Source organism: Chroicocephalus ridibundus, chromosome Z (assembly GCF_963924245.1).
Source record: "Chroicocephalus ridibundus chromosome Z, bChrRid1.1, whole genome shotgun sequence".
NCBI classification, from domain to species: Eukaryota; Metazoa; Chordata; class Aves; order Charadriiformes; family Laridae; genus Chroicocephalus; species Chroicocephalus ridibundus.
The window spans coordinates 56,434,650-57,011,365 of record NC_086316.1 but is presented as its reverse complement, the minus strand read 5'-3'; the positions used below and the strand labels follow the sequence as shown (position 1 = coordinate 57,011,365).

The window sequence follows — 576,716 nt, the reverse complement described above, 5'->3', positions numbered from 1 at the left end:
GGAAAGCCTCAACACCTGTAATGATTGCTTGGGAAGACAAATGACTTTATGACGAATGTCCCTGCATCCTCCTATTTTCCCTCAGCTTTTATTGCTAAGCATGATGTCATAGGGTTTAGAATGTCGCTTTGGTGAGTTTGGGTCAGCTGTCCCTGCTGGGTCCTGGCTCACCCCCAGTCTACTGGCCTTGGGGGTGGAGGGGTGGTTTGGAGAGAAAGCCTCGACACTGTGCAAGCACTGCTCAGCAATAGCCAAAACACTGGAACGCTATAATCGGTGTCTTATCAACCCTGCCTAGCCACAAATGCAAAGCACAGCCCTATATGGGCTGCCAGGAGCTCCATCCCGTCCAGACCCAGTACAACAGTACACCTAGTCACCAACTACTGAAGTGACAATACACATGGATAATGTTCCTAGATCAATAGAAATTACATGACTGCCATGAGAACATATCCTAGAACCTACAGTACAACAGAGAAGTTTTTTTGATGACACCTGGGATCCTGGGAAGCTTCTTTGTGGCTTTTGATGGCAACCTGAAGCAGGAGGGTAAACACTTTTCCCTCCTCTGAAACACATGGGGTTTTTTGGAGATTGTCATCACTTCGCATCTACCAAAGCCCTTACACCAGCCCTGGACTCTATGAGAGCAGGCAGAAGGATTTTCACTAACACAGTGCACAGCGAGAAAACAACAACAAACTCTGCAGGCAAAGGCACAACCTACATTGCAGCGAACTCTGCAAGATTACGCGTGTCAGAACTTGGCAAAATGAAAAAACAAGGAGAATTGAAATATGGGATACAGGAGATGGAAGCATTTCAGAGTTTAAATAAGCTAAGCCACCAAGTAACAGCATATATACTGCCAAGCAGGTAGCACATTGCATCTTCAAATCCAAAGGAGTTTCCATTCCCTTGTTTCCATCACTACTTTTCCACATTTTTTTCCTAGTCTACTACATTTCTGTGGTTAGACAAACCAGCTGGAATGTCCGGTACAACTGGCCTAAGGATGAACTTTGCTAAAATACCCACAGCTTCTGAGCCATTAAAAACCACTAGGAAATTGACTGCAGCAAAGGAAACGCAAGAGAATTATGAACTTAAAAACCTAAATGAGAAAATATTTTATATTCTCATGTTCATGAGTGCTTACAAGGGTTGGGGAGAGGGTCAGTGTTCTGTTAATCTCTTGGTTCCTCTGTTCAATACAAGCTAATGCTCAGGAGCTGGGTGGGAGATTTCACTTATTGATGAAAAATCTTACAGTGGCATTAGACATAACCAAATAGGCCCCACACATTTGTCAGGAGGTGTTTCTATTCATATCTAGATATGAAACAGGAGCACTCAAGATAGGTTGGTTTACATTTAACTTATTTTTCTCCTACCAATGTCTTTCAGTCAGCATGTCTCTGCTACTCAGAAGAGATAAAAGAAAACTGAAAACTTCAAATTGTTCACGCAAGCAGCAAGACAAGGATAATAAAATCTTTTATTGGCATAAATGGATCAATCACTCATGGAAGGAATTTGCTCTCTGATGTACTACTATTGCACAACTGGTTAGATGCAGATAACAGCAGCTGTCTTTTAAAACTAAAATATTGATTATAACTGCTAACGATGACTGGAATCAATAATCTGATCTGGAATGCCAAGCAATATGGTCTCATATTTGCAAGGCAACACTACCTTTGAATGATGCTCACATCTTTATGTTTACAATATTATATCCTAGGTACTAATTCAGAAATAACAGCTTTTCTGTAAGGAATTTAGGTATCTAAACTTTTAGGTATATATTACTTTAATTATAAATAGCTCTTTTCTACCAAGCTACCACAGCAGTCACACCTGTATGTGATCACCAGGACTGTGTAAATTTAAAAAATCATATAGAAGCTAGAATATTTTCAGATTTCATAATAAGTTTTCATGACTTCCAATAGTCTTAATCAAAATTGAACATACTTAGTGGAGAAAATGTCATTGTTTCGGCCCTTAATCCATTTTATTTGGCTTTTAGGCTGTATGTAAAAGAAACAACCTATGCTTCTGGCTGCAACAGCGATGATTTACTGATCCAGGTGTAATGATAAAAAGTCACCTAAGTGAGCAGCAAAACTGGACTCTGTGCAGAACTTGGGCATTGAGTTTTCCTTGATAAAAAATGCCTCTTCCAGAGTGTAGCGCACGGAAAATGCTGGAAGCCTGGCTCCCTCTCGGGTTGCCTGGATGTGATGTGTGTCAGCCTAACATCTGGCTCTTGTTTATTCAATGGTTACCGTGGTCAGCTGCTAATCCTGTTCCTCCTCCACTGATGCAGGTGTAGAGCCCTCCATCTCTCCATGGTGCTTATACACTGCGCTGGCAACATAAAGGACCTTGATAATGTAAAAGCTGTAAACGTAATTTGACAGGACTTAAACGCATCTTTTTCCACCTTTACTATGCCGCAGCGATATAAGGTAACCTCCTTCTCAGTAAGGGCTGGTTACTATGCAGCTTCTATGCTTGTGGGTAAGACATAAATAATAAGAGCTGAAAAAAGTTGCCCACAGAGACAAGTCAATATCCAGAACACAAGGCTAATCATGCCTTTTTGCTGAAACGTATTACAAATACGAACACTATTAGATCAAGAGTCACTGCAGGAACTCAAATCTATGTGGAAAAAGAACAGTACAAAACCTGATGGAGAATCTGGGGCATTCTGTTGGCACTACCATGCATAAAATTTCATTATTTTCCTGAGTTTCTATGCAGACCTATGACCCACTTCTGTTCCCACTGAAATCCATGGCAGATTTAATAGGTGCTCTATTTTTTCATTTTAATAGGCACTCTATTTATAGAAAAATGTGTAACTTAAAACTATGTGAATTCTAGTCTTGCTTCACCTTCTGCTCCTCAAGGGATACTTCTTACTGAAGAACTAAATGCTGTTCCACAGTAGTGACTGTGAAAGTAACCATATATTGTGCCTAAAATGCCTGTCGTAGTATGTTTAGCAGATTATTGTACATTGACGAACAGACTTTTTTCCTAGCTACTAGGATACCACAATCGCAGTTCGCCATTAAGGCTCTGCCTGGTTTGAACATACCATCCCTCAAAACAAAATCAAATTATTTTATACTTCCTCATCTTTGACTACCACCAATCAGTATTCATCAGAGTTTAAGGCTATCAGAAAATGCACTGATGATGAGGCCTGAAAGCTGGAAAATGTGTAGCTACTTCCCATTAATCTATCTTCCATCCTCTTCTGCAAAGTCATATGTTAAAAGTTGATTCTTTGATACACTCCACTTCTTTATTTTTTTTTTAAGTGATCTGAGAAAAAACCTTTCCTGCTAACACATCTGGGAAAAATCAAGGCCATTCCCATTCAAAAGATTTCACACTCTGATACCATGTTACTTGAGGTTCAGTTTCTATGGTGGGCCTAATACAGCTTTCAGGACTTCAGCGCAGGGAAAGTAGCATGAGGCAAAAAAAATTACATGTCTTTTTCACAAAATTAAGCATGTATATATATATATGTGTGTGTGTGTGTGTTTATATAAAAAAACCATACAGATATTGTCAAGATACATTGTGGTGGTACTTAAGCCTAGATTTCAGTTACTCCTATTTGTGGCAAATTAGTGCCTGGGTCCAGTATGAGCCAGAGTGGGACTCAGAAGCAGTGCCCACAACACCTGAGCTGTGATGCGCCTCAGGAGGGCCTCAGTAGTTTGATGCTGAGCTATACAGGCATATTCAAACTGGTGCTGCGCTGATGGGGGTGGTCTTGCCCCCTCCTCCCTGCCCACAGTCACTTGCCCTCTTGTGCCGGCGCCCTCACTCGTGGCCAAACAGCAGGCTGGATGGGGGAAGCTGCTCCGCTGAAAGCTAGCAGCTGTGAAATGACTGGATTTTAAGCCAGGTTGGTCCACCAGACCAGTTCTCCAAACTCACACTTGTGATGGGAAGCCACGGGGATGAGTGGCCAAGCACAGTGGCAGGAACGGGGCCATCCCTTTCAGAGCAGCCTGGATTGAAGCTGATTCAGCAGCCTGAGAGCTGCAAGTGGGTAAAACTGTCCTGCAGGTCAGGTGTGCCTGTGAGCCCTACACTGGACATGGCTGGCATAAGCAGTACCTTCAGTATGTGTTAACCTGCCTTAAGTAAAGGCCCTTAGCCTTCCTTTTCATGGCCCTAAAAAGTATGTAAATGACCCGATGCACAAGTACTTTAGAAACTTGCTTAATTAAAGCAATTTTGTTTAAAAGAACTCCAGAGCGTGTTACTCCCCCTTCTTAACTTCAGTGTTATAATGGATGCTTATCCAGTCCTGGGACCCTGGTAAGCTCTTATGGGATGCACGTATACGAGCTATGACAAGCAGATATGAGCTCCCTTTGCCTGCACACCAATCTAATGGGCCTCCAGCCAGCTCCAAACTGAAAACCCTTGTGACCTTGTTAGGGTGACACTGTGCCCAAGCTAATAAGCCGTACTCAGAGACAGAGCGATCTGGGCTGGGCTTCACAAACATGCTTTTGAACTGGGGCTGGCTTGTGTCCAGGCAGCTGAATGCACACGCAAAGGGAATTTGTGCATGAGTGCAACCACCCATGTGGACATATTCACACTATCATCAATCCGAAGGCTACAGCTTCTCTCCAGAAGATCTGAGTATCTGCAGAGCCTCTATTCTAGATTTCCACATATATGCACTGTATTTCACTTAACCTTCCCTTCTGAGCCAATGGAAACTTTTTGCATTATACAAGCTATCCAGTCAGCTTCTGGCATTTTTTATTCCTAATAAATTGTAGGATCAATTTGGCTGTCCCTTGTTGCAGGAACCCATTTCCATATGGTTTAAGGAATGTTCCTGTAATTACCTTGGTTTTGCAAGGCATATGAGACACCAACTGTGTGTCTTCCAGTTTTGTAACTTCTATATCTCACAAAATTAAAGTTTGGCCATGTTTCTTGTTCAAGAAACCTATGCACTATGGAAGTCCTGTTCAGTCTTGTCTTTTTAAGCCATCAATAAACCTGTATTTTTGGCCACATAACATAGTTAACAAGTGTTTTAGTTCACATTACTTCAATCACAGTTCATCATAAATAGAGGCTAATATGTTTTCTAACTTGGCCATTATTGGTTTTAGCCAGTTCTTACTGGGTACGTCAGCTGGGCTGACGCAGTTATTTACCACACCACCATTGACAGGAAAGCAAGTATTTTTGGTACTTGCATTGTTTTATGTATACAATTGGAAGTTAACTCCGCTCTTTCACTCTCTCCCCACCTCTTTTTCTCTCCTCTCTAAGACTGTTATCAAAGCTGGGTGCCCTCGTGCTCAATACCTCTGAAAACACGGAAGGTTATGGAAACAGAAAGCAAAGTAAGTGTAGAAAACCAAATGGAAGTGCAAGACCATCCTCTGTCTATACATAAGAATAATAGACTATATAAAGTGCAGAGCAGAAAATTACAGCTGTTATTAGATGTTAGAGAGTACTTATAGCAGGAAAGAGAAATCTAAATATCAGCACAGAGGGGGAGGGAGAATCAGGCCCACTATTGTGTAAGTCAGGTAGAAATCAAAATGTGGTATTTCAAGTGGGGTATAGGCACACCATGTACGTCAGGCATGTACATTCTGACAACTTAGGTGTGTCTGGCAAATATCTGCATGCTAGATGAATGTTGAGTTTTTGTTTGAGGAGTGTGTACAACTAACACATCTAATATCTCAAAAAGAAATTCAAATACTTTTCTGACTAAATTATGAAATAATTCTGTGCCTTTACTGTGTAACACCTACCTAATGTTAAGAGATGCCAGCTTTAATATACAATGCTAGGACATATTTAATTTCATATTTTCTTGGTCACAAGCAGTTGCTTCTTTATTTTTGAAATTGCCTATATTATTTATCATTACATATTTTTCAGCCTTCTTAGTGTTCATAATAGCTTATTTAAAATTGAATTAGGAAGTGGGATTCATAAGCTGGACACTATGAAAGCAAAAGTCTATTAAAAGGTACCAGTATTGATGTGTCTTTAAATAGCTGGAAAAACTCTACTGGCACCAAAAAAAAAATGTATTTAAGCATATCAACTGGCACAATGAAATTAGAAACTTTCAAATTATTTAATTAAGCAACTGAAGTTAATGACCGAATGCAGTTTGCCTGCAGTAAAGGAAACGGCTCAGTTACCCAAAATCCAATAGTAAAAAAGAAACAATCAATATTTTCCCCCTCTGGGAATGGAATCAAGTACCAGCTGCCACACTGTATATATAACCGAGATCTGTCTCAAGGACCAGTATTCAGATTTTCATTAGAATGAGCAAGGAATGTTTTAAACTGCCTACGTGACTCAGGAACATAAGTGCTTGTAGTGGGAGTTAAACAAGCAACCTAAACTTGATCCTTTAAACTCCGCCTGGCTACCTTTACCCTAACTCACTTCAATATGCCCATAGGAGATGTCTTCAACAGGAACAGAGTGGAATTTGAGAACAATGAAGAGCCCACTATATAAATGGAGGGATTCCCACCACCCCCAAGGAGGGCAAAAGCTGGGCCTAAATGTACACATAAGCCACTTTTATTGTTCTTGCCATATTTACACAGTTTTGCTGCATTTGATGTAAGAAATTCATGCTAATGTAACTTTGGTTATACCAGTGTGGCATACTGCTTTAGCAAAAAATAGCTTCTGGCCACGTTTTTAATATGCAGTACTGCTAATCTAGTCCATATGGGAATGCACACCAGCTCTTTATAGGGCTTTAGCTGTATTACTCGGAGAGAAAGGATCTTAGCTGCTGCTACCCAAGCTCTTTGCTCTGTCGCAGAGGTCCTACCATGACATTGGGAAGGTTGTTTAATCTCTTGTGCCTTGAGATCCCCCAGCCTGTAAAGCTGAGGTAACAGAACATCCCACCTCGCATCGCTGCCCTGATGGGAAGTACTCGAGAGACCGTGAGCTACTCAGCTTGTGATGTAGGCCATGGCAGATCACTGCAGATACACCGTTATCCTTAATCTAGGCCGAGTAAATTAAGGCTTTTCTGCGTCTTCAGTGTTTCAAGACACAAGAGTGGGGAACTGTTCCTTAATTAACAAGCTGCTCTCAACATTACATGCTTTTCAAACTTTTTAACATTTAAAGAACAACAAGAAGAAATCAAAATAAAACAAAGCTTGGCTAAGCAGTGCAGGTGTGAAACATTAATTCAACTGAAATGCTGTACCGGTTAGAAATGGCAAGCTAAATAATACTGAAACACAAATTCCTTTAAAAGCTGTCACAGATCGCTGTTTCTGTACTATAAAAATGCATTCAGCTATCCTACTGTGCTGGATGTTAATATGTCGGTCTTTTTTTAAACTCAAATTAGATTACAATGTTAGTAGGTCATAATGGAGCTATTGTTCTCCTACCATGTACATTCCTGTGCAATTCTGCTGTTGATAACCATTCAAATCAGGGAATTTAGGTGGAAGGAGAATGCTATACCTTTATGTCAAGCCATCTAACAAACAAATGTGAATGTAAAGAAATGATACACTTTAAAAGAGCAAGCACTTGGGTAAGTATTTCCTTCTCACATTAACACTGAAGACAACGATCTCAGGCATCTTTCTGTGGAGGCAAACTCTATAAAAACCTACCCAGTCTGACCTTTCAAATCAGAGGTGCGAGACTCACCACTGGAAAAGAAAACAGGGAAGACTTACGCAGAAGTGAATTCGCCTGTGAATGTGGTATTACCATGTGGACCCTGCACACACAATTTGGGATGCTCACGTTTCAATGACAAGAGATCTTGCCTTCCCACATGAACTTGCTGGAGCTACTACCTGGAAGAGGTGGGACAGAGAAGGACGAGAGATGTTTGCATACTGTGCCCAGTGCAGCGGGGAGTTGCAGTACAGGACAGTATCTGCTACCACCTGCATCAACCACTTGAAGATAATTGTATAGAACTTGCAGAGGTCCCTTGTACAGGGGTAGCTGTCTTTTGATTCTGTTACTGCTCTGTAATTCACAAGTGCAAAAGTATCGTTTCATGGAAAACTCTGCCTTGGAAACAGATGCAGGGCACAGGCAGGAGCTCGGAAGGGTCCGTCTCGTTCCCTGTCGGCAGGCTCAGAGGCTGGAGCGGGGCAAGCATGGAGACCCGCCTCACTGCTCGGGCACATGGGAAAGGGAGCAAGCTGCTGGCTGCCATCCCGCTCTCTGCCTTCTGCCCTCTGGCTAGCAGAGGGTAAATTTCATCACCCGCCTCCGCCGCCGTGACTTTTACGTGCAAGGAGTGCAGTTGGCAGTGTGTACACTGTGCATTTTTTTCACTCAGAGCCTTTGACTCATGCAGATCCGCAAAGGACTCAGATCCTTTGACTTCTGGTGTGACGTTTTTGCCTGGTCACATTCAGATCAATTCATAAGGTGAGCTTGTGCATACTCCTAGGACTGCTTCTGCCTCACAAAACAGCTGTAACTGAAGTTTTCACCTCTGCTGGGTGTCCTTGAGAATGTCTTCATACATTAGATAAGCATCTGGCTTGTTTAACCAAGAATAAAACTATGTAATTTAAATTTGCAAAGATACACCCACCAGCCTCTCTTACTTGTCCGAATCGTGAGACAAATGTAACATCCTTAGCGTACTGTTAGCTTCCCCCCAATAAACTTTAATGCATCTTAAATATCAGGAGAAAAACTGTTGGTAACAAACTGAAGAGTCAACAATGTCTTGCTGTTGCAGAAAAAGGGCTGGAGTCTCCATTGTTGCAGGGCTTTAAAAACACGTCAAACACCTGTCAAGAGCGACATGGGAATATCTGGGCCTTCCCTAGAAGCAGGAGCTGGATCAGATGATTCTGGAGGGGCCCTTCTAGAGCAGTTTTTCTGTAGGTCTGCCTTAATTACCTCCAGCTGCACTTTGCCAGATGCCAACTTACAAAGGCAAATGCTAACATCAGTCTTCGCTCACCCCCAAGTCTTATAAGAGTCTCACTGGAAGCCATAAAAAAATTAGGCCAAGACTTCATGATTTTATTTACTACTATCATCAGTATTAATGATTAATAATAATTAACAATGATGAGAACAGCTATAAAATAATAAGAAACAATAAGAGTTAACTCTGTCATAGTAGTAAGACAATTCTCCGCCCATTTACATCATTATACTTTAGGTTTCTGAAGAGCAGCTACACTGTACCTTGACAAATATTTCTTTTTTGAAGCTTTCTCTTCACTTGGGATGATCCATGTCCACATCATACAACACACACAGAGTGTTACATACTTCCCCTACACAGGCAGATATACAGTTACATGCCAACATATGTTCGCAACACCAACAGAATGTTTCAATTCATGGATGTTATAAATGCTTTTTTCTTAAAGTAATAGACTGAAATATTAGTAAACTCCTAAAAAATAAGAATGAAACTAATTAGCAAAGTGTCCATATAAGTACTTCCCCAGCTGCTAACAAAAAAAATAAATAACGTAATATCCTTGGCCAAAATTGAAGCCTGGGAAGAAAGTCTGTTGCTTCACTTATATCCATACTGAAAGCAGAACCACAGCAGCTCGCTATACCCAGGCAGCTGCCAGGCGTGCCTTTGGCAAGATGCTGCTCTGAGAATTGTTACTGCTCACAGTTAAACAGGGATGGAAAGCAAAAACCAGACACATTTGCTGAACCAAAGGCCTGCAGCTGGACAATAAAACTCCTTAACTTTCAGAGTGAGCAGCAAGATGCTTCTGCTTAAAGTCCAAATATAGAATCTGGACCCTGACGTTAAGCATAGATGTATAAAAGTGTTGACTTTATTGATGAGTTTAGATTCAAATTGAACTAATGGGGAAAAGCACACCAGAAACCACATAGTAAATACTCATATCAACATTTCCTTAAAAAGGTTGAAACTCAGATCAGGCAAAGCTTAGATAGGAGCTCAGTTAAAAAGTGTCACACCAGCTGGCACAGGAGAAATTCGCCATTCTTCCCTTCACTGCCCAGGGCGTGGGCTTGGTCCCTGAAACGCAGAGATGCTCCAGTTTGAGAAGCCTCAGGGTGTCTGGGAAGATTTGGGTGCTTACATTAAAGCCCATTTCTTTTTTAGCCCCAAGACTTTCTCCCTCAGATGCACAGCTCCTGGGGATCACTCATCCAGAACCACCTTCTGGGACAATAACTGCATTCAGAAGTGGAAACAAATAAAACACGGCTAGGGACTCCATGGCACAGTGAGGCAGCAAGAAGTGGGTAAACAACCAGGACAGCTTAACGTGGCAATTGCCTTCCTGCTGAACCTGTCCTGTGGCTGTCCCTCAGGCTCATCTGCACCAGTTCTTTCACAGAACTGTCGCGAAGCTTGAATTATTGATATCTGTAGAGAACAGCATGTCAGTAGGTACCAAAAAACTGTCTCCCTGCAAAATAAATAAGAAAAAGAGCAGATCCCGTAGCCACTAAGAGGCTGCTGACAAAAGGATGAATCTTGCTCTGACCTCAATTCTGCACATGGGCCTTCCAGTTCTGTTATACTTTTCTAATTTCTAACATGAGACTACAAAGGATACAGGAATTTTCCAGTGTTTGTTTGTTTGTTTGTGTGTGTGTGTGTGTGTGTGTGTGTTTTTCCCTGGAATGTTATAACACCACAAGGCCTTCTGCCATATCCAAGCCAAAAACAAGTAGGCCATGACCCTCATTTTTTTCCCCCCTGAATAACCCAAGTCAAGCTTAGATAAACCCCATAGCTGTATACACCTGCTGGAATTGGTCAGAAAAAGATGGTGTCAATAACGTAGCAACAAACAGAGTGACACACGTAGGAAGAGGAAAGAGGATAGGATCATACTGGACTTTTGTGGCATACTGGCTTCACCCGCTGCCTATAGCTGAAATATCAGAACAAGACATACCTTTTACTTCATCTCTTTCTTAACTGAACAGGGTCCTTTGGCAACTTGCCAGCAGCGCCAGTGACACTTATACGTAGGATAAGCAGTGCACTTGAACACGACAGTAAAGATGATAATGAGAACCTACTTGCAAAGGGCTGAGTAAACAACAGTCGGAGAGAGAGTCTGGGAAAACCAGAACAGAAAACACACTTCCTTTCAATGGAAAATGCAATGAGATTTACCCTCATCTCACTGAAGCCACTGGGACTCACGATCCTGGCTGCAAAGATGAATTTCGGTCTGATATCCCATTGGAAGAATGTGACTTGCAGCTGTAGAAGGATGTGGGATTTTATGAAGATGATGTAGAGACTGACTTTTGTAAGTTCTTGAAATGACTAGCAGCTGGAGAAGCTCATCTACGTCATCTAATGTGTCCAGCTCCACTTTGCAGGAATGCCCGCAGCCTCGGTAGCCCATCTGCAGTGACGATGCACTGCCCTCTCATTCACCGCCCAATTACTCTTATTGTAAGAAACACTTTCTTAATGACTTGAGATTTTCCTGTTTCAGCTTCAGGCCATTGCACCTTGTCTTTCCTTCTTCTGAGGATGTGGGTAATTCCCTTCTTTCATTTATACTATTATCTGTGCAATTATTTATAGTCTGTAGCTGCAAATCTCACGAGTCCTCCATTTAACACAGTTCCTTCAGTGTCTTTTTCTGCAGTATGTCTTACTTTTCTATCATCATCCATTACACGCTTTGTATCTTCTCTATTTTTAAAATAATTTTTACATTATGGGAACTCGATTGCATTCACCATTCCAAATGTAGCAAAAGCACCGCTATATGAACCAGGGTCTCATTATTTTAATTCTGTCACCTGGGAAAAGATGGGTGTGTTTTATCTGACTGTGAAAGGTAGATTCAAAAGGCACAGGCAACCTCACCTTCAAATGGCAAATCACACATCCTAAACTTGGAAGTGTAGGAGCAAAGCTCTGAGTATTCTCAGCATGTCCAAAATTTTGCAGTTTTCTTCAAACGCGCACTAAGAAGCACAAGAGCAAGTAATCCTTGTTAAATTAATAAATAACAATGAGAACATCAGCCTGAAGCTGAGCAGGTTCTCATAATAGAAACTATTAACAAAACCTTTATTCTAGGTGACAGTGAATCCTTTTTACATAAATCAATATAAATTTAAAATATAAATAATTGAGCATATTTCCCTGGAAAAAGATCAAAAGCTGCAATAATAATAAGTATTAGGAAAGGCGTGAATAGAGTATTAGCGGTTTTTATTGGCATATTTTAAAATTTTTCTAAATTTTCATTTTTTAAAAAATCTGATAATCTATTAACTGCTATTCTGAAGATTCAAGTCTATGTATTGCAGGCCATAGACTTTCTCTTACTTCCACAGTGTTTACCACTAAATTACTTGAGCACTTGCGAATCATTAATAAGTATACCCCCTGGAAATGCCTTCTGACAGGGAAACATTTTTATCTCCATTTTACTGGGCAAAGAGGCATAGAAAAACTGAGCTGCACCAGAACATTTGAAAAAATTTCGACAAAGCCAAGACATAAATTGAACCTAGATCTCCTGAACTGCTCTTCAGTATCTTCACAGCAATGTTCTTAAGAAAAAACAGACAAGGTAGCTGCAGTTGAAAAGCCTAAGAAATCACTCATTATATGCAAATAAGATTTATCTTCTTGTATCAGGAGACGCTATGCTGTGTTGAAATGACTGATGCTAACTACAGAGATCACGATAAAATGGATCTCCAAGGAATAACAGAGACATGATAGAATAGCAATCATGACAAAAACACAGCTTCGAAAAGATACTTGCCTGTATTTTAAAGCATTCAGGGAAAATGAAATAGTGGTTATGACAGTGTAGTAGTTTTGCATATTAATGATGTGATACACTTCAGGAAAAAAAAGAGATTAAAATCAGTCTGGAAAAGGAGGGTTCTAGTGGGATAGAGCTGGAGTCTGCTATGGACCACCAGATACGGCAACAGACGGACACAGCTCTACAGTGTCAGAAGGGAGAAAGATGTGTCAGGACAGTGTATTATTGCGGAAGGTGTGAACTTCCCATACACAGAGAACAAATACTACTGATAGCTGTCAGTTCTGGTTACTTCCAGACAGGAGTGATGGGTCTGTCTTCACCAAGAAGCCATTGAACCCATACTGCTGGGGTTGAGTTTTAAGTTTGTTTTCCATTAAGTTTTCCACATCAGATCTGGTAAGATCTGATCTGAATGATCATGGTCCGACTCACTTTAAATCAAATTAAATGACACGCAGAATTAAGTTCTCTGCTGTGAAAGATCAAATTTTTAAAAGTTCAGAGAACTAGAGAGTTCAAGAGTTCGGAGTTCTTTCAAATGCCCATCAAATGTCTTAACATTGCATATGTATTGCATATGATACTAAGATTAAAGATCCTCTAAGTACTTGATTCAGTTTTCAACAGAAGCAGTGACTACACAGTCAAGGGCAGGATGGTTATAGGAAAAAAGGATACAGAACAAGAATTATCAAAATTAAATAGTGGTGAAACTCCAAAGATCCTGCAGTGGAGTAGACAGTCTCTATTCCAGGACACATGCTATAGGAGAAAAGAATGAATATTGTTTGTATTTAAGGAAGAAAAGGGGCGAAGTTTCTCAAACCTTCAGCCAGTCAGAGCTCTGGTCTGACTCCAATAATATACAAAGTTTTAGGACAAATATGGAAGAGAAAGATACAATAAACTTCAACGTACTTGGAAAATGGGAGAAAAGACAATGTGGATTTACCAGAATTAGACTGTGCACAGCGAACTTGAGTCCTTCTTTCCATAAGTCACCTGAATTTTTCAACAAACTATCTAGACCAGGTCCACATGGGACTCAGCAAAGCATCTGACTGAGTCCAGCACAGGAAACTATTAGTTAAGAAGCAAATGCTGACAATTTGTACAAGAGTTGCCAGATGGGTAAGAGATACCTTAAAGGGAACAAGAGGAAGAATGTTGAAAAGAAAAAATTCGGATAAAGGAGGTTACTAAGAGAGTTCATCTGTGGTCAGCCATGGCACCAATCATCATATTTAATATCATCACCAACAGTCTAGCCACGGAAATTAGGAAGCGGTTAACAAAATTCAGGACAGCACACTTAAAAGACAAGTGACATATTGAACTAAGTAATAGAAATTGCCTAAATGTCTGTGAATGGCCATGCAGAAATGTCCCTCTCTCCCCTTTGATGATACAGGTAATCTTGCACCTCAGATTAAATACTTGGGGTAGGTGGAAACTTACAACAGAGACCACAACACCATCTGATGCAGCTGGAAAAAGGGCACACAGAGTGTCAGTCAAAGTATTTCTAGCAAGGAAAGTATTAATGACAGCTTAATATCAGCATAGGAGGCTGGGATGAGATCTCCTGACTTTGCACCCTGGAGCACCACCTACCTTTCTGTTCAGTCAAGCCCAGGAAAGGTGGATTCAAGCTGTGTGAGAGGGGCTGATGATCCCAAGTGCAATGGTTAGAGGGATGGTCTATCACCAGTGAAGTGCCACTAAGAGTTTGGCTGGTTGAGCTTGGAAAAAAGGGGGCTGAGAGACGACAGGGAATAACGTCAGGCACAGTCAGTGAAAGTAAATATCAGTCTCAGAAGAAACAGAAACAAAATGAACAGAAATAAATTGTGTGTGGAAATCAGAAGACAACTAGGTATCCCAGGAACAAGACACCAGGGTACACTTGATAAGGCTTACAGTAGATGTCCATTGCAAAAAAAAAGAAAAAAAAAATCAAGAAACCCTCCAAAACCAGAAAATCCTCTGAAGGGTTGGAACACAATGCATAATCAATTTATGGTTTACTTATGACCCATCTTTCCACAGCACAAGACTACACTAGACTTAGCCTTCCCTTCCAGTCTTCTGCTCATTATTACAAAAAGATCCTTTTCCTTTTGAAAACAGCTGTAACAAGGAAATAATTGATCTTGCAAGAATAAAACATATTTATATCTCTCCTATCCAGGTATGTCCTAAGATAGCCCAGGCCTAAGAAAGCTCATTTTCAATCAGCAGAATGAAAGTTAGAGTCTATGTATTGCTATAGACAGACACATTTATATTATATTCTTGAAATGGATACAGAAACTGTATTTCATGGCGTCATTTAATTTCCCAGAAGCAATTTCCTTGTAAGCAAAATCTAACAATATTTCAGCATGCAGAACAATATTATCTTGCATATAAATGCAAAGACACCAGTAATGATCAGTTTCAACGTAATGTAAAATTTAAAGGAAGTGCGGTGATACTGCATTTCCTCAGTTTGTAAATCTGTCTACTACTTATTGCAGAACACCACCTGCACCAGAGAAGAGCTTGACCACTTGCCTGCCACAAAAAGACTGTGAAACTCAAACATGCTAGTTAGTGGAAATGGCAAGAGTTTACAACACCCTTAAGGAAGAAAAATGAAATTTGCCTTTAAAATATGAGTAGGCAATGCAGACTCTGACAACAGATCATTTTTGCAGCAACTATGGGACGTGGAAAACACAACCCACTGTTACTCCAAATAACCAATGAGCCCAGGGCAGCTCTCTCACTACGTCCTTAGTTTATTCTTTTTTTGACCACCAAGCACCACAGCCTCTCTGCCCAGAGCAGGGAGAACCCCCCCAGGATGGTTCTCTGATGCTTACCCTTCTACAAAGGCACAGTTTTCTGCCACGCTTGTTACCTTTTTTGCAAATAAAGAATACATTCAGAAATTTATATATTCAGGCTAATACCCTGTATTCAGTTTCCATATATCCTCCAAAGCTGAACATTCCCCAAATGTTCCAGATCATCTGCTCACATGTTCATGTGAAGGGAAAGTAATATTTCTTTTCACACATCTGCAGTGATGCCCTCATTATTTCAATATCTGATTAAAAACTTCTCTGCTAGCACGCAAGAACATTATGGCCCACTCCAAGCTTCCCAGTAACATTTATTTTTGTTCCCCATCCTATTTCTTATGCTTTACACGCACACCACCACAATCTGAAGTTTTAACCCATGTAAGTTAATTGTATTGCTTATTTTTAATACACTCCACCATTTTTCACCCTTTGCAAAGAAGAACATAAATATTAATATCCTCCTTTACCTAATGTACAGGGGTTTTGGAACACAAATGTCAGATTTCCCAATATGCACGTGCAAGCTTCAAACACTGGAAAACTTTACAAACGCATACTTCTGGAGGAATTTTTATAAATTTTTGTAGTAACACTTGCAACTCTCACAGGAAAAACTCATCAGTATATACTCCAGCCTACGTATACTGAAAATAAATCTTGCTGTATCAGCAAGATAATTTCTATTTGGTTTATTACTAAGCATATAGAATTGATGTCACATGAGGGCATGACATTCTAAAGAGTACCTCATTTCTAAAGATAAACGTAAAAAAGTGGAAGTAGCCACACAGTTGCAAAATGGGGAAGGCTGTATTTTGAAGCCACATTCTGTCCCACATCCGACAGAAATGGAAGCCCTTTTTCCACCTCAACTGAAGTTTTATCATGTATTACTGAAAAAAAAAAAAAAAGCACAGTGGAAGTTTCAGTTCCAATGCATGACTTACCACTCTCTCATCTGCAAGTTTATGCACTGTATGCACAGCACAGTACCACCAATGAAACATGGATTTGGGTTTTGAAAACAAATTAAATACTTCTAGGTTCTGGTCCTAGCATGACTTTAACTATTGTGATGTCTTCCAATACTGTAACACTAAATAAAATGTGCTCATGCTGATATCACACATGCTAGATCCTTACAAACAGGGGAAATCCATTGGTAAGTGACTATACAAAGAAACTTATCTAATTTGTAGCACAGAGGTGGAAATCCTGTCCACACAGAAACCAGCAGCAAATTCCAGTTGATGTTGGCAGGTCAAGAATTGTATCCAATGTTTTTTCCATGGTGAAGAATACATCCAAGAGAGACAAGTATTTCCTAACCTCCTTCAGAGACAAATTATCCATGTTTCTTGTACCACTAATGATAAAAAAAAAATAATTGTAAAAATCTTATATTAATATCACCAGCAAGACATCAGTTCTCTCTGCCTCATTTTTACAACTCAGGTGATGATGATGGGAAGGCTAAGGGGCACATTTTTATGAGTCTTAATTTACTGTTTGTTAGGTATCCTGAAAACAACACAGGAAAGGTGCTTTATTAGTGCAAAGTGTTTTGATGGGTTGGAGTTTCTCCTTTTTTTCCCTAAAGCTGCAGACAAAACATAGAATATGTGCGTGAGTAGCACTTCTTAAGAACAGCATAAACGTTCACGTAGTTTGCACAGGAGCCCTTCAAAAAAAACTGTGCAACTCCTCTGAAGTCAGTCATACAGATCCTCGCCCTGCACTTCCAAAATACAGCCACAATACACCTTCAATTACTGTCAGTTCAGGCATGCAATGATCTTATGTCTTTGACGGCAGCACACAATGCAGAAAATATTTTTGCAGGTGATCCTAAGGCAGGATGCTATCCCATGATATGTAGCTGCTGCTTTTTCTACCCATGAGGCTTTCCTTTTCTTTATTAGATTAGGTTGCATACTGTAGACATCCCCACTTCATGTCCTTCGCCAGAGGAGCTGGAGGCAAAAGTCCCATTGATTTAAGACCTGAGGGTGAATTAGTAATCCCAGTGTTTCAGGAACTCGTTTAGTAATGGAGGCTATATGGTCTCTAAGGCGAAAAGAGAAAGGAACACAAAACACACTGAATTCGTATTAGGTGTACTCCAGAAGGTCCTTGCTGTGCTTTATTTTCTCTTGTAAATTGACTTTACACTCTATAACCAACAGAGTAAATTAATTATCCCAAAGGATCCAAACCTATTATGAGTCCAAATGCATTATCAGGTGAATTGATGTTGGAAAGTCTCTGGGGCCCCAATATCCACCATAATTCCCAAAAGGAAAGGTAATAAAATGCCGTTTCTTGTTACCTGAGTCATTTTGTAAGGCAAAAGCAATGCCTAGCTGGTTCACTTAGCTTTTTGGCAATTTTCTCCAGCTCTTTTCAAAGGAATGTCACTAAATCTTCAAAAAATATTCACCAGCTATGGGTCAGAAAACAGGATGGAGAATTGGAGACTCCTCTAAAAACAATTAGCAGTAATAAAACTTTTATGCATAATATTTAATACCATATAGCACTTCACATTTTGCAGTTCTTTGCACACCCACAGAGTGTTCTGAATATCCCCACGAAGATGGCATGTCCTATTACCACAAATGAGAAATCTGCAACAAAGCTTCAAATCCGGTGAAACTCTACTGAATCTGAGTGTCTGCTCAGTACTATAGAAGAAGCCACTGTTAGAAACATGGTTTAGGAATGCCTTTCTCGGGTGTCTCAGCCAGTCTGGTCAGTTAGAAACTACTCCTGCACAATGCCTAAGTGGGTTTGGAAACATTAGCCCTGTACTCTGTACTTTGTATGCATGTACAGTGCATATTTAATAACATTGCTATAAATATATATAAATGCAAATAATAACAGAACAGGGACCTAGACCAGTTCTGAGTGCAGTACAGGAGCGGCGCAACCTTTGAGAATTGTTCTTGACTACAGGAACTTGCTTAACTGAGGTGGCAATGCCAGCTCTCCCTTCACGCTCCCTCTCTCCGCTCCCTGAGTTTGCCCACTTTCTCATCCACCTTCTGTCTGCAGCCTCCTGACTTCCTGACAGCTGGAGAAGTTCAACTCAAACAGACAAGGCAAAAACCAAAGCAGACTGAGGTCTGCAACAGAGCAAATGCTAATGCATTTCCCAGCCTGAGGACAAAAGGACTTACAGTTACAAAAGCCAGCTCACGTTCCCTACAGAATTCAGCACCCTTCCTAAACCTAGACCCTCCTACAAGCTTCGCTCCTGTGCTATCACTAGCATAGTAGGACTGCTATTCTCCTAAGCGTGCATATTTGCAACAGAAGTCCACAATTTTATTCCAGTTCTCCTGTATAGATCTATTCTTGTATCCTTGTGTGTATGAACAAAGTGACACTAAAATTCATTACACACACCGCAGATCCCCCCAAACACCTTCCTGTTCCCACACACAGCGAGCCTTTCCAAGACTATGACTGACACAAAGGCATGAAACCTCACTGCAGATGGCTCCCGGCTCCCTTGGATCTCACAGATCACCTGGTAGGGGCTGGTAGGCTACTTGCCCTTTTCTTAAAAAGAATTCCTGTAAGGATGGTGCTAAGGAAGGAAAAGATCTTTGTTCCATGAGATCCTTTTCTGGAAATTCCACCAGAGCCTGTGGATGATCAGACTCATGCACTTACTCAGTCATGCCTTTTAACTTCTTTGGAAATGCCAAAAATTATTTTGCAGCAAGTTCTGCTTTGCAGTCCAAACCCTCAGGTGCACAAAGAGCTAGGTACATCCAGGATAGAAAGTTGCTTCCCCATCACAAAGCCAGGTAAAGGTGCTCATGGAGCAGCAATAAAATAATGCAGGGGACAAAGACTAGTTTTTCCTCCCTCCAGTAAATATATATCTTCCATAGAAAAATAAGGAAGACCATCAACTACCAGCATACACTAAGTTATGTCCAGCCCTGTATTTCTGCATGACTGGAGTCTTCTTGCATATTGCTGCACTCAGTGTATGGCTTATAAAATATTTCTGTAATGATAACAGGACATTTGTGAAAATGCTGCTCAGCTCAAAGCACAGCAGACTGTGCAACAGTGAGCAACCCAACTGAAGGCAATGTGTCATGCTGAAGATCTGCAAGGAGAACAATGTTTTCAGAGTACTGCTTACACTAAGCCATCTTCCCGAGGACCCCAGTCAACCCCCTTGTATGCAATAGATTTTTCTTGCTTGAAGCAGCCTATGTTTGCGAGAACAATACTGTAGCATCTAATGCCATGTACCAGGCAGGCTGGGAAAGCACAGTCTTTCTCCTGCTGCCCCTGAGGCCACGAGGTAGAGGAGCTGTAGGAAGGCAAACACTGGGAACCGGTCTCTTCACATTTACACACATACCAGAACTATAATTCCCAGATGTATTTCAGTAACATGAAATCAAATCTTGACTTCTTTAACAAGTCTCTGATGCATCAACTATTTGCCCATTTGGGTGACCTGGACACTCGCTCGTTACATGAACTGCAAGAGATAATCCACTCTGAAGTTACTGATGCAGTGGTATGACTTGTCTTTAGTGGAGTCACAACACAACTGGATGCGATTCAAAAACGGCTTCACTCTGCAAATAACATATAAAGAAATATGTTATGACATTTAGGAAATATGGGGTCTCAAAGATACTCGCTTCATTGAAGGAATCACCTGGAAAAGATTTAAAATATTAGGCCAATAATTCAAGACTTCATTTCCAAGGAAAGAAACAGCAACCAGCTTTTTCATCATTTTTTGGATGGAGCAGCTTGATGAAGTTTATGTCTCCACTACAATATTAACAGCACAGCACACAATATTACCATAAAATAGCAAGCCTATGAAAATAAGTGAAATAAAGCAGAGAACTACTAAACCTCAATTGCAAATTCTAAGGGTGCCGTGAACAAAACCAAATTTGCATTTTGCCAACCCTTTTTTTCTCTCTTTATTTCACCAAGATGTAACTGGGATGTTCAAAACGCTACAAATGAGGAATAAAACTACCAATTCTCCTCCTTAAAATAAAAGGTTAAGCTTGCAATTATACGACTTTGGCATATCATTTTGCGCAATTACTAATTAACTACGATCCCCGATCACAGAATGCAGAAGTAGTGATTTTCTTCCTCAAGAGCTGCGCCTGCTTCAAGTCAAGTTCTGCCACAGGAGGGAGGAAAAAAAAAACCCCACAGGGCAGGCGGACCTGTGCCCGTGGGGTGGCGGGGGGGGGACAACGAACGGTGGAAACGGTTCTTTGGAGAAAACCATCCCGCAACGCGGATTTCAGCACCCAGCCGGGACGGGGGGGGTCCCGCAACGCCCCCTCCCCGCGGCGGCATCGCCGTTTTGGGAAAGTGGGAGAAACAAAGCCGCCGCCCTCCCTCTCCCCCGCGTCCCCCCTCCCCTCCCGCCGGAGCTGCCCCACACCCGCCGCACCGGCCGCGGGGGCTGGCAGCGAGGTCGCACCGCCCCCCCCTACCCCCCCCCCCCCCCCGCCCCGCGGAAGGAAGAGCCGGGACTGGGGCAGCGCGGGGGGCTCTACCCGCCGCCCCGCACCGCGCCGCCCCGCACCGCGGCAGCGCCACTCACCCAGCCGCGCCGCGCCGAACCGCGCCGAACCGAACCGAACCCCGCCGGTGTGCGGGCCCGCCGCGGCGGCCGCAGGTGCCGCGGAGGAGGAAGCGGGGGCGGGCGGCGCTGGCGAGCCAACCGGGGCCCGGCGCGGTGCCGTGAGTCACCAGCGGCCGCGCAGGGCGGCCGGGCGGCTGGTATAAGAGCGCCGCGGGGACACCCTCCCCCCGTGCATGTCGCCGTCTCCCTCCTCTCCTCCTCGCCTCTCCGACCGCCGCGCCTGCCCGCCCGCCCTCCTCCCTCTCTCCGTCCCCGGCGTGGCGATGCGGTCGGACCGGCGGCGCGGAGAGCCCAGTGCCGCGGGTGGCGGCGGCCCCGGTGTCGGTGCGGGGCGGCGGGCGGTCCCGGGCTGCTGGGCGCTGTGGCTGCTGCTCGCCCTCAGCTGCCTGTGTGCCGCCGCCGACGGTGAGTGTGGGGCCCGGGCGGGCGGGGAGAGGGGGGCTGGGGGGCGCTGCCGCCCCCTGCAATAATTTCTTCACCCACCACCCTTTAATTTTTTTTTTCCTCCTTTTTTTTCCTTTTTTTTTTTTTTTTTTTTCGGTCTCTCAGGCCTCCGCTGCGCCGGGGCAGGGGGGAGCGGGGCTCCGCGAAAACGGGCGAGCTTCTCGCGGATGGGGGCTGGGGGGGTACGGCAGGGCGCTGCCGCCGGGGTCTGCCCCGCCGCCCCCTTTTCGTCGCGGGAGGCGCCGCCTTCCCCGCCGGGCCCCGGGCGGCCCCAGGCGCCGGTGAAGGTGGGCCAGAGCCCCTGCCCGGCCGGCCCCCACCCCCCCGCGCCCGGGAGCACCTCACCCGGCAGAGACCCGGGTGCGGCGGGAGGGTTTGATTTTTTTTTTTTTTTTTTTTTTAAATTATTATTTATTTATTTATTTTCCTGGGCGCTGCCTGGTGCTGAGGGTAGGGTCTGCACGGCCAGCGAGGGGGCCGGGGAGAACTGGGGCGATGTCGTGGGGGAAGGAAGAGGAGCCCCTGGAAAGCCTGCGGCGTGAAAGGTGCTGTCAAACTACTGTGCAACTTCGGCTTTGTGGCATCCAGCGGCACTGGCACGGCTGTAGTTCAGGGCCACCGGTTACCACCGTAAGGGATCTCCACCTGGTGGCAAGGTTGAGCCTTGCCAGCGTCGGGTCCCCCCTGGCGGGCTGGGCTCTCGCTGGTAGCGCTGCTGCTGGCGAGCTCCAGGGTTGCCTCCCAGCGCTGAAACTGTCACCCTCGTGGCAGAGGGACCTGCGCATTAAGCCCGTTGGATGGTCGATTAAAAATATTTTCCTCTTGAGTGGAATTAGTAATCAACTGGCTGAGTCCTTTCCTTCTTCAGGAACTGAGCTCCAGGCTGCCCATCTAGGTGGGAGGCGGGCATTTGGTGTCTGCATTGTTGTATGGCTTTTAATCTCCTGACTAGTGGCCCAAAGTGTCAGATACTGGCTATGTTGGCAAAGTGTTCTTAAAGGTAGTTGGACTTTGTAGTCCTAGCTGTGTGCAGTAGTTCAGGCACTGGGTCTATCTGGAAGAGCCCAGCCAGGGGATTGTTGTTTCCAGTCCCCCTACAAGGAGGAAGAGGAGAAATGTCTGCCCAGTCACTCCTCAGTTTGCAGTCGTGTAGGTTACCCCCATGTCCAGCCTACAACAGACATGATTAAACAGCTGTAGTATGAAGGAGCAAGCAGGCTGGCACTGAAACTACTGGTGTACTGTGGTCAGAAATCATAACGAGATATGCAGTGGAGGGTGACTCTAGCCCACCAAGTCAGTCTGATTCTTCCCTCAATTTGAGTTTGTGGCCCCACCAGCTCTCTTCTACTAGTAGTTGCAATTGCCAGGATCTGGGGGGAGTCTAAGCTAGTTCCTGTATAAGCTCTCCCAAGATTTCCCAATCAGTGTTGCAAGCTTTTCTGGGACTTGGTGTCAGATGACAGTACACAAGTGTCACATGTTTGAGGCTGCACAGATAAGTAATATGACAACTTGCTTAAGGGGCCGAGACACACTGTGACAGCAGAGATATGGAGGAAGCTAGTTTAACTTGGGTAGTCATTGTAACTGTGCTCCTTCACCCTGGGCGCATTGCTGCTTATGAGCTAACTTCTATTAAGTAGTTACCTGGGGAACAGTAACATAATATGTGTTAGCAGTCACAGCCTGTGAAGTTGCTGGTTCTCTCCATCTTCCGCTGAAGCCTTGTCCCAAGGAGGAGAAAAGGTGTACAGGTGATTCCAGTGTATGAGTAGCACATGAAGAGAAGCTTTGAATTAGCATCTGATTGAAAAATCATTAACTGTCTAGGGACTGAAGTTGCAACTGAGGAGGTTTGACTCTGTTGCTTGAAGTAGCTGTGGATTGGACTGGTAGTGTCATGACTAAATGGTTACCTGTCATTGAAGAACTGTGCTTGGTGTGAGACGGGAGACCACAGTTAGTTACTGGCTGGAGTCTTAACCGGGGCTCACTCCAGGCGGCCTTTAGAGTTTGACAGACATCTTCAGGAGTAGCAACAGATGATGACCTTTACCTTTGTGCACCTGTGTGTGTGTTAGGTGCTGTCAGTTCTTTACTTGTTTGTGGGTTCACAAAAGTAGTAGCTCTGACATTTCACTTGGCATCAGCTGCAGCAGTGATGATACTTTATTGGAATGGCTGCTGGTAAGGGTTGTCTTTGTAGAGTTATAGCTGTTAACTCCAAGCTCAGTTACTGTTTCATTTAGCCTTCTGTGTAGCTTCCCTGTAGCATTTGGTCAAAGTGATGTTATGTTTGTAAGTCACAATGTACTAGTCAGTCTTAGCAAGCCTTTTCTGGTTATTCTAGCTTGAAATAGTGTAACTAAGGACTGTGGAGTTATTTTGGGATCTCCTGAGTGGCAGGCTTAGTCTAATATCTCTAGTATGCTATTTTGGGAAAGGTTGACTGCACTCCGACAGCCTGGATGAGAATATCTCAAAACTTGCGGGAGTCAGTTGTTGCATATTTTAGGTGGTAGTACAGTAATAACTGGAATAGCGTGTGACCAGGGCTTGCAAGCAGAAGGCTACCTCTCTTAGAGGTTGCTGGACAACAAGGTGATGTCAGGCTTGGAACAAACTGATAGCTGTGGCTTCTGCACCCTCTCTAAGCTGGCTGGGGTGTGCCTCCTAGCACAGGGCAAGCTACTTGTTTGATAGCTCTTGACCCAATAGTAGTGGCTTCCTGAAAAGGAAAGGAGGGACAGAAATACAGAGCACATGAGTTGATGTTCACTTTTTTGTCAGTCTTTGAACACAATTCCTATGAAACAAGTTGTTATGGCTTTACTCTGACTGACCAGTGAGCTGGTGTTTTACTCAACCAGTAAGGCTGCTAAAACATTAGCAGAGCTCAATAAGCTGTTGTTTCAATTCCTTTACTTTTGGCATGAATTTACGTGGAACACTCAGCAGGTAAAATCGCTCATGTTGTCCTTGCTTGTACTCTGGCCAGGATTTGCCACTGCCTAGTGCTTGGTGGCTGAATAGCTTCTTTCCACTTGGAAACTGTCTTGCATTTTGCGTGTTGTACACAGAAGATATAAAATAACAAGTAATGTTCCACTAAAATTTGATGCCCTTTGTGAGCCCTGGTATGCCAAGACAATGCACTGCCACTAAATGATGCAATAAACCAAGGAGGAGCAGGAGTCTTGCATCATGCTGTAGACATATGCAGCCAATACCAATGCGTGAGCTAACATGCTTGCCTGCATTACATGCATTACATGGAACAGCTCTGGCTTAGCAGCTGAAGAAGCAGGCTGCTGCTTTTAGTGACAGTTATAACACAGCTTCAAGACAAAGTAGGTTCCCTTGAGGGATGGGGTCATACGGTTTCAGAGCTGAAGATACTCTGGAAAATGCCCTCCAGCTCTAAGCATCATGCAGAAAGCAGTACCTTACTCAAGCATACTAACAAATCAAGACTGTTAACAGTGGTGAAACAACAGACTTAATTCCAGAAGGAAGTGATAATTTATCTTGCTCTCTTAGCATCACACTTGATCTAGCTTTAATAAGCAAGATCCAGATAAGTAATCACACTTCTTGTGCATACTAAGGAATGTCTCTGTGTGCTGTTGTTTGAAGTGTAACTAAAATCATTATAACTTGTTGTTCAGCTACAGAGCAGATATCTAAGCTATCTTTACAGACATCTTGGGGATTCTGTTGTAATGTGTCGGCAGCAGAGTACTCAAATGCTAATGCAGCTTGATATTAGTCAAGTCTAAACTCACTTTGCTTGAAGTTTGAAGAGTTTTGAGGATGCAATGCTGGGTGCTAGACAGCAGAAGTTACTGTGTGCATGCACTCCTCTGCCTGGCAAACTTGACCCTGCCTTGAAAAGGAAAACTCGGGAAGAAGAACCTGTTTTCTGGCAGGTGGACTGTCACAGTGCTTAAGCTCTGCACTTGTACTCTGAAGGAAAGCTTCTGGCTGTATTTTAATGATCGAGTAATGTCACTACAAAGACTTGGAGTTCAGGTCTGGTTTTGTGCTGGTGTTACACTGTTTATTAAGCTGGGTAACTTCTTGGTCAGCAGTGGGGGGGAAAGCAAGAAAGTATTGCTAAACAGTATCAGAGCTTATGTTCCTTTTTCTATTGAAGGTGCCAGAGCAAAATGTGAGGAATCCCAATTCCAGTGTAGTAATGGACGCTGTATTCCTTTACTCTGGAAATGTGATGGTGATGAAGACTGTTCAGATGGCAGTGATGAGAAAGCTTGTGGTAAGTAATCAAAAGAAATAATACCTCTGTAGTAGTACTTGCAGTTGGCGGTGCTAGTTGCTAAGCCTAGCTTTAGCTGCCAGCTCTTGCTTTAAGCAGACATGGAGGTTCAGATAGATGACTAGAGGTACTTCAGAGAAGAGGTGAAATGGACTCAATATCCAATGCTGGTGTGTTTGAACTGCCAGTCTGCTCAAGCAGACCTAAACTGTTACCTTAGGGTTACATAGTACCATGCTTCTGTAATGACAAATCAAATGCCCTGATAATAAACTCAGAGTTCAAAATCTGAATATTAATATCAATAGACCTTACTTTAACCCAAGTGTGTTAAAAGCAGCAGCTATTCTAGAAGCATGGTCTCCCTTACAAATAGCAGTCTTTCAGTGCCTGCTTATAGGAGATAAATGTTTCTCTATGCACAGTATAACTCTCTGGGAAGTGTTAAATAGCGCTGCCATTAGACTGGTGGAAGATGACACCAGACATCCAAGAACTAAGGACGGTGCCTCGCTTTCCTAGGGCAAGGCAGCTTGTCTCTAGCTGCAACCAACAAGCTAAGCTCTGGTCTGTCGTTCTCCCTTGCAGTGAAGAAGACATGTGCCGAATCTGATTTTGTGTGCGTCAGTGGTCAGTGCGTCCCTAACAGATGGCAGTGTGATGGGGATCCAGACTGTGAGGATGGGTCTGACGAGAGTGCTGAACTGTGCCGTAAGTGAGCCTGGCTTGTCGGTGCAGGCAAGCCTGCGGAGAGTAGCATTTTGACTTCTTGCCTGTTTGCAGCCCGGCTCTCCTCCTAGACGAAGGATGAACGTATTGTCTTGGAGAGCACCTTCCTAAGTGCTAGCTTGGTTTTGGCCACATCGGGGTCTTGACAAGACTTTTTACTACTAACTCTCCCCACTACTGAGTGGGGAGACTCTGTATTTGCACCTGGTAACAGATAGCAAGTACAAGGTTTTACTGACAGTCAGAAGCACCAAGCACAACACAGCAGGCCTCACCATTACTGTGGTTTGTTCACCAAGTGATCACTGTCCTCAAAGACAACTACTTTGGAAGATAACCAGAGCTAGCGTAGGAACTGGAGGACTGACTACATGTTGGGAGGTGGGAAGCAGAAGTGCAGAGGCTTGACTGGGAGGTCTCACAGTTAGCAGCCCCAGTCTTAAGTGTGGTAACTAATCAAGGGATATAGATCTGTGAAGCTTCATTTCCTTGTGTCATTAGGATCCACACTGAGGAATACTTCAGCCCCAAGTCCTACTGCACTTTGGCGTTACTCCTGCCTACTACTATGTGTTAATAGCTCAATCTTCTACAGTGTAACTGGTGTGCAATCACAAAACTATGGCTACACAGATACTCTTAAAATACTAATCTATTGGGAGCTGGAAGCATCCTTTTTTACCGAACACTACAAACTAGTGTAACCTCTTCCATGATGGAGCTATCAACTTAGATGGATCCTGGCATCTAATTAACTGCAACTCTGTCCAGAGCTGAAGCCTTTCAGTCTCAACTTTCAGGACAACTGCTAAAACCCAAGATCAGTAGCTCTTAAATTTTAGAACTCTTAAATTCAACTTAAACTTTTTTCAATAGATATGAGAACATGCCGAGTAAATGAAATCAGCTGTGGTCCTCAGTCAACCCAGTGTATCCCAGTGTCCTGGAAATGTGATGGTGAAAAAGACTGTGACAGTGGAGAAGATGAAGAGAATTGTGGTAAGGGAAGAAACAGTGGCTGCATAACTCTATTTGAAATTGACTTGTCTGTAAAGGAGCTAGCTGTGCAGTATACCTGGGAAGACAAATTTCTCATAGTATCAATATCTCCTTCAACCTACATTCATCTTGTATTGCAGCCCGCTTAACAAAGCGGACTTGCTCTAACACTCCTCTGTCCTGCTAAGTTAAGAACTACAGCAATATAAGCTATACAACATCTATCTTTGGTCTCTGGCTAATTTTGGCAGTAGTCATAGGTTTAGTCACATGTCAGGCAAACCATCAGAACTTCTTCTCCGCAGAGTTTCTCAACAGGTAACTCTAGTTGCTGCTTACATTAACAAATGGTCTCCTAAAAACGTAGTAGTGACTTGTAGCCAAGGGCACAGCTGATCTGCTTTAAAGCCCTATCCTGGAGTATTCTGTGCGCTTGTCTGAAAGTGCAGACTAGGGAAGCTAGGTTTCAGGTGCTGGGGGGCAACTTCAGGCTGGTACACAAGTGAAGCTGCCACTGTTAGAGTGCAGCATTCCTGGCTTGTTCTAATGAACTTGCATACATATGAGTTGGCTGCGGTGTCCTGAGATGAATTTGCTGTTACCAAAGCCACAGGGCTGGCTTCTGTCAGAGCCACCTTACTTGGACAGACTAATGAGACACAGATCTGCAGACTTCTGGTATGTGCCTGTGGAGTTGCTGCCTTATTCAGCAAGCAAAAGCCTTAATCTGCAAGTAAATCTATGGGCAGCATTTCTAATGAAGCTGATAAAACTATCAGCCTAGGCATACTGAGCTGCTAGCTACATTGCTATTAAACCAGCATAATTTGTACTGGCATAAATTGTGTGGATGTGCTTAATACCACAGGATCAACTGGTGCAAGATCTTGATCTGTTATCCCCAGTGATCTAGGCAAATGGACCACTGCTGTCCTGGGGACCAGCACAAAACACTTCAATTTCAAACTATAGTGCATGCTGACCATCTGGCTACCTTAATCTTAGTCTGTACTCTAGAGTTAGCAATTCTCTTACCTTCTGTCTCTGGTTCACAGGGTTTGAGCCTGTTTTCTGAAAGGCTCTCACTCTGAAGCAGAACAGCCTAGCTGCTTCAGAAGGAGGTTACTTTCACGTAGTAACTCAAAACTGATACCTCTCACTCATAACATCCAAAGGCAAGGAGGACAGTCTGTGTGAGGCCCAGGTGTCTTGTAGGTGGTCAGTTAGGCTCTCCTAGAGCCTTATACAGGATGCTGACCTTCTGTAAGCTAACAGCTGAAGAACCTGCAAAGCAAAATACCTTCATACAAGAGTCTGACACCTTGTGATAATCTGCTAATCTGTCTTACTCCTGTTACTCCAGGCAATGTGACTTGTAGTCCAGCAGAGTTCACATGCAGCAGCGGGCAATGTATTTCCAAGAGCTTTGTCTGCAACGGTCAAGATGACTGCAGCGATGGCAGTGACGAGCTGGAGTGTGCACCTCCTACCTGTGGAGTTCATGAGTTCCAGTGCAAGAGCTCCACTTGCATCCCCATCAGCTGGGTGTGTGATGATGATGCTGACTGCTCTGACCATTCAGATGAATCTCTAGAGCAATGTGGCCGCCAGCCTGCACCTCCTGTGAAGTGCTCTGCCAGTGAGGTGCAATGTGGCTCAGGTGAATGTATCCACAAAAAGTGGCGCTGTGACGGGGATCCTGACTGCAAGGACGGAAGTGATGAAATCAACTGCCGTAAGTTAACTTGGTCATTCTCTAGGAGGTGCTGGTTGGCTCCTGTTTTATTTTCTTTCCTTCATCAGACCTCAGGAGTTTAAGTCTGTAATGGCTGTGTCCGCAGCTTCTCGGACCTGCAGACCAGACCAGTTCAGATGTGAAGATGGTAACTGCATCCATGGGAGTAGGCAGTGCAATGGTGTGAGAGACTGTCTGGATGGCACTGATGAAGCAAGCTGTAACAATGGTAAGTGTGGAACTAAGCAAGAATAAAGTCTTTGCAGAATATCTGTTGAAGCTGCTAGTTGCCTTCATAATCTTCACTATCTCAGTTATTCAGTGCTCTGGACCTGGCAAATTCAAGTGCAGAAGTGGAGAATGCATAGATATCAATAAAGTGTGTAACCAGCAGAGAGACTGCAAGGACTGGAGTGATGAGCCCCTAAAGGAGTGTAGTAAGTGAACAAACTCATTGCACAATGCTGACCATTAGACATACTTGGATACAGCCTCTGAGCTGTCAGATGTCAGTCTGGAATGCCCATCTGCACTTCCTTGGTGGCAAACAGACAACCAAGAGCATCCTAGTCAGTAGGCTAGTTTTATCCTAGCCAAACTGGCTGTTGGGATGACTTCTCCATGGGCAGAAGGCACTTGAAGGCATTAGGAACTCTGAAACTTCCAGGAGCCTTAATCTTTATCTGTTGCTGCCAACTTGTAACACAAGTAACATGCTGATAGTGTAAATTTGAGGAGGGTCTCACACATGTGCCTTCAAGTGTCAGAGTGGTTTATCAGATGTGGCAGGCATCATTAGAAAATGACTGGGTATCTGGTAAAGCATCCTAAGACTTTAAGATTAAATATGTGTGCTGTCTCAGAAGTGGATAATTCTTCTCTTCTAGATATAAATGAATGTCTGGTGAACAATGGTGGATGCTCTCATATCTGCAGAGATCTCGTTATTGGCTATGAATGTGACTGTCCAGCTGGGTTTGAGCTTATAGACAGGAGAACCTGTGGAGGCAAGTATCAAGTAGGTTAACATGGACCCTTCTGAGGGTGTTGGAGATAAGAACAAATTAAATTGTTGTCTTCACAGATATCGATGAATGCCAGAACCCTGGTATCTGTAGTCAAATCTGTATCAACCTGAAAGGGGGCTACAAATGTGAATGTAGCCGTGGCTATCAGATGGATCTTGCTACTGGAGTGTGCAAGGCAGTCGGTGAGTATTGGCATAAGACTTCTATATCCCTGCTTTAAAATGAGGTAGCAAGTGATGTATAGTTTGTGCTATTCTGGTTTTGACGCTAGTTGTGCTGTGTGAACACTCCTAACACTTTGAATGATGTCATGGTACAGTACTTAAAGTTGCCTGACATAAAACTTCTTGTGTCTGCTCCCTGGGCAGGAGGACCCTCCCTGTCAAGGGGCGGAGGGAGGAAAGGATGAGGTATGGTACAGCCAAGATCTCTGTCAGGATCCACTAGCAAGTGTGGAATGGCAAATACTAAATATGATGACTCTTAAAACTTGCCATAAAATAACAGTATGTGACTGCATGTCTAGAAGTACAGGTAACACTTACACTCTTTCCACAGGGAAAGAACCATGTCTAATTTTCACCAACCGCCGGGATATCAGGAAGATCGGTCTTGAGAGGAAAGAATACATTCAGCTAGTAGAGCAGCTAAGAAACACTGTAGCTCTAGATGCTGATATTGCTGAGCAAAAGCTTTACTGGGCTGACTTCAGCCAAAAAGCGATCTTCAGGTAAATGGACTCAGCTTCTGAACCCTCGTGTGCCCCCCTAAACCATCTCACATTTTACCCAAGGTAATTCTCTAGGCTCTAATGATGAGAACTAGGTTTCTGATGTCCTAAAGACAAAGTACAGTAGGTGCAAGTCCCCACAACTAGCAATGTGTATGCTTATTGCACATCCTAGTAACTGCTGCTACAATTGTACAAAAGGCGCTCTGTGGAAAGTCACGAGTGCATCTTCTACATTGTCTGCCATGTGCAGTATTTGCTGAGGCATGCCAGGTGGTAATATTTGGAGGAAGGGGTTGAAAGCAAGTAATTCTTGTCTTCCAGTGCCTCTATTGATACCCGTGATAAAGTTGGAACACACATCAGAATCCTGGACAACATACACAGCCCTGCGGGAATTGCTGTTGACTGGGTTTATAAGAACATCTACTGGTCTGACTCAACTGCAAAGACCATTTCAGTGGCTAGCCTAGATGGCACAAAAAGAAAGGTTTTGTTTCTCTCTGAGCTGAGAGAGCCAGCTTCTATTGCTGTAGATCCTCTCTCTGGGTGAGTATTTGTCCTAGTTCTCTTAAAAGAGCGGACCTACCAGCTACTCCATGTCCTGATAACTGACTTAGGTAGCCTTTGTTAGTTATTGGTCATAACTAAGAGTGATACTACGGAGTACTATAGTGCATCATACAACATAAATTCTGCTTCACAGCTTTATGTACTGGTCAGACTGGGGTGAGCCAGCAAAAATTGAAAAAGCAGGAATGAATGGATTTGACAGACAGCAGCTTGTGACAACAGAAATCCAGTGGCCTAATGGAATTGCTCTAGGTATGTTGAACTTGTCTCTGTGCCAGAGGTATTCTGGAGCTTTAGCAATTTGTTTGCTACAAAAGCCAAGGTCATCCTTCAGAGAACTATTTTCAGCTTCTGAGAATGGGAATTTCCTGTGTGCCTGGAGACACTGCAACAGGTACAGGTAGCACTTCTCAGATACTGAAATGGTAATTTTTCTTGCACTGCTCTATATTATAGTTGAGGCACAGGCCACTTAGGCAGCACTGCAGCAGCCTTCTGTATCCTGGTGTGGTAAGAAACTAGAGCAACGCTACAACTGTTCTCGAACCTGTGGGTATTTCAACTTTTGCAGGAGGCTTTGGAGGTTTTTTCCATGTAGATAGTAAATATGTTCGGGTTTTTTTCCTCCTAGATCTTGTAAAAAGCCGTCTGTACTGGCTTGATTCCAAACTACATATGCTGTCAAGTGTGGACTTGAATGGCCAGGACCGTAGAATTGTGCTGAAGTCTCATATGTTCCTTCCTCATCCTCTTGCTCTAACAATATTTGAGGTAAGAATGACTTCCTCTAGTAACTGTCCAAGAGCCTCTTCTTGATAGTAGGAGGCTAGCAGTTATGGTGCTGATAGCAACACAGAGGTAATGGGATGCAATTATTATGTCTTCTAGGACCGTGTGTACTGGATTGATGGAGAGAATGAGGCAGTCTATGGTGCCAACAAATTTACTGGATCTGAGTTGGTTACCCTAGTGAACAACCTTAATGATGCACAGGACATCATTGTGTATCATGAACTCGTTCAGCCTTCAGGTAACTCTAACACAGTTTATAGTTATGCCAATGCATAAGAAGCTGCTTGGGTGGTGGCAAGGTGGCAAATGGTATCACCCCCCTGTATAGTTGTCTGCTTCACCTCTAGTTAGAGTGCTTGGTGCCTTCTAAAATAGGCACCCCCACTGGGGTTGAGAGAAGGTCTAGTTGCAGTTGGTCTCTCTTAGGCAGAGCAGGTACAAATCTGTAATGTGCAGAGGCAAGTAACTCTACTAGAGCAATTGTTAAGCAAATAATGTTGCTGTACCCCTGCAATATGAAGGCTCACTCCTGTCAATTGCTGTACCAACAGGCAGGAACTGGTGTGAAGAGAACATGGCAAATGGAGGCTGTAGCTACCTGTGCCTGCCTGCTCCTCAGATAAATGAACATTCTCCAAAGTACACTTGCGCATGTCCTGTTGGATACTTCTTGAAGGAGGATGGTCTGAGATGTGCCGGTATGGTAACATGACTGAAGTCTCCTCCAGGGTGTATGGGGAAGGAGTAGGGGTACTGAATCTGTTGGAAGCAAATATGGTAGTATAGGCTCAGAGCTTTGCATGAGTTAATCTGATATAATTAGTCTTGGAGGGGGTGGTCTTCTAGCATGTATTAAGCTGACCCTCAGAGTCTGCAGGTGCTGTTCAAAGTCCATGCTTGGTGTCTGCATCATCATCATTTGCAACAAGACCTGTACCTCCATGGCTTTCTGCAGATAGCAAGAACACGCACAAAATATACTGATAGCCTTTCTCATAAAACAAGGGGTATAAACTGACATGACTCTACAGTGTATAAATACAATGTTGAGAAGCTGGTAGGCTAATCTTGCTGGCCAAGGAAGTTTGTTTGGACCTCCTTTCATGGTCCAAACAAACATGCTACTGCAATTACCCTGAGGACTGACTCTATGGCACACTTGTTTGTCCAGTGGAGTGGAACTAGAAACACCAAGGTGCCACTTACTATATTGCATGTTGATTCTGACTGCCACAGTTAGAGAACCGTATGCAAGGACACTGTCCTCAGCTGGCTGCTCTAAAGGGTTGCTGTAGGTATCAAAGACTGTACCTAACCAGTAAACTTGTGGAACTAAAATCTCACTCGGAAAACCTGATGTGAAGGATGGGGTAGCTTACTGTTGTCATGGCTCTAAATACCTGTAATTCATGCCTGATTAACTGTCTAGGCTTGGTTTTGGAAGTATTTTTGATCAAAAACCCTCAACAGAGGCTGTGCTAGTGAAATAACTAATATCAGTGTTTCCAGTAAAGCTAACAAGCTGCATGATCATTCTGCCATCTGCTAAACATTCACTACCATGGCTTTCATAGCTAAGCTATTGCAGAACTTCAGGATTAACTGGGTTCTTGATCTATAATTAGTTTCAGGTACTGGAACAACTGTGGCTTACACTGAGGCTAAAGATACCAGCACAACAGAAAAATCTCCAACTCTTGGACTAGTTCCTGGAGGTACTGGTCCCAATAACTCAGACTGCTAAACATTAGAGAAATTAAATGCAAACTGACCCACTAGCCTACTTGAAGTTTTCTCCTTTGCATGCGAGTAGAGAACACAGGCCATGTCATGTGTGTAGTACAAGTACAACAGCTACAGCATAAACAAGTGTTAGTTCACTTACAATAGTGTGGAACCTGTATGTTTCACAAAATCTCAGGAATGCTCAGAGAAAGAAAGCAATAAAAGTAGCATTTTACTAATACAGGATGAAGCCTGTTAGGCAGTTCTTGCAGTGTATTACGAGAAGCTAATATGTGATAGCACCTTCTGGGCTTGGAAAGTGCTTGCATCTGACAAAGTCTGCCAGCCTATCAGTAAGCAAGCTTACTACTTCAAATTCTCATGCAGAATTCAACATCAGTGGTACAGCATCTGCAACACCTGCCTCTGGAGGAACATCAGCAGCTTGGACTGTTCTTCCTGTCTGTAAGTACAACATTCACTAGCCTTTGGGACCCTTCGTGGTGGGGCAAGCCACCCGTAGTCAGGAGCTTGACTTGACCCTACTCCTTACTTGCAATCTGCTTCTCTCCCTAAAGTATTGCTGGTGGTGGCCGCAGTCGCTGGCTACTTCATGTGGCGTAACTGGCAGCACAAGAACATGAAGAGCATGAATTTTGATAATCCTGTCTACCTGAAAACTACAGAAGAGGACCTCACAATTGATATTGGAAGACACAGTGCTTCAGTAGGACACACCTACCCTGCAGTAAGTAAACCTATTGACATGTCTGAGGCTCCAGGTTAATCCTCAGAGCAGATATAAAGACTGCTGAATGATACCTGACTTGAGTTTAGGAGAGGGCTTTGCTGTTGAAAGCTGCAGCCAAACCACTGGGCTGAATCAGCTGAGAACTTGCCCTTTTAATCGGGGTTAAAGTTCTAGTAGGCAACTACTGTCCTGTACCTGGGATGGGGCAATCAACATGGCCACTAGCCTGCAGAACTAGCCCCTGTTTCAAACTGCTGTGTAGTGATGATATGCATTGTTTTTTATCTTTATGAGTACAGTTGGAGCTAACTTGTCCTTATTTTGTACAGATATCCGTTGTAAGCACAGATGATGATATGTTGTGAGCACTGGATCAGCAATCACTTCCAGTTTACTTGTGTTTTACACTCTTTGGGGATAGTAACCAGGTTTGTGGCTGAAGGACTTCCTCCATTCTTGGAAGAAAGAAGATACTTTCTGTATGTATGGAACACATATGTAAATAGCTATTTTATACAGATTAACAACAAACTCTGTAAATACCTGTCCACAACAATTCAGCTTTTAGTGGTTACCATTTTATCAGTAACCCTTGGATTGGTCAGTCAGTAACACCACTGACCAAATATAAAGCACTTTCCATAGAAAGCCATATTCCAGCCACAACTTGTAACAGCTGTACATATGTGTATAGGACACTTGTAAATATTATTCCTGGAAAATCACTGTCAAGCACTTTGAAATACTTCAAATGTAAATTACTGTACACTGTCTTTTTCAATGATTGGGGCAATGGCAATAGGAAAAAACGGGTTACTATGATTGCCAAAAATTTGTAGACATAAGTAATTTTGTATGTGTGATTGAAACAATCTTCTCTGTTACCTTTTAGAGGTATACAGATATGAATGCTCTTTAAGAAACTACTGTAAACCTTAATTCAAGAGGGGAAAAATAATAAAAATTAAGCAATTACAGTATTGGTCTCCATTATTATGCTAGCACTGAAGTAAAACATAGTATCTCCTAAGTTGGAAACTTCAGTGGGCTACACTAGTACTGCCAGCTTAAGTATTTCTTAAGTTATTTCAGCAGTACCCCTAGACTGCTAAGACAGTACTGATCTGCCAGGTGACTGAGGTTTGTATTTAAGACTGATACTCTGCGGGGTACTGGACTGAATGAGTCTCCTTTCATAGGAGTCCAGCTGGACTCCTAAGTTAGGATTGACTGGCTAAAAATTACTCAACTACTACTGCAAGCTCCTAAGAGGTAGCATTGACAGAGATGCTACGTTGGAGACAGGTCAGAGCATTGTCTGCCAGGATGTTACACACATGTCTGAAGGATGTTATGCGCAAGCTCACAGTGGTGTCAGTCTGTTAGCAGTTACTCTTCGTGGCCATGCCAGTGCAAGTTGGGTCTTGGTAGCTGCTACACCTGTATAGAGGAATAGCAGAGCTGTGACTCGGCAGCTAATCATGGCAGCCTGCTCCTGCAGTCTTGGTGCCAAAAAGCCCCTGCTGCTACACGTGTAATGAGAGATGTCCCCTGCAATGAGCATCAGTGAGCTAGCGTCTTCTGCCCTGTGGCAACTCAATTCATTGTAATTGCTCTAAACTACAGATCACTTGAAGTGCTGTGGCCTTTCTCTTGGGTGACCATGGGAGTGAAAAATAAATTGTACAACGGTTCTGGGCCCAGGAAGGTGATATTCATCCATTAGTACGATACTATTTGAGTGCTCATTTCAGTAGCACCAAGTAGTTCCTTATCCACTGTACAAATTTAGAGAAGGATTAAGACAGAATTAACTTTGCAGGTTCCGTGGTCATCAGGCATTTTGCTCTGTGATCAAGTTTGGAGTGAAGAAAGAAGAAGCTTTTAATCTTTATGCATAACTACTTGGTAGTCTTCAACTGAGTGAAAGGTAGCTTCCCTACCTGTTAGTAGTTTCCTTAATGACAGATCATTTTTGTGGGGTAAAATTGTGGTTTCTCCCCTGATGCTGCAGGAATTTGGCCTCGAGTTGGCACCCCATAACTACTGTAGCAGGAGGTGCTACTTTACCGTTGTTCCTGCTGCTTCACTGCTCCTTCCCCCTTCAAGGTGAAGAAGAAATTACTTCTGATTGGATGCAGGTTCAAGGCTAAGACATAGTTTGAAAGAAGCAAAAATCTCCTAGCTATGCTTTAGTGATGACTTGTTAAATCATTCTCAATCCATCGTGTCTCTAAAACAGTAACAATAAAAATCATCGAGCCAGAACTTGGATCAGTTCCTGGGCTTGGTTCTAATGCCTGTTCTCATTGCACTTACAGCTGGGGTCTGCTCTCTTAATGGTCTTTTCTGTATTGTGGACTCCATTCTTGACAGATGAGGACAGCTGCCAACTTCTGCGGATTTAAAATAATTTGTTTCTAGCAAGCTCACTACTCTTTGGGGGGTTGAAACCTCTAGACAGCTAGCCCTGGCAGCTCCTGTCTGTCTGCAGACAATTTCAGTATCTGGAATGCATGTGGGCTAAACTGTCTTGCAAAGATTAGGATGTAAGGAAATCTCAAAACGTTCTGGCCAAGAATACTGTATCTGTTTTGCTGAGTACTTTCTGGTATAAAGTGCCTTTCATATCAGTCTAATATGTAAGAATTATAAGTTATTAGATAGAATTAAACTTTTTCAGTTAAATGCCTAACCTGAGATACTACAAAGTATTTGTGTTAAAATGTGACAAAACCTTAAAACATAGTTCTCAGTTGGCTTCTTGGTTGTGAATTTGCATGGCAGGTAAATAGAGGCAAAATCCCTTGCCTTTTTAGTTTTCATACAGATGAACAGCTCTAATTCTTTGCTGAAGTTCATTGCGGTCACCAGTATCATACCAAATACTATATGGAGTAGAACAATAAAGACACCTCTTCCTGAGGTTAACATTCAGTTGAAGTAGCAACTTAAATCTATTTTGGGAACCTGAGTTAGTTCTCACAGAAACTGTGGACTCTGGGAACCTGTTTTCTGACTTTAGTCTAATGTACTGAACAAAGTTGTCAGAATAATACCTTGCCACACAAAAGTAGTTTCTGTAGTCTATAGGAGACTACACTTTACCAGGTAAAACTTCTATGCCTTCAAATAGCAGGAGGGAGGAGGAGTGGGGAATACCAGGCAGTAGCAGGAGATGATATAAAATGGCTTGTACTTAGTTGCAGATGTTGTTTGGCTCTTAATCTCACTAGGTTTATTTTGCCCTGCCCCTCTTCATTTTTGTATTATGAAATCGTTGTTTACTTCCACAGCAGGGCTTGGAGAGTAGTCAGAGATTCCTTCTGTAAAAACAGATCCAACTTCCACAGACAAATGCCTTACTATCTTTGAACAATTTTTTTTTTCGCCTGCCATCTGCAAGTGTTTGACTCTGCTTTATTGCTCTGTCATGTGACTCTTTTGGCATCTTAATGAAGGTCGTATAGCTGTACTGAGCACTCCTGCAGCAGCAGCCGGTGGCTGTGCTGGTGGTCACTAAGTGAATTGTCAGAGATCATCCTTGTCTCAGCTCCTCTGCTGCAGTCTCATGGGCTCCCAGTGCAATGGCACATTCATAACCTGTTTGGTCAGGTTTCACTGTTAAGTTGGGTTTGTATTCCTCTCGAAGAACTTTTCTGCGAATAGAAATATAAATATGGCTTTAGTTGGTTATTGAAGTAGTATTTAAGGTAACAGTATAATTTTTGTTTCTCAGATGAATGCAAAGCCCTCTGCTTCTAAATACTGCCAATTTCTGTTTGGTGTCTGCTAGCCAGCAAGGGTGCAAAATTCGTTTTGAAACTGTCTTTTTCTCTCCTTTACAAATACGCAGATTTCACTTAATGCTGTCCCTCTGCTCCTACATTATGTTTTGCCTCCTATTTGATCTGCCTTTGAGCAATAATGTAAAATATCCACAATGCCAACAAAAACAGAGAAAATTGAACACAAGGGGAATTGAGGTTGCTCATGTGATTCACTTCTTCCCCTTCTGCACCTCATTCCTCTTCAGGTAACTGCAGTGTGCCTTTTCCCAACCCAACTTCTATTTTCTTACATTTTTAATGGACGTACCTTTCCCTGCCTGCCCCTTCAGATTTTTGCTGAAACAGTGAAGATCCATTTATCTATTTTTATCTTGCTAGATTAGGAAAAGGGAGAGAGATAAGGACTTAGGCTGGAAGAAGTAGAATGGGAGACCTCAGATAAAGGGAAAAAGCTTACAACTGCAGACGCACTCCTCACTCCATAGTCTTGGATGCAAGTGAAGGCCTGCCAGTACTTCAGATATGCCACAGCACGTCTGTGAAAAAACATGCTCCTGTTCCTCCCTTGAGCTGTCTCACAACAATGCTTGGTATTGTCACTTACTGGAAGAAGGTGCTTGAAGAGGTGTGCTCTGTTGAAGTGCAGAAGCTGATTTAATACATTCCTGGTGTGCTGCTTTTAATTTTTTTTTTCTTCTGAAAAATCTTCACAATTTGCCCATATCTAATGAAAAAAGTCTTTAGACCAGGGGAGGGACAGAGAGGCTGTGAAATCACAGTTAGGCTGCTCAATATAGGCTGTTGAACATCCAAGATAAAGGCTGTCTGTGGAAAGGATGATGGTCTTAATTCCCCCTTGCACAGCTCTGGTCAGGACACTTAACACACCTCTGTCAAGCAATGGAAAATGCTTTGTATCGCACATGGTAAAAAACAAGCACTACAGCCTGAAGAGTCTACTGAAGGTTAACTTAACTAAGACACTCTTCGGTCTATAATGAATTGCTTGAGCATAGGAAACACTAAGCACTAAATCAACACAAGTGACCAGTAAAACCAAATATTTAGTAGAAATGTTTTTTGCCTGTCGTGATGTCCTCTGTAGAAAAACTAAGCAGTTTTTTAGGTCCTTTCTCCCCATCTTCCATAGACATGCTTTCTTGGAGTCAAACTTCAAAATACATGGAAATGGAACTGTTTTACTGTACTGCCAGGGCATAGCTTTAGAGCTCAAATAGTTGGATAGCAACTTGAAAAGATTAACTTAACATTCAGAACAGTTGTTTCCCTCCAGTGGAAAGTATTTATTGTTGAAAGGTCTCTTGGAAAGGCTGATTGCTGAATACAGCAAATGCCATAACAATCTAGAAGCACTGCTGCCTGCTATAATATCCCTTTTGTGGATGTGTTCAAATGAGAAGTGATGGTTTTGTTTGGACAACTTATTGCTTATTCCTTTTTTTTTTTGGCTCTTAAATAAATAAAACCTCACCTGTCCATTAAGTTAAGATTTAGACTTTCTAATTCAAGAAAGTTAGCTTGTGATTGGGTAGTTGCATAATGTATTGTGGTTGTAGTTTTGAGCTCAAGAACTCGGCAATAGAGTACGTGCTTTAAGGCGTTGTTCATTTCTCTCAGGCCTGGATCAAAAATGTGTTTAGGGCTGTGTCTCATGGGGACTTAGAAATATAAGTAACTTATTTGGTGAGGGGCAGTTAAGGAAATGTTTTGGTGTTCTTAATTTGAGCTTTAGCTACTCATCCTCCCCTGCTGAGGTACTGATATCACTGAGGTAAAATCTGATGGATGTATTCGATTGTATGAAGCAACTCCACACACACTGATGGACACGTCAGAAACAGTCTGCATAGAGTTACCAAGGGTTGATGGTGCCCTACGAACCAGCTTGCCTTTAGACTTTCAAAACTGTCTTTTATGTTATTCTTCTGTCCAAATTGGGACATTGCAGCCTGCATGGGAGGACAATTAGATGGGTAAAAACTGGTTGGACACTTGGGGTCTGAGGGTTGTGCTCTACATGGGAGTGGGTAACAAGTGGGGTACCACAGGGTCTATCCTGGGAAGAGTTCTGTTCAACGTCTTTATCAGGAACCCTGAGAAGCACATGGAGGACACAGTCGTCAAGTTTGTAGAGGACACCAAATAAGTGGTGGGGGGCAGAAACACAGAATACATTCAAAATAAGAGCTGTTGCCTTGAGAAGATTTGCACAGGTGGGGGGAAGGGAGGCTGACAGGGACCCAATGAAATTCAGCAAGGACAAAGGCCAAGTCTTGCTCTGGGAAGGCAGAGCCCTGCAGGGATGCAGGCTGGAACCAGGCAGCAACAAGGTCTAGCAGTGCCTGTGGTGGTGTGAGCTGGACGTGGCCCTGAAAGCCAGAGGAGGGCAGGGACTGTCCCCTCTGCTCATTGCTCATCACACTACATCTGGGCACTGCATCTGGTTTTGGGTCTCCAACAGAGGAAGGATGTCAATAAAAATGGCCATGTTCAGCAAACAGCCAGCACGTTGGTCCTGGGCTGGAGCCCTTGGCCTGGGAGGAGAGGCTGTGGGACCAGGGCTGTGTCAGCTGGGAGAAGAAACTGATTTGGAAGCACCCAGCAGCATCCCTGGCACCAACAGAAGGGGACAGTGGAGTCTCAGCCAGAGTTTTCACAGTGGTGCATGGTGGGAGGGTGTGAGGCAGCGGCACAAGCTGAAACACGAGAGGCTCAGTCTGGAGATAAGGAGGAGCCTTTTCCCCATGAAGATAGCCCGGCAGTGCGGACAGGGCCCAGGGAAGCTGTTCTCTCTCGAGCTCAGGGGGGTTCAAGCCTGGACTGGGTGAAGCTCTGAGCACACGGCTGAGCCTGCTCTTGGAAGGGGCTGGGGCTGGAGACCTCCCCAGGTCTCCACCAGTCTGAACAGGATCCTATGATTCTGTGATTTGTTTGACCATTGAGGAAACAAAGGAATTGATCAACCTTGCAAAATGTTGTTCTTTTGACAACAAATACACAATTTTTTCTCAAAATGGAGATAAATATTGTCCCTGTAGATGAGAGTTCCTGTTCTGGATAAAATGGAGAGGGCAGGCACCAGTAAATCGTACCATCTTTGCAGAAAATGGCCTAGGCCCAGCCATTTGAGCACTCCGGTCGTTGGCAGCAAGTTTAAGTTCGTGATGAATTTTTCCACCTCTTGGTTATCTCTGTTGGTTGGCGCTAGTCCTCTTGTGTCAGTGGGGTTTCCCTTGTGATCCTTCAGTCCTATTTTTGCAGCTCTAACAGGCCAGGTAAAGAAAACTTAACCAATGTAGAAGCATGGCTTCTCAATGTCTAAAAGACCTGGTGCTCAAGGAACTTGATTTGTTCTCCTGTGTTGGCAATGTTGCCTGGTGTGGTGTCACTGGTAAGTATAATCTCTGCAGAAGATTAAAAGAATCAGATGAATAACAAAATATTTTTCTCCAGTTACAGCTGAAATGAGTAGCTCAAGAAGTTTATACTTCAGTATTTATTTCTGCTTCGTGCTCTTGCAGTCTGCAAGTTAAATGAAGCTTGAAACTTGTTTACTCCCTGGTGAAAGCATTCCCACTGTCCAAGTGACAAATACTGTGCGTTTCTAACTTTCAGCTTGTGCCTCTAGTGGTAAAAGGAGTTCGCCTCATGAATCTTTTTCAAATAATGACACTTGATAAAGCCTTAGTACAAAAATTAAAATTGCATGTGCAATTAGTGATGGAGGAGCAACTTGGTCGTTCTGGTTTTCCAAGAAGAAACATTGGTTATTCTGTAATTAAACAACATCTAACCCACTCCCCTACCCCTACCCCACCGGCATTTTTTTGTTGAATAATAGGGCAAATTGAGGGGGTGTCCATACTTTATCTTGATAAGTTGTTTGTTGTGATCCCTACACATTATAAAGTTCCCTGGCAATTTTTTAATTTTACTATACCTATTAGCTTGCCTCAGAAATAGTTTTTAACAATTGCTTGGACAGAGGTAGATAGTTGACAGATTGTAAAATGACCTATGCATAGAGTAAGAGCTAGCTCCTCCTAGCTCTTTTTCTTCTTCAGCACCCTCCACTGCTGGTGTAATTTATGTAAGTGAAGGCAGAGAAAGAAAAGCTGAAAGCTGCTTAATTACAGAGAACATAATTCAAATGGTGTCATGAGAACTGCATTTCAATATTTGATACAGTGCATCTGCTTGAGAGAAAAAACATCCAAAAAAGCCATTTTTCACCATCTTGTGTGCCAGATACAAATAGCCACCAACTGCTGAAGACTAACATTTTGTTAGCTGTCTTTGTAATTTAAAGGTCACATACGAGCAATAGGCGATCCTAGCTATATGACACCACTTGAAGGTCCCTTGTTGACCAGCGAGAACCTCTAGCAGGAGGCTGTTTAGTGCTCCATGTATAAACATAGTTTACTCTGACATGACTTTCACTAGGAGCTACCCCAAGACTTTCATCTAGCATTCAGCAATTAAAAGGATCCACTTCAGACTATGGCCTCTGCAAATGGCTGTGAAATAAATCAGCATTAATACTTAGACCTGACATTTATTTTGTTCTTCTCCTGGTTGTCTAACACTTCAGTAGCAGTTAGTTAGTTTAACAAACACTATGTGACACTTTTTTACATGGTACTGCAGGGACAACTGAGAAAATGAATCTGCCTTTAAATTATTTCAGAATGGAAGGAAGTCAAGCAGCCAGCCTGGTCATTTAGAGCTTAACAATCACATTAATGGATCAGTGATGAATTGAAATAACCACAACTTGTGTAAGTCTAGTCATTCTTTTCAGTGAGCCTGTTCTGTTCTCCCTGTGGGGAGGAAATGAAGCTTCACACTCTGCCTCAGGAGACATGGGTAAGCTAATCATCAGTAGAGAATATTCCAGTGCCGCTGAGGCACCTAGACATGTGGCACCTTCCCCTTTATCTGCACTTCCGCTTTTAGGGTTTTTTTTTGAAGACTCTTCATGCTCTGCAGTAAGGTCTGTAGGACTGAGGAGTACTATGTGGGTAACCAAAGAGGGAGCCCTGAGTTCCCTGGAGTCAAGGAGCCTCTTGCGGGCAGTAACCACAGAGTGGTGAATGCACTGTGAGGTAGTTGTCTAGGCTACCTCTTGGTTTTGTTTTTGTCATCCCATACTGTTAGATAAACTTCCAATCTCTTTTGTGTTCACAATAGATCACAGGAAGGAACCTGACCCAAATCCATAGCAATCAGAAGCAATTGCATGGATAAATCCAAGAACATAAGCGAGACATGCAAAACTCCCATTGCTCATGTTGCAAAAGATAGGGCAACCAAAAAAACACACAAAAAGTCTGGAAGGCCTCCATAAGGCCTGCAGCAACATCCTTGGGTACTCTTTGAAGGACTAGTCCCTGCCAGAGAGTCTGGGGCTTATGGAAAGGCTCCAGCCCTCTTCTCAGGGCAGTGTACGATCGCTCATCCATCTGTTGAAACAAAGGAACAAGGAGTAATAAGCAGGCAGAAAGACATCCTATATTATTTAAGATTTTCAGAAATTAATAATAAAAATGGAGCAGTACGTTACAGACTAGAGCATAAAATCACTTCAAGGCAAAGATGAAGCTACCACATTAACCTGTCTTGCAGGGAATCCTTTATGAGCTGCGTTAAGTACACAAGAGGAGAGGAAAGGATTGCCTTTCTCTAGTTTGACTATGAATGAAAGTCCAGAAGACCAGCCAGGCACAGCTCAGCTACTAAAATGATGAGAATTAACAAGGCCATAAACAGTCAGTGGGAGGGAATATACATTACCAATGTTTTGATTCATTTTGGTGCTTTTTATTTGGTACAAATAGGAAGGAAAATGAATCAGTGTCTGTTTTCAGCTTGACAAATTTATAGCGTGACCTGCTTGGAACTTACCATTTGCTTTTAAAAGAAGGACACAGACAAGCGTACCAACAAACAGTCCAATTTACTCTATACAATGTTCTTGAGAGAGGAAACAAATGTGTAAAAGTCACAGAAATCCTCAGCCTGGCACAGAAGAAAATGCCTCACTCAGCAATTTGTCTCCTTAAGCACACAAGCTGACACAGTTAGCTACAAAGAGGTATTGTCACAGGATCCCCTGGCACTCCAGAGTTTCTGTGTTCCAGTCCATCATGTTCAATCGTTTAATCTTCGTGGACCTTTAGAGGTATGACTAGACAATACAGTCCCGTGCTTCGAAAGGAGTCACAGCTGCCTTCAGATTAGGTATGTATGAAAGGCTATTAAATAGCTCTTGTGGTAATTAAGTGGAAAGTGTATTCACTCATTCTGCTATTTGTTTCCTGTTTCATTTAGGATAAATCTCTTTCCTATGCCTCAGTTTTTCCAGTTGTAACAAGTCACGGGGCCATTAACTACAGCCTGTAAAGCTCAAGGGGAGTATGGGTGCATGCACGTATATGCACTCATATATACATGCATACGCGTATAAGCAGTTTTCACTGAAAGACACCCAATACCATCATTTAACCAAATTTTAGCAAAAACTGGAGATGAGTTCCTCCAGTGTTTTGATGCTGGTTTTTTTTTCAGTAGGGAATCTAGGTGATGTGCACCATAAGGACATTTACTTCACTGTTAGTTGTAAGATTTTACATTAAGCATGTTTTGCTTAAGGAGAGAGAAAACAGAAATTACATATATATGAAGTTTAATCCATCCACATAAATGAAGTGTGTATATGTTCATTCTACAAGATGTACTACACTAGTCTGAGATGCAAGTGGCAAGTTTGAAGGTAACAAGAAGAGTAAACAGAAAATATTGTGTCAAATAGAGAACCACAGAAAAATCCTTGGATGTCATCTAGTACAGCCTCCTGCTCAGGCCATGGCTCATTTCAAAGCTAAATCAGCTTGCCCAGGGTATTCCTTGCCTGGGCAAGTTTTGAAGATGCAGGAGATGGAGTTGCCGTGACCTCAGGGCAGCCTGCTGCAGGGCTGCATCACTCACACCTTCAAGAATTTTGGAGATTTTTTTTCTTTAATGTATCTCACAGTTTGTAACTTAGAACAGACTTCATTACTCAGGTCTTGATCAACATATCATTAAGATGTCAGGTTCTTTTAGCAATGTGTCAGTAAGGTTTTCTGGTGCAGGGCCATAAAATAAGGCATTGTTCTTTGAAAACAGTAATGGACCCAAATACAGATGTCAGCCCCCAAAGTGAGTCTGAATGTGTTATTCTTCGGCACAGCTGACATAATGCTTTTAATGAAAGTAAATGTACTTCAGGAGCTGGCTCGGTGAGGCTTTTGAGTGTATGTTTATATGCTTAAGACTCTTCTGTTAACTCATAGCCTCAGTCAGCATCTCCACAACTAATCTGTTCATCTGTTCAAGTTACATGGGAAGTTCAAGAATAATCTGCATTTGCTTTGTGTTGTTTGGAAGTCTCACGTACATGCCTACTGCATTTGTCATGCATTGCCATAGTGTCATATTTTCAAAAGCAGCAAGCTAATAGTATGAGCAAAGGCCTTAAGGATGTAGTGTTGCTGACCTTCAGATGTTTCAGTTTCATAAGACTATGCCATTAAGAACATTTTTAAAAATCAAGATTCCTCTTCAATTTAACAAAATCATGATACATTGCTGTGATTGTGACCTTTACATTATTATAATGCTAAACCATCTTCGTCCCAAAGTACTGGAGATTTTATCAACAGTGTAAGTTGAAGGAGAAAAAAAAAGAAAGTGTCTTGGGCTGATTAGCTTACTCATTCCAAAGACAAAGAGTAAAAATCTAATTGGCTCAATTTGTATCACTGTATCATTTTGTCTTACAAAAAAAGAACACCGACCGGCATAGAAGCTGGGTGTACTCTATCAGCCTACCCATCTGTTGCTGCATTAAAAGTGGACAATTGAATAAAATCTGCTATTAGAGAGCTGTCTCGTGGCGTTAAAAAAAATAAAAATCAGCAATTTGTTAGCTCTTTGCTAAAGCTATACTATTGAACATGTGAATGGCTCCCTGACTTGGAACATAATTGTTTTCATTCTGCCTATCTTAATTCAAATCATGCACTGCCTGCTCCCTGAGACTAGGCACATTTCCACCACAATTGGTCATTTTTAAAACGGTCACAATGAAGTGCTTTGCTTCTGTGTTAATATTGTCCTCATGATGTTTTCATTTTCTATTTCTCCAGTGCTACTCCGCCTTCTCAACAGGCTTCTTAGGTCATTAGCAAACATGAGCAGCCTGGGATAATCAGTAATGTAGGAAGCAAGGGACAGCCTTCTGCTGGAGGCTAGGTGACCCCTGCATTGATGACAATAGCAAAGCAGTCAAAGGCTTTTTTTCACTTTGGAAAACAGCGCTGAGCATTCAAGTTGTGGTGGCAAAGAACTAACACCCACAGGAAAGCTGAGAGTCCACTCCTCACCTAGCCCCTACCCCTTTGCCTTGCTGCAGGAATGCAAAAGGACCCCGGGTCTGCCTTACAGGAGAAGTGAACAAATTTGGAGGCCGGTGTGGCAGGAGGCGGCACTTTTAACCAGAGCACAGCTGCGGGCAGACAAATCCTGCGCTGGGCCATACTCCTGTGGGACAGACCCTGTGGCGCTGGGAGATCGGGCCAGCCCTGAGGAAGCAGAGCAGCACAAAGGTTGTAGCGTTGCTCAGTTCCTTCCCCCTCATCTGGGATCTGTGCCAAGCACAGGCGAGCCCCGAGGATGCCTACCGTCTCCCTCCCTCCCTCCTCTCTGCAGCAGCTGTGCACTCCAGCACCCAAATTAAGATTAATCACTCCGTGGTGGCTCTTTTGTTCAACTGTTTTTAAACTTGGAGACCCCTTTATGCCGTCAAGTTAACACAGGACTCGGGGCTTGAATCTGCATTGTTGTCTGCTTTATGCAGTAATTTAATAGGCATGCCAAATGGTAGTCAAACAGCACTAAACCCTGACCAACTTTTTCTATCCTTTGTGTACAGACAAGTGATTGTACAAGAGGCAAAACAGAATAGCTTGCTTGATGTAAAACAAGCTGCAGATTTTAACATATTGTTGTCATTTCCATCCTAGCTACAATTAATTAAAATTCATTTCATGTGACTGAAAAAGGAAAGGCATGGTTGTACACAGGCATAACAATCAACATTGTGCACGCTGTAGGTGGAACAAAAAAAAATTTTCTGAATATTCATGAAAGTTTGCCCTGTTTTCAACAAAATCAAAGCAAAGTTATTTGCTCTGGATAAAGGGGAAAATTACATGTCAAAGATTACAAAAAGAAATATCATGTATTAGCAATATTTTTTCATATGGATCCTACTTCAGAGTTAGATATGATTTCCATTATATTGACGTAACTACATAAGAATGTGATTTTCCCTGTCTGAGACCCTACATGTGTGCTGTGTTTGCCTGGAGTCTGGAGCACAGCCATTCCTCAAACATCCGCAGAAAACCTGGAAGCCTGGGGATGGACCCTGGTTTCCCCAAAGTGGGAGCTTTATAGACGCAGTAATAACCTAAAAGTAACAGTCAACTAAGTTCAGTAGGATATATTTTACAGAAGAGAAGCCTCCAGGATCAGAATAGCCTAAATGGTAATGAGGAGATTATTAAGAGGAATCCGTTAAATTTTACAGCAGAAGTTTTGCATCTTACTTAATTGCCAGGTAGCTTGTTGACTACTCTGTGCAGGACACAAGACGGTCTTTGCACAAGTGGGAAATGTCTATGATACTGTAAAGGTCTGGAGTGTATGTTTATTGCATAACGATTTAATCTACTTGATTTGATGGGCTTTGCCACAGTTATATCAGCTTAAGAAACCAGTGAAGCTTTAAGGTCACGCCCTGAGTTTAGAATATCCCTCAGCTTCAGGGGAAATTTCCATCTGCCTTTAAGAAACCAGAAGTAGTTTTCCTCTGGTTTTCGGGCTGAGCAATCTACTGTTAGCACACAGTGTCAAACACCAAAGGGATTCTCTTACTTGAAACTACGCAAAGAAAACACATACGGCTTATTTAAATAGTGACATTTTAAAATTCAACCTGCCTTGAGAGAAAGAGGACGTCTTCATAGTTTTAAATATTTGGGTAGAAATTATCCATGTTACTTTAAAAAAAAAAAAAAAAAAGAAAATCAAAATAGTCATTGGAAGAAACATTTTACCTTCTGGTGTCTTCAGACACACTATTGTCCATCCAGTATTACTGTGAGATATGAGCTGATTTTGAGGATATGTCAACTAAGTAAGCAGAAAAAAACATGTCAGTTCAGGGCTTAAAAAAACCACCTATACCTGAATATCAAGTCCTGTGAAACAAAAAAGCATGTGATTGGTTTAAGGAAAAGATATGATTTAATTTTTGTTGTGTAACAGACTATAAACATTTAATGGAAGAAAAATAATAAATATAAGAATATAAGCCACCAGTAGGAGCAAGGAGATTTGCACAGACAAATAGCTGTTTTACAGCTTTTATTTTGTGTGCCGTCCATCCACCAGAGGCTGATACTCTGACATCATGAATGCTTTGCTTATGACACGTTGTTGTGTCAACCACGGAGGGTGGACATGATAAAGCTCAATCAGGCAGCTGGTCACCCAGCTGGCAGACAGTGAAATATAATATCATCAGAGGGCAAGCCAATAAAGAAATAGAGGCAGAGACACAATGTTTTTCTGGCCTATGACCACCATTTTAGTTGTGTTAATCCAACAAATTAAATACAAGAAAATGTACTTAAAAGGCTATGTTATGTTCCAGCTGCCAAAAAGTCAAGAAATTGACATTTGATGTTGCTTCCAAAATGTTAATTACTTGCTGTCTCCGTGTCCACACACATATACACACAGAGTGGTTATGTCATGCTCAGAAGTAATGCTGAGTTTTCCATTTAAGGGGAGTCAAATATACAAGTGAGTGAATTAGTGTTTTTAGACCAGCTGGAAACCAGCTAAGTTTTCTCAGTCGGGCCCTTTTTAATTTGTTCTTTTATGTTGCGTTAATGTCCTCTTTTCCTCCTTAAGAAAGAGGGGAAAGAAAATCAGGAGATAATAAGTTCCCAGTTTAGCATTTCCATTGTCTTTCTTGTTAATGACTTTTCCCAGGCTCATGGCTGCATCTTATGCTATGGGGCAGCCTATAATAATTCCTCTGAACAACGAGCTCCTACACCTGAGTATTATGTTGTAGGCTTAATTCTGCATCAGAGGATAGATCCTTATTAGACTACTTCCAACTCCTTTTCCACCATAGAACATGTGCTTAAAAATATTTTCTCTCTATAGAAATTAATATATAAGGTTTCTTTCCTGTGGTTGAAATAATTATTTGTTTCTACGTTTCTATGGCATAGGAATCCCTGACACGTAATAGCAATAAGGAGGCGATCTTATTTCCCTTTCTACTATTTTAATTAAAAAATATGTTTTAAAGGCATTAAATTATTGTTTTACCTAATTAGAATAGGACCATTGTTCCTATTGGTTTATCCAAGTGCTTGTTCTGTACCAGCACGATTCTCTTGTGATTGTATGTCTGTCTTAGACAAGTTGAAAGGGGGGTTATGACACTAAACTGAGCTTTTACTTGTTTAACAGAAAGTTTTTGGGTCCTGTAACTGGTAATGACTAAGGCCAAGCACCATGCCACAAGTTGAATAAAAAACAGCCTCTCCAGGCAGTTTCCTGCTCAAATAATTCAAAGATGGCAAACAGGACACTGAAGCAGAAAGTCTATGATCTGCTTTATTACTGCAAAGCTGAATCCCTCGGTAGGCTGTGGTTGTGCTCTCCTCCTCACAGAGCAGAGTGGGCGTCCCCTGACGGGTGGGGAAGTACATGTGATGGGTTTCCACATACAAAAACATGCCAGTTCAGCTAAACGGGTGCAAAAATATTTGTGGTCCCTGGTGTTACTTATTTTGTTTGTGTTTAAACCTGTGCTGAACTGGCCAAACTAATAAATATGTTCCATCAAAATAAGCCTGATTTAAACATGAAATACACATGTCCAGACTGATTTAATCCACCTAATTACACTACATACAGAAAGAAGCAAATAAACCCATCACAAGGGAAAGGTTAGAGAGAACATGTAAATCTCTGGCTCATCACAGTATGGCTATACACAACCTCAGTTTTGGGTATTCAGTGGCAGCCTGGAAAATGTCTGAACCACTGATTGCAATTATTATTGACCTCATGAGCCATAAATCTTACAGCATTGTTATTTTTTAATGACTAAGATACCTGGTGAAAAAAGACGAATTCCTGAACAACCAGTCAAACATGCCATTAAAGACACAAACGTGATGGCAGTGTTGGTTGTGTTAGCATCATGCTCAGTGATGTGGCACCCAACAAGGTATGAAATATAGATTCCCATGACTGACTCAACACAGCAAGTGTAATTTCAGGTGACTTCATTAGGTTCCTTTAAAATGACCCTGGAAAGTCACAACGATATAGTGAAGGGCTCGGAGGTTGGCACACCACTAGGCAGAGGCAGGAGATGCCACCACCTGGGTGACTCTCCTGCAGGCACACCTTCGGGGCTTAGGGCTCTCCATGCTGTCTCCACCTGCAGGCAAGGGACCTGGCAGAGGCATTTCTGTTTCCCACAGATGCTCAGGGAAAACCAGCGGTCCCCAGGGGTTACCTGAGAGAGCACAGTGCATGTGGAGAGATTTAAAACCTCTGCCATGGCTCTTTCAATTAAACCCAAGGAAGTTGTAGGGCAGGGAAGTAATAAACCTGCCCTAGGGGCTGTTTGGTCTTCTGTCTTTCTGTCTAGCAGGTGGTTGACTGGGGAAAATTACATCAAGCCTGACATGTTTGTACACCCAGGACAGCTTTCAAGGTGTTTGCGTCTTAATGAATTAAACTTCCTCAGGTTACTAAAAATCATGAGCCTCTGACTTTTTCAGCCTATTGCTAAACCATGGCTTGTCCATGTAAGTCCAGGCCTTTCAGAAACCTTTACTACCATTAATTACTTCCACTCACCCCCAGCCTTTCAGCCATGGTTTCCATATTCTCTCATTTCCAGTGTGACTGACACAACAGTTGCTTTCAGAGAATGTAGTCTTTAATTAATCAACTTACTAGCAGATGTTTTCTGCAGGCTATAATTTCTTGTCTAAAAAGACATTTTCCTTAGAAGAGAATTTAAGGCTGGTAAAAAAAATCAAGTGGTATCTGTAAAACCTAGTCATTTCTTCCATCGAAAACTTCATCTCATTGCTCCAATGACGTGATTTAGCAGACAGACCTTTGGGGTCTCCACTCTGAGTGCCCATTAGTGCTCCTTCTGATGAATGTAGCAGTGTTGAAGCACATTCACAGATAAAAGAAATGAGACTGCTAACAGTGATGGCCAAACCACAATACTAGCAATAAAAATATTTTTTCTCCACCATAGCCCATAATAAAAACTGGAGCAGAAAAAGGGAACAGAGATTTCCAAAGCTTATAATGAGTCCTCTAAACTGTTCATCCTCCTCTGCAGATCACAGTTTTACAGCTATTTACATATAGAATTGAAATGTGTTGATATATCCCCAGTTAAAGTTTTATGAATATTAAGAAAGCACAGTGAGCTCCCATTCCTTAGCCAAGTTTCTTCTAGGTGCTACCATGCTATAAAAGCTGATGAATAACAACTCTTCTGATCTTGAAACATAGTTTTATGGATGCATGACTTGCAAGACCATCTAGGGTCCCAATGAATGTTATGGTTGACTCTTAGTATAAAGTCACAGCCTGTGTCTGCCAAAGAAAGCAAAGAAATACTATACAGCATTTGTATAGATCTATTTTTAAAGTTATTGAGCAGCTTTCCTTACCATATAGCTACTAAAGTCAATTCCTATCTTTCTTGAAAAAAGCAATCAATCAATCCATCCAACTTACCTATATATCTATTGGACTTCTTGTGTAGCATTGCAAGTTCAGCCTTTTGCTGCCGTGTAAAAATAATGATAAATAACGATTGGAAATCTGTGCCACATCACCAGCACATGTAGTCTTGGAGAGGAAAGGCCCGGTGCCTTCACACACTGGTGGCAGTCTGCAAGGGCAGTCAAGCTGGGGACCAGGAGTGGTGGTTGAACTGCTGTGGTTCAAACTGGTGGAAACAGCAGTGAGAATCTGAGCACCAGTGGCTGCGTGAAAACTTAGGTGTAATGTCATGAGTCCAGGCTAGATCTGCTTTAGTGATACAACCTAAAACAGAACTTGTGGTCTGTAAAATCCGTCTGTTTGGGGTACTGGCTAATCCCTGAGCAGCTGGTGGCCATTTCCATTCCTGCTAGCAGCTAACAGAGAACTGGAAAAGAGTTTCATCTTTTCCACTCTTTCATTTCCCTGTCTTCACAGTCCGTTTATGCTTTAATTAGGTTCAATAATGTGCCTAAACAGCCCCTGAATGGGAGATCTCAGATGAGAAATTCACATTTGAGAAAGGCATGCAGAAGGCAATCTGGCAGGGAACTCCTGTCCCAGTAACCAGGACCAGAATTCAACTTTCACACCTACAGCAAGTAGAGGAAATTTCAGTCTGAGCTGAGAAATCACGCTGGAATTCCTGGTAATAGAAAATGAAGTTATATCCCTTGGCACTTCGTAGCAGGGCACGGATGCTTTTCCTATCCAATTCAGCATTAATCATTACAATCCTCCTCGACAAAAATAATTGGTGTTTAGTTGGCTATATTCACATCCTGTCACTTTAATGTTGCTGTTCGGCCACGGTGTGATTTTATTTGGGGTGCATATGAAGGCTGTAAGTTTGAAGGGTCTCACTCCAAGGCAGAAAACAATAATCAGGTAGTTAGGACAGCTTGGCAGCATAGTACCTATTGTACATTAGCAGGGAAAGTGAATACAAGAATAGCATCTTTATTTTGATATTATTGATATTTTAACATAGCCCAGAGCTGCCATAAAATTAAGGGCTGTGTTGTACTAAATAATAGATAGGAACAGGAAAAATGATTCTGCTCTAAAGAATTTCCAGTCCTCTGGGAACAGAATGTAATGCAATAAATAACAGACAGGCAAAACATACAATCAAAACACTCTTGAAGAAAATGCTTGGTTTATATCATAACAGCCATGCCCTCCATACTCAGAATGAGATCTATTAACTGGACTGCATATCGCAACTCTTAGAGCCACAAAGCTAAAACTTCAGACATCATTCCAACTGCCTTGAGCAGTACTAAAAGACTTCCCCCAGTACTAAAAGTCTTCCTCCCAAAACAGGGGGAGAGGAGGAGAGCTGAGTATCTGTGTTAGGATTTCCCCAACCTGCCTTCCCCCAGCAAAAACTTGATGATGACTATAGTGCCTCTGAAGTTTTGCAGACTTCTGGTAATTTTTAAAGAATCAATAATTATAAGCTAGCATATGTTTTGTCAAAATGTAACAGGGAAAATGGGAACCAAAGCAGCCATGGTATAGAGAGAAGCATCTGAAACAAAAGTTGGAAAAGCATTTTTCGGCTCCAAGTCAAAGAAATCCAGAGAACAATTACATAACGCATTTGCCATATTTGGATTGATGCAGCTGTATTTTAATGAGCAGAACTGGTAATAAGCTAACGGGTGGGTGCTTGTTTGAGAATGCGTCTCACAATCATCTGCTGTTCAAGCAGAGACTCCTACCTGCAGGTGCAGCAAGATCCTCTCTTCCCTTTTGTGGTCAAGTCTCTGGAGCTTAGAACAGATTTGCCCCTTTAGGACAGGCCGCCTACTGGTGTTACTTAAACTTAAGAACATAAGATTTGTTGTTAAGCTTTCTGGGGATATACTAAGGTCACAGACACTGTATGCCACACTGTATTTTCTTAATGGATTACTTCTATTGCATTATTCCTTATACATTTTCTGTCTCCCCTGCTACTATTGTCTGTAAAGTTCTTTTGGATCCTCCTTTGACAAGCTTGATTTCATAGGTAGCAACTGCTCTACCTCTTCATTCTTTGACCCAAGAACTGCATAGTAGGACACTCCACAGATGGATACATCTTATGCCCACTCCACCCCTTTCTCAGGATTCACCTTTTTCTTCTGCTCGAAAACCTCAGCCTTCAAAACTCTTCCAATATTAGACACCTTTTTCTTTTTTTTTTTTCTTTTAAAACCAAGGGAAAGAAAGAAAACAGCTCTTTCCACCACTACTCATTCTCTTAACTAACTTCTCAATGGTTAGCTCACATGTATTTTATGAACCCAATACCAACGATATGGCTAAGGAGGCTCAGTTTGCTCATTTTTGCCTACCTAGGCTGCCTACAATCCAGGTAGTATCTTCCTTTACCACAGAAGTGCAAAGCAGCAGGTACCAGCTGTCCTGGAAAGGTGAGATTGGGTACAAAAGTGTCGACAGTTCTATTAGGGTCTTGTTTCTGGAACTTACACCGAATGAAAGAAAAAGGCAAATTTTTCATTGGCCAATGTTTGTATCTGTATTTTTTCACGGGCGTTAAGTGGTCTATACAAAGGCCTCTACATTCCATTAAGGCTTTCTTCTTCAGGATAGTAGTGCTGATCTTTAAAGCAGGAGTCCCGCTATGGGGCTATAAGTAGAGATATTTACTATCTAAGGTAGAAATACCTGAATTCGGTTGAAATTATTGCCATTTATATAAATTTTGTATTACTCCTTATTTCTCTTTTGAGTATTACTAAATTGCAGTTGCCACTAAGAAAACTGTGAAAAAGCTACAAGAGAACAAAAAGCCCAACGAGGAATGCCTGCCTCATTCGGCTGGAGTTTTAACATTATTCTTCATTTCAGGTTTATAACTAGCAGAAAAGTTGCAATAATGCATCTAAAAATCTCTCTATTCTGTGCAAAACTTCTGTCAGATCTCAAAGACTGCACAAATGGACTGACCCAGTACCTATGTTGTCCTATTATGTTAGGTATACGATTGCCCATGTATAACCTAAGATCCTACAGATCTGTTTTCCCCCATCCCCAAGAGCGGCGGCTGAATTGCAAGCACCATGGCCAAACTCCATATGACGTTCAGAAAGTATACATGCACCGTACAGTCCCACAAGGGCCTCATGTTCTTATTCACTTCCTGCTTTACTCTGCTTCATTGTGCAGTGTTAAGGAGCTGAATAGGTGCTCTCTGCCAGCTGGAGACAGCTGTGATTCTGTGATGAATGAAGCAATCCACACACTGTGGGAGCCTGAGTTTACTGGATGCTCTCCTCAGTTGGTGTAAATTAGCTTGAGCCCATTAAACTTAACGGAGTAGGGCTGATTTACTTCCTGGGAAAACAGAGATGTTGGTTACTGTGGAGTGTGGCTCTCAGCAGTTCATTAACGAGGTCTAATGGCATAATATTTTTACAACTCACAGAAACCAGGTTTGAACGACTCACAGTCATTTAGCTGCCCTGAGAGAAAAAGGGCTATAAAGCGTGCCGTAATTCCTGTACGAACCTCTCGTCTGTGGAACTGCTGATTCAAACTTGGATGCTGCAAGTGAAGAAAACCTGGTAACGTCAAATTCTGCACATCCATTCAGTTCTCAAGGGAGCTAAAAAAACGTACACACATTCAAAGACTTTCCAGCACACTATTCAGAGCCAAAAAGATTCCTTTCTCAGAGGACAGGAGAGTTGAGGAAAAGATGTCAGCTGAGCTCCTCTGGCTGATACATCAACATTTATTGGAATCCTTATTCTCTTTAGTTTATTATTAATTTTTGATGTTTTATCCAAATATTGCTAAGCACTATAGCAGCCATAAAGGTTTTTCAGGTTATCTTATGCCCTACACACCCTGTCAGTATTCACTCTCCTGATTCCAAATTACATTAAGGAATTTCACATTTTGGCCTAAGCAGACTTCAGTTATGACTGGGAAACGTTTTACCTCAAGAGTTACTGCATTTGCAATTCTTTGCCAAGCAGATACTTGTAGTAGGATACTACACCCTAGACTGCTAGTGTGAGTGTTGTATTGTTCTCTTCTCTGAATCCTTCATGAATGCAAAACTGAAATCAGACATACTTCCACTGTCACAGTTTGAGTCCCTGAACAGATTGTTACTCTCAGAAACGAAATCAAATACTGTAAATCAAAAGCACTTCTGATTCCCTCTTACCCTGTGGCACACAAACGACAAGCGTGCCCCGCGACGGGAGGCACTGATCACTCTATTTTTTTCAGTTTTGCTTTTTGAAATATCTTCTGCCTTTTCTCCCATATCACATCAGTCAAAAAATTTGAAGCGTATTTTGCTCTTTAAGCCATAATTTGAGTTAGGTGGATAAAGATGACTTTATGGCGGGCTGATAAACTGGCTCTTTGCTCAAGACCAAATTTCGTTCCTGGACAATGGCCTCTGTTATTTTGCAGGTGTAGAGTGATGAAGGCACATCCTCCTGCGAATTGCCTATTTCACACCATGAGGCGTACTGAAATAAAACACTTTTTTTTTTTTTTTCCAAAGCCTGGAATTCAGAAGGGAACATTATGCAGAAGTCCCCAAACTGTCTTTTGTTTCTCCAGCAGTTCACTTCGTTGTGTCATTCTAGTAACAGATTCTCAGTGTGATAGTGAATGAGTTGTTACATATTTAGGTTATGTGCTGCAAGAAGGAGGAAGGGCCATCTGGAGTCTCATGATAGCCAGCTCCTACGAGAGTACTTCGTCTTGGCTGTTGAATCAGTGGTACACATAGTAACTGACAAGATGGCACACTAGGATAACGCAAGACATTGTGCTTCATTTTTCTGGACTGCTGCATGGCTTAGGTTTTACACACCTGCAGATGTTTTACCTAATCATGTAAGTGTTTTAAAACCATTTGGGAGGACTGTGTTCTCAGTGCAACAAGTGAAAAATGCCATAACAAGGGCAAGTTGCATTCTCACAATTACATTCTGTAGTTCTCATTCCAGACGTGCCTGTAAAACATCCCCTCTGACCCAGGGAGTAATCCTCAGCTGTAAATCAGCTTTAGCAGGCAAAGGCAAAGACAAAGGCAAAGGCAAAGGCAGAGGTGTTCCCTTGTCTTCCCATTTCTCAACCAGTAGCAGATGCAGGCTACCAGCCTTAGGACAATTTTAAGTTGTGCAGTCTATAAAATGTTCCCCTAGCATAAGAATATGCTCCACTTTCTGTTTAAACAAACTCTTTATAACTCTTCACACAACACTGTTGCTGAGTACAGCATTGCAGCATACTATACGTTTGAAAGTCATTAGGGCAGAAATGGAGCTGGTATCATTGCATGAGTACCACCTACAGAAGAACGTGTGCTGCAACACTTAGCTACTTATAATTTCTCTCAACATTGTTTTTTATATTGTCGCGTACCTAGGAACCCCAAACATTTACCCAAATCCCCTTGATTTTATAAATAGAGAACGGCAAGACTGTTTCTGCCCTCGTAACTTCCTGTCTATGGGCAGATAACAGACAACAGATATAGCAGATGGACAAGGTCATCACACGAGGAGAAAATATCATTTGTGCCAGGGCACATCAGAGATCTATCTAACCCACTGTCTGGTCCCTGGCAGTGGCCATCTGTGGGTGCCTAGGGAGAATTTAAGGACACCATATAGTGATACTTTGCCAGAATACTCAACCAATCTTTACTGATTGGTAGATCAAGGACTTTCTCACCTAAATGCAGTGTCTTCCTATTTAACGGTTCTTCATGTTTTCTTCTAAGAATTCACCTAGTTCCATTTGTGAGCCATGAAAATTTTAGCATCCACAGCATCTTTGGGTGACAGACTTCACAGTCTCACAAGCTGTTGTGCAAAGGAGAAGCTCTGCAGTTCCATTTGTTGCCCGTAACTCTGGAAAAACCTCTGAGCATCCCACACTTACTGTCATTGCACCCTGCACCATCTTGTCATTGCCCCACTTCCTCAGCTGTCTCCTCCCCAGGCTGAGAAGAGTTGCTGATTTAGCCACTCCTAAGGAGCAAGAAATGCAGAATTCCTTCATGCGGACAATATGGTCCACATGAAAGCACATCAGCTGCCTTGCCCCAAATTTAGACTGCCTGGGGAATGTTAGGCTGATTTACCTCAGGCCTGCACAGACCATCAGTCAGGGCATATGTGAAGCCTCAGCTCTGTCTGTGCCCATCCATTACACACACACATATATGCAGTTCTACGCACAGCAGGAAGGAGCTGCTCCACGAAGAGAGCAGCAGGCTATATCTGGGCAGATTATCCCCTAGGGATAACACAGGGTGGGTGACAGCACCTGAGGGCAGGGGCAAGACCATCCCCGTCAAGCCCATCCAGATGACTGGGAGCACAACCCAGAGCTGCATTGGCACTTGATGGACAGCAGGGTTTTGGGGTTAGATGTGAGCAGGGCTTTTAGCGGAGTCTGGCACTGAAGTGAATTTCTCCACGGAAGCTGAGAGAAGGGGATTAGCAACAGAGCAATTTGAATTTCTCAGCTCGGTGTGCCAGGACATCCTGAGCCTTGTGCCCGGCGACCTGACTCAGACTTTCCTCAGCCACCTCAGCAAGACGCAGACATGCCCCACAACTCCACCATGCCAAGTCATGTCCGAGGCTGGCTGTTTCCTACCTAGCCAAATTTACACTCGTGTTTTCACATACCGCTCGCAGCTGGGAAACTGCAAGGTCTTGGTTTTTAACCATCTCGCTGAATTCACTAAGGCAGGGAGCAAGACTGTGTCTGGTCTCATCAACGTACTAAATATCACGCTTATTGCACAGAGAGCAGCAATAACTCCACGATGATTAATTACATAAGGTACTCCAGCTTTCAGAAACACAGTAAACAATTAATATAATTTAACTTTACAGCTAACACAACAAATTAAAATACAGAAACAAATCCATTTTTTCAATTCATTAGACAGGACACAAACTCTCCTGTGAACAGGCCTGATAAATGGAATTTCCCTTTAGGGCATTGCTGATGAAAAATGACAAGTGTAATATTTCTATCTAGCACTTTGCTGAGGTTCTGTCAGCAAATCCCCAAACCTTGGCGTTACAAACTACTCTGAGGGAGATTTTCTTTTTCAAGGCTTTTATTAGGAGCTCCTTCCCTCCTAAAATATATTGGGGTTCTGACATTAGGGAGCTGTCACTGGAAATGCTCTAAAACCCACAAGGTAGTGCTTCTCCTCAAGAGACCAAGTCTGGTTCATTAAAAATAAAATTTTGATCTCATGGGTAGATAAATGTGCTGTGCAAGCATTATGCTGAGGTGTACAGAACTCTTCAGCTGAACTGACATTTTATGCCATAAAGAGCCAACTTTTCTATCCATCTAAACCATCTGCCTATTTATACCTCCAATCACCATGGAGCCCAGTCACAACAACAGGAAAAAAACCCACAAAACTACCTCTTGGTTTGTCAGTCATCATTATCAGCATGTATGAGCTGATCCTGTTTGCATTGCTCATGCAAGTAACCTCCACAGCTCCCAGGGTGTTGCACCTGCAGTCTGAATGCATAGTATTCGCCTCAAGCTGGAGACAACATGCAATGCTGAATGCTTAAATCCTTCCTCCACTGGATTTTTTTAGTTGTAGTTGGTTTTTAAGGTGGAACTCCACTGGGAGCTTGCATAGGCAAAAGGCTAAAAAGCGATTTGTCTGTCAGTGGCCTATTAACATCTATTACTACACGTCTTACACTGTCTGAGTATCAAGGGATCAATTCATCTTAAATGAACTAAAAAAAATCCATCATCCAATCCCAGAGAAGCTGGCGAATCATGGCATAGACAAGGGTACTTCGCTGGGTTAAAAACTGGCTGGATGGCCGTGCCCAGAGAGTTGTGATTAATGGGGTGAAATCCTCTTGGCGGCCGGTCACCAGTGGTGTCCCTTAGGGCTCAGTTTTGGGGCCAGTTTTGTTCAATATCTTTATCGATGATCTGGATGAGGGGAGTGAGTGCACCCTCAGTAAGTTTGCAGATGACACCAAGCTAGGTGGGAGTGTTGATCTGCTTGAGGGTGGGAAGGCTCTACAGAGGGACCTGGACAGGCTGGATCGATGGGCCAAGGCCAACGGTATGAGGTTTAATAAGGCCAAGTGCCAGGTCCTGCATTTCGGTCACAACAACCCCAAGCAACGCTACGGGCTTGGGGCAGAGTGGCTGGAAAGCTGCCCGGCAGAAAAGGACCTGGGGGTGCTGGTGGACGGCCAGCTTAACATGAGCCAGCAGTGTGCCCAGGTGGCCAAGAAGGCCAACAGCATTCTGGCTTGTCTCAGGAATAGCGTGGCCAGCAGGAGTAGGGAAGTGATCGTGCCTCTGTACTCGGCACTGGTGAGGCCTCACCTCGAGTACTGTGTTCAGTTCTGGGCCCCTCTGTACAAGAGGGACATTGAAGTGCTGGAGCGTGTCCAGAGGAGAGCTCCCAGGCTGGTGAGGGGTCTGGAGACCAGGTCATATGAGGAGAGGCTGAGGGGAGACCTCCTTGCCCTCTACAACTACCTGAAAGGAGGTTGTAGAGAGGTGGGTGTTGGCCTCTTCTCCCAGGTGAATAATGACAGGACCAGAGGAAATGGTCTGAAGCTGCAGCAGGGGAGGTTTAGATTAGATATTAGGAAGAATTACTTTACTGAGAGAGTGGTCAGGCACTGGAACAGCCTGGCCAGGGAGGTGGTTGAGTCACCATCCCTAGAGAAGAAAAGTCTAGATATGGTACTTCAGGGCGTGCTCTAGTGGCACAGATTGTAGGGGGGTTTTTTGTTTGTTTATGGTTGGACTCGATGATCTCAAAGGTCATTTCCATCCATAAGATTCTATGATCCCAGATTCTCCATCAGTGTAACTTGTTAGAGCTAAAGCCACATTCCCTTATATTATGCACAATATAATACTGATTTACATTGGTTTATTTGGACGGAGGATCAAGCTTGCTGAAGGCTGGCTTCTGCTGCTGCAGCTGAGGGGGGTGGGGAAGGGAAGGAGGCAGCTTTAGCTTGCCTTAATCCAATCAAGGATGGACTCTATGTGCTTAAAATTCAGCTGAGGCTCAGGGAGCACTCTAACCCACCTTCCATTACTACCTAACACAGCACCTAGATTACTTAGCTCGTCCCCCCATGCTAAACTGGCTCCTGATGCTGGTCCTCTCCTTGCACCCTGGGTTAGGGACAAAGCCACCCTTGCCCACCCTGAGGAGTACTCAGGGATGAAGAGACAGACACACAAACTTGGCACCAGCCTCCCAGAGACACCTGAAAGCAGTGCAGGGAGGGTGTGGGCTGGAGCTGTGATGGTGCTGCTCCCTGGGGAGCAGAAGACTGTGTGTCCCACACTGTTGCTGATGGAGGGAGATGGTGGTGGTGGTGGTGGTGGTGGTGGTGCAGCTGTGGAGGCAGGTCTCCCTCTGCTCACCCCGCAGGCCCTGGCACTCTAAACTCCCTCCCTAGTGCCTTATAACTTGGACACTTAATTTAAGTGGACTGATTTATGCCATCTGTTGTTAAATGTATTATGCGTGTATTTCTTTAATTTATAAATTAGGCTGCAGTCAAGTAAATGGTATTCCTCATATGCTGCTTCACTTAGCAAATTGGCTATAATGTCTTCTCTGTGATCATTATAGTTTAGTCTCTCTGGACTTATGCCAGCCTAGGATGAATATTCAATTGCTTATACCTGAGGAGAAAAAAAAAAAAAACAGAAAAAAAAATAAAAAAAAGGAAGTGCAAGGAATCCCTGAGCTAGAGATGTACTGCTGGGTTAATTTAAGATCAAGATGTAGCTTAAAGCGTAGTTCATAGCAAAATAAACCAAACTGCAGGTCATAACTCTGAGTACAAGGAAAACAGCATGCCAGGACACTGTAATATATGCCTAGGTTCCCTCCTATTCTCCAGGGTAGCCAAAGTGTAATGTATGTTGCCCCAAAGGTAAGCAATTCACCATTTGTAATGGAGCATCACAGGGTTCAGGAGAGATTGTGGCCACCAGTGACAGACAGGAGCAAGAAGATGAGCATGTGGCAAAGTAGTGGGAACATCTGAACTGCCACAGCCTTAACCAACAGTGCCAGACAGTGACCTAATTCTAAGAAAAATAGTTTATTTGAAATCGAGCATGTTGTTCCACCGTGTTTGTGGCAAGTTTAGAGCTGCCCTGTGATGCTTCATGACTACCATGTGTTGTCCTGCCTCCAGCAGACTCTGTGCAAACATGTTAGTTCATCTCAATGGGGAGAGGTGGAGGAAGAGCCAGAACAGAGAATAATATCTCCGGAAGCCATTTCTGCAAAGGTTCAGGAAAAAAAATTACTAGGAAAACAGTTCAGAGAGCAACTTTAAACATCCTTTTAAAATTAAGCTTTCTTTCCACCACAGTCCCAGCAAATGTGAGGTAACTGATGAGCTGTGGCTACTGCTTATCATAGGGATCACAACTGTTTCACTCCCACTGTAAGCCTTCTCCCATGTATGTGTTACTTACTTCACCTCTTGCTGTAAACTCCAACCTTAATTAATTTTGGATGAAGCACGTTGCTTTTTGTATTTCCTGGGGTTCTTTGGTGAGGACGGGGTTTGGTGTTTCTTCATCATCTTCCCTGTTCTTTGGCGTTCAGTCCATCGGTAGCCCTTGGCTGCAAACTGTCATTTGTGTGCTGCTGGCTGCTTTTCACTACTATGCCCCCAGCGCACAGAGTCTGAGCATCTTCTAGGTTTCCTTACTGCTTTCAAACAGGAAAGAGTGCAATCCAAGAAGGTTTCTTCCCTGTTTTTTTTCTCTTCTTCAAAGATATTAAAGCTGTCATTCATGCTGATGTGTTTGTGGTGATATGCTTGCTTACACTGTCCCCAGGAGCAGCTAAAATCCTGCATGCAACTTGTTGTCTTTATACCATAGAGTAGTAAAGAATCACAAAATGGATCATTTCCTCTTTCAGCAGACAAGGGAAAGTGTAAGGAAAAAAGTGCTCTGCTTAAACACCCTCTTTATCACTCTCCTGAGTCGTAGAGCGATTCGGTATGATCTCCCAGTCTTGCCCTGCCTGCCTGGCTCCCCATGAAATGATTAAAGATGAATACACCTGTGTAACGGTGTCTGTTGGCTTACCTCAGGTCTCCTTCTTTCCCTGCTTCCTCTGCTCCTTCTGATCTGCAGCCACTGCTCCCTGACATTTCTCCTTCACGCTTAGCTCCCTCTACAATTACCCAAAGCTTGGCATCCCACACTCTTCATAGCTAAATTATGCCTGGCAGATTACGGAATGCCTTGACCCCACAGAGCCAAGTTTTGCAGTGATGAGCCATACACGCACATAGGAACTACACTGATGAGCCAGTGGAGAATTAAGCTGGTGACAAAGCCAGACATTGGATGGAGGGACAGTTAATGAAGTAAGACACAACATAATAGAGTTACTGAAGCAGAATGGTGACAGAAAACTGTCCTTCAGGACCCACTTGACCTAGCAGAGGATTTAGCAAGTTACTGAGAAAGAAAGCTGTTTTGTACATATTATGGAAATCACTACGCGACAGGACATGACAATGTCTATTGGACCGTATGGTCTCTGAGGCAGGAAAATATCACACATGCATGTTCTGGAAAGTGCCTGACCTATCACAAATGACTGAACAATCATAAGCCAAGTATCATGCTGGAAGGGACCTCCTGGCCATTAACTCCAGCCCCTTGCTACTGTAAGCATCACCAAAACCCACATCAAAAAATTTAACACGCAGCATAATTACACTTTTTCTTTGCTTTCCAGCTCCTCAAGTAAATTTCAAACAGGGTTGCTGACAACTTAGGCAAATCACTGTTTGCTACACTGCCAAGATCCTACATTAGCTAATATCAGTTAGTTATTTCTGGCTTGTTTCTCCCAAATCTCCCTCATTTGTGAATGAACTGTATACTTCCCCAGCTGCATTTCGCATTCTCCTTTTTGCTGCCTCAGGTCACACCATGACAGCTTGTTCTGGGAAGCTTTTTCTTTCCTCCCTCCCTTCCCTCCTTCCTTCCTTCCTTCCTTCCTTCCTTCCTTCCTTCCTTCCTTCCTTCCTTCCTTCCTTCCTTCCTTCCTTCCTTCCTTCCTTCCTTCCTTCCTTCCTTCCTTCCGTCATTCCTTCCGTCATTCCTTCCGTCATTCCAGCTTAGTGCTAAGCCACCCTCACACAGCTTTTCCATTCTGAACTCCAGCTTCAGCAGCCCCAGTCTCAGCTGCAAGGGAGCCCATCAAGTCCAGGCAACCACATCTTGCCACTCATACCACTCGTTTGTACTTGCAGCAGACAAAAGCTCACCTATGCCTGACTTTTTCTTCTGACTTCCTGAAGTCACTGCAGATCATACTGGTGTTACAGTGAATCACCTTTTGTTACCATCTTTTACTCTTCTAAGGCTAGACTGCAAGTCTGCTGACACTGCTTTTTAAGCTGTCTAGAGCCTTTATTTCTGCAGTTCCCAGTTGCAGTGAAGCAGCAGTGAATACATCAAGCTAACATGGTAGCTCTGAAGAACTCTCACAGAACCCCAGTTTCACAGGTAGCAGCTGTACTTTTAGATATTATGCCATCCTGATGTCAGTATGGATGGGTTTTCAGTAGAAACAAAGGAGAAGCAAAACCACAGTGAAGAACAAAAAGTCCTAAGCATCACTACTCTCTCCTCTGAATTTCTTTCCTGAACCTTGATGTTAACGTAACATTTGAACTGCTGCACTGCCTCATGGGAATGAGAAAGAGACTTTGGTGCTTCGAAGCCACTAGGCATGATTGTAGGCTGAAGGAAACTGCTGCAATGCCATTGCAATACCAATACCTCACTGAGCAAAAACAGCATGTAGGAAATCAAGCGCAGACAAGTAAGACAGGAGCAGGCTGAGACGCTATCATTCAGCAGAAGTCAGTTTTGGGACAGTGAGGCACCACATGGACTTCTGCATGTAGCTGTAAAAGCAGTCCTTTGGGGATGCTGCCCATGGAGGAGGTGGAGGGGAACCACTGCAGCATGGTTCTCATCAAGGTTTCTGTCTCTAAACAGGCACAAAGAACAAACAGGACAAATATCAGCCTTTGAGGAGAAGAAGATGGAGAAACTCTCCTCAAGTAGCGACACCAAATTTGGGGGTTCCCCCACCTGTTGATTCAGTAATCTAATCCACAGTTATCTGCAATAGCAATGAAGTTATGTTTCTGCAGAATATTTGCTAAATACCATCTTCTAAGCAAATCTGAAAATAATCATTTGTGTACAGAGGTCTCGGATCACATGGCACTCCAGTGTAACATAAAGCATCATGCAATTAACCTGTCATTATAGCAAAATTAGCATTCATAGTTGCTAAATAGGGATTAATGACCTGTTTTTAAAACAGCAGAGCACAGTGTATTTTCTAAAAGAATCAAAGTTTCATGATGATTTTCTAAATAGTATTTGATAAAGGTAGTGATTAGATTAAACAGGCACTTGGTACTCTGTCACGTTCAAAAACCTTCCACGGTCATGCAGCTCTACGTGTTTATTTCTCTTGCCAGCCTCTGAGGGTAGGGGAGCAGAAGGGAAGAACTTTTACTTTTTTGCCCAAAGTAAAAATCAAAGGAAGGTTTTCAAAGGTATTTCTTCAGAGAAATATTATTTCTTCAGAGGCAATATCAACAAAAAATCTTTGCTCTGTCTTGTTTACTCTCCAAACAACAATTTCTAAGAAAACCAAAAAAAAAAAAGTTTTGGGTATTGCATTGCATTGAGCAGAGGAGTACAGAGTTGGAAACTGAATTCTTCTCCTCTAGAAAAGTTTAGCCTGTAAATCAAGCCAGTAACTGTGCAGGGTGTGGTAAGAGTGGGGAGAATAAAAGATGACCTGTTAAAACCACTCAACTCTATATTCATTAAATGCCTGACAAGCTCACTGTATTAAAGTGATTTACAAATGGCACATGGTTGGGATAAGGATAGCAATCTTGCTGACAGATCTTCACACATATGCATAAATATATGTGGGTACAAACACGCACACACAAAATCTGGCTAAAATCCAGGCTGCAAAATCTTTCTCTTGCCCTGAACTGGTGTGTTCTTCAGTGTGCAACTTTGTAGATAGAAAGGTTTATTATAAATCTGTGTTTGTGTTTGGAAAATATCTCCTGGAATTTAAAATCACAATTAGGTCTGAATGAAGCATCTTAGTAAGGAGTGAAATCTTTTTTTCCACTGCACAAAGTTATGTAATTTCCTCTGAGAAGTCCCAGGAGTAACTTGTTTATTTTTAACCAGTCTTTCTTGTGTGTAAGGCAAGTCCAACACTTTTGCAGCTAAATATTTCAATTTGTAGGCTAAAAGCAGGACACCGTGAACGTCAGAGTGACAGAGCATACTAAACTCTCATAATGAAACTAAGACATGAGCCCTCCACCATGCCGTGGATAGGAAAGTCTTCATGAGGTATATGTACAGCTGAATCAAAACTGGAGAGTGCTGCTGTCACTGTTTTTATAGAAAGAGCTGCTGCTGTGGAGCGGGCAGACAGACAGGACCAAGGGAGTACAATGCAGACACAAGGTGGGCAGAGAAGGAAGCAAGAACAAGCTCTCGAAATAAATGTCAGAAAAGCAGAGGCCATGCTGCTGCAGTCCCAAACAGACAGGGAGAGGTGTGACATGAATATGCATGAAACAAACAGAATTTCACAACAGCACAGCCTTAGAAAATCCATTATGTGTTATGGACTTACAAGTATGAGGTCAGAAAATTCACTTCACACGGGTCCCCACCTCAAAGCTGATGCTCGGGCTCTGCTGTGAAGCTGGATATGCCTGTGAGGACACTGAAGTGGAGGAGATACATCTTCATCCCCTACGGGCCTGTCAGATGTTGGGCTGTTCTTTCAGATTCGGGATGTAGCATAGCATGAGACCTGCATGTGAGGGTAATTGAGCTGCAAAGCAGTGAGCAAAGGTTGAGAAGACAGGTGAGCTGTGCTAATTTACTGTCGCTTGGAGTGCTGGGATAGGAAAGGATCAGGAGGGTCAGTCACACTAAAGGATACAAGGAAAAGGAACTACAGAAAAAAGTTACTACAATGGACGTGTCTGTCAAGGGACTGAATTTGGAGAAGACTGTCAGTGGTCTTGAAAAATGTTCCTGGATGCATGCCTTGCATTAAGCCCTTTCCAAGTCTGTGTGGCCCTGTCGCATACAATGTACATCAATGAGTTGTCTTATTTTCTTGTTGCTAGCTCATTTCAAGAAAGTCTACATAAAGAATCAGCAGTTCTCAGCCCAGTGTGTGACAGAACGTATAAATCAGGAGGAGCTGCTATCCAGAGGCAATGGCACGTGCATCTGTCAGATCGCCCTGTAACTGAGCCCAATACAACTCACCATTATACCACAAAAAGGAATCCAAGGTTGAATGTACCTCTTTGTTTTGTCTTTTTTTTTTTTTTTTTTTTTTGGCAATATCATAAATTAAGTCAGGTTGAGATTCGTGACCTGGGTGGATGATTCTTGCTAGGGACGGGATGCAAACAGGGAAAAGGGAGCGATTGTTGGCTGGAACAGTATGAGGACAATACAGTTTACATACTCAGGAGGCTTTTTGCATTTCATGGCACAGGTGAGTGTCCAGCTCACTGCAGGATCCTGAAGTCTGAAAAGGGAATGCAAGCCACGCTGCTCAGCAGTCCAGGAATGGCTGCGTGGACTGAAGGACTGCTGTTCCACATGATAGACTTCAATCTATGGCTTCTACTTTGTGATTTTATCACTATCGAGGTTCAGATGGCTTTCCCTAGGTGTAGTGGCACTATTTTTTGTGCAGGGTCCTTCCACATTAAAAAAAAAAAAGCACTGTGCTGCTAGTCAAAAGCGCCCTTCTCATACATAAGAAAACAGCAAAACAAGAAAAAAAAAACCCACAAGAGTAAATTCCTGGGAGTGAGAGGAAGTGCAAACACTTTGTATAAGCTTGTTCATACTTTCTCCCTTTTGGCAGTACAAAACAAATTCTCAAATCAAAACTGGCAGCTGAACTCTGTCAGCAAGAAAAGTGCTTATTGCCACAAAAGCGTAATGCTCAGAAAAACTAAAGCCTATCAATTGCAAGGGCCACCCCTCCCACACCCTTAGAGATGTGTTACTGTCATGGTTTGGTCTCTGCTCCCAGCGTATTTCCAGCTTCTCTACATACAGCTGATATTCATTCCCACTCATTAAGTAAAACTTGCTCTTGCTGCTGCTGTCGTGTGCTTTTTAATGTTTGTTTGTGTTCACTGCAGGGCTGGGACCAGCTGCCTGTGTCTGAAGAGCTGCTAATGTTTATGAATGAGACACTGCATACAGTAAGCAAGGCCCAACAATATGCAATGCAGAAAATGCTGGCTGATTCTTCTGATGCTCGTTTCCAGGTTAAATCACTTTGTTCTTCAGCATCCCACCTGTAAAAAAGGGTTACGAACTCATTAAGCTAGAGGAATATGGTCCCATCCTTTTCTTGTGTGTCTCTCTTTCATATGCATGTTTGCTGCTGTAATGCATTGACTTGCTAAAGCACGTGCAAGATATGCCTATTTGCCCACAGTTTTTCTACTCCCATGAGCCACCTGACACATAGCCATTTCTGGATATGTAGCCTGCTAAACATCCCAGGTATCACTGTTGGGCACATTAAGACTCAGGCTTATGGGTCATTACACGTAGGCAGAGCTGTGGTCTCTTTGTCCATACCCATAACATGTAGCGAACACAAAGCATTGAACTTATTTAATCTTGCAATGCAAGAGGGGTAAGTGAAAGTTGCATTATTTTGCATTTGCTGTGAGTTCAGAGCTTGTGCACAGCCAGCCTCCATGGCTCAGCTGGTGCCTATTGATCTCATACACCTTGGTAAGTTTGGCTGTGTCTGTACCTTCAAGCTCATGTGCATTCAGCTCATAGAAAATACACCCAATGTTATTTGAGGAGCCTCTCTGCAATAGTGTTTCATCCTACTTAATGTTTATGCTACCTTTTTTTCCCTATTAGCTCTGTCCTGCCCACTGTGGGACTAGCTAGCTCTTGCATAGGCTGGGAGATACCTGGTATGCAGAGGCAATTCCTGTTTTCTTTTCCTAAGTGTAAGAGCGCTTCATGCCCACATGTCCTGTCACTGGCAGCCTTTGATTCACTGTGGTACCTCCCTCCTCATTGTCTCAGTGTCTTTATATGTGTGTGAGGTGACCCATTGCCTGCATAGATTACTAGTGCCGCTCTCTTACTGCTGTCCATGCCTATGCAAAGGTTGCCTTGCCTCTTGCTGGGATTCCAGAAGAAAGATAGCTTGCATGTCCGTACCTTCTTCTGAAGACCTTCTTCTCTTTTTCCTTTCATGTAGTGGCTGCTGTATAGCAATTGCCTGACGCAGATCCAAATTAAGACAAAATAATCCAGGATATTGGACCTTGGTCTCTTTTTGCCTCTCAGGGACTGCATGGGCTAAACTCCTTGGATTGTGTATAGGGTTAAAGCACAGGGATAACTGGGGCTTGCTTCCACTCTCTGGTCCTCCACATGCCTCCTATGCCTCACTTCATTTCTTGTTACAGTGTGGCTTCTTCAAAATAGTGAATCAATATTTTCTGGCTTTCCCTCTTACAGTTCATTGCAAGATCTTAGCCAAAAGACACTCCTTAAACAATACATGGTTGGGCTCAAGTTTTAATAGAACATGCATCAATACACAACAATATCTTTTTTTTTTGCTGCCTAGAGGTTTGAGGTCTTCCTACCACTGCTAGTTATAATCCTCTCATATTTATTTTGCTAGTCTTTAACTGTTTTAACTATTAACTGCTTTAACTATGTTAACTATTCTTTGTTGTGTTTTATTCTGCTATTCTTTAACACCATCTGTATAACAATACTCCTTGTAGTCTTCTGATAGTACCAAATGTGCAGTTTAGGGCAGAATTGAGAGAGTTTTTGGCTTTATAGCGGAATCATACCTTGAACACGCCTAGTGCCTAGTAAGAGCTGGTACTACTCACAGAGATGCTAATGGACCTCACATGATGCAGGTTTAAGAGCCAGGGTAAGCTGCTTCAGACTTCGGCTGACTAGGTCCCACTGTGTTCCTTGTGGGTAATTCTGCCTCAGTATGCTTTTAGGGGACATCAGGACAGGGACACTTCCCTGCAAAAGCATCTAGGGACCAGATACAGTAAACACTGTGGGTTTATCTGTATAAAAGGACACAAGTTACAACAATCAGCAGAAGTTCACAGGGAGAGGGAGGAGATAGCATGGAGTGGAAGAAGTGTAAAGAGATACTGACAAGGACACATTGATGCACAGCCAGCAATGGTAGCTCACATAGCTTGTCCGTGGTCCCTGGGCTCAGGTACGTTGCTGCCGCCACCAGGTACACCCCTTGGACATACATCACTGCTGTTGCCCTGGTTGACACAGCCTAACTGCTCAGGTACCAAGCTGCCAACTTAACCCCAGTCAGGTTTTGCAAGAGGACTACATAGTCCTCATTTGGATTCAATGATCCTTATTGGTCCCTTCCAACTTGAGATAGTCCATGATTCTATGGATAGAAGAAGAAAGGTCAAAAACAGGCAATCAGTAACAGTGGAGAATGCTTTCCAATCAACTAGACAGTGCTCTGGATACTGGCTTCCCCAGAACAGTATTTTCACATGAGAAAACTATAATTAAAATGGAAGAGGATCATGAGAAGATGAGTCTTTGCAAGCCTTCATCTTAAGGAGTGCTGACTTTTCCCAGGATAGGGGACTCTATAACTGCAATGCTTTTTCACTGAGCAAATCAGCTACAGACTTGAGCGTGCTTGCTTTGTCTGGTTAAAAAAAAAAAAAAGGAGAATTTTTTAATTAAAATTACCTTAAAGAATTTATATGGCTCTGTAAGGTCTCAGTGGATTAGTTCCTACCTCACTAGAGGAACTGTTCATAGATCAGTAGTTTTTTAAGGTCAGGAAAGGCCTTCATAGTACAGACTTGTCCCTCTGCCTCTTGCCTGCATCTGGAGCTGGCTCTCTCTCTGCATTCTCTTTCCTTTTAGGTGAAGGCAACACTGAGGCATGGAGGCAGGGAACTGCACAGGCTCATGAGCTCCACCACAACATGTGAGCTGGAAGAGACGTGAGTGGCTGGGTGACGCTTATTAGTCCGCCCCTCAATTATCCTCTCTTCCCGCTCAGCCTGCCCTTCCTAAGCACCCGCTGGGTGGCTGCAGCAGCAGGGTTGGCAAGTAGAAAAAAAATACAGAAATAGAGAAAGCAACAAGCAGGGAAGCATTTGTCCAGCAGCAGCATGGCACTCAGGGCTGAGAAAGCCTACCAGGGTGGAGGGTGCAAAGATGCCTGAAATGACAGAACAGGAAGGATCCTCTTGCTCACTGCTGCTTGCGTATAAGTCTAACTAACTGAGCTGGGTGGAGACAAGGAGACAAAGGGTAGAGTGATGGTTGCTTCAGCTCTGAGCAGATCTGGTATTTTGGCAAAGCTCTAGCTCAGGATTTGCTGGGGTTTTTTGTTTGGTGGGGTTTTTTTTGTTTTGGTTGGTTTGGTTTTGTTCTTTTTTTTTCTCTTGACAATCACTGTTTATAAAGAACTGGCGTGTGGAGAGGCAGACAGAACAGAATCCTAATTTTCCTACTCCCTGAGTCACCCCTCACAGTTTTAGCAGACACTGCAGCCAGTCAGTCTGCCTTCAGCCCTATTATGCTTTTTTGAGTGCCCTAATATGATACACAGGACATTAATAATTATTGCATTATTAATAATCACCATTAGCAGTATTTTCCACGTTGTCAACATAGCTGGAGAGGTCACTAGAGGTTAATGAAAGAGCATGGCTGGACGCTTTGAAACAAACCCTCAGGTAATTTTTCAGTGCAATTCCCTATGGATAGGTGAGCATGTTATTTCAATTCTCCAAGATGTTAAAGTAGTTTGAGCCACAGTTTTTAGCACAATGTCAGAATTACTGAGTGAATTTCTAGGGTCATTGTTCAAGTAGGTCAGAATAGATGATCTTACAGGCCTTTCCTGACCTTAAAAAACTACTAATCTATGAACAGTTCTTCTAGTGAGGTAGGAACTAATCCACTGAGGCCTTACAGAGCCATATAAATTCTTTAAAGTAATTTTAATTAAAAAATTCTCTTTTTTTTTTTTAACCAGACAAAGCAAGCACGCTCAAGTCTGTTGCTGATTTGCTCAGTGAAAAAGCATTGCAGTTATAGAGTCCCCTATCCTGGGAAAAGTCAGCACTCCTTAAGATGAAGGCTTGCAAAGACTCATCTTCTCATGATCCTCTTCCATTTTAATTATAGTTTTCTCATGTGAAAATACTGTTCTGGGGAAGCCAGTATCCAGAGCACTGTCTAGTTGATTGGAAAGCATTCTCCACTGTTACTGATTGCCTGTTTTTGACCTTTCTTCTTCTATCCATAGAATCATGGACTATCTCAAGTTGGAAGGGACCAATAAGGATCATTGAGTCCAATTCCCTGCTTCTCACAGGACTACCTAAAACTAAACCATATGACTAAGAGCACTGTCCAAATGCTCCTTGAACTCTGACAGGCTTGGTGCTGTGACCACTTCCCTGGGGAGCTTGTTCCAGTGACCAGCCACCCTCTCAGTGAAGAACCTTTTCCTAACATCCAATCTTAACTTCTGTTGCAGCTTCATTCCATTTCTTCACATTCTATTGCTGGTCACCAGAGAGAGGAGATCAGCACCTCCCTCTCTGCTGCCCCCCTTGAGGAAGTTGTAGACTGCCAGTTGAGACTGCCCCTCAGCCTTCTTTTCTCCAAGCCAAGCAAACCAACTGACTTCAGCCACTCCTTGTATGTTTTACCCTTGAGGCCTTTCACCATCTTGGTTTCCCTCCTCTGGACATACGCTAAGAGTTTGAATTCCTTCTTACGCTGAGACACCCAAAACTGCACACAGTACTGGAGGTGGGGCCACACCAGTGCAGTGCCGAGTGGGACAATCACCTCCCTCTACCAGCCGGCTACGCTGTGCCTGATGAACCCCAGGACATGGTTGGCCCTTTTGGCTGCCAGGGCACACTTTTGACTCATATTCAACTTGCCATCAACCCAAACCCCCAGATCTCTTTCCATGCGGCTGCTCTCCAGCCTCTCATCCTCCAGTTTTTACATATAATCAGGATTACCCCATCCCAGGTGGAGAATCCTGCACTTGCTCTTGTTAAATTTCATATGGTTGGTGATTACAGATTTCTCTGTAAGGCCTCTCTGCCCTCAATGGAGTACAAAGTTCCTTGTAGTTTAGTATCATCGGCAAACGTACATTTTATTCCTGCATCCAGATCATTTATAAAAAGATTAAAGAGCACTTGCCCTAAAATTGAGCCCTGGGGAACCCTGCTGGTGACTGGCTGCCAACCTGATGTAACCCCATTTACTAAAACTCTTTGAGTTTGACCCATCAGCAAATTGCTCACCCAATGTATTGCGGACTTGTCTAGATATGTGCTGGACATTCTGTCCAGAAGGATACTGTGACAGACAGATCAAAAGCTTTGCTAAAATAAAACTTGGTCAACTAGATGGGTGACCTAGTCATAAAAGAAAATTAATTTGGTTAAGCAGGACCTTTCCCTCGTGAACTCATGCTGGCTATGACCATTGATTGCATTGTCTCTCAAGTGTTTTTCAGTAACTCCCAGAATAACCTTCTCCATAATTTTAACAGGCGCTGAACTGAGACTGACAGGGCTGCAATTACCAGGGTCTTCCTTCTTACCCTTCTTGAAAATTGGGACAACATTTGCCAGCTTCCATTCAGGTGGGACCTCTCCAGAATCCCAAGACCATTGAAAAACAATGGAGAGAGGTCCCGCAATAACATTGGCCTACTCTTTCAGCACCCTGCAATGAACCCCATCAGGCCCCATAGAGTTATCTGCATCCAGCTGGAGCATCAAGTCTTCAACAAGTTCAGGGCTGGCTGTGAGTTTATCATTCCCTCAGTCAGAGTCTCCCAACGCAGGGTTCGTAGGAGTCCCAGGGCCCATTATTGGTGTTGAAGACAGAGGCAAAGCAGGCATTAAACTTCTCTGCTTTGCCTACATCTCTATTTATGAGGTGAATGACCTCATCAAGTAATGGGCCAGTGTTATCTCTGGTCCTCCTTTTGCTGTTAACATATTTTAAAAAGCCCTTTTTTTTTGTCTTTCACAGTGCTGGCCAGCTTGAACTCTAATTGAGCTTTGGCCACACAAATTTTCTCCCTGCAGAGGTGAACAGCATCTCTGTTGTCCTCCTGTGTTGCCTGTCCTTGCTTCCAGTGTCCATACACTTTCCTTGTCCACCTAAGTTCTAGAATAACATCCCTGCTCAGCCAAGCCAGCCTTCTGCCCCACTTGCTTGGCTTCTGACACTTTGGAATTGCCTGCTCCTGAACTCTTAAGAGATGGCTCTTAAGAAGTGACCAGCATTCATGGACCCCAGTACCTTCTAAAGCAGGTTCCTAGGGGACCTTGCTACCTAGCTCTTTCAGAAGCCTGAAGTTTGCTCCTCCCCATACAAGAAGATGTTATGCAATTCCTATTAATGGCACTTACAAAGATTAGCAGCACACTGAATAAGGTAGCTAAGGAAAAAAAAAAGGGGGGGAATGTCTTTTCTGCCCACTTCATTTTCTTATCTATCTAGGCTGAGAGTCTAGCAGCTCAGAGCCAAGCTTCATTCCAAAGTGAAGAACATTAAAAAAAGCAATTTTGTTTTACCTATTCTGTCAGTTAGAGGCAAGTTTGAGCAGAGCGTACTAGGTGCCTGAGAGCTTCATTCCCAAGAATATCTAGGGCAAAGCTATTAGTCTGAGCAGAAGCAAAGCTAGCAGTCTTTCTTGCTTTGCTTAGTAGTGATGTCCAAGATCTTAGTCCAGGTGCATGAGGTGTTGACATGTGACAGTCATGAAGTTCACCCTACAGAAGCACCCGCTACTGCTGTATGGTGTGAGAAATAATGTCTTGAGTAGTGAGCAATAAGCCTTACTGGGTACTTCTCAGAAGTGAGAACAGGGAGCCTGATAAAAACAAAATGAAGTGCTACAGTGGAGGATGGCAAGACGAATATGATTATAGCCTAGCCCGAATCTTGATTAAGAAACATTCAAGAGTTTGTGGTAGCAAAACAATGGCACTGCAGACTACTATTTTTCTTATGTCTGAATCAGTTTGCTTAGGAGAAAGAAACAGCCTTGAAATTGGACATTAATTTGCGTTAAGGTTGCTAACAAAGGATTCAGCATGGCATTGTTTAATGTTCAAAGCAAACGGCAAAGCAGATTGGTATCTGTAATAAGGCACTGACAATCCCTATTAATAGGGGCCTTGCCTTTTTTGCATCACGAAAGAGAATGGGCAGTGGAGACAAATTCAGGAAGCAAAACATTTTCAAGTGCGGCTAAACATGAATTGGCAGGCCTTAAATAGTGTGACCTGAAGAAACCTTGCACTGTTCAGCCTGATGCACCCAGTGTGATGGAGCCTTAAAACAAAAGTATTGCAAAATGCTCAGCTATGATGTCTTCCTGTTTGTCAAGAGTTAGTAAATATAAATATAAAAGCTACAATTGGGGGTAGGGAAAAGGGGGAAAAGAATGGCTGATTCTCATGGCAACAGCAATTGCTTCAGATAGGACACCACCAAACCAACAGTATTAGGGTTTTCAGGCGCAAGAGCACGAGATTAATGACACAAGAACAGGAGCTTAAGGACAACAAAGGAAAAACATTGCTGCAGGGGCTCTGGGATACACTGTCCCGGTGGCTTGCGTGAAAGGGTAGGGAGCTGTGAGTGGAAGGCAGGCTACAGGATTACAGATGGAAGGTTTTCCAGACGAGTGGGGGTTTTCCCAAAGCTAGCAGCTTTCTAGTGCCTTGTCCCTTCCTGCCCCAGACCGGATACAGGTGGAATAATGAGCTGGAGTTAAGAAGCTGTAACTCAGGGACTAGGAGCATGCCAAAGCAGCCGTCCCTTTACTGTGTATATCTTCTGCTTTATGGGAGCTCTAGCTCAGCTGAAGTGCTCCCAGTGACAAAGGGAAGTAAGCTGGCTTTCAGGGTGCTCATTGTCACTAAAGATGCTTGCACCAGCTCAACCAGAGCTGAGGATGAAATCTCCATCAAAACCAAGAGAAAGCATCTCTCCTGTACTACTAGGTACCTAGTGTGGCTTTATGGTGTTAAACATGCCCTGCAAGAGAAACAAGAGCAGCCTTTATTCTGTTTCTCAGCAGCTCATGAAGACTTTGAAGTGAAGTAGCATGCTGGAAACCCCTTCACACCCCTGCTCTTCACTTCCACTGTGTCCAGAGGAGCATGAGACCTGCACTCCCATAGCACAGCCAAAGCTTCAGGAACAGACTGAGACTTTCCTCAGCCCTTAACCAGATGGAGGTATTCTAACTGGGAATAAAAAGGGACAACTTCTATTTGCTCACCATTGGAAAACATTGTAAGAGCTGCTGTAGTGAATTCCTACCCAGTATCTGCATATCAATTATTAATTGTTTTCATTAAGGAAAACCAAGACATGCTATACTCACGTAGATGAAAGAAATCTGTAATGTTCTCTCTCTCCCCCTTTCTCTCCCCCTTCTGCCCCTCATATATTTTCATTTTGAGATTATCCTTTATCCATACATACTTGAATTAGGAAAATGTATGGATTTTATTAGCAATAAAACTTTAGGGGTTTTTTTCCACTACTGATTTTTCATAGATTTATGGATCCATAATCATTCACGTCACAGCCTGAGGGAGATGAGGCTGGAACGGGATAATAGCCCTTAAATCCCCTTCTCTAAGCACTCAGATCTTCCCTGTCAGCAAGATTAAAACGGTCAACAGCAGTCTTCATGTGTCTATATCCCACACGGAGCTTTCACAACAACTGGAGTGGTGGCTGGCAGGGAGAAAAACGCAAACCCGCTGCTGTGCATGATACTACTGAGATAAAGAGAGAAGAAAACAGGATTGTCAGCCTTTGTAGTGTTGGAAAGGACTGGTGTTAATTCCTTGACCAGGTGAATGCAAAGAAGGGAGAAGAGTAAGGAAAAATAGTATGTTCCAGTTTAACATGCGGCGACAGTTTCCTTTTCTAAAACATAAAGGCAGAGAGAGGGAAGCACCAAATGTCCTCCCACAGCCCGACACGGGAAAGGATAATGAAGGCAGGCATGTAGACAAGCAGAGCGGCATTTCTGCTACTGCTCGATTGAACTCCCAGCCCTTACTGCTCCTGGGACCTGAGGGGAATTACAACTATTATGTGGACGATGAAGATGAGGAAGAAGAAGAGAAAGAACAAGGAAAATGGCCAGGCGGAGACATATTTGAGGGCGAAAACAAGCTCTCATCATCTATTCCTTGCTCCCCTGCCCTTTTGTCTGGAGCGCCAGCCACAGCTTCCACTTCATCCATCCTGAACATCAATGTTGGTGGCCAAAGCTACCGCCTCACCTACCAGGCAGTGGCCATCTATCCCAAGACCCGCCTGGGACGCCTGGCTACCTCCACTGACCGTCGCTGCCAGCTGGGCCTGTGCGATGACTACGCTGCCCACGTAGATGAGTATTTCTTTGACCGGGACCCGGCCGTCTTCCAGCTGGTGTACAACTTCTATGCCTCGGGGGTGCTGCGGGTGCGGGATGAGCTGTGTCCCCGTAGCTTCCTGGAGGAGCTGAGTTACTGGGGTGTGCGGCTCAAATACACACCTCGCTGTTGCCGCATCTGCTTCGAGGAGCGCCGTGACGAGCTGAGCGAGCAGCTGAAGGTCCAGCGTGAGCTGCGCTCCCAGGCAGAGGGTCAGGAGAACGAACAGCTCTTCCACCATATGCGCTACTACGGTCCCCAGCGCTGGCGCCTCTGGAACCTCATGGAGAAGCCCTTCTCCTCTGTCACTGCCAAGGTGATGGCAGTGGCCTCCAGCTTCTTTGTGCTTATCTCCGTGGTGGCCCTGGCACTCAACACAGTGGACGAGATGCATCAGGTAGACCGGAAGAGCGGGGAGAGCCGGCCTGTCTTGGAGCACATTGAGACCCTGTGCATCGCATTCTTCACACTGGAGTACCTGCTGCGCTTGGTCTCTACCCCAGACCTGCGCCGCTTTGCCAGCAGCGCCCTCAATGCCGTAGACCTCATTGCCATCCTGCCCCTCTACCTGCAGCTGCTGCTCGAATGTTTTGCTGATGATGACCAGCCCCGAGGTCGGGGGTCTCAACACGAGCACGATATCGAGAAGGTGGGACGCGTGGGCAAGGTGGGACAAGTGCTTCGCATCATGCGCCTCATGCGCATCTTCCGCATCCTCAAGCTGGCCCGCCACTCCACAGGGCTGCGTGCCTTTGGCTTTACCTTGCGCCAGTGCTACCAGCAGGTGGGCTGCCTTTTGCTCTTCATTGCCATGGGCATCTTCGCCTTCTCTGCCATGGTCTACACCGTGGAGCATGATGTGTCCAGTACCAACTTCACCAGCATCCCGCATGCTTGGTGGTGGGCTGCCGTAAGTAAACACCTCTCACCTTGCTGGGTAGCCAGAGACCCTCCCTCCCTTCCCCTCCCCTTCCTTGCTAGAGTCGCTGATAGTCTTGAAAACAGCAGGCTCAGATCAGTGAACATCTGCTCTGAATTCTGAGCTTACAGGACGTATGCACTCACTCACGCACACACACACATGCACTCATTCATCTCTCTTGTAAGCTTAAATCAAGGCTTAATCAGGCAGACAGTGTTGAAATTCCCATCTGACCAAATGCAGACAGCACTTGCACTTTTAAAGAAGTGGGCAAAGAGACAGGAAAGAAAAGCATTTCCCCGTTTAATCCCATTGCCAGTGTTGCGCAAAAAAAAAAAAAAAAAAAAAAAAAAAAAGCTTGCATCAGGCTAGCTGGTTGCAGGTGAACACAGGATTTTAATTCTTGTTCTTTTTGCAGATCTACTGTGATCCATCATACAACTGCAAGATGGTAAGACTATTAGCTATAGGCTGGTCACTCAAATTTGCAAAGCCAAAGCTCTCACAGAGGTTTGGTGGTTAAAAATGCATTAGGACCAACACAAGTTGTTTTACACAAGAGATTGTGTTCTGTTCCTTAGGTGGCGCATGTAAAGCACACATCTGTGCACACAAAAAACATTGGTGGTTATTTATACCATGCCAGACTTGCAGAGGAATAAATACAAAAAAGAAGCAGAATGGCTGAAGGGGTTGGTAAGGGGATAAACTGCCTTCTACATCTAGGTCACTGGTTTGAATCCCACATCAGTCAGTACTGAGAGCTGGTTAATGTCACCTTGAATCTTTTTTTGCAAGCTATACCAGAAAGAGTGTGATTTTAGCTCCATCCCAAACACTTGGAGTGAAGGTAACTGGCTGCGTTTCAGCTGAAAAGCCTCAGAAATGAAGAGAGAATGACCTCGTTTCTAGAGATTGCCACTGGGTTAGTGCTGTAAGGCATTTGGGCACGTCTCCTTGAGAGGTCTGAACTGTCACTGACCTGTACTATACTGTGTTATGTGAAGGGGTGTTTTTGAGGCAGCATTTTCCAGGCTGTTGGGTTCACATCTTTCAGGAGCATGAAGACTTAGCAGGGAACACAGAGGTGTGAGAGTTTAAAGTCCTCCACCTTGCTTAAATGCTTTCTGGCTTTGGCAATGTCCTGGCAGAACTGTTCCAGCATCCCAAACTTGGAATTCAACTCTAAAAGGTTTGGGAAGCAGTTCAACTCCAGAATTGAATCGCATTAACACCCAAGGAAAGACATAGATTCACTTACAGAAGGGTAAGCAATACTTCCCAAACTATTGTGAGATCAAAATGGTAGTTATATCCTTCAAGGTGAGCTGTGGGGACAAAAGAAACACTTCTGGGTTTATCAAGGCTAGCAGACAATGTAGAGGGAGCTGCAGGCTGTAAGCAAATGCTTACCCGATAATCTTCATGTGCAAGTATGGCAGTTTCAAAATTATAATTTTTACAGTGTTTTGGTAGGGAAGGGGGTGGTTTTATCAAGGGCATTGGGGAGAGGGGGAAGTTGATCCCTGCCTGTGCTGCTGCCTGCAGCCCCTCAGAGCTGGAAAACAACAGCTCTGTTATGCTGCTGAAGATGTGTGTATCTATAGCAGCCTTTATCAAATCAGAGGGTAGCTAGATGTTGCAGGTGCTGAGAGAAGGCAAAGGGCCCATATCTTGGCTGTTCATAACTCTAAGGCTTGTTCCAGTCTGTCATCATGTACATGTCGTTTCACAGCATCTTATGGTGGGCTCCATAATCCATGTTTATGGAAGAGGCACAGGAGCACTTCTGACCCCCTGGGGCTGGCTACGTCCCAGTCGCTTCCCTGGGGAAGGAAGCCCATGCAAATGGTCTGGAAAGGAGTCAGATCTGCTTATGCTGGTTGACCAGCATAGGCACTGGATGCACCAAGCTGTGTATGGGGCCCACAAGACAGCAACTGCAACCCATCCAAGGTCACTTCTCCTGGCCAGAATGCCTGGAAGCCCACGGCCTAGACTTTTGGTTCAGCAACAGCTGATGAGATGTGGTAGTTTCCCATACATATGTTCATAGTGATTCAGTGCATCGCAGAAAACCTGGCCCTACAGACAGATGTAGGCATTTATATATGTACATGCATACATACATGTGCTGAATATCTTTTAAGCTGGGGCACGGGAAGGAGGGAAAAATCAGAGCATAAAGGAAAGGGTTGTGTAACATCAACTTCACAGTGATATACATAGGTTATGAAAAAATTCGTGCTTCATACATTGCTAAAATAAGGACATTAGCCTTATATTTTGTTTTGTGAACATGCAGGATATATGCAAAATCTTTAGGGCTCATTTCTGCAAGCTGGTGACACCATGATAATTTAGCTTCTCCTAAGAAACCTGTATGACTAGGATTACATGAAAAAGGCCTTTTTAGCTGATCAAGTGTCTCCAAAAGAGGAGCTGTAGCATGCACATTGCAATTCCAAGGCAAAAAACTCTTTTTAAAGCCTATTCATTCTTTAAGAGTGAAAATTAAGATATCCAGATCACTCTAATTTCATTAAAATCCAGCAGCATTCGTGGTCTCTCACATACAGGAGAAGTATCCCTCCCAAATGGCCACAGGTGATGTAGAAGACTATGCCAGTGGAACAGAAACTTACCACAGGATAATGGTTTTGTTCTGGCTGGTAGAGATAAACATCTTGCCTTCATCTCAGTATTTATTTTTGGAGATATTTATCCTGTATTATCATTCAAATCCAGTGACTTAATTTCCATTAAACCAAGTGACTAATCCTTTTTATTCCACAGGAAGCACCAGGTGCATCCTACAAATGTGCTTACCCAGTGCTGTCTCATGTACCCTAATGCTTTCTTCATTTGAAATAACATTTTATTTAGCATGTTAGAGGATGACAGGCTGCCTGCTGCGACCTTCCAAAGACTTATTTCAGTGCTAGAGCCACAAGGGCATTACAGTGAAAGTCCTACTGCCTGTGGTTATTTCTGCCAAAGTTTTAGATTACTGTTTCACAGATACACACAATGTGTTGAGATACTGTGAAAAAAATAAAATAAAATTCATTGGCTGAAAAAGATCCCTTGTGCAGACTAGGAAGTGCCAGATGGCAAAAGTATGCAAGCTTTACCTGCCAGAGAAAAATGAATTATATTTACAAAATGTAAAAACTATAAACAATCAAGATGTGTGGAAGTATACACATTAGGAGTTATTTTATGCTGAATGTTTGGCAGTACATCTTTCGTATGTAGCATCCCCATAAGCAAACATCCATGAAACAGAATTTTACAAAGATAAAATTGCAGTACTTGGTGTAGTCCTGGGTCCATATAACAAACAGTTCCTTCGTATACCCATAGGCTAAAAAGAGAAAATGTTGATGGTGGAGAAGAAAAAAGTCTGTGAAATTACGTGGACAATGTGATGGCAAAATGTACAGATTCATATAAAGCGATATACTAAACACTATCACTCCCACAAAAAAAACCAACAAAACAAACAAACAAACAAAACCCCAAACATTTCAAACAACCCCCAAACCCTTCTTCAAAGGGGAATTCAGTAAAAAATTCCCATCTGTGTACCTGTCAGATAAAACAAGCTGGAATATTCCTTACTGAAGGCGCACGTACACCTTACTTTTGTAACCTCTGACATTTCACAGTTAGCTGAAGCTTTTCATGTGTTTTTCATTAGTTTGTAAAATATATATGACAAACAAAGGTAACACTCAAACACAACCCTCAGAATAAGCCCCCAAATGCTGGGTTTTATAAGCACACTGGATTTAGCCACAGGGCATCTGTTCCAAGTGACACGATGAGGGAGCAGGGCTGCAGTTATCACTGGATTTGCGCGGTCACGGAGCCATCTCTATCCGCTCACCGCAGCTGAGCAAACCCACCTTCTGGACAGGCTGGTGTGGAAATTGTTTGGAAATTCCATCTGCAGGACAAAGCTTTTAAAAATCCTCCTGAAAGCTGTCAAACTGCACTGTTGTCTTTCTTTACTGCATGAGAGGGATTTTATGTAATTAGGGATTTTTGCATTAAATGGTCAGTACAGGAAAAAAAGGCAGCAGAGAGCATTTCAGATTTACCATGCAAAGTGCAAAGATGCTAACTTTAAGATTGTCCCTGATCCCTGAACGTATCTGTTTGTTTGTTTCTTCTCAGCTAATAAGGTGAATGTTTGTTTGCCTGTAGGTCAGCATCTCTACAGTGGGATATGGAGACATGTGTCCAGAAACCCACCTTGGCCGCCTGTTTGCTTTCCTCTGCATTGCTTTTGGAATAATCCTGAACGGCATGCCCATCTCCATTCTCTACAACAAATTCTCAGACTATTACAGCAAGCTGAAGGCCTACGAGTACACGGCTCTCAAGAAAGAAAGAGGGAAGGTGGACTTCACACGGAGAGCCATGAAGAAAATATCTGAATGCTGTGGAGAAAGTGCAACCCGCCCTTTATCGCAGCACTGATACAGTTTGTGCTTTGGATATTGGGAGGGAACAGAGAAGCCCAAGGAGAAAGAAGAAAAACAGATCAGCCAAGCTAACTGAAGATAAACTGAGAAGGCCAAAAGTAACAAAAGTAGATAGCGAAACCTGTTTTGAAGGGAGTTGTTTTCAAAAGAAAAAAGGTTCAGCGTACAACAATTTTTTTTTTTTGGCTTTGCTAGGCTGTGAGCAGCATTTCAGCGCTCACCAACTATCTGGAATGACATTCTTCAGATTAATGATGCAGAAGCTCTGAATTAGACCCATGTGAAGATGTAACCCACTGCTACTGATTAGACCCACAATAAAGACACTCCATAATCAAACCAAAGAAAAACAAATTGTTGCCATTAAGAGTCAGCCACCTCGCTGCTGCCAAGGCAGTCTCAAAAATTAAACAAATAGAATACCCAATATACTGACTGCACTGCTTTCAAAACTGGCAAAACAGCCTAGAGTGTTTACCTGAATATTAGCAGCATCTATATTCCTTAAGCTTTCAGCTTCTGTTTCCACTGTCAAGATAGCTGTGTTTCACTGTTTCAATCATATTTTTCAAAGGCAGCCCTACAAATGATTCCCATTTTCAAACCTAGGCAAGCAACACACTGCTGTTAGTATTTCTCCACCCCACCCCCCCCAGTCATCTGTCATTATGCCAAGAACTAGTGAAGAAGTCTGGAGTCCGAGTTGATAAATGTCACTGATCCATTTTGAAAAATTTCCAAACCAAAACCTTCTTTAGGTATAGGATTAAGTGATAAACTAAATTTATTTTGCAGCATTTAATGTATCTACTTATTGAATTCTTAGAATAATAATAGGCCCGCTATGGGGCGTTAAGTGTTAAAGCAGCATTTAAAAAAATAATCAAATTAAACATGTAATGGATAATATCTCATAAAGACTTTTCATACAAAGGATCTTATCAGTACTTATCTGTAAAGAATTTTAAATATAATTTAAAGTAAAAATACTTTGTCTAGTACACACAGCAATTAAGGACACATTTCTGACACCTTAGCTCAGCCCTAGTAGTACCTTACTTCCTAAGACTACTGAGCCTTCCTGCACAGCTGGATGCATTTTCTCATGCATCGGAAACTCACCCCAAAACCTACACAACAAATAACAACAACAACAATTCAATGGAATCAGAGTTTCATGTATTGGCTCGCAGCACATCAGGAGAGTTCTTTTTACGTAAAAGCAGTCATACCAATTTTGGAATAGTAACCTGAATAACAGATCTGAAAGAATAGTTATTTTATTGATACTCAGACACAAATAGTGTAAAAAAACAGGGTCACAAAAAGAAGCAGTGGTAACAGTCACTGATAGGACCCATGGCTGTTACTCAGCAGCACTCTTTTTGCAAAACGTGAAGGCAGAGATGCATTTTAAAATTCTTGAACTCTCACGTTGTGTCTGTGCTGCCCTGCTGAATGCAAATGGCTGCATTCAAATCTCAGAGCCACACTGAAGACAATGGTGTGAAGCTGACTCTTGGGACAGCTGAGGGTGAAAAAGTTCATTAATTTTGCCACATTGATGCAAATTGTGTCAAGCATAGGGACATTTCTTCTTTCAGTAGTGAGAAGGTAATTAGTAACCAACTTGCTCTTCTCATTCTCTACCTCCAGACAAATGTATCATAAGCCCATCTGTCATTTTGTTCTTTAGGAATGACAGTCAGCACATTGTGTGCTGATCAGTGCTGTTAAAAGCTAAACCATGTCTTTAAGGCACAGCTGAGCCCTGGGAGTTGAACGTGATAGATGTTTGCTGTTCTGGACTGCACACAATGCAGCAGGCACAATCCTGGCACTCACTGAGAGGAATAGCTGCTTTACGTTGGCTCTACAGATGATAACGCATTTCCATGGCACTTCTGCACAGCAACAGGACGAGGAGCTTCCTGAAGACACAGGAAACCTCTCTTATAGACCCCCACTGCATTTCAGTGAGGTGGCATGTTATAAGCGTGCAAAAACACGACTGTGCTTTATTTTCAACATGTAGCTTAGGTTAGAACCACGAAAAGGACTTAAATGTTGGGATTACCCAACTTCCCAAGATACGGGACACCCTAAATTAATTTCCTTGTCTGAAAGAATCAGTACTTGCATATACCATGCAAATGGGATGCAGATGCCCAGCCTTGCACGGCATGTTCAGCAGCTTCTTGCCACCCAGAATGCCACCCACCTCAGCACCTACTCTGCTGAGGCTGGGCTTACTCATCGCCTCAGGCTTGACACAAATCACCAGTCTTGTTTTCCAACCCGCTTGCCTCACATGCAGGACCCATTCAAGTAGATGTTCTCCAAGACATGTAAGGGAATAGGCTTTCCACACAAAACAGGAGCAGGAGAAAAAGGACTGTTCTCTCCCTTAATCAGGAGCCAGAATTGAATGTTCTCCGCAAGCGCTTTCTTATCTGTCCAACAAGATTTTAATGCACAAGTCTCATAGTACCGCCCTAACTATTTAAATACAGCTTGGAGTGGGTCTCTCCCACCCCTTTAGCTGAAGCTGTTCCACTTTGCACCGAGTAAATAATGACCCACCAGTTGACAGTAAAAGAAAGCCAGTACAGCTTGGTGTTTGCAGCACTCGGTGGGGTGGAAAGGTGTGGGTCACAGGCCCTGCTTCAATAAAGAGCTATGAAAGTACCCTGACCAAGCAGCAAAATCTTCACAAACACTCACTCCCCTCTGGCTCAAGCGATTTTGGGTTGAAGGATTTAGTCTGGAAGGGCTCCAGAGTCAGTCCCTGCACACTGCAGCCACACGATGGCACAACTCTTACTGAGAGCACCCTACAGGCTAATGGCCATAAGCCAAAGCGCTTCCCAACATGGAGAAGACCAATTTTTGTCCCCTAAGGAGAAGGTGACATTGTAACCAGCACCACCAGGTCCCACCTGAGTGCTCTGAACAACAAGGCCATCACACCTTGGGCAGCTCAGCTTTCCTAGCAGCTGCCTCACTCTTCTTTCTCAGTGCACTTTGCCCCCTCATCCATCCACCATCCAAGTCCCACCATCTCGCTGATGGAAGCTTTGGTACCTTTCTGAATCCTCTGTGTGCTGACTCAACGCATAAATATGACAGTTTGGGAGCGCAGGGTTAGATTCTTGATTGATTTGTGACCTAGCTCAATTTAGAGAGCTCTGGCTAATGCTAGAGCTGACACAAGGTACGTGGTAGAAGTGTGCAGTCTGGAGGACAGACTGCTGGCAACTGCCACATGAAATATTAAGTGGAATACTACACAAAGTTGCTGGTTTTCTGTTTTGTAATACCCGGCTCACCTGCCTTGCGGCATGCAGTGGGTGAATGGGTTCTTAGCAGAGAGATGCATTTTCCAGCAAATTAGAAGTTAAGTGTTTGAGGGCTGGGATGCTCATTTTCTTCTCAGGATTACTTTATGCAGCTTTTTGCCTTGTGGCTTGACTAGTCTTATTTTAGGGGTGGCAAGCGTAAGTCAATAGGACTCAGTCAATAGGACTGTGCAACTCAATAGGAAGGAGTATGCCTAAAGTTGAGGTACGAGTATACCAGCCAGACATTGCCCCAGATGTCCAAAGCTCTGTCAGTACCAGCATTTTCTGCGGATAGCTATAAGCAAGGTCCTCCCACAAAGTCCTCTCCCGCTGAGAGAACGTGCCTGAGGCTCATACCATACAAAGCGGACTTCCAACCAGCTGAGAGGAAGGGAGGAGTTCCTATTTCCACAGAACACACTTCTGACAGCCTGCAGAAGGCTGTGCAAACCTGTATCAGCTGCTTTTGAAATAGGATGCAGCGCTTTTGCTATTTTTTCTTGTTGACACAATGTTCCTTCTGAGAAGGATTCTCAGCTAATGTATTCTGCCACATCTACTAGGACTTCTAGTGGCATCGTCACTGTTCCTAGATTACTCAAATGAAACGGGCAAACGGTACACATGATGACATCCAAAAATAATGCAGGAGAGCAGTGATTGCCTTGCTTGCTTGACTGCCACAGGGCTTCGACAATGGAAAGATTTCAAAATAACCACATCAAGGGAAAATATGCTTAATCACAACGAAGATGGGCAATACTATTAATGCTAAAGTAGACAGGCTTGGCTTATAAAATGCTAATTTGGCATAGCTAAGGTTTTGGGGAAACAGGGTGGAGGATTCTCAAACCACTGAGAAATTAGAAACGTCTCTGAATGTGGCCATGCTGAAGTCTTCTATTTTAACTAATTGCAGATATTAATGAGGCCCAGAGGGAGAAGTAAAATATGTTCTATCTAGCAAACACGTTGTCTCTGGTAGACAAAGAAACAGTTTTGCTGGATGGCCTAGCTTCATTTTAGGACAACTAAGTGTTGTTTCTTTCACTCATTTTAGGCCTAGGAACTATTGAAAAATAGAAGAACAAAAAAAAAGAAAGAAAAAAGAAAAAAAGAGAAAAGAGAAAAAAGAAAACTAAATAAATAGGGGTGGGGCTGGTAGAAATCTAAAGAGTCTGTCCCTGCATGAGACAGTGGAAAGAATTCCAATTAGAATGTGCTGTTCCACAAATCCTTGTCTTAGAAGAACATCACTTTTTCAATGCAATTCAGCAGCTGTTTGCTTTTCTCATTCAGAAAGATAGCATTTAAAGGGGTAGCTACAGTAAGCCACAGATTAATAGGCATCTGGTGTTATTCCCAGGCTTCTAAGGCAAATAGTAATATTCAGTCTTTAAATATGTATAATTTTAAAGATTATAAACTAGGTATACTTTAAAGTTTTTGGAGAAAAATAATGATTAGCAATAAGCCTAGGAAGGATAATTGTCTCCTTGCTTAAAAAATAGCTTCAACTGTTTAGAACGTTCTGGTTTTGTTACGTAAAAATATTTGATTCATGCTTATCTGCTATTTACAAAACCTTTATTAACTTCTTTATTCAGTAGTAGAGAAACTACATGGCGTTTGACTGTAATCCAGCTCTTTATCTTGGATTGAAGAAGGGAAAGGCCAGAGGTACTAGCTTTTTATGTACTTAGGTAATTTAATGGAAATACGCTTAGAAAAATTAAAGCATTCTACAGGTAGCTCCTGAGATAGAGATTATACAGGTTTTTCAATAAAACTTGTGAGAGTCTAATTCTACTCTATAAAATGACTCCGTACTGTCATTCTGACTTCTGAAGCAGATTCCCTCCATTTACAGGCAGAAGCATTTCCCTCCTATTAACATCCAGATAAACAAGTACCATACTTAAAAGCCAGTCCTTTGCTACCACTAATAAATGTTCTTCAGGCCACCATGTCCTCATGCAACACAATTTCTTTTGCCCGTTCTGGGAGAGGAAATGGCCTGAAAAGCACTTCTACTACCAGCTGGCAAAGAGAAGGCAGAACCTGCCTTGGCTCCAGAGCTAATGTAGCTCTACATGGCTAAGACCGGCTAGCACTGCCACTGAAAGTGTCTCTCTGCACAGGAACCTTTCAACACCCACATAAGAACAGCCTTGCTCCGTAGGACACTTACACTTCTTTTTTTTTTTTTTTTTTTTTTTTCCTTTTTCTTAACAAAAACTACATACGGAGGTGAAGGCACGGGCTGCAGATAAGCACAACAGCCCACCCGTAACAGAAAGGCTGGGGTCTTTGCGATCAAGCCCTGGCATAAGCCGCATCCGCGCTGACACCAAAGAGACTCCGTACTCCTCAAGCCTGCTCCAACCAAGTCTTGAGGATCAGGCTAGTCTGGCTTCCAAATACCTTAACAGACAAACATTTAATTAGAGTAAACAAATAGGGAGGAAAAAAATCCACACCCAAAACAAAACAAAAAAAAAAGCAAACAAAGAAACAAACAAACAAACAAAACCCAACCAAAACCAACAAGTTCCAGAAATTTGGGAGAATTCAGGAAATCACACACTGGTTGTGATAGCTCGTCCCGGTGTGATGGGGGCCGCAACGCCCCGTAAGAAAGGGGAAGGTAGCTGGGATTCCTTGGGGAAAGTACAGTCCCGTGCATGGAAAATTGTTCACTGCTGCCGCCCAGAGGTTACAGGCTGCCAGATTCCCCTTTTCCTTAAAAATACCTAGCGCCTGCCGCCTGGCCTGCTACGTTCGCCGGCGCTGCTGCACCTTCTTCGGGTACAGCGTGCCAAAAGCCTGGAGTCCTGTCAGCAAGAGCATTTACAACAGCGTACAATTTAATCTGTACTGCAAAATTCTGTATTATCATCCCTATGGAGTAGATGAATCGTCACTCTAATCTCGTTAGTTAGACTGGAGATGAATTTCCCCATTCCTTTTGTTTCTAAAAGACAGCTCAAATGCCTAAAGTGTTCCCCAAAAGCCAGTACAAAAAAAGAGAAGTGATTCTAGGCAACCTGGACGATGTCAGGATATGTTTAATACTCAGTCTGCATATTTCTGGAACAGTTTAAGCAAAGAAAAATATCCTCTTTAACACCAGAAAATTAGTCACGGAACATGAAAGTTCAACATAAAGTTACCTTAACTGTAGGTTGAATTAATTGTTTTAGATTAATAGGAAGTATTGTCCAGGCTTTTATTGACAGGATTTAACACGAGCAATCAAGACACAGGCCTCGACCAATTGTCGTTCCACTTTGAGGTATGGTAGGCTTAAAATAATGCCCATTTTCTGGGAGTATTTTTCCAATGCAGTACAAAGAATGTTCCTCTAAATCTCCATGCACTGAAGAGAGAACGGTGCGATTTTATACAGAAATTTGAAATTCAAGTTTGGTGACGCAGGTCAGCCAACCCAAAACGTTGATCCCCTGCAAAAGGAAGGTCTGCTCCTGGCTAAGGACTTTGCGGTGCCTTACCACGCAACACTGCTGCTTAGCTCGTGCTCCAGTGTTCAAGCAGGTTCCCCTTTGTTCAGTGAATCCTATCAGCTCACTAATAGAAATTAATTCAACACCGCCACACACAAATCTCCAACTGGTTCGTGAACTGAATCAGCTTAATGAATAGCCTGACAAATGCCAGAAACGCCGTAAGGAGAGGGATGCAGCATCTTCTGCTCAGAGGCAGAAGGAAAAACACCACTGACTCATCTTGCAGCGGGCAAGCTGCTGGATTCGCAATCACATTTATTAGATCAACTGCTGGGCTGGAGGAGAGAGAAAGACACACAAGGTTTAAAGCACACTGCTCCTGCTTTACCTCTTTCCACATGCCTCCACTACCCTTGCACAGCTCTAACACCACTATTACAGTTGCATCCTCTCAGTGCAATTTGCTCTGGTGTTGCTTTTCAAAGGCACCTTTCCTTCTGCAAAAAAGTTCTTTTCCCCCAATGCCTTCCCCTTCAGAGGTCTGCAAATACCTGCTTGCTTGCAGCTTTAGTTTATTGGTATGGCATGGGAGAGCACTTCCTTGTATGCCTGCCTTCTCCCTGTTTCTCTCTGCACAGACTGCCACCTCCGCTCTTTATTCAAATCCTACCACAAAATTAACCTTCTGAATGAATGCGGTCCACTCTCTGTGATACTGCTCAACATTACCAATGCAGATTCACTACGTTAGTGCGTTATCCTAAGGCACTTCGCATACCTGTCTGAAAGCAAACTTTCATGTACAAGTATGGTTTCTGTTCATGTTCAGGCAGCATCCTGAGTAAAACAGTGGTCAGTCCAAAGCTTACACCACACTTTCCCTTTGCAAAGGTAAAATGCTTTGGGCTTCAGTCTCTATGATGATATTTCTACTATCGTTAAAAAAATAATACAAAAGTAAGCTTGCTTTAATGAAACTTACATTGCTTATCTTGTTTTGTTTCAAAAAAACCACCCCACTTAGATGGGAAACCAGTTAAAAACAACAGCTTCCCAGGCAACGTGACACAATGCAAGTTACTTGTTAGGAAGCAAGGCGTACACACTGCAGCGACTGCAGTCTGAGCAGCACCACACTGCCTGAGAGCACAGCACACAAGCATGAATTTTCCACCTTAGTGCACCATACCAAGATTAAAGGACCAAGCACAAACAGCAGCAGACACTCGAAGTGCACCTGAAAGCAGAAGACAACAGGCGATGCGAGATGCGCTGTTAGGGTGCTTATTCCATTTGCCCTGTCAGTAACCCTCGTCACCTCAAGGGCTGGTTCCAAGGTGCACTTTGTAACAACCAAGCAGCAAACTAATGAGGTGCGAAGCTGAGTCACCATCTGTGAAAGCAAAGGTCCTCCAACTTGGGCATGATGCTGTGTAAAACAGGAAATACAACATCGTGTTTGGCATCCGTCATTGATGAGGACATTTTAAAGGGAGATCACGGGAGCTGCAGGGAGGCTGGTGGGCAGCATTGATTCTGGAAGGCAGACCCCATGGCTCTCTCGTGCCCAGGCCTTGGCTAATAAAAATACCTGGAAATTTGACACATAAAATTGCAAGTTCAACTGTTGTTAATTCTTTTGAAGAGAAATCATTCAGACGTATCTCAAATATGTCTTTGGTACTGCCTGTTCTTTTCACCGACCACTATCAAAAGACTTGGAATTTGAAACAGCTTCTAAATATTTTATCTCTTCAGACAAACAGAGAAAAAAAAAAAAAAAACAGAAAAAAAATGCTGAAGTGGAAAAACTGGTGGCACCAATTTGTACAACAACCTGTGAATGCATTTCAACCATAAGGATTATTTTGACCACCATGAAAACTGGTGCTATCCCCACACTGTGAGGATGACTCAATAGCAGGTGTTGTGACACCCGATCTTCCTCTCACTCCCCACTCACTGGGAGCAGAAACTTTAGCCAATGCAACACATTGAACCAATTCTCATATTCCCTTATTACTTTTTCCCACCAAACATGTTTTATCAGGAGTGCCTATAAATCAGTACATCTTTAAAATGAAAAGCCCCATTTTGTTTTTTTGTTTTTTTTTTTTTTTGGCCCCGCAAGTATCTTGTTTGCATCTATTTTACAAACAGAAAAACCTTCTGATGACTTCTTAGCTCAATACTTCTAGCACCTGTTCATATCCACCCAGAGCTCCTACCAGCTCCCTCCCATGTGCTTTTTGAGACTGTCCCACTACTCTAATAAAAGATGTAATCCGCGTAGACACACTCCAGTTAGTTAGTACAGACTAACAAGCTACAGAAACGACAGGCAAAAGCAGCTGCGGGGAAGACAGGGCAAATTAGAAAATCTGTAAGACTTTTATGCTTTGTAAAGCCTGAGTGTACTTGTAAGACACCTTCTAATTGGAAGAGCATAAAGACACAACAATTAAAACCACCTTCCATGACAGCAGATGACAAGATGACTAAACACACTTCAACTAGTATGGCCCCCAAAAAAACTTTTAAATACATGACTATTGCAAGAGAAAATCGCAAAGATACATAATGTTAAATCAGGCAGATGTAAAGAATTACTGCTGATAACTGAGTTTACCTGGCACATTTTCCAGCTTTCCAGTCACCAGTGGCTTTTCCTTCCCTCAGTCCCGCCCTCTAGTACAGCTCGTAAATGATCCTTGCTACTTTGGATGTTACAGCAAAGTGGGTTAGAGCCTTTGCATACACTTAAAAGAAAAAATCATGTCAAGGAAAGCTTGCACTGCTGAAATTTGCAGTTACAGAGATCAGAGGTGAGAAACACAGTGCGACAGATTCCTATTTCTTAAATAGCAATCCTTCCCGGTAATGGCTGTTTCTCTTTACTAGATGGTTAGCACAATGTATCTACCCTTAACAGACCATGAAAAAGGTTACCTATCCTAGGAGTCCAGGGTCTCAAAGCAAGACACAGAAAACAAAATAAGCAGCTTTAAGCAACAACAAAAAATTGTTAACAGTGAAAGAAAGTGCCACTTACAGAATGAAGCATGTAAGGGAGCAGCTCGATACAAGAGCTTTAAACCCCAAGCAGAAAACAGGAGAAAAGCGCGGGAAGACTAATACGGTTAGAGTAAATGAACTTTTGCGTTTTCACAAAGCTGTGAGGAATGCTGTGCACTAGTCAGGCAAAAGGTATGGGTTTTGACAGCAATTTGAACTTGATAATGCAAACTTTCTAATGGACACTACAAAATTCTTCCAAGAAGTCAGAAGGAAAGGTGTCCTGATGAATGCAGTGAACACTTTTTAAAGATGTAAAAACAACACCCCCCCTACTTTTAACATTTTTAGTTTTTTTAGACATACCACAGGAACAGTGAGAATATTTATGTAGAAACCCTTAAGTACAAAGTGGTGTGCATACATGGATATGGCCGTGTGTCCATTCTGATAAGTCTACAACCCATCTGGACAAGAGATGGACAGGAGTAAGAAAGAAAATCTCACAACTTATGGGACACAGTCTGCCTGCAATATGTATTATTGAACCAAACCATCCCCCCTTTTTTTCCAGCTACTTCAATCATTTTGAATCTTCTGCTCACCCCACTTTGTCCTCGGTTCTGCGCTTAGAAACAGACTCAGAGTCACTGTGTACATTTTCTGCTTTTGAAGAAAAGGTAAGTTAGTGGAGAGTCAGTGGAAAAGCAAAACACTGCTTGTTCTTGGTAGCTTCTGCTGTCAGCAGCAAAAGGGAAAGCCAGTCCTTTTGTACCTTAAACCAAGAGGTCTTAAGTTGCAATAGTATCCATCTGTATACCCCCATTTCCAATGCAGGGTATATGCTATTAGGGAATGGGAATTGGGAAATACGCTATTAGGGAATGGGAATTGGGAAATACACTGACACTAATATACACCATTAGCAAGGTAATGGATCCTCTACCATCTAAGAACCAAAAAAAATAATAATCATCACCAACTTTTCTATCCTAGACTGTCCTGTCATTCAGAATGATTAAACACTGGCTGTTCACCCTCCAACTTCTGCTATGTAAAGTGAGAGAGGTGTTGCCTCTGGATGGCAAAGGGGACAGTCACTTCACCTCTGGACAACGGCTTTAAAACCAGTGCCTCAGAATCCCTGAAACAGCTTCTGTTCTGAGTGAGCGGCACAGACAGTCGCTTGCTGCACAGGCACTTCCACTGTCTTCTTGGCAATGAAAAAAACCATACTGCTAGCTATATTAAGGTGCTGGCAATAATTTGAGCAGTTTGGATATCTACAGTAGGCAAAAGTCCTTGCCAAGTACATTTCAAACAAAAGGACATGCTGAAAAAAAAAAATAATACTTTTGCTTCAGAGTCTTTCAAACAATTTCTCTCTCAGCCTTCACAGTCACAGAGAACCCACAGCAGATCGGGGCAGCAATGGCACTGCATCCAACCAGCCTCTTCAGTTGGAAAAATGAGTCCACTCTGTGAGGTACCTGGAGCCACTGTAACAGTCTTTAGTACCCCCCATAACCTCCTTTTCCTCTCCTTCTATTGGGCTATTTCAGAATTTGGTTTCAACTGACCTTAAAGACATACCTTGGCAGTAAAATTTATATTCTATCCCTGGTAGAAAAATAGTGGCCTTTTTAGCATAACCTTAACTGATGTCTACTAAATCAAGAGCGGCGTTTCACAAATGGTGGTAAGGAATATAGTCAGTCACTCCAAATTACTACACATAATTTAAAATAAATAATACAGACAGTCTCAAAAATGCAAATAAGCAGACATTCTTCCATAGATTTTTGCTATTCAGTTTATTAATATCTATCTTTAGCTATGACTTACTTTCACTGCCCCCTTTAATTTTCTTGATTGGAAGTATGTCTGTGCCAGATTCTAAGCATTCGTTTATTCCCCTCAATAACCTGAAAATTGAGAAGGCCTGTATCAGATTTTTTTTTCCCCCCACTGTTTTACTCTACCACTAATTATTCAGTCACAAATCTGTTGCATATTTTGTTTAGGTTGGGGGTTTTGGCAGTAACTGAGAATTCTTTAGAAACAGTTCATCACAGTTTAAATTCATTATCTGTTGCTAATTAAAATGATCTGTTTTATTGTCACAAAAGAAAATCCTGTTACAGAAACTAATCAGCTGCAACCTTCAGTAACAGAGAGGATGTGTTTACAAGCATGAACACTTAATGCCAATGCCAGTCAGGTCTAATTGGGATTAACCTTTAAGTATTTACTACTCCTCACAAGCCTAGGTGGAATTAGAGGGAAGCGCAGTCAGCAAAATATCAGTAAATCAACAAACAGAAACATAGATTGTTAGAAACACTTCTCCCAACTAGAACGTTCACGTACTGCCTAAATTAACTGAAGTAAATTATGAATTACAATTGGGTTTATGATTATTTTTTTTAAATTTGCCTATTCAGCTATCTTTTCATTTTTTTTATACTAAAAATATTCCCCCCCAACAGGACCAGTGAGAAGCAAGAGATTACTTATTAAGATGAAATAAGATATTTCATTACTTTGGATAAACTATTTATACTTAGACAATGTACTGAAACGTACTGAAAATGCAGTGGCCAGTAGATCTAGGGAGGTGATTCTGCCCCTCTACTTTGCTCTGGTGAGACCCCACTTGGAGTACTGCGTCCAGCTCTGAAGTCCTCACCACAAGGACATGGACCTGTTGGAGCAGGTCCAGTGGAAGGCCACAAAGATGCTCAGAGGGTGGGAGCACCTCTGCTATGAGGACAGGCTGAGAGATTTGGGTTTGTTCAGCCTGGAGAAGAGAAGGCTCCAAGGAGACCTCATAGCAGCCTCCCAGTACCTAAAGGGGGCCTACAGGAGAGATGGGGAGGGACTCTTTTATCAGGGAGTGTAGTGATAGGATGAGGGGTAATGGCTTCAAACTGAAGGAGGGTAGATTTAGATTGGATATCAGGAAAAAATTCTTCACTGTAAGGGTAGTGAGGCAGTGGCACAGGTTGCCCAGGGAAGCTGTGGATGCCCCTTCCCTGGAAGTGTTCAAGGCCAGGCTGGATGGGGCTTTGAGCAGCCTGGTCTAGTGGGAGGTGTCCCACTGCCCAGGACAGGGGGGCTTGGATCTAGATGATCTTTAAGGTCCCTTCCAACCCGAATCATTCTGTAATTCTGCGAACAGTTCTAGCAGCTGTATACATACAGATGCTCTCTGGAGAACCAGAGTATTTTACCTCATGCTATGCATGCAAGTCTCAGTCTCAACCTGGGTAATCTCACTTTCATGGGTGCTGAACACTGCGGTTCCTGATGGACTTTGGAGTAGTTGTGGATCATGATGACCTCTGACAACAAAGTCGGTAATTTAGGAGATTGATTTGAAGTACGTAAAATGCAGAAACTTAAACCCGTTTACGTAATCGCTGGCAACTTCCTATTAGTTGCATTGTATTTCATGTTGAGGAAGCTGCATCTTAGGAGAAATAATGGCTAACTATCTGCTATTAAAACTAGAGCCACCTCCTATTAGGCTAAGCAACACTAAAAGAGTAACTCCTACCATTCGAGATCTAATTAATTTGATCTTCTGCTTGGATCAGTCTATCAGCATGGCATTGAACACCACCTGGGTGAGCCCCACCAGGAAAGTTTTAGCTGTTGTTTTTTTTCTTTGCTTAGAACATAAAACGTTGGCTTGATTTTTCTAGATCAAAATAGGGTACAGTACAAATCAATAGGACACTTATTTGATACCATGCAGAAATAAATTCATTCCTCCCCTATTAAAATGAAGCCACAAAAAAAAAAAAAACCAACTCCAGATCCAATTCTTCTGGTTTATTAGGGCTCAAAGTCTATACTTTTCAGAAGACTTAAGAAAAACAAAACCAAACTGTGGCCCATTGAAAGAGCTGTCTCTCCTTCAGGACCTTCTTCAGAAAAAAAAAGATAAAAAATTTAGACATTATTTCATTCTATTCTTGTTAGTTCCTGAAGGATGAGAGCGTCCATCACTCCTTCACAGGGTAAGAACAGGACTTGAGTTGTTTTTCTGCTTTGTTTTTTTGAGGAAACCAGGAGGGAAGGGGATTAAGAACAAGTGTATTTGCCCAATATATAAGAATAGCTCCAGAACAGATGCTTCTGTTTCTATGGTAACTATGACAACATACATACAAATTTTAACACGACGTAAATCATTTTTGTGCAAGTTATCAGGAAAGATTTAACTTCTTGATTACACGTTCAGAAGCTTCCACTAGCTCTTAAATCTTCTTGATATTTCAGTTTCTGAGAACAACCATTTACTGCACAGAACAGAATAAGTACAACAGAAAAGTTGTTTTAGAAATTATTTAATTTACAAATGCATACACTGCTTCTTAAAACAACGACGGTGTAAAATCTTACCAACTCTCAGTTGGCTGCATTGATGTAAATTCTCTTTTTAGCTTCATTTACACTAGGAAGTCAATTTCTCCAGTAATGCTTCTACTCCTTTTACATTTTTATTCTGCTTCAACTTTGGGACAAGCTTTTTCAGTCCTTTTTTGACTGTATTTGCTACTTTTTGATCAGCACTCCGGAGAAGGCTACAAGAAACGGGAAAAAAAACAAGGATGTCAGAAGTCAGCAAGTAGGTCATAGGAAAAGAAGCCCAGGTCTCCTCCACCCACTCTGGTGCCACAGATGCTGCTGAGTGCCCCCAAAGCCATCCCTTCTCCCAGCTCAACTGGCCCCGGTACCACAGCATGTCCTCCCAGGTCACAGGATCCAGCCCATGACTATGTTGGTCACCCTCCATTAAACGCGCTCCAGTTACTGATACCTTTCTTGTAATAGGGGTCCTAAAACTGGATGCAGTGAAGTACATCTAAGACACGTCAAGTACTTTCACTATTGTACTTCTGTGCTTTGTTTAGCGCAGGACTACAGAGCCTTACCAGTTCTGTTATTTTTTAGGTAATACTTTTGGAAAATAAGACAGCTTTCCCAGATACCTTTCCTTCGCCAGCAACACGGAAATTCATCGTAAGCTGTAAAACGCTGTTAGGAAAGAAAAAGCTTCTGCACTGTCCAGATCAACCCAGGCAGTGATTGTCCTTCTCCCCTTCCTTCAGGTAGTAGTAAAGTGTTCTTGGATTATAACATAAAAGCAGTAGAGGTAATGGCACACCTAATTTCCTACTTCAAAATGATGAGTGAAGACTGCCAAAAAAACTTAAGGTCTTCAACAGTCAATGTGTGCAACCCAGAACAGAATTATAGGTTGCACTGGCATACAAATAAACTAAGACTGGAAGCAAACTATAACACCCATGTACTTGGTACCAAGCGGGCTGCATGATACTATAAGTCTAGGATTCTTCCAAAAGGCTCCCAAATTTACAGCTACCTAAAGGCTGTTTCTTGCCTACTTTTTAAACAAGGATTAGACATAGCAACCTGAACTGAGTAAGGCAGAAAAGGGATTAGTGTAACTTAAGGTGAGATTTAAATTTTGTCTCCTTAGGACTCCAAACGCTGTGCAGGATGGCAAACCTATAGGCAGTAAAGCATGGGATGTCCATCTGACAACAACACTATTTTCAGCTACTTTTTTCCTAGATTTCTATGACTATGACTAACTTATTTCTAGCAGCAACTTTGTTACACTTTTAGCTGTGACAGCACTATTTAATCAAGAGGCCTTCTTTAAAACTGAATTAACAAAGGTGAGGAATGATACTTTTTCAGCTTTTCTGAGAGTTATGTACCGCTGAAAACGGCAGGAAAGTCAAGAGTACTGACAATGGATGTGTTGAACGCATTGGTGTTTAACATGTAGAGATTCACACATTTCACCACCAGGGACAAAAGAGCATACAAAGTAGCAAGCCACTCTGGAACGCATTTTATTTATTTCTCTAAGTGAATTTCATCTGCCAACAGCTATACATGTGAAACTGCTTTCAGATTCTTGGTATCCACAGATATTTCAAGACACTGTACTTTTAATAGAGAACATCTACATGTCTGATAATACAGCCAAACGACCAACTTAGGTTTGGGACTGGGTTTTTTTAATTATTGCTCTGGAAGTTCTTCTAAGATCTGGTAAGCAGGCACCTAGGTATTTTGCGGATATAAAACATAACTTTTACAGGTTACAGAAATGACATATGGAAATCAGAAGGTCATTTGGTGAAGTATATTTTTACCCATTTTCTACCCTGATGTAACACATCATTGATAATTTAAAAAAAATACTGTGGAAGAGTCAGATGTAGAAACGTAAATGAACAGCATGCATGACGTTCAAGTACTTACAACGCTTTATTTACACTAAGCTGTATTGTAATGTCTGCAAAGAGCCCTCCCATTACCTTAGGAATCTTCACACTTGTACTAGGTCAGACCGAGGCCCCGGACTTTTTATAAAAATCAGATTAAAAGCAAGTAGGGCAAGAAAGCAGAGGGTCCAGAGGACAGCAGGTAACTAAGAAATCAAGCACACGCAATGAACTGCTCATAACTGGCAAATAACCTTAAATTACTAGAAAGCCAAAAATCTTCAAATGGACTGACTGGGTAAATCTGAGTTTCAGATCTGCACGTAAGTGACAGATGGCTTCCTAGAGCCACAAACAAAACAAAAATCAATCATATCTTCAGGGAGAACTGGAATTGTCTGAAAATTACCTCTGTCTGAGGGATCTGAGCTCCTTTAAGACAAAAGAAGTATCTGAATATTTTTTTTAAACTATTTTATGTAAAAACATATTGCAATTATCATCTATACCAGACTAAATTAGATTCATCATTGCTGTATGATTTAGGTAACCTTTTGACTTGAATGCATGCAGTTAAACAAAGATGAGATTAATTACTATGTGTTAGTGAGGTAAGCAGGTGTCACATGAAATGGAACAAAAGCAGCTGGTTATGTTCCATGTGTTCTCAGTTGCCTAAACAAAAGGGTGTCATGCCTAAAGAGCCACCAAAAGCAGTTCAAACTACAAAGGATTCAGATTTAATTAAAATTTTTAAAAAAACAAACAACCAAACCTAAAAACAGAATTCAGTCAAACACACACACACACTCGTTCCCCATACTGTTATCTCTCTTTCCCATTAGGTGAGTTTCAGTGTTGGTGAAAAATGTTCAATGGACAATCTGGGAGACAAGCCCCCCCTCCTTGGTAACAACGCACACTTATCAAAGCCCCACCCTGTAATACCACCAGTAACAGCAGAGAAAGCGAAAGACTGACATTCTTCACAGACTTTTCCATAAAACACAATGCTCCTGTGCTCATTTTTGCTAACAAGCAATTACTAATTTCCTGTTTTTTCCTATAAGTCTTCAAAACCTATTCAGAGACTGTGTCACAGTGACAGCCAAACCATTATTAAAGTGTTATGCATGGAAAACATTCCACTAATTTACTTTGCAACTTAATTTGGGCAATCAAAATAGCTTAGTATGTAAACCAGCAACACCACACGTTAAATGAATCTCAACCTTGAGTCGGGGGAAAAAAGCCCAAGCATTAATATGCTGTCAATGAACAAGCCTTTGTAACAAATCTCTACTGAACATCTGTGCACAGGATCAGATAACTTAAAGGCATTAGATATATTTATTGAATTCTAAAGGCCTGTCATGAGAGGCAAAGAAAAAGTGTTATCATTTTAGCAGCTGAACAATTTTAACAGCCAGATCCATATGACTATTATGATGTTGCATAAACAGGTTTTTGTAATGGATTGCAACTTTTCTTCTACTACCAATTCTTCTCACTAGTGCTCTGAATGATAATGACTAAACAAAGTTAGACTTAACCTCCGATCAGAAGTCCTACTAGTGAAAACAGCTTTTGATTCACCTGCATGTCAAAGTAGCCTCACTCTGAAGTCAAAAAGAGCAGAGATGGAAAGCAATCTGCAAGGAGTAACTTTAGGAGAGGGAGAAGCAGGGCGGAAAAAAGGGAGAAGTTTTTATTTTTCAAAGTCATGTTGTCTGTTTGAATCGTTTGCTGATTTTGGCTCAATGCAAGTCTTTATGAGGAGCCAGCAGTGCAATGCTAAGCCAGCAGTTCCAGAACACAGACCACACACTTGGGGCTGAAGACAAAACCTTGGGTTTCTACCTGACACTGACAGGTAGTCGCAAAGCGAAAACAGCAATGATTAACACAGCTGTTCACATCTGAAAAAAACTAAATGTTAATTTTACCCGTGGGGTCTTTTTTTATCTCACTAGTTGCACGGTTCACCGCTTCGAAGTTGTGAGCCAGTCAGCTCCTCATAAGCCTTTTCATAGTCTATTCTTTTATATAGCCTATTGCAAACACTTTTCTACTTCAGTTTGAGACATACTTAGGCTCCCTAATTACAGCATCAACAGAAAGCAGTAAGTTACCAAAAAAAAAAAAAAATCTGGATTCTTGTATGCCACCACCAGTCACAAATATTTCAGAGTTAATTATTTTAATGTAGCTATTTGTGGAGAGCTCTTTTGAGAATTTTGTGCTTGTAAAACATGACATGGTAGTCACAATTTTAAAATTAAATTTGATTTTTAATCTTAAGATTTTCCAACATTGAGTTACTTCTTAGTATTGCAATACCGTGAGCTCAAGAAACAACATATGGAAACTCTGGTTTGAATTCTTCTAGTACCCTGTTCCATCACAGACTTACCAGTGGCATGAAAGACAGTACATATTGATAAAAAAAAATGGCATTTTACTAGTAGAAATTTCAACTGATGTTCTCTTAGCTGTTCAATAAATTAACACTGGAACCCAACCAGAAATAGCTATGTGCCTTACGTACCAACAAAGAATAATGGCACCTCGATTTACTTCTGCCCAGGTCTTCATATTCTCAATACCAACACGTTCCAACAATGTTCTTCCAAAGCAAACTGTAAAATGTGGGAAAGGGGTAGGGAGAAGAAAAGAAGACAAAAATTAGACAGCATCTTTATATAAAGAAGCCTGTTAGAAGTCTTCTGCAGTTGTGATTTAATCTAATAGTTTTTAGACACCAAACATTCTCAAACTTTTGCTCTCACGAAGTAACTGACTGTTCAATGCAATGAATACCTTTATAGATCTTTGACTACTTCCAAGCATTGCTTAAAATTAGACAATAGCAGAACTGTGTGGCAGCTTACTAGTATAAAACAGACAAACTTGCTGTTTATTTTTTTAAAAGGGTGTCAAAAGCTATTCATGTCTTAAAGAAGATGTCCATTTCAAAGAAAGAACTTGTTAAGAACCAACACAAGATTATAATTATATGCAACATACTAATACATACACAATTCTGCTGAAAAATGCTATCCTTTAAGCATCCGACTACAACTGAAGAAACAGAATTCGCACAGATGAAGTTACTTAAAACTTCAGAGCTAATCCTTTATTGGTGCATCAAAACCAGTAGGAACCTTATTTATTTCAGCTGTTCTGATACTGCACACTCTATTTCTTCATTAACCTTGAAAGCTTAGGGTGGTTCGCAGATTCATTACACTAATGGCATATGCAAAAGAAACAACCTAGGCCGACCTTCAGTCCCCAGCTGAATTTGAGGAACTAAACTACAGGCAAAACTGCATTTACAACTTGTATGCTATGCAAACTTATCAGTAAGCAACCCCAAAAAACCCACCCAACCCCAACAAACTCCAACATCCAATCAAACGCTGAAGCTGTTTTTCACTGTCACTTTAAATCAGAATTCCATCTGAAGAACACGTCAGTTTTTATTCAACTTGCTCCCTATATGATAACAATTTGGCTGTTTTTAAATCACAATTCCATAAATTCAGAGCAGCAATTCTGAATGGCGCACTCTTTGGCGGAAAACAAAGAAACCAAAGGGAAGAGCTTGTGTTCAAAATGGGAACTGCCCAATGTTAGCAGAAGTAAATGCAGATACCTATCATCATCTCAGGCTAGTCTCTGAAAGACACTCATATAAAACTTCTCCTTTGCACATTTTTAATCATCCACTTGAGAGGTAGCAAAACAGCCTCCTTTCAGAAACATTTAACAAAGCCAAACTAACTCCTATTTTTAAAGGAAACAATGGATATCTGAATGTAGTAAGAAGAAGAAAAGAAAAAAAGAAAAAAAAAGAACACACTTTAACAAGGTCTGATTATTTCTACAAAAGAAAAAAGCCCCCTACACACAGAGAAGTTCCTTCCAGATTATACTATGCCACCCCCACCCAGCTCCTTTCATTTTTTGAGGTTTTTGTATGAGAAAAAGTAATCTCTATTAGGATATGGTGATTCACACAACAAGACTTTACAGTTATGTAATAAAATAAGTTGAAAAGCTATATTAAGATGAGAACATCTGTGCCCAATATCTGCCTTCTGGGATATAAAATAGCAACGATGTCCTATTTTTGTGCATGAATTATTGTAATAAGAGTTATAAAGCATTAACCCAGCAGCACTAATGAACACAGTAAAGATTACAGTTTACAGCACTAATGAAACAAGTCTTTCTGTTAGAAAGACTTTACTTTTTCTATTATTAACCTTTAAATTGCTGTGTAATTTAGCAAAGCTATCAAGACATTTTAAGCACAGAAATGAACCCTGTCCAAAGTATAGAGTAAACCCCTGAAATAAAAAACAGACCAGTACTTGTTTTGCAGAAAAAGCAAAATTATCTTTGGGATTCTGTTCATACAACAGCTCTCAACAGCAAAAAGACAGAAACAACAATCTTAGAGATGTTAAATTTTCCGTATGTTAGTATATTCAAAGAAATAAATGCATCAATCTTATTTTAGGTCAGATAACTGACTACTCTTAAGTCATAATTTGATCAAATAAAGCTGAATTTCCAACATACCTTCTTTTCCACTCTCTCTCATTTTTTCATCTTGCTCTATTAACCATTTCAAAACTAGATGGCCTGCTGGATGCTCTGCAATGTGAAGCTGTAAGGGGAAAAACCAAACCAAACACAAATTATTTAATGATGATGTTTCAAAATGCAGTTACATGTCTGTCCATAAATATTCCTGCTTGATTTATCCACTCCGCCCATATCACACTGATCCATTTAGTCATCCATCACCTATGCAAATATCAACAAGTTTCATGCTAGTGTCTAAATACTTATTTAACTGACCAGTTTATTTTTTTACCACCTTCCCTGTCACATCTGGCTTTCAGTAATATAAAACATATCAATCAATGTTTCATCTACCCTTCCCCAAGGACTTCATGCTTACTAAGCAAAATCTCTCGGTCTAGCTGCCTCTACAAGAACTTCCAGACTTTCCACATTGTCACAGACTTTCACTACAGAACTGAAAACATGAGTAGTTCTCATAAAATTCTGTAAAATGCCCACCTTAAAGAAGGAGAAAGACAGACCAAATTCAGCACAACTACGAAAACCTGGAGGGCATTTATCTTAAATATAGTGTACACAGCATTTTGCGTTTTCTCGTCTACAGACACATCTGACTGATCTTAACAAAATAGGGGAGAGGCACACTTTGAAGAGAAGATCATAATGTAAAGACAAACAGCTATTACTGTAAAGACAAACAGCTATTATCCAAGATCCTTCCCTGCATGGAGATATGCATACCTGAAAGCTAAGAGACCCTATCATTCTCAGTATAAACAGTCAAATGAACTATAAAAATTTACTAACTGCTTGAGTGCATAGCAATAACATTAAAAGAGAGTCTGCGTAACATGATTGTCAGCTACCTTCCAACAAAGTGTTTAAAGAGGTTCTGAAGATTCAAGATCATGAAGTACCTTGCTCTACAACTCAAATTAAATGCTGGCTCAAGCCTTCATCACTCCAGATGCAACAATAAAAGGAAAATGTCAGGAACCAGAGACCACGTCTAATGTACGAGTGCTATCAGGTCAGTACATTAGCACCTTACGTAAAGGAAAAACTGAGCAGATTTCAATTTGGTGATACAAAACAAGCAAACGCTTGGCAAGATCTCAGCACCTTGTCCTCTCTTACATTACCTGCCCATCACGGCCACCTGGAACCAGCTCTTCTGCTGCTAAATTAGCAATTGCATCTAGTGCAGGCTGGACGTCACCAAGAGCTGTTCTTAAGATGTCAGCAACCAAGACAAAGGTAGCTTTGTCTACCACTACTTCTTGGGTGTGTTCTTGCAAATATTCTAGCAAAGGTGAGGAAATGGCTTCCAGGAGTTCACGGCGGCGGAGTTCAGTATTCTTCTTACTGAAGAAAGAGACAGCACATTACTACAGAGGACTTGCTCTGTATGCACATCAAGCAACATGAAAGTCAAAACATATACGCTATGTGAGACAGGTATAAACTACTGGAAGATCAAAATAAAGCATTATCCTTCCCTCTTTCACATACCATTAAATACACGTTGCACACACCTTTTAAGAACACGTGGAGTGAGAAAGTGTATAGTGTTTAAAGCTGACTGCCAGTAAACCTCAGATTTTTGTTAATGATAATTTAACCTCTAATTTTCTATGCATTGTTATCTCAACTAGAGATATATTTCTTAAACAGTTCACTAATGATCTAAAATTGTTCTTCTTCAAAAGCTGATAAGCATTAATGTCAATACCACAGACTGAATTTAAATTAGCAATTTCCATTTTTATTGCTAGATTTTGAGATATACTTTTATGCAACTCAAAACACCAATAATGTATATTAAAAATTTTTTGCTACGCCAAATTTGATGTATGAGTTTAAACAAAGAACACATCACAATTTTTGCCCTTTACAAAAGGGATAAACTGCTGATCACTAATACATTGCTGGTCATCAATCATCACATACAATCATTAAACCAAAAATGCAAAATTAAGGATTAAAGACTAACATACCTAATAATACTCATGTATTTTATATATATGTATTTACATTACTTAGTTATATTATGAAGAAAAGTTATATTATGAAATTAAATGGATCATGACAGAAAAGTTGTGTGAACTTAGGGGAAAACAACTTAACCTTCGTATCTGAGTTACCTATAGGCATTTCCATCTCCCTGCTGCAGAAGTGTGATGATTTCTGGAACAAAATGTGCAGGGTCTCTTGGACTTAGCAAGTACAACAAGACCTTCTTTCCATATTTGTTGTTTATTATATTGGGCAAAGAAGCATTTATTTCCTGTAAAAGTAAATGAACAGCAATAAAATATTAATGAAATAATAGTTTTGAGCCATCAGTAATTACTGATTACCTTTCAAATGCAAAGCTTAGGAAAGGAAAACTACATACTATTAATAAGATTTGTATCTGCTTGTGAAATTAAATTAAAAAAACCCTGTAATCAGAATGAAAGTTGGGATAAGTGAGAGAAATAAAAAAATATTAAGGCTTAAAATGTGTTCATCAGACGTATCAATGTCACCGATTAGAAAATACTACAAAAGGACAGGATTTGTTTTCACTGATACATTCAAGTAAAAAATACAATACATATTCTGGTATGTCACACACCGTAAAAATATAATCTCAGTAAAAGTCATAATCTTAGCAGACCACACAGACAAAGGTTCACCTGCCACATCAACTAACAGAAATCACTGATACCGTGCTGACTTTCAAGGGAGTGCACATAAGTACCTGAGCAGCAACAACAGTCTGTGGAAGGAAAAGTCAAACTTAAACTGATCACAGAACATTCACCAAGAAAAATGAAGTTTCCATAATGGAATAAAGCTGACTTTTGCTGGCAGTATTATATTGCTGTTTATTTGAGCTTTAATCGAAAACACTGGGCATTCCCCAGAGGCCCCAGAGGGCCAGTCAGTCTGACCTCGGTGCCTGGGAAGGTCATGGAACAGATCCTCCTCAATGCCATTACACGGCACATGCAGGAGAACAGCGTGATCAGGCCCAGTCAGCATGGGTTTGTGAAAGTCAGGTCATGCCTATCAAACCTAATATCCTTCTACGATAAGGTGACCCACTTAGTGGATGAGGGAAAAGCTGTGGATGTTATCTACTTGGATTTTTGCAAAGCTTTTGACACTGTTTCCCACAGCATTCTCCTGGAGAAACTGGCTGCTCATGGCCTGGACAGGTGTACTCTTCGCTGGGTAAAAAACTGGCTGGATGGCCGTGCCCAGAGAGTGGTGGTAAAGGGAGTTAAATCCAGTTGGTGTCCGGTCACAAGTGGGGTCCCCCAGGGCACGGTGCTGGGGCCGGTTCTCTTTAATATCTTTGTCAATGATCTGGATGAAGGGATCGAATGCACCCTCAGTAAGTTCGCAGATGACACTAAACTGGGCGGGCGTGTCGATCTGCTTGAGGGTAGGTTGGCTCTGCAGAGGGATCTGGACAGGCTGGACCGATGGGCTGAGACCAATGGTATGAGGTTCAACAAGGCCAAATGCCGGGTCCTGCACTTGGGTCACAACAACCCCATGCAGTGCTACAGGACTGGGGCAGAGCGGCGCGAAAGCAGCCCGGCAGAAAAGGACCTGGGGGTGTTGGTTGACAGCCGGCTGAATACGAGCCAGCAGTGTGCCCAGGTGGCCAAGAAGGCCAACAGCATCCTAGCCTGTTATCAGGAATAGTGTGGTGAGCCGGACTAGGGAAGTGATCATCCCCCTGTACTCGGCACTGGTGAGGCCCCACCTCGAGTACTGCGTTCAGTTTTGGGCCCCTCGCTACAAGAGGGACATTGAGGTGTTGGAGCGTGTCCAGAGAAGGGCTACAAAGCTGGTGAGGGGTCTGGAGGACAAACCTTATGAAGAACAACTGAGGGAGCTGGGGTTGTTTAGCCTGGAGAAGAGGAGGCTGAGGGGAGACCTTATCGCCCTCTACAACTACCTGAAAGGAGGTTGTAGAGAGATGGGGGCTGACCTCTTCTCCCTGGTGACAAGTGATAGGACAAGAGGAAATGGGTTCAAGTTATGTCAGGGGAGGTTTAGATTGGATATTAGGAAACATTTTTTCACTGAAAGGGTTATTAAACATTGGAATAGGCTCCCCAGGGAGGTGGTGGATTCACCATCCCTGGAGGTGTTTAAAAAAAGGGTAGATGGGGCACTTAGGGACATGGTTTAGAAGTGGCTTTTGTCAGGGTAGGTTAAAGGTTGGACTTGATGATCTTAAAGGTCCCTTCCAATCTCAGCAATTCTATGATTCTATGAGTTGTTGGCTAGGAGTAACCACTTTGTAAACTACACAGTGGACGCTGCATACACTTGTGCACTAACATGGCAGAGGAAGAAACACATTCATATCGAGGGGAGTTTTCTTGCTTATAGAAGCACGCTGCTATCTTCAGATGGAAGCACCTGTATTAGCCCATCTGTTTGTTTGTACTCAAAATTTTTGTCAGCTTCTCAACAAATGCCCTTTCCTACAGCAACACGCCTTCTAGGCAAGTTCCAAGTACCACTAGAAAACCCTGAATACCATCCGGGTACCCTTGACCAGTATGATAATCCATTCTTGACAACTTTTAATATACATATAAAATTTATGACTATCAAAGCAAAGAAGGGCTATACAGAGCTTTGGGCACTTTCAGCACATTTTGCAGGCCATAGTCCTTAAAAACCCTTTTTTCCACCATGAAAGTCCTTCCAGTAAGATCTATAAAAAGATAAATAGAACAATTTAAACCAATGTCACCCTTTCTTAAGATGAAGCTTGGTTGGTTGTCTTTGAGGGTAAGAGAAATAGAGAAAGGTGGTTGGAAGCTGGCAGGAAATGTTAAGATAACATTCTTATTTCCAAAACATCGCCTAAACCTAGGTGAAACTGAGTTTTTGTAAACTGAGAGGAACATCAGTTTAACGTAGCACTGTAACTATGAACAAAAACCTACTACTGCAACCTTCACACTCTGGGGATGGGAAAAAAAATAAAAATCTTTTCTGAGAAAAAACCAAAACCTAAGACCACATTCTGTCTTCTCAGCATGTACATTCAGAATCAGATGTACGTGAAGTTCATTTATCAATTAAATGGATGACAAAGCTGCTGAAATATTTCAAAACTTAAAATAGGTAAAGAAAGTATTTTGTTCAGTACAAATAAAAACAAAATTCTGCACTTTGAAATCAACCTATAACACGGCTATTTTGTATAAAAGATAATAAACAATTTTTTTTTAAATCTTCCAAAAATGTACTTCTCTCACTGATTTAGACCAATTACAGAATTTAGTCGCCTTCAGTGCCAGCACTGAAAGCTGGCACTTTCATCTTTCTCCTAGTAGGAGAAACTCTGAACACCACAGGCATGCTGTCTCTTGTTGGTAACGTCTCCCTAACACTGCCTGCTTGGAGTCCTCATGAAACAGAGGGATTTCCTGCTAAAATTTGCCCAAATCCTGACACACCACGCTCACAATGTACAGTTCATATCACATATGAAGGTATAAAGCACCATACATATTATTTGGTCCTGGATTAAGACTCCATGGAGCTAACATATGATGAGAAGGAAAGACTTTCCCCAGAGGATTTAAGGAGCTTAAAACCTTCCCTTACCTACCAGCCATTCTGCCAATCCATGCAAGTGATCAGTTTTATAATACTAAGAAGAAAAAAAAAAAAAAAGAAAAGAGAGAGACACTGCTTTTTCTCCTCTCCCAAATGCTTATTATTTTCCTTACATTCCTTAAGCTAAATTTTACTATGGACAGAATGATAATCGGTATGAGGTGTTTTAGAAGTCTAACTGCTCTTTAGGATAATTTAAAAGGTTGGATTCTTTTACAGAGTATGCTTCATCATCTGAAGAGCTGGTTTTGATCTTACATGCTTTTTTTTCCCCGCCCCCGACATCCTTTCCATGTTCCTGATCTCATATAAACCCAGATGGGCTGACTCTGTATGTGAAGGGCTCTCCTCCTTATACTCTTCTGTCCAAATTGATGCGACAGGATGACCAAACAGTAAACACTCCATTATCTTTGATCTCACATGATGGAAAAACACAGCCAATTCAGGAATTAAATGACACCTTGGAAGCTCAGCTAAAGCCTATGTGAACTAATCAGTTCAGTATCTGAACTAATAAACCCACAAGAAAGCAGAGTGCTTGTAACATAATACAGGAATGCCTCAATGATCTTGTACCAAGACAGCTCTGATCTGTCAGGGTTTATTTGCTTGGAACTTGCCCAGAAGTTGTTAGCTTGCAGAGTAGACTGTGGAAACAAAACCCAGCTGTGATTACAGCTGCTACACCCAAGAAAGAAAAGCCATCATCACACTGGGATGCTTTTATCTCTCCACACCCAGAGAGAAACAGACTTAGAGCCAAATCTCCATGCGAGGGCATGAAAACCCAATTCCCTGCTATGCAAAGTTGCTCAAATGGAAGAACTGCTCATATTTTTTAACGCAACAATCATCATAACCACTTTCTCCTCATATTACTCCTCCACATGCAGAGTATTTGCCTCACCTTTACCTCCCTGCCATTGCCTCTCAACCCATCAGTCCTAAAAAGCTATAGCATGAGTACCAGTATAAGCACATTACAACCTATACATCATTAATTATCCTGCTTGCAAGAAAATTAATTGTGCACTATGAAGTCTTTTTTTTATCAGTGTGAAAAGGTAACTTCATGGTAATTTACAGACTAAAACATCTTAGAAATGATAAAATTTGCATGTAAACATAATCTTAAGTATAAACACTTTATGAAACCCTATTAAACAATTTTTGCAAGAAAGCTGGGGAAACAGCACATTCCAAATGGAAGCAGATGCAGACTAAATCATATTATCCTTATTGTTCATTCTGCAATTCCATGTAGGTGAAGCAAAACTGCTAGAGTGCTCTCATGCTTCAGACATCTATCTATGTCCATTCTGGAAGCAAGATAAGAATATTACATGGATTTTATCCAGAATAATAGTTATCATTTAATTATCAATATACTAAATGTCAAGTTTTGAGAGTTAAAGTGAATTAATGGTTTCATCATCCAACCAAAACTTGGATGTCTCTAAGTACTTTTCTTCTTTGAAGTCATGGCATACTACATTCAGGCCTGTTGCCATGTTCCTGAAAGTTTACTGAAGTTTATCCTGAAGTATCACTTTCCGAGATGCTACTTCTGCGAAATAAAAGAGCTAAACGTGCTAAACAATCTCTTCTACAATAATGAATTTGCACAATAAGGACATTCTAGGCATGGATATTCTTGACATTTTAGGTTTGCTTGCAAAACGGATAAGGTGACATCCTCATTCTAAAGTTTTCCACTAATTTAATCTCTTGAAATACTAGCAGAGCTCAAACTTCTAGGCCAAAGACCTTGACATTAAAGAGATTCCAGTCGTCCTTTAGCCAGAATGAACATGTACAAAAGAAAGGGTAATTTGCAGCAAGCACTGAATCTAGCTTAAAAATGAATTAAAATAACATACGGAAGTGCAGAGGTCTTCTATGAAAAGAAAAAAATAATCATGATACACAAATGTGATGAAACAGAAAAGGTGGAAAGGAATTAAATTGTTTGAAAAAAAAGAGGATGGATTCCTACTCTCATCCTCCTCTACACTGACAAACACACTGACAATAGTATATTATTTTAGGAAAAAATCAGTTACTTACAGATATAATTAACTGTTTCATAAGTTTTGTGTCATCGATGCAATCAAATGCTGCCAGCAAGACCAGATGAGAAAATTCACCCTGCAAAGATGAGACATGAGAAACCACATGCAGTCAAGTTCTATGAATGTACTAATTGACTTAGAATCAACATTTCTGAGAGTTTGTCTCAAACATGACACGACATAAACCACAAGCAAATTCTGTCTATTGTTATAGAATGTTTGTTAAGAGAAGTATGTTGTTAAAACCAAGGTAGATTAAATTGATCTCCTGTTGTAAACAGATATAATGCTTTATCACATCCAAGCTATTAACCTAATCCTATTGTTTAATTATCATTTGAAATCATAGGATTTGCCTTGCAGGAACATTACATGTAGACTGTATTTCTATGGTGGACTTGCTTAAAACTGAAATAAATCACATACTATTATTTTTTGAGATGAGCCATATAGTCTCTACTGCATTGCTGGAAAGCAAGCCTCTAGCATGCTCAAAAGCGCACAACCCAATTCACTTGTAGGTCAGTGAGACTCTACGTCAAAGTGAAGCCAGACCTTCAGTGCTCCAGTGTTGTTTTAGCTATTATTTACCCACTGTCTCATATTTCTATATAATACATGTCTTATAAAAATCTAACAACTCATTTATTCTGTTACTAGAAAACTATGGAGAAAAACACCACTTAGACCAGTGACATCCAAAGTGGGATGCACAAGACAATCCACTGTGGTGCAGGAAGAAACCATTTTTTTGTACCATTAATAAACATATAAAAATAACCACTGGTTATCTTTATCTCATCCCTTTAAAATTTCCATTTCTGTCTGTTTTATAATGTATACTAGCACAGTAGAATATGCACATAAATATACATATATTGGAAGTGCATACTCAGGGTTGTGTGATCAAAAAAGCTTGAAGACCACTGATTAAGACCTCATCAACTATTAGTAAACCGAGCAATACAGCAACCAGGAAGGGAAGAAGTTTAAAAGGCTTTTCTTCACAGTTGCAGTTTTGCCCAGCACTATGTAATCTGGCTGCAACTGTTACTCTACCGGTGCTGCAGTCTCCAAACATACATGTTACTCAGAAAAAAATTAAATACAGGCTTTTTCCACTGTATGTCACTTCAGCGTTAATTCATTTTGAAGCTTCCTGACTAAAAAAAAAATTTATCGAGCATCTTAAAAGAAACATGCACATTCAAATGGCCTTTCTAATGATAACCCCAACATCTTAATTTTTGTTCCTCTTCTGTATACATGTTATTTTACTCCCAACCAAGGAAAATTAACCAACAAGCCATACGGAGATGCAATATAATGTTGGTCTCAAAAGAAAAAAAAAAGAAGAAAAAAATTTAGGACTTTTAATTAATTCAACTACATTAAAGAAGGACAGTACTTCATGTGGTACCCACAATGAAGCACCTCAATATGTCTCTAAATATTACACAAAGTTCAATATATTTCATATTATCTAGTACATCACCACTATTTTAAACCTAGTTTTATTAAGATCTCAGTTGTTCCCAGTACCAGAGCACATTCAAATTAGCCTCTATCAAACCACTTGTGTTTCAGAGACTATGATATAAATGGTTAATGAACACTCACCGTTGCTATTTTTTCAATATATGTCTTCATAGTTTTCACAATGACTTTTCTGTCCTACCCAAAAGGAAACAAGAAACCCAAATGAGCCTATAACGCCAGTGATTCCAAATAACTAAATTGTTATTTATGCCTTCAAAAAGATAACCTTCAATTTGCTTACTAAAGCCTAACATTTGTGTGCCAGTGTCTTACATTTGTACTATTAGTCAACACCTGGAAACAGCGTGATGACTTAAACCTGAACTGCGAAAGACTCAATCCCAGGGAGGTTCTGTGATATGTTTACAAGTCCAGCACATGAATCGGAGATGCCAAAATGGGAAACTTGGGAAAAAAAAAACAAAAAAACCAACAACAAACCACCCACCAAAAACCAGACCACCACATATGCCACCTATAGCTTTTTCATTACTTACAGAAAAGGAATGTACAGTAGAACATGTGCACAATTTATATATAAATATACATATTGGGGAAGCATGCTCAGGGTTGCGTGATCAAGAGATTGGAGACCACTGATAGAGACCACATCAACTATTAGTAAACAGAACAAAAGAACAAGCAGACCACCACATATGTTCACCAATATCTTGTTCCTTACTTAGAGAAGAGGAACGTACTTGAACTATTAATTTGGAAAGAAACATTCAACAGGACCTGAAAGTTCAAAGTAGCAACAACTCTAGCCTGTTGCAAAACCGCTTTACTACCAAGATTTTCTGGCAGAAAGTTTCCTCAGTGCCTGTACTTTTGGCTCTTGCAATCACTGCTCAGTCTTCTTTAGATACATTACTAGCGCCAGATCCCAGCAACTTCTTATTTTTTTCTGCAGTCTTTTGTAACAAGCTGACTATTTTCATAAGTTGTCTTTTTTGTTTTTAATAAAACAGACAAAGATAGGAGGTATGACAATATTTACAAAGAGATGATGGCATATGTTAACACCTGAAGCATTTCAGGATACCGTATCTGCAGAAGAAACTACAGCACAGTTCCTGTAACATTTTCCAGGTCTTGGCATTCCGAAGACAAACATTGTTCCACATTATGGCTTTTTTACTGTCCTCTCCCTACTGCCAATTTCACCTGCATGAAAAAATCTAAAGGAGGAATGAACGGCCAATAATCCTAAAATGGAAAAGCTTTATGTTTCATCTGCAAGATCCCCACTAAAAAAAAAAGGGAGATTCTTCCCCTACAAAAATTATAATGAAAGCATTTGATTCACAAAAAACTACTGCTTATATTTGCCAATAGGTAAAGTGGGGCAATTTTAAACCTTGCTCTCAATACTTAACTGCATCAAAATGTGTGCTGGCAGAAGGACCCACGCAAGCAATCATACTCACGCTCTCAGACTAGACTACTATTAAAGAGGACTGGGTACACTGAAACCAAAGAGTACCTTGGGAGTACCATGCCATAAGCAGTGCATTGCTACTCGGGCTCCATCATGAGTGTGTGCCAGGTAGATGACAGCCTCTCTGATAGCTTCTATCATTTCCTGGGGAAGAAAATGTGATAAAGCAAAAAGGTGAAAGAAAAGGCCTGACAAATCTCAAGGTGGGCAGATGAGGGCATGAAAGAATTTTTTGTCTGCCCACACTACTGACAGCATCACTGGCTCTACAGAACCATTCTCATTGCCTTGACATATGAAAAATGGCCTCAAAAGGAGTCCAACAGACTGTAAATGACATAAGCTTTCTCCCTTCAAAACTATTCATATATCCATCATATTCACCCTATGAAATCAGACCTGTTTCAAAGCTCATCAGTTGTCCTATTACAGACAATTCAAAGGGTGCTCAGAACTGAGACTGAAATTAGAGCAGACAAAGACAACTAAATCTTTGAAGGTGATGCAATTTATTTATACATACAAGATATTAGCCAGAAAGCAAGAACTAAAAGGTCATTTAAGCACCAGGTGACGTTATAAATCAGATATGACAAGATTCAGCCGAAAGTTAGTCTTCATATGAAAGGAATGAGGTTATGAAGCCATGTGACAAAATAACACCATCAGTCAAAAAAGAAAAAACAAACCAACCCCCCCTTCCCAGGTTAATAGTCACTACTGTTATTATTGGATAGATTTCTTTGACATGAAGCTCCCAACTGTCTCCCTTTCTATCCCTAGCTGCTTCTTGCTGCCTAATCAAAAGTTCCAATCTTTTTACCATTTATTTAGAAACTGCTCAATCACAACACGGCTGGTGTCACTAGCGATATGCACAGACAGAAACAGATCTACAAAAGGGGTTTCCAAACCCCAAAGACAATATCCATATGCTACCGTGTCTGTACAAAAAGCCAGGCAAGGAGGAAGAGATATGCCCTTAGTCCCCCAGTTCACAAAAGACTGAATCCAGAAGCATTCTCTGACAAAGCACAAAACCACACACAGGAACCTTTCATTAGGTAACATCTGGACTCAGAATAGGCCACAAATAGTCCACCTTTCCACCCCTAGCTTTCCACTGGAAGGCAAAAGAAGACAAAAAACCCAAAACATACTTACGGATCTTTGTTTCGGAAGAGCATGAGTGAAAAAGTCCAAAAATACTTTATGTACCAGTGAGTGCTTTATCACAGCCTCTCTGTATTTGGGAAGAAGAAAATAAGCAAAATTCCCACACAAGTAATGGTTTTAATGTAAGCTAGCAATACTTCATTTGCAGATAAAAAAGAAAAAGTTAGGTAGTGAGGTGCACAGAAAACACAGTCATTCTGGATTATATGTTTAGCATTTACAGTATGTGGAAAACTCTACCACAACTTACAAGTTCTAAAACCTAGCAAAATATTTTCTCCTCAAGACCACTGGAGAAGCTTATCCAATAATGCGTTATGGAAGCACACCACGCTGGGATTTCTACCAATTATTTGACTGGGGCAGGGGACACTTTAGTTTATACAAGTGGAGTTCGAAAATAAGATACAATATTGCCTATGACAGTTCAGACAAAACCATAGCTACTTACTACACAACACAGCAATGTTACAGTTTAATAGAGTATCAATATCACTGTCATCTGAGCTTAAAAGAGTATCAATATCACAGTCTGTACGACAGAAACAAACTGGTTCATGATAGTCACACCTTAAACCAATTTTTGTCCTTACTTTTGTGCCATTGGTGTAAGAATCTGTTTCATTTCATCCAAGATGGCCTCTCTCTTTTCAGGTTGAGCTTCTAACACTTTATCCAGTGTTGGGACAACTGGTGTCTGAAATGAATGCACAGAGGTTTAATCATTCCCAGTAAGTACTGGGAGCTCATAGAAAATTATACTCTTTAGTCCCTTTTCAATCAAAATTCATGAACAATACCACAAACAAAATTAATCTCCTGCAAAACTAACAGTTTTTACAATTTTAAAAATAAAAAGCTTATCTACTTTGATTATGTCAAAAAGCTGTATAGTTAAGTTTCTACAAATTGAATACTCGTTATTAGCAAACAAAAGCTACTTCAATGGTTTGAACTGCTTTTTGCCAATTCTGGTGAGCTCCTCATGAGACCGTAAGATACAAGGCAAAATACACAACATCGGTACTGTGTTAAGGGACTCCTGAGATAAGCAGAAATTCTGCATGACAGTATGCACATGACAAGGGGTAGCACAGCAACAAGTCAATGAACTGAGAAGTTAACCAGGGCCCAAGAAATTCCAGTTCAAGAACAGCAGAGAGGAGGAATATGTACCATATACCTTAAATATGGAAACACTTGCGGGTATCTCATCTAACCAATTACACTGGTAACTCTTGTAAAAGAATCTGTTGTTTGAAAAACAGTTTGACTAGACAGAAAATTAGAAAAAATGCATTTCTAACTGTCCCTGCTGGGTGGGGAAGGGGGGTGGAGAGTTGGTGGCAGGATGGGGAAAGTGAACCACGCATTTCGTATCATAGAATCATAGAATTGTTAGGGTTGGAAGGGACCTTAAAGATCATCTAGATCCAACCCCTCTGCCATGGGCAGGGACACCAACCACTAGACCAGGTTGCTCAGAGCCCCATCCAGCCTGGCCTTGAACACTTCCAGGGATGGAACTTTCGCCACCTCTCTGGGCAACCTGTAACACCAAGAAACTCCATGTCTCTTTAAGGATTACACCGTAATGTCTTATAAACCCACATACTGTTGAGTCTCAGGTTTGCATCACAATGTAAGACTTGAAGCATGCATGCCAAGAATGCTAGAATGATGGAAGCTAACACTGCATTTGATTTCAGAGGCTGTTGTACACCCAGTACAAATTACAGCCCACAAACACAGCAAACATGCGTTTCTATTACAGAGTTGCAAAATGCTTTACTAAAACTTATAATAACTCATAAAGAAAAAAACAGCAATACCGTTCAGAAGTGAGCTGTTAATTTCTTATACAACTTTAACAGAAATCATGTGTAAAGGTGTGCTGTGTAGTGTAGTTAATAATTGCGCAAAACAGTTCTGAACTTTGCAGCAAATAAAACTATTTGTACCTCTAAAGGAAACCAACTTTCCAAATGAGCAAGAAAAACAGAAGTCAAAAGAAAGGAGGTTGTATTTTTTAAAAAGACTCCCAGTGCCTGATGAGGATCTACATCTAAATGGTTTCAAGAGTGTTTGGACTCAAGTCCTATAGTTTCCATGGGAAAAGAAAACAAAGCCAAAAATTAAGCCTAAATAGCATACCATATATAGATGCAGGCACGTTCTGCCCACACTCAGTCCTCATGAGACATAAGACAGTTCTGACACAAAAAACATCTTGAGCATTAATGGGGAATTAAGCCTAAATCTTATCTCATCTAGGATGACCGCTTCATGCTAGACTTTATGACACTACGATAACTGCAACAATATATTAGACTGTCTTTGATAAGCAGAGCAAGCTCATACATCAACATAATACATTATACATAGTTCAATCTGAAAAATCACAAAAATTTAATCTAGAATAGAAATGTGCAAGTAATCGTAACATTTAAACATGCTAAACTAGACTACATTTGGACAGCTGACAGAAAGAAATTTAATCAAAAGAAATAGTAGGTATGATAAGCAAGGTATTACTGACACAATACCTTGGATGCTAAAACCTTAGACTAGAAAGTATTGGAACATCACCTTGTAAACCTGGAAAGTGTTCCCATATAGTTCTTCTGTCAGCATATTCCTCTGCTCCAGAATGGCTTTGTCATTATACGCATATTCCACTACAGCAGATGCTTCGGCATGACGGAGCATTTTTTTCACATGGCCCTTAAAACTTTTTATTATTTCTGCAACTTGTGGTTTTGTCCTGTTTCACAGGGGAATATAAGACAGGAAGCGTTAAAGCTTTAGGGACAAGCTGACCTATCAATAGTTTTATTTTCGGAAGCACATTTAGGTGATAAATTTTAGCACAGAAACCAGGAAATCTGGTCAGCCTTACAGCATTTATGAAAATATGGTGAGAAAGCCAGGAACCTGGAGAAATCATGAGGCCTTTTGAGGATAAGAAAAGAATCCAGTGGATAAATTCTACAGAATAAAGGATGCCTTCGTGAAACACTAAGCAGAGAAAACTTCAAAAAGCCAGTTTTTTTGCATAAGGCGAAGATCAACTTTGAGCACGCATTTGAGCTTTTTTTTTTTTTGCATGTGTTCTTGATGTGTACAGTTCTAGCTTTACTTTTTGCAAAAGAAAAACTGCTGTTAGCAATACCAGACACTCTCCTGTCTTATCACTACTATAAACATGATTCCAGAGACATATCTTTTATTCATGATGCACTATAGATTAAGAGCAGCATTCACATTGGAAATAAAACAATGCAACACAGCTAAGCAAATGCACTTCATACTCACCCATACATAAGAAACTTCTTCACAATATTTCTGGAATATTTTGATTTGCTCAACTCTACTAGGCTATCTAAAAGAAGGGAAAAAACATTCAGCTGGTTTGATTTTTCACAAAATGAACTCTACAAAACAAGATACCATTATTTAAATAAGTTTTAAGAGCCCACTAGGAAAGATGCATCATTTGAAGTTAAAAATAAAGTTAAAAATATTCAAGAGAAAATAATATGGCTTGTTTTAATGCATCCTAACAACAATAGAGGAGCATATAGGTAAAATGTAAATGGGAAGAAAGTACCTTTCAGTTCTTCAAATGTCTCTTGCCTTTGCTTCTCATTACCATACTGAATAAAGCACTGGATCACTCGAGTTGAATCATGTGCAAACGCCAGCTACAGGACAGAGACATTTCATTACCCTAGGCCATTCAAATGGCATTATGCACCAAATTTATTTTAATGCACTTGCTTGCTGATATAGTTTTATGCCACACGTAGCATGCAATGCCAATTATAAAATTTGTTACCTGTTTATAACAAATTAAGTTTTAAGGTTTTTTTATTGCTCTATCGAACAAAATATAGACAATACTCGCTGCTGTTGACAGTTAAGGACATGCATCATCATTTTAATGCCGAAAGAGAACCATGAAATGCTATCTCTTTTTCTCTCACGTTCTTCGTAATTTCAGCATGTGACAATACAGTTCACTTCGGCATGGAATACCACCAATCACTTTATTTCACTGCATTTTTATACATTTCAAGAACTAAGTGGCAAGACTGTTCAGCATAGTTAAGTATCAGGACACTAACTTCTCTAAAAGAAAGTTGCAAAGCAATAACCGTAATTCATCAGAACTCTGAGTGGCTGTTTTTGAACTTCAGTTAACACAGAATTTAACTGGACTAAAGCTGCCTGGCAAAACAGACAGACTTACAATAGCCAGCTGATAGACAAAGCATCCCAGGACTACTGTCCTGAAATCCAGGTGCCAAATGCAGCCTTTCAACCCTGTTTTTGTTCTTTTTTTACTCAACAATTTAAAAAAATTCCCTGTAGGTTTTGGAATAACAGGTTAGGACTATATTATTAAAAGTTCGTTTATATTCCACCATTCTTTAAGGAAGCTTTTGTGAATTTATGCACTATGGCATCAGTTTATCTTACACTTTTAATTTTTCCATGAAGAAGCTTCTGTAGTTCATTCATTAGCTTTTCTCGGGTCTCCTTATTGCATTTCTTTCTACAAGCAAAAAAATAGTAAAACAATCTGAATTGAGGAAGCAGCTTTTTTGTAGTGTGTTTCACTTAAATCTATAAATTAAGAAACAAGACAGTACAACAGTACAAAATTAACTTAGCTCCTGCCAATCCAAATTTACATTATCATTCATTAAACTTGTTTATAGATGTAATTAACCAGTTTCAGTTCCTAGAAACCAAACCAGATTTCCACAGAATTATTCTTTTCTGAGTAACAATATTATTAAAGAGAACATAAACTCAAACATGCAGCCAGAGTTGTTTATAGATGCAGAGATCTGTAAGAATCTTACAGCCAAGACTGCAAAGCACAGACACTTAGAGCAAGTAAAATTAACTCCTCCTTCTGATGCGGGGCCCCAGTTCTACAATCTCACCTGCCCAGTGACAGTATACAAACCTCCACAAAAACTCACGCAGTGATCCTACTGCACGATCTGGCTGAATCAGTACATGCTCTGTGCTTCAGGATTCAAAAAATAAGACAGCTCCCTAAGCATTTACTCACAAATTTTAGCCTAAAATACAAGTGAGCTCAATCCAGATATTTCTAGCACTGTGGGTCACCACAATCTGCTTGAACCATCTACAGAATTGTATGTAATGTTATTCACCCATGGAGTTTCACTGTGGTAGTACAGTTTTAGATAATTAGATAGGAGAAAGACAGTCATCTTGCAACTTATAACTAAAAGCCAACTAAATGAGAGAAAAAAGAAATGATTATTACCTTCTCACAGTTTCCCATATTTGCTTTGATTTTACAATTATGTCGTAATTACTTTTATCATTAAGCTGTCTGGTTTGCTTTAACTCCTTCCTTTTCTTTTTGAAGTCACTCCACTTTGGCTTCTTAGAATCTGACCCTGAAGACAAAAACAAATACATAGTCAATTAAAGAGGAGCAATGGAATCCTTTATCAGTATAAACTGTGGCAGCTCTGTGACTTGAATTGCTAACAATTCAGGAGCTTTGCCTGCAGTTACCCAGCTAGCTAATAAGAAACAGTAAATATTTAGTAAGTATGCTAAGCTAGTAATTTCCACTTTTAGAATACTGGAGGAACAAGGCAAACAACGATTTTTCCTCAACACTCTGTCAAAGGATGCATTGCAAACTACTTAATAGCTTAAGAATTTACTCAAAATGCACCTATCAGCCTATGACCACCCCAGGTAACTCTCCCTTTTTAGTTCACCCTGTACTCACACATAACTTTTCCCTCTCTCAAAAGAGCCCTAACTCAAAGATACAGATCTGAAATCTCAGAGAAAGGAAAAAATTAAAGCCTTTTTACATGCTGAATATTTTTATTCAGTCAAATTCCTTAAGCATGGGATTTTACTATACAAATTAGCTATACACGGCCACACAACAAACTCGGTTAAGGTAACTTTCTACAGAAAATGCTATTAGTAGAGTTATGGAAAAGCTTCAAGTATTTAATTTTAGTTTTATTCATACCTTGATAAAAACCAATCATCTTACATTACATGGTTTCACAGAAGCAAGTCATGGTAATTGTCACTTCTATATGGAACATTAAAGACACAGCTTCAAATTTTTAGACCTTAAAGCACCACTTGTTGGTATTTAGCAGCATGCACTTGACTGTCTTACCCATCCAAAAACCATGCTCTCTTTGTACAAAAGCGTATTATTGATTTTTTCTGTCGCTCTCTAAGTAATAGTGACAAGCAAAACTAGTAACACTTTGCTTTGAGAGCAGCGACACTATGCAATACACAGTAGCTTTCAGTTACTCTTATTAACAACATTTAAAGGTTTGTTTGTGGTTGTGTTGTTTTTTTTAAAGCGGCTTAATATGAACATTCTGTTGCTATTAAGTTTCCAGATATCTAGTGCATATTCCATGTGAAGCCATTCTACAAACATGCAACAAGAGCAACAATAAAATACTCAAGACCTTCTGCTGTCCTTCAAACAACTAACATATTTCTGCAGAACTTCAGAATCCCCTACATAAGACTCCACTTCTCATTTGACAGTGCTGTTTAATTGTTGCAGTAGAGTTTTGCTTCACAGCAGGAGGAACCATCACGTGCTCATGTGCCAGAAACAAAGTTAAAAAAGAAATCCATTTAAACAGGGATAAAAATCAGACATTTATTTAGCCTCTCTGTATTACCAGGTTGCCCAGAGAAGCTGTGGATGCCCCATCCCTGGAAGCGTTCAAGGCCAGGTTGGATGGGGCTTTCAGCAACTTGGTCTAGTGGAAGGTGTCCCTGCCCAGGGCAGGGGGTTGGAACTCGATGATCTTTAAAGTCCCTTACAACTCTAACCGTTCATTCTATGGTAAGCTGTAAAATGTAAAAAGCTGTAAATGTAACACTGATGATAGTGTCTGGGTTTTCTGGGGGGGAAGGTGGGTTGTTGGGGGTTTTTTAAGTGGGTTTTTTTGTTGTTTTTATTTGTTTGGGGTTTTTTTGAAACAAAAAGAGGTGTCTAGATAGTCTGGGCTACAGAAAAAATATAAAGGATAATCAACTTTGTTTTGTGAATTTTGGTGTTCCAAATTTCCTAGCCAATCCTTTTAGAACGGAGGATAACATTTCTAACATTGCCTATGAAAAACTCTGCATTTTCCAATTTTGTGTGAAAACAGCCAGTTTCAAGCTAGCCATTTAATACTGTCATTAAAATAATCATAGCTTTATGATGGCATACCAATTATTTAAATTTCCTACTGCATCTTTACTTTTGACTTCCAAGAAAATTTGTAACTGTTAATTCTAATGACTTTGGCCTCAGGTGAAGTAAATTTTTCCACAGCAAAGATTAAACATGAAGTAAACTTGGAGTTATTCGGCCAGTTTGGAAAGGTCAGGGGGAAAGAGGAAGACCTAGATGAACAATGTTCCCATTGGATATCAACTGGATATCATAGTTTCCATTGATATCCAGGCTTAAAAAGCTGCTCACCTCCCTCTTCACCATCCTGGAGCTTCCTCTTCTTTGCAAGCTTTTCTGATTGCTGTTTATTCTTGAATTGTTTGACGCTAGCTCTTCCAGGTCTTAATTGTCCTTTCACAAATTTCTTGGAAATGGATTTAGGCTTTCCCTCCTCATCTCCTTTGTTAAGAGGTTTCTTTGGTGGGCCTGAATCTATTAACCAACAAAACAGAAATTAAAATGTTATCCTAGAGCTAATGTTGTTTCAAAATAACAAATTATTACTCTAACAAGAATTAAACTACTTTGTAATAACAATTATACATATGGCAATAACTCTTACATGCTTCTCAAAGCCGGTGTTTTCATTGCAGTCCCTGGGTGTCCTAGTTTTCCATAGGGAAGTTTTCCCCAGGCATTATTTTCTTGGCAACAGCATAACAATCCAGGCATAAAAATGATTATTCTAAATTAAGAATTTTACCACCCCTGACATCCAAGTCATTAATATCAAAATCATCTCTTCACAGTACAGTCTGAGCTGTTTTGACATCATCTGTTTTAAGCACAAGACAACAAACACTGAAAGGTATTTTCTGAATCCTAACCTGCAGCACTCCACACACCCTAGTTTCAATTCTCAAATAAACTTTTTCTTAATGTGGGAAAGCGAAGTCTAGAATCAAAAACTTACCAACCTAAATTTTTAATTAAAAGAGTAATTTAGGTCAATCAAATAGAGCTGAAGGGCTTGCAATGCCATTTACTTAAAGCATTTCAGCTTCACTTCTTCCAGGTTACTTGATCACACAGTCAGCATACTTTTGAATGCGAGATAGAATTATAGAATGACTGAGGTTGGAAGGGACCTCTGCAGGTCATCTGGTCCAACGCTCCTGCAGGGTCACCCAAAGCTGGTTGCCCAGGATCATGTTCAGGTGGCTTTTGACTGTCTCCATGGTGGGAGGCTCCAACATCTCCCTGGGCAAACTGTGCCAAGGCTCAGTCACCATCACAGTGAAGAAGTCTTTCCTGATGGAACCATAGCGTGCCCATTGCCTTTGGTTCTGTCACTCAAAAGAGCCTGGCTCTATCTTTGCACCCTCCCTTCAGGTATTTGTATATATTGACAAGGAGGTACCCCTCAGTGTTCTCTTCTCTAGGCTGAACTGTCCCAGCTCCCTCAACCTTCCCTCATCAGAGAGATGCTCCAGAGCCTTTATCATGTTCATGGCCCTTTGCTGGGCTCTCTCCAGTACGTCCATGTCTCGCTTGTACTGGGGAGCCCAGAAGTGGACACAGCACGCTAGGTGGGGCCTCACCAGTGCTGAGGAGAGGGCAAGGATCACCTCTCTCAGACTGTTGGAAACATTCCCCCTAATGCAGCCCAGGATTCAAACAGCCGCCTTCGCCACAAGGGCACATTGCTGGCTCATGTTCAGCTTTGTGATCACCAGGACCCCCAGGACCTTTTCTGCAGAGCTGCTTTCCCCCAGCATGTACTAGTGCATGGATGGAGTTGTTCCCCCAGCCCCCAGTGCAGCACTTTGCACTTCTTGTTGAACTTCATGAGGTTCCTGTCAAAGTCCCTCTGAGGGGGAGCACAACCTCCGGTGTATCAGCCACTCCTCCCAATCCTGTGTCATCAGCAAACTTGCTGAGGGCATGCTCTGCCCCATCATCCAGATCATCAATAAAGCTATTGAACAGGACTACACCCAGCATTGACTCTTGGGGTACACTGTCAGTTACTGGCCTCCAACTAGATTTTGTGCCACTGATTACCACTCTCTGGGCCCAGCCATTCATCCAGTTTTCAATCTACCTCACTATCTGCTCATCCAGCCCCGTAATTCATCAGCACCTCTGCAAGGATGGTATGGGAGAAGCTGTAAAAAGCCTTACTGTAGTTCATATAGACAGCATCCACTGCTCTTCACCCATCTACCAAGCTAGCAATTTCACGACACAAGCTTACCAAGATAAAAAATTGAGTCCAAGCATGCCTGTGCGCAACAATAATCACTCAGCCAGAACTCCTACTAAGGAGCCTTTGCCCTCTTACCATTACCTTTTTTAAATTTCTTTTTTCCAGGTGGCACTTTTCCACGAGGTGCTTTTCCACTCTTCCCGACGAACTTCTTTTTACCCTTGGCTTCCATTGTGGCAACACTGCAAACGGAGCAAGAGACAGCATTACTGGGCCACCACGGCTCCCCTACTCACGATGTGAGGAAAAGGTCGCCTGCGCTTCCCTGAACACAGGTTAACATACTTGACGGAGCTAAACCCTTCTCGGCGGCGGTCGCCACCCCTAGGTGGGCCGTGTGGGACCAGAAGAGACCGCCCACAGGCCGGTCGGCACGGAGGCTCAGCACAGCGAGACCGCAGATCACCGGGCCCGGGTGGCCGAAGCCGCGGCCCCGGCCCCTCTCCCTAGCGATCCCCAGACCACGGCCAGTGCCCAGGAGGCCGCAGCCGGGCGCGGAGGGCCGGGAGATGGGGGTGCTCCGCGGGAAGTCACGAAGTCACGAAGTCACACACTCACACACGCACACACGCCCCCCACCCGCCGCCGCCACGCACCTCCGAGCCCGCCGCTCGCCTCACACGTGCCGCCCCGCCCGCGCTTTGCGGCCCCCTCCGGCGGGCGCGGCTCCCCATTGGCCGGCGTGGCCGCTGCCGCGCGACAGTGCCGAAACAGCCTGCCGTAAAGCGCCGCGCGGGAGGCGGAAGGGGGCACGCTTTTCCCCCAGCGTCCTCAGTGCGGCTGATGGCGGCGGTGCCGCGGCGAAGTCGCCTCCATTCGCCTCGGGATCCTCTGTAGCACTTCCCGTTTGTGTAGGCTCACCCCGGAGGGCCGCTGTGAGGAAAGGCCCCGTCTTTTTCCCCCTGCTCCCGTCTGTTGCCTTCTGCCCGCCGCGCAGCTAGGCCAGCGGGCCCGCCGCCATCTTCTCGAGCGCGGCCTGTCCCGTGCCCAGCGTAAATAGTTTTAAAAACAAGGTAACGTACCACGGCATAGATTAAGTAGCGGTGATGCTGGAGAACGCCAGGTGGAGCCGTTACTGCAAAACAATGTAGATCTGACGAGTCGCGTGAAACGTCAGCGTCAAGTGTTTTTTCACATTCAGCTGTTTCAATAAAGTCATCACTTCGGAATGGAATAGGGATCTGTATCGATAAATATGGTGATTATTACACATGTGTGATGATTGTAGCTGTGGCAGGAAGTCAGAGCATAGTAAATACTTCTGTAATACCACCCACAGTATATTTGACTAAAGAAGCGAGTAGCGAGAAATTTTTTGGTGGAGTAGCGCTTTTTCTTCAGTACAGCTGGTGGTGGTCCTGTTTTTCTTTTATTTGTCTCCTGGTAAGCAGTTGGCAGTGCCTTGCAAAACACAACAGGCAGGATTATGGCATTTAGTTTTCCAACTGTTTGAAATGTTAACATCATGCCTGTCAAAATTATGTGAAAATTGCATGTTTTAAAGGGGATGGGAGAAAGAGTGTGCATTTTGAAGCTTGGCTTAAGTCGAGGGGCATAATAGCACAAGTTTGCATCCTCCCACAGCCCAAATGCTTTTGCTTCAGTGTTTGGAAGAACCTCTGTAGGTATTTGAGTTAAGTCTGTTTTTCACACTAATTACGTTTTCCATTTTTTTGGTGGTTTCTTTTCAAGAATTAAGACCACGGTCAATTAACACATTAGAAAATATATTGCTATGTTCAGCTTGATTGCTATAAAACAAATATTTCCCAGAGAATAAACCAATGAAATTTTTGAATGTCAGACAGAGATTTCAAGTCAAGACAGCTTACAGGTTCAAGTATCTACTCTTCATAAATAATTAAAGGTTCCGTAAAGATCTTCAGGTACTTTAAAACAGGCTGTAATTGTAGAAGATAGTTCTTGACCTAATCACATCTCCAAGATATTCCCCAAGTGTGTTCAGAGTCATGTATCAGCACAGCACTATTTTTTGTGTCTGTTTTATCTCTCTTCTGGACACTGTTTTAATTCCATGGAGATAAAAATTATTAAAGAAACTAAAAGATAAAAATTCCCAAAAGTGAATTTTTAATTTGTGACCAAGATATGTAATGTTGAAATTCAGTATTACCAGTCTGTCTCTCAAGTGAAAGCCTCATCTCAAGATCCAAATTTACATTCAGATTCTTCTTACTCACATGATTGTGCATTACTCCTTCAGCGTGAGGTTTCCAGCTTGGTATCCCAAGGATGTTTCTGGATACCCTTGAGAATGTTCTGACAAGTTTTTTAAACAAAAAGAGGGATCATGCTCTTTGGACAGCAGAAACAAGCAGTAAGAATTGGAAGAGTAAGAAGCATGTTTCACTGTATAGTCACAGGCTGGATAAGATCACCATGAACTGTCTACTGCCTTCTCTTTTTTCACACAGTGCATCCACATCCATTCTGACTTGTCTGTGGAATATATTTGCTATAGTAGTACCAGAAGCAATGCTAGCATACTTGCACTTGTGACGAGTCCCTCATGGGGCACTTTTATGGCACTAGCTTCCAGCTCAAGGAGAGCTATGGTGAATTCAGTAGTGCTGAATGCCATACCACTTTATTTCTTAGCAGACTTTGAAGGAATAAGATCTGTGGCAAATATAAGAGGAAGTTTAAAAATGGCATGTCTCGCATTTTACGTAAAGATTCACAAAAGTGTGACAATATGTCTGCTTACCTGTCCCAGCCAAAACAAGAATCCTGTAGTGTTGGTAGTAAATAATTCAATGAATTAAAAAAAAAAAATTTAAAAAGGCAGTTTTTTATTCATGCATTTGTTAATAGCACATTTATCTGACCATTTTCACATCTAAAAAAATATTTTGGCTCTGTGACACTATAGATCTGGACTTTGTATTAAGGCAATTGAAGGGAAGACTGCAACAATGGAGTGCTGTCTACTGCCTTGGTCAGGACTGCTCTGCTCACTTCAGCACACCTTCTTCAACAAGACACCTGTGAGAAAAAGGGAGTGTAACCACAGGCATAACCTGACTGTTCGTACTACCAAGGGCAAGTAACTACTACAGGAGTCAGGTAAAACTCCATATGATTTCATTGTCATTTGTGAATGGTTCTGAAGGTACTTTCTCCATTGCTGAAGACAGCTACATGCACCCTGTCTAAGACTTATTACTTCATACCTTACATTGTGGAGAAGCAGACAGTTGTAAATGGGTTGGTTGTCATGCCTTTCAGTTGGTCATCTTTTTTGGAGACAGCATCACTGTTGCACAGCCTTTCAGTTCGTTATCTCCCTCTACACTTCCTACAGAATAGAAAACCTATTTTTTAATCTTTCTTGTCACCACAATGCAGACCTCTGAGCTACAGATACAGCTAAAGCCACTTGTGTCTCTGCTGCTCCAGCTGCATTACACAAAAGATCTCTTCTCTGGGTCACTTTTTAGGTGCTGCAGGAAAGATGGTGATTAACTTAGTCAGCAACACTGGGTATACTTAGCTCTGAGTAAGTATATCTAACCCTTTAATTACAAAAAAAAAAATACATAATCCTTATCCTTTTTTTCCTTTTTTTTCCCATCAGCTGATGTGTAGGCAGAACTGAGTTTTGCTGCCGAAAAGGATCCCCAAAGATCCAGAGCTAAAGACAGCCTGGAACTGGTCGCTCCTGAGTGATAAGCAGTGGCGAGGCCAGTTACTCTCACTGCCACACGGGAGTTGGAAAGGGTGGTGACAGCACATAACTTTTTTATGAGCAACTGTCCATTTCCTGGACTGCACCGTACCCAAGGAGGCTGCAGAGCCACAGGTGTTTCATTGCCCCCTGCTGCCTACTCGCAATTTTTTTTGCCTACAGCTGCCTGCAGGCTTCTTGCATCACGATTCTTAACTTTCTGAGTGATTTAGAATTCACTGCAATGTTTGTTAAAAGTCATCTAAGTTGGAAAAGATGATGAGTTGCAATTATAAAGAAATGGTGAATTCTTAGTAGCAATTACAGCATGTTACTCTGGGTTACTTGAGAATCACAAACTAATTTGCAGTTATGTTCCTTCATTTCCTCACTTAGACTGTGTGAGAAAGGACTCGACTTCCAAAGTATAGAGGCCTGGTAGAAGTGACAGAGTGAATGTAATTTAGCCACCTACTCAGAAAAATAAGAGGCCAGGCTTTCTGTGCATCTTGATACTGCTCACTTGTGTTTATTTCTGGTTAAATATACCTGCTAAGAGTTTCATCCACAGGATAACTGAATTATATTTCCCTTTTTCCAAAGTTAGCTCAGAACACTCAGGTGCAGAGTCATTTGTTCATATTTCTCAGCTCACTATTTCAAGGGCAGGTGGAGTGTGGCAAAGAACAAGATTCTTAACGTTCTGAGAGAACTTCTGAGATACTGTGAAATCCAGCATTATAGGTGAATGTTGTGAGTGAAGGCTGGCCTTTTTCTCTTGTATTGTTTCCCATATAAAGATCATAAGTGCTCTTTGATCTACAGGTTTGGCAGACCAAGCCCTGCATTCTTAACAGATCTTAGGAAGACACTATTCACTTCATATTCTTTGGAAATTTCACCTGAATTCTAGCAAAACTGGATCCATGTTGCTGCTCTTAGTATGCACTTACCGGTTATCTCATATATTAGCACGGGAAGACTTGTTTTGTTGGGATTTTGGGTGGTGATGATTTATTTTAAAGAAAGTACCATGTTCAGTTATGTGCTATTTCCTGAACTCAAATGTGTTTCATATTATGTGGTACCATCCTCTTTTATTATTACTTATATGAGTGTTACTGGATTAATGTATATTTGGGGGTCTCTGTTGTGTTAGCTGTGGGATCTCTGCACAGAAGACCATCCATAAAACTAAAAAGAAGTTTCTGCTTCCCCTTGCACCACTAAAGAAGTGTTAGTTAGTGAAGTGTTAGACTAAAGATTGCTTGGGGTTTCTTCACAGGTACTCAAAAATGTTCATTGTAGACCAAATTCAAATGAAAGGCAGTGATTCAAAGTGAAAACTGAACACTGGCTGTTGTTCAGAGGCCATTAAACATAAGATTTATTATCATAAGTGCCAGTGCTATTGAGCAATGCTTTGTTCCCAGTAGTACTGAATCATGATCCACTGGATATCTGATTACTGAGTGACCAGTTAGCTAAGGGACATCGAAAGCCTCCTGTAAATTATGCTGAAGTCACAGCAAAATCGGGCTGAAGTGTCAGTTCAATGCTGCAAATTAGGCTGTAGTCCCAGTTCAGTGTTGCAAGATGACATGCCTGACAACTGGCCAACCTCTAGAGGGGCAGCCACTTCGAGAAAGACATTTTTATAATTCCCACTCCTTTGTCTTTGGTTTTCTTCAGGTTATGTTAGTTTCTTTTTCTTCTGTAAATATGTGCATCTGAATATCACTAAAATCAGCGTGGGTCAAACCTGGTGAGCTGAACGTGAATAGTTCGTATCAGCTATTTGATACCCTTTTGCTTCCAGCAAGAAATTAATTTTTCTGCCTGCAGTCTCCTGTTGAACTGCTGTCCTCCATTCTGCTGACTCTTCAGCTGCATCTTGACAGTGTATCTTTCCGTAGTTTTATCTCTCAGCTTGGATCAGTAGAGTTGTAAATATGTGTATTATCTATTTGAGAAGAATGAAAACCTGTATACCACAAGGCAAGACTAAAAGAAGAATAAAATGCATACCATCTGGAGGTTTGTTCTCCAACCTCTAAATGCCTCCCCGCCCTTTTTTTTTCTTCTTTGCATCTTGAGAAAAAAAGCATAAATTGTAGAAACTTAGCTAAGCAAATTAACACCAATTCCATTGTGTTTCACTGCACTTAGATCCAGATGCATCAAGATTGCTTTTGGATGTCATAGTTGTCATAAGTATTTTAAAGAGCGCTATCACAAAGATTTCTGTGGGTCTAGTGCACACAATATGCAGTAAATCACTACTTCTCTTAGCAACCACCAGAATAATAGTAACCACATTGAATTCCTATACTATTCCTAAGGACGGAGTATTCTAATCATCAGTTCAGATGGGAGAACTCACATAGATAGACATTCAAAATGAAAGTCATTACTACTGAAAATGCAATTTATCATGAATCACTATGTGTATATGACTGCTTACAAAACTTTAAATGCATCTCTCTGGGGTGAAGGTAAAAGAAAATAACCATATGCAATTGTTGAAAAATAAGCTGCTGAAAGCATTTCTTACTGCTGTAATTTCTTGAAGATGAACCTTCTAAATGACCATGGATCCAACCAAGCATGAAAATTTATAGCTCCTTAATATGATACTCAGTGTCTTTCCTATTGTGCTTTTTGAGTCTGTGGGATGCAAGACAATATGTAGTTTTTCAACAGGATTAATATAGCCTCTTCAACTATAAATGAGGAAACGCTGTATTTCATAATATGGTCAAATCTGTTCAAGAGTCTGCGTTGTAAAACTACATCATCACTGTTTGCTCCAGCATCCCCACAGTTCTGCTTTACTTTCCCTACATTCTCTAGCATTCATTAATCTTACCTTGTTGCCTTTATAAAAAATCGAAACAAACCAACGTCATTTGTATCAATAAAATGTTTTCATTGACATGTTGTTTCAAAAAATACTTTACAAATATATTCTCATATTTATACCCAGAAAGTCCTGTGAGGTGAAAACAGTACATTGTAGTCCTTGAAGGCAGGCTCTTGCATACTTCAAAAACACCAACGCTTCGAAGCAGGAAAGAGGAAAATGTTAAATGATAAAGAAATGAAGACAGTCACAGGACCGTATTTCAGGCTGCAACTGGTACAGTTGCCAATGTCGATCTTCTCTTCAGTTTTAGCATGCAATCTGGAATAAAGTGAATTCCTGAAGTAGAGAGAAATACAAATACCAGTCCTGGATCACCCAGATCACTTCAGAGTAGCAATTACAGTGAAATAATCTTTGTACTTGTTAGCATATAAGGCAATAATCTTTTCTATACATAGTGAAGGTGCAGTTATTAGATTCATACACCTTTTATTCTGGAATTAAATATAGATACACAACCTGACACTGCTGTCTGCTGCTGCTGTTTTTCCTCCCCTTTATTTCCTTTCTTCCTTAAAAAGAATTGAAGTTGCCACATTAAATTCACAATGTAAAGTTTTTGCCTGTAGAAAATAGAAGTCTTTGATATATACTTTTTGGAAGAGGTTTTCCACTGAAATGTGAGACCCAGCTGAATTCAGATTCAGATTCCATATACTGCTTTCGTAATTGCGGAGGAAAACTTGCCAAACTCTAGAAAACTCTGAACTACAGCTGCCTGGTATTTGGACATTCCTGGATTTGTTTCCTTCTCTCACATAAGCATAAAACCACCAGCCACTGTACAGATTAAATTTAGGAAGGATAGATACCCAACCATCAGACATTGCATCAGAAATCTCATTACACTGCTTGTAGAGGTTAGAATGATAATTTCTGTTATCATTCTGAAGCAGCAGCTCACATTCAATATTATTTTTTTAATATATATTATATATTTGTGTAACAAAAAAGTCTTTTATTGTGCAAACTACATTTTTATACTAGAAGTCTGTATTAAATGCTACTGGAAATAAGAAGGCAATAATTCTCTGACGCTAACTTCAATGGTTTCATGGCCTCAGCCATGAAGCTCATGTTACTCTTAAAGGTTTCACAATTTTAGGGACTACTTTCCATTATCTCAGAACTGTCTTTAAATAGCCGCAATTGTCTGTTGACTTGAAGAAAAAAACCTCTGAAACTACAGCTATTTCTGAATTACTCCCAGCAGAGGTCCTTAGCTGGTCTTCTGATCAAATGCAGCATTTACCATCCTGAGAGAAGGGTCCGCTTTCATGGGGCTTTTCCTACAAACCAGCCTTCCAACAGTGTGTGGAAGGCTAAAGACTGATTATATCTTGCTAGAGGTATCATTGCATTTACAATTTTTGGTAGGAAAATGATGTCTATGTTTCTGATTTGACTCCAGCTCATTAATTCAGCCTAAGGCATATACTTTGAATGACAGAAACACATTCTACAGAAGTCAGTATGTGCTCTTTATGGATAACATTGTCTGGAGAGAGATCTCATTAAAATCTGTACTGGAACTCTACAGTCCTCCTCATTTGCTAGGCACACAAGCCAAAAATACATCTTATATAGCTTGGACTATCAATACTTCTCACAGAGCTGCAGAAAAAGTGTCACACATATCCTATCTTACAGTTTTATATCACTCTATGCTGGGAGTAATTTACAAATGTGTCCAGTTACACTTCTGTAGGCACAGAGAAATCTCAGAACATCTACAAAGAATATGCAAGATGACTTCAGGGTCATGTCTCAAAATGAACAAAATTAATGAGTCCACTGAGAGAAACCAGAAGTATTTAACACACTGCCCTGGTGAGCTAGAATATTAACACCAAACATTGAAATAAGTGCTGAATGTTTAAAGCATGGACACTACATACCGCTCAAAGATCTTTTGATATGTTACATATATAAACATGAGGTAGGTTTTGTTCAATAACCTAGAATATTGGTAAGAATATTAAAAGCAAGACGAGAAGCAATGTGAGCTTACTGTAAAATAGAAATAAAAACAAACACAGAGAAATAGTTCTTGTTTTACACCAAATGAACTTCCTGGAATAAAACTGAATCTGCTGCAATTCAAGTCTGTAAATGTGAGCGCAGGCTAAATTTCAATTAAAAAAAAAAAAATAGGATGGAACCACAATATCCCCTTCTCATGTGACTCGCATATGGTTACAGATATGTACAGTTACAAATTGATTTTACAAGCACCAGTAAGCCTACTAAGAATTGAACTCATTTCAGTCTCACTCAGCTCGGTGAGAATCTGACGTCTGTTTTCAGGTGCCATATTACAGTATGTTCTAGGCATACCTAGAAGTGGATGAAAGAATAAAATAGTTATAATAAAATACACAATTCTTTGATAGCTTACAGCACTAGCTGAACTAAGCAAGCTTAATAAATTTTCATATAGCTTTTCTTTCACTCTGGAGTAAAATCTTTTTACAGCTTTTTGATATTTAATAAGGACTATTATGAAATTGAAAGCATTGTAAGCAAAACACTTAGCCAGTGTATCTCAGATAAGTCTCATTGGAATAAAGCTAGGAAATCGGTCCCCTATGATGTTACTGGATTTATTAAATGCAGCGTGATTTCAAATTTAAATTGTAGGTCTTTATATCTAGATTTACAGCTGTGCAAGCAAGTGTAAAATGCTACCAAATCCACTGTAAGTTATTTTACAAGGGCAGAGGCCTTATTTTGCTCTCATGTACAGCAGCGCGGGCCATTGCCTTCACAGAAATGAAAGGCTTCCCAGTCCAGTCTTTTATTTTTACCTTATGCTATAGAACTAGTAGGGTGTTGTTTTAAATGAGTGAAAAATGTCTAGAATTTCCTCTTCCCTACTATCCATACCTGTGGTACAGAGATAAATATTTGTATCAGGGACACTATGAAGCAGTGAAGAGAAGAGAGCTAGGCTGTATGTGTTGGTATAAGGTCCCATCATGCACAGTAATTTGCATGTCCTACTTTAAAACCTGGATTATATTTTAATTTTTTAAAAACCTTACGAATGCTTTGAAAGTTTCCTCATGTTTATAAATAAGCATTTTTCTTTTGGGAAGTCTTCTTTGCCTTTGTTTTTTCAACTTTTTCAGAATTCTGGTAATTGCTATGGGAGGGCAGGGGGAGAATGGAGAAGGATCAATAAACAAAAAAACCCTAACAGAGCCTCATAGGGGAAGCCTGTTAAATAAGGTTAGTGTGTTGTCACAGGATTTCACAACCAAGAATAAATGTATGAAGGAACAGCAGTCTAAAGTCTTGAACTCAGTATGGTTAATTGGCTAGCAACCATGAAATCACACAGTGGCATTTTTGCATTCAATTCTCAGACTAGAATACTGCTCCATATAACTTAAAAGTACTTCTATATGTAACACACAACTTGATCATTTCCCCCCCTGCGTTCTTGCATATGAGTGATAGCAGTCTGAAAGTGATTTCTACATTTTATGTAAGTTAAAAACTCTTAACAAAAGCTTATTTTGCTTCCGAATTAGTAGATTGTATTATCTTTGAAAAGTCACTCACACGCAATGGGTGCTAAATATGGAGATTTTAGAAGACCGGTAAACTTACTAATGATCTTCTTCTCAAAAAGCTTTTAGATTTGAAAATGGTATCAGCCAAACCAAAAACATAAGCAAGCTAGACACTGCCCATGTCATAGGTCAAATCTGAGGAAATTAATCTTTTCCAGTGCATGATTTTACTTTTAGTTATGTCAAGTCTTCCGTGAGCAGTCTTTATTACAAAGGCATTTTCACAAATGTAATCAAAAGGGCCCTACTCTAAAGAGAAAATGACTGATGTGCCACACATTTGATGTACAGATGAAAATTAATTAATCTTCATCAGACACAATGGATATTTTGTTTTATAGGGTTACTGTGGAATTGTCATATAGGTCTGAGTCAAAAAAATAGGAAATGGAAAACACATAATGAAGGAGAGAAGCATTTTCCATGTGTATATCTGCAAAAAAAATCAATTCCACCAGCTGTATTTGCCTATTTTTATGCCAAATACAGCATCAAAATGAGAATAGAACACAGCCACACTGTTTTTCTCAAAAATCTTTTTTTCTTTTGGAATAATTTGTGGCTCATTCCTCCCGCTTGTTTTGATCAGTAAATGACAGCTTTTCCCAAAATATGGTGCTGTAGCAACAGCTAATGAAGGTCCCTGCTAGGTTGGAATGGACTGGAGCAGGTAGATTTTTTTTCTTCCCCTCATGTTTAGTACAGAGAGGAAAGGTCCTTCATGTCAAATTGTAATATGAACTTATGTACTTAGCGGAGTGCGTCTTGGCATATCGTCACAATATGGCATATGTCACAATGGTGCACACCACACAACGGGAAATAGCAAAAGATTTTAAGTATACATTAGTTCAAGTAAGTAAATGTCTACTATTTTTTCACAGCACTAAATCATTGCAGATCTTAAATAAAGCTTTTTTCTTTTGCTTTTTGTCACACAGACCAAGTAGAATATTGGCTTATGCAAGTAACTACTGCTAATACAAAACAATGATGCCCTCATACTTGTAGAAATAAAATAAACTGTAAGAGGTCAGAAACTTGTTCTACCAAAGTAGGTGTGCTTTGCTTCCTGTAATACAATTTGTTACCACTCTACAATGGTATATTTTAGTCAAAAGCATTTCTTACCTAAAAAATGGATTCTTTAAATCAAGAATATTACCAGATTTAAATCCTGTCTGGTCCACCATAGCCACAATCTGAATATCATAACTTTGCCTGCATTGGAAAGAGAAGTATGAAAAAGAGGTAATGAAACTAAAATGCCTGTAACATCCTGAGTGAAAAAAACACCAGTGTAGTTGCTGTCTGAATAATAACCACTTAGTCATCAAAGGAAATTCATTTGCAGTGGTGTCAGTGGTATCAGTGCAAGGGCGTGATTATTTAATCATCTCTAAAGAAGTAACATTTAAAAGATGCTTAAGTAAGAGTCTGCATCTGAAAACATAATTTTGCACTGATAGTATTCAGTAGTGAAAGGTCTTTTTCCCCCTCTCTGTCAGAAATACTATAAAATTCAACATTAGCAAGTACAATCCGATGATTATTTCATGATCAAAAATATTTAACTGGCCAAACAGCATTAGGTACGCTGTGGTCATAATCCTGGATTTCACCAGGAAGGGTATTTTTCACAGGACTTTTGGCAAGAAACAAAGCTTACACAGAAAAGTAAAGAGGACCAACCGAAGGCATACCAAAATGCCAAAGCTGACCAAAGCTGGTCCTCCTGCACAGACCAGCAACTGCTGAATTAGACAGAGGTGCTACATTGATCCCAAAAGCAGATGAGCTTTGTGTCAGGACTCGGTGCTAACACATGGTTAAAGTCTTTCTCATTCTCAGTGTGGCAAGGTCACTAGCTCAGGCAGCCATGCCCCATTGTAGATAATGCCTTATGTACTGACATATTTACAGCAGTGGCTGTGTGCATGCTTTATGGCACATAGTGTTTCTTTTGTATATTAAAATATGAATACATTTTACATTTGAAAGAGACATACCAAGATCTGTGTTATTTATTTTCTCCATGAAGAGTTTCTAAGCAGAAGATCTGGAAATTTGACAAATCACAAATCAAGTATTCATTGCTGATGTAATTAAAGAGCCCTGGAAACACTACTGACAGCTTTGATGTCACTCCAGTCAGCTGACATGACAGCATGTCTCCCCTCTCCCCACAAAAAAAAGAAAGAAAAAAAAAAAGATTCACCTTCCTGCACAGAGGAGGCTTTGTTTTCTGTTAAAACTATACATAAACATAAGCAAACCAGGCTGCAACTTGTGTGACCCCGTCACCTGGGGGTTGTTTTCAAAGCAAAGCATAGGAGTGGAGTTACCAAACACTGGACTGACAGCAGGAACAGCAGAGAAGTCTGGTGAGGACATATGCCCTTCCAACAGCAGCCATCTCCACTAGCCTCAGTGGAAGGACAAACAACAGGTGAAAAGCACTGTTCGTAAACAGGGGAGCATGTCCATACGGAATTTTTTTCAGAATTAAAAATGTAATGGATTTGGGATCAACCCTGCTTCTCCTTGTCTCTGCACGGGACTTGCTGAGAGGCAGGGGATGTTGGGCCTTCAGGCAGACAACCAGGCTGCTGATGAAGACATGGCCAGAGGTTACACTATCAGAACAAGGTGTGTATAATGACTGGCCATGACCTGAGAAAACTGCTGTGTTTGAAAGCCAGCGGAGCAGAAAGCTGAAAAAAGCTGCAAGTACCACTGTGAGGGACGGCAGGATGTGACAGGTGGTTAAGGAGAAGGTATGTGAGAAGGAACATCAGAGGTAACTGGAGTGGAACATGGAGACCTTTTGGTAAGCAGTCTCACAATGTTCACCTTGTGAGACTACATAACTGTATCAGTGATACCATATACATTGGTAATAGCACCAGAAATAACAAATGTGGGTACAAACATACCCAAAATTAACTGGTGTCTTCTGGGTACCTCTAACAAGAACAGCCACAGCACAAAATCTGCTTGGGAAGCTTTTACACTTACCGCTTATTGGCAACAAATAAGACTTTCCCTGAGAGAGTTTCCCCCTCTTTAGCAAAGAGGGGTGTCTGAAGAAGGCAGCGTACTTGATACCAGTGAGTGAGAGGTTCTGTTGGTGCAGTGGACAGCCAAACAGTTACCCTAAAATAAACCAGAAAAACTATCTAGACTTTCTTTCCTGTCTTCTCCTTTCAGAAACAATGTTAAGTTGTTACACCTTTATGTACGTGAGGCCTCAACTGCTTACAATGAACTTTAAACTGTCTTCAAGTAAACTGGGAGAGTGATTCTACCCTATGTTGGGAAATCAATACGTTATGCCTCATTTTCTTTCTTTATCTATACTGTGCCTGTCCCCACCAGATCTTTGTGCCTAATTCAATTATGGAGATTCAAAAAACAGACTCTTCAGACTCCCATTTTCTCTTCTTTTCACACGGCCAGGACAGAGAATACTAATTTCTCTCCTCTCTTGCCACTCAGACAATTTCAATAAATTACAAGAAATTAAGGTTTGTCCCAAACGTGGCAATGCGATTCTTCACAATGAATGGTACTTTCGTCCTCAAACAACGCTCCCCAAGAAGGTCGTGTACCTAATTTTCACTTGCAAGAGATATTTCAATATTATATTGAAAGGGGTTGTAGGTGCAAAGAAACAGATAACACAGGTAATACCACAAGCCCAATCCACTGAGATTTCAAGTGCTAAGACAAAGAACTTCTGGAGTTGTAGAAACGTGAAAGAGATGCTGATTAAGCAATTGCCTACTCCAAAATGGAGGCCCTCTCAGTGGAGGATTTCAGTCAATTCCTGCAAGTCTGCAATTTTCTGTACTGTTTTAACTGATGTGGAGTTTCTGATTCCTTTTTTAAGATAAAAAGTTTTACTATCGGCTGTTAAAGTAAATACAAATGCACATATGCCTATTTTCTTTTAATGGATATACTATTCTGAATTCTTGACAATCTTCACTTCAAAGCCTAATAAAAGGAATTTATCAACCCAAATAAATAGAAGTGCACTTTACAATTTATTGAAAAAAATCACCTCTTCTAAAACTAGATCAACTTAACTGGGAAATCAACAAACCTTATCTAAGAGCTAAATACAGATAGCTGAAATCTATGTATTGACTACCTGAGCAAATTTATCTAATTTTCGCCTACTTACTATACCAGATGAATGTCCCCATTTTGAAATAAATGCCTGGTGCTGCAGTGGAAAATTTTCGCAAGCCAAATTTTCTCTATTTGCATTTTGTTAGTTGGAACTTGCAACCTGCTCTCCTTTTTTTGCCCACAAACAAGACCAGCCCAAATGAGAAAATCCAGCTTATGTTCAAATGCTACTGCTTTACTTAAAATGTAAACCAGAAAGGTCTATAATATTACAAAGAATCAGTATGGTGTGGAACAGTGCATTTTGACCCTCAACAATTACAAACTAGGTCACCACCAAATAAAGGTCTAATTCTGGCACACTTTGTATGAAAGAAGCAATTTTTCCCCCTGTAGTTAGTATTCCATAGGAAGAAGGAAAAAGTACTTACAGTGATCCTACAAATGCCACATCAAACCAGAAGGCCAGGCCATGGATTAGTCCAGACTGCATCATTTGGAAAACAAAAGGGATTTCCACTCTGCAGGAAAAAAACAATACACTGCCAAAGTAATTTCCAAAAAGTACTGGAAATTCCACCAGAAACCTACCTTGTACTAATTTATGAATTTCCATTCTTATTCATCAGGTTATGTCACATTTTTTCCATATATTTAATGGCACTGATCTAGGTGTTAAGGTTTTTGTGTGCCTTATTTGATAGAAGAATCAAATGTGCCACTACACACATGTTACTGCATCATTTGAGATGCAACACTGAGACTGTTATAAATATAGGGATTCAGTCTTTTCAGTGGAAAATTTCCCATTGCATTGAAGGACGTGGATTTAGTTTAAATACTATTTTGAACAGGTAAATGTTCTACTACAAATTTGATAAACACAACTACTGGAATCAGAAGGAAAAACTGACCTGCTTGGGCAAGGGCTGGAATATTTTCCCTTCCAAAATAACTATTACTGGGCTACGTAGTTGAACCCAAATCTCACCCACTCTTGCAGAAACATATCATAGAACTAGGATTCAGGTATGAACATGTTATTTCTGAGAACCACTGCAGGAAGTCAGCCCTAGCCAACTGAAACTGGAAAGCAATTCTCCAGCTGCTTCCCCCCTCTTAGAGCAATTCTTCTCTCTCACTAGACCACGTCACTTATACAATTAGTTGTGAGTCATGTTGAAACAACAAGGGTTCAGAGCTTCAAAGACAGTCTGTGATATTTTCCCCTTATGACAGTGTCTTGCAAGGACTTGAAGTACTCCTTCAAGTTCTCCCATATGGTAGATTTTATTTCACAGACGTGCCGAGAAGGAGGCTTCTCTGCTGTCACTCTAGGACACAACGGATGCAGGTTGTTTTATATATAAGATTTTCCAACTAAAGATTTGAAGGAGCTCTGGAGGGAAGTAATGAAGTACAGCTGACTCCTGTTAGACTGGAAAATGTTTAAAAAAAAGAGATACACAAGAGTTCAGCAAGGCAGCTTGTGATGACACCATTTGACAAGGTCTTTTAGGATGTCTACACATAAAACCAAAAATTGCCTTGTAACTAGAATTAAATGTGTCCCAACATATAATGCTAAGAAGTAAGCAATGTCCTCCGGAGCCTCTTTTATCCCTTTCAGTAGGAAAATCTTGTGAACTGATCTGTCTCCCGTGCTTTGCAGGCTCACGAACAAGCTTCTCTGCTAATACAAGACAGATCATCATGCAGATGAACGCTCTGGTCCATTGGGAGTGGTGTACTGATCGTTCTGTCCTGCCACCTTCTCTCCCCAACGTCCACCACCAAAGTTCCCTCTGCCTCTGAGCACCAACGATCAACAGCCAGGTACAAAAATGAAAGATGAAGAGTTGGTTGCTGGCGTCTGCTGACCTGTGCAAATCTTCCTCAGCAGCTTCCATGAAGTTAACAGTGTACTTCACTGTCCGTGCCATCAGAATTCTCACATCAAAAGTATCCTATGGGGGTAAAAAAAAAAAAAAAGAAAAAGAAAAAAAAAGGAGTTACAAGTGTTACCATTCTGTCTTGTCAGGGTATAAACTTGTTTTCTGTTAAAAAAAAATAGGAAAGAAGACGAAAATCAACCTTCACCCGAATAAACTGATTTTAAATATTTATTTTTTTAGCATCCCTTAGAACACTGTTAGATTTTGCAATATTATCAGGATTTAATATATTTTATAGCTTACATATATATCAAAGTCTGCTTATTTCAACCTAGAAACAAGAAAATCTGTCCAGAAATTGATCACTTGTTAAAAAAAAAGGGGGGGGACGGGGCGCATTTGGCTGGTTTATTTAGGGTTGTTTTTTTTTTTTAAACTACACACATTTTAATGTGCTTTTCTGCATTGCATAGTTGGGTAAGCTGAACTAAAACAGTACGGAAATACTTGAAAATTAAATTATGAAGTATAGGAAGCAAAATTACTTAATACAGATTACTGTACTGAAAAACGTTGGGAGTGGTCAGTCCACAAATGAAAACTTTTCCCTTCATTTTTCTTTTTTTTTAATCACATGTACTAATCTGAATCTCCCATACTCTTTCAGAAGTAAAGCAAACTCTTAACGTAAAGGCTTATGTCACATCCCCCGCAGTGAATCCACCTAAGAACTAGAATCTGTCTGTAGTGTAAGGGGAAGCCAAGGAGATAGGCATTTTTTAGAAATAAATAACAATTTAATGTGGCTTTTATTAGGCAATGCATTTCTGATCCTCAAGGGAGGAGGAATCTCCACCGAAAAATCAAAGCCAAACACATACACCATACAGGATGCAAGTATGTACCACAGTCCTACAGATTACTCCATTCTCAAACTGAAAGCCAAAGAGCCAGCACTGAGAATGACCATGCTGTAGTTAAAGATATGGCTGAATGAAATGGACAAATGAAGAGTTTTCTTATATCCATCTCAAGCACTAAAAGCAGTGAAGTGCAGAAGGTCACATCAGTAATCTGACGGTCTTTCCAGACTTCTGGACAGGTTTTAGGGTCTCCATGTGACAGCGCCTACACTGCTGTCGCTACTTAAAGCAGTTCACCTAAAGCTGGCCAAGATTCGTTGCAGGCAAATTTCTAAGAGCGAATCTTTTCATTGCACCTACATTGAAGCTTTACACTGGGGCAGGGGGTGGCGGGTGGGGATTGATTAGGTTCTTTCCCCAGAGAGGTGAGAAGGATTTCTCCGACATTCTTTCTAACTAGGTAACACCTTGACTTTTACTAAAAAGAAAGAAGGAGAACAGCAGGTGCTAGATCCGAGTTAGCAATAAAATGAGGCTATTTCCATACTAAAAAATGGTTGTTTCCTAATATAGAAACGTTTGTTTGGCTGCTTTCTCTTTTCCTTTAATTTGTAAATCAAAGATGGGAAGGGAAAAATCAAGGTCAAGTCATTTTTTTAAGAGACTGGAAACACTGAGGGAGGGTAGCTGCATGTTACGTAGACAGTTGCTCACATGCTGTGTCTTCCTAATGTGTGCGTATCTCTAGACATCTGTTATTCATAGCAAAACCAGGAATATTACATTTAGTAGTAAACCTTTGACAGCAGCTCTGTTTGCAGAGTTATTTCCTGGCTCTCAACAGCCACAGAACTCTATTAAACAGGGAGGCTACTGTACCTCTGGGATTTTGTGGAGGGGATGAGATAGGGAGGGGGAAAACCACAAAAAATAACCCCCAGACATACAAACTTACCACAATAGGTTGTCGGAAATACTCATCCACAGCTGCACTGCGCAGACTGGACAGGTTGACCCCATAAAAGCATTCTTGGTACCTAAAACAAAAAAAGTTTAGGGAAATTTTTTTTTTTTTTCTGGGTTCCAACCAGACCCAGGCACAATAACTGCAAATGGCAGGAGAAATGTGGCTCCTCTTTCCCTTTCTCTCATCTGCCAAGAGAACAAATTGCAGCCCTCCTTAGCTAACTCTACCTTTCCCACAGACATCCTATACAGCTCTGAGGTGACAAGGTCCCCTCTAACTGACATACGAACACGTTTCACGCTATGCTTCTGAAAGAACCCACGCAACAAGCAGAGAATAGGGAGAAGGGCTGAGGCACTCTTAAGGTATTTTGTAATCTTGAGCTATTCCAGAATTAGGGGTGGACCTTGTATAAATCAAAATAGTGATGAGGTCTTTTCAGATCTCAACAGGTCTGTTCAGACTACAGGTCAGTTCCTTTTTCTTGACATTAAAAAGGAAAATAAAGGTCATCCTATACCAATTGAACAGGGGGGAAAAACAGTATTTTTATCTTACCAATTTATGCAAATGTGCATTTAATATGTATTCAGACTATTTCCAGTATGAAATTTGAAATGAAAATATACATGCTTGCAGTAATCTTCCTCCTGCGTATAACCCTCTTATCAAGTCATTAAAAAGTTTAATAGGTATCTTTACTTCCAGATAATATAAACAAAAGGGGGTGGAAAGCGGAAACAGCAAGGGAGCTCAACTCCATGTGATGGAAGTGTCATCTACATACAAAACCTTGGTCAAGTCTTCAGAAGCACTTTTCCCTTTTTAAGGGAAACTTTCAGTGTTTGTCCTCATTGTTACAACATCCTTCAACTCCTAAACTATCATAACTTTTTTCGAAGTGTTAGTTAGTCTGAGTTAGTCTAAACCAATCTGGCGATATCCCTTTAATACTGATAAATTCTGCATTATGAGTTCTATGCTAATTGCATAAAGGGAAGATGCCCAGATGACTGTATGCCTTGAAGGTATCTGAGAAGATATCTTAAGGAAAGAATTCAAATAAGCACAACAGAGGAAATCAGCTGACGTCAGTAAGTGCAAGTCATCTTTTACCCTTTTCCATATGTTTTCTGTACTGTATAATTGAGTTGTTTATTTATCACTGATGAGAAACACTGAAAAAATACACACTGTTTTTAACCACTTGCTGCATATTTATGCTTTATATCTTTCTATCTTCGCAAGGTTTTCACCAACAAAGAGAGCAGTCTGCTCTTTTATGGTAGACTGTACATTGGCACACTTTTAGGAATCATTACTAGTAAATACAAATTAATATGCAACTCTGAAGCTCAACAGTAAGCCACTCTATAGGCCTGAGGAGAAACAAAACATACTCACACAGTCTCATAATTGTTATTACTGTACAGATCCAAGACAATAATTCCAAGTGCATGAGAAACATGTAGCCTTTCCTTTGTAGAGCAAACAGGCTATACTATCTGCTGCATTTAATGTTAGAACACACACAGCATGATTTTTGCATAGGACTTTGATGGGTTTTAAAGGCCTGGTGCCTTTACCAGATGAAAGTTCAAACTGCAAATTTAGGTATTTCTTTCAGTCTTTTGCTCAAGTACTATCATCCAACTGGATCCAAAACTATATTCAAGCTCTAAGGCCCAGGATATAGATTTAGCTAAATAGGAAAGCATTTATTACACACAAAACACATCTTCTGTTCTGAGTAACAAAGCTGGTCAATGAATGAAAACTGTTCCTGAGGCCTGGAATCTGACACTTACCAAATCACGGGCTGTGGCCGACTACTTCCTGATGGTTTACTTCAAATGCCCAAGAAAGCCCTGAGAAAGTGCTTTGTCTGAAATAGGGCTTTTATAGCTCCAGACTTATCAGGATAGACAGAACTTTTAATAATAAGAACATGAATGTCCTAGAGCGGCGCAGAAGCAGAACTACTGCACGCTCACTCGGGAAACTTGGATCCTACATTTGGTTGAAGACATGAGACGCGCTCGCCGAGGAGACCAGCTCCAGTGCAGGTAACTCCGCGCTGAGGAAGGGAATCGCGTCAAAAAAGGGTCGGCTAGGGGCTCGTTTTCAAGGCTTTTTAAAGCCAAGCAAAGAGGCCAGCCCGGGCCGGCACCCGGCACCGCCGGGGGGCGGAGGCAGCTGAGGAGCCGAGGGCGGAGCCAGCGCCCCCGGCGGGAGACTTCAACGAGAGGTAAACACGGCAACGGTCACTCGCCGAGGAGACCAGCTCCAGTGCAGGTCAGTCCGCACCGGGGAAGGGAATCGCGTCAAAAAAGGGTCGGCTAGGGGCTCGTTTTTAAGGCTTTTTAAAGCCAGGAAAAGCGGCTAGCCCGGGCCGGCACCCGGCACCTCCGGGGGGCGGAGGCAGCTGAGGAGCCGAGGGCGGGGCCGCCACCCCCGGCGGCCGGTGTGAACGAGCAGGGGGTGAGACCGCTCTCCCCCCTCATAAAAGAAGCCCCCCGGGAGCGCAGCGAGGTGGTCGCTGGGCACTGAGCAAACAAGCAGCGGGTGGGCGTTCCCTGGGTGTCACCCGCGGAACCACCCGGGAGCACCAGGACAAGGGTGGGCTTCCTGGGCTGGAGAAACGGGCAGCCAAACACGGCGTGACACACCAGTCCAGTCACAGCCGTCTGCGCGGCAGTTCGCGCAGGACAGCGCTGAAAGACTGCCAGCCCGGCCAGGTAGCGATGGTGACTACTCGCAAGAAGACCGGGGCATCCATGAGCTCCACACCCACCGGGTCTGATGCAGCCTCTCCGACGGAGCTCCTGTGGGAACGTGCTGCCACACAGACACCAGGCTGTAGGGTGTGCCCTGCTCTTGTGCCGGTGTCGGATGGCAGTGATGGGCACGCCTGTGGGAGATGTGCCCAGGTAGAGGATCTCCTCTGACTAGTCATGGAGCTCAGGGAGGAGGTAAGTAGGTTGAGGAGCATCAGGGAATGCGAGAGGGAGACAGATACTTGGAGTAGAATCCTGCATCCCACGACAGAAACCCAGCAGGCAGACAGAACCCCTGCAACAGAGAACTCCCTGTCCTCTGGCACCTCAGCTGAAGGTGGTGACCTGGAGGACAGGGGGCAATGGCAGGAATTTCCTGCGTGGCGCAACAGGTGCCGCACTCAAGACAGCCCGGCGACTACCCCATCTTCCAGGTGCTATTATGGAACAGGTACAGTGCTCTGCAGAGGAACCTGGATGATGATGAGCACAATAGTTCTCCTACCTTGGAGGCATCAGCGAGGTCTAGTCAGACCTCTCCCTGCATCAAAACCTCTGCGGTAAAGAAGAAAAGATGGGTCCTTGTCATAGGTGACTCCCTACTGAAGGGAGCGGAAGGCCCAATATGCAGGCTGGACCCAGTACATAGGGAGGTCTGCTGCTTCCCTGGGGCCCAGGTCACGGATGTGAAGAGGATGCTTCCTTCCCTGGTACGGCCCTCAGACTACTACCCACTTTTGCTCTTTCAGGTAGGCAGCGACGAGGTAACAAAAGAAGTCCAAGGGCAATGAAGAAAGATTTCAAGACCTTGGGACAGCCGGTCAAGGGATCAGGAGCACAAGTTGTGTTCTCTTCTATCCCCCGAGTTGCGGGGAACGATGAGGGGGAAAATAGGAGGAGGCAGCAGATCAATGCCTCCTGGTGGAGGGAGGTCATCCTCCCCCTCTACTCTGCCCTGGTGAGGCCGCACCTGGAGTACTCCGTCCAGTTCTGGGCTCCCCGGTTCAAGAGGGACAGGGAACTGCTGGAGAGGGTGCAGCAAAGGGCTACAAAGATGATTAGGGGACTGGAGCACCTCTCTTATGAGGAAAGGCTGAGGGATTTGGGTCTCTTCAGTCTGCAAAAAAGACGGCTGAGCAGGGACCTTATCAACACTTCTAAATACTTCAAGGGTGGGTGTCAGGAGGATGGGGCCAGGCTCTTTTCAGTGGTGCCCAGCGGCAGGACAAGAGGTAATGGGCAGAAACTTGAACGTAGGAAGTTCCACCTAAACATGAGGAGGAACTTCTTTACTTTGAGGGTGGCAAAGCACAGGAACAGGCTGCCCAGGGAGGCGGTGGAGTCTCCATCTCTGGAGACATTCAAAACCCGCCTGGACGCGATCCTGTGCAACCTGCTATAGGTGACCCTGCTCTGGCAGGGGGGTTGGACTAGATGATCTCCAGACGTCCCTTCCAACCCTATGATTCTATGATTTGTTGGTTCTTAGAGCACTCAGTAACCTCAGAAGTATTTAATTCTTTAGAACAATCAATGTCCTGGGCACCCATACAAAACTACAACTATGTGGAATGATAGGAGGACTGATACTATAGCCCTCTGCTCTGGGGACATCTCAAGACAGCAATAAACTATATTGTAAGCACACAAACTATTTTGTCTAGGAATATATCAGACAGAACCTGATATACAAGGAGTATCATCAAGGGTAATTGTGTGACATTTCATGAGAATGTTTCAACCAAACTAACCCCAGAAAACATTAAAAGTAGGTAATAAAAAGATCTGTCAAAAACGGGAGACATCCTTTTGCAAAGATGGGTAGAGGAAAGACTGCAGTATGTTGCGACTTAGATACCAACCTGATAACTAACATAATTACAAAGTATTACTACAGCCTGTGATAATAATGTCAATGACAAAACCACTCGGTGCAAAGAGAAATTAGTTACTAAAGCAGACTTGAAATGTCTGATTTTCCCCTTTATGCAATTCTCTGGAAGCCTTGCAGTAGTTGATAGATAATTCAGCTTATTAAATGTAGGCATGTAGAATAACTGGAATCAAATCATGACAGGTAGGTACAGGTGAAGTTCTCTTTCTTTTTTTTTTTTTTGTTTTGAATGCAGATGGTGTATTTATGTTAACAAACTATAAGAAACTAATCTAGCTGGACCATTTAGTCTCAACTGTACAATTCTTAAACAAGAAAAGGCAGCAGAATTTTTCCCACCACCAATAACATCACCATATATGTCAGTGTTCATCGATGTACACACACATGCACTGTATCTACCCCCCAGGTATTCCACAGAGATCTTACATTTATTACAAATGAAGATGAAGCTTCCCAAGCAGTCTGAAATGAAATGCTTTCATTGTGGCACTAACATCCAGTCCTGTATAGACCTGGAAAAAAAAGCTGTATTTCTGCTTCAAACTACTAAGTATATATCTATTTTCTTTATTAAGTGATGAAAAATCTGCATTGTGGTATAACATTGTGCTTCAGTCTTGTAATTTATGTATCATTGATGTGTCATGTATATAAACAAAAATAACAGGATCTTTGGGAAGAGGGTCCTGAATGACAGCTGAGATGTAAAAACTCATCAGAAGTTACTTCTACCTTCTTTTCTCAGTCTCTTAGCATAGAAAAATACTGTTGCAGTTTTTGTGATCATAAATATGCAACGCAAACATTTCATAACTGGCTCAACCTACACAGTGAGACAAAAGACCACAAACTGGCTGTATAAAGTAACATTGCCAGACAAAAGTTTCAGCATGTAAATCACTCAAATTTCTCTCACTCCTTTAATCACTGTAGAAATAGGAAGATTTTGTCACAGCTCTACTTCAGGGATAGCCAGAAGAAACCTTCTAAGTAGGAGCAGTTCTACTGTAACTTAGGCATGGAAGAAAATATTGTCTTTAACCTGTGAAACCAACCAATAGGTTTGATGAAGACCACTTCATGTTCACATTCCGCACTGCAAACTGAAAGAACTGTTAAGAGGCTGCATTTATCATCTTCCAGAAGATTTAAAAATAAGTTAACCCCAGAATTCCACAGTACCTTTTATCCAAAACCTTTAAATAATAATCTCTAAATGGCCAATTTCTAAATTAACAGATCTGTATCACATGAAGGACTGGAGATGTTTAAAAATAAACCTGCCGTTTGCTGAAATGGAATCATCTCAATTTCTCCTCATTAGAATATTGGTGTAAATTTTCCCTCCTATATAGAGCACAGCAACAGCTCAACAGTGGATAGTAGCAGTATGATACTCCAAGGCAAAAGCAGTACAACTTACGCTAGATAAAGCTGCATGAAAAGTTGAGGTGGACAGAAAGTAACTACCAAATTGGAAATTGTTCAGGACATGGGAATTAATACTTATTCTCTGTAAAGGCTGCCAAGGAATCTTTCCTGTGCTCAGGCACCTGGGACCTCAGGCAATACCGTGATCACCATCCACAGCATACTACGCTTTGGTGTAGCAAAGGAAACACTAGCACCTGATTCACAGTCAACTCTTCGTCTCATGATGGATGCTCCATGGAGTCAATTCCTCTTTCAAAGAGAGACCCAGTCAGCTCTGTCACTTCCTGAGAGATCCTTTAGAGTTACATAATAAACAGTACGACTGTAGGCCAGAGCAGAAGTGAACGTGGAAAACGTAAAAGCATTCTCCTCCAATGTTGACAGATAGGCTACGCTGAATCAAAGAACTGATTTAATTTTTAACCTTTACTGAATCTTGGATAAAAATAAAATGACATAAATAACCATTACCAAAAATTGGCTCTGGAGTAGTGTTCCATGTACAGCTGCTCATCGGAAAAAGGAGCCAAATGAATGTCACTGTATGTTGGGAACATCATTCCTAGTAAACAAAACAGAATATAAAGTAGAAAGGCAAGTATTCAAGAAGCATTTGGACAATGCTCTTAAATACATGTTTTAATGTTAAGGTTGCTCCATGTGGAGTAAGGAGTTGGACTCGATGATTCTCCTGAGTCCCTTCCAACTTAGGATATTCTATGATTCTACTGTCCCCAGACGTTTCTACAGAAATGTCTTCACTAGCAAGAAACCACCATTTCAGAAGCAGCAACCATCATACACTTCAGATATCTTAACATTTATTTTCATTAATGCATGAGTTACTGAAATGTGAATATGCTGAAGCAGTTAGTAAAAAAGTCAGTCCAGAACAATTTATGGAACAGCCCAGAATACGTAAAGTCCTAATAATTTTATGTTCCTATATCAAATATTTGAATTATTTAGCTTCCTTCAAATGAAGTGAAATGCTATCTATTAAATACCTTCTCAACACTCTCCAGTGGAATTGTAGCACCTTCTTTGCTTATAGCTAACCTAATAAATATAACATCTGTGTGAACAAGTTGCATTAAAGCTCAGACTTAATCTTGAATTAAACTGCTAGGTATGGTTCTGGTCAAATTTAGAAGAATAGTTATACTCACTTCACTCTTAAGAGTTTTATCTAGGAAACTCATAGCAAGTCAGAGTAAATACTGAAAATTTTACAAATACAAAAATAGGTACTACACCTTTTTTTTTCTTTTCTTTTTTTACAGACGTTGAAGTTGAGAAACAGCATTTTATTTGCATGAAGTGGCAAATCAGTGACAGAGCAAGGAATGAAATCCTGATCTACTAGTTTGCATGAATCCATTTCCATTAGGATCTTGCACTCTAACGGCTCAGGAAATCAGAGGAATTACCTTCCATTATTTTCTGTGGACAGTGTATCAGACTGCCTAGCAGCTTAAATGAAAGCCCTTGTATTCTATTGTACGTGTGTCAATGGAAACAGGAAACAAAGCCTGGTCATTTTGAACTACACTTGAGCATACTTCTTCACCCTTTTTTAATCTGGTATAAAACACAATGCAAAATTGAAGGGGAGGACAGGCAAAGGAGGGGAGGGAAAAGAAAACAGCTTTCCTTTTCTAAGTACATCATGTAGGCAGAGTCCACAGGAACTTAAATAAAGAACAACACCCACTCACAGAATTGGCATGCTTTTTAAGACTGGCTGTGGGGAGAGCATTAACAAGTTTGCAGAGAATTTCAGACAGAAAGTTTCCAAACCTAACTGCTACTAAATATTAGCAACTTACTCAAAATGTCACAATTTCAGCTCACTTCTCATACAATCATTAAGTTTAATAATGACCACATAAGGTGATTCATTCCCACTGTAAAAGTGAGCAATCAGAAAGTTAGGCATGTATCTTTAAAAGTATTCACTCATTTAAAACTGAAAATGAGCTGCCTACTGATCAGTTTACAGGAGCCCTCCTCTGAAACTGGGCCCTAAGAATCTAAACGTGAGACTTAAGATCAGTGGATGAGTTGGAAAATAGTACCCAAACGGGCTTTGCAAGTTTGAAACAACTCAACATCAAAGTCATTAGCTCTCTGCATTGAGACACAGATCCAGCCCATGCTTCAAGAACTTCCATGCTGCAGAAATTCTACTGGAAAAAGGTCTCTTTTAAAGGAGACTTATAGAGACTTCATAGTTCATTTTCAGCAGTTCACGTAGAAAGATTTGTCATTCAGCAACTGGACACCCAGATTTGGCTCTCAAAGATTCCCATAAGGCCATGGAACTTAAAGATTGCCTTCAAAACTCCTCCAGACACAAGAGGGATGAAAGACAGAGCACTGAATGCTGTGAATCTCCCACATGTCACTCTAAAGTCAACATCCAAGCATTAGAATAAGGTATTTGGGAGAAGTCCCATGAAAGGAAATCAAAACAAATTGAACTTCACAGTCTTCCCAAAAACCATATATTAGAGTCTTGCCACAAAAAAAAAAAAAAAAAAAAAAAAGCGTATCCTTATTTGACCATTCTGCTCTCATTTACATTCCACTGTCTGGCAGTTGAGGCTAGTGTGCCATCATCTATTGCGATATGTTACAACAGAGATGCAATCATATTGTATACAGCAGCAGGTTAAGATTAAAACACAAGCAGAACTCAGCAGTGCAACAGCAGCACACTCAAAAGCTACTTGTGCTGTGAAACAGCCAGAAGTCAGAGCACAGCACAATAGCAATGGCGGCTGCCTCATTATATTAATTCCCTTGGGCCCCCTGGATGTTGGTGTTAGAGATGGAATGAGGGTATAAAACCAGACAATCCTGGACTACCAATTCAATAATTCTTTTTCTTCTTCTTTCAGAAGCTTTTTATCTTTCTTTCGCTATGTGGGGGTGGGGGAGCTGTGGTGACACACTCACCGTTTGAGTTCAACCATTTTTTGGCATGAAGGTAACTTTCCAACATCCTTTCATTGAACAGCATATAACCCATCGGTTCAGAAATTACCACATCAACACTCTCAGGCAGGGAGATCTCCTCAATTTTTCCAGACAGAACTGTGATCTTGTCAGAAAGGTTGTTGCTTCTCACCAACAGCTGGAGGAAAAACAAAAGCATACGGAAAGTGTTGACTCCTTTGATTAGCAGAATTTATATCAGAGATCTTTAATTAGCATTAAACCACCCATAATGTAAACCAACTACCTCGTTCTATTAATCAGACTAAAATAGAAAGGTAACGTATTTTTCCCTGCTAATCAGAATTTCTAAACACTGAGGCTCACTGGAGCAAACTCCAGGAAATGCATTGTGTGGAATCAGCAGGTGACAGTACAAGTACTGTTGCCCTGTAAGAGATAACTGTAATCAATATCTACAAGAAAAAATATCTATCTATCAGGGAAAGATGGCTATTTTAATTCAATACATAAGATTACAAAGAAAGGGTTTCATAATTCTCCAAATTTTTAAAAATTCTGTTCTTGAGGGAGTTACATAGTCATAAAAGGATGAAGAAACTCAAGTGCTAAAAAGTTGGCAGTAAGTAATTTCTAAGCGTAAATGGCGCATATTCACATAAACACAATTAAATGGGCCAGTTCGTAGAGCCAGGATACTGGAGATTTATCCAATTCTATGTGCATAGTGAACCTCGGAGAAAAATGTTTAATGAACAGAAGAAATGGACCTAAAATTTTATATTCAACCCAGCAAGTTATAATGGAAAAGAACAACCTTTTCAAAGCCTCTGTATATCTAGACATATACCTATGCATATCCTACTTGGCTGTGCTGTACTCAGATATACAGGGAAATATCTAAACCTCTTATGTTTAAATAAGGAGTAGAATCTGGGCTATTCTGGCACAAACTTATAAAGAAGCAATTATTTCACACTAATTTGAGGTGTCTGCTGGAAGACTCTGTAAAATGAAGCACCCTTTGCAACAGCACAGTAGGAGATTTGTATTGATGTCCAGAAATACCAGGAAAAACAAGTATACGCAATCCAGTAAGTAACAGAAAACACTCACTCACAGATGTACTTGCGCTGGTATGATTGTAACATCAATAGAAGTGCACAATTACTTCAGCAAACCTTTTCCAAAACAGACTGGGCCTTAGGTAACAGCGATCAAACTTATGACTCATTCTAACTAACGAAAGACGGACTAATGTTATTAGCTAGTTCACTGAAATGTGAATATGCTAAAGCAGTCAGTAAAAAACTCAACCCAGAACAACGTATAGAAGAGACCAGAATACTTCATAAAGTCCTAATAATTTTATGTTCCTATATCAAATATTTGAATTATTTAGCTTCCTTCAAATGAAGTGAAATGCTATCTATTAAATAACTTCTCAATACTCTCCAGTGGAATTGTAGCACCTTTTTTGCTTATAGCTAACCGAAGCTGTGTGAACGATTTGCATTAAAGCTTGAATGATACAATTAATCATTTTCAGCCATAACCTACCAATATAAACTACATGCTAATATGATAAATAAAACCACTACAGAAAACAAAAATAATTGTATGCCAACATGCTATCAATTAGGTAAATAACATTTCTGCTTCTTTTGCTGAGAAGTGTTTGTATCAATTTCTAAGAACAGGTTGACAGATTTTGGTTTAAAAGATCTTTATAACACAGACTATGTGAGCAGACACATGATGTGATTTCATTTTGGAAATGAAATTACCATTTTTCTCACAGGAGAATTCTGAATCTAAAAATAGCTGTCAAATAACAGCTCAGCAGCAGCATGGATGTGCAAAAGCAAGAATCCTAACTCATTTCAGAGCGACAGATAACTCACATAGTCCGCTAGAGGGCAGCAGAAAATTACAATACCTCTATCACATGCAGTGGAGATGCTTGTTTTAGGAAAATTTTTACTTTTACTGTAAATACTAGGATGGAGACAAACAGAAAAGTTTTTTCATTGCTATTTTGCATTATTATTATTATTACACAACTTAAAAAAATCTTCAATGTTTATTTGCTTTTCTTCCCTTAGATACAACAAAAGCAAAGAAAACTCTAAAAAACACTGTCAGTACTAATCACCTCCTTTAGAGTGTAGCTATGACTTGGTAAAGCTAAAGTTCCCTGTGCTTTTGGCCTTCTGAATCTTAACACAGGTAGAAGGTCCATTTTTAAAAGGAATTTAGCCTAGGTTTTGGCTACAGAGTCTCCGGGAACAGAAACCTCTGCTTATACACACGAAGTTCTTCTCAGTGTCCCACCCATACGCTCTGATAGTGGTCTGAAGAATCAAGGCAATTCTGCATCTGCCAAAAATCTCAGTCTGTGCTCCGAGACTGTCAGGAAGCCAATGAATGCCAGTTCAAGCAAGTATTTTTACATGCATATCTGAGACAGACTAGATCAAGAAGTTGATTTATTTCAGGGAGAAGATAACTCGTTTTATGGCAGCTATTTTTTTTTGTGATTTTTACACCTGTTTAATTAGAGTTAATTAATACTTCATAGCTAGCTGGATTGGTGGCAATTAAAAGCAAGTTTTGAAAGTTTTAAACATCTACCTTTTTTAAAATTATTTTTTAAACACAACGATGACTTTTCTGAAACTGAAATTTACCACGCATTGATGAACTCTGATTGGTGGCTCATTATCACATGAACAGAAGCAAAAATCAATTAATTGACATGAAATATTGGAGAGCTACAGTCTCACACAAATTCCATGCACCTCTTTTCTACAACAGTAACATTCTACATAAGTAATAGAAATAATTTGCAAGAGACACAGAACACAAGCATATTCTATGAAATGCACATAAAACACTGTTATCTTCTACTCCCAGGCACTATTAGTCCAAAACTGAGATGTATAAATAAATAAATAAATAAATCACTTTGAGGAGGCTATAAGGAGGAGGCTAAACATCTATAAACTAACTCTTTGTCCCAAATATTTCTATCTGGTTTGAACTGAACTTATTTCTGACAGGATTATTATGTTAATTCACCCTCTGCAGCATGTTCATGACTTGAGGGTTTTAAACATAGAAAGTTATTTCTGCCATCACCAATATGACTTTGGTGCTCAGACAGGAATATTGGGCATGCCATTTAAAAAATATGCCTTAAACAAACTCTTTCTTCATCTCTTATACGGATACCCCCAACACATATCTTCATCTTGACAGCTTGCTGTTTTTACTAATCTAATTGGAAGCTTCTTTTCTAAATATTAGCAAATTTTGTGTCTTTAAAAAAAAAATCTTATTGGCAACTGAAGAACAAGCAGCTAAGGGTGATGGCAGTACAGTTTTTTAATTCAGTGCCTTTGGGAATCAATAGAAAATCTGTGGCAAAAGGAGAGGAGGCATATCTGAGTGGGTGTTTTAACAATGTTTTCACCTCCCACACGGTTTTTCATAAAATCCTGCAACCACCAAGTTATGGTCAGCAAATTGTGTATGAACAAAAGGAGCAAAGTAGTTTCAATATTTCATGGCTTTAGTGAAGGAAAAAAAAAAAACAGGGCGGGGGGAAAATACCACCCAGTATCTTATAATTTTGTCAGCGACTGAAAGGAATGTGTTATTTTCAACAGCCACACTCTCTTGAGATTCTCTGGGATTTCAGAAGACTTTGAAAGCAGGGCAAGATTGCCGTGAGACGGATGATAAAATTGATACTTTAAAATAACATACAAACAGTTAAATTTGTATCTGGTATATGCATTCACTTCAAATGAGCTGCACCAGCCTGCCACCAAATGTGCCCATGTTGGTGTTCTGGCTATTTTTTCCTTTCCTTCATGGCAGCATTCACAAAAATTAAATGCTCAAAAGCCTTTTGTAAAATAGTAAGGGTTTGTTTGACAACAAACAGATGAAAACAGATCTCTCTAATACACACAGGTAAGCAGAAACTTCTCACATACATCTCTCCTCATGAAAGGTCCAGTTTTATATCCAGACACAGCAGATCTCTCACCCAATGAAACAGAGAAACAAAAAGAGTCACAAAACCATTCTGTAAGCCTAATAAACGATGTCATGGATCATACAAAGCTACGGAGCCTTCTTACTGCAGCTAAAGGAGGCATCATGCTCGCAGGCTCTCCTCCTGCCAGGGCACTTCAACCACCCCGACACCTGCTGGAAAAGCAGCACGTGAGCTGTAGGCAACCCAGGAGACTCGTGGAATGCGTGGAGGATAACTTCTTAAGGCAGGTAATAGACAGCGCTACCAAAGGGGATGTGATACTGGACCTGATGGCCACCAACGCAAATGAGCTAATCGGTGACGTCAAGAGTGGAGGCAGCCTGGACTGCAGTGATCATGTACTGGTGGTGCTCACAGTCCTCAGGTACACGGGTCAGGAGAAGGGTAAAGTCAGGACCCTGAATTTTAGGAAAGCAAACTTCCAGCTCTTCAAAGAGTACTCAACAGGACACCCTGGGAAACTGCCCTCTGGGACAAGGCAGCAGAACAGAGCTGGCAGATCTTTAAGGACACTTTCTGTCGAGTGCAAGAGCTCTCGATCCCCAGGTGTAAGAAATCAGGAGAGGAAGGCAAGAGACCAGCATGGATGAGTTGAGACCTGCTGGTCAAACTAAAGGGCAAGAAGGAAATGCACAGGCAGAGGAAGCAGGGACAGGTATCCTGGGAAGAGTATAGGGATGCTGCCCTGTTGTGTAGGGATGGGGTCAGGAATGCCAAGGCACAGCTGGAGCTGAACTTGGCAAGGGACACAAGGAATACTAAGAAGGGCTTCTACAGGCGTGTCAGCCAGAAAGGGAAGGTCAAAGAGAGCGTACTCCCCTGATGAACACAACTGGAAAGCTGGCAACAAAGGATGAGGAGAAGTCTGAGGTACTCAACAACATTTTTGCCTCAGTTTTCACTGGCAAAATCTCTTCCCACACCTCTGGAGTGGGTGGACCACAAGGCAGGGACTCGGGGAGCAAAGTCCCTCCCACTGTATGAGAAGATCAGGTTTGTGACCACCTGAGGAAAAATGAACATACGTAAGTCTATGGGACCTGATGAGATGCCTCCCAGAGTCCTGAGGGAACTGGCTGATGTTGCCAAGCCACTCTCCATGATATTTGAAAAGTCATGGCAGTCTGGTGGAGTCCCTGGTGACTGGAAAAAGGGAAACATTGCACCCATTTAAAAAAGGGTAGAAAGGAGGACCCTGGGAGCTACCGACCTGTCAGCCTCACCTCTGTGCCTGGGAAGATCATGGAACAGATCCTCCTAGAACCCATGCTAAGGCACATGGAGGACAGGGAGGTGATTTGAGACAGCCAGCATGGCTTCACCAAGGGCAAGTCCTGCCTGACCAACCTCGTGGCCTTCTATGATGGAGTGACTACCTCAGCGGACAAGGGAAGAGCTACGGATATCATCTATCTATCTGGACTTCTGAAAGGCCTTTGACACGGTCCCCCACAACATCCTTCTCTCTAAACTGGAGAAATATGTATTTGATCAGTGACGTGGTTGGTGGACAAGAAATTATCTGGGTGATCACATCCAGAGGGTAGTGGTCAACGGCTCAATGTCTGGATGGAGACCAGTAATGAGTTGTGTCCCTCAGGGAACCGGTGCTGCTTAATATCATCATCAATGACAGAGACAGTGGGATTGAGTGGACCCTCAGCAAGTTTGCAGACCACACCAAGGTGAGTGGTGCAGCTGACACACCTGGGGGACAGGGTGCCATTCAGAAACTATTGTCTGTGTTCGTGAAAAAACGATATCCAATAGGTAGACCAGACTAACATGAAATTAAACAATAGGTGACACTACTATTAATTCATAATTCCTTTGAATGCTATTCTTTTCAGTGTAGGGAAACGGCAAAATAGTGGAGAGGGGAATAAATATTACGTTCCTTGGACTGTAATAATGAGTTGCATTTTAAAATTATATATATTCGGAATTAATCTTCTGTTGTCATTTTCAGCTTAAATGCAAATCAAACTTGTCTAATGTAAACCTGTATAAGCTTCACTGGAATTATGTCAAACATATAGCAACCATAAGAAAGAGGCTCACATCTGTCTAGCTTTTCTGAACAGCTTAATGAGGCCATGGAACAAAACAGAAACGCAAGTATACTGCAAACCGATCAAAAAGCCACCCAACTACTACACATAACACAGTGATAGAGACACGAGATACTCTCCAGCAAATACCTAAAATAAATGAGTGGCCAAGCAACAACAGTATGTTTCCTAATACAGCAGCTTCTACGAATTTTCCCTCCAACAGAATTTTCAAACATTATACTACTGCACATCTATAAACAGTACAGTTTTCAACACTGTCAAATAGGCATCTGACTCCTGGTAACTGAACTGTAGTGCTAAATTTTTAATATCATTCTTTCAAAATAAACCTCCAACCATGAAGAGGAATTTACTGTAAACCCAAGAAATCTCTCAGTAAGAAGTATTACACCATTAATTTGCATTGTTCAAATATAATTTCCTTTCATTCAGTAGTTCATTGTATTCATTTCAAGTATTCTGTATTAAAATAGAAAAAAAATAAAAAAAGGAACAAGACTCGTTAATCTCACATTCAATATTATCACACAGACCTGAAACAGATGAACAATACAATAAATCCATATAGAAATGAGAGAAGAAATGGATGGAAAGTAATGGTCTTCTCTTAATCCAGATACTTGATAATCCATACTAATGAAATCCCACTGTCGAATATTAAGAGGTGATAAATAAGAGTACCTAAGGCTAAGCATCTTTATACTCAATAAACTTAAATTCTTAAAACATATTATGTGTTAATAGATTAGATGATCTCAATACAGTTCACGAGTAATTTCACAAGAACTTATGACTATAGAAGTCCATTACATTTCTTATGAATACTGAGTACCATTTGGGAAGTAGACGGAGAAGGAAATGACCAAAAATCTATGAATTATCAAACCAAGACTCTCACGTTTTAGCCAGTATTTGCCAGTATCTACAGCTGCTTAAGGTTCTTTACTTCTCTTTATCAATCATAGTTTTAAGCAGTTCAGCATTTCATCCACCCCAAGAGAAAAGCAATTCAATTTCTAAAACCAATGGATCAATGCTATTTCTCTACCAGTAAGTTGCCAGGTATATCACTCACATTTACATTGCATTAAAAAATACACAATATTTGATACACTACAGATGCAGCATGTGCGATTTCACAACTAGTGATTTTGCTTACTTCTGACTGGAGTCAAGTTCAAACCTGTGACCGAAAACTTAAAAAAAACAAACCACATTATACTCACTACTACACAGTACACTACTATTAGGAAAAGCAAGTTCTCTTTTGCTCTTTGTGTTATGCTTTCATAAATAAAACTTCTGTCTATTACGAAACAAAGACACTGTACAAAATCTTATCTGTTTACAAAATCCTGTGTGAAATAAGAACCACCCTCCACCCTTCCGGCTGAGAGATACCTTCCATATATTAACATTTTTACTATTTTTGAAAGGTCTGACAAAATGACAGACATCAGAAAACACATCCCTTTAATTACAAAGAATCTTTCTAATTATTCAAATCATAATAAGAAAATAGAAATGTTCTTTCAGTACACATATGCCATGTCAGGCTAGTACATCATCACCAATTCCAAACTTAACACAGACATAAGAAGAAAACATTTGTCAATAGCAACACAAATGAGGCAGAAGTAGAAAATGATTGTATGAGAAAACATTTTTCCCAAATACATAAATTAATGCAAAATGTGTATGGGGAGATTACTGAATCCCGTATTTAAACTGGAATGAAAAATACAAATAATTTATACATTAATAACTACTTCTATCTGGAGAGAAATGAAAATGTCTAATATCCACGTTTTTCTTCTTTAAGACCTAAACAGATTATCTCAATTTCCAACAGCAATGCTTTTTCTTCACAATGTTACAGTTGACAATTGGTGCTCGCCAGCCTTCACCAAGAGCAAGGCTGGATGGCTGGATCAGGACATACAGGAGGAACTTTCACTGAACTGAGGAATGCTCACTGTGTGGACTTAGAGGAACTATGGACTCCTAATGTTGCACATGGACATTTACATTCTAGACCAGTACAGCAAAAAGAAAAATTAACATCCAGATACTGCAAACTTTTTCTAGGTATGGGATGAAAAATCCTCCACCTCACCACTTTTCACCCTCTTCCACATAAAACTATTTCTAAAACTCAGCTAGAGGTGATCAATATTGACAAAATTTATAATGATAATGCTCACACTTCGCCTCACACATTCTGATGTTCACCTAAATCGTCCCTGGAGGTATTTAAAAGATGTGTAGATGTAGTGCTTAGCAATATGGTTTAGTGCTGGTTTTTGTCAGTGTTAGGTCAATGGTTGGACTCGATGATCTTAAAGGTCCCTTCCAATCTCAACAACTCTATGATTCTAAATAAGCAGAGACTGTGAGAGGAAAACACAGAGATTTTTGCTGTTGCTGCTATTTAGGATTAGCACTTTTAAGGACATGAACTTCTCCTAAGGCATTTAGTTATGAATACCACTTTGAGTGCTTAATTTTTATTTTTTTTTAAATGATATTAGAATGCTTAGTAAAAACAATGCCTGAAAAATATCTTTTAAAAGTAAGTGCATTTTTTGGACATGTCCTCTTTAAACCCTAAGAAAACAGTTTTGTAAGAAAGACCTAAATGATCACACTTAGCAGTAGACTAACTCAACTGCCTGATCACACAGATGTTCAAGAGTCTTAGGAAAAAAACACCTAAATGGTTTTTTGCACATGAAAACAACATCTAGTTTATTCTTTTTTCCTTCTGAAAGTAAAAAAAGTTTAATCACAGTTATGACTGTTCACCATTTTTCACAGAAACAACAATCATACGGTTTATTTGTGACATTACATTACATGAGAGCATTTAGAACACATTCAAAAATTACCTTCCAAAAACCGTTGCCCATTAGAGATCTGGCTTCTTACCAAAATCACACTGAAGCCTTCAGCCTTTTTGAGGCGCAGTTCTAGACCTCTCAACATTTTCACTCTACACCATTCTAACACTTGGCTCAGGTGAAAAACACTTACCTCTGCATATTTTGCCATTGAACTGGCTTCAACAGCATAGACTTTTCTAGCTCCAGCCTGCACTGCAAAAAATGAGAGGATTCCTGATCTGCAGCCAACATCTAGGACCACCTTGAAAACAAAAGGCAGACCAAAAGAAACAAAATAATCAAAAAGTCGCTTCCTGACACCTCTTTTAACTATGTGAATTTTCATAGCTGTACCCTGCATTTAGTAAGCCTGGCATTATGCAAAAATATCACTAATTTCACTTGAAAAAGTGAAAAGGCTTGTTAATGAGAAATTTTCATGCCCTTAATCGTTATTTTTGCAGCAATAGCTTATTTTTAAAAGACTGTGGACTATCGTCATGTGTAAATACATGGTTATGGTTTGGAGGCAATAGAATTTTTTTAACCAAGATTCTTTAGGAGAAAAATTTGAAAAACAAGTGTAGTCTGAATACTCTGGGGAGGAGGGAAGACATGTCAGTAATAGTCCTTCGAAGGACTACAGAATCATATCTTCTGCATGAAATCTTGGATAAAACCAAACTACGTAGCTTTGTTCCAATATTGGTTCTGCTTTCTGGTGTCAGTATTAGACATTTAATTGCACTGCTTGATGTGGTCTCTCAAAGGCCCTCAGTTAAACGTAAATCCCAAAGCCTCATTTTCCCCATCAGTCAGGTGGCTCACTTTTTGCAAGCCAAAATGTTGACTGTAAAATGTAGTTATGAGCCTTTTTCTCATACAACCAACTAAAACACTTAGAAATCCCCCTTTTGGTTCCATAACAATTCAAAATCTAAGACAAAGTTTTACTAAAAAAATTAGTGAAAGCTTTAAGGCGACTCCTTCTAAGAGTAAATATAAAGAAGTATATGCAGGTAAGAATTAACTTATTAATGTGAAGAATCCAGCCTCAGATTCATTAGATTCTGAATGAGTTCTTCTTATTCTTTTAAGCTTCAGTAGACACAAATGGTCAATCCAAGCACCACTCCCACCATGTTCTAAAGTAGCTTACCTCTGACAGTGTTTGAATTTATTACCAAGAACTCTATCAAGGGTACAGAATTCATTTTTTCCAGCACAACTCAGATAACCAGTTGTACTTTCTCATACAGCTATTTTATCAAAAACAAACAAGGCTTAGAATTAAAAAAATAAATACACTATCATCGGCTATCCCTTCACTATAGGCAAAAGCGTTTGTATCATAAATCACTACAGAATTTAGGGAAGGAGGCAGCAAAGGTAAAGAAATATATTAGGGGGATGTAGAGTAGGTAGGAAACATTAAGACAAATAGCAATTCAATGAAAAATTTTGCAATAATGGAGGTATTAAAATAATTATGTCCTTTTTGCCTTTTTTATCTCTTCATTGCCATCATTAAATGTCTCTGTCTGCCTTATAGTTTCTGGATGTAGAATAAATACAGTTGCCATATTTCCAACAGATAAGTCTCAGCACAATGGGTTTCTCAGGTTCTCATGGGAAAGCATTTTACTGCAATGTAGGTCGTTCAATTTTTTCAGCTACATTTATTCTGAAAATTGCCATTTCTCAACAGAATCAGGAAAAAGAGAGATCATTTTCTAGGTGGGTGGCCACCAACACCCAGCCTGTAATAGTCTTCCTGCTAGGTACGCTGAAGAGAAGCCAAGGCACCTCCAACCATTGGAAAAATAAATAAACCAAGAGCAAAAGCAAGCAAGCTGTACTACTGCACAGCAGCAAGATTTCCTACAGAGGCAAGGAGTATGCAAAACCTGAATTCCTTACCGCGTGCCCAAAAATGGAATGGATATGTTACCTACAGAGATAAACCTGCCTTTTGTATTATAACATAGGAGCATCCTATTTGGCAAGAAGCCAATGGCAAATAAAATCCTCTTGGCGCTCTTGAATAAAATAGAGAGGAGGATTGTCTCAGGCCTAAAAGAAATTACAGTGACTGGAACCTATTTGCTTCTTTTCTGTGAAAGTAAATAGTTAACTGTAGTTTTTAAAGCAGCACAGTTTACAGCAAAGAAAAATTATCAGCTACACTTGAGTTTATTACTAAATTTAATTAATAGTTGAAACATAACAATCTTAAAGCAATTCTGATAAATTTCACACTTACAACTCTCCTCATTTGGCCATAAATACACTACACACTTAAAAGGAAATGTTTGGTTGAGTATTTGCTTATATGTTATTAAAGACTCTACTCTTTTCTGTGATGTAGTAAAGCCATTTGTGCTGGTGTGAGCTGAAGTCACAGGCTCCTTTTAAAAGAAAGTGCACACAGAAAGATGAGAGAAAGGAGAAAAGACAAAAAAATTACAACAAGGTAAAAAAAATAAAATAATTGCAGCTTCATTTTCTCTATCTTTTTTTTTTTTTTTTTGTAGTCTGCTGCTCAAACATCATAAATGGAGCTTACATGGTCTCAGCTGACATTTGGAGACCTAGGAAACATTCCTGATAGGCTGTTGCTTACAAACTGCCTATTTGCTTACAGAAGGTCACATGCGGTCTAATATATTTTTTGCTGTTTTTTATTATTTTATTAAGAGAGGTAAGCAGTGTAAAGCAAGATGACACAATGTCCAGCAATTAAAGAGCAGAAAGAGATAGGGAAGGTAGACCTGGACAATGCACAGATAAATTCAACTCAGTGGTGACTAATATAACTGTGTGGAAAATATGAACTGTACATGTACCATCCAAGTTGTAAATGAATCATCATCAACAGCAACAAAAACAAAGAGCCTAAGCACCACTATGAATTGTTTGGTGAAGATCAATACTCAATGGACAGATGCAATCCCAGGAAAAAAAGTGAAGATTTATGAGAAGTACAGTAAAGAATAACTAGGAAGTTAGAACTCTGCAACATAAATAAATTGTATGGCATTGTTTACGCTACCATGCATAACTGCTGCCAATCCTTCTCAAAACAGGTGCTGCAGAATTACTGGTGACACTGATAAAGAGGGCAAGAATGATAACGGGGCATGCACAATTTCTTCATACAGAAAAAGACGGAGAGGTCTGAGAACACTGACCTCAGAAGCACGACTACAAAAGAAGAGACAACAAAACTTGATACAATGGAGGAATGATATAAAGAAAATTAGAACTTCAATCCTCCTTTGTCTCACAACATAAGAGCAAAATGACAGAATTAGAAAGCGGATAAATTAAAAATCTCACTAAAGGAAATATTGTTCCACATAACCTGTGATTCTATTATGGAATTAAGGGTGCTGTATTAAGGGTGGAATCAGAAAAGACTGTGCATGGGGACTGGTCCTGTGACTAATTGCAAAATAAATTTAAAAAGTAAGAAAAACATTGTAAAAGGTACTGGTCCTATGCTTTGCATTTCAAGGAGCCTAAAAAAATGAACTTAGAAAACAACTTAATCTGTGGCTGGGAGGCAGACTATCCTAGATCTCCCCAATGTAAATTTTCTTTTGTGTTTTTTTTTTTTTTTCCTTAAGTATCTGGCTTGGACAATGTGAGAAGCAGAGGACTAGATAAAGAAGTAAAAAAGTAATAATCTGTGTTATATTTGTTACAGTAGTCTTCAAGATCTATGTACATATTTTAGAGATGAGTTTGGCATCTGAAGTTGTAAATTCCTGCATTGTTTCCAAATCTTTGCCATGTACAAATGGAGTCACAGCTGCCACTTACGTGCTTGCTCAGTTCATAATGACTGTGGGGTGCAAAAACACTCAGTGTAGACCTCCATGAAAGAGACAAAAACTGGAATACTTTTTCAGGTATTTGCAAAAGACTACATGGCACAATAATAAATACACAGTCAACAGTTAAGATAAGGAAACTAATATTGTGTGTGCGCTCCAAGATGCCAAATGGGAATGATTAACAACGCAAAATGTGAAGAAACATTTATGTGTAGGTTCCCACATTGTCCACAGAAGACAGCAGAGGAATTTGTAGCTCATGTTTGGATCCATGTTCAGTGTCATTCATCCTAACAATGTACCACCACCATCATGTATTGTCATCCACGTGCTTGACAGTAACAATAATATAAAGCACACGTGAAATAGTATATTCATGCACAAAGTCCCAGGTGAGAAAAGGCTCTGGTCTGATCAGTGTTTCTTTACAAGATAAGTTCAATTTTAGAGCTTAAGCAGCATACTGGAACATTTAAGACTCTTAACAGAGCTTACCTTGTCTGTAAAATCTAGGTAGTTCTGTAGGATAGCTCTGTGATAAGTGGCTGTCCTCACAAAATCCTGCATCATATTCTGCTGTTGAGATAGACAGCCATAAAACTAAAAGCAAAGGAGGAGAAGAAAAACAGAAAAAAGATAAAGCCCATCTTCTATCAATCTTACCTTAAATTACTTCGTACTTAAACTACCAAGGTCCTGACCACTCTCTGAATAAACCTAAGCTATCTTTCTAACTGACCTGGTGACTAAGGTCAAGCAAACAACAGTAACTTCAATTTCACAAATTGGCACTGAAGTTTCATTACCTGAAAATATTGAGCAGCGGATGCTTCATCTGTTCTCTGACTGAAAACAGAGTTCTCCTTCTTTTGGCTCCGGCATCCCTTCAATGCATTTGAAAATGTGTAGTATTCTGGAAAAGAAAAACAGAAAAGACACAAATGTAGCAAAAAACACAAGGACAGTAAATCAAGATAAACATCCAATGACAAGATAAGAACGCATTCAGTCACATTTGAGAGGAATGCTTCATTTGGCTTATGATGTTCATAAATACACAGCAAACACTTTCAAATTTCATTAAACAGACAAGAACTGCTGCAAAGATCTGGCCAGCATTGAAAGGTTTTAAGAAGTACCTGGATGCATGCGACATGTTGTCGAGGAGTCTCCATTCACATTACCTAAACCCTACAAGTATCTGTGATGGTGAAGTCTAACAGAGCAATGGCCGAACATAAGCCTCAACCTACTACTTCAGGTTAATCTACACTAACCCAAGCTCCACACAGAGAATCACCTAGCGTTATTGTGAAATGCATGGATTTGAGTGAGGAGGTTTACAACCTAGAATAAAACACTCAAATTTAATTGGCCTAAAAAGCCAGGCTGAGGAGCATGCATCTTCCTTTAGGAGCAGTCTAGCTAACAAAGTCAGAGTTATAGCCCTTTGGCTTCTGTGGACAAGATCACTTCTGACATTAGGTAAGTAACCGGAAAAATCATGTGGACCTAAAAAACAAATAACCAGTTCACACAAGGGCTTTTGTCTCCATCTCTTAAGATCAAACCAACCTCCCAAGCATAAAGTAATTCCTTGATGTCCAAAAGAAAGGCACATGCCAGCAAGTGGAGAAAATATCGAGAAAAAACACTATAAGGAAAAACAGTCCAGGGGGAAGCATAGATGACAACAATAAAATCAGGGATGGAAATCTTGCATCTTCTGTTCATACAATAAAAGAAGACAGAGAAATCAGACCACAGCCCTCTCTGCTAAACCAGAGAGACAGGAAACTCCTGCAACAGTTCACAAATAAAAACAACAACTGCCTGAAGCATCTAAGTGTGCACTCAGAAGTAAATGCTAAGTGCCCTAATCATTTGGAGATAATTCAATAATTCAATACTTTGAATGGCCTTTGAAACAAACGGTCTGAAGATAACAGAAACTAATTATTAATAAACTTCTCAGTACAGTTAACAAGGAGAATTTCCCTCATCATTTCAGGAAATTTTGAAATCCTCAAAACAGACATTTGATTGTGCTGATTCTTTTCCAGTGCAGAAAGCTGGCATATCCAAAAGGGAAGAGACATAAAAGATAGTAAATTACTTTCCCTTTAGCTTTGGAAATGAAGACAAGCTCAATTTCAGGATGTTTGGGAATGAAAACAAAGATCCGTGTTTACACAACCCAACATGAGCATGGTTGCTGCAAAGTTATCTTTAATGGGCCTAAAAGGTATTTTTGAGTAGGGTCTTGAGAGACACATCCTCTGTAGAAAATACTAAATTATTAGAAAAAGTGTATAATAAAGACAGCATGTAATTCAGCAAAAGCATCATAATTTGCTATTAGTGTTATTCAAGATTTCCAGTCTTTATACAGCTAGAAATCACTAAAACTGGAAAACTGGATGGAAAAAGCTCCACCTTTGGGGCAATCGTATATTGTTTCATCTTAAGAATGTCACACCAAAATTGTGACAGGCAGCTATATGTCCTCAGGGAAGTACAAATCAATTAAGGGCACAGCCCGTTGAACCTCTGGGCTACCCCACACAACAAAGTCCACTTGTAAGCGTCCAGAGTTCAAGCCATTTCTCTCAGTTGAAATTACGATCAGTCTAATGCATGCAATGAAATAATTTTGTTGAAAGCCTGGAACAAAAGCTCTAAGAAGCATCACAGCATTAGTTTGCTGTGAACGAACAGGTCAGTTTAACCTTACCCTAATAGAAGACTGTACGGGTGGCAGAAATTGTATAAACACAACTCACCAGCTTATTCAAATGCCCTTCATCTGCTGAGGAAATCTGATAGAGAGCCGATCTGTTGCCACTCTGCAGAATATTCCCATGTAATTTCCAGGTGGGAGAAAGTCCCACTTTGTTACTGCTGGCCTGTCAGCTCCAGTGGGAAGAAAACGCCACATTCAACATCTGGATTTGCAGTGATATGAGGGTCTCAAAATAATTAATTCTCTCCAGAAGTATTTGTAAATTACCATGAAAATATACAAATGCCACCAACATGCCACTCCCACACAGGGATGATGGTCAGAAACAGTAAGTGACTGGATCATGACAACTAAAGAGTGGCCCAAATTACAGACAATGCCAATTTTCTGCTGGAAGATGCAGAAATCAGCTTAAAACAGATCAGTCCCCCTGTTCTTTCTCTGCATGAAGAGACAACACCAGAAAAAAAGTCAGACACTGGACAGCAGAGATTTTTTCCAGGCCATCACCCATTGTCTTCAGCTTCTCCCTCTTTTTTTTTTTTTTTTTGTCCTGTCTGAAGGTAACACATGATGGTATAGATTTGGTGACATGCTTGACTCCTTTCTTTTCTATTCACTCTTCACACGTTGTTTTCATACCTCTGCAGAGACTTTTTGGTAGCTCAGAACATCTTTGGTGTCTTTGGCATCCAGGAATGAGAATGGATTTCAAAACTACACCACCGTAAGAAAAACTGGAAAAGCTTGCCTAGAGAGGTTATGCTGTAGAAGTTTTTATCCTTGGAAGTTTTCAAAACATAACTGTGCAAAGCCCCAAGCAACCTGGGGCTGAACCTGCTTTGCAAGGAGGCTTGACCAGATGACCATGTGAGTTCTCTTCCAACTGAATTATTCTTTGATTTTATGAAAAAAAGTACGCTATCCTTGTAATACAGTAGTACTTCATACACACATAATACGCTCGTTGCCAGAGCTCTCCAGAGTGCTGTCAAATTACAAAACTAGTACTCACTGAGTTGAAGGGTACATCAAAATAGAAAGAACAAGAGGCTGACATAGTTCCTCCATAATCTTTAATAATGGACCTCAGATGCCCTTTACATTTTCCTAAGATCCTGCAAGATCACAAGAGGCTCTGGCAGACCATAGAGGAGAAAAGTGTCCCATTTCAATCATCAACCTCAAGAAAAATACAGAATTAAAATCTCTACTAAATGGCAGCAAAGATTCAGCAATAAAAATAAGAACAGCATTAGTTCTAGTACATCTCAATGTTGTCACAAAATTTAAATCCCAAATCCACGTTCTACACTTTCATCAGTGGCTAATTCTGTGAGAAAAAAACATCTGAGCATAAAAATAGAAATATACGTTTAGTTGCTGTTGTTGGATGGGAAGTGAAAAATACACTCTAGTGAAAAAAAGCAACAGCAACCAAGAGCACTGATTTTCAATTTAACCATGAAACTTAATGATTCCACCTTTGAGAAATCCTCATAGCCTTGTCTGATCCTGCACTGACTGAATAAATATACTGCAAAAAGTCCACCTACAGCACGAATTTGATCTCCTTTTTTTCATATGTTCAGTGGATGTTAGTTTATCCTCGATATTTATAAGTAAAACATTCACCAAAAATCTTTTAGTTGCTTCTACTTACTATTTGAGGGAAATTATAGCTAAATAGCTACAAACCAAAGACCAGGTTGTAAGGAAGGAATTACTGTTGCAGATGTGAATTTGGGATTTTGTTTTTCTTTTGAATGCAAACAGTCAAAGGATTCTAAAGAGAAATCTCTTAGGGAATGCAAATTGCTTAGGAATCATTCATAACAATTGCTACCCGTTTCAAATATTGTCTGAGAGTTCAGATACACGTTCAGGGCAAAATGCCAAATAATAGACCTTTACCATCTAATATAGAAAAATGGAATTATTGCGAACACAGTGCACATGACACAGACACAAGAAATAAATTCAAAAGTAAGACCTATTGAAGCTTTAAGAAATTCTCCCATATAAGGAACCCCCTACTATGCAAAAGAGAAACAGGTTTATCTTTCTTTAGCATGGACACGTTTCTTCCTTTGTAGACTGTCACAGAAGAAAGAAAAGAATTTATCTCGAGTCTGTTGTCTAAATCCAGCAAGTCTATTTCCTATATCCAACAACAATTTACAGCAGCCTGTCTTCTCTCCACTGCATGCAAATACACTAAGCTGTTTCCTTCCTGTATTTTCTGTATAGGAACTTCTCTTCTTATTAGCCAATAACTCATCCTGCTTGTGATATGAAAAATAGCTTTATCAGCATATTGATCAAGGTCCGTGAAATAAAATTTAATTTTCATCTTCCTAAGAATCTGGGAACTTAATCTGTCATATGTAGAAATATACCCAGAACTGATCTTGGCTTTTATGAAGGCTGGATTTTCTTCTTTATTTAAAGTAAGGGAACCAGAAAAGGATCTACACCAAAACCAGTTTGGCTCCCTGACAGGCTAGAATGCTGGTGGACCACATGCTTTGGAACTCTTCATTTTGCAACTAGGAGTCAACCATACAGAACTGAAAGTCAGTAAAATATTTTTCAAGAACAGCCAAACAATATTTTTTGTTAATCCACAGCTCTATATTCTGCATCTAGCACTCTATATATCTTTTCCTTTGCTGCTGTAAGGAATTGATTTTCTTATCTCGGGGAACAATCAGGTAGGCTCCTCAGATCTTCTACCATCTTTTCAAAAGCAAACTCAAGTATAATGCTTTTTTACTGAACGGTGTTGCCTAGTAATCTGAGTGTAGTGTTTCAAATGTGACCCCTTCAAAGTCTTCTATCCAGTCCTGAGAGATTCCTTCTGTTACCTTGAACAAATTATGCAGGGTTTTTGCCTGTTTGGTTCATCTATAAAGAAAAAGGTGCTGCTTGCTTACAAAATTTTCTGGGCTATCAGGGGTTATACTTAAACAAAAACTCGTCTGTCCTGTAAAATCCAAAATTAATGTGCTTGGGGGGAAGGGAGGGCACAAGTGTTTCTTCATGAAGTGCTTCTTTATGCTATGCAGAGCCATCTTCTTTCACCCTCAAAACCCTTTCTTTTGCTTTATTCTCTGAAAAAACTGCAAATTGGGAAGATGGCCATGAATCTTCTTGAATGGTTTTGGCTGCCTTCAGAGAAATAACTTACAGTTTTCACTGACTGAAAAACAAATCCGTGTGCCCCCACCACCCCAATCACTTAATTTAAATCAATCTAAAGTGTTTCACTAGCAGGTTGAAAAAAACCTCAAAACTTTACATGTGTTAACTCCACGTTCCACGAGTGGCAAATTAATGAATCAAGGCTTTAAATCGTAACTCCTAGAGTGAATTTACTCTTTCCCGTGCATTCTAAGACCCCCAATAACTACTCCAACAAGAATGACCTGATGTTCTTGAGGACAGAGGTAAACAGACATTTATTGCCTTTTGATCTATACCTTTTCATTATCTCAAACCCCCACCCAACTCAAAACACCCCCAAGACCCACAGATGTTTCTCTTTCAAGGAGCCTCATCTGGATGTTGTTCTGAAAATAATGGAAAATATTTGAATGAAGATCACTATGAGTATGCAGCCTAAAAATCAGCTAAAACTGATTCCTATGATCAAAGATAACAGGAACATCCTTCGAAAGAGCCCTGCTTCTGGTGTCTCTTTTGCACTACTCCCTTCCCAAAAGGGAGAGCAGAAGCCCCAAGCCCCTGTAGCACTTCCCACATGCACATTCATACTCCGTTCCTGCTAAATTGTTACTCCCATGGTCGCAGTCTGCATAAGCAGAACCGCTGTACTGATTTCTCGTTACAAAATGCTTATCCTCAAAGCAGAAGATACAGACACACAATCACAAGCTATTAACATTGTGCACCTCACCCATCTGCTCAGAACAGATGGAGTCTCTCACTGCTCCGAAGGGGAAGAGGGTGGAGAAGGAACAAAACAAAACAAAAAAAAGGCTCCAGTAATAAACATGGTTGGTTGTTGGGGGAGAAAGCAAAAAAGGCAAACGAACATATACAGAATAAGGGAAAGAAAACTCAATGGGGACTAAATATCCACCAACTCCACAAAGCAGAAATCAAAAATAATGCTACTTGCAATAAATCATTAAATAAATATATTTTACCAACAGCTGTTAGATTTTCTGATCTGAGATCAGTGTAACAGCCATAGAGAAGACTACTCTCACATTATTTTGCATTATCTGCTGCAGGCTACTATTAAAATGCAGTACCTACATTAAGCAGTAAATTTGGCCTGTAATTGATGAGAGGTGTACAGTCATAACTTTGACCACGTTTGAAAAAATTAATGAAAGTAAGTCCATAACTTATCACAAGACTATATCAAATGATCAGACAGGTCAGGCTGTCTGCTATTAACAAATGGCACACAGTCTTCATTTGGAACAAGAGAAGTGCAAAATACTTAAATAATAAAATGCCTGCTTTGCAAAAAAGTGAAACACGCAGAAAAAATATAGTAAGCTTATCAATGCCAGATTACCATCCAAGATGTCTAAGACTGGAGTATTATCTCCAAATGAGGAAGAAAATCTTTTTGCTTCTATTTAGTTGTAGGTATTAGGTTTCAGAAATTTACAGTGACACCTATTACAAGTACCCCAGTAAAATTACGACAGCATTTACCACACAAAAGAAAAAGGTCCCAGAAATCCTTGGGTTTACACCACTTTGATAGTATTTATCCGAAATATTTTTCTCTTTATGTTATACCTTTCAACCATTTATATAGCTTTTCATTGCCATAAAACCACCAGATTAGACTGATGGGATTCTGTTCATTAAAACGAACAACTCTTTTACTAATATTTCAATCGGCACTAGACCATGTTGTTGCAAACATTATTGAATATTAAATCACAATTCGCAGACGAGGTCACTTAAAACAATGCTACTTCACAAGTGAACTTCTGCAACCTTCTTTCAAACTTTTTTTATGAGTCTGGATTTGTGCAACGGGAATATTTTGGCCCAAAAACACTAGTGGGTGAACCATTTCAAGTGTCAGCACAGGAGAACTAGATGCTTAGAAATTCGATCAGTGAGCACTTCATCAGCATACAGGGGACTCAATCAGTTGTGTGTTTTTACAGAAAACATGACTGATAGCCTTGTGTCATTCCACATCAGGAACTGGAGGTCACATGTTCCAACTCTCATTATTAAGTTTCCCAAATCATACTTTTTCCAAAGCAAAAAACCTTTTATATTTTCAGCACCAGTAATATATGCTTTCTTTGGTAAGCAGAAAGCAAAATACTGTATCACCCCCAAGGTAAACATCCTAACTAAAATTTATTTTCTTCTAAGAGAACATTCCACCCATTGGTAAGTGATTCACATTGATATAAAGCAAAAATGAAGCCAAATTGATAAAACAGTCAGTTATCATCAAGAAGAATATTAAAGGAGTACCTTTAATTTCAAGCTGCAACCACACTCCAAAGAAATGTGAACTAGCAGATGCGAAAGCTTCCCCCACTGTGTCAATCTCACACTAAAAATGTTACCAAAAGAATAGTCATGATTTGTGAAATGGCATTATAAAGTATCTAAATATAAATGTTTCACTTTCTTTAGAACAGTCATTACACTTACATTAGACAACAGAGAGAGAAATGCGGTTTTAAGTTGTAGTCAAATTTACATCAAGGTTATACAAATTATTGTGATATTGCAAAACTTTTGAAGTTAAACTATACTTTGGGAACTATTAAACTAAGAATCAGATCACTGATGTTTTCTTTTATTCTTCCTCAAAGGAATGGATGATTTTTGTGTAAACAAGCTTCCTCAGAATACAAATTACACTTTAATGAATCACAGAATCACAGACTCACCGAATCACCGAATCACAGAATGACAGGGGTTGGAAGGGGCCTCTGGAGATCATCTAGTCCAACCCCCATGCCGGAGCAGGGTCACCTAGAGCAGGTTCCAGGTGTCCCGGCGGGTTTTGAATGTCTCCAGAGACGGAGACTTCACCACCTCTCTGTGCAGCCTGTTCCAGTGCTCTGCCACCCTCAGGGTAAAGAAGTTCCTCCTCATGTTTCGGTGGAACTTCCTATGGTCAAGTTTGTGCCCGTGACCTCTTGTCCTGCTGCTGGGCACCACTGAAAAGAGCCTGGCCCCATCCTCCTGACACCCGCCCTTGAAGTATTTAGAAGTGTTGATAAGATCCCCCCTCAGCCGTCTTTTTTCCAGACTGGAAAGACCCAAGTCCCTCAGCCTTTCTTCACAAGAGAGGTGCTCCAGTCCCCTTTGTGGTACCCTCTCCAGCAGTTCCCTGAAGCAAGATTATTTGGCTCAGTATAGTGTAACTGTTAGTTGGATATGGTTGATGCAGGTGGTTCACTTGTGTCTTCTAGTTTTAAATAGCCAGAATGCTGAAAGTCTTGGTACATAAAAAGTCTAGCAGTGCTTTGTGAGAGCCTCTTCTGAACTGGTGGCCACAGATGTGGCTCACATGAAACTACTATCTGGTAGCACTGAATTAGTGGCTCTTAATTTTCAAAATACTGCCAACATTTTCTAAGGCATACCTTGCCTCACTGGAATGAAGTACGGTCTATTTTAAACAATTATCCACCCACCCATTCCCAATCTCTTTCACTCTTACCAGAACACAAGACATTAGAACTAAAAGGATTTTTAAACACTCTGAATGATTGGACAAATTCCCAATACAAGCATATTGCCATCTTCACACAGAAATGATTCTGCAATATTGTAACTTACAGGCCGGCAGATCTAGCAGTACTCAGATCTAGCAGACAGAAGTAAAAAAATCTAGAAATTGAAAATCCTTCATATAGTAATCTTTTCTAAAATGGTGGGAAAATTGTGCTAAATTACTTGCCCATAGAAGAAAGGAAAAAAAAATTATCAGATCGAGATCGTATCTGGAAAGGCAAACACTAATATTAACTAGCAAGAAAACAGCCCAGAATAATTCCAATGAAAATACCAAAATGTTACTACTTACTAAAAAAACAGGGAGAAGCGATTGACCTTTTTCCAGGCCCCTTTATTTTGTCCTCCCAGGAATCAGACTCAATCAATACTTTAAAATGCTAATGCTAAAATCATTCCCACAGAAAAGTTCCAGGAAAGCCTGGAGAAACAAAAGGTACCAAAAATAGTGCTGTAATTGATTAGGTCTTGAGTTTCCCTTTAGATCCCACCACCTTGAACACACTCAGTGAGTCAGCTCAAAACACCACAAAACTTGTGAATGGCTGCCTCTAACGGTCTCAAGAAAAGCAATGGCATAGAGAACCACAGAGCGAGACAACGGCAAACCCAGAGGTTTGAACTCAGAGACTAACAGATACAGACACAGCAGAAGGCATGCTCAGCGGTGGCCTTCTCTGTTAAGGTTTGCAAACAGACCAGCAGTCTCCAAAATCACATCATGCGTATTTGTTCTTGTACATCACAGTCCCCAGCTCCAAATTATTTTCTTTGAAAATATTATTATTTTCTTATACGCACTTAATTCTGTTGAAGCCAAACAGGTGAAACTGATTGCTGTCTATTCCCAAAGCCCACCCAGTGTTTGGGACAGCCACATAAATGAATTAACTCAGGGAAAGCATCTATGAAGCTTTAAGCCACTTCGTGACAGTGGAGTAAACTGGAATATGACACAGAACCAAAGTTTCTGCCCCAGAGATGAGAAGTTAGGGATTACAATTGTGCATGTAGTATGCCCTAGAATTCAAAACCTGTTTTTTTAAGTCATTCCGGTAGTGGAACCTCCTACTGCTCTTTTGAGACTAGCAAATGCTGGACTTCAAAATCATTGTGAATTGCAGAGGTCAATGCATTTAGTAAGTTCTCCTCTCAACAATTTGCACCTCATTGTTTACGCAATAAAACTCTGCAAGAGTTTCAAGCTGCAAGATTAAAGACATTTGTGAATTTAACATCTTTCTAAATTAACTCAAATAAAACAAGATTCAGCTAACCAAACTCTACTATTTTTGCTTTTCTGTAAAACATAATCACTACATTAAACAAAAACTGGCAAGCAACCACAGAGTCATTTGGTCCTTCACTTCATAGAATTTATTATTTGACACAAATTCTTAGATTTAAAAAGCTGAACAGCTTCCTTGCAACCTGTGGGTCTTAAGGCATATCAATTAGTTGTCCCCACTTAGAGCACTTTGGTCTGCATGACTGAGTGGTCTCAGTACACGCTAACTGGAATCCTTCTGGATGAAATTAAACCAAAACACGTACTCCAGGAATAAACTTCGACAGTCAATGGTCATTTAGTCGATATGACCAGACTAGATCTAGTTCAAAGTAAACACACCCTCCATTCTTGCCTCCTTCCCAAAGAGTACAGTTTGCATGCCAGGGCCCCAGCACCAATTGTTCTGTTCTCCAAACTTGTTCCTTCTAGACTGTGTGACTTGCTAATGGAGTCATAGCTCATTAGATCCATATGCCATTACATGAAATAATAATTTTGTGGAAAAAAAATCACCATAAGACATACCATGTTCCTTTGCTTGAATTATACTGCAGTAACAGCATTTACGTTTACACATATAAAATTCAATGAGTGTCTTTAATACATTTCGTATCTCTCTCCCTCTCTCTGCAGACACACACATTCATATGTCTCTAGCTCAGTTCTGCATGTGGAGATCCACAAATACTATATGCTATAAATAACTCAAAACTATAAATAATGCTTTTTTCTCTCACCTGCTTCTATGTACGTGGCACAGCTATTAGAGCTGGCAGACAACTTTCAAGGTAAGTTGTGCTAGTAAAACAGTATCTACAGACACCAACTATTGGCATGTCCAATGCCCTGGATACACTGTGAAAGTGGCTGGAGACCAAGGTTATGAGGTTTAAAAGAGATGAAAGAAACCTGCATTCTACCACAACCCCAAAAGAACAATTCATCCTATGATCATGAACTAATTCTGTGCTAAATTAGGCAGGCCATTTCCACCAAGGAGTAGAGCTACATACCAAGTCTGCCACAGATGAGTTATAGACTGGTTGGTTGGTCTGTTACAGATAAATGATCTTTGTTTTTAAAAGAAAAGCCTGTAGGCTACTAGCTTTCATTTTTATTGCCTGCTTGATCCTACTCAGATGTTTAACATATGTTCAGCAGGAAATAAAAGATACAGTCCATGATTTATGACTGTCTATGCTGGAACCAGAACAGCAATTCTCTGTGCGGGCACAAGCAGGGCATGATTTTCCCTCTCCCCCTACTCCTCACTCTGCATCTTGCTCTGCCTTCCTAAAAGACAGAGGACTTAAAAAACCTGAGGCTTTTACAATGCATTTTCATAACTAACACTTTTAACATATGAAAAATGATTTGTCAGTCCATTTTTTAATAACAGCACTATTTTTCTTAATTATACACACATACACATTTGCAAATACATAACACTGAGAGTAACACCTACACTTCTACACAGCAAACAACAGCAGCTTAGCTTCTGCTCTATAGCCATGACTTTGTAAAAACATACAACTTTCTCAAGCCTAGATGCTATTTGATATACTCAACATACAGAAGATGGTACCAGCAAGCTATTCCTATGGCATGGAGAAGTAATACCCTATAAGTAACTTTCAGTTTAATGCAGCACCCAGCACATTCCATTTGATATCCACAGGTTTGTCATTTAATCTGAATGGACTTTACTGTGACCAATCCATTTTATTCCTGTCGTTTTATCAAGGAGTTGTTGCACGAACTAACAGGCCATTTCAATTTATTTTCTCCTGAGTTTTAAGGATGGAAAAGTACATAAAACACTCAATTTTGTCATGTTAACAAGCAATCAGAAGTAATAAATTGAGACTTATCTATACCGTTCCTATGTATTTCCAATATGTGGTTATAGAAAGAAACTAAACACAAATCACCAAGGAATATAGCTAAAGAGAGGACTGAATTTACCACTTAATCTTCAAGGCATTCCTCTTAGGAAGAATACTAAACTGTACAGAAATTAGATGAATTTTTTCCAAATACTTGTTTATAAAGGCAGGGAAGAGCACTAAGAGAAAGTTATTTTGCCTTGGGATCCCAAACTATCAGTACCTTTTGGAATCAGAACCTTCCTAGATAGGCACGACATGGTAGAGACTGCAGACCAAAAAGTACTGAAAAAACTTCCCTGACTCCTTAATTATTAGTTATTCATTATCTCAGCAGTGAGCTAATAAATTGCTAAACAACCTAAATCTTAATTATCACCTCAGTTATGATGTGGGTCTCAGTAAGAGACAATATTGTATTGCAGTCTCAAGGGAAATGACTTAATGGAAACACAATACTGAATTGTAACGCTCAGATACACAGATAAAACCCAACAGACACTCGCAGTCATTCTTCGCTTACATTCATATTGTTTTAGTAAGACAAGAAAATGTGAATAGCTTCTCTCGATGGATACAGATGAAAGGCTGTAACCAGGTAAGACTTCAAAGGCCACTGAGATTTGGCACCCAACTGAGAAAAACACATTAGTCTAGAAAATGTATTTTCTAGTAGAGTGGGACTCAAGAGTTCATGTATTGTGTCTACATGATACAGGAGTAGCAATTCATCGCACAAACCAACCCATCGACATCCAAATTCTCAGCCCTTGATGCTTTGAAACATGTATGTGTCTTTAAATAAGCTGACAAAAATCCAACTTAATTGCTCTGTGCCTGTTTCCACACAGTATAACATGTAAATAACTATAATGGCCCCCTGGAAATCACCAGGCCTACTGATGTAGGCTGCTATATAAGAACTCCTGGTTATTGCTAAGGAGGAAGCTGTATGTTACCTATAATTACACAATTTCAAAATGAGCCGTGGCCATGCTGTACACTACTCGGAGTAAATAGGCAGCCTTCTGAATTTCCTTGCATAAAGACTAAGAATGCTTTTCCAAAAGCCAATATGAGGAGATGAGGACAGCACATATTAAAAAGTCTCAGCTGTTGGATTCACAAAAAACACAAGACAGGTGGAAGTATAAAAATACAGATCTCAACATTCTACTAAAATATAGTCATTTTTCTACAACAGAGTAGTAGCATCACCACACACAAAATATTTATCCTAAGAACTGCAGGTGTATGTTAAACTACCTCAATTAACTATACAGACAAACAGATCTACAAGATAATTTCTGAATGGGGAGCAACAAGTAGCAGACTGCCCACACCAAGCATTACATTTACCAGTGCGTAGAGTTTATGGAGTTAAGTCATATGACGTGTTACCTGCATTTGCTTTCTTCAGAAAATTAATCTGCACTTGTTTTGGAAAAATATTATGTCCGCTATGTGAATGGTCCATACTGCACAAAAGGCAGCTGGAGTGGGTTAGAGGCAAATGAAGTTGCACAAAGAGTAGTAACAAAATGTAACGTTTAAATAGCCAACATGAAACCCAAGTAGAAGACAATGTATTTTAAAGCGAACTTTACCAATACAGTAGCATGGCAGGAAGGAGAAGATACTCACAAATGCAAGATGTACGTACCAGCTTGTGACTTGAACTGGAGCAAGGCACTGTTGTATCCCAGCGTAATTAACACAGACTGTTTTCCCACGTGACAGTATTCAGTGTCTCTGTTAACCAAGCATTTAAACACACAGACTCCATCAGCTGAAGGGAAAAAAATACTTTAGAAAACTTTTAGCAGTTAAAAATAAAACCAGATAAAGAACTAGATGTCTCTCCTGACTAACAGTATACGTAAGTATGTATCTGAAGTACACAACTTGGCGAAAATACACTTTCTCTAACACATTTCTTAAGCAAATTTTCCAGTGACCTACAGTTTCCATCCCACTTATCACCCATAGTTTCCTGAAGTTCTCCTGTCCTCAGAAGAAAGAGAGAGCTGACTAAATTAATTTTTACCTGGTTTACAAGGTCTTAAATTAACATTTTTTCTACTTCTTTTGCTTCTGTAATCCTATGTGTTGATGACCTGATAACCTCTAGAGATTCTGCTCTGGCAAATGAAACGTCAGGGTAAAGAGTCAGGGATCAATTACATTCATTTAACAACCAGAACTAAACTAGTTTTTTCTAGTAAACACGCACTACGTACCACACCGTGTCTGACAACTACCAATAAATCTACCACGTGAGAAAAAATAATGCAATTTTTCACACAATGAAGAACACGTAATTACTTCAGAGCTAGGAACAGGAGCAGCAGAGGACAAGCCTGTGTGCTGTGCTCCCTGGGGAGGAGGATCCAGTGTCAGAGGCTTACGTGGTGCAGTACATCAGTACATGCTGTCTCACCATCAGCCTCGCAGCTGTCAGGAGGAAACCGTGTGAGCACATCAAGCAAGACACACATTACCGCTTTCATAAACCTGAAAGAGGTCTAAAAGAGAACTTGAAGCAAATGGCAGCTATGCAGCTGAGCTACAATAAGTAAAGCTTTTAAATGATGGGGGGGTGGGTGGGAATGGGTTATATATGTATCTTCATCACTCAAGCAGGAAAGCTCCAGGACTTAATATCCCTGAGCCATTCTTTCATGCATTTTAGTTCACTTTGCTGACAACAAATGTTTATTATGCTTCTCCCACGCACATTTTATCCTTCTGGAGGTAAATGATAAAACAAAAAAAAACCCACCAGAACTAGCAAATGTAAAAGGTTTAAGGTAAAACACAAATAAAAAGAGAACTAAAAGCAAAAGTTCAAATATTGGCAGTAACAGAGAAAAGCAGTACACTGCAATATACTGAAAAGTGAGCAAGAGAAAAAAATGAAGAAAAGCCAGAATGAAGGGGGAGAAAATATACATCTTGAAAAGCAAGAGATGTAATAAATAAATTATTATTAAAAACTCAGTAGAAAGCCAATTATACACTGCTGTGCTATGTTATTCTGCTAGCAACATTCAAAGGACCAGAGTAAGAAGGCATACATAGACACACACCATACAGGCATCCAGTGCATTTTTTTTTTAACCCTTACACTTCACAGCATCTGCTATGAAAAGCAGTGAACAGAACAGAAAAAACACTACATGATGTTCCACATCTCAGACAATATTGATTCAGGCAAAAAATGTTGTCAAAAAAAGGGACAGTCCACCTCAGCTGGCCCACTTCTACATCTGCAGAGTCATTTGTATTTGTAGCCTCTTCCATAATTTAGGCCTGTGAACAAACTGAAGGCAGGCAACTGGGCTTGCTACCATCTGCCAGCACTGTCTCTTTCATGGAGAGCACACCAAGTGCTGCAGTTCCCTAACTATCTGGGCTTACTACAGCCTGCCAAAGCACTTCATAGATTTGCAGAGAGGTTGGCACATGGACTTCTGGTCTTCCAGAAGTCCCAGCTGAAGCATGTCTTTTCACATTTCCTAAAATGCAAGCCTTTCTTCCACCCATCAATGCCATCTTCCACCTGAACTTTTAAAAACATATATATACTGCATCAGCTATTTAGAATAATCAGTACTACAAAAACATTCAATCTAGTTGTAAAAGCAAAATACTCTCAATATACAGCAATATAGGAGTGAATCAACCCATTTCTAGCTCACACTATCTCTCAGCACACACGTGAAATTTTCCTTTTACCCGTGTCTCAATTCGTCCATACTGATCTGCACCTGGGTTGGTGCAATCCCAAACATGGATACAGTGGATAGAGAACAGCCCTGCAGACAGGGCCCCAGACTCCTCTCTGAGAAGGAGTTTAGAAAGCAAGGGCGTCCTTTCTGAACCTCGTGACTCAATAGGAGGGTCTCCCTGACAGCTCTGTCTGACCCTGTGCTCTGTGCAGTAAATAACTAAGTGTGCCTTGTCATCTCGAATCTTGTTAAAACTGTCGCATTTACCATCAAACTTTGTTAAATCTCTGGTTTATATCAATAAACGTATTGCTGCTTCTCTCTAGGAGTGAAGTGCATCGCTTCCATCTGTAACAAAGGCCAGACTGGATCGGTCTTTGAGCAACCTGGTCTAGTGGAAGGTATCCCTGGCCATGGCAAGGAGTTGGAACTAGATGATCCTTAAGGTTCTTGTCTATGATTCTATCAATGCTTTTTTTTTTTCTTTTACTGGGGGTCCAAAATGGATTGTTTGTTCAGCCTGAAGATGGCTTTGGGGGCACCTAACACCTATGTGGATGTCTTTGAGAAGATGGAGACAGGCTCTTTACTGAGGTGTCCCATTGGCGAATATGAGACAGTGGTGTAGCTGAAGCAGAGGGCCTATTACCCGATACATTAAAGCAAAAGCACAATAAACAGATATGGACTTGGTCTGAACTCAGACATAAGCACATTGATATAGCATAGCTGTATAAGCATTTTTGTATGCAACAGTCCTGTGAAAAACAATATTGCCATTGGTAGGAACAGGTCACAGGCCTAATCCAGACTGTGCAAGGTCTGTGAAATACATATATATGCCCCGGAATGTTTTTTAAATATTTGACAATTTGCACGAAGAATGAGGATAAATGCCTGCCTCATTTCATATGTGAGGTCCAAACACAGAGATTGATATTCAGGAAACTGCACAGAAAATCATGTTGGAACGAGTCCTGCCTGATAACATTCCACACAGATATAATAAAATCTTCAAACAAAAATACTTATGTATTCATCCTCAGAATACATTTTACATCCAGAATACATAACATGGAAGAAGTCTGTACAGAGCAGGATGAAAACTTGTTGATCTTTTCTTTTTCTCTTTTAGTATTCAGGTCCTAATTTAGAGTGAGGGTTTTTTTTCACTTGTTAAACAGTCCAACCTTTACGTAAGATTACACACTTGCTCACGGGACCTTGATAAATCCTCATTATAAATGTATTCATTAAAAGAAGTTTCAAAAGCTTGCTGCATCAGAAGAATGAAGATTAATCTCCTCTGAACTCAACAAAAAATACATGTTATCTTTATGGTGACTATTTCAGACTAAATAAATTCTTCAATAGTTAGCACAGTATTGCTCAATAGCTGTGTTAACAGCCAGCCATCACAAAGCAAACTGATTATCACCATGTGAGAGCTGAACACCAGCCTGCAAAGCATGGGAAACTTCACTTCACAGTGGGTATTAATTTGTTCTCTGGATAGTCAAACTGTAGGGTGGTCATTCACAGGCTACACTTAATTCAGGGCAAAAATGATGGTACCCAGCCAAGCACAGGAAAAGCAGAACTTCCAAAGAGTTGGAAGGTAGTCAAATATCTGGGCAGAGCCTCAAGGCTGCTTGTTGCTTAAGAGAATGATCAGTAACCTCTGGAGATGAGGCTGATCTGAAATTAAACAGAATCCTAAACGTGGATACCTGTCTGAACAGAAACATGCAATGTGAGCTTGGCTTCTATAAAGAAATCTAGGTATACAGAGTTTGCTGAAGAACATCAGATGTGTCATTGGGAAGTTTCTTGATAAATTAACTGGGAATAACTTAGAGAAAAAAATGAAACAATTTGGAGTTGATCTAAACATGCAGATAGACATACTAAAATGCTTTAAGTTTTATTTCTACTTATGTCCTTCTAGAAATATGTATCTATCGTGTATATATATATAAAAAATCTTGTATGTGTATATATATATATAAAATTCTTACTACCTGTATGGGTTATAATTATAAATTTATTCTACTTTAATTTCCCAATGTACAGTTACAGTGATCGAACTAAGATCATACCAAACAGGTCATATCATAGAAGTATTAAGTACTTCAAGTTTTGCTGGTTGCTTGACACCTCTATAGCCACAGCCATCACATACAATTCAGAATCTCTACAAAAATCTCATGCATTCATTTCACATATTTATTGCCAAAAAAACCAAAAACATGAATAATGAATCTATCTGTCCATAAAGAGCTCGTATTTGGAAAGCCCAAGTTCAGCTAGACTTGAAACTAGAAAGGGATGTCAAGGACCAACAAAAAGAGCTTCTGCTACTACACTATCTTTAAAAAAACCCAAACAACTATTTTCTGAGAGAGCTGAGGGTAAGCTAAAAGATTGCAATTCATAAAAAAAAACCAAGCCACATAAAAAAAACCACAAACCACACCTCAGTACTTGCTTGCTTGTTGGTTTGGTTATTTTTTTTGGTTTGTTGGGTTTTTTTTTAAATGGTTCTTGTTTTTTGGTTTTTTTTTTTTTGTTTTTTTTTTTTTAAATAAGTCCTTGTAACATCTTCTCCTAACTGTGTCATGGTCTACTACATAAAGCACTCTTCATACAGAACATTACAAAAGACTTTACAAAAATCAGGAATAGCTGCTAAGAAGAAAAACAAGCATATGAATAACATTTCATCTGATAGGTACTGACAGTAAAGAAAAAATTTGTACGAAGTTTTTTGTCTAAGCAAAACAGATTTAGTGGACATAGCCTGAAGTGACTCCATCAAAGTTTGAACACAACAAATCTAAATGATTGAAGTTTACAAGAAATCCCTTCACAAGCAAGAATACAAGAGAGTGAAAGGTCAGTAATATCCCAAGGGGCAGACAGGAAAGCATAGAAATTGTCTTCTTTCACGTAAGTTTACTGACCAATGGATACTCTCTTTAACCAATAATCAAAGAAAAGGTTTTAAAAACTATGAAACTCAGATAATGTGGCATTTCTCAAAGACTACAGCAGCATTTACTTAAATAGTTTCACACCTGGCTTTTCTAGACGGCCCCTGTGACAGTCCCATTTCTGGTGAAACATGGTTTACGCAGCTGTGCTGATCGGCAGTCCCATTTCTCCTAATTTTTAAACTCTTCAGCTGATCATAATAAAATTTGGCCGGCATGCCAAAACCATGGTGTTCCCGCAAGTTGCATAAAAAGGGTGGTTGAATAAACATGGAAGGCCCAGTGTGCCATTCTTGCTGAAGGAAATGATGAGACATGCTTAATAGCAACATTTTCTTCTCAGGTCATGAACAAGTCAAGTCCAGAGTCAACCACTGCTGGTGGTACATGAGCAGCAGATGGAGGACTCATAATCATGCATAGCAATGGAGTAGCTTCAAACAATCACAGAAAGGGCTGGGACAGAGAGAAGGAGGAAGCTCTGAAGTGACAGTGGGAAAGGATGAGGAAGACACTAGGATAGATGTGAACAAAGTAAATCAGTTGAAGGAAAACCGGGTTTCATTAGTTCTGCCATTCATGGAATAATTTGTTTTATTTAGAGATGATAGCCGAGAGAACCTCTCAACAGGCTTTATAATAATGTGTCAACTAAGTCTCATGGTGCTCCTCTGCATTCATTGTATCAGGTGATGTTGTGCCATGAAGACAGACAGAAACCTTCCTGGTGCCCACAGAAATCCTGCAACAGGACAAAGTATAGACCCAGTGTCTGCTAGTCCTGTACTTCAACCACAAGATCTCTGAATCAAACCCAACTCCAAATCACACCTAACAAATCATAACTTCATTGCAAGAGAAAGGTATTTACACTAGATCTACTTTAGTTTGCTTTAATCTCACTTGCTTTACTGATTCTGAGTCTGTATGTTCAGGACCCTAAACCTTCTGAAATAATGGCAAAATACCCTCCTGCAGAAAGCCCCAAAGCCATTTGCCTAATGTCATGCAACATGAGTCCTGCACACATGAGATGTGAGAGATCCTTTCTCACCCAGAAAACACTTTTGGAAAACCAGTCAACTTACTGTAAGTTGCTTAAAACTGTATGGCTAAGAAATAAACTTATCACCCTCCACCACCCACACCCACCCCCTAAAAAATAAAAGTGCTAGTTTCTTCCGAATGTAATATTGGAAACACAACCGATGCGGCGGCTGTCCATAGCACATAACCTGTTAGGCATTAGGAAAACATATTTTGAATTATACAACCTACCCTCACTCATTGTGTCTTCTGCCACGTGTCAGCTGACAATTACAATTATCATGGCTAAGCACTAAGTACAGTGAAATCAATTGCCTGCTAATTTGGAATATTCTACATGTTCACTGGAGCTCCTATGGATGGTCCCCACATATTTTCTGACCTGTAGGGAACAGAGGGCAAACACCTAGATGCTGGATTCTTTCCTCCTGCCTGCCCGTAAACTATGTACAACAGCATCAGTAAAAATGTATTTGCCACATACAGATCTGTATAGCTCTTTCTTCACCTTGACAGACAGGCACCAAAATGCTGTGTTATTTCAGAACAACAACAAAAGACAGAAAAGCACCAGACTCTGTATTTTGGTATCAAGACTCAAGGCAATAAAGATGGCGGCCAATGTCATAACCCGCAGAAGTATTTCAAAGGCGAGGGAAATACTTTTTTTTTTTCCCCTCAGTTAAAATGGAAAAAGAAAATAACACACTTCAAACTCAGTACACAGAATCAATACCATTTCAATTTGTTGCTTTTGCGTCACACTGAATATGACAGCTCACTGCATGGCTGCAACAGTCAACACCTACAGAAGATTTTACAGGACTAGCAAGTTGTAATTGCACTGAAGTGGACAAGGACGTTGTTGATAGCACTGCTTTTCTACTCGCAGATGACAGAGTTTCTCTGTGATAACCTCCATTTCCTCAGCCTGAATTTTAGAACAATTTCATATCCATTTTGCGTGGAACATGCCCCCGAGGTCTATACACCCCTGAAAAAATTAGGCCTACTTCCCCCATGGGCCCTATGTTCACCCTCTCATTAGGATACGTTTCAGGATACACTTAGGACACACTTCACTATATAAAAACTAGTTTGTAAAAGGGTTTATTATTTTATTGTAAACAGAAGAAACAAAACTGTTGGAGAAACCCCTTCACTTCCCAGCTCCTGGGACATCTACAGAATAGCATAGGAACTTTAAGTTAAACTCCAGGGGAAACTGAGCATTTCAGAACAGCATGTCTTTTTCTTTATAAGGACACACAAAATTAAATGGTTTAAATGCAACATAAACAGGACTCTCTCAAATCCTAAACTGCGCTCCAAGGAATCCCCTGGACAGAGACCATTACTCCCATCCAGCCTTAAGAGGGTTGACTTCTCTTTGCTTCTCCCTCTTGCTTTATTCCTCGTACGTACACAGTCATTTTAATTTCTGTGCATTTTTCGTATTAAGTCGTTCGATGCCATCATGCACCACTGTGTGGCTTAGCACCAGGTGGGATGCTGCCCTCCACTGGGTCAGGCCCATCACGGACACAGAGGGGGAGCCCAACCAAGGAGGCTGTGTGAACTCTGCCTTGGAGATTGGCTAACTGCAGGAGCCCAGGTACCAGAATGAGATGCTTTCACTCAGACTATTCCCACTTCGTTTACAGAAAGACAAAACAGTCTATCAGGGCAAAAGGTGTAAGAAAAGGTGTCAGATTCTGATTACAAGAATTTTCTCCATTCCATCCTCCCCTTCCCAGGCATCTCTCCTTTTATCAGCTTAGACTTTATGGTGGAAAATAAATACAAGGCACCCAGATTTCCAAGCAAGCTCAACAATGATACGGTAAATCAGAGACAGACAACATTATTATATCATCTTTTCTCACAAAACTATGCAAAGCTTCTTCTCTCCTCTACATGGAAAGAAATTCCTTGTCTGTGTGTGACTTACGGTATTTACTGTATGAGCTTTGAAATATTATATTTAAAATTAAAAGCTTAAAAGCTTAAAATGCTATTTGGTTCACATCAGGAAAAAAGAAAACACACTATGGAATTTCTTTTTCTCAGACTTCTACTGTGTCAATGGCAAAAATCCTTCAAGACTCAGACATATGCTTGTTTAAACCAAATTACAACAGCTGAAAGAATGTTCCATACGACTTATAACTAATTTCTTGAATTCATGAAACATAGTGGGTAAATGCAGTAAAGGCTCAGGAATAAGAGGACATTAAATTAGGAAGAAAGAGGAACAACGATTCATATGATAATCTTACATACTCATGTGGAACTAATTCTTCCCTCTATAGCTTCTCCTATTGCTGCTAAATGATTGTACACAGGGGCTGCAGAGCAGTAACATGGTGGTGTGGCACAATGTGGCTAGTCAGCAGGCAGTTTAAAATACAAAGTGTTGCACTATACCTGCTTTTCTAATAAAAAGAGAGAAAAAGTGTTCTACCTTGTTTATCTATATCAAGAACAACCACACTCAAAATGTCTAAAAAATTTGCTCTTCTTCTGAGATTTAAGCCTTGGAGTCTTGCCCAGTTAGCCATTACATTACCTTAACACATCACTGGTTCAGAGCTTTAACATTACTATCACTGTAGACAAAAAGTCTTAAGATACTGTTTCGATGACAACAGTGTAAAACTGTTGCCAGTTTTACGCATGTGAACTGGCTGCAACCTCAATGAGGAGTATAAGTCTGAATCCTGTGTAATTTAAGCACAGGTGTGTTAATATGTGGAGGCCTCGATTCTTTCAAGCTTAGAATGAATAGCTACCCTGTTAGGTAACAAATGAGTTTCTTGCAAAAGGAGAGGGAAAAAAAAAAACACATTACAACCAAAATCGACTGTGTATTTCATAGCATTATCTCCTACCTACTTCACAAGCAACAAACAAGCCAAACCATTAGTGTAGTAAGCTGATCTGATTAAATATATTCCTCTAAAATCACTACTTGCTAAATGATTTCTAGGCAGAAAAACAACTGATTAATTTATTTAAAGGCTTTTCCTTATTCAGGATATTAATAACAAAAAAAAAAAAGGGTTAGCAGTAATCTTTTTAGAAGTATCAAAGTCTTCCTCCTTTGCTCCTCTTCAAAAGAGATCTTGATAAGGTTTTTCTTGTCAGAAAACCCTAGGACTGAGAGTCTGAAAAGAAATATGACAAAGCCTGGAAATGGGACAGAGGGGCTTGGGTGAACCTAGATTAAAAGGAAACAAAGGAAAAAGCTCTGCAAAATTTCACTTTCATGGTTCAGTGCTCAAGATAACTGAAATGAAAATCCTTTATCCTCTTGCTGGAAATATGTCTAAGCAGTGGCTGTTTACTTGAAAAATAAATCTATCTTGCAGATATCTGCACGTACCCATAGACACCTTCTACAGAATTCAGCACTAAATATTTAATCACCAGAAAAGGCATTTGCCTCACTTTTCCTAAGTATAGGAATTCTTTCAGGGAAAGTAAGATTTAACAGTTGCTCCGGTTCCCCTGCCAGTTCTCCTTGTCCTGTCCCCCATGACAAAATATTTTTCCTTTAAGATTTTCCTGGCCTTCGTGGTTAAGAGGAAGAAGATGTTTACATTAATTTAATAATTCCTGCTAATCAGCTTTAGAACAAAGACAACCTGACACAGTTATCTACTCCTATATGCCTTTCGGTTGTTGGTTTTTTGGGTTTTTTGTTTTTTTTGTTCCCTACACCTGTATCACATTTTGAAAACAGATCAGCACCTACTGCATGGAGAGGGCTAATGCCAAAAATAAGTTTCCAAGCAATTCACGTCCTTCAACATCATCTTGTCTTTTCCCATTGATGCAAATACAAAATTAAAGAAACACAGCCCCATCAACAGCAGGCTTCAAATACACCTTCTTACTAATTACCTATACCGCACCGCCTGTTCCTCCAGCTGATTTATGACAACCTTTAAAACACCAAACACAAAAAAGAATGTTTGCCCCACGCAACTAAGTGCAATGTAAACATCCCTCAGTAACAGTTAACTGAAGCTGGTACACTCACACAGCAAAAGACATCTTCCAAAGACACTGACTCAAGTCTGGAAGTCATCTGCAGGCAATGCAGTCTTGAGTTAATACGTAACCTGACCTTTGAAGGCATAGCTGGATTTTACTGTGCGCCTGTCAGGTGCTGGTCTGTCAACCTCAAAACAGAGCTCTGCCTTTATCTGCAGTCATGCAGCTTAACGAATAAAACATGTAATCACAAGCAGATCAAGAGTCACCGATTGCAAGCAGTGCAAAAAGAATACTCTGGTACAGAACAATTAGTACCAATTTTATGAGTATTCCTATTTATTTGGTCAGCCTCAAGACGATTAAGTGTCATGTTGCAACAACAGGAGACTTGAACAAGTTACCTCTTCCAATTATTGGTGTAACTGACACATTCAAGTTTCAAAAGCATAACTCAGTTTATAAAAAAAAAAACCAACTTGAGACAGGAGGACAGGTTAGTATTTAGAATCATGGGCTCTAATATTTTTCTGATACGCAAGCTATCCCATGCAAACACCCACCTCTGCCTGTAATCTCAGTAGTGATACCTCCTCTAAGTATTAACTGCACCGTTTAAAGCCTCATACATGACTAAAACTGGCACCCAGAAGGTGTAAAGAATTTCTGTGACATAGATTCACAATGGTGATGATTTAGGACAACTGCCCTCTTGGTATCCCGGCTGTCTTGGATGCAGTTTGTAGGGCAGTTAGAGCTCAAGCAAATATTCTGAAATAACCACCATGGGAGTGTGATCTGAGGCACAGAACACAGAACAGGAGATCTACTTTAATTGTACTACAGCAACCTTTAGAGAAATTGGATACTTTAGAAAAATTAATATTTATTTATATATATATTAAGTTAGAAGTGTTTTGAGTCTGAGAAATTTATTTTTCAATTGCACACCGGTATCTTTAAAAGTATTAAAGAATTTCTTTTCTACTATAAACAGGCACAGTTTCATTAACTTTAAAGCAGCCAGTATTAATCTCAGACTACTGTGGTAAATCACTGCAGCGTAGAGACACTGCAGCAATAAAGCACTGGGCTTTCAAGTAAGATACGATACAAAGGATACAATGGCATGTAGAAGCTACTTCTTTGCACTTTTAAAAGGACTCTAGAGTTAAGAAAAACAAGAACAGCATTTCATAACACCTCATACTGCTAGTTGTAAATTGATTTCACGCTGTTGGTGTCTACTCAGCTTGACATTTAATGAGTCAGTGCATCTCCTTCTTTATACAAGAACATCTTGGAAGGGAAGGGCCTGGTGTAAAGTTACCAGAGTTGCAGAAAGAGAAGACCACACTTGTATTCTCACTTTGCAACTCCCTTTCTTCTCTAATTACCATATACATTTACCTTATTTTTGCTAATTTTACATCCACATGTTTTATGAGGGCATCATTACATTTCAACTGTAGTTTTACATAAATAAGACTTAAAAAAAGTAAGCTACTGTGAAAGTTGCAAGGAAAAGTTGCAGTGATACGTGACTTTTGACCATTTGTATTGAAATTATAACACAAAAAATAGATTGAAAAGCACAATATCCTCTGGATTGAAAATCCCAATATACGCAGCAGGAGTGTTTTTTAAAGCATTGGTGGGTGCAGAACAGCAAAAAAATGCCAGCAGCAATTAATATGTATCACTTTGAGATACAAGCTTCTTTCATTTTGCACTGAGGACTAAACTAATATGTTGAGTCTAATGTCTAAATATTTAGTAGGTAATGCTAGGTAATCATCAAATATAAATTTAAAAAATAAAGTTTGTTTCCTGAAAACTTCACATTTTAATAATGTGAAAGAAAAGACGAAGAGAAAATTAAGAATCTCTTATTCATGGATACCTAAAGAAACTCGCCTTCTGGTTATGAGTGACAATTTAAAAAAAGGAAAATTAAGAAATTGTAGTCACTGATCAATACATTATAAGATTTGTTACATTTTAATCAACAACTCAGATGTATTTTATCTTTTTGACCAGTGGTGGGAGAGAGGAAGAGAGAAAAGGAGAGAGGGAGGGAGGAAAAAACAAATCTTCAGTCATCACTATCTTTACTGCCTTACCTCAGTACCCTATAGTTAGCCACATAGCCTGTAATTTTCGGCCATCTCCTGCTGCTGCTTTCAAAACAGAAAAAATATCTTATTTTATTACTTTATTATATTTTAATTATACTTGATATATTTGAAGTAGTTATCCCACTTCGGGAATGCTTTTTTTTGCTTCACAAATATTTTTAACATATTATTTGCCAAACATTTAACCAGACAACAAAGTCTTCTTTCTACTCAGAAGCACACAGCCGCTGTGCATGGCAGAGTGCCAAAGTATTAAAACCAGAACATAGTAACTAATAAAGATTGAAGAATTCTGTATTTGGACCAAAAAAAAAATTTGAACATCTTTCCATTTAGAATTCCCTGCATATGTTTGAATGTATTGCCACTCTGTCTGCACCAACACTGCCCTGCTGTCATTTTATATCATGCTACTGTGGAAATAAAATAAGCAGACCCACCTTTAGGAAAACTAAGTTCCTAATACAGCAGTTTTTACTACAGTTTTGGAAGCCACTGTAGGGTCCAGGGCATATTTGGAACATTCCGTACATGTGACAGTGTGAAATGAAAGGAAAGCCTCTCTCTAGTCCGTACTCTTTAGCTGCCAGAAGAAGCTGGCATATAAGCAGCTGGCACTGAAACGATCAGGCCATCATGACCTCAATGCAGATGGTTTGCTTTCCAGATGTCTATTATTAAACAGTTGCAATTTGTTTTCTCGATAAAAAGAACCCTATCCTATGGACACATGCAGACGTAATGCCACCCATGCTACTTCCAGGAACACTGCCAACTGAAGTCAATGGCAATAAATCAGAGAGGCAAAATTACTAGTATACATTTTTGCAGGATAAGGATTTGTGCCTGACTCACTCAAAAGTATATGGCTAAACATAAATGGATGCAAGATTTTCAAGTTACACTTTCAGATGCAAAGACCTTAATTAATTTATAGATAGCATGTAAGATTATTCAAAGGAGAAAATAATTTACATTTAGATTTGCTTACCTCAAGGTCCAAATATTTTACACTCAGCTTCAGTTTCCCCTGCAAATTAAATAAATTAAAATACACCACAGAAAATTCAGTAGAACAGGACAAAACTGTAAAACCAACAGAGCTAGGAATAGGATTCTTACTATGCTAACACAAACATGTGCAAGCGTCCTGTGAGAGTAGGATTATGACACTACTACTATATAGAAATTTTTCCGTATATTAAAAAACTAATTCAGTCATGTGTTGTACGGAGAACAAAATAGTAGTGGCTTTTGGGGTACAAGAGACAAAATTGTAAGTCCACTGCATTAAATGCATTGCTGGGTACAACTTCAGCCAGTTATAAAAACATCTCAGCGATCTCAGTCTTCAGTTGCCAATTTTGTTGCCTTTACAATACACTGATCCCTTTAATTTGTTTTGGTTGGAGACAAGGGCCAGGCAGGAGCTGATCCAGGGTCCCTTGAAGTGAACAAGAACCTTTCTACTAGTATCAGTGGCCTTGAAATAAAACTCTCTTGGCATCTATCCACTCATTTTCTCTCTGCATGCAATTTAGGTAATTATACCACCTCTCCGGGCAACCTGCTCCAGTGTTGCACTACCGTCATCATAAAAAACGTCTTCATAGCCCAAATCTACCCTCCTTTAGTTTAAAGCCATTACCCTTTGTCCTATCAGAACAGGCCTCTCCCCATCTATCTTATAAGCCCCCTTTAAGTACTGGAAGGCTGCTGTAAGGTCTCCCTGGAGCCTTCTCCATGCTGAACAACCCCAACTCACTCAGCCTGTCTTCAGAGGACAGGTGCTCCAGCCCTCTGATCATTTTTGTGACCCTCCTCTGGACCCGCTCCAACAGGTCCATGTCCTTCCTCATGGAAAGGGCTGCAGAGCTGGGCACAGAACTCCAGGTGGCGTCTCACCAGAGCGGAGCAGAGGGGCAGAATCACCTCCCTCGACCTGCTGGCCACACTTCTTTTGATGCAGCCCAGGATGCGGTCAGCCTTCTGGCCTGCGAGTGCACATTGACAGTTCATGTCCGGCTTTTCATCCACCAGTACCCCCAAGTCCTTCTCAGCAGGGCTGCCCTCAATCCCCTCATCCCCCAGCCTGTATTGACACTGGGTATTGCCCTGACCCAGGTGCAGACCTTGCACTTAATCTTGGTGAACCTCATGATCTTCACACAGGCCTACTTCTAGAGCCTGTCCAGGTCCCTCTGGATGGTAATCCATCCCTCGGGCGTGTCAGCTCAGCTTGGTGTCATCCACAAACTTGCTGAGGGTCCACTCAATCCCACTGTCTCTGTCACTGATGATGATATTAAACAGCACTGGTTCCAACAGAGACCCCTGAGGGATACCACTCATTACTGGTCTCCATCCAGACATTGAGCCGTTGACCACTACCCTCTGGATGTGATCACCCAGATAATTTCTTGTCCACCAACCACGTCACTGATCAAATCCATATTTCTCCAGTTTAGAGAGAAGGATGTTGTGCGGGACCGTGTCAAAGGCCTTTCAGAAGTCCAGATAGATAGATGATATCCGTAGCTCTTCCCTTGTCCGCTGAAGTAGTCACTCCATCATAGAAGGCCACGAGGTTGGTCAGGCAGGACTTGCCCTTGGTGAAGCCATGCTGGCTGTCTCAAATCACCTCCCTGTCCTCCATGTGCCTTAGCATGGCTTCTAGGAGGATCTGTTCCATGATCTTCCCAGGCACAGAGGTGAGGCTGACAGGTCGGTAGCTCCCAGGGTCCTCCTTTCTACCCTTTTTTAAATGGGTGCAATGTTTCCCTTTTTCCAGTCAGCAGGGACTCCACCAGACTGCCATGACTTTTCAAATATCATGGAGAGTGGCTTGGCAACATCAGCCAGTTCCCTCAGGACTCTGGGAGGCATCTCATCAGGTCCCATAGACTTACGTATGTTCATTTTTCCTCAGGTGGTCACAAACCTGATCTTCTCATACAGTGGGAGGGACTTTGCTCCCCGAGTCCCTGCCTTGTGGTCCACCCACTCCAGAGGTGTGGGAAGAGATTTTGCCAGTGAAAACTGAGGCAAAAATGTTGTTGAGTACCTCAGACTTCTCCTCATCCTTTGTTGCCAGCTTTCCAGTTATGTTCATCAGGGGAGTACGCTCTCTTTGACATTCCCTTTCTGGCTGACACGCCTGTAGAAGCCCTTCTTAGTATTCCTTGTGTCCCTTGCCAAGTTCAGCTCCAGCTGTGCCTTGGCCTTCCCGACCCCATCCCTACACAACAGGGCAGCGTCCCTATACTCTTCCCAGGATACCTGTCCCTGCTTCCTCTGCCTGTGCATTTCCTTCTTGCCCTTTAGTTTGACCAGCAGGTCTCAACTCATCCATGCTGGTCTCTTGCCTTCCTCTCCTGATTTCTTACACCTGGGGATCGAGAGCTCTTGCACTCGACAGAAAGTGTCCTTAAAGATCTGCCAGCTCTGTTCTGCTGCCTTGTCCCAGAGGGCAGTTTCCCAGGGTGTCCTGTTGAGTATTCCTTGAAGAGCTGGAAGTTTGCTTTCCTAAAATTCAGGGTCCTGACTTTACCCTTCTCCTGACCCGTGTACCTGAGGACTGTGAGCAGCACCAGTACATGATCACTGCAGTCCAGGCTGCCTCCACTCTTGGCGTCACCGATTAGCTTGCTTGCATTGGTGGCCATCAGGTCCAGTATCACATCCCCTTTGGTAGGGCTGTCTATTACCTGCCTTAAGAAGTTATCCTCCATGCATTCCAGGAGTCTCCTGGATTGCCTACAGCTCGCCAATGCAGCAGACATTGGGGTGGTTGAATATACAGTGGCTTCTCAGCAAAAGGAATTTTAGGCAACACTATTTAGAGCTGAGTATACCATAATGCTTCCAGTACCAGCACCAGCCACTATAAAGGTACTTCAGTCCACCCATAGATGGTCTCACCACAGTTTCCAAGCACCTCACAAGTTTAAAACATTTAGCTTTACCATATGGTTGATGGGTCAAGAACTGGTATCACCGCATTTTACAGAAGGATCAGCTGTATTATTGATGCAGTCACTTTGTGGGAGAATAGGGAACTGAACCCAGGTCTCTCAAATCCCATACTTGCATCCATAGTCAGAGCACCACACTTGTTACAGTGTTGTATCTGACACAAGGAGTTAGATAGGAAACAAGAAAGCAGAAGTAAGACCAACCAACCATCCCCGTAAACCACACCACCAAAACCAAACCAAGCTATCCAGTATACACTGTAGTCTTTTTCATTTGAGTTAGTTATTGAACTTCCTGATTCAATTTTTAATTTATTAACTCTCTACATATTGATCTACCTACCTGTATAAAACACATATATGTGTGTATAGATAATTACATATCTGTATTGTAAAAAAGGTAAAAAAAGGGACATGATTAATTAGCAGACTACTTACATATTGCAAAATTTCTGCATGGAAGAAAAAAACTAGCACTTGACATATAATTAAAAAAGTCCCTTGTGAAACATAATTTTAAAATTTATCTACTCAACTAGCCACTGGAATACTTAGTACTATGATATGAAATGGTTAACAGAAAATTTCAGGATTACTGTATCTCATGATACTTCCTTCAACCACATAACTATTCCTTCACACAAACTATTCTGCTTCAAGAATTGTCTGACCTGCAATTTCCCCTCAGAATAAAATAAAAAAGAAAGAGAAATTTTAAGTGCTTTGTTTACTCCCCCCTGGAATCCTTTTTGATGCCCTAAAGATACAGAAAGAAGTGGAAAAGGACAACTAAAAGCCTCTATGTCACCTGCATGTCAGAGGTTACATGAAATACGCATATAATATATTAACTAACATGTTAACTAATATTAACTAATACGCATATAAAATATTAACTGCTTAAACTTCCCCTAGCAACGTTTTTTTCCCCACTAGGAAAAAGATTTTCATAGCGGAAAAGGAAATGGTGAATGACGTCAGTTCTGCTGTTTAGAACTACTGGCAGCGACTGCCCTCTACCAGCACCCTGAGACTGCTGATGCTAGTACTATCTGTGCAATGCATGTGAATGTACAATATTAAACATAAGCATTCGAATTATTAATACATTTTCCACTGTATCCAAACCTGATACTTTTCAGCTAGTAAGTGATTTATTTTACTTTTTTAATCTCCTAATGTTTTCGGATTTAAAACTGGTCTCAGTATGGGATAGGAAAAAAATTACGCAATATATTCGATTGCAAGGTACTGCATGGGGGGAGCTAAGCAAGGGCCAAGTAAAAGAATGTTGAGTTTATCTCTTGTGGTTAATGGTTCATATCCAGTCCAGCTCAATAGTGTCTGAAGCTCACTACCCTGAATGTTTTCTTACCACTGAGTTGGTGGAACCGAACTAGCAGTGATGAATTTTCCAAGCTGTAAAGTTTTCATTAACACCCTTGTTCTGGGGCACAAATAGAACACATTCTCCTTGAGTCCAACAATGCTACATACTTTCCCTTTTACGTAATTTAAAAAAGCTAAATATATGGCCTATAATACCAGTACTTATTAAGACAAAAAGCAGCAGGCTTTCTCTACAGCTGCCATATCCTGTGAGAGTCAATACTCCCTACTGCCCATCCAGCTTGTCTGCAGTTTGTCTTCTGCCACAGCTGGGACATGATCAGCATATTTGAAGTCAATATGAATTTTCCAGCTGCTTCTGGAGGCACAGAACTACCTCTTGAAAAGTAGGTGACATCTTTAAACAAAAAATATAACATTATTAATAACTCAGTCAAAAATTGGCTATCATTCCTCATTGAGTTCAAAAGTTGGAACTCAGAGAGTCAACTCCTAATGAAAACATGAAGGATCTTGAACAAATATAAGTAATGATGTAAAAATGTGGTAAAATACAATAGACTTTGCTTGGGCTTTCACTTATTGTACTAATTCTTTCAATTCATGGCCATCCATAGAAGCTCATACTTTCAGATCAGCAATAATTAAACGGTATTTAAAAAAAAAAATTAGCGTAAGACACTGCAACATCAATCTAAAAGGATAGCATTTACCCAGTAGTTTCTCCTGTACAAGTAATGCCCAAGCTTTACTTCTTTTTTTTGGCTTCACCTAACATATATAAAGAACAAAACACAGATTTATTACAGACTTCCTAATCTTCTTTCAACTGTAAATAGATAGAGAGAAAGTAATCTGCCAGCCTCACAACTTTTATGTCATTTACAGCTAGCAAGCTTATTGCAGATACCGGAACATGGAAGGTAAGGGTGAAAAAGACCCAAATCAGTTTCAAAAAAGATTGCTTCCTCATTGTTCAAACCAAAAAACCCCACTACTCTTACTGTTTCATCTAGCTCCTATCCAGGTCTTCTGAATAAAAAGACAGTTTGCAAAGCAGCCTACTAAGCAGCCTGAGTCTATTCTGCATATAACTACAGAGAAAAGTGATGTATTTTCTAGGCTGCTGACGAATTTTGTCAGAATATCTGTTTAATCAGAAAAGAATACTCCTCTTTCTCTCCCTCCAAACTATGAGGTACAACCAATAACCCTTTCCTAAAAAAATATCGGGGATTTTATTTTTTGTAATAAACAAAGCAAAACAACTTAATGAGTGAAGAGCTGGTACAATATGGGCTTCTACAGAAGTTGCACTTCAGTGCAGAAATATACAGATGCTGCAGCTGCTGGTTGGCAATTTCCTGTTCCCAGCTTCAATAGCTCTAAACCTTGTTTCATATTAAAAACATCATGACCGAGCACAAGGTTATCTACTTCTGTTAGGTAACAGGGAACCTGGGTGTGTTTTGTTCTTTGGAAGCTTACAACATCCAGTCTGTGTTTCTACCTTTGATACTTGTAAGGGACAAAAAAGTATAGTAATACATCAACAGAAGGAACCAAAATTAATACAAGATTCCATGGATTTTACAGTATGTTTTCAAAAGTATTCAAGGAAGCTCTTTTGATTGCCTGAAGAGCTGTCAGATGAAGTGGGGAAAAAATACTTCAGAGAAATGGTAGCTAATGGTCTTTCAGAGCTAAAGAGCTCTGAAACTAAACAAGAATATAACAGAATTACAGTACAGCTGCTGTGGCTAGGGGAAACCTCCAGACATTGCCAAATTTTGATGCCTTCAATTAGAACTTCACTGGCCTCAGTTTAAGATCACCGACTGTTTACATACCAGTTATCACAGGAAAGGGAATCCAAAAGGTCTCTTAGAACTGGAGAAGCCCCAGCACTGCTACATCTGCATCTTATGACACTCAGACATCTGCATCTTATGACACTCAGACATCTGCCCTTAAGCTTCCTTTGATCCAAGCAGTTTGCAGTCCTGGATTTTCTCTTGTCTTCTGGGAACACTTCCTGGACACCAATTTTTCTTTCTTCCCAGTAGTTCTCACCATTTATAATAGAACTTTTGCAATCCTATGATCATTCCATAAACCAGCTATAAATTGCATTTTTAATATCCCATCCTCCCAAAGCAATGCACTATGTCAGTCAACAAGATTTCTTCTTCTGTTCAGCACCCTCAAAAATATTTTGACTCAAGGTCAGCATTCTCTCAGCAGCAGCAGACTACCTTTCAAGAGCAGTTTTATAGACTACATTTTCATTTCCAAATCAGTGGTAAAGAAGTGTCCCAGAAAATCAGTAGGAACAGGTGACCATCTATCTTATTGACAGCACCTTTGCTCCACAAGAGGCATCAGTCTCCAGCTCTCCTTGGGTTCACAGCTCACCAAAACCACTGCCTCCCTGATGGACACTTCTCTCAAATGGCTGTAGCTCCAGCTCAGCACTGTCCCCACTGCACAGCACTAAGAAGTGTACTCACGTGCTGCCTTTGGCACCTCTACTCTAGAAAGCCCAGTGTTTCTTCCCGCACTACATAGATTAATACTACATTTGGAGATTCTTGCCTTCTCCTGTCCCACAGCTGAAATGAAAAAGACCCATTGCCTGATAAAGCACATCCTTCATTCTTCCTTGTTTTAACATACTGTATTTATTTATTTCTGCATTTCTCAGGATCATAACCAGTTGTTCCACTTATAGATAAATTCTACTGCTTCAAGGTTCCTTTCTGGGCAACAGGGTGGTCGTATTGATTTTCCTTGACTTTAGACACTGTATTGCCCAATGCTCATCCACGTGAAAAGGAAACATTAAGGCTTGAGCTGGTGGAATTCTTACTGACACTGCCAGTAAAGAGCGTGAACTCCAGCAGCCAATCAACAACAGCAGAACCCGCTCACACATTTGCCTTTAAAATCACTCTGAGTACCAGCAATATACTATATACTATACACTATGGTATACAATGTGGTCTACATTCTTACTTAGCTCTATCCTCAATTACCATTATTACATTACAGACAATAACAGAACAGGTTCAGCCAAACACAGCAGTGATAGCTGAATGCTGTAATGAGGGTAAGAATGTGGTCCTCAGGGACAGTCTAATCACAGATCTGCAGTCAGAGTATTTTTTGACCAGGCAGTTGGACCAAGGGTATTTTATCACTTCAAAATACACGTAAAAAGTGTATGCTTCACTCTCCAAAAAAATATTTCCTGACAAATATTCCATTACTGGTGAAGAAAGTAGAAGTTATCCTAAACTAGAATTGGTTTTTTGTTTTGTTGTTGAGGTTTTTTTTAATAGTCAGAAATGAAACAGCAACAACCCTTTCAAGATGTGTTTAAAGAATCACGGTAACTACAACCAAATTATTTTTCCCAAACATACCCAATACATAGCTTTGGGAGACATATTCAGCTAGAAAGTTTGAAAAGAAAGTAATTTTCATCACTTCAATATAAAATATGGTGAGAAACAAAAAGAAGTCAACACTTCAAATTATGCCAATATCTTTTATTGCTTAAATAACCTGTATCTTACCAACAACAAGAAAAAGCACCACAGTATGGTAAATCCTATTCAAGATTGGTAAGAAAAGCTTTTCTTTTCACAGCAAAATTGTTCATCCTAGGTGAGACAACATAAAGAATAAGATCATTCTAATGACCAGACATTAATGCTGGAAAAACACACTACATTAGCAGTACTAATAATATGGTATGACATCTAGCTGTTTACAGACTTTTTCTCTCACCTAATACACAAAGTATTCAAGCATCAAGTTACTGAACTCCCAGGTACCACTAAAAAGATTTGTGTTGCACATAGAGTCTGATAGGGCACAGCTTCAACATCTTCATAAGAAAGGAAAAAGGTGAAAGAGGACACCTTGCGCCTCAAAACAGATTTGCCAAGTTCCCTTCTCTTAGCAACAATACACTGATGCCCACTGATGCACCCTCATCCAAAATTTACTAAACAAGTCTTTAGTAAACTACACTCCAGTATTGTTTGGCATAAAAATAATATATATATACCCTCTATGTCTTCAAAGTTTTCAGTTGTGTCCCGTGTGAGTCCTTACACTTAAAAAATAACCCCAACCAACCGATAACTTTGAATTTCACTCTGCTTCCAGCAGGTCTTTCCTTCATATGCATACAAGAATGAGTATGTATGAAATGAAAGACCGAGAGAACAGCAACTACAGACCAGTCTTCAAATTAATACAATGCAAGACACAAGCACGTCTCAACCGTGATTAGTGGTCAGTTTCTGTCACTCATGCTTTCTTAAATGACGTGTTAAATGACTGATGGCAGAAGCAAATATCCAGTATCAACTGGCATACTAACATATTTGTTTACACTACTGACTGAAAACCAAACATGACTATCATCCATCTAGTCCAGCAATCCTTTCAGAAGTTACTAAGCTCAGTTTTGAAAAAAATCAAAGTCACAACAGGCATTGTGTGTCTAGACCTGCTCAGGTTTGGTCTCATATTCACCCACCTCACTAAGAGCATTTCTAATTACTTCCTAGGTTTTGGGTTTTTTTTTCCCCCAGTCTTCCCACCACCAAGATTCAATAAGTTTGTTTTATTTTAAAATGTCAGCTCTGCTGCTACCCTGTAAAGACACAAATCGAAAGAACGATTGCTCTGGAGAAAGCTGGTGAAGTTTGTGCATGCAGACATCACCTGTGCATCTTAGGACAGGCTACCTACAAGCAGCAGAGCCAGAGCGGATTCCTTCGGGGCTGAGCGCTGCCCTTCTGGACCGGTCTGTATTCCTCCCTCAGCACAGCGCATCCCGAGGCAGTGCGGGGCTCCGCTGCCCTCCCAGCGCTGCTGCCCAGCCGGCGGCAGCAGGAGAAAAACAAGGGCAGTCCTGGTCGTACCGACCACAGAGCAGCTTCTTTACCACCTCCCCGTTCCAGTTGTGTTACTTTGTCCCTTCCATTTGACTCCGTAGGAAGAAATCAAGACCTTGTCCTTCAGATAAGGGGCAAAGACCTCTTCTGACCATCCCTGGCTAAGGTTAACAAATCAGCAACGCTCCAGAACACAGAGGAAAAACGACCCTGGCATGCCAGTTTGTACCTCTCCCCGATAAAGCAACTTCCTATTGCCTGTCCGAGGCACTTTGCCACTGGCAGGCTGCTAAGGACAGCGGGGAGAGCTGCAGACGGCGCAGCGCCGCGCAGACCAGACCCGTCCCCGCTCGCTGCCTGCCCGACTCCCCTCTGGAGCTCCAGCCGGCTCCTCACACCGAGCTGATTCCCGGTTCGTCCCCACGTCCACCCCAGAGCCCGCCGAGCCCGAGGAAAGCACCTAGAGCAGCCACCTGCTGTTTCTGACTGAGCCGAACTCACCCCGGGCGGGGCCGGGGCTGGCGCTACCGAGCCCCCCGGCCTCCCCTACACCGGCGGAGACGCGGCCCCGCCGCCCCCGGCCCGCACAGCGGCCGCCCCGCACCCCGCGGCCGTTAACGGCCGCTAACGGACCGGGGCGCGCAGCCCGGCCGCTACCAGCACCTGGCCGCCGCGGCGCTGAGGGAAGGTGGCGGCGGCCCACCGCACCGCGCCGGGGCTGCTTTCGGCGCTGACAGCCCGGCGGGCCACGGGGGGGGCTCCTCCCCGCCACGGAGCACTCAACGAGAAGTGCTCGGTCCCCTCCAGGGCCAGCTGCTTCCCGGCGGAGGGGGAAAGCGGAGGCTGCTCTGGGAGGCGAAGTCGGTGTCCCCCCCGTCAGCGGGAGGCCGAGAGGGACGTCCGGGAGCGGCGCAGCAGGGCTCGGTACTTAACCGTCTGTCACCGTCACGGTCACGTCCGCGTCCTCCTCTCCCGGCTGCAGCTCCAGCTGCAGGGCTTTCTGGCTGGGGCTGGCGAGCTGCAGCCCCGCCGGCAGCTCCTCCCTGGCGAGGAGCACCTTCACGCTGCACCGCAGCAGCTGCTGCGGGCGCGGAGACCGAGCGGCCATGATCCCGCCGCCGCCGCCGCCCCCCTCAGCCACCACCAGCGGCTGCCGCCCGACAAGCCGGGCTCCGGCGGCGCTACTGCGGCCGCTGCCTCCTCCTCCCGCCGGCCCGGGGGAAGGCTGCGGCGGCGGGGGCAGGGCCGCGGAGGGAGGCTTCGCCGGCAGACCGCTTCCACGCCTCAGACCGCGCCCCCCCCTCGGCGGCATCTGCACCCCCCGCCTGAGGTACGCGGGGCCGGGGGGGGGCGGCGGGCAGCGACACCTCCCGGCCTCAGCGTCGTCTCCCTGCCGGCAGCGGCCGCGGCGCAGCCCCGCTGCAGGGCGGGCGGCGGGCGCCCTCCGGCGTCCCCGGCCCTGTCGCCGTCGGGCTGGGAAGGCGGCGGCCCCGTGACCCTCCTCCTCCCTCTCTCCTTCCCTCCCTTCCCTGCCGCCGGCGTCTCGGGCGAGCGGCGGCCCGTGCGCTTACCGCCCGCGGCGGCTGGCGGAGAGCCCGGGGCCCGGAGACGGCTGTGTCTGCGGGCAGCTGCCGTGTTGGCCTCGGGACTAGACGTTTGTGGCAGCGATGTAAGGAGGTGGTTCACCAAACCCCAGATAATTTGGCTTTTCCTTCCCTGGTGTTTCCCCCTCTGCTTTATTTTCTAAGAGCATAAGGATGTAAATGTAATATGAAGCAGTAGGTGTCGTTATTTTGCTAAAAAAGTTTTCCCTGGTGGTTTTGTTTGTTTGCTTGGCTTTTATATTGTGGTTGGTCGGGGTCTTTTTTTTGTCTTGTCCCGTCCTGTCAGCCTCCCCCGCGATAAAAGGAAAAATAAGCCCCGCCGGTTACTTTTGTTTATATGCCTCTGTGTCAAAGAGACACTGTGAAGGTTAATTAATGAATATTTGAGAAGCGCTACGAGTTTGAAAGTACTGCATGAAGTTTAAACGGGCCTCAGCTCATTCCGTTTCCAGATGTTATTGTGGTATGTATGTCAGTAATGTTCCAAATGCTGCCTGGGGCTGTCCCGTCTATCTGGCTGGAAAGGAAGGGAATGTACCCACCCTGACTGTGTTAAAAGGACTGTTTTCTTGTACAAAGAGATGATCTCCTAACTACACAGACACTTGTTCCTCTGAGCCACTTGAGCCAGAAGATGTACTGAAGTGGCACACATGCTGCTGAACCTGCGTTTGCACTAATGACTGGGGTGGTTTGTTCTGTCACTGCAATAACACAGTTCTCTGCCTGGATTTAATTACCACTTCTGAGAACAGCCAACCACATCCAGGGCTGCATCAGGAGAAGCGTGGCCAGCATGTCGAGGGAGGTGATTCTCCCCCTCTGCTCCGCTCTGGTGAGACCCCACCTGGAGTACTGCGTCCAGCTCTGGAGTCCTCAGCACAAGAAGGAATGGACCTGTTGGAGTGGACCCAGCAGAGGGCGACAAAGATGGTCAGAGGGCTGGAGCACCTCTGCTATGAGGACAGGCTGAGAGAGTTGGGGTTGTTCAGCCTGGAGCAGAGAAGGCTCTGGGGACACCTTATAGTGGTCTTCCAGTATCTGAAGAGGGCCTTACAAGGAAAAGTGTAGTGATAGGACAAGGGGTAATGGTTTAAACTGAAAGAGAGGAGATTTAGATTTGGTATCAGGAAGAAATTCTTGACTGTGAGGTTATGAGATGCTGGAACAGGCCCAGGGAAGCTGTGGATTGCCCCATCCTGGGAATTGTTCAAGGCAAGGCTGGATGGGGCTTTGAGCAGCCTGGTCTAGTGAAAGGTGTCCCTGCCCATGGCAGGGGAGTGGAACTAGATGGTCTTTAAGGTCCCTTCCAACCTGAACCATTCTGTGATTCTGTATAGGGCAAATGCCAGACCAAGAGTAGTAGAAGCCAGGGGATAAGCAGGAGAGCATCATTCGCAATGCTCTGAAAAAGAAGGTGGCAAGGGTAGTTTGGAGGAGTAAATTTTTTTTTTTCACATGTATAAGGAGGCAGAAGAGTATCTTTTTCATAGCAGTATCTTTACAGGATGACCTCACCTCAGTAGAGGTATGCCACCGACCACCGACTCCTCAGCAGCATTACTACTTCTCACATCCATAAGCAGTAAACAGTGTCCCACAAATGAGGCCTGTCCACTTTGGGCAATGGTTATTGCTGCTTTTTACCAACTCGGTTTCAAATCCAGTTGTCTTTCATTCGCTATCAACATAGGCAGTAAGATCAGTAGGTACTGGTAGGCATTTAGGCAATTTGTCAGCAGAAACATCCTACAAGTCATTTTCTTGTCTATCTGTAAGGCAGCTGGTGTAGTAGAAGCATAAATTTGATTTGGATTTGCCAAAATAAGTGGATGGAGGTAAAGTGTACAGAGAGAAGGATCATGGCTTCCAGACACACAAAATGGGCCCTCTACCAGAAGTCCACTGGAAGGGAATGGTATCTTCTATGTGATGATGATTATCCATATTTATGGACAAAACACTTTTGTATTTCACACATATAGCCAAAGTAACTTCAGAACAATTTAGTGTTTCCTTCCTGTGTAAGAAAAAATGCACCTTTGAAAGCCTTGAGGATAAGTATGGTTACAAAAGCTATTGTGTGTCACATCTGTGACCGTAATACTTACACACTCTCAAAGTCCTTTCAGAGAATTCTGCCTTGACCTCATAGCAAGGAGACAGCTGCGCCTAACAAACATGAGAGAAAGCATCAGGCAGCTCTGTTTGAGCTCTAAAACAAGCAGCATTTGGGGACATCTCTTTCACGCAGAGATGAGATCCACAAGTTAGGTGGGAGCATTATTCCAACAGTTGAGCAATAGTGACAGCTTTCCTACTTGCTATGTCATGCTATCAGCCTGAAATGACTTGCTGGTCACTGGTGGATCCCAGGTAGAAGTCTTTCTTCTGTGACCCTGACGCCAGTGGAAAAGATCCATCAAGTGCCTGGGGAACATGGTGTGCTACCTTAGTTCCAAGCCTCCCTTTGTTGGTGAAAGCGAGCTTTCCAGGCTGGAGCTGTCCCGTTTCCTTGCTCTGTTACTGCACTTTTTGATTTTGTCTGCTTGGCTTTCTTGGGTGAAACTGGAGGGAGAAAGGCACTCTATACTTTTCTTAGGCATCACAAACTGTTGAATACCAGGGAAATAAAAGGATAAAGTGATCACAACCATTCTGAACAAAAGTTACCTTGTCACTCACATGGGCCAGTAAATTCAATGCCTGTATTGCAACTACTAACAAAGGCTGCTTTATACACAATTCTTTGTGACACTAACTGCAATCAATGCATTGTTATAGCAGCTTCCTCACCTGTTTCTGCAATCTTTCAGTATTGGTGAAAGACAATACAAAATCAAATTACAACTTCTGCAAAGGACCAGTTCATGAACCCTTCCTCTGAAGTTTATACTAAAGGGTATTCCTGTTTACAATAATATTATCAGTAGCACTCTTACACTATGCTTTAACAACTCAAGTATTGCAAATATTCTTCTGCCAGTAATACTTCATGAAAGAAGATAAAGAATCTGAGCACTCCTGTGCCTGCAGCAAGTTGTCAAGACTAACTAACCAACAAATGTCTCCAGCATTGGAGATACTAGTACAGGCTGAATTTAGCAGCAGTTTGAGCAAAGATGGCCAAACCAGAATTGTGCCAGGACACTATCTGTTAGTGTGGCTCCATCGTGGGGAAAGGTAACATCCAGCTGCAAAGAGAGAACAGCTTGAGGCACCAAGTTTTTTACACCACTTCCAGCTAGATCTCTGAAAGTATGTCTTGATTTATTAACTACTAGTTACTGATTAAGTACTGACCCACTACATCTGCCCTAAACTCGGGTAATGAAAGCAGCAGCAGATTTTGTGTGCACTATGCCAGTGGAAAATGTCCATATGCATAGTGATTCCTACCAGAACAGTTCTGCTTATAAAAATGCTTAGAATAAACTGTCATCGGCAGCACACTGTGGTCAGGGAGGAGTTGTTTCATCTTTTGAACAGACAAGTCCTACTAGTTAGGTTAATTCAGGTGTTGGGGAAGAACATATACAATGGGATTTAGCAAAATTTGGAATAACATCAGCAGCATCAAGTCAGAATAAAAACTCTCTTTAGGATACTCTTAACAGTGCCAAAAATGGGTCAAGGTTTCTTCCTTAGTCAGACGCCCTTGTGGAAAAATAACTGGCTTGTACTTTCAGGTGGCTTTTGGCATAGACCTTGATATGGAAATAAACAACTGATGCACACCGGATTGCTGCAGGTTGTATGACATTTTACATAATTGAAGCAAACACTTCAGGTAAGTCAAATTAAATACACTTAAAATACCTCAATATAGAATGTATCTTACTTATTTGGTATCATTAATGTTGTGCAGGAAATGACCTTACAAAATTAATAAAAATAAACTTCACTTATAACCCTTCTTACATGCGTGTTTTCTTACAGTACCCAGTATTTCTGCATTTCTCCTACATTTCAGCTATGCTTCATGCTTTGAGGTCTGGATCAAAGTACTTTGGGATGCTGAAATCAACTTCCATTAGTTGACTAATTAAATGACTTTAATTAACATCAGCAGGAGCAGAGGCTGAATTCTGCAGGGTCTTCTTGGTAACACTGTCATGGAAAAGAAGTGAGTAATACAGCCGGTTGGTTATATGAACTGTTAGTTGGTGTGAGATCCCTCTAGAGGGAGGTTTCCCTCTACAGGTTGTTTTCTTGTGCGTGTGTGCTGGAGTGAGACCTATTGAGCCTTAGCAAGACAGCAGCTAGGAAATAAAGTCTTAATCTTGATTAGCAAACCAATTAGGAGTATTCCACAAACATAAGCATGGCTGGTCAATCGTGAATAAAATTTGTAGTTGTGTTTGGTAGGATGCATTGCAGAAACCAGTATTGTTCTCTACTAAGCTTTTGGTCTTTATTTGAAATTAAAGGATAGGCAATGACTGGACCATAACTTACAGCTGAACTTCCTGAGAAAAATAAGCTTTAGGATGCAGCTTTTTTATCTTTACCATAGTTTTGTGTGAAATACTTGTTTTAATCTTGGAATCCAATGGCCATTTTGATATTCTAGCATCTATTACTTGGTGGGTCCTACCCAGTTAAAATAACATTCTGCATTTCTTTACATGAAATGGTGCCTGCAACTTGTAGTAGAGACCCATAAGATATATGACCTGATAAGATTAGGCCTTTGTCTATGTTTTGTGAAACTGCCAAAATATCCAATGCATTAGCATACTGTAGAGTATTTAGAGCAAAACTGGCAGAAGTAGATTCTGCTGGTAATGAATTGACACCACTAATTCCTGGAGGTCAAAGTCTGCATGCCCCCTCACTGACGGCTGTTAGATAGCTAAATCTGTAATGGGAAATTATTGGTAATATTGAAATTAATAAGCATATTACTATCTGCATTTACTGGTAACATGACAGCTACTTAGTTGAACTGACACTTGAAAATATGAGTTTCTTTTGCAGTCAGAGACACACTCCTTTCTTAGTTCTGTTGCTGCTAAATAAAAAATTTTAGTCTTACTTAAAAGGCATAAATTGAAATAATTTTTCTCTCAAAATCAATAGTACCACAATCCAAAATATCTGGCTATATAAAAACTGAAGCAATTCAGATATGTTTGTAACAAGAAAACAAATTTATTGATTTTAAAAGACAAGACACAATTTTGTTTTGAAAAACACAAGAAAGCTAGCCTGAGTTCAAGTCTGAAATATTCAGAAAAATCCTACTGTCTTTAGTATGTTCCAGTCATTTTTTTAAACAACACACTAAAAGTTAATATATATTTTTATAATTATAAAAGTTCCCCAGTTATTGTACAGTACACAATACAAATTGCCCACAAACTATTATTTAGCTCCTGCCAGTTTTGAGAGGACATGATATACTAAAAGATTTAGCATTTCTCACAAAAATCACATCAGGAAATACGTATTTACAAAATCAAATACATTATACAAAAAAACCATCACGTTATGCTGTAAAGATGTCTTCTTTAAATAATTAAAAAGTATATTCAACTGTAGTCCAAAAACTGGAAAAGAACATTACATTATCTCACACATACAATCTACAAAAAGTTGCTTACCTCATTTACATAATATATTCAGTCAACTGGAAAAAAAAAGTTTGAATATGTCCTAGTGTTGTGATGTTTCTGTGCTGTGGGACTGAATAATGTCATCTGCCACTTACTAAGTGAAATTTAAATGATGGCACTTAAAAAAAAATACAGTATAAAATAAATGCAACAAAGGAACTTTCCTAGAAGGTAAGAAAGCCCTGAGTGATGATAAAATTACTGATTGGTAGCTCTAGAATTAACCTAATTAAAGTTTACCATCTCAGGCACAATTTTCCAAGTTTTTGAAAGGCACTCAAAGTTTCTTTAACAGCCTCATTGGTTATTAACTGTAAATCCAAATTTTCAGTGAAGATGAGTGGAGATGGGCAACTTGCTTTGGTACAAAGTGATATTTTCCTAGCATATTTTAAATTGCTTAATTGGGTTGCTTTAAGATGGATATTTAATGTTTAAATACAAGGCAATCACTTTAATATTGTATTGAAGGAAACTTCACTTGGGAAACCCTTTAAGTATTCTTTGTATAAAAAGCTCTTGCTGGTATCAATGAGTCAAAAAGAATTGAACTGAGTAAATTTCCTGGTAAATACCAATCCATGTGGGGTTGTTCCTCCGAAGCCTAAATTCCTCTAACGAAGATATTTATTATTTCAGAGTAAAATTAATCCAGAACTGAAAACTCCTGTAAGATGTTTGCACCATGATCAAGAAAGTGCTTAAGAACATACAAAAAACATTTTACTGATTCAGATTTAAGTGAGGCTCATTTGATGCTCATAGACTCGTTCTGGGCCTTCTTTTCTACAGTGAATTTCAGCCTTAATGAGCAATCTACAAGAACAATTCTTACCAAATATTTAACTACTCAGGGCTTCCAATCCCAAAATGCCAATTTATTTTTTCAACAGGAAAAGGAAAAAAAATCAGAATAAAAGAAGAGTTAAAATGATCCTTTTCAAACTAAGGCATATTTTACTTCAAACAAACACTAGGCAGTCACTTTGTAAGTGGCTTTTACTATTTCTTAGTTAAACTGGTAAATTAAACTCAGGTCTACTGGCACATAAAATCACTAGCAGCAATGATCAAGGCATGCAAACTCAGAAGCATTTACAGTAAATTATGAATTAAAAAAGTTGTTAAATTAAAACCCTTTGAGTATTGCATTTATGTTAATTAATTATGCATGAATTTGCATTAACTGACTAAAAATGTTTACAATTTACTTGCACTATACTACTGACATAATTCCATTAAATAACTTAAAATGAGACCCTTTTTTTTTGCCCTCAGCTGGACTTAAATAAGTACAGCTGTATTTAGTGTTTGCTGACTGATTGATATTGCAAGAAACCAGTAGAAAATGTATTGTACTCTCACTTAGTAAGGTGGTGTTTCTATCTGTAAGTTCAAAGAATCTCTACTTGCTACCACACTTGTTCCCTTGTTCTTGTAAGCAGCATCTGTAAGAACAAAGGGGCTTTTTAAAATGGCAAAAGGCTTGTGCAATTTCTAGGTTGCTTTTAAAATGCTGACATTCAATAAGGGCCATCCAAACTCTACCCCTGTAGATGAAGATGAATGAAACACGTTCATCTTTTAGGTAGTCATTATTGCGGTGACTGGGTTTTAAAAGAAATACCGATACAATCATGCATTTTTTGTTCTAGTTTATCAAAACCACTGCCAAAAATTTCAATGCAAACATACCGAGTATTCCGCAAAATTTATTCTTCTTCACTAAGCCTTCTTTTAATCCTAAAGATTCTCTTTTACTGTACCAGAGTATTCCAATACTAACCTACCTCAGGAGATTTTCAGAATAGTCTGAATATATTTTCTAAACCTTTATGTTCTAAAGGCATCTTAAAGTAGACAACTTAATATCTGTAGAAACATGTTTGATTTTCTTTATATATTTGCAATATATACGCAATTATGATTAACAAACAAGGGAGCTGAAGTACTGTTCTTCTATTAGACAGTACACATCAATGGCAGTGAATATTTTGCCTACATCTTTTGAGCCTCCTACAACAAAACCATTCCCGTGTAGTATGCAAGTATTTTGTTTAGAAATAATAAAAACAAATTCTACAACACTATCAGCTATTTCAAAGTATATGCTCAATGGGCTAATTAAATTATCTAAAAAGCTTTGTTCCCATCATGTCACTTACAATGCTCAAAGGGTTAATGCAAGGCATTATATCAAATTAATATTCTAATACTAGAACTAAGCACTGTGTGTTTATGCTTCTATTCCAGTTTTTATTGTTTGTTTGTCTTAAATCACCAAACAAATTAGCAGAGATACTAGAATTCCATTTATTGATTTGTTTTAAACCATATACAAAGAGGATGTCCTGTTAGAGAGACAAGGGCCCAATTTTCAGAAATTCATACTGTGGTCTCAAATGACTGTTTTAAACTCCACAATTATTGTTGTGTATCAGTACCAAATCATGCTTATATTACTAATAAATCTATTTTTCGTCAGCACTTTTATGGCTATCCATGGTTGTATTTATTTTGTAAAAAAATTCTAAATTAAATTGGAATGCAGTGCATCTCCAATATAAATTTTTTTCTACACAGTGCAGATGTCAATTGGTGAGAATGACAAAGATCTCAGATCATTTCTCCTAGGGAAAACAAGGTGAACAAAAGAAGTGGTTTAGATATTTAAAAATACCTCGCTTTAAATTAAATTTGTACATAGACCTATACATTCCTGAATGACAGAACATTATCTATTTTCTTATTTTTGAACTAAAGGCAGTAATGCTGTAAATCATCACTTTACAGGTAAATAATTTAAAATCTGTTTTCCAAATTTTTATGGAACTTTTTTTTTTTTTAAAGAAGGTGCTTAGAGCATGCTACAGTACAAGAGCAAAACACAGAAATAATAACTGAAAACAGAAAAAAAAAGCTTTAAAACTGATTTACCATGAAAAAGATGAAAATGTACCAATACATTTTAATAAAACTTTTGAAAATTGGGCCCTGTGTTTTGAAAAGGTAGTTCAACAATACCCATTCCCCCACAGTGCTCACTGTGCTGTTTGTGCTAATGGGGGAAATGCCTCTGAAATAATTATTTTGGATTCCATGTCAAGACTAGATAAAACACATAAACCATGTCAACTCTCATATTATGTCCGTCCTGTGGATACGCTCTACACCTCTCCAGAGCACTAGCAATAGACTTCAGAGCTGGTGTGGCAGTGCAACCGCATGCTACACATTACAGAATATGGACTGAGGTATTTGTATCTCTGTAGTTTAATGATTACTAAACCCCATCTATTAAATAGCAAGAGTGTGCAAAATGTTTTATCTAAGTGTTTGATTAAAATTTCAGTAAATGTAAAAACAAACCCGAAGACCCCCAAACCTGTAAGTATACAATGCAGTTTACAGTAATATACTTTTTCTAAAATGTCTGGTAAAATCTTTAGAATTTAAGCGTAAGAATACAGACTCCATTCAGTTTTCTGAACTTGGAATAGTTCCAATTTGTTTTGATAACTCATTCTTTTTAGAAGCTATTAAATACATTCCATTTCTGTATTCAGATTTTTGTTCAGTTTTGTTTTGCACTTTGTGAACAGTGAACAACTGAGTGGAGCGGGGAGCTAAATAATGAAAGATACTCAGGTCCCACCTTTTTAAGCAATCTAGATTTACCTATTACAATCGTACTCTTTTCTCAGCAACAACAAATCCAACATTAAACCAAGAAAGGACAATAATAAGAAAACATTATAGGTCCGTCAACACAAAAATTGAAACAAGTACTACAGTATTAAAAAAAGCTGAAAATGAAAAAAATGTTCAATTATTTCACTTTATTTTACTTGTAAACATCTTATAATGCACAATGAAGGGGAGTAAATATTTATCACAGCTTAGTTTTAGCATTTTTGGTGAAGGGTACAGATGTGCTGATTTCCAAGGAAAAATCAGGACACACTGAGTGATATATGTGAGAACAAAATATATAATGAGATTCAGTGCATCTATGAGTTTAGAAATAATGAATATAAACCTCACTTTCACTTTTTACTGAGGCAAAAGCCATCTACTGACATTAGTAGGAATTATGCCTACATAGAAAGAGCAGGATGGGTTCACCTCCTAATTCTGCAAAGGAATTAAAATTTGATTTTGTACACCAGTAACGTTAGGACATTTTAGTTGATGTGCAGCTGTATTTGGAGCATGTGTAAACTGCAGCAACAAACTTTTTTGCTATAAATACGCTGTTCATTTTACATGCTCTTCTCCCATTTGGTATGTATGACTTTACAAGTCATTTTCAGACACACTGGATAAACCAAAATAAAAGAATCCCTAATTCTGTTACACAGTCTTTTCTGTAAAGTTGATCTTTTTGTGCTCTCCTTCACTTTTTTGGTTTTTTCTTTTTTGCTTATTTAGTTCCACTATTTTAGTGTAGCAAATTCATGTGTCTGCATAATGAAATGTTTAAGAAGAAAAATTTGAGTTGTTTAATGTCAATTAATATGGTCTCTATAAACTGTCATTATTTAACCATTAAAATGTAATATCTGGCTGATACCCCACAAAATATAGACATTGAAAACATGCACTGCATTATGTACCTGCTCATTTATTTCTTTTTAGTTTTTAAAATTAAAAGTAGGCAAGGGTTTAGAAAATATATAATCATGCTTGGGACTATGGTCAATCTATTTTGACATTTGAAGTTGGTATTAAAGCTAGTTTTGCTTTCCAAATTCCCAAGCAAATTTTATTTGTAATAAAGTGAAATCCAGCTAGAAACAAGAAAAAATAGGTTTATTGTCATTCTAAGTGGGATATTAAAATCATTTAATAATAAAAAAATCCTTTTATTCTTTTGAAGGCTATGTAACCTGTCCTTACTACTTAGGGAATTTGAAAATGACAGGCACACCTTGTTGAATTAATTAAAGAGTTAAGAATAACAAAAAGTACTAAGTCTTAGCTTCAGTTCTGTTTAAGGCACCATGTAATAGCCGAGGTACAATGATCCCTGATGTACATTCTTAAATGGCAATGGTCCATCTAGCCACCTATTCAAATTCTACACAATTGGGAATAAGTACAAGTGAGGTGTGCCAGTTACACTGCCTTATCTAATTTTGTAAAAATTTAAATCCACTTTAGCAACAAGGAAATATTTTTGAAAGGAAAATGATGCAGGTTGCTACATTCCTTGCATTCTATAAATTATCTTTTCTAAGAGCAGCAGATTGAACCACTAGTAGGAAAAGACCTGGAATAGAAGAAAGTCATCCAAATGGAATGTTTTCCTGTATGTCCAGTTCAGCATAAGTAGCACGTACACTTAATAATAATAATAATCAAGTCACTTCTTTTTTAGCTTCAGTTTCTAAAAACTATAGTACCACTCAACAGCCAAAAGCATCTGTTCAGTGGCCCCACATATAGAATCAGTAGTCTTCAAAATAGAGGAATTGGTAAGCAAATAATATCTGGAACTGTTGATTTTAAAGGAAGCTTGCATTGATTACATGATGGTCAGATAATTAGGTACGTTTATGACGTACACATTACCGCCTTCTGTTACAATTCCGTCATTTAAACTCGCTTCTTGCTCACAGAAAGAAACTAGATCTTCCCAGCCCTCCAGCATTATTAGAAAAAATCCCCTTGAATGCTCACAATTTTATCAAAATAGTGTCTTCTTGTTGTCCAATGAAAAGCACCTTTTATAACAAATTTGATACATCTGCTGTCAAATAAGCATGCCTCCAGTGTAAATCAAAGAAAATAGTTCTTTTGATATTTCACAGAAGTGCATCTAATTAAAAACCTATCTATATGAAATCATCATCATAACTAATAATTAACATTAAAATATTTTTTAAAAACTATGAAAAAAATTAAATTATTATAAGAGGACAAAAACATTAACATTAAGCTTTGCAAAAATCTTCCTTGCATTTGATACTAAGAAAACTCTTCATATTGAGCGGCCAATGTAAAATGATTCTGTTTACAAAAAAATCTCTTTTTTTTTTTAAACAGATCTGGCAAAATACATACACCCATTCCATTTAACAACTCCAATAAAATAATGTTCATCACAGCTAAAATTTGACAACAGTCGACCTTCAGACTTATTCTCTTTATTTTTTTTTTTTTTCATATTAAACCCAAAGGGTTAATGTAATGGGGTGTGTGTCGGGGGCAGGGGGGGAGAGGTTTCATATTAGACTGCAGTATAGGTATTTCCAGTAGCACTGCATTGTCTGATAGTCTGAGTAGTTGCAACTATGTGCTCATTATGAATTGGGTTCAGGAGGTTCTGCTGTACTCCACTCTCAAGCACTGGCTGCATGCAGCCCACCTGGAATGCCTGGTTTAGCTCGGTTTTCTCCCTCTTGGCTTGTGGCTCTCCATTTTCATCCAGCTCTTCATCTATTTCACTTTCGACTTCGCTGCCCTCATCTGCACAAACAAACAAACAAACGACCATGAAACTAGCACACAGGGAAAACAATTCTAATACATTTTGCAAATAACAGTTGAAATACAAAAAATATAGGGAAGACTAGCAATCTGATAAAGGACAAACTGGAAATTTAAAATTATTAAATAGGTAAACAGACTCTCGGCTTTGATCACTTGCGTTACACACTGTTGATACAATATGTGGAAAAAACAATTGCAATCTCAAAAACAATCTGTCACAATCAATCTCCATGTTGCAAAATGCCTCTCATGTTACAGATACGGAAACTAAGGTGAAGAGATTTGGGGTGACCTGACCCCAAGTTTTGACATACATTCTTATGCTAGTTGAGTGACCTCGGGTCAAGTCACACCAAATCACTCAACTAGTCATTATAAGAATGTATGTCAAAATATGGCACAAAGGTTATAAGGAACTCATTTATTTCTGTACTCTTCGCTGACAAGTTATCTGACAACTACTTGCAAGCAATTCTGCTTTCTTCACTCAGCAAAACATTTACTACAGATAAACATACGTGAGTTACTCCTGTCTTTCTCCCCATAGCTGTTACCCTCTGTGCTATCAGATACAAATAAATTCTGTGTAAAAGTTGGAATATTTCTTTCATTAAAAATGTTTACAATATATTCTTATTGTAAAACAAAACTGCAATATTCTAGTCATTATTACATGCTGCATATTACACAGATAGCTTATTGTATCCATGTAACATGTATATGCACTTTAAAGTGTGATACAGCTCTAAATTCTGTTTTACTGTATTTTTAAAGCATACTGACTTATTTTGCTCACATTAGTTCTATACAGAATGATACCCCGGAGAGATGAAAATGCTTACCTTTATCCATATTTCCAGGGGACACAGCATTTAAATCACCAAACTGCAAAATAAACAACAAAATAACTGGACACAGTCTTAAGCAAACGTGAACTTAAGAGTATCTGTGATGTGCTCCACTGGTTTGAGGCTAGCATTCAAACGCGCGATCATGGCTGCAGCCACATCCATAGTACAGCAGTTCATTCTCCATTCTATCCTAGTCTTGTGCTTATTAAGACAATTATCACTAAGTAAACCCTCAAAATTAACGTGGGGAAGTACGGACTTTCTAAAGATTACTTCATCAGGGCCTTTGCTGCTTGAAGTGACTTGTTTCTGTGTTGTATAAAGCCGTAAATTACGGTGGATATCCATTCTGAACTGCCAATATTTTAACAAAAAGCTCTTTTTAAAATTTCCCCGAGACAATTTTAATTGTGCTGAAACAAAAATAAAGGTGCGTCAGAGCATTTCAAATCTAGCTGTAGGGCAGATGAAAGGCACTGCTGAGAAAGGGTTTACAATCTGGTAACCGATTTACTTACATCGAAAAAAGACATTTTCAAAGAAGTTGCTCACAAGGTGGATATACAACCTTCTTCCCTTTCTTTCCCTGAATCCTCTAAGTGTCTCTTAAATAAGAACTGGCAGAGCAAAATGCCATCAATGTATCTCAAATGAAAGGAGTACATTATTTAGATAAATAAATTTCTAACCATACATGATGATACCAGTGTATTTCAGAAGAATTTTGCCAATACCTGTGTCCAAAGCTAGAAGAGGAAGGGAGAAAAACTGAGAATGCTTTTCTCAGCTGAAACACAGTTTATACTGTCTTACAGTGTTTGTCAGACTATAGTCTTAGACTTCCCGGTTTTATTTCAGTCACAGTCATTGAATACACAAAAACATAGAAAGACAGGCATTTTATGAATATTTACTACTTCTTTTGCCCCTCTCACCTCCAAAAGTTTTGGGTTACTTACTTCCTCTATCTCCAGTCTATGTAAACTTTTTAGAAGACCCTACACCACATTTAAGTCTATGTTAAGGCGACAAGAATGTAGCAGCTGTATACTTGTGTAGTACCTTACTGCAAATATAAGGCAGAGATTAAGCAAATGTAGTATTGGTGGGCCACTAAGCAGAAACATTGTTATTTAGTTTTTCTGAAACATGTCATGCCACATGATATAAAATCATTTGACAAATAAAGCTAAGACATTTCCAATTTCTCTTGAAAGCACTGCATCTATTTATAGCATTTTATGAGCCTATCAATGCATATCTTGAGGGATGCATGATACCTGATGCCAAATCAATTCACAAAATGACTTGCAATTTATCGGTAATATAGAATATGATACAGTGACTCCCAAGAGGTAGAAATGTAACAAATCTGTCCCATTACTTAATCTAGCATATTTTCAAATATATCTGTTTTCCAGCACTTTTGAAGTGCAATTCTTTGATGACAATTCATGCATTCCTCACCATCTCACTCAAAATAAAAGATTAGGTGAACTACTGGAAAAAAGAGAGATGAGATGAACTTTGCCTTGCAGATGCCATAGGCGAGTGTAAAGACAACAGTTAGGAATTGAGACTCCTGTTTTTTAAACCAATAAGCTTTGAAACACATGTATGAAAATAAACTGTGTTGCAAACCTCTATGTATGTCTGTGCTGGTTTTATTACATGTATGTAAGCACTACCATACAAGCCAAAGTTCTGCATGTAAGCCATCCTTCTCAAGTCACGGGGGCTACTCAGCTCACCTGTGTTAACATTTGTGTGGGAATTCAAAATGTGTGCAAATACATGTAAACAGATCCATGTAAGCAAAGCTTTCCTATTACACTGTTCTTTTTTTTAAATTTTCACATAAAATATTCAGTTCTCAAAAACTGTGAAAAGGTTGTACGTTGATCGACATTTTTCGAACCGTGCACATTAATCTGTATGTAGATTTGTAAAGCAGCAAGCTCATTTGGATATAATTGGTTATTAGAATTCAGTGTAATTTTAGTACTCTGACAATGAACAAATAAACAAGTCTGAAACTGTTGTATGTATTTGTAACCCAATCTATCGTTATATTGCAAACATCCAACAGCTCCACATAAATTTTTTTGCAAAGACACATACCCAAATTCATCACTAAATCTATCTATCCAGTCTCTTACATATGATCTTACCTCTCCCATAACTGCGATAGGTGTCTCTCCTGTTGCCTGAGCAACACGATGTTCTACTAAGTAAAACATGTATTCATCGTAAAGCAAGCGGATCAGATGAAAAGAGCCAAAGCTAGCAGCACTGCGCAAGGTTAAATCTCGAATCACCATTGAGCTATTCAAAAATAATAAAAAATAAAAATATTTATGTATTATATGTCATAGTAAATTTAAGACTTATCCATGTAGACATTTCACCTCAAAACCAATATTCTCAAAAGTAAAAAGTAAGTTTACCCACAAATGTCTGATTTATGGTGTCTTCGGAAAGAGCTGTCCAAAAAAACAATCATTTGCTTCTCTCCTTTCTCTGAAGGTATTGTTGGACACCAGATTACATAAGAAATAACCAGATTGTTTTGTTTTCTTTTTTTTTTTTTAATATATGCATAACTAGCAATACTTGAGTATGTGTAAAACCTACCTTGAAAGAAAACTTTGTTGAAAACATAAAGAGCTGAAATGGTATGAAAACGACTCGATTTTAAACACACTAATGCTTAAACAGTCTCTGTTGTGTCCACCTTCTCAGTACAAAGGCTTTAATTGCCATGATTTTAAAACTTTGAAACTTAAAATTACAAAAAGATAGGCTTGTGTGTGTATATTATAGTGACAAATTCTGGTATCTTCAGCAACTAGTTGCTACAGTAATTTTCAAAGAAAGAGGTTTACTCTGATAACTGTTTCAATACGCAGCTAAGATGGAATGCTTGTCTTCATGTTATTTTTACACATTAAAAACAGGTTTTGTCTTCCTTATCTGATAAACATAGATATCACAGCATTTTAATAAATAATATTTAGAACAGTGGCTTCATAATTGTGTAGTTATTCCACCCAAAAAATTCGTATTATGTTTCTAACTCAGGAAAAAATTCCACCTGCGTTCATCTGCACATGGCCTTTAAAACAATAAACAAGGATCATTTAATTCCCTGACAATTTGCAAGTCGCCCTGAGTTCAAGGTCAACAACAATAATTTTCTGACCCCCCTCTACATGTTTTTCATGACTTAGCAAGCCACGGTTTGATATTACATCTGTCAACTTCACTACAGTGAACAATTCAGCAAATAACAGAATAGTTACAATGCTTTAGAAGTCTATTAAATACTACCTGTAGAAAGACCACTTTAACAGAAATTGCCGTGCTGCTTTAGGAAAGCTGGGTCTTCCTTCATATGGTTTTAATGCTTGCATCATTACATTATCAAGCCAGGCAGCCCACTGCTCCAGAGTGCTCTGCTGTTGAAGAGTCATCTTGAAATCTGTTTCTAGTCTCTGAACCATGTTGTCATCACACTGGCACACCCAGGAAGCCTGCTCCTGTTACAGCACATGGCAACTCTTGCATTAACAATACATAAGCCAAAGCACAGAATGTAATTCTCCCTCAAAGATTAAGCAATTCAACAGAGGAAAAGGACAAAACCCACTTACTAGACAAAGTAAGAAGCAGTTTTTATTTTTACATCTATCATAATTTTGTTGAAAGCAAATGGGTGGGAAAAGCGTAACATATACGAGCAGACATCAAATAAAGACATGAAAATGACCCCAGTACGTTATTGTTTCTCACATTCATTTTCAAAAAAAGGCTTCTACTTTCCTTATTCATCATTTTTCTACTGAAATATTCAGGACTTGTCAATTTTTTCTGTAACTAAAGGCAGGGCAAGCAGGAAGAACACTTAAATGGAGTTAAATACTACAGTTAAGTAAGAAAAGAAGTAGCAAGAAATCAAGTACAGGGTTCCTTTTGTTCTGAAGAAGTTAGACTTAAAGACAATTTGTTATATCATAACAGAAAGCTCTGTATGTAAACAAGGGTTGTTTTGTTTGCTGACTATAAGCAGTAATAGATTGCACATTACTTAGAGTACAACATAAACAGCACACAAAGGGAGAAACACAATTCTGCTACAATAATAAGCAATCTTGTCATTGTTATCAAGTTTAAATAAGGCTAGCTGGTCAATTCAGAAACTAAGAGACAAAAATGAAGACTCACTAACTGCATGCCATGTCTTTAAACTCTAGCTATCATGTGCCAAGTTAACACTTCATTCACAGACTCTATATCCAAGTTAATGTATTACAATACTTAATATACTGTATCTTTGGTCAAGTACTCTTAACCGACTTCTGTTAAGATTATTAACAAGTACATTAAAGCACTCTTCACAAGGAAAAGAGACAAACAGGGCTATGAGTAATCTGGAGCATTTCACTCTGATGGGCAAAAAGAAAAGAGTACTTCTCCTCAGAGGAGCAGAAACATGCAGAAATTAAGCCCAGTGAAAATATAAACTTACATTCTGTAGCTAACTGGAAACTAGTTCTAATCTGTAGTGATCTAATCAATTACTCAGGAGATCTTGTAAATGTAAGCACAGGCACTTAGATGAAGTATACTACTGGTATTATCTTTGAAATAATCAAACAGTCTCTACTAAAACCAATGTTGTGCATTTAATAGCTTTTAGAGACATTCCAAAGCTACGTTGCTATCTGAGATCTAATTCTAAGGTATCATTTATGCTATTACTATGGTGCCCGTTCTAAGAATGTATTTGCTGTACATTTGCATAGAAGTTGGAAGATTATGCGCACTTCAAGATGGTAAATGGAAACAGATAATGGTTCTGAGCTCTTTTCTGAAGTGTAAGCTGTCATGTTTGGACTGAATCACTGCGTATATGAATCAGCAAAATGTTCTCACTTCACTTCCTTGATAGAATAATGACAGCTAACAATAAACTTCAAAATCACAGAGGAAATAACACTTAAAAAAAAGACTGTTATTTAGAACTACATTTTACCTGAACATTGGCAAAATCAACACGGTTAAGATCATTGAGCATCTGGTTGATTTGAGAAGTATTTTGAAGCACAGCACGAGCTGCTTGAGCCAGGTGATTAAGAGATGTGTATCTTCGCAGAGTCTGGGCAAAGGCACTTACAGCGGCAACCTATGAAGAAATTAATTTATTTTTAAATATTGTGCTCTTTATCTGTGGACTAATTCTACAGATTGAGGCTTTACCTTCATTTTAATATTCTTTATTAATGAGTTCTTGTACATGAACTATGTCCATGTAGCACATCAAATGTCTTCCTTACTATTTTTTGACAAAACTAAATTATTTCCTAACCCATCATTTGATATGTGATGCTAAACATGAAATTTAGCATTAAAGTTAAAAAGATACTGCTTTTAGATGCTACTGCCCACTCAATTTGGCATGGCTAGCATAATACTGCAACAGTTTTGTCTACCTTGGTTTGTATCATCCTCTGTGGAATATTGTTCATGGCATTTGAAAGCCAACCTTCAAGGCTTTTTGCAAAATTGCGAATGGCTTGGGTCAAGGCACCTGTGCATTAAAGAATAAAAACAGAATGAAAAGAAAGCGATGTACCTGTCTTGAAATGTTTTGCATTCTCAGTACTTACGTACTCAACGTTCAGGTCTGTTGCTTTTACTTTCTAAAAGAAAAGTACAGTCTAGGTTCAAAATGCCCCATTCAGACACAGTTTATGCAATAATTAATTTAGTTTTTGTTTAATAAGCAGTTCTGACTTCCTCATCTAACAAACTTTCAAGAAGTTTGTGACCAGTGGTATTGTTTCAGGCACTCCTATAGAAGAACATCAGTAATTGCAGCAGTTGTGTCGAAGAGAAAAATTGAAGAAGCTCTTACAGCAATCTGCATTACTCAAAATACATGTTTTAATTTTTCAAAGAAGGAGGACAGGAAGTATTTTCCCAAGGAAGTGTGCCTGGAAAATAGAAAATCCTATCTCCTGAGTAGCAGAAACCTTGCTTTCCCGTACCTATCACTTGCTCATCAACATAATAGCATCCACTCAAACGGCTGCAAAACGGAGGAGACAAAAAGAAAAAAACCCACAGGTTTCTAAAGACTAATAGAGAATGAATGCAACTACAAAAGTGAAGAGGAAAAAACTACAGAGAGGAAATAATATTTATTTTCAAAGTATTTTATTTATGTGTGAGAAGAAACAAGATTTTGTCTATAAGGCTGAATACTCTGGCAGAGTAAGAAATTAATGCTGATAGAACTTGTCTTTGAGAAATGTCTTTTACTGCTTGAATTATTGATGATCCCTTTTTTAATAAAGCTTTCTACTAGCAAAGTAAATTTACTAAAAGAAAAAATGCATTTCTCATGACATCTTTTTCATATCTTCAAATTTGCAGTGACAAGGAGTAGAATCCGTATCAGTAACTTCTATCACTGACCACACATTAGGATGCTTAGCTGAACACAATTTCATCTTACAAAGTATCTGTATTACCTGAACCTTCTATGGTAACAGGTTCTCCCCCCCGGCCCCGACCCTTGAGGTTTCCACATGAAAAACAAGCTTTTTTCTTCAATTCTACCAACCAACTAGCTCACTTGCGCTGCTTTGTAAATTACTTCTGTGCACTTACTAATTAACTATGTGTTCACTCACATTTTCTTACCTATAGAATAAGAAAATGCAAAGTGAAATGAATAATGTAAATACTACATGAATGATACTTAAGACATTTACGGAAAATATTACTACTTTTTCACCACTAATTTGCTTATTACTCTTTTTCACCCAACTACATATTACAAAATTATATGCATCACTGTAATGCTGATCTCCTTAAGAAAGGCCTTTAACTAGGAAGAAAGAGGAGCAAATGAAAGGAATTCTAAGTTCTGAAGAAATAAAATCGCTAAAGTAGATAATCAGGTATCAGTATTGTATAGAACAACTATGAATTTCTAATGAGCTTTGGAGATATCGTATTAAATACAGAATTTTTCTCATACTCCATCCTTAAGTACACATGTAGCCATTACCAAAACCTTAAGTTCCTACATCCTCAAAGCCTTCTTTTCAGTTAATCTGGCTACTGTAGAATAAGAAGAAAAACCTTTCAAAGAATCACATGATGAGCATAAATTCTCCACCTATAGAAACTACCTCACAGGCAAGTTTGTTGTCCATTCTGTCACTTGTGAAGGTGAAAAAAGTCCATTCTAAAACACAATAGCTCTGGTCTATTGCGAAGACATTAGATAGTTATGGTCTTTATTCCTGACTCAAATAGACAGCATTTTGCTTCTCTTAGGAAAAGGAATTTTGCTGTTTTATATACAGCAGTTCTTCATTCATTCTGTGGGTGCTAAACATTTTAGCTGACAAATTTAACATAGAGGTTAAAAATAAAGCATTTTTTTCCTCAATGGTATTTTTTTTTCTAGTCAAGTAATATGTATCACACACAGCTGAGTAGCACAGTAAGACTTTTCTAAAAGAAAAACACTAAAAATCTAGACATGAAAAAAGATAAATCTTAAAAAAATCATACAGTTACATCAAGCACTTTCCAAATCAATATAATTCCCTATTTTGAGCAGCTGCTGTCAATATCTTCCCATTTATTCAGGAAAAAAAATCATAAACGTGCCTTTGATGAAGCATTTTCAGCCCCCTTTCCTTTACAGAGTCCAAAGTTTCCTATAAACTCCTGTTTTCCCACAGGAAGTGATGAACTTGTCTACTTCACCCACCAACGGTCACAGTCAACCATTACACACAACTTTAAGCCTTCCTCTTGGTCTGTTGTAATGGCTGGAGATATATTAATTCAAAAGCAGGAGTTAAAAAACTAATAATATTCTAAATATTTAACAGTGAAGAGAGAACTTGTATGGATCATCATTACAGGAAAGCTGACTAGAAAAAGCCATTTCTTGTCCTAAAGATAAAAATAAGAAAGTACATTAGTCTTCCAAAGGTAGCTTGGTGGGTGGACTTCTGAACAGAAAATCACTGGACTGTCCACAAAATAGAGGCAGAAGTCTCCTGCGATGAATTTGTCCTGGGATCAGATGATGTGTTTGCATCAAGAAGTCTGATAATCATCCCAAAAACACGAATGTCAAACACAGTAGGTATCAATTATTCAAATATGACTGGTAATTCTAAGAAGAAAGAAATAGCATGAAAAGGATCTGATGCCTGTAGTTACTGATAGTAAATGATTGTGTCCTGTTTTCTTGTAACGCTGTACTGGTGATGCCCACTACATTTTATGAAACACGGCAGGAAGACACCACAAGCTAAGAAGGTATCATATAAAAACTTCTCTAGAGACTGCCAGCCTGTGAAGGAGAAGCAAGTGAAAAGCAAGGCAAAAAGCAGGTTTGATGAAAAACCATGTCTGTACCACATTTTTATTCATAAAATAATATGCTTTTGGAAGAGAGTTCTAATTTAACCTATTAAGTGCTGTAACTAAATTTGTGGGGTTTTTTATCGTTGCCTATTTGCTTGTGGTTTTGTGATATTACTCAAAAATTAATATCCTACCTATTGCATTGTCATGAGATAGGAAAATAAAACATCAAATACAAACCAATGCAAAATAATTTATACAAGTAATGGTTGTCAATAATTGCATATATTTGAGAGAACATTTTTGCTTTACTCTGCTGCACAGATTAAAAGATGAATTATGTCAATCTCTTCCAAGAACTTACTCTTTCCTTAAACACAAGGTAAAACTGTCTTTGTAAAAAGCCGACCTTCAGATTTTATACACCTCCAGTTCCAAAATTTTTTTTAGTATGATACATAATTTAATAAAACCTAATTTTATTTCACTGACAAGCAAAAAGTCAATAAAACTTTTCTGCAAGGCAGTACCTGCAGGTATTTTTATGTGCTTATTACTGCTGGAGTCACTATAGCAGAAGAGGTGTTCACAGCATGACAAAATTGCTTTGTTAGCTGCAAAACTACTTAAGGCCGTAATTAAAAAAAAAAATAAAAATCCAACTTTATAAAGCGACTACTGTTTTTTCATGGAAAAGATATAAGATATAGGAGTAACGAGGTTTATAGCAGGCTGCTAATGCACTTTCTTTATAATATTTAGCACAGTATATGCGAGACAATGAAAGTTTTGTAAAGGAGTTCAACTTTCTTCAGATAAATTCATTTTCTAACAAAAATAGCCATAAAAACACACTTCTGGAGCAACGATAGATTCTAGTAAAATTAACTTTGAAAAGAAAGCTGTACTCCTGGTAATGGCTGAGTGGCCAGACAGTTACTGACTCTCTCATGCAGGATGTATGACACAAAGAACATTAGATTAGAATAGTAAATTGGTCTAAGAAATGTCGAGTTAATTTTTCACTGCCTTAACAGTCATTAAAATTGATTTCAGCAGCCACTGATAAGGAACAAAAGACTAACTGTCCAAAAATGGAATTGCAAAGATCTTATGCATTTTTTTTTTTCACATTAATCAAAGATTAATATGTTTAAACTAAAAAATGCCGAATTTAGTGGAGGGACTGACTGACATTAGTGCATGCTGGCTCAGAGCCACAGGACTTAACGTCTAAGTCTATCAGGTAGTCTAGAGCCAAGGTAAAAGGAAAACATTTTTATCTCAAAATATAACACACAGAGAGAAGTACCTTAAATATGAAAATGTATCTTGAAAACTGGATCTTCCAACTGCACTAAAATCCTCAGTTACTTTTAAAATACAAAGCATACATCAACTCTCAGCACAACTTCCTATACAATGAAATTAAAGATAAATGATAGACAATACTTTCCTAACTTTCAAACATTCCTAAAGCTGCCCTGTGAGGTAACAAGACCACCACCACCATACACACGCATGCACAAAAGTCCTTACAAAATGTTTCAGGTGTTCGACTTACTAGGAATAGGTCTAAGGACGTCAGGAATGAGAATCTCCACCAAAGCCTGGTACATCACGTGGTCACAGTTACACATCCATTTCAGAATAGACTCATTCTTGCACAGAGTAATCAGCTTTGCTTTTGGAAGTCGACTTTCAATTTCACTCAGATTGCTGGTGTGAAAAAATGTAGCAAATGAATAAATGATAATGCATTTTCAGCAGGTAAAAACCTGCAATGGGTGTTAAAATGTATTATTTTTTTAAAGATGTCATAGATGTCTCAACCACACCCGACAGAACCTCTTTACACGTTGTGTCGCATGGAAATGGGATTTTAAAAATGCCTCCACAGCTCTGCTACAGCTTGTAAATTATGCAGAGCTATAAATGATCCTTTTGGCTTAAAAGAACTGGATAGAATACTGGGAAAAGACACCTTTACTGTAATTGTCCAAGCAAAGAAAAAAATGGATGGCACAATTGTTTCAAGATTGCACTTTGGCATACACCCAGACTATACAAAAATGCCAGACAACATAAATTTAATTTGAAAAATTAGCATACGAAAAAAAGATATTACTCTGCAGGAAAAAACAATAGGATTTTTTTTTACACTTGTATTATAATATCTTGAGAAGCAGTAAACAAAGAGAAACATTTACTGACCTTGGTTCAGTAATAGTAGTGCCATCAGGTGGAGCAGAGGGAGAATAGCGCCAGAAAGTTTGCCACAATTTTTCTATCAGGCTGAATTGAAGATTCACAACCACATCCAGTATTGCCTGAGAAAATAAAACGCAAGTACAGATGGTATTTTATCCAGCTTCCCCCCACTCTCAACCCCAACTAGATCTATAGCTTTTTTCATGTAGTGGAACAAAGGCATACTGTACATTTCTCTAATAATATTGGTTTTAATACCTTTAATATCCATCAATTATCCATCCCTATAAACTGGTGTGCACAGGGACTTGATTAAGGCCAAGTGCACACGCACGGAAGCCTCCAGAAATGAGCATGGCCTATGCAAACATATCAGAGGAATTCACCCAAGGAAAATATTTAATGCTTCTGCAAACACAAAGGAAACCTGCCATTTTATTCATTTTCATAATTCATTATAGGTTTGAAAGCACCTTCAAAAAGAATTTTAAAAGACATTGTTTGATATCAGATGTGGCCTAAATGTCTCAATGTTTCTTTAAAATGAGAAAAAAGTTACAGCTTTCAATGTAAAAAAAGAAATTACCATAATTTACATTTCTAATATGACTAAAACGAAGCATATTTTAGTACATGTACTAAACGCATGTACATGTACTTGTGCCTGTACAATCTGAAGTCTAGTTTCTTTAACATTCTGAAAACATACGCATAACTACATTTCACTTTCAGTGTCTCACATATATTAGTTTCTTCCCCTGTAAAGGGGACCGTCCAGAAAAATCTTTTTACTAATGTCCTTTCCAATGAAATAAGCAAAATATCCTGGGGGAAAGTCACATATCACTAACATGGCTGCAATATAATTGGCATTACTGTCTTGTACTGACCTTCACTAGAAGTCATGAACTTTAAAAAATAAATGGTTTATAATAAATACCTCACAGTGCTCTCGATAAAGACTCTGCAGTGATTTGATGTCCTCAAAGGTAGTACCATCTGGTAGAGAAGATATTTCAACTTCTCCAAACTCTGGAAGTACTCGAGATGCATCTGTTTCCATGACAACATAATGAAAGGGGGCTATTGTGAACAGTGCTAGTTACAGTATGATTAAGAAAACATGTAAGGATGACACAAAGAAGTAAATTCCAAACGGTCATAATGTTCAAAGAGAGACGTCTTTCATTCCTGTTGTATGTTAAAATCGTAAACAAATTCAGCCTGCCTTTTTTAATCAAAAAGAAATATAAAATTATTTTTGAAGACATCAAAAAGATGTCAGGTACATACTACACCTATATAGAAAAGCTAACACACACGTTTTCAGAATATTATATGATGAAGGAAAATATCTATGTCAGTGTATGAAAGATTAATCCTTGAATAGTTTTTTTCTTGTTCAACTGAAGAGTTTATACATAATCAGGTATGATGGGGCTTAGTAGACTCAATATACATTTTTACTTGAAATTTACTAGAATTTCAATTAGAGACAATAAGTGCTTTTACAATTTGTCACAAATGTTTCCAAGAGATAGCCAATATAGGGGAAAAATGCTGGACTGAAGGAAGATTCAAAACATTTTAATGCTATGCTTATGTTTCCAAGGATTTCAATAAAAGCGAAATTAGGCCAAAGAATTTGGTGCTTGAAAATCCTAACCAAATAAGCCTACATCATCTGCAACAACACAGCCAAAGATTCTTTCTACATAAACAAGTAACTAAATTACCATTTATTTTCATTACTGAGAATGCTTAGCTGGATCAATGAATCCACAACTCAGGACATTTCTCAACATGAACTTTGGGGTTCTAGTTCAAATTACTTGGCTTTTTCCACTTCTAATACGACAGCACACTGGATGTCTAATCTACAATAGTAATGCAACGCCGCCACCCTCCCCACCCACCTTTTATAACATGAAACGCACTGTAATACACATGCAGGGAACAGCTTCAATCGCCAGAATTTCAATATGCATGTCTAATATAACTTTGCACAGCAACTACACTGTGATTTATATAATATTAAATGTATCACACAAATACAGAATTTGCATTTTTTTCCTTTTATACTTCTGTGATGCATATTAAATACTACATAAACCTCACAACACAGAACACATGACTTAACTGCCTTTTTGCTGTGTTGTGAGTAAGAATTTTAAAGAGGACTTGATAACTTTAGAAGCAACTACTGCACTTGCGTGACTTGATGTTCACAGTGATGATGAAGTTAATCTTATTTACACAGCAGTATAAAACCTGTTTTTATACCTAAAAACTGTTGATGATGCTGGCTTTGGGCAATGACAGTTTGTTCAACAGATGTGCCTGTCTGTTGACCACTTCCTGTGAAGCCATCTGCAACTCCATCCACTTTCTGCATAGGCTTATACCTACAAAAATATCAAGTACAAAGTCATCCTTTCTGTTCACTTCTTCATAAATAAGATCATACCATCTACATTCGCTCTGGTTTCTTCACCTCAAAATAAATTTTGATGAAAAGTAGCAAAAGAATTTACACATTTCTATTTATTTTGTAAATAACAGAAGACACAATTACTAAGGGAAGCTAGAGCATCAACAATGCATTACAGAATTCCTGAAGGTGATGTTACATCACCATTACCAATTTCTTGTGGAATTTACCTTAGGAACAACATACCATAAGACCAGCTAATTTACACCAAAAGGAATCAAATCTTTCCCATTCAAAATAGCTTGATTTCCCAATAATGATCTAACTAAAAAATAACGTTTCATTAACTTTAAGAAAAAACAACATTACTGTCTGAGGATAGTGGAAGACTTTTCAAATCCAACAAATTTCTCTCATAAGCATAGAACGCCTGAGAAAGCTACTTGGAAGCACAGAATCTTCACAAGTCAATTCTCAGAACCTTTTATAAAGGGCAAAAATCACAATGATAAAATGGGAATGCTGGTTTGGATGGTCAAGTGTTTTCCTGACAATCAGTATGACAGGCTGAAGATCATGCCTGTCAATTCCAACACAACTGAGAATTTACTCTCTCCCAGGTCTCAATGAGAACAAGTTGGATGCTTTGCACTTTTGAAAAAGAATTGTAGCCACTAGAAAAGAAAATAAGAAAAACCCTGAAGCTAAGGAAGGTGTATTTTAACAACCACTCAAATTGGAATTGTTGTGCAGACTGTAAAATTCCATGCTAACTTCAGAAATGTGATGAGAAATTCCACTCTTGATGCATTACTCTGAGAAGCTGTTTCATCAGTTGGGAACATTTCATTTTGTTTCCAGTGAACAGAACGCAGCACTGTCTCATATTTTACTTTAAAAGGAAGTTCCCATGAAAGACATACATTCAATATTCTAGGCATTCCTGACATGAATCTAAATATACAATAACAGAAGACAGACACAAGGTACACTCTTCAACAGAAAGACTGCTGGCGTGATTAACAAATAGTTTTATAACTTTACGAATTTCAATGCTTGGGAAAAAAGACACCTATCTGTAATGCTCCAGTGTAAAATCCTATACTTGTTGAAGACGATAGTGAAACTCTAATCAACTTTAATAAGGAATCAAATTTCATCTCTGGTATCATGGTAGCACTGAACTCTTCTGGATGAGCTTGTTATTACTTGGTAAATCTACCTGCAGTAGGCAGTTAATCTGTGAAGAATTCTTAACTTCTCTCTCACTACACATTATAATTACAAATACCAGGCAGAAGATCAACTTCTGGAAGTATTTCTAAATCTGAACCTATACTTTAAGATAGTTCCATTACCTTCTGCAGAATTTATTATTTTACTGACCCTTCAGCTCCTGACATAGGATTCAAAATGGTTTGAAGACATAAATATAATACTCCTCTAAGAGTTTTTCAGTTATGTAAAAAAAGTTTTAATTAAAGTATAAAAGCCAACTTAATCCTTTGGTGCTAGGAATCAGGATTATCCACCTACTTACTCCACTGTGCTTTATACAAAATATGCTGGGCAAAATGCTTAATTCTGGCACTATGACAGGTAACTCATCACAGCAGTTAACCAGTTTCAACAGCATTAGAAAATTACTTACAAAATGAAAGTAAATAACGAAAAAAAGGAACAAAATTATTTTTCACGAGTTTCAGATGAAACATAAGCAGACAGTGGTTAACCATTTTAGATCTGCTGCCTTTTGTGGTTTAGGCACCAAACAGCTCTCCTGAATTCCCTAGTTATATTTGAGCCATTTTTGGTGCATGAAAGAAATAGTTAACATTTCCTAACTGGTAAGAGTCGTATTTTCTAAAATTATCCAGACTTTTACTCTATTTCCCTATTTTAATCACTATTAACCTATACCTTAGACTGGGAGCAGAAAACAATAACTGACCTTACATGAATATTACAGCTTTCGAATTATACTTGACCCCAAAAGGACACCATTTGAATTTTATATAGGTTAGCATAAACACAGTAAAAGTTTGCAGAGTCTTTAGTTAACAACACACATTTTCTCAATTTGTGCAAAGCTATGAAAATAAAAAAACACAACAACACTGAAACCAGAACATGGAATCAGGTAATTCAAAAATGACACTGAATGGTATGCTGGTCTCACTTTGCAGTTAATTTAGAATACAACTTCATTGACTGCCGAAGTACAACTATGCCAACTTCATTAACAGAAACTTCCTCTCTCACTGCAGAACGGATTAGTAACTTCCTGACTAAAATTCATGTGCAGCAAACAGCCGCATATTCATTAATAAGATAAAGCAGAAAGCTGAATGCCTGCTTGGTTTGAAATGCACATATGAAATTCGGTAGGGAAAAGAAACAAGCTGAAAACTATCAAAACCATGAGGACCCAAAACGGATTGACTAAGTCGCAAGTCAGACAAAAAACAGATAATTTTTTCAGTTAAATTTTCTGCAGATTTTGTTGTTTGCTTGTACTGTTGCGATGCTGCCACTATTTGTATTTTACTCTAAGTCTTAGAATTCACTTTTTTTCTGAAAAATCCAACTCATGCTCTTATGCAATTTGTAATATTCTCTCTTTTTGTTAAAAAACTAACGTTTCTATCCTTCTGGCTTGCTAAAAACAAAACGTAGGGGCTCTAGAAAGAAACAGAACTAAGCTCTAAGGATTCGCTTCCATTTTATTTTTATTTTAAATCTGTTATTACGATTTATCACCAGGAGTTCACTGATGTCTGTGAGAAGTAAGTTAATGTACCAAATCATGTAACAAAATGGTTACCTTATGCATAACAAAGTGTAAAGTATGCAAAAGCATTTTACTACTATATGCAAATAAAATGTTGACATTGATGCTACTAGGGGAAAAAAATCAGCCTTTAAAATTAGCAGAAAGCAAAAATTGATCCAAACAGCTTGCAACACCACAGGCAACACGTACTAAAGCTGTTAACTATAGGAAAACGGAAGAAACTCAAATACTTTAAAAAATTATTGAAGATGCAAAACCTGCAAGTAACAAAGAAATACCTGAGAAGCATTTGGATGCTATCAGACAGTTTTGGTGTGTAGATCAAGTTTGTACTAGTTGCTTTCTAGTGTTTGAATAAAATAAAAGCTCTTCCAAGTATACTGTTGTCATACATCGTGAACCGGAGGCTTACGTGGAGGCTATATTTCAAAAATAATCTGGAGGCTATATTTCAATAAAAGGATGGTTATCTGAAATAAAACGTAGTAAAACTAAAGAAATTTAAGGAATGCAGATTTCATGTGTGTGCTTTAAAAACATCTGTCCTCAGTCCAATATGCATTGTTGACATATGCCTAATCTCAAAGCCTAAAAAGTACTTCACAGTTTTTTAAGCCACGACCACCTCAGTATCATAACCATATTATACAGAAAATGTCTACGCTTGTTCAAGAAAAAGACTGTTTTTTTTTTTCTGAACGGCTCCATTAGTAAGTTGTTTAGTAGTTTATCATATAAGATCTCTTATTACCATTTTAGGATATTATGTCTTATCGAACTTGTAGCCCAGTTTTGCAGATGTCAGTATTTGTTGGGCTATGATACCGTGCTCTCTGTCTTCAAAAATAATCTCACTATAAAAATGCATAATTTCTCTGTTGTCCATAAATACAAGCCTTTTTAAGCTGCTTTTAAAAAGATCTCTAAGTAGTTGACACTTTGGACCCACAATGGCTTGGTTTAAAGTAATGTTTGAACAGTATATCCAGGAAACATGAGAACACAGGGAAGAGAAGAGTAGAAAAATACAGACTATTTTCTACATAAAATGAAAACACAGGGTAAACAACATCTATAGGAAGCAGTGATTAATGATTCCCGGTTAGAACAATAATATATGTGTTAGCTGAATGTTATAATGTACAGCAGATGACAATATAGTTATTGTATTCATTAAAAAAAAAAAAAAGCTGAACGTTCAGCTTCCATAAATGAAAGCAAAAAGGTATAACTGTAAGAACTGCAATATGTATTTGAAATTAACTTGGAAATCTGGAGGTTTACTTCTGGAAACAGAATTTAAAACATACATTGCTATGAATGCCCCAAAGAAAAGGCAAGCATACCCATACCAATTTCCCTAGACTAAGCAATAAAGATAATACAGCTTATGAGCCACAAGCTTCTACTCAGGAAGAGCTGAGTAAAAACAGGCTAAAAATGGAACTTAACTTTAGGAATTGTATCTCTGATACGTTTCCCATAAGTAGTCTGACAATGAACGCCTATGGAAAAGAGATTTCACACTAAGATTGTACTTTAAAGTGGCAAGTGTTTAGTGCCACTTTAAAACTATGCAAATATATTTGGCATAATACATAGGTTGAATAGTACTTTATTTTTACCTAACAGCCTTTGGCTAATATCCATTCACTGTTAGTCAGGCCTGTGTTTGATCCAGCACTGATGGATAATACAGCCATTTAAATAATCCTGTTTTTTTCTGCCCTGGAAAACATCTAGGAGCAGAATGACACAGGAAAGCCAAGCCTTCCATTGCAAATCTGAGCCATACCGCAGGTCCAGCTGAAAGGCACAGTGTTAGCTATTATCTTCCAGCCAAAACTAGTCGTTAACTGCATTTCTTCAGTTCCCAAACCACTGTCTCAGATGGATGATAGGACTGTGATCTGCAGTTGCTTTGTTTTTAATTCTTACTGGAACAGAGTACTCCTATAGCTCACGCTGATCACAACCAAGGCTAAACCTTCCATCTGAAATTTATGTCTGATAAATCTCAGACCCTTGAATTCAAGCCCAGAGCAAACTCTGAAGAGGAACATACAAGAGCACTTTGGGATACTCAAGTTATGCAAATAGAAAAGATGCACGACCCTCAAATTAAGAACAGGAAAGAAGAAAAGTGATCTGTAGCACACATTCACTCTACAGTCTTTCCATAAAGGACAGGAAACGTTTATCCAATTAGATGTGTCTGACAGAGGTGGTAGAATCATTATAACTACACAGACAAAGCATATTGACTGCAATTTACCACTGATCTAAAGGACAAAAATGAGAAATAGTAATAAAGCTGGAGAAAGAGACACATTACCCTAATCATGCAAATTATAATTTTCAGTCCTTTAGTTATCTCTTAATATATCCTGCTAAAATTCTTGATTACACTAGTGTAACTATGATAAAAATACATACAGACATATCAAACATTGACATTAGATAGTAAGCATGTTCTGTAAATGTGGAAGAAATCTTATTTCAAAAATACAAGTTCATTTTTTAAATTGTGCACTGAAAATTGTAAGCCATGCCATTTTTATATTTAGCATTTCCTTTTTCCCCCCAACCCTAGCTTCTGAGGGCTACAAAACACAAGCATATCTCAGTTTCCATTAAAATTAATCCAGCAAAATATAGACATTTTTATTTCAAGAAGTTGGAATAATGCTTGACATTGTACTAGTAAAGACTACTCTAAAATTAAAAAGTAAGGCTACAAAGAGAGGAGAATGGAGCAAAGCTCATGGTTGCTGCGCACTAGCTGTAATGAAGTAAACAGGCTAGATTGCGGAAGAATTTAATATATTTGTTAAATCTTCTTTTAAAACGACTATCATAATCTTCATATTGCAATGAGGCAAAAAATGTTCTGGAGTCATCACACTTGGCTTTAAAAATTCCTGTTTCAATTAGAAAATTTTGCAGTTTTCTGGTTTAGATAACTATGTATAAATAACTTAAAGTAACAGCAGCTCATGAGTTTCCATTTTTCAATGAAAATTTCCTGTATTTTGTTAGATAAACACCTTCATTCTGAAAATTTCTATATCCTAGTTTGGATTGCTAGCATGTTTGCTAGCATGTTTGATGGTATGCAAAGCAGAGACAATATACATATTTCACTGTGCAACTGTCTAAGTCTGATTAGCTCCTTGATCTCTGCATTTTATTTCTTTGGGATGCTGGGATTTTGGAAAGACACTACCTATTTTACTGAGATCTGTGTACCCTAAACTAAGGGATTATCGAGGTTTAGGTTGGGCTGGACACTAAATGAATGACAGATGCTCTCTATTAGTCAGTCTTCCTTTCCAGAAGGAAGGAAGGGAGAGTAAGTGAGAGAAATTTATGGGTTGGAACAAAACTAAAACAGCTTTAACAAAATATGAACAATAAAAAGAAAAAATGTAATATTAATAAGAAAATAATGAAATATATGCAAACATATTTAAAACCAATGTTGTGCTCCCAGGATGGTGATCACGTTGCCGGCAGGCACTGGGAAAAATCACAGACTGGACTCAGCAGCAGATGGAAAACGGATTCAGGAACACACAGATCGGGATCAGAGGCACAAGAACAGACAGAGTCCTCCTTGATGCTGGCCACTGAAGAAAAGAGGGTGACCCCCTGGATCTCTCAGCTTTTATACTGCACAGGATGCAGATGGGATGGAATACCCCGTTGGTCAGTTTTGGGTCACCTGTCCTGTCCGCTCCTCCCTACAGCTGGGACCCCTTTAGGCTCTTCCACTTCAGACCCTCTGACTTGGGTCGGGGTAACATAACAAAGTTAGCTGACCTTGGTTGTTATAGCAATAAGTATAAGCAAGAGCCTCTCTGCATACCATTCTGTGGCATTAATACAAACATCAGGCCTCATCACTCTGGAGGCAGACACTGTCTGAAGAACATGCTGTTAATTTTAGTATATGCATCCAGTTAGAAGAGACTTAACTGAAAAGTAAAATTACTAAAAAGAAAATTGGTTTTGTTCTATCTCAAACCAGGACAGGGATGAACAAAGATCCTCAGAACTACTTTATACTGTATAAATAGTACACCAGTAGTACTATGTGAACAATGCTTCCATTTCTAGGGTACCTAACAGGACATCACAAGATTTTAGGAGTACAAAGTGATCAGCCTGTCTTTTGTCTTAAAAGACAGGAAAGTAAGTAATGCAAGTTCCTGTGCAAAGAGACAAAGCCTCATCTAGGAAGGTATACTGGGACAGCTGCTTTTAAGGATTTAATAACAAAGAACTTTGTTCTTATTAAGATATAACAACATGGTGGTCTTTTCTCCAGTCAGTATTGCAGATGGGTGATAGAGGCTTCCACTTCTTTTCCTATTCTCCTCTGTCTTACTGCTAGCCTGAAATTAAGATAATAGATACCCAACTTTTCTACTACAGCACGGTATTTTTCATGTAGCAGCTACCTACTCAGCATAATTATCCAGTGCCTTGTAGTTCCCATCCTTCATCAACATCTTTACAGATTCTCACAGCACAGCTTAAGATTTGTATGAATTGAGTATGAATGGGAGTGTGCTTGTGTGTGCATGCATGGGTGAGCTTGAGTGGGTAAAATTAACTTGCTTGAGGACTTTGTAAATGTCTATCACTTTTTCTTACCATAGAACCCTGCGATGAGTTTTGTAACAAAAATTTCCAACATGCTCATATTGGGAGACATTTCATGCTTCCATTGTTATGCCCAGTACAAGATACTTAAGATTATGTATCATAGAATCATAGAATGGTTTGGGTTGGAAGGGACCTCAAATATGATCGAGTTCCAACCCCCCTGCCATGGGCAGGGACACCTCCCACTAGACCAAGTTACTCAAAACCCCATCCAGACCGGTCTTGAACAATTCCCAGGATGGGGTATCCACAACTTCTCTGGGCAACCTGTTCCAGTGTCTCACCACCATGATAGTGAAAAATTTCTTCATAACATACAGTCTAAATCTATCCTCTTTCAGTTTAAAACTGTTACCCCTCATCCTATTGCTACACTGCCTGACAAAGAGTCCCTCTCCATCTTTCCTGTAAGGCCCTCTTCAGATACTGGAAGGCCACTATAAGGTCTCCCCAGAGCCTTCTCTTCTCCAGGCTGAACCCCAGTTCTCTCAGCCTGTCCTCATAGGAAGCGTGCTCGAGCCCCCTGCTCATCTTCGTGGCCCTCCACTGGACTCACTTCAACAGGTCCATGTCCTTCTTGTGCTGAGGACTCCAGACCTGGATGCAGTACTCCAGATGGGGTCTCACCAGAGCAGTGTATAGGGGTAGAAATCACCTCCCTCAACCTGCTGGCCACACTTCTTTTGATGCAGCCCAGGATTTGGTTGGCTTTGTGGGCTGGGAGTGCACATTGACGGGTCATGTTGAGCTTCTCATCAAGCAACACCCCCAAGTCCTTCTCCTCAGGGCTGCTCTCAGGCCATTCTCCACCCAACCTGTATTTGGGCTTGGGATTGCCCGGACCCACATGCAGGACCTTGCACTTGGCCTTGTTGAATTTCATTAGGTTCACACAGGTCCACTCCTCAAGCCTGTCCAGGTCCCTCTGGATGGCATCCCTTCCCTCCAGCATGTTGAATGCAACACACAGCTTGGTGTTGTCATCAAACTTGCTGAGGATTCACTCAATCCCCACTGTCCATGCTGTTGACAAAGATGTTAAACAGCACTGATCCCAGTACCGACCCCTGACGAACGCCACTCATCACTCGTCTTTGCTTGGGCATTGAGCCGTTGGACCACAACTCTTTTAGTGTGACCATCCAGCCAATTTCTTATCTACACAGCAGTCCACCCATCAAATCCATGTGTCCTGGTTCCGGTGGGGATAGGGTTAATTTTTCCTGGTATTCCATGCCATGTGAGCCACGCCCACCCTGAGCTGCCGGGGGAGGGGGCAGGAAGTTGCTGCTTAAAAGCGGGCTGGGGCGTCCCGGTCCGGCCAGCGAGCAGCGGGGAGCGGCGGTTCCATAATCGCGTTTGAATATTCCCCTATCCGTGTTGTTGTTTGCCTGTTCCCTTTGCTGTCCTGTTAAACTGCCTTTGTCTCAACCCAAGAGTCTTGCCTTTTCTTACGATTCTTCCTGTATTAGGAAGGCGCGAGCGAGCGGCACGTGGTTCTTTGTTGCCGTCTGAGGCTAAACCACAACAGTCCTTTTTGGCGCCCAACGTGGGGCTCGAAGGGTTGAGATAACGACAGAATCCAACTAGAACGTGGAAAAAAAACGGGTTTGGGTTTTTTTTTGTATGCATTTATTTTATTAGGTAAATAGTCACTGGTCATCATGTTGCTTGGTTTGTTCTCATGGCTGTGTTACATAAATTCCTATATGGCTTATGTACTCCCTGGCAGTAATGGAATGGAAAGGTGAAGAGGGACCAATGGTGGATGAGGTAGCTGGCCGGCTCCGGCGATATGAAGAAAGTCTCTCTTCCCCCCTTGTCTCAGCTGTGGAGAAACTGTCGCGGAAGGTCCAGCAACTTGAAGAGAATATGTTCTACTCCCCACCTGCACGGGCCAGCATCTCAGCTATTAGAAGCAGGCATTTCCCCACTCAAGAGAGAGAGTACAAAGGGTACACACCACGAGGCACCCTGTGGTTCTACCTGCGGGACCACGGAGAGGACATGAGGAAGTGGGATGGACAACCTACTTCGATCCTGCGGACACGGGTACAGGAGTTGCAAGGAAGGACAACCACAAAAGGGGATCCCTCCAGGAAAAGGGCCGTTCCCCAGACAAAGCAGAAGGCCTGATCTTGCTTCTGATCCTCTTGAAGGAACTTCCAAGTCATTTATGCAAGAAGTGAGTAATGGATACTATGACCAGTATTAGGGGGGCCCTGCCTCCAGCCAGGTGGAGGAAAGGGACAACCGGGTTTATTGGACTGTGTGGATTCGATGGCCTGGCACATCAGACCCACAGGAGTATAAGGCTCTAGTGGACACGGGTGCGCAGTGTACTTTAATACCATCAAGCTATAGAGGGGCAGAACCCATTTGTATTTCTGGGGTGACAGGGGGATCCCAAGAGTTGACTGTACTGGAGGCGGAAGTGAGCCTAACTGGGAATGAGTGGCAAAAGCATCCCATTGTGACTGGCCCAGAGGCTCCATGCATCCTTGGTATAGATTACCTCAGGAGAGGGTATTTTAAGGACCCAAAAGGGTACCGCTGGGCCTTTGGCATAGCTGCTTTGGAGACAGAGGAAGTTAAACAGTTGTCTGCCTTGCCTGGTCTCTCGGAGGATTCTTCTGTTGTGGGGTTGTTGAGAGTCAAAGAACAACAGGTGCCGATTGCTACCACAACGGTGCATCGGCGGCAGTATCGCACTAACCGAGACTCTCTGATTCCCATCCATGAGCTGATTCGTCAACTAGAGGTTCAAGGAGTGATCAGCAAGACTCGCTCCCCCTTTAACAGTCCCATATGGCCGGTGCGAAAATCTAATGGAGAGTGGAGGCTAACTGTAGACTATCGTGGTCTGAATGAAGTCACAGCACCGCTGAGTGCTGCCGTGCCGGACATGCTAGAACTCCAGTACGAACTGGAGTCCAAGGCAGCCAAGTGGTATGCCACGATTGATATAGCAAATGCATTCTTCTCAATCCCTTTGGCAGCAGAGTGCAGGCCACAGTTTGCTTTCACTTGGAGGGGCGTCCAATACACCTGGAATCGACTGCCCCAGGGGTGGAAACCCAGCCCCACCATTTGCCATGGACTGATCCAGACTGCACTGGAACAGGGTGAAGCTCCAGAACATCTGCAATACATTGATGACATCATTGTATGGGGAAACACAGCAGAAGAAGTTTTTGAGAAAGGGAGTAAAATAGTCCAAATCCTTCTGAACGCTGGTTTTGCCATAAAACGAAGTAAGGTCAAGGGACCTGTGCAGGAGATCCAGTTTTTAGGAATAAAATGGCAAGATGGACGCCGTCAGATCCCAATGGATGTGATCAACAAAATAGCAGCTATGTCTCCACTAACTAGCAAAAAGGAAACACAGGCTTTCTTAGGTATTGTGGGTTTTTGGAGAATGCATATCCCAGGTTACAGTCAAATTGCAAGCCCTCTGTATCAAGTAACCCGGAAGAAGAATGATTTTAAATGGGGTCCTGAGCAACGACAAGCTTTTGAACAAATCAAACAGGAAATAGTCCATGCAGTGGCCCTGGGGCCAGTTCGGGCAGGACAAGATGTTAAAAATGTGCTCTACACCGCAGCCGGGGAGAACGGCCCTACCTGGAGCCTCTGGCAGAAAGCACCAGGGGAGACTCGAGGTCGACCCCTAGGGTTTTGGAGTCGGGGATACAGAGGATCTGAAGCCCGCTACACTCCAACAGAAAAAGAGATATTGGCAGCATATGAAGGGGTTCGAGCTGCTTCGGAAGTAGTTGGTACAGAAGCACAGCTCCTCTTAGCACCTCGACTGCCGGTGCTGGGTTGGATGTTCAAAGAAAGGGTCCCCACCACACATCATGCAACCGATGCTACATGGAGTAAGTGGATTGCACTGATCACGCAGTGAACTCGAATGGGAAACCCCAGTCGCCCAGGAATTCTGGAAGTGATCATGGACTGGCCAGAAGGCAAGGATTTCGGAATGTCACCAGAGGAGGAGGTGACGCGTGCAGAAGAGGCCCCACCATATAATAAACTGCCAGAAAATGAGAAGAAATATGCCCTGTTCACTGATGGGTCCTGCCGTATTGTGGGAAAGCATCGAAAGTGGAAGGCTGCTGTGTGGAGTCCTACACGACGGGTTGCAGAAGCCAGTGAGGGACAGGGTGAATTGAGCCAGTTTGCAGAGGTGAAGGCTATTCAGCTGGCTTTGGACATTGCTGAGCGAGAAAAATGGCCAGTACTTTATCTCTACACTGACTCGTGGATGGTGGCAAATGCTCTGTGGGGGTGGTTACAGCAGTGGAAGCAGGGCAACTGGCAGCGCAGAGGCAAACCCATCTGGGCTGCTGAACTATGGAAAGATATTGCTGCCCGGATAGAGAATCTGGTTGTGAAAGTACGCCATGTAGATGCCCACGTACCGAAGAATCGGGCCACGGAGGAACATCAGAACAACCAGCAGGTGGATCGGGCCGCTAGGATTGAAGTGGCTCAGGTGGATCTGGACTGGCAACGTAAGGGTGAACTATTCATAGCTCGGTGGGCCCATGACTCCTCAGGCCATCAAGGGAGAGATGCGACATATAGATGGGCTCGTGACCGAGGGGTGGACTTGACCATGGACGCTATTGCACAGGTCATCCATGAATGTGAGACATGCGCTGCGATCAAACAAGCCAAGCGTTTGAAGCCTCTTTGGTATGGAGGGCGATGGCTGAAATACAAATATGGGGAGGCCTGGCAGATTGATTATATCACACTGCCACAAACCCGTCAAGGCAAGCGCTATGTGCTCACAATGGTGGAAGCAACCACTGGATGGCTGGAAACATACCCTGTGCCCCATGCCACTGCCCGGAACACTATCCTGGGCCTTGAAAAGCAAGTCCTGTGGCGACATGGTACCCCAGAGAGAATTGAGTCGGACAACGGGACTCATTTCCGAAACAGCCTCATAGACACCTGGGCCAAAGAGCATGGTATCGAGTGGGTGTATCACATCCCCTATCACGCACCAGCCTCTGGGAAGATAGAACGATACAATGGACTGTTAAAAACTACACTGAGAGCAATGGGTGGTGGGACTTTCAAACACTGGGATACTCATTTAGCAAAAGCTACCTGGCTAGTTAACACCAGGGGATCTAACAATCGGGCTGGCCCTGCCCAATCAAAACTTCCACGTACTGTAGAAGTGGATAAAGTCCCCGTAGTGCACATGAAGAATATGCTAGGGAAGACAGTCTGGGTTAGTCCTGCCTCAGGCAAAGGCAAACCCATCCGTGGGATTGCTTTTGCCCAAGGACCTGGGTGCACTTGGTGCGTGATGCGGAAGGATGGGGAAGTCCGATGTGTACCTCATGGGGATCTGATTTTGGACGAGAATAGCCAATGAATCAGATTGTGTGCTGTTAATTGATAAGTAACACTGTCACTGTATGTCCTCATTGCTATAATCGCTATCAGTTGTACTACAAGTAAGGCACAGGGATGATGGGATAAGAACTGATCTCAGCAGCTGGCGCCCAGCAGTTTCCTCAAGATCTACATCTTCAGCCCACGGACTGCGTGCATGAGCCACACCAGGTGCACCAGCCACAAGCTCCGAAAAATACAGCATGCAACAGACCAGCACCACCCAGCATCTCACCTGCCCTGAGAGACTGTTCTAACAGATGGAGCCCAAAGCCGTGGATTAAAAGAACTCAACGGACACTTTGGAGGGATGGCCCATAAACTAAGGGCATTATATGTGTGTATACATATATATATATATATAACAGGGGAAAGTGGTGGGAATTCATTGGAACCTGCTGGGCATGGCATAGATGGTATGGAATAAGGGGTGGATAATGTCCTGGTTCCGGTGGGGATAGGGTTAATTTTTCCTGGTATTCCATGCCATGTGAGCCACGCCCACCCTGAGCTGCCGGGGGAGGGGGCAGGAAGTTGCTGCTTAAAAGCAGGCTGGGGCGTCCCGGGTCCGGCCAGCGAGCGGCGGGGAGCGGCGGTTCCATAATCGCGTTTGAATATTCCCCTATCCGTGTTGTTGTTTGCCTGTTCCCTTTGCTGTCCTGTTAAACTGCCTTTGTCTCAACCCAAGAGTCTTGCCTTTTCTTACGATTCTTCCTGTATTAGGAAGGCGCGAGCGAGCGGCACGTGGTTCTTTGTTGCCGTCTGAGGCTAAACCACAACACCATGTCTCTCCAATTTAGAGACAAGGACGTCGTACAGGACAGTGTCAAATGCTTTGCACAAGGCCAGGTAGATGATGTCAGGTGATTTTCCCTTATCCACCAATGCTGTAATTCACCAAGACCACCAAATTTGTCAGTCAGAAGGCCACCAAATTTGTCAGACATGATTTGCCTTTAGTGAAGCCACGCTGGCAGTCACCAATCACCTGCTTATTTTACATGTGCTTTAGTATAGATCCCAGGAGGTTCTGCTCCATGATCTTGCTGGGCACAGAGGTGAGACTGACGGTCAAGTAGTTCCCCAGGTCTTCCTCTTTTCCCTCTTCAAAAATGGGGATTATGTTTCCCCTTTTCCAGTCAGCAGGAACTTCACCAGAGTGCCATGACTTCTCAAGTATGATGGACAGTGGCTTAGCAACTTCATCAGCTAGTTCCCTCAAGACCTGCGGATGCATCTCATGAGGTCCCATGGATCTGTGCACCTTCAGGTTGCTCAGCTGGTCTTGAATCTGATCTTCTCCTACAGTGGGGGGCACCTCATTATCCCAGTCCCCGTCCTCAGTTCCAGTCCCCCATATCTTACGATGAATATGCATTTAATGCTGTAACTACTTCTGGAAGAGGCAATAAAATAACTTCAGATTAAAGTAATACCTCTGTTTGAAGTTAAAGTTTGAAGTTGTTTTCTCCATATCCCAGTTGTGTCCAAGGCCACAAAGTATGCTTAGTAAAATATACCAAACTGTTCATTCAATTGGATTTTTTAGGGGTAATAGCTCTAAAAATGTCTTGCTTGATATGCTGCTGTTCCACCTATGAGTTTCATGAATTTACACCTCTTAGACATTTCATTTTAAGGTAATATGGGAGGCTAGTGACATCAGCCAAATAAAAATTAATTTTGAAGAAATGTACTGATTTCCATTTTTTTCCTAAAATTTTCTGTTCAAGATAGTTTTTCGTATGCATATTCACACATTCTTTCATCACCAGCATAGCCCTTTGTGGTCACTGTGCCACTACTTTCAAATACTTCTGAGCTTTCGGGACTCATCAGGAACAAGATGCTGAGGGAAAATACTTAAATCGACTTACAGGCAAACTGTTATGGTCACATTAATTCTTCATGGGAAGAGGAAATAAACACCAAGCTGAACTTAATCATAAGGTCTCTTACAAGCATCTTATACATAAAATAATGCAGTAATGAAAATAAACAGCAAAATTTGAAATGCAAGCTCTTACCGCTTTTCTTCAGCTCATGGGATAAGAACTCAAGATGGTTAAGAACAATCTGTTCATATCATATCTTCCTTTATTGTTACTACTTTTTGCATATTTATGACAATTTCTAGGTAACTATTCTTTCATGTTGACTGATACCTAACTTCAGTGATGTCAACTGGCTATCTAGCAAACTTTTATTTTTCACACCAAAGAAGCTGAACAAAAGTTGCACTGAATTTCAACTTTTCCATGTAAAGAAAAGTAAAAGCTTTATGAACTAGAAATATCAGTAAGTACTTGTGTTCATTTCACACTTTACCTCTGTTTCTGCTGCATGGGCTGTTGTCTCATAGCCATATATTGCATGTCCTCTTGTAATCGATTAAGAGGAGAGTCTGGCTTGACGCGAATCCCATAGTAATGATATTTGGAGTTCCCCCTTCATGAAAGAGCAAGAATTAAAAGAACAGTAACACTAGTTTTATGCATCCACATTACACTTACTTTACAATTTATGCTGACTGGAAAATAATACCGATGAATCAGGCCTGACTCTCCTGTCATACCTGTTTTACATGGCTGTCATTTTAACACCTTTGAGAAATTAATTTACTCTCTTAAACAAGTATTATCCAGCATTTTAACTTGTAATCCACTTGAGTAATAGAAATAAAATGCAAATAAACACAACTTATCTGTGGATAAGTTTCTCCATAACTTATGTTACAGAGAAATACAATTCTTAATAATTTCCAAACAACAAGCTATGTTTTATTTGTACTGATAAAAATTTGCAGTGTATTTATCACAATGTAGACACACAGTCAAAAACAGAAGTAAAAGTATAATAACACCTGGAAAAGCATAAAAACATTTAACACTAAGAGACAGAACTGACAGAAAACCACTGTAATATTTAAATACAGGTTTTACTTACTTTTTGACTAGGAGACAAGTTTCTTACTCATAATTATCACTTGTATTTTCTATTATAGTTCAGTATTTCATTAACACAAACCTAGTTCCAAGTCTTCTGGTCCGTAATCCCATGAAGATTGACCGTATGAGTTTTCCAAAGGAGGCGGCATTGACTGGATCCAACTTGTGTTCCTGACAATGGCGTAAGTAATGGTTGTAAAGGGTACTTCTTGGAAGGCTCACTCCTTCTGCAGTTTCATAGTTGTCTAAAAGCCATTGAAGCTATATCACATACAAAATAGAAAAAAAAATTATTACTATATTAAAAAATATCTTAGCCATAAAACATTAACTTATGACAGTTCTGAAACCACTCTTCAGGTCTATTAAACAATTACTTCCTTCTTCAGAGATTCCTTAAATACTAGCTATACCATAGTGCTTTAGGATCTTCTGAATTACCAGGAAATAGCAGAACTCATTGCACTTGTGACCTCAGATAAGTGTCCACTTCTTACAATATTTTTGATTCAGTACCACACACCAATACTTGATAAAGGTATCTATGCTTTGGAGACAAACTGTTAGTACTGCAAAGAAATAAAGTAATCATGAATGTAATTAACACAAATTGCAGAAAACAAACTCCTTGGGTTAACACAATTAAGTTAATGTACTTGTCAACCTGGAATATTATACTGTTTTTCTTTGCCTAATGTTAAAAACCACAAGATATTTTTTACTCTCAGATACACAAAAGAAAAAAGCTGTTGCATGTAAGTCAAAAAGCAGCCTAGAAAACATCAAATATAACTGGTACATCTATAAAGCATTACAGGCACAATGCCCTTCAGTTGTAGCTTGTTTGCCTTTGACTTCCAGGAGGAACAGAACAAGATTCCTGGAAAAGCGTTAATCTTTTCACGTAATTGTGGAAGGTAGGTAATTTTAGACCCATGCAAGAAAAGACTTTTTATGTAACATCATTGGACTTCCCAAGTAGTGCACACTCATGAAACACCTCTAGCTGTCATTAATATATAAAAAAATAAAATGGACAATTTAATAACCCTAGATTTAACAGTATAGGAGAATGACAAAGTCGATCAAAAATAATATAGGTTGAGGATGCATTTAAATTCCACTGTTTTAGTTTTTTGATATGCTAACATTTTCCTTATCATTCCCCAGTCATAGTTTCAGTTCCCTGTAATTGTCCTTTAAGTACAGCTTGAAGGACTCACAAATTTCATTTTCTGTTTGAATTTTGTTCTCTGTTTTCCTAAGTATTTGTTCCAAAGCAGTACAGTGTCAATATTCAAGCTTGCTAGGCTAAAGATACCTTACCAAAACTCAGGATTTAATTTGATTATCCAGTGAGAATGCAAACTGAGGACACTGACTTCAAGACCTCCACAAGCGTTTACTCTGATGAGCTAGATATTCACACAAATGTGTAATAATTTTTAATTTAGTCCAGCAAAGCAGTAACTAGTATAACCAAAACACAAAGTATTAAGTGACAATAAAAGATATACATGGTCTATGTGTTACTTATTCCTTTGCAGAATTATTTTCTGTTAGAGCAGTGCACAAATTCTGTTCCATCAATGTTCAGTATAACTTATCATGCAAAGAACTTTAGTGCGCAATAGCCATAAAATGTTTTGGTCCTGGCCTTTTCTTTATCACAAAACTATTAGGTACTAAAGTACAGGTGATAACATATATTAAATTTAAAGCTGTGTTTTAGTTACAGTGAAAATTCACCAATACAAACACGTTACTACAAAATTTACTCTAGAACATTAAAACACCATTTCCATATTTGCTTTTTATTGAAATTATACCCATAATTTTTCTGTGTTTCTTAGACATAAGCTATAGAAAAATATACAGAAGACGTAAATGCTTCCAAGACATAAAATTTTTAGCGAAGTATGCAGGTCATTTTTGCATTTCAAACAGACAAAATGAAAAAGTACAGTTCATCATCCTTATATCAGTTATCATATCATTATTTTTAAAATCTTAACATTCACAAGTGCTTCTAAATAGCGATCTGTCATTTTGAAATAAAGCTGAAGAAAAAGTATAATTGTAAACATTAACTTTTATCTGCATGTATTATACTTGTTTCGCTAATAACCTGACATAAGCCTGTCTGGGCTTAGAAACAAAGGTAATTATATCTTTGAATTGTTGCATTTTATCTCTATTTAAAATCTATTATTACATCTATATTTATATTATAGACATTTACATAACATTTGTCATGTATTATTAAATCTGTAATGTAATTAGAAGAGATAAGGAATGTGTAGTATTTCTGTTTTCCCCAAGGGGAAAAACTTTGTCAATCCCAAAAGACTGACAAACAAAAAATAATTACTTTCCAATTAAGTTCTGTATGTAACATTAAAGATATTTTCCTCAAGATGGCTTCTAACCTATTATGAATCACTCCAAGTGCACTTCATTAATTATGTGAATTTCTAACAGATGTTACTTCAATCATAACTTGCATTATTGAACACCAAAAAAACCCGTATCAAAAGATAAATGCAATATAAGAACTTTTGCTCGTGGGTGGAGTTACTTAGTAGCAAAGGCTTGAAGTCATTACTTGCTAGATTACTGTCTGGAAGAAAAAGTGTAGTTAATATATGATTTTAAAAGCAAAATTATCTCAAAACATTATAAAACTATTGTGAACAACTTTTTTTTTTTTTTTCCTACTGAGATGAAATACAATTCTAAAACTAAGCTATTCAGGTTTGAATCCTGCCTTTTTAATTCGTAGTACTGACCATGTTGTATGTGTAAGATGTGTAAAGGTTTGAAATGTTTCCAGAGTTAGACGTGTTAAATTGACTGTGACTCCAATCAATCTGCAATGTTTATAAAGCATTCAACTATCAATTAATTAAGTCAACCTCACACAGAAATAAATCAGGAAAGAAAAAAAAACAGAGGAGAAATGACAAACTCCCTAAAATGAGCACATGTGAATTTAAGCAAAAAAGAAAAAAAAATCCCAGAAAACCTCACGGAGGTATCACAGGGCTAAAGTCCCAATCCCAGTGCTAGTATTTTCCCACAAATTAATACATCATCTGCAAAGTGAATTAAACACACAATATAGAATTCTGTTTTAAAATCTGTTAAGCACAATAATTTTAATAAATGCCAAACCAAACCATTACATGTCAAAATCAAGAACAGTTTAAAGAGACAAAGGCTGAATCGACACTTAAACTTCCTCCATACTGTCCTTACTTGAGTTTAAAGAGAATAAGCACTGCTTTAAAAATGGGCAAAACATTCAGTAAGTTTGATCTAGATTGTTACCTTCGTCCAAAATGACCAAGTCTAGGAAAGACTGACTGCCACAAAAATATGCACAAAGATTTATTTTTTTTTCCCCACAAAGATATATCCCTATCAGAGTAGTTTTGAAAACACCTTCACAGTCAAGAAAGAAATATCATGATAACACTTAACAGTTGATGCAAATCTCATTGTTAGGAACACACTGTGAACAGTGCATAGCACCAGGAATGAGTGGAACATAGTTTACTGGGGCACAGCAGCTTGTCTTGTAATTCTTCTTGGTTTTATACCAAGATTCTGGACTTCATAATAGGACACAACGTATCAACACTTCAAGTCTTAACATAAATTTCTGACACTTTGCCAAAAAAAGTTATTGTTCCTTTAAAAATTATTTTTAAATAATAATTCTGATATTATCTAATACTATCTATTATGACTTAAATAATCATTTTGATACTGTCTTATCTTCAAAACAATTATTTCATAAACATCCAAGGTGTATTGCTGTATAACATTTTGTACAACTTTTTGTAATATGATTTTTGTCATTCAATTCTAGTATTTTCTAAGGAAAAAAAAGTTTGCTTAAGATTTCCATAAAACTATTCTAGTTTTGACTTTGACATAATCATACACAACAGAAAAAATTCAAAACCTAAACCCAAACCTGTTAAAACAGATTTTTAATTCGATTCCTGAGGAACAGCCTCTACCACCATATTCTTACATTAAGACCACAAACCAAATTTAAATTTCTTCAGTAAAACAATAAAGGAATTTGAATTTATATAATTAGTAAAGCTGAGAAGAAAAAAAAAAAAAGGTAAGATGAATACAAACTGATCATCATGGCAAAAATGCAAAATACAAAAACACAAATACCAACAGAAAAAAAAACATTTCAAGAAAGACTAGCAACTTACAAAGCAACAATATTATTTATACAATAAGTTTAAAATTAACTCTGGGCCTTTTTCCTTTATTTTAAAGTTACAGATAATGGATTTATCACTATATTTGGAGACCATGTTTTTAGACAAATATCTTTTAGCTTTGTGCATGGAAAGTTCTTAACTGTAAGATTTGCAGAGTAACAACACAGCAAAGGGCAAACCAATAAGACATTTTAGTGTACTTCAAATTAAGATAATGCTTTCTTTTTTTTTTTCCAGCTCATCATAAGGATCTTTAGGATTCTTAAGTTAGTAATTATTCAGAATAAATTAAGAAACATCTAGAAATAATCTAAAGACATTTAAGCATGCTGTTTGTTTCTTCTCTTCCTCTTCACATGCCCCCAAATTAATATAGGGTACACAGACCTTTCTTTGTATACAACTTCATTTAAAATTTCAGAAGCCTCAGAATTATTTGTACTTTATCTTGACATTTCCACTATGATCCTCAAGACAGTAAAATGTGTTAACTTATCGTAACACAGGTGTAGGGCATAGGAAACAGGCAACACTCTGCAATATACCATAAAGACATTTCATCTGACAAAATAAAGCCATGGGAGATGTAGTAGAAGATTACAAGCAACTAAGATGAGAAGATTAAGAACAAAAAGTAGTAATAAAATAAAACAAACATTTAGAGGCAGGCTAAGCATGCAGAACAAGCAAGAGAGAGCGTATGTGAAGAAGAGACAACTTACATGGCTGTTGAGAAGAGAGCTTCTGTGAGTAGACAGACCATCAGACTTTTGCAGTGTCTCAATCGCCATTTCAATCTGATAATAGATGTCATTAAAAAAAAGGACTCAAGACGAGATAGTAAAAAAGCCTGATCAGAGAAGTTTTGACAGATTGCTTACAGATCAATAGAAATGCCTGCTTTATTTCTGGCTAGGGCTTATGTTTCTACTAAAAGGCCTCATTTCAGAGTCCCAGTGAATAGAAAACTCCCCAATCAGGTCAGAAGGGCATTTTTGCTTGCATTTATATTGCAGGATCACAGCCTTTAAGTCCCTTTTACCTTCCAACCTGCTCAGGAAATTAAATGAGTAAAATTACTGGTGAGCTGCATTCAAACAAAAATAACCCTGATGGAACAAAAAAGTCATCAATAAAATAAAAATATTTTAAAATCCCTAAACAGAATTTTAAGAAAGGCCTCCATATGTTTTCCCTCCAACTATATCAGAAAGAGATATGCACAGCTTGCAGTTAAGATCTGAATTAGAAACAAAACTTCAGCTCTCTGGAATCACAGAATCAAATCCCAAACCCAAATAATCGAATAGGTTTTCCACCGTTAGCTTCACTGGGACAGGACACCACCCTTACTGCTGCCAGCACCCTTTGAATATCCCCAGCTGCCAAAGTAAATGGAAAGTCAGGAGTTATACAGACTGCAGGATCCAGCCTTTGGAAAAGCAGATTTGTTCACAATAATTTTGCCTTTAAAAAGGAAAAGAAACCACAGCACTCCTAAAATACAAAGTGGTATTACTTCAAATGCAAATGTATGAATACTCTCACATCCATTTCCATTCTTTTCTTTTTTAATATCAATGGACATTTTGATCAGTTCAATAACAACAGCATTAAAGAAAAAGAAAAAAAAAACAACAAACCAGAACCTAAATGTAATTTAACTGGGAAGCTAGAAGAGCAAAAACAACAATGAAAATGACAAAGATAATGGGATGCACAGTAAGAAAAGGCATGCAATTAATTAGCTACATTTAATGGCCAAAATGAAAGCAATGGAAACCACCACTTGTACTTTTAAAAACACTTATAATTCTCCATCTAGACATTTTAAAATGAGCCCTCCCTGTCCTACTTCAAATATCACAGTCCTATCCATAATTTTAGTGGCATGATTTATCAATATTGGCTGAATTCATTCTTTATATAGCACCAACTGAAAAAGACTATAGTTGATACTTGAATTTACTGTAAATATAAAATTAACTTCTCCCTTCTTTACAGGGCAAATGACAAGTATTTTATGGTAACAACTGTGAGGAATTACTTCTTGTTTCTCTTGTAACTGTTTCATATCAGCTATAAAAACCTTTTCATAAAAAACACAATATTAAAAATACTCATTTTCTATGTAAGAAAAGATACTGTTACATGGCAGTCATTTTTTTTTTTTAATATTCTGGTTTCTTCTTGCTTCAGTAGAAAATACTATGAGGTCAAGTATTCAATCACACAGGAAAGATCAAATTTTAAAAGTGTGCTGCATGATAAAAACTACAAGCCTAAAACATCATTATAGTAAGGTCAACTTACTATATAACATAGTCATAAAATTTCCCTACTTAACATAATGCTACAATCAAACAATGAAGACCATACACACATTTAAATCCTAATTCTGAATCTTGGGTTACTTTTTCCACTATAGCACTGAAGTTACACCTCCTGCTGCTCATTCCCACTACTGCACCTCTCTCATTTTGTTCCTGCAACTTGTGGTCTTGTTTGTTCAGAGAACCAGTCTATTAAAAAGCAGTAGTAATTGCACTTAAAAAGAAAAGTGTCATTACAGATAACACCCATCCCTCGCTGACATATTGCTTCAATGCTTTTTGGTGCTATGCAATCATAGAATCTTCATGCTTGGAAAGGACCTTTGAGATCATCTAGTCCAACCATACACACACACACAAAAAAACCCCTACAATCTCTGCCACTAGAGCATGCCCTGAAGTGCCACATCTAGACGTTTCTTAAACACCTCTAGGGATGGTGACTCAACCACCTCCCTAGGCAGGCTGTTCCAGTGCCTGACCACTCTTTCAGTAAAAGAATTCTTCCTAATATCCAATCTAAACCTCCCCTGCCGCAACTTCAGACCATTTCCTCTGGTCCTGTCATTATTCACCTGGGAGAAGAGGCCAACACCCACCTCTCTACAGCCTCCTTTCAGGTAGCTGTAGAGGGCAAGGAGGCCTCCCCTCAGCCTCCTCTTCTCCAAGCTAAACATGCCCAGCTCCCTCAGCCTCTCCTCATATGACCTGGTCTCCAGACCCCTCACCAGCCTGGGAGCTCTCCTCTGGACACGCTCCAGCACCTCAACGTCCCTCTTGTACAGAGGGGCCCAGAACTGAACACAGTACTCGAGGTGAGGCCTCACCAGTGCCGAGTACAGAGGCACCATCACTTCCCTACTCCTGCTGGCCACGCTATTCCTGAGACAAGCCAGAATGCTGCTGGCCTTCTTGGCCACCTGGGCACACTGCTGGCTCATGTTAAGCTGGCCGTCCACCAGCACCCCCAGGTCCTTTTCTGCCGGGCAGCTTTCCAGCCACTCTGCCCTAAGCCTGTAGCACTGCTTGGGGTTGTTGTGACCGAAATGCAGGACCCGGCACTTGGCCTTATTAAACCTCATACCGTTGGCCTTGGCCCATCGATCCAGCCTGTCCAGGTCCCTCTGTAGAGCCTTCCCACCCTCAAGCAGATCAACACTCCCACCTAGCTTGGTGTCATCTGCAAACTTACTGAGGGTGCACTCACTCCCCTCATCCAGATCATCAATAAAGATATTGAACAAAACTGGCCCCAAAACTGAGCCCTGAGAGACACCACTGGTGACCAGCCGCCAAGAGGATTTCACCCCATTAATCACAACTCTCTGGGCATGGCCATCCAGCCAGTTTTTAACCCAGCGAAGAGTACACGTGTCTATGCCATGATTCGCCAGCTTCTCCAGGAGAATGCTGTGGGGGACGGTGTCAAATCAATGAGTCAAATCAACTGTTTCTTTTTTGTTGTTTTGGGGGTTTTTGTTGCTGGAGTTTCTTTTAGAACTAGATTTCAGCAGTATGGCCATTGAAGACAATGAATCTGTGTTCACTTTTACTGCATAGCATAAGCCAGGCAGTCTTGGTCACCACTAAAACATGTTAATTACTTCATCAAACTCAGAAAGATACGTGATCTATACTTAAAATGTGTCTTCATCATATTCTACTAAGGCAAGCTTCTCAAGAGAAATTGTTCTTACTACTAGTTATTTTGTTCATTTTTCTCATCTAAATTTTGATAAAATGAACTTTCAGGCTTTATCTGACAGATACATCTCTCTTTAATGACAGAAACTTTCCTCCTATGTAAGCTGTACAATCACTTCTTACCTATTTTTGAGCATAAAAAGACATTTAATTTGAAGACAGATTTCCTAGACACCAAATCATTCATGTTGCCCTTTCCAAAAACTTCCAGCTACTTCTTCTTTTCCTCTATTGATGTTCCTCAGGGGCCAGTTCTGGGCCAGTTCTAGGCCAGTTCTGTTCAGTATTTTTATAAATGATCTGCATGCAGAAGTTGAATGCACCATTAGCAAGTTTGCTGATGATACCAAGCTGGGAGGTGCTGCTGACTCTTTCAAGGGATGAGAGGCCTTGCAGAGGGATCTAGATAGATTGGAGCATTGGGCAATGATTAATGGGATGAAATTTAACAAGCTGAAATGCCGGATTCTGCAGCTCAGACAGAGAAATGCCAGGCACAAGCCTGAATTGGGAGAGGAGTGGCTGGAGAGCAGCCCTGCAGAGGGGATCTGGGGGTGCTGGTTGACAGCAGGCTCAGTAGGCGCCAGCAGTGTGTCCTGGCAGCCAAGAGAGCAAACTGCATCCTGGGGTGCATCAAACATGGTCAAGAGAAGTGATTGTCCCACCGTTTCAGCATTGGTGCGGCCTCACCTGGAGTACTCTGTGCCGTTCTGGGCCCCCATCACTTCAGAAGGATGTGAAGGTCCTTGAATGCGTCCAGAGGAGGGCAACAAAGCTGGTGAAAGGGCTGAAAGGCATGTCCTATGTGGAGCAGCTGAGGCTTTGTCTAGTTTGGAGAAAAGGAGGCTGAGGGGTGACCTCATTGCTCTCTGCAGCTTCCTGAGGAGGGGGAGAGGGGAGGGAGGTGCCGAGCTCTTCTCCCTGGGATCCAGCGATGGGACACGTGGGAATGGTTCAAAGCTGCATCAGTCAGGGGAGGTTCAGACTGGACGTTAGGAAGCATTTCTTTACCGAGAAGGTGGTCAAACACTGTCCCAAGCCTGTCAGAGTTTAAGAGGCATTTGGACAATGCCCTTAACAATGTGCTTTAACTTTTGGTCAGCCCTGAAGCGGTCAGGCGGCTGGGATAGCTTATTGCTGTAGGCGCCTTCCAACTGAAATAGTTTATTCTGTTCTCTTATTCCAAGCTTTTGAGGTTTCAAGATGATCTCTGTGACACAGAATACCATGTGTATAGGGAGTAACAGCTACCTGAGTAAAAAGTTGTTTATCTGAAGGATCTGTTCCTTCAAGCTTTTAAGTTCTACGTTTTGACAAGGGACTTTTACTTAGGTTCTAGAAAAACTGAACGTAATTTCATCTCTATTCAAAATAGCATTTAAGCACATACAGAAATTAATTACATAGGTAATGTAGTGGGTTTTATTATGATATTCTGTGGAAAAAATAGGAAAATAATTTTAACATTTAAAATTATATTCTGCATGAATACAAAAAAAGACTGATAGCCTTGCTTTTTTAGCAATAAGCAGTGAGAGATTCCAGGCACAACTAACTACATATACATCTGAAATGCTAAATGACAACAAGAATTACACATTCATTTATTTTAATATGTCAGCAGTCATACATTTCTCCTATTCTTCTCTTAACAAGACTAAAACCATTATTTATTAAAATGTCCTGACTAATAACTGAAATGTACACTATCACTCCCATTGCAACTCCAACTAAACCATGTTAAACATTGCGGGTTTAAAACACGTTTAAAACATGTTAAAACATGTTAAACTACTGGTGGGAATGACAATCAGTTTGTATAGGAACATAAACATAGGCAGACCCTAAATTAGAGCATGATAGCCTATGAAAACTATGATTCTCCTTCAATATACTTTGTCTGCTGACTAAAATACGGCCTTATACTCTGACACAGTTGTTAATGATTAAGGGTATTTCTCTGGGGTTAAAAAATTCGACAGTCTGATCACAGTACTTGCATCCTATAATGTTCACTCTTTATGTGATCTACTGATTTGGACGTTACTAACTGTTCTTGCTAGTTTATGTCTTAGTGTTCATTAACATGTTACTAGATAAACAAATTATGCATAATAGTCTCAGATGCGTATAGCATAGACACAGCAAATACCTATCCCAAACCACTTTGAAAAAAACTGCCTTCCTCTTAGGAAGAAGCAATAGACTTTTTCATGATTTCACTAATTAACTAACGATTCAACTAATTAACACAAAGTATTTATAGTAAGTTGTTCTGAGATGGTCAGGGCATAAAGAAAACAGTCCGCAGAAGTTTAAGCCCTGAGGTTTTGCGATTAATCTGGATATCCTTCAATTTATTTTCTTTACCTGTTTGCACCTGCAGACCGCTCTCCACCAGCGGCGAAGCAGGCAACTTTAGGTGGCATCTTAAAATTCAATACATTGTTCCATCATATTCAAAAAAGATAGCTCCTGTCTCTATCTGCACAGGCACGTTCCATTCACAAGGCCTTTTATCCACTTCCAAAGGTTTGCCCTTTCAGGGATTAAAGGAAGTGAAATTCTAAAGGAGCTTTCATCACATGCTCCATTATGAAGGAACTACTAGTTCATCATACGTGTACAGGAAAGATTAATTTGGTGTAGCAAGGTAAATCCTGGGTACTGGTGACAACTATACTTACCTAAATAAGGCGTATACACATCACAAATAACCTGCAGCTAGAAGATAAATTAACTCAGGGCTTTTCAAAATGTCACACTTTCACTCTTTTAGGATGCCACAAACATGCATTACTTATGGTGGCTTTCAATTCTGTTTCAGGATTTCATATATGTCGTACTGTTTTGTGAAACTTATGTTAGAGGGTTGTGTTAAGCAGAGAAGCTTGCCCAGGAAAAAGAAGCCTGAAAATGAAATAGTATTGACCACACTAAGAGAACTTGGGTTTAGCCTTCACAGCTGGAAGAACTGAATTTAAACAATTTGTATTCCTCGCAACAGACAAAGCTGCAGCAGCACCTGTAAACAGGTTCTATGAAATGTTGTTCAAGAGAATGAAGCAGTACTAGGAATACAGAAAGAAAGATACTTGTTTTTTAAATCTGTTGGAATGATAGAAATGTAAATATGGGGAAGCAGACCACAAAAAGATGTAAAATAAGTGTGGTATTTTACATATGCTGACCTTAAAAGAATGCTGATAAACCTTAAGCACTTAGAAAAAAGGTGTGGGTTTTTCCCTAAAATTGGATAATTTGTAAATATAACATCCAAATTTAATATACATAACAGATACCGGTCAAAATACCCACTGAAAAGCACACCTCCACTAGTCTGCATGTACATAAGGTGTGCATACTGACTAATGAATATAGTATGTTCTCCAGTGATTACAAAAGAATATATATGGAGTCAACATAGGGGTAAAAAAGCACACCCAACAGCCACAGGCTAGAAAAATACAACATGTCTGGATTTTAGGTCAGATTACTTTCTCCTTCACAAATCTTCAAATGAAACATTGCTGACCATGTTCATCTTCCCTGCTAGAAGATCTCAAACACATGGCCAAACTGACCAATTCACCATCTCTCCCCCTGGATTATCCAGTTAATTGTATACCTCATCTCTATTATATACATCTTCAAACAGATTCTAAACTTTTTTCTTTGAGGTCATTTTCTCCATATTTGCTAAAAACACTTAAAGGGAAAAAAAAAAACCAAAAAATCCCTTGTCTAGCTGATTATAAGGACTTCTAGAACTTATACATTCCACCTAACACTGAAAATCACATGGAAGCACATCGGAGTTACTCACACCAGGAAAACAGAAACGAGAAACTAAAAAGAAAGTTTAGTTCATATTATTATTAAAACCAAATTGAAAATATTTATGGCAAGACAGCCTTAGAGAGAGAGGCAGAGTAGCCATTTTAGTATAAATGTGTATTTAATCAGAAACAAAAAAATCCAATCCTTTAGAAAGGTGATGCCTTTGTGCCATTGATAATCAGACTGTTATGAGAACATCAGTGGCAAGTCATCTTGCACCCAGCTTAGGCATTAGGAATTAACAGAAATTCTTCCCACAGATTCAAAGACACCTATTTTTAATATGTTATGATAAAAACAAAAAAACATTGTGTTTCTTACTTTTTCACCAGTAATTGGAATGCTACATTGGAATAAATGGAGTTTTCAACAAGACTACATCTTGATTTTTGATACACAAATACCAGGATAAATATTCAATTGCCAAAACTGGAAACAGCCTATGAGGTGCTACAGGGCTTTTAGGCAGAAAACACAACAAAAGCCAATACTGAACGCTGAAGCCAGACTGTATCAGAAGAGAAACAAGGCGCATAGGCAGGTGAAACCAGAAGGCAGACAGGGTAGGTGTGCCAGACCTTGCTAGTGCCAGTCTCCCTTTTCCCCACATTCCTTGTTTTGTGAAAAGGGCGCAGTCTCAATTCCAGACATTACAGTGGAGCAGCAAGGCACTCAGAGGCACAGACAAAGACCTAAATTATTTTGGGCAAATTGCTAGACTGAAACCTCTGGAAGAGAGAGGGAGAAGCCATGATGCTCCACAGCTCTGAAGAAGAATCCAAAGCAGGAGGAAAAGTCTTGAAGGCAGAAGTTCATAAAGGTACAAGATCCACATACCCTCTAAACTTCCCACCCCTCCAGTTACTTCATACAACGTAAGTGGTCTTTTAGCAGTAGCAGTGATTAACCATTCTTAGGAGTCATTTAAAAGAGGAAAAAAAAATATTATCTGCCTTCTTGTATTTGGAAATGGATGCCTTTTTTCACAAAAGATGTCACTGTGCTCAGTGGAAGAAGTCATAAATAAGTGTCTTGCCTCTATAGGAGGTCAGACAAAGTGATCAAACAATCCTTTGTAGCATAAAAACCTGTGCATCTTTGATTTGATCAGAAATAGTTTGTTTTATGCTAAGAAGGATCCACCTAAATAAAAATTACCAGAAAAGTTGGGGAATAGAGGAAGAAAAAAATCCTCTACAAAGAAAGAAAATAATAAAGAAAAACTCATCTCAAACCATTCTCCAAATACTAACCCCTCCACCTTTAATGGACCATTTCAACATTTGTTACTTTTTCTTCTTAAAAGTATTACAATACTTCCACTAAAATTATATTATTGGGATATGTAATTTATACTGGTCATTCTTACTTCCTTTTGTTGTTGTTTTTCTCCCTCCACTAATTACGACATATTTTGGGTAGGTACCATCCTTCCTTTCAAGTTAAGAGCAAATTTTCCACACTTTGCATACTACCAGAAATAATAACTTGTGGTGATACATTACATCCGTATTAATTTTGCTTTTATTTTCATGCACATCTAGATTTGCAATGAAATAGGATAAATTTCTGCAACAGTATGAGTGGAGACCTCCTATGGTTGGTGATGACTGATGAATGACAACTGTAATTGCAGATCTGTCATAAAGCTTGTTAGAAAACAAAACTAATACATGGGAGCCTCTCACTGGCTGACATGCATAACAACACACTTATTACTAGAAACTATATGTATTTTTTAACCTTATGATATTAGGAAATAGATTGATTAGACAATCCAATAATGCTGTTTTATCACAAGAACAGTCCTTAAGACATTTACATATGAAAAAAAAAAAATCGGAAGGCAATTTAGATTTCATTATTATCACAGCAATCTAATTTTCTAGTTAGTCTCTTAAATATAGCTGCCCCTTCTTTAATGATAGCTGCCAATAAACCAAACAGACAACTCTTTCATACAGGTTTCAACATTTTGTTGAAATTGTTTTCAATATTTTAAACAAGACATCCAGCTAGGGTAAATCACTTCTTGTTCAATGCAATCACAATTTATTCTTGACCAATCCATGCATATTCACATATAAAAGGTCATTTTGGAAAGCTGTTTATCTACCGAATATTTTATATAGAAGGTCTTATAATCTGAATGCCTTTTTGTTTTAGTGAAAAAGATCCTTTTTAGTTGGTAGAGAAGTAGGCCAGCAAAGGATATAATATGAAGAAGCAATGAAATCAATGGAAATAAAATGAGTACAGAAAATGCTAACAAATGCTCTTCATGCATACTAACATAAACCACTACTGTATATATGTTGGAATAGTTTTCACAGTACATAATTCTTAATATTTTGGCTACAAAAACACTGCTATTGCCTGCTATAGCTTAAGCAGGACAGCTTTCTTGTATGAATGTTTGACAGAAAAATGAATGAAATGTTACAAGCAAAAGATTAGGTCTTTATTAAACCTGAAGCAGAACTCAGAAGTACATTAAACCATAAATAAAATAAAGTGAAGACAGACTTAAAGCAAAAAGCCTCTGAGTCTCTTCTATTGAATTCTGTATAAACCAAATAGCATACCTGGTGAAAAGTAAATAAAACTTAAAAATCTAATTCATCTAAGACACAGTTAATAAAATGGACTTCTTCTATACATTAGATTTTTAACCTGAAACTGTTTTGTTTGTTTCTTTTAACTTAAGCTAAATGTATCAGAAATAGATAACATCACTAATACAATTAATTTGATTGTTGCAGAAGGTAATGATTTGATCAGTGATTTGTGATCAACAAAACAAGTTATCAGTGAAAAGAGTAAACAGAACTAGTACCTCTATGGCGAAAGTAAAGAGAGCTTGTTATGACCACATATGTTAGTAAGTAAATTCTATATAATTTGTCTATATACTTTGTCTCCATATGAAAAATCTCCAAACTAATTCAAAATTTGGAAATATTTTCTGAGTATTATACTAGCAAACCAGCCTGGATACATGTTATTTTGATGACTTCAATAAATTCTCTATACAAAGACGAAAAAAGTTATGATGGTAAAGATTAAATGAGGATCACAAGTGAAACAAGCTCTACCTATCTAAGGTGCAATCCAAATGAAATATTACATTGCTCTATTTTGCATAGTTTAATTATGCCCTCTAGTAAAACTAAAATAGATTTTGTGCTTTAAAATTACAGTTTAAGCTGAATGTTTGTGTTTCAATTGACTCTTGAACATTTCAGCTGAACCATACACACCAAGAGCCTAAAATTATAAAATCTAAAATCACGTTGTGTCCCACTTCTTAGCAAGAAATGTACTTCTAATATATTCTAATACCTCACACTTACAGAACGATACTACACAAAATAAATAGCACCTTAAAAAACAAAGCAAACTATTTTAGTGTTAATAATGCAATTTAATAATTGTCATTTAACTAGCAGTATTTTTTTCTCTTCTTAAAGGCTAGATGATACAGCAGTATAGAAGTTACTTGGAGCAACTAAACCAGGCTGCTTTATTGACATGTGAAGCCAGAGAAAGACGTTACTGAAGGTGTGAACTTTAGATTTTGTTAAATTTTGGCAAATTTTACTTCTAATTGAGGCAAAAAAATCAAAACGCTTTTTACTTTGCAAAATACAGCATGGAGTTTTGATATCGTTCAAATAATTCTAGGATATAAAACTTCAAAGTAAGTCTACTATTCTTTATTTGCGTCTAAAGGACGCACTTAATCCTCATTTGATTCCACATTCAGTTAAGCATTTCCACTGATTGAATTCCGCTGTCAGTGAATAAAACAAAACTTACAGCATGACATGCAAAACACAAAAATGCGTTTGTTCTTATTTCACTAAGGAGAAAATTAGCATGATCTCTGAAAGACGCAATATTTGTACTTCATTGTAAAACAATTTAAAACAACTAAGAAAACATAGGAATATCAGTGCCATTGAAGTATCTAAAGAAACATTACTTTTCAAATTTCTTTCCATCTAGAAGACCTATTCCTTACTTAGGCCTATAGAAAACTAATTGTTTTGCCTGTGCTTGGCGATCACAAAGTCAGGTGAAAAGCTCCATGAAATATCTTCCAAATAAGTAAAATGAAAGAGCACTTTAAAGGAAAAAAGAAAATAGTCTATTTAAAGTCTTGATTTTAATTAAATTAATCTGGAAGAGGAATGTTCCTTTTTTCAGAAACAGTTTTTCTACTAAAGTCACGTAAAATAAAGGCAAATGTTAATATACATTCTTTTTTCTTTTGTAATTAAAATATAAAATTCTCTGTTGCTATCTGAAAGCTACTACTATGTTACTGATATTTATACTGTTCATGAATTATGACTCTTTTGAATTTTTATTCTCAGAAAATAATGCTACACAGTTTTTGGAATAAATACTAATTTTTTACATTGTTACAAAAATTTTCTATTTATCCATACCAACCCCCTTAAAAATTATGTTTTCTCTCCTTTACTGTATTTTTCAACTATTCCTACTCTATGTTTCACAATTCTCATCCCTGTTATTTCCAAATCTCTATATCCAGACAAGAATACCCAGAAGAATTAGGCAGAAGTATTCACTGAGGCTATGCAGAAAAGCTAAACTAGGTATAAACCCATTTTCCTAATTGAAATAAAGGCTGACTGAGTAAGCTCTTAAGGGAAAGTTCTGTGTTTAAGAGCCCACAATTATTATCTATAACAGTTGTAAAGTATGTATCTTCCCATAGCATTGTAAGACACTTCCACAATGAGCTTTTAATCTGGCATAGGCTTTGGAGACATACCACAGATAAGTAAGAAAAAAACGTTAAAAGGTAGTAACCTCAGTATTCTGAACAATTTGAAATATTTTGAAATAAGCTACCAAACCTACACTCATATTGAGCAAACAAACAGAACAAACGCAGGGAAGTTAAAGATCTGTAACTTACATTATTTAACATTTACGTCTAACATAGTTATACTTAAAAACACTGTGTTCTTTTTTTTTCAGAAAAAAATACAAAATGTTGAAGGAGGCTGGTTTAGTTCCCAACCTGACAAATATTAAGCTCAGACAAACTATTATGTAAGCATTCCCTAATATTACTTGAATGCAAAAATTTAACCTATGAAATGTAATTATTTGCAGGCTGTCAAGGGAAAGGTCTACCTTCATGTTTAAGTTTTCACAGAATTCTTACTCCTGTATCTTACTTAGATATATATTTCTTATTTTATAAAAAGTACTACATAGTACTTGTGCTGACAACATAATATTGCTATACATTCTGTCACAAAAATGGTGTCAGTCTGCAAGAACATCTGAGTGATCAAAAAACTAGTCTCAAAGATTTTGCATCAGTCTGAAATACTTACTGTCGCTGGGGAGGCCCGCGTTGTATGAGTCACTGAATGACCAGAATTTTCCATTGAATTGCCAATCAGATAGGTCCCTCCTGAGCTGCTAATGAGTTGTCCTCCTGTGACACCCATCTGAATCCCTCCAGTGCCCACCATGCTATGAGACGACACCACTGTTGTCACCTGTGCAGAACTTCCTTGAGTATCAAAATAATTTCCCCCAGTGTTTTGGCTGTACATCTGGGTTTCTGTGTAAGGATAAGTTGTTGATCGGCTTCAAGAAAAGAAAACAAAAGGAAAAGAAATTATTTGTATTGTTCATTTAGCTGAGGGAAATGTTATGTATCTAGAGATGTATCTACAATAGCTATAACCAAATTAAGTAAGATTGGCAAACAATCCCTGCCTCCTCAGAGAATAACAATTAATCAACCCAAAGCACTACATAACTAATTCAGTGATGTTAAACCAAGTACCCACCAAACCTTACAGAAAAATTTGTCAGTCTTACCTGAAATGGAGGAAACAAGGCAGAAAGAGCTCATCCAATTATTAACATATTGCAAAGCAATCTATAAAGCTCCATCTGTTTAACTTTTTTTAATCTGACAATAAAATTTTGAATTTTAGTCAGATGTTACACATTTTGGATAATGTGCATGTTGCAAATTTGCAAACAATTCATACAAATGTCAGCCAAGAGAGTCCGATGTTCAAGTTTACTATGTTAACTATTGTTTTTAAATTCACTAAAGCTCTCAGTTGAAGCTTGAAATTCTGAGTTCACTGGTATTTCAGGAATTCAAAATTGGGCATGAATTCATGTTATGATAAAAAAAAATGCATTTAAGAAATAAAACCAAAACAGAACTGTGACTTGTAAAAAGGTCAAAAAGATCAAAGAAGTTAAAGGTATGCAACAGTAACATTTTTAAAATCACTTTCAACTATGAAACATTCACGCCTCATTAACCAGTTTACCCTAACAAACTACTCACCTACTGAAACCTTCTATCATGTTTCAGAAACTTCAAAACTTTAGTTTTAAAATCCTACATGTTTCATAAGCCTCATACTATGTATTTGCTCTCACCCCTCCTTAAACTACTTAAACATTTTCCTTTTTGAGTATTTCAAAAGCCTCAAGATCAGCTGCAAGAAACTTAATCTAAAATAAATGCCTTGCAATCTACTCTAAAAAAAGCAAAATAGTTCTGTTAGGGACTAATGCTCTAGCAGACAGTTAATCTATTAAGATTTCTTTTGGAGAGTTAAAATCATTTGATCGTTGCATTGTAACAACATATGTATGTGTTTAGGTATTGTGCAAGTCCCGATTAATCTGTTTTGTAAAGCCAAGGTATCATTGTGATACCTTGTGATACTGCTGTTGTTGTCACGACATTGTGATATTGTTTATCTTGTGATAAGGAAGATAACCGCTAGCAGAGCTGGTGTTGCATCTGCCTCAGAATCACACAATTTACAGAATGTAAACAGTGCTATGCAGCAGAGGAAAATTTAGGAAAATACAGGAATGGAAGCTCTGGAGAAACAGTTCATTAAAATTATTGTCACAGGTCTGAACACCGCAATTTCTCCCAAAAGAAGAAATAAAAACTTGATAACAGTATCAGCTATCAGTGAGGAAAGGAACAAAAGGACGAAGGCCATTGTTGACAGTAAAAATAGACGCGGCTAGAGGAAAAAGACTGTCCAAAAGACGTTAGGAGAACAAATCTGACTTGCAGAAGTGGTATTGAAGAGGTTAATTCTTTGAAGAAATGCAAACCCTAGAGAGTGATCAAAATTTCACAAGAAAATTAAGTCATGGGCTTGGTGTGGAATAGGGAGAGAAAAGGAAATTCTTGTTTGCTTTTACCTTTTTTAGATCTGTATATCATGTATAGTCCCTAAATAAGGACTGATTGCATCAGAACACCTACATCTGCTTGTAACAGTACTCTGTATCAATGGATCAAGAGCAATCATTGGGGTACACCAATGGGTCACACTCCAAGATAAACACACTCTTCCCTTTGTTCCAACAACCAGCAGGTTCTTCTAGAACACCTGATTACTGGAGATGATTAAGCAAACCTTTAGCAACAGAGATCAACAGGGCAATTAAAAGTGAGATAAAACCATTATTATTACATGCAATAGTAATTGCAATTTAGCAAAGAGCCTTTTAACTTAATAAAAACACAAACTAATTCATCTGGAAATTAAAAATGTATCCGGATGAGATGGTGTTTTGGAAAGCAGTGACTCAAAAGTTTTAAGGTCATTACATACTGTAACATGATGCCTCAACATAAAACTGTAGCAAAGAGGAAAATATGATGTTATATCCACACACAAGGGATAACTTGAAATAAGGAAGGGATCACCTTCTCCTCCATAGCACTTGTAGCACAAACATGCAATACTTTCTCAAATAATTTGACATATATCATATAACCAGTTCTTTTCCATTCCAAAGGTTGTAAAGGCACTCCTAGCTCTTCTCTTCTTCAGCAGCTGCATATAAAGATCACCTTTCATTAGAAAGTTCAAAGTTACTAGTAAGTTTGAAGTTTAAGTAATTAGGCTGCAGAATCCTAGTTTCCAGAAGGCTGTGCAAACTAGATGATGTTTACCCCGACAGCAAGTCACACAAAGTCAGGCACTGTGTGAATTCAATTTAGATTAATTAAGCCCAGAGCATGTGTTCATTGTTGGGATCCCACACTGGAAATTAATGAGACCAGCGTGAGTTAGACTAGGATTGCAAGGTACAGTAGTTCAAGACATCACCTATCATGCCTTATTGCTTACATGCATTTTATAACGATTTGCAAAATATAATGCTAGAAATAAAACATATGCAGTTGTGATATAAAGTTGTTAACAAAATTATATTTTTTGGCACTTGAAACCAGAAAATAACTAATTTCTAAATTCAGTAAACCCCAGCATTACCACACAAATTAAGTGCAATGTCTTGCGCTATATTACAGACGCTAATATAATGTTACTGAGCGTAACTTTTAGAGACACTTTCATTTCCTCAAAAGACCCTGACACTTTGAAGAAAGGAGACAAACAGAAACAATGGCACAGAAAGAGTAAGCCTTGTTGTTGTCCTCCCTTAGTTTTCAGTCTGCACACGCACACATGGGAAATCATTTATTCCATTCATAATCATTCCCAGCAGCACCTATTATTTGCTTCTATGTAAATGTCAAGAATCTGATCTATCGACTACTATAAATCACTGTTCCTGCCATCCCATAGAGTCTCAGTAATTTACACAGGCTGATCGTGGCCCCAAATTTTCTTTAAGCCAGTAGCTGATGAGACAGACTTACTTTTCCCACATTTATATTTGCCTAGAAAACATCACTTACAGACTTATACTGGTTTTATTCATGTCTTAGAAATACCTGCCTTATTGAACAATTATTCCATCACTCTGTGTTTTAGTAAAAAAAAAACCCAAACAGATTTATTTCCTTTTCCAGGAACTAAGAAATGCAAAGTGTCTTTAAATACAAATTCTCAAATCAGGTTAGATGTCCAGACAACTTAACTCAAGTGCAGTTTGTGTTTGTTTTAAATTAGGTTTTAACTTGAAATTATATAACAGTAACTTCTGTGTCTTGCAAAATAAATAATTAACTACCGAATTCTTACCACTAGCACCAACTTGGAAAATTCAAGTCTTGGGCCAAATGCACATAAATCTATTTTTTTTACTTGAAGATGGATACTGTAACTTGAAATATTAGCATCCCTTCACAGTGGCTGTACAAGAACAGTATCTTAACTCAAACAAGAACACCATTCAGTGTCAATTTTGATATTTATCTGTAATTCCAACTCAAACAAGTAACATATAATTATTATCTTCCTCATCAAGTAATAACGTCAGAATTACTCTTGTGGGTTTTGGTATGGATTACCTAAATAGTTTAGCAGGCAGGCATTTTCACTGTCATCTCTATAATGAAAGTTAGCCTTTTATGGTACTTAATTAACTAAGGTATTATTTCCTGGGATATAAATATGAAAAGCACTAGATGAAAATAAATATTTCAAGATACACTATTATTTTATGCAGAGTAGCTAATGCTCATGATAATGCTATGGTATTGCAATATGGTAGAAAGTCAAGAAAGTCAGGAAAGTCTTCCATGCCAGAACAATATCCTCAAACTCCTTTAAGATTGTAGTATAATCCTGAGGTCCTAAAGATGATAGTGAGCTTCACAGAATCTACAGAGAACAGAATTCTTTGCCTAACACTGAGGGAAGGCCTTATCTCAGCCAATGCATTCCTGCAGACTCTTATCATAAGCAATGGGGAGAAGGGGACGTGCCACATACACTAATACTGACACAACAGAACATGATAAAGCCGTCACATCATAATGGAGAGGGCTAAATCATCTGTCTTACCCTGTTTCATACAACCTCCTGCCTCCCCACAAAGAAATCTACTCCTGTAATGAGAATATTGATTCAGGGCTTTTTAATAACAGATCAAATCCCAATGAAGCAATAACCTTCTTCCACAAAAGCCTCCTCAAGCCTGAGATGGAAGAACTGATACGACACTAAGTCATCTTTTCCTTTCACCAGTCCCCCTCTATCAAATGAAATTGCTAAAACCAAAAATCAAAACTTGCGCTATTGTTATGGTTTGAGAAACCCATAACAATTTACTGGCGTTTAGGCAATGATTCTACCACCCAATGACCCCTCCCCACCCGGAAAGGTGAATCAGGGGAAAACAAAAAAATATGAGGGTTGAAACATAAATAGATTTAACAGGATAAGACTGAATAATTAACAATAACACTAAAGAACCAGTATTGATCCCAATACTAATACAAAATATACAAGGATTATACTCAGCCAACTCTACCAGCAGGAAGCTGTGCACTCCCAGCAGTGGACAGTAAATGTCGGACGCTGCAAGCACAACGGCTTCAGGAGGAAGAGAAGGGCTCAGGGGTCCAGTGGCAGGTCAAGAAGTTCTCTGAACTGACGCCATCAAGGAAGAGAGAGACTACACAGCAAACCTTCTAATTTATATAGAATGTGATGTTTGTGATATGAAATCATCCTGTTGTCCAGCCTGGGTCAAGAGCCTGGGTCTCGCTCCTCCTCATCCCTGCACCTGGCAAGGCTCAAAAACACTGAGACCTCGAATCCCACATAGCCTAGATGGCTATAAAGTAAACATTTTCACGAGTTCCAACACTAGAGTCTCCTAAAAGTGCAGTTTTTCCAAGCATTAGAAGATAAATTAGTCCTATGTCGCTCAAAACAGGACAACTATGAAAGGGCAATTAATGCATCTATAACCAGAGAACAAAAATTCAAATAAGCAATTTCCTCTGTAACAGTGAATAGTTGACCTGCTTTATGCATACACATTTTACCTATACAGACAACTTAAAATATATCATCCAGAAAAAGCTTTATAAAATTTACCCAAAATAGAGTTGCATTATTCCATATAAAGAAATCCTTATTTGCCACATTCAGAAATTAAATATGTTACTGACAGGCATTCATTATCAGTAAAAAACAACTGAGATCTTCAAAACTCAGTCCAAGATCTTTTGCCACGTGGAAATAAAGCAATAAAAGCACAACTGCAGGGAAACCCTGTAAACCAGAGAACGAAGTAAATGAAAACAGAGGAGAAATCTTATATTCTCAGGACCTGTAAATTAGACACATAAGGGAACCTTAGTCACAGATGTCTAAAAATTCTGATGAAGTATTGCAGACCTGTAGTCCAAGAAATATGGTATTGCCACTATTAGGAATATGTCACAGAGTTTGTACTAAATCCACAAGACCTCAAGGCTTGGGCTCGTCAGGCTCCCTTTGTCTAGACTTGCCTGTGCTAGCCTAGAGCTTTGTTCTATCTTAGCTGAAACAGTAGTTGTCAAACGATCAGATAAATGTTCCTTAGTCTGTTTCCATTTTAGCTTAGCTTTCTACGATTGTGTGGCATAACAGCTATCGTTAAAATCCTGATGCATTGCTCTAACAGACAGTAATATCAAATAGCTGTTTTGTGTAGAATAAACAATCCCTGACCATAGATTAAAAATATAGCAAAGAGGATCATGAGCATGGGATGACAGTATTGAAGAAGTACGCAGCAAATGTAAAACACACCGTATGTAGTAAATTCAGATGTAATACGGAAATTGAAACCAATGAAGAACGAATAAGGTGTAGACTGTACTAGAAAGCATACTAAAAATAGCTGCAACTGGACTCAGTGTGAGTAGAGAGCCCCCCAACAATCATCATACTTCTCCAGGCATAACACCTGTGGATGGTGGTATCTTGCTGTAACCCTTTGTCAACCATTAATCTTAGCATGCAGAGGGGTAGTTAAAGGGTAAGCATATTGCCACAGAAAAAGGGATGTATATTAGGTAGTACCAGGAAGATATCAACTTTAACTCTATTGATAAGAATTCTTTCATTTGACAGTTAAGATTTCAGTTACAGTAATAGTAAATTGTTGGTTTTGCATACAAAGTGTGTTTTGCCCATATAAACCACACAAATTGTAGAACAACAAATTGATGAAGAATGCAGTCTGGACGCAACAATAATAGCAATTCTTGGACAATCCCAGCAATTAAAACCCTCTTTGCCACATTTGAATCATCAGGCTAACAGCTACATTTGATTAATACATTACAATTTATGTAAGAAGAAAGTTCATGTCTAGTACAGGGGACTCACTTGGCTTCTTAATATAGCTACGCCCATAATATTCTTTATCTATTCTAAACTGCCAGGTAAGACTGCACATGCCATCGCAACAACCATGCATTTTTGTTTCAAGATAGAGTGACATGCTTGACAAGGAAAATTGTTATTAACCAGACACAAATGTAGATAACATAATTCAAATGTTCTCATATTACACAATGTATGTGACAAGTTGTAGGTTACACCCCTTGTATTATCATTATGTCTCCAATTATAATAAAACCAAATAACTTTTAAGCGTAGACAAATCATGATATAAAACGTGTGGGAAGAATTGTGTTCTAAGAATAGAACAATTACACTTGACAAAGACTGTAAAACCTGACAAACTTCTTACCTTTAGAATCAAAAGAATCAGGTAACTCTTTCCTCATGTATATTCTAACTGCATCCTTTGTTGCTATCATATATGAACTGAAATCAATGCTAGTTTACAAGGGCTTTATTTTGAAATAAATAATAATTCTTTCATCAGACATGCTGTACAATTTATTCCAGAGATGCCTGTATGCTGAATGAATGTCTTCACCCTAACTATGGGTTGCAGACTTCTTATTCTGTTGCCAGAGTAGTACTGTCACTTGAGGGATTATGGAAGCATCCTGTATCTGATTTTGAGTTAGAATTAAGATTTTGATTTAGCATTGTCATAAAATAAATCAAACACATAATCATAGGAAAACAACCCAAAAGACAAACCAGTCATCATTCTAATCAATCTCATCATTTACAAACCTAATCCAATTTTCTGAAAGTGAAACACAATTTCTGGAGTGGGAGTAACTGGACAAACTGGCTGTAACACGATTCTGTGAATCTGTCAGGATCCACAAGGCTCATCTTCCACAGATTTCAGTACAAAGAATATAAAAAGATAAACTGCAATCTGAACACTTGCCTAAATATTTTAGCACAAGAGAGGCTGCCCTCTGCGTTTTCTGTCACAGCAGAACTCGACACAGTCTAGGAATATGGTAAGCTTTTTGTTCACTTCCAAAAATTCTAAAACATCACTCCCACATTGATATGGCTCTGAACAAGCTAATCCAGTGGTAAAACAAAAAGAGGAGAAACAAATATAATTTGTTTTTAAACGACAGGATTTACGTAATCATAAAAACAGCAAAGAGAAAAACAATTCTTTATCTCTGAAGGCAGCTAGCCGTCAGCAACCTAGAGCCCTGTTCTCCTTCATCTATCAAATAAATGGCATTATAACATGTAATACACGTATTCAATAACATAAATGACATTTTTCCATTCTTAATCTAGAGTATAAAAGTATATGGGAAAATGTGTTTCACAATCTATAGTCTTTAAAAATTTTGAGTAGAAACACAGATTTTTCCCGTTCTCCATGAATAAACCCATAATCTTAGAAAGGTTCATGTTCCTAAAAGTACATGTTCCTAAAAGACAACACATTGGCTGCTCACAATGTTGTCATTCACAACAACATGGGTAAATTCTTCTTCTATAGGAGGGAAAGACAATCTGGATGAGGCTTACCTGCTAAGGAGAGCTTTCTTACTGTGTTAAGGAAGTCTTTTATATCCCGTTGACTGATTTTGCAGAAAATGACAAAGGGATTCAGATACAGAATAATACAATAAGATCATGAAAACCTGAAGGTTCATACTAAGCAGTCATTAACACTTGGTTCTGTTTTTCCCAAGGACTGTAAGCAGTCATACAGTCACACACACCTCAAATACTGCCAAATGTGCATGTGCCAACAGCTCACCTAAGACAAGTGATAAATGAAAAGAGAAACTTGAATAATAGCCTATTTAAGAATGACCTCTTTTGGAAGCTAACAGTGGCCTATCTATCGTGGTCACAATGAAGTCATGCTGCCGCTGTATGCTGCTGTACAGGACATGCTAGAATTCCGGTATGAACCAGAGTCAAAGGCAGCCAAGTGGTATGCTACAATTGGTATCCCTAGCATGCTCTTCTCAACCCTTTTGGCAGCTGCATGCAAGCCACAGTTTGTTTTCACTTGGAGGGGCATCCAGTACACCTGAAATCAACCGCCCCAGGGGTGGAAACACAGCCTTAATATTTGCCATGCTCCCTTTTTTGCTGTACGTGTTAAAGACCAGTTTTGGCTTTTGCAGTTACAATAATAAAAGTAATGAATATTCTGACCAGGAATAAAAGGGCCCTGCCTGTGGCCGGGCGTAGGAAAGGGACAACCATGTTTACTGGACTGTGTGGGTTTGATGGCCTGGCACATCAGCCCCGTGGAAGGTAGCTCGTGCTGTAGCATTTGGGCTGGTCCGATAGAGGACAAGATGTGAAAAAAAATGCTCTACACCACAGGTGGCAACTAAGCCCCTCACAGCTCACTCCTCCCATGGCGGGATGGGGGGAAGAATCAGAAGGGTAGAAGTGAGAAAACTCGTACATTGAGATAAAGATAGTTTAGTAAGTAAAGCAAAAGCCGCACACACAAGCAAATCAAAACAAGGAATTCATTCACCACTTCCCATTGGCAGGCAGGTGTTCAGCCACCTCCAGGAAAGCAGGGATCTATCACGTGCAATGGTTACTTGGGAAGACAAATGCCGTATCTCTGAACATCTCTCTCTCTTCCTCCTTCTGCAGCTTTCATTGCTGAGCATAACATTAGATGGTCTGGGATATCCCTTTGATCAGCTGGGGTCAGCAGTCCCAGCTGCGAGCCCTCCTGGCTTCTTGTCCCAGCCTGCTCGCTGGCAGGGCAGTGTGAGGAGCTGAAAAGGCCTTGATGCTATATAAACATTGCTCAGCAAGAACTAAAACACCCCTGTGTTATCAACGCTGTTTGCAACACGTGTCCAAAACATATTATCAGACCCGGTACTATGAAGAAAATTAACTCTATCCCAGCCCAAACCAGTACAATAGCGAAATCTAATGCATATATAAGATACATTGTTTAGGCTTTACAAGCAAGAAGAAAACAGACAAGACAGTATGTGAAAAATTAATCAAGCAAAATATGCTAGTAGAGTTGACTAAAGAATGCTGCCAGTGTTATCATCAGAAGTCTCTGAACAAAAAAAATATTGCACTTTGGAATCACTTTTGGATTACCACCACCAAATAAGTACCTGCAGACAACAAAGTAGCTTTCTAAATCATATTTCTTCGTAAAGCCAGTAACACAGCAAAAATGGCAAAAGGCAGGAAAATGAAAAGAAGAGGTAGAGAAGCTCCTTCCCCAAGCAACACGATCCTACTTCAACATCTGAGACAATTTCAAAGCTGGTGCAGCAATAAATCAGGGATTAGATTAGGTAACCTCCAGAGGTCTCATCAAACCTAGATTATTCTTTCTATGATTCTAAGCTTGTGTATCAGAGAAAGAAACTTAATGATGGAAAAGCATAGAGGGAAGCAGGAAATGCACAATAATGTGCAGAAAAGAGGCCAAAGCAACAGCAAAAGGAGACAATGCTACTCTTCTTCCTCTGCCTCTCCTCCTTTTTTTCTTTGGAAAAAAAAAAAAAACAACTTATCTAATTTTATTAAACACAGCAATGAAATTACATTACTACTTTCTTTACATAATAACTACAGCTGCTGCACCTTTGTATGCATTTGCCAGTAGGATTGCAGCTGGGATGACATAAGGCCCTGCCTTCTGTCCTGAGGATAGAAATTAGACAGGATGTCCTATGGCCAGAACTTACCCATAAAATGAAAGGTACTTTTTCAAACAATACTATGCTGTATACGTAATTTCATGTAAGTCTAACTAAAACAGTCACAAGAATTCTGTTTACAGAAAAATTCTGCCTTAATAAAACCAAACAGTGTGAATTCAGCTTTTCATCCAAAAAACTGTTTTGACAATAAAAGACCTTCTTTCCAACTTAAAATATACTCATTGGTAGTATCTAACTAAAAATGTATATTTAGTAAACATTCAGATTCCAATCATTTGCCAACTTACATAGCTCCGTTAGTGTAGACTGTGTCACTTCCCTCCACATACTGAACCTGGGCTGGGTAGACATGCTGCACCTGTTGCACAGTCTGCACTTGCTGTACCTGAAAATAAGAACACCAGAAATTTGGGATACTGTAAGGAAGGACCGATGCTTGAGTGCACCTAATGGCTTCTAAACAATATGGGACATCTCTGTTCTCATAACTACTATGTATGTACTAGGTTTGTCATTGCAACAGCAAATAAAGTTACTGTTCTTACACAATAATGGTGCTTTACGACTGGTAAATGGAGCCCTGTCATTGAAGATGCACACTCATGGAGCATACATACCTTCAGTGCCAAAGACAGAACTAACTCGAAAGCATAATAAGGATGAAACGAAGGGTAACTATGCTTTGCTGTTGTCAGTATGAATTCCATGTTCTTATCCTACCTCTTCCAAAACGCACTTCCTTCCCTATTCACACACATTGGATACGGCTTACTCCCTATTAAAAAACACACTATTTTCCTATTAATAAGGGAAGTGTGATTTTCTCCCTGTAACCTGCACACTAATAAAACGTAACTCTACAATACGTACAAACACAATATTAAAAAATTCCTATCTGTAGAGGAAGGTCACATTCCCATTCTGTACAAAGTATTATATTCTCCCATTATACTTGGATATAAGCTGCTACCATTTCAAAAACAGATTCAGCGCAGTGCAAGACCTTTACGATAGAACTGAGAAGATACTGCAGGGACAAAGTGGTACAGACTTTATCAAAGCTAGTAATCCTGTTGTTGGACACGAAACTGAAAGATTCCAAAATGTGTTTATTTCATTTGGAACAACAACAAATAATTAATTTACCATAAAACAAAATAGCAAAAAACGTTAAAATTAAAATCTTAATTCATTTCAAATTTTCACCAATTTTTATTTAAATTCTTTATTAACCTCATATGCAGTACTACCAGAAATGTCATGACTGTTTATGCCAATAAAGTGACTTAATTTTTAAATCAGCACTACAGTGCTATTAAAACATTGTATCTACTTTTGTAGATTAAAATGCTTTTCCTTTGAATTTTAAGAATGAAGTTCAACACAAAAGGGCCACTGAATTAGGTTTCTTTTTCCAATACAGTAATAAAAAAGACAGTTTATTAAAAAAAAAAAGTTACTTTGTTTCAGCTTCTCTGAAACTCAGTACTGCTACCGTTAAATCTATTATGGTGCCCAAGGAAGCTTAGTCATTGTATTGCAATGTACATAACAACCTTAAGGTAGAGAAAGTTAGAGGTAAAAATTTTTCCTGTCAAGCAATGACAACTAAAATAAGTAAGTGGCCTTTAGGGTGGCCTTGTATATGAAAATTCTGCCATGCTGAAAATCTTTGTTACATGATATTTCCAATACTAATTTTATTTCCTGTTTTACTTCATTTTGGGAAAAATGTTTTCAGAGAATGAAAACTAGCGCCTCCAGATTGTCTTTTTAATCTTCAACAACAGGACGAAATGAAATGCCTATATCTACTCTCTATGAGCACAAAAATATTTGAAAGTTGCTGGTTATGATACAGACTTTGTGGAAATTTTAAAAAAATAATAAATTTCTTCTGTTTTATTTATAATTTTCCTTGTACGCTTTATTAAGCTGTTAAAGGAACTGTATCAGCTATGTTCTTTAGTTTTTAAGGCAGACCAGAAATTGGAGATCGCAGAGAGAATGTTCAACAGAGATCTAAACTGAAATGGCCTCCTTGTATAAAAAAAATAAAGAATTAAATTATTTGGGCTGAAAATAGAAAACCTGATGAAATAGTTATTAAAAACTGACAGTATGCAAGTTCAAAAATTGTATGTCCTGCGGTGGACTGGTAAGCTAGTGATGATAATTGTTATTGTCTGGCTGGAAAACAGAAAATTAACTGACTCGTATAGGAAATAATGAGTTAAGTAGAGTCAGACAGATCTTTCATTCCTCTTGCTTCAGTGATTCTAGCCTGAAATAAATAACTGGAATAGGATTAGAAGTAAGCAGTTGAAACGTTCCAGCAGAACAAGAGGTGAATCAAAATCTATTCAATATACACGTGTATATTAATTATAATTAATAGTAAATGTATAGTAATTATACTTACTAGTTGAAGGAGAAAAAAAATTATACTCTTAATTATACTACCTCAGAGGAACAAATGAGGGACTAAGTTACATTGTATCTATGAGAGTTTGTCAACAAAAATCAAGTGCATAAGAGCATACTAAATTAAAAAATTACATTGAAGCATAAAACCAAAATTTAAGAGAGAATTTTGATTTCCAATAAGAAGTGCTTATGTTCAAAGCAAAGAGTAGAACAATAGAGCAAAATATATAAGGATTTTTAAACTCCTTTTTAAAAAGAACATATAATTATCCACAGTGCCTATGCAAATTACTTGGATGTGTATCGTTTTCTGTTCTCAGAGATAAAAATAATTTTTGTACCTTCATTAGTCTGGATTACTTTTGGCAAGCAACATATAAATAGCACACGCTGTAATATTCTAAGCACATTCATATTTATATAATGGCTAATATCAGCTCATGATTATGTTTTTCATATGCTAAACGTGATTTTGCATTAAGAGCAATTTTGATTAGCAGAAGCCTGCATCTCCAGTTAATGATACAATGCTTTGTGAACATGATGGCCATAGTGCATGGTGAATACGAAGAAATGCTTTGCTTATGTTCTGATGCATGGATATACTTTTATAAAATCGATTATATGACTATATTTAGTTTTATTTCTCCAATGCTTCCACATAAACTACAAAGTGGGGCTAATTTTGAATCCTTAGAAGCTTACTGCACTGTCCTAAAGAATGCCTGTTGAAAAAGGAATGATACATTAATGAAAAATCCCCACATCTGAGGAAACAAAAGACTAAGAAAATTCCTCAGGCTATTAAAATGGAATTTAGTTACACTCCTACCTTTTTGGTCTCACTCTTATTGCTTTTTGCTTACCTGTGGACATGTCTGTTCCCTTACCATACCCCTCTATACCATCTCAACAGTGACAGCTGCTGTGCTGCATGAAACCAGCTGCCACCAGTGCCACTTTTACCAGAGGGGAAGCCCAGGTTTTCATTAACAGTACCTTTTTTTTTTTCCTATTTTTGGAGCATGACAATAGATACGAGCTCCATATTTTACTAGCTATATGCAAACTAGGGATTTGTTTCAGCTGAAAACATCAGAAGTTACTCTTTCGCTGTTTGCTCAAAAGACAGGATGCTTCAGTACAAACACAGCTATAGGTAAAAGGCTCTTAGTCCACCCTTCCACTTATTCAACTTGCTCTTCTTCAGGGCAAAAATGTTTCATTTTGAAGAAGATATCATACATTTTGTAAGCATAAATGAAACACTGATGCCATGAAAACAACTCCAAATTAATGCATGCATGAGATATCATTTAAGTATGGTATATATATAGGAACGGAAACATGGGAAACAACGACTCCACTAGGAAAAAATGAAATACTATACACTGCTTTAAAATTAATAAAAAACAAAGTAATTGAAAATGGCATTATCAACTAAAAATACTAATAAATTACTGTAAACATGATAATATAGAAGTTTCAGCTTATGCCAAATTGTTGCATATACACAGAATCGCAGAATGATTTGGGTTGGAAAGGACCCTAACGACCACCTAGTTCCAACCCCCCTGCCCTGCACAGGGACACCTCCCACTAGACCAGGCTGCTCAAAGCCCCATCCAACCTGGCCTTGAACGCTTCCAGGGATGGGGCGTCATGAGTAGCTCTCCAAATACTGGTGCATACCCTACCACTGGGCTGCTGGAGAAATGGGGAGATGGTGCAATACCTGTCCCCCTCCCCATAGGAAAGCAGGACACTGAATTTATCACACTCTGAAAGCGCTTCTGGAGAGGATCCTGCCGATGGGAGAGGTGGAGCAATGCTGATGGTGTGGATCTATCTGGCTTGTGTGGCCATGAGATACCTGCCTACCTGCTGTGCACTCACAGCTCTGTGCACACTAGCAGCTGCAAGGATGTGAAGGAAAATCTCCTGGCTGACATGTGTGCATTGAGCGTCTTCAAAGATCAGATGGTCGTGGCTCCACAATGAGGAGAAGCTCAGTTTGGGATGGGGAAGAGCTCAAGCAGCCCCACCATGATAGGTGTATCGAGCTCCTCTGCCTGGCTCTGAGGAAGGCCACACGGTCTTCCTTCCTCGGTGTGATGCCAGCAGTATCTTTGAATTTAACAAAATTCAAGAAGTGCCCTATTGTTTAAGTGAATTATATTCACAAGAAAATATAATCCAAATATGAATATTCACACATATTTTGGATACAGCTGACATTATAAATATGTGTCTTATAAACCAAAAAAAAAAACCAAAACCCAAAAAACACTAAAACTTGCCCTCCAACTTTAATATTGGTAACTTTGAATGTGAAGAAATAATAACCCCTCCCTCTGCCATCAAAACAATGACTTTATGAAATCAGCACTCTTTCTCCTCATTTTCTTTAGGCAAATTGGCCCATTCCTATCATACGTACATAAAGGCAGTATTAACTTCAGGCAAATGCGACCTATGCACAGATAATTCCTCAGGGAAAATCACACCTACAATCTCCTAAACACAGTGATTGTTTCGATGTTTAATATTTCTTTTTACCTCTACAATTGAAATTACCTATCCCACCTGCATTCTTCATCACATTTCCTGCTAGCATACACATTCACATTCTTCACTCTTCTCCTCACTACACATCCACTTCTGTAATCTAGCCTCTCTCTCTATACAGATCTCACACACATACCCTGTTTTAATCACTGTGATACCGTCTGTATTGGATTTCCCAACATTCTTGTTGCATCTGCAATCCCTGCAAAATTTTTAAGAAACTCCTCCTCCTTGGCTGGATTATCCCTTAGCTTTCCTTTCTGAAACATTATACTGATTCCTACAGTCAGTGTTAAGAGTCGGATATAAAAAGATAACGTAATACCCCCACAGGGAAAAATAATCCAAAATAATGATGGAGTATTCAATGAAAGGGAATACTCAGAAGCAGAAGCCCTAAAGGAGATGTATGTAAGGTTGATCAGGGACAGTTTTACATACTTATGTAGTGTAATAAAAAAATTCAGTTTCCTGTTCTCATTAAGGTATAATCAAGCAAGAAAAAAGCAATCCTGTCCTGGGATTCTGGGTTTTGACACGAGTATTAAATTAATAAAGGGCAACTGGAGTAACTTCGGAAAAGATACAAACAGTTAGTGACACAGATTAATGCATTATTTATGGGGGGAAATAAGAAGCCAATTCTATCGTAGTAGTCCTCAGAAAGGTAGAAATTTTGCATTAAGGAAGTTTATAAACACCAAAGCCCTGTTCATTCTTCATTTGCATGTGACAGAGAGAGAACGGAAATGCATAGAAGATCCTATCCTCACAGTTCAATCAACCCAATGATTGGAACTACAACACTAAAAAGTATTGTATATGCCACTAACAGGCTACCGATCTTCAATTCCTCACACTGATCAGTACTTCACGTGGATAAAATTCAGTATGTAATATTAGACCATCATATATATAATATGCTTAAAACAACAACAAGCACTACCAAATTGCCATCTTCTATCTGAAAAGCTGAAACAGGAATAAGAAAGAACAAATCACATAAACTACATCTATTAAATATCTGTCATCATGAAAGAACACAAAAATCAGACAAATTAGCTAGATCTTTTTCCATAAAGAAAAGTATTCTTGCAGTTCACAAACCTTAAAAAAGTTAACCAGAAAAAATCTCCTACAAAGGTTAGCTAAATTCAGGCATCATGGAGGCTTCAATTAAAACCTGAACATAGTACTCAAAAGTCTCTATCCTAGTAAACACTGAAGCGAAGAAAGAGTGAGCTATTTAACAGCTGAACTCAGGAAAAAGTATTTAAAACAATTATTGATTCACTAGTGGTGAATTCTGAGCAAATACACAAATACAAGCATTTCAATAAATTTTTGTAAGTCCAAATTCAATGCTTTTCTGAATCAATTTTTTTTAAAAACAAGCTTGCATCCTAAAAGATACATGAAGATATAAGTAGCAACTGTAGTAGTGGAACTATGAGGCATTACAAATTCAGTCTTATCAAAGCCTATAAATATCTAAAGGGCAGTGTCAAGAGGATGGGGTCAAACTCTTCTCAGTGGTGCCTGGTGATAGGACAAGGGTTAACAGACACAAGCTGGATCACAGGAAATTCCATCTGAACAGGAGGGAAAACTTCTTTACTTTGAAGGTGGCAGAGCACTGGAACAGGCTGCCCAGAGAGGTGGTGGAGTCTCCGTCTCTGGAGACATTCAAAACCCACCTGGATACATTCATGTGCAACCTGCTCTAGGTGACCCTGCTTTGACAGGGGGGTTGGACTAGATGATCTCCGAAGGTCCCTTCCAACCCCTACCATTCTGTGATTCTGAGTCTGTACATGAGGAAAAAATAGTTAATGAAATATATGAGACATGAGACTGTGGAACACAAATATAAAAACATACCACCTGGAATTCTAGAACTAAACTTAACAAATGCTGAATAATTTAAGTTAGGGGAAAGTGTGCCACTGGCACAGAAACAAATTACACTATTCAATAAACTATGTCTGGTTCTCATATTATTGATTCTGAAAGTGTGAAGTCAGTTTTTGATTAAAAACAACATCAGATGGACAGATAATTTATGTGTATTCTAGAAAAGTCTCGCACCACTGTCATGGCTTTCACATTTCAGTCCCTGTTTTCCCCCTCCATACTTTTCCTTTTTTCCCTCCCCATTTTCTTCAGCAACCACTCCTTCCAAAGCTTGTGGGTGCTGCACAGGTGAATGACTGTCTCATGTTAACAGAGGTGTGTGGCTGTGCTGGCTGACACAAAAGTCTTCGTACTTCCTTGGCAAATGCACGTCATAAATTACCTATTGTCATACCACAAATACTTTAATGATAGTGTGCAAAGATCTGTAGGGAGTCAAGTCTAGAGATGCAAAGGACAGTGCTTTTCATTTTTAGATTTGTATTACACTTACTTGGATGTCCAAATGAAAGGAGAAATGATATAGTCAATAATATCATAAATATATTCATTATTTAAAGAAAAAAATGTAACATAAATTAAAGAAAATTTCTATGAGCTATTACATGAATTTTTTAATAACCTACAGTTAGAATCATGCATGTATACTACTGCTGCTTGTCAGATGCTCTAATTAAGGAACAGATCCAGAAAACAGCTTGTCTTTTCTCTGGCTATTTTAATTCCAGCAAAATAAAATTGATAAAAGCAGAGCAAAAGAGTTCATTTAGCAGCCTTGTACAAAATCAAGTTCTTCACTACATTTTGAAGAACTATGCTTCCTGAAACTTTTTTTTCATCTTCCCAAAACTAACAGCCACATACCTGTTGCTGAACTGGTACTTGCTGTACGACCTGTGTGGGCACTGCTGCTTGGCCAGCCACAGATGTCTGTAAAGTCACAGTCGAACCTGTATCCGAACCAGTCTCTGATGTCTGCATTGTGATATCTGAATAAAATTAAGATGTAAAATTAAAAGGTTTAAATATTAAATATTAAAAATTTAATTATTAAAATTAAATTAAAAATTATTAAATATTTAAAAATAAAAAAAAGCTACACTAATTTGTTGCTTATCTCTAGTTGGATCTTAAAATTAGTTAATACAAATCTTGGTATGAGCCAAAAGGTTCTTCCCCCTACTAGCATATGAGTTAGTAGAAATGGGTTTTTATCTTACTTATATTGAAAATACCTTTATTTACATGTGCAGAAACATGTATTGCTTCTCTGACTCTTGTCACTTTAGAAATAACTCAGAAAAATTAGTAGCAATCTCTCAGCTTGTAAATAACTGGTTATCATTCAAAGCTGTTTTTTTCTGGCTTACTGAATTACACTAAAATCTCTATACATTCAATTTCAAAGTCAAAATTCTAGCAGTCCACAGAATGAAGGGCTGTCATCTGGAAAGCAAACTCTGAGAAGCATTTAATGAGTCACAGTGAAAAAGCAACTCAAATAACTTTCTTCAGTAGAAAGCATTAAAGCAACCACTGTAGTTAAAATAAGAGAAGAAGAAACTTTTTGACACCAAAAATAAACAGAAATGCATATGCGGTAGAAAAGAGCCTAAGATTGTGGCCCTGACATTTTAAGGAAAAAAATGGAAATTTGGATAGAATACAGAAACGCTTCAAGTATCAAAGAAAATGCCTTACAAAGAAAACTTATCAGAACGAAAACCAAGGATAACTTACACCATCATAGGAAACATGACTGGGAATTACAGGATTCCTCAATTTTGCTCAGCAGAAATGACAATACTATTGATTGGGTGACAAACCAAAACTAATTCATAATCAGGAATTAGATTTTTTTTAAAATTTATTATTTCTTTTAAGCAGTGGATGATTAACTCATGAAAATAACCAGAGGGGCACATTCTTCTTCACCCAGTACCTTCAAAAGAGAAGACTGCATGCTTCTGTTAAGAATTACAGTAAAGAAATACAAATTACTAGTCTGTAAACCAAATATTCTGTGATCTAAAAATTTTACTGCCCTTAATCTCTATTAATCTACATTAGCTACAAAATATTTGGCAAACTGAGGACCAACGTCACTAAAAAGGAGTAACATTATTATGCTTACCAAGAGGTTTGTATGAAAAAAATCTACAAATAATTAGAATGTCCTATCAAGGTGATTTTTTAGTTTAACTGAACAGACCCAGATGGCTAACAGCAAAGGAACTAGACTTTAATCCCCACCCTTAGTTTAAACTGATTTAAAGTTGGGTTTCTGTAGTCCCTCCCTCCAACTACCTCTGACTCACTTTGCATTCAAATGTAGTCAATGAAAAGCAGGAAACAGGTACATAAATATGGGATGGGGAACGGGGGTAGGACCTTGACAACTGGGACCATCATTGGTTAAACTCCATGGGACCATGCCTATGGTATCTGACAGATTTAACTGCTTCTAAAATATTCAGAACGACTGATAAATTGTTGATCAAACATACTTGAGATTCATCAAGAGAGGCTCAGAGTTATCATGTCGTCTGAACACTCTACTTTCCAGCATGCCTGCCCAAAATCAGGATACAAAACCAAAAGAAAAAAGCAATAGAACTTCACAGATGACTATTGAAATGTTTAAAATCCTATCAATGAAAATAGATGTCCACAGGATAAATATGGAGGAGCTGGAAGCCACCGTGCTGCTACAAACCTATGATGTAGTCACAATTCCTGAAAGTTGGTGGGATGAATCCCATGACTGGAGCGCTGCTATCGATGGCTACACTATGTTCAGAAGGGACAGGCGAGGAAGAAAGAACAGAAGGCTTGCCCTCAACGTCAAGAAATGGATGGAGTGTGAAGACCTGCTTCTGAAGAATAGCCATGAGCAGGCTGAAAGCTTATGGATAACTAGAGACTGAGGCAACAAAGGGAGCCTTGTGGTTGGTGTCTACTACCAGACCAAGGGGAGCCTAACTAACGAAGATGCCTTACTCCAGCTACAGAAAACATCGCGTTCACAGGCTCTTACCATTGTATATTCAGCCACACCAACATCTGCTGGAAAAGTAGCACGTGAGCTGTAGGCAACCCAGGCGACTCCTGGAATGCATCGAGGATAACTTCTTAAGGCAGGTAATAGACAGCGCTACCAAAGGGGATGTGATACTGGACCTGATGGCCACCAATGCAAGCAAGCTAATCGGTGACGCCAAGAGTGGAGGCAGCCTGGACTGCAGTGATCATGTACTGGTGGAGCTCACAGTCCTCAGGTACACGGGTCAGGAGAAGGGTAAAGTCAGGACCCTGAATTTTAGGAAAGCAAACTTCCAGCTCTTCAAAGAGTACTCAACAGGACACCCTGGGAAACTGCCCTCTGGGACAAGGCAGCAGAACAGAGCTGGCAGATCTTTAAGGACACTTTCTGTCAAGTGCAAGAGCTCTCGATCCCCAGGTGTAAGAAATCAGGAGAGGAAGGCAAGAGACCAGCATGGATGAGTTGAGACCTGCTGGTCAAACTAAAGGGCAAGAAGGAAATGCACAGGCAGAGGAAGCAGGGACAGGTATCCTGGAAGAGTATAGGGACGCTGCCCTGTTGTGTAGGGATGAGGTCGGGAAGGCCAAGGCACAGCTGGACTGAACTTGGCAAGGGACACAAGGAATACTAAGAAGGGCTTCTACAGGCGTGTCAGACAGAAAAGGAAGGTCAAAGAAAGACAACTGGCAAACTGGTAACAACGGACAAGGAGAAGTCTGAGGTACTCAATAACCTGTTTGCCTCAGTCTTCACTGGCGAAGCCTCTTCCCACACCTCTCGAGTGGATGGACCATAAGACGGGAACTTAGGAAGCAAAGTCCCTCCCACTGTATGAGAAGATCAGGTCTGAGACCACTTGAGGAAAAATGAACATACATAAGTCTATGGGACCTGATGAGATGCCTCCCAGAGTCCTGAGGGAACTGGCTGATGTAGTTGCCAAGCCACTCTCCATGATATTTGAAAAGTCATGGCAGTCTGGTGGAGTCCCTGGTGACTAGAAAAAGGGAAACACTGCACCCATTTTAAAAAAGGTTAGAAAGGAGGACCCTGGGAGCTACTGACCTTTCAGCCTCACCTCTGTGCCTGGGAAGATCATGGAACAGATCCTCCTAGAACCCATGCTAAGGCACGGGGAGGATGGGGAGGACACAGCCAGCATAGCTTCACCAAGGGCAATCACCAAGGGCAATCTTGCCTGACCAACCTCGTGGCCTTCTATGATGGAGTGACTACCACAGCGGACAAGGGAAGAGCTACAGATGTCATCTACCTGGACTTCTGAAAGGCCTTTGACATGGTCCCCCACAACATCCTTCTCTCTAAACTGGAAAGATATGGATTTGATGGGTGGACTGTTCAGTGGATGAGCAGTTGGCTGGATAGTTGCATCCAGAGGGTAGTGGCCAACAGTTCAATGTCTGAATGGAAACCAGTGATTAGTGGTATGGGTTTATATTGGGACCAGTACAGTTTAGTATCTTCATCAATGATAGTGGCAGTGGGATCAAATGCACCCTCAGCAAGTTTATGAACTACACTAAGCTGTGGGGTTGACATGCCTGAGGGGCGGGAAGCCATCCAGAAGGACCTGGACAGGCTTACGAAGTGGACCCCTGTGAGTCTCATAAGGTTCAACAAGGCCAAGAAGTGCGTCCTGCATCTGCGTCGGGGCAACCCCAAGTATCAATACAGGCTGGGGGATAAAGAAAAGGAGGGCAGCCCTGTCGAGAAGGACTTTGGGGTACCGGTGGATGAAAAACAGAACATGAGCTAACAATGTGCACTCACAGGCCAGAAGACCAACCATATCCCAGGCTGCATCAAAAAAGACGTGGTCAGCAGGTCGAGAGAGGTGATTCTGCCCCTCTACTCTGTTCTGGTGAGACCCCACCTGGAATGCTGCATCCAACTCTGGAGTCGTCACAAGAGGAAAGACATGGACCTGTTGGAGCAGGTCTAGAGGAGGGCCGCAAGAATGATCAGAGGGATGGAATACCCCATCCCTGGAAACAGTCAAGGTCAGGTCGGACAGGGCTGTCAGCAACTTGATCTAGTTGAAGATGTCCCTGCTCCCTGCAGGGCGGTTGGACTAGATGACCTTTAAAGGTCCCTTCCAACCCAAACTATTCTATGATTCTGTGATTCCATGTTTACTGTAGAACACTAAATTTCATACCTTTTTTTGCCTACAGAAAATGCTGTACAAAATCCATAATAAAGTTATTTAACTCTAAAATCCAGCAACAGCCCACCCTAGCTGAAAATCAATCATTTTTCCCTTAACCCCAATATTAATGAGAACATTCAACTTCAAGTAATAACATCCAGGAAGAAAGTTTTCTATACTTTCCCATATGCAATCACCTTAAAAGTTTCTGCAGATAAATTAACAAGACATTGTGCCATGTAAGACATCCTTAAGTGCGCTAAACCAAACTGATCCGCAATGTAAATGTGTAAGCTTAAATAAATCAAGTCAGAGATTTAGAAAACTATTTTTTGCAAACAAAGGAAAAAAGGGAACTTATGCTTTTACATAAAGCCTATGTCTTTATTTGCCTATATTAGCCATATGCCTAAACATATATATGGAAATAATAACCATCGCAGTCACTATTACACCTTTTGAACAGAGGCACAGCACAACGAGATACCAAACACTTTGTGGGGTTTGCAAAACATAACAAATGACATAGGCAATGGCAACATTCTTAATAGTATACTAATGAGTTGAGCATTTTAGTTTTATACTGGAACACTGGTATAATTTTCTAAATTTGAGTAATTCATGTTTTACTCAGTCCTTGTGCAGCACGAACAAAGTCACTGCTAACAAAAATGAACCTGAGTTGTAAAAAGATCAATGTTCTTCAAGGAAAAAATGCAATGAAACTGGCTTTTAAGTGAAATTATGAACTTCAAACTACATTTAACTTATTTGTAAATGATCTTTCACTTAATGAAGGCAGATATTTTAATAAATAAATATTCTTACTATTTAGAAAGCAAAGCCAACTATTACTTATCAAAGACTAATTTCTTTATATTGGAATTATTTAGAAAACAATCCCTTTTAGTGATTGCTGTTTTCCACAATCATACATAAAAGTAATTGGGCAATGTTTTATGCATAAATATTGAAAAATAAAGAGGAAAAAAGAAGTGTAGTGTAGACACAGTGCTGTTTTGTCAAAACAAAAGTTCTTAATTAAGAATTTTAAATTTTTCAGAAGCATCAGAATAATCCTATGGATATGTCTACTCACTTCGGCATGTACTTCCACATTAACTCATTAATCACCTGTACTTTTTTCTCAGCCCATTACTTTAGACTTGGAAAATTCCTTCAAAATTGAAGTAAAAAAGGAGCCAGTTTGTCTGAGCAAGCCTGCACTCACTCTTATACGTAACCCAGACAAAAACATTGGCAAGTTGGCAGAATAGTGGAAATAAAAAGCTAAACACTGAGTAATTTCCTAAACCACTCTCTGCTACAAAAGCACTTCCGCTCAGCTTCAGAACACAATTAAACAGGTAAGTTTAAGCCACCAATTCCAACAAATGATCATTTAAGATACTGCAGCTCCAATGGGAAGCAAAAGTGAACAGCTGAAAAGAGTTAAAAGGCATTATTCTATAGCAGCCCTTAGCTTTACTTGACTAAGTATTGGTTTTGTGGTTACAGTATACAAACATGTCAATCGCTGCAAGGGAGGAGTAACGCCACTATAGTCAAACACAGTTCTCTGTCTAGTTCTGATAGGACCGGGCAATGACGATGTCCAGAGACATACTGGGACACATGAGAGAGAATCCAGGGCTAGGTGGGAGAGGACACCCAGAGGGAACTTGAGAGACCCCAGAGGACCCCACGGCCCAGCCTAGGCCTACCCACCATAGATCTGGCACTGCTACACTGACCTACCAAACCTCAGACTATGTTGTCCCATCCACAGGACAGTGAAGCACGTATATTTTTTTATTACAGTGTTCTGGGAACTTAGTCCATTTTATCTCCACGCCGTCAATTTGGTGACAGCCCGAGATTTAAGCATACAGTTTGATGCTACAATTCTCTACCTCAGAACTGTAATATATTTTTGTTAATTATCTGATAGGCTAACTGTTGCTCTACAGACTGACTGATCAGTACGTAAACTAGGATAGCCAAAGCATGGTTGTGGAATATAAACTTTGCCATCATTTTTGCCTAAGCAGAAATAAACCTAATGACTTAATATCAATTTATTCAAAAGTGGTTAGGTTGCTTCCATTATTCTGCTCTAAGTCTCTATCCCAAATGCAATTCTTTACTGTAGCTCACTACAGAGTACAGATTTTTCCATGTAGATGCCATACAGTATGTTTGACAGTCAACCTTTATCATCTTCCTATCCACTGGAAGTTTTTCTAGCACCACGTTAGTGAGGCAGTCAGTGTAGCTCTTTTATGTTGCATCAACACTGAGTAGTTACATAAAAACATTTTTATAATCTAAATTAAGTCTCTCTATTTTTCACTGATACTGCACATAAGTAAAGAACTGCATATTACAGCAGAAAAGACGTCATTCTTGCCCAATGGGACTGTCAGGTGTATCACAAGCAACAGATAAATGTTTGACAAAGATCCTTTTTATTCTGGCTAATTAAACAGTTGGACACATCCCGTCTGTTAATTGTCTTGATTTGAATAGCCAGTGCTTGTTGCATCATGTGAATGTAAGCTAAACAGGCCACATTCTGAAAGAAGGCTAATTAACCCCTCCAAGTGGGAAAAAGATATTGCCCAAGGCCAGCTGCTGAATGTGACAAGATTAGTATTTCTTCAATCTAATTGGCAAAACTCAGGCAAAGCTACTATGCTGAAAATTACCCCTTTCCTGTATATTCTGTGCAATTTCATGTTGCAATTTTAAGTTCCCTAAAGACTTTTTAATACACTCAAATTCTCAGTTGTAATCCTTCTGTTTTCTAGACTTGAAATATCAAGACTGAATCGTTTAAGAATCTAACTTGATCAATTACTTATCAAATGAGAGTGTTAAAATGTGTCAGACCAACGATTACTGTTTATTTTGTTCCTGGACTACTTCACCCGGAACTAAGTTATTTTTTTAAGCTACCAGAGTTTGCAAAGTTTTCTTCAGCTACATATGATTTATTGTCCAGATCAAATAATGTAGCACGCTTTAATTCAATGCAGAAAATGAAAGCCTGTAATTTACTTTCAAGTGCAGCAGGAAATTTATTTCTTCTCCTCTAGAAGGCTAAATAAAATATCACAGAAGGTAAAGTGAACTAGATCTCGTAATCACACGCAGCAATGGCAGGCTTTTAATGGTCAGAATAAAAGGCTAATCTTAAAATCTAATCTGTTTATAATGATGAATCACCAATATGCTCATTAAGAATTTCTGGCAACGTAACGTGTTCCACAATAAAGGAAAACTCATAACATTAAGTTTCAACAAGTCATACAGAATGCTTGCTTCCTGAACAATAGTACAAATTGAAATAAGTTTCAATAGTACACTGGAGTTTCAGATAAGCATTCCTTTTCAATTTTTGTGTAAACAAAATTTTTATGAATAATTGCCTTCAAACAAGGGATGTTATGAATTCGAAGGGACCATTTATATGTGTTAAGCAGTAAAGCAAAAAGCAGTTTATACCTCCAATTCACAGGGGGAAAAAAATAATATAAATAATTTTTAGATACTAATGTCTTCATGTTAGTACACCAGTTTCCTACTAAACACTATTTGATTGTTTCTCATCTCCCACAGTTCTTCGGGATACCAAAGTAGGCAGTTGGACTCTGCTGACATAAGGACTAGTTGCTAAATATTTTCAGTTAGCAACACGAATTTCATTACTCTTTTTCCAGCTTTTCAAGGATTTATGGGAGGAATAATAGTTAATTGAATGGCACAGAATAAAGTACGTAAGCTGATTCTCTGGATTCACAAATAATTTCCAGTAGCAAAACCCTACAATAGCAGAATAACAGAAGGGGGAAGTATGGAGATATACACAATGGAAGAGACCAATGCAAATGGTAACTCTTGGTAACTCCTTCGAAGAAAGTTCATAAGATCAAAAAGCAATGTCTTGACAATCAGATTAAGTGCCTAAGAACAGAATTAGTCAACAGGTGTCATAATGAAATTCCGTATTTCCAGCAGATCACAGACAGCAGACGGATGCTTAAGCTGAATGACTACTTCATGACTCTCTCACTTCAATCTACGTCCTAATTTTACCTGCAAAAACTTGAAAATCGTGTTTGCTCTTGGTGGACAATATATCAGTATTACAAATCAGCCCTACACATCAATACACATCAGCAACAAGATTACATTCACAAACAAAACTAAAGTTCTCAAAGGTTTTTGCTGTGACAAGACTAGCAAGGACAACAGTTACAAAAAACAAAACCAGCAAATCATCAAAGAATTATATTTACGCTATTCTAAGGCATTAGTTTGTCCACCAAAGATTCTATGAGTGGAAAAGCTCAGGTGATGTTCTCCTTCATTCTGGGTGAAAGGGTATGAGGAGGAGGGCACTGAAACTGCATGTCAACAATTGGTTGTGGAACTGATGCTGGCAACAGGCCTTTGGTTTCTTTACCCTCTGAGGATAACGTCTGCTTAGAAGACATGGGATCGACCTCACTAAGTGGGGCAGAGGTATCTTTGCCAGCAGGATGGCTGACCCGGTAAGAAGGGACTTAAAACAGGAACAATGTGGGGAGGGAAAGAGTTACCAGCAGCCCTGTGAAGGAGTGGCAGACAGGACTGACAAGAAAACGGCCTGGGGTGATGCGAACGAAAGGGAGCACATAATGCTGAATCAGGCTTAAGTAGGGTCACCTCACACATTTGCATGTGAGCAAGGAAGTGGCTACAAGGCATCTTTATGACCAAACCACCCAGACCTCTCTGGAAAATCAGAATCCTGAGGTGCCTCTCTGAAGAGCATACAAAGGTGCACAAAGGGCTCACACACGGCATGGTGAATAAACATGAGGAATGAGAGACCTGTGTGCATCTGCAGGGGTAGAACCTTGTCAGGATTACAGACATGTAGTGGGATGGCTCACATGACTGGAGTGCAGCAATGGAGGGATAGAAGCTATCTGACTTTATAGTTCATTTCTTTTAGAAATTAAAAGGTCTCCAGGAAACAACTTCACCAGGATGAAGAGTTCATGGGAACTTCCTTGCTGGGATGATGAGTGCTTTGCTGTGTTTAACCAGAAACAAGTTTTGATAAAAGAATTAAATAAATTACAGAACATTTTTATAAGTTTAGTGTGATTTCTAAGTTAATGTTTACACTGCTAAATTGAGTATATGACAGCTTTTAAGTCACAGTTAGTCAAGTGTTACCTAACGTAAATAGTATTTGGGTACTTATTGTATACTGACGCACCCATCTTTAATATATTAACGTAACTTTCATGGGCTGAAATAAGCACGTTCATGATCTCCCAAAAATGCCTCTATGCAGAATGATACTTAAAATTTCTAGCTTAAGCCAAGACCTTACTCTGCTATACCACTAAGACTAGCAGAATTAATTATAAAGTCTAACATGTATACTGCTACCTCTTCACACCTTTCAAAATACTTGACAACAAAATGCAGTTTTATGAAATTTCATCTTGGTTTTGACTGTTGGTCCAGGGCAGGGTGGCAACAGGATATATGTAATACTTCAAGCACTGACATTCACCACCCAATGCACTTCACTTAATAGTCAATGCTTTCTGAGGAAGAACGTGAAAGCAGGAGCATGACCTGTACTTCTGCATCAATTATATAGTTCTGAAAGTAGATTTAGATTTTGCTTCAGAAATGAGTTCTGGATTGTTTTCTTTCCCCTAATACGATATTGCACTGCAGTCCTTTCATCAAAAGAGTGAGTGTGAACCTGATGCTAACAAAACAAAGAGAGAAAAACTGATGTGAAAATGGAGGTGGTATTTGTTTTCATCACTCAATAGATCAAAAACATAAAATGAAAAAGTCAAAACATTATAGATTGGGATATCTACTTTACTAAAAGAATGAGCACTATTTATAGGAAATACTTTCTCTTCTCTGGGTGTTGCCTCCATGTTACAAATTTTCCATTTGTGATGCTTCCTGTCTTACTTTCACTGAATCACAGGACAGCCCCAGAGTTGGAAGGGACCTGCTCAAGCAGGGCTACCTACAGCCTTCTTTCTGCCCAGGACCATGTCCATGTCCAGATGGCTTTTGAATATAGCCAAGAATTGGGACTCCACAACCTCTCTGGACAACCCGTGCCTGTCCTCGGTCACTCTCACAGTAAAAAAGTTTTTGCTCATGTTCAGAGGGAACCTCCCGTGTTTCAGTTTGAGCTTCTTGTCTCTTGTCCTGTGACTGGGTACCACTGAAAAGAGTTGGCTCAGCTTTAGCCAACATCATAACTAACCTGCAAATATACTGTGACAGTTATTAAATAAATTGCCATTATTATTACAGATTACTTACATTGTGATTACCTCTAAAGGCCACCTAACACCTCATGTTTAAAAGATATGAAATCAGTAATACACTATGACATCTTCCAAATGCTTCATTTAACCATTTCCTCACCAGTTGCAACACCTCACGCCTCGATTATTGCCCGAAGGACTGCGCTGTTTTCTGCGCTTTCTTCCTTTACTTATCATCTCAGCATTATTAAAAAAACAGATGATTGGAGAGGTGACAGCCCAGGGCTCCCCTAAGAGTAAAGATGGGGGGGAAGTAAAAAAGAAATCAGCATGGTATCAGTAGACAGAGAAACACACTCGTCACCCACTAATGACCTCACCGTACCAGATTCCAGTTCCATCAATACCATTTGCTAAACTAGAATTTGTAATCACTGGGTAGTCAAGAGGGCTTAGAAGGATAAAAACTAACAAAAGTTCCTAAAGGGCTCTAAGCACAGCTCTTTAGAGCTTTCAAGAGAATGAAAGTGACGCAATATTAAAACATTTCCTTTAAGTTTAGGAACATCTACCGAATGAAAGGCTAAACAGCTAAAAGTAAAAAAATCATGTTCCTGCTATGCTACATCAAGTAAGAGAACAACAGCTCTTACTTAAAAATCCACATCTGAGCAAAAAAGGGAAGAGAGACACCTTTCTCTTTGTTCTGAACTACATAAAGATTACTTCAAAGTCCATGCATCATAGAATTATTAGATTCCAAATGGCTACAGCTTTAGGTCCTTCTAATGAGGGGTGCATAAATCTCATTACTTCTTAATTTTCTCAGAAGTTGAAGCAGTTCAAAACATTGGAGTTAGTGTTACAGGCTCACACATAGTTCACGTGATTTTCATGCAGACAGCACTGATATTGATAATGTAACCCTAATCCATACGATTAATGGAAGTACCTAGTGTATGTACTCCAGTAATTGGATCACTATGTGATGGCACCCTATGTATGCAATACCTTCAAAGTAAGTGAAAATTTATATTGCTTTTTTGCCATTCTTGCTGGAAGAATTGCATCACAGTACAATGGAAATTTTATACTCTTTAAAAAAAAAAAAAAATCAGTGTTTCTGTAGTGAGTAGCAACCAACAAAACTAAGTCAATGCTAGAAAATTTTACTAATATGTCTATGTCAAATAGGAGTGTTTAAAGAAAACACCTTCTGACAGTATTATACCAACTTTTGGACACTTACTTTCCACTGTTCCTACTTCTACTACATGATACTCTTTTCCTGACTTTCCTGACATAGAAATTTGAGATTTGAGAATCTTAGTTAAAAACACTGTTGAAACACTGAAAGTTATTTGGAGGAAAATGTTCTAAACATATGAGGGTGTGGGTTTGGAAAACATATAACAGAAAAGATGAAGAATTATGAAAAATCTGATCAGTTACCGAATACAGAAGTTAAAATTGTCTTTTCGCTATGGAAATATCAAGGAAAGAGATTTCAACAAGAATGCAATAACACTATCACCAGTAAATAAAAATATTGGCTTAAATAGTGGCTTAAAACAAGCAAGCTAATGCAAATCCTCTCCCTACTGAACTGGGAAACATGCAAATAGGCTTACTACCGGGATAACTGTAGGCTTACTGTAGGGATAACTATATGTAATCTGCTTAAACAATGAACGGACTGGATAAAATCTCCCCAGCTTCTCCCACTCACATCTTCTTCAATCTGCAATGTTATTTTGCAAGAGAAGGATCTATGACATGTGGGTCAGCAGATGAGTTAGCAATTACTTGACCCTACTAAAAATGGAGGGACTGAATCTATCTTTCACAGGAACCTTCCTTCCTTGCACTGGGAAGGCTATTTGTGAAACTTATTGTCCTGGTTTGAGGTAAAACAGAACCAACTTTCTGTTCAGTGATTTTATTTCTTAGATAGGCCTCGTCTAACTCTCTGAAATTAACGGCATGTTGTGTCGAAAACAGTTTGTTTTCAGAGTGATAAGACCGATGTTTACAGTTTGTGCCAAGGAATGGTATGCAGAAAGGCTCTTGCTTATACTTATTGCTATAACAACCAAGGTCAGCTCATTTCATTATTTGCCCCATTGAAGGGTCCAAAACAGAAAAGGAAACAGAAAGAGGGATCCCACCTGCGGGGAGGAGCGGACAGGACAGGTGACCCGAAACTGACCAACAGGGGTATTCCATCCCATCTAGCCCATGCCCAGTATAAAAAGCTGAGGGATTAACTCTCTTCCTTCAATGGCCGATGTCCGAGGAGGACCCTGCCTGTTCATGCATCTTTGATCCCGATTCATGTGTTCCTGACTCCATCTGTGGAATCCAGTTCCCGCCCGACGCTGAGTCCAGTCTGGGACTTCCCCAGTTCCTGCCTGTGGCATCATCCTGGGAACTTAATACGGTTTTGTATATACTGTATCTATTTCATTATTTCCTTTCTATTTTATTAGTACTACTTCATTAAAGTAGTTTAGTTTCTTCTAAACTCCTAAATCTCTTTATCTCGCCTCCTCCTCTTGGTGTACGAGAGGCTGGGGGGGAGCATTTGTCAATGGCCATTGGCCAATTTGGCCAAAACCATGACAGATTTATTGGTGCCCAACGTGGGGCACGAACGGAGCTCTGATAGATTGCCTGAATAGTTTGAATTCCAACTTGTTCAGGGAGAATGGACAGCTCACATCATGTTGTTTTTACGTGAAATCTTGGATCATGTTTTTAGAGAGCTTTGTATGAAATTGATTGATGCAATGGGCTTTAACTGGTCGAATACATTGCATGGCCTATTTCTTTGTGTTTGGATGCGGTGGTCTAAGGGTGCTATGTTGGTGTGGATTTGCCTTCAGATGTATAAAACAATTGCTTGGATAACTGTTCTACCTGCATATCTTGGGTATCTTGTGATGGAGTCTTATTACTAATTGCACTTTCAGGATGGATTCTTTTACTAATTACACTCTTGGTCTTACCCGGGGAAAGTTTACTTTGCCCTTTGATGATTACGCCAAAGTGACAGTAACAGAATGAGGGGATGAGAAACCTTCCATCTGTTTAGAGAGTGAATGTTACATTCATTCGTATGTGATTCTGTTGTCGGTTTTCCTGAACGTGTTGCAGGGGTGGTTTAGAGATAAGTGTCGGTGCAGGAGTGAGTATTATGTGACACCTGATGTTGCTACCCAAACCCCACGGCCAAAGTCAAAGATTGCCGAAATTCAGACAATTCCACCACTAAAAGCCACAGCAGAGATTCAGACAGCCCCGCCTCCAAAAGCCACAGCAGAAATTCACACAATCTTGCCACTGAAAGCTGCAGTAGGAATTCAGACAACCCCACACACACACACACACTGATAGCTACAGCAGAAACTCAAACAACTCAGATGACTGCCCAAGCCACCACACAAACAACGCCACCGGCCCCGACACCTGCCCCAGCGGCATCGGCCCCCCCCAGGCCCCGGCCCGGCCCGGCCCATATCGGCTGCTCCCCCCGCCGGCTCCGGCGAAATGCACGCCTCCGCCCCTGCCGGCCGAAGCCGCGGCTCCGGCCGTACCGACACGGGCGCCAGCGGCTGCCCCACCACAGGCCCCGGCAAAAGCCACGGCACCGGCACCAGCCCCGGCGAAAGCCACCGCACCGGTCCTAGCACCGGCCCCGGTACAGTCCACGGCCCGGCCCATGGAGAGGGGCATTTGTTGCCCATTTCGCCAAACCCACAACACTTGTCCTTTTATTCTTGCTCCGAGACATAACACTGCTTGCTTCAAAACAGAAAAATGAAAAAATCTTGTTTGCCTTACATCCAGAAACCTAAAAAGACTGTTTTAATTAGAATCGGAAGTACAATATTTTGTCATATCTGCTTGCTTGCACTGTCTACAACTGTTTGAAGGAAACAGATAACTGGAAAGCAGTCTGCAAATAGGTAATACCTCCCTGAAGAAACCAGAACAGGCCAACACCTATGAGGCTGCCTTTGAACCAGGTGGGTCTTGGCTCACAGATAAATTTTTAAATGCCAGTGCCACCCAGTGGAGCCTGGGGAAAGAGAAAAAATGCCCAGTTTTGTTCCAGCTTTCCGTGCCAAAGAGCACACCAGCTTAAGTCATCTTGACCTCAGAAACTAAGAGCCATCAAAGACTACAGCCGTTAGCACAAACAATAAGACTTATGGTACTGTAAAACTATATGACTTAACTAATGTATTTGATTAATGCTTGATTCTTCACTTTTAACAGACTAAATGGCTAGTAGTTGAGCATAAATAAATGCTTGCCTGAAATTTGACTATTTGGCTGGTGTCTCTCACAATATTCCTATCACAGCAGTCCCCAGTTACCCAGCAATAACAGTTCCAACAATTCACACCACAACTGCACCTGGAAATCTGCTTGGTAGGGTGCCAACTCACTGCAAAATGGAGAGGAAAGCACTGGGAATGCAAGACAATTCTGAACTACAGCGTAACTAAAACAGACTTGTGGTGTAACCAGTGGTGTCCCGCAGGGGTCAATACTTGGTCCAATTTTGTTCAATATATTCATTAATGACCTAGATGAGGGGACAGAGTGTATCCTCAGCAAGTTTGCTGATGATACCAAGCTGGGAGGGGTGGCCGACACTCCAGAGGGCCGTGCTGCCATCCAGCGTGACCTGGACAGGCTGGAGAGCTGGGCAGAGAAGAACCTAATGAGGTTCAACAAAAACAAGTGTAGGGTCCTGCACCTGGGAAGGAAGAATGCCAAACACCAGTATAGGTTAGGGGCGGACATGCTGGGAAGCAGCTCTGAGGAGAAGGACCTGGGGGTCCTGGTAGACAGCAAATTATCCATGAGCCAGCAGTGTGCCCTTGTCGCCAAGAAGGCCAATGGCATCCTGGGCTGCATAGGAAAGACTGTGGCCAGTAGGTCGAGAGAGGTCGTTCTCCCCCTCTACTCTGCACTGGTGAGGCCACAACTGGAGTATTGTGTCCAGTTTTGGGCTCCCCAGTTTAAGAGAGACAGGGAACTACTGGAGTGAGTCCAGCGAAGGGCAACCAAGATGATTATGGGACTGGAGCATCTCCCTTATGAGGAAAGGCTGAAAGAGCTGGGACTCTTTAGCCTGGAGAAGAGAAGGTTGAGGGGGGACCTGATTAATGTTTACAAGTATCTAAAGGGTGGGTTTAAGGAGGATGGAGCCAGGCTCTTTTCAATGGTTCCCAGCGACAGGACAAGGGGCAATGGGCACAAGCTAGAACATAGGAAGTTCCGTTCAAATACACGGAAAAACTTCTTTATGGTGAGGGTGACAGAGCACTGGAACAGGCTGCCCAGGGAGGTTGTGGAGTCCCCTTCTCTGGAGATCTTCAAGACCCGCCTGGATGCAGCCCTGAGGGATGTGCTTTAGGCAATCCTGCTCTAGCAGGGGAGTTGGACTAGATGATCTCTAGAGGTCCCTTCCAACTCTGAAGATTCTGTGATTCCGTGACTTAAGATATCAACAGGCAGACAGTGTGGAAGGGAACAAGGACACATAGTTAGTTGTGTCCAGATGCAACTTCATCATACTCGTGTACATCTTCTCTCATTCTGCACCCGGCAGCCAAACAAGCCTTGCTTAACCTTATACCTTCGTCCTAATTTACCCTTATATCCCGATTTACCCTTACCCTTGCTTATGATTCTGCTGAAAGAGCATATGAAAAAAAGAAAAGAAAGTTAAAGTTATGTAATAGTTGAAGTTAAAAAATATTCCAAGGGGTAGAAGTGCATTCTGCTTAGAAGAACTGACTACAAAGAATAAAAAGCACCAGAAATAAAGTAGAAATTATCTTAGATGAGGTAAAGAATGCGCCAAAGTTTTGTGAATTGAAATCACTTCGTGCAAAGCTTCTTTACTTATCACATTCAGACGTGAATTATCTGGAGTACTCTGGGCAGGGCACAGAAACTCCTTCTTGGCACCACAGTAATTAAGTCAGCCTTGGAGCTTCAGTCAGCATAGTTGAACACTGGCATATCTTGCTCACCTCTGCCTGTGCTGTATGAAAACTTTCTGGTACGAAGAGCTGACCAAATGATTCACATGAAGGTCAGGAACCCGAAAGTATGAACTTACAATGGAAGACTTTTTAAAAATTCATATTTTTAATAACTTCAGGTCCTAAACCAACCAGAAATTGGAGGCTTGTATGTGTTTAAGCCATAATCTGATATACTTTATGTATCAATGAACAGCGTCCCTCTCTCTTCTTAACACTACTTAAAACTGTCCCTGGCTTGAGAGCATTTGCTGTAGTTGAACATTTGTCTCTCAAGATTCAAAACTTTGAAAGGTTTACATTATATTGCGAAAGAATTTGCAAAGACGGAACTATTTAATGGATGGACAGTGGAATATATATTATTTCTGTCAACTTCAAAACCTACAAATCTCAGAATATTATGTGCTGTTTGTTCTACTGAAAATAATAGAAAAATTCTCATATGTTTTATTTGTGCTGGTAGTTGTAATTATGCATGACATTAACTTGCTTCACTGAAACATACACATTGAAGTCTTTCTGATTTCCCTAAAAAACCTCATTGTAAGATGTATTAAGTGTTGACACATTAAAAACTAAGTATTTAGACACAACTGGCACTCTGTAAATAAAACAGGAATTTAAAAGATAGGTATATCCTTGCAGCAAAGGAGACCAACAGCAGCCTTGACTGTATTCGGAAGGGTGCAGCCAGCAAGTGTCTCAGTTCCACACTTGAGACTGCATCTGGAATGCTCTGTTGAGTTTTGGACTCCCCAGTAAAAAAATAAAATACAATTAAGTCTAGCTGAGGGTCACCAAGATGGTCAGGGGGCAAGCATATTTGATATCAGAGGACAGGTTGACCAAACTGGGTTTGTACAGCCTTGAGAAAAGAAGTCCACATATATACAATTTACTTAAGCAAAGATGCACAGGTAAATTGCTTGTTTCCTAAATTTCATGACATACCATTATAACTTCAGAAAAGGTGCATCAAAGTACATTTAGTGGTAAATAAGATTATTTTCTGGTTACCAGAGTTTCTCTGAGATAGATTCACCACATACTCAGTCTTAAAAGGTACCAATTTCCAGATGACGTGTATTCTAAATGCTGAATATGATGCTTATTCTGTAGCACAGTGACTCTAATTCCAGTAGTTTTGCTAAGAAAATCTAGACCTTAATTGAAAAAAGGCAGAGACGCTTAAGCAGAGTGCCTAGATTTCTTAATCCAACCTAAAAATGCTAACAACGTTCTTTCCATAACTCCTTTATCTCTTCTTAACTCATCTAACATCTTAGGGAAAAAACAAATAAATCAGTAGCTACTGAATAATACATTAACATATATTCAGTTTAACTAGCCACTCTGATGCTTAGCCATTGCTTTTGTCTAGGCATGAAAAGAACAGAGATTTTATCAGAAAATCTGGACTGTTCTAATTTCTTATAGCTAGTTTCACTTACATTTAAGAAGTCCATATAAGGAAAGTGAAAAAACACGCTGACTGGCTGCAGCAGCTGACAAGATTGGTTAAGGAGAGAATGCACTCAAAATCAAAATAAAAGAAGCTACTGACAGTTTAGCTCCAGATTCTATGGGGCTTCAAGAGTTAAAAACATTGTCTGCATCTGATGCACTGTGGCTGTACAAAAAAGAATAGCAGGACACAAAAATGATGCAAGTAGTTTGGAAGGTTAAGTCTGAAACACTACACGTAAGAAGAAAAAGATCTAAGTTTCTAAGGCAAGAAAATTTCCAGTAAAAAGTGAATTTGGATCTGTACATAATCTTCACAAATAAAAGATTAAAAGCTCTTAGATAAAACCAGAAAGATATCTCAAATTTCTCCATGATCTGACAGGTGAAACCAATAAGAGCTAGTTCAAAAACAGATGGTAAAGTGTAAGGAATAACTTAGCCCACTTCCCATTTCATGTCACTTTGCCTTAATAATAATGAAGTTCGCCATCCACTATATTTTCATTCATCTTGCTTGGATTATAGCATGTTTTTTTTCTGTCTCCTAAAAGAGACATGAGAATTATTTGTTCTTTCACTGCTCAGAAACTTGCAGTGTTACAGCAGCGGGCCTGTTGTCCCTGCTGAAAACAACTATTTGATTCCCACTGCATTTTTTCTCCCAGCTTTTGTTCCATAAGAAGGCTTCATCCCTCATTTTGTGTCTTCCTTACTTTCCAAAAATGACACCAATGCTACGACACTGATTTCTTTTTCACACAGAAAGACAGCAAACAGCCTGATACCGACATTTGGAACTTGCACAGTATAAATGAACGCATATGGACTTTCAGTACAAAAAATAGTTTTATTGTTACAGAGCTAAAATTTCAAGTCTCTGATTTCACTTCTATATCAGGGAGCTAACTACTTTATTTTCCTATAGCCAGCAAATAGTTTGTACTTTACCTGCAACATAAATCAATATGGATTATTTTGTAACTTTAGGAGGACAACTGTAACATGAAGAGCTGAAAGCCCCAACCCCTCTCAGCTGTTCACTCATACAGCACATAGAGATAAACACTACAGGCAGTTCTACTGAGGTTCAACAAAGCATGAAAAAACTATCCATCATTATATGGGGAGTTCCTTGACTGCAAAAGAAAACTTGCCTAACTGTCAGACCCCACATAATTAGCTATGTGTTTTAAACAAGTCTGTTGAAGTGTTACTGCTCACAGCATATATGCCAATGCAGTTATTATATTTGCATTTTAATATCTGAGATCAGTTGACAGGTAGCACACTGACTACATCATGGCAAGAAAAGTGCTTATTTTTCTTCTGGTGAAGAGCAACTTTCCTTTAATTCTGTGGATTGTGAATCAAGTTTCTGCCACGAAGTAGAATAAAGTGCCAAGCTACTGCAAGATTTATTTTCAGCTTAAGTGAGTCAACATTGATTTGCTATGTTGTATTGTGTTATTCTTAAGTAAATAACACTGCCCCCATACCAAATACTTATTTTGTCTTCCATCTGATTTTCCAAGTGAAAAACTAAACAGTTTTGATTTTGATAATGTCAAGCAAACAGAATTCCCTTTTCTATTCCAAGAAAAAACAAAACAAAACAACCAAACAAAAAACCCCACAGAACTCTGCAACCATAATTAAAATAATCACAGTCAGTTAAAATGTCAGAATGTAGTATGTTCCCAAGTGATTCTCCATTTTTGTGAATCAAGATAATGACACAACTACCTCAATTGTTTTGCGAAGGCAGGAGAAAGAAATGTAGTTCAACTGACACTAAATATAAAATTAAGTTCAGAAACAATACCTACAGGAGTTTAAACATGGACAGATTCATGGTCTGGTTCCTATTGCATCCGTTATATTTTCACAATTAATATGTTTGCAAATAAGCCAAATCTAAGTGGTTTATTCACATTTGAAATGTCAGGGCTGCTTATTAATCAAAGAAGCAGACAGTCATATTTGCTACTTTTCCAGTTACTGTATTTAAGCACATCAGGTAGAACAGAAATTTCCATATGATGTGCAAATTACATGAATCTAGAGCACCAGGATGAACTGCACACTTATCACACACTGCAAGAAAATACACTAACAAAATACCAATGAAATTTTCTTCCCTTAATTTATTTACTAGGAGAAATATGGTGCATCTCCTAGAATAAGAGAAAGCCACAATAATATCCTTATTGGAGTTTTGTAATATTCACAAGAATCAGTGTTTTTCACTTCTTTTCCTTCCCATCTCTCCTCACACCTTCCCAAGATTCCCAAGTTCCTGGGCAAAAGTTCTCTACCCTGCAGAAAACTACCTGCACGTTACTCCTATCTAACTCAAACCTTTGAAAATACAGTAGTTTTGCACTTTGAAAGAAAAAAAAAAATCCATTGTATATTTTCCCTCTTGGTATCTGAAATGTGCCACATCTTGTATCAGCACAGAAAATTCAGCATTTCTATGGTATCCATTTACAGATGGTCCACACAAAGAAACTATCATGCAATTATCACCTAAGCAGATAGAGCACACTAAGATGAAAGAAGGTCTCTGAAGTACTCAGTGCAAGGTGTACGCGACAGTTAAAATCTTTCTCTCAAGCTTTGCTGTAGGACCAGAAATATGCTTTAAAATATAAATAAATTGCATCTATTTTACATATCATAATCAGTTGCTACACAGAATACTAAAACATAAAAAACAATATGAAGTTCTATGCAGAAATAATAAAAATATGTTTCTGAACTACAAGATAGAAAAATAAACAGGAACATTATATATTTGTTATCCTATAACCTAAAAAAAAGTAATAATTTATAAAGTTATTTTAAAAGTTGTCTCCTCCAACTAAATTAAAACAAATTCTAAAATAATCCAGGTATTCCGAATAGAACCATCTCTATCTATACAACACTGACTATTTAAACTAAACACCGGTAGATCTGGATGCCAGATAACCTGGGCTCTTAGTGTGCAAAGGAAGCACTTCTGTGTTTTAACTATTGACATGCATGTGCATATGTACCACAGATTCCACCCTGAATTTATGAAATACCCCCAGTGCAAGCTCTCTTATACATTGTATTTTGTAACAAAAATTCTCAACTGCGTTACACAAAGTACTGACAGCAGGTTGAGGGAGGTGATCCTTGCCCTCTACGCAGCATTGGTGAGGCCATACTTGGAGTGCTGTGTCCAGTTCTGGGCTCCTGTATTAGGTTTACATGGCAAGGTTTTGGGAAGGGTGGGGGGGGGGGGGCGCTACAAGAGTGGTTCCTGTAAGAAGATGCCAGAAGCTGTAGAAGCTGCCATGTCAGAGACAGCCATTTCCAGCAGCTCCAAGACAGACCCACTGCTGGCCAAAGCTGAGCTAATCGGCAACAGTGCCAGCACCTCTGTGAAAACATATTCAAGAAAGGGTAAAAAAAGGTATGCAACAGCAGCTGAGAGAGAGTAAGAAAATATGAGAGAAACAACTATGCAGACACCAAGGTCAGTGAAGAAGGAGGAGGAAGAGATGCTGCAAGTGCTGCAGAAGAGATTCTCCTGCAGCTTGTGGTGGAAGACCACGGTGATGCAGGTTGTCCCCCTGCAGCCCATAGAGGTCCACAGTGGAGCACGTACCCATTCTACAGCCTGTGACTAAAAAACAAGAGGTTCTCGCTGAACATCAGGAAACACTTTCTTACTGTGAGGGTGAAAAAGCACTGGCAGAGCTTGTGGCACCTCCATCCTTAGAGATTATCAAAAGCCATCTGGGCATTGACTTGGGCAACTGACTCTAGGTAGCCCTGTTTGAGCAGGGGAGTTGGAAGAGATGTCCTCCAGAGGTCACCTTCCACCTCTGGCAATTTCCCACCACAGGCAAGGGGCAAGTCCTTCTCTCTCACAGCTCTTGGAGAAGCTAAGTCAGGGTGCTCCACTGGCACCAAGGAGTTCACCAGAGCTCCCCACTGCACTGCTGTCCTGAGCATTGCTAGGCCCTTGCGCTCAGGGGCACCAGACTCTCAACTCAGGATCTGACAAACCTGAGGTTAACACCCGCTGAAAAGGGCACCAAAACATGTCCAATACGAAGCAGGGGCTTTCCCCCTTTGGAGTGTCTGCCATCTTTGCTGGACGATGGTTAGGGTGCACAACACCAGAGACTCCCGTGATGTCACCAAGGGGCATTTGTGATGGCCCCAACCTCACTGCCCTTCCGTAGCTGCAGGCGCTGTCCTGGTGCATTTGGTCCAGATCTCCTGCCAGTGCACACACACAGTGTGCAACCTCCAGCAGGACTGTGGACCTCCGCTTGGAGAGCTGCCTTTGTGCAGGCTGTCCCAGGGCTGCGCACTTGAGAAGGACGCGGGGGCCTCTGAAGGCTCCCAAACAGTTCCTTCGCCTCCCCTGAACACCTCCTGCAGGTACCCTGTGCTAGCTCGGCTCACACTGGCTGTCCATGGGGCAGGGCAGGGGGTGGGGGGTTCTTGCAATGGAGGGTGAGCATGCTTGGGGGGAGTCAAAGGGGCCAGCACATGGGGAGGGCAGCCTGTGGGGCTGGCTGGCCACTTTCCAGCCTGCAAGGAGACGCTCTCACCTCCCCTCTCTTACCACTTTCTAGGGCTTTTGTTGCTGTTTCGCTACTGCCACCAGAAGAACTCAGGTGCTTTGCACATCTCTTGGCAGGACATGGCGTCGGGCACCAAGGGGCCTCTGCAGGGCAGTGGCTCTGCCGCGACGGCCAGCACGAGCCAGCCGCAGCGGGCAGGGCAGCAGGAGGCAGCGGCGGACGGATGGTGCTCCATCTGCCTGGACATCGTGCACCACGCGGCCTACATTGACACCTGCCTCCACACCTTCTGCCTCGCCTGCATCCAGCAGTGGGCTGCCTCGAGAGCGGCGTGCCCACTCTGCAGGCAGCCTTTCAGCCGCGTCCTGCGCACGGTGAGGGTGGACGACGACTACCAGGAATACGTGGTCGGCTCGTCCGCCCGCCGGCAGAGGACGGCGGCCAGGCAGAGGGTGCGCAGCGGGTCCCCGCAGCGGCGCTACAACCTGCGCCCAAGGCCCAACAACGAGCCCAACGCTGGGAGAAGGGGGCCTGCGGGGAGGCACCGAGCGGCTCCAAGGACCTCCAACGCCTCCACCCAGCAGGCTGCAGGGGAGCGCCCGGCCAGCCCTGCGGATGGACCCGTCCTCCACTCCAACATACTGGCGCTGAGAGCACGGCTGATGGCGTTCATGGACCTTGCATAGAGATTCAGGGATTTTCAGAGCACGTATCTTTCAAAATCAAAGCACAAACCACAGCAGGCCATGCTTTCTAGTAGGGTCTCAACAGTGTAAGAAAGCAAAAGGGGCAAACACCTTGGAGTATGCCGTGAACTTCTTTAATGTACGTGCTGCAACAGAGCCCCTTTCACTTACAGTCTCCCAGCATCCCCCTTCCGAACACTGGAGCCAGGCTGTCTCCAAGCCCCTTGTCCATCAGCCAGTCTGCCCGTCCTGAAGCAAAGCCAGGTGCCATGGACAGACGCCATGCTGACAGCCCTTTCCCTGCTGCTGCCTCCTGCTGCTGCCTCCATACCCAAAAGGCTCCTGTCATCCTCCAGTCACAGCCCTCCAAGCCTTTTTCCCACACTTCCCTACAACTGCAGCCTGACTCCTCCACCCCAAACCCCATGGCCACGGCTGGGAGGCAGGACGGGTTTGCTCTTCTCTTCCGGGGACAAGCTGCCTGTTTCACAAAAGCCATTGCAGAGGAATGAGAACCATCTGTTGATCTGCATGCCTTGGCTTGGTCTCTGTCAGGACAGTAAAACTCCAAACCCCAAATCACCATGGAGCTACTGGATAGTCATGCCTGCACCTTGCAACACAGAGCAAAGCCTCAAACCTGTCCCAGTAATTAACAGTGCATGGACATCCTGGCAGTCAGTCTGGTGCCAGATGTGAGGCTCCAGGACTGGGTTCCTCTTCGCACATTGCAAGGGATGCGTGGGGCCCCTTGGTGGGCCATCTCTGAGGACAGGTCTGTAGCCCCTGGGCATGTTCCCACTTGATCACGCCCCTCTCCCCACCCTGCCCTCCTATCACAGAATGGTAGGGGATGGAAGGGACCTTTGGAGATCATCTAGTCCAACCCCCCTGCCAAAGCAGGTTCACCTAGGGCAGGTTGGCCAGGAACGCGTCCAGGTGGGTTTTGACTATCTCCAGAGAAGGAGACTCCACAACCCCTCCGGTCAGTCTGTTCCAGTGCTGTCACCCTTAAAGTAAAGGTGTTTTTCTTCATGTTGAGATGGAATTTCTGCTCCTCGTCTTTTTGTACCTCCCTCCACCCCAAACACATCAAGATTTGTTTACTAGACTTGTGAAGTGGGGGGCCCCAACCTACTTTATGCTGGTATTGAATAACTTTCCATTCACTTTTAAACTTTAATTCATTCATTTCATTAGCTCTAACAAATATTTTTACACATTTTATGCATACACTGTTATATAGAGATATATATTTAATTTACATATCTTTACACTGTATAAAGTATATATACACCTATATTGCATATAATACTTCTATAAGACTATAGATAAGGTACTTCAAAGTAAGATATGTATTTTTTCATCTTTGTAAAATATTTCATATCCCAATTTACTGTGAATCTATAATACATATAAATGGATATATATTTATATCTGGGATCTCTCTGGCCCAAAGGAAATAAGCAGCCAACCAGAGAGGATGCAGAGGTCACACGCCTTTGATGCTGTCAGCACTGGCAGCCCGCTGCAGGGCAATACGTAAGCATGTGGGTTACCAGGTGGCCAGACATGATGGCTTCCTGCCGTGAGATGATGGCTGAAGCAAAGTGGTGGCCCTCACCCTGTATCGGGAGGGAACCTCCAGTTCCACTCTGCTTTGGGGGCAGCTGCTCCAGCTGGTCCCAGGGCACTCTCTGTAATGTGTGGGGAGACAGCGAGGACAAAATGGTGGCTCCAAGGGGCAACAAGGAGGGGTGGGGTAAAACAGTATGATAATTTTTAGCGGGCATATTAATCTTTGATAAGAATTTCAGTCTGTCTTTCTGTCTGAAAAGAACCTCCTATGGACTCCAGATACTGAAACAAATAGCACTTAAATGACAAATTTAATTCTTTAAAAAAAAAAATAAATTCCTTGCTTTCTGTTAGATCACTGTATGTAGATAAATTGCACAGTTTAAAAAGCAGTTAGACAAATTTTGTTGTTTTCTATTTTAGCAAGTTTCCAACAAACGCTAACAAGTTTCTAGGTATATCTAAGCATGGAGAAAAAAAAAAAAGAGATAAATCGTGAGGAAGTGAGTGATTTTAACAGGAAGTACACAAGTAGTATACAAAATACAAAAGTAGAATCTAACTTCAAGCAAATAGGTGTATACTTCCTTTAGTAAGCTATCATAAATTATATAGTTACTGTTATTGTACTCTGCAATAAATGTCAGATAAGAATACATTCAGGAGTTAAAATATTACACCAAAGTCACAATATGTTAACATTTTATCATTTCAATATTTGAGAGTTATTGTCTAACTTTTGTATGAAAATCAATGTATCTTTATGATTATCAAATGATTAAAAACTTCTGTTGCATATTAGTTTATGATAAGTACATTATTTGAAGCATTTCTGTATTAGAGCCAGAAAGCAGACTGAGAGAATGGAAGAAGATAGTAAATAACTGACAACAAACACAGACTCTGAAGCTGTCAAGGAGCAACTGTACCCTCTGCAGTGTATCTCATGTACTAGAGAACACGAAGTGAACTTTACTCAGATTCTTCCAGCTTGTAGAGGAAGAACAAAAGCACAATAAAATATAATAGCCTAAGAGCTGATTCTACCATCAAGTTTCTAGTATGTTCAGTCACTACCAGCACTTCATTGAGACTGGGCTCTTCTCAAAGCTTAGATCCCATCTGAACTTGTGATTCACTCCAACATGATGTAGCGAAAGCTTCAAAATAAGAAATAAAAAAGGAAAGTTGAGAAAGATTTATGTAATTCCACTCATGATTTTTAAGTAAATGAGAAAATTAGCTAATAAATTAATAAAACAATAAAAAGCAAAGGGAAAAAAAACCTACTACTGATGAGAGCACAAGCAAGGAAAGTGACTTAATGAAAGGATTGCATCTAATCCGATTAGGAAATGGATTTGGATAATTACTGTCTGTTGTGTCAAATAAAGATTTAGGACCCTCCCCTCCTTTCCTGCCCAAAACCAAAACAGAGTTACTTTGGTGAAACACCTGAAACTTGGTACCACTGTCATCAGAAACACAGTAGCACAGCCATCATTATGGGAAAAGAAAAAAGTGTTAAAATATGAGATTGGCGAAAAGAGAGCAATGAAGATTATAAAGCTGTTTCAACAATTGTGTTGCATAGATCAAAGAAAATTTGTTTGGATCAAAAGCATGACAGGTTCAGAATCGGTATGAATAAACAAATCTGTGGCATTTAAGAGATTTTATGATAAGATGAGACTAATTTTTGAGTTGTAGCTCAGAAACTTTTGTTACAATTTACAAGTAAGTTTCAGATATTCATCATATCATAACTGCCATGTTTCTTTACTAAGTAGTCCTAAATCTGCTTGAAGCCCCTCATGCTACAGTCCCTAATGGTTCAGCAGAATACTGTTTTATGCCACTGGAAGCTAAAAGGATTTTGTTAGCATAATCAGCCTAACGCACGTTGTATGAATTTGACAGAGATGCCTGTCATGCGATCCTTTTGAACCAGTCACGGAACCAGGGTATACACACCATCAAGTATCTCCTGTGAGTGACAGGTATTGTGTATAAGCATACAGGTGCAACAGTAAGGCCCGTGAGAGAATCCTGCACCACTAATGACCTCTTACAACTACACAGTGTGCGTCTTCAAGGCTGCAACATTCTGAAAGACGTATTAGGTGGTACACATATCTTGAAAGAAGAGCTCTGAATGGATTTTAACAAGAAGGGAGGGTTGTCATCAGTGGCACAAAGTCCAGCTGGGGTACCCACGAGGATTGACACTGGGTAATGACCTTGATGGCGGAACAGAGCACACCTCAGCCAGCTTGCAGGTGATACAAAACTGCAAGGACTGGTTTATAAATAGTGGCTGAGAATGACTAAAAGCCAAGATACAATCAATCTGCTTTTGAATGAGTTTTAAAATTTATGTTCTAACATTGACAAACAATGATAAGGATCAATCTTTGTGAAATAAACAGGTAAAAAAACCACTGATACTCAAGTTCCAAAAAAATTCTGGAGACTGATATATGCTAAACAATTTTAGCCCTCAATTTAGTCTCACTTCTTCTTTGTTGATTAGGATACTGTCAATTTTGTACCAATATATTATTTTCCTCAAATGGAAGCTCTTCAATCTGATTGGAAAAACACCCCATGGAATAAGTACTGAAGAAAGAAAAAATGCTGAGCCAAGACTCGTATCTCTTAAATCCTAGCCATTTCCTTCTAAATTAAGCAACATATGTGAGATACTAAATCACAATACAAAATTACATCAAGTGTATTGACAAACTTAAAAACACTTGAACACTTTTAAAAAAAAAAGAACAAAACCAAACAATTAAACTAATACTTAAAAATTCCAACTAAGGATTAGCTAAGAGGAATTAAGATTCCTAAATACCTTTGGGTACGTAGGCCTAAACAATTTGTTCTGGACAACACACAGAAAACCAGCAACACAGAGAACAGACTGCAGCTTTCTACATTAACACCCTTATTTCTGGATCTTCTTTCATCTTCAACTAGACCTGACACATACTAGAGCTAAACTTACAATTTACAAAAATACATTCACGTAAATCCTAACCATCTCTCACAAAATAAAACCACAAGTCCTACATCATTTCATATCAAAACGGTATCGGTTTATGTCCCTATGCCTTCCAGAGTACATATTTAAACTAGTTTTGACATTATTATTTGGTTTCTTTCAAATGGGGTAAAATGTTATTCCACAGTATAAAATACACATTATTTTCTCTGTAATTTCCATTACTGATAATTCTGACAAATTTCTAAAAAGAACTCATTTTCAAAGTAATATTTTAACCATTGTTTCTTCCATACTAAAAGCAACCAAAGTGGTAATCACTTTTCGAAATTAACTTCTGAAGTCTGATGTGTTAAGGATTATACAATTAGGACATTTTTTAGGCTCTGCAACACAAGCTTTTTCTTGTAGACAGGAATGTAGCTGTCAATCATTTCTTCCACTGCAACACAAATATGCTTTGCGGCTTTTACTTCTCACTCCCATTGCATGTAATGTAGTCAACTTAGCAGTAAAACAATTTAATAAACTGCAGAAGTCAAATACATAAATTATGATGATGATGACAAAGAAGACAATGAATGTCTTGCAGCTCCATTTGCTTTCTTTGTTAAGGAAGAAAAAGCTTATTATCTGCAGCTGTCAACCATGAAGACCTAGACCTATTTAAGTCAACGTAAGCCTTGGACAAGCTATAATATTTTTCACATTTAAACTCCATTTCCACCCCCCCTTTCTGGAAAGTAGGATTTTATTATAACATAAGTACTAGCTACACAAGACTGAACAAAGACATATCAGACATAAGTTCTATAAGGATTTCATTTTTCATAAACAATTCCCTATATTATTTTGAAGATGCATGTCATATAGAAAGAGAATATTCATTTTTTCATTATCACATCTAGAATTTTGACAGTTGTAAAGAACCTCTATGTATCACAGAAAGAGTCACGGTTGCAAATTTAAACTTTATGTCGCAGTGTTCAATTTTTAGACTAGAAAGGTTGGGTATCTCATAAAAATGGATAATGCTACAATTTGTATTTCAATTCAAACTTCAAAGTGAAACGTAACGTCTTGTTTAACTATGAAATGAACGTCTTGTTATACTATGAAATAAACTGTGAACATAGTTTAAGGCATGAACTTTCAAAACTCTCTTCTTTTACTGCCTTCTACCACAATTTCCCATCTAGTGAAGTATAAGAAAGCAAAAAAAGCAGGAAAGAGGAGAAAGGAAAGGGTGGAAGAAAGAAGGACAAAAAGTATACTCTCTGTCCTCACTTTTCTAACTGGTCAAACTACAGAAGTCTGCATCTAGAGCTTTCAGGTAATCTTATTTTTTTTTCCCCTATATATTTGTCAAAAAAATAAAATTACTATACTTTGTAAGAGCACATCCATTCCTCAACAGCTCTCAAACTTTTCTTTCCCTACTTTTACACTGAATGTCTTGATTCTTTTGCACTTTGATCTATAGCATGTACTTATCAAAACATGCTTTCTCAAATCTCCATGCTGTACTCAAAGTCTGACCAACTGGCCTCACCTTCCCATGTTTCTGCTTCCACAAACTCATTGATTCTCTTGTACAAAACCTGATTTTCCAATAAGATCTTCCCTTTACAAACCACTGTTACAGTCGGTCAACTATCCATAGAGAAAGTTGTCCAAGGACTGCACAACAAATGAACATACCACTTTGTCAGATAATCTTCTGAAAATCTGAACACTTGGCCACTTTTAAACCTTCATTCTTAAATTGACACCATTTGCTACTAAGTTAGCTGAAGAACAAAAAACACTTCTTAGAAAGTTTAGAATTCAGCCCTCTAATGGCTGATACAAAAGAGATTATATTCATCTTATTAGACAGCGGAATTCTGAACTAACAGCAGAAGTGAGTCCCTTCAGCTATAGACTCTAATAATATAAACAACAATGACCACCTACTCCATAAATCTTTTATTGACTTACATAATGTTATATATTTCATGGACTTAAGGGTAGACAGGAAATTCTAAGTATATCCAGTAGACAACACATTTCATCCTCCATGCAGCTAGAATCCTTCAAAATTCCAGCCACTGATACTGTCCTATTATCTCAGATGCAAACATGGCACGAATGAGAAATACAGCAGACTTCCTCAGTTCTAGCTTTAAAATGACCCCTTCTGGCAATCAGGTGTCTTACCACAGCCAAGAAATGTTGACTAAAGGTCTTTTGCTTGACACCGTTGTGCTAAAATATTCATGATACATTTTTTTAGCCAGCTCATCAGTAACACTCTCCAGAAACCTCACAGTTGGATTACCGTGAACTGTCCTTCCAATGGCATATACAGACATCAAATTCAAAGATATTTTAAACACCCAAGTATGTGAGGAATTCTGAAAACTTCTGACTTGCATAAATGGGGAAAGTTAATTAAAATCTTGATTATCGGGGGGAATCTAAAATTAATAACTAGATGATTATTAGATATATTGTAGGCTAATATATTGTAGATTAGTTTACATCAGTAGATGGAAAGCAGGTTAAGTTGCATCAAACGCAAATGTAATAGAGTGAGGAGTCCCACTTGAACAGATACTGAAAAAAAAGGTCAGTGCTTCTGCAGGACGATAACTTGATTCCAGAATAGATAGCTGAAAATAAACACCCATGCATTTTTACCTTCTAAAATTACATACATTCTTTAAATTGACTGGATTAATTCCTGCTGAAACACTCAGTCTTCATGAGAATCAAGAGGAACACATACTAAAATGTTTAATTCTACACAGGATGAAAGGGAGGCAAATGCTAAAAGCGCTCTAAAATTTTTTTTCGTATCTAAGAATTTTATGACTACAGAATATTCCCAGCAGGAAGTCAAAATTCATTCCTGTATTAAGTCTACATATTCTTCTGGTAAAACTTGTATACCTTAGGCAAAGACTTCTGCTTGGCTTGCTTTATGGGAAGAAGTTAAAAGTAACATTATTATTATAAATAAATTGTACTGCTATCTTGTACTGCCATATTGTACTCTATAAATGAACTGTTCTGCTATCTTGAAGTGTATATTGTAAGAACAATAATTAGAAATTATATCTTTTATTCTTGTTGATCTGCTTACAAAAATTCAGGAAAAAAAAGGATAGAGATGAGGCAATTAAAAGAAATTGAACTGATCAGCTCCCCAAGACAATTAGTGCAAGATTTAAAATACTAGGAGGAGTTTTGTTAAATTTCATCTCTGAAAACTGCAGTATCCACGTAAGAAAAAACAGAACTATTCTTTTCCAGGACACAGAGGAATAATCCATTCTAGAAATAAAATAAATTGGCCCACAGGGTGGCAGAAGAGAGAGAGAGAGCGAGAGCGCTGCACATGCACACACGCACGAGCACCACCCACCCCCCCCACCCCCCCAAAAAAAACACACACAAACCCCACAAGAACAATTCCTGAATCACATTGGAAGAAAAATACCTAGTCTTAGTAGAACTTCATCTAGTAGACAGACAAAAAAAGATGGTTAGGGATAAAAATGAGGTAAGGTATCAATTTATTCATATGGCTTACTTACACATTCATTATAGTGTGGAAAACTAGGTCAGTAGTATATTATAACATAGTAACCACACAATTTAAGAATACTTCTTGTGCAGTTTCTACATAGAGTAGTATCTCTACATGCAGTCTAGTAAGCACAGCTGTTCCCAGAAGTGTGTTCTGTCTTACCCTTAAAATAAAAACATTGGTTGCTAAACTCTAGGGTTTCTAATAAATCTTGATTACAGTGAGCACTGTATAGCTTTAGTTTAGCATTGGTATAATGGTATTCCAGTTCAGCCTAAAAAAAATAATCAGGACTGGGGTCTAGACATTCTCAAGCAAAGTCAAAAACCACCCAAAATAACATAGAACTTAACATTTCCTAATTAAAATGCCCATCACCACTATCCTCATAGTATCTAGATGATATAACTACAGAAGCAGCACAAAGAAAGCAAAACAGTTATTGAGGCAAGCATCCCTAAACAGTTTATGGCAAAAAAGCTCAACAGCAGTCTTTAAACTCCCTGAAACCTTAAACACCAAGTGCACAAAAATATAATAGGCTAGTGGAGAGATAGTAGGCTGGTACACCAATTCTTATTTTTAAGTCTAGAACTTGTTAGAAATACTACACACACCTAGTGTTTTTTAATTCCACATGCATGCCTGTGTGAAATCTAGCAAACACCTCTTTTCTTTCCCAGCTTCTCACGATTACTGGTAGAGACAGACTGATACCCATACAGAATTTGAAGCCAAATGACAAATATTTAACTTGGATTGTCCCTTGGAGCAGTATGCAGAAATTTCTTTAAAGTATGAAAGATTTGCTATTAATGAAATATGATGGGAAATTAATTTAAAAAAACCCCAGTACTCACTGTCCTTTTTCTTATCTGAATATCATTATAAATGCTTTGGAGTAGATATCTCTCTCACACTAGATCACACTGATAACTCAGTTATCTGGACATAAAGAAAAACTACTACATTAAATGTTAGCCTAAAGTGGCTAAACACGTGAAACTCATTTCTTAAATTCAGTTACTGAAGATGGTAATAGGTCAACTCCAGTAGTATCACTGAAGACAAGCTGATAAACCAATGCAGTTCTTCCCATATTATGTTACCATCACGCACAAAGGTAAATTTAGAAATTGTATTAATAATGTTAGCTTCTGAAATTTAATTATGAACATGTAAATTACACAGACCTAAATACACTAACAATGTAGCTAAGCTGCAGTTAATCCTGGAAGTTGTAGTCCATGGAAACTATTTTGGCTGCTTACTGACTCCATTTTAGGACAAGCTGTGGTGGCTTCTTATGCTGTTTCAGTAGATTTGCCGATTTAGACAACTGCAAGGTCATTACAGAAGGGGTACACTGGACAATATGATAAAAATAAATACCTAAATCATTAATAAAGATTTAGATTATTTTAACCCATTTATTTAGACTCTAATAATATACACAACAATGACCACCTTTCTCCATAAACCATTTATTGGTTTATATAACGCTATATAGGGTAGACAAGGAATTCTAAATATATCCAGGAGACAGCACGTTTCATTCAAAAGGCCAAAATAACTCTCCCGAGAGTCCTGATCCATGCAGTGAAGATCCTTGCCTAAGAGCTGGGATCTTTAAATTCAGTACCCTGCTTTCCCACATTCCTTTTCACAGTCTTCGGCATGTTACTTTGCCTGCCTGAGTCTAAACCTTCCCATATATGAAATGGAGAGAGCTGTATTTCTCTGTCTCACAGACAAGTCAGAAGAGGACATACACTGACATCTCTGATCCACTGAGGTCCAGTAGTAAAGAAATGGCAGTATACAGCTCAAAATAAATTATTCTCAGATTTCTAGGACTGAAACTGTTGACTGGAAAAATTGAGTCCTGACAGATATTTCCTATTTAAATAGGTTCTGGTTAATGCTCATGACCAATAAATCAATTCCTTGTCACTTAAATTCAAATAGCCCCAGATGGATACAAGACACTGACAGAATTATATAATCTGTAGAACTTATATTTCCAATTTAAAAGCAAGAAGAATAAACTAATTGCTGAACAGTAGATCATGTTGTAAGATATGCAGTGACAATGCCTCAAGTATGTTTACAAGTTCAGTGATCTTTTTCATCAAAACAGCACAAATGAAAACCAAGGACTAGTTCTACACAACTTACTTTTATCTAGACTATCACTGTGCTCTGCTTTGACTCTGGCATTTAACCAGATTTAGCCCAATAGGTTTTAAAATTGGTTAAGTTATTTAACTGACTATATTCATGAAATCCAACCCACTGTGGACAATTCTATTGCTTTGTTTACTTCCTTATATTAGTCTTTTACTAGCAGAGACTAAACTATCATAAAGCAGCTTTAATAAATCAGAACCAAATAGCAAAACAGCTTTGAAAGCACTTTGACTAAATCATACCATGCTGCATTCAGAATGAACTTCAATTTTCTGAAACTCTGATAACTGAATAGCTCAATTATCCAATGCTAGAATAGCATGGAGTAAAATGAAACAGAGAAACAGTGAAGAATACCAGTACCTGTCTGTAGTAAGTATGGTACCAGAAAAGTAAACATGGTCCTAAGCAAAAGTGAACACTAGATAGATATCTCTTAATCGGAAAAAAAAAAAAAGTTTAATACAATGGAATAAGATATGCGGAAGAAGGTGTAGTTACTTTTAATGAGAACATACACAAAACAATTACGCCTCTGTGATAAATGAACATGAACAGCAGCGTGGATCAAAAATGCAGTGAAAACACATACTCACATCCTTACACTGCATGTTTTGTGAACTGACCAACCTGAAGATGCAAACAAAATGTTATTATTTCATACCAACTGCAGCTGTTTCACATTATATACCTAAATGAGTCACTTAGGCAGGAGTCTTACATTCACTAGAGAGTATGCTCCAAAACAACAGTTTTCATTTATAAAAAAATCTCCTAGTTTTCAACATTATAAAGGTAATTTTGCAGCCACAGCATCATAGAATTGTCTAGGCTGGAAAGGATCTTTAAGATCATTGAGTCCAACCATTAACCTAACACTGACAAAACCACCACTAAACCATGTCCCTAAGCAAATTAATCAAAGAGATGACATTCAGAATTTGACACAGATTTGAAACGTTAGCACCCAGCTCAGCAGTTTCCCAGGTACACTCAACATTTTTACGCAATTGCATGTTTGTCTTCACCCCCCACCCCACTCTCTAGTTTTCAGGCTATACCAAGATTTCTTCCAAATGCCTCGTGCTTTCCCACAGGATGGTAATGGCGTGCGCTGTGTTGTTCAACCGTCCAGACATCAGGGAAGTCTGGACTGCAACAAACCTAGTATATTCAAACTTACTGTCAGGAAGCAGGTGAACAAAAAGCACAGAATTCTGTTGACCCTGAATCATTCAAGAATCAGTCATAACAGGCAATGAAATTGACTAGAAATTCTCTTTTTCCCTTGTACACAAAAGGAAGAATATATTAAGCTAGCTGCTAGCTGCAATACCACACCCAATGTGGAAGCCATCAGGAGAACACCTAAAGGGGAAATAGTATCCAAAAAAGACTACTAAAAATAATCAAGGATTAATGCTTTGTTACTAAATATTTTCACCAATGAAAGGAGATCTGTCTCTGTCAGGAGATCTGTAGAAGTGGTAGAAATGGAAGAATTACATTACACTCACACTTCAAAAAGCCAAACTCCAAAATATAGCATTGACTTACGTACAACTGATGAGTAAATTATGCCTTTTGATTGCAGGAAATGCCCTTATGCATTTCACATAATGAACCAACTGCCCCCTCAGTCCTTTTGCCAACTGAAACGAAAATACTTCAAGACTGTACTGGAGACTGGTAAGACTATGGAATGATATAAACAACACATCCTCAAGGAGAAACTGCTGTAAAATAAGCAATTTTTTTCTTCAGATCACTGTATGTGTTTTATTCATTCAGAAGCCTCAAAAGTGCTCCTACTGAGAGGGATCAATATGAAGCCTCAAATCACTGGAAACTCAAGGACAGCATCTGTTCCAGAATTTTATCTACCAAGCAGTGCTTATGGACAAAAGCCTGAAAGGCAAGATGCATATCTACACATCTCCCAGACTATTATATTTCTAAGAGGCCTCCAAGGCTTCCAGAACCACAGCTTGACAAGATTCAACCAAGTCTAAAACATGCAGAAAGCCCTACTGACAACATTTGAAGGGGGAATGTTTTCCTCTTAACTCTTTCCTTACACAAAGTGTGTATCTTCAAAACTGTCTGAAAGATACTTACCTCTCAAAAAAATACAATATTATCCTCACATTAGAACACCAGATCATCTCCAATGAAATAGTTACATCTATAAACACGAAACTATTGGCAGTAAAATACTACATAGACCACAAGAAACTAATACAAGAGTTTCTGTCTCACCAGGCGAAACGCACTAAAAAAAATTAGTAAAAACATTACAGATTACCACATTGCTAAAAGATCTGAACAAGTATGAAAATGCTAAAAAACTGATGCGAGATTCCATCCCTGAAGAACATACTGGTTTGGAATTAATTTGAGACATGAAGTCTCTCTGGGATGAGTAATTCAACACTGACTTCACTGGTAATGACAGGCGCTGTACTGATGAAGACAACAAATACAAATTTTGCAGAGCATATCACAGTCTTATTACTACACAGTGATAATTCGTGAGAATATCAATATGTGTATTATCTTCAAGGAACTTTATTGCAAAACTCAGGATGGTTGTAAGAAAAATTATTTAGTCCCCAGTACATCCTGCTGCACAGGTTTATTCCTTCCTAGGTGCTGGACTTGGCATTTGTTGAACTTCACGCCATTCCTGTCAGACCATTTCTCCAGTCTGACAAGGTCCCTGTTAATAGCAATGTACCCATCTCATCTATCAACCATTTCTGTATTGCCCAAAATCTTGCTGAGCGTATGCTCTGCCCCACCCTCTCTAGGATGTTAATGAAGATATGTAAGAGTATTGGACCCATTGCTGATGACTGGCTTTAAAGTTGGCCTTTGTGTCACTCATCACAACCCTGTGAGCCTGGCAGTTCAGCCAGTTTCCAATTCTCCTCTGTGTCCACTCATCCAACCCATACCCCACCAGCTTTACCTATGAGAATGTTATGGGACAGTGTCAAAAGCCTTGCTGAAGTCAGAACAAACAATATCCTCTGCTCTCCCCTAACCCATCAAGTCAGCAATCCCCTTGTAGAATGCTATTTGTTGGTCAGATATGATTACATCCCAGTGACCTTCTTTTCCTTTTTACAGTTTCGAAATTGTTTCCAGGATTATTTACTCTATCACCTTCACTGTGATTAAGGTGAGGATGCTCGTCTGTAGTTCCCTGGATATTCCTCTTGAAGACGGGAGACTTTTGCTTTCATCCAGTCCTCATGAACCTCCCCTGATCACCATGACCTTTCAAACATAATCAAGAGTGACCTCCCAATGACACTGGCCAGCTCCCTCAGAGTTCCTGTGTGCATTGTACCAGGTCCAATGGACTAATGTATGTCCTACTTGTTTAAACGGTCATAACCTGATCCTCCTCCACAGAGAAGAAGCTTTCCCTGACCCAGGCTTTCCCACTGGTCTCACATATCTGTACCTCCTGAAGGCAGGTCTTACCAATGAAGATTAGGTGAAGAATGCATTGGGTAACTTGGCCTTTTCCACCAAATCTGCCCAAAACTTATCTTCAATTACTCTCTGGGCATTTCATCCCCTTTCTCTCTTCCACACATTTCGATATTTAAGTAGTCCCTAGAGACATTGTTTAAAGCAACTTCTTATAGGATATGCAGTTTCTTTGTGATCAAATTCATTGTAGGGTATGTAGGATTGTGACATAACAATTGCTTTAGTTATACAGCTACTGTTTAGATGATATTTTGCTTATTCAACTCAAAACTAAATAACTCACTTTACCCATTACACATTTGTCTCTCATACCGATGAAGAAATACAAAATGAAAGCAACAAGTGCAGGAAAGAACTGCAGTATGCAGCCAGAAGTGACTAACAGCAAAATTTGGGAACCAAACACTAAAGATTCAGGGCATCATTACCTGGTAAAAGATAATTTTTCAACACTATAATGGTTTCATTTCAGATACTAGAAACAGCAATAACAAAGAAAGCTGAAATAGCATTGTAACTTATTTGGAAAAAAAACCCAAACTCAAACACATGGCACAATTGTCATGTTAATATTTCGATACAATAGCTTAGCCAAACAATTTAAGGAAGCAGAAGTTGTTTAAAAGTTATATGTCTGAAACTACAGCACTATTTTTTTTACTGAGCATTACTGCAGTTATAAAATAACATTATTTTGAAATAATAGCAGCTGATGCTTCGTATGTTCATAACTTTTTATAAGAGCACTGGCATGCCAACTTATTATTCAAAGGAACTACACTGATTTTAATGTCACATTTGTCATGTCAATGCAAACTTCAAGCGCAAAAGAGATTGTGTCTTCTATAGAGAAAGAAAAAAACAGCCCTAGCTACTGACATTTTGATTAATTACAGTATTATTTATCTAATGATCGCAGGTTTAATTTTTTTTTTAACCATGTAAATGACTGTAAGGTGGTATTGCTGCTATTCTGATACACATAGAATAATTGAATGGCATATTTTCTCAAGGCATGAATAACCTTGTCTTACTGACTGCGACTTTGGCTTGGTAGTTATATCCCATCATTAACTAAAAGAAAATTAAAATAAAGTTTGCCTTATAGGTCAGCATCTTCAATCACTGTAACAGGAAATTTCTGGGCTTCTAAAAAGATCTACAAATTACCCAAGTTACAAACACAGGACTTTTTGTTCCAGTATGCTACAGAAATCAAATTCTGAGAGACAGAAATTCACATCCTGTATCTGGAAAATTCCTGAAAGAGAACTCCTTAACGACAACTTTCTCATCAATAAACTAATACAAAATAGGTAGCAACAAAAATTATATTGCCCTGAGAATTACATTTAACATTGTATAATCATGGCCAGAATTTTCAGACTTGTCAAAAAGCATCATAAAAATATCAACAAAATGAGACACAATGAATGATTTCAAGAAAGTGAAGCTATATGAAATACTTAGCTATATTACTTAGATATCCTCCTATTTGTTACAGTATTCTTTGGTATTTTGCTTCCAAATGTCTTCAATATTTTCGTTCTCTGAAGCCTGAAGAAATCTGAGAGATTCTCAATTGCCAGAAATAGAGGAAAATGCCAAAGAAAATCTGTAAAGCTTGGGCACCTCAGAATTTTCCACAGGAATTTAAGGGAAGAGAACCCAACAACAATAATTTAGTATGAGCAGTAGATCATATACTAGTTCATTAGGAAGCACTGCCGAAATCATGAGTAAGCACTGAATGATGAGTGAGCAGAGAGCAGGAAAGAACAAGCACATGCGCACATAAACACAAATATCCCTCCTCAGCACAAAAACTCAAGGAAACAATTGAATTAAGATGGCAACTACTCCTTAATTAAAGCAGCTGCTCACGTCTACTTTAGACTTACATTGCCAAAGGCCTAAACAGGGATGATGCATCTAACAGAAGCCTGTAACTGCAACGCACACAAGGGAAGCTAGTATATCCAATCAGGCACTGCACAATGGACTGCATAATTTTTGGTTCCTAGAAGAAACTTGACCAAGAATTCAGTTCAGGTTTTGTTCGTTTCCAGTACAACATACACACCAAACACTGTTTTCAAAACGAGTTTAAATATCTGAATAAATACCATTCACAATTGAACTTCACAACACTTAAGGTGTTGTGTTATGTATGTGAGGAACATAGGTTCCTCAACGTAAAGGAAAGTCAAAAGAAAACCTCTAACTTTTGGGTACATGTTGATCTTCACTTACACCTTTGAACTCTTATCCATCTCTATTCTGATTTCTACTTGTGCACACAGTCAAATCCTTCGGAGGCCTCTCTTGCAATTACTATTTCTCTTTCAGATAATACAAGTGACATGCAAAACTGCCAGATCCCCTTCCAAGGTGAGTACTATAAACACATGATGTTAAAAATTGACCCACGTGATACTTGAAGATTCCTTATACTTTTTTTTTTCTTTTTTTTTTAATGAATATCATAATCCAACAGAACTTTTTGGCTTCATTAGTCTTTGAAGTATGTCGTCTAAATTCTTAGCAATTGAGAAGCTAGAAACATTGAGAAGATTGTTTTCCAGACAATTGGAAAGCAGGCACACAAACACACTTACATGTTCTTGCAATTAAATATATGTTACTTTTCTAATCAGAAAATGCTGTCCTGGGCTTGAACCTAACAATGACCTGGCTTCACCCATAGTACAGAAAACATAAGTGCTCACATAACGCTCACATTTCATTAAAAGACAATGGACACACATGGAAAGGAATCTTCTTCCTTGAAGTTTAAAAAGCAAAACTAAAATAATTTCACAAATAATTTTTTCAATAGTTCTCTAGTTACACAAATGTCCAGTGGAGTTCTGAAAATTCTGCATCCTTTCTGCACTTGTCCCAGATTCACAAGGAAATTAATTTTGTTTTGCCTATTTCCTGAAACATTATCTATTGTTTTTGAACTAACAGATATAAATCAACTAACTTGAAAATTCCACATACATCTTCAAAAGGTCATCAGAAAAGATTACGTTTGTACACCTTTGTCTTCTCTAGATAAAAGCAGAGCTGATTCACAAGAATACTGCACTGTAGCTTCCTACACCTACCTTTCCCATGCAAATCACTTTAAAATCTTCAAGGGCATATCAAGAAGAGAGATACTGACATACACAAATATAGCTTCAATGCACAAACAGCATTCTGTACTTATATCTGATTAAACGCTATGTTTATGCGATGTAGGCCCATTAAATTGGGTCTTAAGTATTTAATTAAGCAGAAAAACAGCTCATTTATGTTCTTCACTCTTCTTGGCAGATAATTGTGCCATAAATACAGTATATGATCCCACAGTGAATATTGTATCTTGGTAAATTCATTCAAGAAGAATATCATACATGCTCTAGTAGCATATAAATAGCAGCTGGGTCCCAGAAAATTAATTACATCTTGTAGTCATTCACACAAGTATATTTAATGCCAACATAGGTTTTTGCTTTAAAATGTTCACTACTTAAAATTTTCTTTACCCATAAAAAACCACTTGTATTATTAAACACATTGTAATTTTATACAGCATTTCACTAACACTACATAACCTAACATTATTCTTTGCATTTGTTATTTTAGTCATGGTTAGTGTATTCTAAAAGGAAGACAGCTACAGAAGTTAAACAGAACGGAGATGAAAAGTTTGTTTCAGAATTGGTGTCTGGCAAATTATTTCAAGCTATGCTTTTCAATATACAGACATGAAATAAAAAAAGACAAATAATCATTTCAACTTCAGTACAACTGTTCTTTCACTAAATCAACATGGGAATAAAACATGTTTACATGAAATGGAAAATTCTGGAAATAAAGTTGCATATCAACAGAGGTGATTAAAAAAGAAATAAGGAGTAAGTACATAATGTAATGTCACAACACATTAAGCTGCATGGAAATTCAGTTGAAGCGACAGATGAACAGGAAAACAGACTACACAGATTTTTTTTTTGCCAAACTTCGTATTTTCTGTTGTCCTTTGAACTTCATCGGTCTATTTCCTCCCAGCCTATTTTTCTACATTTCCGAACACTTAAATTATTTTCCTAAACTTACATATTGTTAAATGTAAAAATTAATAAATAAAATCAGGAATAAGTATATTTTATTTTCTCTTTTGCTTACCTTCCTTTTTGTTCCTCAGTCCCCAAGATCTTCCATTGTTATGTCCCACAAAACCCTACACACAATTGTTTTCTGACCTCTCAGTTTTTAGTTATTGTCTTAAATACTAATATTTTTAATTTCACTTTTATAAAAATGGTAAAGTTTGAAGAAACACAAAGTATCCATTCAGTTCCAATTTTCACTTGAACTCCACTGAAAACATAGGAAGCAATGAAACACTCATTACTAACATATTTGGCACAGGACATTATCTAACCTCTGCTTTTTTATTCTGAATGGGAAGGTGGATCTTGGTTTGGTTTTGTTTGGTTGTTGGTGTTGGGTTTTTTTAATAAATCATTAAGAAAGCAGCCAAATAGGTTAGGTCTGGATGCAATGGAAGGATTAACCTACAAATGCAGTTATTCAGGTTTGTCCAATAAGAAAAATATTAGGAAGTAACGATTCTAAGCAACATCTTCTGGTCTAGAAATAAAGATAAGCACCAAAACAATAGAAATCCAGCTATTAGGGATAAGGGGCACGGAGAGTTGACAAAGATAACAACTGCAGTTCTGGAAAGTAAATTAGATCCTTACAGAAATTCTGAAAGTAATCTACAAGATCTGGGAATATGTATTTGCCATAATAAATACTGGACACTATTTCTTATAATTTAAGGTTAAAATGATTGATGCTCCTCTGAAAGTGTCACAACTGTACTATATAAAACATCTCTTAGTAAAAACACCTTTTAAAGGGTATTATCTACAAATCTGAATACTGTAAAAGGTATTTTCTTGCTTTTTTGAATTTCTGCTTTCTATATACTAGCTCAAATTTCATTATCAGATTTTAACCTCTTTCTAAATTATAAACCTCTAGTTTTCCTAAGTCTTCAAACTCTCCTAGCTCTCCAGCTGTGGCAGAAGTAGTTACTTTGCCACATAAATAGTGCTGTAATGCACAAAATTAGTTGTGCATTACACGACTGCTGTCCAAATGCTTTTGAGTAGATATCATACTCAGACCAGATCACATTGCTAAATCAGTTTTTTAAAATTCCAGAGATTACATGAGTTGATACTCTGAATTATGAATCATACAAATTCAGCATATTTTTCAGACTAGCACCTACCTGACATTGAAACTAACACAAGTCACATACCTGAAACTTAGCACCATATGAGCAGTTTGCCTACAGACTGCTCAGGTGAGTCAAACTACCTTTTTAAGATATTTTTCTGGATTTGGATTTATAAATGCCACATTTTAATATAATTTTTAAATACAAACATATTAAACCACCTTGTTTCACTGACTATGCCTAAAATATCTCTCTGATACCATACAACAGCTCTTTGCAGTGAGGATCCTAGTGTTAAATGATGTGAAGGAAAAACATTCTGAGATGAACAGTTAAGCTGGAGGATACTACGTACACAGACAGACCTAAGAGGTCCATGTAAAAGGAAAGCCCTTTTCAGAATTCAGTTTTTAAAATTCCTGTGATAAAAGAGAACACTATTGATCTAAATCTACTGAAACAGCAGAACCCAGTGAAGCATCCCAAGTCAAGTCTGTAACATCCAGCTGTTTACATGTTACGATTTTCTTCTTCTACACTGTGTATCCCCTAGAGTTGCCCCTTTTATTAGTACTTAAAGACATAAATTTTATACTTTTAGAATAGCTTTCACTGATTGAGAAAAAAAAATAGTGCCACCTTAATGGAACGTAACAGGTTACAATTAACTAACTTGGGTTTTCTCTTAAAGTAACTGGCCTTTACCATAGTGATACTTCAACCACCACTCCCAAAAGCAGACACGGGAACTGAAGATAGCTGTTTACCTAGTGTATATCAACATATACAACAGAGAAGTTGTGGATACCCCATCCCTGGAAGTGTTCAAGGCCAGGCTGGATGGGGCTTTGAGTAACCGGGTCTAGTGGGAGGTGTCCCTGCCCATGGCAGGGGGGTTGGAAATAGGTGATCTTTAAGGTCCCTTCCAACTCTAACCACTCTATGATTCTATGATCTTTACTCAACAACCACTGTTTCAGTTTTCAACTCAGACAGGTCAAAACATTTAAACTCAAACATAATCATTCAGAATTACATCTATTACAATTTTGTGAGACAATTTCTGTATTTCATCCCAGATCACCTGCTTGCGCATATATTTCTGCCTTTCACACATAACAGGTCTTGAAAACATGAAATACTGACAGATTGGCATGACATAAAATAAACAAACTTGTCTGGCAGTTACTCAGTTTTATTCACTATTCCTTTTCACAGTATCATCACAAGACATTTCCAAACTTTTCTAAATTACATGTTAGAATTCTAATGATTTAAAATAACCTATTTTATTGAGCGTCTTACAAAACAGGATCTTTGTATATGGATTTTTATATCAACATGTGTCTCAAAAATATGAGAACATAGTATCTGACAGCTGAATCAAGAGAAGATAACAGAGCAAATACTAACCTCAGAAAAGCCTGACTATGACTAGCAACCGCTCTCCAGCAGTAGCTGATACCACATGCTCCAAAGATAGACACTGCAAATCCAAACAGTAGGCAGTTACAGAATAACCTCCTTCAGAGAAGTCTCTTTTCAACTTCATTAATTCAAGTGTGACTGACCATATTCCTTCCGTAATATGAATCTACCTGTAGAGCTAGGAACATCTATGAAGTTCCAGTACAGATCAATTTATAAAAGAAGTAGACATTTACAAGCCATTTAAACTGTGTATTAAATACCCTCTTTCCTTGATAACTCATTCAAGTTTCCTTGTTTTCGCCTATGTCTCAAACTACTAGACTTCAAAGTCGCTCATTCTAAACAGCTTTGTAAGGGTTTCAGTACCACGACTTTTCAAGAGTACCCTAATTTTGCAAGGAGGCTCGCCACTTTCATGAACAGAATCTCGCCAAATTCAGACTGTCTTATTATGAAAAGAAAACCATGACAACAGTTTGTACTCTTGCTTTATTATTACATCCGGCCTGGTCACTATTGGAAATTCAATCTATCACCGTTGCTAGGAGCCTGTTGCTAGGCAACCTAAAAGGGTTATGCAGCGCTTTCAGGCTGAGAAGCGGTTGAAAACACCGCAGGCTTCCTCCTATGGCTCCAATCAGTTTATTTAAATAGATTAACACTTTCCTCAGTCAACCCCCAACTGCAGGCATACCCTTAAAAAAAAAGTTACAATGACAGACTTGAACAATGTAAACAAATAGAAAAATTACACAAAAGCCATATATCTGATCTGTACTGTGTGCTATGGCAAAGTAAAGAGCAATATTTTCTCTAATTCATTATTTAAGTTAGGAAAGTTAAAATCCGTAAACTTCAAAACCCTTTGAAGTTTAATGTTCAACAGCCAGTATAATGGAGTTGCAGAACATGCTCGGCACAGATATTTTATAGTAAACTTAGACAGAACAATACATGAAGTTTCATACTCCAGATCATAAAGCAGGGACTTAAAAAAAAAAAAAGCCCTAAAAATAACTTTGCAATGGCAGTACTTATGGCAGTACTTAGTACTTATTCTCTACGTCAAAAGATGTCCAACAGGCCTCTAATTTGGTTCTAGGCCTCTGCAGTCAAACTGAGTTCTACCTTTAGAATCATAGAATCATAGAATTGTTGAGGTTGGAAGGGACCTTTAAGATCATCGAGTCCAACCTTTAGCCTACCCTGACACGAGCCACTTCTAAACCATGTCCCTCAGTGCCCCATCTACCCTTTTTTTAAACACCTCCAGAGATGGTGAATCCACCACCTCCCTGGGCAGCCTATTCCAATGTTTAATAACCCTTTCAGTGTAAAAATGTCTCCTAATATCTAATCTAAACCTCCCCTGACGTAACTTGAACCCATTTCCCCTCGTCCTATCACTTGTCACCAGGGAGAAGAGGTCAGCCCCCATCTCTCTACAACCTCCTTTCAGGTAGTTGTAGAGGGTGATAAGGTCTCCCCTCAGCCTCCTCTTCTCCAGGCTAAACAACCCCAGCTCCCTCAGTCGTTCCTCATAAGGTTTGTCCTCCAGGCCCCTCACCAGCTTTGTAGCCCTTCTCTGGACACACTCCAACACCTCAATGTCCCTCCTGTAGCGAGGGGCCCAAAACTGAACGCAGTACTCGAGGTGGGGCCTCACCAGTGCCGAGTACAGGGGGATGATCACTTCCCTAGTCCGGCTCACCACACTATTCCTGATACAGGCTAGGATGCTGTTGGCCTTCTTGGCCACCTGGGCACACTGCTGGCTCATATTCAGCCGGCTGTCAACCTTTGCATGGCTTTGTCACCTTTACAGACTATGCAAACCATATTAGACATCTATATACATCACTGCAGATTAATTTGCTTCCACAATACTTTTGCAAATCTGCTGGAGAACGGCTAACAAATGACATGCAGAAGAGCTGAATACTATGGCTTTTCTCCACTCTTTCTAATAATCTGAGACTGTTCCAACCTGCACCAAAGAACAAGTTGTTCTACAGCACCAGAATGAAGAAAGCCACGTTTCCTCCAGCTTGGTCCTTTAAATGGATCCATACTAGAACACGCTAGTACAGGTTGTGAGTGTTTGCTGACTGACTCAACAGGATGCTGGGAGTGTAAAATGAGTTGCAACTGCCTTTTCTTCAGTGATAGTACACATTTTTGCTTACCTTGCCTAACTAATTAATTTATTGGTATCTGTTTTTCTGATGCCTCTTTTGAAAAAGATGGATAGCCATAACAGGAAAAAAAAAAGTTTCCTTAAGAGTACAAAGCTAAGAAAGAAACACACTGTCCTAAAAGATATTGAAAATGCTAAGATTAATTGTCTATACAATAACCACAACAGCCAGTACCATAAAATGGATTCCAGATGTCAGACGAGGTAAGGTGAGCGTTTGTCCTTCCCAAAACGCTTAATACTACTCAGTGGTAGAGATTTTCTAGAGGAACCTTGAAAACAACAGCAAATATGAAGACTGTTCTGAAGACAAAAAAAAAAAAATCTCAGAGGGCTGGAGTAAGACAGCAAACATCATCAGAATGCATTCATTAATACAAAATCTTCTAACTAGAACTTTGCTTCTCGTCCAGAATTTGTAAGCTTGCAGAATCTTTTCCTAAAGCAAAGCCAAACTTCTCATCTATGTTAGGATAAGACTCAAACCACAAAGAAGTTGCCTTATCCCTTATACCTGGGAGATTTAGCCTGTTGGCAGCCACTACTCTACTACAGTCCACATGCAAATATCAGAATCAAACACATTCCATCAATCTCTACAGCCAAAACCCTAAACCTAAAGGCTTACTGAGTATGATCACCATTGCTAATTTACTTTTTATAATTTTATAAAGAAAAGATCACTGTAATGTTAAGTTACCCTAGTGGCCATGACCTCAAAGATGATAGGCAGTTTGGAAAACATCAACAGAGGCATAGCTAGAACAATCTAAACATGTTGTGCTGTAAAACTACATACTGGTTTGCAACTAAAAACCAAGTATTTATTTTCTGAACTCGTTTTTACAGTCAACATTTTGATAGAACTTGTTAAGTGCTTCTGTGTTTTTCAAGAATTTATTAGAGACAGGAAGGACTTTGACAAAGAGAGCAGAGATCCAAAGCTATGTCCCGCTACCTTTTTTCCTTAAATGACCTTTCATAAGTATGATATTCCCTTCAATGTCACTGAAGCAAATGAAGCTTGCAGGCATCAATGTTTTGTTTACACAAAACAGAATAGGGCCTTGATTTATTAATTCTAATGAGACACGCTTGTTGTCTTCATTGACAGCTCAATAAAAGAAGTTTGACCAGAACCTGGCCAAAATGAGCTTAAGGCCTAGTCTAGCATTCCTCTTATCCTTTATTGTAGAAGATATCTCACCTGCAGGACTGGCCATTTAAGGAAGCTGTGCAAGCTGTATGTTCCCTCAGTAAGTAGCAAATTAGCTCTAGGAGACAGTTACACATTACCAAGCTGATTTAAGAAGTTAATGTTGTCTCCTATAACTCTAGAACCCCTATTCTTAGGATATAATTCACTACCACCACAATTTTACCAGAGAAAATGCACACAGAACTGCTATGAAAGGTGGTTTCTGCCTTCAGGAGCAATGCATGGGGGTAAGGATCCTGCAGAAAGTCTTTTCCAGTAGCTTCTTCTAGATGTCAAATCACTTAACGTAGATGGCCTATATTTGGTTCTACATACTCTCTCTATACATAAATAAAAGATATATACACATAGACACTGTCACTCTGCATACATATAAACTGTATTTGCAAATATATAAACATACAGATATCTATACATACAGAACAGCTGCTTCATTCTTATATAATACACATATATGCCACTTAGTTTGGATGGCTGGATGTATATTGTTAGCCATTTCACATTTTTGAAGATTTTCCCATTATACTGTTTTCATTTCATTGTATATTTAAAAAAAAATTTAAAAATTTCATACACAGTTCCTCTCACCCATAAGCAGTTTCAGAAGATTAAAGTTCTCAGCAATGCTGAGAATAAGATACAGGGAAAAAAAGTTATTTGCCTGTATGTATTTAAATACATACATATTTTATGATACTTAAAATCCAACTACTTCAATACTAAGTTTTAGTAAATGCAGAAATTCCAATAGTAATTTAAATGTGGCATAGCCAAGAAACTTCATTACCAGAAACTGGCAATACAAGGCTTTTAGCTGTGACTCAACTAAACTGCCAAATTCCTCTGGAGATACTGTTTAACAATGCATAAATTGCTCACATAATCATCTTCCACATTCAGACTACTGACATCATACCCTCAGATCAGTAAACACACCACTAGCTGAAGCTATAATTTTCTCCCAAACTGCTTTCCTACGAATTTCTTAAGGTGTTTAGCCCTAAAGTCAATGATTGAGAAACTGTTGTTCCTGTATCCCCAACACTCCCACAGCTAATACAGAAGCAACATTAAGGAGAAGTGGAAGCCAAAGAAAAGAGCAAAGGCAGGATAAGTAACTGTAAAAGGCCAAGTACCTGAGAGAGTGATCAGGAGAAGAGATGTAAAGTATATATAGAGGAACAGCCATTAGCTGAGACACAAATGAAAGCTAGTAGTGAATAGCTGGAATTAATGCATATAAATTAAGGGTTCTCAGCTTTCTGAAAATCTCACCTTTCCTGCTTTAAAGCTAAAAAGAAGCAAAAACGCTTTTAAAGACACTGTCCATATACCCTCAGAATGATTGTAAAACTGGTGCCATGTACACAAGAAAAAAGCAGATACATTCACGGCACAAGTTTGATTACCCCTAATATAGAGAAATTTCACTTAAAAATAAACAAGACTAGATACGTTTCAGTAAATTGTTTATAATGCTTACTGAGACATAATACATTCTTAATATCTTAATTTATAAAAACTACATTATTTTGTTCAATCATATCATTTACCACTTGCAATAGTATTAAAATTTTCAGGACCACCAGAGCTACAAATTTCATATTCAGAAATATCAGACTTCGGAGTACATAAGACTAAGTGCTACAGGAACAGTGACCACAGAGAAATCAAAACTATGCTCTTTTCACTTTGTATATACATGGGGCTGTAAAAATAATGTATTTGTATCTGTTACTAAAAACTTTGGCAAAATTTAAGTTACAACAGTTTTTCAATATTATAATAAATTATATGAAAGGAGAGAGTATTCTCTTCACATCTCCAAACATAAAAGGGTGGCCTTAAATAAGACTTGTATATTCTATAAATGATCAATAACAAAGAAAGCTAATTTTAATTTGCTATAGTTCCACTGAAAACTTGAATTTGTTATTAGTGAAAGTCATAGTCTAAGTTATCAACGTAATAATGTTATTAAAATAATATACTCTGATATGAAACAAAAATGATGACTGTAAATGATAGGAAAAAATCTTTATACCTCTGTGTATGGATAATGCACTCAAATATAAAAACATAGATTAAAATTTATCACATATAAGGGATATAAAAGATTATGAACATGTATATGACTATATGAATATAAAGGATTGGGAGAATCTAGAACAGCTCTTAAAGAAACCTGGATCTCTAAACACACATAACTTCTCATCCCATTATAGAAGAGTTCCAAACTGAAACACAATCACCCAGTTTGAACATTTCAAATCCTAAAGCTCATTTTTTCCTGAACTAAGCAAAACTGAGCTAGTACCTTAAAGCTGACCAATACGGTTAGGCTTACTTAAATATTTGAAAACTAATGTGAATGAACTGCTCAAAACTTTGACCAAGGAACAACTATGTGTGGAAAGAAGTGTAGAAAATTATGGCAGTAAACAATATAATAATCGATGATACCTTGTAATTAGTCACATAACTTTTTCAAAAGTTAGCCTCTAATTGCCTTGGAGGATTGCACGTACATTTTCCAGGACAGATTCTGAAAAACCCAAGCAAGCACCAGCAGTTCCTCAGTCAGCCCTACCAGGTGTGGGAGCTTGCCTTTGTCATTTTACAAAGGTGGCAGGTATCAATAGGCTCTGCAGAAAATCTTGTCAAGGTGTCAAGTGGGCACATTTTTGTAAGTTCAAAGTGATTAAAAAAACCCAACAAAACCCAAGAAAAATACCACCCACAAAAAAAAAAAAAAAAACCACCACCAACAAACCAAACCAAAACTAAAAAAACGCACCACAAAAACCCCAAATAACTCAAGATCTTACTCTAAGATATCCTCAGGGCTTCCCACTCCTCAATATGACTTTTTTTCCCACCAAAGTCTGGAGATTTACCTATTCTCAGGTTGCTAGTAAAAGAAAGATTCTGAACTTCTCACTACATGTTCTTTTCAATTACATAAAATTGGCTAGAAGAATGTTCCTCAGAATATATTTTTTAAGTGTCAATTTTGCATACGGTAACTTGAAGCAGGCTAAAGCACCCTCAGAGAAAGCTAGTGATTAGCAAATAAGAAAGCAAAGTGGCTGCTGGCAAAGAATCATGCAGTTCCTGGAAGCGGAGATCAGTACCTGTAGGCCACCCCTATAACCGAGACGGATATATATGTCAGCAATGTGTGATGCTTAGCAGCCATGTCACACCCCACTATCTCAGGTAAACTGTTAAATATTAAACCACATGCAAGCCAGGCATCCAAAAGGAACAACAAAAAAAAAAAACCCACAACCAACAGTGAATACTGAACTGCAGAGCTTAGTTACTAAAAACGATTGCCAAAAATTAGTGAAAATATAATTATAATTACAAAATATACATAAACAGGTGTCACTGCCATCAACAATAATATAAATAAGGCAGCAAAAAAAGGATCAAACCATAAACTGCAAGGGAAGAAAAAAATGCTGACATAAAGGAATATTCAAAGAGTAGTATATACTTTAATTTCATGTCTAGGAAAAAAGAAAGAAAAAGAAAGAAAACTTTCAAACAAGTATTCACAGAGAAACTACAAAGTTGGGTACACATTTAGAAAAAGCTACTGTATTTTAAAATACTGCTTTATGTCCCCAAAATATCTTTCATCCTCATGGTCTGAATTTTAAGTATCTCCTTAAAAATCTACTGCTTTGCTTTGTATCCATACATTAAAAAGTACAGTAATTGTAAAATTAAATTATGTTTTCCTAATACTGTATTGAAGTTTGCTCAGAAGGAAATCAATCTCATTCTCCTTTGGAAAAAAAAAAAATGAAAAAAAAACAAAGACAGATGGCAGCTGGTGATAAAAGTATCCGTGTCCTTTGCCATCTGAGTATAGTTGTATGAGGCGACTAATATTTCACCGTGTTTACCATGTTCTTTTTTTTTTTTTTTTTAAAGAAATATACATTCAAGTTAAGAGCAAATACAGAGACAGCAATTCTACAGAAACATACAAAAAATGTATGTTGGAAGCAACGACAAAGAAATACTGTCACTGTAATATTATTTTACCGAACAAGCTTGAAATTCAGTTTCACACTGGACAACATTTAAGATATTAATTTTAACATTATTTCCTTCCTCGTGTGACTTTTCCCAGTATCTTCTCTCTCACAAGCACATATTTATTCACAAGACATTGTTATTACCATAAATGTTTCAAAAATAAAGCTTGATTTTGGTGTCTCATGAAATGATAAATATTTTTGATGTAAAAATATACACAAATTCATATACACAGAAATAAACAAAAAACCTCCATAAGCCAAACATGCCAAAAAACTTCCACATGGCTTTTTGTCCACCTTGCAGTAAAAGACACTCAGATCCAAACACTGCGTTTTGTTCTGCTTTTCCAACCTAACTACTCAGCATCTTAAAACATAGTGATTTGAACAAGTCTCAGTTTATATTTCCTGGATAGATAACAATATTTTTCTTTTTCTTCCATGAGTGACTTAAAACCAACCACGTCAACGTTTGTTTTTAGATTACAGGCGTATGTTTATAAACAATATTTAAAATTATTAAATCTTCCTTATATAATCACTACAATTGTCTCAGAGAAACAGTTCTCTAAGCTCTTAGCTAAGACTGACTCTAGAAAGCATGTGAAAACACGAAATTGTGGAAAACAAACGTGCATAATGGTTCTTATTTGCTAGGATTATCTAGCATGGCTTTTTGCACTCAAAAGAAAACCCACTGAGATAGAAAAAGTAAGATATAGAGTGTAAAACCCAAATGAAGTAATGAATACTGAACAACATAGGCACAAAGAAATAAAAAAAAAATTATTAGGGAAATTCATTAATTATAAAAATCATAGAATCTTCATGGATGGAAAGGACCTTTGAGAACATAGAGTCCAACCATACACACACACACAAAAAAACCCCTACAATCTCTGCCACTAGAGTATGCCCTGAAGTGCCACATCTAGACGTTTCTTAAATACCTCTAGGGATGGTGACTCAACCACCTCCCTGGGCAGGCTGTTCCAGTGCCTGACCACTCTTTCAGTAAAGTAATTCTTCCTAATATCCAATCTAAACCTCCCCTGCCGCAGCTTCAGACCATTTCCTCTGGTCCTGTCATTATTCACCTGGGAGAAGAGGCCAACACCCCCCTCTCTCCAGCCTCCTTTCAGGTAGTTGTAGAGGGCAAGGAGGTCTCCCCTCAGCCTCCTCTTCTCCAAGCTAAACATGCCCAGCTCCCTCAGCCTCTCCTCATATGACCTGGTCTCCAGACCCCTCACCAGCCTGGGAGCTCTCCTCTGGACACGCTCCAGCACCTCAACGTCCCTCTTGTACAGAGGGGCCCAGAACTGAACACGGTACTCGAGGTGAGGCCTCACCAGTGCCAAGTACAGAGGCACCATCACTTCCCTACTCCTGCTGGCCACGCTATTCCTGAGACAAGCCAGAATGCTGCTGGCCTTCTTGGCCACCTGGGCACACTGCTGGCTCGTGTTAAGCTGGCCGTCCACCAGCACCCCCAGGTCCTTTTCTGCCGGGCAGCTTTCCAGCCACTCTGCCCTAAGCCTGTAGCGCTGCTTGGGGTTGTTGTGACCGAAATGCAGGACCTGGCACTTGGCCTTATCAAACCTCATACCGTTGGCCTTGGCCCATCGATCCAGCCTGTCCAGGTCCCTCTGTAGAGCCTTCCCACCCTCAAGCAGATCAACACTCCCACCTAGCTTGGTGTCATCTGCAAACTTACTGAGGGTGCACTCACTCCCCTCATCCAGATCATCGATAAAGATATTGAACAAAACTGGCCCCAAAACTGAGCCCTAAGGGACACCACTGGTGACCGGCCGCCAAGAGGATTTCACCCCATTAATCACAACTCTCTGGGCACGGCCATCCAGCCAGTTTTTAACCCAGCGAAGAGCACACGTGTCTATGCCATGATTCGCCAGCTTCTCCAGGAGAATGCTGTGGGGGACGGTGTCAAAGGCCTCACCAAAGTCCAGACAGACAACGTGCACAGCCTTCCCCGCATCCAGAAGGTGGGTGACATGGTCATAGAAAGAGATCAGGTTGGTTAAGCAGGACTTCCCCTTCCTAAACCCATGCTGGCTGGCCCTGATTCCGTGGCTGCCCTGCACTTGCCGTGAGAGCTCACTCAAGATGATCCTCTCCATCATCTTTCCTGGTACCGAGGTCAGGCTGACAGCCCTGTAGTTCCCTGGATCCTCCTTCCGACCCTTCTTGTAGATGGGCATCATATTAGCCACCCTCCAGTCATCTGGTACCTGCCCTGTTGACCAAGATTGTTGATAAATGATGGAGAGAGGCTTGGTGAGCTCTCCCACCAGCTCCCCGAGTACTCTTGGGTGAATCCCATCCGGCCCCATGGACTTATGTGCATCTGGGTGCAGAAGCAGATCATTGACTACTTCCTCCTGGATTATGGGTGGGTTGTACTGCTCTCCATCCTTATCTTCCAGCACAGGAGGCTGAACACCCTGGGGATAGCTGGTGTGACTACTGAAGACGGAGGCAAAGAAGGCATTAAGCATCTCAGCCTTCTCCTCATCCTTGGTTGCAAAACCAAAACAATGTCATTAATCAAGCTAGTACTGTACAACAGTGAATAGCTAACAAATCTGTGTTTACAGCACTTGTACTTATAATACAAATGGAATATCAAGAATTCCACAATTGGATCCAAATCCCATGTTTGTTTGTTTGTTTTCTGGCCGCTAAGGTTATAGAACATTCCTAAGAGAAATTTTCATATTATCTGACAAAAAGCTTGATGCTCAGATAATATAAATGCTACTACTTTCAAAAGTTGGTTTTATGAAAGGTAATATTAACTAATTTTTATTATTGTTTAATAAGATCTGTTTTATTAGGCTCTGTCCTACTGCACATAGAGAGAATCTGAAAACTATTCAAATATAAAGAACATTCAGTGACAATATTTATTAAAAGTACATGTCATGAACAGCAGATATTGAATTTGAATTCTAAGTTTTAAAATAAAGACATAAGACCATGTAACTTACATCATTTCATTGTTAATCATAATAGCCAAGAAACAGTAAAATAACATTATCAAATAGATATCGTTAGCTATCTCATGCGTAACATGGGAACATAAAAAATCTAAACTATGACACATAAAATACCAACACTGAATACTACTTATCTAACTTTTGAGATATGCTACAGATTATTTGATTTGTTTTTCTTATTGAAGCCCTTTGTTTTGCTCAGCGAGATTTACATCACTTCAATTTTCTTGGTATTCATTTAAATTACTGACTTGCATAAGTCAGAGATGTAACCTTACTTCACATGACAGTCTTAAAGACAAGCACAGTAGAATAGATGTACTTGATATATTATGGTGTTAGACCTTTTAGGACGTTTCAAGTTTCACTATGCATTCAAGTTATCTAGTTCAACCAGAAAAAGGATTTTTTCCCAAGAAAAAATGCACTGCAAACACTTACTTCTCTCTTCCACTGAAATACTGAAATTCTGAAATTTGAGGGAGGCAAGTTTAACAACTTACAAATAAAGTCAAAATGCAGATTCTGAATAATGTATTTGCTTGCTTATGCCTTAATCATTGAATTCGATTCAGCTAACAATGAAACATCTGCATTTAAATAAAGGGATTGCTTTCTACTACTGCCTTGATTATCGAGACTATATTTATCTCAATTAGTAATGTGTCCCTATGTCTTTGCTTATCCCTCAAGCAGTGTTGAACAAGAGTAAGAATACATTAATTCTGCTGTGGACTTCAGCGTCTCTGTGCCCCACAATGATTAAACCCCAGCCAAAACAAACAAACGCAAAAAACCCAAATAAAACCACTTCAATCAATAGAAGCATTGATTCCAAAACTACCAATAGTAGTCACTGCCATACACGATTCCTTAGACCATTGCTCTTCACCTCCATCATTGCTATTCATTTTACATTTGCAGCTATATGATAAAGCAAACATTTTTCCTAAACAAACATCTCTTTACAGACACTCAGAAATGATCGCCCTCACTTCCCAAATCCTTTTTTGGACACAATGTAGTTCTTATTGAAATTAACAGGAATACAGATGAGTTATAGGAGAATATTTTAGATATCCTCATCACAAAAAAAACCTCTTCAGATTCCTAGCAATCAAATTTGTTGAATAACTCTTACAAATCCCCAGGCCGTTAGTCATATATAGAAAATTTCATCAACACCCTTGAACTGGTCTCAACAAAGCAAGGAAACTCTGCAATTTATTTTAAAATTTTAAATAATTTCCACTTAAAAATTCTTCTGGTTTTCCTCTTTTTCTTTATTTTCCTCTTTCACTGCAGTAAAAGGATTAAGAACTGCAGATTAAGACCCTAAAAAATACACACAAATAAAATTCCACAGAAATCAACAACTGGGGTTTGGTTTTGCCATGTATTCAACCAACGTCTTTCCTTCTTGTTTTTTTAAATCCCTTTGTTCATAGTTGCCTTTTCCTGAAGACACCTAACAAATCTGTTTTCCTTCTATTGCAGTTTTCTCTACTGATAGTATTTTTGCCTCTGCAGGGCTCCTGCGAAAATTCTCAAGGTTCCATTGTAAAATATTTTATAAGTAAATGCATGAAATCCAGTCTATGTCCAGTCCAAAATTTGTGAAATCCAAAGAATACAGAGTTGGACCAAAGTAACGTAACTGTAGCAATGCACTGAAGGAAAAAGGAACACAAGAGTTCTCTGTTGTTAGGGAGAATACCTCTTGGGCACCCAAATTATGTCTTCGTCATATATATCAAGACAACTGTTTTGTGACTTTAGCTCTAGATACTATCCCTCCTCTTTTACTTCTGGAGATGAAGATTCAATTGCAGTCCTAAGAAATGGAACTGGTCAACAAGAAAAAGACGACAAACTAGATCACAGTCTAGGAACTTCTGCTGTAGAGCAAGAATCACAAGTAAAACCATAGTATAGCTCAGGCTGCCAGGGATTTCAGGAGCTCTCAAGTCCAACTTCCTTCCCAAAGCAGCCACAGACTTGACATCAGACCAGCTCCTCAGGGCCTGAAAACTTCCAAGGACAGAGATGGCAAAACCTAGCTTGGCCCCATTTCCGTCATGGGGAAATGATTTTCCTTATCTCCAGTCTAAACCTCTCATTTCAACTTATGAACACTGCCTCTCATCCTTCCACCACGCATTGCTGTGAAAAGCCTGGCTCCAACTTCTTGATGACCTCCTTGCAGGTATTAGGAAACGCTGCTGTTAGGACCTCTAAAACTATCTCTTCTCTAGACTGAACAAGCCCAGGTCCCTCAGTGCCTCCTAGCAGACGTATCTGCCCCAGCTCCTGACTGTTTTAGTGGCCCTCTGCTGAACTTACTCCAGTTTACCAATGTCTTTCCCATAATGGCGGGTCGGTGACGGCAAAACTAGACATAGACATAGCTATTGCCTAACAAGTGCAGAGAAGGGTAACAGAATAATTTTCCTCAATTTCCTGCCTATACCCTGTTCACATAGCCCAAGGGACACTGTCGATCTTCCCTACTACCAAGGCACACTGCTGGCTCATGTTCGGCTCACTGCCCATCGAGACCCCAGGTCCTCCTCCACAGCACTGCTTCCCAATCACTCTGTGCCTAGCCCGTGGGCTCTGTGAAGACCTAGACAGCTGCACAGGACTGGTATTCCTCTCCCTTTTGGCCAGTATAATACCGTAGCAGTAGCTTAAAAGAGAATCTTTTTTTCAGTGATCACTTTTGCACTAGATTTCACCAAGTAGCACAAAAATACCATGTTCATAGCAGATATCTATACATTTGTTCAAGAAAAGATGCACTTTCTGACACTGTGAAGGACAGTTAACAGGCTATTTGAGAAAATACACTTAATGTGACATGGTAACAGTCAGTGATGTGAAAACCACCAGTTTTACCCATTGCCATAACACAAGTAACTCCATTTGACAAGGTTAGACCACCTACGTTAAAAAATGATGCCCTGCTAGATGATTCTTACTCCTATGAAATTATCTGCCACATTTCTTTCGTTCTTTGAGGAAAAAAAAAAAATAAATCAAAAAACAGGACCCCATATAGTACTGAGTGCCCTAGGCATCTTCCGTTCCTTTGGTTTTATGGCAAACTTAATTATTTCCATACTAGCAGGTTAAACGCTGTAACTAGAGTATGTAAAAAGCTTTTGAAACAGTACATGAAAGACTGAAGTACTTCATGTAGAATAAACATATATTTAAAAAACAAAATATAAATATATATTAGTGGGAGTTCAGAAGCATACCTATAAAATAAAGTTACAATTGTGACCAGGCAGCTTGGTTTATGGAGATAACATGGCTAATTTTATTAGAGGATTTAACATACTATCAATCAAGATCTCAGTCCCCACTATTAACACCCAATTACATCTTCAAGCCATTTCTAATGGCCAAACACTACTATGTTGCCCTTCCTATAAAACAAACTTTGGAACGAGTACTTTAGCATTTCTGATCAAGACTTCACCACAACCACCACCTTCCTTTATCATAGATGACCAAAACATAACTTCCAATTTCCTATCTTCCCGATACACCTGTTTTTCTGCCTTGGACATTATACCTTTTCCCATATTATAAAATGTAGGAAGAAAATCTTGCACTTTATTAAAAACATTATTTTCAGTACACTACTGGCTCCAGTGAGTTATTTTCAGTGAACTGCTGGCTCCAGGTTAACATTATTTCAGTAGGTTACAGACAGTGAGCCTGTTGATGTTGAGCTTTCAAGAAATTCAGCTGTATCTGAAGAGTAACCATCCTTGGATGATAACATATAACCAACACCACAACTATGCTGACACAAGAACTTTTGAATACCCCAAACTTATGACTGTGCTGAGGACATAAACCAGTCAGAGCTACTGAGATTTACAGAACTGAGCTGTTCCAAGTCCCAACCATACGACGTAGTATGTCATCCTGAAATCAACCAGTGGGAAACCTTAAAAAGCAGTCTTCCACATGCAAATTAATCCTAAACTTCCCTTTATCTCAGTTGCCTGAAATATGTTTGTGATACACAACTTGTGACGAGGCCACATGAAGAATGTATCTTCATTAGGTCATGAAAGTTGTTCACTGCACTGAAGTCATGATTCTGTGTCTAGCTCTTCCCTCAAGTCAAGAAATGACAGTTTCTTCAGAATTCAATCAGGAGAAATACACACTTAAGTAAGAACAGTAAAGATACTGAACACTTTCAAGCCCCATTAAAGACAGGAAACTTGACTCAGTGGCTCATATCAGGATCATGGCAGGTAATTTTAGTCTCTGAAATTTAAATGTTAGTAAGACCTGCTGCCCCAAACAACTATTGATATAAGGTGGTAACTGAAATCTGAATATCCCAGGCTGCACAAGTTCATACGGTTATACTGTTTGACTACTGACCATCCGGATGACCCGAAACAGCAGCATTAAAACACCCACAGCAAATAAGTGCAACTGAACCAGCATACAAACATAACCTTTACAATACCGGGAGAAGCTCTGTTCCATAAACCAGAGTCACTACTTGCATGATAAATTACGCTATTGCTTTGTAGGACCACTTCTAATTCTCAGTCTATTGCAAATAAATGTTCCCTTCATTTGACATAAGTTTGCTACTGAAGTGTACTTCAGTCACAAAACCCTAATTCTGTGAACCACCCTGAGGTTTGGAAAACCCTAAGCCTCTCTCACCTCCACATAACTACAGACCCCGTGCACTAAAACCTCTACAAATTTACCTGCCCACTATTGTTCCCTGAAATACCCCATCAGCACTATGCTCCTTACAGTAGTAGAAAGGAGTTGCAGAGAGTTGGAGAAAAACAGAGCAACTCCGGACAACCTTCAGTCAGAAAGCACCTGGAAAGAGACAATACCATGGAGAGTTGTGCATTCATCTTAGCTCATTGACACTTTCCTCACTTCAAAACCTAAAGCACAAAAAGACTTCCACAAAACAAGGGAATGGAGACATATTTCTTGCTATATATATATACACTTCCGTTCTAAAGCTAAGCAAGTTCCACTGCCTAAAAAAACCGTAAGGATGGTATAGCTCACAGAAGGACTTCCATGCCTTTCAGAAAGTCCAAAGAATAACCTTCCTAGAAGTCAGCAGGAATTGCTATTACTATTACACAGAATCAACTCTGAGGTGTTAAAAACATACTGGATTTTACATTTTTCCATTTACTAAATCTGATAGAAAACAATAAAATGAATGCAAGAGTTATTTGTCATCTCATGCAAATTGCAACTCAGTTGAAGTGATTTAACACAGAGTGGAACAAATAAAATAGGAGTGAACTACACACCAAGCAGAAACCTGCATGTTGCCGTGACCTTAGCTACCACATGGTCAACAGATGAGAATATCAATTTCACCTCATGGCTAAGGGTTAATTTGATCAGTCAGCTACTAGGCTGGTAGTTCAACTGCTTCTCACTAGCGAAGGCTAATATAACTTTGAATACAGCCAGACCTTTTCTGCAGAAGTAATCTAGATAGTGTTCATAAATCATATGTTAATTTTATAAATGGCTTTAATGGTCTGTAGAGTTATAGATACTTAGTTAAATATTGACTTTCTGTAACTTTACTAACCATAAAATGTGTATGATCTGATAATTAAATTATTTTAGATTTTTTAATCATAAATTGAGTAAATTTATTTTTTAAATGGTGATTATAGAACAACTCTATTCCTAAAAAACACTTTGACAAGTAAGCATGAGTTTTTAATTAAGGCAAGTAGTTTTAAGGCAAGTTTGTTTTTTTTCTTTACTGTATCTTTCCAAATTCTCCAAGAGACCTAAAGCAATTAACATTGAATCCCTATAATTAACATGGTATGTAAAAACTTAACTAGTATTTCTAGCATATAATCCTTTGTGTACAGCCACATGTGCTTCCACATGTGAAGTAGGAAATATTCTTCGGTCACTAAATCTGTAACTCTATTGTCTCTCCTGCTTATATCAAGCTACAGAACAACAAAGAGGTAAGGATCAGCATGCATCTTATTGGAAAAAAAGCAGTTAGGGCTCTAGATGGAGAATTCTGAAAGTTTTCTGCAACAGTTAAAGGTGAATCTTCACATTTACGAGACATTTAACATAAAACAGAAATCCTGATCCTCACCACTCCTTCAAATGGCAAAAGAACTACAATTGTTTTCTTATTTTTGTTTTCATTTACCTGTAATGAGTAGACTTAGTACTCCTTAGTAAATACTAGTTACTTTTTCTAGTTCAACTGATCTAAGACTTGCATTGTCAAATTGCACTCTCAGCTGTTCACAGTGCAGAACGCTACCCAGAGATAAGGAAGAAAAAGCTCAGGTAATAGCATCTCATTTTGTTTAGACAAGGCTACACAGACCAACAGCAAGTTCTGTAAATGCTCTGTGGATAATGTGTAACCGGTCACACCGAAAGACATCAGCTCAGATTCACAAGCCCGGTCACCTAATCCACTAGCAAGTAAACCCTTCAGATAGCCTACAAACATCCAGTATCATTGGCAGACTGCTTTCCCTTTTCCACCCTGGATTAGGTACATTTGCAGGGGGAGAAAAAATCAGACCACAGGCACTTCAGAAACAATGTACAATACATCACCTGAAAATTCAGCAGACATGAACTAACTCATTGGAGCTAAAAATGCACTTACATATTTTCGAATTTTACCTCCACAGAAGCATAATGAATAGCTTCCTATAATCCTAAATAACTGTGTTGTAAGTAGTTCTGGATCAGAATCCTATTACAGTTTTTCAATTCTTTGTAAGGGAAGTGTAGTTAACAACACAGAAAAAGAAGTAATCGGACAAGAAAACAGAACACCTTAACTGCAGTAGAATAAACTGACTCAATGGCACTTACAAACTGACACACCACACCTTTTAACAGGTTTGCTTGTTTCTATTTCTACTTTGCAACGTTGCATGATTTAACTACACCGAGTTTTAGTGTTTAGAAAACATCCCAGAGGCAGTATGTAAGAGAAAACACAGACTAATTATTAGGAGGTAATAAAACAGAAAAGAGAACCCATTTACTTGGTAGATAAACAGTAAACACAGCTTTGAGTCATTAGTTGTAATGGCAGCATCCAAAGCCTGAACAAAATCCAAAGAGATGGTTCTTGCCTTAAAGACCTTATAAACTTATTTGAAATGAGACTTCAATAAGAAGAAAATGAAAGAATTAAAGAAATTGTTTACTCAGAGGAGGTCTAAGAAGCTGAGATATACTCAATGTACTGGATGCATGGGTGGACAAAATGACCTTTAAAAATAGTGCTAGATATTTTTTTCCTCTCATTAAAGAATGAACACGTCACAAATGTTACAATTACACTCAAATTTAGTTATTAATACACAATCTTTGGTGTTCCCATAGCATTGTTATGGATGTCATGTAAGAATTTAACCAAGACAGGTTAGAAATAAGCCAAGAATTTACAGAGGAAGTCTGAATTGCTAGAATTTAAACTTCCAATCATCATTAAAATTTGTATTGTAAAACAGTAAGTTCCTTTATTAAATACATCTTACAATATAGTCCAACCACCACCTCTTTATTTTGGGCTACTAAATCTGAAGTTAGGGGACCAAAGACTTACCATAGTGGAACAGGAAAAACAACTAAACACAGTGTGCAAAACCAAGCAATTTAAGGTGTACTATCCCAGCTCCAGTCTGCACCTTTGCGTATGCTTCCAAAGGGAAATTATACTGAAGTAGACATCATTATCCATCCACACGCACAAAAAAGCATTGCCTAATTAATCTCACAGTGTATGGAAAAAACATAGATACCATTAAACTAAAAGAAGTTACAACAATGAAATTCTAATCTGTCGGGTTCATATATACACATAGAGAAACTTTTGAAATGAAACACAGTGGTACTCACAAATATATAGAGGATACTAATTTCACAGTGGTGGTTTTTTTGTTTTGGGGAGCATTGGGATTTTTTTGGGGTTGGGGAGGGAAGTGTCTTTCTCGAAACTAATGATTGATGGAGAAAGGTATCTATCCTAATCAACTAAAGCTCCTGTCTCTCTTGCAATTCACAAGCAAGCAGGTAAGTTTCAACCTCAGTTTCATCCAGGAAGAGTTTCATCGAGAAAGAAAAATATCTATATACAGCAATACATGTTTTAAGAAGAACTCAGCTATAAATGAACAATTTACATAAAATAGAAATATAGACTTACAAACAAAAAATGTAACATACAAGAAACATCACTCCAAAATGCATGCATGTATCAGGTAAGTTCATCTATTTTTTTAGATGAGCAATAATTTACTTACATTAAGTATAAACTCTTTCAGCTATATGCTATCCAGATATAATTTACATATATCTATTTGGTCTCTTTCAATGAACAGAAACTGTATTTTAAGTGTGTGTATGTGTGTATACACACATAGACGTACTCAGATACAGACTAGACAATTTGTTCCATGATTTTTAGCATAATATTACCAAAATACTAAGTGTGCTATACTGCAATGCACAGAAAAAAGTAGAAAACTTTCAGCAAGATTTATTTAAATCCCATATACACTATCAGTGTACTTCAATGAAAAAATTTTTAGGATTTCCTATCCTTTTTGTATTTCAAATAGCATAGCACCCTCTGGTGCACCTACTAGAAAGAAAATAACTAAGAATAAACAGCAGTCATTGTTATAAAAAAGACAATGTTAAAAAAAAAAATAAAAGGAAAAAAGAAACCCTTAGAAACAAAAAATGCCCAGGAATCATTAGAAATTAAATTTCAATTTCATGCTTTCATATTAAAATCTAATTGAGAAAAATTATAACTATTAAAATAATAAAAGAAAAAGAAAGAAAACTGCAGGTGTGCTACTACAGAAGAGTTCCAGAAAAAAAAGACGGGAGAAGTCTGAAAATAACACTGTTTTCTTAATGATAGGTCATTTTTATTAAAAAAATATTCTTAAGTGAAATATCCTTTAAGAAAAAAAAGTAAAGTAATTCAGTGAAACGAAATGTTACATGAAGCAATATATCTGCTCTTGGTCTTGCAAGAATGAAAATGAGTAGGGCTACAGCTATCCACACAGTCATAAACTGATAAATTTCACACCTCCTTTTAAAGTCCAACGAGAAAAGAATTAAATAATAACATGATTGTACTATATGGAACACTTCAAACTCTGATATGACATGTTAATTATTAAAAACCACCTAGTCACTGGGAAAATAATTTCTTACAAAAGTACATTTTGCTAATCACAAAAGGACAGATCACCACCTGCTTCAGTCAGCTTTTGTAAACCTCTGGAAGTCTCAACACAATGCACAAGAAATGAAAGTGACACCTGTTTAAATCAGCCATCTGTCCTTAACAAACTAGATTTGGACAAATCAGTACATGTACTGCTCTTTAAGTTTCCAAAATACAGGTATACGTAGCATGTGTGAGAAAAGAGAAGTGTTGTTACGATTGACAACCAACTTTACTAGAAATACGTAAATAATAAAGTTGTGGCTAACAGAAAAACATAATCTTTAACATTAGCGTATTCATTTTAAAAGCCTCATTAATTTTTCAGCCCTCCTTCTTAGTAAAAAAATAAGTAGATTCATTCATAATTTTAAAACATACCGCTTTTGGTATTCTCATACACTCATTTGACAAAGAGTTTGATTTTGTAACGGAATTCCATACAAGGACGCTACAGTACCATTGAAAGTTTATTTTTCATTCGGTCTGTATTTGCGATGCATTCACAACACATTGTTTCAACTGAAAATAATTTTTTAAAAGGACTTTAAGAGTCATACATCTTATATTTTTAGAAGCCTATTCATTATTTAAGTATCCCCCATGACGATGCCTGCAGCTGGTAAGCTTTTGGAGACTGCAGGTAAAAATTCAACTAATACGGAATATTTTAAGAGGGAAGGAAGCCTTTCATAAGAGGACATAGTAATGCATGAAAGCCAGAAACACCAGCTAGAACACCAAAAGGAACCACAGTGATAAAAGACTATTGCCTTTTAGACACTTGCTTACATTTCAAGATAAGAAGAGAGGAAAACAGTAACAGCATTCCCTCTCAATTTAAAGTTTAGTAAATGAAAAGAAACAGCAACATTCATTTCTGTAGACAGTTTCATGATTAACAAACCACTGTATCAGGCAGGAACAAGAAATGGGATAGCACTAACAAAGCCAAACCTAATTATCAAATAAAGCACCCTGACTTTAAACTCTTTAACAGCACTGTACCTTTGATTCCCATTTCATTTACCTAAGCTACATTACTGAAAGGCTAGCATAATGTAGGTTAACTCACTAACAACACAACAGAGCATATGATCCAGATAGGCTCATTAGGATATGCTGAAACACAATTAGGTAGTTACACACTCTAAGTCCTGAAAACCAATGAATAAAAAAAAAAAAATAAAAATCACACGCCACCTCATTTTCAAACACTGGTTAGCACCACAAACACCAACTATTTTGACAGCTGCAGGCATTAGAGAATCAGAATACATAATACAGATCTCATCTGTGATCATTACAGTATTTCAGCGAGAATAAGGAGTCAATACTTTTCTCAATGAAGTCCATAATATTAAAAGAGGTCACCATAGCTGCACTATTATTTTCCAAATTGCAGTCATTGCCTAAAGAAAATGTGGCTAATAGTACTAAAAAGGTCTTTGTTTTTAGAAAAAAATATGTACTTTTAATCTGATTTTTAAGAAACATCTGTACATCTCCTCACAGAGTTAAAACAGAAAGTTTGTCTCACAGCCGATGCACGCACCTTCCTTTGCTACCAGGGATCCGAATACGTGTTCTGCAGAGTGATTTCAATGCCCAGGAAGGACTCCATCCCACATAGTACTCTGTCCGGCTCTAAGAAAGCTACTCAAAACCAGCATGGTGCAGAACTGACATATCCTCTTTTCAGCAACAGTAGATGCCAGGAATGATTTCATAACCAATGAATTACATAAACTCCCCAATAAAACTAATAAACAATACATTAAGATTTAAATGTGCCATATAACTGATACAGTATGGTAACTCATACTGAAAATTCTTAATGTCTTTAGAACTTACTTGATAGCAGGACCTACAAAATTAGCACTCAGTGGTTTCATATTGAGTAAAATCATAAAAAGATGACAACATAGCAACCTTTGGTCATTATTCAAAATAATGTATTTTCTAGGTTCATGTTGTCCCATGAAATAGACTTTAAAAAAAAAAAAGATCCACTACACCTTAGCTCAAGAAATATTAATATCAACAACGCACTAACCACTTAGCACGTTTTGTAGTTGATAGCCGCTTGGAAAAATTGCCCGTCACATTCATTGGTAGTTTCAATGTCAGACAAACAAATATATTGTTGCTGAAATTTTAATGAGAAACCCTGCATTTTACACAGGGTTCTACAGATATAAAAACAGAAAGAGTGGATAAACAATTAAAATACAGGTTTTAGAATAAAATCAAGAACACATATTTTCCTAACTATTTTACTAAATACAGCAATAAGGAAATTATGAAGTCATTGCTTCAAAAAGAAAAAAGCTTGCCACAACGACACATGATTTGACAAGTCAAAGAGGAGAGTGCAACTGGATATGGAGGTGTTAAAAGATAATTTCATTGCCATAATAGATGCCAAAAATTCACTTTAACCGAAAGAATTTTAAAAGCATGTAGAGTATGATTTGATGCCACTGTCAACACAAATCTTTAGATCTTCATAATCAATCACAAAAAGGATGAAGAAAACAAGTATTTTGCATTGAAAAAAAATACAAGGCATCCTCATTAATAACACAATTTCTACTACAGCTCCTTGAGAGGTAAAAAGCTGCTTCTTCCCTCTTTCCCAAACATACTCTTGAAATACAGCAGTAGTAAAATGACAAAGACTTTTTTTTTAATACTACTTCGTGTTTTCTCCTTTCTTTGCTGCTCAGCACACAAACTTGCACTCAGTTTCTTGAATTTCCTTCACCATGGAGAGTTTAAGGGAACTGAGATGGATTCTCTCCACATGAACATAACTCACTGTGCATAAACTAGATCTACACATGCACTGTTACACACTACACTGGCAGTATGAAAGCATAATTTAAAAAATAATCCCCTGCAGAAGGAATACAAGAAAAAAACAAACAAAAAAACCCAAAACCTGCTAGTCTGTGAATAGGTGGGGGTATTGAATAAACAAAAAAACACAATACAAAGAAAATACAGCTTGCACGAAAATATGCAGCAACACTAACTAGGAATAAAAGAAAAAAAATAGATGGCTACACAAAGCACAGAAAAGTGACTGACATGATCGACAGCAAGAGAGTATCATTAAAAGATACAGCAAGTTCACAAAAACGTGCAACATTTAGCCGTCGCATCAAATCAGAACAAGGCCGCTCTAAGTGAAAGGGGAAAAACACCCCCTGCTCTCGGTGTGCTACAGGATCCGTCTCCGGCTGCATGCTTCCTCCCACCCCTAGGGATTTTTTTCGGGTTTAAAGTAAGTAACCTTAGACCGCGGCCGGTGCCTCGTTCCCCGATTTCTCGAGCCCCCCCCGCCCGTGCAAAGGAGAGACGGAGTAAGCTGCGTACCCACCGCACCCAGGCGATTGTCCTGGAGGTCCCAGACGCCTGCCGCCGTCCCCACCATCGCCGAGTCTCTCTCTCCCTCCGCACCTCGCTCCGCCGCCGGCCCCCCTCCCCGCCCAACAGACACCCCCATCCCAACCGCCCCCCTACGCAACACGCTCCCCACCCAACCGCGAAGTGCGCCCGGGGGCTGCGGGGCCGGGGGGGGGCGGGGGGGAGATGGAAGGACGGTGGAGATGAACGGAGCGGGGGAGGCAGCAGGGCGACCCAGCGCGCAGCCCAAGGGAGCAGCCCCGGCCCGGATGCTGCGAGGAAGAAGAGGAGGAGAAGGAGGAGGAGGGGGGGGAGGAGGAGGGGGGGGGGGGGGGAAGGCAGCGGCTACGGGAGGGAGAGCGGAGGGAGGGCCGGCGTGCGCCCGGCAAGCGTATTCACCTGGGCTGAGGCGGGCTGTGGTGGCGTTCCCGCTGTCGTTGCTGCTGGAGGTGGCGGTTGTTGTTGTTGTTGTTGTTGTTGTTGTGGGTGACGATGAGGAAGGGGGTGAGGAGCAGCAGCAGGAGGAGGAGGAGGAGGAGCAGGAGCGGAGCGGTTGTTGTTGATGGGTAACAGTCGCCAGGACTACGGTGACTATGGCGCTTGATTCACAAGGCAACGGTTGCTATAACTCACAAAAGGGAGAGCGAGCGAGGGAGGAGGAGGCGGCGGCCCAGCCAGAGAGGCCCGGAAGAGGCGGGGCCTGCCCTAACGGACGGCGCCGGGGCGGAGAGGATTGGGGCGGACACGGCCCCCTCAGCCACACCGGGCACCGCCCCGACTCCTCTCCCGCGCCGGGGCGGCGGGCGCAGGCGGGAGCGGCGGGAGGCGGTGGCGGCGGACAGCGGCGGCGGGGCCCTCGGCGAGGGGCGTGGCCGCGCCGGTGCTGCCTGGGCCGGGCTTGCCGCCGCCTGACGCCACTTCCGGCGGGCGGGGAGGAGGGTTAGTTGCCGGGGGCGGGGGGGGAAGAAATCTGGCCGCCGCGGGGGTCGCGCAGCGCCCAGCAGCGGGAGGGGGGAGCCACCGCCGGCCGGGACGGGCAGGAAGTTAGGCCCGGCGGTGGCGGTGTCCCCCTCCCGCCGCCGCCCCCACGTCTCCTTCCTTCGGAAAATGGCAGCGGGGAGCCAGTGGCGGTGGGGGAGCTGCCCGGCTGCCGCCATTTTAAGGCGGGAGGGACGGCGGCGGCCGGGCCCGCAATACTGTGGGTCCGCGGTGGAGCTGCCCGCCTTGGGCTGCACCTGTGGGGAGGTGCAAGGCCTCGCTGTGGCCGAGTCAAAGTCTTGGGGTGTCCGGTGGCCGCCCTGGGTCCACTTGGACTGGACGCGCCAACGGCCCTCGGCCCCTATGCAGGCGGTGGGGCCGTGGAGGCCGCGGGTGCGGTGGCGACAGGCGGGTGTGAAAACCGGCTGTTCTGCCGGTCTGTGTCTCTGTTCGTGCTAGGGGTGTACTTGGGGTACAGGTGATGTGGAGGTGGTGTTCCAGCTGCATATAATGCCCACATGTCTAGTGGCCCCTACAGTCTGTAGTCCCAGGGCATCCCCATCTGCAGCTCCTCGCTAACCTGCAAAGATCTCTACAGGTCCGTACACAGCTGCTGCTGACTGCATAGCCAGTAATGCTTGTCTTTAATCTATATACAGAATTCCTTCGTGACTGTTCTGTGTACTGGTCTGTATCCTGAAATATTCTGTTACTAACACATGGTTTAACAATCTCAACGTCTTTCTCCTACCTGCCGCTGTAAGCACCTGACATTTGCCTCACATACCCTACAACCACTCCACTGCAGCTGTCGCTACATGAACAGGTTGAAATGACTCCTACATAGCACAGAAGCATTTTCAAAACATGAATAGATTTACTGTGATTCTTAGGGCCCCATGTAACCATCCTAATTGTAACAACTACTTACAAAAAAATACTGAAAAATCTGTAAGTATATAAAAAATAAGTCCGTAGCTGATGGAGTTTTAAGTCTATAACAGAACAATCTTGAATTAATAAAACTGCATTTCTATAGCTGGAGATATGTCTTACTACTTCCCACTGTGGAACCTAATCTCCCTGACATGTAAAACTAGTAACTACTCTGCTGGGATTTTCAACCTCAGTGCATATAAGGGTGTTTTAAGAGCTCACTGTCACTCACTTTTGAGTAGCCTTGTCAATCAGGAGCACTAGGATGAGACAGAACCATAAGTAATCTAATTTAATAACAATAGATCGCAATGCATTTAAGCATTCAATTCATTTGAAGGTAAAAGATAGTTTTATAAGCATCTTTCATTCTATCTATCCAGCAAATTCATGTAGTTTTATTTAGCTAGTAATACATTGAAAAGTTTGAGGATTTGTGTTTTCATTGAATTTTAAATTTCATGTGAACAATGTAAGGGACAAAAAGGGTGGTTGAAGTAGTTTTACCAGAAAATTATTGCCGGAGCAATGTGACTCAATTCCATGGGAAAGCTTTAGCAATATTCATCTCATCCCTGTTGCTAAAGGAAGTGTTGGTCTTAAGTTTTTTTACTTGATAACTGTACTGTGTTTTCTGTGGTGTCAGTTGGCACTTGCATGCATATTTGCTTTGCAAGATGAACAGGGTGAGCTGTGGTAAATGTCATAAAGTTGAAGGATAAAACCACTGGGCTGTTGATTTGCATTCTCAAATCACGGAACTTCATGTGTCTGTCTGTGTGGAAAGAACAAATCAAACCTTATTCAGGCCTTGGCAGAAATTGAAAATATGTACATATATGTAGCACTGTACGTCTTTCCTTGAGCCAGTGTATTTCCAGAATATTTTCGTGTATACCAGCATTTCAGTCTATAAATACATGATCACTTGCTGTGTCAGAAAGGGTAGTAGCTACTTTTGTTACAGGGAGATTATTTAATTACTTCAATGTTTTGATGCTTCCATCTATGAAATTAATTTGCAGAGGTACCGACTTAGATCAGTCAAGGCTTAATGGAAACTGAAGTTCTGTTTTAAATAGTTCCAAATACATTTCTACAAATTTTTATCGCAGAATTTTATCAATTTATCAAAGAACATCTCATCTTGATTTCTGAAGAGATGATCTCTTTTTTTTTAACTTCGCAGTTACTCATTGCAAGATAATTGCAAGACTTGTATTTTATATTTAGATGCAGAACATACCGTATATCTCAAAATAATTGTATGCCTTCTTAATATGGATAAGGAATAAGCAGAATATAATCAAGTTTTTCACCAGTGAACTTAAACAGTGTTTAAACTAAGTTGCTCATGTACTTTGAAACGTATCACTTTTTGTTGTCAGAATCAAAACTTTAACACCTCTGAAAAAGAATTGGTTTCATATGCAGGAATTTATACTGCAGTTTCTTATGTTGAGAATGATAATGTAGGAAAGGCTATTCCTATGAACTGCTTGTTTTTCTGATACTAGATTTGTAACGTTTTCAGGTTTTGATCTTCAACAGAATTATGCTGCCATCCCCAGGACTTTTCCAAAATACAGAATCTTATAGAGTTTCCGTATTTCTTAGAAGGTCATAATTAGCCTGTCTAGTAATCTCATACAACATAGCCCATTTTTTGTTAAGTCTGCTTCATAGGTTATTTGCATTTCCAAATGGTTTTCAGATACAGTCTGTCATTTGTAGCATATCTGAAAAATACCATAAGGCATTCCTATCAGCCATGTTGTGCAGAACACAATATCTATGTATCTTATGAAACGGTATAAATACAATATAAAATACTAAAGTAAAGTGTGTAAGAGCAATCAAACTGATTCAGGCCATGGGTACATCTAATCCAGTATTCTTACTGGCCTGGTTACTATAAGTCAATGCCTAGAGAACTGCAAGAACAAGCATATCTGTGCATTTCACTTGTTAACTTGGCCAACCTGTGACCATTTTCAGCATATAACTTCAGAGAATCTTTTTCCAAGAATATGTCCCGTCTTCCCTTAAACTCATGTATAAGCTTTGCATTCGCAATGTCTTTTATCAAGAAGACCCAACTGTCTGGCGACTGTTACATGAACAAAAAAGCCCTTTTGCTTTCTCTGAAGCCTAGTCCCACTGGTTTCTGTCTTTTCTATTCTCGTGAGTGCTCATGATGAGGGGGAGAAAGCAAAGATATGTATACATATTGATGTTAAGAGATAGGCAACTTAGTGCAAATCTGCAGGCTACACTGTCTGGTTGCTTGTCATGGTTCTTTTGGATACTGTAGTAAATACAGAGACAACCACACAATTCTGCTTAAGTAAATTAGTTATTTATTACTTACCTAATTGGTAAGTACTAGTGCACATAAGAATCTTACACTTGCTTTATGCTATCTTAATGCCATAACAAGTCATTCACTGATCCATTGAGTATTTTCTACCTATCTCTGTCATGATGTGGATGTCCCCTCTTGCTTGGTGATCTGCATACCTGTAGTCCAGCTATGTGTGATACACGTTCCCCAAATGCCTACTAAGGTGTTGGTTTTTAATAGGGTTAGGTGAAGCTGACTTGGACCATGAAGCCGGTCCCTTGCTGTTCGCATGAACAGTATGTGCTTTTTTATGCTGGCTTTTCTGCTTCATTTAGCGTCCTGGAGTGTCATAGACTCATGGAATCATAGAATAGTTTAGGTTGGAAGGGACCTTTAAAGGTCATCTAGTCCAACCTCCCCTGCAATGAGCAGGGACATCTTCAACAAGATCAGGTTGCTCGGAGCCCCATTCAACCTGACCTCTGGGCAACCTGTTCCAATGTTTCACCACCCTCATCATAAAAATTTCTTGCTTATATCTAGTTTGAATCTCCCCTCCTTTAGTTTAAAACTGTTACACCTTGTCCTATCACAACAGGCCCTACTAAAAAGTCTGTCCTTGACTTTTCTATAAGTCCCCTTTGAATATTGGAAGGTCATAATAAGGTCTTCCCAGAACCTCCTCTTGCCCAGGCTGAACAACCCCAACTCTCTCAGCCTTTCCTCATAGGAGAGGTGCTCCAGCGCTCTGATTGGTTTTGTGGCCCTCCTCTGGATCCACTCCAACAGGTCCATGTCTTTCCTCTGTTGAGGGCTCCAGAGCTGGATTCAGTACTCCAGATGGGATCTCACTAGAGCGAAGTAGAGGGGCAGAATCACCTCCCTTGACCTGCTGGCCATGTGTCCTTGCCGTTCATTCAGGAACACCAGGATTCCTCTATCAGTCTGTACCAGGTAGTTGAGGAACTGAGACTCCTTTTTCTCTACCGACTCAGCTACCAGTGCAGCCTGCATGTTTGACCTTGGGGGTGGGAACAGATGGCCACACTGCTTTGCTGGGCAAGAGGCTCAGTAGTGCGCCCATCTCATGGTTGCCTGGGCCCTCTGTCATGTGGACAGTGTTGACGTGCTGCTCTGGAAGTCCTTGGTTCTCATCAAGGTAAGTTTATATCTTTTCCACATAGAAATTACTTCATCTCCTTAAATTACATTTTACCCTAGCTGCTGGTCCTCTCATCAGTGGTTGAGGAGGCAATCATTGGCAGACCATTAGTTTGGTATACTCCTGGTACTACGAGCTCTCTGTCCACACAGTTTTACAAGAAGTGCACTTTCCTTGTTTACCTGTTGTTTCCCACGTTGCACCCTGTTGACAATTCCAAAACAGAAGACATGGGCAGTACCGTCATTTGCAGGGATGAGGAAGGAACAAGATGGCAAGAACTGACCATAAAGAGGAAAAGTAAAACTGGTGACACCTGGCATTTTATGTGCATCTAAAGCACTCCAGGATGTGGCATAAGCTGTACATGCTGCTACCTCTGTGCTTGCTATACACTGGGGAACTGAAGGGGGTGCATCCCACTCACTGAGTTGATGGTCTTGCATCCACATTAGCAACTGAAACATATTATATGCACTTGTGGAATACATCTTCCAGTTTGGTTACATTGGAAAGGTGTCTTGAAAAGGAATGTGAAGTTTGCATGCATCAAGATTGCATCATGAAGAGAATCAAAGCATGGTAAGTGGGGGTGATAAGGTACTTGCCTTGACAATGCCCTGTTGTTACAAACTAAAATGCTGTAGTAGGCATATCCATAGTCAATTTAGAAGCTTGAAGTCTCTTACCGTTTGTTACACTGAGTTTGTCCAGTATCATACACAGAAGTATCAGTAATGATTTTTAAAATTATATTGAAATATATTCCTAGAGCAGCTTCACCTAGGTAATAAGTAAAAATTATCCAATATAAAAGAAATTCCTCATTCTTCAGTATCTGATGTAACAAAGGTAAAAAACACTGAGTAGGCATATGTTGAGCCACATTGTGTCTTAAATAAACAAATACAGATTTGTTTGGTTGCCATGCAAAACCTGAGATTATACCAGCCGCTGAGAATCCACTTTTCTTTTGGAAAATTACTAAAATCTCCAGCCCTAATCCTGGAAGAAATTCCTTTCATTACTGAATTCAGGGTTTGTAGTTGTTTAACCATAGCTAGGATAGTCTTTTAAACAATTTCTACAAAAATAATTTTGCTCCAACTTTCTAATGTCGGGGAGCAGTGCCAAATTGATGACCTTTGTAGGTGTGTCAATGCCAGAGGTTCCTGCGTCTAAGCACTGGCTTTTGTACAGGCGCCAGAGAAGGTGTTCAGCTGTCTGGACACATATGAGGTTTTAAAATTTATCCCTTATGTTCAAAGACCATGGCAGAAGTGTCTGTGGATTGGATGGAATTATCCCCTTGATCTGTTCTGATTGATTAAATTAATCCACTCCAGACAGTGACAAAGGATGTCACTTTCTACCCTCTGGTGTCCTGCAGTGTTAGTGCAAGTCCTTGCCTTCACCAGACTGTGGCTGGTCTTTGTAACTGCTGTGAAGACCAAGTGAGCACTGCCCTTTCCAGAAGAAAAAGTTCAGATAGCTGAAGTAGTAAATGAATGGTTTTTGAGACTGCAACACACAGTACTCTTTGTGAGAACTGTACTACCTACTCCATGAGTGGGTAATTTTGCAGAAGAATTTTAAAAATCTAATAGCTTCTCTAATGCAACTATCCACCCTAAAGAACATATGCCTAGTAGATCTTAATTTAAATTCAGCATACAGTTATGAACAAAATCATCCACTTGTTTACAGAGATTTGGCTTCTTTGTTGAAGTCAAATAGGGATACTTTATCATTAGGCTGGGCCAGTGTAGACAAGTCTAGGGTCTTTTCGTAGGCTTGCCATTGCAAAAAACAGCCTTTGTTTGTGATATAACACTTTGTGTATTGAGTCAGTTAGCCAAACACATAGAATGTTATGAAAAAACCAATTTCTGTGGGAGTTGTTGTATACAATGAAGGGCATTGTGGCCTGCTTTTGGTATAAATATGTAGTGTTTTGCATGACACTTTTTTCCCCCCATTGAAGTGAGCCTAGAAAAAACATTTATTCAAGCCTCTTATGTGTATTTTCATTTCTTTCCTAATTTGTACAATCAAATCTGTCAAACTCAAAACCTGTTACATACTAAAGCTTAAAATCTGTTGCTATTTGGGGATTTATTTTTTCTTGTTGGTAGCATCCAAAATTAGACGCATGTGAAAAGACTCAAAAGTCATGGCCCCTTCCATGCAGGCAGAGTCCCATTTACTTGACTGAGGCTTTGTGGGGCTCTTCAGCTCATTTTCGCTGTCCTGTGATACCTCTCCTGGAGGCTGATCCTAAATGGTACTCAGAGCGAGCACGACTACTTTGTGTCCAAACCACAGACTTGTGGGCTGCCTTGCAAATACCTGGGATATAACAGCCTGCCTGACATTGGGGTGGCTTTGGTCACATCATTCTTTGCGGGAGCCCTTGCTTCTCCTTACCCGCTCTGAGCTGCACCCCGGCAAGCCAGGCACAGGTTTGTTTGTGGGGGTGGGAAGCAAGTGAAGATGCTGGCTGTGCACATTGGTGGTGGCTGCAGGGCTGTGAAATGGAGGCAGACCACTGCCTCAGCAACAGTGGTCAAGCAAGGTGGGCTGTGACTGCCCAAAAGGGCTGTCCCAGGTTGACTGGGGGACCTGGGCTGCTGGACTGTGACAAACCTGGTGCTTATGTAAAGCAGGAGGGGGACAGGAAGAGCAGAAGTCATATTTCCAAGAGCTTGATAATCAGGGCAAATGCAGGTGCTGCCAGCAGCCTGCTCCACAACCTTGTCTCATCACCCTAGGGCTGAAGTGCCCTAGGGCAAATCTCCAGTGCTTTGGCAAATGTGGGTGTTAACTCCTTCCCTTCTGACAGCATCTCATGAGCTTCCTCAGCAAGGGACCCCGTCAGTGTGGGACCAGCCATGTGGGTACTGTGGGCCAGGGTAAGTAGGGGCATCCTGGGTGTGCAAAGCCCCCTCACCGGGCTGCTGGGCACGGGAATGCCAGGCAGGAGCATGCGGTGGCAGCACAGCAGGCAAGCCAGCACAGGGGAGACCTGGGCCCCATGTCCCCTGACACAGCAACTAGGAAAGGCAACGGCCAAAACTCAAGGCAAAAAGTCAAGAAAAATGGCTCAGACTGCCTTTAGAAGGCAGAGGCAGGAAGAAATTTTGGTCTCATCTCTCTTCAGGCTTACCCCCTTTTTTTCTTCCAAATGCTATCTGAGTTTGCTCAAAGCACATGATGTATAAAATGAAAGGCTACAGGTCTCTGTTTCACGTGCTCCTGATATTTGCTAAATACAAATTTCATATCCCGTTCCTTCTTGCTGAGACCATATTGGCAGCAGCACAGCATGGCCAGTTCTTGTTCCTGTGACTGCACTGTGCTACCATCAGGTCTCACTGAGGTCCCACCCACAGAACTGCAGAAGCATCAAGGCTGCCTGGTGCCTCTGGAGAGCACACAGTCCCACCACTGCCCAGAACAGGTCAGACACAGCAGGTGTCTCAGGGCCATGTCCAGTCAAGTTTGAATATTTCCAGGGATGGAATCTTTACAGCTTTTCTATGCAACCTGTTCCAGTGTTCAACCACCCCCGCAGTAAAAAAAATTTCTCCTATGTTTAAATGGAATTTCGTGTATTTGGATTTGTGCCCATTGCTGTTTCTCCTATCACTGGGGACCACTAAGAGGAGTCTGGGTCCATTTTCTTTACTCCACCGTCAGATATTTATGTATAGTGATAAGACCTCCCTGAGCCTTCTCTTCTCCAAGCTAAAGACTGCCAACTCTCTCAGCCTTTCCTTGTATGAGAGATGCTTCAGTCTCTTAATCATCTTTGTGGCCCTTTGCTGGACTTAGTCCAGTATATCCATGTCTCTCTTGCACTGGAGAGCCCATGACTGCACACAGTACTCCAGGTTTCTCTCACCAGGGCTGAGCAGAGAGGAAGGATGGCATCCCCCCTCTTGCTGGCAATGCTTTTCCTAATGCAGCCCAGGCGTTTTCTGCAGAGGCATGTTGCTAGTGCATAGTCTACGCATCCTCCAGGACCTCCAGGCCTTTTTTGTCAAAGCTGCTTTCCAGCTGGTCAGGCCGCAGCCTGTGCTGGTGTGGAAGTTATTTCTTCCCAAGTGCAGGACTTGACATTTTCTTTTCCTGAGTGTCATGATATTGCTGTTGGCCCATTTCTCCAGCCTGTCCAGGTCCCTCTGAATAGTAGCACTCATCTCAGTTTTGTATCATCTGCAAATTTGCTAAGGTTGTTCTCATGTCTCACCATCTCTAGGCCATTAATGAAATTGTTAAACAGTACTGGACTCATTCTCAATGCCTGTAGCACACCAGTAGTGACCACCCCACACCAGCTGGACTTTGTGCCATTGACCACAATCCTTTGGGCCTGGCAGTTCTGCCAGTTTTCAATCCACCTCCATTTTTGTAGTCCACGCTTCATCAGTTTGTCTGGGGATGTTACAGACGACAGCGTCAAAACATTTCCTGAAGTTGGGGTAAACAACAGTCACTATTTTCCACTCATCCACCAAGCCAGCCATTTCATTATAGAAGGTTATCAGGTTGATCACATGTGATTTACCCTTCATAAATGCATGCTGACTGCTCCCAGTCACCTTCTTTTCCTCAAAATGTCTGGAAATGGTGTCCTGGATTATTTGCTCCCAGTCACTTTCTCTGGAATTGAGGTGAGGATGATCAGTCTCTGGTTTTCTGGATACTCCTTCAGGCCCTTCTTGGAAGATAGGGATGATATTTGCTTTGTCCCAGTCTTCAGGAACCTCTCCCAGTTGCAGTGACCTTTCAAGGATACTTGAGAGTGTCCTCACAATGACATGGGCCAGGTCCCTCCGCACTCAAGGGTGCAGCCTGTCAGGTCTTCTGGATGTGTGAATATCCAGTCTGTTTAAATATTCTCTAGCCTGATCCTCCTCTACTGGTGATAAGTACTCCTTGCCCTGGTCTTTCCCACTTTCCCATAATTCCCACACTAGGATTGCTTTACCTCTAAGGACTGAGGTGAAGAAGGCATTGACTACCTTGGCCTTTCCCATGTCCCTTACTTCTAGATCCCTGACCCATTCAGTAGTAGACTCACATTTTCCCTAATCTTCTTTTTCCTGCCAATGTACCTGTAGAAAGCTTTCTTTTTCTCCCCACATCCCTCATCAGAGTCAGCTCTCCTAACCCTTCATAAACACCCTTCCTAACATTGGGATCTGCCCACTAATCCTTACCCATCAGCTTCCAGCCACCTTGTCATCCATCCCAAGGCAGAGATCCATGCATCCCTAGTGCTCCCTCACATAACCTCCTCACCTTCCCAGCCTTTCCTTCCTACAGACTCTGCATCTGCCCATTGCAGCACTCCAGTTGTGTGAGCTATCCTAACATCCTCTCAGATCACCAATTCTTGCTTCAGGCCTTGTATTTGTTGCTTATTGGTGCTTTTGAGCAGTAAATAACTGGCAATCTCTTGGTGGCTTAGTCTTTGTGAATCACCAAAATTCTATTGCACTTCAGTACTTGGACCATATTTCATAAGGTATTAAATGCAATATATATGATAAGAATGTGGTCTTACTTTCCATCACTTTTAAGAAAAACAAGGGTATAATTTCTGATTTTAGACATCCCTTCTACAGAATTTCATATAAGGTTTTAGATGAACGCATCTTAAAATGACCGTGATTAAATGGATGTATCACAAATTAGAAGTTATTTCAAGTAACTGTAGCATGTTTTATCTTTTATTTTTGGCAAGATGTAGGGGGACCAGTAAGATCTAGATCGTGCAAGTTGCTCACTGCCAACTTCACTGTCTATTCAAATACTAAGTTATCATCCAAAGGAGAACAAATACAGTTTTTAAAGACGGGAGAACAGCAGCATGAGGAAGTGTAAAGATTTTTGCAGGATCACACAGTGAGCCAACAGAAGATACAGAAATTTCGATCTTCTTATTCTGCACCTTGGTAAGAATATTTAACTTCATCTGTAACTGGGTAATTGTTACACAAGTTTATAAGGCACTACTTAAAAGCAGAAATTTTATCACAAAGTTCCTTTCTGAGCTTCATGATATCAAGGATCAGGCACTGTTGTTATCTCTATGCCCATTCACAGAGTACAACCTGCAAGTTGAGTTCAGTGGCTGCAGAGAGGCAAGAAGCAGTTTTAGCATGCAGTCCAAAAGTCCTCAACTTCTAGAAGTGAATACATTCATAGTCTCACTGTGGACAGAAGGGAAGGAATTTGGCTGAAATTGTGGGTTGTTCTTGTCCAGGCAATGGAAAGGGAGTCGTGGTGTAAGGAAAGACATTTTCAGCTGGATCCACACAGGAACATAAATGTTGCAGTGCCTACCAAAAGCAGCAGCTAACCTCATGGCTGGTAGCCTTGCCAAATGCGAAGGGTCAGGACTGAGTTTCCCCCAGTTTCTCCCGGACATAGACACAATAGAATGTGTACATCCATTTTTGGAGGCTAAAAGAGCCATTAGCAATCTACTTCTTTTGATTTGTTCCCTACTCTGTCATTTGATGGTGCTAAGCCTGGATACTGTGGCAGTATTTTTTTGTCCAGATGTAAAATAGGTGTTGATTACATCTCATATATGTTCCCAGTACCTTGTTGCATCAAACTGACACCTTTGGAAAACTGCAACTATCATAACTCAAAAGGCTTCCTTACATCCTCTCTGCATTTTCGGCACTAGCTGGTGCTCAGCACTACCATTTCCTTAATGCCTGTATAGTATTGATACTTGCTAGTTGCATACAAATCGGTATACATATAGGTATTTTAAAATACCAGAAAGTGACATGCATTATTTCCTTCTTAACCTGCACAGAGAAGTTACAACATGACTTTTCAGGGGAAAAAATTTTTTTTCAATGTTTTAGAAACAGTAGAGTCAGGGCTGGCAGAAAACACCTGTGTCCTTAAGGGTAGTTTTCCATTATTAAGGCTTCACATGCTATGGAAGCCAGGTGCAGAAAGTTTGGCAGTTTTGTGCTTAGTTTGCTTTGGACTGATCTAAGGCCTCCAATTTTCTCATATTTGAAAATCCACTCTCAGATCTTGGAATGACTTTGAGACAATATTAGAGTCCCCTGGAGAGGCTTCCTGAAAGTGCTGAGCTGGCTTCCCTGTTCTCCCTTTGCTACTCCAACAGCTACTGATTAGAAAAGGACTTGTGCGCCAAGTTGCAGTCACCATCTGTAGAGATTTACTCACACAAACACACCTTACAGAAAAAGGACATTCAGGCTACTTGCAGCATTATGCATTCAAAATTTCAGTGCACTTTTTTTTATTCTCAGGCACTGCCAGGCAGACTCACTGAGGCCATGGAGGGGGCTAAGAGAATGGTGCCTTCCCCAGTAGCAGCATGCTACCATCCACAATGCAGCTGCTCAGCCTGCGATATCACACAGGTATTTTCCTCTTCTGCTTTTAATTATTTCTGATAGCTCTTCAATGCTACTCAGACTCTGCCTTCCGACCACTGTAGTCACTCATGCTTTAGTTGCCATTGTCAAAATGTTTCCTAAGAAGACATAAATACATGCCAGTAAGGAGAGAAAGCCAAGGAGCACTGGAGAAAGTAAATGCCTGGCACACTACCTTCTGCAATGGCTAAATGCACCTGGAGCTGGCCCCAAGCCATTTGCTTCCACTTGAAGCATAAAAAACAAGCAAACACTGCAAAACCTCAAGCTCTCCCTTTAATCCTTTACTCTTTTGGGGCAACAGTTACTGGGCTCTTCTCTCAGTAAAAAGATGGGAAATCCTATGGTGCTTACATGCACCTACGAAGGCTAGCTTTCCCTCCTCTCTCAATTAGTTTTTTCCCCGTCTCTTATACCTCTTATCGGATCTCCAGGGTTCATGCCACATCTGTGTCTTGTCTGTACACACTGAACCCTTGTCTAATAAAAAAGGTGCCATATTATGTAGTCACTTTTTAGATAGGGTTGTACTTTAATTATTAGTATAAACTGGAATTTGATTTGGTGTACAGTGAGAAGATCATACTTTGAAATTAACTATGGTGCTAAGTAAACTAATAACTTCATAGATTTCCTAAGAATGAAGCCTAGAGACTTAATCAAAATGGCCAATACCAGAGAAATTACTTTTTACTTTTTGATTAAATGTATTTGAACCCAGACAAGGAAAATGTAATATATATTGAGGGAAGAACCCAATAGAATAACATTGATTTTGCATCATATATTAAAATTAAAAAAAAAGGAAATGTGGAAAAATTTATTTTTCACTGGAGCTGGTTGAAGATAAATAATCCTGAGATCTCCAAGGAATTTATCCCCTCCCCGCCCTCCTTTCCAAAAACAAAAAGAGAGTGAGAAGGGAAAAAATGCAAAGTAATTATAAAGGAACCATTATTGTGTGGGAACTTGTAAAAAGAAAACATTCTAGTATTGAAAAAGTGATGCCTTATTAAAAAGTACATAACAGAATTAATATATATATTTACAAAAGTTTTGCTCTAGAATCTCATTATTATTTCCCTCAGCTACTGAGAAAGTACATAAACATGTGAACTAAATTTTTCTGAAAGCATCCTCCTGGCTCTTTCAGTTTGCAGACAAACAGAGAAGTACATATAATCATATGTGAGTATTCTAAAAGTCAAAGAAAGCCTAATCGTCTATGAATATACATGACAACTGAATTATCTCTAATACTTATTCTTCTGACATTCCCTCCAAAAACCAGGCTGAAAGAATATTAAATTTGTGAAATTATGCTTAGAATTCCACAAATGCCAGAATCTAATTTTAAACTTACATCTGCCTCACTAGCTCATCTATTGTGCCAAATATTGACATAGAAAAGGTGGGGTTAGGGATAGAGGGACACCCCTAAACCCCATCATTTATAATCACCATAATGTCTTTGCTGTTCACATCAACAGAAACATGCAACATTGGCATCCTGCAACTAAGGGTAATACACAACAAAAAAATACCATGTACCAAAAGAGGCAATGGATAACAAGCTACAGCATATAAAAAACTTGTTACATGCAACAAATTTTGATATTTTATTTTCTTCGTTTACTGGCCTTGAAGTTACACCTGCTACAAAATTGTCTGCCACGATCCTCACCATTAAAAAGCATTAGAACTGCTGCTGATGAGACAATTTATTTCTTGTTGTCTGCTTTTAGGCTTTGTTTAGGACATATTTTCTCCCTCCTCCAACAGGCCTCTACATTCTGATTTGCAGTAACTGGGATCTTCATGCTGCTTTTCCTCCCCTTCCCAGGATTTTGCTCTCAAATACCCAACGAGTAACAGTGAGCAGTCTGAATCAGTCAAGGGCCTCAAGGCTCTGCTGGTCCATGTTGTTGCTTTACCAGGATGAAAGGCTTAAGTGCACAACACTGTGAAATGTGCGTAGGCTGAGAGCTGCGCAGGTTTTGGCCTTCAGGAGGGACAGTGAATCCCTCCTGTGGCAACTAAATCTTCCTGTGAGCTGTGTGGGCACCCCCCGCCATGAGGCACCAGCTGCCTGGCAGGTCAGTTGTGCAGCCGGCCAGCCCCCTGTTTGCCCCTAATCACAGGAGTTAGAGTAAAAAAATTATATGCCACACTTGTGAGGTGAAAATAACTAGTGGCAGAGTGTTTAAGAGACTTTCAGCAAAACTATGTAGGAAACTGAAGTTCATTAGTCCTGATGCCGCTAGAAAAATTTTATCTATTTTTACCTTTGGAAAGCTAATGTAGGAAGAAATATTTAGCAGCATGACAGGATATCATCATGTTTTTCTTAACAGGTTAACCAGCCAGAAGGTGTTTGCTATAGCAGAACATTAATTTAGTAGTAATATTTCCACTTTCACAGGAGTAACAGCATGTCACAAACTGCAGAGAAAAAGTGAAATGAAAGAAACCAATGATAAGAAAATGCTTTTTAAGATCTCTTACACAGTACTTGTCCCTATAATGGCATTCATGGGCGCTGATTTAAAAAAATAATATTTCCAACCTAGCCAAGTGAAAATAACTAGTCAGCACCCCTGAAAAAGACTGGGTTTGAAATCTTCAGGATTTTTGAAGAGACTATGCTTGTGCAGCTTCAGTTTACCTTTGCAAATATTCTTCCCGAGCCCCTTGCTCCCTGAAATGAAATAACTTTTGAAGGTCAGAACACAGTCTTAAATACATGTGAGATATTTCATTTTGTTGCTGAAGGACAACTCTTTTAATCCCCAGTCTTTTCAAGACAAAGGAGCTGCCTTTCCATCCTCCTAAACATGATTAGTCTCTTGCAGCATTTTACTTGGTCTTGCCTCTGATAACTTTGCAGTCTTTTCTTCTTTGTGCTCCTGTATCTCATTTACTCAGCTCCTCACTTTAGGCTCCCAGTGTACACTTTCCAACACCTCTTTTGCCCCTCACACTGCCTATCTCTTAACAGCATTTCACAGTGACCTGCTCATACCCCCTATCCTCCCCCATGCGCAGAATGACAGCCAGCACCGGTAATTACAGTCCTCGTTTCATTAAAAACAAAAACCTGTAGCAAGCATCTTAGGATCAACTTAACTGCTAAGAATGACTGTTTACTGCAAATTCAACTCTGCACTAATTTAGCACGCGTAAGTGTGTGTATGAAAATTCTCTGGCTCAGGGCAAGCAATGCTTTGCTTTTAAGCTAGCAGAGCAATATCAAGACATTAAAGCTCAAAGGCTGCTGATGTAATGCAGTGACTGGACTTGGGATAATTTTTAGTTCAATTCGTGTATAACCTGCATGCTTTTTTGCAGTCTGAATTTCCAGTTGAACTGCACTAGCTTACATGACTTAATTAGAAAACAAGCACCTGTTTTAAACTAATGTCTAGAAAAAGTATCCCTCCAGTTGACTTCAACCCTGCAGAGAGTAATCTAAATGCATCGACATTCTGGCGGAAAAAACGAGACTGCTGAGCATTTCCTGTTACATCCCAAAATCCACACCCCAAGCTTTGTCCTCAGTGTTAAAATAAATAAATGAACAAATGGAGGTAAAGAGCTAGGATGCCCTGCAAAAAGGTGGAGCCTGTCCAGGTGCAAAGCTTGTGCATTATAATAATAATAATAATAATAATAATAATAATAATAATAATAATAATAATAATAATAATAATAATAATAATAATAATAATAATAATAATAAACGAAGTTTAAATTCAAGCCAAGGTGGAACTAAGAAGCATTTAGCCATTTCTCTTCAAAGAGGATTATGTAAATTGTCTGAGGGATGAGACAAATGAGGACATTCATGTAGGCCTAAGGGCAGCACTGAAATAGTTAAAATAGTTCAGAACAGAAAAAAATTACAAAGAGTTTTCTACATACTAAAACACTATATAAATTTGAGTTGGAGGAAGCCGTACTAGGGCTCAGTAAGGATTAAGTGGTTGCCATAGCACTTGATTTGTGTCATCTGTTGCCAGCTGTAACGTGTAAAAGGAATGGCTTATCAGCTGAGCCTGACTCGAGGCCCGATAGGCTGCTTTGGAGCCCGCTGTTCACTCATAACTAGTTTAAATGCCATTAGCTACCCAAAAATGAATATTTGGAGTCATGGAACAAAACCTGCTAAAGTGATTATTACTGCTATTGCAGTAAGATTCAACCATAGTTCTTTCATAGGACTTAAAAGAGTCCCTTTGGCACAAAGATCTAAAAAAGCCTAATCATGACTAAAAGATGGGAGGAAAGGCAGACAAAGCAAAATCAGGTAACAGTGGGAATACTGTCATTTTATTACCTTTCTGATTCATGAATTTAAGTTGATATTTGTTTCCCTTAAATTTTAAATTATGCATGTTTATATTTCTCCTTCTGTTGCAATAGAGGAGATAGTGACACAAAATATCTGAAGGAGTGAAGAAGGGTGGAGAAAGGTAGAAGACACCTTAGTACAACCAGCAAAACTCAGCGTGTCAGAGTTAAGTGAACGATGAGGTTTCTCACAGGTCTTTCCATTTTGTATAGCAAGGGACTCCGGCTGAGGCCTGGGAGAACAAGGATGAGGGGGCAGATGAAGCTATAATTTACAGCCTTCGTGATCTGTCCACGCTGGCCTTGAGTACACAGAAAGAGCTGAGAAGCTTCCAAAGGGCAGCCAAACCCCCTCCTGCAAGGGGCTCCCGCTGTTTCTCATGGGGGCTGTGAAACAGGAGGCCTTGAGCCTCGGTGCTCTTGGCTAGTCCTCGCAGCCCGACTCTGATCTTTTCCAATTACTTCTGTGTTATAGTTCATATTGAATTTATTGTGCTAGGAAACTGTTTGGCCACAGATGTGAAATTAATAATGAAATAATTAGTGATTATTTGAAACATGAAACATGATTTCATTTCTTTCACAGTATTAAAATTATTGTCAGTTCAGTATTTGAGAGTAAAGGCTGCAATTTGATATTAAAATGGAGAGTGGCAATCTAGTTGAATTAAGCTCTAGCTGTCACCAGAGAGCCTGACCTCTGCAGTCTTATATGGAGACCTGTGAGCTAGCTGGCATCACACCTGGTGAGCTTACATGGCAGGAGAGCTTCGTGGCAAAACTGTCATTAATCCCGCAAAAACTCATTCATGCATATTTTAAAGAACAAAAATAGTTCAACTAAACCCAGTAGAATGATTGTTGTGTTTAAAGTAAGAACTGAAATATAATAAAATCAAATCAAATCACAGCTGCAGAACTAAGCCTGCAAATCTTTCCAGTTGTATAATTGAGTCTTTTTTTTAATGAAAATTAGACATATGTTTAGTCAGGACTGATCCAAAAAATAATTTATTTTCTTTCCACACTTACAAAATCATAGAATCATGGAATAGTTTAGGTTGGAAGGGACTTTAGAGATCATCTAGTCCCAACCCTGCAGCCATGGGCAGGGACATCTCCCACTAGACCAGGCTGCTCAAAGCCCCATCCAGCCTGGCCTTGAACAGTTCCAAGGTTGGGGCATCCACAACTTCACTAGGCAACCTGTTCCAGTCTCTCACTACCCTCATAATAAAGAATTTCTTCCTAACGTCTAATATAAGTCTACATTCTTTCATTTTAAAACCTTTTCCCCTATCCTATCGCTACATGCCCTTGTTAAAAGTCCCTCTCCGGCTTTCTTGTAGGTCCCCTTCAGATACTGGAAAGCTGCTACAAGGTCGCCCTGGAGCTTTCCTTTCTCCAGGCTGAACAATCACAACTCTCTCAGTCTGTCTTCATAGGAGAGGTGCTCCAGTCCTCTGATCATCTTCGTGGCCCTCCTCTGGACCCTGTCCAACAGGTCCATGTCTTTCTTGTGCTGAGGACCCCAACAGTACTCTAGGTGGGGTCTCAGTTTAAAATTATTATCCCTCATCCTATCACTACACTCCCTGACAAAGAGTTCCTCTCCAGCTTTCTTGAAGGCCCCCCTTAAGTACTGCAAAGCTGCTACAACATGTTCCTGGAGCCTTCTTTTCACCAAACTGAACAACCCCAAGTCTCTCAGCCTGTCTGCATAGGAGAGGTGCTCCAGCCATTTGATCATCTTCATGACCCTTCTCTGGACCCACTTGAGCACGTCCATGTCTTTCTTATCCTGGAGGCCCCAGAGCTGAACACAGTATTCTAGGTGTGGTGTCACAGAAGCTGAGTAGAGGGGCAAAATCACTTCCCTCAACCTGCTGGCCACGCTTCTTTTGATGCATCCCAGGACATGGTTGGCTTTTTGGGCTGTGAGCACACATTGCTGGTTCATGTCCGGTTTTTCATCCACCAATACCCTTAAATTCTCCTGCTCAGAGCTGCTCTCAATCCATTCTCTGCCCAGCCCGTATCCACATTTGGGATTGCCCCAGCCTAGGTGCAGGTGCAGGACCTTACATTTGGTTTTGTTGAACTTCATGAGGTTTTCATGATCCCACCTGTCAAGGTCCCTCTGGATGGCATCCCTTCCCTCTGGAGTATCAACCACACCACTCAGCTTGGTGTCAGCTGCAAGTTTGCTGAGTGTGCACTCAATCCCACTGTCCATGTCCCTGGCAAAGATGTTAAATAATACTGTTCCCAATACAGACCCCTGAGGGACCCCACTCATCACTGGTTGCCACTTGGACATCAAAATATTTACAGCTACTCTCTGACTGTGACAATCCAACCAATTCCTTGTCCCCCAAGTGGTCCGCCCATCAAACCCATGTCTCTCCATTTTAGAGACAAGCATGTAATATGGGACAGCATAAAATGCTTTGTACAAGTCCAAGTAGAAGTCAGTCACTCTTCCCTTATCCACCAATGGTGTAACCCTGTTGTAGAAGGCCACCAAATTTGTCAGGCATGAATTGCCCTTGGCGAAGCCACGTTGGCTGTCACCGATCACCTCCTTATTTTCCATGTGCCTTAGCAGAGATTCCAGGAGGATCTGCTCCATGATCTTGCTGGGCACAGAGGTGAGAGGTGAGACTGACTGGCCTGTAGTTCCCTGGGTCTTCCTTTTTTCCTTTTTTCCTTTTTTCCCTTTTTAAAAATAGGGGTTATGTTTCCCCTTTTACAGTCACTGGGAGCTTCACCAATTTAAGTGAAGAAAGATCTCCTTTAACCTTTACTGACCTTCTTGTTTGGCCAGATAGTACCCTCATCTTCTCTTGGGATTTCTGTTTTATTTGTAACAGAGCAAGATCCATCCCTCCCATGCAAAAAAGCCAAATTAGGTTGTATTTTAGTCTCAGTCATTAAGTATACCTAATACAACTCCTTTCATTGCTGGACGTCTGTAATTGATTCTAGAATTATCCTTGAAGTATTCCTAGTAATCTTCAACTCTACTCTAAATGTCTAGTATCATAGTTATCGAAAGTGTTCACAGCACAGCACACCATTAGAGCTGTTATTGCTGCTTCATGCAACCATCCCCAAACAAGACTCATTATGGGAAAGTGTCACTTGTTACAGTAACCCACACTAGACACAGACGTGTCTGAAAGAAGATAGTATTACAAAGTGCAAAAATCCTCAGCAGGTATTTATACAATTGATATTTAAAACCCAAGCAAATTCATGTGGATTAGGTTCATATGTAAAACATTATAATACTTCTGAGCTTTGTTATGAAGGACCTAAAGGTAAAGTGATAGTCGCTTGTGCATTTAGGATACTGAGACAGGTATAATTTCTAAAGTATAGCCTATGGAACAAGGAATAGTTAAATCTGACTCTAATTGGAATCTGGCTGTTCAGATAAAATCTGTTCTGTCATTTCTGTTTATCATACTTTATTCTCACCTCTTTGAAAAGTGGTAATGAGGATATCGAAACATTTTACACTTTTCTAATTGTTAAGTTACCAAAGGTACTGTGCAGTAAATAAAGAAGCCATCTTAGAACATATTCGGAGATAATAATAGGACTTCAGAGAATTTCCTTAGCATTTTTGTGGATGTATATGTACCAACCTACAGTCTAAAACCGTTCTGAGAAATTAACCAGCAGCTTTGTCATTTGTGCAAATTATTCCTTAACTACGCAACAGGGTTAGATGAAATCTGCTTAGGCCTTCATGAAATTATTGTATCATCACACATACCAACTGAAATCATTCAAACCTGTCATGGATCATGCTCACACCAAGGGGAGGAAAAGCTAATTTTTATCTATCTTTTGCATGTGATATTAAGATTTAGAAACTGAAAGTAAATACTTTCAGTATTTACTGATCTAAGTAAATTAGATCAAAGTAAACTCCTGACATGAGTTAATGAATGAATTGGGGGTAAAAAGAAAAAAAAAAGGAAAGTACAGCTAAGGTTGGAATACACAGTGCTTTCTAGGACTTCAAGCTAAAGGATTCTTCATTAAGAGTAAACATAATTTTTCCTATCTGCCATATCTCTTTTTTTTTTCTCCATTTTATGTCATGGCCTCCACTCATGACAATGTTAAAGAAAAGGTAAGAAACCCCAATGGAGAGCATTCAGTAAAGCTTGAAACTCTGTTCACTTTACCTAAGAAGTAGTATTACCAGTAGAGTGTTTGTAATAAAGTGGGATGTAAACAGATAACAATAAATTAAGAAATAAGGTTTCTGTATTAATGCAGTTAACCTAGCCAACTAAAATGGAAACCTCATGGGACTATTGCCTTCTGCCTATCCTTGCTGCTCAAAAATATGTGATCTCAACATAAAATTTCACTGAAATTTTCCAGTATGATGGTATACTCATTTTGATCTTACATTTCTATCATTCTCACAAATGGAAGGCAAGTCAATAACGGTATTAAGGAATATCATCCTTGTTTCAGATATTTATCATTACAAAACTGAAGCATTTCATTTACACGTTTAAAATTGGCTTTTGGCAAGGCGGCAGTTCTACAAAGGAGACTTGGCTATCAAACAATAATGAATAAAGAGCTCCACACATTTCCCCATCTGCTTTTCCAATTGTTAAAATAAAAATAACAAATCTGAATGGGAATGAAAATGTTATTTTATACAACATTAGTCTTTGCAACAAATGTTTTTGTAATTGTTAAGTCAAAATTTCTTTATCTGAAATCTCCCTCAGTGCTGATCCCATCCTGCGCATTTTATTCTTTTGAGATTGGTCTTGAAAAATAGAGGTGCTATTTGACAGAAGCTTAAATAAGGCCTGTGCCTTTGTCTTATCACAGCATAACAGAGGTGATTGGACCATGTCCCCAAAGATCCTATGTCAGCTGGTGAGCTGTGGTGCCAGGTCCAGCTTCTTCCTGTCAGAAGAAGAAACAGAGATGTAGAAAAACATGCTCTGTGTTTTTTGCCTAAATTTCTGCCAATGTTTGGATTCATAGTTGCAAGAACATTACTGCAGGATACTCAGTACACAGGAATACGCTTAACCAATAGCTAAGCAACATCTGTAACTGAAAAGATGCATTACTTACAGGCCATCCATGTAAATTAAATAACAGGCTAAACAAACTGTGGGTGGTAAGTGTGTAGACTCAAAAAGTAGCCTTGACCAGTAACCTTGGGCTCTTGATACCCTTCTAGTAACTACTAGTCAGATCAAGGTTAAACGTGGAACAAAAGTTACTCCTCTAAAGTGTGCAAGTCTTGGTGTATCCACCAAAACAAAAATAAAGTTTTATCTCCTGGGCTGGAAGGAACAATCAGCCATATAACTACTGATCTTCTTGATGTTTGGTGAAACCAGTGCTGGCTAGAGACTCTTGGCTGAAAGAAGCAGGTGCCCTGGCTCTGAGGCATTCATAAGAGAAACCAAAACGTGGTACGATTAAAAGAGACAGCAAATACAATCTAAAGCCAGTGCTCAGTAGCTGTGACAATGTACATGGAACTGTAGCTCAGGAGCATCAGTTTTCCTTTCCTTGAGTGTAGCTACAGGAAAAAATAACAAAGCTGCCTAGTTTTCATTATTGTCCCTACCTTCTGATCTTAACAAGGCTGGAGTTTGGGGACAGGGGGTATATATCTGAAGATCTTGCAGTCATGCACTGCATTGCTGCACCTGTGGAGGACCTATAAGCTCCCACTCTCTGTTGTTGTTTTTCAGTTTTGTCCTGCAGTGACCAGCACAGACACCTCCTGTTTCCTGTCCTCTGTGGAGTGCGCACATTAATGTTCATTGTAGCGAAACAAATGGAAGGTGGCTTAGTACATTTCCCAAGCTCAAGCAGATGAATGGCTGAATGGCACTCTGATATATATACCCTGTACCTCCACAGTCTATTGAAAACTGCAGTGCCTTACGGCTCAGAGATGCTTTCAAGCACCACCTGTTGTCACATGGATGTGTATGCCAGGTCCTCATTAAAAGTGACTTTCTTAGTTATTTTAGAAATCATAGAAGGAGTAGGGTGTCAGAAGAATTGTGCCCAAAGGAACTGCACATGTAACCAGCATAGTGAAATCAAGTACCATCCTGTGCATAATTTTGCTCACCATAGCCACAAATTAAATACTTCGCATTTTGCTCTTCCCATGGAACAATAAAAAATCTTCAAAGATTTTGATGGGCTGACTTTGTACAGCATATCAGATGGACATATATGTGGTAATCAGTCTCTCTGAGTTTTTTAGGCATATTGGAGAAAAGATTAGAAATTAGGATGCTGGAGAAGGCCATATGGAGATGTATAAAATCAGAAGATGACGTATGTTCTGTGTGCCTTGTAAACACTCAGAGGAGCTGATTTTACTGTGATATCCATGATTCCCAGGGCAGGATCAGCTCTTTACTGATAGCCAAAATTACTCATTTTGATATTAAAGTTTCCGTATGTGGCCTGCCATTTGAAAAATACTTAGCTGTAGTTACTCAGCCAGAGTAAAATTTGAAGTTGGCAGTGAAAGGAGCTCCCTTGATATACTTATTCAAGGCCTCAGAAATAAAGCAGACATGAAGTTCTTCACATGAAATAAACTGCTGTTCAGACACGTGTCATAAATTCTTGCTGTGATTATTCTTCACCTTATATGAGTGATTCTCAGATTTTTTCATACCACATGCATTCTTTCAGTTAATCAGATTCATGAATCTCCCTTTTAAAATAAGGACAATGGATTGATCACAGCTCTCTTATATATGCTGTACAATTTCAAGTTGAGAGGCAAAGCTGAAGTACTCTTTAGTAATAAATAGATGATCTGCATATTTATTTCACCAGAACAATAATGAAAGAAAAAACTGTCAGCCTGATTGTCATCTGCAAAGCTGTACTTCATGTATCTCAGCACTGAAGATGATGAAAATAGACATATTTATATTAGCACCACCTTCAGTCCAAGCATGAATAATAGGGTGCTTTACTGTTGCATACAAGATGCTCTGGAGCTAAGGATATCACTTTAAAATTATACCATTCCTCACGACCAGGGTGGAAAAAAAGAAAAAAAAGAAGAAACAAACAGCTTGGGCTGACAAACACTGTCAATTCTGTGTTCTGTCTTGTCCTGCCTTGTGCACTTAGGTAACATGATGTAAAAGCTGCATTCTTGCATGTTCATGTTTTGTTCGAGGACCATCTGCCAGGGGCCAGGAAGAGCTGATTGAGTGCCTGCAAATGCAACTTCGTTCTGCAGAGAAACTTCTCCCGGCCACAGGAAAGGCAGCTCCATCTACTGACTTTTCTGTCTGTGGGCTCTTTAAAGGTGGAGGAATTACTCAGAAGAGTCACCGAATCTCATTTCCCTGTGGAAATGGTGTTCCCAGGTACACTGAGAAGGTCTTACTAAGCTCTAAAGCTTAAGGTCCACATTAAGGCATATTTTCCATTTCAGGATTTCTCAGTCATTCTGTAGATTCACAGTTTCTTAAAATGTGACTTTTTGATAGTAGGAGATCTACCAAAAGCAGTACCTTAGTAGATTTAAAATGAGCTATTGATTTAAATATGCTCTGTCCTGAAATAGCAGAAGTCTATATGTTGACTTTTGATCAAGTCATATTTTTTTGTGTTGGAGGTGCTCAAAAACTTATCTTTGTAATCTAGAGCATATTGTGTCTTTCAAAGAATTTTTCCCGAAACTGCAAAATTTGTCACATTTGTTTCCAATGCAACATTACTGCATTTGATCCATCAGGGTTTTTTTTTTTTTTGAGACAATACCTGTTGTACGCTCAACCCCATTGAGGCGAATAACACTCTCCTTGGGTGGAATCAGGATTTGGATGTGGATGACTCACAACTTCTGAGCAAAGCTTGGTCCACGACCTCACAAGGACTGCTTCTGGCTGCTGCAGTGCAAGTCAGAGGAACTGAAAGCACACCTTTCAAGTGGCCAAATGTGGAAAGGATGAGAAAATCTGCTGTGCTGTGAAAAGCCTAGACTGACTGTTGTAATAAGATGTTTGGGTGGGAATGAAAGTTAACTGAGCTTGATCTGAATGCTAATGTAGCTGTAAGTAGGGTTGACCTGATTTCTACAGCCTGATTGGATAGGAAATGCACTTATGCAACCTTTATTCTGCTTTTTCTGGGGGAGGGTAGGGATACTGATATCAATATCAAATACACAAACATACCCGATTTAAAAAAAAAAAAGTAAATTAATTTTTAAAATTCTATATGCCCCCAGATTTCATAGGATTTTGAATAGGTTGGCTTAAATAACTCACTTTGAAAAAGTTAACTTCTAAGTCAGAACAAGCTTGCCTTGTTGATTTTTGTTCCTGGTGCACTCCCTTTCATTAATTCAGTCTATTTTTCAGAGTTTGATTCACACTTACAAAGGTGAAAATTAGTTTATCCAGCATTAGTGGTAAAGTCTACACTGGTCATAAAATATCCAGTAGATGGCTGTTTAGCTAAAAAAGGCAATTAGTAGTGCCATATTGATCCCAGCTTGCAAGAGTTAGAACTTTGCTTGCTACGATGAAGAACTGTAATGGCAGAAACAAGAGAGTATCCTAGTGCCAAGTATGGTGATGTAAGTATTAGCTGGAAAAACAATAGTGCCTGACAGACCGTTAAAAATAATTTGGAGCTGTGAGTGTGTTTTCCACTAGGATAATGCCCAGTTCCGTGCAGAAACAAAATTCTCAGGCTGAATCTATACGTAAAGATCAAAATTGCAAACTGTCCTATAGATGGAGGGCAGGTGCCTGAGAGCTTCCATACTAGTGGGAGATCTTACTACAGAAGTGCCTTCAGCCAACACCTGAGAAATGACAGAGCAGCACATCTCTAGCTGGGGATATCTGAAGTTTGCAGTTACTGAAAGTTGCAGAATTTTCAGAGGGAGAAAGAAAATGGTGTTGCCAGTCAGAGGTGAGGAGAGTTTGGGGAAAAAGAAGAGATAAAGAGCAATAAAACTGGTGAGCAGAGGGAATGCCACCTGACAGAACTGGAGCAAGACTGGCACCACCACCAGCACAGCTGAACTTTGTCATCCCGAGGATGGGATGACAAAGCCCAGGCTGCTCCCACTGTAGGGGAGGGAGAGAGGAGGAGAATGGCAACAGTGGGAGAGCGAGGCAGATCCTGGGTGAGCAGGCAGGATCTGGGGGGCCGTTTCTGGCTGTCTCACCCTCCTGGTAACAGGGTCATAGGGACCCAGCCCTACTGGGGTAGCACTGCAGGATGAGGAGCGATGCACAGCTCTTCTGTGAGCCAGGCCACTGCCACTGCCGGTTTTAGCTACATTTAATGTTTTAGTGGCAGTTGACGAAGTGCTAATTTTCACACTGAAGAGGTAAACGTGCCAGCACTTTTACCAGAAGGGTATCACAACTGTTGTCAGGTTACGGTGCAAATGGTCCAACTGTGCTGCTGTTGAAAGCAAAGTTTGGAAGAGACCTCCCGTTTCTGTGCCTCAGAGACACAGGGCTCCCATTCACCAAGGCTGATGTTTGTTTGCCGAGTAGCTTCATTGTGCTTTAGTTCATCATCGTGCTGGAATGCAACTACGGAGTGCTCAGCACAAGAGGAGCTCATTGTGGTCCAAGGTCGGAAGTGTTATGACAATATAAAATTAATGCTAATTCCACCTCTTTTCTAGGACACAGAGTACACATGTTGTAAGTGTAAAGCTTTGGGAGATGTATGCGGCAGCTCCCAAAGGCAAGACAATTTTGTCCACTATTTGTCAGGTGATTAAATGCAACCATGTTGAAACTCCTCTCTAATTAAGTTCTCTCACTGTGCAATAAATGCATTCAATTGATTAACTGAGCCAAAGTCTTCATTTTCAGAGGGATAAAACAGCATTGGCTTTTTTCCATTTTTTTTAAAGCAGTTTCACAGAAGCAAGGCTGATGTACAGAATAATTTCAGAATGCATCCAAGTCAAGAAACAAGGGATTAAATGCAAGTGCTAGAAAGGAAAACAGCATGATGATAGACAGGCAGATTATGCAAAATGATACAAAACCATGGAGCTAGAGGTAAAAAAAAATTTAGTCCTCCCCAGAGGAGTCATTTGTGTAAAGTCTGCTAGCACCACTGCTCAACAAAACAGGATTTTTGTATGTTTTATTAATATTTTTCACTAATGCTTACCAAATTGTGTCACTAATTTTTGATTAAAATAGAAAACTCTCCTGCAGATCTCTAAAAATTTCCTGTTACATGAATAAAGGATATGAATGTTATCAAATGCTTTCTGAGACACACTAATTTTAGAAAAATCAGATCTAATGAAGGCATTTACATTTCTTTCTCATTCAGTTTCTACCCCTCATATCTCTTCCAGTTCTTTATCCCCTTCCTCTCTTGTGCAATGTTACTATTTCCTGTTCTGGCTTAGTAAGAGAGTTAAGAACTTGAATTTTGCTGTTGGTTTATGTTCTCTTATTATTAAGTCACAGTGAGAGATAGCTTAAGTTGCTGTAGGTTCACTGAGCCCAAGAAGATACTGCTCCAAAAGAGAGTGTGGACCCATTGCTAGGGACTGTAGTGAAAATGAGGACAGTAGTCTATTGTCCACAGCAGCTTGATTTAGCAATTTCGGAAAGGCTCAGGAAAGTACACTGCTTCGTCATTAGCTGTTGAACAATTCCTGAAGTTGATGGGAATTTGGTGCAGAGAAATATTGGAGACTAAAACTCTTAAGTAAGTTTAACGCCTATGTGTTATTTTATGACATGTCAAGAAAATGAGGATGCAAAAATTATGTCTGCATAGGTTTGTAAAAATCCATTTTTTCTGTTCCGGCCTTCTCTCACTCCACAAAAAGACATAAAATTTTATGGTTTTATTTTATACTCCTACTTTGCTAGGCCTCAGTTTCTTGAGAATCTTTAAACTATCAACAACATGAAAATAGTTGTTTAATCCGAAACGATATTGGAAATAGGTGGCATAGAAACACACTCTAAAGTGTGTGCACACTCTAAAGTGTGTACTCTATTATTGTTTAAATTCCTATTTGATTTTCTATTTTGTTTCCCTGTTTTATTTTTTTCCATTTTTGCACATAAGATTGTTGGTCGTTGCCATGGTAATTCTAATTGATTCCTTTCTACTGTTTTTGCAGCCTTTCAGAAGAGAAGCCCTTCTTTATGCCCATTTTAATTACTGTAGAGCAAATTATAATACCAACTGCTATTGAGGTCTATAATGTGACACTATCTTCAACCTAGTCTTTTGTCTAGATCCCCAAATTCTTGTTATGACTAACTCTTGCATACAGAATAATATCTGAGGTAAAGGCCTTTCTTATCTATCCATACAGGTAGGAAATGTCTTCTTCTGGGGCTCAGAGCCGTCCCCATTTTCAGCTGTAATTATGTCAACGCTCTTTTCTCTCTGAGCAAAGCAAATCTTGTTTCCACTAATATCTCTTCAGCATGCTACTCCAAACACACTTTTACTAACTTGCAGTTTAATCACCTACCTGTGCCCTGACACACCCTGGAAATTTCTCTCTCGTTCACCAACCATAAAATATTGATTTTCATTTTTATGGCTCCTTCCAGTTTTACCCGCCATGTTTTACTTCTCCACCCTCCGGAATTCAGCTCCTTCCTCTAATCTGCCCATAGTAGTAGCAGCCTTTATTGTCTGTGACTTACACATACAAATAAACATTTTCACATACTTCCTTATACTCGGGAAGAACTTTCAGTAAACATCTAAGGCTAATCTTCATTACAAATTTAGTGATAAAACTAGGGACATTTTCAAAAACCTCTGTAGAATTGTCCTTTGTCATTCATGGTTTTAAAAATGCAATTGAACATGAATATTTTCATTTTGGTAATATTTCAGGCATCAAATAACAGAAGGGAAACAGAACATCTTGTGTGTTGTGCTGCTGTCCACACTTTGCAATCTATTGTGGTTAGTTAAGGACTAGCATTCTAGCTTTGTGTAATGTATACACACGCATACATAATTATATCTACTAATAAAGTATATATCTAAGTATATATCTAAAATATATCTCTATATGTCTGGTTTTAATTTTTTAAAGTTCTAGTTGAAGTATACATTTACATTTTTTTATCTAAGGGGAAGAAAAATACAACAGGAAAGTTATAGTTTTCTTATTGTTCTCCATAAAAATACAAATAATAGAACAGGATTCCTAAGCAGAAAAGCCTAGCAGTTTCTTGAAAAGAGGTGATAATAGCAGTAGTGAAATAGCACCAAAAGGTGTGCAGATGGCTTGGATAACAGGCAGCAGTTTTTTCATTATTCATTGTCTCAGAAAGGTGAAACAAAATCAAGGGAGTCTCAAGACAGCTCTGCGGACTCAAAACCAAACCAATACAGAAACCAGTTCTTTGTCTCTTTGCTAAGCTATGCACTTTGCCTGTCTCCAAACCCATCAACACAATTTTATGTTTGCTTTTCTCTTTACCTGTATCAGACTGGTGCAGCTCCATTTCAGAGAAGTGTCTACTTGGCTTTCATATCCTCAGCTCTCTCCCTGAATTAGCATCACCTCTCCTGTGCCACAGCAGCAAAATGGTAGCTTGCGAGCAGGGAATTGTGGTTAACTTCCTTGTGCATGTTACCTCATTGAGAAAATTCAGGACTCCCTTGTCACTTCCCACTCTGAGAGCAGAGAGCACGACAAACCTCTTTTTGTGGCATATTGAGGTTTTGCTGCACTACGACCCCTCTGGTCTTGTTATCTTCTGTTTCTGCTGCAGAAACGCTCCGTGGCCAGTTATTGTATGGACTGATTAGAATAGGGAGTGATGAAGCTTTAACACCATTAGTCACATTATTGTTCAATATGTGAGGATAATTCTTTTTAGATTCACAGAAGTTAACAAAGGGCTTTTCTAAATAGAGCTTGAAAGTCTTAAAAATAAATCTGAGGCTTTAATGCTGTGTAATTATCTTGTCTATTATCTCATCTGCCACTTAATCTTTCATGCTTTCTCCTGATCTTTTAACTACATGGGGAGTTTTGCCATTTTTAAAAAACATACCTCTTCAAACAAATTCTGGGCATTTTCAAATTTGTTTTCTTCTGAAGCTTCACAAAATTCACTTGAGGGAAACTAGTTTTGAATCTTCATACAGAGAAGATCACTGGCTATTTTAAACTTGAAAATAGTACCTAATTATGTTATTGCATAAGAGTTCCTGAATTCAAGGCAAAAATATTTTTCAACTTGCCTAAAGCACAAAATGGTAATTCTATTACTTTCCTGTGTTAAGTTGTATACATAGTTTTTCTGCCAAGACATAGCAGCATTAAACTGACTTTGGAAGGTACTTTTGCAGGGATGAATTTCTAGATTTATCTGAGGAGTGAAGACATGAACTGGTGCTGATTTCCACAAAGATGCGTTGGTTCAGCAATATTGGCTTAGAGCCAACATGCCATCCAAGAACCATAATTTGACTTCATTCTATGTTTCAGTGCATTTTTCAATCATATTTTATGATAGGTAGTCTGTAATCAGAGAGAACTTCATCAAAGTTGTTGTTAGAAGTGGAAGGGGCCCAGTACTTTGTTCCTGGCTTATTTTGACAGGGTAACTCTTCACAACTGTGTACCGGGTGAGATGGTAGAGGGAAGATGATTACCTTCTGCTTGCCATTTTTGTCCTGATAATGAAGACTAGAGATGATTAAATGTTTAGACAGTTTATTCAACAGTCTCCCAGTCTAAGACCACCCTCACAGTAAAAAAAAATTGTCTTATGCTTAAATGGAATTTTGTGCATTACACTGCATGCCTGTTGCCTCCTATTCTGTCACTGGGTACCGCTGAGAAGAGTTCAGCTCCCTCTTCTTCACCCCCTGCATCTGGTAGTTATAAGCAGTGGTGAAATCCCCCTGAGCCTTCTTCTCTCCAGGCTGAACATACCAGCCTTTACTCATAGGAGAGATACTCCAGTCCCTTTATCATGTGCACGGCCCTTCTCTGGACTCTATCCAGTACTCCATGGTGATTTGGGGTTTGGAGTTTTACTGTCCTGACAGAGACCAAGCCAAGGCATGCAGATCAACAGATGGTTCTCATTCCTCTGCAATGGCTTTTGTGAAACAGGCAGCCTGTCCCCGGAAGAGAAGAGCAAACCCGTCCTGCCTCCCAGCCGTGGCCATGGGGTTTGGGGTGGAGGAGTCAGGCTGCAGTTGTAGGGAAGTGTGGGAAAAAGGCTCGGAGGGCTGTGACTGGAGGATGACAGGAGCCTTTTGGGTATGGAGGCAGCAGCAGGAGGCAGCAGCAGGGAAAGGGCTGTCAGCATGGCGTCTGTCCATGGCACCTGGCTTTGCTTCAGGACGGGCAGACTGGCTGATGGACAAGGGGCTTGGAGACAGCCTGGCTCCAGTGTTCGGAAGGGGGATGCTGGGAGACTGTAAGTGAAAGGGGCTCTGTTGCAGCACGTACATTAAAGAAGTTCACGGCATACTCCAAGGTGTTTGCCCCTTTTGCTTTCTTACACTGTTGAGACCCTACCAGAAAGCATGGCCTGCTGTGGTTTGTGCTTTGATTTTGAAAGATACGTGCTCTGAAAATCCCTGAATCTCTATGCAAGGTCCATGAACACCATCAGCCGTGCTCTCAGCGCCAGTATGTTGGAGTGGAGGACGGGTCCATCCGCAGGGCTGGCCGGGTGCTCCCCTGCAGCCTGCTGGGTGGAGGCGTTGGAGGTCCTTGGAGCCGCTCGGTGCCTCCCCGCAGGCCCCCTTCTCCCAGCGTTGGGCTCGTTGTTGGGCCTTGGGCGCAGGTTGTAGCGCCGCTGTGGGGATCCGCTGCGCACCCTCTGCCTGGCCGCCGTCCTCTGCCGGCGGGCGGACGAGCCGACCACGTATTCCTGGTAGTCGTCGTCCACCCTCACCGTGCGCAGGACGCGGCTGAAAGGCTGCCTGCAGAGTGGGCACGCCGCTCTCGAGGCAGCCCACTGCTGGATGCAGGCGAGGCAGAAGGTGTGGAGGCAGGTGTCAATGTAGGCCGCGTGGTGCACGATGTCCAGGCAGATGGAGCACCATCCGTCCGCCGCTGCCTCCTGCTGCCCTGCCCGCTGCAGCTGGCTCGTGCTGGCCGTCGCGGCAGAGCCACTGCCCTGCAGAGGCCCCTTGGTGCCCGACGCCATGTCCTGCCAAGAGATGTGCAAAGCACCTGAGTTCTTCTGGTGGCAGTAGCGAAACAGCAACAAAAGCCCTAGAAAGTGGTAAGAGAGGGGAGGTGAGAGCGTCTCCTTGCAGGCTGGAAAGTGGCCAGCCAGCCCCACAGGCTGCCCTCCCCATGTGCTGGCCCCTTTGACTCCCCCCAAGCATGCTCACCCTCCATTGCAAGAACCCCCCACCCCCTGCCCTGCCCCATGGACAGCCAGTGTGAGCCGAGCTAGCACAGGGTACCTGCAGGAGGTGTTCAGGGGAGGCGAAGGAACTGTTTGGGAGCCTTCAGAGGCCCCCGCGTCCTTCTCAAGTGCGCAGCCCTGGGACAGCCTGCACAAAGGCAGCTCTCCAAGCGGAGGTCCACGGTCCTGCTGGAGGTTGCACACTGTGTGTGTGCACTGGCAGGAGATCTGGACCAAATGCACCAGGACAGCGCCTGCAGCTACGGAAGGGCAGTGAGGTTGGGGCCATCACAAATGCCCCTTGGTGACATCACGGGAGTCTCTGGTGTTGTGCACCCTAACCATCGTCCAGCAAGGATGGCAGACACTCCAAAGGGGGAAAGCCCCTGCTTCATGGGATGTGGCCATTTTCTGGTGGCCCATTTAAGGCCTGACATTTAAATTCCAGCTTGTCAGGTCCTGTGGTGAGAGTCTGGTGCCCTTGAGCCATCTCTTGTTCAGGGTAAAACAGTGCTGGTTCCCTCAGCCTGTCCTTAAAGGAGAGATACTCCAGTCCCTTCACCACGGTCATGGCCTTTCTCTGGGCTCCATTCAGTAACTCTATGTCTGTCCTGTACTGGGGAGGCCAGAACTGGACACAGCAATCCAGGTGTGACCTCAGCAATACTGAGGAGAGGGCAAAGGTCACCTCCCTCCACCTCCTGGCAGGTCTTCTCCTAATGCAGCCCAGGAGACCATTGGCCTTTTGGTGCGTTTTGCATTTTGGTGTCCCCCAAGAGCTCCAGGTGCTTTTCTGCAAAGCTGAGATGGACCACCTGCAGAAACACTGCCAGGGGCCTTGCAGGCTGCCAGGGGTCTCAGCCAGCAGGTCTGGGGGAGTCCTTGTGGGATGTGGGGCAAGAGTGTATGGGGCTGCCCAGAGGTTACAAAAGGATGTTGCTGAAGAGCTTGTGGAAATGTGCAAGGCTGGTGCCGGCATGTCTGGGGAAGAGCTTAAGAGCGTGAGACTGAGGTGATTCCAGCAAGATGGAGAGGGGAAGCAGCACAGTCAACAGCCAAAAGACTGTTGAATTTTTTTCCCACATTGGCACATTGCTGGCTCATATCCAACCTGGCGTCCTCCAGAAGCCCCAGGGCGTTCTCTGCCAAGCTGCTGTCTGCCCAGTTGGCCCAGAAATTGGTGCATGGCGTTGTTCCTCCCTCAGTGCAGGGTTTGGCATTTCCCTTTGCTAAACTGCACAGGGTTCCTGTTGGCTCATTTCTCCAGCCATTTAAATAAAATTGTTAAAACAGTTGATTTGGAAAAATGTGAGTGATAAGGCAGTGGTAAGAATATCTAGATTAAAAGGTATGATAAGGTGGGGAAATAGTAACATTTCCGGCACGGGAGACCAGAGGGAAAAGGAACAAGAATGTAGAATTTATTTTTCATTCTTGTCATAGGCAAAATGGTGGAGGGGATTGGGATCCAGCCATATTTTCTGCAGGGTGAAACTAAGCAATAGTACTAGTATTTCATTGCTCTCTTTAACATTACTCCTGACTTTGAGGGTCTTCCTCCACCTCACATTTGGCCTTCAGAAAACACAGACATCACTAGACACCAGACCTCCTGTTTAAGGGTCTTTGCTAGACTTCTGCTTCTTTCTTCTGTCTGAAACAGGAGAACAGCTGATTATGGCCTACATGCCATTGGGTCTTTTTTATGGGATGACAGAAACTCATTGAGCGCTACACTGTTTTGGACAAAAAAAGGCAGGGATGTGAAGGATCAAGATCAAGAAGGACGTGGACCTGTTGGAGCAGGTCCAAATGAGGGCCATGAAGGTGATCAAAGGGCTGGAGCACCTATGCTATGAGGACAGGCTGAGAGAGCTGGGGTTGTTCAGCCTGGGCTCTGGGGAGACCTTATAGTGGCCTTCCAGTACCTGAAGGGGGCCTTCAAGAAAGCTGGGGAGGGGCTGTTTGCAAGGGCATGTAGTGACAGGAGGAGGGGCAATGGTTTTAAACTAGAGCAGGGTAGGATTAGATTAGACATTGGGAAGAAGTTCTTTACAATGAGGGTGGTGAGACACTGGAACAGGTTGCTCAGAGAGGTGGTGGAGGTCCCATCCCTGGAGACATTGAAGGCCAGGCTTGAAGAGGCTCTGAGCAACCTGATCTAGTTAAAGATGTCCCTGCTTACTGCAGGGGGGTTGTACCAGATGACCTTTAAATGTCCCTTCCGACCTAACACATTCTATGATTCTATGATTGTATGATTTTATGATTCTATGATCTCAGTCAGTTGCAGCACATACATTATGCCACCTGCTGCTCCTAAATCTAACACCTACAGTTTGGGTGTTACAGATTTGTTTTAAATCCAGTTGTACCAATCTCTTTGCTAAACAAAACCGAGTTTTGGTCTGGGTCCCATATCTAAGAGCTAGCAGTCCAGACAACAGTTAAGATGCCCTGCAGTGAGGATCATGCCTTCCAAGTCAGGGCTGATGCACACAGGAAGGGCTCTGTGTAAGAAAGCTGTTACGAATGAAGACAGAAATATTTCAGCTTTTAGAGTACAGTCTGTCTCCTCTCATAACTGTAAATTATCAGCTGATATGTTTTATATTAAAAAAAATAAGTAACATATATACAAGCATGGTAGTGCAATCTTTGATGAGCGAGACTGTCTTCACTGTGAAAAAGGGTGCATTTTGGGTTAAAGCACCACAAGTTACCATTTAAATATAAAATCCTACTTGAGACAAAGCATTTTGAACCTACTACCTAAATTGTGATAAAGGCAGCCTGTGTCATGTCTCCTGAGGGACTATACATTTCAGCAGATTATTTGTCTTAGCTCAACTAAAATTAAAGCACTGGTTTTGCAATAAAAAAATCAATGTTAAAAATTATAGAACTCCAGGTAGCACACAGCACAACTCTAGCTTGATGACAGTTAATAATCAGGATGGTTTAAAGAAGTTTTCATAAAAAGGTTTATGATAGAAACTCAGGATGAGGGAACTCCAACAAAAATGATGAAAAAAGAAATTTGACAAAAAAGGAGAGAAGGAAAGGGAAATCAAAACTGAAATCTGGAGTTTGGGTTTGTGCGTGTTGTTTTCAGAGGTGTTTTGTTTTGTTTTGTTTTGTTTTGGGGGTTTTTGTTGGGTTTTTTTGTGTTGTGGTTTTTTTTCTAAAAGCTAAGACATGTTAATTTTTCATTAATGAAGATTTTTGACAGGGGACAGAAGTTCTCACTAGTTCAAATAATAGGTTTAACCCCACCCATCAGATGTACCTTCAGTCTTCAGATCCTCCCATTCTATTATCACAGCATGATCCTTTTACAGTTATAATTTATGCAAATTAATATGATTAAATACAATGTACATCAGTGACAGTGTTAGATTATACCTATAGCACCTGAGTCATTCTGCGGTCTGTAGCCTGTAGTGAATTCTCGAACTAGGCTTACAGTCTACCATATATTTTGAGGTTTAAACTTCATGAAAACAAACTTGAATGATAGCTACTGACAGGGAAAAAGCAAACCTTTTTAAAGTATTGTTATAAACACTGAAAGATTTATGCAGGCTTAAGGTTGAACCCAGATCTATTTCTAAATAATAAACATCTATCTAGAACAGTGTTCTAGGTCTCTAGGATGTTCTTGCTTCAGAAAAAAAAACTTCAAATTTTGAGGTTTATTTCTGAAAAGCATTTAGGTAATGTATAGAATTCCTTGTTTAGAATTTGGCATGCATCACATGAAAACACATATTTGATATTCTCTCCCTGAGGGTATATAATAACAATGTCCCAGAGAGCTACAAGACCATTTACTATCTGTATTCCAAGAATATTGCAGTTGAGTATTAAGGTGCCTTATTGCATGAGCAGTGGCCTCATAATAGGAAACCAAATTGCTTGGCACATGCAAAGGTACCGATCACTTTGGAATGACTTACAAATGACTTTTCATTTTGTCCTGGAGCTGCAAGCAGAATGTTGCAGTTGCCAATTGAATAAAAAAATTTATCATCACTTTGTCATGGTATCTCAAAATTTGTTAAGTTACATTGGTTGTCTGTCTTGTCAAAAACTTCTTGTCACTTAGGTGGTACGTAAAAAAAATCCAGATACATGAGAGGGAGCTAGCTTTAAAAAGAGGAAAAAGGGGGGAAAAAATATGAAATATTTTTGGGTACTACAAGCAGCTACTGAGATACACCACTAATTCTTGTAGTTTTGCAATAACAGTTTCCTATCTTTTTTAAGTAAGTACTCTGTACAAGTGCCATACAATCAACAGGGGAAACTGAAATCAGCAATGAGGGAAACAAGGTCATAAAGTAGGATGAAATATATCACAATAGTGAAAAAGATTGTTTCTCACTTTGCTAGTTTAAACAATATTCAATGGTATATGCAACAAAAATGCATTAACATTTGGGGATTAATTATAATTTGTATTTAAAATCTTAAAATGTTTGAAAAACAGCTTGTAACAGTCGAGTGTATTGAAAGTAAACATATCCCTGCAGGAGATTTCAGCTCAAATGCCACAATATTGTATTACCACATGTGAGACAGCATGTTAAAATGGGTACACACAAAAATGAGACTGCCTGGTCTGCATTTGTTGTTCGAATTGAATGAAAAAATAAGAGAGAGAACCAGCAAAAGTGCTGCAAATAAAAGGTATTTTTACTGTGCAAGTTTTTACAAAGGAATTTTAAAAATATGGGGTTTAGTCTGACAGTATCCCTTTCAGTTTGTGAGATCAGGCAAAAAACTTCTTACACCTACACATCCTTGTAAATATCAGCACAGATTATGCTGCCCTGAAGGATGGCAATGGTAAGATAAGTAGATTTTCACTTGCAAAAAGTGTTTTTTCCACTTTTGATTCTCCAGAAGTTTCAGAGAGAAATATTACATTTTAATTTTTTTTCACCAAGTAGAGCACACTCTAAAAGAAAATGAGAGAACAGTATTTTCTTTTCACAGTGGGCTACAAAGACAAAAACTCGAACTGATCTACACAAATCTTATACAAATAGCTTGTATCTTAGACGTGCTTAATTCAATAAACCTGCTGTCAATTACAACAGAAAAACTCTTGCTAGCTGTAAGAGAGGCCTAACATCTACTCAGAGTAATGTCTGCCTTATCAAGTGATCAGATCATATTAATTCCTGTTGCTAGAAGCAACAAATTGTTTCTCAGAGTAATTGAAAGCAGTGCTTGGTGTTTATAAATGTCAAACTGTGTGTATAAATATCAAGTCCCAGTGTGTTTTGTGCATGAAAGAAAATTCATTTGTGGACAGATACAAACCTAATAAATATACAATTTTTTTATGGTTTAATATTACCCAGTGTTTAGGGCTTTATTTCATGGCATTGGTCTGCAATGCTTACTTAATTTAAATGCAGTGAGATGTTTTGGTGAGGCCAGCAATGAGATCTGGTTGGGATCCCTTTGCTTTTTCTTGTATATGTATCTAGAAGTCTTTTACTTTTTTTCTGTTGGTATAGGAAAACTGCAAAGACCTGTACCTTCACTAATTTTGCTGTCATCCTCAGGTGACCCAATGCCTATCCATGTAAATTAATTATGTGGACAACATATTCTCAGTGATGCATCTGTATCCTAAACCTCTGGCCAGATGATAATGCAGTTCTGTTGTTTTGACTGAAGAGGTACTTTCCCCTTCAGTTATGTCAGTACCACTGCTAGTAGGTCAGTGCTTTAAGTCACATAATGTAGACAACTCAAGTTATAAAAAAAAATCCTTAAATATAATGAGAAGAAGTTTCTTTATGTTATCGATTTGTTCTTTGGAACATTGGCAGAGGTTTCTTGTAACACTTTTACACATAGAGTTGGATCAGGTGTAACTATAATCTAAAATCTCAAGTGACAGCCCAAGACAATAATGACAAACAACGTATATATAGCACAGGCTGTCTTTGAATTGCCTCTCACAGCTGAAGGATACCCAATGGTTAATCAAAATTGGATCTTCCACTTTATATGCACTTCCATGATAAAGTTGCAGCTGTATGCAACTAATTCTCACACTTCACCTTCTTTCTTAAAAAAATTAGGTTAATTTTTCTTTTAATTCATAGTGTAAAAAATTCCAAATGGGTATGCCATTCTTTACTACAGCCTATGCAGAGCAGTTTGTGAGGCAACAAGCTACATGATGCTGTCCTTTCAAAGAGGAGTTTATACTCTGTGTTATATTAGTCATTGTAGGAATTGGCATAGTTAAGGAAAAATTCAGAGATAAATAATTCTGCAACTCTACAGTTCACTAAACTATTCTGCAGAGCAATGCACAGCCTTATTTACAGTCACTGAGTCTGTTTGATGAAGGACTTCCCATCACAAGCTTAGCACAGAGCGTACACAGAAAGAGCCTGGATGGACAGGGACAGTGGGAGCCTTCTTAGTGCCCTAAGCAATGTCTGATGGTGCAGGAAGCGTCTGGATTCACAAAGCTCCTTGTGATTGATGTACCATTTAAAGCTTCCCCTTCCGTGGGTCATAAAAGAAATAGGATATTTGTACAGTAAGATAATTTTCTTCTGATAAGTTGACCCATTTTTTTTTAATAGGGATGGAGGAACGTTATTCACTACCTTTAGATCTGCTTAAGATAGCTTAATATCTTGTACATCCCTCGGGTCTGCTGCTAGTCCAGCTGCAGAAAAGCTGTTTTCTTTGGCATGCCATAAAAGAGCTTTGGCCTTTTCTTTCTGCTTTTTACGGGAATAACTTTTCTTTGTTTTTCGATTAGAGTGAGAATTGACTGGACTATTCTTCCAAGTACATCTTCAGTTATCATTTCAATGCAGTGCTTAGTTTATTCACCAGGGGTCATCAAAGGTCTGGATTTTCTTTGTCTACTGAGGTGAACTGAATGATGACATTTCACAGCTTTCTTCAGGACTAAGAAATGTTCGTGTTCCTCTTACAGCCCTACTGCACAGTCTGCGATAACTATACAATGCACTCTGAAGACTATTCAGATATTACATATGTACATATATACAAATATTTAAGACCACAGTGGTTATTTGACAGTCTGAGCACTTAGTCTGAGAGTCACTTTTTTACACACTATTGTTTTTCTGTTAGTGAGTTTGAATTTCCCTTGTATGATATTTAAATAAAATTATTAGCAAACACAGGAGCAATAACAGCTGTTTGTTCCTTGCAGATATTTGTAAAAGCAAATACAGGATAAAATGGAAAAACCTGCATTAAGTACAAATCTGGTTTCCCTCTCAATTCTGGACTGTTTAAACAGCAGAGAAATCAGACTTTTCAGACCAGCCTATGTTATAGCCTCTAACAAAGGCAGCAACAATGAAGAAATCTTCCTAATGAAGCACTTCTAGTAACTATTTTTTAAGCATTGGGTAAACTGCATACTGTTGGGAATAAAAGATGCAGTACAACATAACTCATGTTATCTACGGGCTTGTGTCACTAAAACACTATAAGTGCTTATTGTCCCGGACAAAAATTGTTGATGCTGAAATATCCGGTCAAGTGTGCTCCCCATCAGCTTCAAAGACTTTTGGACATGATTAAAAAGTTTACTTCACTTTGCCAGGCACTTCAGGATTTACATGAGTCAGTGAGAGGTAAGTTTCTGTTTCATGCTTGCATTATCATGTATCTTGAAAGAGATGCACTCATATTAAAACTCATCCTGTAAGGAGAATTTTTCTCTCCTTTGTAGATTTTTGATTTCCAGAGACAAACTGGGTTCATTCTTTATCCTGTTAGTGGGTCACTGGAGCACTGATACGTTTTCTCTTCTTTATCCTATTTTAAGTGCATCTGCAAGGACTTTTACCATTGGTATTTACGTTACATTTGTTTGAAATTGACCGGTGTTCAAAAATATTCAGGGGAGACTTGACTGCTAGAAACATTTACAGATAGCTAAGCCAGAAAAGTAAAACTTAGTGTTGCCATTACATCCAGCAAGATGCCTCAAGAAAGAGACATCTAAGACAGCTACATCACTGGCTGAGAGGGAATTCTTACAATCATCTTTTTTGCACTTTTGTGCTCTTATTTGTAACACATTCATGGCAATTACTTATTCACACATAAATAAATAAATATAAATTAATATTATATAAATTAATAAATTACATATAAATGCATATAAATTAATTACATAGAAATGCTTGCCACCACTTTAGGTTTCTATCCTTATCTAGCTATATGTTTTTTTGTCTACATATATCACTAAAATCTTCAAATCCTTTTATGACAAGAAGCTTGATAGGAAAAAAAAATTTAAAGAGTAAGATAGTTGGCCTATGTCCTGTGTCCAAATTTCTTCCATAAAGAAAAAAAAGATGTGTCATTGCCCTAGGAGACTCCCTTCTGATGGGAACAGAAGGCCCAATATGCAGACCGGACCCACTTCTTAGGGAAGTCTGCTGCCTCTCTGACGTGTGGGTTAAAGATGTAAAGAGAGAACTTCCCACCCTGGTACAGTCCTCAGATTATTATCCATTATTGATTTTTCAGGTAGGCAGTGACGAAGTTGCAACTAGAAGTCTGAGGGCAACCAAGACAGACATCAGGGCCTTGGGATGACTGGTTAAAGGATCAGGAGCACACATAGTATTCTTCTCTGTCCTTCTAGTTGCAGGGAATGATAAGGGAAGAAACAGGAAGATCCAACAGATCAATACCTGGCTCTGAGCCTGGTGTCACTGGCAGAATTTTGGTTTTTCTGATCATGGGTCAGGCTGCGTGACACCAGGCCTGCTCGTGACAGAGACGGTACACCTGTCTCAAAGGGGGAAAAGGATGTTTTCATGAGTGTTAACAGGGTTCATTGAAAGTGCTTTAAACTAGATTTGAAGGGAGGAAGGATAAAACCAGCCTCGCTAGAGATAAGCCTGGGGGTGGTATGCCCACGTTTAAGGGACAATGGGCTAGCAAGGTTCTCCGTTTTGCCATCTCAGTGGAGGTGGGGGATGGAGATCCATGCAGCAGCAAAGACTCAGGGCTTGTTGATGTGTTAGAAACCATGGAAGCACCTGAGAACAGTCATGTAGGAATTAGGGTTTCTCCCTCCAAAAACGTAGTGGGACCAATAGCCCAAATGAAGTGCATATACATCAATGCATGCAACACGGGCAACAAACATGAGGAGCTGGAAGTCATTGTGCAGCAAGAAAATTATGATATAGTTGCCTTCACGGAAACATGGTGGGATGACTCGCAAAACTGGAATGCTGCAATGCATGGCTATAAACTCTTCAGAAGGGATAGACAAGGAGGGAGAGGAGTGGGGTAGCCCTTTATGTTAGGGAGTGTTTTGATTGTCTAAACCTTAATGATGGCAACAATAGGGTTATGTTTATGAGTAAAAATAAGGGGGGAGACCAGTAAGGCAGATATGGTGGGAGACTGTAATAGACCACACAACCAGGATGAAGAGGCAGATGAAATATTCTGTAAACAGCAGGGAGAAGTTTCACAATTGCTAGCCCTTGTTCTCATGGGGGACTTCAACTTCCCAGATGTCTGCTTGAAATATAATACAGAAGAGAGGAAACAGTCTAGGAGGTTCCTGGAGAGTGGAAGATAACTTCCTGACACAGCTGGTGAGTGAGCCAACTAGGGAAGGCACTTTGCTGGACCTCTGTTTGCAAACAGAGAAGGACTTGTGGTTGATGTGATGGCTGGAGGCTGTGTTGGGCATAGTGATCACAAAATGACAAGATTTTTTAATTCTCGGAGAAGTAAGGAGGGGAGTCAGCAGAACTGCTTCTTTGGACTTCTGGAGGGCAGACTTTGGCCTGTTCCCTTTGGAGGCAGTCCTGAATGGCAAAGGGGTCCAGGAAAGCTGGATATTTTTCAAGAGGGAAATCTTAAAGGTGGAGGGGCAGGCTGTATCCACGTACCAAAAGATGAGCTGACAAGGAAGAAGACCAACCTGGCTGAACAGAGAGCTTTGGCTGTAACTCAGGGGAAAAAGGAGAGTTTCTGAGCTTTGGAAGAAGGGGCAGTCAACTCAAGAGGACTACAAGAATGTCATGAGGTTATGCAGGGAGAAAATTAGAAGGGCCAAAGCCCTACTATAAGTTCATCTGTCTGATGCTGTAAAAAGAAAAAAAAAGAAAAGTTTCTATAAATACATTAGCAACAAAAGGAGGGCTAAGGAGAATCTCTGTCTTCTATTGGATGCAGGGGGAAACATAGTGACAGAGGATGAGGAAAAGGCTGAGGTACTTAATGCCTTTTTTGCCTGTCTTTAATAGTAAGACCAGTTGTTCTCAGGGTACCCAGACGCCTGAGCTGGAAGACAGGGACAGGGAGCAGAATGAAGCCCCCATAATCCGAAGAGAAATGGTTAGCAACCTGCTACACGACTTAAACACACACAAGTCTATGGAGCCTGATGGGATCCACCCAAGGGTACTGAGGGAGGGCAAAGTGCTCACCAAGTCACTTTCCATCATTTTTGAGCTGTCCTGGCTAACCGGGGAGGTCCCAGTTGACTGGAGATTAGCAAATGTGATGCCCATCTACAAGAAGGGCTGGAAGGAGGATCGGTGGAGCTACAAGCCTGTCAGTCTGACATCGGTGCCAGGGAAGGTTATGGAACAAATCATCTTGAGAGACAATACATGGCATCTACAAAACAAGCAGGCAACCAGGACCAGTCAGCATGGCTTTATGAAAGGTAGGTCCTGCTTGACTAACCTGATCTCCTTCTATGACAAGATGACCCGCTAAGTGGGTGAGGGAAAGGCTGTGGATGTTGTCTAACTAGACTTTACTAAAGCCTTTGACACAGTTTCCCACAGTGTTCTCCTGGAGAAACTGGCTGCTCATGGCTTGGATGGGTATATGCTTCACTGGGTAAAAAACTGGCTGTTTGGCCAGGCCTAAAGAGCAGTGGTGAATGGAGTTAAATCCAGTTGGTGTCCGGTCACAAGTGGTGTCCCCCAGGGCACGGTGCTGGGGCCGGTTCTCTTTAATATCTTTGTCAATGATCTGGATGAAGGGATCGAATGCAGTAAGTTCACAGATGACACTAAGCTGGGCGGGCGTGTTGATCTGCTTGAGGGTAGGTTGGGTCTGCAGAGGGATCTGGACAGGCTGGACCAATGGGCTGAGACCAATGGTAGGAGGTTCAACAAGGCCAAGTGCCGGGTCCTGCACTTGGGTCACAACAACCCCATGCAGCGCTACAGGATTGGGGCAGAGTGGCTCGAAAGCAGCCCGGCAGAAAAGGACCTGGGGGTGTTGGTTGATAGCCAGCTGAATACGAGCCAGCAGTGTGCCCAGGTGGCCAAGAAGGCCAACAGCATCCTAGCCTGTATCAGGAATAGTGTGGTGAGCCGGACTAGGGAAGTGATCATCCCCCTGTACTCGGCACTGGTGAGGCCCCACCTCGAGTACTGCGTTCAGTTTTGGGCCCCTCGCTACAAGAGGGACACTGAGGTGTTGGAGCGTGTCCAGAGAAGGGCTACAAAGCTGGTGAGGGGTCAAACCTTATGAAGAACGACTGAGGGAGCTGGGGTTGTTTAGCCTGGAGAAGAGGAGGCTGAGGGGAGACCTTATCACCCTCTACAACTACCTGAAAGGAGGTTGTAGAGAGATGGGGGCTGACCTCTTCTCCCTGGTGACAAGTGATAGGACAAGAGGAAACGGGTTCAAGTTATGTCAGGGGAGGTTTAGATTGGATATTAGGAAACATTTTTTCACTGAAAGGGTTATTAAACATTGGAATAGGCTGCCCAGGGAGGTGGTGGATTCACCACCCCTGGAGGTGTTTAAAAAAAGGGTAGATGGGGCACTTAGGGACATGGTTTAGAAGTGGCTTTTGTCAGGGTAGGCTAAAGGTTGGACTCGATGATCTTAAAGGTCCCTTCCAACCTCAGCAATTCTATGATTCTATGATTCTATAAAGGCAGCAATTAGATATCTGAAGACCCTGATGCCAAGAGACCTTGGCATCTCAGGTATGAAAATTTACTGTTTATAAATTTAATTTTTTGCAACTTTGAGGTGCGAAAGTTGTGGATAGGGAGAAGGCCACGAGCCATTGGTATATCTGCACTCCGCTCACATCTTAGCCTGCCTCATTTTATACCCGAAGAACTTCTACAGACAGTTATATGTGCATGCCAGGCTGCAGAATCAGGCTTACCAAGGTCACCGTAGTGTCAGTCTCCATCAATACCAAAGCTGCGTTGCATCATTTAACAGATACGTCTGTCCAACTTGGGTTATGGTGTCTGCTTCTTCTGTTAAATCTGTTCATTTTATGCATTAAGAGTCCATAATTTTGGCTTGAAAGATTCTTCTCAAGTTTTAAAGAAAGAGGAAGGATGAGAAGATTTTCAGTGCTGTAAATCTGCATTCTGTGATCTTTTGCACATCCTTTACTTGAAGTGCCGTATAATCCCCCTCATTAAGTGCTATACAGTACCGGAATTCATTCATCTGACTGCTAATTCCTGACAAATATGTGACTGCACATTTTCACATGCATCGTATATCCTTACCTTCCTTTCCAGATAACTTTGGATCTAAGGTTGTAGCGGTGTGCTCTCACCTTTTCCCCATTTTCCCCCTTTTCCCCACCCCCCGGCTCCTGCTCAAGCCATGGCCATTAGCGGCAGTTCTTACTAGTTGCACTTGAACTTTGGGGGATGGCTGGCAACACAGCCAAAACTCTGTCTGGAGTGCGGACCTAGATATTTTGTTCCTTTGTGAATATAAGTCAATTATCTTACTCTATAAATAGAGGACAGCCCAAGAGCCCATTTGAGCTCTCCTGCATGGCAGCGGGCTGCACGCCAGGATCTCCCCTTGAGTGGTGACGCTTACTTAAGGTTCTACTCCTCAAGGCTCGGTAAGTGACTAACAGCATGCTAAACTTTGAAATCTAGCTAAGTGATATAAAGGATTGATTGCACATATATAATCCTTTAGACATAAACCGTCGACCAAGTCTGAGACTAGGATTGGATCCAGCCGCACCTAGACTCCTCTCTGAGAAGGAGTTCAGAAAGCAAGGGGGTCCTTTCTGAACCTCATGACTCAACAGGAGGGTCTCCCTGACAGCTTGTCTGACCCTGGCCTCTATGCAGTAAATAATCAAGTGTACCCTGACATCGAATCTCATAAAACACTGTCGCATTCACTACTAACTTTCTTGAATCATTGTTTTATGTTAAGAAATATTCCACTACTAGTCTCTTACGAGTGAAGTTAATCAGTCCGCCTGTGACAAAGATGTTGGTGAACTCTGACAAATCTTGGGTATTCATAATGTGTTTAAAAGTAATTTTCTGGGGCATTTGCTTTCAAAAGCATTTAGGCACTTATCTGCTTCTTGAGTTGACTTCCAAGGCAGAAATGCATTTAGAATTGAAGATTAGTAATTTATTCATTAAGTTGTAAGTTAAGATAGTCAGTGCAGCTGGTACCTTTCCCAGCTTGTGCTTTTGTTCCCTCCCAAATGTCCTCTTTGACTGATAGTTTACTGTTAAGGTATGGCAATTGTATTTCTTTGCTTTTAAGCAGTGCCTCAGTTAGAATCTGCTCATGTTTCCATTAGATTTGTTTTTTTCATAAACAATTTTTAGTTCTGCTGTTTGCAGCACTGCAGGGTCCTTTGTTATTTGCTTACAAGCTGATGGAGTCTGTGTTTTAAAAAACCGTTAATCAGGAAACTCAAAATGTCTTTCCTAATTTGCTGTTATTATGCCAAGCATTGTTTGTGTTAACTCTGTGTAAGCAAGTTTTTGATAATAAATCCAATGGAAAAAGTGAGAAGCAAGAGACTGGAAGTTTGGTACCAAATGCTACACTGAAGCTTATTGCTTTTACTTCAAAAGTACTTGCTGTACCTGTATGTAAAACCTTGACATTGTTAATTGGTTTTCCTAGCATGTAATAATATTTCAAATTATTCCAGGGATATGATATTCAGAAATTTGATAAAGGCTGTCAAATGCTTGCTTCAAACCCAAATGTCTGTGGTGTGAGATTTTTGCTGTTCAGTGCTCTCTGTTATTAATATTGCTAGGGTGAAGATGCTCAAGGTCAAAAATCTAGCCTGCCATTCACCTCAACTACTTCCCTTATTCTGCTTTAAAGACTTTTCCTGGCACTATACTTAGGCAAAATGAGTGGTTTTCCTGTTCTTATTGTCAAAAGCTCTCAGCGCTTTCCTAATCTTGATCTTGAGCTTCACCTTCAACTTTCCAAGATTTTAACTTCCTATTTTTATTTTTACTTCCCTGTGACTTGAGACAATACACTTGTTTGTTCTGGATGTTTAAATTCTTTTATAGAAGGATCACAGGGTTTTAGGGTGCTGGGTTTTTTTCACGTTGGGCATTTTGTATTACTTTAAAACTCTGTTTGTTGCTTTCTTGTTTAAGGTCTTTCCAGATCTCCCTGTTGTGGTAGATAGCGCGTCTTGCCCATTAAAAACTTACTAAGCAAGATTTTACAGCTTTACAGCCAAAACTTTATGTAACCTCTTTAACACCCTACGAATACGATTCATTGGTCTCTGATACAAAGTTGTGCCCCCAGGAGATGTTCCATTCAGAGAACAAAGAGAAGAGAAAGCTAAAGTTGAGAAAAAATTAAAAGAAGTTTCCCCCATTGATACAATGGAGGAAAAATTCGATATGCTTGAGCTTATGGAGAATGAGATTAAAGATGAACATATTTTAGCTGGAGTCACCAGCCTACAAACAGGAGTCAAGCTTATAAAGTTGCTCAGTGGGAGGAAGCTGCCTGCCTGCTTGTCTGAAAACTCTCACCCAGTTTTATTTCATGGAAGGGGAAGGAGTAACACAGCACACTGAGTTATAATTCACAGAAAAAAACAGGTCTTGGCACCTTTATCAGGGTGCGCTAGCCACATTGTTTGCTTCTCCATCCAGACGAAGTTGTACTTGTGTTTTCTGTCACCACTGCCTGCTTCCAGTTTACCCAACCAGAAAAGTCCCCACTTTAACATCTGTTTCTGATTGCACTGGATCTGCCCTGCCTTCTTTTGAGAGTGTCCTGAAACCCAGGGCACTCCTCAAATCCAGTAAAGGTTTTGTTCCATATTTTAATAACACTATATTTTTAGGATACAGAATTGTAATTGATAATTCTGAATACTGATGCAGCTTGATATTCAAGTTTGACTCGGGGATCCTGACAAAACCTTTCTGCCATGGGTTGTTTATTTCAGGGATTGTCCAGGGCAGACCTTGAGATGCAGTGTCTGCCTGCCACTTGATGACTTGGGGTTGACAAGCGAGCCAAACACAGAGTTTCAGTGACAGCAAGTAGGTCCACCCCGGATTCCGCTCTGAAAGAGTTGTTCAGGGCCACTCTCTGAGGTGCTCTAGGAAGAGCCCATTAGAACAAAGCAGCATGTTTTGAAGGTTGTTTGGGCCTATTGTGGTTATAATGATATTAGAGTAGAGCTATACCAAGTGAGCTGATGGTTTGTTTTATTTTTAAAGGAAAAATTAAGTATTTTTCACTTATAACAAAATGGTAGAAACACCTCCAGCCTACACAGCTTTAAGGCAGCTTGCATTCCTTCTGAAGCTCTTCACACATTAAACTGTGATCTGTACCACATTTGGCATCTTAACCATAGAGCAAGCCATAAAATCATACCAGAAAAACACTTTGAAAAAACTATCAATAATTAAGTCTTACATGAAAAGATAAAGTTTTATTGTTTTCTCATTTTTTTCTTCTTTGTGTAAAGTCAGCTATGACCCAAAAATGCCAGTATGTGGATTAGTAAATAGCTTCTTGAATAACCATTGATATACTGTAATCTTCTGGTATGAGGTAAAAGATTCTACAATTCAAAGACGGGAGAGAATTTTTATTTCACATTTAGATGTATTCCAGTACTAAATTATTCAGGGATTTTAAATCTCAGCATTAATAATTTCTGGTTTGTTTTGGGCTTTTTCTTCTTTGTGATGTTTCCTCAAAAGTGGGGGAATTTGTTGCTTTTTAAATCTCTTTCTTTGCTTTCCCAAGTAATTTTTTTGTCCCCTTCTCACAAGGAAATTGAGCAGTCTGATATAATAAGGACAGATCACAAAGCGCAGGTACTGAAAGGTTTAAGAGTAAAGTGAAAGAGCAAAGTATAAAGGTTTGATCCAAAGATCCATTATTACACAAACTCTCTGTGATTTCAATAGTCTTGTTTTTCTGTTGGAAACTGTAAGTATGGGAGGGAATTAAGATTTGGGTTTTGCACCAAGAAAAATCGTTTAAGAAAAACAGGGAACTGATGTAATTACATTCAAGTGGTTTAAATGACTAAACATTAAAAAACTGTAAATAGTGTAGGAAACAGAGTAGAAAGCAACTATCATTAGGGAAATGCCATTGCTATTAAACTAGACCAAGTCTAGGGAAGGATTTAGTGTTGGGGCTTAGTCAGCATGAGTTATGCTCACAGACCAATGGTAGTAAGTACCTCAGAAATTTCTTTGAGGCTTTTGCCAGTGAAAAATAAAAATCTTTTGTTGCAACTTGAATGATGTCCTCCATGGCTGAGAAAAATATATTAAGTGTGCTTGGTCAACATTTGCAAAAATGCGCTTATGAATAGTTGCAACTGTTCAAAAACTAAAACAGATACGAAAAATAATAGGCTTTATTGTTTTGAGATAACAGGATAAAATAAAAATCCAGCATTTCTTGGAAGTTTTGGAATGGGGTCAGAATGTATAATGAAAGAACTGTGAAATCTGGACCCAGTTTTACTACAGCTGATCATGACTCAAAACAGCCAGAAATTTCAGGAAAAAATTATAATTTTCCAATCACTTGTCATATTAGAGATTTTTATCTTTGCATTCTCTTCCAATTGCAGCCATTCTACAAATACATACAGCCAGTTTGCACTGCTTTACAGTACAAACTGTACAAGAATATGCCTGGAATTAAATCTAAACAGCTCTTAGAAAAAATAATTGTGTTAAATCCTGCTCCAAGATGCATGATTCGAATATTCATCAGCATCTACAGCTCTTTCTAAATCTCTCTTACAGAGATTTTGGCACAACGAGGACTCATTAGATTTGACATTTGCATTTTCAAATCCTTTTAGTTTGCAGTTAATGAATAATAGACAAAGATGAAAGATGCCCAGTGCAAATAGTTTCTCTCAGCATTTCCAAGAGAATTACTTAGACATAGCATTATTATCATACTGTGATCACAAAAATGGGATTAATGGTCAGATATGAAGTATATGAGTCATGAAGCTTTCTTCTGATGCTTGCTTCACTGGCTGTTTTCCGTTGGTGTTACATATGAAAAGAAATAGAAGGTAAGGGATCTCTATCTAAGGATCTACTGAAAAAAAAGGACCAGTAAGAGAGGCCTTGGTCTCTGAGATTAAATTACTACAGTTTTGCTATGTGCTCTCTTTCTCAGCTGAATTTAGGAACACATAATCACGTCAGTCCAGACTTCACGGCAGTTGCACTGTGGAAATGAGCCCATTTTGTCCCCACTTCATCTCACTTTTTAAGACTGCTAAGCAATAAATTTCTCACTTCGTTCACTTTTAGGTCACCTTACGCTGCCGTGTGTTCCTGTGGCAGGTTTTCTTTTGGAAAGCAAAGAACATGACATTGGTGACAAATTTCTATGCATCTGCTTGCAGATAGTTTGGAGTTTCTTTTTATCCTCTCTATCTTGTTATCCGTAACATCATAGAGAACATTCTCAGAGCAAAGTACAACTGCTACCTGACATCTTAAAGACTGGTGGTCTATTCATCTAAACTGGTGGTTTATTCATCTAAATATTTTTAGAGTAGAAAGGATGTTCTTTTGAGTTCTTAGAGTCAGTGCTCCAAGGGAGTGGGTCTGCATACACTTTCCAGCACAGTCACCATCTGAGGCTGAATGCCTGATTTTGACTCTGCTAATACTGATCTATGTTAACCTAGTTCCAGGGACTTCAGAGAAACTTCTGTGGGATGATAACTGCCCTCATTAAGCAGGGTCATACGTGATCAGTACCAGCTTAATATGGAAAGGAAAAAAAATCCTGTGAGCTCATTTTAAGATATCTCATAAAGTTTGACTGTACTTTTCCTTCTACTGCTCTAATCTATTTTAATTTCTGTGAAAAAGAAAACTGATCTTTCAGTCTATCAGTACACATAGGTACCATATTAATTTCACAAATCTTTTTTATCAGTGCAACCTTTCAAACATCAATAAAGCACACAGCACATTTCTGCTAAACACAAGCAGTCTATATCTTCCCAGTGCAAGCACAGAATTAATTCCATGGGAACAGATAGAGTGACACCACTTCAAAATGAGGGTAACTTAGCTCAAAACCAGGACCATCAAACAAAAAGACGGGAAGTCAGCAAACAAAATTAGCATTGTGCAGCAGTACTTCGGACTGAGAGGGTCAGCAAATTTAGAAAGATCACATACCAATTAGGTGAGGCACATCAACAGTTTCGGGAGCGATGGCACAGTTTATTGGAATCCTATGACTCAGCAAGGTTATTTGGATTGGCATAAGATTGGATTTTTTTTAAGAATTTGTATATTTTTGCATGCCTTGTGCAACTGCCATGTGTGTTACCAGGGCTGTTGCTCTGAAACAGATAGGGGCATTACTCTCTGTTTTGTTGATGTGTACATCTTTTTTCCTGGTTTTATGTAAAGTAATAAAATCCCTTGAATGGTAGAAAAGGCAAATGTTTGCAGTTGATCTGCTGCTGGAAACGTGCCTGTTGCTAATTTCATTTTTTGTTTTCAGCACACTATTAAAGTAACTCAGTGGCCAATATCAGCTCAGAGGGAGCTTTTGTTCTCTTTGTTGTGAATGCTTTTGAAGTTGTTTAACAGAACACAGAGTAAGAGTCGCTGGAGTTCAAGAAGGCATGAGGAAACTTTTCCTGACATTCCCAAGAACATTCTAGAAACCCAGGACCCCAAGGGAACAGGCAGGTATGGGGCCTTGACCCCTCCTCAGCAAATGCAAAGCCTATGCAGAGCCCTCTGTGCCTTTTTTCAGTGCTCTCCTCTTGCTGCAGCCAGATGGATGGGATAAAGCCTCAAGGTTGCTTCACTCATTTCGTGAGCATTTTAGCCAACTGGTCTTACTGTTTCAACATGTTATTCCATAACAGAACCTATTTACCTTCACTGAAGAGTAGCTGATATGCTCGCCAACATCCCTGAATTTTCCCCAGCTTCAAACCTTGTAGCAACATGAGTAGCTCCTAAAAGATGGCTTTGTTATTTTTAGAGCTGCTTGATGGTGATGACCTTGTATAAAGACACCGAGTCCAGAAGATAATCTGGGCAATCGGTGTTTCCAATGTATTCTCACTTAGTAAATGCAGACTCACAAATGGGAGTCATCTTTGCTCTGAATCACGTCTGGAGCTTTGAATTTTTATTTTTTTTTTCCAAGCTATGGCATGCATGTATTTTCAGAGGCCATCACGTTTATGCTATGCAAAGAATTCATTGAGAATGTGACCTCTTGGAGAAGTGTGGTCTGGCATCCTTTTTCAACATGTTGTTTCTGGAGTGCCCTTACACCCCATTACATTTTGTCACTGTGCAAAGATGCGTGTTTGGAATTCCCAGGTACAATTTCCAGGATTAATTACTGGAGACTGTAAGGAGACTTGGCAAAGCAAAGAACCTTCTGATTCTTGCACGTAAAATACAACCCTGCGGCAACAGGACTTTACACACTTATGGAGGTTAAATGACGTACAAACAGGTGACGCACTTCTAACAAACTATCTGCCATTTTTCATCAAGTGCTTCATCTCCTTTGTTGAAAAATAAGAGCCTATTTCAGGAGCTCACAAAATGTTGTTGCACAGAAAGCTTATGTTATCTGAGACCTCTGGGTCAATTATTAACATGGCGTCATGTCAGGTGCTCCTTGTCCCCTTTTTCTCTCACTCACTTCTGATAATTAGCTGAAACTCAGCGTTCAAGAATACTGCCTTTGTTAAATGCCTGCAGGATGAGGTAAGACTATAGGATTAATTCCAACATTTTACAGATCCACACATAGTCTAGCAGGGAGCAGCCTTGAGAGGCAAAAAAGTGTATTACTCATTTTGTCTCTCCTTTCCACTCAAACCCAAATATATGAAATTTAGATGAGCTTTTACTGTGGCACTTAGTAGGCCTGATTGGGTATTCATGCTCATGACATGCTCTCTCTCTATAGATTTTAACAGAATCACTACTTATTCACTTCAGTGCAAATGGAGCCTGAATTAAAGTTAATATTTCAATGTCACTCTTTTATAGACTTTTTGATTATCCCCCGCTCCAGCAAAAAACTGGAAGAGAGGATGACAAATGTTCTTCCTGACTTTGGGGTGAGATTTTTCCCTACTTTCTGTGTAGAGTGAGCTTGGCAGTGAATCTTGGGGTACTCAGTAACTGCTACAGCAATACCAAGGAAGACTGCCTAGCTGGTATCACTTCTTGCTGAAAAAACTTGAGACAAAGAATACAGAGGAATAATAGAACAGGAACAAGTGAATGCAAAATTCTCCTTTGTGCTATAGTTTGTGCAGTCAGTTATGTCAGGAAAGTGTGGATGTACAACACTGCTGTGCCAAAATGTTAGCACTTCATGACCACAGCAACTTGCTATTAATGTGTGCATCTGGTACAGTGCCATTGACAATCTGCTCAAGGGTTTTCGTGGAATCAGAATAGGGCTCTCAAGTGTTGTGAGCATACAATCAAGGTGAGTAAGACAAATTTAGAAGGCAACAAACCACCACTGGAAGGTCTTCCAGATTATAAGCAACCTACATCTTCCAATAAGTAGTAGTTTCTGGTTTTGGTGATGTTTGCAATGGCTTGACCTGGACTGAAACTATATAATTCATAGTCTTATAAATGTTACTGGTAACTACCACTCCAAATTAAGGTTAATGATGTATTCTCCTCATGTTTTAGGAAAGAGCTTCAAGACCTTTGAAAGAAAAAAGATTTTATGAATCCCTGCATGTCCTTCCTGTGTCTCTGTATGTATATAGTTTATAGGTATACTGTACTATGATTGCTTTTATTATTTCTTCACCATTTTTTCCTGAGAAATTAATGCTCATGAGCCTCTTGAATCAACATTTAAAATTAGCTTTAATTACCTGTGATCAGTTCCCTGCTACTGGTAGCTTGCTATAATGATACTTCTGTTTGCGATTGAAACCAAGTTATTAGGACCCTTTCATTGCAGGTTAAATGTTTGTTACTGTTTTCAAGTGGAGAACTAGGTTATATGTCTATCTTCTCCTTTTCCCTTTGATTCTTTAAAGACTTAAGTGTTTACAACCCACTTCATCCTCCCCAGAGCAATGATGCCTCCTATGACACAGCAGGCCACATTTCACATACTAAGCAAGCAAGCAGATGTAGTTTTTCCATTCACAGGACCACTGTTTCCCAGTGCATCTTGGGAAGAGAAGCATAACACTACTCATTGAGTTTCGGGTTTTCTAACAGCACTCTGAGTTCGATTCCACAATTACCTTAAACTGTATAAAGTAATCGGATAGAAATTCCTTGTCTGCCTGTAGGTGATTTAGTTGTAGTGTGTTTTGAGCAAATTGGCAAAAAACATCTGAACATGTCAATGGCTTCTTTTTGCTTTTGGGTTAAACCCAAACTTCAATTCAAATTTAGACTTGAGTATGATTCTTAGGCAGGACATACAGCTTAGAGCAACATCAGTTATCCTACTTATTTTTTTCTGCAAGCAGAGAGGGGTAAATTTACCCTTACTCACATTTTTGCATCCCCAAAATGAGTAAAATGTTTAGTGGGCTTTGTCAGTAAGATATTCTGAACAGCAGAAGAGAAAAGATACTATAGGAAAAGCCTTTTCCCTCTCCTTTCATGGTATTGATTTTAGCATAAAAGAGTCCCCCAAAGCTGTTAAAGAAACAGCAGTATTAATAATAAATATTAGACTGTCCAGCGGGAATTAATTTGATGCAATCCGTTGTATTCATTGGGCAAAAACCAGATACTAGGCTTCTCCTTCAGCTTTTCCCTAGTACAGGTGGTGAGAATTACAACGAGCATCTTTGGCTTTGCTCAATAACCATGATCCTCCCAAGTCTAGTATAAAACCCAGCTGGTCAGCTTCCTGAGTATCCTCTCATTGGAGGGATTCTCAGGTGGCACAGAGTCTCCAAAGTCATTGATCTGTGCAGAGAGCACAGGACATGTGCAGGCTGTGGTCAGCCCTGGGCCACACTGGTCTCCTGTTGCTTCAGCAAATCTGTTGCCACCAGAGTGCTCCAGTTTGCATGACCAGCAAGCCCAACACTATCGACCCCCTCGGTCCAAAGGAGCATGAAGATCACTTTTAGTGATAATTTCCCTGAAGGCCCTTGTTTCTTTGCTAAAAGCCTTCATCGTGTGTGATGACCTGAACAGTAACCTTGCATACAGACATATTTCATACAGTGAAAGTAACAACTCCATCAGTAAGGCATGAAAAACTGATCAGACCAAGCAGTTCAACTTGATCCTGTATGTTAAATGTCCTGTTGGAGGTCACACAGCGATGTGAAAGTTAAATGAGGAACAATGGGATTGGCAAACTCAATTATTTTTGTCCTTTGAGCCATTGAGCATAGCCTCATTGACTGTCCTGTTGGGGTTAGGGATCAAAGAAGAAAGTAAAAAGGAAATGCAACATAAGCCACTATTACGTAAGTCCCTTTCAGCTAAAACCAAACAACAGCGCCCACCTTTATTCAAACTAGGTTTGCTCAGCAATGTATATAGCACTCTGTTTCCTTGAAGACTTACCAAGCTGAAAAGCCCAACTGCCAGCACCAATTCTGCGTCTACCAGTCCCTACAGTGAAATAGGGCTTGTGAGTAATTGAGACACACAACTTCAAGCAGCAGGAAAAGTGTAGCAACGAGTGAGAGTACCACAGTGGATTTGAGTGCCACTGTTTTCTTTCTGGTTCAACCTTTAAGCAGCATTTCCATCAGTTATGTAGTCTCACCTTATTGTAAATATGGGTTCAGCTTTGGTTTGAGTAATTATGATAGAAATTACCGGTATTGTGCAGATTCTATTTCAGCAGGTTCCCTAAAATCAGTTTAACCATTTTAATACAGTTTCTATTCAATACATACCTACATCACAAAATTGCTACCATATTTAATGCTTTTGTGGGCTGTCTTAACAAAGTCACAGAAGAGAAAACTGGCGTTGAAACTAGACAACTTTTACCAGGATTCCTTGACTTCTAAAGAGGAATTGAAAAAAAATGTGTATGATAGAATGCAGCTTCCACAGACTTTAAGCTTCCAGGGTAAAAAAAATCTCCATTTTGCAGAAATGTTTTGACTCCTCATTGGGGAAAAGCCAAATTGATCATGAGTAAAGGTTTAGTGCAATAATGGTGCCACCTAACACTATTCCCACTTCCTTGATGGATAAGCTGGCCCAGTATTACTGCTTTAACTTTTGCCTAGGATCATCACTCAGGCACTACTAATTTAACTTCCATTACAGCAAAGTATCTTTCCTCTTCTTCCAACCAAAAGTAGATACAGCATAATTACAACTGTCTGCTATGCAAAGCAGTGGGTTAACAAGTGAAATCATAATGCTGCCAGTCTCATTTTTGTGATTGTAAATATGTCAGCCACAGTTCTAGCAGCACGTTTGTGTTTTTCCAACAGATGTATGCTGGAATTTTCAGAGACTTTTCAGGGAATGAGGAGGCCAGGTCATCCTGGCTTTCATGAGCTTAATGAACATCTTTGTGTCCATTCCTGGAATAGCTGAAGTGGGATGATTTACATGTGTAACCAATCCCGCAGCATGCCCACTGATTGGCAGGTTCAAGTCCATTTTTGGTCAGAAGGGAAAAATGTGTGATATTGAGGAAATGGTTATATTTTCTTCTGTCTACCCAGATGTAATGTTTTATCCTGTGTACCTAGTTGCAACCATGCATGAGGTTTGCATTTTCTAGCTATAACAAGGGTATGTTATGTTGGACCTTTTAACTGGACACATAGAAAGGCGTTCTTTGTTACAGTTCAGTGAACTAGCCCATCTCATTTGTGAATCATTAATGATACTGACTGCTGGGTAAATTTACTTTGGTCGTAAATCTATAAATGGCATGGGAAGATGTGGTAGAATGGTTTTTCATACTTAGCTTCTAAATGAGAACATTATGGTTTCAAGGAAGGTAGAGGAAAAATATAAATTAACATTTTGGGAGGTGACACAGCAATCTTACAAAGCTAACATTTTTCGTTCTGTAATATTAACTCTACCATTCTGTTTCCTGTAGCTATATATTGCAGTGAGTGAGTATACACAGCCATGCAGAAGTTGTCCACTTTAAGACTGTCCATTATGTAAGAAACTTTTTAAAGCTGCGTCTTGAGGAGGCTTATTTACAGCGGTTTATAGACAGAGTTTAAAAATCAGGTAATTCAAAATGCATTTGATGTTACTTGGGGTGACAAAGTGATCCGAGGTAGGAAACAGCAAGTCTGAACATGAAGAAGCATTTTCCTGAGGATCATGACCTAGAAAAATGGACAGTTGTGTTTTCATACAGACATAGTCACTCTAAATTCAAATACAAGGTATCTTGTAATTAGGTGCAGTAAATACAAATGGATTCATATTCAGAATGGAAGAACGCTGTTTGTTTCTTTCCTCTCTTATTGAAGGAGATAGATAGCTGAGAGCTATCTATCCAATCCTGAGAGATAGGATAGATGGCAACAGAGCTTTGTTGAACTATTTTCCATTAGGACAGAGTTGGTACAAATTCAGGAATACATGGTGGCTTTGGTGCAGGTGGGTGGGACAATTCCTATAACTACACACAAGCAATGGAATAACAACCCCCCACCCCCTCCCCAACTACACCTCCCAAATTTCCATCTTGTGAGAAATTCTGATGCTTCAAAATGGGGTTTTGTCCTGAAATCAGAAAAAAACAAACACCAACATTTTATAGAATAAGAACTTCAGGCAACTTTCTTTCAGAAATTCTGTTCTCTGGAAGAATATAGCTGTCACCTAATTTCTTTACTACACTATTTTGCTATAGGAGGGTTTGCAGGACATAATGAAAAACTGATCTAGCGCAGGCACCCAGAGAAAAGCACTTGGCTTTGAGGTATTTCAAGCCATGTTACTCCCCATTGCATACGGAACTGGTATACTTCTCGTTTTAAGGGCTCTACCTACATCAAAAAGAAAAACTGAATTATGAAACATTTGGATTCAGCAACTCTCAGTTCTTCATAGATTAATTAACAATATTTGCTAAGCCATGAGGCAAGTTTCCTCCATTAAATTAAGATGTAACGTAAATAAGAACGCACTGGGCAAAGTTCATTTTTAGTAAAGTTCATATGCATACCAATCAGTGAATTTGGGCTTACTAGCTCATGGTTGACTCAGAGCTAACCTTGCTAATAATTTCATAGTAAAATCAGGTTAGACCATTATTTTCAAAGGTCTCTGTGCAAATACGTAACAGGATTTTTTTTGCCCTTAATTAATTTATTAGTTTGTATTTTGTCCTTAGATTTCTAGCCTAATTTATGGGTGTAGTAAACGGTAGCCTCTTATTTCCTAAGCATGCTAGTTACTTAGGAAGTGTTTTGGACAATATGGACATTAGCATGCATCAACTCCTGTCTCTATCTTTTGTTAGCGTTTTGCCTAATGCACAGTAAAAATAGAGCTATTTTCCTTATATGAAATGCTCTGAACTAACTTCTTAATTGCTTGAGTAAGTTACAAACAATAACCATACAGAAAAGCAAAATCCTTTTATGTGTTGTATTGTAGGACCACATGAACAAACAAACTAATAAAAATTATCACAGCACAAAAATGTAATGAAATGTTCTTCCTTTATTTGTGTCTCCACCCAGGCTGTAAACACACACTGAGGCATTCATTTATCTTTACAAATCTCTAGCCTCACTATAACAATAATTAAATCCAGACTTAGAACTCTGACCCAAGTGTTTTTTAGAAGAAAACTGAGATTTTTTTTTCCTATTTCTGTTTCTAATTGTATTAATCCATACAAATACTAGTAGTTTTATGGTGAAGAACAATGGCTGCAGCAGTCTTCTTTAAAGGCATCTCACAATAAGACGCTCTATTGGTGACGTCATTGAATTATAATTTTCCAGTTTTATTTTGTACCATGCACATACACCTTTCAATTTTACCTTTTACATAAAAAAGAATTTTATGAGACAGGACTAAAATAACTTATGATTAAATGAAAAATAACTGTAACAAATCATGAAATTATACATACTGGTAGAGAAAAAAGTGTAACTAATTCTTTTGAAAATTTATTTTTCATGGTATGCAACAGATATATCTTTAGAGGAAATATAAGCCAGATATACAGAATGGCAAATGGAGTTCATATGTGTGTATGTAAGTACGTATAAATATGTAGAATACTCCGTAAGGTTTAGCAAAAACATACTCCCACTTTCACTCCTCAGCAAAGTGCTTTGTGTAAAAAATATTACACAACATGCTGCTTTCTGTACATAATAAAGGGATTTTCTCCTCAAATAAAACCCCACTCAGCTAATTTTAAATTGTGGTCTTTTTCTTTTGCTTTATCTGTTCCTAGGAAATATTAAAAATAAAAAAAAAAACCCCAAACCAAAAACAACAACAAAATTTCACAGAAACAACAAAGTGCTGTTTAAAAAATCTCCTATAAAATTACACAGGGAATAAACAGTTAAAATGTAATTTTTATACTCATTCACACATCTTCAAAAAAAGTTGAAAACAAAATACAATGTGACAGATGGCCTTAGCTCTGCAATACTTCAGCATCCAGTATTAGCAAACCATAATGCCTCTAATGATATCTGTATATATATGTGCATATATATATACACAGAAAGGGAGATCCAAATACACGCATGCACTCGCATACACTCACACATGTACACATGTGCTTTGAAACTATATTTTAAACTCCAGTGTAGACCCATTTCTAATGCAGATATAAATAGACCATTTGAGTCTGAAAACAAGATAATTGCATAAAAGAATGATTGTAAAGAATTTCATTAGAATATTGTTTAATGTCCATAGTGTAAAATAACTCCATCTCTTAGATATGGATCCCTTTAGAAAGTTAACAATCCAGCAAGTAGAATAAAAACACAAAAATCACTGAGGCACAAGTATTTGCATATAAGTCAGTAACTAGCATTATGCTATGTATTTTCACAAGCACCATTTTTCATTGTAACATTTGACAAACACAGTTCCCTATTTAAATATGCAAAACTCATGAGACAAAATGGTACTTTTTTATAACATTTTCCTCAGTGATATAAGCTGATCCCCCAAAGTCAGTCTGACTCCAAAGAGAATAATGAAATAATCATGAAGAATCCTCTTTGTCTTTGATACAGAAGTAAACAAAGGCGTACCCTTTTACAAACTGGTAGCCTACTCTCATGTGCTTGATTTGACTGTAGTCTAGCTCCTTCTTTTTAAGATTAAGGCTCATAGAAAGTTGTAAATATATATATTATATTTTTTTATATATATATATGAAAGAATGAATGAATGAATGACTTGCAAAAGTGTCTTTTTCAAAATGTAGCTGATGAACGCCCAAATTATGAATATCCTTTTCGAATTCTGTCTTCCCACTTTCCCTTTGGTCATGATCTGTCAGGATGTATAAGCTGCCTCTCTATTGGACAGTCTGAACATTCAGACACTAGAAAAAATATTTCAAAATATTTAAAAGTCAAGGTGGTACAGATCTGAAGTCAGCAGCAATATTTCAGTTTTGTACACAGCAACTGACAAATTCTGGACAACCAACCAGTTAAAAGAACCTTGAAAAGGATTTATATATACAAAAGTATATATGTACATATACATGCGTATGTACACACTGGGCCTGAACCTGCTCTAGTTGATTTCAGTGGGACAAAACATAGTCCTACACATTTGAAATTGAAGAGTTCAGCATGCCTAATTACTCCTGCTGAACCAAGTTATGCATGTGGAGTGACCACAGAATGGGCTTTAGGACAGCACAAATTTAAAGCTTCATTAAAAAGCAAAACTCACTGTCAATGCACTGGGACAGATCATACATTAATGCAAAAGGACTGTCTTTTTGCCTGAGTCTGTGTAGCTGTGTAGGGAGGCCTGATGTCATTTATCCCAACAAAAACCACATATAGTAACAACTAGGCCTACCATCGCAAGCTGAAGCAGAGCGACACATTCACTTGTGATGTGAGAAGCAGAATAAAAGGGGAAAGAATTTAGTACAGAATTATCTGTATTTAAGCCATATTACTTCTTATTGTACATCATTTATATGCATGGTTTATCTATATATTCTTTGTATGTATTGGATGAAAATCTCTCCATCAAGTATGTAAGCACATATTCCTGTATGTAAGAATATACTTCATGAATATAAATGTCAAAAGATTGACAGTGTTTACAAACATCTGGACATAAATTCATCTATGCAACATAATGGCAAATAAAATTATGAATTTGACTCAAACTGCACTCAACAACTCTCAAAAGCATCTCAGGATAAGAAAATGCTTGTATAAACATTTTTTTAAATTCATCTTTTTAGAGGAGTGATTTCAGAAGCATAGTTGTGGTCTAGCCTGTAAGAACGAACTTTGGATTTTTGCCCTTCTTATTAAACCAGGTCATAAGCATATTAAGATGCACACTACACAGTATGAAATCCAAAAAATGGATAAACAGGGATTAATAACCTGGGTTTTTACCCAGTCTTACACAATGTAAGGGTTGCTCCCAAGGAATACAGGATCACAGTGACAACACATCTCCACTGCAAAATACTGTTTTAAACTCATACTCCTGTAGCTTTCATGAAGGGTAACCTCATTTGCTTGCATCCTGGACTAAATTTGAGGACCAGAGCCTGACATTGAGTAGAAAAATCAAAACCATCAAACCAGTTCAGTTTTACAACTCTAAATAATCAGAGGGGACATAGCAAACTTAAGAGTAGCTCTTTTTCCTGAAAATGTGGTATGGGAATGAAAAATATTTGGGCAACAAAAATTAATTGAATCAGTACAGATTGCTTTTAAAGATATCTGTGGAATTTAAGGAAGAATCTTTCCTACAGGGTATTTTAAACCTTCCTACAGAGTACTATAGCACATACAGCGATAAAGCTCTACAATATAATTAAAAATCAAGAAAAAGTTAAAACATACTTATTCTTATCTAGCAGCTGTGCTAAATATAGACAAAGTCCATGTACCTTCTCATGTAGTGCATTTAACCCTTCTTACTCATTGCATAAAGCACTAGGTCAGAAGGAGAACCGGAAAAACAGCAATGGCCATGTTGTATGGCTTGAAATACGGAGGGAAGGAAAAGACAGCTAAACCAAGGCCTGTAAGAAATCCAGTACCGATGATCTTTGGCTCCAAAAAGAAGCCGCACCAATGCCTCCAGTGGGTAGGGGCAGGATGTATGTCTAATTTCTCTCCCTTTTTGATGCTGGTGTGTGTTTAACTTTGGAAGCATCACATGCGAACAGGTTGTGCAAAGAGCTGTGTGCCTTTGAAATGGTTTTAGTTCTTTTCCCCTTGTTTTTTTTTTTTTAAAAAAAGAATTTTCCAAAGCTGTGTTCTTCAGTAAGTCCACCCATTCAGCTTGAAAGGATTACAGCCAACAAGCAGTTTTCTTATTCAGTCTGTGAATTCCCTTTGAGAAATTAAAAAGAAGAAAGAACAAAAAAAGTAGAGTTGCTGTGCCACAGATGAAAAGAAACGAAACAATTGCTAAAGTTTTGGCAAAGCTTGCTTTCTCCAAACATTCTCCTTCTCAGTTGACTGCTTGATGAATGCTCGGTGATTGCTTTTTTCCTCTCCATTATGTATGTATATCAACCCATATCCCCATACATACGTGGCAGTTTCATGGAGAGAAAAATTTTGCAGAGAAATATCAAAAGGGCAAGATGAAATGGAATCAAGTTCTTGTAACTAGATTTATACTACTTTAGCTCTCAGTGTAGACAGAAGAAAGCTGGCTAGAACAACGATCCACTGCATTTACTTGTAGGAAACCGCTATCCTCTGGCATGCTGCGAGCTGAATCACCAAAGATACCTGTGGAGCCTGCTGGAAAGTCATAAACTGGGAAAAAATACAAGAATAATTAATTAACTAGGATAACTATATCATGGATAATGTTCTAATACTTATACAGAGAACTGGAAATGACTTTAAATCAAATACACAAACAAAACAAACAAGCCAACACATTTATGAAATTAATAATAACACAACTTACTGCTTACCAAGGGAGGAATTTCAGTTCTGTCAGAATCAAGTCTGAAGTACAGCAAATTTCATCACAATTAGCACTTGCCCATTTAATGGGTGCTAAAATTGTGGTAATTTAGAAAATAAACTTCATGCTTGCTTATCAAATTTCATCATACCAACATATGATAACAGGCAATAAAATATTGTAGAACTTTGCTGTAAAGCAGACCCTGGCACAGAAATTACTAACTTCTACAAGTGATAGCAGTAAGCACAAGAGCAGCTGTTTGCAGAAAAACTCCCATCTTTTGGATTACCTCTTTACATACTGTGAGATGGCTCTTTGAAGCTACAGGTGCACCGGCTTTTTAATGCACTACTGAAGGACCAACACATAAAAGAGATTTCATAGAACAATAAATGTTGTCCATCCTGTGTAGAGGGACAATAAAAGACTTGGGCATCAATTGTGCTCAGGCCCTACGACCAGGCCCACTGTCTTGTGCTGATCCTCTGCAGACGGGTAACTTTCACCTTTTCAGAGCAGCCTGCAAGACCCTTACGAACTTTTCATCTAGGCAGAGACTGAGATACGTGTGCACAGAAAAGCATGCACCCAGGCAGTTCTCGTTATGGAAATGTGAATAAGTAAAATTAAAGACTGAGAAAAATCAAATGTGCATAAAGCAAAATCAGTGGTTTGAATCACTCAGGTCCCTGATACAATACTTACAGCAGAGAGAAGCGGCTGTGTGAATATCACACGGGGCTCCATGGACTGTACTTCAAAGCAAATACATGAGCTAGTGACTGTCTGACTCCCAGAGGTTAGAACCTTGAGAAGCCCTCAACAGTCTGCAGTCTGCACACAGGCCAGATGCTACTGTGACCCATGGGGACTGTCTCCCAATGCCAACCGTTCCCCAAAGGTCTGAAAACCATCTCTTCCTTGTGAAGAGTCAAGTCTGTCATGACAGGTCCTAGTCACATACACAGCTCGAGTTGATCTGTCAAAGCCCACAAACTGTACACAACCACCCACAAAGTCCCCAGCTGTCACTTACCTGTAATACCAGAATGAGCTGAAAAAGTTCGATGGAAAATGCCAAGTCCTGCCTGGCCTGCTGTTGTGGGAACTAGGCAGTCTTCAAATGGAGGAACCACATTGCAAGATTGTATGTTCTTCTGAGTGTCAGCATAATGTGGAGGGCAGAAAGTCTGAAGCTGCCCATAAAAACCTACAACAAGGAGAAGAAAGTCGTCAGTAAAACACCTGGACAGACACAAGGGATAGCATGTGGAACCGTGGCTGGGAGAATGACAAAAACCTCGACTGCAGTAGCACCAGGACTTAAATTATTTTGCACCAGTAAAGCAGCTTTGATATGAAGCTCCCTAAGACTTTCTCCAGTTGCTACTGATTCCAAACCAAATCCACTTCACGGACATCCTGACTCCAGCATGACTTGTGAGAGGCACTGACTGCTAGAAGCTGAAATTTTTCAGGAAATTTCTCCCTGTACACTGCAGTCCTGCTGTCTGGTACTCTCCAGATTTCACAATGGGCCGCTGCCTGAAAAATCTAAGAAAATGCTTAATTCAGAATAAAGGAAGATCACCCAAGTAAGGTCTGAATAAAATCTGAGGTCTGTCACTGACACCAAGACAGCTGACTGATAGTGGGGACATGCATATGAGACTCAGAAGGGCTGCAAGCTGATGATCCATGGGGCCTGCTCATCGGTAGCAACGAGTCCACACGGAAGAGAACTGAGACTACTGTGTGACATGACATAAAAGACCCCACCAGTGTTTCCATTCTATATGTTGTTTTTTATTCCTTAAGTGATATCTGAGAGAGGCATATAAGCACTGAGTAGAGTCACATTGAAGTCCATGCTAAAATATATATTTATATAATCAAAACCACACTTCTTGGTAAAATAGGGATGTGTATGCAGCCTAAGAGGCACTGACACATGTTCTGCAGTCGGTTGGCCTGAAGATTTTTCTCATGGAAGCAAGGTCTTTTCTCCTCCTTAAAAAACTGCTGTTAAGTCTAAGTTTTGGAGATTTTGCTCAGAGTCTGAAGGGTGGCTTTTATAGGTAAAAGACTGTGGTATGCATTTATTTCTGTTTTCTATAATATGTTCTTAAAGTATACATCAGAAACAAAACCATTATAAATTCAGTATTACAATATATACATATTTTTCTTTTAAGAAAGAATCGAGTTCCCCTCTGCCAGTGCTGGGGCTCCTTATTCTCACCGCTCTTTTTCCATGCATAAAGTAAAAAGTGCATTACCTCCAAGGTGTTACATAGAAATTGTAGGCCTTGACTGTCCAAAAATAGGACCAGGAGTGAAAACAGTTTCTGAAGATTTTATTCGCAAACAGTTTATTGCCTAAGGGCTGGTGTACTATTCTCTTAATGAACAATACGTTGTCGTAAGTCATACCAAAAAGACACTGTGAGAAAAATGACCCCCTACCTCAGAAAGCATCTTAAGGAATTTCCTGTGTCTCAAGTTTATTACAGAGACATTACTGTCAATAGAAAAAGCTAACGTGCAGGGCTGTCCCATCTGGCCAGTCTAGTTGACCAACATCCATATGACAAAGTCCTTCCAGCTGAATTTCCATTTAGTGTAGAAAGATCAATACAAGGAAACAACAACAAAACCCTCCCTACATCCTTAAAACATCAATATCAGGAAAAAAAAAGGAAAAAAAAGGGGAAAAGAGGGATTGAAAAACATCTTTTAATGCATCTTCTGTATATAAACTCCATACTGCAGACACTACCTTACAATTCAAGAATGACTCCCCTCTCCTTAGGCATTTGTTTATTGTCTTTTGGATATTAGAAAAAAGGAGGAAACCTTGCTATTTTCAGTGATCAAAGATTTGATTTTAAAGAGCATTTAGTACTATCAGGGAATAAGGAATCCTAATCTGGGTAGCTGCAGCGACAGCCAGCTCAACTTCATCTTTTCACGTGTTCAGGAATTAGCCTCAACACATCCACACTGTGTAGTTAGGAAAGCATATTTATACCAGACATTCAGATTTCATGCCTGGGATCTACTAATGTCCATGAGCAGTAACAAGCCATGAGCAGTAAGCAAATCAGTTCACAGGATTAAAAGCTCATCTCCCTCCCTAAAAGTAATGGGATGTTTGGGTGAGCAGCACATGACAGAAGGCCTTTGGGTGCCATTTAACAGGTCAGAAAGGATCAAAGAGCTATCCCAGAGGATAGGAGATTATAAGGAGAGAAGACCCTTTGATGGCAAGCATGAAACATGGAATCACAGCCTATCGATATTTGAGAGGCACGTGTCTAAATATCTTCGGTATAATATGACACCTGAATGTAACTATTGGCCTATTGGTTCATTACTAGTAATTAGTAATGCCTTGCATGGGGCATCTAGTTTTGACTTATGAATAAGAAGTATTTGAAAAATTAAAATTTTATATTTGTGCAGTTCCATGCCCCAATGCAAACAAACCTTCCAAGCTCAAATCCCTTAACAGGGATAGTCTATGTTTAGAAACATGTTATGAACATAAAGCACTTGGCCAAACTTTTTCTGGATTGTGGCTAGGAGCTAGGTGTATTTCCATTAAATTTCCTGTGGAATTGTGCACATGGGACTGTTATTTGCTAAAGTTGCACTGAGTGTTTACATACAGATAATGCATTTCATAAATAATAGGGATGGAGAAAGGAGAAGAATGCAGTGGAAAACATGCTGTATCACTTTATGTGACACAACTGATTTTCTGCCAAGTGGGAGGAAGGATGCATGATGTAGGATTTTTATGATTCTAATTATTTTTCCTTTGAGACTCATTTCTATGGTCTCCGGGAGGAAACATACAAATGTTGGCATGCATAAGATGTGCTTGAATTGAAACAGAAATCTCAATATTTAAAACATCAGAATAGGCCAGGACTATGGACAGGAAAAGACAGTCCGAACCTGCACCCAGAAACTCAGAAGAGACCTTATTGGGGGAGGGCTAGGTAACAATGATGGGTGAAACATAGCCTTTGCATTTTATTTAGTAGTCTTGCAAGATACTTCTGTGTACACATAATGAGATAAATGCCTAACTTACACATACATAACAAGAGTTTAGATCAGGCAAATAGTTACATGAAAGAACATCCAAACAATTGTCACTGTTGTGTCCGAAAACCTTCATGAAAAAAGAGTATTTTGACTTGATATAAAAGAAAGAAATGGGAGTGGGCTGGGGGTGTGGGTGTGTGTGTGTGGGGGGGTGTGTGTGTGAGAGAGTGAGGGGTGGGGGAATAAAATGAAAAAAAAAAGAAAGAAAAATAAAATGTAGAAAGATGATTCCTCTTCCACAGCAGGCACGATTTGCAGACTCTGTGCTCACTCTAGAGAGGCTGAACACTCATAGATTTCATTGTCTTTTGCAGGGGCTGCGGGCACTTTGCAACCTAGCTGTAAGATGATGGTTTCAATCTTTCTTTTCTTTTAAAGTTTAACTGCAACAAAACTAAGTCAGGCTGCAAAGCATGTTAGGAATTTACAACCAATCAATCCTTAAATGTTCAGTTCTGACATTCAAGAATCAACTGTAATACAATAAAAAAATAAAATGAAAGAAAAAACAATAGCCGTGCAAAACTTGACCTAGAAGCTACATAGCTATTGACAATTCTTGCCTCCTTTAAAAAAGCTTTTAAAATCAACTTTTCTCTCAACCAGCAACAGGACATACCGTGCAAGTTTACTGTTGAGTCAGACTAGTTACCAGAAACAACCATTTCAGTCTACAGTGGTCTGAGCTCTGAGCCAGCTGGCAACACCCTTCAAGACACATGCTGAAATGTCCTTTCACATCGCTCTGTGCTCATTCTCTATTTGTGCCTTTCTCACAGCATTCTGTTCCTGATGCAGAACAATCTGGCAGTAACTTTGACTATTGCTAGCTGAAGTCTGGCAGGAAAACTAGAAAAACTCAACCTTGGGGTTGAGCTATTGTGAGTCATATCTTCTGTGTCTGCTCGTTCCCTTCTTAAGCAAAAGAATATTGTCTAGCAAAGTCTTACAAGCTTTGACCCATTGGTACATTAACATATTGCAGACAGAACCAAGGAAGTGCACAAGGCACTTTGATTAACTGATAAACTCCCAAATAATTTTTTAAGATGGAAATGAGCACGGAAAACTCATTCAACTTTACTAGATACATGTTCATTTCATGATTCAGTGTCATAAATATCCATCTTATAAAATGCAGAGCCATAAACAGGAAAGAGCAGAACAGAGCATACACCATTCTTTTCCCCTCAATTATTTAGCACTATTCCGAATGTCTTTGTCCACCCCTACCAGTTAATCAGGTCACCGCGTAGAGGTCTTTGAACTGGAGCCCAAACATGATATATCAAAATCTCCTAACTTGGTATCAGGAGCTCTTCCCTTTATTCACATGGTGCCATCCCCAAGATAATCTACACTACTGCTAAACATAAGATAACATGAAACCATATGCAGTTCAGGCCCTATACCCTGACCGTAGCTGGCCCCTCATTTGAGATCATCTGTTAGAGAACTACCTGTAGCATCAGTTTTCTGTGTTTTCATGCAGCACTGGAAAAATAAAAAAGGCAAACAGGTTGGCTAATGAAGTTCCAGCAACTGAACCTTTCTTCTCAGGACTGTAACTGAAGTGTACCAGTTGCTCTCTTATTAAACTAAAAACACACCCACCCACAAGGGTACGTCAATTGCCTTTCTTTGAATCAGTACACTATAAGCAAGCTCCATGATGTCAAGATACAGAATAAACAGTTATTTTTCTGGCATGATAGCGTTATTTCCCAAGGAAAGTGAAATATTTTTATATATGATAAAATAGCTGAATACAGCAAGGATCTCTTCTGAAAGCGAGAAGCTCTTGCTCTTTATCACAGACATAGCCTCAACCTGAGAGATGCTGAGCATCTGAAAATCCCAGGCACACTGCCCATCTCAAATTCACAGCTGAAATCATGGTCCACATGAGTTTGTGACAGAGTCCTGATCCCACTGAACTGACGTGGACAAAGATTTCATGGCAGTTATGTAATTAATGACTACCACAGTTGTAATTTCCATGAGGTAATAAGTTTCTGATGGACAGTTATCTCTTCCTCAGTCAGCTCTCTGCCTGGCGCCGCAAAGAGAGAATATTTTCTCAATAAAATCATTATAACTGCCATTAAGAAATATACATCATGGGTGAGTAGTCTTTACTGCTAGGGTACATAAAAATTCCAGCTGTCTTTGGCCTGAACTACTTCAAAATAGTGTTCACCTGCAGTCTATTTCTACAGTGTCCACAAGGTTAATTACACTAACATCAGGTAATTATTTGGTACCATCTGAGTGTGAAGAACAAAAGAAAGAGTAAAACAGAGATATGAGTCACGTATTGCACTGCCAGATGAACTTGCAAATATGAAAACCTAGAAATGTTTCTATTTCTTTACATCTGATTATTTTTAGTTAAAAGATAACTGTTACTAGTAGAGCTGCCTGTATGGATACCTTAGTATAGCTAACTCATCTCAGCTGAAAATTTTTTTAAAGAAATGGCAACTTTTTTTTTTTTAGTGAATATTTTGCATGACTTTTTTATTTCTACCATTACTCAGCCAGCACTGGTCATCAGCTTAACTCACAAACGTATATGACATGAGTTACAGGCACAATTTTAAAGGACAGTCAGATTTTTAGTGCAAAAAAATTCACAGTATCAGAAGCATCCAAAATCAAGTCAGCTATGTCCATGCCCAAAGGAGCTTTGCCTCACTCTATACTATAAGCACAAGCAGCTTGCTCACAGTGAAGGAGGAGTTTCTGTTGCTGTTATTTTCTTTCCTACCTCATGCATCTCTTCTGACTTGTCTCAGAGTAACACCTTATTCTTGCGGCTGCTTGTGTGCTGCAGATGCCTGCGTCTTCAGGTGCCTCTGCTGACATCCCTGTAGTTGCTCTTGGCTGAAAAGACTCACCAGTACAATACAGGTCCTGGGCTAATTGCTGCAGATTGCCAGGATCTGTACTGTCTTCTATTCCGTCTACAAACACATAGTACAATGGCATACAACAGTGTCAAGGTGGGAAGTCGTCACTTCCGTCTCTAGCACAGGATAGTTTCAAATTTACTGCCTATGGTAATCCAATAAAAGATACTACAGTCTAATGAAAGGAAAAGATCTTCGCTTCTGCAGCTCAGTGAGTATTCTAACATCATCACTTCCAAACATCCCATGCAGCAAGGGAAACTGTGAATTTCACAAGAGGAAGGAAAGGGAATATTTAGTCTAATATTAACCAAGGCAATAAAAAGCCCTCTTTGACATTACTGTGTATCTGATGCTGAAAATCACTAAGAACAAATAATGAAATAGGAACTGTAGACAATATTCTTCCAAGAAAAAGCAGCTTCACAATACCAGTAGCTATTAGATATAAGAAACTTGTCAGTCTTAGATCTCCTACATCATTTCTTTCTAAAGGACAGTGCTCAGAGATCTCCACGAGCTTTTAAGATGCTCAGGCTTTCAGTAAGGGAATCTGTTTAGACCTTGTTTTCTTCAAAAAGCTTTCAGGCAATGAAACTCTTTTTTTCTCAGTACAGCCAATTTAAATGGAGCTGACAAGTTTAAGACTACACATTGAGACAAAAATGTCACCACTGTTTGGTAGTGGACTGAGCTAAGTGCCTATAGCTATGGCATTTTAAATCATGAAAAGGCAGGTTATGAACTACAGGAGACAGAAACCAACAGAGCTTCTCACAGACACTTCTTATACACCAAATAGTCCAGGCTGGTGCTATAACTCCATGGTGTTTTTCCACATTATAATGATGTGACCGAGGAAGATATTGCTGCTGGGAAAACATGACCATGAACTCTTGAAATGTTTGCTTTTGAGAGGGTGAGTTTATGCAAGCCTTTCAGGCACACAGGACAGACAAAGCTTTCAGTGTAGCACATAGGATTGAGACAGCTCTGCTCCTTAAGGAGGGAGTACATTCTGACAAAATGCCTCCTACAGTGACAATAGGTTACTTAATCTTTGAAAGAATATTCAACACCCAAATATGGCTACTGTATTGAAATGTATTATATCTTTCAATACTAACAAAAAAATAAATTAAAGATCAGCCCATATTGTCTTTCTACCAGTTTTAAGTGCAGAGACCTTTATGATTGCAACTTTGAGTTGCTATCTATAATTCCTGTCAGCAATGTTTATTTTCAACATAGGTTTTGCTAGGACAGGGAGGCAAACACAGTAATGCTAATGTGGGACTAAATCAGGTATGGGTTTAAGCTCCAAGCCCTTGAGGTTGTCCATTTTTTGATCCACTAAGAAGTTAGTATTAAGCTCTATCTTAAATTTGGATGTGGAACGGGGCCTCAGCCCATATGTGACATTCATCCAGATGAGAGTCTCTATTGGGCCTCCTTCTTATAATGATTTTAACGACCCTTGTCTTTTGTCCTTTTAAATCCTCTTTGGACTGTAGGAGAGGGAGATGGGAACACAGTAGCATCACTCTGGCCTGCCCTAAAGAGAAGATGCCCAAGTAGATATGAAGGTAGCCACATCAGACAGTGCAAGTCCTGTGTGGAGCAGCAAGTAATTCGAGGTGATCTGTGAGCCTCTGGGGGATAGGATTATTTGGAAACTGTTCAATGTTGGAGCAACTGGTTGTGATCCCAGCTTCTACAATTACTGAAGCTGCCATGGCAATGAGAAGAAGGTGGTGATAAAGCCATCTATGCATTCAAAGACAATTTTTGTTCCAGACAGGCAGACATACCCTAATGTCTGGACACCTTTCTGGAAGATGAGTTCTTGCCAAATATTCAGCAAAAAAGGGAACTGAGTAAAATATATTGTACTGTGGAAATAGGAAGGCTATTCTGATCCCTTCACGGCCCATATGCTAGGAATTTATTGGACCTGCTCTGTCATGTCTTCGCATATGTCATACGACAATGACCACTATATTAGTAAATTTCACCCTCTACTCTCTTGGCCCTAGATTATTAGTGAAACTTTAATCAGAGAATAGAAAAAGTCAACAATAACATCCATTGGTAAATTTCATGGTCTTCTAGTACTAATCTGTGTACAGGATTACCAGTTCCTTGAAGAAAAACTCCTGGCTCAGATCCTGCTCACGTGTGGTCCAGTACGATAAGAAGAACAAAATAGGACTGGCACCTTCTTTTCTCCCCTTCACACTCATGAACTCTGGGAAATGCCTCAGTGTCCTGTCTCATCCCTTTGCCAAGAGAGACTGCTTCTATCAGTGGAAGAAAATAAAAGAAGCCTTGGTTTTCTCAAGATGTTTCCTATGATGTCTACAGTGATCATTCTCAGGAGGCCTGATCAAAAAGCAGAATCCCAAGGCCCACGAAAGTCCAGTGTGCTATGTACCTTGTGTATGTAAGTATGGCAAACCATATATTTAAACCATTGAGAGGGAACAACATTACTGCTGTTGACACAATTCTGAAATGTTAAGGTAATTACCATCCAGACTCCATACCAGCTAGAAAAAAAACCCCAACAACCCAACATTGTTGTCAGCTGCTGTTAGTTTTCTTCTTGGCTACAGAAACTTGTACTTGATTGAACAAAGAGGGAGACAGAAGTCTTGTAGAAGCTGTTTACATAGTGCAAGTGGGAACACAGCTGTAAGAGGCATGCATGTTAATAAAAGAAGAGGTCTCTATCACTCCACAAGTGCAAGGAAGAAAAATATTTCACCTCTTGAAAAGCTGGTAATACTTTATATGGAAAGTCAGGAGTGATTATAAGGATAACATTAGAAAATAACAAGCAGAGGCCATCACAGAATTATTTGCAATTCTATTTCAACAACAGCTCTGAAAATCGGTCTGAAGAGAAACCCGTAACTCCATAGTAAGATGAAGAACAATTCGGTAAGCTAAGAATTTTAAGGAAGTCTAATGGGAGGGGCCTAAAGGCTATTCCCCAGACTCTTTCCAAAGGAAAGGTGCCTTAAAAATACCATTGAAGCACTTAATTTGAAGCCAAGCAGCAATGACAAACAACTAACATCAGTGATGAAGATTATTCCTTCTTACCTTGGATGTGGAGGCTATTTGGTTGAAAAGAAGGGCTTGCTGCTGGCTGGTATGTCTTCAGAGGCATTCCTCCAGGCTGATGAAGGAGGGGAGGTTGTGGAGTCTGTCTCTGCATCATGTGATGTGGAACTGAAATTCTCTGGGGGCTGATGTGGTGAGGAGAAGGGGCCGGAGCAACAAACCTAGGAGTTCAGAAGCACAAAACTGTACAATCCCCAATAGATAAGAGCTAAAGACTGTTTCTACGTCACTTAGATCACTATAACATTTAGCAGTTCGCATAGATACAGACTTCCAAAAGAACAGTGTGCAGCCCAGATACAGAGAAGATATATTTTCAGATAGAGACATATCATTACATTTGACAACTGTAAAATTAAAAGGTTGAATTGCACCCTTATCATGGAAAACTCCTTTTAACTTCTGTGGGTGCGTTAATGGCAGGAGACACCTCATAGGAGACCTGATTTCTGAGGCATTGCCATCTGTCTCATTGTAAGGCTTTGTACCAGCTGTATCTGTCAATAAATAGCTGTCCTTCCTCACTGGAAGTGAACAGTCAGTTCTGGTCATTGGAAACTGAGGAGTTAGATTTTATGTTCAGGTCCAGGTTCAGTTTCTAGAAATGTATGTACGTTACATAGAGCTATTTGAAAATAAACAATCTCAGGTCAATATAATGTATATAAAGGCAAGTGTTAAATCGTGTCCAGTTGGGCAGAGTCTGACCACATCAAAATGTTGATCTGGACTCAAAGTGTAAACTTAGAAGCCTGGCAGAGGAGGTGAACCATTCAGACTGAAGCCGGTGGTGCAGCTGCCACAAAGGTTCATTACTTCAGTGTATGTTTTGCACAGCTCTGGCACTACTGGCACTACAAGGATGCACACTACTTCAAGCATTTTACATGAGGGTTTTACAGACTTTGTAAGTTTAACTTTTGTCTACATTTCCTTAAAATTGTGTGCCTCAAATAGGTGCTACGGTCATTTTTGCAGATGGAAAGCTGAGGTTCTACGAGCTATGGTTCATGTCCCCAGTGACCAAACTACCCACGAGACCTAGATCTGGTCTAGGTCCCACTAGACCTGGGAGGACGAGAATAAAGCATGTGTTTCACAATAACAGTAGAGAATACTTTTTAAAAAAAGATAAATCAGTAGCTATATTGTAATAAAGATATCAGAGGTTTTTAAAAAGTGCTACAACTACCTGGTTATATGTCTCCTGAGTAAAGATGGAGCTAGTCTTTTGTATAGCACTCACACAGAAAGACTGTTATTTGCTGACAGAGATTAAGAGCAATGCACAGACAGTCTGTTACTACTAGTATTATTTTTAAAATAATAGGATATCATCCTCTGTGTTTTCAAAATTCATTTGTGAAAATTAATCTCTGAAAAATGGTTTTAATCAGCAACCAACAACAGGGGGAAAATCCTTTTGAAAACTCAAAGTGAAAAGCACAGTTTTACAGATTTCATATTTGATTTAACATCCAAAAAACCCTCCCAGTAATAATGCACTACTTTGTGTAGCCAGACAGGACTCCTTTTTAGTTGACTTTACGGGTCTTTATAATGATTTATTAATCACTTCATGAATTCCTGGCTTACTCATATGCGTGACTATAGTTATCTACTTTTACTTCCCTTCTGCCTAACAAAAGAGAAACTTGGACCGTCTCAGTCCAGATTTGTCCCTGAGCAAATCACAGTGCGTTACCGGGGGAACTGCAAATTTAATTTTGTTCCTGAAACAATCAGGACCAGCTTGTCACCACTCGGAAACTGCCATCAAGAACTGTGGCCAAGCCCTGGAGCTGATGTAATCAGGAATCAGCCAGATTTGCAGAAAGATGCCCTTTCCTGTGCCTGCTGGATGCAAAATCAAAGCAGGAACATTTCTGGAGCCACTGAATAGCCTCTCCCTTTCCAATAGCAGCTAGGAAAAAGTGTCCTGGTGGGGAATGACTAAATTTGGAAATAAGCAAGATAGATGACAAAGTTAACAAAGCTTACCTGTTCTGATAAAATTAGTTAAAATGGCACATATATAGGGGTATTGTTAATGACCAGTACTGGTAGCAGCTACATGGAAAAAAGATTTTATTCTAGCATTTAGTGATTGGAGCTAGCCCAAATGTAAACTACATGCACAGTCTAAGCAATGTGTGGAAAAGGAAGGGAAGAGGAAAGCTAATAGTATACTATATTTATGTAGTACAAATACTATATTTATATAGTATTTGTAACTATTCATATAGTTTATTTCAGCATGGTTGGCCACCTGTAAATGAGTCTTTGGTGTGCTGGGGAAGCAACCTTTTATGTGTTTGTAGGTCTGATATATACAGGGTGTTTCTTCACCTATAATCTCAAATGCTTTGAGACTCCTTGATTAAAGAACTGGCTGTGCTGAATTGTCTGGGTGTCAAAGGACTGAAGGGGTTATTTTTGTAGGTGGAGAAAATACCAAGAACTGGGTGGCAGAGAAACCCTTTTTTGTCAAATTTCCTAACAAGCAGAACTGCTATTGCAGTCCAAGACCGTGGACTTCTAATCCTTTTTATTGGGCTGCAACAGTTTGGGAACACATCCAGATGTTGTGCAGTTGACATAGCCAGCAGATCAGGCTTTTATCTTATTACAGTTGAAGTTTTGGCTGGACAGAGGACAAAATCATAAGCTCCCAGTAGCAAGCTGGTGTCAGCAATGGTGTCCTGTATAGTGCTGCACTTTCAGACCATGTTAAGTGAGGAACAATTTATGCTTGCTCTCTCTTGATTGCCTTTGTACTTCTTGGCAAATCCACACAATCTGGGGTGATGTCTCCCTTCTCTGCTTTAAACATCTTTTGTCATTGTGCTTTGATCTCACATTTTGGGTTGTCTCCACACTTTATGCTGTGTGCTAGTGACTTTGTAGCTCCTCAGTCCACTGTCAGTGGGGGAAACAGTCTGTTGTAATACAGTATTCTGTAACCCAACATATTGCACTGTTAGTCCAGCTAGCTATCAATGGCAATCAAATAAACATGGTTTAATAACACTTGTAAGGAAAGCATAGCTTTTGCCAAGCCCAATTTTGAAAAACTCATTTTGAAATTCTGAACGCACTCATTTGACCAAAATAACAAAACCCCAAATTTTTTACCAACCTATGATATAACATATGTTTCTCTGCAATGATTTTTCTGTTGCGAATTTTTTTTAAAGGAAGGGAATCTTCTCCCATAACACGAATATTTTGGCCAACAGACAAAAAAGTCTTTGTTGATAGTTTTGTTCAGCCACCAAATTTGCACTCGTCGAGCTCTGCTCACACTCTGCACAGCAATGATCCCACAGCAGATTTCTATCCCTGTGGTGTCTCGGCGGAGCAGACTGCATGTGCCAGTATACTTTAATTTTAGATCTTTCTTTTCAGTCATTAATACATGACTAATAATAATTTTCATGGTTAAGCTTTAGGAACAGAGAAACTGCTACTGCAGCTCAAACCAGTGCTCCATCTAGTCAAAATAAGGGATGGTGGGAAGAAAGAACAGTTGCTCTGGCAAGGACCACATGCTCTTTGGTGAGAAGAAGGAGAATTTCAGTGAAATTGAAAGTGGAATTTAAGGAAGGAAGCTGTCGGTGGCCACCTCAATATACAGATTCTCTGGAGACAGAGATATATAACTTTAAATTCTCTCTCAGCATTTTCTGTGGCTGTATTGTACTAGGGAACTGAGTTTCTTGCAAATGCAAAGGAAGGAAAAGAGTGCCTTTGTAAAAAGGAGAAGCGTGGAAAGAGTCTGGAGAAAAAACACAAGCTTTGCTAGATTGGCTCTGAAAGGAGGTTGTAGCAAGGTGGGGGTCGGTCTTTTCTCCCAAGTAACAAGCGATAGGACAAGAGGAAATGGCCTCAAGTTGCACCAGAGGAAGTTTAGATTGGATATTAGGAAAAATTTCTTCACTGAAAGGGTTGTCAAACATTGGAACAGGCTGCCCAGGGACGTGGTTGAGTCGCCATCCCTGGAGGTATTTAAAAGACTAGTAGATGTGGTGCTGAGGGACATGGTTTCGGGGTGGGCTTGGCTGTGCTAGATTAACAGTTAGACTTGATGATCTTAAAAGTCCTTTCCGACCTAGGTGATTCTATGATTCTATGGCTCAGGTTCAGGCTTAGACTTGCTGCCACATCCACTCTTAGTGTCTGTCACTTATACGTCTCATTTGCTCACTAACAAAAAAAGTGATAATGTCTTAGCAGATAATCCTCTGAAGGGTCCCATGCCTGGAAAGAAATTCCTGTACTGATTTCAAAACCACACTGTTAAGGTCTTTAACTAAAGACTTTCTTCGACGCAGCCCTTTTTATGCCACATACAAAGGGCTTTGTAATATGTGAAGACTGGATGTCTCGACTCCTTGGTTAGAACTACTCAGAGGCTTTTGCTTCTGGAAGTCTGGCTTGGAGCTACTTATTATTTTACAGCAAAAGCATAAAAGGAATATAACCAGACACTAAAATAAGCAAAAAGAACCACTGTTGCAGAACTTATTATAGCATTACAGTAATGCTAAACTGAACAGTTCAGCACTAAATCCTTCTTTCCAGCTTTACCGTCTCTAGAAATTCCTGTCAAGCCAGGACACATCATGCTTCCGAGACATAGCACTAGCTCTGGCTCAGAGAAAGGTGAAAAATCATCTGGAACACCAAGTCCAAATGAAAAATTCTGTTCTGGTCTCACATCGGTTAACAGGACACTTCTTGCACAAAAGCAAGTCTTAAAAAGCAAAATGTATATGTTGGGTAATCCAATAAATAATAAAAAAAATAATAATTTCAAGCATTTGGCACCATCAGTTCTGGGGCACTGATCTGCACGTTAACTATGCCATATAAACCCAAAATTTTTTATCTGGGTTTTAATTAGATTGTTTATTCTGCTTTCTTGAATGCCCATGTCTTCTTTTATTCCAAAAATTAGTGAAAAGGAAGCCAAGTTCATAGTCCTTTTTATACATACGCTTTTGGGTACCATTACCATTTGGTACCATCATTGACCAGTTGCAATATTTCATTATGGGGAGCACTGAAAGTTTGTATCAAAGAGCTGGAACAAACAAAAAAATGTAAATCTGCGTTTTCATTATGCACGTTCTCTCCTTTCATAAATGAAGTTGCTTCTTGGATCCAAACTCTCTATCTGACTTGCACTCTGTGTACATTGAGTTTTGTACACAGAATGAAAGCAGTGTAAGATGTGTCCCATGTTTGGTTCATTTTCTCACATTAATAATGCATAATGAGGTCCACACTCTGCCTCCCATCACCTAAGTGGAGAAAGATGTAAAAGAAGCCCTCCAATTATTTCTCTGCCCCACCGTGGTACCTGAGGATGTAGGGAAAGTGCTTATTTTCTTCTCCTTCTGTCACTCACAAACCTGAGTCTGCTGTCCGAAATGTGGGGGGCACACGACTGGCCCCCAGAGTCACCAAAGCAGCCAGGCCAGCTTGGACCAGCTTCAGTCCAACAAATCCAGGCTACTGCAGGGGCCAGTGCTGGTCAGCCAGTCCTGGCTCTGGAACGACCCCAGGCAGACACAGCGCGTCAGGAGCCACACAGCATGCGGGGAACAAATCCCCTCTCGCACCCCTAAATCCTGCAGTCCTCTCAATGATGAGACTGGGAGAAAGAGGGTGATTCACACCTTTTGAAGATGCTGTCTCTGGCACTTTGTGTACTTAAGCGTTGGTTTGTTCAGTTCACATTTTCACAGCTATCATCACACCCATGAAGTGATGTAAATGACAGCCTACTCACAGGGTCCCAAGGCGAGTGGACTGTATTAGATTTAAGATGCATATTCTGAATTAGTTTTTCTTTTAAACAATCCCCTTAATTTGCAGTATATGTTCCGTAGTCAAACCAACACTGCTGTAATGCTTTTTTTGTTTTCTGTATTTCAATTGCCGTTTGTCACACTACGTAAATGAAGATACTGGCACCTCTGTTTTAATCCAAAGTAGCTCCACATATGGGAATTAGCACTTAAAGCCTTTTTAGAGAGAGTCTATACAGTTAACGCATGAGAAAGGAGTGTATCACACTATCTTTTTATTATTATTGTCCTGTAGAGTACTAGTATAGTATCCTGATAGTATAGTAATCCTGAGGTCTGTAACGCATTCAGGGACTTAGTGAGTTAAGTCATACTCTAAATGTGTCTGCTATGGTCCTACACCAATAACTGCCTCAGAAATGGGCTAATGAGAAGATCACTGTCCTTCATCATGAAATTTTTACCTGTAATAACCATTGATCTGTCCCTGCCTGTCACCTCGTGCTCTGGCAGTTGTTGGATATAGGTGTTGGGACAGTTCATGCACTGGAGAGAAAACTGTACTGGGGAGGAAAGAAAAGCCTCTGGGTCAGGCAAAAGAGCATGGGCAGCCCCAGAGTTTGTACAGAGGGACAGAGCCAAGGAAAAAGGTTAGGACTGTGTAGCCAGAAGTGGGGAGGAAGGATCAAACCACTAGATAAGCTCCGAAGATCATGAAACAGCAAGCTTCATCTCACACTGGTGTACAAAAACTCAACAACTTCCAGTGGCTCCAGAACTAGATGAATTCATATGTGCAATCTGAAATCAAAAAAGCACTTCTACCTGTTGTCAGTTCCCTGAGCCATCATGTTCTTCCATCTTCCTGATACAAGGCAGAATGAGTACTGCTTTCCTCCAAAGAAATTATGCTCATTTATCAGTAACTGAAATCTAATGAATGTTCTTTTCAGGTTTATAATTGGATACTTTTTGCTCTCCAAATTACTGGCATTTTTGTCATTCAAGGAAATTAAACACTTTGAAATACATTAATGAAATACAGAAATTTATCATTTAGAGCACTGAAAAAACGGGAGATTAACAAAATAATGTTTAAGTATCCATATACCTATAGTAAGAATTCAGTATTTTGTGTGATGGTGTTTCTTTCTGACATTTCCACTGAAAACCTATTTGCTTAGGCCTCTTCAGTCTTGTGATCTAGTAGACTTCTGGTTCAATGAACCAAGTGGAAATCTATAATACCATATGCTATATAAATAATTGGAAAGATTGTCGAAAATGGTTCAGGAATGTATAAACATGAAAATCAAACCACTTTCAAGCAATTTGTTTTCACATCACTGAAATATCTAAAATCATTGAACCAGCAAAGGTCAAGGAGTTTGTCCCTAGCCAGCATAAAATAAATCCTGACTGTAAATCAAGCTCTCAAACCAGTGAACTAAAAATTCTTTAATTATCTATTCGTCTTAATAAAACGCCAAGAAAAAAATATACCAAGTTCCTACAGAAATGCTTTGTATTGAGAGAATGTCGACAGAATATGACTCTCCTACCACAAGCAAACAGAAACATGAATCTCAGGGCCTCCATTCTGTAACGTATGGTTGGGCTCTCCTGAAGTTTAGCGTCCCAGACAGTATGACTTTCCTAGGTCCGGACGTTGGTGGAGATCAAGAGGAGGTTGGAGGAAGTCCCCGAATCACAGAATGGTTTGGGTTGGAAGGGACCTTAAAGATCATCTAGTTCCACCCTGCTACCATGGGCAGGGACACCTCCCACTAGACCACGCTGCTCAAAGCCCCATCCAGCCTGGCCTCGAACACTTCCAGGGATGGGGCATCCACAACCTCCGTGGGCAACCTGTTCCACTACCTCACCACCCTCGCAGTAAAGAATTTCTTCCTAATATCCAATCTAAATCTACCCTCTTTCAGTTTGAAACCGTTACCTGTCATCCTATCATTACAACCCCCGATGAAGTGTAATGGAGATGCATGGAAAGCGTCCCTGCCTAGGCTGGGATAACAGCCCCTTTCATCTCTCCTTCCGCTCCTAAACCCATACCCAGAACAACCGTTACCCAGGGGCTGCCACCAGTGACTTTCTGCACAGTGACAATTCAGTTTCTACCCACCCTGGTGGCTCTGAAGGCAGTCCTGCCCCAGGCTCTGTGTGGGAAAAGCAGGGGCTGGTCTTACCTCTCTGAGTCCGCAGATGAGAGAAGAGGTAACTGTGGGGAAGGATGGAGAGGACTACCCTGTACGTTACGTCCTGGGGAAGGGCGGCTGCTGGGGTGGGACAAGGACACTGCCCCAGCTGCTGTTCCACTTCGACTTGTCTGTGTGCTGGGGAACACGGCTGCTGAAAGCAAAAGGAGAGAAATAACCCTCATCAGGCAGGCGACAGCATTAACTGACCAAATACTAATGGGTAACACCACACCAAAAGCTGTAGTGCCAATTCTTAGCAACTGACTGTTTTTTCTCAAGTGTTATTTTCTGTCTGAAGGGAAGAAAAAAAACCCCCACATTAAAAAAAACACCTAAATAACCTTTGCTACTCCCAAATGCCACCTTCATAAAATTAGCCATGACATAGCTGTGCTCCTTGTCTTGGGAATTTTGTCTGAATAAGGCTGAAAATTTTCTGTAGCTTTTTGTTGTGGAAGAGGTGGCAAACAGTGCCTAAGATATATATTTTTAGAGCTAGTGAACAGAAAGCACAGTTTCATAAATAGTGAAATACTTTCTACATTTTCCTCTCAGCTGCAAAAATCCCCAATTTCTTAAAAGGTCAACCCAAACTCAAATATTGCTGTTATTGTCCCCAGACTCCCTAGGAATTTAAAACTAGCATTAACAGTTTCATCATTTTCTATAAGCTTGCTCTTGTATACATTCCAAATAAGGAAACGTTCTTGATGATTAAAAAAAAAGCGACACGGGACTCCATCCTCCTAAATAGTTGACCCCAAATCCTGTAACCTCATTTTCAGAAGTTCTTTATATCAGGCAGTCAGAAGCTAAGACACTGATTACTAAATCCTTCTAAAAATCCCGCTACTCACTTATTTTTATTGACATCTGTGTCACGTATCTTATATCAACGTTGAATGGCAGCCAAATACATGCTCTTAAATATTTTATGAACCCCGAGAATGAGCTAGATAGGTTGTCTATGACATGAAAATGATCTCTCACTGTTTGGCTGTCATATCTTCCAGTCTCTTTATAAAAAAGTTTTGTTTAGCCTAGTTTACAGAATAAAATTCTACCTATAAAACTTATGTTATGTTAGTGAATATGTTGGAGCTAATGATTCAAATTTATTGACAAAATCCTAGAATTTAAACTAGTTCCCCAAAGGGCATTGTCACTTGTAAAAGATCCTTCTAGGCTAAAACACCTGCATGGATGCTGCAGTCCTAGCAGAACACTACTTCAGGAGTAACCCCACCATAGATCGTCTCCAAGAAAATGATTTCACAGGTCACAATTTTGAACGTTGCTACCCAAGATTAAAAGGGTAAAAAGTCCACTCATCTCCCAAGTCCTCAGCCTATTTCTGGAAAGCCTCTATTTAGCCTCACAAGTCAGCCTTTGTGACATACTAGCTATTCACCAGACTAAGGCAGAGTTAAGGAAAGGCTCCGGAGTTTAATTATGCTGTAGCCTCATTAAAGAGCAGTCCTGGAATCTTTCAGCTGGTGGAAATGACAGAGAGTGCAAGATGACAGACAGGAAATCACTTTGTGAATAAAAACACCTAATATAGATGCTGCAGAGGTAATGTAAAAGTTTAGGCAAAGCTGGCATGAGCCACACATGCGCAGGCAAAGATGGAGGAGTGGAGGCTGCCCTGCCACGTGGCCAGGAGGACCAACAAAAATGCCTGTGTATATCCTTTTGCACTAGCATCTCCCGTTTCCTAATTCTTATATGGACCAGAGCCTCTTAATCACAAACAAAGTGTCAGAAAGCCTCTGACAGTAGAAGGCTTCCCAAACCTTGAGAGGTACAGAGGATGCAGATCCCACAGGGAGATGAGACATCACCTACGCCAGCAGAGTGACTCACTAAGAAAGGGCTGAGGAAGAAGCCCCCCTAAGACAGGGGAAGGCAGCTTTTGTTGTTTTTTTCCCCACTTTGCTCATGCACACCAAAAGTCAGTCTCTCCGCACCCGTCTCTCAGAGTAGCATCAAGACAAATGCAGGGGGGGAAACAAAGAAATGACCTTTTGAACTTATTATTTTAGGCTTACATGCAGTGTGGAAGAAAATACTGGAAAACAACCAAATGCACATTCTGGCAGAATAATCAGAGAGAATATTTAGCAAATTAGTACATTGCAAAGGAAAACCCTGATTATCTAAATAAAAACAGAGACTATTTAAGTTATTACTTGCAAATATAGGGTAACTTTCATTTTTCTATGTGAAAAATATTAAAATGTATAAGAAAAAACAACGACTTAGTTTCCCGGTACTGTGATCTTTGAGTTTAAAATGAGGGTTTTTTTGAGTCTGTGGTTGATTAGGAGTAAAAAGGCTGGACTATGACTGGGTTTCCAGCATAAGGTAACAACAGGTGTTCTTCCTTGTCATACCTGTGCTTCTGCCACAACCATGATAAGGATTTCAGGCACGTATTTTCTAAGCTGTGCTTGCACATTTCTAGCTGGTTCAGGCTGCAGTGGTAGCACAGGTTCCTACAGCACTGCCCAAGGCCTGGTGGCTCTGTCCCCTCGAAAAGGTTATCTGCAGCCAGGCACAAGCAACCATCTGTCCTTTCTCTGCACTGGAGCAACCTAAAGCCCACTGCAATATTCACCCTCATATCAGTATCTGCTACGGTAGTACCTTTTGGCTAGGTTTCCTAGCAATTTCTCTGTATTTTTTTTCTGTTTCTGATGAAGAGACAGTGCACAGTGTAAAGGAAGAGCTAACCATGGCAGGGACTAGAGGGGCAGGTAGGGTATTTAAGGAAGAAAAAGCATGCATGTTAGCTGCAAAAACACATTTCTGTACACGGGGTATGCTACATGATCACAGCATGACAGAGGAGCCTACCTGGTCTCCCACAGTGCCTTGTAATGAAGCCTCCAAGAGCAGCACCATGAATGATGGTGTGGGAGACAATATAACACCCGCAGGCAGTGCAACACGTGTTTTGTCAGTGCTGCTTCTTGATGCATAGGGGTACTGTTGCTGACAAAAGCACCTCCGTGGGCACCTAATGAAGTGAAATTGCAATGCTGGCAGCTGCTTCCCAGTGGAAATGCTACTATTAAAACTTCCTGGTGTAGAGACGGTGTTGGTCCAAGCTGCTACCTGAATCTTGTAAATACCAGTTGAAGGGAAGCATAGTCTGCCACTGGCAGTCTACTGGCAGTCAATAAATATAGGCAGTGACAGGTCATTTCGCTAGTAGAGCTAGTCTTACGAGACTGGCAGAAAACGTTGGACACTAAGAAAGTGCCAGATAACTTGACGACTTTTTCTTGGGAGCTGTGTGTGTGGCAAGCTTTTCTAGTGGTTTAGCTGTTAAATGTGAGCTACTTCCTCAAAGTGCTGGCAGGAAATATCTACACAAAGGAATGTCTTTTCAGTGCCTGATCCCGTTAAACACCTGATTTGAATGGTATGAAACAGACCAAATGTTTGTGGCAACCAGCATGCTCGCTGACTCCAATATAGCACCACTAGGCAGGTCCACACTGAAAGATGCAGAATTAAGTGTAAGTATTACTTAACAAAAAGGCTTCCTACAACAAGGCTTTTCTCCCTATCAATACAAGATAACTAACACACTTCCAGTAATTTTTTAAAGATTCAGACATGCTGAAAAAAACCACCCATCCAAACCCAAAAAAATCCCCCAAACCAAAATGAAACAAAGAATTGTTGACGCTGTTCATCTGTATCACTTAAAAAACCCAACCTACACCACAATTTGCAACACGGATATAACCTGTTAATTCTGAATGTGAACCTTGGACTGGATTACACACACAGAGAGTGAAGAGCCATGCTTTCATTTCTGGAATCTCATCACAAATCAATTTATCAACACATAAGAATTTTCCACGAGAACATCTCTGCAAAGGTTTCTCTATGAGCAGTTAAATTCACATGTATTCTTATAATGCATAGGAGCAAATTAGGTGGTTGGAAGAGAAAAAGCTGTTTAGCTGTTTCTGAATAAGATTCCTTTAAAAAAAAGACAGAAAAGAAGCATTAAAAAAGTTACAGAATACAAAGCCTAAAAAAAAATTTTTTTTTTAAATGAAGCCAGAAACCTGTAGTTTCATGGAACATTTTTTAAATGCAGAAGAATCACCCTCTTCTTTGCAAATTACCACCAATGGTATAATTTACTATCTCGGATTTATTACTGTCAAATTAGCACTCTTGTCAATCTACTTCTGCCGCTAAAATACCTCTCCTCTTACTACTGCCAGCAGGAATTTGGAGTGGGGCTGAGAATTCTTTCCATATAGAATAAGATAGTGTGAATGTTCCATTTTGTAGCTTTTTTTTTATTTTTATTTGTGTTTTATTTATATTTATTCATTTTCATTTATTTTTATTTATTTAATAGTGTTTTAATTCCTATATTTAACCTTCCATTTCTATAAGCAATATTTATGCCGCCCTTGAGAACAAGGGATTTACTCGTGCATGGAAGGAAAAATCTGAAATGCTCTTTGCACTTGGGAGCATCACCTCCTTATATTCTCCCTCTCACCTCCCCTAGGGAGCCCATACTTCCCTACAGGATTCTGTGGCCAGGAATATGTGGGCGCGTACTGTCCTGCTGTGTTGAGCCGTAAGTGGTAAGCCCAGCAAATGTAAAACATGCTGCCTGTGTTGCCTTGATCCTGCCCAGCTCATCGGTAAATCTGAAGACTTTTTGTCTTCAGTCCAGTGTGCATGGAACTTAAGAAGCCATCAGGCATTAAGAAGTGGAGCAGAAGTCAAAATCACACTATGCAGATAATAAGCCTGTCTCCAGAGTGGGTCTGTCATATAGACCATCTCCATTGATGGTCTCTGTATTTTTCTTCAGATGTTCTGCAGGTAGATCAGAGATACTGAAGGCATCCAAGTACTGGAGGCACCTAGAAAACTGGAGAGTTTACAAAGTCTGCCCACTCAAGAGGAGGCCACAAAGATGATCAGAGGGCTGGAGCACCTCTCCTATGAAGGCAGGCTGAGAGAGCTGGGGTTGTTCAGCCTGGAGAAGAGAAGGCTCCAGGGAGACTTTATATTAGCTTTCCAGTGTCTGAAGTGGGGCCTACAAGAAAGCTGGAGAGGGACTTACAGGGGCATGTAGTGATAGGAGAAGGGGTAATGGCTTCAAAAGTGTAGATTTCGATTAGATATTAGGACAAAATTCTTTACTCTGAGTGTGGTGAGGCACTGGAACAGGTTGCCCAGAGAAGTTGTGGATGCCCCGTCCCTGGAAGTGTTCAAGGCCAGGCTGGATGGGGCTTTGAGCAGCCTGGTCTAGTGGGAGGTGTCCCGGCCCAGGGCAGGGGGGGTGGAAACAGGTGATCTTTAAGGTCCCTTCCAACCCAAACCATTCTATGATTCTATGCTTGGTTAACTTTAGACCTGTAAATGTAATTTTGTGTTAGTTTTAAGCAAAGGACCTGTCATGTTACCTCACTGTATTAATAAGATTATACTCAGTTCAGATTTCTTTTATGAAGTCATAAAAGCCACAGTAAAAAACATTTATGCAGTCTTTATTCTTAAGTAATAGATACATAATCAAAAAGATTTAATTGTATTTCATCTAAATATATCTGCGTTTGCAGATTCTGTACTTTCACAGTACAGAGAAATGGTGATCATTAGAGGCATTGTTGTACTATGGTAAGTGGAAATGGATTAACATCTAAATGTCTACTTTTGCCATCTCTTACATATTTTTAATAGTTTGCTTTCAAACATTTATTCTGTAGATCTCTTAGGAAAGGATAAAACCTACCTTTGCTTTAAATGTGCATAAACGATAAGAAAAGTAACCTTCAAGTGAGAAAAGTTTGATTTGACAGCAGTGGAAGAATGGAAATCTATTCCTGTTTCTACTGGAAAAATAGCACAGACACATTTCAGCTAATATGCTGTCTCTAACAGTTCCCAGTAAACACTACATATTTTATTTTTCAGAAAAGTCTCAAAGTTTTTCTTTATGTTTAGAAAAAATGTTGTTTTCAGAGAAGTTGAAAGGTAGCTTCTCTAAAGCAGGACACTAAGCTTTCATACGTTTTGCTTTTCTCTCCTTGGGGCATGAATAATTTTCATGTTGCTATTTCAATAAAATAATTCCCTCCCTGTAGGAGTTATCTCACTTATTCACATAGTATATTATTATGTAGCAGCTCTGATGAGTAGTTAATGAAACAATTCATTTCAACTGGATTGGGTGGCTGTCAAAATGAAGTGACATGGTTTCATCTGTACCTAACATAATACCCTCAGTTAATTGATGTGAAACAACACAAGCAAACTAGGAGAGATTTGTCAAGTTATAGATGGCTGTGAACACATGTAAGGGAAAGCAGTTTATTACTTACAGAGAAATTAATGCTGATAAAAGTATGTTGCGTAATACTATAAATATTACTGCACAATAGGAAGCAGTGCCAAGTAACAAAAAACCAAAATAAATTATTATATCAAAGAACATCCATACCTACTAATGGTGTAAACCCCAAGTATTGAAAGACAAGGTGTGAATGAGATTACAAAAAGTAATGCCACAGTCTCAGAAGCTGTCTATGGGACGTCACGACTGCAGACAATTGCCAGCTAAGTGCTGGCTGGAGGCAACCGCTTTACTTGCCTTAGGATCCTGACAAGCCATGGGGCAGCAGTTTGTTCAAGCTGCTAACAGCCTAGGTTTAGATTCACACAGCAACCAGAGTTTGACGCTCAATCATAGTCTGGAAGACAGACTGGTGAAAGGGCTGAGGGCTCAACAGATTCCAGTGGAAATCTCTGTGAGAATGTCCTCAGTTTCTTGAAAACCTGGTCTCAAATCATCTGGCACGCTGTCCCCACCCAGCTTCCATCCTATCTAGGGGTTTGAAAGCAAAAGGAAAAGCAGAGTCTTGTATTATCGCTCCGTTTTGCACATTACACTGGGTAATGCCAGTAAATTTTTTTTTAAATCTCAGCATTCCTCACTATCAAACTCCCTCTCAAAGTACGCTATAAAATAAGCAACTGTAACCAACACCACATCGCCAGAGGTTCCCTGGCCAAAACCAGATCTTTAAAATCTGAAATTTCCTTTAGCTTTCAAATAATAGATGCCACACTCAGCCTATACTCAGAATAGGACATTTAAAAGTTAACAGCATACAAGTAATACTAACTACTTAATAAATTAGGGTACAGTCAATCACAGCTTTAAATTTCCTTATTTTTGTCATAGAAACAGACATAATCACCAACTAGATTGCAGCTCACTACAGCCTTGACATGTTATAGAACTGATAGGTTTACAAGCCTCTCAGTAGAGTAAAACCACTTATTGAAGTGGCCACTTCATATAATGCCATTTTCAGCACTGCAATTCTTCCACTTCCTACCTCTCGTTCTCAATTAAAAGTTGAACTGCGGAAAGATGTAATGCATTCTGCTTGAAAGTTAAAAACAGGTGTCTTACAACTACTAAAATACTGCATTAAAAAATGTTAACATCCTGCCCATCATTGTCTTGAGCTTTGAGATGTATTATCACTCATAACTTAACAAATGTTTCAAATTTAGCTGAAATGTGAACAACAATTGTACATTTATCCAGGTATGACAGAGTTAGGTATTTTAATATGAAAATCTCAGATACTTAACTGAAACAATAAATTAGGATTACCACATTTATAGCATAAATGTGTTTATCGCTGTATTTATACTCTTAATATGAGAACTCCTAATGCAGCATTTAAGTTCAGTAATGTAGATCTATCGGAAAACTATATGATCCATGAATAAGGAAGAGGAAAAATACTCCTTTGATTTTAAATGAAGCGTAATGAATTCCAGATGTCTACAAGGAATAGTAGAAGTGAATTGCTAGCAGAAGTCAAATGCCTATAGAGCAAAAATATTGCTCTTTGTTGCAGTAGGTCTTTTCATGGATAAAATATGATTTGTCCTGCCTCCCTTCAAAAATTGTGTAAAAATCTGTTCAAAATCTATCTTTTTATATTACTTTGCAGATTCTATCCTTGTCACGAGATTGACATCAATTTTAGAGTACATCTTTCTCTGCAAAATCATCCCTAATCTTAAGTGAGCAATAATAAGGCAGGCTGTTTATCTGTCTTTTTCTATACCTGGGTAAATATCGTGAGCAGGCCCTGGAGAGTGTCCCATGGTATTATCTGCAGCATCATGCGGTGACGGGGGTGGCTGGAGGGGCTGGATTGTGAGGCAGTCAGTCAGGATGTCCTGGCCAAGCTCTAAGCTCGATCGCAACTGAAACACATACGATAAAAAAGGAGAGATGATTATAATATGGACAAAAAAAAAAAGGAAATAAATCGCAAAAATCCTTAAGATACTGAAAAATTACAATGAAGAAACATTGAAGGCTTAGAGAAAGAAATGGAGCACAAGCAGAATTCTTCTCTGTTAAATCCTGGTTAACATCCTTCCATTTAGGAGGCATTTTTCAAATCTGAGGAAGGAAACTCTTCAGATGCTCAACAAGACGGTACTCAGGAAGAGGGCTACTTGTACAAATAGGACCTTAGACAGATGGACTTAGGCGTGTTCTCTTGTCACGCACTGCAAAAGAGAGAAGAGCGTCCCGATTCATGGATAATGGAGACTTACCAAATGTCTGACATCTCTTACATCAACAGAAGGATACTACAAAAAAACGGAAATATTTTCCTCCTGGTTTAGTGCCCTGAGCTGGCTCACTGAAGGACCAGAAAAGCAAAGGTGCTTGTGGCAGTGGAAACGAGGGACTGGGAGTGAGCAGACGGGAGTGGGATCATTCAAGATGGTCAGCATGGAAGTGGTATCACTCTATATGGTCTAAAGATGTCTAGCGACCACGTTGTTAAAGTGACTAGGATTGTATTTGTTTCACATTATGGCTGAACTGATCTGAAAGTGAGTGCTCTGTCACTGACTAATCCCAGCTGCATGCACAGCCACTTGCCTGGTACCTGATCCACCAACAGCAACTCTGTTTATCTGGCTGATCCAGCAGAAAATTCACACTGCAAACAATTAATAAACAAATTCATAAGAAGAGTTTTCCTTTGGATGAAATAGGATGCACAGTCTCATCCTGAGGCTACAATACAATACCGTGAAAAAATACAATTAAAAAAAAATACCCCCAAACCAAAATAAGGATAAGGAAAAAAGCCTGCTGCAGCACCCTGACATAAAGCTGTCCTAGCTGTAATACAAAACTGCACCCTGAGGTTTATGGCAGATGGATGCTGCTGCAGGCTGCTGGGATTGCTGCCTGTCCTACCCCCCTGCCTCATGTTACTGTTATATATAAGAAAAATTTGCCTGTTCCTTACGGCCATCTCGACTCACAGGCTGGTGTATTCATTCGAAAGCATGAAAAAGGAGGGTCTATGCTCATATGCATGTGGGCCACTGCAGTGGCTGAGATGCAGATATACATCCTGTCCTATCACCCATGCTGATGAAGAGATGGTTCATGCAGCACGATGGACAGAAACCTGACCTAGTGCAGCAGGATTTGCTGCACCCATGCGTCAGAGTCCCAAGAAGCAAATCTCACAGATGCCTTCTCTCTGATGCCATGAAAGGTGAGCAGGTAACAGTGACTAGTACATAACCTAGCACCTCTAACAAACTCCTAAGGGGAGGAAGAGCAACAACATGAGAAATTTCTGTCCATCCTGTACTCAGAAATGAAGTAAGAAGAGGCAGTGATTCTGAATGCAAATGTAGAAAGACCCATTGTTGTGCCACAAGATGCTGATAATCATCCAAATGACTTCTGATGATCAGATGTGCATTAGTATAGAACTGTTGCAACTGAGTGGAGAGTTGGTCTTACGCATCATAAGCACCTGAGGTAGGGTGACTGTAATACAGAGATACAACACAGCCTATGATACCTATGCACAGACTATGCATGCTGCAGATTATTCCTTCTCTTAAAATATATAGTGATTCATTATTAAGCCTGAAGGTACACTACCTTTGTGAGGTATATTTGTTATTCTAGAACTTGCTGTTCTAGAATTGTATGGGATTGATGGTGGGAGGCGACAGAGAAAGAAGGTGGAAAGGGAAAAAGGGAAAAAGAAAGGGAGAAATACCTTGACAAATGCTTTTCATTTCTTATCCATATATTTACAATCTATTATAAGTACAAATGTTTCTTCCAGTGGTTGTCTGCTATTATCCACTAATTATTCTGTTTTTACTGCTATCACTAGTAACTTTGATTTTTCATGAAATTAAGTGCATGTGAAATTAAATGCCAGATATATCCAGATTCAAATTCTTACAATTTACATTATTAATCAGCATTGTGTGACTTTACATTTCTATGGAGTCTAATATGAAAATAAATATGGAAAAAATCTGACTTCTATAACAAAATCAGGAGACATAATAATTAACCAGATTTAACTGCTGCAGCCTGTTGCTTGCTTTGCTCTAAAGACAATGCATTTCTTTTCCAGCCTAGACTGTAGATCTATCAACCCGCTGTAAAAGACAGCTGACATTCTCTTTGAATTCTGTATAAATCATAACCCAGCACAAATCTCCCAGCATCCTGGCTCCCGACACCTTGCTTCCCTCATGATCACTCAGCTGAGCACCAGCACAAACACGCTGAGACTCAAAACTTGACATCTATTTTTGAGAACTACAAGGTTAGAAAGTTACCTTGCTGAAGAATGAAATCAGTAACTGACAATTTTGCCATGCTGAGCACAGAAATTTTCCGTGTGCTGTAATGTAGCCTAAATTTATGCCTGACCAAGGTGCAAATTAACAATCAACTGCTCATCTCACTTATAACTTCCATGAATGAAATATTTGTTCTAAATAATATATTTTCCATTTTAATAGCTCAGTTGTACAGTAGACTTGTGAAGTTTTGTATTTGGAAATCTGAGACATTCCCATTATCACAATGTGGCAGTTTTTTCTAATACACAAAACCAATGACTGTCAGTCATGATTTACCATTGTTTTACTTCTGTGACAATCAACTAATGTTTATCAGCTTTCAGAACAATGGATGGAAATTCTACTCCTGTGCACTTTAGGTATGATTAAATAATTACTCAAGATTAAATGACACAAGAAGTAGTAATGACACAGAAGTAATTAGAAGGGAGTAAGAATCTACATTCTTCAATTTTCAATTTCAATATATCTGAGTCCAAGAACAGAGAGGTCCTATTGATTTGATGCATGACAAAATTTCAGGGAAAATGTCTCCTTAAAAGAAAAGATCATTTGCTTTATATTCCTCTAACCAATGCGTGTTTTATCTGAGATCTGCATGTTTTTGTACAACCCGGCTAGTTTCTTCAGCATTATTCCTGTTCAACAGAAATCAGACACCATCAAGGAAAACATAAGAAAAGTGTGCTTGTGAATACACTTAGTCAGAACAGAAGTAGTTTAGGATTTCTCAACCATTATTAGTTTGTTTCCAACCCACATAAAATAGGATCTTAGTAACTTCAAAACCTTCCTATATGTACTCATATTAATTCTAGTTAATCAGCAAAGCTCAGACTCCTCCAGTCATTCAAACAGTCAGTTATGTCATCAAATCACAGCATTTTACATCTTGCTTTTGTGAAAGCAGGCTTAATGGACTGCACATATGCTGTACACCTTGTAGAGTATTTCCATATGTAAGGCAGACATTGGTTAGAGTCTGTTTTGATGAAGGTTAGATCTGTGTTTGCCATGCCAAAAAAAACAGAAAAAAAGACAAACACTAAATTCTGCTATGTTTCATTGAGAGGAATTGTTTTACATGAACTGTAATAGCTTTACAAATGTGTTTTTCTTTACGTTGTAAAGCTAAAGAGGAATTTCTGCTATTTACACAGTCTGTGTATTAAGTTTACTAAGTGCTATTTGTCCAGTAGAGAATAAGCCAGTAGTCTTCCACTCATTTTTATTGTCCGTAAGTTAAGCAGTCACTGGGAGAGGAAAGCATGACCTGTCCACATAGAGCTACATATTGTACTAGTTTTTCTGAAGAGGTAGCCAGGACTTAGTATTTTCTTGTACAGTTAGAGTAAAATTACGTCCTGTTAGCATCATGACATTAACAGCACACAGATGTGACCACTAGAAAATGACAAGTTCAATATGAAGCCATGCTATGTGACAGAGTTTTTTATAGGTTTTTATTACATATAAAAATACACTCATATTATAGGTTTGCTTGCTAGATCATCCCTTTACTCCCGCAGATCAGCTTCAAGGTCCGGTGCTGTCTTGCACAGTACTAAACTTTTTTGACAACAAACAATAGAAGTTTACCCTTGCTGAAAGTTTACACTTGCTAAGTGTCCTAGTTCTTGCCTCTGGAGGCTACAGACATCTTGGGGCAGACAAACAATGCAGACAGAAGGATTTCCTCAACAACTTTTGTTTCCAGTGAGTCATCTGGGCAGGATTTCCAGAGAGCCATGGCATTCCTTATTCTACTAATTGTCTACCGCATCTTTCAGATATGCATGCATGCTATTTTCACCTGCTCTTACATTCTGTTTCAATTAAATGAATTGAAAACACAATAAAACACAATAAAAATCAAGCTAAACTAGCCTATCTGCACAGTAGGGATGTTAGGTTCTGTACAAGAAATAGTTACTTTTGCTCTTCTCAAAGTGTCACCACAAACATTTGAGTTCAAATACAAAAATGGCTTCCATCTTTGCGACCTGGCGTAAATCAGGAGAACACACCTCCTGAAAAAAGTTTTTTTCAGCCTCTCACATTTTAATGAAAAGGACCTGGAACCTACACAGTCGTCTGACTTTGGCAAATTTCAAGTCAAGAAGAAATTCTGATTTTGAAGCAATACTACAAGAAAGGAATCCTACCTTTATTATATATAGAACAGAGAGTTTTCTTTTGATTGGTATTATTCTAATATGAGGAATAGTTTGGTTATCTCCTCATTAAAATGATTTAGAACACTATTTAAAGGGGAAAAACTCCAGCTGGGACAGAGCTGAAAGGAAAGTTTGAATAAAAAAATCAAACTGAGAATCTCACTTTAAAGAAGGGAAGTACAGTTTGTTTGAGTGAGATGTATTGTAAGTTGCCATTTTCTGAAATAAGCAAAAGAGCTCGTTCGGTCATACTTCTGTTGAAAACTGTTATTATTTTGCTCTACATACTTGGAAGTAATGTGTTTTAATGTAGAAGGCTCCTAAGGATGCTCCTTGTTTTCACAAATTTTGCTTTCATTTTTTTTTCTCATTCTACTCATACAACTGGAAAGCATCTTGTCATACAACTGTATGCAGATGCGCGCACGCGCACACACACACATATATATATTACCTATGAGTCTTCCTATTTCATTCTCTTCTTCTTGCAGTTCTAAGAGGCTTGTAGCTGGTTTTTGTGTGAACAGCAATCTAGGAGCTGAGCTGTGCCACTCAAAAGGCAGGAAATAATAATTCTTTTCTGCCAGACTGATTTGGAGATAGCTAGTATATGATGTTGCTACACATCAGCTTTTCCAAATAAATGCAGCCTGACAAAGAAACCACTTGTACTGCAGAATGATTTGCTTTCCCTTTTGAAAATAAAGCTGTTTGGCAAATTTTCACATCAGGAGTTGAATAACATGGAACTCATCCACCTGGTACTTCATTTACCACAACCATCTTTTTCTTACTGTCACAGGTGACCAAAAATCGCCATGAAAATCAGTAGATAACATCAGGAATTATTAGTACACAGAAACAAAGATTTTCCGATTTCACATTATTTTTTAAACTCTACATCACCCTTTATATAACACTGGCCTTCACGTTAAATATTTGACTTTGTGTTAATCTCCACTGGAACTTAAGTTCATGCATGTACCAGTTCCTACAAGGAAATACCCCTCTGTTGAAAATAATACCTTGATTAGAGCCTAAGACTAGAACTTTGGCAGCTTTCTAGTAACAGCTCCAGATTATTAGCCTTCAGGCATATGATTTTTACTCCTGCAAAGATTCCTTAGGACATCCCTGTAGAGTTTCATCCACTGTCTGTGAGTTGTCTGTTTAGTGTGTGTGTTTTCTGGCTAGATGGTGATGTGAAGTGCTGGCTGGGCTTGACCTGACAATTTTCGGAGTTCCTACAGCCTCCCATTTGTAAAAATTGTAAAAATTGTAGAATTTGTAAAAACCCAACATGAAACAGAAATGCCCATTTCTGTTTCAGGTTGGGTATTTTCTTGTTGTTAAAGTCCTAATTCAGCTTACAGTGTAGTTTCAGAAATAACAGTGTCAGCAGATGGAGCAGAGCTCTTCAGCACGAGGAGGAAACAAATGGGCAGATGAAGGCCCTCCTAATACAAGGACTGCCAGTGAAGCCAGTATATCATTGCTTCAGGAGAAGTACTAAGGACTCCAAAATCAGTCCCTGCCAGTGCAGGCCAGCTGCCAATACCCACCTCCAGCAGTGTGAAATCTGCATGCCAACGATGGTTTCACAGGAGGTCCCAGCCTGAACAGGGACACTCAATGAGGACAGTTAAAGACTTGAAGGGTGTTTGAGCTGCTGTCAGGGCACTTAACTGCAGCCTCTTAGGCATCCTTTACACAGCTTCAATCTTGCTTGCTGGTGATCATATACTGGTGATGCTTAAGTAGCATCATGTACGGGATAGCACATTTAAAGCCCAGACTGAAGTGTGACTGCATAATGAGAATCATAGAATTATAGAATCATAGAATCATTTAGGTTGGAAAAGGCCTTTAAGGTCAGCAAGTCCAACCATTAACCTAGCACTGCCCTGCCCACCACTAAACCATGTCTAAGTGCCATGTCTACGCATCTTTTAAATAACTCCAGGGATGGTGACTCAACCACTTCCCTGGGCAGTCTGGTCCAATGAAGAAATTTTTCCTAATACCCAAGCTAAACCTCCTCTGATGCAACTTGAGGCCATTTCCTCTCATCCTGTCACTTGCTACTTGGGAGAAGAGACCTTACTACAACCTCCTTTCACATACTTATAGAGAGCAATAAGATCTCCCCTCAGCCTCCTTTTCTCCAGGCTAAACAACCCCAGCTCCCTCAGCCGCTCCTCATAAGACTTGTGCTCTAGACCTTTCACCAGTTTCATTGCTCTTCTTTGGACATGCTCCAGCACCTCAGTGTCTTTATTGCAGTGACGGGCCCAAAACACAGTATTCAAGGTGTTGCCTCACTAGTGCAGAGTACAAAGGGACAATCACTTCCGTAGCCCTGCTGGCCACACTATTCCTGATACCAAGTCAGGATGCTATTGGCCTTCTTGGCCACCTGGGCACACTGCTGGCTCATATTCAGACGTCTGTCGACCAACACCTCCAGGTGTTGGTCCTTTTCCGCCAGTCAGCTTTCGAGCCACTCTTCCCCAAGCCTGTAGCGCTGCATGGGGTTGTTGTGACCCAAGTGCAGGACCCAGCACTTGGCCTTGTTGAACCTCAAACCGTTGGTCTCAGCACATCAATCCAGCCTGTCCAGATCCCTCTGTAGAGCCTTCCTACCCTCAAGCAGATCAACACTACAGCCTAACTTGGTGTCATCTGCAAACTTACTCAGGGTGCATTCAATCCCCTTGTCCAAATGATTGATAAAGATATTAGACAGAACTGGTCCCAGTAATAAGCCCTGGGGAACACCACTTGTGACCACCACCAACCGGATTTAACTCCATTCACCACCACTCTTTGGGCCTGGCCAAACAGCCAGTTTTTTAACCAACAAGGAGTACGCCTGTCCAAGCCATGAGCAGCCGGTTTCTCCAGGAGAACACTGTGGGAAACCATGTCAACGGCTTTACTAAAGTCTAGTTAGACAACATCCACAGCCTTTCCCTCACCCACTTAGTGGGTCATCTTGTTGTAGAACGAGATCAGGTTAGTCAAGCAGGACCTGCCTTTCATAAAGCCATGCTGACTGGTCCTGGTTGCCTACTTGTTCTGTCTGTGCCACATGCTGGCACTCAAGATGACCTGCTTCATAACCTTCCCAGACACCAAAGTCAGACTGACAGGCCTGTAGTTCCCCTCATCCTCTGTCCGGCCCTTCTTGTGGATGGGTGTCACATTTGCTAACCTGCAGTCAAGTGGGATCTCTCTGGTTAGACAGGACTGCTGGTAAATGATGGAAAGTGGCTTCGTGAGCACTTTTACCAGCTCCCTCAGTACCCTTGAGTGGATCCCATCAGGCCCCATAGACTTGTGTGTGTCTAAGTTCCAGCCAAAGCTCTCTGTTCAGCCACGCTGGTCTTCCTCCCAGCCAGTTTATCTTCTAGCACATAGGAATGGCCTACTTCTCCCCCTTTAAGATTTCTTTCTTGAAGAATAGACAGCCTTCCTGGACCCCTTTGCCCTTCAGGACTGCCTCCCAAGGCACTACGTCAACCAGGCTGCTAAAGAAAGAAGGGTTCCTGCTCTCTCAAGCCCGCCTTCATGCATAGGCTGTGGCAGGGAAGTGAAGACACACAAATGCAGAAAAGGATATTGTTTGCTACCAAAAATGAACCTGAAGAATACAAAATGCTATGGGCATGCGCTGACAGCTGTTTACAGATTTTGAGACAATTTGGATTTTTTTTATCATGTGTGTAAAAGCAATGAGGGTGACGGCACTTATTCCTTGTGATGCACTTTTCAACACATCATGCTGCTGAAGCTCACAGGAGTACCTGCTCAGGGCAGAAACCAAGTGCAAGGAGGAATCATGATGTGAAATAGCAAATGTTAACATCAGAGTGAACGAACAATCCCCTGGTTATAACAACTGCCACCGCACCATGAAAAACATAGTGGGGTTCCGATGTTTCTTCTTCCCTGGAGAGCAGAGCTCTACGTGCACCAGTGGCAAAGCATGTCGTCCACAATGGAGCTTCCTTGTGAGGCACGACTCCTGCATCCCACCACAGCGCACATCACTGCTGCTGCAGCAGCTGGGGCTGGGGGGGTGTCAGCCACAGCCAGTCCTCCATTGCATTCAGGGTCTGTTTTCCTGTTTCTCACTGACCACACTCAAAAGAACTGGTCATTCGTAGTCTCAAAAGTTTTCCAACAAATTGTATGACTAAATTCCTTAAACACTGCTGCCCGTTCGTAATCCCTTTCTGCCAACATCCCTTTCAGGAAAAATTGCTGCACGCCATGGTGCCTGATTTATATTTCATTTTGAAAACAGGAAGTAAAGGGATTAAAGTTGGGGATTAAAACACTTACTCTTCACTGCATTTTTTCTGCAGAATAGTTTCTTCGTTGCCATGGGCACTGCTTACTGACCCTTAGCCCCTGAATGCACTTCTTTTTGCATTAGTGACATCTTTTAAATAGACTCCATAGAGAACAAATGAGGGAAAATATCCTTATGTTCAACTGCTCTCAAAGCAAGAAAATAGATTTGCTTCCCTTTCAATCCATTCTCTCCCTTTTGCAGTTTTAACAGTGAAATCTGAACTAAGAGTTTGAACAAGGGCAAGCGAAACCTGAAAGACGCAGAAGCAGACTGGGCTCATACTGTCAGATTTGGCTGCTTGCTGTCTCCGAGGCAGGTGTTCACAAACAGAGCAGTTTCTCCAGATTAATATAGTCACATAATGGACAATGTCACTGGTAACTAGCTTAGTGCCCCAATAACCTGCTGAAATACCAATGATGTAATGCTCTAACCCTCCTTGACTCCCTCCTTCCACATCAATTAAACATTCTGAGTGAGAAAAAATAAAGTTAACTTATGTTCCTAAGAAACACAGTGAGCATTGTTTCCTGACGCACAAAAAAGCCTAGTTCAAATACTGAGAAATGAAAGGAAAAACTGGAAATAAGTGTTGCGAAATTAAATAAACTGAAGATACTAGCTAAAGAGTCACCAGACATTGTTTTCTATTCACGTTCTCCACTAAATCTAAATGCTGGTGTAAAATTTTGTTTATGCCAAAATCTTTAAACAAATTGGTAGCTTCATCAATTGTGCAGGAAAATCAACATGTGTTTAGAACAAAAAAGCCTACTTCTACTATAAAACAATATAAACAATGAACAATCAAGAAGTGTGCAGCCCTGTAAGAAGCCAGAGCTCTGTATTATTTTGCTGAAGGAATAATGTATTTGCTGACATGACCCACAAAATATGAAGGTAAACTATCTCTCAAATCTTGATAGAAAACTCCATGCTAACCTGTTAATGAAAATACTTGTATGTCTTATTTCCAGAGAAATACTGTTCAATAAGGGAATATCATGCCTTTAAGCACTTTGTTTTTTTCCCATTTCTCCTAACATTTCCATTGTAAGGTGGACAGGTTTATATACATTATACATAACAGAGCTCTAAGAGATGAACTGTTAGAAAAGGAATATAAAATGACTAGCCTTCAGAAGAATTCAGTTATTGAGATCTGTCTCTAAAGGTGGAGATTTTATATTGCCTTTTTGCGAATATGGGGGTGGCACAGTGGCAGAAGAGCAATACCTGCAGGATCATTATTAGCTGTGCAAGGTGGCTTCTGTGAAGCTCCCTCAGCTGAGATGGGAACCCTGGTCAAGGTCAGCACAGGCCACTCTGCAAGGCAATTCCAGGAACTGCTTTGGTCAGACGACCCATATCCTTATTTCATTATTTCCAACACGCTCCACAGCTAGTGTGGACTGCTCTGCTCTACTAGACTCTACTACAGTCCAAAGTAGGAATGCGTGTGGCTGAGGTGTCCTACAGCCTGCTTCATCTCAGGCGTGCAGTGTAGCACCTTTTTTCTTTATTGTAATCAGGAAAAGTATTCTGAAAACTAGCCATCGCTAGCTGATTGGTTTTAGAAAAAGCAATAAATGCAACATGGAAGAAATCATGCACAAACAGCAGCAGGATTAGAGAGGCCCTGATTGCCTGTCCTTTATTTCTCCTCACAATAACAACTGAAAAGATCTCTTTCCAAACAGATTTCAAAGGAACAAATCTTGGAAGAGTCCATCTTCATTGGGAGAATGTTTTGACAACTTCCCAAAAGCACCGTTCAACCATGGTTTTAGAATTGACCAAGCTGTGTCAAAAAGGAAGATGAAATAACCAAGCTGGAAGCCTGTGCATATATCCCTTATCTTCTGAGGTCTCACCACCCTTTTCATTCCTTAGTGATTTGGTAGATGTACCATATACACTACAATTCCAAAAAAACCTCCCCAAGGTGTAGACAACTTTCAGAAATGTCCTTTGGACCGCCTTTCCCAAAGCTCTGCCTCCATGATATTTGCTTTGTGGTAGAGACAGTACAAAAATTCTGTCCTGGAACAAGTACAATTGCTGTGTTAGAATAAGACTAAGTACAAATCAAATAAATAAATAAGAAGCAAAATACAGTTAAGCCTAAACACTGCATGCTTTAGCTGATCTATGCTCCTCAGCATAGTATTGAAAAATCCAGTAGAGACCATATACTCTGTTATGCACCTGCTGAGGTGTTAAGCTATCAGGTCAGCTGAATACATGCCTGGTTTCATCCAGACCCATCTGAACGAGCTGAGATGATGCAGGTTTCCAGGAGACAAACAGCTTTCAGAGGCAATTGCCAGGTAAGCATTCCATATCTCAAAGCTTATCTGTACAATGTATCTGATCCATAACTAATTTACACAACAAGATCAATGACATGGTCTGGGCTCTGTTAACACTGCCAAAGAATCAAAGAATGATCATCTGGAAGATGATATTATTTGGTATATATTGTCTTTCAGTTCAAGGCCCAGACTAAGAGTTGTCTTGGTTACCTGTACTGCTCAAATTATTTTTTCCTTTTTTGCACAAAGATGGAGCTAACCAGTTGGATTCTTATCTATTGCACTGTCGTTTAATTAAATGGAAACAATATTTTAAATATTTTTTTCTTTTTGGCAGGATACACTGGCTTAAAGAACATGACAACAGTTGTTCATTGGTATAATTATTAATAAAATTAAAACTGTATCTAAAAGCATAGCCATTGCATTGTTCAGATGATAAGGTAAATGTTACCAAACCGATCTTGTCCTTGCTAAACAACTGTATGAAATCAAAGCAATCTTTTTTTTATTATCTCTTATCTGTTTGAAATGCATTTTTTTAAAAGAGAAAGCTTTTAAAAAAGGCAGTAGACGTTGCAGATGTTCATGACAAGATCTACACAAAGCCAGTGGAGGGTCTGTTCCATTCACAGTGAGACTTGTATTGTAATACTTAAAAATGAATTAAATATTTTCTTAAGATTTACAAATACAGATTTCTTCAGCAAGACTCCTGCAGAAATAACAATTTTTTGTCATGGTATACTTGTATGAAAAAGATAATGTCCTTATACTTGTAAAAGGCTAAGTGCTAGCTTGCACAACAAACAGATCTTCATGAAGAGCAAAATGGTAGTATTCACCTTTTTTCATATTACTGGATATGTAACAGTGCAGGCTCTGTATTTTGTTAATGGTATGTTGCATAATTTCGTTTTCACAACTTCAATAAAAAGACTTAGAAACTAAAGGAGCTATGGATTCATATTTTCAAATACAGTATCATCAGTTCATGGATGAAAGAAATTTGCTGTTTACTGAAAACACAAAGTCTAACCAACTGAAAATAAGCTTACTTGTGTCAAGTAGTGCCCTATTTTTTGACTAGTCCACAGGCTGACTCAAGGAACAAAATTACTTGGCCCTGTTGAAGGTACCAAAGCAATGCGCTCATCTGGAGCTTTCCTTATTACAACTGCTCTACAGATGAGAGCTATAGGATCTATAAGCATAATGATTCATCCTGACTTCATGTAGGTAATATTTCTACCATTAACAGCTGCATCTAATATTATAGGCTGGCAATTTTCAGAGGCAGCCTGTACTCAGAACAAAAAGTATCAGTGTACAAATGGTTTTCAGATATTATGAAGTCAGAAAATGGTGTTAATGTTTTGTAAGAAGAATAAATAATATGAAGATCAGCTAAAGCAAGTATCTGCCTCATTCATCCTTCTGTTTTCCTAACCTTTTCTTCTGATTCACTGCACTTCCACAAAGCAAGCCAAGTAATTATATTGTTTTTACTGGGTATTTGAAACAAGAAATCAAATAGCAATTTTAACTCATGAATTTATCCTCCTTGTCCTTTCATTTCAAAAATCCTGCATGTTTACCATTGATTCTGCGAAACAATCACTTTAGGCTGTTACAGCCCCTCTTCATATGAAAGCTGCTAGTTCAGGAAGTGACTCAGCTAAAAACTGGATTTCTGTCCTTTGTAGAGTTTCCCAAAAGGGAAAAAAAAAGCACTCATTTCTCTTTCTGGTCCCAGTCTGCCTTGAAAATGCACAAAGATTGAAAAAGCTGATCAGTTGTTAGGTAATTATTGATGTGAGATGAAAAGAAAAGCTAAATGGTTCATGAGACCCTAAATTAACATGAGGTCCAAGCTAGATAAAGATTAGCAAATACACAGCATGTCAAATGTTTAAGTGGCATTTACCTGTATGTTTTCTATGCTTTCTAAATTGACAATGTAGTTGAACTCTGCAGATGGAAAAAAAAGAAACAGGGTGAAAGGTGAGAGAATATAGGAGTATCTGGGGTGGAAGAAAGTCCTGAGGCTGGTTTTACCACAGCATACGCACCTCAGCCACCTACAGGTGTTCAGTTTGGGGTGCATACCCTAAAGACAAAAAGCTACAAAGGTGGAAGACTGAGTAAGAAAGGAAATTGAAACAGGAAAGGATTATAAAAATAGAATGAGAGAAGGAAAAAAGCAGGAGAATACATAAGTTAAGGCTATGCAGCCTGAAAGTTATTTTAAAGCATCAATTTAGAAGCAGATGCTTCTTCCAGATCAGGCCCAAGATCCACACAGACTGCGTTAAGTTATGTACACTGTGTCCACTAGTGTCTGGCATTTCAGGAGAAAGGGTGAGAAACCGCAAATAAGCACTACAGAATAACCATGTTTTTACCTAATCTATTTAGGTAGATGCTGACTTCTAGCCTGAAGCACGATCTTGAAGCACCGATATCCCTTGCAAATCTCATGTTTATTTTTTAACCCTGTCTCACTGTCCACAGAAATATCCATTTCCTTTTGAATCCCCTACAGCTCTTATCTTCCATTCTAGGTTGTGGTAATAAATCACACGGGAACTGTTCAACTTACAAAAAAAATTTCTGAAGTTTGTTGTCCTTTCAGAGTTGAAAGGAGGACATGACTGAGAAGAGGACAGGTTTTAACATGTCCAGGGGCATGCTGTGCATTAGCATTCCTCTCAGCATCACCTCATGCTCTCCTTTTAGGTGCTGCCTGGTTTTCTGTCACTGACTTCCCCGCTTAGAAGGAGCTCCATCCATCTTCCCCGATGGAAGATGAAATCCAGGCAGTCAGTGATTTTTAAAGTAAGATAGGAATCACTGCTTTTTATCCCACCAATATATTTTAAAAGTACAGACTGAATACTACGATGCGTAGAGACTATACCTAAAATGTTTGCTACATGTTTTCGGCATCTGTTCCCAGGTGTTTGCATGGGAAACAGGCAAACATGTTTGGGTACATGTTTGCCCTCACGTTGATGAAGAATTTTACAAATTACGCAAAGACTATTAAAGCAGGCATGGCGCTCTTTACTCTTCTGCTTTCCTTTGAAAAGTAAATGAAATTTTATTGTACTATCCACTAACTTGCTTGCATTAAATATATTTGTGCCGGGATCTTGGTCTACAGGAATTCATCCCGTTACCTGGAGGGATTCCTAGCTAAATGTATCTGGTGGATGGCCGGAGGCTGGGGGTTGGGAGGAGAAGGGGAACAGTGGCTGCCTTACAAGATTTGCAGAAAAGGCATTTTTGCCTTACATGGTAAGCCATAAACACATATCAACAAAAGTTACTTAAAATACTTCAGAGATGGAAATTTATCTGTATCAGATTGCATAATCTGGCCCCATCTCAGAGGGCCAAGGAACGGGCCAAATCTTTGAAGACAGATCGAGAAAATCTGGGCTGAAGACTCAATGTAATGTTTAGCACAGCAAGTAGCTGATTCTGCTGTTATGAATATACTTCATGCAGCTATTTTAAGCCTATGCAACATCAAAGACACATTTGCAGGTACAGTCTTGGAGAGCCATCAACTTAAGACACCACAATAATGTCACTTGGTGTGTAGGGGGAGGTTAAAAGGAGGATTAAAATCAGTCAGGCAGGATATATTAAATGAATCCATGACTAACAGAGTATGACACAAAAGGGTTTCATTCTTTTCAACAGAATAGATCCCTAGGGCTGGAAGTATTACTCCACTGTGCCTTTATCACCTTGGAATTTTTATGGTTATTTTTGATGAATTCACATTTTTGTAAAGACTTTTTTGACATTAAGCCAATTTTCACTTTCAATTAAAGTCACAAATAACCTTAATTCTGCATTAAAACCTTTATTGTTTCTTACTTTTTATTATTATGACTGCCAGGAAATATTTCAGATACCAAAGCATGATGTTAGTTAGCAATTATAAGTTCTCAAAGGTCCAGTAACTATGCTGTACCTTGTAAACATTATACATTGCAAACTTTATCCATGCTTTAAGTATCTGGCTTGATAGATGCCACAATTTTTCCTTCCTTCTTGTGGAGGTTTGGCTTATTTCCCCTTCCATATATCAACGTATCTCAGGTGACCAATGAGCACAAATAAATCCTTATCAAACAGGGATGAAAAAATAAGCAATTTTAAGTCTAGATTGTGCCCATAGAGAGTGAAGCGAGGAGCAAAAAGGTCCAGGTTTAAACTGTTCAGCACAAAGAAGGAATGAAACATGAGCAAAATCAAATAGTGAATGAAATGCGGGAAGGAAAATCCCACAATCTGTCAAAATGAGAGAGGGGAGATAACACATTATTTCACTTTCAATGACAGTAATGCTACAGTACAGTTTAAGACCTGTATTCAGGTCCATTACGCCAGTTTTAGTTGAGGCATCACACACAAATTTCTCAGAATGCAATGTCTTGCAGCATATACTTTAGATGCTTGTAGAAGACAGTGTCGGGGTGACTGAGTTGCCCTCCTGGGACAGGCAGGACAGGGCTCACTCCTTCGGCAGTCCTGCCTGTGGGCAGCGTGCACAGGAGCAAGGGAGCCAAAGTACCGCTTATTAAGGTGAAAATGAACTCTCAGTGACTTTGTCTCTGACACAGGAGTGGACACTCATGAGTTTCAAGGAAATTCCTCAAGAATGCTACAGGCCAGTTCCTCAGAGGCTGACGTGCAGGTCTCTGCTGCCATGTCCTCCTTCAACAAACCATTGCATCAAAACTCACTCTTCAAATTTGTATAATGCAGCTTTAAAGACTGACACTTAGCACTTCCAACACTGTACAAAGCAATTTTTTTGCTGCTTTCTATGAATGGCTGTGCATTTAATTTTAAAATTTTCAAACCGTAACTCGTTTTACATGGGGCTGACATCTTGAAGTTTTATCTATCCCTACACCAGTTCATGCATGTTCCCCTTTTATCAGAACCAGTTTCCTTTAAAATGAAAGCTTAGATTTTTTTTCCTGAATGATCTAAATAACCTAATGAAATAGTGCCAGTGATTAACAGGAGACATGATGAAAAATGCTCAGAAAAAAATAATCATTCCCTTAGGTCACAACTCAGCCCTTTAAAGATGTGCTTATACATATAAACTGTTGATTCATGGACTTGACATCCACAGGGAACTGGCGTTGTGAAATTTCTTGGTATTTGGAAGTGTCTGGCATATGGAAATACAATTTAGAGCTTAATCTCAGATACTGTTCATCTGCCCTCAAAATCCATCCTTCCACGTGAGACTGGCTGTGTAAAATGGATTTTGTATTACTATGCATTTATCAAGTGGCAGAACTTTAAACCCAAAAATTTCTGTTTTAAAAAAATATTTCTGATTTTCCTTGTTATGTATGTTTAGTGATTAATCATCACATCAAAAAATAAAAGCATTAAAGCAGGCAGCCTCATTAAGTCAAAGATGAAATTATCATCTATATAAGAATCATACCCATTATTTCCCATGAATGGTTTTTCTAGTCTGAAATCAGCACAAGTACTTGAAGAGGCATTGAAACATCTAATATCAGAACACCGACTTTTCCACATAAACTTTACACCAGTCAACACAGTAGAAAACTTACCTTTTTCCTGACTTGCTGGTCTTTGGAAGAATGGGCTTTCACGTGCTTTCTCAGGGAACTTGGATCTGTGTATCGTTTAGTACATCCTGGAATCTGACATGCATAAGGTTTCTGAGTCAAAAAGAAAAAGGATAAAGCAGCTGTTATATCACACAGTACTTTAACTCACGAGAATCCCCTTCGAGGCTTGGGATGCTGCAAACCGCATTACTGCAGAACACAAGTGTTGCACGTTACTACAAGCAGAATGCTCAGTAATTCATTAGAAAGGGAGAGGAGGAAAGTGTGGCTTATAAGGAAGATAAACCACAGGAAAACTTTCATTATGGCATCTTTGATTGTTACCTTTTTTTTTTTTTTTGTAATCAGTGCAATGAATATTGCTAGTTATACTCACAATTCTTCCACCCTCAGAGCAATCTTTGACTTAATCAGAAATTACATTCTTTAGTGAATCAGGTAAAGAAACTGCAGTAAAGGCCCAGATAGACTGTTAGGATTATAGAAGAATCTGCTTCAGAAAAAGAGAAAAAGTGTTAGTTACAGGAGAGTTACGAAGAGAGCAAGCAAAAACCAAAGCAAGCACTGAATACTGAAGTTACTTTGATACACACAAATACACACATTTCATTGTGAAGTACAAGACAAACTCCCTCAGCTCACATTTTCTAATAGCATGTCACATTAGAAAGATACCAGTGCTGTAATACCTTTATAGTTTTTCTTAAAAGAGAGCCCCAACAACTCTAACTCACAAAACAAATAAAAATCTCTACAAATATCCCCTTCTGCCTGTTCTAACCTATCTGTTTTCCCTGAAGACTTGCAGGTCCACAAGACAGAGTATTAAAAGAACATTAGGTTCAACTGTTTGCTGAAATTAGCTATTTTCCAATTTAGCCATTTATGTTTCACAAAGAATTTCTGCAAACACCTTGTACAAATTATTAATTTACCAGCCATAATATTGACTATTCAAAATGGATAATTTAAATTTTGTGACAGCCATTTAATTCAAATGGCATTGTTCTTGTTTTCTTTCTGGACTTCTGCCCTTTAGAAACTGCTTGTCTCTGATGAAACACAAACTTTTGGTATGAAACAAAAGTTTTTTAAACATATCTCAGCTGTGACTGAAATTCACAACCAACAATTTGTTGGCAGGATTTTTTTTCTGTTTACAAAACCATTCTTCCTCTCTTGACTTTCTGGTACACGCCCCAACCTTAAGTTTAACTGAGTTTCTGGCGGAGAACAGCAGTTATTATCACAGATGGCTTCTGTGTCTGCGCATAATGACTGCAGGTCACCTAAGTGGGAGAAAGCTACTGCCTCTACCTGCAGCAAAGCCCATTGAGCTGTGGCCTTTTTATCAAGCAGTTTGGCCCATCTTCGTCCATGCTTACACTACTGGGTCACTTCTCAAACAGCGTAACCAGCCTCATCAGACACTTCTCCCTCCCATCTCTAAGGTTATGGGCTACCTGCTGCCACCAAGCTGGAGGAAAGGATCACACGGCCTAATGTACAGGGGACTGCAATGGGACTTCTGCTTCCTTACAGTGTCCAAGTGTGTCCTCTGGTGCTTGGCGCGGTCGCTGGAGTTGCTGAATGCTTTCTGGCAGCCAGGGTGCTGACAAAGGTACGGCTTTTCACCCGTATGGCTCCTTAAGTGAATCTTGAGATTTTCTAGTCTGGAAAAGGCTTTCTTGCAACCCTCAAACTAGAAAAAAGAAAGAAATGATTTGAAAGGAGAGCACACACAGCAAACTGCAACAGCAAACACCGAGCAGGAGGGTGGAAGGGCTTGCAGAGACCTCCATCTTGCTACAGATGGATGCCTCTCCGGAGCTGAGGAAAGTCTGGCTCCTCAGTGTGGGTATTGCTGCAGGGCTTGAACCATTTACACCATAAGAATGTATTTACCCTTCCTGCACATGGCTGAATTAGGAAACTATGTCCTACTCCCATTTCACAGATGGGACACTGAAACCCAAAGAGACCCGTCAGATCAGATTGTGGCACCGCTCAGCCTGTCTGGGAAGCCCAGCCCCAGCTGATTCTCCCAATAGCACACAGAAAGCACAATGGTCACTGTGGGGTTTCCAAGTCTTGCGCTAGCAGCCCTTCTTGGATATTAGCAACTGAGCCAAACACAGGCATCTCTCAGTACCAGCCCAACACACAAGGCAACAACAAGATCATGCAGGGAAGTATCAGTCTGCTCTGCCATGACGATGGAGGTGGAAAAAGTAAAATCATTTTTGAAATATTTCTTTACCTTTCTGCCCTAAGTAAATGTATGAGGTACTAAAAATAATGGGAGCCCATCATAATAGGATTTAATCCTTACAGGCAACTAATAATCATGTGGCACAGTATTTCTAATAAAATTCTGCATCTGCAGAGAAATCTATGTTTATATAAGCAGAAAAACAGTTCTTCTTCTATCATCTTCCCAGAGTATACTTTATCCTAAGGGAAACAAAACCCATCAGTTCTATTTAACACTTGCATTTTTATGTACATTTGATTTCAATTAGACTTGAATATTTGTAAGTATTAGTTATAAGTACAGGGTTTTTTAATTCTATCAATCAAGATCAATTTATCTCATAGTTTCAGCTGCTGTATGTTCCACTGTGCAACATCTAAAGCACCTGCTACATAACATTCTAGTTTGCAGTTCTTGTATACTTGCAAAAAAAATAATGCATTAATAGAGATGTCCAACATTTCTAATGCTAACACAAAATCTTCCACCATTTCTCTTCCTACTCATTTTGCTCACTTGAAAGGAAACAGGCCATTTTTCATTGATGTTAGAATAACACAAATAAATTTTATAATACATTATTCAGTGCATGTATATTTACACAAGCACAGGTAGGAAAACACTGACACAGTTCTGATCATAATTATCAAATTATCAAAAGTCAAATCTGTAAGACCCTCAAAAAGAGAAAAAACATGATATAAAATTTTCATCACCTAATTTTAAGCACTTCAGTTTTTTGGATCAATGCAAGAGAGAGTTACAATTTTAAAGAACAAAGTGCAGGGAGAAAATACAGAAAAAAAAAGTTTCAGCCTCCCCAAGAAAACTGGGGAGGCTGAATTTCTGTGCAGCAGTCCCTAACAACTTCTGTTTAGTTTTAGCAATAGAGGGAAATACAGACTCAATGTTGCCCAGGAAAACACAGTATGCAGGAGAAAATGCACGTCACTTATAAAATAGCAATATTAAAATTAACCTTAAGAAATTAAACTTGAGAAAAGGGATGAACCATCCCCACTATATCCTAAATGCAATTTTATCTTTCACACACATAAATTTCAGAAAATTTCTCAACCCAGGAAGCTTTTTTTTATATATCCCATCCCTTTATCCAAAGCAAACCCACAGTGCTTTTCAGATTATCCAATTTCGATCACTAATCATTAGTTTATGCTTTTACATATAGTGTTGCCTTTATGTTTATGAGGGTTTAGTGTGCAAGCATCGCATTGTTGCAAGTGCAAAAATATTTTTACTTTTAGGGAACTGTTATTAGAAAATATTCCAGGATAAATAAATAAAAAAGAAAAAAAGAAACAAGATTTATATTACAATTGCCTGTATAAAAGTACCACATTTCTTTAGGAAAACTTAAAGAATGGAGAAAGAATAAAAAACACAAGAGCGAAAAGACTGATATAACAAATGGCCTTTGAAAAGCAAAATAACTCAAGAGCAGCTCTGTTAAAATAACAAAGAAACCTACTGATTAGCCCGTCTTAGGCAGACAAGTTATTATTTCTTATTGAGTTTATAAAAGAACAGCCATCCATTCTAATGACAGTAACTAAGCTGTACATAAGTATGAAATAAATTGTATTATCTCAAGCAACCTTCAATTTCATAGGGTAAAAACTCAGCACAGTGAAAAAGTTCTAAAAGCAGGCCCTCTGGTTTATTTCACAAGTTATTAAACTTTGAATCTTCAAGCATGCAAACAAAATGAAACATGTCTAAATAGTTGTTTGTATGATTGTAAAATTAGCATTGAATTTAACTGGGCAAAAATATTTTAACTGAGCAGAACTGGGGAATGCTATCTTACAAATTTAAAAATTGTTATTTCTGAAGACTCCTGTGGTTCTGTTCATAACTTGGAAGCACGGAAGATAGCCTGAAGCTCCCTCCCCCCTCTGCAGCCCTAAATCACTGTGTGTCATGTTCGCAAGGCTATATATAGTTCTGTATTGTGGAAAAGGTCATTCTAGCAAAACACAGAAACTACAAGCCTGTATCATTAGAAAGACCATCTTTACACAGAGGTTAATAAATGTTTACTCTAAAAACCAGACTTTTTGAAACCTTGGGAATCTCTGATGTTTAAGATGAAAGGAATGAAAAGAAATTCTTTCCAACAATGCAGAACACACATTCTTTCCTGATAACCAGATTTCAGTGAAAGTATTCCAGAGAAGACATGATTAACTATGGGGGGAAAATGTCAGGTAGATGGTAGTTTTATTTTGAAATGTGACTCTTCATAGTTTCTAAGTTATTAACTGTGGTAGAAGAGGAGGATGTAACACCTTCATTACAATAAGTCACTGAAGTACATGGAATGCATTTGGCATTCTGAAGCTGTTCAACACTCCTAAACACACTCACGATTAAAACAGATTTTTTGGAATATTATGTGGAATTAATTGTGTAATGTTTTCCTAAACTACAATGCAGAAATCATAGTTACTGAGCTTTTATTTTTACTGTTGCATGCACACTGAAACCGCTAAGTAGCTCATAAAGAAAACTTCCTCTCTGTACTTCTTAACCTTGGGAGTTATTTAAAAACATATTCATTGGAGTATCCGTATCCGTGTTTACTTTATCTTTTTATGAGGATAATTGTCAAAAGCAAGAAACAATATATTTACAGTGAAACATGTCAATAAAAATCAGAAGCAGTGCTATGACTTTAAAACACTCTTGTTCTCATGAATGTGCTGTTCATGTTTGTATACACAGAGATGGTGTTCATCCCATAAAATTACACTATAATTACATAGACTTATATAAAACAATCTGTGCAGCATGTAAATCCCTGCTGGCTGCACCATGCACTTCTGAGCCCTGTCTGGAACTAGGCAGCAACCTTCATTATGGAACACATTCAGACCCTTACACTGTAGGAACAGCATAGTAATACCTGTGTGAATATTTTAACGTTAGTAGCAGATAGTCAGTGGCCAAGTGTTTAAGAAATTACTCAGTTTTCACTGTAAAAGGAACTGCTCTGATTACCTCAGCTGATCATCAGTGTAACGAAGACTGAAGACCTTGCTCTGGCAAACAACATCAGTCTGAGATCTGATCCATTCACAGAAAAGTATCTAGTCTTGGTTTTAAAAGTCAATGACAGACAGCCCAGCTTCCTCTTAATCCAACTATTCCCTAGTATTATCTGGTATTAAAAATCTTCACTTTTTCCTATCTGAATTTGTTTTGCTTCAGCATCTAAATAGGGTATTTTCTTTTGTCTTTTTCTGCTATATTAATGTGGTAAGTTATGTCAAAGATAACTTCTGATTCTAGGTATTTTCTGTTATTTAGTTACTTAACTTTCTCCCAAATAATTTATATATCTATATACACTATATATATATACACACACTATATATACTATATACTATACTATGTACTCTATATATATATATAAAATTTGCTTTCTCACTATAAACAACACATTCTCAGACCCACTTTTGAAATGTTGGTTCTAAAACCAAAAGAAATAAAATTAAATACTCTTAGAAATATTGACACCTGAGCAATATTTGATTCTACAGTAATGTTTCCTCCAATATACAACATAATGTTACTGTCTTATTCTGATACTCTCACATTTAGACCTTTATTATCTTTTTTTTTTTTTAATTTGAATCAGTTTTACACAGTGATCCGCAAATATTTTTCAGCATCACTGTATGTGGGGGAGGATCATCTTTTATTTTTTAAGTGTGAAGGATAAGCATTCCTCTAGTCTCTTGCCATGTGTGGGGAAATATTTATGGGATATTACAATGAATACATTTCATTATCCAATCTGGTCTCCCTGTAATGTTACGGGGAGAGAGCCGTTTTTCCTTTTTTAAATTTGACTTTGTTGAACATTACCTTTCCTATGTCTGTCTATCTGTCCTATGTCTACCTGTCAATTACTTTTGAATGCTGTGATGCTGACCAAGTAGGTTCTTCTAGATCAACACCAAGGCAGGCGGTATGACAAGGACAAAGTATCTTTCCCCAGCTTTGGATTTATCACACGAACAGATGTAAAAGGTGTTCTTTATATGGCTTTCTAACAAGAATGATGCATTTCAAGCCTTAATTAATAGTCTTTTAAAAAGCATTTCCCTTCCTCAACAGCATTAGCAGGGTGCGGCTCTCCAAGAGATGTAAGGGCTTTCAAAAAATTGGGGCTAAGACCTCATATGAAAACCTTTTAAATGGCTTTTTATTCCCTCAGCCTCTCCTGCCTGGCAATCTTGTGAACACCACATAATTAGTGTCAGACATCATTCAAACTGCTGACATCAGGTGCTCACCAACAAGGAGGCTGCATGCCACAGCTGAGATTTAAAAGCCCAGGTTCATTTCATGTGAAATAAGTGCTTTGCTTTTAACCCTTAAAGAGTTTAAATGGGGAAAAATGTAGCATTTAGAGCAGCACTTCATTACAGAGCAACCATTTCTATCTAAACAGAATACATTTTGTGACATGGTGACTGAATGCCTTGGTGGATGCACAGAAAATGTAAGGCTATATTTTCCTCAAAGCTATGCAAAGGCTGGGATTTAATTTTCTGCTTTTATAGTTAAACTTACGAAATGATACAATGTCTTGGAATTCTTTGCTCCAGTAAATAATGACAGACTATGTTTATATGTGTTGCCTATGATTATAGTAGATGATTTTTTGCCCAACCATTCAATAACAATTTTGTCTAAAGTTTACTGAAGTCAATGGGTAATACTCTCTATTTTTCCTCTTAAAAAAAGGCAGTTCAGTCCACTGCCATATCCTCACTTCAGATATTTCTGGTAGATTGCACTAAAATTTTACAATCCAGTATTGCGTAAGTATAAATGCAAAAAATGCAAAGATAATTACAGACCATGACAAAACCTAAAGTAAATATTGTTATTTATCTTCTTTGTACTTCCTACTTTAAGCTAAAAGACTTATTATACTCAACAGATGTACAAGAAAGTTCATATTATGAGTCAGATGTAAGACTTAGGGGAATAGTCAGTGCTTATGGCCATAAGGCTCATATTTTAAGAGCTTTTGACTAAGGAGCATGTAATGCTTTTTTGTGTTTGTGTGTGTGTATAGAACAAGATTAATAAACTATATCCTAATCTGATTTCAGTTTTCCAATACATCCATCTCTTTGGGTATATTTTGAGTAAGAAAAGCTACATATGCTGCTATAAGTGAAAAATTCAGTGAAATCAACGGGGGAAAAAAGGATATATTCATGCAGAACACAAATTTACACTTTGATCAACATATGGGAAATCAAATTGGGCTACTTTTTCAGACAGACACACAAGAGAGGCTGGTCTCTTGCATTCTCTTTGAACAAAATCTCACTTTATCAGTCACGCTGTACACGCTTGGCTGAGTGTTTCCACATGGAGACGCATTACTTGAGTTGATCGATAAAATTTAATTTGAATCTCCTTTCCAAGGAGACCAGTATTCACAGAGAACACTCTGGTGTCGGTTCTGACAGGACAAACTGGAACAGTGGATTAAGGATGCCACTAAATCGCAGTAAAGGTGGTAGGAAAACAGGTAAGGAACTGTCCCCACACACTCTACTCTTTTATTGTGAGAGCTCTCCTTACAGATGGCGCTTTTAATTTACGTGTTCTTATTGAACATATCATGATCATTTCTCCTATATTCCAGAGATCCTCATACTTCACACATTCTAGAGATCCGCACCGCACTGTTACTTTCTAGGTAACACCGTGCCTAAAGACACAAATACCTCAGCTGAAATGAAGCACAGTACATTGAATGTTATTTATCCCCTGAAATAACGGTGTCAAGAGATTCACTCACCATGGAAATGTCTCTTGTTTTCATTAGTTTTAGTAAGTATGGCCATTTCGGCCTTGGAAGCTATTTCTGTTGCTGTAGAGAAAGTAAATATTATGACAAATCCCTTCAAAAGAAACTATTACTGAACATATCAGCTGCTACTGATTCAAAAACCATATGGTACAGAAACCATTAGAGGAAGAATGAACAATTTGGGAATTCTTTCATTGCTTCCTTTTGGAAGACAGGGCTCCTGACTTCTTCTGGTTTTTCTCCTTTCTTTCTCTTCCTCCTTGACTTTTCTCAAAGGTTGTCTTTGATCCTCTAGTAACTGAGGTCACCATCTGTATTCATGCAGTTTTCTCTACTAAAAGTTGACCCAGTTCTAAAATTGTTCACTATTAAAGCAGCTACTATTATTGCTAAACCCCAGAAAAGTCATCTAGATTTAAATACTTCTTCCTTCTAGTAAACTTGCAAGAACTAAATAACCTTTCATCACATAAAAAAAAAAGTTATTTCCTTGCAGGTGTGTATGCAGAAACACTATCTTCCCCTCCAACACAAATTCAAACATGTAGCTACATCTTATTTCTGTAGTTCAAATCTCTATAGGATCTCATGCCAGAGATATGATATAAATTGAGACCATGGGCTTTAAAACATGGAGATGAGAGAGTGTAAATCACATTCTCACTGGGAAGATGATGTTGTTTTACAGCATTTTGCTCTTTGTGAATTTCACAAGGGACTAAATTTTGGTCTCTATTATGGGGGGAAAAAAGGAGTAAAACATCAGGGAACTTCTGAAACCACTGCCCAAATGGGAAAGAAACAAGTCTAGAGGGTTCTTCCTCAACGAACTCTGTGTCCAAATACAGATTATTCACAATTCATTCCATTTTCTATAAAAAGAAATATAACAGAAATATTTATACACAGAAATAGGAATATTCCATTCTGTCCCATCCCATCCCATCCCATCCCATCTATAAACACGCAAACTGTGACTGAAAAATTCAAACATGCAAGCTGTTCTACAAATACTACTGAAGTATTTCTTCTCACAGTTATTTGAAAATGTATCACTTGATTGCCATCTTTCAGATTAGAGACAGGAAGGCATTAAGATGATCCTCTAGCCTAGAGTATTGGTAAACTCTCACACTTACAGTACATAGCTCATGGCTGACACTGTAGAACTTTTAGCACAGCTTTTTACAGACCTGGGTATGAAGTTCTTTCTACCCCCAGCATACGTACACAAAGCCAGCTGCTATCTGTCAGAGGCTGTCTTAGTAAACTCCATGTATTATTTACACAGCCAAAATCCGTTTTTCTTACAGATTTTTCTTTTTATTGAAAAAAGCCATATATATCACTGCCAACAGCAAAATAGGCAGTGAGAGCGCCATTTGATCTTTCATGAGTGCAGCAATTTGCCTAGAGGAAATATGCTAGAATACAGTAGAACATGTCCATAAACACTAACTTTGAGTCCAAAGAAATTATGTACTTAAGTTATCCTGGACAAAAAAAAGTTTGAATGGCTCCAATTTGGCAAACCAAAACTGAACTAAAGGGTTTGGTTAAAGAGATTTTATTGAAGCACAAGCATAAGGCCTAATTTAATTAGTTGCTTGTTTATGTAAAGTGCTGTTCAATTTGAAATGCCTGAGACAGAAAAGCACTATGCATACAGGAAGAGGCATCATTAGAAGAAAAAAATATGCTTGGACAAACCTGAACTTGCATTTAGAAGTTCAAGGTTCACTGGAAAAATGCCCAAACAATATACTGAAAAAGGAAACTATCTTATTTTTAATACAATATTTACATACCTGTTGCACTCTTTTTTCCCCACCAAATTGGCTCAATCACATGTAAATTCTTGCATGAACATAATTTTAATTTAATTATATAAACAGAACATTTTACTGTTAAAATAACAGAGGATTAAACTGTACTGCTGTTTGAATTTCTAACAGTGTGAGGTGTACCTTTTTCCAAGTAAGCTGTCTCATAAGGATACACAGAAGCATGCTGTTTGTTTTCAAGAACCAAAAAGTCCTAGATTCTCCAAAATGCAACAAAAACCTTGTCAGGCAACAGTATCTCTGGCAAATTTTATATGATGGAATTTATTTGAAGTTTTTCCATCAGGGATGTAAAGTTCTTTGAATGTGTCTCGTTGAGTTAATGAGATGTTCGAGCCACTCAATCCATGGTGTATTCATGGTCCACTGAGTTAATACTGTAGAAAAGACTGCTTCTGTTACACTCTGGCAGAACCAAGAAATATTCAAAAAGATGGAAAAACCTCTTGGATAACAGTTCTTTTTAATTTTTTCTTTGCATTATTAACAATTTATAAAAGCACATTTGTGAACTAACCAATCTCCCTTAGCTGGTGAATAAATAATAAGAAAATTAGAATCATGACACAAGTCTATGAAAAAATTAAGGCTAAAAATAGGATTTTTTTCATTTTAAATTCTGCATTTTGACAAAAAGAATCTATTCTTTTCCATATTTAAAGAAAATATGTTATCATAGCATTAAGTCCAAAGAACAGCCTTCCCAACCTTCTTCAGCTCATTTTTCAGGATGAGGGAAACTTGAAAACATACATCCTTTTCATTGGATGCAAGACCTCTGCTTTTGTTAGAGGGTTTAGTTCTGTTTATTCATTGAATAATTCAGGTGTTTCATGTATGAAACAGAAAAAGGAATTTAGCTGCAATGTCAGAGCCACAATGCTGTTTTAAGGAAAAGTCTATCACTGTGCAGTTGTAACATTTCATTTCATAGAAGACAGTCCTTTTGCACAGTTAAAGGGAGAGGGCCTGGAGGAAAGAGCTTTCTTCTAAAATGATCTGTTCACACACACATTATTTTTTCCCCCAAAGGATTGATTGCTGAATCATAAAACAGAAGAAATTACACCTGTATTGTCAAAAGTACTCTTTTTAAATTAAGAATGGCATGTAACCAACTCCAGTATAGGAACTTCAGATGTCTAATTAAATGAAATGTATAGGTTCTTTTTTCAATATACTTAGCATTTGCCTTTTAAATAACATTTTGAATGTTATTTTATCAATGAATCCCTCCAATGTCTTTATGAGAAAAGATGGAAAACATTACTCTTGTCCTACACAAAGGACCTGAGGCCAAACATACAGTGGAATGGATATGGTCATGCAGTGGGAATGAAAACATATAATTAAGCTGAGAAGTCTTACCTCTGCCAGTAATAGTATTTTATAATAAATGCGCAATGGTGACCAAAATATTATGGGGGTTGTGATCCCAAGATAAATCTCCTTTTAAATAAATTATTCCAAAGTTTTATTCCTTGCATTGCCTTTTAGTAGATTTTTTTTCATGCATAATCTCTGCATCTTTATAGCTATGGCTATCCACTGTACTTGGATGCTTGACTATAAGGATTACTTGGCTAACCTCTAACTGTACTATTAAATTCAAATTTCCATCTGCTTGGGGAATAGACATGACACATATTAGTTTTTTCTACCTCCATTTTGTAATACTCACTCTCTACCATGATAATGCCATGTCATTGATTTTTCGTGGGAAATTTTAATCTGACAATTTTACACAAGAAGCAAACAAGGGCATGTTACCTTGTGATATTTCTAACTATTGGGAATCATGTAAAGCATACAGAAGTTACACTCATGCCTACGTTCATCAGTAAATATTCAGCATTTTCTAGTATTTCAAGTGGTTGTCTTGGGTTTACAGTTGTATCACATTCACTTGGATGGTCTGAGGCATCCAGAGAACATTCTGTAGTATTTAAAATCCACCCCACATACCACAAAACTACATAACTGGAAAATAAAAAAAGAAAAGATCGTATTATAATGTTCATTTTATGAATTTCATAACTTTCAAAAACTACTCAATTGAAATTTGGCAATTTTCAAAATAAATACGCTATTGCAAAATAAAAATTGAAGTTTTATACTGCAAGTGTGAAAATCATGTTTAGATGATTTGCTTTCTTCCTAATTCAGCTGAGGCAATTTGCTGATTTTGACATGAACCTGTTTATTGCTTTTGCTAGCCCTTAGCTGCATTTCCCAATAAATAAAATATGCTTCAAAAATACTAGCTCAGAAATAGCAGCAACAATCCTTACAGACACCAGTGTGACATCACTTGCCAAATAGTTTTCCTCCAAATAAAAAATGAGAAATAACCACACTAGTTTTAAATCAGATTAATTGATGCTTTATATAAAAGTGTTCAGATTGGTATCTGTATGGCTACTGAAAAATAGGAACAGAAAACTCCACAAAAGTTGCTATTCAGCAAAATTGTAAGCAAATGAAAATAGAGCAAATGGGAATTCTTAAACAATCTTAACATCACTGTATTACTTCCAGTCCGTGCTATAATAGTTCTGTCATAATAACCAGGTCACAATTCTGCATTCCTTGAATATGCACCACTTCCACTGAAGTCAGTGGGAATTTTGGATATGCAAAGAATGTAGAATTAGTTTCTTAATCCTCAGGCCACAATCCATGATAATTATAGTGCCTCAACTCATAATACTGCTGGCTGAAAAGCTCTTTTAGGGCACTACCAGTAGGATTCTGCTGATTTAGTGTAAAAATCATATCAAGACCTTGCCTCTGCACTCTCATCTATAATCAGTAAATTAAACTAAGCAATCAAAAGTTTAGAGTGAAATGCATTTTGAGCTGTTTAGCAATGTAGCCGTACCCCTTCTTCCCCATTTGTTCCCTGTTAAAGGGGAAATCAATAACAACTCAGCATTTAAAACCCTAGCTTTCCCCTGTTCTGAGCAGAGCTACTTAGGCAGCTCTCCTTTCATGGCAAAGCACAGGAGAATATTCACCTCACAGCTGAAGAGAGATGGACTGCAGAAAAGAACAGTTGTGGAAAACAAGGCAAAAGTGCTTGCATTGTAATCAGTGGGAGTCCATCACAATAGCAAACAGCCAGGGGATGTCTCCTTCTTACCCCACAAGTAAACCATATGCAAATTTCCAGCAACATTCAAAACCCACTTCCCAGCTCAGTACATGTTTTCTATTCTTGGCTGCTTAGCACCCTCAGCCTTTTTCAATTAGGTCCTGTTTGTTTAGTTTAACAAAAAAAAAAAAAAAAAAAAAAAAAAAAAAAAAAAAAGCAGTCTAAAGAAAGGATTAAGCCCCTGTATCTTATGGAGAAAGAACATAAATTAGAAATTCTTTTCGAATCTGGAGTATGCATTCTTTAATCTTCCGCCCTGCTGGGAAGTGTAATAAGAATAAAGGCAGAAAGAAGCTTTTTTGCTTCATTTGATTTGTTCAGCTGAAAACATGCTTTTGACTATCTGCAACTAAATCTCACAATTCACGACAACTCAGACAACACTCCCACATGGTATAAGCCTGTGAGTTAAAAAGAGAGCTGGGAAAGCTTACAGAAACCCACCTGGTGAGCAAGCTCTCCAGATTCAAATGGGCAAGTCAGAAGGCCATATGGATGTGAAGCAAGCAAGCCATGACTGTGAGAAGATGGTGACAAGAGTTTAGGTGCTGGCAATGCAGTTGTTCAGTGAGATGTGGCCTCAGAAGGAAAATAAATTTCAAAACGACCAACAGATCTGACTCATGGGTATGAGTTAGCTAGGGATGAGAAAGGCAATGGAAGAGGCCAGAGGTTGGAAAAGATAAAGGGTTGGTTACTACTTACTCTTTCTTTGCAGTAGAATTAACTGAAATCTAATGATTGTGCTTTGAATTTAAAATGAAAATTAAGAAAATTTAATGAAAAAAAATAAACAGAAGTCAAAAGAGAATGCTAAAAGCTGCAATCACCTTGCCTGTATGTGCCACGTCAACCTGTGAAAAATTTTTACTGTGATCCCATGCCAATAAAAATGGCAGCAAGACAAAACTCTGGAAGTTATTTTCCTCCTCTTGGTGCAATGTACCCAAGGGCAAAGAACCAATACATACAAATACATACAAAAGGAAAGAAAACAAAGCTGTTGTTCCTCCCCTTCCTCCTCCCTGTTAACATCAGAAAAGACGCAGTAAGGAAGCAGCCTGATCTTCAGATAATGGTTGGGGTTTACAGCTTTCTGACATCCCATTTAATGTCACCAAAGCTCATCTCCCAGTCCCAACAAGCTGAGTTCACACTGCATCACCTGCGACTCAAATTTCTGCGTGCAAGGAAGCCTAGCCTCTTCCAGACATTCCTCACAGCAGATACCGTCTGGCATCAGCAGCAATCGTGAGGGGCAGTTGTGAGGGCAGTCGGGGCTATATCTCAGGCAAGCCCTGGTCAGAATACGACTGTGTGCCTGGGTTAGGCCATACCTGCAGTCAGGACAAGCAGAAGTCACAGCGCTCAGACTGTCACCAGAGAGTTAAGGCTCATGCCTGAGATGACAGTGCAGTGCAGAACCTGAGAGTACAAATATTAGGGCTGGACCTTGGTTTGGAAGCAGACAGGACCACAGCTCTATCACCAAATGTGTCTGGGGACCAGGAGAAGGATGAGGGGTTCAGAGCAAAGTCTGAGCACACAGGACGCCACCTGAAGGACCAGGCATGGCATGGAGCTGGACCACACTGACCAGTTGTAAAATTGTGGTTGGGGCACAATATTTTTTTCTAAAGAGCTCAGCAGTCAACAGCTTGTGCTTAAGGGCAATGGCCACCACAGGTCTTTTCTGACTCACTACAGGGTTGTTACTCCTCCTGACACACGGACTGGGCAAACAGGTTCAAGTTCCCAAAACCAGAAGGTAAGGTAACGCAAAACCTACGTAGATCCCCTTGAGAAGCTGCACTCATTTAAGTCACACATAGAGGGTCTTTTGGTCCCATCTACTGAGATGCTACTTTATGCAAACAAAATCCTTGTGACAAAAGGCCTGTGGTGAAGGGACCACGAGGGATTAATGCAAAAGAGTTCCTCTGGGGCAAGCCAAAAGAAGCTGCTCATCTCTGGAAAATTTAATACGGAAAAGTTGAGGAATACGCTAATAAAGATACTGTGGTGTTGATTATTTTTTATTCTCCGTCTCTCTAATAGAGTTAAATCATTCACACAACATTCACATCTCACAACCAATCTTCAAAATACAAAGACATCTACATAGTTTAATAAAGCAAGCACCTCCTTATTTCATGTCAGGCACAGCTCAGAGGTGTGCTGAACCCTTTTCTTTCCCTGGGGCTCTTGAGAAAAGTGGCACGGCAGTGATGTAGAAAGAGAATTACTACGGAATTTAGGAATAAACCAGTTTCTCTGCTGTATAGTACAGATCCTCCAATACATCTAGCAATGCACTTTTCCCCTGAGTGTGTAAGTAGATGAATCTGTTATACATCTTACACACAAATGGTTCTTACCATGAAAACTGGGGCGTAAGCTGCAAGGGCAAGAAAGAATAAATAGAGGAATTCAGTAATAAATGTAGGGTGTTAACAGAATCATCACAAGCCCTGTTGAATCTAATAATTTTTTTCCTGTCATGCAACAGATGTCATTTTTGAGGGAAGTCTTGAAGGTTTTACAGACTTCACAGAAGCAGAACACTTTGGGAATAAATCCAAGGCTAGGATGAGAGAAGACAGTCCAGAGCATGCAGGGCCAGGCAGATGAATGAGATGCATAAAATATGGACAGGAAGAAAAAGAAGATTGGTGAGTATGGCATATTACTAAAGATAAGTACATATGCCCATTCCTCAAGTGAAGTGTTTGTTCCATGAGTAAGTTGTGGGACTTTCATTTATTTATGAGGTATGTCTGGCACCACAATGGTTTGTGGAATACCTGGAAGACATTTTTGATAATAACAGATTAATGACTGTGTCTAAATTTTAATGCTCATGGGTACGGCCAAAAAAGAACAAAATCCAAAATACCTGCAGATTCAGAGGCACGAGTTGGGGATGAGCTGTGCAAAGGATAAGAAGCTTTGAATTTCACTGAAGAAAAATAAAAAGATGACTCAGTAAATAACAATCCTTAGAACACACCACCAGTGCATGAAGTTAAGGGTTTTTTTTGTCCTCTCCTTGGTGCACATTGCATTCTTCTTAGTATGTATTTCCCCTTGGCAGCTTAACATTTACCTCATTCACTGTGAATTATTACAGCATTGAATAGTCCTTGAAATGAATCCTTTCCCACTGTGAAAGGATGTCTTAGAGAAGCTACAACAGATATTAGAGTTATTTTCACATGTTTGGCCAAAATCATGGTAGTTGGGTTTTTTAACTGACAATAAAAACTTTATTTTCTATCTTAATGGTCTGTACCATTAAGACAAAGCCAGATGATAAAAATACAGATAAGTGCACAACACAAAGACTAAATGAAAATGAACAGCAGATGAAGGTTACATGAGCTAATGGAAACCAAGAACTAACTCTGAGCCTGGATTTATGCCCACCTTCTAATCAAGGGCAATGCTAAAAATGCATGTTGATGTGCACCACAAAACCAGTTGAAAACACAGCACTTTATCTACCTGCAGTTTCTGTTTCAAAATAACTTTATGTTTACACTACCATTGAAAATGTCAACATCTGGCTGGAGAGATGTCCAAATGCAGGGTGAGCAAATCTGGTATCTGCATTGTATTATATTTTAAGGCAGATCGGTAAATCTGATAGGCGTTTGTTATTGATAGCTTCATACAGATCCCTGCTTATCTTCAGATAACAACTTCTCTGTTATAGTGTGTGGGAAGGAGGGCATGGTGAGTGAGGGGAAAACTGGCATGGTTTCAGAGACGTGGAAGAATCAAGAAACTGAAGTGACTGGGCCATCTCAGATCCTGCTGGACTGAGCACTTACTGACTGTAGTCACACCAGCAGCACCGTGAAAAAACATCTGTGACTCTGTATTCTGTTCTTCCCTTTGCATCCTATGTACCAATAAAGCATTCAACCCAGCGTGATTTATCTTTGAAAATCATCTGAGTTTCAGACCTCAGAGATGACTCAAGGAGGGCTCAGTGGAAGTTTTGGTTGTACTGCACTGAAAACTTTTATTTCCTCTAGAAAACTGACCATTTGCAGAAAAAGTGAGGGTTTCATTTATTTATTTTTATTTTCATAGTTAGTCAGAGCCCAGCAATGAAGAAGGATGATGGTAATGATGATATTGCTGGTAAGAAAATGGTGCTACTTATTTTTTTTGGTGTCCACTAGTGTTTGCTCATAAGAAGGCCCCACATCTAATCACCTTTGCTAGCCCTGCTCGCAGTGACCTTTTGATGTTTATTAACAGCATACGCTGTAACTCCAAACCCAACATACATTATGAGATCCTGATGTTAAGGCTACGCCCCTATAGTGATTATACTCTCTTTACAAAGACTGTATAGATCAAACATTAAACACTCTCCATTAAGTGCATGCCAGCTGTTACTCTGTTACTTTCATTACTTTATTACTTGACTTTGGTTGCTTTGTCCTACAGTCTGAAAACCTAGGGAAAACATGAATAAGTCTTTTGCATTTAGCTAATTCAACATACATATATATATACACACACACACACTTACCTGAAGCATTGCAAGCCACTATTGTCCATAAAGGTCTAAAGGGCTCTTATGAAGATTTCCCTTTGATTTCTGCTTCAATTTATAGTATGAACACTGTTTGAAAGGCTCAGTTGTTTCCTTCAGTGTCCTGATGTCCCACCAAACAAAACTGAATTGATTGAAATACAGCCCATTGATGCTTTTGTATCACTATAGAAGCTGATGGCAACCTTCCACCCCTTTTGCTGAATGGCGTAATTGGCCTGCCAGAGAGGATTTGGGATTTTAACACGTTCCCTGTTTGGCTGAGCTAACCAATTATTCTGCAGTTGCTATCAAGGCTGCAGACTTTTCTTCATTGGGGTTATTAAGCTTGTCAAAACTAATTTGTCACCACAACTGCTGACCCTCATTGCCTCCGACAGCAGCACAAGTGTCAAACTAAACAGGCCTTTGCATTACACGAAAGTAAATGACTGATCAGAGCCCACCAAACATCCTGACCGTATGCCACAGTCTGGCCTTCTGACCCCATGAGAGGTGGAAACAGAATCAGCTAAATGACATGGGGTCGCCAAACAACACTACTAATAATTTTGTAGAGTAAGTGAAAAAACCCTCACACAGCTAAAGTGAAAGAACACGCGAAAGCAGTATGTGACCTGCAATGATGATGATAAAGTTTTGGGTTGTTTTTAATTAAAAAGAGGCAATGAAAGTCACTTACTCTGAAACAAAATTTTGGGACAGAAGTTACCAGCTGACTCAGACTACATTTTTGGAAAGCTGCTCAGACGCAGCAGCTGGCAGTGAAGCACTTTGAGCCCAATCCAGCAGATCATTACTGTGTAATCCTCTGGGTATTCTTGACCACCTGAGTGACATCTGAATCAGGCCTGCGGCAGGTTCTTCATCTGATGTAATACTAGCCACAAAGTACTCAGTATCAGCCCACACTTCCTACAGTGGGGTAAAGTCTGTTCCAGAAACATCCGCACACACTTAGAATTTGCTTCACCAAAGGTGCGGAACCTTATAACGGAGTTAATCCCTAAATTGTTTTGGTGGCAAATAATTCGTAACCTGATTTTAATTTTTCCTTCACTGTTGCAATTATATTCAGTTTACTGGGGAAACCTGGAGTTAGCACCATGTCCTCAGTTGTTATAGGGTATCTGACAGGAGAATAAACTTGCAAAAATAAGGGAAAAGTTTCAGAGGAACGCTTTGTTTCAGCACATTCCTAACCATTCAAGGCACCAATTCTGGAAGGCCCTTTATACCTAATAATCTGAAAGGTCCTACTTGGTTCAATTCAGATGGGTTGTACTGCCGTAAGCTCATACCATGAATAAATCTTCGCAGTGTGAGGACCTTCACATGTATGCTACCCTGCAGTACAAGAAAAGTTCAGTACAAGAAAAGTTCTGTAAATACAGTGACTACGAGAGGTGTTCGGTTTTCTCCCTAGAAGTCTCCAAATGCCCTCATCTTTTCTCTGTACTTTTTGTAAAGCAGTATTTTTCTAAGCCTTTGGAAAGTTACCTCTTTAATGAAAACAGGCAGATGCAATATACCTCAGCAAACAGGATCCAGTCAGAAGAGACAATGGCTGCTGTTGGGTTTTTTGGCTATGTGAATTACACTTATTTAAACAAGGCTGAGTGACTTACGGTTCTTCAGCAATGTAATGACTTTGAACACCACTGTTCCCATTTAAGAAAGAAAAACTAAAGAAGGAAGTGGAAAAGAGACAAAGAAGAAAGAAATGGAGAGTAGTGCTGCACAGGATCCCAGGATTTTGTTGAGTCCTAATGATGTCATTCAGTATTTAATCTCGGTGACAAGAAGGTTTTTTCCCCCTCCTTTCAGCAAGAAAGCAAATTCAATATTAACAAAGCCCTGTATCTGAAGCCAAGATTGGATGTGAATCTTAAGTTGTTCCTAGCTTTCTCTATCCCTTCCCCCGGACATAGAGAGTAGCCACAAGGAAAAAAATATGCTTAAAAGTCCACATAATTATTTTGAACTTGTTTCTAACATATATTTGGGATAGAGTCTTACAAAAAGGCTAACACATAATTATTTTGAGCTTGTTTTTAATTTATATTTGGGATAGAGTCTTAGAAAAAAGGCTAAAAAGGCTATTACTTTCATTGGCAGAAAAATAATGGCAATGGTCATTGTGTTATGAATAATTGGGGAACTGCCAAATATTGCAACTTGCCAAGCATTACAAACAAAAGCTTTTAAAAATACACACATTCTTTGACTAGCATCTTTTGTTGTTAAAATCAGGCATGGGTGAACCAACCATAATAGCGGATAAGGAAGTAAGAGTAGAGAAAGAAACGGGTATGACAGCCTTCATATTCCTTAACTACTGGGGACACACTCATCATTTAAAACAAATTGCATTGTTTCTTGATGCTTTTATTTCATGGAACAACATTGACATTAAGAGTTGGTATATGCAGAGAAAGGGGAAAGATTTTTCTTCCCTTTTGTTTTACTTGATGGTCAGCATCCACAGGCAGCCAGATAAACTGTTGCTCTCATGTGAGTACATCAAAATTTTACAGACTCCATGTTTTTGGATGGGTCCAGTAAATATCCAAAACTAGTATTCCTAGTTTACATCATTGAAGTATCTGAATTTTTTATGATTGTCCACTAGCAGTCTAAAGTGGACAAAGTCCAATGCAAAATAGTGGCTAAGTACACACGAACTGTTCCACAAAGGTTTCAAGTCAGGAAAGCAGCTCCTTAAACTGCAAAGTGGATTTTTTTTTTTTTTAAGGATTCCCTAGAAAGGAATAGAAAAAGAAAGCAATTGGTGTAATTTTTATTCTCTGTAAAACAAAGAACTATACCCACTAAATGCAGATTTCTACCATACTAAGCTCAATTTACCTTATGTCATCAACAGGTGTCAGGGACTGACAGTAGGTGTCAGAGAGAAAGAAGAGGAAAAGATGCACCATGTCAAAGACGCACAATAAACCACCTACATGCCAGTAATCCTCAGTCACCTTCTCCTAACTCCCCTAATGTGCCCAAAACACGCAACTGTTCCAGGATCCAACAGGAACGAATCAGAGTTGTTCAGATTACCATAGCAATTTTAACCGGAAATCTGGGACCCATGATTCCTGAAGGCATAGAGGATAGCAGCAATGAAAATACTGCATCTTGACAGCAGCTTTTCAGACCAGTCATTTGTCACAGAACTAGGCTTACCAAGTTAAATCTCAAGGTCAATTTGCTATTGCCTAACTAACATTCTGCAATGTAGAAACACTCTTGTTTTCTTTTCGTATGGGGATAAAGAACATTTTTCAGTATTAAAACTACAGATTCCTAGAAATACATCCCCTTACGTGGTATGTGGATCCAGCTACTACAGGAAATCCATGTTTTATACATTTCAAAATGGACCGAAGCTGACTGAAAATGCAGAGGTGTGAAAGACAGTGCAGTCCAGCTACACATAAACACTGGGACTTAGGTTTTAAAGTATTATTTCTAGTCAAGTTTAAATCAGATCTCTATTTAATCTGAACATTCTTGTAGTCAACATACTTTAGCACAAAGGTTTATAAATAGCTGATTTCAAAGTGACATACATGAGTACTCAGGGAAAAAAAAACTTTTATCTGAATATTTCTAAATATTTGTGCTGTCCATACAACAACATAGACAATTTTAAGTAATAAAATATAGGTTGTGTACCCAGTTTGAATCATATCTAAGAGATTTAGAAAAAAGGGCTCAATGAATAAGCTTACAATCAGTATGCAGACATGAGTTGAGTTGTGAGTCACTGCTACTCCCTTTTATGCAGAGAATGTCACCAGTGAGAAGTTAAAGCAAATAAGATGATAAAAAAATACCTATAAAAGAAGTGGCATATTGCATTAATTTTAATGAAATATAAATACCTACACAAGTGAGGAACACCGAGAATCAAACCTGAAAAATGCATAAGAAATATTATATAATATTCCCATATTACAAAATACATCTGAGACTACAATGTGCCACAGCAATGTGCTGTTCTATGAATACAAAAAAAAATAGATGTACTTAAAAGCTATTCTGTACTTAGTTCTAGCTATATAAGAAAAACTATATCAAAATCTGCGTTTTTCAGAATTATCAAATCATTTTGTTGTGACCCGCACTGAAAAATGGTTAAAGATCTTGGTGAAAAATTTGTCATTAAAGAGACACTCTTTGCTGGGTTAAAAACTGGCTGGATGGCCGTGCCCAGAGAGTTGTGATTAATGGGGTGAAATCCTCTTGGCGGCCGGTCACCAGTGGTGTCCCTCAGGGCTCAGTTTTGGGGCCAGTTTTGTTCAATATCTTTATCGATGATCTGGATGAGGGGATTGAGTGCACCCTCAGTAAGTTGGCAGATGACACCAAGCTAGGTGGGAGTGTTGATCTGCTTGAGGGTGGGAAGGCTCTACAGAGGGACCTGGACAGGCTGGATCGATGGGCCAAGGCCAACGGTATGAGGTTTAATAAGGCCAAGTGCCGGGTCCTGCATTTCGGTCACAACAACCCCAAGCAACGCTACGGGCTTGGGGCAGAGTGGCTGGAAAGCTGCCCAGCAGAAACGGACCTGGGGGTGCTGGTGGACGGCCAGCTTAACATGAGCCAGCAGTGTGCCCAGGTGGCCAAGAAGGCCAACAGCATTCTGGCTTGTCTCAGGAATAGCGTGGCCAGCAGGAGTAGGGAAGTGATGGTGCCTCTGTACTCGGCACTGGTGAGGCCTCACCTCGAGTACCGTGTTCAGTTCTGGGCCCCTCTGTACAAGAGGGACGTTGAGGTGCTGGAGCGTGTCCAGAGGAGAGCTACCAGGCTGGTGAGGGGTCTGGAGACCAGGTCATATGAGGAGAGGCTGAGGGAGCTGGGCATGTTTAGCTTGGAGAAGAGGAGGCTGAGGGGAGACCTCCTTGCCCTCTACAACTACCTGAAAGGAGGCTGTAGAGAGGTGGGTGTCGGCCTCTTCTCCCAGGTGAATAATGACAGGACCAGAGGAAATGGTCTGAAGCTGCAGCAGGGGAGGTTTAGATTGGATATTAGGAAGAGTTACTTCACTGAAAGAGTGGTCAGGCACTGGAACAGCCTGCCTAGGGAGGTGGTTGAGTCACCATCCCTAGAGGTGTTTAAGAAACGTCTAGATGTGGCACTTCAGGGCATGCTCTAGTGGCAGAGATTGTGCGTTGTTTGGTTGGACTCGATGATCTCAAAGGTCCTTTCCAACCATGAAGATTCTGTGATTCTGTGACATGTTTTGCACCTTCAAACATACCAGCACAAACCAGCAGACTATAACTTTGATTCAAAAGTATACTTTGCCAGTTAATTTAACCTAGTGATTTTTGTATGCAAATGTTCTCACTTGATTGACACATATGGATGAATTCAGTGAGGTAAGGCTGCTGGTGTGTACAGCTGCCAGCCAGAGGACTCCAACTTTAACTGCTCAGTGCTGCCTAATGGTTTGCTAATTGCTCCACCAAGACTGCTGATGGATGTGGTGATGTCAGTGTTCCCCCAGCCACAGGCAAAATCAGGCAGTTTAGTTTATATCATCAGTATTTAAGCGAGATGTTTTTCAATAATTTGTCAGTGGATAACAACCTCAGTGGAGCTGTCTCAAGCAAATGACATGGTCAGAAGAGCTCTTCATCAACTTTTTGGCGGGTGTGAATTTACAGCTTCATCCATGGGCATTAGTCTGACCATTCGCAGGTTATCTTTCCACATACGGTAAAAAAGAAAAGGAGTGAAAATGAGGGAAGATGAGAAATCTGCTGATGTCGCTTCCAGGGAAACGGTAGAATTCATCCTCAGATTCCAATGCAAGTTAATAAGCTTTCACTTTTCCAAATACAAAGTAGAATTTCTTTAAAAAAATATCAGCAGAGAAACTTCACTTCACTCAAGGCTGGAAACCAGCATCAGTAATGCAGTCTGCAAGGATCCTCACCTCCAGGAGATCTAGAGGATCTCTAGCTAGGCACAGACAGTGATGGTTGTAGGTTTGTGTGTTGTTTCTGCTGTGTAAACAGTGACAGTTCACCTGTATGTAAGTCTGCATGATTTAACAGTGTTTTGTGTCAAAGCTCAGTTAAACTTTTGACTTGCAATTGCCTTGGTTGTGCCCTGTGCTTTGCTATCACAGGAAACAATTCCATATTGAGTTATACAAATAATGTATGCAAACAACTTAGCTGGTGCGTGAGCACTTGACAACAAGAGCTTCATCACCAATTTTCAAAGTAGCGAAATGAGCTATGGCATAGCATAGTTACCAGACAACTCTTACCATGTCGACTACACAACTTGAAAAATCTCCCAGACAGTTTTTCAGAGATACTTATGACCTGTCACCCCTCAGGCACAAGCATCTCTGAGTTCTGAAAAGCAGGTCTTCAGCATTTAAATTTGAGCACAAGCAAGAGTGACGTACTCTGATTTAGTAGTTCCTTGACTATTTCTACTTACTAGTTTCTGCTTACTAGTTTTACAACATAACTTCTCCACACAGCAGTGGAAGAATCCAGGCCACAGTGAAGGAGCACTGCCTGTGACTTCTGTAGGGCTAGGGTTTGACCACAGTCTCCCTGTTCAGCCCAATAACCACAGCGCCCGCTGATCTCCGCTGTTCCAGTACTCCTCCCTTCCTAAAGATGAAGTAGACTGATACACTTTTAACCTGTATACATGGAAATTAATTTACTAATATTCTTTTATTGTTTTTCCAATTGTGTCTTACAGTATCCACACCTCATCATTATTTTCCACTTTAATTGTACAAATTTCCATGTTAATTTTAAAATTGTTTTGCTAGTGATTAACATGACTAAGATTTATCAGACTGCCACTACCTATTGAAATTCTATGCTTTTACCATAGGTTTTGTGTTTGACAACTAGCCCTTCTCCCTCTTGCATTCTTTAGCAGCCATCGAGTCAGCTTTAATTTTGGTTTTCTTCTACTTTAAATGAAAGGAGAATGCCGTTAAGGCAACTTGAAACCTTTATAATTTTGGATTCCAGTAAGAGGTTAAACACAACTATTGGTTGGGCACTAAAGCTCAGAGCAGACATAAAAAGTAAACAAGATCCCAAAGGAGGTTCCTTAGAAGAAGGGGGGAAAGAGAAACAAATGTGCTACCACTATTTAAATCAGAGTTAGGGCTTTCTGGCATAGATATTTTATCCATCCGTGATGAAAGACAAAACCATGGTTTCTCATGAAAAACATGCAGGACATGTATCAGAACAATGCAATTTTGTTTTCTTACTCAATTTTGTAAAATTAAAAGTATTCTGTAATGTTTTTAAAGTGGGCCATTAATCATTAACTGATTATCACAGCTGAGATAAATATGCCTGTGAACCAAATTGATAATGCAATGTAAACATACTGGTTTTCAAGAGACTGACATCTGAGGCATCATTTTGATTTTTTTTATCAACCATAGCCTGAGACTTGGAGATAGACTAAATTATGTGATTTGAAAAAAATGTAAGGCACATGCCTTTCTAAATCCTCCATTTTTATCACTGTATTTCCTTATTAAGTGGGATATACTTCAAGTTTATAAGGAAAATCTATAATTTCACATTTCTGCTACCTTCAAGTTATTCTTCTCCATGAAACAACTTGGACTTGATCATCACTATTGTAATCAGCTTGGTATATGTGTTCTCTATAAAGGTATTAGTAGGTTGACATAATCTAAGGGCACTGTCAGTTGTATATTGAATATTGTACCAATGTAAGGGTCAGTTATATTTCCACCAATGTGTGATTACATCGTAGCTAAGCATCCTTCCTTAATAAATGACTTTTTATTATTGTTATTTAACAGTACCTGCAGGAAAAAAAGAAAAAAAATATTACCTCAGCTCTGTAATTAAGAGGTGTCCACAACTGAAAACGTTCATGCCTCTGAATTTACAAACAACAGATTGCAATGCTGAAGTCAAACATAATATGCAAAATTCTGAGGTCAACACAACCAAGTAAGAGGTCTTGAGCTCCCTGACTGCTTTGGCAGGTTGGTATTTTTAGGCACATAGAAGCCAGTAATAAAACTTTCTTCAAACAGCTTACTCTTTGGAAATGAAGAAAACACGCAACTACAAGTGTGCTGATAACAAAACACTAGGGAAGAGGGAAAAGATGCAAGCACTGCTGCATTCCCAGGAATTTTGTGATTTCAGAAGCAGTTCTTATTTCTATTCCAAAACTAGAAAGAAAACTGTTGACGTTTTCCATGTTCAGTCTTCAAATATTTATTAGTAATAAAAGACTATTGTTGCTGTGTTGCTGTAAAGATTACATAATTTAATGAAATGGAAGGCCTCATGTTATAATTGTGATCGTCTCCAATTAGAATTACATGTCTTTTGAAAACGTATGTCCTAATCTTTTCTACAGTTTGTTTGAAAGCATAACATTTTACGCCTTTGACTACAAGTCAAGAGCAGATTTGCAAAACTGATTACTAATGCTTATGTAGTCTACAATAATACTAAGTGGTTTTTGTTAATCTTTATTATCTAGGAATTCAGTCCTCATCGTTATGTAAATAACAAAAAATGTTGCTGTTATACTCAACAGAAATTGCTAGGTTTTCTTTGATTCACCTTTTACCATTAACGAGGGCTGCCTTTGACAGACAGTGCATTTCAAAGGAATGCTATTCTAGTGAAAACTATTTAATAGCTACTGTTGATGCAGCTGATGCATTTAGTGAAAAATGGTATTTCTTTTATTACTAGCCGACAGAATTGGCTTATGCTCAATCAGCATTATAAACATCATCATGAAAAACATTTTTTTCATCAGTGGGGAGGTCAGAAAGTTCACAGAGAATTTGGAACAAGATTGCTGTAATTGTTAAAAGAACAAGTCAGAATTTTTTTCATATATGGAAAGCTTGAGTGCAGACTGCAGGTGAATGAGTTCTTGGAATCTCAGTTTACAGGATTTTAATATGTCTGACATAAAAAACCCCAAGAATATAATAGCAAAAGAATCTAATTTACTGAAACAATTTCACCTTCCCTAGGGTAAATTAACTGCAGCCTCTTTACTTGCAAAATGAAGTGTGTATTTTTCCAGTCTTTTCAATGTCAAAAGACAGCGGGAAAATCAAGATTAAAACAACAACATTAACTTTTCAAAAACAGGGCTATAATAACTTACAAATATTTTGTTTTCCTCCATTTATATTGTGTAAGAAATGAGATAATAAAGACTTAGGATAATTTTCTAATTATGGCTATTTAGACCATAGAGATGGATTGCAAATCATTGTTTTCTCTCTCTAATGAGAAGGCAATGGAGTATTTACTTGAAGTGGGGCTCCCACTAACAGGAAACACTGTTATGCGCTGTTGATCAGGTACATTTCAACTAATAAAATCACTACCTTAAGGATGAATCTATACGGAAAAAAATACAGCACTTTGCAGACAAACTGGGCTACACCTTAACAAGCTAGTGCTGATGATGGAAGAAATGTAGTCTTGTCCTTCTAAATAATGTTCTCAGTTTTTCTTATTCACCACTACCTCACTGATCCCCCATAGATACACTTGAAGAGTTTGCTCCTGAAAAAAGCTTCTTCCGAGGTCTATGGTTGTGGATACTCAGGTCATAAACAGATGGTTGAATTTTGTAAAACCTGACTCAGTTTACAGCCTGATTTGGCTGGACATTATCTCTAGAAAAACTCACTTTTCTTTAAAAGTGAACTGAGAAGTCTCTAACTACATTAGAGATTCCTCAAGGGTCAGTACCAGGGCAAGTGCTTTTTAACATCTTTGTCAGAGACATGGACGGTGGGATTGAGCGCACCCTCAGCAAGTTTGCCGATGACACCAAGCTGTGTGGTGTGGTAGACACGCTGGAGGGAAGGGACACCTGGAGGTGCGGCTATGCAAACCTCATGAAGTGTATGGTCCTGCACCTGGGTGACGGCAGTCACAGGCGCAAATACAGGTTGGGTGGAGAATGGCTTGAGAGCAGCCCTGAGGAGAAGGACTTGGGGGTGTTGCTTGATGAGAAGCTCAACATGAGCCAGCAATGCACGCTTGCAGCCCAGAAAGCCAACCGTATCCTGGGCTGCATCAAAAGAAGTGTGGCCAGCAGGTGGAGGGAGGTGATTCTATCCCTCTACTCCACTCTGGTGAGACCCCACCTGGAGTACTGCATCCGGCTCTGGAGTCCTCAGCACAAGAAGGACACGGACCTGTTGGAATGGGTCCAGCAGAGGGCCACAAAGATGATCAGAGGGCTGGAGCACCTCTGCTAGGAGGACAGGCTGAGAGAGTTGGGATTGTTCAGCCAGGAGAAGAGATGGCTCCGGGGAGACCTTATAGCAGCCTCCCAGTATCTGAAGGGGGCCTACAGGAAGGATGGGGAGGGACTCTTATCAGGGCCTGTAGTGATAGAACAAGAGGTAATGGTTTTAAACTGAAAGAGGGGAAATTTAGATTGGATATTAGGAAGAAATTCTTTACTGTGAGGGTGGTGAGGCACTGGAACAGGTTGCCCAGAGAAGCTGTGGATGCCCCATCCCTGGAGGTGTTCAAGGCCAGGCTGGATGGGGCTTTGAGCAGCCTGGTCTAGTGGGAGGTGTCCCCCACTAGCAGGGGCACCCCCAGGTGCAGGGGGGTTGGAACTAGGTGATCTTTAAGGTCCCTTCCAACCTGAACCATTCCATGATTCTATGATTCTATGATTTATGTGGCACTGCTGGGAGGAACAAGCAGCAGCATTCCTGTTCGTTGCTGCAAAGTATCCTGTGTGAAGAAAGTTATTTAGAAATAAAAAATGGGAACAATAATTTATAGGCAATACCTAAGAGTGACAGGTATAGCCAGTCAGAGAGTAGGACAGGTGTTACGATGTCCTGTTATCCTTTCAGACTTAATGCAGCAGGATGAAGCGCAACATACAGCACAGAAAAAGGTCTCCTCTCCAGTTTCCTCTTGGAAGCCCAGTGAAACATGGACTGTAACACGTATCAATATAGTTCCTACCAACACAGAATTTATTCACCTTTCTAAAGTACTTTGGAGGCAACAATTTCTCTCTTAATTTTTTTCCATGCTGGCATAGCCTATGGTTTGGTTTGTTAAACTTGGTCGCCATTTTTTTCCAAGCAGAGATCGGTTTGTACTACAATCCCTAACTGCAAAGAGTGTTGGTGTATTTTGGGGAAAGGTAAAGCAAACACTAAAGAAACTTCTGCCATTAAAGCCAAAAGAAAGACACTGTCAAAGAACATGATATGCTTAGTTCCAGGGCCATGACAGCCACTGGTTCAGACTGGATCAAACCCCACAATTTTAGTCCTGATTTTAAAAATTCTCTTGGTTGATGGGAAGAAAAGCATGAACATGTGTTTCATATTTTGCTAAAACACAACAAATGTTATTCTTAAGCTTGACTATGATGAACATAACAATCCAGAAGTGTATTTCTGCTACTAAAACCTATTTTAAATTGTTTTAACTTACTTCTTACAAAAAGTTTAAATCCTTTTGATTTTATACTTATTTCTTGGGGTTTTTTGTTTTGTTTGTTTTTGTTTTTTTTAATTACTGCAACATCTCCTTTCTCGTGACAGAAAGAATTGAGCCTTCAAAGGACAAAGAGCAGATGCTGCAGAATGACAGGGGACACCATCACATCAGCTGATAGAGAGGAAGACCATGATCATAAACCAGAATGGGAGGAGGCTGATAACATCATCATACCTGTTGCAGAAATATCCCACCATGAGGCAGGAAACCTCCTCCCAGAGTAGACAGAGTGCTTGCGGCCACATTAACAATATTTTCTGGGAATAAGAAGCTTTATGATCTGGATGCTTTGTATTTTCCACATAAGTGAATACAAGTTTGGCATTGTTGAAAACTTCATACGTTGAGCATACATCTCAAGAAGGTTTACAGCATTAGTGGAAGTTTAGCAGCCCTAGGAAACAAACATGCCCACAGCTTTCTGTAGGTTTTACTTCTTTTTTGCAGTTACGGGAATCGGGAGCTGAAACAGCCCTCCCCACCCTACCACCACACCTTTGGCAGGGAAAAATGGTGTACAACATCAGGATGCCCGTGACTAACCTGTATCTGTTGGCTCCACATTGTGATGCTGCTGCCTATGCACTGGCAGCAAAGGATGCTTTTGTAAACAGCTCAGCTTTTGGAGAGTCTAACACAAACAGAACGGAGGTGCTAATGCCTCTGCTCCTTACTGTGAGTACTATATTCAGTTATTTCACTGTTTCATTGCTCAGAGAAATCTCCCTTCCTTTCAGAAATTACGGCCTACTTGTTTGTTTCATTCAAACCCATGAAAACATAAGGACATAGAAATCTTGGTAAATTCATACTAACAGTTGCCATTTTTTAAATTATCAAAATCATTCTTATGATGAAGAATTTGATACTTGAGCACAGTATCCGAACAATAATTACACATACTAAATCACTGAGTTGAAGATGTAAATTTCTAGATAGTTATAATCAGTCAAATGCAAACGATACATGTGAATAAGTGAAGGCTCAAAATGATAAATAATGTTGTTCACAAAACATAGACTAAAAACCTAGAAAATTCAGAGTTAAGGTCAGAACCAGCAAAATAACTTGAATCAGATACAAATAACAGCAAAATTTACTGAACATGAGCTCATATAACTAAATATCTCAGAAATGTATTAAACATACAAATGTGCTGAGAGGCACACTGTCCCACTCAAATGAAAAAGGTAAGAGACCCTCCCTTATTTTCTAGGATCTTCTAGGAGCTTCATAGATATATGAGTCTGCAAGATAAATCTCTGTGATCTTTGAATGCATGGAGCTAAACTGAAGTCAGTCTAGCCTATTCCTCAAGAACTTCACTATGCAAAGTTTCTTCAAACTATTAATTATATAAGAGAACATAATGTGCTCTCACAAGCGAAATGCTTCAAGTTTATAACACAATGTTTCCAGCACAATACGTTTTTGACTTCTAGCATAGGGACATCTTATTCAACAGCAGTTTAACTCTCACCTCAGCCACCAGTGAAAAATTCGGGACAATTGTTTTAACAGGATATAACATCTGTGCTACTTAGACCCCTGAACATAACATGATTGTACTTGATATCAGAAAACAGAAGGGTACTTTAAAAGACTGGTGTGTGTGTGCATCAGTTCAAGAAGAAATACTTCTTAATTCATGTTCTGTAATCAAGTCTATTGAAAATGGGCTCACAGAAAAAGTACTACTGACCCTATCTTCTGTCTGAATATGTACAGACTGCCTGGCTCTGTTGCTCTTCTTTTTCTTGCTTGCTTTCTTTCAGAATTTTATTCTTGCTTCCCTGTAACCAGCTTCCAGCAAATCAGCTAATTAAATACCACAGTGGTGACAGTGAATTTCAATGAGTACTACGTGATTACTCCATGGACTCTCGCCAGCCTCCTAGCTCAGCCGACAGACAAGTTCTGTGCTGTTCAGCTGAAGCAAGTTCATCGTGTTTCTGCATATACTGCCTACTGACCCAGTAAAAAATGGGCTGGCATTATACTACATGCTGTACGAACAGGGTAGCCAATTGTCCCTGCAAGTTCTTGCAATAAAGAAAATGAGCAATAAAGGAAAAGGTATGGCACGTGGAATGAAAAATACCAGTGTTGCAAAGTTGTCAATGTCATAATTTTCATTTAATGAAAACACTTCAGTGAGAGGATAAGCTGAAGAGAAAGAAAAGTGAAGGGAGGCGAAGAATGTAAAGAACAACAATGGAGGTAAAAAAGGGAAGACTGGAGGAAACTTTTGATTTATGCAGAGCAGAGAAAACCCAGGGAAAATTCTCTGTTAAAAGATTCTCTTTTTTAGCTGTTTCAGCAGATGCTTCTATCAAATTGAGTATTTGAATGTTACTTTTTCCTGAACTAGATTTGTTTAAATTGTTTTCTAAACTGGATTTGGAGAAAAACTGTTATGCAGCTTTGTACCCCCAAAAGTGGTGATGTATATCCACTGCAGGAGTTATGTTTAGATGACACAACTGAGGTAAAGATGACCCTGTCTGAGCCATGGTTTATTCCCATGGTCAACACGGAGGTGGAAGACCTAGAGAAGATTTACCTGGAGACCCTGCAGCCCTCTGATATGAGATTTCTGTTTCAGACCCTGGGAGGTGTTCACAACCAAGGCCTTTTATAAAGTATCATCACAGATACACCCAAACATCCATGCTGCCTACAGTTTTTAGATGTGATTTGCTGTTCAACAGTACTGTTTGAGAGCACCTCTGTAAATCTTTAAAACAGCAGGAAAACAGGAATTTAAGGAGACAGCGTAATCAAGACAAGAAAAACATCCTACTCTCAATTTCTTGGTCAGATCCCTGGGCATATTTATGAAGCTTAAAAACACAAACAAAGAAAACACTCTACAATTAAGGGTAAATTATCCTCAAATTTCTAATAAATTGATATATATTAAATTCCAAAGAATCAATGCTGAAGTCCCAGGTACGTTATTATACTACGAAATCGTAATATTTAGATACTCTGTCTGCCATTAGAAGGGGCATAAGTATGAGTAGGGAATAAACACAACTTTAAAATTCACAAACGAGAATCCTCTCAGTCAGAAAGCACACGCCCTTTCCAGGGCTTGAATTTTAACACTTCTGACTAAGGTCTAGATACAAGTCATTCTGGAGCTGAACAAATGAGATCTTAATCTTAAATTCTTTCTTCTTCTTTGCAGTACAACTAAACAATGTCCCCTTGATTTGTTCCTTGGAACGGAAATACAACTTTGAACAGCTTCTCTAAATAAATGCCTGAGGAGTTACAGAATTAATTTTTTCACGTGGTCTGCTTGTGAGCATTTTGTCACACAGACACTATTCTCACCCTTGCAATTATTGTTTAAAAAGAGCTCCCATGCCCCTGAACAGACAAAATTTGTGCTCTTATTGGTATTCCTGCCATAAGACACTCACTTACATTCCTTATGGTGAGTCTCATAATTTTGAAAGCAACTTGCTAAGTTGCAGTTTTACTTTCTTCTAACATATTGCACATGAAAGCAACAGGTTTATTAACATTGGGCTGTCCAAAGTACACAACTGCTAGCAAAAGCAATTTATCATGCACACCTTATCAATTCACAGTAATGTTTTCACTGTAAATGATGCTTTGGATATAAAGATATAAAGATATCTTGATATAAAGATAAGTGTTATTGGTCAGTATCATATGTCAGTACTGAGTTATTTTAGGCAAAGAGAAGAGTTTTGTTGCTCTTTGTTCAGGGTATATAGACTCCTTGAGAGGCTAAATACATCTAGCTTCTGCAGTCATGCTCAGTAAAATAATCTTCAGAGACTTGCAATTAATTTCCTGTGTCATTAATATTATACGATAAGGAGTTCATACATGATGGATGCTTCTTTGTCTTAACAGAATTCAGAGTATAACTGAGACAGAGTGAAAGAGAAACACTGTGGTTTTATTTTTGGCATATTTATGAAACATTTGTGGAAAAAGAGGGTCAATATAAACCCAACTTAGGGTGCAAACAGTCCACATGAATGGAGTACTGTCTTCATGGATGGAAAAAGTCAGTGATACAGGTCTAACTTTGGCACAAACATCCTACATTTGGGCACTGTGATTTAGCAGAATCAGCCCTGGAATGATTACAAGAACAGACTCCACATTTAGTCATTCTCAAAATACCATGTGTGAGAACAGCTTTCCATTTGGTATCCACCAAGGATCAGCCTTTAAACATTCAGAAGTTTTGTTCCAGTACCCTGCTGTTCTAAATCAGTGATACTGGGGTCATGTAAAAGCCTGAATCCTAATTTCAACTGCAATACAACTGATTTGTTGTTTTTTTTAAAAGTTATTCTGAATTGTCCTCTGTGAGTTCATTACAATTTTACAGAATAGCACACTTTAATTCCTTTGTTTTGTTGCAGAGCTATTGTATTTACTTGCTAAGGCAGAGACAGAAAAGAACATGACATTCCAAAATGCATTCTTTCCCATGATTTGTTCTGCCTCTAGCAGCATGTGGTGAGACTACTCTGAATTTTAATACAACTGCATAAACAACAAAATAAGAACGTTTACTATAGTATCCGGATGGATAAAAAAAGAAAAGGCTAGAGCATGAATTACAGCCCCCTTCCAGGAGCATCTCAATTTGCTATTGGTTCTTGCAGTGAAATTTTTAAACCCTTACGAGCTGACATGCTCTTTAACACTAATAGGTTTATTGCATTCTTCTTTTTCAGTGTCTCTTTACAGAATAAAGACAATCTTTTCTTTTGTCTCTGTGGGCCTCTCCTTCTACTCATGTTACAAAACTGATTCAGGAAATAATAAAAACATAAATCATACAAAAGCTCCAAGCAGCTGAGGAATTTCTCTTCTGGACAGACTTTGTTGATGGTACATTACATGTGTAAGTTTGAAGTACTGTAGTGCTGAAGTACTGTTTGGATTCCCAATACTGTTAGCATCCCAAGAATCTCTCCAGACACTACCCAAAGCATAACTAAAAGAACGCTTTCATCCAAACACTAATCTGCTTCACTGCCATCAGTGGAAATGCATGGCTTTTCCTTCTTACACCTATGCTGAGGGTGCCCTTCTGTTTCATATTTTTAATGTCTATAAAATTAAAAATATCAACTCTGTTCTTCAGCTTAATTTTATTCATGCTACGTATACATAAATCAACATTTTATTTATCATAAGAAAGAAAAGACAAAAACTAAAGATGGTATTTCTAAAATGACATTGTGAGGTCTAGTCTCTGGTTAAAAAATAAAAGCGGCTTGCAACTGCAAGACTTATAAATATGTAACTGTGCTTAAAAGTAAGAAGTATTTCAATTAGGAGCATAATTTGTAATCTAAACTGAATAATGCAACAAACTCCTACAGTTTAGCTTAGTGCTAAATATCCACTGTCGTATCTCGGCCTAGAATTATAATTTTAACACAATTTTATCCTCAGTCCATTTCAAATGCTATAGTTTGGATTTAGATAAATCAGAGTGAGGAGACATTAGAGTAGCTACAGTGCTAAAGACAAGTGTCCAGCTTGAACATAGGAGTATGGGATGCAGAGTGAACAGCACAGTACAAAAATGTATTTCCCATACAGGCAGACCAGTAGAGTGCTTTTGTAAATAAGTGCCCTCATTCACCAAGATGTTCCACGCAGATTTTATTTTTTCTTTTCCTCCTCTCCCCATAGCACTTTGGGTATTGCTTTATGTGCCTGTGATTACCATGCCTTACCTTCCTATCTACCCTGCCTCACCTCTTCAGCCCTGCTGACAACTCCAGCTCCCTCCCACCACCTGCCCTTCGCCACTGGCGGGACAAATGGCAACCTGTGGCACAGCAAGGTTGGAATAAACCACACTGACCGGACAGGGTGTCACCACCAGTCTGAATAAATGCTTTATAACTGCCATTCCCTTGACAGAAGTAGCAGTTTGGGCTCCTCATGTGTCCAGTCACCAATTTTCACACAAGCTAACAGAACTTCAGATGTGCTTCATGACAGACCCTGTGTCCCCGGTCCTCCTCTAGATGTACAGAAACTGCAACAGAGAAGCTTTTCTTCTACTGAAGAGAAGAAAGAAGGAGAGGAGAAGGAGAGAGAGAAATACAGAGAGAAAGACAGAAAGAAAGACAGAAAGAGAGAGAGACAGAGAGAGAAAGAAAGAGAGAGAAAGAGAGAAAGAGAGAAAGAAAGAGAGAAAGAGAGAGAAAGAGAGAGAAAGAGAGAGAGAGAGAAAGAAAGAAAGAGAGAAAGAAAGGAAGAAAGAAAGAGAGAGAGAAAAAGAGAGAAAGACAGAAAGAGAGAAGAGAAAGAGAGAAAGAAAGAGAGAAAGAAAGAAGAGAGAGAAAGAAAGAAAGAGAGAAAGAAAGAAAGAGAGAAAGAGAGAGAAAGAAAGGAAGAGAGAAAGAAAGGAAGAGAGAAAGAGAGAAAGAAAGAGAGAAAGAAAGAAAGAGAGAAAGAAAGAAAGAGAGAAAGAAAGAAAGAGAGAAAGAAAGAAAGAAAGAAAGAAAGAAAGAAAGAAAGAAAGAAAGAAAGAAAGAAAGAAAGAAAGAAAGAAAGAAAGAAAGAAAGAAAGAAAGAAAGAAAGAAAGAAAGAAAGAAAGAAAGAAAGAAAGAAAGAAAGAAAGAAAGAAAGAAAGAAAGAAAGAAAGAAAGAAAGAAAGAAAGAAAGAAAGAAAAGAAAGAAAGCAAGAGTGAGTTGTGGGACCATGTGGATCAGAAGTTCAGTCTGCTTTCAGATTCATGAAACTTCACTTCATATATGTATCAGCAATTTGACTTTGTATATGCATCAGGTCTAACCATCCTCCTATATTTAGGCTGCATGCACCTTAAAACCACTTTGGTTACCTGTAGTCTATAGATCTTTATCCTCTGAATCAAGCCCAGACAGTTATGAACAGAAACAGGCATTTCTTTTATGGAGCTATCCAACTGTGGTATAAAATCTCTGTATTTCTTGGAAACCACAATGCTCATTGGCAAAATGTTTCATCACATCTTTATCCTCATAGTCACATTAATGACTCATTTAAGGTTGGCTTCCATAGGTTCAGCTTACCTAAATGAGGTTTTTACTTCGTCAGCTGAATTTTGCTTGCTGAGTAATGCCAAATATTTATTTGTACAGATAACTGCAGGATGTGATTTTGCAACATTTTAATACTCTTTCCAGCTGTGTTCTTTCAGTCTCCCTTCTCACCGTGAAGAAGTCCCATGCTCTGCCTCATTTTCTGCGCTGCAACGTGCGTTTTCAGAAACGTGTGCAGCATTTCACAAGCATTTTCTTTCATGCCATGTTCAAGCTCTGTATCATTATAACGAGTGGCACATTGGATTTCTTCAGCCAGGGTTGGCCTGGAAAAGCTATTTCAAGGAATGTGCCCTTTCCAGGGGATGACAGAACAGGTGGCAGAAGAAATATGGAAGGTGCCTACAGAGAGCATTTCGTTCACGTACCTGCCAGACAATGTGAACTTGCAGCTTCCGCTCAAAGTACTGCTGACTGGCATTCAGCAAATTTTGTCAAAGGCCTTCCAGATCTACTATTGAGTAGCTTCTGCTGGCAATTTAGTCCAGAAATTCACTGTAATACTGTTCTTACTGGTACTAGGTTTGCCTAACAAACCTCCCTTCCTGTAAAGAAATCTCTATATCCATGAGGGACAGAACAAGAACAGATTGATCCTTTTGGATAACATTTTATGCACTTAAAGAATTTATACCTGCTTTACACTCTTCTTCAGTCCTCCATTCCTTAGCTAAAGCCCTTGCATGTTGTCTAGGTTGTGTTTTCTAAATCTCTGATCATTCTCTTCCTGGACTCGAGGGGTAACACTTTTCAACTGGTCCATGTCTACTTGAACTGTATTGTGAAAAAGGACAAATTGCCATTGGACCAAGAAAAAGATAAGGATGGTGTCCCACTTCTTAGAGACAATATTTCTACCTACAAGTCCCTGTGTCCTAAGAGTCTCATTTGCAGCAGAGCAGCATTATTTAATGATATTCAGTTTGAGGACCATTATTGTATTTTTATTTTTTTTCCCCTGAAAATCTGTTACATGGCCAAATGTTACCAGAACCCTATAAGGTTCATTATTCCTGCCTAATTCCCTGTATTTATTCTTATGGAATACCAATTGAAAAAAAAAAATTCAAGATAGCTTTGTATTCTGATCCTAATCCTTCAAGACACACAGAGTCTTCCAGCTTCATCTGCAAACTGAATAAGCATGTCAGACTGCTAAGCAAACTACTGACTAGACATGACAGATCACTGTGAGACCCCGCTCAAGATACATCCCTCTCTCTGACACAAATCGTCGGGGGCTGCTGACAGTGTACCTCTGGCAGGATTACTCAGCCTGTCTGGCATTCACCCTTCAACAGTTCTATGATTACCTTTCTCCAATGCTTACAATATGTATCACATGGAAGCATCAAAAGCTTTCATAAAGAACAGTCACAGCATCTATGAACTCATAAGTATCCTCTCACAAGTGGCTTAGGAAAAAAAAAACAAACTAGCACAACAAATAGTTGCTCTTTAGAATGAAGCCGTGCCTTTAATAATAGAGCAGATATTTGAGAACAAGGATGATGTCATGGACAACTCTTTGCTCAGTTGAGAGAATCCAAATTATTTCTTCAGTTGTCTGACTGCAGTTCTTATTTGCACACAGTGACTCACAGATAAAGGAATTTGTGGAGGGAGGAATCACTTGAATCATGCAGCCTGACTCGGCATCATCCATAGAGCTACTCACTGTATTTTCCTGAAGTCTCAGCTCAACTGTATTTACATGTCTGTAGTGATAACCTCTGCTGCCCCCTTGTCTGTCTAGTCTGCTACCACATTATTCATGCCATCAGGATTTTTTCCTACCTCAACATCAAATGCCTGAGTAAATACAGAGTGACCAAGTATATGAGTCAAGTTCTCTAAACTTCTTTTTTTTTAAGAAAGAATTTTTAAAATTAAAAACTCAGATGCTTAATATCCACTGAGAAAACCCAAACACCATGTACTGAGGACACTTAGTTAAAGAAAACTTTCTGTAGACAGCAAAATGTCATTTGATTGGCCCACTAAGATTTCTGTGGCAAATATGTTCATGCCTGTTGCCTCTGACGGGACCTTACAATGGTATGTGAGACTGGAATGGATGTCATTAGTCATGTTTCAGCATAAGTGAATGTGATGACATACAGTTTTAAACCTGCATTCGTTTATGTATAGGATTTTTTGGTTTGGTTTGGTTTGTGGGTGTTTGATGTTTTTTTTAATTTTATCTGAAGCTTCAAAAGCACATGGACTGAAAATGTAAAAGCAAAATTGTTTTTCATCTTCCTTAGTTTTGGTGCTCCCTGGTCAAACACTGGTACACTCAACCCTGCAAAATTTTGCCCTAAGCACCCTCAGGTTATATCATAATACACAAAATACAACAGAGGTACACAACACTGGGGGGGGGGGGGGGCGGTTCAAGCGGGTGCCATACACCGTATGTCACAGCGACTGACCCTCCGCAGGGTCTGGGAAGCCCAAAGGACACGCCGTCCAGCTGCAGGGCTACCCCCCAGGCGTGGGGATGTGGTGACTGCAGGAGGGGCCCCGGGCTTTGTGGTCCCTGGGGCGATGCCATAGCCTGTGATTACGGGCTGGCCGGCCCTCCGCAGCAAGCCGGCCAGCAACGCAGAGCAGCGCTGGTTTCCCTGGAGTGAATCAGACATTCAAAATACCCAACTTCTATTTCTGTTGTTTGGGTGGTTTTGTCTTTTTTTTTTTTTTTTTTTTTTTTTTTTTTAAATAAAAGAAGAAATCTCAAATGAGAATGTGAAGGACAGAGGCATACCTGGGCCCACTGAAAGGATGAAAAAAAACCCGGGGGCACTTCATGAAGCAGCACAGCTTGCCCCAGCCGTGGCGGGACAGCTGCCTCTCTCAGCCTGCTCTCTTAACCATCCTTCCCATCAGGAACCTCAATATAGCCTTCACGTCTGGGGTGGGCAAAATTTCTCCTGGGTGGGTGGATGCATGACCTCTTCAGGTAGCAGACTCTAAAACATGGGCGCACTATAGTCAGTTACATTTTGGTTTAAAACAACCACTGACGGGAGAGTAGAAAAGGCTATTTCAGCAACGACATTCTCTCTTTTGTGTTTCAGCCTTGCATGCTGGGCTGCAAGTTTTGAACATTGCGGCTGTATCTCATGCTTCAACCAGGCTGGTCAGGAATCGTTACCAAAAAAGAAACAGTCAAACAACGCCAACTAGCCAAAACAAGAGCTTTTCATAAAAATAAGCAGGTCTGACTAAATGCTTATGTGGAAACCCCTTTTTTCCAGTTGTATATAGCTTCATAGAGCATTTTTCCATTTTCAGTTTGAAACTATTTACTATTAAATTATTATACATGTAAATGGGAACACCAGACAATGTGTTTAAAAGTTTAAGAACATTTAAATTTACTGAATTTTAAATGTTCCACCTAAGCTCTAGATGCAGCTGTACAGCTAAACCATATAATCCACCGTGGTCTGATACAGACCATAATGGGTTTTGTACTGAATTCTTTGCGTAAAGAATATATACTTTTGGCTTCTAAGCTACATTTCCGGGTCATACATAATATTGGCTAAACTGTGTATGCTCTGTCATCTCAGCCACAAATTGTGAGTGGGCTAATCATAGCGACTGTGCTGCCGTAGGTTATGTCTGGCAGAGAACATGACTAAGAAACCAGTTCTGGCCTGGAAAGTCAACAGGAGGGATCAAACAGCAGACAGACAGCCCCCATCCCTGACTTAAGTACAGGCCCTTACCCCGACATAGGTGTGGACCAAAACACTAGCTTAACCACTGGCTATATTTGGCAAAGATGTGGACATAGGAACCACACCCCGAGCCAGATCTCTCTGCTCAAATCTAGTTTCCAGGAGGAGTGCATCCGAAGAGGTTGGGCTGCTCCGCTGTGCCCAGACTCGCAGCATTTTTTCCACCTGTGCAAACTTTGCTGAGGAAAAGCAAATGCCAAGCAAATCCCCTAGCTTGGCAGCACTGTCACGACTTAACTGGATTGTAAAATAGATTAAATAATAGCTGCTACACAAATTGCAAGCGTGGACTGAGCATGCACTAAGTTCGCACGATGCTGCTTCATCCTACATGAAAAGAACAGCACCAAAAAACTCTTAGAAAAATCTTAAGAAAGTGCTATCCCGATGAGGAAAGAAATTCCACATAAAAAAGGAATGCAGTGCTGCATGATACTGTTACACCGGAGCTCTTTTCAATTCCAGCAAATAAGTCTGAACCTGCAAATTTCATTACTCTATTTACTCTGTGGGCCAGAGATGTACTTACCAGGCTCACGACACATGAAGACTTGTTAGGTTCCTGACAGACATAAGGAAACACTCAAACTCTAGAAGCTATAGTTCTAACACAAAGTTAAGATTGATTTTCAAAACGCTAGATAGCATGCAAGAGATAAAATTAATGCATTGTACTTACAATTCATACATGTGCAGAAGAAGCCAAGTTTTATTTTAGATTTAAATTTCAACAGCATCCTGTAAGTCAGACTTTTTAACCAGTCTTCACCAATTTATCTTGATTTTAATTATCTGTGTTATTAAATATCTAATGTTCAACTCCATGCATGCATGTATGTAGTAAATTACTGATTTGTACTTGATGCTAAGCCTTACAGTACAGCATATATAAGATACAAAATTAATTAAGTCAAACAATATGTGTTTGTAAAGCTAACTAAGATACAAAAATAACACCCCACCCCAAAGCCAGCTGAATACAGGCCTCGGCTCAAGAGTTATGTGCTATCTAGGTCTTGCTTCCAGCCACCCCTTCCTTCCTTATGGGAATACCCAAGGTGCAGCTGGGAGAAATGTTCTGGGATCACACCCAATTCTCCACAGGGAACAAGGGTAATTTCCCATTTAACCTAAAGGGTGTGCAGCTATCAAACTTTGGAGTTTTGCTTCACCAGAGGGGCACCAACATCTGTGCCCACTGCTGTGATGACACGTACTGGCCTCAGCCTGCCCTGGGGCACCCCTGAGCACATCAGGAGGCTGTGGGAGCCAGCCGCCCTAGCGCCTTCTTCCTTGTGTCTTCCTAGGAAGGACTCCCATCCTTCTCCTTCCCCGTTGCTGTCACCGGGCACATTGTTACCTGTTGCTCCAGCTCAGCCTCTCTCCTCCCACACTGGCCTAGTCAGTAAGGACAGAATCTGACTAAAACATAGGTTTACAGGCTAAATCCTCACACAGCAGGTACTCTGTTAGCACATCTGTGGGTAACTGTTCACCCTGAGACTCAGGGAAACAATCTTCTAATTAGCTGGTCATTTTACCTTTTGATACAAAATAAATGAAATAAAGATCTCTTGTTACCGCTTTTTTTTTTCCTCCTCAAGGGATTAAGCACAGGCGAGCTGGGTGACCAAGTTAAGCCTTTCTAAAGAAATTGGTGCTTACGTATTCTGCAAAGAGACAGCAAAATCCAGGCTGTGAAAGATTACAATGTGGGCTTGCAGCATTATATTGCAGCCCCCAATTTAAGCACAGACCATCCTTCCTGAGAGTTATGTGGTTCTGCGCATACTTTAGAACTCCCACACAAGGCTGTGCTAAATCACTCTCTCCTTACAAAGTGAAACATTGAAGAATACTGCCACTCATTATTTGTCATGTTTCTTGAGGTTTTTGATGACTACGCTGTTGTTCAAAGCCATTACAGTCCCATCACCAGATGGCAGATGGTCACATAATACCACCGCCACACAGAAACACTTAAACACTTGAAGGATTGATTGAGGTCTCCATGGTGGACAATGTAGCTCCGGAAAGCTTCTCATATATCATCTGCAGCTACAATTCTCAACAAGCAACACTTCTATTGTTGAAGAAATAGCACACATGAGCTTGCTCTTACGGTCATATTATCTAGTCTTGAGTGCCGGGAGGGATACAGACCAGAGCTTTTTCTCTCTCTTCAGGAAATACGGTGCCATTCAAACAGTGTTTTTGAGTGTTTCAGTGTCACATGCTCTCTTACTAAGACTATGTGTGCCTGAGAGAAATACGATATCGTAGGCAATAAAGAATCATGCCATCTTCGAATGATTACTATTTTTCAATAGTATGACCATTTGACATGATGACTGTAAATAAGATAGACTAGCACATTTAGTCCATTAAAACTAACCAGATCTCAGATCTTCTACATAATTTTTTTCCCTAGTAGTAATAGTCATTAACTGAATCTGAACAGTTTGTCAGAGAGAACATGATCAGATATTGAAAGCACACGTCAAAAGTCAAAATCTCATCAATCCTCGCCTTGCTAATTAAATGTGATTGGATACCGAGCAAGTCACTTAGTACTAAATCCAACCAGGGACACAAATACCTTAACAATTTCAATGCTAAGTTTTGGACTTCTCATGTTGCATGCAATGCACAGGGAAAAGAAGGGAGCCAAAGCATCAGCTGCCATTGCATCTTCTGTCAGGCATACACAGGTATCATTGGTCTTCCCAAAAAATGCCAGCTTGGCTGAGCCCTCAAGTAACAGACAGAAGAACGTCTATTTTCCAGTCTTTACTGTGAGTCAAGAATGAAAACAGGGCTGAGGCACTCAGCTCTGTCAACACCAAATACCTGCAACACAGCCTAAACCAGAAAAGCAGGTGACCATGGCACTGCAAGGTCAGGAATTAGGACATCTCCAACTTGTAAAGAGAAGCAGCTTCCTTCCTGCCTCTTCCTCCATTCTGGTGCTTGAAGCTGACATTTCAGGAGTCAGGCTTAGGAGTTAACTCTCCAGTTATTTAGTACGACGGTGACTGGCAGAAGCCAGTCCTGTGAATGAGGTTTTAATTATCACTGCATTACAATTGAAGAAGTCATGCATAAAGAAAACTGCAAATATTTTCCATATAAAGGAAAAAAGGGCAAGAGGCATATAACCCCCCCCAAACTTTCCTACAGTGGCTACTTTACACGGACAAATGGTAAAAGATTAAATTATGTTTACACAAAGTGATACCAAGAATAGCGTAGCTGCAGTTTCCCCACTTAAAAGCAACAGAACTTTCAGCTATTTCTACCTGAAATAAAAATTCCAACTTCTAAAACAAATGCTCTCCCAAATCTATCCTTCCATGACAAACTGTCCTTTCACCTGACCTATCAAAAATGCAGGTGGATACCAAAAAGTACATGAAGATGGGAGAATACAGAAGCTGTTCAAAATAATAATAATCTTCCTCAACTTAGAAGGGAAGCAGCAACTGGACAAAACAGTTTACATGCAGTTTTTGACACAGTTTTTTCTGTCTTCATGTAGAAAAAACCTTTTACTTCTGAACTGCGTACAGTGATTAAAAACTTTGTTACAGTTAACTTATCACAAATGTCCCTGAAAATACGTGAATGAAACCTTTGGGAACCCATAACCCCTCCCAAACACACACAGACACTTGCAAAAGGCACACACATTAAACAAGATAACATGAAAAATGGCAATTTACAACCAACCTATCAGAAATTTTTCAAGAGGGGAAAATTACTTATAAAATAATGATCGGACAATTGGAAACTATTAAAAAAAGATATTATTTATTGTTCTAAAAAAAAATTTGGTTTCAGCATTAATTTAATTTAATTATTTAATTAATTTAATTATATTAATCTGTCTCAAGTGTAACAAACTTAAATGTTCTTTATATCAAAATTTTTATCTCAACCTTTAATTTTTGGCTTCATTACCATAGGTTAATTTCCCTTTTCAAATGAATATTTCACCTAATTTCACTTCCTATTTCACATTTTAACTTAATGACTATTAATAGATCTATTTTCCACATTTCTGAGATGGGAAATACAATTTAAGTCAGAAACATTCTTGTAAAAACAAGCCAAAATAAGTGTTTTGTGACTCATTGCAGTTATTGATCCCTTTTCTGCACTAGAAAGGACATCGGACCATCGAGCCCTTACTTTAGGGAGCTGGATGTTTACCCAGTTCCGTACGGGCTCATACCTTTTAATGAGGCAAGCCCCCATTTAGTTATCACTAAGAAATACAAAACCAACTGGTCAGTATGGGTTGCATGTTCCCTTTCTGCCCCCCTCTACAGAGGGATTTGGAATTAAAGAACCGAGCTTTGTGACGAGCTGTAAAGACTCACATTATGCTGCAGCGTCCCCCAAATCCGCCCTTGTTGCAAGTGATGTCAGCCCTCAGAAAACTGTAAATGCCAGCCGGAGCCCTCCAGCACTTTAAATCTGTTGTTCTAATTAGTATGAAACAAGTTTTACAAGTTGGCAGCAGCAGCAAATTAATAGTGGCTGCATCACACCAGCAGTAAACAAGGAACAAGAAAAGATGCAGAGAAAACCTGTGCCTGGGTATTTTTACACCAGCTTGGACTGGAACTTTTTTAGAAGAAGAGTCGTCTAGAATAGAAAATGTACGTGTTAAGGACTCTTTTCCCTTTAGTTGCACAGTTTCTCAGTGCTAAAACACTGAAGCATCAGCAGCCAGATTAAGAAGTCACAAGAGTCTGGATAGTCCTGTGGGCAGTGTAGGAGCAGCATCCTTGCGGGCAGTTATTTTTGTATCGTGCTCACACAAAACTACAGCAACAGGTGACCTCAAAAAGTTCACGGCAGCCAACATCTCCTCTACCCACCTATTTGCTGCAAAAAGTTATCAGAGACATTGCAGAGAGCTCAAGATGTCCCAACCAACAACCGGTTCAGGATCAGACGAATCACCCCTTCGGAAATGTCTGTGTCTGCCTGGGTGTCTCCCTCCACCAAATGTGGAGAGCCTAGACAATTTGCTGAGGAGAAACGAATCCCACCTCTGGAATTCAGAAATTACAACAGGGCAAGAAGAAATGCAAAGCGCTGCATGACACAGCCCACATCCTCACGTCGGCTTTCTCCAGCATCTGTGTTCATACAAGAGCTCTGGTTGCTAACAACTACAGATTTCGAGTTACACAGGCAAATAAAACTGATAAGCAGGTTTTAAAGCATACTAACCTAACATAGGTTTCTAGGAAAGATTCATCTACAAACAGTGACCCAACAGGGATTTCAAAAATCACTCACCATACATTTTTACTTGTTTTGGAGAAAGGCCAAAGCGCACTTATTTTTGTAGCTTAGGAAGAATATCAGTATTATTTCTATTTGCACATGAAGTTGCTATTCAGAACATATTTTGAGAGTTATTATATTAAGCTTATTTGAAGTTTGCTTGATACATTACAAATACATTCAAATTTGAAACAGTGTTTAAAACTTAAATAAACTAATACGTAAAGTCTAATATGGTCGAAAAACCTGTGTATTAACTTCAAATCACACTGAGAAACAAATGCTAGAGCCCACTAATGTTTAGTACTTTCCGAGCCCTCCCTTCATTCTTCAAAATGTAATATAATTTTGGTACTGTAGACTTTGGTTAAAATTTTAAATAGCAACCCTGTTTTCTTTATTATTCACTGCTTCAAATATATTTTAGGCAAGAACAAAGCTATATAGACAAACTTTCCTTTTATAACAGCTGAGTGTCTCTGCTGAGAAACCAAATTTAGTGCAGACATCCCTCACTTCTGAGAAAATGAAAGAGAAATCCAGCTTTTGGGCTGTTACATCCCTGCCCATACAGGTAGTTATTTTACAAACTTTATTTTTTCAGTTATTGCTGACAGGCTGGTACATTTGTGCGTGCACTTGAGAACCGAACAAGTTCTACTTCACTTTAGATGGAAAGACACTATGTTAACTTACTGGGAGCCTGGGCAGGCACAGCACTCACTCAGACTGGTTACCACACGGTCGAGCCCGACGGCTAACTGGCTTCCTGCTAAATCCAGTCTGCTTCCCAGTGATAATAACCATGTTTTGGGGAGCCTGGGGAAGTGGAAGCCTGTAATTGCTGGTGCTCAGATCCCTGGCTGAAAGCAAGGGCGGCTGGAGCAGCACGGTAGCTATGGGACTGCAGGACTCAAGAAGAGCCTTGAGAATTGCTCCAGGCTTTCCAAATCTGAAAGTGAGACTTAATAAATCATGTAGATAAAGAGATCTCTCGTAACGTAATTATGAGCAAGAGTATTTTCTTTTTGAGGTGATTAACATGCAGTCATCCTCCAGTTTTGACATTCCATAAATATTATTCCTTCAGTGATTGTTTCTCTTGAAGTTCAAAGGAGAGTTACATAGCTTGTTACCAAGCAATAAAGATTACTTTTGTTGATACTCACGGAAACCTCTTATTACATGAGTCAGTGGAGGTTTACAACTGAATAAACAGTTAAGAAAACTGGAAAAAGAGATAACATCTGATGAAAAGTGTGATGCCCAGCCATTTACTCATGTCTTACATGAAGCATCTATTTACAGAGGAAATAATGATGGAATGTAAAAGTGAGTAGATCCTATAAGATGAATTGTTTAGGTACATCCATCAATGTAACGGCATTGTATTGAACAGTCCCTAAAAAAAAGGGTTTAAAAAATAAAAGCATCCCTTGAGTTTTTTACAAAATGAATGACATATTCTGATCAGAAAGCAAGCCCCCTTTTGCACACAGAAATCTGTATTTTGCTGCTCTGTGAGCTGTTGCTTTTACTGTTATGCTGAATCACTATCTTTTTATACCTTTAGTCTTGGCCTTGAGGACCAGATATGGACTTTAGCTTCAACAACAAAGGTTTATGTTAATGGCAGAAATAACTCAAGAAATATTTCCTGACAACTATTTGATGTTGTGATGTTGTGAAGTACCAGGATCTTTTTCCTCACTCAAGGAATAAAAAAATAACTTGCATTATGCTAAGAAAGTCCTTACAGAAAACAGAAATCCCATTATGGAAAATTAGAAACTGAGACACTAAAAGACTGTATTTTTCACAAGATTGGGTATATTCTGATCACTGATGATCTTTATCATGATTATTTTACTGTTGCCTCATGTTTGAACTAGCTTCCTTTAGGCGGAAAGGCCAAGAGGGTCACCTCTTCTCTGGCGTATTCATTTCTATCAGCCCCGATTGTAAAACTGTTCCATCTGATCAACCAAAAGACTACACTGGTTTCCTAGACGGCTTGAAGTCAGGAAAGTTCAGTTACCTTCATAAACCCTTGTCGTGTTATCGATTAAATCATGTTCATTCCTCCTTCTCAGCTCCTCCTGCTTCTCTTTTCATGCATGCAAAAGCAGTAAACTTCTTCTAGCTATTGTAAAGAGTAATAAAATTCTGTTATGCTTAAAACAGCATAATAACTCTGCCAGAATTATTCTTTATTTTCATAGCTGCTAGCACAACAGGCACTGGAATGACTGACAAAATCAATGTAACATAGACAGACACCACAAAGTGTTTGTACTTCTGCACACACAGCCTTAGCTGAAGACCGGGAGATGTGAGTCAGCAGCTCCTACAGTAGTTTTCAGCCTAATCTAAGCATTTATGGCCAGTACTAAGCAAGAGCAGCAATTCTGCACCAGAAAGGGAAGAGAAGGTGTGGCTGAATGGCTAAATATTTACCCCCTTGATGTCTGCACCAACACATACGTATGCAGTAAATCTGTTTTTTAGAAGACAATCACATTTGCACTGTGCATTATGGACACACAGGGCTGCAAGGAGACGGCTGTACTTCTGGCTTTCAGTGGAATAGGGCTAATCTCATCCCACCCACAAAGTAGAAGGCAAAAACAAATAGAGAAAACAACTCAAACTGCTAAATACAGATGGTGACATTAGGCTAGAATGGCCTGCTCCTCTTGAACGTGAACAATTTCTTCAATTCCATAGAGGTGCACGTGTACAAATAGCTCAAAAACAAGTACTTTTCCTTCACAGCTTATTGATACTCATGCAACAAACACTTAAGCATGTGCTTCACTCACATGCCTCAGCAGACTTCCTGAACAGGGCTGCTTCCCTGAATCTGAACCATGGAAAAATACTTATTTGCACATGAGCAAGCACATAATTATTACTGTTTCTATCTTTCTGACTTGCTGCAATGGTTATATTTTGTCTCCATGGTACTGATAGAATAAGAAGACACCCTCTAAGATACATAAACAAAATACAAGAGAGAAATATAATATCTGAATAGAAGATAATATCTAGTGTGCATATGTCTATGGTGGTATTTTTAATTAGAAATTCAAGTTTAAATAGTAATAGAAAGTTGAAAAAGAGTAATAAGGACACAATTCACCAGGCCACTAAAAATAACACAACAGTCGCACAACAGAAGTAAAAAGATGTATATAATTCATGCCTAATATGTTATCAGGGAAGTCTGGAAAATAAACAACCTAGAAATAGTTTTTATCTATGATTGTGCATAGTGAAGGTTGATTTGTATGGCATGTAGCAAACCATTCCTATATGTAATTCTGGTAAACTACTCTAAGGCTTTTCTAAATGAAAAGTAATTTTTAAGCATAAGCCAATATTGCTTCCTTGTTCTAGCAGAGCCAGATATTCTGAGATAATGATGACAGGGTATACTTTCAAATATCCATTTATAGCTCAGAAACTGCACAAATGATGTCAAAATGTCCTCAAACCTAAATAAAAACCACGTAATTTCCAGTTGAATCCTGCTCTCCTGCAGTGTCTGGATTAGCTCACCTGGATCAGCCAGAAGGAGCTGGGAAGCATTATGCACACAGGAATCGGCTCTGGATAGGGAGAACAGACAGATGTGGCCTGGAAAACTTGTGCTGTTCTGGGATTACAGCAGCGCTGGCCCTTTAAACAGGGCACACAGAAGAAGAGCAGGGTATTCACGCTCTTCCCATACAAAAGCACACACCTCACAGGGGTCAGGGACAAACTGGCTTGGAAACTTGTTAGCCTTTTTTGGAATGACAGAATAAATAATGTTTAATTATTTTTTTTTAAATATTTGTTCAACTGTGCGCAATATCAGCAGGTCTCTGACATATATTGATTGGTTCTTTTAACATTACTTTCCCATTCAATGAGGTAACAGTGTTAGAAGCAAGGTACTTTTACACAAAACAGTAATTTCAGTTGAGGAGAGTCTGGAAAGTTCTTCAAATGTGAAAAAGCTAAAACATCTCCCAGTTTACCTGTAACAACAGGAGTAACAACATGAAATTTCATGGACAAATGTATCAAAGGTAAAAATTTTATAAGTGACGTGACAGAAATGAGCAATGCTGGTATTTCCAATACACAGACCTGGTTAAACATCCTGCAGAAGCAGCACGCCTGAGTAACAGTAATGTGTCTTCACCTTCTTGGGAGACCGCAGGAGGCAGTTTGAGAATTAAGATCCGGGGGGCCAGCAGCATGCACGTACACACACCTACACAACCGTGCACACACACCCCACACATACAGTGGAGCTTGGAAAGAGATGTGGGGGGAAGAAACCCGGCTGCTTCCTTATCCTTTTCTAAACAGTCATTGACAGCTGATTATATTTGCAAAACAAGATGAATGTATACTTTTACAAAAGTTAAAAAAATAACATCACTTTGTCCATCAGGTAGAAATAGCTACTTACCAGTATTGCACAATTTAACTCAGGTGAATGGAGAAGGTAAAAAAACCAAACAATGTTGAGCATTGACGGAATATAGTAAGTATGGTCTTTGCTGGCTGGGGAGAGAACCCAAGACTGGAGTATGCTTAAAGAGGCCATCTCTTTAGGAATCTACTTCCCGGGCTGTATTTAGGGAGCGTGCCTGGAAGCTCAGGTGGCTGTGGGTGTTACATGGTGCTATACACAACCAGAGTAACTGTTTGGCTTTCTCTGGGAATCTGCCTCTATCTTCTGAGGAGCAGAAGTAATCTGCAGCGAGAAGTCTTCAGCCATGAGGAGCAATGCCTTTCTGCAGCATCCAAAGTGGACATCATGGCCAGCGCAGAGCCCAAAGACAGCAAAGCAAGTTCAAGAGCAACACTGGGACAGTGTTGCAAGTGCCAAGCAGCTCAGCCCCTCAGATTTGAGAACCAGGCTTTATTAGCATGATCTTATTTCTGATCTGATGTGGCAAAACTGGCTGCGGATGTGGCAGGTTACTGCTCCTCATTGCACAGGGTGGAAATACCAAGCAGTGGTCCAAGCTGAGATCTCAGCTCTCTCAAATCAATGGCTAAATACACAACTGATTTGGGAGTTTGCGCTGTTCTGCAAAATTGACTGTCCATTTATTTGTAATTTTGCTTCTCAGTTTCTTAATATGTTGTCAGGCAGTGGTCTTCTCGTTTATTCTTACTGAATACTCTAACGTGCAGTAATGTTTCCTTGGGCTGCCAGTACATTCCATCACATATGAGGAAACAAACTGAAGATAATGCAGTTAGAAAACGCTTTGGTGTTCAGTGTAAAAATTTTTGAGTATCCAAAATAGGGCTGAGGTTTATATATTTTATATGGATGTTTTCATAGTACTCATGGGGATAAACTTTCAAATATTAGCATTCTGAATGTTAATTTTCTGACCCAGCCAACTTCTTTCATGCATGTGTGAATAGACACAAGCAAAGACTAATATTTATAAAGTTTACAGCACCACTTGAACACCAGTTGAGCAATTCCTACTTTTTAAAGCATGATGGGACCATCACCTGTGTCTAGACTGGTATCCTAAATAACACAATACACAACCAGTAATTTCTTGAGTATAGGAAATTATTCATGCTCACTTGTTAAATAAACTTTTAACTACGATTTAAGTAGAAAATACGTTTTAAGAAGACATCTAATTTCAGTGTTGATGTTGGAAATCAGAGGGGAAATTAATTCAAATAATAATATAAATAAATAATTTTCCCCTTCAATTTCCAAATCCATTCAGTTTAGAAGTAAAAGCATAAGTCTTACTTTAAAAAAGGTAGAATTCCTCATGGCATATTATTTATTTGCTACCTAATATTGACTTACAGCATTGGATGTGTGCCACAGCAAAGATGTGAAAGTGTCAGAGCTCACTTTCCCACAGCAGGGTTTGTTGATGTTACTTTTGCCATCATTGCAGGTAGGCACTGAAAAATGTCGCAGATGGTACACAAAGAAAGTGGCTTTGAGTTCTGCTCTCACAATCCAAGAGGATGTAAAAAGGAACAGAACTATGCACCCACACTCTGCTTCACAGTACTAGTTGTACAGAAGGAGTCTGAAATGCATAAATATCAGTGGCATTACTGGGCCAAATACATTTGCGGTGCTTACAGATGCAAATATCATGGAAGCTGCGGATAAATTGTTGGCAAGTGAAATGGCAGCGAATACAACTGGAACACTACAACACCTTTCAGGGAAGATGCTCAATGGATACAACGTACACCCTTAGAAACAGACAGATACAGGGAACATTATCAAGAAACCATAAAGCTAAAGATGGACAGGACAGTTAGGGCCTGTACTGATCCAGCCATCCTATAGGCAGCCTGGAAAAACCTCTACAGAAACTGAACTAACACCACTTACAGGATGCTAAGGGAAAGCAGAATAGGACTCTCTGTCCGCCGTCAGATAAATCCCATCTCCTTTCATGGTACAGCACCAACCTTCTACAAGAACACTGAACATCATATTAGAGTTTTGACTATGAGAATCCACATATTTAGCCCCTCAAGTCAAGATTTTGTAATAATTCATTCCTAAATTAGTGACAGATCTCTCTAAGCTACATAGTCCATATAAACCCCTTAAAAGAAAACTTTTTCCAGCAAAGACAAAAACAAGGCAAGATTTTCCATTTACTGCCAAGAAGCAGAACAAATAAGCAACACATCCTTCAGTGAATGACATTTACTCAGTGTGTCTGGACTTCGCAACAGCTCAAGCAGTTAAATTAAACAGAATGTTTAATTTATATTTTTTACAAATGTATAATTAATTTATAATTAATAAATTAAAGAATTATGTATTATAATCTCACTTAAGAGATATACCAAGTGATCACGCCTACAAAAAAGGTCTTTATATGCAAACCTTCTGTCTCGTATGTCAGTAAATAAGGAAGGTCATCGTGTCTATTTAAAGTTCTATCAAATGACAACAGAGCGTACTCCAGCTGAAGATTTGTACACCTCTCTACATTGTCATCACGCATCCTAAGAAACCATGTGACTAAAGCAATTCAATGTAATCCATTACAAGGCAAACAAGAAAACAATTACAAAAATACCTGGTGTTAACAGCACATGATTTTAATTTGTTTGCATGGTAAACATACAGCCAAATTCTTCCCTTGGATTTGCACCTTCATTACGATTTACCTCAACCGATCTAAACAGTATGGTATTTTTAACATAAATTTAACCACTGAAACTAAGAATGTCACATCAGAGCCATATATCACTCAAACCTGTGTAACCGTAATTGAAGTGAATGGGTTTATCAGAAATATCTGAGATTGGTTCCATGCTGTCAAAAAGCTAAACAGCCAATCATATGACTGAAGAAAAAAAGCCCCAATAACCCATAGTAACACTGCCTGTGGTATCTCTGACACAGTTCACATGTGTACCTTGGGATCATTTAGCTTTTTCTTGAATATTTAATATCTATTTTAAGCATTGTTTCAGAGGTCAAAGCATTTTAAAATTATCAGACTGCAACTTCACCTTTTAGGTCATGATAAAACATAATTAAACCATGCCTAAAAAGAAGGTATTTCCACAAACGTTAGGATATTTTCAGAAGAATAATATTGTAACTACAGAGAATCAGGCATGAATATCGGCAGTGACAGACTACAGAAAGCTGTTATCCCTCCTGAACAATTGAAACACTCTTTAATAGCACGCTGTAGTCCACGTATTTTATTTGCTTGAAGCTTTTTAACTGCGTGAAATTTTAATTTCTTCAAGAAAATTTATTTTATATCTCTATTTGAGCAAGACTGAATAATATTTTTCTTCAGCTACACCATGCAGGACTAGTAATACAATACAATGCTTACAGTTTGGTCTTAAATTCTTGGAAGTATTTGCTATTTAAAGGATATTTAATTTAGTACTTTGATTGATTGATTTAGTAGAAAAGCATTACTCTAAATCCAAAAGCTGAAACTACACAAATAAAAATTAGAAAAAGGGTACATTTTAAACAGTAAATGTAATTAAACGTGCAAACAAGTTACCAGTATAACCTCCTGCCTGAGGTTTTCAAGATTAAATGTCTTTCTGGAAGGGCTATTTCAATTATCCACAAATTACTCGTCAAAGCTTAACTATATAAAATATAAAAATCCCCAGTAGACGGTTGGGCCAGATTATGTAACAGACTGTTTTTACTTCAGCCCTGTCCCACTAACATTATCTCTTAAACCAAAGTTCCTCTCACCAAAAAGAGAGATGTGTCCCTTTCGTCCTACGGCCTTGAAATATTTACTCATTCATTTGAGAGTCTGCTGCATTGCTTCACACCTGTGAGTTACAGCTGCATCACAGAGACAGCACTTACTCAGCACATCAGCTGCACATCAGCTGAACTCTTAATCTCACTAAAAAATCCTGTTTGTGGACTGCTTCCAGGTTTCACTGACTGTTAACGGGAATGGGTCAGTTCATGACGTGGTAAAGACTTAAGGAGAGTAAGAATTTTAAATATTTGGGACATAAAAACGTAGGGCTTAATTTCCAACCCCCTCTATGCTTTCAGATTTTTACGCTCTTATGCCTTCTGATGTTAAAGTATTTTTTTTTAGACCATTGGAGTGTACTACACACTAAGCATTCTGAAAATGTAACTCAGCGTGTTCCCCTTTAAAAAAAAAAAAGACATGTTAGGCATTAAGGAATGCAATTCAACAGTCATTTTCTCTTTTGCTGAGTTCAGGCATTTCTGGTTTCTCCCTGCTTTGAGGTACTATTGCAGACATTCATTTTAATGCTGCTGCTGCTTTAAGTGAGACCTTTAGAAGCAGGTACGTACATACACTAGCCACACTAGCAAAAATGTGCTAAAGGCACCCAGGTTCTCAGTTTACATGTTTCTAATTTGATGTTGCAGCTTAATTTGCACTGAAAATTTTCCAGTGCTGTGTATGGTCTTGGGAGCGTGTGATTAGATATGCATCTTTACTGATGTATCCCATTAGAGTAAAGTGTACCTTGGCTTCCTCCTCACATAACTGATACAGCACTTAACCAGGTATTGGTAGAAGTGAAGAATACTATAGCCAATAGCTACAATAAGCTGCCCTTTTTTTTTTTTTTTTTTTTTTTAATAACAGCTGGCCATTCAATAGTGTCCGAGATCCCTCCTACAGTGGAGAATCCCCAGCCAAGGGAAAACTGCAGACCTTTCGTCCTGTCATCTTGTCTAAAGAACTGCCTCAAAAGCACTTCATGAGACTAAAGAGCAAAAGATGCTTGAGCATCCAGTCCATTAGCTATTTTATTAACACGGCAGAAAACACTCTCTTACACATAGGTAGAAAAATAGTGTTAAAATATAGCATTGCCTCAGAAATAGCATAGGGTTACATGAAATGTCACCAGATGGCACTATTAACATAGTCTTCAAGTACTTTTAAGCATGTGAGCAAGCTTTTAGCCTTAAAGAAAGCATAGCTATTTTTTTGTTGTTGTTGGTTTTGTTTGTGAGGTACACAGAAGAAGTAACTGCAGACAGGAGAGCCTGGGGGACAAAGTCCCTCCCAGAGAATTAAGCAGTAGGAAAGAGGCAGGCTATGACTCTTGGGTGCAAATCTTACACTGCTTACAACTCATTCAAGGGAGTTGCACTTGCAAGGCAAGGCTTCCCCCAGCTCACTGAGGACCACAGACCTCTTTTCTGAGTCCTTCCACGGGGAGGACGGCTGTCCTCAGAGGCATGGTCTGTTGTCAGGTCTGTGTCAGCAGGGTGGGACTACCGTGTACGCCAGTGCATCTGTAATGTCATCGCTTTTGCCCATATGAATAAAACCTCAAACTAAGTACACACAGACTTTCCTTCCGCCTGTCTCCTAGGAGAGACCATATTCTTTTCACTCTGAAATTCTAACAGTGACCAAGAAGAAGGTATATGCTAGAAACTCATCTAAGTTTACCCAACTTTTGCAGTGATGTGAGGTGTACAGCAAACCTTCCCTTAAAGTGACATAACCTGGTGCTGCCATTCACTGTACAGGAAATTAATGTACTTTAAAAATTTGGAAGATATTCTGAAAATTATATATCCTGTTCTTTGCATCACTTGCATAATGAGTCCTAAATTATTCTGTTTATGGAGATGGAAAATTATAGAGCTAAACATGTTCAACTGGATGGTGTAATGAAAATATTTCAGAGAATTCAGATTATTGTCTTAAGCCATGTTTGTTCCTGTTTTAATATTTCATAACCCTGAGCCAGAAAGACTGAAGAGGAAAACATCATTGAAGATCCTGCAAGTACACGTGGCTTCTTCTCCTTGTCTCTTGAACACTTTTACATAGTGGACTCCTCAGAAAGATACTCCTGAGCAACAAAGCTTTGAAAATAAATTTTTTTTAAATCCAGACTGCTATATACAGTAATGAAGATGTTCCATATCTCTATGGAACACTAGCCACTGGTCTCCTGAAAACCATCATGAAGAAATACCAGGTTACCACCTCTGAGTGGAGATCATTCTACATGCATCAGATTTACTATAGAAATCCCGAATCTTCTGACAATCCTCTCAAAGAATGTGCTGAGAGGTATAATGAATAACTCTTTGCATTAGAAAGATTCACAGGACTTTGATCAGTGTCCCAGGAAGCATCAGGTCACCATGAACTGTACAAGCTGATTAGGGTCAACCATCGTCAGTCTTCGTGTAAGCTCTGCTGTTGTCGATTGCCAAGTCAACCATAGCAAAATATACTCAGTAATAACTGTTCCTATCTGATGTGCTGACTAGGAGTTTAGCTACTTAATTTATATTGAAGTAATTGGACACTTTTCATCTATCAATCTAATTCCACAGAAAATGAAATCAAGCCATAGTATCTTGATAAAAGAGACTGTAATTACTTGCACGTTGGTGGTTCATTTTGTTGCTGGTTTCATAGGAGAAGCAAAGGACTCATCTGAAATTAGTTGGAAAATTTTTGTATTTTAAAAGTCTGAGTCAACAGCCACGTGCATTTTAAATTAAAGGACACAATTCTTCTATTTTCTTATCTTTCTTTTCCATTCCATAGTCAGCCTATGAGTTTAGTTACTGAGAATGAATTAAACAGATGAAATATTAAAAGAACCCTGAATCTACTCATCTTCTTCTTCTCCCTCCATTAAAATGATCCTGTATTTTTATTGTATTTGGTCTTGTACCTACAATGTGTTACTGTATACATCACACTGAGAATACACAAACCCGTGCAAACAGTCCTGAGAAATGAGTAAGGCGCATGTCCTGTAGAGCTCCTTCTCTCTCCCTGGACTAGGCACTTAAGAGATCGCAAACCACTGCAGCAAAGCACGGTTCTTAGTCATCCTGAGAAACTGAGGCCAAGGTGAATGCTATGCTTTGTCAGGAAACTTAAGAGCCACTCAAGAAGTTCTTTTCTCTGTCAGCACTTTATCTGTCCCAGCCAGGCAATCAATTACACGATGCCACATGACAATGTCTCTTTTTTAATTAGAAACAGTCCAACCTAAATAGAATAACCAAGATAAAGCTGGCCACAGCTGTGCCCCCATAAATCAATATTCCAGGAGATGAAGAGCAAGACTGTGAAGCTAACAGAGTAGCCTGGAACAACCAGGACACAGCTGATAGGATACAGCCCCAAGGATACAGTGGAGATCCTCCTTCAGTGCTCAGTCCTAATCCCTGCTTGCCCTGAACCAGTCTTCATCCTGTACCGGATAGGAACCACTGGTCCTTACTGTTCTGTTTTGGTTACTGCTTTTTAAACATTTGCCCATGGTCTGCTTAGGTTTCCATTCTAGCCCAAGTCCAAATCTGCTCCTCAGATTGCTGGTTTCAGCCACTGGATGCCGGATGCTCTTGACGAAGATTTTGAAATAGTGCATTTCTTCACTTCTTTGATCTAGACCATAATTTAACCTGATCATGATACCCAAGGCTACCCTTGACCATTGCCTAGGTCTGACCACTAGAATTGACTACGTCTATTGCCAACAGAGACACTTCAGTTATTTTAACTTTAGGGACAAGATGAAAGTTACTTTTTTTTTTTTTAATGGGAAAAATGCACTTTTCTCTTGCCTCCCCTGTACTCAAAAACACCTGGGTTAATTCTGCTCAAATCTAAATAAACACTAAGATTATAAGCACAAATGATAAATGCTGTTGATGTATCCACTCGGGAATGCATGAAAAAAGATTCCGTTTCTTGCTGTATTCTGCTTTCCTCTGTATTCTGACATTTTTTATTAGATCCACCTGATGTTTGTGTAGATAACCGCCACTGCAAAAGACCTTTGAAGTGCAAAATAAAGCCAATTATATTATAGAAGCACATGGCAGTCTGATCTATAAGATATGGGGATGTCAGTTTGGTAAAACAGAGAGTTTAAAAAGAAACAGAGACCACTAAAAATGGGATCTGCCTTTCACTGCAAACAGAATTCTTATGTGTGTCACATCATCCAGCTGCAGAAAGATCTAAGATTTTGGAGCAACAACACATGCAATGACACATGACCTGACATAATTATAATAACGTTGTTTTCAACGCATGGAAACTTCTGGGGCAAAAGAGTTGCAGGCTGCTTGTGCCTTTCCTTAGGAATTGGACTTTTAACCTGATGGCTGGACGTTTGTGTTTGTTTTTTTTTCCTGTGGAGTGCTTAGAACTATTTAATACTTTGCTGCTTGCAATGGACAAGTCACTCTGTTGTTAACAGATGCCTTTCCTATAGGGTACCAGATGTCTGACACTTCCCACCACTGTTATACAACTTTTCAACTGGGATAAGAGAGGCCTGTTCATTTCTAAACTGTTTAAAATTAGACAGCTAAAAACGATGACTTATGGCCAACCCTTCAGGTGGCTCAGTCCTGTTGAAGTCAAGGGCTTTTGAACTTCAGCTTCAGTTCACTGGAGCCAAGGAACACTGTCTTCACTCAGCATCTTACTGCAAAGAGCAAAGCATCGCTTGGTATGCAGCTCAGAGACTTCAGATTGTTCATTTACCTAACTGTGAATTCCTATTTGTGAGTCAGAACTGTTCAGCTTGAAAGCTGCTGTAATTAAGCTGAGATGCCATTCAGTGACCTTGGCATAATCCTAATGAGATCTAAGTCACAGACAACAATTACTGGAAAAATAGAGGTACGGTTCAAACAAAGGAGAAAGTACTAACATTTTCCGTGAGCAAGATCAATGTATTTTACAGCAGAGAAACATAATGAACTGCTTTATCAGCTAAGTCTCTTTATCCACCACAAAAAGTGGCTTGTACCTGGATAGCCCATCTGGCAATAGAATCAGGCAAACAAATTACTCTAGGAGATGAATTGACTAAGGCCTTTACAGCCTTTCTTTCAACGGACAGAACACAATGCAGCAAGCCTTTTAAAAAACTCAGGAGTCAATACTACTCCGGAGTCCGCTGAGCTTTGTAGGTACTGTTGCATACTGGCAGGTGAGGAAAAGCCACGTATCCATGCTGCTGTCCTTCCCATTGATGCTCTCCTGCCACAGTGCGAAGACAGGTTTGTGCTCTGTTTGAGCGGTGATCAGCCTTTGAAACACAGACGTATTTTCTTCTACTTAGAACTAACTGAAAAATGCATTTTGGAAGAAGGGTACCATTAGATGGGTTTGTACAGCACTGAAAAAGCGTCCACGCTTAAGAATGCTTTTATATCACTGATGGCAGGTTTTATATTAAAAAAGAAAAATATATGTTTTTTATCTTAATAGAAAAAACAGTTGTTAAGCAGATACTCCAAGATTGGTATAAAAAACTAATGACGCCGTTGAGCAATAACAGCCATTTTTCTTAGAAAAAGTCAAATGACAGGACAGCATATGCTGCTCTGTTATTCTGGCCTTATTCAAAATGTACAAATCCAGTTGGCAATTGGAATTGCAATGCAAGTTCAGCAAGATGAGCGTCTTGTTTACAGGTGTATCACAGTCAGCTTTAGCTATTCTTAGACGGTATGCTGATACCTGGGACTTGATTTCTGTTCATATATTTCTGAATCATCCAAGTTTCTCAAAAGAAACCTGTTATTTCTGTAATATAATTAGTATCTTGCAACTTAATTATTTGTAGCGGGCTAAACCTGTGTTACTTTTCAATACACCTCTAGAATTCTAATTGATGTTCTGACATCCATATGCCATATGGTATAATTCCTCAAACAGATGAGAGAAAAACTTGTGATACTCCCCAACATGTGGGTATTCTGAAAAATTACCACTTAAACCAACGGATATCCACAGTAAGGCTAACATATTTTTATTACCTCAAACTATGAAGACCATATACTTGTCGAGTAGCCAAGATTGAGATATTTTGTTTACTGTTCTAACAGGCAGCAAATGGAGCCAGCGTGTTTTACACAAGAGATATTTTATGAAGAGATATTTATAAAAAACAAAAATTGAGCTTTCTGAAATTGCAGTTCTCAAAAATTAAAATGTCTGTTTACATGCACCTTATGAAGCAAAACTAAGCAAAACAGGTTTTAAACAGCTTCTTTACATGAGAGCGTGTTCATAATTAGCTCCAGATACTAACACATGCACTTGTGTGGAAAGCCAACAAGGCCAAACGTCACATTTCCTGGGATGGATCCCCCATGAGATAGATGTATGGGCCATGTACTACACACCTGCATGCCTGTCAGCATGCATCTCATTAACTTTTCTTGAATAATGAAACAATGGCATGATAAAATCATGCCAAACAATGGCATGATTTTTTTTCTAGCTATTACAATATGCTCCAGAATTTTCCAGTAAAAAAATTAGGGCTAATCTACAAAAATTGCCAAACACTTTTAAAAACTGGGCTTATTGAAAACCACCCAGGATGTTTTAGGATCCTGCCAGTTCCTTCTCATACACAGTCAGCAGGTACACTTGCAAGCCATCAAGATACTAACACTTTGCAAGTTACTATCTATTAGTTGAGTAGTAGTATACCATATATATATAATCAGTGTATTCCAAATGCAAAATAAAATGCATGTCTGACCTCAGGAGCCGTAGTGTTCAGAAAATATGATTTACCATGGCTTTGCAGGTGGCCAGTATCATGCAAAGCTCTGGAAATAGAGTCATTTGAAACTGAATGCCCATATCTGTAGATTACCTCATCTTCTGACACTACAAAATCTTGTATATAATTATATTAGCAAATAAAGAAAACCACAGTATAAAACTCAAAGAAGCTTAGATGACCAAACATTGCTACCAACTCTGGTCTGACCAGAACCAGAAGACAGAACCTCATAACAGAGCATTTTATCTTATCCCTCAGGCTAATACAAATGAAAATACTCACAGAAAATAAATAAATGTAAAAAAAAAAAAATAAATACAACACACTGAGCCTGCTCTGTACCAGGGACAGGTGTGTTTCATTTACTGTTTTAACTTTCCCAAAACATATGTGTCTTTTCTACACAGGTCAAATACTTCACAACTTCCTGTGTAACTTTAAGTAACACGTCTAAATTATTTTCTTCATCTGCATTTGTTTTTGAAGTGGTGACTGTTTGGGGAGGAGGGTGTTATGGCAATGACACAATGTTTTATCAGATCATGACCTTGAAAAAATTGAATTACTGCAAATTTGTAGAATGGACAATTATTTTTCTGGGACTCAAGTCAAAACATTTGACTTTGTAAAGATTTTAATCAACTTAAAAAGAAAAGCCTATCTGTTAATAAATTAGGTCCATGGTTCAGTCAGAGAAATTGAATTTTGTCTAAACTTTTAACTTCAGAAGGGAAAACATGCAGTTTCTGGAAAGTCTACTGACTTCCAAGCAAGCCAAAATACTGAATGAGTTAATGCAAAGAACCCCAAATACCATTCAAAAATTGGAAGAGTTCAAGCTATTTAATTCAGCTTACTCTTACCATATAATGGGATTTTAAAAAGTAAGTTTTTTTAAAAAATAAAATGCCTTTCAGTAAAAATGAAAACTCATGGAATACATAATACCACAGGGTATATATATCAAGCCCATAGTAATGAGTCAGATTCTAAAACATGGACAGAACATTTCTTGTATCTTCCCCAGTGTCGCTCTAGAGGTAAAACAGAATAACTAAATTCGTTTTTTTTCTTCAGACCTTAATAAAGATGACCTCGTTGTTTGCATGGCTTATGTAAGTACACTCTCAGGATCACTAAGACTCTACCTGTATGGTCTTACATGGAGAGAGATGACTCTTGCCTGCAGTCTGAGCTTGCTGAGTAGACGCCAGAAGAGACCCAAATACCACATATCCACGATTAGTGTGGTGGGCTGCTCTCACTGCACAGATTTGCACAAGAGAAATCTTCACAACTAATACAAAATTGACTTAATCCTGTCTATAAACGTTGAAAATCGGAAAAAAAATATGCAAATTGCACATATGCATAAAATGAGAATAGCTAAAACTGAGGTATTGTCCTCATGACATATGATGTAAAGCCTGCTGGCCTAGTTTTCTTCTCTTATTTGTGACAGCATGTCAAAGCCATGCTACACACCCACGTCCTTCCTCCCCATCCTCCAGAGAAACGAGCGGCAGCAGCAAGAAACACCCCATGCAGGCAGCAGGTTGTCTAAAAAGACACATCACAGCATCTGCTTCCAGTCTCTGCCACCAGCATAGTCTGTTACAGAAATGATCTGCATCCGTACACCCCTAGACATGCTCTCTGTATCCCACCTGAGACATGATTCCCCCATTACATCTAAAAGGGAACGTGCAGCTGCCTCACGCTGCTGCTGCCTTGCCTCATGTGCTCTGAGCCATGAAAGGCCTCATCCTGCTCAGTTACTACATACTACTGAAGGGAAAAACATTATCTCAAGATAAGGCCCGAGAGACAGATAACCTACTAGCTTTTCTCATTTTCTGGGAATATAAATAGAGCACAGTTTTGCCTCACTGTCCTTCTTTTAAAAGACTTCATTTTTACTGCAACAACTGCTCATAGTTATTCATCCCTACCAAAGCAGTTCATTCCCATCTTTTGTTCCTCTTCAAAAACTCCTAAAATCTTTGAGCTAAAATTGTATCAGAACTTCACAGTCATGGAAATCTCCAGGGGCTGGATGAACATAGTCCTCCCTCCTATAAGCAATCAATAATTCTCCTTATTCAGCTCACTTTATTCTTCTTTGTCTCCCTCAGGTTCAGAGAGTGGACAGGTATGCCATTTCCTTGCTGACAAAAAACCCATTTTTGCTTGATGGTCAGTCACACCAGCAAAATACAGCACAAACAAGAAGGATACTAATATTTTACCTTCAGTTCTTCTGCAAAACCCATGGTGATGGATTCAGTAACCCATCTCTTCTTACATAATGGAAAAAAATACCCACATACTCGTATCATGACAGAAGTATAAGAACTAAAGTTTGTGAACAGAACCTGCTACGGTGAGCTCATTTTTTCTGTCCTCTAAGCCTTGCAAAGACTATCTGCAAAATATGACCACTATGTATCTTGCACTGATAAGCATAAAAGAAGTGAAAAAATTAACTCCAAAGCTTTTCACTGTGGGTGGCTGAAAGAAGAGGGGAGACGATTAGTTTCCAAAGAGGTCATTACCATTTTTCAAGATATGTGATGATTCAGACTCAGTATTCGAGATAAGTGTTGCATTCAGCGGCCCTTCAGCAACTCTTGACAAACAGAAGCTGAAGTAGAAGACCTCTGCCTTCAGAGGAAACCTCAGCTCTCAGAAATACGCATGACAGACTTTTGAGAACCTTATCACAATTAAAGCAGATCAACAATCTTGCAGATGGCTTCCTTTTAATTTGGAATCAAACCCTTCACTGATTCACTGAAATACCAGGCTTCACAGAGCTTCATTTAACTGAGTTTAACAGTCTGAATTTAACTGGTGATATGTTGTATATTTTCACTCTGCCTGCAGAACTATCATTTATAATGATTTCCACAGTATTTGCTCAATCTGTAGGTCTCTTTCCTGTAACTTATGCGATAATAGACCTGTTCGCTGGTGCAGACATAAAATCGGTGTCACAACTTAACAGCTCACATTGTTAATTTACACAATGGATTCAGACCACGTTTGTCCAGGCATTGAAAAGCCAAGAGTCCTTGTGAGTCAGTCAGAGCTGAGCATCCTTGTTTCTCAACAGCGGATCATTTTTAAAAACGGACTCTCAATAACCTCAGCAGTGTCAACATAAATATTCCTTAATTCAGTTTATGCTTAGCCCACTCCTTTAAACAAACAAAGCAGACCTCATGTTCATGCCATCTACCAACTTCTGTAACAGATTACCATCAAATACCTTAAACAAGGTTCAACTAGTGTGTCTGAATCACTTGGAAACTGTAAGATCACAGGACTGAATCTTTGTCATACCAGTTATGTAAAGCCACTGGAAAGAAATCCATGCATTTTTGCAAGCAGGCAAAGCAGGCTTTTCATGGAACAAAAGAAGCCTTGTCTTTTTATTATGTGACGACTCCTAATTAGAATCAATGATTTTTTATTGTCGGCCCAGATAAGCTTGTTTGCATAGCTGTGAACAGAAATCTGAATGTTACTTGGAAAATACATCCATCAACAGTACAACAGACCTTGAAGAAGAACAGTGGCATTGCTTGATGTTTACATGTGATTAACCTTAGAGGCAATTCTGCGAATGTTAAACAGTAAAGAATATAGTAAAGAGCCAAAGCAATTTAATTTTGTTTGAATGTATTTATAGAAATGTACCAAGAGTACCCTTAAAGGCACGCTGTCATCTTTTCCTTGAGCTTGTGCCAGTTGATGACCAATAGAAAGCATTCAAAGAGGGAGAAAAGAGAGGGAGGGAATTTATAACAACTCTTTGTATCGAGCACACTGCTTCATGGACAGATGAGCAACATTACATTTCAACATTTCATGCAGAAACAGCTTTTAAAAAAGAACTTCTTACTGCAGTGACATCTCTCTAAAATGATTCACTTTGTAATGATGTGCGTAAATTCCCAAGAGCCGAGTACTCATGGAATAAAGTTGCTATATATCCTTAAAAATGATGGCAAGAAAGTAACAAACCTAAATCAAAACAGTCGTTAGTAGACAGGAAGAACAAGCACTCTGAGTAGATAAAGGCCATGTCAGAAAACAATCACTATGTGGCTATACCAACATTTAGCAAACCCAGATGCACTGAACCACCAAGCAGAGTCCCATGGCAGTTCTAGACAAAACAGTCACGGCATCCTCACGAGCTCCTCTTCATGAATTTCCTGTTCTCAGCTAGTTCAGCACTCTACACAGACACAGACTGCACCGTCACTGTGACTACTAGAAAGACCTCTGTAAAAAGACCTCCCTGTTGTCTTGTCCAGAAAGGTTTGTTCAGCAGTTATTCAAGCCCTGTTAACACAAGATCAACAGCAATTGCGTTTGTGTAACGGAGGACTCCATTGCACTGGCTGTATTGGTAATATCCTTGTCCAAGAAGCCTATTTCAACCTTTTATAGGGACAGTCCACTATAATGATGTTCTGAACAGTGCTTAATCCTCATACTGTCCAAGTCCTTTGGAAACCCACCCTGGAAGTAGCTATCTGTAGAAGTACATAAGCTTTTAGCATCTGCCAAATACCACCTCAGCTAATTGGGACTACAATGGCAGTGAAACAGAATTGCTTCTGGGATCAGAGTGAATCAAGCTGATTCTTGTCTTCCTCGGTGTTTGGGCTACTGTGCCTGCGGCTGAGGGGAGACCTTATTGCTCTCTACAGCTACCTGAAAGGAGGTTGTAGCAAGGCAGGGGTTGGTCTCTTCTCCCAAGGAACAGGTGATAGGCCAAGAGGAAACAGCCTGAAGGTGTGCCAGGGGAGGTTTAGGTTGGATATTAGGAAAAATTTCTTCACCGAAAGGGTTGTCAAGCACTGCAACAGGCTTCCCAGGGAAGTGGTTAAGTCACCAGCCCTGGAGGCATTTAAAAGATGATGTGGTGCTGAGGGACATGGCAGAGTTAGGTTAATGGTTGGACTCAATGATCTTAAGGGTCTTTTCAACCTAAATGATTTATAATTCTATGTAAATATGTGTATAAACCTGCACTCAAGACATGTCATTGAAATCAGCAGAATCACTGAGCTATGTGTCACTGACTTCAGGATTCTTCCCGGAAGAATCTCACTAAAGTCTACAAGACTATTGCTGTGCAGCTTACCCCTTAAAAATTGACAGGACCAGTCCCTTTAAAATTTCCTTTAAAAATTTCTTTAAAGGAAAGGAATTCCTAAAAATTCCTTTAAAGATTCCTTTAAAAATTAAGTCAGTAAAATTATCTTAAACTAAATCTGAATGCTGAAAAAAATGTCAAAGAACATTTAAGCATGTCCAAAGGCTTCAGTACATATTTGCATTTGGTTGGCAACATATTTAACTAGTGCAATCATATGTGCACAAAAAGGTATGTGGCATTTTTCCATTTCTTAATTACTCTGTAGAAATGATCCAGTGACTGTTCTATGATGCTTAATTCTCAACATTTATTTTTAAAGCCTATGTTCACAGATAAACCATCAGACTTACGTGTCTGGGAAATTCTCCACAGAGCACCGGAAGCATTAGTTAAACCTCTAATACTTAGGAAATCAGTGTCAATCACCTGAATAAAAGCCAACAGTGTGTTCACCTTTGCTTAAAACTGTATTTCCTTTCTGAAGAAGTAACAATGCAATGCACAGTATACTCTATTAACTAGTTCCCTATACTTCTCTCTTTCTTGAAGACGGAATAATGTTTTCTGGGAATGGTTTCTGTCTGTATCTGGTGTGATTGTATCATAACTTGCATCTTCTGTTTTCCCATCAGATATTATTAGGCTTTTCTATCAGTAAATGGATAGCTTCATAATTTACTCACTCTGTTCCTGATACAGGTCCAGCCATCAACCAAATAGGGATGCTGAAAACGCAAAGTAAAACTGGCAGAAAACAGCAGAAGTTATCTAAAAGGATTTTATGGCTTGGAGAATAATCCAAATTCCAAATACTTCACACAGATGTTCTCCAAACCCACAACTTCAGCATTAGCTCCCTAGCTTTGAATTAAAATAATTTTCTAGTTTAAAACCCTAGTATTCAAAAAAAACAAATCCAAAATAAGCAAACAAACAAAAACCCTAACAAAACAAAGAAACAAACAAAAAAAAACCCCACAAAACCAACCTCTAAATTTTCTGCAATTGAAATTTTGGAAGATACAAAGTTTGGTTTGGGATTCCACATTTCAAGTAGGTGAAATTTTTAAGAGTGCGTCATTTTTTTAGTTTATCATTTATTTATAGTTTGGTACAGCAATGAAAAAAATCTCAAAAATGTTCCATTAAAATCCTGCTACAGGGAAATGAAAATAAATAAAATATAACCTTTGTGCCTATCCACAAGCACAAAGAGGTAATAAATTAGAAACTTTTCCACACAAACATAAGTGTTTGTGCAATTAGGAATGTTCACTGTTATTTTTGGATACTTGACAGTCACATTCTGGATTACAGTGAAACTAAAAAGATGCCTGTTTGAAAAAGTTCATTAAAAATCTGCCTTAAATTTTTCAAATATCTAAGCCAAAAGGCAAGAAAAGCTGGTTCAAATACTTAACAGTAAAATGAAATTATTCATTAGAAGAACAAGAATAAAATTAAATGTTTCATAAACTTTGTTCTGTAACATAAAATATGGTCTCTGGCTGTCATTTTTCACTGTCATTGGTTCTACATCTGCATGTAGAAAGGAGCTTGCTTTGCATTTTTGAATGCATAAAGAGATGCTTTGGTTTTAAACTTGGATACCATAAGCCTTCAGTTGCTTCCTGAACGCAAGTGGAAGTTGTGCATTTTAAGCAGCGACAGCAAGAGCACATAGCATTACATTTTGAACTATGGGTGCATTATGTATATCATACTGAAAGAATAATATTAAAAGAGCATTAGCACTATTGCTGAGAGGTAAGATTTATTAGCTTGGGCTCGATGCCATCTATGTGATCACATGCGTTTGAGCTGTTTGTGGAGGCACACCCACAATTCATAATTTGTTTTTCCTTAAACAGCTAAAACATCATAACCAAAACCAGTAGGTTACTAAGATTGCACAAACTTCTGAGAGTTAGGAAGGCTTAGCTTCATGGCTGCAAATTAAAACTCAGCTTTTCTGTGTCTATACACCATGTTATAGTCTAATTAATCGTACACCTCTGCCTTTTCTGTGGTTTTTCTGTTTCAGTTAGTTTATTGAATTAGTGAAAAAATGGGCAACAGGTAACTATAAACTTGGAATTTTCTAATTTCAGCAACTTGACTCTACAATTAAATTACTGTTCCTTTAGCATTGTTTAAGACTGGGTGCTCAATTGCTACTTTAGCATAGTGAAAAATTCTTCTGCAAGCATGTAAGCAAAAATAAATTCAAAAATGTTTCAGTTTCTATTTTGTCAAGACATCAGTGCTATGTAGGGTTTGATACGGTCTTTCCTTATCATTAAGAAACAGTGGCATGTGCTGTACATAAAATGCATAGTATATGCCATATATAACACACCACATGAAGGCACACTGCTAAAGCCTGAAGATGGAAAAAAAAAATCCCCATCATTTTTATAGAATGCATTTCTGGGTTTAATCAAAATTTCATCTTGAACATCATCTTCCAAGCGCATGTTCTTCAAATAGCACACACACACATCTATCTAAATACTCATCCTCAACCAAAGATGTTCACTTGTGTCTCGAAAAAGCATTATACATGTGTTTTAAGTTTTATGTTCTTTTTTTTTAACCACATGTTCTGTCTTACTTGCTTCGTAGACTGATGTCTTGTGGGATAATTTCAGATATTTAGCAGATGTTAAATGGATATTGCTTCAAATTTGACAGCAATACTAGCAATTTTATTGGTTTAAATCACATCAAGCAGCTGTGATAAAAAGTGCAGTATATGTACTATCCTATACTTCAAAATACTATTGGCATTGTGTTGAAGCATAGCTAAAACTTACAGAAAGGAAAAAGTTTGAATTCAGTTTCAAAAGGGGAAGCATTCCTAGTGTACATGAACGAAACTGCACAGGGAGGGCCTAAAATTTGTCTCTAACAACATGTTGTTGCTATTTACATCAGAATAAATATATTAAGCTTATTGTTTGCATAGCATGAAAATAAAGCTAATCAAGTACCTCCTACTGTAGCTGAACTTGAAAGTACAAAAATACTCACTGTAAAAGAAGGAACACTGAGTAGAAAATAAGCTCACAGGTACAGCCAAAGAGAGCAAAAGGTCAGTATTTGCCAGTTGCTACTGTGAAGTTTCCACAGCTACCAGGAATTCTCTTTTTCTAATCCAGAGGAAGTCTGAGGGAACCTCAGATACCATTGTGTGGTAGCTGCTGGCGAACGTTACAGATTTTATCTTGGCCACTGGCATAACTAACTGCTTGCATTTCAACATCATTTTTTCATTCAACTTTTTCTTCTTTAACTTATTCCTATGAAGTACAAGCTAATACATAGATTAATAAATAAATACATCACATTTGAACATGCGATACCTACTTTGTAAAATGAAGTTTAGGAATAGACACTAAATATATATTATCATGTCCTAAATAATTTTTTTTTAGTCTTTAAACCAGGTTACTGAAAAGAAGAATGCATTCCAGATGCTGTAAGTTGAAACAGAACCTGAAAGATGTTTTAATGAACAGTAAGGGAGCCCAATACATTTTAACAGCTATTTAATGAATTCCTATTCCAAACAAGTCAACTTCAGGTGAGCCTCTTACATGCAGGTACCCTTCAACTTCAAAAATTTCCATGTAATAAAGCAAGGCCAAGCACAGTCACCTACTTTGTCTTCCCATATGAAATCAAATGCAGGACTTGATGCGATTCAAGCTTTTTAAAATTAAAGAAAAACAACAATATGAAACAAATCAATCGGGACCAGTCTGCAATTGTTTTCCACTCCACCCTAGTCACCTTTGTACAGGGGGACAAGTATGTTCTGAGTTTTTGACCTTAAGAATGCTTGACTTTAAGTTTGGATCTGATTATCATGATCGTCACATGTTTTTATGTGCTCCTATCTGATTAATACTCACCCTACAACACTTTAATCTTCCAGAATCAGAGAAGACTGCTCATCCAGAACGAGAAGGAACTAATGACTAGAGTATCGCTTGTAGCTATAGTTTATCACTTGATATTTTTGTTACATAGATAAATAGAAAGTAGTTCAGATGTGGCAAAACAAATGCTGAGGTCAAAGGAATATTCTACTTGGCTCTGATTTTAACTATAAGCACATCAAGTACTGCAATCCTAGTTGTTCTTCAAGTCTCTTCTCAATTATATGATTTCATCATCACAGAGCAGTAACACAGAAGAATAATATGATTTCATGAAGTTCAGCTTATAAGTAGTTGTGCATCTGGTTCCATATTATCTCTAATGCGTTATCAGTTACAATAATACAACTTAGAAGTAATCCTTTAGTAATTGTATTACTAAAACCTTGCAGAACTTGCTGAAGTATCACAGCAATCAACTGGGCTATACACCACAGTATATAATATTACACTTTCAACACTCAGCTGCACAGAAACAGGTACTGCACAATAAATACGCTAACTAGCGCCCACTGCATTATGTGCTTAATGAGAAGACTGTCTCTTGCAAAATGTTAGGAACCATCAACATAGACAATGCTCACACAATGACTAGTGTGTGATGTCACTAAGGTGACTAGTGTAACTGGCCGCCTTTGATTATAGGGTGTCTTGATATGTTACATTAAGATGGTTCCTCCCAAAGACCTATTACTTCTGCTATAGTCTCTGTAGTAAATCTGGCTGGTTCACATAACAGATGTGTATTTGGCATTTTTCCTTCCCTGCTTGGTCTACTAGACTGCCTCCTATTACTCTGCAAACTGCAGTGGACATAGACTTTTACTTTATAATGATTTTAGGGAAAGAGGCATCCTACATGTAGAACCAGAAAATAGATTACAGAAGGCCCTAGGTGGACAAATAAAGATTATGAATGGATTCTTTTCGTTTATCACTTAAATGCATAAATTCATACAGGTTTGGTGAAGAGTTTCAGATTTCTTTTGTGTAATTTTTTGTTAATTACAGAAATCATACTTCATTATCATCTTGCCCAAAGTGTTCTCCCTAAGACCCCACTTAAAATCTCAGTTTAAAAGCTTAAATTGTATTGATATGATTGTAAATTTCACTGCTTGGTGAGAAAAGAATTAAGTTCAGCTGAAGTACAGTTTCCCAAATATATTGAGAGATTTCCAGACCACAGCCCCTTGGCATCAGAAAGTCAAATATATTTTTCCAAATTCACACCATTTGTGAAATAGTAAAGGAAGGAAGCAGCTAGCTGTTTCACTCAAACCCTGCTAAAGCATGCCATTTCTGCATGTTTGTCCCAAGAAAGGGGATTTACACCCACATTATGAGGGTTATCATGTCACCCTGAATATTTCTACATTTCATTACGCTTCTAAACGTGTAAGCAAGATAAGCACGTGGCTGTCGCTTCTGATATGCAAACTTCTTGGCACTACCCAGGAATACTTGCTGAAGTTCAGTAAAATTAATCACCCTTTTTAATGTTTATGAAAGCAGTCACTCTTTCAGAAGCTAATATAGACACCTCTCATTTTTTTTGTGACACAGTGTGGCACGTGCTTTAGTTTAGGTTTAGTAATCTCAAAAACGTTATCATATGAAGTACCTTATCCACTTTAACGTATTTATCACCAGTGAACGATGATTCCTTCAAAGCTAAGGATGCCTCAAGGAGGACTCATAACCATGAGAAGGTGACTGTAAGCATCCTTTCTGAACAGGCAGGGTGGGGCGTACAGAGTGCTACTAACACAATGTTTTCCCCAGAATCATAATACTCCTACTGGAAACACCCTGGGTGCTTGCATTACTCTTTTTTTTCAGGGCTTTTTCACCATTCCTGCCCTTTTTCTTCATACTGTTTTCTGTCCTCACTCATCTGCTGATGTCTGTCTCTCTTTATTTTTCCCATATGCTCTTCCCTTGAAAAATCACTTTCTTGACTCCTAATAATTCTTTTTTCTCCTTCTCTCTTTCCCCACAAAGCTGCTGAGAAATCCCCGAGGAGGAACTGAAATTAATGGTACATTCTGATCCAATATATCTGGAGAGCAGAAAAGAGAATATTAGGGAATATAAAAAAAAATATTCAGACAGCAGAGAGTCTGAGTTCATGCTCAGGTGTGACAAAAGGGAAGAATAAAGAGTCTTCCTAGTGTTGTGACACAATCTCTACCGAGTGCCTTAAATTCAAGAGAGAAATCTGGGAAGATATCTGCTCTCCCTGAAGGAGATTCATCCTGGTGGAGGGAGGTGATTCTCCAGAGCAGAGATGATTACTCAGCTCTGGAGAGACCCCACCTGGAGTACTGTGTCCAGCTGTGGAGTCCTGTGTCCAGCTCTGGAGTCCTCAGCACAAGAAGGACATAGACCTGTTGAGTGGGTCCAGAGGAGGGCCACAAAGATGATCAGAGGGCTGGAGCACCTCTCCTGTGAGGACAACCTGAGAGAGTTGGGGTTGTTCAGCCTGGAGAAAAGATGGCTCTGAGGAGACCTTATAGCAGCCTTCCAGTATCTGAAGGGGGCCTACAAGAAAGCTGGAGAGGGACTTTTTACAAGGGCCTGTAGTGATAGGAGAAGGGGTAATGGCTTCAGTCTGGAAAAGGGTAGATTTAGATTAGATATCACGAAGAAATTTTTCACTATGAGGGTGGAACAGGGTGCCCAGAGAAGTTGTGGATGCCCCATCCCTGGAAGTGTTCAAGGCCAGGTTGGATGAGGCTTTGAGCAGCCTGGTCTAGTGGGAGGTGTCCCTGCCCATGGCAGGGAGGTTAGACCTGGATGATCTTTAAGGTCCCTTCCAACCTAGACCACTCTATGATTCTATGAAAAGCGAAAGAAAAAAATTTCCTCTATCTACTGTACAAGCAAACATCTACATCATGGTAAGAAAATTATTCAACTAGTCACACAGTGAAACAGACTCCTAGCACCCATTTATATTTCACAACATATAAAAAAATATGTTTTATTTTCAAGTGAATAATAATCAGCATTGATTCCTAGAAATTATATATTCATTGGGTTTTTTCAGTTATGCTAGGGACTGGAAACAACACTGCTAAGGCTGCTTTCTGCTGACATTAAATAAGCGCTTAGTAAGGGTAAGCTAATTGTCATCCAAAATACAGACTATATGTAAAACCAATCGACAATCTGAATTACAGAGATTACAGATGGTTCACTGAAGACTAAACATAAACTGATTCTAGGGTTTACTGGCTAGATTGTTACCCCATGTGATTACACACGTGAGACTGACTTGCAGTGACCCTAAGAAAAACAGCAAGAAAAACATGACTTTGGGGGTTGAATGCTCACTGCTAGAATCTGTGAACAGAGAAATTGTTATGTGTTTTATTCCTACTGTATTCATGGAAACAGGGCTGTGGGTCTGTTTTTTGTTAGTAATGAAACAAATAACTGCTTTCAAAAATACCCAACTCTTCTCAGTTTCTCATGGTAACATTATGCAAGATCCTGAAAATTCCTCAAGTCAAAAAGGAGTAACATGACGCAAGAAAATTTTAGGATAAATTGTGCCATTTATTCTACAGCACTTTTCCTACATGTATCATTCACACAGGTACTTAAGAACTTACGGTACTTAAGTTTTGATTTATGAAGGTCTACCATGTCACTTTTGCAGTCTACAGTAAAAGTTTATAAATTTAGAAAATAAAATTTTGTCTAATCCTATCTGTTGGTACATATGAAATTAAAGAATACCTTTCCTTTCTGTCTAGGTGGAAAGATGAAGCAATCATTCATTCACACAGACTAGCTAAAAAAGCACACCATTAACTAGAAAAAACAAAGGCAGAATTACAACTTCTCTATATTTTCGTAAGTAATAGCCTTTTATTCCTAAGAGAGACAGAATTCAGACTTACTGTGCATTTGTTTGGCTTCTCTCCTGAGTGGACTCTCATGTGAATCAGCAGTTTATAACGGGCATTAAATGGCTTGTACCTTCGTGGGCACCCTGCCCAGAAGCAAGTGAAGTCCTCTCCCTTCCTCTGGTCTATATGGATCTTCTCTATGTGCCGCACAAGTTCCTCTTGCTGGTCATACAGCGCACCGCAGTCGACCCAGCGACAGCCATGCTTGCCATTGAAATCATCTATCTCACCATCTTCGTCAAGCAGGGAGCCTGGGGCAGAAGGAGGCACAGGCAGCAGCTGAATGCGACTGGGGAGGCTGTGTGGATGCTGGTGCTGGTGAGCGTGGTATGGTGGTGGTGGCCCTTGTGGAGGAGGCAGTGGCAACAGGGGTGGAGGAGGCATGTCGACCGCATGGCCTGAGAAGTCATCCAGCCGTTTGTTTTTCAGGACACCCACCGCCTGGTTGTCCATGGGCGGCACACCCTGCTGGATCACCATGTTACTTGTGGTGGCCATCTGCAAGCTGGCTTGCTCCAGCTGTTGCATCCGCTGGTACTCACCAGCCCCATTCTCAGTGTACCCTGGGAAGGTGATGTTGCCATTAGCCATGAGAAGGCCTTTCTGAGCAGCTGGAATAGAGCAATTTTGGGGTATACAGCTTCCTCTCACTCCCAAAAAATGTCCATAGACTTCAGGCTGTGGGGAGACGTTTGCTGGTGATGTCCTGGAGCTGTTGATGTAGGCCACCAGAGAGGTTGGGGATGTACGGATGATTGTATTGAAGTCAATGCCAATGCCGTCAGACAGAGGAGACAGAGAGAGTGCTCTCTTTTTGGAGCGGGCTGATTGAGACCGGGATGAGGAATGGCGAGGACTAGAGTAAGGGGAATGCTTATTTTCCATGCCATATAAGTAGGACGGTAATGAGTTAGAGACACAGTTACTGGACACAGATGTTCCAGGCAAAAAATTTAGTAAGTCCCCCAGCTCACTGCTGTTTTGTAAACCTTGGTCAGGAGGAACAGAAGGAAGTGTCCTGAACCCATGCAACCACTCTTGCTTTACACTCAAAGTGGACTGACTTTCTGACAAGCTTAACGTCGTAGAGGCCAAAGACTCACATGACAAGAGCGACCTGGAATAAAGGCACAATAACATAAGCAGGCAGTTAGACAATTCAGCAGTGGTTCTTCTATCTTCAGATGCATATAAAATTAAAAGAAAGGCTACATGTGAGAAAAGTTCTTCCTAATCTTAGGTACTCAACTTTAGCACTCTGGGTTAATGTACCAGCAGCCATACACAGGTAATAAATATGTAACGAGGTCACTTAGGAAACCAACTTCAAAATCTCAAGATTTTGAAGAAAAGTTGCTGTAACGGTTCTCAACACATCACTGCAGAAATCAATGCAAATTTCTTCATCAGCTGTGGTGTAAATAGGTTTGGGCTTCTGAAGACAAAGCATTATGCTCCTGCCGTGTATGAAACTCATATTGATTTGAGTTGACTATTATTTTTGTTGGCAAAGAACGGGAAGAAAACTGATTAATATAGAATAAATATTTAACCTGAATGACTTTGCTAATTGTAATGCATACAAATAGTATTCTCTACAGAAATAGCTCAAGTTTATAAATACAGATAATATCTAACTTTACAAACCAAACAAAATAAATGAATAATGTAGAAGAACTGGTTGAAGGGGTTTATTTAGTTTTGATTTGATGATGTATCTGCCTCCAAGTCAGCAATCAAAATTTTTCACAAAAGAGTAAACTTGCTGTTATCGCTGTTTTTTCACAGAAATACTATGAAACTTGTTTATACTGCAAATGTCCTACAGGTAGCTTAAAAAAAGAACTCATAACCTCTTAACAATATTGTTTTCTACAGAAAGGTATAAAAAGGAAATACAAGGACATCAGGGCCCCTGATTCATGGCTGCAAATGCTGGGTAGAGGTCAAGTGGATTTATGTCTTTATGTTTCCAGTTCACATCTTGGCAGACTTGGATATCCTGCTAGCCAGTGGTGCTATCAGTATATTCATTTCTATTTTTAAGGGGCTCTAACAGTAGGGAGAATCAGGTATGTACCTAGGTAAACCTGGAGATCTCACAGACACAGAAGCCTGTGCATCTTATGTTTTGGGGGTTAATTCCTGGGTTTATTGTTTCCACAATACGCTTTTGAAGAAGCACAGAATTCAACATAAGGAATTTGGTTTCTCTTCTAAATCTAAAATGCATTTTTTAAGGTGGTCATGTCAATCACTGCATCTCAGCTTACCACATAAAAAAACAAGACACATGTTCCTCCTAGCATATAAAGACTTCAGGAGGTCAAATTAATTTAAAAAAGACAGCCAATAAGTGATAATAGGTACCTTAAATACCAGGTGTTGAAAAATACTTCCTAAGGCTCTAAGTAAACAGTATATGATTTACATGCAATAATCCAAAGGAACTGTCATGTAGGCAAGGAATAATGTTTTCATATTTACAAAGGTAAGTTCCTATAATGTGTTATTTATAATTATTTTATTGCATGGTTTTATATTGCTACACACTTCAGATTTCTAAAAGATAAAGTATGCACCATAAAGAAAATTAACCCAAACAAATCTCTTTCTTGATACAGACACAGTTACAGCAAGAACCCTGGAGGAGGCGCTTCTATCAATTTTACTTGCTTCTTTTTTTTTAATAGGGAAGCAAGTTTTGATGTCTGCTCAGGATAATCAGTATTGCAGTTGCCTCTGAGTTCTGCAAGATTTTCTTATAGATGCTGCTTCAGGAAACAAGGATCCATGGGACAGATATGTCAAGGCTCATAGTTGCACTGTACATCTGCGCCACGGCCCTACCGCAGTGACTGCAGCTTCGGCGGAGATACATGAAACTACTGAATTTAAGAACTGGTGGTAGGCTAAAACTGGGGATCTGAATCGCACTTAAACCAACATCAGTCAACCCAAGCGAGCCAGAACAGGTCCTGAACAATGGCTTTGGAGATATTCCCAGTGTGTGGCAATATTTACCGAATTTCCATCGATTTGCTTCGTAAATCGACTTTTCACCTCTGAGATCCGTGGATTATCTTTCAATTAGATCAACATGGTTGAAATAATTTATTAAAATACTAGGTATAGCCATTCAGGCAAGAGAAATGTATATAGCTTTCCACGTTCGGTTGCAGCCACAGAGAGTAAAGCTGACAAACCACAGTGTCTTTGTTATCTCGTTCAGCCCACCACACAAGCACTCACTGAGTGATGGGTTTTTTCCTACTACTTAATATTCCAGCATTTTGCAGCACTTGAGTGTCAACCAACATGGAGAAAGAAAAGTCGGTTTGCAGTGACTTTGGTTGAAGGGCTGGATCGTGCTGGAAGAACAGCCCAGTTGCTGCTGAAGAGCTGGAGGAGCGGAACTGGTGCTTCAGGGCACCGTGGCTGCCCCCTCAGCCCCTTTTTGTCTGGAGGGGAAGGCTGGCACAGGCTGAGGGAGAGAGGAAGCTGTCTGCAGGGGCTGTGTCTGTGCGCGGAGGTGGCTCACAAACAGCCGAAATGTCACGTTAAGTATCACCCAGCCTTGCCGTGGTGACCCATGGGATAGATGGGTAAGCGCTGCTTCACTCGAGATACGTGCTTTGTGAGGGATGGCTGATGTGCTGTATCAGAATAAGAAACATCCTGTTCAGGGTGAACGCCAGTACAGGGTACTGATACAGATGTTACATTACTCCATCAGGGTTTAAATGGCACTTTCGAAACAGAGCACTGACGAGAAGCACAATTAGCATGCTGACTACAATTTGCATTGAGAGAAATGAGAAAAAATGGGAGTGCTCTACCAGGTCAATCTTGTGCAGGATTTAGATCTAAAGGGATAATTATTTGTGAAAAAAAAAAGGATTCAGGCTGCTGGGTCTGTTATCAATGGGCTTTGTTAAAGCCATTCATTATAGGGCAGTTAAATCACGTTAGTATTCTGTGACCCCAAATACAGATCCACGCTTTTCAACAGAGCAAGAAAAGTAAGTAAGGTTTGATTTTTCCATGCCAGGCTATATCTATTTATATCTGGAAAATATAAATAAGGGTTTGGTTTTTTGCCAGTTTGATTATTTAAATTTTTATTTTCTCTTTTATAAGCAGGGAAAAAAAATCATGCATCAATATAACAAGTCTATTCTTGTAATGTCAATAATTTTAATCAGATGCACAGTAGGATCAGCGTCATTCAAAAAGCTGCTAATGCCTAACACAAAGGGACATACCCATCAGTGAAGCTGAAGAAAAACTGCACTTTAAAAGTCTCATAACTGGATAAAAATAGAAAGTTGGCCCAGAATTTCAAGTACACATTAAGAAAGGGCCAGACAATCCAAAGAACTTTGGTTCTCGCTTAGGCCTCTAAATTCAAAAGTAACAAAGATTCCAGCTCCCAAAACAAAGAAAATTTCTTTAAAACCCAGCCCACACTGTGACTAAGTAGTTTTCTGGGGGAAAATAAATATACCTCATATGAAAATGAAGGGCCAGCTATACCAATGTGCCAGGTTCTCAGATGGTATTAATTGGCACGTCTGCATATTGCAATCTAAACTGGCTTGAGTTTGGACCAGATCTTTTATGAACTTTTACAAGAGATTCTTGCAATTACATTCTGTTAGCCCTCTGTGTACAGAGGCCAGTGTCAAGCATAAGCCAGAATCTTAAACATAAACGTGGAAGAGTGAAAATTATGTTTTATCTTTTTGCATAGTCTTTTACTAGCCAAGAACCCCTTGCAGTTTCCTTGTCTGACTTGCACCAAAGTAAACGTCAGTATTATATCTGGTTCCAAGCAGTGTAACTGAATACTCTGAAAAAGCTTTTGGGAAACGCTGAAAAAAGATGGGGAAGATTTTATCCTTCATGGTCTATATGTCAAAATCTAACGTTTTCTGTAGGAAAACTCCAATTTTGCCAACTTTTTTCTTTCTTCCATCAGTAAAAATCAAGACAAGTAATTTTGGTTTGGTTTTATTGAGCAAATAATTTGGTCTGGATTGAGCTGCCAGAGCACAGTCGTGATGCCTGAGAGCTACAATCCAGGGAAGGCACTCAGCCTATGAAGGAGTATGGAGTCAGTTTAGGCAACCAATTTAGGCAACTACAGTTTATTGATGAAGTAATTTAAAAAAAAAAAAAAAAGTGTTTCAGCAATCTGTGTTTCAGCAATCTGAGAAATCTGACTTTACATTTTAATTGTTTTGCCCTATAAAGTAGTCAAATTGAGTCAATTGCTGAAGTGGACATTCTTCGTGTGACAAACTGATTTTATAACATATTCATTGATAAATCATTAAAAGAGACTCTAGGGACACTAGAGCCTTGACTCTGCCCGAGTTTCAACTTCAGTTTGCCCTTAGTAAATGTTTCTTTAAAATAAAAACAAAAATGTATAACTCAGTACTGACATAGTACACCCAACCACACATTCAGATGAAAATAACAGTGTTTGGAACCGTACAGCCAAACCTAAAACTTACTAAGTAAGTAATAATTACTTAATGATATTTTTATATCATCAGTTTTGTTCTGTCTCAAAGGCACATCTCTGGATTTGTCATCATCTTAGCACTGAATGGTTTTCCCTGACAGGTTGCATAGGAAGCATAATTAATTTTGTAAATTCTCCCAGGGGACTCAGTCTTCACAACTGAAATGACAGAAATGTCACAATCTTATAGTAGAGTAAAGCAAGGTTTTCTCCCAGTTAAATAACACCAATTTTAATTATTTCAAGAATGTTCCTTGGTTTGTAATAAAGTGACATAGTAAAATGTAAACTGTTTTGAGAATAAAGACTCATGTGGCCTTTTGTAAATAAGAACAGTTACATTTCAACTCAGTAGGCGACTGTTGCACGAGTCCCACCAACAAAACTGGGAACATAGCTTCCGAAATAACACACCAGAATGTTTTCTCACTGTATGTTTAACTAATATCCAGGGATATTAGCTCAATGTTATTTGCATGGAGGTTGTCAAATAACTGTTTTCACAGAATCATGGAATGGTAGGGGTTGGAAGGGACCTTCGGAGATCATCAGGGGGTCCAACCTTCCTGCCAGAGCAGGTTGCACAGGAATGCATCCAGGAAGGTTCCCAATATCTCCAGAGAAGGAGACTCCACAACCTCTCTGGGCAGCCTGTTCCAGTGCTCTGCCACCCGGCTTTCCTTTCATTCCTGTTTGTTGACAATATTCATAATGGCAATCTCAAAAGCTATTTAAGCATTTAAAAAATAATTAACAAATATTGGTCTGTGGTTTAGTGATATAAAAAGGTAACATCTACAGGGAGAGGCCATAGCTTTTATTAAACTACCCATCAGAGCTAGGAAAACTGACAAGTTTTCAGGGACCCAAGTCTAATAGATAAAGCTGACTGCTGGCTCAGTGCAGACTGGGAATGATTGATCTGATTAACTTAATTATGTAAACAATTAAACAATTTGAAAGCAAAGGTTTTTAATGAGGAGAGAGGGACATTAGCAGGGCATTTAAGTTTATTTTGTCTGACTTTCGTATTACTCGACAGGCACCAATGTAACACTCTTAGCACTATGGTAAGCTTAAAAAGGTCTCTGCCCCTGCAGATGTAACGTGGGCTATTTGTGCTTTCATCCTCCATAATATTTCCTCTCCTTAGTACAAAAAAAATAATTAAGTGACTATAAAAATCTTTATCTAACAAAAAAGCCCTATGAAACATAGCAAATGTGTGTCCAAATTTCACCCATGATTTGAATGATCCAAACAGTATGATTATAGCTGATGTGAGTTAAATTGCGTTGAATTACATTTCCCATGGCATAACAGAGCATCATTTAGGCCACTTTAATGATCAGAAAGGTTGCATTTAAATTACAAGAGAATTAAAATACCTTCTTTCTAAAGTACCGAATATAAAAAAGTAACTCAGGACCTTGTATCTGATGGAGAAGCCCTCAGGCTGGAAGCATCCATAGACCTCTGTAAGCTAGGGCTGATCTGGTTGCATGCTGTTGAAACCTGATTAGCAAGAGGTGAAACAGGTCCCAGCTGCTGAACTGTCATGGGACTTGCGGTGACTCTTACATTGTTGCAGCTGCCTTCTCCAATGGACTTGTACTCGGGTCCATAACCAAGACCTCCTGAAAATAAACAAGGCAGGTTAGTATTCATCTCCCATTTCTCTATGAACCCGTGATGAGGCCACGGAACTCACATTACTTTGCAAAGCAGGAAAAGTGATTGGTACTGAGTATCTTCAGATGAGGACAAAACACGGGACCAATACAAGGGTTTTGCAAACTTCTCCAAACACAAAAAGCAATATTCTAAAGGAGAATTAATACATTATGCATGTTTAAAATGTGCTGAACTACATAAACTAGAGACCAGGCATCATAGATAAACATCAGAAAAAAAGCACCACTGGAAGAGTCTGAGTAAAAGACCAGACTTATGACTGATTGGCCAAGTCATAAGCGCACCCTTCTCTGAAGAAGGAGGGAAGAGAGAACCCAAGGAGGCTGCAGGAACACTGCCGTGCCTTGAATCCCACCAAACCCCACAGCTGCAAGCCGTTGCAAGCCATTCCATCATTCCTTCCACGAGCCATCCAAAAAGCAAGGGGACTGCAGGCATGCATGCAAATCGCAGCCCCGGCAGTAGGTCTGGCGTGGCGAAGCGCACCCGCAGGCTGCGTAGTTTCCTCGGCAGGAGAGAGTTACAGCTGGAACCCAGCATTCCTCAGAGGAGTGGGGAGAGGAATTTGAGCTGGATCAAGCAGAGAAGCATTCTGGACTTTCTTTAAAAGGCCACAGTCTGCTCTTAATCACTGCTGCCATGATTCAAAACTGATGGCTATTACACAGTAGCACGAGATGATTATAAAGGTAGCTGGCAAGTGGGCTGGATCTGCTAAATGCTCTGTGTACTTTGTGTTCTGATTAAGGCCACAGATGGTGGTTTACAAGATTCCCTGCATTAAAACATATCAAGATGAAAAGGTTAAAATGCAGGGCGTAATATGGAAGTTGTTGGATATCTAGCAAATCCTCATCACAGCTGGAAATCAATAATTGTACTATTCACATTTCTAGCTGCTTCCCTGTCTTCAAACTACTCCCTAAAGCAGGATAGCAACATCAGTACAAATAGTGAAAAGTACTTCAATTTAAACCATTTTTACATTAAATCTACTTTTGACTTGGTTGTACAACTCAGGGGTCTTTCTCAGGGGTGTTCAAATGGGTTGTGAACTTCACGCAGAAGTACATTAAGGCATTTATGTCCCTCACAGTCCAAAAAATCCAAATCCTTCTATTTCCTCCAGATCAAATAGGATTATCTGAAAAATTCACAATTCACCCTAGAGATTTCAAATTATAACTTTTTTTTTGAAAGAGAACAAATAGATATGTTTATTCCTGTTTCAGAGGTCTGTGCCTCTTTTTCAAATTATTCTTCTTCTCTTCTCTGACTAATTAGTAGTATCTCACATACGTGAGGACCACATGCATGATTCTCAGTCCACTGGGATCCTAAGTGCTTTGTAAATTCATGTACAGATGTTACAAGTTGATTGCATGAACCACCAGCAAATTATACTCCTTGGGATGAAATACGGCAGCCCTTCAAGAAAAACAGCTTACTCATTGCTACTACTTTGAAACATAACTGAAGAATATAGATCTGGCTGAAAACTCAAGGGTAAGGAAAGAAAAAAACCCCATCTAATAACCTATCCTGAAAGTTAGCTGGAAGGACTGCAAATTTCCGAGGACAAACATGTAAGGAGAATTCCTTGTACCACACTCAACTCCACAGTTCCAGAAATAAAGCTTTTAAGCTTTGTAGGATTACTGTCTGCTCTCACTAAAGATGCCCAATTAAATCAAGAAGGCATTTTATTTTCTTTCCTCCGAAGCAGTTAGTAGTTTGAACTCTAGACTAAAGCTGAATTAGTGGCTTTTATAATGTTACAGAGTGCTAAAATGGAATCAGCATGCAAAAATTAGGCAAAAAGCATAGGTTGCCCCTGGTATTAATATGAATGCTACTCCTCTTACCAAAAGGCTGGGTGGGGTGAAGTTAAAAACTGGCCCAACACATTCACATCATACAAAATATATAATACTACATAATATGCCTATATGCATGTGCATATTACATATGCTCAGTCAGTTATTTTTTTAAAAAGTGTCTTTAGTATATAGAACCAAAGGCTTTCTGCACCAAAGCACATAAAAGACAGCGAAGTGTGCTATAGTAATATGAGAGATCCAACTGATTTTGACACTGAAACACAGTTGCAATTCCTGTAGAGCCTATATATATTGACTACTTAATAAGATATAAACCTAATATTTAGCATTGAGAAGACCAGTTCCACCACAAAAATGTACCAGATATATACTGATTCTTCCCTGGATGATACCATAATGCCCTTCACTCATAAGCCACTTTCAACAGGTTTCAATGGTAACAATAATATCTGCTTTATCACATCCAGGAAATAAAAACTTTCATTTAGGGACGAGCCATATGTCACCTAGTCGGTTCAAATAACAATCTGCAACCATACACTGAAACTGCTATTTATACATGATTAGACTTGAGCTGCTTGGAAGTTACATGCCAGAAAAAAAATACTGCAAAAGCTGAACCAGACAAGGGAGTAGTGTCAAACCAGTACTGTTAAATACAGAACGTTGCCTCCTCAATACATCCTGGTTTCCCTTGCAATTACAGGGTCTGCTTTTATTATCTGTGCAGAAACAGCACCTCAGTGATGCTGATAACTGTTAAGAGAATTTGTTGTGTAAGGAGGAAGGCCAAAGACAGTCTGGTTACTGGTCACTGAAAGGAAAAAATAAGAAAAGGAGTACTTTGAGGAGACTATATTATTGGGATGCCAGACAAAAGTAATGCAAGACTCCAGTCCTGATAAACATTTGCCTGGGCATTTCTCTGATGCAGAAGTGGAAGGAAAAGGTTTTGTTCTTTTTATCATTGATAAACATTTGCTGTTACGGGGATAAATGGCAATTCTTCCACTTAAGAGGTGTGAGACAGATTATCAAGAAAGAATCTATCATCAGCTCCCTCCATTCAAAGAGACTGCAAAGTAAAAGACAGACGACTGCTATGAAAAGCAAAGTCACAACGTTTTATCAAGTATTAACTTGATCTGAATCAGGTGTGAGCATACAATCACATGTCTGTTGAGCTAAGTCAGAGCACAAGATGGGAAGCTTGTGCCGACGTCGAGCCAGCTGCAGGAGCACAGACCACATCTGATCTAGCATAAAGTTAAATGGATGCAACATGGACATCTGACCTGGCATGAGCCTGCTTCTAAAAGGCACGCTGACACAAAATGTGTTCAAATGGGCTGAATAAATGTGAACTGGCAGAATGACTACGTTTCGCATCAGCATTTGGCATCGTATATGCACAGTGGAAGAGGAGTCCTCAGTCGGGGTTTGCTGTATCATTGACCCAAACCCTGAAACTTTCAGGACAGTGAAAGGATAACCAGGAATTCCTTAATGTCTTGAATTCACATCAGCTGAGATAACTGGGAACCTGTTTGGAGGACATCAGCGGGTTTTGAATGAGTCTGTAGACTCTAAGAAAAATATGTGGACCTAGTATTTTAAATGAGCAAGAGAAGCAACTTCTTTTCTTATATACTAAGAGAAGAAGTTTATCAGGAGATAAAGATGACAGGAGATAAAGGAGATAAGGTATCAGGAGATACTACAATAAAGGCAACAATAGTTGAGGAAGGGGCATCAGTCCTGAGATGGCTCACCCTAAGAGCTATGGTTGATTGGCATGTCATTTCTTCCAAATAAACATATTGCACATAAATCAAAACTGCTTTTTATCAATAACTACCAGTAATAGTTAACAAGTATAAACAGTAAAAATATTTTATGGAAATATTTTAATTCATTCACTTCCTCATTCGTTAGCTTGCCCATTTTCCCTGTTTATAGTTGGTTAATAGCTAAGCTTCACTCCTCCTTGACATGCAAAAATATTTCACTGCAATCTTCTGAAGGACACTCAAAGAATACAGAAAAATACAACTACTTTAATTTAGGTCCACTGAATTTCAGATGAGTTTCTCTTACTTTATATCACTCCCATAATGTTTGGAGGCAGAGTCCAGTATGAAATTATTTCCATTAAACACATTTTCTTTTATCAGACTGAAAACCAACCAATTTTTTCGTCTACTTCTCCAAGTCAAGAGTAGTAACTTTTTAATTCTACCAAGTAACTCAGGTTATAAAATGAAACTGCTTTACCAGATCTCTGAAATTTTAACTATGCTTCCTGTGTATAAATGATAATACAACAAAAACATAAAACAACAAAACCAATTTTAATTTTTTGTCATTCTGAAACACACAACATACCAAATACATAGCACCAGATCAAATTCAGTCATCTCTTCGATCAATAAATTCTGCAATAACTGCGGTGTGACAGAAAGCTATTAAAATTACCTGAAAATCTGTCCTGTTGTTACTGTTAGAATAACAGCTAGAAATAAAAGAATTGCAACAAAGGAGCAAAAGGTAATTTCCCTAGGGGATTTTCTGTCTGTTCAAATACGGTAATTAAGAGCTTTGGAAACCATCGGTTTTAATGTTTCCCTTGTAACTGGCTTCCAGTCTTGTTTGCATGGATTCTGTATTCACCAAAACAGGGACAAAAGCGCACACCCATAAAAGCATATTGTAACACAGGAAGAGGACAGAGACCAAATCATTAAGTTAAGACTGCGTTAATGTATTCTTCATGTAGATTAGACACAAATCACACAGATTAGATACAAGTCACATAGATCAGACACAAGACCTTTTCAAACTGAATTTGGTATTTTTCCACAACGTGATGAATCTTCTGGATGACGCAGTCCCCAGCTACCACATACATCTTTGCTCTGCATCACCTTATCTGTGAGGTTGTTGCCACCCTAGATGGAGGGGCTTCAAAGTAGGTGCTGACTGAACAAACTCAAAGAGTTTGGAAGACTTGCTTGGAAGTCTTGTTTGGAAGACTTTTGGAAACAAGTCTTGCTTGGAAGACTTGTTTACAGATGGGAAATATTCCAATCCGTCTTGCCTTGGGGCTACCAAACCTTTCAGGCTTCCCCTCCACCAATTTTAGTCATATTATTAATGACTGCTAGAGCTAGCGCTCGTCCCTTTGTCCTTAAACACAATGGGCACTTTTCTATTGTTTCTGAAGCCAGCTAATAGGCACTATGGCACACCAACTATGTAGACAGAGACACCAGGAAAAGGGCAGTGGGTATCAGACCCATTGAAACTCTCTTTAAGTATGTTTCAGTGGGTATCAGAGCCCTTGAAACCTTCTTTAAGTATGTTAAACTGGAGCTTCAAAGAGTGGGGGGGAGAGTCAGAATAGGGGGCAGATTGACACTTGCGTCTATTAGCATAGGATCCGCCAAAATCTTTGTCTATTTGGGAATCGGGGCTTCTTCACACTGGTATCATCCTCTGAGTCCAAGTCTTTTTTGGGAGACCTTGAGGATTGTAGGTGAACACAAAAAATCAGTCAAAATCACATTAAGTATGAGCAATTTTCGTATGGCATGCAATCTGGAATTTTTCAGGGTACAAGAAAATTACTAAACTATGTCTCAAAAAGTTGACAAAATACGATTTTTATTGCAGTCTTATGAAATATAGTAGTTTCTCAACTACACTACACCACACAGAACTATATGTAAGTGAAACAATGGTTCTCGACCTTTATTTTCTTAAAAAATAAAATAAAAAAAAACAAACAAACAAGGCTTTGTAGTCAGAACATTCTGAAATTGAGATCCACAAAGATGATCAGAGGGCTGGAGCACCTCTCCTATGAAGGCAGGCTGAGGCAGTAGATATTAGAAGGAAATTCTTTACCCTGAGGGCGGTGAGACACTCAAACAGGTTGCTGAGAGGAGTTGTGGATGCCCCAACCTTGGAAGTGTTCAAGGCCAGGCTGGATGGGGCTTTGAGCAGCCTGGTCTACTGGGAGGTGTCCCTGCCCACGGCGGGAGGGTTGGAACTAGATGATCTTTATGGTGCCTTCCAATCCGAACCATTCTATGATTCTATGATCCTATGATCCTAAAACCTCACTGGTTTTAACCTCATGGTTATGATCTTAGTTCATGATTTTCTTAACACTTACAAATAGCAATGCCTTGCTAGTAAGAAATTTCCTCCAAAGCCTCTGGCTGTGTCCACTCTGAACAGCGAGTTAGACAGACCATTAATCTGACTTGTATTGGCAATTCACATGTTCTTAACTGTTTGCAGAGACTTAATCTTTACAATCAAGGAAAATAATCTGGAGGAAATACACTAAACAGAATTATATGACCACATTGTATTATGAGAAAATATTATGAATGCACTTTAAAAGCTCTCCATGCTTCAACTCTTGGAAAGGCTGTTACCTCACTATCAGAGTCCTCTTGGTAAATCAGCTTGCACTAATTTCCAATGCTATTTCCCATTCATTGTATGAAGTAATCAAGCATGTACTTTCAGCAACTCTACTGTGAGACAAAAGAGACTGACAAAGCACAATGAAAAACAATGTCTCCCTTCAAGTGGAACTAAGGTAAAAAATTAGCCAGAACTGACCGGTGAAAACAATACCTCACAGGTGATTAACTTAGCTGGTTTAAAGCAGACAGCAATGAGATCACCTACTTCTATGGAACACTTTAACCACTAAATTTAAACAAATGAAAACAGTGGTCTTGTAATGACTAAACTAGGAATATATTATGAAACAGTCGAGTTCAGGAAACTTCCAGGGGAAAACGCAGACTGTAAAACAAAGATTTTCTATTAGACCTAGAGATATTTAAAATATCTCACGTTAATTTTGAATGTTTTATTTATATCAGGAAGGCCTCCCACTTATTAGAAAGCTATTTTGAAAGCTACTTTATTATCTTATTTTGCATAAAAGCTACGAAGTTATCAGTTAACTACTGCACGGACCAGTAAATGTTTAACTGAACTAAAATATAAATGTTTTAGCTGCAATGGGTAACTCCTTATTTGTTATCTGTGACATTAGATGACTTCTGCTTTTGTCCTTGTTAGGATAATATAAAGTATGTGCTCTTCTATTGCAGAAAACATACAGCTTTACATCTTTGGTTTATGCTCCCACTTCTCTACAGTATTAGTTACTCACACAAGCTTCTCTTAAGTTTCTGTCTACAAAACTTAGCCTAACCATTTAGTTTGTTTTTTTGAAAAATTAATACACTGTGCAAACCTCATAGTCTTCTCAAATAACTGGTATGAATCAAGAGAAATGCCACAAGTAATGTAATATATTACTGTAAATTAATTGAATAGCAAATGATAACACGTGAAAAAAAAAACCAAGCTGCATGTTTTAAATTTCAGTATTGGCCAGCCCCTTAAAATACCATTACAATACAGACAGAGAGAAAACTATTGTCATAATCAAAATGGAAATATACAGATATTTGAAAGAACAAACGAGAATTGTATTGGAATTAGAAATAATACCTTCCACTTCCAGTGCCACTGGGAAATTACTGTCTGAATCTGTCCTAAATGAACACAGAGCATATATCTGTGTATTTGTGAGCGCAGAGAGTGTTATTTCAACTGACTTGCAACTGGCATGACTTGAAGGGCAAACCAAAAAATAATATTGTTAAAACTTCCTCATACATTATGAATGGTAAGACTCAAATGAAATCTATAGGGAAACACTTTGCCAATTAAACAGTGCTGCACTCAACTGCAAAATAAGCGGATCGATTCCAGCAGTGTTGTTGGAATATGTCTTTGCTGATATCACCTGACTGCAATGCAGAACAGCCAGCCATGGCAGGGGAATAAGAAAACACATTAGAAAAAATAATTCTCTGGATTGTGTAACACTTAATTTCCCACAACAACTTCTAGCACTGTTGAACCTTCACTGCACATTTATTCTTTTCTTCACATTAGGAATACATACTTAGCATTTTTTTCCAGTAATACCTGAAGGTTTTTTTCCTCAATTTGAATTAAAAGATGCTCAGATCAGATAATTTATCTTATCTCAATATCCTTAGTGTTTTAGAAAATACCACGTAGGAGCTTTGCTATCTCTAACCATGGGCACGTGCAGATCCATTACTGAAAAGACTTTATTGTTCCACATACTGAAGCAAGGCAGCATAGCAATGTACCCCCCTGTTTACATGGTAATTTCTGGTTTCTTACTGTGTTCATGGGACTACTATCTAACACAGAGGCAGCCTCTGTTTTGCACACCTTATACTCGCTTCTCCTGTCAGCCTGGTTGTATGGGCAGTGAGTAATGTTGGGAAGAAAGAAGCAGACCCCTTCCTTCCTCCAGACCTCAGGCAAAGGGAAGATCTTGTGCAAGGCATTTGACACTGTCCTACATGACATCCTTGTCTCTAAATTGGAGGGACATGGGTTTGACTGATGGACCACTTGGTGGATAAGGAAGTGGCTGGATGTCTGCACTCAAAGAGTTGCAGTCAACAGCTCGATGTCCAAGTGGTGATCAGTGAGGAATGGCGTTCCTCAGGGCCTGGTACTGGTACTGGTGCTGTTTAACATCTTTGTTGGCAACATGGACCATGGGATTGAGTGCACCCTCAGCAAGTTTGCTGATGACACCAAGCTGTGTGGTGTGGTCAACACACTGGAGGGAGGAGATGCCATCCAGAGAGGTGGGCCTGTGCAAACCTCATGAAGTTCAACAAGGACAGGTGCAAGGTCCCGCACCTGCATCAGGACAATCCCAAGCACAATTACATGTTGGGTGGAGAATGGATTGAGAGCAGCCCTGAGGAGAAGGACTTCAATGTCAACATCAGCCAGCAATGTGCGCTTGCAGCCCAGAGAGCCAACCACATCCTGGGCTGCATCAAAAGAAGCATGGCCAGCAGGTCAAGGGAGGTGATTCTGCCCCCTCTACTCTCCTCTGGTGAGACACCACCTGAAGTTCTGTGTCCAGTTCTGGGGCCCCCAACATAGGAAGGCCATGGACCTGTTAAAGTTGGTCCAGAGTAGGACTATAAAAATTATCAGAGGGCTGGAGCACCTCTCCCATGAAAATAAGCTGAGAGAGTTGTTGAGAATGGTGAAGAGAAGACTTAAGGGAGACCTTAAAGCAGCCTTCCAGTACCTAACGGGGGCCTACAGGAAAGATGGAGAGGGACTCTTTATCAGGGAGTGTAGCGATAGGACGAGGGGTAATGGTTTTAAACTGAAAGATATTAGAAAGGAATTCTTTACTCTGAGGGTGGTGAGACACTGGAACAGGTTGCCCAGGGAAGTTGTGGATGCCCCATCCCTGGAAGTGTTCAAGGCCAAACTCGATGGGGCATAGAGCAGCCTGGTCTAGTGGAAAGTGTCCTTGACCATGACAGGAGGGTTGGAATTAGATGATTGTTAAGGTCCCTTCTAACTCTAACCATTCTATGATTCTAGGATCTTCTGTCTCCTTTACCCACCTACACACGGGGATGCTAGCTCCATTCAGCAGAGCTCCAAGAGTAAGGGAATAAACTCCCTGCAGCTTTAGGCTGCCTTAACTCAAATGACAACTTCCCCCTAGTAAAACCTGCCACCAGCTGTGCAGGAGTCCTAAGCAGAGGAGAGAAGAGCAAGTAGGTTGCTTTCTACTTCCAGCATGGGCCAGGTTTCAGTCTTTGCACTGTAACACATCAGTGCCAGGCTGCACTGCATGTCATGATCCAGCAGGAGACATACGTTCAGCAAAAAAGCATGCAATAAAGGCTTTGTTCAATGTTAAACTGTAATCCCATGTGAGGCTCTCTTCCTAAATCTTTACCGAAAACCCCAGGCATTTGACCACTGCTTCTCAGAAAGGCATCTTTCCTCCTTTAAGAGACGAAAATGCACAAGTGGGATAAAAGCAGAATAAATGCCAACCTGTTGAATACTAATTAAGAACAGGTGTCAAATGTTAACATGGAAAGAACTGCAGAAACTGGCTCTTACAGTATGCAAGCAGGAATGTAAGTAACTCGCAATCACATTCAGTATGTTTTTGTTTCCCCGATAAAGTCCATTGTTCAAGCATACTAAAAGGTAATTTTTTAAACTGCATTGTTCCTGAGTTTCTGAGCAGTACAAACAAACAATTTTCTCTTTTTCCTTGAATTAAAAGCAAGGTACTGTTTAATGTTTTTTCTCCTAAAAGATAATATGAGAACGTTATCCTAGTTGTCAGTTTAACCAGGCAGAAATAACAAGCATACAGCCCACATAACGTATGTATTCTAAGAGGCTTTATATTCAGTTAATTAGTTTAACTACTGCTTTCATGGTTCATTTAAAAGTTTCATGCTTCATTAAATATCAATATATTTTATCACCTCAAAAAACTTTTCAGTAAAAATACAATTGTCTTTTCAAGTGATAATCTTGTTAACTGATATATACATTTCAAGCATGTCTGTCAGACACTATGAAAGTCTGAATTGCTACAGTAGCAGTATCTCAAAGCATTATGCAAATCTCATTCCACACACAATGGAAAGATTTTTTTGCCTGAAACAAAAGTACTTTGTTGAAAAAAACAAAATGTTTTTGACACATGTTATTTTCATCATTAACAAAGTTCCCGCACTGATCTCTGGTTGTTCCACCTTCACAACAATCAGCTCAAACACACCTTGGATTCAGTAGTTGTGGCTGTTTTGTCAAAAGTCCTTAAGTTCAGAAAGTCAGAAAGTCATGTCCTTAACGAAGCACAAAGATCAATGAAACTAATACAGAGGCCAAAAGCCAAGTGCAACTCATAAAAAGAAACTTCTGTGGTTAAGAGTACATTTTTTTCCACTATAAAGGTTTGCTTACTTATGTGGAGTATGCATTTTCTCTATTCAGGATACAAGATAACCTCAGAGCAGTTTAGAATAATATTTTCCAGACTGAGAAATTGCTCCTTAGAAGTCCACCTGCATGACTACCACAGCTTCTCTGGAAATTTCTACTATGATCTTCATATGCAATCTTGTTCTATGAAATATATGGTCAGTAAGGTGCATTGCAGTTATAAAATGACAGCGGTTCTTATTATTTAAACGGACTTTTAGAGGAAGCCACTATCAGCATCCTTCATGTTATAGCCTATTTAGATTCCTCAAAAGCTGAAACGTTATTACATCATGGTCCAAACAAAACCATCCACTTGTCTTTCCACTCTTAACCTCTTCAAGTCAATGAGCGGCAAACCCTGGGAAAATTATACAAACAGCCACAAATATTTAAAATATGCATTGTCACTACATGCTTTCACTCCTCTCAAAGCTTTAGACATTTTTCTTTCAATTTTATTCTTTCATTAGCCCAAGGCGTGCTAATTAATTGGAATTTCCCAGGTCCTTTGTTGTTGTGACCAAAAAGAAAAGACCAAAAAAGCCCTCATTCCGTCTTGTTAAAGTGAGTCCATCTACCTTCCACAAAGCCAGGGTAGTAAGAGGGAGGATTAAGGCCACTTGAATGGCTTAGGCCCCATAAAGACAACTCCAACCCCTGCCCTTAGCCGTCATCCTTGCCAAAACTGATTTATGGAGAATGACATCTTAACCACAGCTATTACTTTGTGAAGAGGAGGCTGCAGTGTTGGCAGGGTTTGGCATCCAAAGTTGGCTACTGAGTAAGGTCTGATGCGAAGACACAGGAAACCACACTGGCATACCAACGCAATGGTGCGTGTGCGTGTCTGCAAGGGCCTTCTGAAGGGCGGAAAGATGTATTCATGGACAAAGGCATAAAAAAGGCAAATGTATGCGTGCTCTGCTGAGCTGAGCACCTTTGTTAAAGGGTGGAAACCCACACAAATGTCCTGATGGAGACTGAAATCTTTTTCAGAAGCTGGTCATCCTAACTGTGTATCTCTCCTCCATACCTCTAAAAAAATCAAGCAATACCCATCTTTACATTAGTTTGTCAGAAGGAATGTGCTATATAGGTAAGAGTAAAGTGTTCAACACTGACTATGATTTTTGAGGACTTCATCCTATTGACTTTCAGTGAGGTTAAATTCTCAAGTACTTAAGTCATTTTTACAAACAGAACCTGGCCTTATGAGCTGCTTAGGTAATTTTTCAAACTTCTGTCGTATGCAGGTGTTCACGTATTCTTCTTCATACAATTTATTGTGTGTTTTTTTTAGTATTCTGGTGTGATTTTCATTAAACTTCGGGGTTCGATTGTCTGCAGTTCAGTCATTGCAATTCCCTGAAGTTAATGTGAATAGGATATAAATCAGCACCTTTTATAGTCAGCTGTAGTTGTGTTCCACTATTACTGAAATACAGGCTCTATTCTGCAGTTTGCTCAACATGCTTGCTTTTGAAGTCCTTCTGATGTGCACTGCATGATAAGGGTGGAAAACAAAGCCCATTCCACTTCCAAAAGACTCCAGAAGGCTAAACCAGGCCAACTGAGAAGAGTTAAACTGCTTATCACTGAAGAAAACACAATAACTAGAATAATGTTTATACTATTTTACCTTGTATATGACTAGCTCCTCTTCCTCATGCAATATTCAAGAATCAAGTCTGCACAGACAGGCTGAATAAAGAAAGAGTGTGGATTTGCAGCCTGGATTTGGGAGAGTTTTCAATGCCTAGATGTGGCAGGTTGACCTTGGCTGGCTAACAGATGCCCTCCCAGCCAGTCTCTCACTCCCCCCGACTTTCAGTAGCACAGGGGAAGAAAGTAAGATGGAAAAGGTCCTGGGTCAAGATAGGGGCAGTTCAACAGGAAAAGCAAAAGCTGTGTGCAGAGGCAAAGCAAAATAAGGAACGTATTCACTACTTCCCATCATCAGGCAGGTGTCCAGCCACTTCCTGGGCAGCAGGGCCTCAGTACATGAAGCAGTTGCTCAGAAAGACAAATGCCATTACCACAAACGTCCCTGCAGCCTCCTCCTTTCCCTCAGCTTTTATTGCTGAGCACAATGTTATACAGTATGGAGTATCTCTTTGGTGGTCAGTTTGGGTCAGCTCTCTGGGCTGTGTCCCCTCACAACCTCTTGCTCACCCACAGCCTACTGGCCTGTCTTTTGTTGGGTGGTGGGGTTGTGGAGAGAAAGCCTTGACACTGCAAACACTGCTCTCCAAGAGCCAAAACACTGGTATGTTATCACTGGTGTGTTATTTAGGGTGCGTTATCAACACTGTCTAGCCACAAATGCAAAGCACAGCACCATATGGGCTGCTATGAGGAAAGTCAACTCCAGCCAGCCAGACCCAGTATACTAGATACAGAAGAAACCCAAAGAAATGTCAGGAGACTGCTCTGGAAGAGGTAAATGTGTGGGGAATCAGCTCAGTGGGGTAGGGAAGGGAAGCATTTCAACTTCAGGCATCACTGCAGACTTCAAATTTACTTCTAAAATCATTATCAGCGTCAATTTTGAAGAGAGGAATACCTTCCCATTGTGATTTTATTTTAAAATATGTGAGAAAAAGGAAAATCAAACATCAGATAGGTATTAAACATTCAGTTTTTCATTCAAATAATGTAGTTGTAGGATTTCACAAGGCTTGCATTTTCAGGAAAGAAAGTCCCTAGTTCCATAACCAGGGTTGTCTTATTTGTTTCAGACAACAGCAAGAACTTTGAATATGAATACTTTCCTATTCACTTTGAATAATTCTTTGAAAGCCAATTTCAGCTTTTAAATCATCATTATACAAAGGTTGTTGCTTTTTTAATCAGCCAGTGTTTTTTCAAAAGTATATTTCTGCCCAAGAAACCCAAGCAAAGAGGAACGCTGAAGACTCAGCCAAAATTGCTAACTGAGCTAAGTGTTGCAGGCACCACAGAAGTGATCCTGTTTCCTCATGCACACCCCTTCCAGAAATTATATTGACTAAACCACTTCAATTCCTTCCCCTGGTCTTCTCAGGTGGGTATGACTTGGGTGTATAGCGGGAGTTACTTACTCAAGCTGTCCTGAAACAGAGAGGCAGAAGGACGGTAGCTCCCCTCTGCAGAATCAGGACAGTGGGACAAATGTGGTGGTGGCATGAAAAGCTGTGACATAAATTGGTCCTCCCCCAGGACTAAGAGGAGGACCTCAACCACAGCCTGTCCTCTTGGTTACTCCAGGAGGACTTGGTTACTCCAGGATGACGCAGACAGCTCTGCACCACAGATATAGGCATACACTGTAAGGTGACAGCTTATCTCATACAATTTACAAAGAGGGGTAAAAGCTAGGAGGTAAGGCGAGCATTGACTACATTTAGATCTTCTCCATGTTTTTTGCTCTTCTAACCCTGTTATGATCATCACAAAATTTTTAAGTAGGTTACCATCGTGTTTTTCAGAAGGCTGCAGCTGAGCGGCTGGAAAAAAATATAAATATTTCTAAGGTTATCAGCGGGCTAAGGTAGGGTGCTTCACTGAACCCACTATGCAATCTTTATGATATTAGTTTGAAAAGGTACAATGTGATTGGCCAAAGGGATGAACAACCCAACAGCTTGACCACGGGCAGTGATGTAAATCCTCTGGAACAGGGTATCTCACATCATAAAGGTGTGTAAATTCTTAAGTATTTATGGGACTGGATCATAGCTGTGATCAGGGTAAACCTATACATTTTATTAACATAAACAACTAAATCATATAAATCTCCATACCCACACAAAGGTATTCTATTTTAAAAAAATAATGGAAAATGCTTTATTGGGAGTGTGTTTGTTATGATTGTAACGTAACCCCTGGTTTCTTGTTTGCAACTCTTACAAAATTATTTCTTCATTAATTTTTTAAAAGAAAAAAATCTTAGTCAAGCTAGAACATGCTAGGTAGTCACAAAGGAAAAAAAGATTATTATCATTACATTCAAGTCTGGTTTTTAAAAACCCCTTGCAAAGTATTCCAGCGTCTACTTTAAAAGACTCATTTTAGTGATCTGTGGGTAAAGAACTATTCAAATCATTCAGTTTGACCATTAATGAACTTATAGGTTAGTATACGGTGAAGGAATTCATGACAAGAGCAATCATGTGGAAAGAATCTGCTCATGACTATTTGTTCTTGTTTTGCAGAACTCTATTTTTTTTTTTTTAATCCAATCAACATGGATTGGTTCTTTCCGGTTTAACATACTACAAAGTTTCTTAAGTCTCCCCAGAGACTGAGGAATTCAGAATCTTTCTTGAACCAGAATCCCCAAAAATGAATATAAGAAGAAATGCAGAATGAAAGATTAACAGTGATTATTTTTTTTTTGCTTGCATGGAATCCATGTCCTGAGGTTTGATGTATGACTGTACAAAATTAGGCTAATCACTGTAGCACTTAAGAGAGCATTTTGATTAGTCAAAAATTGGAATATATTTTTGTTGTATTCTTAAACCTTCCCAATTCTATTTATAAATCAATGCCTCTCAATAAAAGTCAATTTTTATAAACTGAGAAAAAAAAGTTAAAGATCACATTCAACATATTGTTCACCACAGTAAAACATTGTCAGAAGCGTATCTTTTTCCTAAAAATACATACAGCGTTTCACACACATCTTTTTCTTGATGATTCTGCTGAGTTACTCATTACACACAGAATGAGTGATAGAAGGCACAGCATGCCTCAAATGGTACTAATGACTTGACATTTATCAACATTTTTCAACCACAGAGCTGCCTGTAAATGTACTCATGTACATTTTCTTCCACGGTCAAGCTAAGAGGGATTGGCGAGGGTACCGAGAAGACCTTTCGTGCCCTCCACCCTCAATTCCAGGCAGGCTGTCCTATACATTTTGAACTGCCACTTGGTATTTGCCAGCTTACTTGTGCTCATCCCCTACCTGCCATGGGGAGGCAAAACAGAAGGGGAACCTGAAAGGGGTTTTGGCATGGTGAGCCACTTTTGTGAACAGAGCGGGTCTAGACTCACCAAGGGACATCCAGCCCTGGAGCACACTGCACATCTGTAGGCGCCCAGTGTGGACAGGCCAGCTCCTTAACTCAAGTTAAACAACAAAAAATAAAAGCTTTTTCCTTGTTTCTCGCTCTTGCAGGCAAATATCAGCACTATTCTTCCCATCTGCAGACACTGGAAAAATCTGAAACCCACTAAAAAACTACTACAGCTGCAAACCTTATTTTGATGTATTTATTCCTAATTTCTTTACCTAAAACCGCAAAAGCTGGTATTCACAAAACCTTCTTTCCATGGTAGCTCATAATCAACTGATCATTACCTATTTAAAAACCAAAAAGTCTGTGCAGTACCTTTACACAGTTTTGCATAGTGCCCACAATAGCAAAGCAGACCGTTTTGTTTGTATACACAATTATACCAACTAATTATATAATTAGTTGATGTTTGCACAGCGCTTTAATATATACCAGCATTTTTTTTCAAGAGTTGCTTGTGTTCATCAGCTGGCAATGTAAGAAAACCAAGAGGAGGGTGTCTCAGCTGCAATCTGCGGTGAAAGAACCCAACTAAATGTGACCACTGGAGACACGCTGTCGTGGTTTATCCACTGCCGGCAACTAGGACCACACAGCCGTTCACTTACTCCCTTTCCCCCAGTAGGATAGGAAGAAGAGCGAGAAAAAGCACTGGGAAAAAAAGAAAAAAAACTCGTGGGTTGAGATAAAGACAGAGAAAGAGAAAAATCATAATAACGGTAAAAGACTGTACAAAATAAACGGATGCAACACAAATTGCTCTCACCATCCAACTATTGCCCAGCCCGTCCTAATCAGCGATCATGGATCCTTGCCCGCCAGCCAGACCCCATTTATATACTGAATATGACCTCTGTGATATGGAATATTCCTTTCACCAGCTTGTCCTGTCTATACTCCCTCTCGGGTTCTAGGGGAAGCTGAAAAAGTCCTTGACTTACTGTAAACATTACTTAGCAACGACTAAAACAGTACCTGTTATCGACATTATTTCCATACTAAATCCAAAACACAGCAGCTACTAGAAAGATGATTATCCTGACTGAAACCAGGACACACGTGTTGCCCAGTCGAGCTCCCTGCCTAGAGCAGCCCTCAGCAGCGCTTGACTATGAACTTTTCCCACACCTGCACTGTGCTCAGTCCCCACCTCTAATTCTGCAAATATAAGATGAACTTTTCAAAAAGTGCTTCTTTTTGAACACTCAGAACTCAGGATCAGTCAAAGTGCTGAAGGTTTTAAAAACGCCCATTAATGAAATGTGCAAGCAGCTATAGCAAATTCAAGCCCATCATCGCATAGCCAGCATTTTAAGACTTCATTTTTCTGACAGGCTTTTGTGAAAACTACAAGACACATGAAAAATTCAAATGCTCTCTAGGTGCTTTTATACCCCGAACACTGTAAGAGTAAGAATTGTACAAGGTGTGATAACACTTTGATTTTTTTCTGCAGGGTACGTTTTTCTTTATGAGTTTAAAAGGAATAAATCAGGGTTGGGTTTTAGTTTCTCTTTTGTCGTGGGATTTTTTTTGGCTTTTTTTTTGTTTGGTTGGTTTGGTTTTTTTTCTTGTAATGCAGAGATTCTAGCCTGTTTCATTGTCTTTCCTTTACTCTTGGCTTCCATATAGAAATTGTCATGCTTTTTTTTTTTCAGAAGTCTACGGAGGATGAGAGTGCAATAAGCTGGGTCTGGAAATTTTGTCTTCAGTGGCCTGTCTTACCCTTTCACATATGAGGCAATCACAATTTGTATTTCAGAGGAGAAAAGACGCAACAAGCAGTACTAGACTAACACGGCTATGCTCTTCTCAGAGCATAGTGTCCAACAGCAGGACAACGAACAGTCCAACAGGACTGACCCTACAGCGTTTGGTGTAGGCAAAGGCAGACAATAGTGAAGTGAAAGTAAAGAAAGTACAGAAAAGAAAGTAAAGCAAAACTGCATTTTCCTGGTGAAAGCTGTGACCTTTGCGGCACAATGCTTCCCAGGTCTCTCACCCAGGAAGTACAGCTTTGCAAAACTTCTCAAGTAACCAGAATGTCATTTACACAGATTTGGTCCTTGGTGTTCCCCTTGGCTTGCAGCAGGGCAATTAGGAGCATATTCCCTTTGTCAAGCTGGAAGAATTATATTGTGGTAAAGTAAACATGGGGCACGTACACTTTGTTCTCCCTCTTTCTCCCACAGGTATCCCTTCACACACTTTCAGCTCCAACACCCAAATGAATTTCAATCAGTATCGGTCTTACCAGAAGTAAAAGGCAAAATAATAAAAGAAATCTGCATGAAAGATTACAAGAAGATTACCTTCTTGCGCAAGAAGAAGACTTCCATTATTCACACGGCAGACGTTTCACGCTGTAGCTATACCTGCTTTGTATCTATGTCTTTCTGTCGCTGTATGTAAAGTATGTAATTTTAACACTAGAATGTTGTTTATCATGAGTGCTGTCACAGTAGCTCTTCATTACTCTATAAAGAAACTGGAGACTGGAGGGAAATTTGAACAGTGCAAAAATAAAAGGCAGCAATGATGGGGAAATAACCAGAGCACAATGAGGACGGGAGGAGACAGACGGGAAGCAAGAACACAATCACTGAGAGATGAAAAGCAAGAGTCATACTTAATCACTGCCCTCCACCTCATCTAATTTCACTGCGTCTGTTAAAGGACCACTTCCCCAAAGGGGCTTCTGACATGTACTACCAGTTTGGGGAAATGACAGGTACCAACCCGTGTCTTTACTGAGTCTGCCACGGGCACTACTTTAGAGCTCCTACTACTCGTCCTTGCCAGGAATTCACCCTCCACATATGACTACAGGCCTACTGCAAAGAATCATGTTGTAAAATTTTGAATAGGACTCAGCAGCATCTGGAAAATGTTTATTAATATTCATAGACCCCAGGTACATTTCAGACAAAAAGAGACACATCGGAGGCATATCACAGGTAATGGGGAGGTATGGCCACAGGCACTGTGCAGACATTAAGACACTTCTGTAATTTGCAGTTGTACATTTTTTTGTACAGTAAAAGCAGCAGATTTTGGCAGATACCACATTAGCAACGACTCAGAGTACCTAGAAGAGGCATTGCTAGTGAGAAAGCAGCAAAACTGGAGATCAGGGAAAGAAACAGCAGTTTTCCACAAAAGCTAACTGACATGAAATACAATACAGATATGTCACTATATGTGTGGGATTATTTTTTTTTTCAATATAAGTGGGAAAATCTAACTTATGTCCTACTGCAATACAAAAAAAAGCAGCTCGTGTTTTTTCACTTTGGTGATGAGAGTATTATCACAAATACACAGCAGTAGTCAGTGGCCGATATTTTCCTGATCACAACTTAAATAGCTACACTATTTGATTAACTTGTACATAGGAATAAAGTAGGTTTGCATCTTGTATTCAGCCACTTTCCTTCCAAAAGAAAAAAAAAAATCTTATTTTTTCCTCTTATAAATGTCAGTGCACAATGATAAGAAAATCTACAAATCTAAATAGGTACTTCAATCTACAGAATATTAAGACCAAATCTGTGAAAACAGATTTACAAACACGCACAAGAACTGAAGCCAATCTGAATGTGTACTTATAATCAACACCAGTGCACAATCACTTGCTACACTTGATTCAAGAGCAGTGTTCATAACAGAATTATATCCATATCTGAATTACACCTTCAAATTTCAATCCCGGTTGCCCTACATACGCTGTCATTTTCTTCTTCTGTGGTCCAGACTATGATCCTTTACTCCCATTAGCCCGAAACTTTACACAGTGTAGTTATTTAGTAGGTGAAAGGGGTTCAGAATCTGTCACTATTTTCTGTATCTCACATAATAATGATGTCTGTCAAAGACAAAAGAGTCAGGCAGCAGCATTAACGGTCCCGCTGCTCAGGATTTGGCCGGAAGGGTACACAGGATATCAAAAGTGGTCTTCCAGCAGGCCTCACGGTCCCAAAATGAACAGCATTTCTCTTACATTCTTTAAACATTTCCTCTTATTTGAAAGCAAACTCATTTTCTAGCTACATGCTTAAGCAAATAAATAGCCAAACAGTCCTCTTTTGCTGTCAAAAGAATCAAAACACTCACAAGAAACAGTATGGATTGTGTTAGAAGATACGTTTCACTAATTAATTGACACCAATGCTGGGTCAGTAGTTTTTTAGAAGAGCATTTATTTGTGAATGCTGATTGACAGACCAATTACAGTTTGGTTTGCTGGAACTTGAAAGCCAACTGCAGATTTATTAACAGGTGTTCAAACAGTAGTACACAATAAATGTAAGTTCAATTTATATCAAATATGCTGCTGCTGAACTCCTGACTTACCCTCTGAAATAAGCCACTGAAAACATCTCAGGAGGACAGAACAAGGATGTTAAAGTGTATGTTATGCAACTAAGAACTATATTTAGCCACCAAAGTCAGCCATGATGACAGCTGCTTGTCATACTATACTGGTATTTGAATAAAGAATGAATTATAGACTCGGGCAAATATTAAAATTTATTCTGGGTTTTCTCAAATGCCTTTTTAGTAAGAGTATCTATTTTCTTTTTACCTTTCTAAGTAAAAATGATTAAACTGTACATAAAGATTTTAAATTTTTTCTTTAAACATTTGTTCTCAAAACACTTATTTAAGACATTTCCAAAACATTCATGGTAAAATTCTCAGGAACCCCAAAGCCTTTTCAGTGACCAAGTCTCATTCAAGTCTCACAAACAGATAGAATGAGACAAACCGTATTCCTAACCTGTACAGTAAAGCTAAATTTTTGGTGTAAAAGGCAGGATATAACATTAATTAAAAGCAGTCTGTTTAGCCTTAAACTGCTTATTCAAGTAACAGTAAAGAAAAGAGTCAAAATAAAGAAAAGAGCCAAAATAAAGAAAAGAGCCATTCAGGTGAAATAAAGAGAAATACTTTTCATCAAAATGGTGAGGATATGAGGATACTGAAAAGCAGACAGAGAAGCTTTTTATCTCTGTATCTCCATCTTCTGTCCAGTCAATACCACATACCACTCAAACAGAGGAACCCGTACAATTTCATTGCTGCTCTACAAGATCATCACTCTTGGTGTTCATGACCTACAAAATTTGAATACGTTAAAATGTTAATAAAACATAATCCAGCCTAAAAACTCACTCTCCATTTGAATGGAACCCCTTTTTGGAAATGGCATGATAACATACATTCAAAGCAGACAATGCACAGAGACAGCATTCCAGAAACCTTCTTGGGACTACTCAGCAGAGCCATACCACTTACAGACCACAGGCTCAGAAATCACAGCTGCCAAATTTAATCACTTACATTTTTAGTATTATCTTTGACTATCTAAGAAAAGTGAAGAACACTTTGGGGTAAGAAGTGACTTTAAAGCTTGCCATTTCCAATTGGCATTTGCCATTTCCAATTTGCAAGCTCTTAATACTCATCAGTGGTTTTTTTAGTCACACTGCAAATTTTAATCTACTGAGTTCTTTTAATCTACTAGTTTTAATCTAGTGTTAAATATCTTAGTAATTAAATCTTCAAATCTCGAGTCTGTAAAGGATTTTTACCAAATATAAAGTAGGAATCACCCAAATTTTTTTTGTAAAGGCAGAAGAGCCTGGATTCTCCTGCAGATGAAACAATACCAGTTCCACAAGACTGCAGGGAAGGAGCATTATCCCACAGCTCTGTTGGAGACCCAAATATAGCTTCTTTAGTGGGAGAGAGATTTTAATCTGATGGAGTTTATTTCCCTGCAGGTGAGACACGGGAATGGTCATGGTCAAGCACCTCCAATGCCTTCTCTCTTCTTTTTTGTTTTTTTAACAAAAGAGGCAGAAACAGCAAGGAAGTTGTAAGTACATGCTTTTCCATTTTCAAGTACTGCATCCACTCACCATTGTTTAAATATCTTTATGTCTTCATATTCATCACCAATAAAAATCTTTATTTTTTAAGGCTTTATTTCATTAAAAAATAAATAGTACTAATGCAAAGTCAGTCAAAGCAGCCTTTCCTGAGCACAGAGGAATGCCTCCTGGATGAAAATAACATTTTACCCTATTGATCTGCCCTCAAAGTAGCAGGAAGCTCTGCAAAATAATTCTGACCCTGCAGCCAGGAGTTACATCAATGTGCAAAGTGATCCTTTATTAGAGCCCAAATATGAAGTTCTGAATACACCACCGATTTCAACAGGAATTTGGCTGGAGCAATATTTGGTGTCATTTCAGGGAACTAAATTCATGAGGCTTTTGGATGCATTTGTAAGGGGAAAGCGTAGTGAGGAAAACAGAAGTTTCCTCACCATTGCACACAGCTACCGTGGGTCAGCCAGGACACCAGTTCTTCCCACTGGATGAAGTTCACCCACTCCAAGCACCAACAGGAGACTCATGCCCTGGAAATGTCCCCTTGGACACTATCCGCCTGCCATGTGAACACCTGCAGGGCAACCTGTCCTGTCAGAATTATTTCCAGAGCTCTTACGAAGGGAAATGTTATGCAGCAACTGCTTTGTTGTAATAACTAAAGCTGGGGAAGGCACGTCTCTCCTGCTGACCTCTCAGCTCAGCACTGTCCTGAGACAGAACTCATGGTTAAACTGGCAAACCCGAAGAGGTGGTGGTCTCTGCTCATGAGAGCATAATAATCCACTGTAGACAGACTCTCTTCTCATTATTACTTGAAACTTTTTATACAGGAAGATAAAAGTTGCCAGGTTTGTATGAAACAGATGCAGTGAGTCACTTAAACCAGCATCAGTATTAGTATTACACACGCTTGTATGCTTTTTCATGACAAACACTTGTTATTGTCCCAAGAGCCAGAGCTACAGTGACTGACTGATGGTACGTTTCTCACACACACCAGCCCTCTTCTACTGTCAGTTGCCCATATACAGGCCAAAAGAAGATGTCCAATTTTAAGGTGAAATTTTACAGAACTCGAGACACGTGTTTCCAAAAAAAAAAAAGAACAAACAAATGCTCAAGTATCCAAACTGTGTGTTTATATTGTGAAACAATACATGCTAAAACACACCCATATATGAAATTTTAGTCAATCACATGCTGGCACGCACATCATCTGAATGTAGTTTGCAAGCAAACAGCTGTACGTTTGCACAAGAATAGTTTTCATCTGCAACCAAGCTCCCAAATTCAAAAAATTTTAACGCAACAGTTTAGGTATATTTCTGGTTACAGATGTAGGAAGACACTACGTTGAAAAACACAGGACTAGATCAGTTAACCCAGTTGCAAGAGTGAACAATCAAAGATGCAAACATTTTTCGTTATTTCAGAAGCATCTCAGTAACCGTTTAGTCCTGAAGGTCAGTCTCTAGAAAAATCGTGTGTAAAAATGTACAGCCTTGTTATAAAGCAAGCAGGATAATCAACTGCAATGATTGCCAATTTATGCAATTTAAAATATCCTGTCAAAAGAAACATATAGCAGTGCTCTTGTTCATTCATTCATTCATTCATTCATTGAAATCTGAATGATATGTATCCACAACATAAAAAAACCCACACCTAAGTTATTCAATTAGCAAAGCATTTGCTAATCTCCTAGCTGCCCAAATACTGGGTCTGCCTGAGCAGACAATAAAATTCATGATAGGAGTTGAATGGAACAACTTCCATCACAGAATAGGGTAATTGCTCCAGAAAGAAATTCCTTTTTCTGATCATCTTGTCATGAAGGGTTTTAAAATGCCTTTTTTTCATGAAAAAAACAGCAGTAGCAAAAGTGAACCATCTTCTGTTTCAGCCTATTAATGTGTCAAATGGTTGGACTAAACAGGGATAGATTTTTCTATACAGACCAGGGAGAACCACATAAAACACTGATTTTATCAACTGCACGGTATCTGTAGAACTGACCATGTAAAACCCCAACGAACTGAGATTTTAATCACAAGAAAAAGTTCCTTTTCATCTGTTTAGAGCCCCACAACTGGAGAATATTGCCTGGACATGTGTTTTGTTTTCACAAGGCCCTGTGTATCAGCTGTATCCTGTATCAAGACACTGAAGGAAAGGGCTCAGAGAAGGGAAAAGCTCATTCCCTGCTCCTGCCCCAGTCCCTCCTGCCTTTCATGATGTGAGACACATTCCTTATATCCCCTTCCCATTCTGGGGGGACTATGGACCTGACTTCCAACTTCTAGAAACAAGTCAAGGGTTAATCAGCTTCAGCAGCAAATGTAGCCCGGTGACACGCAAAACCTACTAGTCCTAGCTCCTGAATCTCTCTAGAACCACCAGCCACAAAACAGCTGAAGAGCATGCTTCCCACCTGCAGAATTTCACATTAGTATAAAATGGCAATATTTGACTTAGCCCCATAAATATGATGGTTAAACTTCTCTAACTGTTCACCCAGTTTCAAAAATTGTCCATCTTTATGAATAACCTAGATTTTTATTTTAACACAGCGAACAGCAAGTGTTTACTGGGTTTGCAAGATCAACTATCAAAGATAAATTAGGAGACCAAAAACCCAGAGCCACCAGAACTGAAGAGGCTTCTTTGCTGAAACACAGAAGTAGTACCACTTTACCATCGAACAAGTTTCACTGGTAAAGTCACAGCAGTCAATAATGACTATTTTGCCATAATTCTGTTTACCAAACAAGTTTATCATGGGAGATAAAAGAGAAAAAACACACTTGGCTGTTGCAATTCATATTAATACAGTTTAAAAGACTACAGTAAGCATTTCATGGCAGTATATTTGTTCTGGTACCTTACAGTTAGTACCACATTTAAAATTTGTTTGTTTGTTTGTTCAAGAGAGAATAATCTCCCCATTTCCTTATTCACTACAGACACTTAGACCACACCCATCACTATGTATTGTATTTTCACCACTGTCATTGTGACTTGCGTTGCAGTAATGCCCAGAGGTTGCAGTAGCGATTGTGTCTGTCACAGGACAAACATAAAATAAACAAACTCTTCACCATGAATCCAAACAGAAAAGAGAGAAAAACAGGTAGAGTTAGAACAGGGGGACATAGAGCTAAAATGGGACACAATAGTTCAAGAAGCTCCATCAGCAAGTACCATTGCAGAAAACAAAATAGAATTCTGCCACGCTGATGCAAATACCCTGTTTCGACAACAACATCAACTGAGCTGTGTTTTTATATCTGCATCTCTCCATTTCCTGAGCAGTGCCCCATCTGCTGCCCCCAACACATATTGATCTGGTATCTCAAGTCCACTGAAAAGACGATTTACACTCTTACAACTATCAGTGAAAGACATGCTAAGTACAAGGTAACACGCGATGCCTGCAAACACCTCACCAGACTGAGATGAAATTCACCCTGGAAGGGATAAGTGGTACAGAAACACAGACAAAGGAATGCATGCAGGCTATTTATAACCCAGTTAGAAACAGGTCAGATAGACAGATACACTTTAAGACAGCTTATTGTCCAAGCTAAGCTGAAGTTCAAGCACGTAAGCACAGCCCTTTAAAAAAATCACACTCAGAGCTCTCTTGAACTCTGAGACAGAACTAATTACCAAACTCAGATTCATAAAGACCAGCCATAAGTAAAATAGAAAAGAAAAAAATGTCATTGGTGCAAACTATTCCTGCTTTTATTCACAATATCCTGCTTTTATTTAATCATAGAATCACAGCACCTCTCAAGTTAGAAGGGACCCATAAGGATCATTGAGTCCAAATCCCTGCTCCTCGCAGGACTAATCCAGGTATTTACAACTGTGTGAGAACCCTGAAAGTAAGTGAAAGACCATTTTTGCACTTTATGTAGAGAACAAATGTCAGAGGAGCAGCTCCTCTTCTCATTGTTTTCTGTGGTTGAGGGGTAGGAGTGATAGCAGCTAAACCAAAGCGAGCAGCTGGCATGCTTTCTGTTCGCCACCATCAAACACATCTGCAGCAGTGGAGATCAAAGGACGAAGCACATTACCATGGTGAAGATCATGTTATAGCACTGCTAGGAAAGGCAATATAGTTCAAGGACACAATGGTAATCTGCAAAAAAGCCAAGTCCATTTGCAAAATTCAGAATTTGCACCAGGCTGCTTTTTGGCCTCTGGCTCCTCCACGTAAAGGCACAACCAACCTGTTCCCTCTCTGTAGGTGCACATGCTGGAATCAATTTTGCATTTGACACCTGCAGGTGGAGATCTCAATTTTTTACAATTATACATTTATATAATGTATAATTTTATAATTGTAAAAATAACTTATCCCAAATTTGCCAATGAAAAGCACAGCACATTTAACTGACTTACTCATATGCACACCAAAATACTGAAATCTTACTTCACTCAGAGGCAGAGGTGGCCTCAATGCAGTTTTCAAAAATTTCCAGGTACAAAACTTCCAGAAATTTCAAATTTAGACTGGATTTTTATTCCAAATTTCCCCTATAAAAAGATGGCTGAAACATGCATCTCTCTGTATGAAAACAGATTTTGTTAGTGCCACCTCCTGGTGATAAAACAAAACTGAAAAATCATGCGCTAAGATGAAGATTCTTAAACAAAGTATAGTGAAAATATAATAATTTGGCCTGTTTTGGTTTGCTTGCTTATGATGGCTTGACATGAGGCATCAGGTTTTCCTCTCTGCAAACCTGGAGGGCAGATACAAAATTCATTAGCTGTTTTTAGAATGACAAAAGTGCAGATGCATAAGCATCCTTTAGTCAGTAACAACAGAGAAAAAAAAGGAAATGCTACAATTATGGAACAGTCACCCTCTCAGGAAGGAAAATCTGCCTTGATTTTATCCTTTGAGAATTTTGCTGGGGAGGACATTCAAAGGCATACTGATATCTCCACCAGAAGTTGCCCGTGGGGTGGTGAGCTTGGTGTAGCCTCCTCCATCCAGCGTGCCAGTGCTTTCTTTGCAGCCTTCCAGCCGGAGATACTCTTTGGATGCTACTGACAACAGCAAGATGTCATCACGGTGAAAACAGGTGTCATAAAGCTATTGATAAATACACCCCATCACCTTCAACTGGTTTGCCTCAGTCTGAAAGAATAATATTTGGTCTAAGAAAATTGTAAGACATGAGCTTTACTTAAATCTACCTGTTTGCTATACTGTATTTTGGAGAGTTGCAATTCATTTAAAGCTCACTGTCCAGGCCCACAAAGCAGAGAGTAAAGGTGTAAGGCTGGGTATGAGAGAAGCTGAATTACACTCTTAACACAGAATGGCTAAGTGTTGGCAATATGCCTAATATTCTTGAGGGATTTTACAGTTCCTGTGTAAAGTAGATTCTTTTTGGCATTAACCCTAACACTCTTCAGAGAATTTTTATAAGTTGCCTGGGGCCTTTATAACACATAGTCCAACATGCATTCTGGTATCACCAGCTGTTTTTATTTTCTTAAACATTTTGTTCTTAAAAAAAATTCTGAATGCTTAAGATAAAAACTGTAAAAGTACAGAGTCAAAGTCAATGTAAATCATTGCCTTCCATCATTTGTGTTCAAGAGTTGCCAGAACAACACCATTTGTGTTCAGGAGTTGAACCATGCCTGAAACAGGATAGACAGGGAAAAAAAACTTTAACCTGAAACAAGCACTTAAAAGGAATGAAGTATACCTCTTGTATATTATATGAGAGGCATACCGAGAACCACAGTGAGCCTTCTCAAACCCGACCAGGATGGCTGGTCATCCAGCCCCTAAAATGAAATGAAGAATTAAAATTGGGGAGTCTCATGTGCTCAGCTGTGCCATTTTGGAAAGTCCCAGATCAGACAAAAGAATCCACCAAGACCCATCCCCACTGTCTTCAGAACAGATTTCCCCAACAACTGCTAGAGCTGCAAGTAATGAGTTCCTTGCCTTGATGGATCCTGTGGTGTTTTTCAAGCGTATCAAGGCCACAGAAGCATATGCAAAGCCGGAAAATGTGTCACACTGGATAAAAATAAGATCATTATCACTTAATCACTTTGCTGTACCTAAACATCATCAATAAACAGGCTTTAAAACTGCTAACAATTGATTATAGAAAACAACTAAAAAAGAAAGTAAGTCTTGAGTCAAGTTTTCTGCATAAAGAACTGCACAGAATACTGATGAACATCTTTTTTCAGACTGCGCCAAGTGACACATAAAAACAACAGTACTAGAGAGCAAAATAAGTATGTTCAAGAGTTTTCAAGTGTGGCTCAAGCTGCTTACTGATTAACACTTCTGCGTATAACACTCCTCACAGACCTGTGCGGTTATTGTTCAAAAGTGAAACAAGGCTCTCTTGGCAACTGGAAAAAAATGACCCTGACCGAGTTCACAGTTCCCACACAGCTTAGCAGCATTGGAGCTGCTGCTTCTTCTGGGAAAAATAAAAAACAAATTCCAGTCCCAAGATTTAATGTCTGTCAGCTATTTCCAGGATAAGGAAGAGCCTCCATGATCTCCAACAGGAAACATGTTCATCGGACACAGGAACATTAGCTAACTGACTCATTTTACTAGAAAATTTACAGTCACGTATGCAAAAATATAGGAAATAAAATACACAATAATTTTTCATGTCAAGGAACATCCTAACACTGCAGGAACCACAGAAATGGAAGATGACTCCTGTCTTTTCCATGGCCCTGTAAAGGAGAACAAAAGGGGTCCATGTCTATCTGCATAAATTTCTGCATTTCTTACTAACAATGTCCAGATTTGTTTCTTCAGGTCCCGCCTCAAGTATTTTCATGTCAACTCTTCACAACTATAACATAGTGTTAATCACATACCCACATGTTGACTACACTGGTTTTAGTAGAGCAGTCAGGGTGGAACAAAAGGCCGCCGGACTGGTTTCCAAGGCTTGAACTCCCCACATGTGCAGTGTCACCTGCTGCCAGGGAGCATGGGGGACGCAAGGAGACGGCTACAGCTCTCATGACGGAGAATGGCTCACAATTGCTAGGAAGTCTTGCCAAACATACCAGCTCAAACCACAATCACAATAAGCAAGACCAAAAACCAGGCTGACAGGCCGCCTTTCCCCTCCCCAGGACCATGCGGGACCACTCCACTGGGTTATGAGCATGGTGTCTGGGAGCGCAGTAGTTGCACCACCTCCAATAACAGCACCTCAGCACAGAATTTCGGTCACAGTGAAAATTTCCACTGGCCAAATCCAAGCTGCTTTAAGATTACAATATATTGTCTTGCAAGAGAAGAAAATCCACTCCTAAATTTTGAATGAACTGCCATAAGCATGTTAAGTATGATCACAGCGATTCAGACCAAGGATCCAACTGCCCCAGCAGGGCCCTCACGCAGTGGGTGCTAATGGATAATGCTGAAAGGAAAATGCAAGGTGTCCTCCCAAACTCCCACAGACACCTTCTGCAGCTATTTGCACCTGCAAGGATATGTTTATCTTTAATACTTCTTGATGGAATTCAAAAACTTGTTTTCATTCACTAAATAAGAGCAACCAGTACAGATGTTGAACATATTGGTCCTTCCAGAAAACGTGTTGTTTTCAGAAAGATTTGGGATTTTTATTAGTACATGAGACGTTAAGACCACTTAGGATATGCCTGAACACAATCCACCTCATGCTCACAAGTCCATCCTCTCCCAGAGGAGTGAATAAGACAAGCAACAACAACAGCTACTAGGTTTTCTAGAAAACATAATACTATTCAGGTACGTTAAAAGTGCAGATATGCTGGTAATAAATCTTTGGATACATAACTTTTGGGCATCACTACATTTAGATCACAGTTGTAATTTGAAGTATTTGAAATTTACACACTTTGAAAAAAATTACCTTCTTAATAGAACACTCAGTAGAAATCTGGATTTTAAAAATTATTTTATTTTTCGCTATAAGACTTCTGACAAAAGATCTGCATTGATAAGAGAAGTTGAAGACCAGTACTGTCTGGGTTATGGTCTTCTGTCTTCCTTCACTGTTCTCGTGCTTTTCCCCTTTCTGATCATTCTTGCCTGATGTCTCTCTAGCTCACTTTCAACTCAGCAGATACTGTCAGTAAAGATCTCTTTCTAGGCCTGAGTAAATCTAAAAGGTGTGAAACCATTTATTCACAAAAAAATGTTCAAATACACTTACAAAACAAAATGAGAGTCTACAGATTTCCAATGCCAAATACATGTACAGTTACGCCTACACTTTGCACCTAATTTCTATGTGAAAATATCTAATATGGGTGCACAAAAGTGTACACTCCTAGCAAAAAAAAAAATAAAAAAATCACTGTACTAGTACATTTTTCTGTACTGAAAAAAACCCACCATTATACTATTTTCTTTTCATATGCACAACATAGTACTAGAAAGCATATTATAACATCAGTACCACACAGGAGGTAAAGTAACCAAGTCAGAGATGCACACCAGTGCATGTTCAGACTTTCTTTTATTCCCCATACAGTAAAACAGCACAATGTGCTTCCGTTTCTCAGCATCCACAAAAGCTTAAGAGTTTCTGTTAATGTGACCTAGGTGTCATCCTTTCTAAAAATCATCTCCTTTCAAGGTTTTGTAACATTATACAAGATAAAGAGAGCCTTCATGCAAAGTAAAGACTCTCTGTGTGTTGTGGTTACTGTAGATTATTACTATTTCCTTTTTGTGCACTGAGCACCACCTCCTGTCAAAAAAAAAAAACAAACCCTCTGTAAAAAACAAGGCACACAACTGGATTTCCCCAAAATATTCGGCTCTTTCTTCCATCCCAAACTGAAGCTCATGGTTTTTTTTATAAACCGTTTTATCTATTATTGAAAAAATGCATGGGAACTATTCCAAAACCACCAACAAGTCATTTTATTGTGTATCTTGCTGCTTTTACTATCCCACGTGTTTTAAAGTAAAAAAAAAACAAAAACCAGTAAAACCCAACTTTGAATAGTGCGAACCTCTATAACTGGTACTGCGACAACTTTTAGCAGTTGTTGTCTTCTTGAGGTGAAGGTTTAACTAAAATAAGTACCTACTAAAAGACATTTCCCTCCATGTACCTGCCACTAGAAAAGGACAAAATATGAAAGAGCTGCACAAGCGTAAACTACATGAATAGTTTTATAAGGTTTACAGTCTTATTTACATACATGGTATGCTGTATACAGCACAGCAACATTCAAAGTCTTAGAAAATTATCTGGACATGACCAGGTGAATATGACTTAGCTCTTCCATAGTGGATACGTTCCCAGCATGCATAATCTTCAACTGTCTAAGTGGTCCTTCTAATAACAAGAACTTTAAAGAATGAGGAATTACTAATCCCAATCCATAAAAACACATAATATGAAGTCCATCGTATCATCTGAAGTCCACAGTACCTTATACATAAGCTTCTCTAACACCAGCATTCAGCTGAATTCTCTACTCGCTATCCCACAAAATAGCAGACCACTTTACATATGTGAGAGCTAATCAGGCCAAGAAGGAAAGATGGGAATTACAGCAGCTAGGAACAGGGCAGTCGCGTACAGCAGATCAAAATCCCCAAACCGAGGACATTAAAAGAAGTGACAATCTCTTCGCCCCGTGGTGCTGCTCTGCAACACGTGCTGCAGGTGGATTAGCTGGTATGTAGAGCTATTTTAGAGATCCCAGCATGGATTCCCTGGTTTTAGGCATATAATTTTGAAGACAGCAGGAACCAGGCTCTACCTGTAGTGAAAGAAAGTTCCTCCAAAGCTCATCATGTGAGGAGTCCACCTCTCTTCCCTGTAGCAGAAGCTTAAAGTTATACGCTGTGAACTACACCCGCCACCACCACCACCAAAGCAAAGCGAGCACCAGATCAGTGATCTCAGAGGTCACCCAATGAATATGTATACGCATTACCACTGGTCTGACTCAGCAGAGCACTCAAGCATGCAGTTAACTTTCAGCTTGTTCTGAAATTATACTGGTTTCAAGCCTACAAGCCTTGCTCAAGAGGGATGGACCTCCTAAGGTTTCAAAGGGAAGTAGTGGAGAAGAACAGAAAACAGAGAGAAGGAACATACTTGGAAAAAAATGGGAAATCTCTGTCTCCTTTTCTGCACTTTCACTCAGATATCTACTTTTCTTGGTATTTAAAACCATTTAATTATTTTCTATAAATTAAATTCTCATTTCTACGTACATTCAGTTTTGGAATTATGATACCAGAACTCCAAAAGAGAATCCCCATCTCCAGCATATGCAAAGTCAAAAAGTACTGAAAAGTTAAAAGTTCTGTTTTGACTTCAAAGACCCGAGAGCAGACAGGTGAGTACCTTCTCATAGGCAGATGAATCTCTGATGCACAAGCACGTACTCACAGAGGACCAGCCTCCAAATTTTGTGAGGGCTACGCATCATTATTTTCTACAGCATAAACAGTGGTTCCAAAAAGATGGATTACAAATCTATGGTTGAGACGTGCTCCAAAAGTGCTTTACAGCTTGTCCAGCCTAAGCACCCTAAAAAGCATGACTACATTCCTGCTTTCATCAGTAAGCAGCTGTTAGTCACCAGTGGAAAGCTGTGTTCATGCATCCAGGAAGGAGTATTTCTGATAGCAGTCACAAAATTCTGGTGCTACAGAACATGAAATGACTGTCTGGATTTGTTGAGTCAAGAGGTTAGGTTAGCAAAGCAAAGTCAGACTACACTCTTTATAAAGAATCTTAGGACAACTCAGGTATGCTGAGCAACTGCTGTGTAATACAAACGCCCCAGGAATAATCGAACAGTGAATTAACTTTTGTGAAAAACAGCAAAACATTTTGTTTCAGTATCTCTCCCTTCGTAGTAAGAGAGTGGTAAAGAAGAGACTGGATTCCATCTACTAAAACCAATACCATCTGGGTATGTGATATTGGAGAAGAAATGCTATTACTAACAGCAATAGTAAAAGGAGTCTTACCTTCACCTGTGCCTGGGGAGAAAGAATTTCCAAAATCTTGCTGTTTTGGCTTTAAAGACTGTGGGGCTGGCAGTCCTGGGGGCTGTGAGACTTGTAACAAAGGCTTCCCATTTGTAACCACTTGTTTCCTGGGACTTAGAGCAGGAAGGTGAATAGTACTGTCAGTGATGTTGCTCTGAGGAGCTACCCCTCCTCCAAGGGGCATCCTTAAGTGCAGGCTGGCAGACAAGTTTCCAGTATCTGGGCTGCTATTTGAAGATGGGTAGGGCGTTCCTACATGAACTCTGATAGGTGGGATCTGCTGTCCACTGATCATCCTAGGTCCATGAGGAATACCTGTTGTCCGATGGCTCATACTGCATGAGCTCCCATTCATTTTTGAGAAGTTAATGTAATCAAAGTGTGTTTTTACAGACCCATAGCTATGACTGATATCAATCCAAACTCAGTAAGTAATCCATTGTGCATTACGCCTGTTTAAAAAAATACATAAATAAAAATAGTTGACGTTACAGTAAATAATACATGAAAGAGGGCTGCACAAGACCGTTAACTTTGTGGCATTACTGATTATAAGAAACAAAGTATAAGCACTGCGTGGTCTGTCAGGGAGAAAGAACAAAGCCAAGCAATGACTTAGAGCTCTAACAGGGAGAAAACCTGCCTCCTCAAAAGCTGAAGTCTGCAATAAGGTCAGCTGCCTTCACATTAGCTAAACCAGACATGAAATTAAGTGAATACTGACCAAGTGCAAGAAGGCAGCCAGGAGCGACAAGACTCTCTGACAAGGAGTTGTCATTAGGATGAACACAGCTATCGCCCCTATTTCTGCCATCTCCTCTGTCTATTAATTAAAATTGTGCTGAAAAGCACACGCAGTAGGCCAGTACTATGCAGATACAGTCTAAACAGGAAGGAGATACCAGTTCATATTCTAAAGCATGTGCATACAAAAAAATGAAGAGGGGCTAGCAAAACCATAGAAATGCTTCTTCAAACTCTTGTGGCACTTCAGAGTGAATAGAATAGAAAAGAATTGCAAGAAAACACAGCACAGAAGTATTCATAAACATAACTGCAATCACATCAAAAGTGGATGCTTATTGTAAGCCTACAGATATGCCATAATTTAAATGTAATCATACAGTAGCAAATTTTCAAGGACATCTTTCAAGTTATACCAGTAATTTTTGAACTCTGACTTTTCGTCACTTATGTTTTCCTTTATTTAAATCTCAGAAGACAAGACTAGCAAGGCGAAGGGTTTGAGAGATCCTTTCAGCCACAACCTACCCCAAGGCAGAATCAACTAGATCTAAACATTTCCTGACATAAAAAAGATTTGTAGGCAAAAGCCGCACTTGTCAGTGTAAATCATGGAGCTAAGACGGCGCACAGATGGGGTAATTTCAGCTCTAACTCAGCTGAACAGCACATGCACAACTTTCATCACTAGGTTCATATGTTTAACATTAAGCACATGCTTAAGTAGTTTGTTCAATCATAGACTCAGTGCCTAATTAACTTGTTCAGGCAAACAAATTAAGTTGACAGAAATAAAACCAAAGTACGGCTTCAATTACAGTTTTCATTCATGTATACATTAAGGTTTTAATCAAGTATTATGATCTTGCTGCAGCAAAACACTGAACCGTAACTTTTACCTTCAGCACATGAGATTTTCAACACTGAAGCCAATAAGATTATAACCAGTATATACATGATTGATTTTAATGTAAAGCCTTCATACTTAACCCTTTGCTTACTATGATTCTGCAATGTATCAATTTTCTCCATCTGTGAACTGTCAAAAAACCCAAAACAAAACATCCCTGTTTATTTTGCAAAAAACGCATTCACAGCACGCTTCCAGATTAAAGTAAAAGCCATCTAAGTGTCTGTATAGACATACATACATAGATATTCACACACACTCTTCAGCTAAAACACACCAATTATGAAAGGCCTAAGCATATTGTCTTCAAAGGCAGGAGCAAAATCCCTACAGACGTTAATGAGACATATGCCCTAACCACACTTAAATGGCCCTAGAAGATTTATTCTACATAATATTTTTCATTGTTATGTTTTTATATTATGGGAATAAAACTGCAAAGCATAGCAATTAAAAGCAATATTATTTATTTTCATGCCTGGCTGAAGCATAAATCACTCTCTGCAATTCAACCAAGGACAGGGAGAGCTGAATGTTCTTAAATTCCCAGAGTTTGTTTTAAAAGCAGAATGTACCTTGCCCTAACAGAGGTGACTAGATCCTTAGAAAAGGACATAGAAACAAAGGCAGTTGTTTTGCTGGCAAGGCTATACATCATGTCATTCTAAATTGGCTTCAAATAAAAATCGTTCTTGCCCTTAATTCTTGTCTGCAATTTTAACTGCATTAGAAAAGTGCTAATATAATGAAGAAAAGATTATATTTGACAAACACATTAGCTTTACTCCACAAAAGCACCTTTCATTTAATCAACACAAGAATATTTCTACATAGCTTACAGAGACCTACCAGCCCTGTAAAATCCAGGTCAATATACAACTTATGTTCTTAGTAGGCTGGTCTCCTTTGCTATTCTTCTCTGGTAATATTATATATCACAATAAGTAACAGTGTTCTACGCTGTTGTTGTCTCAATTTTATCACTGGTTATTGCTGGGTTCTTTACACTTGAAGAAAGGTCTCTGGGCCTGTAACTTTTGTCCTCATGCTGGTAAGCTATATTTTGAACTGAATGACCTGAAAGTTCAAAACAACCTTTTTTTTATGAAAGCAGAAACAAGTTAGGTAATTCCTCCACATTTTCTTCGTGTAGTCTCCTTCCTGATTCTATTGTGAAAATGTATAACATTACATTAACGTGCAAATCAGTGTTTCCTTTCTTTAAAATATTAAAGCACCTTGGAGAGCGTAACTTTTCTTTTTTTTTTTTTTAATTATTATGTGGTATTTTCAATATTACTTACTTGCTCAGGACTGTCTTTTCACTAACTAGATTTGTTTAGCATCAGCTTCCATCATGCTGTCAGGACCTTCTCACATCAAAGTCACAGTGGCCAAACTGATTCAAACCAAACCAATGGATTACCTAGAGCTGCATTAAAGTGTATATAACTAACTACATGTCAACTGGACATGAATTATATTCTAAAAGTCTAACTGACTCTTGCATCAGATCCATAAATAGCTCCTGATTATAGTTACCTGTAATAGTAAAAAGCCATGATACATTTCTAACCGAAGTGATCTTAGAAGTTGCAGTAATACAGCACCAATTACAACAGCTTATTTAGAAATAAGCTTAGAAATCCTGAATTGGATTGAAGCTTAATGTACTAAGTTCAAACACAACAAAAATACAGAAAAGAATACTATCCTGAGACTGAATGGCCGTGCTGACAAATTATTTTGTTCTACCAAAGGAACACAAGCACTTGCCATCTTTTAATGAAATATTTCTGTCCATCAGTGGGATAATGTAGTGACCTTTTCATGCTCCTACGGATGTTAAAGGAAATACAATTATGTCCACTGCTTCTGAAGTCTCTTTTTTTTTTTTTAAGCTGACATTACTCAAAGCTCTATGACTCTGCATCTATCAATAACAGCATGACAACATAATTACTCAAAATCCATAACAATGATTCACAAATTCACTTTCAGAAAGCCATGTAGTAAAATTTAGATTCAAGCTGAAGCCCTGGAAAATCCGAACACTAATCCTTCAGGAAGCAAAACAAAAGAAGAATTCACAGATCTATGCCTGCAACACAGTATGCCATATAGTCTACTTTCACAGTGCAGTTTTGAAAAGTAATCAGAGTTGGCTTACTGCTTCACCCACTGAAATAAGAGGTAAGATACATTTCAACTTCAATAAAAGCTGAATTACTCCACTGCAGAGATCAGTTTAAGGAATTGCAATAAATCCAGCTCAGTCACTTTTGTGACACTTTCACAAAAGTAGTTATCAGACACTGGCACTTCGCGGATAGCATAGCAAGCACTATCCCAAACCAAAGGAGAAGACTGAAAGACAATGCACTGAACAGTCCCTCCTTTCTATCCTTCCACACTTCACCTTTACAATAGCTACCACACACTCCAGAAAGTAAAAATGAACCACAACCCCCACCCTTGGGACTCTGCGCTCCAAGGCTGTGAGCACCTTCCCTCATCCCCACCACGAGCAGGGACGGCCAACCCTCTCTCCACCTTCCCCTCCACGATCTCCTTGGCACAAGCTGAGGAAAACATTTACTTCCTACCAGGGCTGAGCTACTCCGAGGCCACCCAACAGGGTTACCTCCCCTTAAGCTCCGCTCTCCCCTGCCAGCCCTTCCCTCCGTGCATGGTCAGGGTATTTGGAGCATCACCCACCAGTGGCACCATGGTGAAGTACTCAGAAGTCACTGCCTCTCCTGACATCAAACTCCTGATGAGTCAACCTGGGTGGACTCAAGGACTGGGACAGAGAGGGGGAAAGGACAGCCACCCAAAGCCATAGGGATGCCTCACCTCAGCCTCACTGACCACTCAGTGTCTGCAGAAATGGGGCCTTGGAGGCTCCTGAGGTTTTTGTGTCTCACAGCTGCTTGCGACAAGGACACACCCTAACGTAGGTGTAAGCCACCAACTTAACAACTCATTTTCCAAAAAGCGCACAGACACAGAGGAAGTGCTGGTATTACAGCTTTTGTACAGTTATCTGGCTATAGCTCGCAGACCGAAGCATGGTAATAAATTCTTCTTGGAAAGGATAACCACACAGAGATTTAACTAGGAAAAAAATTAATAGCTGTGGTCTTGAAATTAGGCTTGGAACAATACGTACGTTAAGAATCACTGCTGCAATAAAGGAAGACAATGTGGCTTCAAGACTGAAATTACAAAATAAGCTTTCCACTCAGTTTATAGAGAATCTCTTTCCCACCCTCCATGCCAGCCAGCATCTCAGAAGTAATGTACTACTGAGAATAATAAATACCTCACATTACCATCCACTATTTTGGTCATTTGTATCCATTTCTTGACAATTGTACTCTTGGACTACCACCGGGGGCTTCATTCCAGACAGCGGTACTCTGATAATATCACATTTTTCTCAGGCCCAGGTGGTCAGCCAAGGAAAACTAGAAAAGGGTCACACAATCTGAGAGCTTCTAGTTCTCAAACACCAGCTGAATGCCTTCTTCATACAACATCAACAAGGAAGGCAAATGAAAGTTCAAGGAGGTCCTCTACAGCACTATGAGACAACCAGCCCCCAAACATGATTGAGTTTCTCAGAGCTAACATAATGAAATATACTAATTACTTATTACTTGCATCACTATAATTCCTAGGAAGATTAGTCACAGAAAGGAATGCCTTTGTGCGAGGGGCTGTACAAACACAGAGCAGAGCACAATCACCGATACTGCTGCAACTGCCATCAAAAGGGCAGCCGTTATCAGCGGACAGGATGATGTATATGCTAGTATAGCTGTGACCAAGCATTTTTACTGTTCTGCCGGAAAAATCTTCTCAGGTTTTTATTATGGTAATTAAGACTTCCTAAGCTTTTTCTCTATTAGGACTGTAAGTGTCAAGAGCTGTGCTACTCCAAGTGGCTGCTGTAACAGAACAGCATGAGCTTTCCAGGAGCAACGCTATTCTCATTAGGGCTAGCTACAAACCTCGGATGAGCTGCTTGAAAAAGCCAGTAAAAGTCTAGCAGCACTGGGTGCCAGAGTTGGAGGCACACTCTCTGACAGGCAGTGGTCTTGAAATTAGGCTGCTGCAGCATCCTTACCCAGTGACCAAAGGCTCCTGCAAGCCCTGTCTCGTGCACCTTTTACTCACACTGCTGCCCTGCTAGCTTTGCCTACAATGACTTTGGACTTTTGAGGAGTGCAGCCACAGTTGCTAACGTTGCAGCGTCAGCAACCCTGAGAGCTTCAGTGCCAGCAGGACATGGGAAACCACCAACAGTGTCCCCAGGTGAGCCAGTGGCAATAGAGGGGCAAAGGCACAGGGCCATGGGCACCTGCACTGCCCCAGTGCCCTCACTGTGACCGCCACTCGTGGGGCAGTGTCGGCAGCCACCACATGCTGCCAGGCAGATGGCCCAGGAGATACCCAACACCACTCTTATCACACCCATGGCTCATCCCACAGACTTTGCAGCTAAAGCATCAGCAGCTTCATCCAGGGCCAAAAGCCAACCCGGGTGTCGGGAGCGGAGGACACACCTGAAAGCCAGGAATTTCAAGCGTATCACGTTTAAGAGGCTGGAGTTATTCCCAACACACAGGCCCGCAGATGAGGCAGAGCCGTCACCTCACTGGGCACGACATGCCTGGCTTTCGTTGCCCGTAGGGACGCTGCCCGGATGGCGGCCAGCTCCGGGCAAGACACCGCCGGGCATCGCGGCCGCGGACTCCGCGGTGCAGCCCCGCGGGCCGCGCATCGCTCCGGTCGGCGCCCCCGACCGCCCCGGGGCTCCTCGCCCCGGCTCCCCCGCGCCGCCCGCACCGCTCACGCTGCCCTCTTCCGCGCCGCTCCGCGCTGCCCTCCGGGCAGGCTCTCCCCTCCGCAGCCGCCTGCCGCCAGTACCTATCGCCGCTGATTCACCAGCGAGGTGACAAATCTGCCGGGCGGGTGCCCGTCCCGTCCTGCCAGACAGCGCTGCGTCCTCATCCCCGCGGCGGGCTCCCCGGCGAGGTGAGTAACTGCGAAGTGACTTCACCGCAAGAGGGTTTGTTTTGCCTTTTCTACACACACACGCACGCACACACGCACGCACATACCCGCCGCCCCTCCCCGCTCTGACACGGAGCCCGGCAGCCGCCGACTCACCCTCTCCCCGCCCGGGGCCGGCGGCGGGGGGCACGGGCAGCGGCGGAGGGGATGGCGGAGGGGACGGGCAGCGGCGGAGGGGACGAGCCACCACACCACCACCCCCCCGGCTCCACACACACAGACACACAGACACACACACGGGGGCAGCCGGGACGGGGCGCGGAGCCGCCGCACACGCCCCGCGGCACTCGCTCACCTCCCGCCTCCCGCCGCCGCCTCCGGGCCGGGGCCGCACGGCGGGCAGCGCGCAGCCCCGCGCAGAGCCGCGCAGAGCCCCGCCGGGCCGGCCCGTGCCCCGCGGCTGTCATGTGCCCGCTGGCCACGCCGTTTAACCCTTGCGTGCCGCCGCCGGCCCGGGGCGGCGGGCAGGGACTGGCAGCCGCGCCGCGCTTAACCCCCGCCGAGCGACGCTGAACCCCCGCCGGGCGCGGGGGACGGCGAGGTCCCGCCGCCAGCGTGCCCCATCGCGCTGCCTTGCTCCGTGGGGCCCGGGGGGGGAGGGCTTGTGTGGGGGGACGACTCTACAGAGGCTGGGGGGGGTCTGGGGGTTGCCCAGAGGTTGGAGGGGATGGTTTGAGGGGGACCGTGTAGGGGCGGCGGGGGGAGCTGCGGGGCTGCTGGGGGGGGGATGTTCAGGAGATCTCCAGGGGCTGGAGCAGGGCCTGGGGGTGCATGCGGGCCTTATAGGGACCTTAA

General features: G+C 39.8%; 7 protein-coding genes and 1 long non-coding RNA gene across 26 annotated transcripts; 3 read left to right on the top strand and 5 right to left on the bottom strand.

Annotated features, from left to right (window-relative positions):
• The first annotated feature begins 21,257 nt into the window (after positions 1-21,257).
• On the top strand, positions 21,258-36,103 carry VLDLR (very low density lipoprotein receptor). 2 transcript variants are annotated; one of them, XM_063319785.1, is made up of 19 exons: positions 21,258-21,746; positions 25,945-26,064; positions 26,653-26,775; positions 27,670-27,792; positions 29,156-29,527; positions 29,634-29,756; positions 29,842-29,964; positions 30,415-30,534; positions 30,612-30,737; positions 31,114-31,285; positions 31,610-31,834; positions 31,992-32,110; positions 32,490-32,629; positions 32,747-32,888; positions 33,202-33,348; positions 34,276-34,365; positions 34,763-34,840; positions 34,954-35,123; positions 35,456-36,103. In XM_063319785.1, the coding sequence occupies exons 1-19, from the start codon at positions 21,515-21,517 to the stop codon at positions 35,489-35,491; spliced, it is 2,781 nt and encodes a 926-aa protein (XP_063175855.1). In that variant the 5' UTR covers positions 21,258-21,514; the 3' UTR covers positions 35,492-36,103. The 2 variants fall into 2 exon arrangements, with proteins under 2 accessions (XP_063175855.1, XP_063175856.1); XM_063319786.1 differs by lacking the exon at positions 34,276-34,365 and having other exon boundaries at positions 21,259-21,746.
• Positions 36,104-78,031: 41,928 nt separating this feature from the next.
• On the top strand, positions 78,032-84,096 carry KCNV2 (potassium voltage-gated channel modifier subfamily V member 2). The gene is made up of 2 exons (XM_063320937.1): positions 78,032-79,471; positions 83,696-84,096. The coding sequence occupies exons 1-2, from the start codon at positions 78,032-78,034 to the stop codon at positions 83,969-83,971; spliced, it is 1,716 nt and encodes a 571-aa protein (XP_063177007.1). The 3' UTR covers positions 83,972-84,096.
• Positions 84,097-97,615: 13,519 nt separating this feature from the next.
• PUM3 (pumilio RNA binding family member 3) lies at positions 97,616-126,755 on the bottom strand. 3 transcript variants are annotated; one of them, XR_010068987.1, is made up of 19 exons: positions 126,623-126,755; positions 126,108-126,208; positions 124,067-124,249; positions 121,853-121,988; positions 121,027-121,102; positions 120,155-120,248; positions 119,860-119,926; positions 119,134-119,308; positions 117,138-117,241; positions 116,533-116,611; positions 115,414-115,512; positions 114,009-114,062; positions 112,384-112,464; positions 106,815-106,957; positions 105,813-106,035; positions 104,662-104,749; positions 102,620-102,710; positions 98,210-98,391; positions 97,616-98,106 (listed from the first exon to the last, which is right to left on the bottom strand). XR_010068987.1 is itself a non-coding variant. In XM_063319253.1 (18 exons), the coding sequence occupies exons 2-18, from the start codon at positions 126,196-126,198 to the stop codon at positions 98,262-98,264; spliced, it is 1,914 nt and encodes a 637-aa protein (XP_063175323.1). In that variant the 5' UTR covers positions 126,199-126,208; positions 126,623-126,755; the 3' UTR covers positions 97,616-98,261. The 3 variants fall into 3 exon arrangements, 2 of the variants coding, with proteins under 2 accessions (XP_063175323.1, XP_063175325.1); XM_063319253.1 differs by having other exon boundaries at positions 97,616-98,391; XM_063319255.1 differs by lacking the exon at positions 126,623-126,755 and adding an exon at positions 126,312-126,554 and having other exon boundaries at positions 97,616-98,391.
• Positions 126,756-131,270: 4,515 nt separating this feature from the next.
• LOC134508143 (histone-arginine methyltransferase CARM1-like) lies at positions 131,271-204,153 on the bottom strand. Of its 4 annotated transcripts, none has more exons than XM_063319256.1 (13): positions 203,775-204,153; positions 180,360-180,485; positions 166,821-166,927; positions 166,510-166,614; positions 162,327-162,437; positions 153,150-153,327; positions 150,660-150,750; positions 144,069-144,150; positions 142,237-142,322; positions 140,787-140,876; positions 139,237-139,374; positions 137,350-137,439; positions 131,271-134,977 (listed from the first exon to the last, which is right to left on the bottom strand). In XM_063319256.1, the coding sequence occupies exons 1-13, from the start codon at positions 204,151-204,153 to the stop codon at positions 134,968-134,970; spliced, it is 1,593 nt and encodes a 530-aa protein (XP_063175326.1). In that variant the 3' UTR covers positions 131,271-134,967. The 4 variants fall into 4 exon arrangements, with proteins under 4 accessions (XP_063175326.1, XP_063175327.1, XP_063175329.1 ...); XM_063319257.1 differs by lacking the exon at positions 203,775-204,153 and adding an exon at positions 185,505-186,133 and having other exon boundaries at positions 180,360-180,448; XM_063319259.1 differs by lacking the exon at positions 203,775-204,153 and adding an exon at positions 185,505-186,130.
• Positions 204,154-209,624: 5,471 nt separating this feature from the next.
• Positions 209,625-350,004, bottom strand: RFX3 (regulatory factor X3). 6 transcript variants are annotated; one of them, XM_063320044.1, is made up of 17 exons: positions 349,562-350,004; positions 282,000-282,124; positions 274,514-274,611; positions 263,791-264,049; positions 251,258-251,332; positions 246,365-246,546; positions 245,666-245,785; positions 230,304-230,425; positions 228,961-229,103; positions 228,024-228,139; positions 227,374-227,528; positions 222,902-222,999; positions 222,445-222,594; positions 220,740-220,948; positions 219,581-219,734; positions 217,401-217,443; positions 209,625-216,534 (listed from the first exon to the last, which is right to left on the bottom strand). In XM_063320044.1, exons 2-17 carry the CDS (start codon positions 282,114-282,116, stop codon positions 216,296-216,298), a joined length of 2,280 nt encoding a protein of 759 aa, XP_063176114.1. In that variant the 5' UTR covers positions 282,117-282,124; positions 349,562-350,004; the 3' UTR covers positions 209,625-216,295. The 6 variants fall into 6 exon arrangements, with proteins under 6 accessions (XP_063176114.1, XP_063176109.1, XP_063176115.1 ...); XM_063320039.1 differs by lacking the exon at positions 349,562-350,004 and adding an exon at positions 349,133-349,357; XM_063320045.1 differs by lacking the exon at positions 349,562-350,004 and adding an exon at positions 349,137-349,357.
• A 31,009-nt stretch (positions 350,005-381,013) lies between these two features.
• Positions 381,014-381,580, bottom strand: LOC134509073 (E3 ubiquitin-protein ligase Topors-like). Its single transcript, XM_063321544.1, has one exon. The coding sequence runs from the start codon at positions 381,578-381,580 to the stop codon at positions 381,014-381,016; it is 567 nt and encodes a 188-aa protein (XP_063177614.1).
• A 20,225-nt stretch (positions 381,581-401,805) lies between these two features.
• On the top strand, positions 401,806-402,866 carry LOC134508777 (uncharacterized). Its single transcript, XR_010069142.1, has 3 exons — positions 401,806-401,859; positions 402,148-402,218; positions 402,811-402,866. It is a non-coding gene; the product is annotated as an uncharacterized LOC134508777 (long non-coding RNA).
• Positions 402,867-407,778: 4,912 nt separating this feature from the next.
• Positions 407,779-576,335, bottom strand: GLIS3 (GLIS family zinc finger 3). Of its 8 annotated transcripts, none has more exons than XM_063320817.1 (11): positions 575,775-575,881; positions 569,165-569,637; positions 536,168-536,375; positions 529,197-530,322; positions 457,194-457,355; positions 455,633-455,743; positions 438,570-438,711; positions 430,417-430,579; positions 422,373-422,554; positions 413,273-413,446; positions 407,779-412,076 (listed from the first exon to the last, which is right to left on the bottom strand). In XM_063320817.1, the coding sequence occupies exons 2-11, from the start codon at positions 569,538-569,540 to the stop codon at positions 411,940-411,942; spliced, it is 2,781 nt and encodes a 926-aa protein (XP_063176887.1). In that variant the 5' UTR covers positions 569,541-569,637; positions 575,775-575,881; the 3' UTR covers positions 407,779-411,939. The 8 variants fall into 8 exon arrangements, with proteins under 8 accessions (XP_063176887.1, XP_063176888.1, XP_063176891.1 ...); XM_063320818.1 differs by having other exon boundaries at positions 430,417-430,576; XM_063320821.1 differs by lacking the exons at positions 569,165-569,637; positions 575,775-575,881 and adding an exon at positions 576,217-576,335 and having other exon boundaries at positions 536,320-536,375.
• Between the last annotated feature and the right edge of the window lie 381 nt (positions 576,336-576,716).

What these genes read in the sequence shown, in the direction of transcription:
- VLDLR (XM_063319785.1), top strand. Translation starts at nt 21,515, where the DNA reads ATGTCGCCGTCTCCCTCCTCTCCTCCTCGCCTCTCCGACCGCCGCGCC. An exon ending in CCTGTGTGCCGCCGCCGACG is followed by an intron (nt 21,747 to 25,944) that starts GTGAGTGTGGGG and finishes TTTCTATTGAAG; the next exon opens with GTGCCAGAGCAAAATGTGAG. An exon ending in GCTGTAGATCCTCTCTCTGG is followed by an intron (nt 31,835 to 31,991) that starts GTGAGTATTTGT and finishes TCTGCTTCACAG; the next exon opens with CTTTATGTACTGGTCAGACT.
- KCNV2 (XM_063320937.1), top strand. Translation starts at nt 78,032, where the DNA reads ATGTTCCAGTTTAACATGCGGCGACAGTTTCCTTTTCTAAAACATAAA. An exon ending in ATGCTTGGTGGTGGGCTGCC is followed by an intron (nt 79,472 to 83,695) that starts GTAAGTAAACAC and finishes GTTTGCCTGTAG; the next exon opens with GTCAGCATCTCTACAGTGGG.
- PUM3 (XM_063319253.1), bottom strand. Translation starts at nt 126,198, where the DNA reads ATGGAAGCCAAGGGTAAAAAGAAGTTCGTCGGGAAGAGTGGAAAAGCA. An exon ending in ATATGGGAAACTGTGAGAAG is followed by an intron (nt 121,103 to 121,852) that starts GTAATAATCATT and finishes TTTTGCTTGTAG; the next exon opens with AAAGAAATGCAATAAGGAGA. An exon ending in CAGGTGGCCGTGATGGGCAG is followed by an intron (nt 104,750 to 105,812) that starts GTAATGTAAGAG and finishes TTCCCCTTACAG; the next exon opens with CTTCACATTGCAGAGCATCC.
- LOC134508143 (XM_063319256.1), bottom strand. Translation starts at nt 204,153, where the DNA reads ATGCCGCCGAGGGGGGGGCGCGGTCTGAGGCGTGGAAGCGGTCTGCCG. An exon ending in ATTTCCGACAACCTATTGTG is followed by an intron (nt 142,323 to 144,068) that starts GTAAGTTTGTAT and finishes TTACCCCCATAG; the next exon opens with GATACTTTTGATGTGAGAAT. An exon ending in TTATTTGTTGCCAATAAGCG is followed by an intron (nt 137,440 to 139,236) that starts GTAAGTGTAAAA and finishes TTTCCAATGCAG; the next exon opens with GCAAAGTTATGATATTCAGA.
- RFX3 (XM_063320039.1), bottom strand. Translation starts at nt 349,262, where the DNA reads ATGGGGGTGTCTGTTGGGCGGGGAGGGGGGCCGGCGGCGGAGCGAGGT. An exon ending in GCTCTCTTCTCAACAGCCAT is followed by an intron (nt 246,547 to 251,257) that starts GTAAGTTGTCTC and finishes TATGTGATATAG; the next exon opens with CTTCAATGGCTTTTAGACAA. An exon ending in ACTACTATTACTGAACCAAG is followed by an intron (nt 227,529 to 228,023) that starts GTCAGTAAATGT and finishes TTTTCACACCAG; the next exon opens with CAATCTGAGTGAAATTGAAA.
- LOC134509073 (XM_063321544.1), bottom strand. Translation starts at nt 381,580, where the DNA reads ATGGCGTCGGGCACCAAGGGGCCTCTGCAGGGCAGTGGCTCTGCCGCG.
- GLIS3 (XM_063320817.1), bottom strand. Translation starts at nt 569,540, where the DNA reads ATGAATGGGAGCTCATGCAGTATGAGCCATCGGACAACAGGTATTCCT. An exon ending in CTCCCCAGGCACAGGTGAAG is followed by an intron (nt 536,376 to 569,164) that starts GTAAGACTCCTT and finishes GTTTATTTTCAG; the next exon opens with GAGGTCTTGGTTATGGACCC. An exon ending in AGCTCATTCTGGTATTACAG is followed by an intron (nt 412,077 to 413,272) that starts GTAAGTGACAGC and finishes ATTTTTTCCCAG; the next exon opens with TTTATGACTTTCCAGCAGGC.